Raw genomic sequence first — 425,673 nt, forward strand, 5'->3', positions numbered from 1 at the left:
CAAGTGACATTTTGTTTGTGTGGCTACAAAATGCAGACAGTAATGAAACGTGATACCTTGTTATCTTTAGCTGGACCTGAGATGTCCATCGCTGTATCGTTTGTATACTGTGCTGTGGGTATTGACCGCAGCTGCATGTACTGACTGTACACTAGTGTCTAATTACCGACGGTAGCAAGCTGTGTGTGTATTTTCTGGGATCGATGGTGGTGTCTAACACTTCTGTTACACCTCATTCGAAACTAGGTCAGATTACCGGCATTAGACGTTTCTTTTTGCGCGAGTCTTCACACCCTTTTAGTTCTTGCTGCAGTTTATCTGATGTGGCTCCCTGGACTGATGCCCTGAGCTCCTCAAACTGATGCCTGGAGTTTTACATCATGCTGGCACTGCATGCCACACTGGTGGGTCCTGACCTGTCTCACCATCTTTCTTTCTCTTTTGAAAAACCGTAAATTAAGCAGCTGAAGAATTATCTCATTGATGTCAGAAAATATTTAGAAAACTATTATATTTTAAAAATCTACATAAATCCACTCATGGGCGGCGATCATGGGGGGGGGTGGGGGCCGGGGGACATGTCCCCCCAATATTTTAGGTGGGGGGATATAGTATCTAATATGCCCCCCAATATTTGGTGGCATAGTTTTTTTGCATGAGATTATTTATCCAAATCATATTTGGCGGTGGCTAAAACTTCATCCAACACATGCTGTACGAGGTAAATGACTCTTCGTGGTCGTTTCTGTGACCTGTGACCGTATAGCATGTTGTCACTCATGATTATTATCATAATGTCTGTACATCTCTTGTGTATGGGTGTAAGTACGTACAATCATATATAAGATCCATATCGATATGGGTTCACTGGGTTTCCATTTGGCCTGTTTCCTACAACAATAAATTAACTCTGTCTGAATTTTCGAAAATTCCTTGACCAACATTCTTCATCATACTTCCCTCTACTCGTGCAATTTTGACCGGTCTGTTAGGGGTTGAAGGTTTTTTTTCTATATTGGTTGTCCATAGATGACATTTTGTGCAACATTATGGGTATGTTTTGAAGTGAATTTATTATTCAAATTCTGAACAAATAATGGGCTATAAACCTTGAAAAGTGGGGCTGACGGGTATTGTGGGCTGTTACGTAGTATTACCTACAAAAGCAATGATCTACAGGAGATGCCATGAGGTCGAACATGATGTGTGACTGGTGTCAATCTTGAAAAAGGTTATGGATGAAAACAAATTATTGGGAAAAACTTGGTTCTCAGGCAAAAGTGTACATCTGGTTGGTCATTTCCAAGCCTGAGAAGTGCCATTTCCGGTGATCTGGGGGGTTATCAAAACCAGATAATTTTCTTGTGCGCTGCGCCCCAACCAATGGTGGCGCTCCGCTTTGATAGTAATTTGCGCCCCCCCAGGTTACAAAATCCTGGATACGCGCCTGTATGTGTATATATATATATGTATAAATATATATATGTATAAATATATATATGTATAAATATATATATATATATATAAATATATATATATATATATATAAATATATATATTAATATATATACAAAATATCACGAAGCACGCCAAAAATTTTGGGGATGAAGTTGCTACGCGCCTGCACCCAAGCAAATGTCCCCCCCCCCCAATATTTGAAACAAATCGCCGCCCCTGAATCCACTTTTGTTAACAAGTTTCATAGGTCAGACGAATTCTAGCCTTCTTTGCAAGGAAGAATCTTGACAAATATTACATTGTTGTTTAATAATCAGCTACCTTGCACCTTTGTGGGGATGTTTCATATGAAACATTGGAGTGATTCTGGTTGGAAGTGAATCATTGTGATAGATATGCAACCAGCTGATTTAACTGTAAGAAAGAACACCAAAACCATTTGAAGACTGAAACTATTGTTGATAGTCAATGAACCTAATTTTCAGGAGGTAAAACAGCCATAAAATAAACAAGCAAACAAATATAATATTTTGGTCATTTTTCTATATCTTTAATACTTTTCCTCACATATCCAACAAACCTGAACACGCTTTGCTGTTATTCTTGTATCCATACCATTGGTCTGAAAAACCATGAAGATTTTGTAACAGGAAATGCTTACATTGGAAGACCTTGGAAGAAACAACAACTGCAACATTGAGACAAAACGTTACCTTCAGGGAAGCCATCTTCCTTACATGATGAAGGTAGCTGCAGTGGTTCTTTGAGAAATCCTTACAAAATCAAGTACAAATGCATGTACAAATTGTCCAGTGGTGATGCTTTGTGTAATGACAAGACTACCAAAAGTAGTTTTTAATAGTTTATATACATAATATTGAAAGAATAGACAAAACTTTGACATTCAGGCCAATATTTTGCATTCAAGGATGCCATTTGTGATCTACAAGACCAAGTTATGATTTCATATTTCCTTATGTGTACATTTAGTATGTGACCATATTGCTTGTAACAAACAGTTTCCCATTAATGCTTAGAACAGCTTTTGTTTCTCAACATAGCATGTGTTTTTCATATTCTCCATTGAAACTATTGTTGAAGACATTGCCAATATCACGCAAACAAACAACCGATTTTTCAGTTAGGGTAAACAAAGGTTAGAATCTAAGGTTTTCTTCATGCAGATGGAATGGGTTGTGAATGGTGCGATTGCCTATACATGTACATTTGGTAGAGGTCCAGAAATAAACCAAACTGTACAGTAGTGACACTGACCTTGTGGTCAAATTTGCTTTTATAAGTCTTCAGTTCTCCCAAACCGAGCAAATCCTTTATGTAGCCTGGGCATTGTTCATTACAAGCATCTTTGTCACAAAGCTTAATGATGATTTTTCATGTTTACGTTCCTTCAAATTCCTAAATATGAAATGCTAATTTGAAGTATTTAAAAATAAATTATTCATTTCTATGATAATTAGTCAAGACCACAGGGATTTTTCTACTGGCTAGAGTTTATTGCTAAGCAAACTTGCTTAATGTTATGTGCATCTTTAGGTCAAAACAGCATCCCCATGGCATTTTGTATAACAAAGATGATAAACTGATTATGAAAAAAAGTGAAAACATAAAGTAAACACAAAGCATTATGGTCTAACTGTTCAACTATGACATCACATGTTTGCTTCAAGTCCACTCACTTGTACAGATTGCAACATTTTGAAGTACGTATCAGTGTCTCAAACAAGCTATGTAGGAATTGGCTACAAATTGCACAATGATGCTTACAATGTGTTCCTCTTTCAACAACCAAATATAAAATTTGCCCTGAACTATCCTTCTAAGAAACAACTAAAATGTAGTCACTGTTATCCGATAGATCAGAAATTACTCCAAATGGAGATGTTGAAACTTGTAAACTGACCTGAATGATTCATTTAAAGCAAGAGCAAATAGTATAACTATCAATTATCATCTTTGTTAAAATCAAATTTAAATGGTGAAGATATATATGGCAATTTGTAGAACATTTCTGGGTTGACCACAAATTTCATAAGCATGCGGTGGCACCAGTTTTTATTCATCAGCTAATTTCTTGGATACATCAAAGATCCACTTGTTCTGCATGTACCTGTCACATAAGGTTTCTCTCCCTTTCAGGAATCTCTACGATAATGATAATTCTCAACTGGTGCCCTGTAAATTTGCTTTCATACGTTTTGACATCGTCGGTAGCAATCCTAGATGTTTTTCAGTGCACTTTATTAGACAGCCTTCGAGTTCTTGCTTCAGTTTGTCTGTCTGAGCTCCTCCGACTGATGCCCCCAGTCTATCTTTTATATCATCCTGGCACTGCATGCCACACCGTTGAAGCCGGTCCTACCAAACAAAAGAGAATTGTGACATCACATGAGTAAATTTGCAAAGAGAGAAAGGAGATTAAATAAATGCATTTCCTAGACTTTTGTCTGGTAAATTTTGCCTGTCGGCTTGCCCAAATCTTCGAATTAATGTCGGTTTAAATAATTTCATCCTGGATCCTGGAACCTCTGCATCACAAAGATCCATTATATCCAAATCAAAACTACACTATGAAATGTTTCCCAAAAAGAAATGAGGGTGGTATTGAAGAACTTAGCATACATAGACTGTGGATTTAGGACCTGATTAATTCACTCTGGCTTCGGCTTTGAGTATGTTTCTTCATGCTGCTGTGCTGGACGAGTCTAACCGTAATATTAATTACCAACTTTGCGATCCACAATACATGTATACAACTTTGCAATCTGCTGTCCCCCACACAATTTTGCAAGGTCGGCTAAGAGTTACTCTACAGTTCTAACTTTCGGGAAACCAAAAATGACTTTAAGCAAAAAAATTGTTCTGATGTAGTTTAAAATATGGAAAACAATTTCCAGAGCCAAAGTTATCATCAATGGTTTGCCCCTCAAAAGTAACATTCCAAATATTTCAAATTATCTCTTAAAGAAGAGCATCTTGACAACTGTAAGAAATGTTCCCAACAATGCATTCTTTCCTCTTTTTTGTTGAGACTATGACATAACTCAACAATCAATTTCTGCATGCAGTCATTCTTTAAAAGTTAACACTGCAAATAATGGTGATCGAAGAATACAAGTTAACATTCCAGGTTTGAGGAATGACATCATATAATAGCAACGTTGAGTCGCTTTAAGCTCTATATGTATCAACTCAGTCACACATCCAGGACGGAATATTAGAAGAGTGTGTCGGCTGTCTCGTGTAATTTCTGACTGTTACACCTGTGTCTGGAACTGCAGTCAAAAGAGCAAACCTGCCTCTCCAACAAACTACCAGATATGACTCTGTAATATATGAAGCGGCCATCTTTACTAGCTTCAGGATAGTATGACTACTTTACATGCATAAGGTCATTGTCAAGCAACAGAACCCCCTACAAAAGCACTGCCGGTGTTTGAGACAACATTTCTTGACCAAAACATAACCTTTAGGTAAAGTTATTTGAAGAAAATAACATTTCTGGCTTGAAAGAAATTGAACCTGTGACCTCAGGATTTATAATTTCTTGTGTTCTTCCAAGCAACCTCTACAGATCCACGATCCCTTTATAATATTAGTGTGCTTAACTTACTAGAAAATCATTGAGTTCCTGTTGTATGTAATTTTGTCCTTGCTGAATTGGTTGAGAGCATCTCTCTGCACACGACTGGACATCACTCATTTGATATTGAGGATTTTCACAACATCTGGCACTACAAAGGTACATTTCTCTCTGTGGAAAATTAACAAACAAGTTGTTCAAAACAATGAAAATATGGTTATGTGTACATATATTTTGGGGTATTTAGTTTAATGTTTATTTACAAACAACTATTTGTCCCTAGGATGACCTCAAAAGCTGGGTTTGGTCGTCCAGAATGTTGGTAGTCCCACATGACTGTTAGACGACCTTTAGTAAGTTGCCCTGAAGGTTCCTAATATCTTAATCAGATTTATGACATGTACAAAAACTCTAGTAAGGTAAGTTTCTAATGAAAAATTACATATACAGCATGAAAGCTCAGATGATACGTCAAGCCTTCCCGATATTCAGATATTGCTCTAGGGGGACCACTGACATGACATCAACTAGGATGAAATGGCGACAACCTGAGGAGATGAAATGACAAGATGACATGAGATGCTACTGTACCCACGAACCATACATGTGGGAAAACATGCAGATCAAGATGTTAATTACTTATAAATGCAAACCATAGATAATAATGCTGATATAATGACGCTGAAAAGCATCAAATTAATTGTAGAGAGGTAGTACTTGGTTTGCAGGGGTAAATGCATGTATGCAGTTGGATGTGGCAGCCGGTACAGTACAGACACAAATAGAGTTTTCCAACAAGTAGCTGTATGATTCCTGGGATACAGAATGCTAAATATGTGGGTTTCCTTCAAATCCTTTTATTAGGAATGAAAGTCATACATCTAGCAAGAGGTCATGTCGGATAGAAGACTGCACTGATTTGAAGAACTGTCCAGCCTATATTGCTAACATTTAGTATTCCTGAATTCATGGACTGTCCAGCCTATATTGCTAGCATTTAGTGATTCCTTAATCCACTTCCAAACAAAACGTAACTAGGCTAAGGAGTAATTTCTCAAGTATCAAGCTAGTGGGAAGTTTTATGAGGTCAATAAAGAGGGGCTGTGTTTGGATTTGGGTGATTTTGAAAGAGTTTTCACCATTTAAAATATAGTAGGAATATCTTACTCTTAAAAACACAAAATGTTACCTTGCATTTATATTTCTAACTCTTCAAAAGCCACCCTTGTGAGTTTTAAGTACAATCCACTCATAAAGTACACTGCACCATAGTAGTATACATGTACCAAAATGGTGCCTTGTCAACTCAAGGTGAGATGTTTCTATGAAAATTGCACATCAAAGTGCATAAACATTGATGTATTCTGCAGGCGTATAAGACCAAATACTGAAAAGATTTGCCAATTCAAAGTCTTACGCTCCTTCTGTGCAGAGCCTAGGCCCTATTGCACCTTGCCATGCTCATGTGGCTTCTGAATGGCATTGCCAACAAAGAAATGATAAAGAATCACCACCATTTAATGCTGGACACTGTACCTCATTTGGTATAGCCTAGACTAGGTCTGGTGTCACAACTAACAATGACTGCAATTGGTGATTAGACCTAGGCCTAAGCTGCATGGTAATACTAATGACTACACATTGACTACTAATCATGAATGGAGATATCATGAGTCAAAATATGTGCTAAAATCAGGGGACAAACTAAAACGAATGACAGCGAATGACCGAATGACAATTGACTTTGTACAGGGTTAATTATCATTTGCGAATGACAGCGAATGACAGCGAATGACAACGAATGACAACGAAGGACAGTGGTGAGCGGAGATAGAATGATTAACGGAGTGGAGTAAATGCGGTTTTTGGTTTTCTGCGCAAAAATGATTTGAGGAAAATCGCATGTTACGTGGTTGCAGGGTTTTGGTGTAATTTACGGATAGAAACCACAGGGAAAGTTCTTGTGTGAGAATGCGCTTGAGTGCTGTGCTTTTTACCTCTGTAGATTTATATTAAAGATAACTGGAGCCGTTTCAAGATTATAGTATTTTTAGTTTCTAACAATTAATAAAATCAAACTTACAATTTCGCTAAACTATAAGGTGCGTTTTTATCTTGTCCGTACATTACTAGATCTAGATACCCACGAAGTCTGAACTGTGATACACGGTTGAAGCAAATGTCTGTGCTGTCATTACTGTCATTCGTTTTAGTCAACTCAATTTTTTAGTGTGTAAAACATATTGTCATTCGTTATGTGTAACGCAATTGTCATTCGTTTTAGTAACACCCTAAAATCAGCTGCAGTTTAGCCTTATTTGTCAGCTTTCCTACCTACCCTGGCAATGGCATCCATTTATGTGCCATCTAGGCCTGTTAGTGTGAGAACTACATTAAAACCGGCATTAGTACTTGACTGCAGTACTTGAACAATGGCAATGATTTAGGTAGCTTCCCTTAAGTTTATTATCAATTGTGTTTTGTTAAGCCTTGTTTGGCTAGGCTTAGGTTATTCACGGGAAGCAAAACAATAGTGTAGTCTTGGCTATGTACGTATAGTAATCAGAGTTTGCATGTGAAGTTAGGCCTACTTCTAGTAGTACTAGTAGTAGTAGTACAAAGCCTTAGGGAAGTTAGGCCTACCTGCATTTTACGAAAAACACTTCTGTCAATATCATCAACCATTCGTGAAACAGATTCGTCGACTTTCGCCCGACTAGCTTGTAGAGCCGCTGAGATAGGTTCACCCATTTTGCAGTTGTGGAATTCGAGAAGTAAACAATTGTTATGTTGAATATTATATCCGATAATAACATGAACCTAATCGAAATGTGTACTAAATGCTACAACCCGATCATTTTTTCACACTTCGTACTCGCAAGCAGGGAGTTGTTAGTTTTGTACATCCACAAAGTACACACGAGCCCATGTGTCGATTACGCAATATGGTCCAATGCATTTTACAGAAGGGTATGCAGAGTTTCAGCTTCACCGTGTCACATTTTATGATTTACACTGAGTAATCAAAATTGCTTTTAATGGGTTAAATTCAAAATATTGTGCAGTTGGTGCATTATTAACATTTCTTGTGTTTTCACGTAGAAAATACTTTAATTTGCATTTGAACCTGTTGCATTCTAAATACTGTGTGTAAAAGTAAGTTGGCCTGACGTTTCTATCCTAGCAGGATCTTCTTCAGAGGCTAAATGACAAGTTACAGTAACAGAGGGGACAAAAACACGAAAAGAATACAGACAGGTTAATGAGCACGGTGAACTCAATGAGATAGATGAAAGGGGATTATAAGTAGACAAGGGATGGTGAGAAGAAAGCAACAGGGGAAGAGGAGAGGTAGGAGACAAGGGCGTAGGAACCGGGGGGCTGGGGGGGGGGGGGCGCCAGCCCCCCAGTGAAAAATATGGGGGGGCGGAAGTATCATTCCGCCCCCCGCTCCGCAAGTCAGAAAACCCCTTTTTCATTTCCAAATCAGAAAAAAATCTCATTTGGAGCACCAAATTGCATCTAAGGCCAGGTGAAAATGCAAAATTATTTACAAAATGGAGTGGGTGTTGAAGTGTGCTATATTGCACCAAATTGCATCTGAGGCCACCTGGAAATGCAAAAAAAATCCAAAGGGGAGGGGGACACCCCCTCCCCTTAGACCCCTCCCCCAGGTCGGCCATCAGTCTTCAGCCCCCCCCCCCCCCACTCAAAAGTACCTTCCTACGCCACTGGTAGGAGATAAACAGTGGATGGACAAAGAGAGGATTAAAGGCACAGGGTAGGGAATAAACTGGGGAGGGACAAAGGCAGAGGGGTGTGGAGAAAAAAGGAGGGGAAGACAGCTGTGAGAAGATGAGTGAAAGGTGGGGGGAGGGAGAAAGTGGAGAAGGAGCAGGGAACAGAGGAAAAGTTAGTCATGTCCTTCCTGAATGTTCAGCCCATGAGGTTGGATGGTACGAAGGCGTTGCATCCAGAGCCTCTCTCTGCTGATTCGTACTAGGTCAGGACGGCTACCTAAGGATTCAATCCCCTGTAGGGACATGTCGTTAATGGTATGGTTGGGAAGGTTAAATGGTCTCCAACTGGGGTCTCGGTCTTCATGGTGTTGACTGTGGATCTGTGACCATAGAATCGCTTCTTGAGGGTGGTTTTGGTTTCGCCAACATACTGGATGCTGCAAACTCTACAAGAGATTAGATAGATGACATTGGTGGTAGTGCAAGGGATGTGACCCTTAGTCTTGTGTGTGAGTTGCATGCTGTGGCTGGTGATGGAATTGAATTCAACAATGTGGTGGCTGCAGACGATGCGTCTCGAAGTACGATCACATTTGAAAGTACCATGCTGAATGGGTGTGGGGTTAGAAGTTAGTTAGAGGTGGAACAGCAGCACGCACAAGAAGGTCTCGTAGGTTGCATGGTCGTCTGTAGGCGATGATGGGTTTTTCAGGGACGGCTCGTTGGAGTCTATCTGAAGTGAGGAGAATGTTGTGGTTGTTAGGTTGATTTTCTGAAGAGGAGGAAGATTTGGGTGGAAAGTAACAACCAGGGGCAGCTTGTTGTCGCAATCTGGTCCCTTTTTGTCCTTCGCTGCCAAAGTAGATGATCTGGAAAGGGAGCGGACTCTCTGAATGGCTTCACGCACCCTTCTGGCACTATGGCCCCTGGCAGTAAGGTGTTTTTCCAAAGCATCTGTATGGCGAATGAAAGAGGAATTGTTAGAGCAAATGCGACGAAGACGAAGTGCTTGACTGTAGGCAATTCCAGACTTGCAGTGACGGGGATGGCAGCTTGAAGAATGGAGATACTGGTGTGTGTCTGTGGGCTAAGTTGGTGTATAAGTCTGTAGAGAGAGAACCGTGTTCCGCGAACAGTCACTTCGAGAAAGTTAACCTGTTGGTGAGAGTAATCAGAGGTGAATTTGATGGGGCTGTGGAAAGAATTGATGTGATTGATGAAGGTGAGCGCAGGCTATCCTCATCACTGGTTCAAACGAAGAAGATGTCATCAATGAAGCGCCACCAGATAAGGGGACAGCAGGGAGCCGTACTGAGCATGCGTTCTTCAAGGCTAGACATAAACAGGCATGCAAAGGAAGGAGCGCATCCTGGTTCCCATGGCAGTCCCGTGTCTTTGAAGGTAATGCTTGTCCATGAACGTGAAGTTGTGTTTGGTGAGAACCTGTTGCATGAGAGCTTGGATGTCAGAGATGGGTGGAGAAGGATGGACCTTCTTAGACAGGGCTGCACACGTGGCTGCGATACCTTCAGCATGATGGATGTTAGTGTACAGAGAAGTGACGTCGAAAGTACCGATGATGGCTGTACTAGGGATTTGGTTCTTGATATCTTCAAGTTTCCTGAGGAAATCTGGAGTGTCATGGATATAAGAATTAATCTGAGGAACAAGAGGTTTGATGAAGTGGTCCACAAACAAGGATATCTTCTCGGTGGGGGACACATTGCCTGAGATGATATGCCTACCAGGGTTACCAGGCTTGTGAACTTTGGGCAGGAGATAAAACCTGGCTGCCTTACAGTCTGTGGGGGAAAGGAAAGAAACAGCCTTCTTGGAGATCTGGTTCCGCTGGTACATATCAGTGATGGTCTGTTTTATCTGCTGAAAGAAAATAACTGTGGGATCAGAATCAAAAAGAGTGTAAATATCACTGTTGGAGAGATGATGCATGGCTTCCTTGATGTAATCCTGTCGATCCTGGATGACAACTGCAGAACCTTTTTCGGCTGGCTTAATGATAATGTCACTGCGAGACATCCGTGAGCAGAGTGCTGTACGCTCATCTCTAGGAAGGTTGTGGTGTGTTCTGCGGAGAGGAGAGTTTGACTGGTTAGTCTCATAGCTGACGACCTGTGTGTAGGCTTCTAAAGCAGGGACTCTGTTCTTAGGAGGCATCCAAGAACTTTTCTTGCAGAAGGGTTCCCGTTCAGTTGGAGGATCATCTAGGAAAAACTCACGAAGGCGAATTCTGCGAAAGAAATGAGTAAGATCTTGGGTCAGTTCCGCTTGGTCAAATGATGGAGGAGTAGGACAGAAGTTGAGTCCTTTGGAGAGAAGCCTAAGGTCTGCACTGGTAAGAGTAGAAGATAAGTTAACAACTGCAGTTGAGGATGGTGGTTCAGACTCAGGTGGAGTCTGGGCCTTCTAAAACGGTTGCAAGCGGTACGTTTGCGTCTTTTCTGAAGGTCAGTCATTTCCTTATTTCTTATTTCTGTGAGTTCAATGTTCTGCTGAGACAAACACAAGTTAATGTTGTCAGTGTACTGAGTCCATTCGTCATCGGTGCAGCATGACTGTTATTCAAGCTTCAGCCTCAGGATATCGTCGTTGAGGCTATCTAAGGACGATTGGCAGTGTTTGGTGAGGATGTTGATGAGACGGATGGAGGTGTTGTGTAAGACTCGGTTCCACTCTCTCTGGAGTCCTGCATGGAGGACCCTACTGCTGGTTGGTGTGTAACCTGCAGACCTGAGGGAATAATGCGGGAGAGAGAGTAGAACCTGTAGTTGGAAAGAATAGCGCTGGGATTTCTGCATCAATTTTCTGAGCTTCTGAAACATAAGAAAATGGGTAGACATGGTGAAAGCAGCGGGATGAGTAAATGATAAAAGTGAATAAAACACTGAAACACAAGAATACAAATACAAGTACAAATACAAAGTAGATAAGGAGGATCACCCGAAGGGATACAGTAACAGAGCAGCTGAAAATAAAAAAATAAAAAATTCTAAATACTATTAACTAAATAACTATTACCCATCATCTATAGGCAATTGCAGTGATTAAGTCATCTATTTCTTGTGTCGATTTCGTGTAGGTGATGTCTGCAAGCTTCGTGTTAGCAATAAATGACCCCGTCGCGTTGCAATTTTATTCCTTCAACCCCAAGCAGGCTCGAGTGAGTATTATTACGTGTAGATTGCACCTATAAGGGTCAACTTAAACGCTGATTTCGGATATAATTAGTAAACTTCTAAAACGAGTTGTGAATAGATACACTAGTATAACCATTCCAACGGTCAATAAATAGCTATTACCGATCGGCTATAGGCAATTGATGTGAATACGTCATCTATTTCTCGAGTCGAAGGTATACCGATAACAATTACCGACTGGCTGGGGGCCAATATGTCGAAGTTACGTCGGCTGGGCTACAATGTTAGATTATGTACAAACGGCCTGTTGGTTTAGAGGTGCTGTTCTCGTTTTTTGTACGCGAGGTCCCGGGTTCGATCCCCCGTCAACTCTTTTTCCTTTTCTTGTTTTCTTCACGTAGAAAATATTTCGATTTGCATTTGAACCTGTTTCATTCTAAATAATAAATTGTATAAATGGTTTTCACCGTCAATAAATAACTATTACCCATCGTCCATAGACAATTGCAGTGATTAGGTCGTCTATTTCTTGTGTCGATTACGTGTAGGTGATGTCTCGAAACTTCGTGTTAGCAATAAATGACCCCGCCGCGTCGCAAATTTATTCCTTCAATCCCAAGCAGGCTCGAGTGAGTATTATTACGTGTAGATTGCGCCTATATAAGTAATGACCTACGAACTAATTTCGTTCTCATTCCGAGTTCGCTAGAGCATATAGGGCCTATAGTTAGTTTTTAAGGCTGTGCATTCTCTCTCTCAAATTGGACTTTAATTTATCAGAAGTCCAGCTTCAGGCGGCTTAGCCGGCTACCTGGACACCGTTAGTTCTCAGAGATATACTTTCCACAGATGAATTCATTTGTGGAAAGTGTAGTTCTTCTGACATATCGATGTGCTCCAAATTCGCTATCAGACACCACGAACTATGTGAACACGCCGAAGTTTAAAGGTTTACTGTTAAGGGGTAGGTTGAGAAACGCTTTTTTCCCCATCAATTTGATATTGACCTCCTCTGATCACGTGACCTTCAGTCATTACATTAATTAATGCATTGATAAACTGTACAGTCTGACATTCCTCGTAAGTTTTAACCGTTCGGCCATTGTGTCATTTTCATACGCGCATAATGGTCAAATTGCTGATTGTTATAATTTGAACTCTGACCTTTGATGCTATGACGTCATGGTATGAGAGGCCCTACATCGCATGCATATGCCCACATCCACCAAGTTTGAAATCAACTTACCTTACGGTTTAGGAAGAGTGCGTGGCACACTTGTTTGTTCTCAAACAAACACATGCAGGTATTTAAACACGCACATGCTCACACACACACTTTACTTTAACCCTCACCTCAGTCCATCCTATGTTCAGTGGCGGCACCAGCCTAGGCAATCTGGAGGGCAAAACTAGGGGGCTCGGTATATTTGGGGAAACAAATATAACACTGATAAGGGAGCGGGTCTGAGGAGAGGGGTGAACCTTCCCCCACAGGAATTTTTCTACAAGTGAATATATATCTTGGATAAGTACCAGATCTGGTTGGGGGTGGGGGCAACTGGTAAGGTGAGGGGAAAATATGGGGAAACACCCTCTCATTCTCCCTCCGTAGCCCATGTTATTGCGTTCCCCGGTCTGCAAGGACGTTATGTGCGATGACCAGTAGATATGCGTATCGGTAGAATGTATACCTTTACAAATATTATGTAATGCTCTTTTCTCTCTTTATGTTATATTATTATGACAACGGTTTTCAGTTCACTTTTTTTGTCGTTTTTGCAGACAAATGTGCACAACCCTAATCGAAGTTATTCCCCCACAACAGCTCTATCAAATAGGCCTGTTTGTTTCGAATGTAAGTCGAATTTGTGTTTAACATCGTAACATGTAGCATGCAGAATAACTGGAGCTGGAGCTAGCACATGGTTCGCAGCACAGGTTACGAATCCTGGAGCTAACACACTAGCGATTCAATTCTGCATGTGATGAATCCGCGGCATGTGCTACAGTGCTAGCTTCAGGAATTGATTTTCAACGTTGCTGCTCTACTGAATGCGTTGAATAAATAAATCCAGAGAAACGATTTACAAAAGCCAGATTTGCATATTGGGTATATCAATATTTAAATTCAATACACTGGCACGTGACACACCTGCCCCCTCCCCCCCCCCCTCCGTGTCATTTAACAATATGCAATGGCAATGCCGATGTAATTTCTTTACTGCTCGAAATCCTGGAATGATGCATGCAAATCGAATAATGTAAATTACAAATTGGCACCAACATGTTAGTGCCATTAAATCCATTGTTTACTGCCAGGTAATAATTTCATTTTCAAAATCTCAGGCAGTACTATGAAATGACCCGTAACTGATACTGCTCCATGTTGCACCTAGTCTCATTGTAAAATCCAAAAAGTCACCCCGCCTCGACTTCAGTGGCGACGGAACCGGTGGACTTGAGGGGCTTATCCCCCATGAAAAGAGTGGGGGGGGGGGGGGTTCAGCCCCCAATATTTGCCAAGTGCTCCAAGAAGTGGGGACCGCGGGGAGAATTTCAAAGTGGGTGCTGAACATATTCTTGAACGGTCCAATGCACAATATACTAATAATTTTAGGGGAAAGAACTGTCTAGATGCGATTTATTGTTACCAGAGGTGTCATTTTTGCTGATCTAGGATTCCTTGTTGCTTAAATTTTGACGCGCCGCGCCAACTGATGGTGGTGCATCGCCTAAATAGTGACGTATAAGCTTCAGTTGTACATCACCATATAAGTTCTTCTATCCGTCCTCCCTAAATTAACACACGTTCATTAATTGTTTAGATGCAATTTAAAGCCTATATGAGTGTTAATTTTACCGATCTAAGGGTACCTTTTATCGAAAATTTCGACACTCCTTGCCAACCGATGATGGCGCTCTGCTTAGATAGTGACGTATAACAAAAGTTGTACATCACCATCTGACCATATGTTCTACCATCAATCCTCTTCAAATATTTAAACTATAATAAACTATCTAGATACAATTGCAGACATGAGATCCATATTTCAAGGATGGGTATATGCAGCTTAGAGCACTCGGGAAGTGCCGTTTCCGGCCATCTGGAGGGTTTGTAAAGCCAAAAAATTCCTTGTACGCTCCGCGCCAACCGATGGTGGCGCTCCGCTTAGATAGTCTTGCTGGCAGGTTTGCGCCCCCCCCCCCCCCCACTTTCACAAACCAAATCCCGCCCCTGTCTTCGGTTCTCCCAAACTGAAAAAATCCTTTAGGTAGGGGCATTGTTCATCACAAGCATCTTTGTAACAAAACGTAAATGATAAATTCCTAAATATGAAATGCTAATTTGAAGTATTTAAAAATAAATTATTCATTTCTATGATAATTAGTCAAGACCACAGGGATTTTTTTTTTTTTTGGCTAGAGTTTATTACTAAGCAAACTGGCTCAATGTTATGTGCATCTTTAGGTCAAAACAGCTTTCCCATGGCCTTTTTGTATCACAAAGATGATAAACTGATTATGAAAAGAAGTAAAAACATTAAGTAAACACAAATCATTTTGGTCTAACTATGACATGACATTTGCTTCAAGTCCACTCACTGTACAGATTGCAACATTTTGAAGTACGTATCAGTGTTTCAAACAAGCTACGTAGGAATTGGCTACAAATTTTACAATGATGCTTGCAATATGTTCCTCTTTCAGCAACCAAATATAAAATTTGCCCTGAACTGTCCTTCTAAATACAACTAAAATGTAGTCACGGTTATCCAATGGATCAGAAACTTACTCAAAATAGATTGGAGAAGTTGGAACTTGTAAACTAACCTGAATGATTCATTTAAAGCAAGAGCAAATAGTAAAACTATCAATTATCATCTTTGTTAAAATCAAATTTAAATGGTGAAGATATATATGGCAATTTGTAGAACATTTCTGGGTTGACCACAACTTTCATTTAGCATGCGGTGGTACCAGTTTTTATTCATCAGCTACTTTTTTGGGAAACATCAAAGATCCACTTGTTCTGCATGTACCTGTCACATAAGGTTTCTCTCCCTTTCAGGAATCTCTACGATAATGATAATTCTCAACTCATGCCCTGTAAATTTGCTTTGATACGTTTTGACATCGTCGGTAGCAATCCTAGATGTTTTTCGGTGCTCTTTCTTAGACAGCCTTCGAGTTCTTGCATCAGTTTGTCTGTCTGAGCTCCCCCGACTGATGCCCCCAGTCTATCTTTAACATCATTCAGGCACTGCATGTCACACCGTTTGACCCGGTCCTACCAAACAACAGAGAATGGTGACATCCTGAGTCAATTTGCAAAGAGAGAAAGGAGATTAAATAAATGCATTTCCTTTTGTCTGGTGATTTTACCTGTCGGCTTCCCCAGATCTTCTGATTAAAGTTGGTTTAAGTAATTTCATCTAGCCATGATCCTGGAACCTCTACATTACAAAGATCCATCCATATCCAAATCAAAACTATACAGTATGAAATGTTTCCCAAAAAGAATTGAGGGTGGTATTGAAGAACTTAGCATGCATAGACTGCGGATTTGTGACCTGATTAATTCACTTTGGCTTCGGCTTTGAGTATGTTTCTTCATGCTGCTGTGCTGGACGAATCTAACCGTAATATTAATTACCGACTTTGCGATCCACGTTACATTTATACAACTTTGCAATCCGCTGTCCCCCACACAATTTTGCAAGGTCGGTAAGAGTTACTCTACAGTTCTAACTTTCGGGGAACCAAAAACGACTTTAGGCAATAAATTTATTCTGGTGTAGTTTTAAATATGTAAAAAAAATCCCGAGCCAAAGTTATCATCAAATGGTTTGGCCTTGGAAGGAGCATTCCAGATATTTCAAATTATCTTCTAAAGAAGAGCATCTTGACAACTGCAAGGGATACGAGACATGTTCCCAACAATGCATTCTTTCCTCTTTTTTTGTGAGACTATTACATAATTCAACAATCAATTTCTGCATGCAGTCATTCTTTAAAAGTTAATACTGCAAATAATGGTGATCGAAGAATACAAGTTATCATTCCAGGTTTGAGGAATGACATCATATAATAGCAACGATGAGTCGCTTTAAGCTCTATCTGTATAAACTCAGTCACACATCCAGGACAGAATTTTAGAAGAGTGTGTCGGTTGTCTCCGGCTGTTACACCTGTGTCTGGAACAGCAGTCAGAAGAGCAAACGTGCTTCTCGAACAAAATAGCAGATATGACTCTGTATTACATGAAGCGGCCATCTTGACTACCTTCAGGATAGTATGACTGCCGTACATGCATAAGGTCATTGTCAAGCAACAGTAACCCCTAAAACAAGCAGCCCTGGTGTTGGAGACAACATTTCTTGACCAAACAATAACCTTAAGGTTAAGTTATTTGAAGAAAATAACATTTCTGGCTTGAAAGAAATTGAACCTATGACCTCAGGATTTATATTTTCTTGTGCTCTACCAACCAACCTCTACAGATGAGATCCCTTTATAACATTGGTGTGTTTAACTTACTAGGAAATCATTGAATTCCTGTTGCATGTAATTTTGTCCTTGCTGAATTGGTTGAGAGCATCTCTCTGCACACGACTGGACATCACTCATTTGATATTGAGGATTTTCACAACATCTGGCACTACAAAGGTACATCTCTCTCTGTGGAAAATAATAAAGTTGCTCAAAACAATGAAAATATGGTTATGTGTACATATCTTGCATATAGCTTACAAAAATATTGTACAGCTACAACCACAAACATTGTCTGTAACTATTGCAAGTATAATGTCTGGTCAACCCCATGACAAATTTTGAAGACTTTTTTTTCTGGTTGTCGGTTCCATCGCACAATCCTGCCATATTTTTTGGTTGTCTGAACAGTAAATTTGGTTGTCCGATAAAGTGTTGCAAAATAACACATTGACCAATATGTACTCTGTAGGAGAGATGTGTAGGTTGTTGGATACAACGCCAGCTTTGAGATTGATACCAATTTATCATTCATATCCTATTTTGGGGTATTTAGTTTGATGTCAGTTTATTTACAAACAACTAGTTGTCCCTAGGATGACCTCAAAAGCTGGGTTTGGTCGTCCAGAATGTTGGTAGTCTCACATGACTGTTAGACGACCTTTAGTAAGTTGCCCTGAAGGTTCCTAATATCTTAATCAGATTTATGACATGTACAAAAACTCTAGTAAGGTAAGTTTCTATTGAAAAATTACATATACAGCATGAAAGCTCAGATGATACGTCAAGCCTTCCAGATATTCAGATATTGCTTTAGGGGGACCACTGACATGACATCAACTAGGATGAAATGGCGACAACTTGAGGAGATGAAATGACAAGATGACATGAGATGCTACTGTACCCACGAACCATACATGTGGGAAAACATGCAGATCAAGATGTTAATCACTTATAAGTGCACACTATAGATAATAATGCCGTTAATATGACGCTGAAAAGCATCAAATTAATTGTAGAGAGGTAGTACTTGGTTTGCAGGGGTAAATGCATGTATGCAGTTGTATGTGGCAGCTGGTACAGTACAGACACAAATATAATTTTCCAACAAGTAGCTGTATGATTCCTGGGATACAGAATGCTAAATATGTGGGTTCTCTTTGAATCCTTTTATTAGGAATGAAAGTCATACATCTAGCAAGAGGTCATGTCGGATAGAAGACTGCACTGATTTGATGGACTGTCCGACCTATATTGCTAACATTTAGTATTCCTGAATTCATGAACTGTCCAGCCTATATTGCTAGCATTTAGTGATTCCTTAATCCACTTCCAAACAAAACGTAACTAGGCTAAGGAGTAATTTCTCAAGTATCAAGCTAGTGGGAAGTTTTATGAGGTCAATAAAGAGGGGCTGTGTTTGGATTTGGGTGGTTTTGAAAGAGTTTTCACCATTTAAAATATAATAGGAATATCTTACTCTTAAAAACACAAAATGTTACCTTGCATTTATATTTCTAACTCTTCAAAAGCCACCCTTGTGAGTTTTAAGTACAATCCACTCATAAAGTACACTGCACCATAGTAGTATACATGTACCAAAATGGTGCCTTGTCAACTCAAGGTGAGATGTTTCTATGAAAATTGCACATCAAAGTGCATATACATTTATTGTGCAGACCTATAAGACCAAATACTGAAAAGATTTGCCAATTCAAAGTCTTACACTCCTTCTATGCCTAGCCTAGGCCCTATTGCACCTCGCCATGCTCATATGGCTTCTGAGTGGCATTGGCAACAAAGAAATGATAAAGAATCACCACCATTTAATGCTGGACACTGTACCTCATTTGGTATAGCCTAGACTAAATCTGGTGTCACAACTAACAATGACTGCAATTGGTGATTAGACCTATGCCTAAGCTGTTAATACTAATGACTACACATCGACTGCCGTACTAATCATGAACGGAGATATCCGAGTCAAAATATGTGCTAAAATCAGCTGCAGTTTAGCCTTATTTGGCAGCTATATACTACTTACCCTGACAATGGCATGCATTTATGTGCCATCTAGGCCTGTTAGAACTACTCTTAAACCGGCATTAGTAATTAACTGCAGTACTTGACAATGGCCATGCTTGTCTTAATGGCAGTAGCTTCTTATTAAGTTTATTATCAATTGTGTTTTGTTAAGCCTTGTTTGGCTAGGCTTAAGTTATTCACGGGAAGCACCATCGTTTTGCTAACAACACTAGTGTAGTCTTGGATATGACCGTATTGTAATCAGGGTTTGCCTGTGAAGTGAGGCGGCCTATTGGTACCCTGGTAGAAATTCCAGTAGAACCCAGTTAAAAAATCAAATAGGTTCTACTAGGGCCTACTATGTTTAACTGGTTTTTAGTTGTGTTTAACTGGGTCTTACTGGGTTCCAACTGGACTATGCTGGGGTGTTACTAAAACGAATGACAATTGCGTTACACATAACGAATGACAATATGTCGTACAAACTAAAAAATTGCGTTGACTAAAACGAATGACAGTAATGACAGCACAGACATTTGCTTCAATCGGATATCACATTCAGACTTCGTGGGTATCTAGATCTAGTAAAGAACGGACAAGATACAAACGCACCTTATAGTAAGCGAAATTGTAAGTCTGATTTTAAAAAGTAAATTTAACGTCATTTTTCCGATATTAATTGTTAGAAACTAACAATACTATAAATCTTGAAACGGCTTCAGTTATCTTTCTATATAAATCTACAGAGGTAAAAAGCAAAGCACTCAAGCGCATTCTCACACAAAAACTTTCCCTGTGGTTTCTATCCGTAAATTACACCAAAACCCTGCAACCACGTAACATGCGATTTTCCTCAAATCATTTTTGCGCAGAATACCAATAACCGCATTTACTCCACTCCGTTAATCATATTCTATCTCTTCTCAACACTGTCCTTAGTTGTCATTCGTTGTCATTCTCTGTCATTGGCTGTCATTCGCAACTGACAATTAACCCTGTACAAAGTCATTCGGTCATTCGCTGTCATTCGTTTTAGTTTGTCCCCTATGCTGTGCATGAGCTAGGAGGTTCAACTGGGTTTACACAATGTTCAACTGGGTTTGTTCAGGCCCAACTGAATTTGAACTATGTTTGAACGGATCCAGTTGGGCTTCAACTAGGTTCCACTGGTTTTTGCACTAGCCCAACTGGGTTTGAACTATGTTGACTGGTGAACTTGCCCTGTTGGGGTTGAACTAGGTTTCACTGGTTTTGCACTGGCCCAACTGGGTTTGGACTATTGGCTGGTGAACTGACCCAGCTGGGGCTTAACTAGGTTTCACTGGTTTGCACAAGCCCAACGGGGTTTGAACTATGTTTACTGGTGAACCTGCCCTGTTGGGGTTGAACTAGGTTTCACACTGGCCAAACTGGGTTTGGACTATGTTGACTGCTTTTATTTTAGGCGTAATTATCGATTTTCATGTACATTCGTAAGCAGTAACCGTATCGTAATATATTGAAAATGCTAAATTAGCCAACTTATGAGGGGTATAAAATAAATCTTTGTCATATTTATCACAGTTATGATTAAACGATTAAACTTTTGTACCGCAATGATTAAAAATATGAAATATTGACTATTTAATAAATTTGAAAAAATTATGTTATACTTTGTTCGGCGATTTGAACAATTGGTATGCAAAATGCCTTCCTAGTGCAAAATGGTATGATCAGACTAAATTTGAACTTTGACATTTGTCTTGCGTTATCAATTGTGTTTTGTTAAGCCTTGTTTGGCTAGGCTTAGGTTATTCACGGGAAGCTAAACAATAGTGTAGTCTTGGCTATGTACGTGTAGTAATCAGGGTTTGCATGTGAAGTTAGGCCTACTACTAGTAGTACTAGTAATAGTAGTACAAAGCCTTAGGGAAGTTAGGCCTACCTGCATTTTACGAAAAACACTTCTGTCAATATCATCAACCATTCGTGAAAAAGATTCGTCGGCTTTCGCCCTACTAGCTTGTAGATCCGCTGAGAATTCAGCCATGTCCAAACGCGGCACCGAGAGCCGCATGCGGCACCTAAAAATATTCTGGCGGCACTTGAAAAAAAACGAAAGGTGCCGTTTGCGGCACTGAGATCTGGTTTGTCAAGAAAATGTTTACTTCATCACTCCTGCCAGCCTCATTGAACGTAGCAGCCACTAAGAGCAGACACCAACTGCAGTGTTCATCCCGAACACTTTGTTATACATACGTACGAGCCTGAGGTAAGTTCAAAAACGAGGTCAGATAAATATAGTGGAGTGGATTTATTCAAGTTTCCTCAACAACAATGTTCACATTCACGGGTCTCCGTCACTGAACTATTGCAAGTTTCGTGCATCTGGTGCTTCACACAATAGACTAAACTACGGTCTTCATTGTTTTCCGCGATGCCTAACCCGAGTAATACCGACGGTACGGCTGATTCAACGCCCAACACTTCGTCTGGTACTGCATTTAACTTGCCAATATTTCCAGTTTTCGATCTCCATTCTGGAAATACCGGGGCTAGATGGCCTAAATACATTAGACGTCTAGAGAATGTTTTCGTTGCTTTAAATGTTACGGAGGATAAACAAAAGCGAGCGCTACTCCTACATTATGCAGGGGAAGAAGTAATGGACGTTTTTGACACGCTAGGTGACACTGGAACAGACTATGATACGGCAAAGACAAAACTAAATGCATACATGGCGCCGAAACGCAATGTGGAATACGAACGATTTGTTTTCCGTGCAGCTAAGCAACTCGATACCGAAGCTGTGGATTCATATCATACACGTTTACAGCAACTAGCCAAAACATGTGAATTTACAGACTGTGACGGGGAAGTCAAGTCTCAGATTATTCAAGGCTGTCTCTCAAATAAACTCCGACGTATGGCACTACGAGAAACAAAAACTCTCGCTGATCTGCTAACTACAGCTCGATCTTTTGAGGTTGCAGAGCTACATGCGTCAGGAATGGAAACTAAGACTGAACTGAGTGCAAATGCAGTTCGAGCTATGCCTAGACGGAAGCAGGACACTTCGCCCAACAACCATTTCGCCCAACTGCCATTTCGCCCAACCTTACCATTTCGCCCAACCAGCCTGGTCATTTCGCCCAACCAGTCTGGTCATTTCGCCCAACCAGCCTGGTCATTTCGCCCAACCAGCCTGGTCATTTCGCCCAACCTTGATTAAATATGAAACGTTCGGGAATTGTTAACGTTACAGGATACGAACCGAATATTAAGGAAACTTGAGAATCGATCAGTGTGTTAGGGGTTAGGTTTGATAGTAAACGTTCGAATATTAAGTAATATTTAGGAAACTTGAAGTCCTTTACTTTGTATAACTTTAGTAAGGAAACGTTCGGGAAATTTTTAACGTTACAGGATACGAACCGAATATTAAGGAATCTTGAGGATGGATCAGTGTTTTAGGGGTTAGGTTTGATAGGTTTGATAGTAAACGGTCGGGAATTGTTAACGTTACGGGATACGAACCGAGTATTAAGGAAACTTGAAGTCGTGGTTAAATTGATTAGGCCTACATATATATGATTACATATGTGGTTACATTGATAAAGTGGTTACATTGATTAAAAATAATACTATATACCGGACGGGTTTTATATATTTTTTTCAATTTAATAAGGAAACGTTCGGGAATTGTTAGTCACAGTAGGATGGATCAGTGTTTTAGGGGTTAGGTTTGATAGGTTTTTATGAAGACCGATTCCCCTGTGTTTGTATAATAATATAACTTCCATTGTATGCGTAAACGTCTAAAGTAGTGTAACCCTCCCATTATACCCGAAATAACTGCTCAGACTCCGATCGATATCGAGCGGACCTCACTTTTTTATTTACCTATTACGAAGTAACCTAACCCCCAAAAAATCAAATTGAACTAGTGGAATAGAAAAAGTAATATTATTCTGACTGAATATTAGTAAAAATAGGGTTGGGCGAAATGACCAACACGGTTGGGCGAAATGGCATGCTGGTTGGGCGAAATGACTATGATGGTTGGGCGAAATGACCATGCTGGTTGGGCGAAATGACCAGGCTGGTTGGGCGAAATGACCAGGCTGGTTGGGCGAAATGGCAGTTGGGCGAAATGGTTGTTGGCCGAAGTGACTAGAAAGCGGCCTAGACAGCTTCATCAGCCACCGCATAACTCGGACAAAAGTCAGCACAATGAACGAAAGTGTTTCAATTGTGGTAGGAATTATCCACACGAGGACAAGTGTCCAGCCACAGGTAAGACCTGTAACACTTGCGGCAAACTGAATCACTTCAGTAATGTTTGCAGACAAGGGCGTAGGAACCGGGGGGCTGGGGGGGCGCCAGCCCCCCAGTGAAAAACATGGAGGGGCGGAAGTATCATTCCGGCCCCCCGCTTCGCAAGTCAAAAAACCCCTTTTTCATTTCCAAATGAGAAAAAAATCTCATTTGGAGCACCAAATTGCATCTAAGGCCAGGTGAAAATGCAAAATTATATACAAAATGGAGTGGGTGGGTTGAAGTGTGCTATATTGCACCAAATTGCATCTGAGGCCACCTGGAAATGCAAAAAAATCCAAAGGGGAGGGGGACACCCCCTCCCCTTAGACCCCTCCCCCAGGCCGGCCATCAGTCTTCAGCCCCCCCACTCAAAAGTACCTTCCTACGCCACTGTTTGCAGACAAGCCAAGCGTGATAAGAAATCAACTCACAATAAGCATAGACCTAGAAAGGCAAAAATCAAAGCCATCAATGAACGAAAACATGAATGTGACAGTTCATCGGCAGACGATGATGACCAGTATGTGTTTATCGTAGACAAGGAACACAACTCCGGCTACTCCACACAGGCTAAGGATAAGACAGATCCATGGGTCAATATACGTATTGAAGGCTCTGTTCTGCCTGTACTTATCGATACAGGGGCTAAAGTCAACATCCTCAGTAAGGAGGCCTTCGGGATGCTCGCATCCAAGCCGGATCTGAAGAATTCGAAGTCACGGTTGTTCGGTTACGGTAATAAGCAACCACTTTCTGTACACGGCTCATTTCTTGCAGAAGTAGAGTATAAATCACGGATCACTGCTGCGAAGTTCTTTGTCACTAATCATGAGGGAGACAATTTGCTGAGTTACGAAACAGCACACGAACTTGGACTCGTTCAAATCGTGAAACGAATCGACACACCGTCACCCACACAGCAGACTGATGACATCATCAACCAATACCGAGACAGATTCAACGGCATCGGCAAACTTACAGAGGTCCAGTGCAAACTTCACGTGGACAATACAGTTACACCTGTCATCCAGCGACATCGACGAATTCCCTTCCATGTCAGGCGAATGGTGGAAGGTGAACTACAGAAACTACTTGATTTAGATATCATAGAACGAGTGGGCAGAGAACCAACACCTTGGGTTTCCCCCATACAAGTTGTTAAAAAACCCAAACAAGAAAATAAAATCAGAATTTGCGTAGACATGCGTGCCGCAAATACGGCAATACAAAGGGAAAGATACGTAACTCCCACAATTGATGATATAATCACTGACTTAACAGGATCTCAAGTGTTTTCAAAACTTGATCTCAGTTCTGGGTACCACCAAATTGAATTGGCCCCAGAATCCCGATACCTTACAGTGTTCTCTACCCACTGCGGTCTACACAGATACAAACGATTGAACCTTGGGGTAAGTTCAGCAGCTGAGACTTTTCAGCACCTGATCCAGGGTTCTCTACATGGACTGAATGGGGTTTTAAATATAAGTGATGATATTCTTATATATGGTAAAACTCAGAAAGAGCATGGCATATGCCTTGCAGCTTGCTTACAGCGCTTGCGAGAGAGAAACCTCACTCTAAATGAATCAAAGTGCCAATTTAACAAGACTCGAATTGAGTTTTATGGCCATGTTTTCAGTGCAGATGGCGTTTCACCTGATCCCAAGAAGGTGGCGGCCATCAAAGAAACTCAACCACCTAGCAACGTGGATGAGCTAAGAAGTTTTCTTGGTATGGCTACTTACCTTGGTAGATTCATACCAAACCTCGCTTCTCTTTCGCAACCGCTGCGCATGTTAACTAAATCAAATGTTACGTGGAACTGGGATGAGGAACATACCCAGTCATTTCAGCAACTCAAATCTGCGCTTGTGGAAAGCTGTGCTATCGCATTTTTTGATCACGATAAACAGACTGAGCTCATAGTCGATGCAAGTCCTTTAGGACTGGGTGCCATCCTAATCCAAAAAGACAATGGCGAAAATGCCTCAGTCATTGCAGTTTCTAGCAGGTCCCTCACTGACGTGGAATCTAGGTATTCTCAAACTGAACGGGAAGCACTAGGTGTCACATGGGGAATCCTACACTTTCACCTATACCTTTTTGGTAAATCATTTACAGTGGTAACAGACCACAAACCGCTAATTCCGTTATTCAATAACCCACAAACAAGCGCTCCCACCAGAATTGAACGGTGGATTCTAAAACTCCAGGACTATGCATTCAAAACAGTGTATGCTCCAGGAAAATCAAACCCTGCTGACTACATGTCACGACACCTCTTGTGTCTACAAAGCAATCCTCGAGAGAGGAAAAGATGGCGGATGAACACATCAACTTGATTGTGAATAATTCACTGCCCAAGACAATTCTAGTAGGGGACATTATCAAAGCAACTGAAAATGACAAGGTACTTCAGGAATGTATGTCTGCTCTATCTTCAAGTAATTGGCATATTGCATTGAAAAATGTGGAAGGTACCAAATATGAAAGTCAAATTAAAGCATTACACAAGGTGCGCAATGAGTTGAGTGTATCACATGATAATGTGTTATTGCGCGGCAGTCGTATTATCATTCCTACCTGCCTGCAGCAAAGCATCCTGGACATAGCTCATGAAGGGCACCAAGGAGAAGTTAAGTCTAAGAAGCTCCTCCGTGAGAAAGTGTGGTTTCCAGGAATAGATAACATGATAGCAACGACGATTGCTAATTGCATACCATGTCAAGCCACAACGATTGATAACAGTCGTGAACCACTTCAAATGTCAGAACTGCCCCAATCCCCCTGGGTTGAAATAAGTATTAACTTTGCAGATTTGCCAACCGGAGATCACTTAATGGTTTGCATTGACGACTATAGCAGATACCCTGTTGTAGAGGTCATTATTGACGACTATAGCAGATACCCTGTTGTAGAGGTCATTAGCTCAACGTCTGCAAGTTCAGTCATCCCTGCAGTTGACAAACTCTTTGCTATGTTTGGTATCCCAAAGGTAGTCAGAACGGACAATGGTCCACCCTTTAATAGCAGGGAATTCAAAGACCTTGCCAACTACTTAGGTTTTAAGCATCGCAAAATCACGCCACGACGGCCCCGCGCAAATGGTTTAGTGGAACGCTTTATGAAAACCTTGAAAAAGGTTTACCGCACAGCACATGCAGAAGGAAAGTCGTGGAAGCAGGAACTACATAGGTTTTTACGAAATTATAGAGCGACACCACACACCTCAACGGGAGCACTCCCCGCAACCCTGCTTTTTGGTAGAGCTCTTCGTACGCACATCCCAGAAATAAGTGTACAAACCCCGCCTAATGACAGCGTCACTCGTGAAAACGACAGAAGAGCGAAAGAAAGAATGAGAAAAGATGCCGACGCGCGTGCTAGAACAAGTAAACACTCCTTTAAAATTGGAGACTCTGTGCTTGTCAGAGAAGACGGTTATGTGAGCAAGCGCCAGTGGCGTAGGAAGGTACTTTTGAGTGGGGGGGGGGCTGAAGACTGATGGCCGGCCTGGGGGAGGGGTCTAAGGGGAGGGGTGTCCCCCTCCCGTTTGGAATTTTTTTTGCATTTACAGGGGGCCTCAGATGCAATTTGGTGCAATATAGCACACTTCAACCCACCCACTCCATTTTGTATATAATTGTGCATTTTCACCTGGCTTTAGATGCAATTTGGTGCTCCAAATGAGATTTTTTTTTCTCATTTGTAAATGAAAAAGGGGTTTTCTGACTTGCGAAGCGGGGGGGGGGCGGAATGATACTTCCGCCCCTCCACATTTTTCACTGGGGGCTGGCGCCCCCAGCCCCCCGGTTCCTACGCCCTTGGCAAGCGCAATACCCCTTGTAAGATCAATCCTTTCATAGTAACTAGAGTCAAAGGGACCATGGTTACGGTATCGCGTGGAAGTCATAACATTACGCGTAACTGCTCCTCGTTCAAACTCCTTAAAAACCACCATGCCTGTAAAAATCAGCCACGTGACTCTGATACAGATGACGACATGTACCTCATACCTGCTGACCCTACACCGCGCGCTGCACAGCCGCAGAACAGACCTAGTATGTACCCACGTCGTAATCGCCAACCGCCGGTATACTTGAAAGATTATGTCTAATCACCAACATGACGTTTTCTTTGGTTTTCTTTGTTTATTCATCGTTCAAATTGTACTATGTACAATATCTAATAGGTCTTTAGTTATCTTTGTTTACTTATTATCCATATTGTTCTATGTACAATGTCTTATAAAAAGTTGTTATTTACTGTACACTCTAAGCATTTCCATTCAAAGAAAACAACAAATGCTCACACAATTAATTATCGCATAATGTGAAATTAATGTAAAATTTATTGTTAAAAAAAAAGTTTACGTATCTTACATAGCAGTTAAGCCTTATGTCATAATAGGTATCATCTGTTAAAGTTTGGAGGGATGTAGTGTTCATCCCGAACACTTTGTTATACATACGTTCGAGCCTGAGGTGAGGTCAAGAAACGAGGTCAGATAAATATACACGATCAGAGGACAACACAGTCTGGCGTCCTTTGCATTTTATACCAACAACAGCCGCTAAGAGAAAAAGGACAGTAAGACATGACACTGTGCGGTCGAGTGTGTTTGTTACAACCGTAATTCGTTGGTTATAACTGACACTGCGGTGCGAGTGTGATGAATTAGTGCATAAATAACAAAGGTATTGTTTTTTTGTTTTTTTTTAATCGATTAATTTGAGTTACCGACCTAGTTGAGAGATCAGGTTAGCACCACCTTAAAGTAGAAAGGTTCTTCTTTCACGTGGTATGTCTCTACTATCGGTAACAAAACCGATTTCTTGACCAAAAGTGGCCTTAAAGTTTTAACCCCGATACGAACCCCTCTCTAAACGCGCTGTATACACGTAATGTGTAATGATCCCAAAAATGATTTATTTTTTCAGAATCGATTAATTTGAGTTATCGAACTTAATGAGATGTCCGGTTAGCACCACGTTCAAGTATACAGGTTCCTCTTTCACGTGGTATGTACTATCGGACAACAATACAGGGTAGCTAAGTCGCTAATAGCAATTTAATACAAATCTACCAAAATGTGTTTCGGCATAAAATTGGACACATAGCCTACCCCCATCCACCGACACACCCCCTCATCCACACAAATTTACTATTATTTTAATTTAATTATTTTAATTATTTAAACATTTCTAAAGCACACATATATATGTAAAAACATAAGCTATGGCGCTGTACAAACTTAAAAGAGTAAAGGTATAAAACTTAACGAAAATTAAGAAACCATGTTAATCAAAAGAAAGAGGTAAAAATCTTAAAAACAGATAACCCTAAAAGACTAAACAAATCCAATAACGATGGAGAAAATGGAATCAGTATATACCATGCCACAAAATCAGAAAATAGGATAAAACAATAGTAAGAGATAAATACATAAAAGAATGAGATAATATGTAAAACTAGATTAATTATATACACGTGTGAAAATGAAAGTCTTAAGACTGGATTTAAATGAACTTACAGTACTTGAATTGCGAATAGAAAATGGGAGTGCATTCCACAATTTGGGGGCACAGACACAAAAAGATCGGTCACCAAGGGACTTGCAGCGAGTGCGGGGGGTAGTTAAAATCAAACTGTCATGAGATCGTATGGAGTAGCTCACTGATCGTGGTTTAAGAAGGTCCTTCAGATAAGATGGTGGAGATCCGTGAAGCGCCTTATAAGTGAGTGATAAAATTTTAAAATCGATACGATCCTTTATCGGAAGCCAGTGGAGAAGTTTAAAAGCAGAAGATATACTGTCATATTTGTTCAAATTTAGGATGATACCGGCAGCCATATTTTGTACACGCTGCAACTTATTAAGGGAAGAACTGGGAAGACCATAAAACAAAGAGTTACAATAATCAAAGTGTGATGTGACAAGTGCCTGAACTAAAGTGCGAGTAGAATCAGTTGAAAGATGCTTACGTAATTTTCTAATATTATACAAGTTAAAACTAGCGATTTTACATTTTTCATTTATATGTTTTTTCATTGATAAGGTGTTGTCCAAATAAACGCCAAGATACTTCACATCATTTACACAATTAATAATAGATGAGTCCACGTTAATACAATCAATTTCAAGTTTTGCAAGTTGAGTTCGTGAACCAAAGATAAGAAATTCAGTTTTGGTATCGTTCAGTTTTAAGCGACACATATTCATCCAAGCCTTAACGTCCAATAAACAACTCTCCATAGCATTTAGAGCACTAAGTTCAGAGTCGGAATTACCTGGTTTGAATTTTAGGTAAAGGGCGTGATCACTGGCGGATCCAGGACCTTTGCTTGGGAGGGGCCAAAGTGGCATTAGAGTGATACGGGGGAGGGGTCTAAGGGGAGGGGTGCCCCCCTCCCCTTTGGAAAATTTTCTATTGCTGAATGCCCTCAGATGCAATTTGGTGCGACAAAAGTGTACAATGGTGATGTTAATTTACTTCTAAAAAAATGTTTCCCAGGTGTAATTTTCTAAAATATTTATAAAACAAAGTTGGGATAATCTTTCTCAAGAAATTTGATTTCTCATAGGTTATAAATTTCTTACAACCAGCCTGTAACTGCAAAATGGTGCTAAACTGTAAATCCTCATGCTCATACATTCATGGGCGGCGATCCGTACTTCCGAGTGGGGAGGGGGGGGGGGATATGACCTTGTTGACTATCTAAGCGTAGCGCCACCATGAGTTGGCGCGAAGCGTACAAGAAAATTTGGGGATTTACAAACCCTCTAGATGGCCGGAAACGGCACTTCCCAAGGTTTCCAAGCGGCATATACCCAACTTTAAAATAGGGATATCATGTCCGAAATATCTCATAATCAGGATCCAAAATACGTTTTTTTTTAATTTCGGGTGTTATTTTGGGAAAATTGCCCCTGTCAATCTTGTTTCAGGCGCTACGTTAGAATGTTCGAGAGCTCTTTTATATTATTCGATGAAGAAAATGGCCTCATGCAGGCTATTATAGGCCTATACACATGCAATACACAATTACACATAGTTACATTCCTATAGGTACCCGATTGCTAGGGCATCCAGGTGAAACGTGTATTAAGCATTACCCTGGTAACATTAGATTCTCAGCTGTTCGAGGGAACATGTACGTGTGTAGGCCTACTATAGGGCCTATATGAATAATATGAGGGTGCATATATGTACTATATCAATACCGTGTTAAAGATAAAGACGGTTTATTTGAAAAGATCGCACTGCGTTTATGGTAGGCGAGAAATGAAGCTAAAAAAGAGCCGTACATTCACGATGATGCATAAATGTAGGCATGAAAATATTCTTATCCCTGGCATTTGGTGGGGGGATATGGTGTATTACATCCCCTCCACCCATTTTCATGGGGGATATACCCCCTTCCCCCCCCCCCAGGATCGCCGCCCATGCATACATTAACATAGCTCCCAACTCTTGAGAAGGCAAACGCTGGTCCATGCCACGAATCGCCGTCCTGGGGGAGGGGTATAAGGGGAGGGGGTGTCCCCCTCCCCCTTTTGATTTTTTTTGAATCCTGGTGATGCCTACATGTAAAATGGTGGCACTTAGAAAGGCTTTTGTCACCCAAAATTTTCTGAGAAATATGCATTTTTTGTATGTAACATCAATAAATTGAATAGTAGGTGATAATTCATTCTTTCCCGTGGCATGAAAATGTTCGCTGCTCGCCCCAATGAAAAGAAATATAGGCTAATTTGAGGTTCAAATGATGCTGTAAAGGAGGTTTTATACTCTATTATGCTAAATGCTAAAGAAATGATGGTTATAAGTCAAAAATTGATGCAATTTTTTTATGTAAACTTGACAATTACAATGCGGTTTTTTTCGGACGCTTGTGCGGGTCAGCGGGTTTGGGTGTTAGAATGCGGGTCTAATTCCCGCGAATTGCGGGTCAGTAGGGAGCTCTGCATTTAATTTTAAACCAGAAAACGAAAAGGTTTAGACTAGTCTACCACTGCTATTCCTCTCGATTTTTTTAATTTCCAACCATACGATTTAGCGGATGTTCCGAAACACTTTTTGGCTCACCTTTGGGGGGGCCATGGCCCCCCTTGGCCCCCCCCCCTTGGATCCGCCAGTGGGCGTGATCGTCTGCATACCCCATGACCTCGGGAAGGTGACTGGAGATTGTATGATATAAAGTACTTGCATAAGCCGTAAAGAGAACAGGGCCAGCACAAGATCCTTGTGGGACGCCCTGGTGGACGGTGGATTTCGTAGAAATGCATTCACCAACCTGAACACTTTGTGTGCGTGGTCTTAAATAACAATCAAACCATGATTTAGCCAGCCCCTTAGTACCAAAGTTTTGATCGAGAACACTCAGCAAAATGTCATGGTCCACAGTATCAAAAGCTGCAGAAAGATCCAGCATAACCATCATTGTAACATGGTTATTGTCCATATTGCACAAGATTTCATTACACACTTTGAGCAAAGCTGTTTCAGTGCTGAAGTCTTCCCTATAAGCCGATTGACACAAAGGCAGTAAATTATTTTGTTCCATATGATCGCAAAATTGAGATAAGGCAGCTTTTTCACAGATTTTGGACACAAAGCTGAGATTGCTAACCGGGCGGTAATTTCCATACGATAGGTCAAGACCTTGTTTTTTAAGTAGAGGTAAAACAATAGCATGCTTCCATTGATCACTGAAGCATCCCGAAGCGAGACTCAGGTTCACAATTTTAGCAATAACTGGAACAAAAGAATCCATATTATCCTTTATAAGTTTTGTTGGAAAAGGATCAAGGCGACAGTGAGTATTTTTAGATTGTGAAATTATTTTCCTGATATCGTCCTCTGAAACTTGAAAAAATTGATCAAAAGCTTTACCACAATAAGTAAGAGTTGGCTTGTATACCTCATGTTGAGCAAGTTCTTTCCTGATGTCTTCAATTTTCTGCGCGAAGAAATCGCAAAATTTGGATGCAAGAACGTCCGCATTCTCATCAGGACATTAACTTTAGCTCGTCCAGTAAGATTATTCACAAGCTTGAACAACTTTTTGCTATCACGTCCGCACTCATGTACCATGGCATTAATGTGAATAAACTTTGATTTCTGTAGTTTTTGGGAATAAAGGTTTCTTAGTGATCTGAATACTTGAAAATCGGATAAATAATTTGTCTTGCGTCATCTCCGTTCAGCACGCCGCCTCTGAAGCTTTAATTCCTTCAAGTCCTTTGTGTACCATGGTAGTCTCGGTGTTCTAAAATGCTGGTAAGCGACACATTATAACATTGCACAAGTTGATTAACGTCATCAATATCCATCGCGGAGTTAGCCATTATCCGTAAGTCATGAGCAAGACTGACATTGTTTATATCTGCAATTTTCCTGAATTTAACAGTTTTTCTGGTAATAACAGGTTATGGGCAGTCAATATCGCAGGTAACAAAGCAGTGATCAGAAATGAAATATTCACTAATTGGCTCAGTTATAATGACATCGTCATTACTCCTAGATAAAATCAAATCCAGTGTATTTCCAGAAGTATGGGTGTTTGTATTTACTTTTTGAGAAAGGCCAAACGTGTTCAACAAATCAATGAACTTCATCACTTCATTATTTTCCGCATCATTTAAGTGAATGTTGAAGTCCCCACAGATAACAATATTTTTATCCGCGCTACAGGAAACCTCCAAATAATCATTGAAATCGTTCAAGAATGTTGAGACAGTCACTGGATATGTACCCCCGAGTAAGGAGGACGATATATAATATGAATAGTTAGATAATTCACGGTCCATACAGAATATTCAGATGAAATATATTCACCAGAGTGTACATTTTTAACCGAAAAATTTGAATTGAATAAAATGCCAGTTCCTCCTCCACGTCGCCCCACCCTCTGTACATCAAGGAAACTAAATCCGTCTGTGTTCAACTGGGTTCGAAGTACACTATCATTTTCACTGAACCAAGTCTCTGTAACTGTACAAATGTCAATGTTTGTGTTAAAGATAAAATCGAGAAAGTCTGGAATTTTGTTCCTTAAATGAACGGCAATTCACTGTACTGAATCTAAGTTTCTTAGAAGAAACTGGAGATTTTGGCTCATTAATTCTTATCTGAATCAGATTATTGATTATGACACCGTTGTTAAAATCCCAGGTTTTGAACTTCTTTTTACCACCTCTACGACCACGTCTTTTAGCAGATAATCCAAGCCGCTTAACAGTAGAAAGCACTTCATCTGATAACAAAGGAGCATCTCTATTCTGCTCCAGAAATGAACTTCCAATAGCTTTCAGTGTTGTAGAGGAGTATGCAAGTCTATCTGCAGGCCTGCAAGATGCCACTGGAGCGTGACGGCACTATGAGTTTTTATATCACATGAAAGAGCATTTTTGGTTTTTTAAAGTATGCATAGCGTGAATTATCATCGCTTGAAAACAGGTAAGAAAAAGGAACCGTCTTGTTATTGTCCGCTAATTTAGTTTGTCCTTAGTGGCTGCTGGGGATCCACTTTCTCGCCACAGCGTACCCAGTGCTCGTCACAGTGTACAAACATCAGTGGCCAATGGCGCGTAACGTTGATGTATACACTATTGGCTGCTACCTTCAAACAGGTCGAAATTTCAGCCTCATTGAAGGTAGCAGCCACTAAGAGCAGACACTAACAGTAGCCACTATGAAAATAAGGACAGTAAGACATGGCACACAGTACTACAACTGCGGTCATGTGTGTTTGTTATAACTGACGCTGCGATCGAGTGTGTTGTTCAATTAGTGCATAAATAAGAACGGTTTTTTTTCAAAATCAATTTATTTTATCTATGGAGCCTACTAGGATGTCCAGTTAGCACCACATTAAAGTAGAAAGTTTCCTCTTTAACGTGGTATATCTCTACTATCGGTAACATAATGATCCAAAAAATGATTCCCCCCCTTCAAAATCGATTAATTTTAGTTATGGAGCCTACTAGGATGTCCGGTTAGCACCACATTAAAGTAGAAAGGTTCCTCTTTCACGTGGTATGCCTCTACGATCGGTAACAAAAATGATTTCTTGACCAAAAGTGACCTTAAAGTTTTAACCCCGATGCAGACCCTTCTCTAATCGCGCTGTATATATATACGTAATGTGTAATGATCAGAAAAATGGTTAATTTTTATTTTTTTCAAAATCGATTAACTTTAGTTATGGAGCCTACTGGCATGTCTGGTTAGCATTACATTAAAGTAGAAAGTCCTCTTTCACGTGGTATACCTCTTCCATCGGTAACAAAATGATTTCTTGACCGAAAATGGCCTTAAAGTTTTAACCCCGATACGGACATCTCTAAAAGCGCTGTATATACTTAACGTGTAATGATCCCAAATTTTGTTACCATTCAAAATCGATTAACTTTAGTTATGGAGCCTACTAGGATGTCCGGTTAGCACCACCACATTAAAGTAGAAAGGTTCCTCTTTCACGTGGTATACGTCTACCATCGGTAACAAAAATGATTTCTTGACCAAAAGTGGCCTTAAAGTTTTAACCCCGATACGGACATCTCTAAACGCGCTGTATATCTAATTGTATATACGTAATGTGTAACGATCAGAAAACTGTTTACATTTTTTAGTTTTAACAAAATCGATTAACTTTAGTTATCGAGCCTACTAGGATGATTGAGAAGGGGGGGGGGGGCGTTTAGTGGCTGAAAATTCAACTGGATGGGTTTGAAGCCAGAAAATTCCGACTGCTGCTTTGTACCCCCCCCCCCCCACCCTCGCGCTACTCGTCTACGATACGGTCAGTGTCAGACACCCAATCTTTCGCGACTGCACTTTTGTTCCGAACTTTTTTTCGATACATTTGTACCCACTGGCACTCATTTCACAATTTATTAGCCCCCCCCCCCACCCCAACCAAATATTTTTGTGAAATTTCGGGCAAAATGCTGATAATTGTTCAGGCACCTAATGAAAGAAAGATAATTTGCAATGTGTTTTTCAGTAGTTAAACTTGTCTTATTATAACCATTAATATTGTAACGACTTCCAAATAACTAACCAATGTGGAAGGGTAATAAGACTGAAATGATTGTATGTTATTTGCATGCGATTTAAAAATCGATGCATGTCTATATGATATGCATATTAACATGTGCAGGAACGCGCGAAAATTTTGGTTATATTTTTCCGGCAAGTCGTTACAACCCCCCTCCCCCCCAATCAAATTGGGCTCCTACGCCTATGACGGTAGTTCTATTAGGCATTTTTTTATTGGAGTATTCAAAATCATACGAAGTTTTGTACGGTGGAGTATAAGAATCGCGAGATACAATTTCTCAAAGTGACAAGGAAAACGTGGTAAATATGACCAATTTTTAGGTCATGCACAATCACAGGAATAAATGAATAGGCCTAGATAAACTAGAGTGCAACATTCGGAAATTCCGACTGTCGCACTCCAATTTTCCAACTATCGTCAGTTTTACTAAGTTTGGGGTTGAGACACCCCCACACCCCACACCCCCCTCTAGCGACGTCCCTGCGTGTACCCAGTGTTCTCACTGTGGAGTAAACTCCGGTATCACTCAACAACAAGGTAACATGGGATGCGCTGCCACGGATTATGCTCCCTATTTCATTTCCACAATATTAGGGAACGGGCACCGTCTTTGAAAGACCATCTACAACTAAACAACAACTATGTACAAGCTTTGGCTCTAGCTATGAAGTGCTGTCTCTTATGATAATGACGGAGCGCACTATTTTTCTACTGGAATCGCCCTAAGATGCGGCGTCTGTAATCCGAGGAACCAACGAACTTCTCTGCTAACTCCTCAGGCTTCAACTGGGCTAGACGTTCGCGGTGAATATGGCACACCATCACATGGTTCAGCCGATGTTGAGTAATGGTGCTCCGTAGCCATGTTTTCAAACGCCTCAAAGCACTAAATTATCTCTCGGCTTCCGTCAAACTGGCGGAGGAGACGAGGAGGACCACAAGAGAGCTTCGACTTCACCAAACATAGCCCGTACCGCTGGATTCATCAACTTGAATATTTGTCTATACCCTTCAACCGACGACGACTGGAACTGGCCTCGAAAGAAAGGCAGACTAAGCTTACGATTGTCGGAGAGCTCAGGGTACCAGCTCAAGAGATCTGGGTGGAATTCTCCATTCAGCAACCTTGAGTGATGTTCGATGATATGAATCCTGAGATGTGTAAGTCCTAACCAAATAGAGCCACATTATTACTCTTTTTCCAAATGTGTGGGGGACATTTGATATTGTTTCCACCACCCATCGAAATGTGGGGGGACGTGTCACCCCGTCCCCCCCCCCCTGGATTGACGCCCATGACATGAACAAAGTAATTTTAAACCACCAAATGTCAGAGTCTTGATATATAAGCTAATAACAGAGAGGCGTGGACTCGGCTGCCAACGTGTACTGTTAGTGAACGATTTCCGTTCATCAGATACAATATTTTGTTTTAGGAACAGGTCGCTTGTTAGATTTCAATATTTTGTTATAGGATCAGGTCGTTTGTTAGATTACAGACTTCTTTTATAAACCGAAACAGCTAAAACTATATTGCAAAGTAGAAATGTCTCTGATGACATTTTCCATTCTTTCAGGTAATTTTCTACAGCCGAACAGGGGAAGTTCATTAATTGAAAAACATCGACCAGCAAGATTGAGCTAAGGAAACTGTCTACATTAATTTTATGTAAAATTATACGATTCATTAACATTAGAACAGGAGAGAACAATGACAATCAAATAAGAAAACAAATCGGTGGTTTGTATTCACACAATGACTACGTTTATTGCAAGAATTCGGATTCTTTTCAATATTTTATAACAATTAAAACATGAAATATTATAATGTTGTCAGGTTTCCACTTTTGAGTGTAAACCCCACTCAAAACGGTTCACTTTCCTGGGTTTTTTCCCTTTCGATTTCGTGACATATCTTTTCTTCTTGGAGCCTCTCATAAGACTGGTATATTGCAAAGTACACTGTAGAGGTGGAATTAAAATAAGGAATATTGAAAGGATGACATACAACAATTATAATTCAGAGTGATGTTACCGATATATTTTAGAGATGGATAAGAAATCGGCTTTGTTACTGATAGAAACTTCAAGGCCACTTTTGGTAAAAAAAAAGAATTAAAACAGTTTTCTGATCATTAAACATTACGTATATACAGCGCGTTTAGAGATGTCCGTATCGGGGTTAAAACTTTAAGGCCACTTTTGGTCAGGAAATCATTTTTGTAACCGATGGTAGAGATATACCACGTGAAAGAAGAACCTTTCTACTTTAATGTGGTGCTAACCGGACATCCTAGTAGGCTTCATAACTAAAGTTAATCAATTTTGAAGAAAAAAAAATCATTTTTTGGATCATTACACCTTAGATATACAGCGCGTTTAGAGATGTCCTTATCGGGGTTAAAACTTTAAGGCCATTTTTGGTCAAGAAATCATTTTTGTTACCGATAGTAGAGGTATATCACGTGAAAGATGAACCTGTCTACTTTAATGTGGTGCTAACCGGACATGCCAGTAGGCTCCATAACTAAAATTAATTGATTTTGAAGAAGAAAAAAAAATTATCAATATTTAAAAACGTTTAGGCCACTTTGGGTAAAAAAAAATCGGCTTTGTTACCGATAGTAGGTATAACACGTGAAAGAAGAAATTGTTTTCTTTGATTTGATGCTAACCGGACCTCCTAACTAGGTCGATAACTCAAATTAATCGATTTTGAAATAATAATACGTTTGGATCATAACACATTACCGCGCGTTTCGAGCTAATTTTCCCATTTGCATCCCACTCCTGTTAGGATCGAACGGTTTGTAGCCATCGAATTTCAATAAATCAAAGTGTTACTGGCTGTTTTTTCATACCACGTGTAAGAGGAATAACTTAACATCGTCATTGTACCCCTCTTGACTGTTGCATATTCTCATAAATTAATTGTTTAGACATTTGAAGAAAAAAAAATGGTATAAAAATTGCCGCAATTTACGCCTTTCTCCACAAGATTTGGTAGGATCACAAGTTTCAGTTCAATATGGATGCAGATTTCGTCCACCATTAAATTCCAAAATTATATTACATGAAAGAGCAACAACTCATCTCTCATATGGTGCAATTATTGGAATTTTACAGTATTCATAGCGTTAATTATTATCGCTTTAAAACAGGTACGAAAAAGTAGCAGTCTTGTTATTGTCCGCTAATTTAGGCTGCCCTTAGTGGCTGCTGGGGATCCACTTTCCCGCCACAGCGTACCCAGCGCTCGTCACAGTGGCCAACGGCGTGTAACGTTTAGGGGATAAATACGAGGGGAACCGGTCTTAAATTTGTTTTGAGACCGATGATGACGTCATCGAGGAGGCTGAGCCGACCGAGGCGATAGCCGAGGTCCGCTGCCCTTCTCGATGACGTCATCAGGTAGTCTAATCAATTCAAACACTCAAAAATGGAGGGAAATGACAATTAAATAAGAACAAATGAACAAATTTCTAAAGATAACATTTTAAAACTTATTTTTGACCTACCAGGTCAAATTGCGCAATAAACAGATGCTGAGTTGTGTGTGTTCTGAAAAGTCCGTAAACGCTACAACAGTTAGGCTATAGCAACGTTGCCTGTTGCTAACATTCTTTTGAGTAGAACTCGTCTATCCCTAGTCGGTAGATGAACCGTTCAAATAAACGTTTACTGGGCCTGAGAATGAGCAGTTTTTGAAGAGGTTCCGAGCCCCATTGTATGATTGTTCGACAGGTTTGGACTTGTAGTAACCGCAGTGTTATTGCGAGTCTGAAAGATCGCTAGGCCTAGTCCCTGGTCAGTCATGTCGTTACTGCTAGAATTAGTAGTAGGCCTAGTGCTTACGATATTGCTAGGCTTAGCGACAAGGTTTCTTCTGTTATAGTGTCAACATTGTACGCTTTACGCTTCGGTTCTTCGTTGAAGCACCTCGATAAGGTTGCTGACATTGACTCTAGCTCAAAATTAAGCTCAAAATTAATCCCTAAGTCATTCATGTTACTCGAAGTGTTTAGCTGGATGATTTAAGAAGTACGTACAGTGTGTATTGAGACTCGGTGTGTGTGAAAACATATACAGTCTACTGCTGTAACTAATTGCAAGTAGGCTATATATACTGTACAGTATTCTTTTGCAATTTGAAACATTTCTTTGCCCATAAACATATTTGCATATGCTCATGGCAATGTACACCATGTCTTCATTTCTTTTAATTATGACTTCATGATTGCCACGGCAACAAACCAGTGTTTGTCTAACATTTCGATCCTGAAGCAATTCTCCTCTCTATACACTGGACCAGTCTCGAATGCGATTCGAGACTGGTCCAGTATACAGAAAGTTGGTTTTGGCATTTATGAATGATGTATACACTATTGGCTGCTGTTAGTGGCTGCTCTTAGTGGCTGCTACGTTCAAACAGGTCTCCTGCCAGTCCTGGGATTCAAAGTTGGCTGCTCGCTGCTTCGGCTGACTGGCGCTTTGATGTCCGACGTCCACGTACGACTAGCTAGAATACGATGTATGTGCATATGCACTGTCAGTGTAATAAGTGTATGCAGTCAGCTCGTCAGTAGCCTACAGTGCAGTGTACGAATGTACGTGTATGCATGTATAGGAAAACTGTGAATTGGTGGCGCGCTTGCATTACAGATGGTCTGACACGATGACCGAAACATTTAGCAAATCTGTTGTCAGTTATTACGGTCACCTTCCGTTAGTTGTTCACAACTTTTCTTCACACAGCAGACAGCTCGTATATCCCCCTGGTAGTCCTGTACAGTGCACCTATAGACACGTTTTCATGATATTTGTTTTACTTTTCTGTCTTGGGACTCTTGGCCCTGGTGTGGATCCAGGAGGGGCGCACACGGCGCACGCCCCCCCCCCCTCTTTTCTATGACCACTGATTGTTTGACCATACTCCGAAAAATGAGCAATTATATATGGAGAATAACCTTTCCAGATGCTGGGAAATCGCATCTGAGCGCATCTACAATTCGAATTTTCTTGGGGGAGGTTCCCCAAACCCCCAACCATGCTTTCTCGCCTTCCGTGCTCGCTCGCACCCGACCCACGTTAGTTGATGCAAGGTGAGACTCACAACTCACAAGGGAGTAAAAAAGTTACCACATCGTGGGCTCGGTTACGTCATAAGTAGAGTTGTGTGACGTCATCACTCACTAATGTCTGCACGCGGCACTCAAAAATAATTCAGTGGAAAATGCGGCACTAAGTTTGTGGGATCTTGGACAAGTATGGCTGAGATCATGGGTTCACCCATTTTGCAGTTGTGGAATTTGAGAAGTAAATAATTGTTATGTTGAATATTATATCCGATAATAACATGGACCTAATCGAAATGTGTACTAAATGCTACAACCCGATCATTTTTTCACACTTCGTAGTAAGCAGGGAGTTGTTAGTATTGTACATCAGTACACACGAGCCCATGTGTCGATTACGCAATATGGTCCAATGCATTTTACAGTGGGGTATGCAGAGTTTCAGCTTCACCTTGTCACATTTTATGATTTACACTGAGTAATCAAAATTGCTTTTAATGGGTTAAATTCAAATTATTGTGCATTTCGGTAATACTACTTAGCGTCATTAGGCCCATTTCACGACAACTCAAGACAACAAGTTTAAAATACCATCAAATACAATGGTTGTAGTCAGAGTGTACCTGGAAACACGTTTAAAACTGACTGAAACCATCGTGCATACATATTTTTCACGGGAAAAAAATGTTTTTTTCGTAAAAATAGTCAACTTTCTCAGTCCGTAGAATTGGACGAAGTGATGCTATTGCGCTTGCGCAATGATTTTGGACCGCACCATTATGATATGGATGGGTTTGTGTTAGGGTTTGGGAACTACCTTTATTTACTTTTCTTGTGTTTTCACGTAGAAAATATTTCAATTTGCATTTGAACCTGTTGCATTCTAATACTATTAACTAAATAACTATTACCCATCGTTTATAGGCAATTGCAGTGATTAAGTCATCTGTTTCTTGTGTCGACAACGTGTAGCTGATGTCTCGAAGCTTCGTGCTATCAATAAATGACCCCGTCGCGTCGCAATGTTATTCTTTCAACCCCAAGCAGGCTTGAGTGAGTATTATGTGTAGATTGCACCTATAAGAGTCAACTTAGACGCTGATTTCGGAGATAATTAGTAAATTTCTAAAACGAGCTCTGAATAGATACACTAGGATAACCATTCCAAAGGTCAATAAATAGCTATTACCGATCGGTTATAGGCAATTGCTGTGATTAAGTCATCTGTTTCTTGTGTCGATAACGTGTAGCTGATGTCTCGAAGCTTCGTGTTATCAATAAATGACCCACGGTCGCGTCGCAATGTTATTCCTTCAACCCCAAGCAGGCTTGAGTGAGTATTATTATGTGTAGATTGCACCTATAAGAGTCAACTTAGACGCTGATTTCGGAGATAATTAGTAAAGTTCTAAAACGAGCTCTGAATAGATACACTAGGATAACCATTCCAAAGGTCAATAAATAGCTATTACCGATCGGCTATAGGCAATTGCTGTGAATACGTCATCTATTTCTCGTGTCGAAGGTATACCGGTAGCTACTACCGACTGGCTGGGGACCAACGTGTCAAAGGTACCTAGGCTGGGCTATGCATGTTAGCTTATGTACAAGCGGCCTGTTGGTATAGAGGTGCTGTTCTCGTTTTGTGTGCGCGAGGTTCCGGGTTCGATTCCCGTCAACTCTTTTTCTTCCTTTTCTTATTTTGTCGCGTAGAAAATATTTCGATATGCATTTCGAACCTGTTGCATTCTAAATACTAAATTGTATAAATTGTTTTCACTGTCAATAAATAGCTATTACCGATCGGCTATAGGCAATTGCAGTGATTAAGTCATCTATTTCTTGTGTCGATTACGTGTAGGTGATGTCTCGAAGCTTCGTGGTAGCAATAAATGAACTCGTCGCGTAAGTCGCAACTTCACTAAAGCTAACAGTTTCAATATATTGTAACTTTACTTTTTGTATCCTGCATTGTAAATGGACGATTCGCAGGACCACGAGATTGAATTGTTCCTCTGGCACAGAAGTAATGGTGTAATAGGAGCATTAGCTCGTGCAAACTTTCGTTTTTCCATGGTTAATCAATTTGAGTCTTCCCAACTTTCAGGCTCTAGAACCAACCATGGAAATAGTTGAAATTTCCTCTTGTCCGTCCTTTCTGTATGAAATACATTCATTCCACGAAAAAGTAACTGAGAAATTTCGAGAAAATGGCCGACATTTAGAGATAGTATAATTGCAACATTTTTAGATTATATATTGATCGCATCTCGACACTTTGGCTAAGATCATATGTAATCCCCTTGTAGGGGTATCGTGACACACACCTGACGAAGATCACAGTCTCGAAGCAAGCCGCCTGGGGTTGACTAGCGGATCAGTCGGTTCGTTGTTTTGGGTTTTCGTGCTCAGGTTCTTTCCTGGGTGACTTTTCTTTAAAAGGTTTCGCTGGGTTGTATTCTGCTTATTACGACCTTTTCTTTCATTTTTCTTTCGAACATGAATGGAAATTTTCATTAAGGAAAGCTGATATAAAAAAGTGACATTTCGCTTTGTTCTCGAGAGATGTACTTTTTATATAACGTCCTTTAAGAGAGGAGTGGAAACAGTCAAAATTTTAAGAAAATAATTGAAAAATTAAAAGTCGGAAACATTTCTTTCTATGACAGATCCAAACTCCGATACCCCCCCCCACACCACCCCCCCCCAACACACACCGTGAAACACACATCTATGTCACTGTTTTTTTAACTGTTTAGAAGTCCTGTATACCTGCATTTGAATAGACTCTCACTGCACATGGCTGACTGTATGTGGGCGACTGCCTCATTCTTTTAACCATGGAAGCCCTACAAATAATAAACGCATGTTTTGTACAATTTCCAGGGCTAAAAATTCTTTTATAGAGCCCATGACAGTTCATTGTGAACTGGGAGTTGCCATACTGGGAACTGGGAGCAGAGGCATGCATGTTTGGGGAGGAATACAAACAGAGTATTGGTACAAAGTTAATAGTCAATGTGGATATTAATTAATCTAACTCAGTCCCCAAAAGAGTAGAGACGTTTTAATACCTGGGCCTATGTTAATGCAAGAAGTGGAGTAATACTGATGTATGGTTGAAAGTAATAATGAAAAGTATAATAAAGTATATATAAGAGGTATATAAAAAAGATATATATAATGTACCAATCTCATTTGACCAACATCAATCTCCGTAGCTTTAGTGTTCCATTGCTGTGATGTAATCTTAAACTTCCTTTTTCTTTTTTCTCTTATTATTATTTTTTCAGTTGCAATTAGGACCACTCCAATATTAATGGTAAACTTGTTGTCTGCACAATGTATGTTAACATGGTTACATATGTAAATAAGAAATTTAGTTGTTTGTATCGTCAATGCCACGCAGCACATAATATATATACATGCGTAACCGTTGCGCCTTCAAATCAATGAATAACTTTCAGTGTTTCATAAACAACGGAACAGTTGGTATAAACTGTACAATGTATTATTGTTCCTACTATATTTCAGAGTCTGTATTTAGCCATGATTAATTGTTTTGCATATATTTAGCGTGGATTAGTGGTTTCCCAATTGCAATATGTGTTGATTGAGTTTCGGTGATGATCGTGCGCGCGCGCCACAGTTTTATGCGTGCTGGTATATAGACACCAAGCTGGGACAATGCTCACATGACAGAGGAAACTTAAACTGTCATTGACTTCATTGTTTTCAAACGACTCTGCCACCACATCAAACATTTCCTGCAGTATGAAGGTTTTCCCGCTGCGGACCATGAACTTGGGGTCTAAGTATAAACGTAAACAAGGTGATGGTGCTAATCATCGATCTGTTTTATCATGATAGGACAACAACGAAGGAGTGCGCCGGCGGCAATTTACATGTTAGCAGATTGAGAAACAATGCCTCCCGCCTCCTACCCCAACCACCCCCCCTTTCCCTACCCCACCAACGCTTCTCCTGTACCTTCATACGGAAATGGACAAGTTGGCCGCGTCGGACTCAAAGTTCATTACAGGAAAATCATCACGCTTTTGACTGAAAATCCTAGACCGTATGCCACGCAGGAAGCTGTTCTTGAGACCGGATTGTTCTGTCCGTGGCGTCCGAAATTAAATTCAATAGAGCGACACCAATATATTTGACGTAAGTGTCTGTCCTGCACATGGCGAATTACACATTATGGACCACAATACTCTATCTTTAGTTATAATGTTTTTTATTTAAAACCATGAGATGGCGAATTGATACGCTATAAGTGTAGAAAATTGAGGGGGGGTTAAGGGCGGGGGGGGGGGCTGGTGGCGGAATGTATTCGCCTGTGAGCTTCATGTAGGGTCTACAGTAAACTATTCAGAAGATTAAATTGTTGGTCTAGAAGTTCTAGTGTGAAATAGATCAGTTTTAATAAACTGAGTTTGATGTACATCCTTCAGTGAAAACAGATTTTTTTAATGGTCTTTAAAATAAATACTTCGTTAATAGAACAAAATCAATTATCATTTGCTTAACATTAGTTCTTTCAAATGTAAGTATCCCTTGTACATCATATGTGGCTCTTTGTGTACTCATTTAGTCTTTTTTAAAATCTGTTTGCTCGTGTGGGGGAGAGTAAATCGGTATCTGGGGCGAGGGGTGGGGGGGGGGTAGGTATTAGAGGAGACAATTCTTTGCAACTGATATACCAACTGATGCGAGTTACCTTTGACAAACTTTTCCCTGACTTGAGAATCGCTGTACTTCACATGACCCGTATTGCAAAGAAATATGACAAGTAACTTTACCGAATAAATCTATGGAAATAGTTAAAGTCACGTGTACACATTAACATAGACATATTTAACGACTACAATTTATGCCATTGCCTGCGTGTATATCGTGTGTGAATTAATGCTGACCATACTAATTATACCAACATTCCAATACTGAGCTTTTGTTATATTTCAGGAATATATGTCTTCATAACATATCGCTTTAATTGGTTCGTTGATGTCAACCATTATATTTCACACTTCATTCTGAGTCATAGAATACAGACGAAACCATTATCATTGGATAAAGAGATTCCAAAGTGTTTCTGCCATAAAGAAATCTATAAAATAAATTATAAAAAAAAAAACGCGAAGAAGAAATGAAGAAGTTCTGAATGACTCTAGAGAGAGATGAAGAGAGCTTGTCTAGATATAGCTTTATAGAAGTGAAGGAATATAATTTGACAGTTAAACCAAAACAATATGTCGAACTAACTATCTGAACCTTTCGATTCAGCAATCTCACGTACTTAGCAGTTAGTCCCTAATTGCTGTTACACTTCTGTTGTCTACCATACGATAACTTAGTCTAACGAGTATACCCTTATCTCTAAGAATAACAATCTTTACTCGGTTTCGTTTAAAAGCTTTCGAAGAGTTTCTTTCATCTCGGAATGTAAACATTTAGATATAGATCTAGCTAACGCTTACGACCGCGTAATAAAGTAAAATTAACGAGCTCGTGTACGTTAATTGGATGGAGTAAGCCAAGACAAATGCATCATTAAGTGACTGCTAACGGTGTAACTGTGTTATTGTAGCAAAACGGCGAAAGGTGAAACAACACGGCCGCCATATGCATCTAAGCGACCTAGATAATGATAACGGGTTTCGCAAAACTGGTCCGGGAATACAGTGGATGGGATATCCAGTGCTTCAATTGTCTCCAGCTTACGGAAAGAAAAAAAAGTTTGGAGTATGGACAGGCTTTAATCCGGACCGAAGCGAAGACAAACAATTTAAGAGGCAGGAACGAGAAACTCGACATAGAATTTCTATCCTAGTATATAAAGATTACATGCATATGATAAAGAAGGGGTGCTTTCAAACTCCCCCCCCCCCCAACCCAAGCGCTGCGTTGTTGCAAGAACAGAATTAGCAACGCTCTAACGCGTCTAACGCTATTAAACACTCTATGCGTCACGCCTTCACTTTTGACCTTGTTGAGATATTGAATTTGTTCTAAGTATTGCTGAGTACCAACATTTTTACGGATTAGGGGTATGGCTTTAGGGTCGTTAAATCCACTCGCTTGTACGGAGGTCTGCATGAAGGCCCTCCTTCTGAAAACAATTACAAGTTTAAGAGGTCAAATGGTGCATCCTGGGGATTATTAAGACTATACATTATGTATATAAATATGTCTAAAAGGCAAGGTTGGGCTAATAAATACTTTTGAACTTTGAAAAATACGGCCCCGCGACTGAACGTTTTTCCCCCGACTGATCCTGGAGGCGTGAGACACATGGTCCCCCTCCCCCTTTGGGCACGCCACTTCTGAGTACCCACTCCTTGACCCCCCCCCCCAACTCGGTCCTGTTAGTTAATGCCAATCTGCATCGCATGTCCTCTAGTTCAGATACAGCACTGAGCCCGGTTTAGACAGGCAATATATCAAGTTCTTCACGCCGGGCATAAAGTTGGCAGGTCGGGCACAAATCGTATTGTCATAGGGTCTTGGATATAAAGTCCTATATCAGCTAGACAGACGGATTGTATAAAATGATTTCTGATCTTTAATATATTGTAATTCTCACTTCAACCCTCTCTGTTTGGAAAATCAAAATAAACTTGGAAGTGTAAACTGAGCGTTTGGGTCATGTGGCATAAAGTGCACTTGTGACAACATGAGAAGTGACAGGGTAGGTTTTTCTTTTCAAGTCTGTTTAGTCATTCATTTCCGGTATATAGGATTAAAAGATATGGCGTGTGAAATATTTATTTGCTGAATGATGGAAAGATGGCAAGAAAAATGAAGTTATTGTGCACGGTATACCTCAAACATGACAAGCTTGTTTTTCTTTTGCGCGCGGCGGGCAGTAGATAGATAATATATCGTTTGCTTAGTTCAATTGGAGTCCTATATATTTTTACCTCAATGAATATCAATAATGGTAAAGACTTTTTAAGAAACTCAGTCAAATTTAAGTGGAATGGGATACCAGGAAAATTATTTTCAACATTCACCAAAAGGGACGCTCCAGCGTTTTAGAGAGGGCGCTGTCATATCGGTCCTAGCAGAGCCGTATATTTAGAATATACGGCTCTGGGTCCTAATAGAGTTCCTTTTTAAATGAACTCTAGGTCAAAACAGAGCCGTATACAGAGCCGGCTCTGGGTTCCTAACAGAGCTACGGCTGTGGGTCCTATAATGTGGGTAGTCTGCACTGATAACAGATCTCTGTATAAACGCAGCACAATCGCGGGAAAGAGTTCCCACGCATGAGAACACGCCGGATGGAGCCTGAATACAGACGCGCTGGGTCATTGACTGAAAGCAATTAGTCTGTCTTCAACTTCGAAATATATGTTCCAAAAGATATCTTCCTTAGTAACTACAAAAGAAATCGTACCAAGTACTAGGGATGAACTCACGGCATTGTCAAGTTACGCGAACTCGATAGGACCAAAAATTACAGTGGCCCCGTGTTGATTTGGGCGTGACTGCATGGAGGGCCCCATTCGTAACGGTTAGATGAGTATATGATCAAGTATCAAACTTGGAGATTTGGCTCAATGAAAACCAATTAGTGCCCTGTATTAATTGATTACAACGTAATAATCAGTACTTGAATGTTTCTAATATGCTTTCGTATAATTTCCTTGAAGACATTGTTGAACATAATATAGGGAATCCCGATATGTTGGTTGTTTTCGTTTTCGACACTCCTCAAAACCTAGTCGGTGATGTATGGAACGCGAAAAGGGTAACAAACCTGCGTCTCTCTACGCTGCAGCTTTTGTTTCACTCGATACATATTATTATAATTATGATTCAACAATGATGCTGTACAAACTGTTCTGCCAGAACTGATGCTGTCCATGTCAATAGACATCATCCGCTGTTTTGTAACGGAAGAGAAAAAGATTGGGGTTTATGGTTCAACGTCACACCGTTAAAATTGCTGGAATGTATGATAGTATTCGCCTAAATATATATTTCAGGAGCAAAATCAAAACACCAACTCAGATTAATACATATATGGACCATATACAATGGACTATAGGCCAGATACAACCATTACCCCGCACGTTACTGAGCGTATTCAGGAAACAGCACTGAATATATACACTACATACCTTGCATGTACTTTTTCAATGTAGCAGAGATTCCCGCCAAGTGAACTGCACGCTGCACAACATATTTCAATCGCAAATAAATCTATTAACATATCTTTCATCGTAATAGCATAGGGACACTTCTGGTACTTAAAACCTAGCGCTTCTACGTCAATTCTAAGATAGAGCCCATTATTTAACTCTCATAACGATGGCTTTCGCGTCCCCATGTTTGACAGAATTGGTTGAAAATTATGTGCTGTTGATAAGTCCTCGTTAATTCCCACACCCTAAGGGTGAGGCAATATTTAAAGAATTCCTGCTCTGTATAAACTTCTACGTTAGTGATTTGATTGCTTTCATAAGTCGGCAGATGCTTTCACCGGGTCACACAACCTGCCTCTTCAGTTCGCACGTGAGGGTTAAACGGAAGACCTGACTGCCAGATACCGCAAAGCAGACGATAGCTGATAAGAATGATTAGAGCGCCCTCTAAACATAGATTAAAGAAACACAATAGTGAGCTGAGCTATGTTTAGATCCCTTCGCGGCCATCAGTCTTTTTCGTCGTGTGGAAGACGATTAAAACGAATTTAATGTGAAAATGCGACCATCTTAGTAATGATTTCTGGCTGTATTGTGTTTGTTCGAAATTGAAACTATTTCCAACAGGATATTAAAAATAGAGAACAAATAGAAAGACTGTGAGAAATGGGGGGGGCCGGAGGGGGGGTTGAACAACAAATCAGTAAGACCTAGAATGTGTTTGCCACTTCTGAATTGATAATTTAGACATTACTTTACATTCACGCTGTGGGAAAACCTTTTCCATTGTAATAGATGTGTATTACGCATCATGCCAAGAGCCAAGAACAATAAAGTGATTTCGACTCATAATGACCGACTTTTGAAAACCTCAGTAGTTTATGCTATGTTCAGTTCGTAAATGATGCGTTAAAAATTGCTCAATTGTCCAGCTTTCTTTCTGGAAAACACCCACCTGGCATTTCCAGAATACGTTCGAAGCATATATCATCAAGATAGTCTCGATATCATCACAGAAATCGTGATTGTTTTTCTTTAAATTCAGCTGGGTATGCACATATCTTTATTGCTTCATTGATTTGTTGAGTTCGTTGATGATTATATGCGTGTTATTGGCCTGTGACACCGTATGCCTTCTGAACGTATAGTCCCTTTAACTCATCATCGAATTTCTCTGTTTGGCTAAGGATGAACCCGGTAAGTTGGCAAATCGGGTAAAATACCCTCAAGTCGGAAATTTGACAATGGACTCTCTGTCGGGTACGATTATATGACCGTGTGTTTATTTAGGGTCATGTCGATTGATAGGCAGGCGTCATTGACACGTCGGTGATATGTATAGGCTAAACATTCACCATCGCAACATATAGCGTTATGTGTTAGGCTATATATAGCGCCTTGACGATTATTATCCAACTTGTTTGAGTCGTCTGTCACTTCGATCACTCTATCAAATCTAGTAAATTAACAGGTTGAGGATTTATTTCCACTTTGGTTAAAACGTTGCAAAGTATATTGATTTGCGACAGAGATCCTTAAGAGTATAAAAGTTGTATAAGACGGATTGTCAACAGTTACTTTCCAAGACCTTCTGACGTAAACAAACGATAACAAAAACTATAAAGTAACGGGGAATATGACCAAAGGGTTTATACCATTAACTTATTGACCCGAGACGACGCTATTCATTGACCATCATATACTTCAGCGTGATCGTTGATAACCTTGTTAGGTTTTGTCCAAAGAACTAATGTACTTTCGTATATTAGTTTTTCGCGTGAATCTGTCAGCCTCTCAGTTTCAATATCAATTTTTGCATCTGATGTAAGGTGTAGGAAGACCAAATGCTGCTTTCACCGATTTGCGGAGACGGGATTTGGGCCCGTTGGTTCTCTTCTGGTTTGAAGGGGGGGGGGGTTACGGGGGTGGGGCACTAAAGGATACCAGTAAACATTATTTTGCTGAAAAGCAGGCAGTTCTTACTTTTTCCGATGTTTTCTTTTGCACCTCTAATGCGGTAGTAATTTTCATATCTATACCGACATCTCGTCCGACCACCCTGCACCGACCCACTCAGTCCGAGAAATTCTAGATCCAACAATGTGGATTAGTATGGAGTTTGTTGTCAGATCGAACGCATAGGCTCACCTAAGTATAGGGAACAATTTAATCTGTAATAGCAACGATTAGTACGGTACTATGAAAAACGTACCGCATATTGATATACTGATATTGATATAAGAATACAAAGATGTATATATATAATGACCGTTTTATGCGTACAGCCTCATCCTTCGTGAATTGATTGTACAGAAAGAAAGATACCCTGGTACATGCGCGTAAACAACGCCCCCCCCCCCCCCCCTTGAGCATATATATTTTTTTTGTACGTTTTTATGATATCGCTAATAATTTCAAAGAGAAAATGCTTAGATGCAACTTGCAAGGACTGGGAAGTGCCATTTCCAGCGATCTGGGAGGCATTTTCGGCTAAAATTTTCTTGTACGCTACGCGCCAACTGATGGTGGCGCTACGCTTAGATATAGCTTCCAATGCTGAATCTACGGCTCTGATAATTTGCCTACACGTTCGCCCTCCCTTGGCTAATTCCTCGCTATACGCGCCTGCCCTGGTAACGGGTCCATGATTTTTAGGTCGGGAAGGGGATCAATTGGGAGGGGAGGGGAGGGGAGTAGTACCGCACATAGATATCATACCTACATAGCGCACATTTCATGACGAGCAGAATTGATGACTTAAACAGATATATACCAGCAAGAGGTTATATGAAGGGTAATTATGACCAGGCTATAGAAGCTGATGGAGTCCCAATTTGCGTTTGCCTCTGTTGGAAATTTTATCAAAGTTTAGTACTGACCAGAGGAGTAACTCGGCATTATAGTGATCTGCCTGCACTATAAATTGTAAGGTTTGAATTCATAGGTTGTATGGTATCTACAAAACAAAAGTAACAGTAATATCACTAAGGATAACCAATTATGCGATGTTGCATATAACACATTGGTGAAAGAGGAAAATAAAGGAATAAAGGAAAAGGTTACCACTTTAAGTATAAGTGGCTCTGTGATGTCTCTATAGGATTTCTGAACCTATTAGTCTAATATTTAAAGGAATCCCTTTGAAAATATATCAAATCTTCCAAATGGGGTGAAATTATTCTAAAGTTTTTACTAGTCACATCAAGTTGCTGACAAGCCAAGCCCAATCCGCATACAAGATCGAAGGTTAACGTTGTTATTGGTTTTAACGTAATTAGCATCTCATTGCCGCACCAATGGCCGAATAGCGTGCTTCCAAATAATTGTATACAAAACGTGCGATGCTCAAGTTGACTGAGCTCGAAGATAGGAAAAGGGAGACAATGAGCTTGGCGGAACCAATTTAGCGAGCGCATACCGTATCCCTGTAATTAATATGGAACGCCAAAACGACAGTATACAATGATGAAAAGATAGGCCTATACTATTCCCCGATAATAATGTAAATATACACGATAGCAATGTATTAAATTATCTTCGTGTACGTATAAATGATTGTCATCGCTTCTTGTTATTTTTGGCGTTCCATACCGCAAGGCAAATAGGCTGCTCGTACGAATGTTAAAAAATTATAATACATCTCATGCCTTAACCAATCAGGAAGCTTGATCGATACCTTCGGCCGTACTTTGCACCAATCAGACGCTCAAGCAAACAACCAGCATTTCTCCTTTCAAAATCGTCATGATCTAACCATACTATGTACTAATTTGATGAAGTAAAAGTTTGAGCTTAAATTAACCGTATTGTCAGAACAACCAGCAAAGGATGTATTCAGTTTTGATGTTCTTACGCACGAGTCCAACCTTTGAGTAGATAAAAAAAAGAAGTTGTATGAAAGTCCGTCATTTACTATCAACTAAACACAACGGTTCCCATCATGGAGTGCGCGTATATAGGCTAAATGCATGTGACCTATTAGGATTTTTTTTTATGTGTTCCTTTGCATACAAACATATCATTCACTTTTGTCAAAACATCTGGTTATACTCAAAACAACTTTAAACAAGTCCACATATAAAGGTGTTCCTATATCAGTTTACTTGAAATCGAGATGGATTTGATGTATCAGAGTATTCCCAATATGAAAAGATTAAAATTTTCAAAACTATTTATCAGGAATAATCTAAGTGTCAGCAATAAAAAGAAACTCATCTTAGCTTAGATTAATTACGTACTTATTGTCACTAACAGGCAGGATCCATCAAACCGTTAACATCGATCGTAGTCACCTGTGATATCCAGTTAAAGCCGCCCAAACATCTAATCAGTTTATTCCGTTAAACTGTCACCGATTTTAATTAAACATATAAAAATCCATCATTCACCGGTACGTCGCGGAGAAAACTCTTTCCTTCAGTATCGCAGTGATATTTTTCTTTCTTTTTTCTCATTGGCGTTTTTTAACTCGAAGCATTTCTCATAAACTCTATCAGCACATATGTTTACGATGTGCTACAAGCTTGCGTTTATTTTCATATCACAGATAATCTTTTTTTATGGTATCGTTTAAAATGTTGTAAACATTTTATTTGATATTCAAGATATTTCAGGTTGAATTGTAAAAGCCAGCTAGCTGACAGCCGTATGCCAGGTATTGTTTAAAGGGATGGTGTAGACAACTTGGTAACTATATGTATACAGATAAATAGAAATATAAACTCAATATGTAGGCCTATAAGCAAACGGTGCGAAGACCCGTATGTATGTATGTATGTATGTATGTATGTATGTATGTATGTATGTATGTATGTATGTATGTATGTATGTATGTATGTATGTATGTATGTATGTATGTATGTATGTATGTATGTATGTATGTATGTATGTATGTATGTATGTATGTATGTATGTATGTATGTATGTATGTATGTATGTATGTATGTATGTATGTATGTATGTATGTATGTATGTATGTATGTATGTATGTATGTATGTATGTATGTATGTATGTATGTATGTATGTATGTATGTATGTATGTATGTATGTATGTATGTATGTGTGTATGTGTGTATGTGTGTATGTGTGTATGTGTGTATGTATGTATGTATGTATGTATGTATGTATGTATGTATGTATGTATGTATGTATGTATGTATGTATGTATGTATGTATGTATGTATGTATGTATGTATGTATGTATGTATGTATGTATGTATGTGTGTGTGTGTGTGTGTGTGTGCGTGTGTGCGTGTGTGTATGTATGTATGTATGTATGTATGTATGTATGTATGTATGTATGTATGTATGTATGTATGTATGTATGTATGTATATACACACATTTTGTCATTATCGTTACAGTGGAGTGTATAGCTGCATGAGCGCTAATTGCACGTCCATTACACGCCCATACATCGGGAAGGGTGGGCGGAAGGAGGGGGCTGGAGGTTACGATAGAGTCTTCTTGTGACAACAAATTAGCTCTTATGACGCTAATTAAGAAAGTGAGAAAATAATTATTAAACGTGATTATTTTAAAGTATATATAGGTATACAGCGATCTGAGTATGTAATATTTGGTTTAGCCTGTAAATACAACATTATGGCAACTAAGAGAACTACAACACTATATGACAAGATGATAAAATACTTTCCCACATAAAAGCATATTATTCCACATAAAAACGTCTTTTGTTTTGTAAATAAATGATTTTGTTTTGATAATAGTTCGAGCATAGACTACAGCATAATGCCATAGAGCATGTATAGGCCTATACAGGCTATACATGACAGTACATTTACCTTCAGTGTGTATGTTAATTTATGCTCCATGCATGTATCGACTCATAAACATAAAATTTGACAGTATATATACACTCAACGGAATGTTCATCTATTTCCAAGGCAATAAATTTTATATCAGTGTTGACTCATTTCAAGCTACAAACTTCAGTCATTAAATTATCCGCAACTTATATATCCGCAACGTACATATCTTGATCAGGCCAGCAGCCAGGCCGTGGCACAGGGGCGTTCTCCCCTTCCACAGTGCAGACTACTGGACCCCCTACCCCCCCCCCCAGCTTGCATCTGAGTCTATAAAAAACTTCAAAAGTAACAGGACACGAGAATTGGTGCCCTCTTTAATTATCGGTGCCGCTCTTAATGTTGGTGCCCTCCTCAAAGTTTTGGTGCCCCTTTAATCGTTGGTGCCCCTCCTTAAGTTGTTGATGCTCCTCTTTAAATTGTTGGTGCCCTATTTAATTATCGGTGCCGCTCTTAATGTTGGTGCCCTCCTCAAAGTTTTGGTGCCCCTTTTAATCGTTGGTGTCCCTCCTTAAGTTGTTGATGCTCCTCTTTAAATTGTTGGTGCCCTCCTCTAATTAAATTATAGTGTTTTAATGACAAAATTGTTTTGTTACTTTCTTTACTTCTTTCTTCCTTTTTTATGGGGGGGGGGTTGGGTGGAGGGGGACGGGAGGGTTATCAATAAATAATGATACGTCTCCATAATTGACCTAGTAGGAACTCTTTTCAAAAACTAAATAAGTAATAAATTAATACAATATGAAAGTGATAAAATACTTCCAAAGGACTAAATAGGCAACGACCCCCCCAACCACCCCCCCCCATGAGGTCCGGACAGAGGTCAGAGTATGAACCAGTTAACACAATGACGAAAGTAAAGCGTTTAACCTTCGACATGATTGGAAGAACCGTTTGATCTCTTGCATTCAACAATGGTCAAAACTTGATAATGTTCTATAGAATGTTATCTGAAATGTTCTCATTTATAATGTAGCCAAGTGATCTTTATAGCTTATTGGCGTTCTGTCTTTGTCTTTATTTCTTCATCATCCTGTACGAAATGACGGAGAGTTAATTCATTTTAAGGAATAATAGTACAGTATCCTCCGCCATGAAATTTATATTGTCGAAAATATTACGTTTCTTCATACAAATTATATTGTTCTCTGTTCTTGTTTCTTTTGTTTGACTTTATTTAGGTTAATTAACTTTTGGATTTGGAATGACATAATTTCATCCTTGGATTGGAACCTGTTATAAAGCAGGGGAATTTCCTCTGCATGCAGATTTTATTTTATTTTTTTCATTTAATTTTTTTACGGCATACACATATATCTCAGTTTTGTTAATTAAACTGGTTAGGTCGTTTCAAAGGAACTGAAGCAATAATAAAAAAAATAGTAAATGGACGACTTTCATAACATCGTCTTCCTTTTAAAATTAATAAAGGCAAGTATATAAACTAGGAACACTATTACAATACTTAAACTTCTACATTTATTCACTCCCTGTTACCCCCTCCCCCCCCCCTCCCTTGTCCTACCTAATCCCCCAACTCTGTAAATATTCCCACCAGTCATTTTTGTATACTCTTCTACTGATTTATGGATATTCTCTCAGTTCTACGACTGACTACAACAATAAATTTGGTTCCATCCAAGTCAAGTGTGGTGTACCTTTAAATCGGCCACAACCATAAACTTACAATAATTCCCGAATTTGTTTTCGGATCTTTCCCGCTATTTCCCGCAATCCCGGACCCATCACGGTGGCATATGACTTGTGACGTCAATCAAAATAGCGGGAACAACCGAATTAAACTGTCTGTGTGGGTTTCTGATTACCGTTATGAATATTCGAGCCATTAAAATAGATTTCTTACATCCAGTTACCGCCAGCACTCGGAAAATTAGCTATAACTGTCAAACGCACTCTTATCGTACGGACGACAAGTTTTGACTGTGTAAGAAAAACATAGCGCCCTCGTAAAATTTGTCACGTCGTAACCCTTTGAAGTAGTACCGCTCGCAGGTAGCACCTGAATATAAACCACGACCTTTTATCGCGTATACCACTTGGAGCAATTACAATTCTCGCTCAGGTTTATGAGCTCATATTTTGAGTTATTTTTTCATAAGTCGGGAATATGGACGTTTGGAGATGATTTTTAGGGACGTAAGAGTTTTGTCGTGGAGTTGGAATTGTTTATTTTAAGCTGTCTCGTAAATGAGAGGCACACGGGACCCTTTATACTATTGGCTGATAGATATACAGGAAAGTATAGACAATTGTAAACCCGAGTCAGTTTATGACAGCGTGGATACATAACATTGTCATCCCAACGGGCAAGTATTACCGGTCCTGCCTGGATCATAAATTGCTCGCGTAACGAATTAGCCCGTGCATGACTTTTAGGGTTCAAGTCTTTCGTACACTTGAAAGTCACACACGCGCGCGGGTGGGTCACTTGTTCGCAAACTTTTTTGTTGCGTTGAACGCGCTTTGTATTTTGGGTGTGTTTTTACTGTGAGGAACAAATTAATATTAAAGATATTTTGCAAGACGGTTCTTTGGGGGGGGGGGGGGGCGTAGGCCTCTATTTAAGTTGGGAAAGTCCAAAATTCCTCATTCAGGTCTACTATACCTTTTGTAAATTCAAATGATATATCATTATATTAAATAGTCCAGATGAATGATGTTGTCGTCTGAATAAATTATGGAAGAAAATCGTGACTTCTGAATATACTACGACGCACGCTCTATTTGCGTCGCGAGAAATATTATACATAGGTGATTTGGCTTCAAACGTGTTCGTAATATTGTCCATCCACCCGGGAAGTGTCATGGTAACACTTCCATAATTATTCAGTTAACTGTTATAATAAGAATATCTTTCATTCGCACATGTCACGAGGGGTATAATATTCCGTGTACAAAGCATATTATAACTTGATTGCATGAATCGAAAGCTTATGCAAACTAATCAATCAATTCAATACCGTAAGAATAACTTATGAACCGACGAAATTATAAATTATACGACAATAATTATGTGTATATACTTGGCAGAATTAAGTAAAATTTAATAAAAAATGTAAACACTATACTAACAAAATCTATAATATAAGTTGAACTTGGATTTCAAATGCAAAGTTGTTGTTTTTTTGCCTCCTCTGTGAACGCTATATATACCAGAAAGTACAAAATCCATGAAAGGCGTCCTCATTCCCGTATTCACTCGCGTCTCATTCTTGCCTTTGTTGTTCGGTTAAAATCTGCAGTGACGTCACGGGTGCTTGGCAGACATTACTCCAGGTGCAAAGACATATGTCACCCGACCCTCGTGTCACCCACTACGATTTAATCGCCCACCAAAGTAGCTTGTTTATGCGTTATTCCTACTAAGGCCAAACACCTTGTCTCTGTTTTCCAAGGGCCCCGCCTTCGCCCCCAATCAATCTCTTTATGCTAATAAAGTATGTTTATTTCGCCTTGTTTTCCGGGTCTCACCTGCGGGGAACGTTAGAGAATAATATCGGAGGCATTAACTTACCGTTTGTTGTTACAACCATCTTGCGGGTCCGTTTTGTTTATGGGCATTTTGAAGTGTTATAGATACGTAAATTGGCAGGGAACATATGGTGTTATTCCTTCTGGAAAGAAAAATGGATTTTTATTTGCTTCAAAAGTCTCAAATGAAATTTTTTATTATGAACAGAACAGGGAGAAAAAAATGTTTGAAACGCGAATATTATTCAAGAAGCTTCTGGCGCATAAAAATAGGCCTTCCCGTTAAATATGACAATGGTATATATAGGTTTGTTCCCAGGCAGTGCAGGAATACAGCTACAGATGCGTTAGAAAGCTTTCTGCATGCATGTTCAAATTTCGTGGCCAGTGCTGATTAGTTACTAATTACATCATTATTGCCAAAACAAAGTCATGTTAACGTAAAAATATTAAATGACAAAACGCGTCACAAAGTGCTTCTTCTCATACCTTGAACCGGTACCGTGAAACTGTACATAAACAGAGGATGTACACTTAAGGGGGTCTGAAGCTCAGATTAGTTAAGTGCCGAAACTTAGGAAAGCGAATATGTTTTGTTTTTTCTCCCCGTGGGTTTATGCATCTGTTATGATATTAATTTAGCAAAGAAGGCTTGCAATGTGTGTACGACATCATCAGTATTCGGATACAAGTAGAAGTCCCCTTGTGTATGAGCATACGTACGACTTCAAAGACTTAAAGTGAGCGTATATTAGTACTATATTTTGTACTTGTATCTATACTCGATTCTTCAAAATACTTCAAGTATCAGTAAGCGGTACACAGTCATGCGGGCGATTACGGGAGTAACGATACTATAAACAAGTTTACAACCAACTAACGAACAATGCGTGTTATGCTCCTGTGCTTTTGTGTGGTCGGAGAGGTTGACGTTACTTTGCAGACGAAATCTATTATAATATATGTATGTTTATATATATATATATATATATATAAATATATATATATATATATAAATATATATAAATATATATATATATATATATATATATATATATATATATATATATATATATATATATATATATATCTTCCACAACAGCTGTTTTCCAATATGTTTTTGTCCTTCTTCTTGTTTTAGTGTCTTTCTTTTATTCAGGTCTTATTTTGAACTTGTCTCAGTTTTAGTAGCATGTTCTACATTTTCAGATGCAGGTGTTAACGCCAGATTGTTATACTTGCATCGCAGGATCAACTTTAATCTCCGTTTTTATGCAGCCATAATTTTTATATTTAAGAGCAATGTTATTCATCCTCGCGTCTTGAAGTATATGTAGCCTATATTAGAATATTGTTTTCCTTCTTTTCCAACACAGGTGACAAATAAAGACAAATATGATATATAGGCTAAAGGTATCACAAATCTCGTTGCCATAGGTGACGCAAGCTTATAGAACTTTTAAATCTGGACAGCCATTTTGTTTTGTTCCTTTGTGTGTGGGGGGGGGGGGCTAATTTAGATGTTATGTAGCGCTGCAGTGTTATTAGGATAATGTTTACCCCGATTCCGACAAGAGATGGGGGTGACCAATATATATATTTATGTATGTATACTTGATTTGTATACCTGATATTAAGTTGGTATAATGAAATAACGGGAATGTGTTCTGAGACGAATATTTCAACAAACTTGGTTTGATTCCCCTCAGTTACATTTCACACGTTTCAAGTCGTTACTATAGTAACTGCAGCTTGCCACTCCTTTTAATATCATCACATTGCGTGATAGAATTAATGAAATGAATTTTCTACGATGGCCATAGAGAAGAATTGGCTGGAGCGAAAGGCCTGAAAGAACCAAAATCTCTCCATACTTATAGATTGAGTAATGAGCAGGGTAAAGGCCGGTATGATGCATAGGCCTGGGGCCTTGGGTAGTGCCGGATTTATAGGGGGAAAGAGCCAATTGCCCCGGACCCCCAGCCAGACGGTGGGTTCCCTCTCTATACAAAAATATAATAATTTGCAAATAAATTTCTTTTATAAATATTAAAAAAATTACCTAACAATCTAAATCTACTTAAGGGTTTGTTGGCATGTATTTACATGTATTTACTTCAGATATATAACGCATTTAACCATCTTATATATGTCTAACGTTCCAATAACATGCAATAAAGTGACTTTGATGTGTAAATTTGATAATTTGCCGTGTATTTCAATATCTGTGTATGAGGGGCCTACCGAACCTGAAACGCCCGCCTCCAACCCCCCCCCCATTACCCCCACCACCAAGGTCTAAATCCGACACTGCCTTAGGGGACCGCATACCCGATTAGTGGAATATTTGGGGGCGATTGTTGTCGCGGGCCGGGTAAAGTGAAATCTTTCTCCAACCACATTTGGCCTACGTGCGGCCTACAGAATCCTCAGTCGGTAACTAAGGTACATACCGAAACGCTTTGTACACTTTGGCTGGAGGCTGTATGCACTCATTTTATACCCACTCGTATTGTAGTGTGACGAAGGGGAGGGGGAGGTAGCTAGCATTTCTACATGAGCCTTCATCTTTCATAATCCGATTTTAATTATACCCACCCCGTAGTGTAGTGTGACTGAGGGGAGGGGGGAGGGATAACATTCATAAATGAGCCTTCATCTTTCACAATTCTATTTTAATTATACCCACCCCGTAGTGTAGTGTGACGGAGGGGAGTGGGGGGAGAGCATTCCTACATGAGCCTTCATCAAAGTGGAACACAGTTTTTTTTCGGATACCAACCCACAACCTGATAATATATTATGTTATCACGATATCATAATGATCCATTACTAAACCACCATCATTTCTACAGCGTGTACAGTTGCGTGGCATTAAACTAATTGCAGTTACTTAGGGAAATGACTAACAGTCTAATTACACAAAAAAAGGTGTTAAAATCAGGCGAACTAAATACTATACCGCTGTATATATATATATATACTACCATACGAAGGTCATTGCTAAATGGCCTCGCTATATAACTTGTCGCTAATGCTGCCAATGTCTGTGTTTGTTTAGATGAGGCAAGGGTTGAACGCGTTAACAAAATAACCATCACCGGTACATGATTATTTATCATTCTACCATCTTACTGGGAAAAGTGTTTGAAATAATGCCCCCCTTTTGTTATTAATGAGCCCCTCTTTCGATGAGAGTTTACCAAAGAGAAACCCCACTTGTGATAACAAATGACTGCTTGACAAGACAAGCACTTCGTCTTAAAGGGAATGTCCACTTCTTTAAAGCAAAAAATATAGTATTTTCCCCAAAATCATATGATTTTATATATACTTGATTCGCTAATGTACCTGCAACGGAGAGCGGTGGAAGGGAGGGCTGGTGGGGGGGGGGGGGGGCAGAAGAAAATCAAAGGGATATCTCCAGTCTATCTGTCGGAACTTATTCACCCTTACACATTATTATTATTATTATTATTATTATTATTATTATTATTATTATTATTATTATTATTATTATTTTTTTTTTTTATTTATTTATTTTTTTTTATTTTTTTTATTATTATTATTAATATTATTATTATTATTATATCCACTCATCGCCACTTGAATACATAATATTGCAAAAGATCTTTGTGTATAGTACAGAAATTTAACATGTATATGCGGTACAACCTGAAACAGTCGACAACATTGTTCAAACGTCGGTTGCAAAATATAGCACCATTCTGCACATATAGGAACCTTCCCTTTTACCAACATTTTTCAAACGGGAGGGAAACCCCTCCCCTTATATCCCTGCCCTGGACGACTTAACATCTTAAATCCCCCGCCACCGCCCCCTGCCCAGTAAAAGGTGGTGGTTTCACCCCTTCGCAAATGTCACTTTCGTCGATACCATAAGGCTGACTTGGGGAAACCATTTTAAAATGGCTTAACATGGAAGAATATATATATATATATATGCTGTTTTATTTTTTTCGAGCAATGTCCCTTTAAATAGACTTTCTTTTTTAAACAGCAGCTCTCCATATTATGACAGAATGGTGAAGGTCATCGGGAGAACCTTTGGACCTCCCTAGTTGAGGGGGCAAACTGACGGACGTATTATCCCGATAGCAGGAGGATAATCTAAAGCTGTCTAACAAACACAAATGATATAAAAGTGTTGTGATTTAATGCAGCATTAACGTCAACCTATTGCCGCTGATATCGTTCCCATGGTAATAAAACATGTCATTGGATGTAAAGAGCGCCACTAAATTCTACAGATAATCAGCCGAGAGGGCCTCAAGGAAGAAAAAGAAGGAAAAAAAAAACCCTCTTTGAATATCGTCCAATTTATTTGTCCCTGTCAGGAGGTTGCTAATTAGGAACAAGTAACTAACTCTGTAGCGGAGATAACCTAAGTGTACCGAGACAATAAAGAGTAATATTAACCGTAACTGACGGGCCCTTCACAGACGGAAGGCCGGGGTGGGAAAGCTAACCAAACAACCAAATCTTATCATAGTTAGTAGTGCGGGGAAACCACGGCGGTGTAGAGTTTATCAGATAATGTACACTTAACTGTGGGAGAAGAACAACTTACTAAAATAATCTGATAAAGAAGAGAGCGTGAAAAGATCGATCGATTGATCAGATTAATGGTATCACTGACGCCATGGAAGGAATCAGATAGCTCTTTTATCGGCAAGGAGCACGGTTCCCGTCATCAGCTCTGTAATGACGCTCAGTAATTTATGAGAGTACGCCCTCATATATTTTTTATATCACTAATTTGGTGAAGGCAAACCATTCATTCATACCAGGAGTTGTTATTCCATAACAACTCCCTGTTCATACACAGCCTGTTGATGACGATGTTAACTCGTGTGGGAACCAAAAGGAAGAAAAGGGGCATGCACGAAACGTGCCCTAGACACATTACCGTACCCAGTGGAGTCGCCAGGGTGGCATGGGGTTGGGGGGGGGGACGTGTCCTCAAAAAAATCGTGCCCTCCCCAGGTGCCCCCCAGATGCGATTTGTATTTTGGAGTGTTAAAAGAAACACTGAAACAAAAACTTCATCTGCTTCAATTAAAAACATAATTATCGGACAGACTAAGCCCGAAAATTCTTCAACATAAAGTTACTTCAAGTTGCAAAATATAGCACCAGATTGCATCTAAGGCGCTTAATTAATCAAAAAAAAAATCTCAAAGCAGTGGGAGACGCCCCTCCCCTTAGACCCCCCAGGACGGCATTCACAAATAAATATTGTGCCCCCTAATTAATTGCTGTGCCCCCCATGTGCCCCCCAAGATTGAAATGTCTGACGACGCCAGTGACCATACCCATGTTTGTATGTGGAAGGGGATAGGGGCTGCTGGGGGAGGGAGGGTGATGTTCACTATCTCGGACACTCATCTTGAATGCACTTTTTGTACTGGTTGTATACTGATAAATCCCCCTTAGTATTAGCAGAATATTCGCAGGGTAGCATACTTCGTTTTCTCTTCTCCGGCCGTTAGGAAACATCATTCAGGAATATATATATATATATATAGTTTGTTCAAAGTATCTCTTTCGAGATCCGGCTTTAGGAATCACAAATGATTTCGAGTTGGTTAGCATCATGTTTGATCTCTAGAGTAAGGCAAAATATGTCACCAAAAACAGAACTAGTATTGTTGGATACAGGTGATAAACGCCTACAGTGGAATTACGACCTTCCTTACCGGTTTCGAACCTCTGGACATACAATCAGCGTCCATAGCCTAGTGGTTAGGGTGTCCGCGTACAGAGCGGGAGGCCCGGGTTCGAATCCCGATGGAGGCTGGAAGTTTTTTCACTGTTCTTGATTTTCCAACTCATTACGATTTTCATTTATATATATATATATATATATATATATATATATATATATATATATATATATATATATATATAAATATATATATATATATATATATACAGTTGTTAAGCATCATTTACACTCTAATGAATGGAACGTTAGTTTGAGGTTTTGAAAAAAGTTGTTCATTTTGAGTAAAGTATGTTAATTATTTTAAATATTTTGCAGAAAAGATTGATTGCAGTAGAATGTTTCCAATGGAGTCGAATGGTGGTAGATTACTATAAATTCTTTCATTTCATAAGTTATAAACATCATTTAATTCTCATTGTTCTGCTGTTCATGACGCTCATGAAAAGGTTTCGACAGCCGTTTTTATTTCTGTCGAGAATATCACACAAGTTATTATTAAAAACATCCATATTGACCGCAAGTTTTCTCCATCAGTGCTATTCCTAGTATCATGAAGACAACTCCTTGTGTGGCATGATATAATCTTCTGAAATTACACCGAAACTTGTATGTTTGTTTGATGCACCCTACAGAGGCCTTCAGGTGTTTGATACCTATTTTGCGAGAGTGGAAAAGCACATCAAACTTCCCGCCGCATGATGGGAAGGAACTCTCGGTGTCCTAATTCAAGCTCTTACTCTGTACATTCACGATTGATTTCCATTAACAATTGCAGATCAAGGATATGCTTGCATCTTTCTGACAAAGTTTGCAAAACAATTTAAACGACTTTCTTGGTCGGTTTTTAGCAGTTCATTGTTAAACTTTTGAGGTCGAGTATTTGATCCTTAGCGTCAATCTTGCCCCTCCCTGGGTGTCGTCAGCGTTGTTTAGATTTAGTTTGCATCCAAATCATTTCTCCTACCTACGAGAGATACTTCAAATGAGGGAATATCCCATTCCCTCCCCCTTCTCCCCTTTCATTTTTTTTTCGAACACTTCAAAAGTGCCCCTCGAAGGTACAGCCCCTATTGGCTTGTCACGTTATTTAGGATGTCATGTTATGATCAAATAAATGTCTGCAGCTAAGTTTTAGTGCCAAAACATTTTTAGGAGAAGGGAGGGAGGGTGACCACCTCCCCCCCCCCACCCCACGGCTTCCTTGTTGGATTCGCCCCTGACTGGAAAAGACAACAATATGTACTAATTCTGTTTTTATTCTCTCAGCTTCTTATTATGATTTTTCATTAACGTGATATCGTGTCTTGCTTCAATTTGCCTTTTCTGAACCCTATGAGATGTAAGAGAAGTATACCGGAAGCATTGATATCAAAACGTCTGTCAATAAAGGAAAACTAAGTCATTTTTTCATATGCGAGTTTTAGCTAAGCAGTATAGATTTTGGTCTTTTTCATACGTCCACCTATAGTTTACATTCATCTTTATATGACAATAGCTGATCTGTCGTTGACATAATTGTGTCTTCTGACCAAATTTTAATGACAGTTTTCTTACTCTCTGTATATATTTTGTTAACCACCACAAAATATACCGATATGAATAATAAACTTAACATTTTCAGCAACCATCTTATAAAATATTACCCCTCTAAGTAACTTTTCTCAGAAGAAGGGTAAACATTAAAATACCTGTACATCCTTAATGAAGGTGTGGCAAGAGTTATTGTGACGTGTCATCGAATCTGAAGCTTTGATTGGTCATAAAAACTAGCGATATTTCACAGCGTGAACAAGCCGCTGGACAAACTCAAATTTATTACTTACCTAAGAAAACAAAACTTTTAATGGTCTCGAATTAACCATAGGTGGGAAGAACAGGATGATCGAAGCCGCAGAAATGATCGGGTCAAGGGTCAAGTTGAAACAGTCAATCAAATCGAGCGCGTTCCTCACATATACGTCAGTCGTGAAAGGCATAAAGTCATTGGTCTGTTTATAGCTCCATAGTCTATAACACCCAGGTGTTGATAAAACCCACTCGGAGAACTAGCTCGTACGGTCAATGACCTAGGCTATATACATTTGAAACAGTTCACCATGTGGCTGATAATGACTATGGTTGTTGTAATGCACTTTTTCCTGTTTTCACGATCGCACCAGAGAAGTAGGTCTATATTACCCTAACTGGTCGCATATTCTTAATCACAACGTAAGAGATCTGGAGTAAAAGTAAGGTCATTTTGGCAAAGATTTCGGCTGTTTACTTTTCTGGTTCTTTGCGTTCTTGTAGAGCAGTTTTATAAACATATTTATAGCTAAGATTTTATGTTAAATTAATGAAATTATACTCATGACAAGAATAGGCTTTAAAACAAAAATATAATTTATATTTAATTTTCAGTATACATCCTAAGAAAATCAATATCGTTTACAGCAGGGCCGATAATAGAAACAAACTTTGAGAAATTATTTGGTATTATTCAAATGAAAACAATAAAAAAAAAACATCCCGTAGGCTAATTTCTCACTTTCAGTACCACAAGAGGCTGATAGTGGATTATTGTTACATGCAAGATGTAATACTCCGATAACTCTAGCGCCACACCCCTCCTCCTACACCTTACCACAAGTGATCCCGGTCCCGATGTTCTCCAATAGACGCTCACATCATCCCCCCTCCCCACAGGGCCCACCCCGACGAAACTAAAGATTAAACATCGCTCTAACTATGTTCTACCAACTTTATAGCCTACATATATGCCTCAGAAATTAATGCGACAATTCAACTTTTAATTGTTTTGTTCTTGTAGAGACCACTCCCCCCCCCCTACACCCTTCCCCATACATTGCAGTCGGCTTCAACGACCTGATGGCCCCACCCTCACTTTTTTTTAAAATCCTGGATCCCGGAGCCCCTATCAGCGGCAACGGTTGGTTCTATTTTCTTACTATACAAATTGACTAGGTAATTCATAAAAGGTATAAACCTATACAAAGAAAATATATCGCCTTTGTTGCTCGGCTTCAACTTGGCTTTGTGTTATTTTCTTTTCTTTCTGTCCAAGCCAACTTTTCACCTTGCTTAGCCGATTAGCTTACGTCACACAGACCAGTCTTACAAGAGCAGAAATTAAACCGAATGGCAATCAAAACGAATGGCAATAAATTAGCAATTAAATCAGCTCCACCTGCGGTATAAAGAAGAACAAATTAACAAGACCAAAAGAAATGTCAATAAAATTCGGTAAGCATTTACCACAATCGTCTTTCCTTTGTTTGAGTTTCGCTTCAATCCAAAGAGGATTTCAAGTGATTGGAACATAGCAACCGGAAATCATGAAAGCTATTCTCGCCTAAACTTCCGGTCACACGCGACCAGTTAACATTAATCCGGGAAGCACGCGTGGGTACTATTTGCATATCAAAGTGATTTTGTGAGTTAAATTTTTCTTTTTCCTTTTGATTCCTCAAATCGATTGTCTGTTTAAAGAACATCCCTGCTACTAATCTCATTTATCGAGAATAAAAGTACTATACAGAGACGTTTAACTTCCATCTCATTTTGAAGTTCTACTCACTTAGCTTCATTTTATTCTATGAACTACATATGCACAATGTCTTGTAAACATTACCGTAAGTATATAGAACTCCTTTCTGTTGGGCAATGAAGGTTCTTATTTTTAATTACACGGTGTTTGCAAAATCGCGAAAACTGTTTGATATTGAGAGCAACCTACCTTCCCAATGTGTCTTGAAGTTTACAGATGAATTATCGAATAAGTGAGAACAAGGTTGAGACTTCCATTGACTTGTAGATTAGCGAACTTAGGCTAAAAAGAGAAAACAAATGAATTTAAGGTTTGATAGAACTCTTTTCTCTTACTCTTCTGCACACATTTTGACTTTTTGATCACGGGTCACATCGGAATGATCTGTTTTAAACATGCAAGGTTATTTTTATTTCTCCACAGAATAATGATATCCTGTATATTTAATGATCACTATCAAGTAAATTGTTTTTAAAAACCAAATCTATTGGAAAGTGGACTTTTTATACTTAGATTAACATGTATTTTGTATTTCAATGAATATCCATCAATACTAGTTTGCATGTCTCTAACTTTACGTGAAGAAAACGTTCATGCCACTGGACACCATACTAGTTTTGAACAACACTCGATATTGTTGGTAAAAATAAGAAAAAGAACACAACAGTTAAGTTTTTAATATAGGTGCATGTTGAGTTAACCTATAACGCAATAAGAGTACCTGATTTCAACTGTAGTTTCATACATCTGAAATAACCTTGTTAATCGAAACAAGATATTTGATCCAATTGTCAACCTTGTTAATCGAAACAAGATATTTGATCCAATTGTCAATACACACCACATATAGTACAGTGTTTCAATCGCCATTTTGGGAGTTGTATCTTTCGTTTTTTTTTTGTTTTTTTTAAATTATGTACGATGGAAACACTTATTGTTTGGATGTAATTATAACATTATCGTCAGTTTAATATTTTGAGAATATGTCTTTATACTAGAAATAGTTTTGTTGGCGATTAATTAGGATTCTAAATAAATTATTTTTCAGATAACTGTCGCCAACCGTCCTTGCTCCTGGAGTGAGAACTTAGAAAAAGTGAGCTAATGGGTGAGAATAAAACAATAATATGATCATAGCAGACGTATAGTGATCCCTTGCGCGTATTGTAGCAGAACTACTACCTGTACTCACACGCGGACTTGTGGATTTCTACTGGTACTCGGAGCATTTTGAATAATAATAATGTAGAAACTATTGCGAGGTTACAATCTTGTACTTACAGTCTTGTATTCGTATACGTACTCATACTAAGGAAATTATACTTGTACTCGTGCTGTTGTCCTCTTTACTATATAAGTCTGGACCATAGGGGTTCTCATTAAAGTTTCTTTACAGGGGCATTGAAGAAAAACATTGGTTGGAACAAAGGGTCAGCCAACTATACCCATATATTGAGGAATTTTAAGGGCATATAGGCTGGTAGGGTCACTATAGGATGAGCAGGCCTGAGGCCATAAGGGTTCATATACCCAGATGAGGGCAAGATTGAGCGGAACGACGTTTTTACTTCACGGGCCAGATTGAAATATTTCGCGGGCTGAATTTAGGCCAAACGGGTCGAGTATTGAGAATTCCTGGTAGACTGTATATTTCCGGACATGTATATAAAAGACATCCTCATGCCACCAGATTCAGGCCGAGATAAGGTTGGAACTTTATTATACTGAAATCAATTTTAAAGGATTATCAATGATAAGCGACTTACGTTTATGATCTGTGCTAATTTGTTAACCGTTAAGTGTGAGGTAACATTGGACTCCATCATAGCAATCTCTCGGTTATGGAAGTTTAGGTTACGGGACTGGTTGTGTGGGTTTGGATGAGGCTATGTTCCCTTTTGACTGGGTGTATAGTAACCACCAAGGGACTGAGGTGGCTGAAGGGGCCTAAGGGATATCATGAGAGGTGTCAGACCAATCCCCGAATTTTTTCCCAAGTCCGTTTATTTCTAAAATTGTCTTTCTTCAGTTACTTTTAATTTCTTTCAAATCATTCGATGGCTCTTCATGTGGGGTCTATTTATTTTTGCTGAAAAAAAAGGTCAAACGAAACCAAAACTTGAAATTGTGAAAAAATAGACTGAGATGACAATTCAATGTCTGGTCATATCTGTACATTTCATTTTATTTCTCTCATATCAATTTTATTTACAAAATCTATAAAATATCTGTGAAAAATATTACATTTTGACACCTTCGTTTTGTGCTTATAAGATATAAATAATGGGACGTGTGTCGACACATCCTCGTCAAACCCTTTGGTAATATTACGTAACCAACTAACCCTTTGACCCTTGACTCCCTCCACGCAGATACTCCATGTATATATTATATATCTGCACAGGGAGCGAAATTTGTTTTAAGAAATATTATTCAGATCAACCCATTACACAAATAGGGAAATCTATCGTTATTTAATCACTTAACGTTTCTTTCAGTCCATGGAGTTATCATTTAAACAATAAATGGTATAATTTGAGTACGTCAAAAAACTTCATCTGAAATTGTCCAGTTAAAAGTTTTTAATTCACTGCAATTAACTTAGCACAATTGTACATGCAGCTGCCCCCTCCCCCTTACCCCTCCATGAATCCACTCAACTCAGTATCGCCTTTAAATGGACCAGATATTGACCAGATGCCAGATATCCTAATATGCATCACGAAGCGTATTTGGTAGTTTCGGAAAACCATAACTTCGCAATGTTGCCATGGTGACTAAGTTGTGCAAGGAAATCTTTCTACGAACGTTGGCTACCATATCAAGGGATGTTTCTTTTCTATTTTACTTTATTTATTTATTTATTCGTTTTACACTGTCTCCCAGTTAATTATACACAAATTTAGACCGTACCGTACGTAGTTAACAATTATGGCTCTTATCTACTACGGTACTTCATGAAACAACACGGTTTTAAAGAACCAAAGTGGGTCATTTTGACATTGGAAGGGTTACATACATATGGATATATCCCGGATTCTATGAATAAACCTCTGACAATTAAATATTTATAGCAAGGCAGAACACCACTGATTATCGCTAGTATAAGATATAAATATGCACGAGAATTTCAATACACTATACACAATATCAAGGCACTGTATGAAACAGAATAAGTTAGACGCCAAAAAACACATGACCAGAATCGATCAATAGTTTACAAGCTATACCAGCCTCTTTCTAATAGCTTAAATATTAAGTTTGAATAAAATGTTTAAATTTTAATCTCATACTTTTCTACCTTTTCAGATTTCGAAAGTTGGCACTCGCTAGGAAATCAACCTGGCATAACTTATTATTTTTACATCATGCTTGAAAAGGTAAGTTTAGGCTGACAATTGAAATTGATGAAAAAGATAACACAATTTTGAAACTTTGGCATACTTAGTTGTCGGTGTTGTCACAGTAGATATCGGCGTAATCTTGTAGCCGTTATATTATATTTGTATTCACTGCATATATAATTGTAATGTTTTTTAACCAAAATGGCTGAAACTGTCCCATAATAATATATAACATATTACTAACAAATATGAAGTGAAATATGTTTGTTGGTTTCCCAGCTTTTGTCATCAGGCAAGTACACACAATGTTCTTATCAACTATGAAGTTGATTATTGGTAACATCACCAAAGATGTACGCCTGCGCATAACAATTCCCCTCCCCCCCTCCTCCCTTGATTGAATTTATACTTCGCTATGGAAGACACTTAACTCGAAAGAGGTTGAAATATTTTGTGGAAGTTTGTGCCTAAGTTTTATACCTGACTATATTTAATAGACAATTAACATCCAAGAAAGGATTTTTTTTTATTGCTTTGGAACAATACGTAACATAGACACATAAAAAATGACATAAATAGAGCGAAAAGAGAGAAAAAACACCTTGCCTATTTTCTCGCATTCGTCGAAGACGGTTCAAGTGTCAGCTAGAGTTTTCAAGGCAGTATATACGTCCATCGATCGACGCTTATCTACAAAATGTTATTGCTTTAAAGACAAGTACTGTTTCTCTGGACGCGTCACTTAACTTTTTATTGCCGGGTTCATGTCACGAACAAGAGCCCAAGGGCACTGTGGTTCCTTGCTTGGGGTATATAACAATACACATAATATTATCGAGCAAGATTGGGCTGAAATAGTCCAAGTAATTGTGGTCCTACATGTTCCCATAAAGTAACCAACACTATAGCCAACACTTTTGTGATCACAAAATGTGACCGGATTTTTTATCAAAAGGCACTTTTGAGATCTAAATATGGCGTCGCAAATGTAAGAAATATAAGAGACCTACAAGCGTGTCAACAGATATGATAACAATGGTGACCTCAGATGACATGACCTTTAAGTTTCAAAATGTTCCACCACCCCATTCACAACTTGTCCCAAAATATCAACCATGTCACACCTTGGCATTGAGATTTAATTGCATTAAATGTCAAAAAATTAACTTTGAACTTGTATGTAACTTCACACACAAAGGTCACCCGGAGGTCAACCAATTGACATTTTTGATCGGTGAGACCTAAATAGAGCATGACTGTAAAAAATTCAAACATTTTTCCTTTGCCCATTTTCTCCCCCATAATACTACTTTTTTAACATTAGCTGACCTTTGGTGACCTTGGATCACATGACCGTTAAGTTTGAAAATATTCCCCTATACCATTTGCAACTTGTCCACAAAAATCAACCTTGTCACACCTTGGCACTGGGAGTTATTGCATTAAATGTGTGAAAATTAACTTTGACCTCAAATAACTTCGCACACGAAGGTCAAATGGGGGTCAACCCATTGACATTTATGATCAGAAGGTACATTTAAAAACTGAAAATAGCATCGAAACTGTAAAATCCACAAAACACGAAAAGGTCACCAGAGGTCAAATTGAGGTCAAGGGTCAACCAGATGCGGGTCGACAATTGGATTACATTGAAGCAACTCCCAACCCTAACGGACAATTTGTTCTCAAGTTGTCGCAAAAATACTAGTTTTTTATCATTAATTGACCTTTGGTGACCTTGTATCACATGACCGTTAAGTTTGAAACTATTCCCCTATACCATTTGCAACTACTCCAAAAATATCAACCTTGTCACACCTTGGAACTGGGAGTTATTGCATTATATGTCTGAAAATTAACTTTGACCTCATATAACTTCGCACACGAAGGTCACACGGGGGTCAACCCATTGACATTTATGATCAGAAGGTACCTTTGACATCTGAAAATAGCATCAAAACTGTAAAAATCCCTAAAACACTAAAAAGGTCACCAGAGGTCACCAGAGGTCAAATTGAGGTCAAGGGTCACCCAGATGCGGGTCGACAATTGGATTACATTGAAGCAACTCCCAACCCTAACGGACAATTTGTTCTCAAGTTATCGCAAAAAATACTAGTTTTTTATCATTAATTGACCTTTGGTGACCTCGGATCACATGACCGTTAAGTTTGAAAATATTCCCCTATACCATTTGCAACTTGTCTCAAAATATCAACTGTGTAACACCTTGGCACTGGGAGTTATTACACTAAATGTCTGAAAATTAACTTTGACCTCATATAACTTAACATACAAAGGTCACCTTGGGTCAACTTATTGACATTTTTGATTGATGAGACCTAAATTAGAGCATCAAACTATAAAAATTCAAACATTTTTTTCCTTGCCCATTTTCTATCCCCAAAATACTAGTTTTTTGACATTAATTGACCTTTGGTGACCTGGGATCACATGACCGTTAACTTTGAAAATATTCCCCTATACCATTTGCAACTTGTCCAAAAATATCAACCATGTCACACCTTGGAACTGGGAGTTGTTGCATTAAATGTCTGAAAATTAACTTTGACCTCGTATAACTTCGCACACGAAGGTCACACGGGTGTCAACCAATTGACATTTTTGATCGGAAGGTACCTTTGATATCCAAATCTAGCATCAAAACCAAACATTTTCTTTTTTGCTCGTTTCCTCCCAAAATAAGCACATTTTTTCTAATGTGACCTTTGACCTTTTGACCTTGGTTTCAGATGTAGTTTAATCTCCTGATTCCAAAAAACAAAACGACAAGTCTGTACAACCATCCTAACTCTGACCGAAAAACTTTGACCCCATATAACTTCGCACATAAAGGTCACACGGGGTCAACCTATTGACATTTATGATCAGAAGGTACCTTTGACATCTGAAAATAGCATCGAAACTGTAAAAATCCCAAAAACACGAAAAGGTCACCAGAGGTCAAATTGAGGTCAAGGGTCACCCAGATGCGGGTCGACAATTGGATTACATTGAGGCAACTCCCAACCCTAACAGACATTTCGTTCTCAAGTTATTGCAAAAATACTAGTTTTTTATCATTAATTGACCTTTGGTGACCTCGGATCACATGACCGTTAAGTTTGAAAATGCTCCCCTAACCAGTTCACAACTTGTCCCAAAATATCAATCTTGTCGCACATTGGCACTGGGAGTTATTGCAGTTTTAATATTTTCGGTTTTTGGACCATAACTGACCTTTGGTGACCTTTGTGGGCACCAAAAACAATAGGGCACACCTTCTCCATATGGCGGATCTATAGTCCAAGTTTGGCCTCAATCTAACATTCCCTTATTGAGATAGAGCGTACCCAAGCAAGTGTCACAGACACACACACACACACACATGCATACTAACATTGTATACGTATGTGGGGCAGAATTTCTCCCAATTTTTTTACATACACTTGTGAATCAAGAGGACTACGAATCACAAGTGTATGCAGAGAACTCACACAAGTGGTCTAATTAGTGTGAACAAGGATTTACATTTTATCAATGTAAAGAAACTGATTCAACATTGCAGAATAGCGCCCTCAAAGTAATACAGAAGCAACACCCTACAGTACATATCACTGACATGTTGGCAGGGTTGAAGATGTTCTTTCAACTGGGATTTAAGAAGATAGAAACAATGACATTTTAAAGGTGAGCATGTATAAAAATTAGGGGAAAGTCATAATAAAAAAAGATAAAGGATCAATTTGAATATTAAAAAGCCTAGGCTATAGGCCTAGCTAGTCTTCATATACCCTTTACTGTTGTAGATAGGCACATAACATGGTATGCTATAGGCTAGGCTAAAGACTAGGCTGCCACAGAATATATTAATGATTCAATCCTAGGCTAGGCCTAGCCTACATGTTATAAGTAGTAGGATATAGGTTAGATCTTGGAGGTTACAATTTAATAGCTTCATTTATTTTTGTTACTTGGTGCAGCTTGAATTTGGAATTTGAATAATTAAATATACCAGTTGTTGTGAAATTATATATTTTTAGTAAGGCCTGTGTTTGAAATTCCAGGCCACACATGTACTGTCTATAGCCTAGGCTAGGTCAATAACATTAAGTCATTCACCAATTTAACAAAGGCTAGTTGTTAGATAAGGTTCTGTACCATATCGTAATCATACCCGAATAGTACTACGCCTATGTAAAAGCTCAAGCCCTGAGCTGATGTTAAAGTAGTTAAACTGCACTATGATGCATGCTGCTCGGATTTGTTTTAGCCCACTGAAAGTTACGCTGTATTCCTAGAGACATGTCATCATACATAATAACTTAACCGTAGTTAGGGTTGCAAGATATGAAGATTTGTGTCAAGTTTTATAGCTCAAATGCAGGCCAGACGTATCAATTAATGGTATACTAGAGGGTGACAGCCGGATATTCATAAGGTAACGTTCTATATCCATAAGGTTCATTGTTCATAAGGTTCGCTATTCATAATGAGCAAAAAGGTTCATTGTTTATATGGTTCGTTATTCCTAATGAAAGAAAAATGTTTGTTGTTCATAATTGGTAAAAGGGTTGGATATTCAGAATGGTGAAAAGGGTTCGTAATCCATAATAGAGCAAAGGTTCATTATTCATAATAAGACAAAGGGTTCGATATTCATTTAGACAAATAGGTTCGTTATCCATAATGGGAAGAAAGGTTCGTTATTCATAATAGGCCTTGCCAATTACACTTGTATGAATATCGCACTTCTCTCCTATTATGAATAAGAAAACTTTTTCCCTTTATGGATTATGGAACGTTTGCTCCATTACTGTATGAATATCGAATTAACCCTTTGTCCCATTTAATGATTAGGAATAAAGAACCTTTTTGTCTAATATGGATTACGCACTCTTTGCTCTATTATGAATAAGGAACCCTTTGTCTTATTATGAATAAGGAATAAGTTAACCGAATAAGTTTCCATTACGAATACCGGATCTTATGAATTATGATCCCTTTTCATAATGAACAACAAACTTTTTATCGAAAAAATGCATGTTATGAATAACGAACCTTATGAACAATGACTCTTATGAATAGCGGACCTTATGAATATTGGGCAGACCCCTACTAGAGAGCACCTAGCCTATCTAGCTGTGCCTGCATATTTTAATTTACTCCCATTATTTAAGCTAAGCGCTGCCTATTGCCATTTTACTGACAAGTAAATAGGCTAATATTAATAATATTGTGATATGGCTTCTAGCTAGGCCTAGGTCCTATTTTTGGAGTTAATTGAACATCTACTAAATTCTAAGCAAGCCTACTGTATAGGATATGTTGCCTGAGGATTTCTGATATTGTTTAGAAATTCTATATATATTACATAGTATAAACATTCTAAGGAGGTTCCTTTAGCATGATATATCCACACTAAATACCACACTACTAAAGTATCAGCCTAACCAACACTACATAAAGTGTGGTAGGCTAGAAATATCATATAGTATAGGCAGTATACACAATATCATCATGAAATTGATTTTGCTGACTAAAATCATAGACAAACTTCCTTCTGACATGTGCAGTCTGAGCTAAAATTAAATCCAGTAGACTTAAAGGACTTAAGGGAGAAAACTGTGAGCTATGATTATGAACCAATCTGAGAACCAAAAGTCTTGCCTTAGCTCTGTAAATTGTGCACTGTACTACACAAGGAGTGGTGAAATAAGGGTTGCATATTAGTAAACACTAACCTATATATGGTGACTTCATGATACACAGTTGAGTCATGAACAGTGGGGTCAGGATTGAGTATTTTCATTTTTGTAATGGTCCATCATAGTAAGTTGTGTTAACAAACTTTGGTCAATAAATTAGATGGGGTAAATCAACACCCTCCCCAACCAAATCAGGAGCCCTTTGTGACCATTCTCACCCTGAAAGAAAAGTTTTTCCATTTTTGTAATTGTCCATGATAGTACATTGTTTTGGCACTTTGGTTCCTCTCCCATATAAGGGAAACTTGGGGGGGGGTCTCACGATACCTTTCCTCCTGGAAATTAGGTGGTCAGTATTTTCAGTTTGTAATGGTCCATCATAGTAATTTACTTTGAAAATAAAGTTTGGTCCATAATTAAGATGGGTATATACTAACCCCCCCCCCCTTCCCCACAACTTGATTCAGAATTTATTATTTGAATTTAAACAATAGAAGTGGCAGCAGCAGATATAACAAGTAAACAGATTTTAGTTAAATTTTAGTAGATTTTTGAAACTGATTTAGTTACATTTGGAAAGTTATATTATTCATGTATTTCTCACTTAAACTTTGCTTTTCAAGCCTATAACTGTGTCAGTTTATTTTGCAGATGTATAACTTACGGTGCAGACGTCAACCTACACCAAACCTAAACAAAAAATTGGCAGATAGAAATGGGTTATCTGTTCAATGGATAAATAAGGAAAAAGGTATGCGTCAAATAATATTTAATGAGTTATTCCTTGCTAAGTCTTGGGAAAAGTTGTTGCCATTAATTGTCAGCATTCAATGTTACCTAGAGTATCATCAAATTAGCATAAACAAAAATTTGAATTCATTAGCTTGCATACCAGGGCTAATCCAGGGTTCTATGAACAGGGGCTGCAGTGAGAGCAAGGAGTGTAGCAGTTGTGAGGTTAAATGGGGGTGGGCTGGGAAGCCTGATGCCCATATGTTTTTATTTGAATTATTTCCTACCATTTGCATTGGCAGCCCAACAAATACCTAAGGGCCTCCCTTAGAAAAATTTTTTTTTTTTATAATTAGACACTAGCTGTTATAGATGAAATTTTCTGGCATAGTCTGGCAGCCTAATATAGTTCACAGAGAAAGTATCTTTTTATTAGTATTTTTTGACGAAATTTAACGGTGCAATTAAGAGCTCACCAAACCCAATGCAAATATTAAGTGAAATTGTCTTTAAATTGCAAATGCAGACTTAACCATGATAAATAATACTAAATTTGTAATTGGCTGCATCAGAAACTATGGTGTTCCCAAAAAAAATACTGAGTTACTGTACATCTTTGTGTGTGATCTAAAACTATGCTGACTTTAAGACCATTTTCTTTTGTAAGGTAGAGGAGTCTTTGCAACAGAGGAAATATCCTCTGGAGAATTTCTCCTACAATACAGAGGGGATCTCACCACAAGGAAAAATGCTGAAATAAGATGTCAGAAAAAAGTTGCAGACATAACCTACCTTTATTTCTTCATGCATAATGGACAAAATCTCTGGTAAATTATCAATCAAACAATATTTTAACAGCTATTTATGACAATACAGGTTACAACAAAGACAGAAAACATTGAAAATACTATCATTATCTTCCTACTAAATTTTTGGGAGAATATTTAGACATATATTACAGAGATCGATACCTCACTTATATCCAAAGTGCAAAAATCTTTGATGGAATATATGCTTCTGAGTATTTGCAAACAGGAAATAACAAATCACTTTTATGATACTAATAATTATACTCATATAAACTCATACTGTATACTTGTAATTTGTCTCTCTCCATCTTAGCTTTGGGGTTTTTCAAAAATCTTGTGATGCCACTTCTTGCATAAATATTTTATGCCATGTTTAACAAACATTGCTGGATGTGGCACCATGAATGTTTAGAATAACTTTTTTGATGTTGTTTACTGAAGTTATACACTGCTTATAGAGCAAGATTGATTTTACAAGTTAATTCAATGTAAAACAGTCTTATTTTATATCTTTGCAGTGTTGATGCTACAAAGGAGGACAACTCCCTAGGAAGACTTGTCAATGATGACAAAAGGAATGCCAACTGCTTCATGAAGGTTGCAAAAGATGATGTAATACCACATCTTTGTCTATATGCTAAGAAGAAAATACTACCAGGGGAGGAGATAACATATGACTATGGTGGTTATTGCCCTTGGAGAAAGAAGGTAACATTAAAATTTAATTAAAATGCTGTGAAATAACAATACTTTTTTATGTGTCTTACAAGTTCAACTCGCATACACATTGATTGAGAAATTGCCAGCATTTATGAAGCATGCGTTAGTTGACCAGAGATGACACTTCTTATCGACCCTAACCAATTCAATAAAAGACAAGTAATGAGATATGGTCAAATACGGGAGTAATTTTCCATAAGGAAGGCAATTGGTGGTCCCGGGAACCCAGTGGTTAATTATTGAAAATACACATCTATAATATATCTCAATGTAATCTATATACCCTTAGCATATAAAATATATCAGAATGGGCATATTGAATCCCTCATATAACAGGTCAAAATATTCTACTGAACCCGTCCCATACCAAGCAGTTTTGAGGCTGCGAAACAAAGGATCAACCAGAGGTATAGAAATAGTATAGTCTGAAGCAGTATCTATACGCTGTGTCAGCTATGATGATTTTCACACACATGATTCAGTGCATGGTACATTCAATTGTTGGTCAGAATCGGGACATACATACAGTCAAATGTGGTGCAAACTGTAGATTTGCATTGTTTCACACAGATGATTTGAGGATGGATACTTTTGTGGGGCTATGGTAAATTTCACAAACATGATTCAATAAGCCCTAGTACACCTTTTTTTTAAATTGTATCTAAACAACGTCAGTTGTGGTAGCTGCATGTTAACTATATTACGCTATCGTGTATTGGTCAGTCAAGACATTTAGGGCAGAGGTGCCATTCAGAAGCTGTGTATCCCACTTTGTCATCATAAGGTTCCTAGATCAAGCTACTGTCAGACTATACAGTAGGTTAATCCTCTTCAGCCATTGATTAGCATATATGGCCTAATACGGGGGAAATGTTCCATCAGATAAGGAAGGCAATTGGTGGTCCCCTGAACCGAGTGGTGATTATATTGATAATACACTCCTGTATGGATGCCAATTGTGTGGAAATTCTTGATCATTTTAATAACACACCCCAATATAGACAGGTCCTAAATCTCTAAGCATTATATTTATTTCAATCAAGATCAATAATTTACTGATTGTACTTTTTGCAGACAACTAATGAAGAGCATGATGAAGTACCTCAGGAGGAAATGAATACTATGGTATGTACCATAATATTTTGGTAAATTAATTTAAGACAATAATTATAGGTATGGGTATTAAACTATACAAGCTAGAATACACAATAGATGTAATCTATATACCCTAAGAATATAAAATATAACAGAATATAAATCCCTCATATAACAGGTGAAAATATTCTACTGAACCCGTTCCATACCAAGCAGTTTTGAGGCTGCGAAACAAAGGATCGACCAGAAATATAGAAATAGCATAGTCTGAAGCAGTATCTATACCCTGTGGCAGCTATGATGATTTTCACACACATGATTCAGTGCATGGTACATTCAATTGTTGGTCAGAATCGGGACATACATACAGTCAAATGTGGTGCAAACTGTAGATTTGCATTGTTTCACACAGATGATTTGAGGATGGATACTTTTGTGGGGCTATGATAAATATCACAAACACAATTCAATAGTACACCTTTCTTTAAGATAGTATACAAATTATACATGGTTATGAGTGCAATAGTGCAAATATTTCATGAGTTAAAAGATGGAATGTTCCATTCAACGAGGCGCAGCTGAGTTGAATGGAACAAATTACATTTTTCAACGAATGTAATATATGTACTATTGCACAAATGGAAACCATTCATTATTTGTTTCATACAACACCTTCAAATTTGGATATAATTGGATGTAAAATGCACTCATGCAACAGATTTTTTTGAACAGACAGGTTTCTATGCTCTCTTACCATTGAAAAAAAGTGCTATCAAAAAAGTATAGCACAAGGTTCTATTTCATAGAGTGCAATAGAGCGGATTTTGCATGCAATCGATGAGCAATTGACCAATCAAATGGCCGGAATATAATTAGGTGTTGTATAATATCTAAACACCTTCAGTCGTGGTAGCTGCATGTTAAAATTATTACACTTTTATGACAGTATTGGTCAGTCAAGACATTTAGGGCAGAGGTGCCATTCAGAAGCTGTGTATCCCACTTTGTCATCACAAGGTTCCTAGATCAAGCTACTGTCAGACTATACAGTAGGTTAATCCTCTTCAGCCATTGATGAGCATATATGGCCTAATACGGGGGAAATGTTCCATCAGATAAGGAAGGCAATTGGTGGTCCCCTGAACCGAGTGGTGATTATATTGATAATACACTCCTGTATGGATGCCAATTGTGTGGAAATTCTTGATCATTTTAATAACACACCCCAATATAGACAGGTCCTAAATCTCTAAGCATTATATTTATTTCAATCAAGATCAATAATTTACTGATTGTACTTTTTGCAGACAACTAATGAAGAGCATGATGAAGTACCTCAGGAGGAAATGAATACTATGGTATGTACCATAATATTTTGGTAAATTAATTTAAGACAATAATTATAGGTATGGGTATTAAACTATACAAGCTAGAATACACAATAGATGTAATCTATATACCCTAAGAATATAAAATATAACAGAATATAAATCCCTCATATAACAGGTGAAAATATTCTACTGAACCCGTCCCATACCAAGCAGTTTTGAGGCTGCGAAACAAAGGATCGACCAGAAATATAGAAATAGCATAGTCTGAAGCAGTATCTATACGCTGTGTCAGCTATGATGATTTTCACACACATGATTCAGTGCATGGTGCATTCAATTGTTGGTCAGAATCGGGACATACATACAGTCAAATGTGGTGCAAACTGTAGATTTGCATTGTTTCACACAGATGATTTGAGGATGGATACTTTTGTGGGGCTATGATAAATTTCACAAACATGATTCAATAAGCCCTAGTACATCTTTTAATTAAATTGTATCTAAACAACGTCAGTTGTGGTAGCTGCATGTTAACTATATTACGCTATCGTGTATTGGTCAGTCAAGACATTTAGGGCAGAGGTGCCATTCAGAAGCTGTGTATCCCACTTTGTCATCACAAGGTTCCTAGATCAAGCTACTGTCAGACTATACAGTAGGTTAATCCTCTTCAGCCATTGATGAGCATATATGGCCTAATACGGGGGAAATGTTCCATCAGATAAGGAAGGCAATTGGTGGTCCCCGGAACCGAGTGGTAATAATATTGATAATACACTCCTGTATGGATGCCATTTGTGTGGACATTCTTGATCATTTTAATAACACACCCCAATATAGACAGGTCCTAAATCTCTAAGCATTATATTTATTTCAATCAAGATCAATAATTTACTGATTGTACTTTTTGCAGACAACTAATGAAGAGCATGATGAAGTACCTCAGGAGGAAATGAATACTATGGTATGTACCATAATATTTTGGTAAATTAATTTAAGACAATAATTATAGGTATGGGTATTAAACTATACAAGCTAGAATACACAATAGATGTAATCTATATACCCTAAGAATATAAAATATAACAGAATATGCATATTGAATCCCTCATATAACAGGTGAAAATATTCTACTGAACCCGTTCCATACCAAGCAGTTTTGAGGCTGCGAAACAAAGGATCGACCAGAAATATAGAAATAGCATAGTCTGAAGCAGTATCTATATGGGTCTGTTCACGTTAAAGCGCCCAAATTAGCATAAATGGCATTTGGAGCATTGTGACAAAATAATTAGAGATTCTAGAGATACAAATATTATCCCCATGGAGAGAGTCCACCTAGCTGTACCTACCATAGCATAGACAATTTCCTGAGATATGCATATAGGTATGCTATACTCCCAGAAGTGCCGAAATGTGGACGGAAAATGTTGCCGTTTTCAAACTGCACAATTTGTACTTTGATCTATTCTCAACTCCAAAAGAGGATTACTCCAAATTTTGTCATGATTGAACTTTGTGGCTATAGGTTCCCTCTCATAAATATTTCAGAAAATTTCATCGATGAATTTGCGAATTATTGCGAAACTGGACCAGTGTTTCGGACATCACTTTTTCCGTCCACATTTATACACCAATTTATGAGTGGCATAGTTTGGGGTTAAATAACAAATGTTGAAAGTGGTGTGCCTTTTCAATACTGTCATAGTTGTATCAAATAAAATATATATCAGATGCATGTCCATTCAGCCACATTTTACTACACAATGAAGTTAAACAACATGCAAAATGTTTCCGTCCACATTTTGGTGATGTCCGAAACGTCATGAAGCAACTAATATATGAAGTATGCTAAAACCCACAAGACTGTTTTGTTACTCTAATTAAAGCATAAGTACTCCCTCAACTACAGTATGTACATGACACATTTCCACTCATCCGTTTTGATTTTATAACCATTTCAAATTTTCCGTCCATGTGTGTGATGTCCGAAACACCAGTGATGTCCGAAACAAGTTTTAATTAATATTGCTTTATGTTGCTTGAAAAAAAGACACAATAGATGAACACTTCATATATTATGACAAGTTCTATTGTTACAAACATACATACTGCACTACTCAAAACTTCATCCATCTTTACCAAATATTATAGCAAAATAACCTTAAAAGTATGTTTCGGACATCACCATGTGTTTCGGACATCACTTTTGTGAATCCAACATATTGTAAAACAGCACTAGTTTCAACTGAATGATTCAATTGGTTGATTTCAGTGTGCTAGAATACACTAAGATCCTACAACAGAATGCTTCTTAACTTTTGGTGTCATTTGACCAACATGTATTCATCTTTTGATGACTTGTGACAAGTCTAAAATGATATTCTACATATTTGGGTATGAATGTTACTGGGAACAACAAGTTACTTGGATTTTTCTAGAACTGACATCATTAACACTACAATTTTCCATCATTTAGTACTGAAGAAGTAAAAAAAACATTTAGTGAAATTTTTTCTGACATAACATGTATCAGGAACACCATCACAGTATACAGTACATTAGAAAGTAATGCTGTACAGTAATTGTCTGCTATAGCTTAAATCAAGCTATTTGTCACAACCATAGAAAGCCTTTTTATAGGCTAGAAGAACTACATCAAAGGGCACGTGGGTACCATGCATGGACTGTCATGTGATGTGTTTGAGCTTCCATGGCGGTACCAATTTGATATTTCCCAATATCATATTGATAATTGTAAAGTTAATTACACACAATTGGAATAGGCCTAGATGAGTTTTGTAGCACAGTAGCTCATGTTTCTATCACATCGGTCTACAGCAGGGTTGTCCAACCTTTTGCAGAGGAGGGCCACATGGAATGATTATGATGAAGTAGGGGGCCGTATGAACCCTTCGCTCGATTTTTTCGACTTTTTGCGCGAAGCCTAAGGCAACAAAATGTGAGCACTGCGCGTGGAGCGCACTAACTTATTTTCCTTCCTGATAAAACAGTCCAGCCGGCCCCCCTCCCCTCCCCTCCCCTCCGCTGAGAGAGTGTCATACAAACTGACCTGTATGAAGTTTTTTTTTTGGACCCAGAAGGTTCGAATGATTGATTATATAGCTTCAAATTGTTATCAATAAATCTGCTCACTAAATTTCACACCGTAGAGCCTCTCTGGCGGGCCGGACGCAACCCTGCGGCGGGCCGGACTGTGGCCAGCGGGCCGTAGGTTGGACAACCCTGGTCTACAGCATAGTATGTCAACGTCACTTTGAAAAACTGAACACCGTTCAGTGTCGTCTGTCGCTCTAATTGATATGGACTCAGTGTGCATCTATAACACCCTATGTCAGAGCAGTTTAACTGTTGATGGGAACTTGATGGTTGTCAAGAAAAGCTACCAGTATTTTGGGAAGATGTTAGCTAAGTAGTAGGACTGTGGAACGTGTCTGGTGATCTAACCTATAAATGTTGGTCAACGACTATAACTATAATGTTAAGGTACAGACATTGCTAGGTAACTGTGTGTTGTCTGCTGCTCTAAGCCCAGATATACATTTACTGTATTAGTTAGTAAATCACAATGGGCAATGTGAAGATTAATGCAGTATATCAGATTATTAGTACCACCCTGGAACACATTACAGCACATGACCCTCTGACTGGTACACGGATTTACTGTGTGGTGAAACCTCCAGGTTTACTCGATGGTGTCAACAGTAGTAATATACACAGAGTGGTGCATCATGCATGCATGACCATGTTTTCATTCCGAGTTCCTTCACTGAGACTTCAGATCTTTAGTGATATGTACAGTATACAGATATTTATCATGATGAAACTTAAGGATAAAGCTGAACAATTTGCTGAGCTGCTGTATACCATAACATCTAAGCCCTATACTTAAATGTAAGTTTAGGCCATAAGCTTAAATAATAACAATCTTACAAAGTAAATCATTTAATTCATATGTGACAAGGAGTATTTGTACAAACCATGAATACTTGTTTTTCACATCATAATTGCCAAGGCATAATGATGAATCTCAATAAAGAAGGATATTTAAACTAGTACTTATAGTAGTTACTCGTATTGGCTACTACTGTTGCTTAGCTGGGCCAGTGGAAGCAATCTTCAACATCGGCAGATCCAGCTCAAAGGTGCATGGGGAGGGGGTGGGAGCGGGTGGGTACCATTTGAAGGGGTGCAAAATAGTTATTGCTGACATTACAAAATAGGACCAAGCATTCTAATGGAGTTTAGGTTATGATACCTCCCTTCTGAAAATTGTTTAAATAGTAGACTCAATGATACTAGCTACAACAGGTGGGTGCCAAATTAGCTATGTAGGGATGTCTCCTGTGTACATCTGTATATTTATTAAATGGTAAATATTTGCTGTTTGTTTCAATTATTGCAGACTTCATCTAGGTAATGATGGAAATGTGGAAACCGTAAAAGATAAAAAGAATTCTATAACCCTTTTGGGGAAAAATTTCTTTGCAGTCAATAATAATACCATTTTCTGCAAAATAATGTATAAGTTGATGTCTGGGAAGTGTTGGTGAACGCTTGCCAATGCAAATGGTATGCTGGACAGGTACAGTAACGAATGTGGTGAAGCAGAGATTAACTTTATGCCAATGGTGATCAATGAATGGTCACTATGTGGAGTGTTATGGAGTGTTTGCGCAGTGGTTAACGCAGTGGTTAACGGTGCCTTTCAATCATAAGGTCCCGAGTTTGTGTCACTCCAAGATTAATGTATGTCGTCCAGTTACAGAGTTGTTGACAATTGACAATTCATAATCATGGTCGCTAAAAATGAATCTAAGAGACTGACTTCGATCAGCTTGCGGCTTTGCGGCTTTGCGGCTTTGATCAGCCGCATTCATAATCATGGTCGCTAAAAATGAATCTAAGAGACTGACTTCGATCAGCTTTGCGGCTTTGCGCAGTGGTTAACGGTGCCTTTCAATCATAAGGTCCCGAGTTTGTGTCACTCCAAGATTAATGTATGTCGTCCAGTTACAGAGTTGTTGACAATTGACAATTCATAATCATGGTCGCTAAAAATGAATCTAAGAGACTGACTTCGATCAGCTTGCGGCTTTGATAAGCCAATGATGGCTTTTTCGCGAGTTCCTGCTTGCAGGAAGATCTAAACTAAATGTGTGTATTCTGGATATGTATGAATTGAGTATGTAGTAAACAGTGATAATTCATTAACATTAAATGGGGTTATCATTTACACCAAGCCTTCAGATTTTCACTTATCACCTATCTTTTCACCTATCGGCTCTGTCCAGATGTTCAATTTGAAATATGTGCCTCAGGGCATTTGTTTTCCCAAGAATTTACAGTGCCATTATTTTTCAGTACACCTTGTTGATTTCCCAATCTATGGTGTTTTAATAAACTGCATTCCCTCAAAAATTCATAATATCTAGTGTAAATCTGCTAAGTACTGTATTATCTGACTGTTGTGTCTATATTGAAGCAGACTTTTGTTGCTTGAACAGGTTTGAATAGCAAAAATATTACTTCATATTGTTGTTACCTGCTGAAATATGTATTATTGTTATGCAGCTTTGTGAACATTTTTCCAAGGTGATGTCCGAAACATTCAGTGATGTCCGAAACGCTCATAAAGTAACTTGTAATAAACACTGAGGATGTGAACTATAATAAGTTCAAAACTGTCATTATACCTTGTAGGTAGCTTGTCAACAACAAAGACCCCTTTGTTACAAATTTAACTTTTGATATGATATGCGTTGTGTAGAAAACATTACAGTGATGTCCTAATACAGTTGTGGTGATGTCCGAAACATAGTCCAAGACAGTCTTATGCAAATCTATAAAACAAGTGTTTGCATTTTTCATTATTTCAAATGAATTTGATGCTGTTTGTTATCATCACATATCGTGATGTACTGATATATATTGCTAAGTATTAACAAGCATGGCCTTCGTTTAATAATTGTCTTGTTGATCACTTGGATCACTTGTATCCCTTTTCTTTGTTTTGAACTTGGAACCTAGGAAGGGTCCATAGATCTCTTTTGGTACAGGTATCAACTTACTAAAATGCTTTTCTATTCATTATTGCCATGAAATGAACATCATTTGGTTTATTACTAAATATTAGGTTTAATATATTAGGTAAACCATTGGTGGGTGATGTCCGAAACAAGATCATTTTGGAGGGGTGATGTCTGAAACAAGAGTCAAGAAAAAAAAAATTCTGAGAGGACATGACCCAGAATTTTCAGCTTTTGGTTACTATATGTGCTTATGTTGTGGTTTAATTTTATGGTGTAATTGTTACTATTAATTTCAATTTTGTTCTTTAAAGAAAAACTTTTTTAACATTATTTCAGGAAAAATTGAATATTTTCTAACGATACTCGAATATTTTTTAAGAAACATCATCGATATCATTGAAAACTTGTCTTACAATAGCAAATTTTGTGTTAATAAAGAAAATAAAAACAGAATTCCCAAATGTAGCAGCAATGGAATGACACACCACCATTACAAAAAGAACAAATTTTGGAAAATTTATAGATTGTCACACTTACAACCATCTTGAATATAATTTCCAGAATAGTTTAAGCTCTGTTCAATTCTGATTCATAAAGTGCAGATATTAGTTATGTTATTTACTTAGAATAGAAGTTCTTTACTGTAATTTGAAAATTTGGTACCTCAGGCAACCAAATTGGGCGCTTTAACGTGAACAGACCCATATGCTGTGTCAGCTGTGATGATTTTCACACACATGATTCAGTGCATGGTACATTCAATTGTTGGTCAGAATCGGGACATACATACAGTCAAATGTGGTGCAAACTGTAGATCTGCATTGTTTCACACAGATGATTTGAGGATGGATACTTTTGTGGGGCTATGATAAATATCACAAACACAATTCAATAGTACACCTTTCTTTAAGATAGTATACAAATTATAGATGGTTATGAGTGCAATAGTGCAAATATTTCATGAGTTAAAAGATGGAAAGTTCCATTCAACGAGGCGCAGCTGAGTTGAATGGAACAAATTACATTTTTCAACGAATGTAATATTTGTACTATTGCACAAATGGAAACCATTCATTATTTGTTTCATACAACACCTTCAAATTTGGATATAATTGGATGTAAAATGCACTCATGCAACAGATTTTTTTGAACAGACAGGTTTCTATGCTCTCTTACCATTGAAAAAAGTGCTATCAAAAAAGTATAGCACATGGTTCTATTTCATAGAGTGCAATAGAGCGGATTTTGCATGCAATCGACGAGCAATGGACCAATCAAATGGCCGGAATATAATTAGGTGTTGTATAATATCTAAACACCTTCAGTCGTGGTAGCTGTATGTTAACATTATTACACTTTTATGACAGTATTGGTCAGTCAAGACATTTAGGGCAGAGGTGCCATTCAGAAGCTGTGTATCCCACTTTGTCATCACAAGGTTCCTAGATCAAGCTACTGTCAGACTATACAGTAGGTTAATCCTCTTCAGCTATTGATTAGCATATATGGCCTAATACGGGGGAAATGTTCCATCAGATAAGGAAGGCAATTGGTGGTCCCCTGAACCGAGTGGTGATTATATTGATAATACACTCCTGTATGGATGCCAATTGTGTGGAAATTCTTGATCATTTTAATAACACACCCCAATATAGACAGGTCCTAAATCTCTAAGCATTATATTTATTTCAATCAAGATCAATAATTTACTGATTGTACTTTTTGCAGACAACTAATGAAGAGCATGATGAAGTACCTCAGGAGGAAATGAATACTATGGTATGTACCATAATATTTTGGTAAATTAATTTAAGACAATAATTATAGGTATGGGTATTAAACTATACAAGCTAGAATACACAATAGATGTAATCTATATACCCTAAGAATATAAAATATAACAGAATATAAATCCCTCATATAACAGGTGAAAATATTCTACTGAACCCGTCCCATACCAAGCAGTTTTGAGGCTGCGAAACAAAGGATCGACCAGAAATATAGAAATAGCATAGTCTGAAGCAGTATCTATACGCTGTGTCAGCTATGATGATTTTCACACACATGATTCAGTGCATGGTACATTCAATTGTTGGTCAGAATCGGGACATACATACAGTCAAATGTGGTGCAAACTGTAGATCTGCATTGTTTCACACAGATGATTTGAGGATGGATACTTTTGTGGGGCTATGATAAATATCACAAACACAATTCAATAGTACACCTTTCTTTAAGATAGTATACAAATTATAGATGGTTATGAGTGCAATAGTGCAAATATTTCATGAGTTAAAAGATGGAAAGTTCCATTCAACGAGGCGCAGCTGAGTTGAATGGAACAAATTACATTTTTCAACGAATGTAATATTTGTACTATTGCACAAATGGAAACCATTCATTATTTGTTTCATACAACACCTTCAAATTTGGATATAATTGGATGTAAAATGCACTCATGCAACAGATTTTTTTGAACAGACAGGTTTCTATGCTCTCTTACCATTGAAAAAAGTGCTATCAAAAAAGTATAGCACATGGTTCTATTTCATAGAGTGCAATAGAGCGGATTTTGCATGCAATCGACGAGCAATGGACCAATCAAATGGCCGGAATATAATTAGGTGTTGTATAATATCTAAACACCTTCAGTCGTGGTAGCTGTATGTTAACATTATTACACTTTTATGACAGTATTGGTCAGTCAAGACATTTAGGGCAGAGGTGCCATTCAGAAGCTGTGTATCCCACTTTGTCATCACAAGGTTCCTAGATCAAGCTACTGTCAGACTATACAGTAGGTTAATCCTCTTCAGCCATTGATGAGCATATATGGCCTAATACGGGGGAAATGTTCCATCAGATAAGGAAGGCAATTGGTGGTCCCCGGAACCGAGTGGTAATAATATTGATAATACACTCCTGTATGGATGCCAATTGTGTGGACATTCTTGATCATTTTAATAACACACCCCAATATAGACAGGTCCTAAATCTCTAAGCATTATATTTATTTCAATCAAGATCAATAATTCACTGATTGTACTTTTTGCAGACAACTAATGAAGAGCATGATGAAGTACCTCAGGAGGAAATGAATACTATGGTATGTACCATAATATTTTGGTAAATTAATTTAAGACAATAATTATAGGTATGGGTATTAAACTATACAAGCTAGAATACACAATAGATGTAATCTATATACCCTAAGAATATAAAATATAACAGAATATAAATCCCTCATATAACAGGTGAAAATATTCTACTGAACCCGTCCCATACCAAGCAGTTTTGAGGCTGCGAAACAAAGGATCGACCAGAAATATAGAAATAGCATAGTCTGAAGCAGTATCTATACGCTGTGTCAGCTATGATGATTTTCACACACATGATTCAGTGCATGGTACATTCAATTGTTGGTCAGAATCGGGACATACATACAGTCAAATGTGGTGCAAACTGTAGATTTGCATTGTTTCACACAGATGATTTGAGGATGGATACTTTTGTGGGGCTATGGTAAATTTCACAAACATGATTCAATAGTACACCTTTCTTTAAGATAGTATACAAATTATAGATGGTTATGAGTGCAATAGTGCAAATATTTCATGAGTTAAAAGATGGAAAGTTCCATTCAACGAGGCGCAGCTGAGTTGAATGGAACAAATTACATTTTTCAACGAATGTAATATTTGTACTATTGCACAAATGGAAACCATTCATTATTTGTTTCATACAACACCTTCAAATTTGGATATAATTGGATGTAAAATGCACTCATGCAACAGATTTTTTTGAACAGACAGGTTTCTATGCTCTCTTACCATTGAAAAAAGTGCTATCAAAAAAGTATAGCACATGGTTCTATTTCATAGAGTGCAATAGAGCGGATTTTGCATGCAATCGACGAGCAATGGACCAATCAAATGGCCGGAATATAATTAGGTGTTGTATAATATCTAAACACCTTCAGTCGTGGTAGCTGTATGTTAACATTATTACACTTTTATGACAGTATTGGTCAGTCAAGACATTTAGGGCAGAGGTGCCATTCAGAAGCTGTGTATCCCACTTTGTCATCACAAGGTTCCTAGATCAAGCTACTGTCAGACTATACAGTAGGTTAATCCTCTTCAGCCATTGATGAGCATATATGGCCTAATACGGGGGAAATGTTCCATCAGATAAGGAAGGCAATTGGTGGTCCCCGGAACCGAGTGGTAATAATATTGATAATACACTCCTGTATGGATGCCAATTGTGTGGACATTCTTGATCATTTTAATAACACACCCCAATATAGACAGGTCCTAAATCTCTAAGCATTATATTTATTTCAATCAAGATCAATAATTCACTGATTGTACTTTTTGCAGACAACTAATGAAGAGCATGATGAAGTACCTCAGGAGGAAATGAATACTATGGTATGTACCATAATATTTTGGTAAATTAATTTAAGACAATAATTATAGGTATGGGTATTAAACTATACAAGCTAGAATACACAATAGATGTAATCTATATACCCTAAGAATATAAAATATAACAGAATATAAATCCCTCATATAACAGGTGAAAATATTCTACTGAACCCGTCCCATACCAAGCAGTTTTGAGGCTGCGAAACAAAGGATCGACCAGAAATATAGAAATAGCATAGTCTGAAGCAGTATCTATACGCTGTGTCAGCTATGATGATTTTCACACACATGATTCAGTGCATGGTACATTCAATTGTTGGTCAGAATCGGGACATACATACAGTCAAATGTGGTGCAAACTGTAGATTTGCATTGTTTCACACAGATGATTTGAGGATGGATACTTTTGTGGGGCTATGGTAAATTTCACAAACATGATTCAATAAGCCCTAGTACATCTTTTAATTAAATTGTATCTAAACAACGTTAGTTGTGGTAGCTGCATGATAACTATATTACGCTATCGTGTATTGGTCAGTCAAGACATTTAGGGCAGAGGTGCCATTCAGAAGCTGTGTATCCCACTTTGTCATCACAGGGTTCCTAGATCAAGCTACTGTCAGACTATACAGTAGGTTAATCCTCTTCAGCCATTGATGAGCATATATGGCCTAATACGGGGGAAATGTTCCATCAGATAAGGAAGGCAATTGGTGGTCCCCTGAACCGAGTGGTAATAATATTGATAATACACTCCTGTATGGATGCCAATTGTGTGGAAATTCTTGATCATTTTAATAACACACCCCAATATAGACAGGTCCTAAATCTCTAAGCATTATATTTATTTCAATCAAGATCAATAATTCACTGATTGTACTTTTTGCAGACAACTAATGAAGAGCATGTTGAAGTGCCTCAGGAGGAAATGAATACTATGGTATGTACCATAATATTTTGGTAAATTAATTTAAGACAATAATTATAGGTATGGGTATTAAACTATACAAGCTAGAATACACAATAGATGTAATCTATATACCCTAAGAATATAAAATATAACAGAATATGCATATTGAATCCCTCATATAACAGGTGAAAATATTCTACTGAACCCGTCCCATACCAAGCAGTTTTGATGATTTTCACACACATGATTTAGTGCATGGTACATTCAATTGTTGGTCAGAATCGGGACATACATACAGTCAAATGTGGTGCAAACTGTAGATTTGCATTGTTTCACACAGATGATTTGACCATGGATACTTTTGTGGGGCTATGGTAAATTTCACAAACATGATTCAATAAGCCCTAGTACAATTTTTTTTAAATTGTATCTAAACAACGTCAGTTGTGGTAGCTGCATGTTAACTATATTACGCTATCATGTATTGGTCAGTCAAGACATTTAGGGCAGAGGTGCCATTCAGAAGCTGTGTATCCCACTTTGTCATCACAAGGTTCCTAGATCAAACTACTGTCAGACTATACCGTAGGTTAAAATTCTCTCCAGCTATGCATTGAACATATGGCCTCATACGGGGGAAAGGCTCCATCAGATAAAGAATATTGCATTGGTGGTCCCAGGAACAGAGCGGTAATTATTGATATTGTACACACCATGTATGGATGCCAATTGTTACATTCTTGATCATTTTAAGAACACATCCCAATAAAGACAGGTCCTAAATCTCTAAGCATTATATTTCTTTCAATCAAGATCAATAATTCACTGATTGTACCTTTTGCAGACAACTAATGAAGAGCAGGATGAAGTACCTCAGGAGGAAATGAATACTATGGTATGTACTAAAATATTTTGGTAAATTAATTTAGACAATAATTATAGGCATTGGTATTATACTATATACAAGCTAGAATACACAATATATATACCATAAAAATATAAAATATATCAGAATGGGCATATTGAATCCCTCATATAGAACAGGTGAAAATATTCTACTGAACCTGTTCCATACCAAGCAGTTTTGAGGCTGTGAAACAAAGGATCGACCAGAAATATAGAAATAGCATAGTCTGAAGCAGTATCTATACGCTGTGTCAGCTATGATGATTTTCACACACATGATTCAGTGCATGGTACATTCAATTGTTGGTCAGAATCGGGACATACATACAGTCAAATGTGGTGCAAACTGTAGATTTGCATTGTTTCACACAGATGATTTGACCATGGATACTTTTGTGGGGCTGTGGTAAATTTCACAAACATGATTCAATAAGCCCTAGTACACCTTTTTTTTTAAATTGTATCTAAACAACGTTAGTTGTGGTAGCTGCATGTTAACTATATTACGCTATCGTGTATTGGTCAGTCAAGACATTTAGGGCAGAGGTGCCATTCAGAAGCTGTGTATCCCACTTTGTCATCACAAGGTTCCTAGATCAAGCTACTGTCAGACTATACAGTAGGTTAATCCTCTTCAGCCATTGATGAGCATATATGGCCTAATACGGGGGAAATGTTCCATCAGATAAGGCAATTGGTGGTCCCCGGAACCGAGTGGTAATTATATTGATAATACACTCCTGTATGGATGCCAATTGTGTGGAAATTCTTGATCATTTTAATAACACACCCCAATATAGACAGGTCCTAAATCTCTAAGCATTATATTTATTTCAATCAAGATCAATAATTCACTGATTGTACTTTTTGCAGACAACTAATGAAGAGCATGATGAAGTGCCTCAGGAGGAAATGAATACTATGGTATGTACCATAATATTTTGGTAAATTAATTTAAGACAATAATTATAGGTATGGGTATTAAACTATACAAGCTAGAATACACAATAGATGTAATCTATATACCCTAAGAATATAAAATATAACAGAATATGCATATTGAATCCCTCATATAACAGGTGAAAATATTCTACTGAACCCGTCCCATACCAAGCAGTTTTGATGATTTTCACACACATGATTTAGTGCATGGTGCATTCAATTGTTGGTCAGAATCGGGACATACATACAGTCAAATGTGGTGCAAACTGTAGATTTGCATTGTTTCACACAGATGATTTGACCATGGATACTTTTGTGGGGCTATGGTAAATTTCACAAACATGATTCAATAAGCCCTAGTACACCTTTTTTTTAAATTGTATCTAAACAACGTTAGTTGTGGTAGCTGCATGTTAACTATATTACGCTATCGTGTATTGGTCAGTCAAGACATTTAGGGCAGAGGTGCCATTCAGAAGCTGTGTATCCCACTTTGTCATCACAAGGTTCTTAGATCAAGCTACTGTCAGACTATAGAGTACATGAAGGTTAAAAACCCCTTCAGCCATTGATGAGCATATGGCCAAATACGGGAAAGCTTCCATCATGCTAAAATACACAATATATTACTATATAATCTATAACCTAAGAATATAAAATATATCAGAATGGACATAGTCAATACCTCATATAACAGGTGAAATATTGTACTGTCTACTGAACCCGTCCCATATCAAGCAATTTTTAGGCTGCAAAACAAAGAATCGGCCAGAAATATAGAAATAGCATGGTCTGAAGCAACAGCTATTATGATGATGGTCATGTCAATCATAGCATTGGAATTCCATATCGGCCTGATAAAAAAACTGGACAACTATATTCAGTTTTGCTTACAGGTTCTGCATGAACTAGCTGTAAAGATGTTTGTATTTTGCTCTCCCATATCCATTCAATGAAATGGTTGACTCGGTACAGGAAGAGTCTCTTATGTTAGACAAATTCACTGATCTATGTTTTGCTCAGAAGCTGATCTTAGGACTGAACCTGTCTTGATGTCCTGGCCTAGTTGCGTGACCTATTCCTAGGGATTGGGGAAATGTTTTTTTTCTGACACAATATACCTTTTTCTTGTTCTTAGAAAATTCATGTTTTTCTGTTTTAACATAACAAATTAAAAAAGTTGATTGTGAAAATAGTTTGATCTGTTATTTTGTTACATTTAAATGTCATTCTAAATATGTTTCATACTTACTTTGTTAATTTTATTCTTGTTTTAGGAAACTGCATGCAAATCAACATCAGTCTCATTCACAGGTGAGTTTTATTGTGTTCAATCCGAACAAATTGTTTTAAATACTTTTAGAGCCATTTTACTTTTATTGAACTCACTAATTTTTATCAGTTCTGTAAACTGCAAACTTCATTTTCACTCTTTCAGAATCCCCAAATGGTGCATTATATTTTGATGCTGATCTGAGAAAATACCATCATTCACTTGGTAAGTGAAACAGCATTTAAATAGCCTTTTAATTGTTACCTATTAATTAACAAGTTTTCTTTATGTATTCTGTTAGATATTTTATGCTATATATATTTCATTATATTTTGATGCCGATCTGAGAAAAATGAAGCCTTTGGACTATTAATTTTTAATGAGAACACTCTCTTCATTGTCTTTATGACTTATCGATTTTCATTTTTAAATTGCCACAGATAACAACCCCAATGAGCCTGTGTTTTTGGATGAAATGACAGGGAATATGTACTCATATGGTGAGTTAAATTGACATGTTACCTGAATGTTTATTTAACCGACTGAATGCAAAAGTAACATTTTTGAATTTCTGTAATTACAAAATATTAAGATATTTCAGATATTTTTAGATATTGCTCTATCATGCCTATTTGGTATTGGCTAAACTTATTTACTGTAATAGGAATAGATGTATAATATCCAAAACTTAAACAATTATTCTTCATTTCAACAGATATTTGTACTGTATCCTGCCAAGAGGTAAAGTATATACAATTCTAATTTCCAGGGAAGAAATATTACCAAAATAAATTTTGTAGTATATTCTTAGCTATTCTTGTCTATGAAAGGAGGTGGTCATTGAAGCATAACATAACCAAAAATAAAAATGTTACTTCCAATTTAACTTTCATGTACGGAACATGTAAATTCACATGGTAAAATCAATACATGTTTTTTACAATTCAAATCGTGATTTTGGAACATATTCCACAGGCTTGTTTTGGTAAAAACTTCATCACATGAGTTATAAGGATTTGGAGAAGTTAACTTGAATAAATCCTAACTAAATGTTTTGACTCTGCTCCCACCCCCTCCCCCCTCCACAAAAAAAAGAGGAAAAAAATAATACATTGCCATATATACAGCATCTCAACAAAAATGTGCTAAATTCATTTCCCCATAGGAATCCTACAATTTTTATCAGTAATATGATACTAACATCAGAGGAAAATATTTAAAATTGGAATCTGTCAATTCATGATCATAGAAAAATAGGTTTTGTATCGAAATACACAAGAGATCAAAATAAGCAGATTTGTAGTAAATGCCCAAAGCTGTACATTCTAAGATTTGGCAGATACAGTATGTGCACGTTGTTGGTACAAACCATCAAAATGTGCTATAATGTACTTATGTATATGTTTCTGAAATACACACTGATTAACTATCAATGTATGCATGATATAACATGCATGTCATACCAATTATCTTTGAGGTGTAAGAAACATACTTTTCCCAAATTCCATGTGGTTTCTTGTTCCACAGCAGAACCACACAACAAGTAAATTTGAAAGAGTATAACTGCTTCCAATCCTGGAGTTTCATTAACAAAGTATATATATATAAATTTATAAGTTCCTTCAATTTTGCTCTTCAAATAGTAAAATGCTATCAGTTAAACTAAATGCAGCATTGCCTATTCTTTGATTCTATTTGTCCAGTAACAAACTGTTCTTCCTATAACAAATGATATGCAAAAAGTGTTAATAGTTACCCTAGGCCTGTATGCATTGCATCTATTGAATCCTTTGAAATACCAAAGGAGTATGTGCTGTAAATTTGCAAAAATGGCATAGAAATATTGTAGTTGATCACAGTTTAATTTTAGTATTAAATCAATTTATTTGATTTACAGGAGTATCCTGAACTTCAACCAGTATTTGATAAAATGATGCAGCAAATAGAAGAACAGGTAAACAGTCTTGCATAAATTATAGGCCTATCTCAGTGAATGTTTCCCAGCTGTCTTGATGATGCATATCTACAAGTATTAATTATCAGGGGTACTGTTAATTAGCTAAAGACTAGACTTTTAAGTCGCCAAAATGAAAAGATCTAGTCGCCATGGCCACCAGAATATACTGTATGTGAAAGGTGTGATCAGATTATCTGTGTGAAACTAGAATCTGCAGTTTGCTCCACACATGATAGTGTCTATGGGTACCATTGGCTTACAATTGCAACTGATCAATGTACCAATGAATCACTTGGCACTCCAGTAATGTTGGAAGGTGAAAGCCAAAGACCAAGAATTGGCAGCTAACTAACAATGTCAGGCAATATGTATTGCAGCTGGAGAGTTATATATTGTATATCAACAATGAATTTATATGGTTTATTGATTCACATTATTCTACTTCTTGCAGACATCTGATGATGATAGTGACAAAGCTATCTACGAAGAAAATGATTCCAAGGTATGTACAGTACTACCCTTGCAGTTACAGTAATTATTTCAAACCACACTTTTTCAAAAAACAATTGAGTCTCCTATTCCAGTTACAATGCAGATAAATAAATGGAATGGAAATATCACTTGAACAATATGTATTGCAGCTGTCACCTGGAGAGTTATATATTGTATATCAACAATGAATTTATATATGGTTTATTGATTCACTTTATTCTACTTCTTGCAGACATCTGATGATGATAATGACAAAGCTATCTACGAAGAAAATGATTCCAAGGTATGTACAGTACTACCCTTGCAATTAATTATTTCAAACCACACTTTTTCAAAAAACAATTGAGTCTCCTATTCCAGTTACAATGCAGATAAATAAATGGAATGGAAATATCACTTGAACAATATGTATTGCAGCTGTCACCTGGAGAGTTATATATTGTATATCAACAATGAATTTATATATGGTTTATTGATTCACTTTATTTTACTTCTTGCAGACATCTGATGATGATAATGACAAAGCTATCTATGAAGAAAATGATTCCAAGGTATGTACAGTACTACCCTTGCAGTTAATTATTTCAAACCACACTTTTTCAAAAAAACAATTGAGTCTCCTATTCCAGTTACAATGCAGATAAATAAATGGAATGGAAATATCACTTGAACAATATGTATTGCAGCTGTCACCTAGAGAGATTCAAAAACTTACTGGTTTGGATATTTACGAGTGACGAGCTTACCTGTCTCCTCACAACCTTAGCACCTCATTCTACCGTGCCTATAAAGTCCTGGTAAAATAATAACACTGTGCGCCCTCTATGACCGAACCCCCCCTCGGTCACTCCTCACTACTCATGAGACCACTCCTTAAAAGTGGCCTCACGGTCACCGAAATAGGGGTGGCCAGAATCCTCTGGCCACCCCCAAGGACTCCCGTCGACTAAACTTCTCAAAGGTGAGCCCTTAACAAAAGGCACTGATGCCTTCCTAGCAGGGAGAGTGTAATCCTCCCCGCCGCAGCGGGTAAGGGGGGGGGGGACACTCTCCTGAGCCCTGCAGGCGAAACTACCCCTTTTTCCTAACAAGGAGCCTCATCCTGTAAAGGCCCAACACTTGCTAACCCTAAGACAACTTAGGTGAGTACGCCTATGAAAAACACAGGGTGCAAAGTTACCCTCACCGATAGACCTGGCCGGTGACTCTTAGTAGTTGTTGGCTCTGTCTATCTGGTGTTGTGCTTGGAGTCGTGAGCCTAGTCGAACGACTGCTCCCCCGTCCGGCTGTGTCCCACCCCCTCGGGGGAGGGAGGCGGGAATGGAGACAGGTAAGCTCGTCACTCGTAAATATCCAAACCAGTAAGTTTTGGAATATTTACTTCGCTCCTCGCTTACCTGTCTCCTCACAACCTTAGCACCGAGTGGCACTGCCCGATGGTGGGAGGCCCGAGGGGTGGGACCAAGTACCAACCGGCTACCACCGCGCTACCAAAAGCTGCCTCGGCGTGTAGAGTGTCAGGTAAGTAACAGGCGACGAACGTAGTTGGTGTTTTCCACGCTGCCACCTTGAGGATGTCCTGTATCGGGATACCGGCAGAGAGAGCTGTGGAAGCCGAGGCCCCACTGATGTTGTGATCTCTTGGCCGGGTATCCCCCCATCGTGAACGGGCGGATCATCTCTACTAGCCATCGGGATAGGGTATCCTTGGCGGCTGCTGTTTAAGGTGGTCGTGGCAGGATGAAAAGGGAGGTTGTTTGTCTCAACTTCTCTGTCCTGTTTAAGTACCACTTCAGTGCCCTGACTGGGCACCATCGCTTGTCCTCAGCCACTGATGAAAGGGTTTTGATTTCCGGAAAGAAAATGTCCCCGGGCAAGAAAGTCAAGGCCCGGTTCTTGGCAATAAGGGACGGGTCTGGAACTGTCCTCGCCCCATGGCCCTCGAATCTGATGTGGTTCTGTTTGGTTGTTAGGGCTTGGAGGTAACTCCTTCACGCTGACGCTACCGCAATGACGAAGAGTGTTTTCTTTGTAAGAGCAGCCAGGGAAACGTTCCCCGACGATTCGTACAGCGGCCCTGCCAGGGCATGCAGCACTGCTGAGAGCCCCGCAGAGGGGGCTAACTGTCTGACTCGTGGACGGCGATGAGCCATGCCTTTGGTGAGCTGGTCAATGTCTGGGTTAATGCCCAGCGTGGAGCCGTCTGGAAAACCAGACGTCCCCGTCTGGGGCCTGTGTGTGGGACCTGCGGCCTGGGACCCGGGGTCCGGAGGGAGCCACTAGGATGAGTTTACCCTTGGAGCTGCGAATCTTCCTCAGTATCTGGCTGATCATGCCAAAGGGGGGGGGGGAAGAATTTAAACCTCTGGTCCGTCTCAAGGCAGGGACCTGGCGCTATGTGGGAGGCTGCAGGTGGGACCGCCTGTTACAAAAGATGGGCAGCCCATTGTTGCCCTTTGTCGTAAGCAGGTCTATCAGAGGTATGCCGAACATGTGGAAAAACCTACCGCATGTTCCTTGCGAAGGGTTTACTCGTCGGGGTCGAGTTGTCCCCTGGGCAGAGCATCGGCCCTCACACTCTCCTTTCTGGCTATATGGGAGACCCATAGGGCCGTGCCAGATTCTGCAGCTGTGGTGACGGTCTCCCATGCCAGACGGCACAATCTCTCTGCCCTGGAGTCCTGAGAGCGAGGCGGAAGTACATGAAACCTGGTTATCTTTGCAAATAGAGTGTTGGGGCCGATCCTTTGCCCTGCTGACGCCACTGTGGTGCAGGAAAGTGGTTTCTCTGTATATGCTGCTAAAGAAGTCAAGGACAGTGGCCTGTATGATAACCTTGTTAGCGCCTGCAGTACAGCAGCACTCGCAGTACTGCTTGCATTACCACAGTACCGCTGATGACCCCTTTAGTTATCAACCAGTTGCAATCAGAAAACCTCTGAAGAAAAGTAATGCCTTGATGATGTAGACCTAAGCTGTACCCTGTAGGGAGGTTTAATGGAGGTTCTTTCCATGAAAAATAATATTAATAATAATATTGAGGGTTGAACTGCGCCGGCCTATCTATCGATAACGAAGCCAGAGGCGCTAGCAATATTACCCTGGTCAACAATAACCTGTTAAACAGAGAGAAATCCCTCCTGGATGGAAAGACGCAATGGAGATAAAGTGCCTTGCCCAAGGAAACAACAGAATGATCTGGCCAGGACTAAAACCTGCAAGCCTTAGATCACCAGTACACTGCCTACACCGCTTGACCACAGTGCTCTCCAAAAATTGAGTACTGAATGGATAGTTTGCTTCATCAGAGTCTTAATCAATGCTACAGCTGCTATGTGGCTTTTACAACTACAGTATATGTATGTATTTGTGTATGTAATTTAGATCATCCTGCAAGTAGGAACTTGTGAAGAAGCCTCATTGGCTTATCAAAGCCGCAAGCTGACCAAAGTCAGTCTCGTACATTCATATTTTAATGTCCATGACTATGAATTGTCAACAGCTCTGTAACTGGACAACATACATTAATCTTGGGGTGACTTGAACCGGGGACCTTTTGATTGGAAGGCACCGGGTTTAACCACTGAGCTAACTAAGCTACAGCCCTACTCACCAGGAACAAACTCCCAACAGGGGATGTGTAGGGTGGGTTTGTAGAAATTCCACCTCATAAATCCTGGCTGTTTAACGGAGTCCAGGGAGTGACTCAGCAAACACAAAGGCGTTACTAAATGTTTAGTCTTTTGCTATGATAGCGTTATTAGAGGTGTAAGAAATATGTTACCGAAACCCTTTAGGGGCTATTATTTCAAAACAATTTCCGTTAAGACATTAATATAACATTAATATAACGTAATATCTCATAGACATCTTATGTCAACGTTTTATCAACACCACATTTAACGTAATAAACACGTATTGAATGTTATGATAACGTACCCGTTACTTCTCAAATCTCTTCCTGTCGAGATGTGTCCATTTCGTAGTGCAGTAAAGGTATCCAGCTTCCTATTGAAACCACCTAGCGCCTAGGCTAGTCAAGACTAGGCCATCAGGTGCTACGAAATGCAACTCTGCTTAAGATGTCGGAACATCGAACATTGTTCATAAAGCGCATGCTGTATGTTCGGAGCGTGTTAGCGCTTGTAACTTGCTGGGGTTGTATCCTACCCCTTTTTCAACTTACTAACGCGTTTGTCTTGGTAATTCACCAAAGAAATAGGAAGAAAGGCTTATTCCATAGGATCGCTCACGTAGTCGATAGCTCGTTGCAGTAAAAGTTGAGCTTACACGTGTCAAGCCAGGTGGCTGCTTGGCCCCCCCCTCCTCTCTTAACAAATGTGCCACGTTGTACCTTTTTTTCTGGCAGTTTGCCAAGGATCTATGAGCGTTATGTTTCCTGGCACTTTGCCAAGTCTCGAGAAAGTTCTCTTCCTAGCAGTTTGCCAAGGTTTTAAAGTAAACGGAATACTGTAAGTCATGAGAACCGATTTAAAACCCCTCAGTCTTACGCATTTTAACATGTTCTGGAAGTGGGTTCACCAGTGTTTTAAACGACAGTGTTTTTAAACACAAGTAAGATTTTAACCTAGGCAAATGGCGATGAATTATGATTAGAGAGGAGTATAATTAGCGAGGAGAATATGACCCATGAGTGTCTGCAGGTACTCGATAAATAAACACACATTTGGGATGTGTAGTGGTAGCGGTGTTTTTCCGCAAATGATTCGAACCTGTCGTCGCCGCTCAAGCTGCTAGTTCCGGGAGGGGGACACTCCCCCTATTCTGGGAAGCGGGAGTAACCGTCCTCTGTAACCCCGAAATCTAGGGGTCGACCTCGTCGTCTAGGCCGGACAGGTTGCCCGACGCTCTGCAAACCAGGTCGTCCTTGCCGGGGAACAAATCAGGTTCCATTCTTTGGTCTGGGATTGATCGTGGTGTCGCGGCCGGGCTGGCCGTGGGTTGCGATCGCTCCTCGGCACCGATGTCTGTGTTCGGTGTCTGGGGATAAGTATTTCTCCCTTTGCCGTGGGAACCTGGCTCGGGGCTGGTTCTCTTTTCGGATTGGGCGCTTGCCCCTGCTACCCCGTTCTGGGGGCCCGGCATTGGTAATCTCGTCGGTTCCCGGCCTCAGGACCGGCCGCGGCTCCGGTTAGGGGGTCTGCGGGCCGGGCTTCTGCACCTGCTACCCCATTCTGGGGGCCTAGCAGTTGTTAATCTCGTTGTAAATGTTGTTGTAGTTGTAAATGTTATTGTAAATGTCGCAGTTGTAAATGTTGTTACTCTCGTAGGCTCCCGACTTCGGGACCAGTTTTGGATCCCGTTTGGAGATCTGCGGACCGGGCTTCTGCCCCTGCGCCCCCGTTCTCGTCGGGCCCGGGCCCTCCGGAGCCAATCTCTGAGGACCCAGCAGTCGATTGTATAGCTCTGGTTCCCGGCTCCGGGGGCGGTCTCGGATCTGGAGTGAAAACTCGGTTCTGCCTTCCCTTCGAGTCTCGCCGGACCCGGGGTCTCGCCGGACCCGGGGCCTCGCCGGACCCAGGCTCCCGGAGCCCGTCTCTGTGTGCGTACCACGCCGGGTACCACCACGCCGGTATTCCTCGACCCGGACATTCTGTCCTTTCCGGTGGGATTTTTTTTTTTTTTTTTTTTTCTCGCCGGACCCGGGCTCCCCGGAGCCTGCTATGGGACCGGCTCCGTTTCAGCGACCCCTCGGTCGTACTCTCTCTCTCGGACCCGAGCTCTCCGTGGCCTGTAGCCCGCGCTCCATGGGTCTCTCTTGCTGCGACCCGGACTGAGACGTTGCCTCTAGCCCGGCCGAGCCGTGCCTCTTCTCAAGAGGTCTTTTCTTGGCAGGAGCCTTGCTCCTGCCCTTCCCTCTGGCCGTAATCAACCGGACGTCGCCGGGACCGTTAGGGGTACTCTTTCTCTCTCTCTCCACCTCTCCTTCGGCCCTCTCCTGGCCACTTTCCTCCACCTCTCTCACCACTTCTCCCTCCTCCTCTCTCTCTCTCTCTTGTCTCTCCTATATCTTTTTCTGGGGCACCGATGGCCTAAGGAATCAAGTCCAGCCTGCCCTAAAGCTTGCTTCTTAGACTCGTAAGCCACTGGTCTATCTAGTGCCACTGGGCTGGCGAAAAATTTATGCAGACCAGGCATGGGTCCCGTCTGGTGTAGGTTCTACACTTAGGACACAAATCGTGTTCGACCCAGGTTCTGCCTGGCCGAAACATCGAAAGTTAAAAAAAAAAACTTCAGCTGGTTACGAGACAAACTAAAACGCCCGAATTAAGGAAAGACTAACTCTTAAGCTTACGGAAAAATGCAAACTAGCAAGAGAACGGGAGAGAACGGGAGGTACATAACGGTGAGTAGAGGTACGTAGCGTAACCTAGCAACGGCAAAATACGAAAAACGCTATGAAGTGGCCTAACAAAATCAACACAAGCTGAAAAAGAACATGAGAGAGCGAAATATAGAAGAAGAAATCGTGAATAGAAATACAATGTAGACATGCTATGAACATGAAAATACAACGACACGCCTATAGCGTGGGGAAGGGAAATTGGCGGGAAACCTAGGCAGTTCGCGGAACTGCTACCCCCGCAAAAAACCTAAGGGCGGAAACGCACTAGGAATAAAAACAGTCCCCAAAACCCTCCCTTTCAACAAAAAAGGATACTTATCGGGCTGGAAAGGACTGCAATACTCCTAAGAATCCGAGGAAAGAAACTTCCAAAGATCGCTAAAGAAAACCAAGACGAAATCCAAGGGAAATATATCCACAAGAAATTCACGTGAAGACACTTTTAATGGTAGAATGAGTAGTGAGGAGTGACCGAGGGGGGGGGAGGGGTTCGGTCATAGAGGGCGCACAGTGTTATTATTTTACCAGGACTTTATAGGCACGGTAGAATGAGGTGCTAAGGTTGTGAGGAGACAGGTAAGCGAGGAGCGAAGTAAATTTCTATATTGTATATCAACAATGAATTTATATGGTTTATTGATTCACTTTATTCTACTTCTTGCAGACATCTGATGATGATAATGACAAAGCTATCTATGAAGAAAATGATTCCAAGGTATGTACAGTACTACCCTTGCAGTTAATTATTTCAAATCACACTTTTTCAAAAAACAATTGAGTCTCCTAATATTCCAGTTACAATGCAGATAAATGAATGGAATGGAAATATCACTTGAACTTAATAAGAACCATGATGGCATTAAATTTCATGCATGAGAAGAGTTAAGGCAATCTGAGTGAATCTCATAGTATATACCAGAACATATATATAGAGAGGCAACATTTCATCAATATGAAGAATTTCTTTCTCACCAATAAATGGAGACCTATTAAAGTAGAATCATGAAGCAAACAAACATACCCTTAACTACCTTTAAGTATTAGGCATTAGTGTTGTATTACTGTAGTTCCACTAAAATTAGATCAAAATAATAGTCCTTATATTCTTCATAGAAACAACATAAGGAAGCGGTACATATATCCTCCAATCTAAATTATCTGTATGAAATGATGGAAGTCTGCAGTTGCACCACAACTGACAGTGAGTATGGGTACCACTGACCTACAACTGTATGTTAGTACAATGCATGCATGTGTGTCGCTCAAAAGTATGCATAAAAAATCGTGTGTGGAAGTAGTGTTACATATAGGATTTAAAAAAATAGTTGATGAGATTTTCATGTCATGGTCTGTCAATTAAACCCAACTTCTGTTTGTATAGGAACAAAGCACACTAGTGTCAGTGGCGTAACTCTCATGCTCTCGGGGGGGGGGGGGGGAGGCAAACCTCCAGGCACCCGGGCTAAGGGGCACCCAGGCCTGGATACCCTTTCAACACGATAATACTTTGTTTGCATGGCTATAATGGCTTAGGAAGAGAAGTAGAAACCTTTACCCACTTTACGCTTTTCACCCTATAAATATCAAAACCTTGAAAAAAATCCAGAATTTATAAGCATTATGATATGGTCAGGCCACAATCAGGGCCTATCAGTAGACTAGCAGCGAGTGACGAATCTTTGAAAGTACAGAAATTGGAAAAGATGAATACATTACTTTTAAGGCTAACTATTTTTACAACTTAACATGATTAGTTCATTAAAACATGAATTAAAATTGATCTAAAGTTCACAATCATTTGTAAGTTACAATCATTTGTAAGTTACAATCATTTTTAAGTGGCTATATGGCTTTCAAAACCAAAATTAATTTACTGTGCTGCACCATGCACACCATAGGTCAGAGGCGTCCCAATCCGTCGCTTTTGCACTGGGCACCCCAAACCAACGTTACGCCACTGTGTAGTGGTTAGTAACCAGCATTTATTCCATTTTAGCACAAAACATACACAAGATTAACCAAATATCATATTTACTCTAATTGCATAGATTTAGCATACAGTCTCCTACTATATGACAGTCTGTATACAATATTTATGTGAGTGCGCAACTTAATTTAGTGAGGTGCAAATTGACCAATCAGCATTTGCGACACCCACAATAGGATTTCACTCCACAAAAATCTACACATGAATTAACAAATTGACAAATTAATAGCATTTCTCCATAGCGTTAGATTGTAGTTCAATCAAATAAGTTTTTTGCGGGCTGCAATTAATTCACACAAAAAGTTTGTGTTTTCAGAATTAAATTTGATTAGAAAATCTTTGAAACAGTGGCCCCATCAGAGCAAACATGTCCCAACGATTGGTACCTTGACACCTGTTTTTACTACAAAGCAAAAACAACAACACACGGAGTGTTTACGTTCAGTCACAGTTGTTAAACAATAACAGGAATTCATGTTCTTGGTAACGACATATGACATGGCAGTTTGTCGCAATCAGGGATGTTCTTGGCCCCTAACTATAGTCACTTTACATGTACCTGATTTGCAAATCAATATTAACATAGTCCTAATACATGCACATGGTTTTGTGTTTGTCTTAGCCCAGTGGCACTTCTATTAGATTGAATATGGCATTTGCCACTTTTAAAAAAACATGCATAAAGTTACTGATGGACATTTTTTTCAAAGCTAACAAAATAACTAGATTATTGCACTACAGTTGGTATTCTAAGACTGTCATGCCAAAAAGTAAGATATTATATACCGATTCCCTAGAAACTCTATGGAAAGCAGTGGCGGATCCAGGATTTCTGAAACGAGGGGCCCTCTTAATTTTCGCAAGGGGGTGGGGGGACCCGCTGGTCCTGCCCTTGGAAAGTTATGCATAGCTTGCCATTTGAGATGCATTATACAGTACATGTAGTTCAAGGAAATTCTGTATTTGTATTAAATTTTCATGTCTTTTTACATTAGATTCCAAAAAGGCTAAGGAAACTTAGACAATTAAGAAGCTACTCTAAAGATGATGCTGTCGAAAGTGATTTTGTACCATTTGATGAAGAAAGCGACACCTCTTCAGAAGAAGATGCTAACACATCAGATGAAGGCTATGCTGCTGATGAGAATCAACCCAGTACTAGTAATAAGGTATGTGTATTATCAACAGAGTACACTGCCCCAGAGGAAAAATCAAAAAGAGCTTGGAACAGACAACACTACTGCATCTACTGTGAGAAAACTGTTCTACAAATAGCACGACATTTCAAAACTCATCATTTTGATGAATCATTGGTGATTAAGGCCTTAAATGAACCTAAAAAGTCAAAGGAACGAAATGCCATTTTTGAAGAATTAAGAAAAAAGGGGGACCATGCCCACAATATAAAAGTCTTCAAAGAAGGAAAAGGTCAACTTTTGGTGTATAAAAGACCACAAATGGGGCTACTGGATGCAGAGGATTTCATTCCTTGTCCAGATTGTCACGGATATTTTGCAAAAAGATCTCTCTGGAGACACCAGAAAAATTGCACCTCAGAATCTAAAAATGAAAGTAAACAAACCTTGGGCCTTCGGAGAGCTGCCAGAGTACTGCTTCCCACAAAGGCAGACTGCAGTTCAAAACTGCAGAACATACTTGCAGGTATGAAGGCTGACAATATTGTATTAACAATACGTGCAGATCCTTGGTTATGCAAATTGGGGGAACACTACATCAATGACAGCCCAAATGCACACTACATTGTATCAGATAGGATGAGATCTGTTGCACGTCTTCTTCTCGAGACCCAAAAGCTAAATTGTGCCATAAAATCAGCTAAAGATTTAGTAAATCCATGCCATTTTGATAATGTAATTTCAGGTGTGAAGGGCTGCTGTGGGTTTGACGATGCATCGCAAATGTTTGCCACACCATCATTGGCTAAAAAGCTAGGTCAAAGCTTAAATGTGCTGGCAGATATAAGTATTGCAGAAGCAATAAAAGCTGCAGATGCTTCACAAGAGAACATGGCCGAGCAATTCTTAAAGCTTAAGAAATTGCAGTGGAACAAGAAAATTGCCACTAAAATCTACAAACAGCAAAGCAAACAAAAGTGGCAAAAGCCCCCTAAAATACCACTAACAGCTGATACTGTGAAATTGTATCAACTATTATCATGTAACATAAAAGAGACAAAAGAAAGTTTGAAAACAGAGGTAACAACATCGCTATGGAGGGAGTTGGCCTCACTAACTCTTACACAACTGATAATGTTTAACAGACGTCGACCTGGGGAAACCCAGAATCTTAAACTGGAAGATTACAAACAACAAACAGGGCAAAAAAAAGACTTTCAAGATGAGATATATGATTCACTTCCAGTAGCACAAAAAATTGCCTCAAAAAGGCTAAGCCTAATAATGACAAGGGGTAAGCGAGACCGCGGTGTTCCAGTAATGCTAACCCCCAACATGAAAGATTCAATAGAAATACTGAACAACACTAGGGAACTTGCTGGTGTTGATCCCCAAAACCCTTACATCTTTGCATGCCCATCAGGGGAGTCTCTACAGCCTCTTCGTGGATATGATTGCCTGCATAAATATGCACAACAGTGTGGGGCTCAAAATCCTGAACGCCTTACAGCCACAAATATGAGGAAGCATCTTGCTACATTGTCACAAATTTTGAATCTTTCAGAATCAGAATTAGAACAACTGGCTAATCACTTGGGGCATAATATCAGTGTTCACAAAGAATACTACCGCCTTCCACAAGATGTGATATTTCTTGCGAAAGTCAGCAAACTGTTACTTACTGCTGAAAAGGGCCATATTCATAAGTATCAAGGAAAAGCTTTGGCAGATTTTGAAATAGATAATAAAGAACTCTTGTCAGATAGAGAAATGTCTGATGAGAATGAAAGTGAGATAGATGAAGTTGAAACTCAAGAAATACCTGATAGCCAGGCTCATACAACTGTCAATACAAAATACAAAAAGAGAGTAATATCCTCAAGAACAAAATGGAGTAAACATGAAGAAACGGCTGTCATGAATGACCCACAGCTTAAGAAAGCCATCAAAACCATGCATCCTCCTGCATACAAAGCATGTCATGATGCAAGAGAAAACAATGCCTGTTTGCAAAATAGGTCAATTACACAAATCAAATCCAAAGTTTGGAACATTATACAGAAAAAATCTAAAGCACAGTTACAAAAGGAGCATTAGGACCTTTACACTTAACCAGTTTCCAGGGTTGTATTCTTCTTTGTCCAAGTGTGATCTCAGACAAGTCATTTTGAGAGAAAAAAGTAAACTGACATTGTATTCCCTATTTGAATCTAAATTGTGATAAAGAATGGTCTGTTCTAGATAACATCTTAATCTCAAATTCAATGCCTGGATTCTGGATTATATACACACCATCTCTTCCATTTAAATAGCCTGTGTTGTACATTTGTTAGTGATATATAACCAAGAGGTATATTTTCATGTGAGCTACTGTACAGTAGTGTAGTAAATAATAGCTGAGCAAAATGTGCAACAAATAATGAGACATATATATAGCTTCAAGATTACCATGTTGTATTCTATATCACAGTATGGTACAAATGGGATAAATTAGCATGTTGAAAACACTACAAATTCGCAACAATATAATGCTTCTTACTGATTTGCCATTGTAATAGTTGATGATACTGGAAAATGTGAACAAACATTTACTCATTACTGCCAGCGAATTTATTCAGAAAAATCTTCACACTCCAATATTAAGGATATCACACACCCTTGCATATTGCCTAATTATAACATCATGATGCATGGTTGCACCAAGTGAGCTTTCATGCATTAATTGGGAGCTACAGTATTCAATACAGTTTGCACTTATTTGTAAGGAGTCTGATGTCAATACTGGAAATGCTTGGAGGAATCAAACATTTAATGCTGCATGATTGCATAACCAAGGATCTGCATTGTTATACTAGTACAATATTGGCAGCCGGCCTATACAAATACAATTTATATAAAAAAGTATAAAAAAAGGAATGAAAACCTGTCAGAAATACTTCCAGCCATTAATGACATGATAATAAGATTTTATTCTGAAATATAAGATACAACATTATTTTTAATTAGTGTCTGATAATCAAAAATTTAATTCTAGCAATACTGATCGATCCCGAACTGATCTTTTTCGGTTTCATGGGTTGGATCACATTTGGACAGGATGTCCACTTGCAGTTGGAGATATGTATGTGTGGAAAAGAGGGGTGGGAATGCGGAGTAGAGAGATGCCTCACTAACATACCATATGATGATGAAACAACATATTTTTGATCAATTTGCCTTTTTATTGTTTTTTTGGTTCAATTTATATGAACTTATATGCAGTATTGACATTTACTTTCATACATGTACATGTACTCTATTATGCCACATACAGTACACCAGAAAAGTACTGTAAGGAGGAGGTCGACCATGACCTCTGAATCTGTCCTAGCAGCTAACTTTACCAGTGAAATAGCATTGCAACAAGGAATTTGAACCGTTGACAGTTTTATTAATAATTATACAATCTACATTTTCACTCAAAATTGTACATATATTCATGGATTGAAACACTACAATTAACAATGAAATTCAATATTTGTAAATGTGTTTGTATGCATATACTGTAGATTTGTACATTTTCAATAAAAAGTCCTTTTACCATGCTGTCAATATTAATTCGAACAACCAAGATAGCATTCACATAACAATATTTGTATGTTTAAACTTCAACAGTTAAAGTTAAACAGTTGATTACATTTTTATAGTTAATCACACATTATTATTCTACTTGTTAAATGAATTCAAATTGTGTATTCTGTTCTTTTTATAGATGTTTCTCATTCTTTCTCTGTTTACACATTATTGAAAATACCAAATTTAAGTACTGAAATGAGTGCTGAATATCACAAATGTGAGTGCAATGTTTTTTAAGTCATGTAGATTTTGTAATGTTAGTTTTGTGCAAACTCTTGGAAAAAGTAATTTCTATGTCCCACAATATGATTAGGCAAGCAATATTAAATTTTGAATTACTTCAGTGCATCAATGTTGGATACATATTTTAAAGTCAATGCATGTGTATTTTATGCATTAGTAAATTAGTTAATTTCATGAAAAGGCAATATGCTACTCAATATATTTACTGTATAATTTCATTAACATTTTAATTGACTTTTCTACTGATTCTGGAAAAAATGAAGCCCAGACATCCATGGTAATAATTGAGAATGTACTACAGATGAAGTCTTGCCAAGGGGGTGGATCCAGAAGTTTATTTTGGGGTCCCCCATCCATAGTTTAATTTAGCAGTGCCAGGTTTAACAGGGATGCAATTAAATTAGAATCCTGCATTTAAATACTGAAACATTACTTTAATGTGATAAAATTCAATGCTTAATGATTTATATATGTTAATTGTGTGCCACACTTCGAAAAAGAATAATTCAATATTTTACAATATTACTGGAAATGTGGCAAAGTCAATATAAAATTTGAGTCTTGCATTTCATTATGTACAAAGTTTGAACTCATTCAGTCATGTAAATATCATTTCAGCATTGATGATATACTTTATGATAGTGCAAATTTAAGATTTGTTTGAATGTAGTAGTACTTAATTCATTTTGTTGGGTAGAAATGGCTTATTAACTTGAGGGTATATAGATCCAGTGAGGAGCATTTTTTATCAATTTTTTTATTGCTTCTTAGTGTCAATTTATATGAACTTTATGCAGTATTGCCATTTACTGGCATTTCATACCCCATTACACAGTACACCAGAAAAGTACTGTGAAGATCAGCTCAACCATGCTCTCTGGATCTGCCCTTGCAGCTAACTACCACTGAACTGTAACCATGATTGAACCATTGACTGTTGTATCACACATATTACATTTTATTGAAATTTAATAACTGTAACATCTGCTTTTTTTACTTAATTTGTACATATATATTCATGCATTTAAGCACTAAAATTAACAATTAAATGTTTTGAATTTATGTAGATTCAATGAAATTCTTCAATTTATATTACATTTGTACATATATATTCATGCATTTAAGCAATAAAATTAACAACTAAATGTTTTGAATTTATGTAGATTCAATGAAATTCATCAATTTATATTACATTTTCAATAAAAAATGTCCAGTGACAGTACATCTTGTTGTCAATATTAATTCTAACAATCAAAATTGTACCACTCACTTGAACAATATTTGTATTTTTATACTTTGTTTAACAGTTGAGTTATTTTAGTTAATTAATCCTTTCAGGTTGACATTGTATTATTCTGCTTGTTATTAAAATTTTAAATTGTAAATTAACAATGAAAAAATGTGTTCTTTTCATTTCTGTTCCAGTGTATAAAAATGGTGTTAAGGTCAACTATGAACTAGTGCTGGCCTCAATCAGCTGTTGGCTGAGATGATGGGATATAGCCACCATCCCAAATCTGGGTTGTTCACCTTGCATCTAAGATATTACCTAGTTGGAATTGAAACAAATCCAACTTTTGGCTATCAGCTAGGAAAATGCTAGTGGGATGATTTCATTTGGTATATTTTATTGAGCATTGTTTTATTCAAATCAATTGCAATGGTGTTATTAAGGGATATATTGTCTAGCACATTTGTGGTTGTATTGTCATCATTGCCACTTAGTCTACAATGTTAATAGGATTACTACGATACTTTGTATGAAATTTGTTTGAAATTATAGCATTAAACATTACAACATGATTAGAAGCTGTGCTGTAATTTAGAATCTATACTCGAAAATGGCACTAATTGACTTACTTTCAGCATGGCCAATGTTTTTTCACATCAACCACACCGATATAGAGTTAGGCAAGGGTGGATACAGGGGGGGGGGGGCAACTGGGGGCAATTGCCACTCCTTCACGATTTTGGGTTCAGACACTTGGACACTCGGGACCTAGAAATGGACAGTCTGGACTTAGAAATGGACAGTCTGGACCTGAAATTGGACGCTCGGGACCTAATAGTAGACAGTCGGGACCTAATGAATAATGGACAGTCTGGACTTGATAGCTTATTCCTCCTGTCTCAGAAACGGACCCCTAGGTAAAACTTTAAAGTGCCCTCATTACAGGAGTAAACGACTTGAAACAAGTTTAAGATCATCACTTGATAGTACGCATCGAGTTACATCACGACACCAATTTATGTCCCGAAAACTATGTCGAATATGCTAACCCTAAGCTAACCCTAGCTAACCCACATTTAACGTAAACACGTAATGAATGTTATGATAACGTACCCGTTACTCCTCAAATCTCTCCATGTCGAGACGTGTCAATTTCGTAGTGTAGTACAGTAGAAGTATCCAACTTCCTATTGAAACCACCTAGCGCATAGCCACGACTAGGCTATCAGGTGCTACAAAATGCAACTGTGCTTAAAATGTCGGAACATCGAACATTATTCATGAAGCGCATACTGTATGCTCGGAGCGCTTGTACCTTCGCTGGGGTTTTATCCTACCCCTTTTCCAACTTACTAACGCGTTTGTCTTGGTAATTCACCCAAAAAGTAGAGAGAGAGGCTTATTCCATGGGATCGCTCACGTAGTCGACAGCTCGTTGCAGCAAACGTTGAGCTTACACGTGTCAATCCAGGTGACTGCTCGCCCCCCCCCCCCCCTCTCATAACAAATATACAGCGCGGGTATATCTTCTTGGCAGTTTGCCAAGGTACTAAAAAGGGCTTCGTTTTCCTGGCACTTTGCCAAGTTTCGAGAACGTTCTCTTCCTGGCAGTTTGCCAAGGTACTACGAGACTGTACTAGAATCGCTTCAGTTTTGCGCATTTTGACATGCTCTAGAGGGGGTTCCACAAGCGTTTTAAACAACAAAACACAAGTAAGGTTTCAAACCTAGACATATGGCGATGAATTATAATGAGAGAGAAGTATAATTAGCGAGGAGAATATGACCCATGAATGCCCAGGAAATCTATGTCATGTCCTGGTTTCTGCTGGTACTCGTTAAACACACATTTGGGATGTGTAGTGATAAATGGTGTAGCGATTGCAGTGTCTTTCCGCAATTGATTCGAACCTGTCGTTGCAGCTCAAGCTGCTAGTTCCGGGGGGCAACACTCCCCTGATGAAAGAGACTTTTCCCCCTCTTGGAAGCGGGATTAACTTTGAGGCTGGGGATACGTATATCTCCGTTTGCCGTGGGAACCTCGCTCGGGCCGGCTTTCTTTTCGGATTGGGCGTTTGCCCTTACTACCCCGTTCTGGGGGCCCAGCAGTTGTTGATCTCATCGGTTCCCGGCTCCGGGACCGGCTCCTGGGATCCGGAGTGGAACCTCGGTTCCGCACTCCCTGTGAGGGCTCGCCGGACCCGTGGTCTCGTCGGACCCGGGCCCCCGGAGCCCATCTCGGTGTGCGTACCTAGCCGGGTACCACTCCCCTCGACCTGGACATTCTGTCCGTTCCGGTCGGAATTTCAAATGGGCTATTTATTGGCCTTGAGCCTTGCCCTTGCCTTCACCCTTGGTCATAGAATCCGGACGGTGCCGGGACCTTGGGGGCAATATCTCTTTCTCCTCTCTCTCTCTCCTCCGGCCTCTCTCGCCGGACTCGGGCTCCCGGAGCCTATCTTCCTCAAAATAACCCCCCTATCATCCCAGGGAGGGATCGCTGGACCTCCCATCTACCACAACGTTTTAAGTTTTACCTCTTAAAGTGCCCCCAGTCAACAGGAGGGGGTTTCAAGAAGACGTATTTTTTCACAGTTTTCAAAACAAAAACACCTATTTTCCCATAAATAGAATTCATAATGATAAATAACCTTTCCTGATAAGAAAATTACACGGTCTTGGTAGCTAACGCAAGCTGATAGTCTCTGCTACTTACCCTGAAATGGTGTTGTCGCTGAAATCCCATGTGTGGGCGTGAGGAGGGTCCAAGAGAGGTCCAAAAGCGAGATTCCTCCTTATACTCTCATGTTAAATTTTGTATTTTTTCTGTTTTTTCTCTCAAAATAACCCCCCTATCACCCTAGGGGGGATCGCACTCCCAATTATGTTACCATTTTGGACAGCAGACACCCTAGTGGTGGTACCCTGTCAAAATGGGCCCAAAAGGGCCTGGCTCCTGTGCGTGGTAAGGCCTGCAAGGTCCAAAGCGGGTTCCCTCCGTATACTCTAACGTTAAATTATTGACTTATTTCGTGGGTTTTCACAAAACAACCCCCCTATCACCCTTGGGAGGAATCGCACCCCCAATTATTGTACCATTTTGGACAGCAGACACCCTAGTGGGGGTACCCTGTCAAAATGGGCCCAAAAGGGCCTGGCTCCTGTGCGTGGTAAGGCCTGCAAGGTCCAAAAGCGGGTTTCCTCCACTCTAACGTTAAATTATTGACTTATTTCGGGGGTTTTCACAAAATAGCCCCCCTATCACCCTTGGGAGGAATCGCACCCCCAATAATTGTACCATTTTGGACAGCAGACACCCCAGTGGGGGTACCCTGTCAAAATGGGCCAAAAAGGGTCAAGACCCTGTGCGTGGTAAGGCCTGCAAGGTCCAAAAGCGGGTTTCATCCGTATACTCTAACGTTAAATTATTGTCTAATTTCGGTGTTTTTCACAAAATAACCCCCCTATCACCCTAGGGGGATCGCACTCCAAATTATGTTACCATTTTGGACAGCAGACACCCTAGTGGTGGTACCCTGTCAAAATGGGCCCAAAAAGACCAGGCTCATGTGCGTGGTAAGGCCTGCAAAGTCCAAAAGCGGGTTTCCTCCGTATACTCTTATGTTAAATTATTGACTACTTTCGGTGTTTTTCACAAAATAACCCCCCTATCACCCTAGGGGGGATCGCACTCCAAATTATGTTACCATTTTGGACAGCAGACACCCTAGTGGTGGTATCCTGTAAAATTGGGCCAAAAATGGTCAGGCCCTGTGCGTGGTAAGGCCTGTAAGGTCCATAAGTGGGTTTCCTCCCAATACTCTAATGTTAAATTTTGTATTTTTTCGTTTTTTTTTCTCAAAATAACCCCCCTATCACCCTAGGGGGGATCGCACTCCCAATTATGTTACCATTTTGGACAGCAGACACCCTAGTGGTGGTACCCTGTCAAAATGGGCCCAAAAGGGCCTGGCTCCTGTGCGTGGTAAGGCCTGCAAGGTCCAAAGCGGGTTCCCTCCGTATACTCTAACGTTAAATTATTGACTTATTTCGTGGGTTTTCACAAAACAACCCCCCTATCACCCTTGGGAGGAATCGCACCCCCAATTATTGTACCATTTTGGACAGCAGACACCCTAGTGGGGGTACCCTGTCAAAATGGGCCCAAAAGGGCCTGGCTCCTGTGCGTGGTAAGGCCTGCAAGATCCAAAGCGGGTTTCCTCCACTCTAACGTTAAATTATTGACTTATTTCGGGGGTTTTCACAAAATAGCCCCCCTATCACCCTTGGGAGGAATCGCACCCCCAATAATTGTACCATTTTGGACAGCAGACACCCCAGTGGGGGTACCCTGTCAAAATGGGCCCAAAAGGGTCAAGACCCTGTGCGTGGTAAGGCCTGCAAGGTCCAAAAGCGGGTTTCATCCGTATACTCTAACGTTAAATTATTGTCTAATTTCGGTGTTTTTCACAAAATAACCCCCCTATCACCCTAGGGGGATCGCACTCCAAATTATGTTACCATTTTGGACAGCAGACACCCTAGTGGTGGTACCCTGTCAAAATGGGCCCAAAAAGACCAGGCTCATGTGCGTGGTAAGGCCTGCAAAGTCCAAAAGCGGGTTTCCTCCGTATACTCTTATGTTAAATTATTGACTACTTTCGGTGTTTTTCACAAAATAACCCCCCTATCACCCTAGGGGGGATCGCACTCCAAATTATGTTACCATTTTGGACAGCAGACACCCTAGTGGTGGTATCCTGTAAAATTGGGCCAAAAATGGTCAGGCCCTGTGCGTGGTAAGGCCTGTAAGGTCCATAAGTGGGTTTCCTCCCAATACTCTAATGTTAAATTTTGTATTTTTTCGTTTTTTTTTCTCAAAATAACCCCCCTATCACCCTAGGGGGGATCGCACTCCCAATTATGTTACCATTTTGGACAGCAGACACCCTAGTGGGGGTACCCTGTCAAAATGGGCCCAAAAAGACCAGGCTCATGTGCGTGGTAAGGCCTGCAAGGTCCAAAAGCGGGTTTCCTCCGTATACTCTAATGTTAAATTATTGACTAATTTCGGTGTTTTTCACAAAATAACCCCCCTATCACCCTAGGGGGGATCGCACTCCCAATAATGTTACCATTTTGGACAGCAGACACCCTAGTGGTGGTACCCTGTCAAAATGGGCCCAAAAGGGCCTGGCTCCTGTGCGTGGTAAGGCCTGCAAGGTCCAAAGCGGGTTCCCTCCGTATACTCTAACGTTAAATTATTGACTTATTTCGGGGGTTTTCACAAAACAACCCCCCTATCACCCTTGGGAGGAATCGCACCCCCAATTATTGTACCATTTTGGACAGCAGACACCCTAGTGGGGGTACCCTGTCAAAATGGGCCCAAAAGGGCCTGGCTCCTGTGCGTGGTAAGGCCTGCAAGGTCCAAAAGCGGGTTTCCTCCACTCATAACGTTAAATTATTGACTTATTTCGGGGGTTTTCACAAAATAGCCCCCCTATCACCCTTGGGAGGAATCGCACCCCCAATAATTGTACCATTTTGGACAGCAGACACCCCAGTGGGGGTACCCTGTCAAAATGGGCCAAAAAGGGTCAAGACCCTGTGCGTGGTAAGGCCTGCAAGGTCCAAAAGCGGGTTTCATCCGTATACTATAACGTTAAATTATTGTCTAATTTCGGTGTTTTTCACAAAATAACCCCCCTATCACCCTAGGGGGATCGCACTCCAAATTATGTTACCATTTTGGACAGCAGACACCCTAGTGGTGGTACCCTGTCAAAATGGGCCCAAAAAGACCAGGCCCATGTGCGTGGTAAGGCCTGCAAGGTCCAAAAGCGGGTTTCCTCCGTATACTCTAATGTTAAATTATTGACTAATTTCGGTGTTTTTCACAAAATAACCCCCCTATCACCCTAGGGGGGATCGCACTCCAAATTATGTTACCATTTTGGACAGCAGACACCCTAGTGATGGTATCCTGTAAAATTGGGCCAAAAATGGTCAGGCCCTGTGCGTGGTAAGGCCTGTAAGGTCCATAAGTGGGTTTCCTCCCAATACTCTAATGTTAAATTTTGTATTTTTTCGTTTTTTTTTCTCAAAATAACCCCCCTATCACCCTAGGGGGGATCGCACTCCCAATAATGTTACCATTTTGGACAGCAGACACCCTAGTGGTGGTACCCTGTCAAAATGGGCCCAAAAGGGCCTGGCTCCTGTGCGTGGTAAGGCCTGCAAGGTCCAAAGCGGGTTCCCTCCGTATACTCTAACGTTAAATTATTGACTTATTTCGGGGGTTTTCACAAAACAACCCCCCTATCACCCTTGGGAGGAATCGCACCCCCAATTATTGTACCATTTTGGACAGCAGACACCCTAGTGGGGGTACCCTGTCAAAATGGGCCCAAAAGGGCCTGGCTCCTGTGCGTGGTAAGGCCTGCAAGGTCCAAAAGCGGGTTTCCTCCACTCATAACGTTAAATTATTGACTTATTTCGGGGGTTTTCACAAAATAACCCCCCTATCACCCTAGGGGGGATCGCACTCCAAATTATGTGACCATTTTGGACAGCAGACACCCTAGTGATGGTATCCTGTAAAATTGGGCCAAAAATGGTCAGGCCCTAAGCGTGGTAAGGCCTGTAAGGTCCATAAGTGGGTTTCCTCCCAATACTCTAATGTTAAATTTTGTATTTTTTCGTTTTTTTTTCTCAAAATAACCCCCCTATCACCCTAGGGGGGATCGCACTCCCAATAATGTTACCATTTTGGACAGCAGACACCCTAGTGGTGGTACCCTGTCAAAATGGGCCCAAAAGGGCCTGGCTCCTGTGCGTGGTAAGGCCTGCAAGGTCCAAAGCGGGTTCCCTCCGTATACTCTAACGTTAAATTATTGACTTATTTCGGGGGTTTTCACAAAACAACCCCCCTATCACCCTTGGGAGGAATCGCACCCCCAATTATTGTACCATTTTGGACAGCAGACACCCTAGTGGGGGTACCCTGTCAAAATGGGCCCAAAAGGGCCTGGCTCCTGTGCGTGGTAAGGCCTGCAAGGTCCAAAAGCGGGTTTCCTCCACTCATAACGTTAAATTATTGACTTATTTCGGGGGTTTTCACAAAATAGCCCCCCTATCACCCTTGGGAGGAATCGCACCCCCAATAATTGTACCATTTTGGACAGCAGACACCCCAGTGGGGGTACCCTGTCAAAATGGGCCAAAAAGGGTCAAGACCCTGTGCGTGGTAAGGCCTGCAAGGTCCAAAAGCGGGTTTCATCCGTATACTATAACGTTAAATTATTGTCTAATTTCGGTGTTTTTCACAAAATAACCCCCCTATCACCCTAGGGGGATCGCACTCCAAATTATGTTACCATTTTGGACAGCAGACACCCTAGTGGTGGTACCCTGTCAAAATGGGCCCAAAAAGACCAGGCCCATGTGCGTGGTAAGGCCTGCAAGGTCCAAAAGCGGGTTTCCTCCGTATACTCTAATGTTAAATTATTGACTAATTTCGGTGTTTTTCACAAAATAACCCCCCTATCACCCTAGGGGGGATCGCACTCCAAATTATGTTACCATTTTGGACAGCAGACACCCTAGTGATGGTATCCTGTAAAATTGGGCCAAAAATGGTCAGGCCCTGTGCGTGGTAAGGCCTGTAAGGTCCATAAGTGGGTTTCCTCCCAATACTCTAATGTTAAATTTTGTATTTTTTCGTTTTTTTTTCTCAAAATAACCCCCCTATCACCCTAGGGGGGATCGCACTCCCAATAATGTTACCATTTTGGACAGCAGACACCCTAGTGGTGGTACCCTGTCAAAATGGGCCCAAAAGGGCCTGGCTCCTGTGCGTGGTAAGGCCTGCAAGGTCCAAAGCGGGTTCCCTCCGTATACTCTAACGTTAAATTATTGACTTATTTCGGGGGTTTTCACAAAACAACCCCCCTATCACCCTTGGGAGGAATCGCACCCCCAATTATTGTACCATTTTGGACAGCAGACACCCTAGTGGGGGTACCCTGTCAAAATGGGCCCAAAAGGGCCTGGCTCCTGTGCGTGGTAAGGCCTGCAAGGTCCAAAAGCGGGTTTCCTCCACTCATAACGTTAAATTATTGACTTATTTCGGGGGTTTTCACAAAATAGCCCCCCTATCACCCTTGGGAGGAATCGCACCCCCAATAATTGTACCATTTTGGACAGCAGACACCCCAGTGGGGGTACCCTGTCAAAATGGGCCAAAAAGGGTCAAGACCCTGTGCGTGGTAAGGCCTGCAAGGTCCAAAAGCGGGTTTCATCCGTATACTATAACGTTAAATTATTGTCTAATTTCGGTGTTTTTCACAAAATAACCCCCCTATCACCCTAGGGGGATCGCACTCCAAATTATGTTACCATTTTGGACAGCAGACACCCTAGTGGTGGTACCCTGTCAAAATGGGCCCAAAAAGACCAGGCCCATGTGCGTGGTAAGGCCTGCAAGGTCCAAAAGCGGGTTTCCTCCGTATACTCTTATGTTAAATTATTGACTAATTTCTGTGTTTTTCACAAAATAACCCCCCTATCACCCTAGGGGGGATCGCACTCCAAATTATGTTACCATTTTGGACAGCAGACACCCTAGTGGTGGTATCCTGTAAAATTGGGCCAAAAATGGTCAGGCCCTGTGCGTGGTAAGGCCTGTAAGGTCCATAAGTGGGTTTCCTCCCAATACTCTAATGTTAAATTTTGTATTTTTTCGTTTTTTTTTCTCAAAATAACCCCCCTATCACCCTAGGGGGGATCGCACTCCCAATTATGTTACCATTTTGGACAGCAGACACCCTAGTGGTGGTACCCTGTCAAAATGGGCCCAAAAGGGCCTGGCTCCTGTGCGTGGTAAGGCCTGCAAGGTCCAAAGCGGGTTCCCTCCGTATACTCTAACGTTAAATTATTGACTTATTTCGGGGGTTTTCACAAAACAACCGCCCTATCACCCTTGGGAGGAATCGCATCCCCAATTATTGTACCATTTTGGACAGCAGACACCCTAGTGGGGGTACCCTGTCAAAATGGGCCCAAAAGGGCCTGGCTCCTGTGCGTGGTAAGGCCTGCAAGGTCCAAAAGCGGGTTTCCTCCACTCTACGTTAAATTATTGACTTATTTCGGGGGATTTCACAAAATAGCCCCCCCCTATCACCCTTGGGAGGAATCGCACCCCCAATAATTGTACCATTTTGGACAGCAGACACCCTAGTGGGGGTACCTTGTCAAAATGGGCCAAAAAGGGTCAAGACCCTGTGCGTGGTAAGGCCTGCAAGGTCCAAAAGCGGGTTTCCTCCGTATACTCTAACGTTAAATTATTGTCTAATTTCGGTGTTTTTCACAAAATAACCCCCCTAACACCCTAGGGGGATCGCACTCCAAATTATGTTACCATTTTGGACAGCAGACACCCTAGTGGTGGTATCCTGTAAAATTGGGCCAAAAAGGGCCTGGCCCCTGTGCGTGGTAAGGCCTGTAAGGTCCATAAGTGGGTTTGCTCCCGATACTCTAATTAATGTTAAATTTTGTATTTTTTCGTTTTTTTCTCAAAATAACCGCCCTATCACCCTTGGGAGGAATCGCACCCCCAATTATTGTACCATTTTGGACAGCAGACACCCTAGTGGGGGTACCCTGTCAAAATGGGCCCAAAAGGGCCTGGCTCCTGTGCGTGGTAAGGCCTGCAAGGTCCAAAAGCGGGTTTCCTCCGTATACTCTTATGTTAAATTATTGTCTAATTTCGGTGTTTTCACAAAATAACCGCCCTATCACCCTAGGGGGATCGCACTCCAAATTATGTTACCATTTTGGACAGCAGACACCCTAGTGGTGGTATCCTGTAAAATTGGGCCAAAAAGGGTCACGCCCCTGTGCGTGGTAAGGCCTGCAAGGTCCAAAAGCGGGTTTCCTCCGTATACTCTAACGTTAAATTATTGTCTAATTTCGGTGTTTTTCACAAAATAACCCCCCTATCACCCTAAGGGGATCGCACTCCCAATTATGTTACCATTTTGGACAGCAGACACCCTAGTGATGGTATCCTGTAAAATTGGGCCAAAAAGGGTCACGCCCCTGTGCGTGGTAAGGCCTGCAAGGTCCATAAGTGGGTGTCCTCCCTATACTCTAATGTTAAAAATATTGTATTTTTTCAATTGTTTCTCAAAATAACCCCCCTATCACCCTTGGGAGGGATTGCATCCCCAATTATGTTACCATTTTGGACAGCAGACACCCTAGTGGTGGTACCCTGTCAAAATGGGCCTAAAAGGGCCTGGCCCCTTGTGCGTGGTAAGGCCTGCAAGGTCCAAAAGCGGGTTTCCTCCCTAGCCTTTTATGTAAAATTTTGTATTTTTTTCGGTTTTTTCTCGAATTAACCCCCCCTTTCACCCAGGGAGGGATCGCACCCCCTATTATTGTACCATGTTGGTCAGCAGACACCCTGGTTTTGGTACCACAATGAAAATATTACAATAATCACAATAATAATGATAATAATGATAATAATAATGAATATGCCAAATTGACCAAAGAAGGTTTTGAGCAAACTACTCTCTTCCACTTGAAAATGCCACATTAACCAATGCACTAATATAAGAGAGGGAACACGGGAAAAGTTTCGCGCGCTCCGCGCACGTATAGCACAGTATTTAGAGTACGATGGAAATGAACTTGACAAATGTGATACGGGGAGTCAGCCTAGTCAGGTATGTTTTAATTCCTCGCTTGCCCGATGGTAATACTCCAGATTCTTTGCACCAAGGTGTGTCATACAGCTCCCCACCCACCAAGACTGACACGCCCTCCCAAATTGGTCAAATGGTAGGCAGTATCCACTCTCTCTGGCTGATCATTTGGGAAATATCGCGCAATTCAGTCCAATATAACGTATGCGTTCCCGCGGGCAAATATGGTATATCCCAAAAAATTCTGTACGCATAGGTACACCATGGGTATGTATACCCACCTCATGACCCAAAGATGAAAAACTGAATAAATATATAAATGACATGAGCCGTCAGGGAAGTTTGTTGTTATTTTGGGCTCAGACGTGCATTCAGAATCCCCTCAATTTTTGTTTTCAGCTCAACTCAACATATATCACTTCCGCCATATGCACAACGTGCATGAAAATTCTCTGGCTATGCGCCCCATGTGTCAATAGTGTCTATTAGAAACTATTCCCAATAAGTTATTAGAAGGGGGGGGGGGGGGGAACGATGGTTGAGTTGCGGTGATAAATAGGTCGAGGTTACGGGCTTGGACGTGAAATGCATCTCAAGGGGATAGGATGCCGATTGCCGTAACTAATATGGTAAAATATATATAAAATTTAATAATGTTAACCCACAAAGACTGCATATTTCAGGGAAAATTAAGAGTGGCAAAAGTTTATCTAAATGCCACCATTTTACATGTAGGCACTACTGGGATTCAAAAAAAATTCAAAAGGGGAGGGTGTCACACCATCCCCTTATACTCCTCCCTCAGGCCACAATTCAGTGGCGCCCACCTGGTCGACTGCCCCCTAGATCCGCCCTTGGAGTTAGGGGTTTGGAATTGTAATTTTTTACCCTGTTTTAGCAGCCTCTATGATATGGAAATATAATATAAGGTTAGGGTATAAATTATGGTTAGGATTGATATGCAAGAACAAATTAAAATAACTTCTGGGTACAGAATCTAGTACCAAAAACAGTTCAGAGTACTGAAAGTCCTACATACACGGGGAATCACACACACTGACAATTGTGGAGCATCCAAATTGAGCTCAGGTATTTGACAAAAACACAGTTGTGGGGCATGGTAAAATTAGAGGGCGTTTTGAAAAAGTTTGGTTATTCCATAACTCACACTAAAAAACATTATGTAAATTCACTTCTAGGTCAAACTATCAATTGCTTTAAATTAACTCCTTAATGATATTTGATAATTTTAATGTGGAATAGGCAAAAACAGTTGTGGGGCGCCCCACAACTGCAGGTTACACAAAAATCGGATCAACAATTGAATGTGTGTGTCAGTTCTGCTGCCCCACAATGGTGTGGCATGTAAGAACACACATACATACATACATACATACATACACACACACACACGCCAACCTGACTGCATAGGTTCCTTTTGCTAAAGCAAGGAACCAAAAAGTGATTGTAAACAAGGGAAGATTGGAAATTATTTCACGTCTTGACAGCAAGATACCAAACTTTTAAGAGAAAAGCTACTTAAGCTCTTTTGAGTGGCAGATTGGAGTGATAAGCCCACCCATATTGTATACAGAGGGAGAGAAAGCGTTCCCCTTTTTCTCTTCTTTCACAACACACTAGTAGATCTAGCTTTGACGAAACACATCCACCCACCCTTCAGACGGCTAGTTCGCGACCGTGGTCAAAAATCTCTTATTACACTCGAAATGTATTGATATAATATTACTTTAACATATACACACGCACCTGGAATATATGCTTTTCAGAACAGCTAGGCAATACCATTGACACATTCAAGTAGTAGGCATACTATATCATATACATATCGATAAAAAGATTTCATTTTCTTTCTCAAAATAGGACCAAAATGTGTTGTCATGGTAACAGGGATTGCTTGCGTGGTCACGTGGTAACGTATGGTGTCACAGCTACGCTTGTGAGCAGGTGGATTAATCCTCGATGGGGGGAATTTTGTAGTGTTCCCCTGTCCGATCGAAGAGTTCAGAAACGGGGCCACTGACGATTCTTTGTTGACTGGAACATCCCGGGTTATATGCATATTCATATCCTCTGATTCTCAATCAATTCCCATCGAAAGATATGGCCATCATACATGAATAATCATCAAGTATATCTTGATGAATCCTTCAATGGCTAAACAACATTGGATGAAGCGGGTGACTCGCGAGGGGAAAAAATGGCGGATAGAAGTTGATCTGTGGACACATCTGAGACTGTGCTAGGAGGGGATCAGGGTAGGCAGCAGGGAGGGGCTGGTAGGGATTATCCCGGAAGAGGACTTTGACGGCAACTTTCTTGGCTGGTGAAGGAGACATCATCTCGGCGGCCATTTGCTTCCTTTTCGTCTTGTATCTCCGATTCTGGAACCATATTTTGATTTGTTGTTCAGTGAGTTTGAGAGCAGCGGCGAGATCTCCCCTCTCTGGACCAGAGAGATACCGCTGATGCCTAAACCGCCTCTCCAGTTCGTAAACTTGTGCGTGGGAGAAAGCTGCCCGTGAGCGCTTTTTTCGCGGCGCGTTCGAACCGCTCGTGGATGAGGAAGAGGAGGAGAGTGACTCCGTTTTTGAGAGCGAGTCACTGTTTTGGTCAGAAGTACTCTGTACGCTGTGTGGTCGCGAGGGTGGTTTGGAATCAGTTGAGTCACACTGTCCTGTGAACAGAAAGAAATATAAGAGCAATAAGTCAACGTTTTTACTCATTAAGGAAATTTGTTTAGACAGGGAAGATAGCAATGCGGTCGGGAGTGGTATTACCAAATGGAGTGGTTCAGAGAAAAGATATTTCAAACTCCGCGGGTGGACAAAAAACCCACTCAGTTATACGACGGGGTATAGAGCAAAAGAACTAAAACACGAAAGAGTGAATGACCTAATGTTTTCCTGAAGAAGATATGTTTATTATGATCGCCGTAAAAGTCAGTATCGCGTATTTCGACCTTGCCTTGTTTTCACGGTCGTAAACAATGAGTTTATAGTTTATCTTTATGTGGTTTGTTGTAAAACATAACATCCTTAGCGAAACCATATCATGTTGAGTGTAAAAATTGTTTATTTTCACGATTAAAACGTTTCGAAAGATTTTTTTATACTTTAATCGAGGACACTTATATATGCAAAGTATTAGTGTTCAATGTTGTTTCTATTTAAGTTATGACTATACTATAACCTTCGTAAAGAAATACGTGGTGGGTGTCTCCCTTGATTACCAACAATGATAAAATTTATATTGATTCTAAGAAGAAGAAAAAAAAGTTTTCCAACTTGTTAATTTTTTTTTATCAACCCAAATGGAAATGAAAGGGGAATATCTTGGATCTTTATTGTAAAGATACATTAATGTTAATTCTTAAGAAATCAGGTGCATAAATTTCATAACGATAAGTTACGATGTGTTTAACGATGTGTTTTACTCAAGTTGGTAAGTTTTAAATGGCCTCGATGGGCAATCAGAAGGCTGCTAATTAATTAACTTAATGACTCAAGTGTGACAGTAACGTATCATGACTTTCTCCATGAAACCGGCAAAATGGAGTGGAAGGGGTGTAGGGGTGTGTGCTGGTGGAGAGGGAGGGGGGTTGGGGTTGGAGAGAGAGAATGTTATCGAAACTGGAAAATGACAACAGTGAGTGTTCAACTCCCGCCCCCCCCCCCCATGCGCCCAATCTCTATCTCATGCTCACTTTCCATATAATAAATTAATAATAACATCCGGTTATGTCATCACTTGTCGGTGAACAACTGCCGGTATGTGTTATCTTACATAGAGAGAAGTCTTTCTACACGCTGAAGGAGCATGAATGCTTGCACTGTATAATACTGTAGAGAGGACATGCTTACATCAACATTCAAGAATCACAAACATGCAGCAAGATTTCACATCTCCGGGTTATATATTATGTCCTTCCTCTAACCGTCATATATTCTCTCTCTCACTCGAGAAACGCCATGAAAATAACGATTTTAAGAATAACAGATCGCCTAAATATGTTGTACCCTATTCCTTGTGAATCAAAAGAATGATTTATGAAGACCCTCTCTCTCTGGAAGAGGTTACAGGGGTTTAGTGGCTGCACTTGGCCGTTTCGCTTTTAGCAAAAACACACCAAAGTGAGGAGGATGACAGTCCGACAACAAACATATTCAATTAAATTTATTTCCTTGTTTGAGCAGAGAAAAAAGTTTATCTACGATTAATTTGAAGCTTGGGTAATACTTTCAGCTCTTCTTAAAGAGGATTCTTTTGTTTCCGTTTAAGGTTGGTTGGAAAAGCTTTGTTTAACTAAGACTGTAAAGTGTGATAAATGCAAATGATTAATAGACTTGACCCAAGAAGATAATCAAAGAAGATTCATCGTCTTGTTGAGACGGCAAAAATAATAGCCATTTATCCCTGAGAAAACATGAGGAGTAGAGTTGGGGAGAGGCAGGAGAGATGATGAAAAGAATGGCATGGTGTAATTCCTTTGTCTTATTAGAATAAGAAGACTTCATGCGTACAAAACAAAAGTGACAGTTATTGTTCAATTAAAAAAATCTTAAATTAATTACTCAATTAGTTACATATACAAACAATTTAGTACCGAGAACAGCGCAGAGCATGCGCACAATGGCGCTCTCGATTCTTTGTTTCAGTAATCATCCGTGACAAATTTTAATCCAGTTGAAATATTCGAGTCACAAATTGGCGCAAAATTGATCTCGAAATAAAGTTTAGGTTTGTTTATAAGTTCTTACTTAATTATATTGCTGACTAAGGTATGCTCAATTCTTTATAATTTTGGAATGTGTAACTATAGAACTAAACTACTAAATATAGATTTGAAAAATACATTTCTGACATAACAGAACTATGATTTCATATCCAATTATTTTTCAGTTTTCTCGTGTCTCGTTCCTGCATGTCAAATATCAAAATAATTACTCACTATTTGAGTGCAACCGCGCGTAAAACGTTAATCTAAGAAATGTCTATACCTTAAATCTCTAGTATTTCGATGTCGGAGTCGCAAAAACTTTTGAAATTTTACTGTAAGCTTCAAACCCTTTAATTTTACACACTTTTCTTCAAATAAATCAGAATATCCTTAGTTTATTATCTGCATTTAAGAAAGTCAATAATGACAAGAAATACTTAATCGAGAAGGAGAGATCACTGAATCTTGTCAGCTAAGATAATTTTGTTTATTAAACATTTCGAAATGAAGGAACTTTAAGTCAGATTTCGAAATGAAGGAACTTTAAGTCAGATTTCGAAATGAAGGAACTTTAAGTCAGATTTTATAAAAGAAATTGTGCTAAAGAGTCTTTTAGAAAGACTTGTTTTTAGATTTCCGTAAACAAACTGTATGTTTACTGTGATTTAAACAGACGGACCAACACTTAATTCCAGGAGGTTGTTCTCTTACAATACGAAAACAATATCAATTTATATTAAAATTTGTCATTTTCATGCTTTTCATGGTTTGCTCGTTGTTGTTGTTGTTGTTTTTGCTTTTTTACAAAACGACTTCATTTTTTTCTCGTGTCTTTAAATATTTATACTGAACTAATTGTTAAAAGATTTAAAATATCATATAAACATCATTTGAAAAAGAGTGGATGAATTGAAATTTTGGTAATTGAAGTGAACTGACCCCCCATTTACAAATTTCTTTTAATTTTTGACAATGTGGAATCATATATTTTACTCCTGATCAATGTTATGATATAAACATTACCACCATGTTACAGTTTAGGCGGTTATGCCTACTTGTAGGTACGGTTGTTTCATTACTCAAATTTCATTGTATTCTGTTGCACATTATTATAATTGTAATGTTCTTTTTTACCGTTTGTATAACGCACCAAAATATTCTTGAACTTGTCTTATTTTTTTTTCATTTCTCTCTCTATAAGGTTATTATAGACAATGGGCACAATCGGAGACAATGGATTTCACAAATCTACAGGTTCATTCGTATAACTACATTCGTTCAATACACTAAATTTCTTGGAAGAAACCCATTGTTATAATATTGTTATAATATTATAGACTCATCTCACGGGAATGAGTCTATGCAATGGGTGACCGTACTATACTACTAACTACTCACGCGCGTGACTCATTTCTATGTCAAAAAGTGACCCTACATCGGTCAACAGACGCCCATCCTACACCTGTGGTTAAGGTACTGACATCTTTTCGCCACGGGTAGGTCAAGTTGAGGAATAGTAGTTATACATACACAGCAACCTGCTGTTGCAATAGTCTATAGCAAGCTATATCTATCTTCGTTATTATAGTGTGACAATAAATGTATTCACACGGACCAATGTAAACCCGAAGCAGAAAATACAAAAATTGTATGCGCTGTTTCAATACTCATAGATTGACATGTTCAAACCATATTCATTCCTTTAGGTCAGTAATTTGTAATCAGTCTAAAAATATTAATCTGATAACATATTTGTGGTAAATACGTAGCTTAATATTTGAAATTAAAATATAGTATGTATTTATCTACAAACTGGGGGAATGAACAATGTTTCAGTCAGGGCAAGCTAGATCAGTTTAACAATTGACAAATTTACCACAATAAATTGTGTTATAACTTCATTGTTATTAATATTGTTGTTATAACTTCATACTTGTTTTTTTTTCCGCGATGGCAAACATAAATCAGATTCAATTATACGGAGTAATTTGAACAATGAAGACATTGCCTAATATGACAATAGGAAATATTATAAATACACGCAAATAATAACCATGCAATAATTTCAAAGTGATAATTAATTAATTAATGGGTTAGCCTGTAGATGAACCTAGGAATACAGTAATCTTACAAAGCCTAACTGTCTATTTTTATAAGCACGTAATCAGTTTATAGTAGAGTTATCCTTCATTTGGTTTTTTACTATTTGCTTATCCAATTTTCAATAAAATTGTGCTTAGTTCTTTCCGGAATATAGGACAAAAAAATGAAACATCTATAATTCTATATAACTACTGACTAAACAATGTTTTATGCTCCGTCGTTCATTGACTATATATGTAGTGAAGTATAATCTAATTGATGTACAAAAATATATATCAAAACTTAACAATTATTCGCAAGTTACAGATACGGAGTATATTTTTTCAAATGAAATTCATATATTGTATTCTCATTAATCATTGATCAAATTAGTATTGTTTAGATTGTAAGCGAATTGTATTGTGACATTGTGTAAACGAATTGATCAGTTTTTAGTTTATAAGTATACCGTAATCAACGGTAAAGGTTTACATCATTCATGTACTTATTTGTCAGGGGAGTTGTTCCCTAACAACTTTACATTTATGGACTAAGTAAGCATTATGTATCTTCTACTTTGTATAGGTACCGACTTCAAACGATTTAAAATATATAGTGTTGAAACTAAACCTTAACACAGAGTTTGAGTTATTCCATCCATGAAGCTATACAATGAACCCCTGTCTTAATTTATAGTCGCATTGTTTTCTTATTTTGTTTTGTTTAATCACGCTAATTTGATTTGATTTGATTTTCTAGTTTTTCTATTGTTCCTTTTTGAATTATTAGTATTAGTAGCTTACAGTTCAAAGGAATACCATAAACTAAAGGCTCTACGTGTTCATGGTATATAAATGCGCAAGGTAAAATTCCTCTGTAAAGCTATATGAATAACATCATGTTTAATAAGTAATATAATTTGCTGGTATAACAGAAAACTGTTTTGCTGGTATAACAGAAAATTGTTTTTTATGTTAAATGTCATTTTACGTTACTCAAATATTTAATGCTAGGAGAGTATTTTAAACTTCAAGCCCTCGCGTTTGCATAGTAGTACAGCAAAGGCATTGAAAGGAAGAAGTCAATTTCTCAAATTAACTATAGACTACAAAAAAATATGTATATATAGGCGTCTACAAAAATTATCATGAAATTTACCTTAAACTGGCAGTGGTTCCAACATTTCTAGTATTTTTATTAGTATTATTTCAATTTATATAGTTTCAATGGATTTTCATCCTCAATAATGCAATTATCTGTAGAATATTTGCCTTTTATTCAAACGTTATTGTTTAATTAAAACACTGAATACCCAGTACATATCAATTATTGGTCTCATAACTCATTACTATTGTTGTTTAATAATTTAGACTGCATGAGACGTATAGGTACACAAATCCATGTATTCAAATGTTTCTTATTTTAAGTTAAGTTACTACAATATTCATTTCATTCTTGGCTCAATTTCTCTATAACATGATGGATTAACACTTATTCGTGTTTTTGCAGGTCAATCTATGGAAATATTAAAACATGCTTTTATATATTCAGGGCTATCACAGGCATAAATCAGAAGAAGAATTATGAATCTACAAAATAAGGCTAAATGAAATGATGACCCATTTATTGAATCCTGATAGAAGGTAATACCAGAAATTTCTCGAATATGCATGTCGGCTTTATACCGGTGATGAGTATCAAAAGAAGAAAATTAATTTCTCGAGATTTGCATAATTCTTTCCACTAATCCGTTACTATTTATCTTTATCGAAAGTCCTGTAATTAAAACTAATTTGATATATTTAGGCAAATATGAAATATGGAACATATAGGACAATATATATGATGACTTGGTTACTTCCCATTTTCGCGTCGGATTTTATTAAATGCTATGCAATCATTATGAATTTCTTGCGCGATATAACCAAGTTATTGTTATTTTCTATTAAGTTAAAGATATTTACGAGGAATTCTCTATGGTGATAACTGACTCAGAATTGATCACATCCATTATTAACATTTCGACGGTGTATACGTCGGTGTATATAGGGTCTACCGTTGAGGCCAAATTCATGGTATATACAACGCATTTGTCATAACCACATTTACGTCTTCGACGTAATAATTGAAATTTCAGTTTTTTTTATTTTACGTTCCGTTATATGTGAATCGTTACATTCTTCTTACCTTTTAGCACAGGCGATGATGGCGCAGATCCACGTGACACCATGTCAAGTGTTTCCTTGGCGTCTCTTTCTAATTTCTCCGTCATCTTCCAGCAACTCGTCAGAATATCGTGATTATCAACCCCGGATGCAGAGAGAGCAACTTCTTTTCTACCGACATCGTCCGTTGAACAAGTCAGCTGTTTTCTCCTCTTCACGGCACTTTGGATGTCACGAAGTTCTCGTTGTATCACGGTATATGATAATTCTGTAGTTATTTCACCCTTCGTTACTATTTCATCCGTGTCTCGACATTTACCGAGAATATCATCGATAGAGAACGGGGTGACCCTGGCGTGTCGTATTTGGTCGTCTTGCTTAGCGGAATCCATTTTACTAATCCTTCCTGAAGTCTCAGTTATACACATATAAAATAGATTTGTGAATGAATCCCTGCAAGATAAGGCAACACAATTGCCGTATAGAACTCAACTGCAAAAATAAAAAAGTTCGTGTCTCCTTGTCAGACGCTGAGAGCAAAGTAAACTCTTTCCCCCACTTGTTCGGTATAGTTAATCTCTTCTTGTTCAAGCGAATCGTGAAAACTGAAATACCAGTCCAATGTAGATCGTTATGAATGATCGGCTAGAAGAAAAATATAAAAACCCCAGATGTTTCGTTTGGCTTAAGGTTAATGAGAGAGTTGATAATGCTGCATGGTAGTCTAGTTAAAACAGCGCAAACACCCGTCAATTCTGGATCTTGTAAATGTTTTCTTTGGTTATCTTTCAAACCAATTTGATTGACTAGCGAAATAAACTAACTGAAGAACAACCGACCAATCCAAGCTTGAAGATGAAGAACTTTTAACTCAAACTCTTTCGACCGTACAATTTTTTCCCCTTTCTTTATTCACATATCCAACCGCAGAAAACTTAGGACTACTCCGCCCCTCTTTTCTCATTTAAGAAATTCTCCCTGTGGGATAATCACAATTCTCTGAAGTGACAAGATCATGGAAGATTGACAGGTTTAAGTCCAAACCGCTAGCACAGGCTTCTGAAAGGCTCTATAACCAAACGGTGGGAGGGAGTCTGGGAGAGGTGAAGAAGGCTCCCTATTGGTCGGTACTTGAGATGGGGCTTAACCAGACTCAAACAAAGCCCAGCGTGTTCCGTGGAGGTTCTTGATGACTCTACACGCAATAATTTGGACCATCAAGTGTGCTCCCCCTCAAGAGTTATTGGGAAGTCAAACAACTGATTCTTTTCTTTATTAAAAAACTTTCTATCCTTACCTGAAGGCGAAAACTAAGGATTACTAACGGGTTTATTCAATTGTATCTCACGGGAGCTAAGTACGTCAATTTTATCCTAATTGATAGGTATCAGATACGGAGGGGGGGGGGGTGCTTACCAGATTGGTGATTGATTTCTGTAGAGCCAGTCTTCTTTTTCTACTGCTATGTAAATTTCTTTATTCATGTGGATGCAGTGTCAATTCGAGATGCTAATTAAGGTTTGGGTGTCATAAAGTAAACAAGAACTGATATGAAAAAAAAGGAAAAATTTAGGTCAATAATTTTTGTGAGCTCTTAATGTCAATCATTTTCGACAATAACAATTATAAAAGTTTAAAATGATGAGATAAATGTGACAAAATCATGTTTGGGTTTGAATAGGTTCAGCGATAAAGGTTGATCAATTGTATTAGAAACAAATGCTAGCCTCATGTTGTTCCACCTAAAAATAAATGACTCCGATTTCTGCGAGACATATTGCTATTACAAAAAAAAGAGGTATTTTAATGTACACGAAATTATTGATTTCAACGCCCAGCGTGATATATGACGTCACTTGTGGAGATCAGAGATAACTGTCGACCAAGTAAGATCGCTATAGGTGTAATTCACGTATAATTTATATACAAGGAAGCTGTATCGCTGCACGCCGAATTGCACATGCTGCGGAAGTTATATTATATATAAGTTACATTATTTTGCTTGCTTAATCACTTCGTTGGTAAGCATACGACGCTTTCACATGGATGGGTGGGGTGCTTCTCCCTTGTGAAAACTGAGGAGTTTTCAGGTATTGGAAATACGTTATATGCATACCAATAGAGTCGCTATTACAACATCACAACGGTTCCCCAACACGACCTATATACAAAAACCTAATAAACGTAGCATATCTTAGCCAGGCCTGAGGAGAGGGGGTGGGGGTCAGCCTGAGGACCACACGTCACGGGGCCCGGTGTCAATTAAAGGCCCGGGAAATATCGGATAAAATATAATGTATTGTCATTTTCATATTATGAATATTTTGATGTTTAATAAGCTGATCAATATACAGTGACTCGAAGAACAGTTTACCATTTGGAATTGTTTACGTTATTAATTAAGTAAGAAATGTACACAGTATACTTTGGCAATTTTACTATTCTAGAAAGAAAATTATGGTGCTAACCGATTAAGTAAATATTACTTTAAATTTCAAAACAAACATTGTCACTTGTCATAGACCTATCACATTGCCGTAGCAGGTGCATCTATCGCCAACGCTAATTTGCATATAACTTAGTATCCCGACTGAAACTGTTTTTTATTTTATTTATTATTATTATTAAATTATTATAATTATTAATCAACCTTTTAAGAGAGAATCAGACCTAATTAATAGAGAGTGGTATATAGAACACTGTACCCGTAATTGAAAGGTCATCGATATTGACCTCAAATATGCTAGAACGTCATAAAATGGTCACCCATGCTCAACTTTTATAAAGCATTTTACTGTCACTGTAAACGTATACAGTTACCCACACTGATGTATTTAATTGTCTATTCTAACGGTACTCAATGTTTGGGAATAATATTGAGAATCATATCAAGTCACTAGAAAAGTTCTTTTTGAAAACTTGTAGCAATTTTTAGCGAGTTAAAATTGACCTTTCAGTGAATGCAATTGTTGGAAAGGAAATATTTGTTTTATTAAGCGCAACCAATTGCTGTAAATAGCATATTTTGTGCCTAGTGTAGTTTTCAGTCCTTTTACACATAAAACATGACGAATAAAATGTTCAAAATATAACTTCCTTTTTTCATCCAAAAGTGTAATGCGCCGCGTTAACATTATTGTATTTAATGCAAGATGAGATAAATTCATCGATTCTGAAAATTTTCTTAAATCAAAGACACTTTTGGGGGGCATTTCCGTAAAATCTACAACACCGTTAAATGGCTATTCATATGGCACACGACAATGTGACACTTATATGGAAAAGAAAAATATTATACTTTATTAGTTGAAAGTCTCATCTCAATTTCATGTTCCTAAACATAGATATGGTTGTTTAAATGTAAACCATATCATTATTCTTCATTAATGTATATAAATGATTCGTCCATTATATAAAGAAATAAAAAGAGATTTCGGCTAAATTGACACGATGACATGCACTAACTCAGTTCAGTGTTGTCAGAAGCATTCATAATATTACAGCAAAATGGAATAAATTTATATATCTACAAAGATGAAGAAAAGTTTCAGCAGTTTTGTTGAACGAGGAACTTCGGCCACAATCGGATCAGCTTTCCGCTGCGTTTGGTCGACATTTGAACCAAACCTATAAGTAAACTAATGTTACTCAAAGGGTGGGAAAAAAAGATATATTAAAATCTCCTCCTAGATTTCATACAATATGAAGGTTGGTCACTGACACTATGTAATTAAGTTCTTCCATTCGGTTCTCAACATTTTGTCGCCCAGACTCTTCCTGATATTTTATATTAATGCCAAAACAAACTTTTGTAACTGTTCTTCCTTATTTGAAATGAAAGTTACTTATAGCCAAGCTAAATGGTGGCTGGATTTTAAATTTAATGTCGAATTTCAACGAATGTTAAAACAATTCGAACAGATGGCTTTAATGTACAAATTACAACAAATAACAAACTGTAGTACAGAAGCATAAGTATGCGGCTATATCAAATTAACGATACTGCATGGCACTTATAAGCATATATATATATATATATATATATATATATATATATATATATATATATATATATATATATATATATGTATATGTATATATATATATATATATATATATATATATATATATATATATATATATTGAATCAAATCTCTCTGTTTGTTTACGACCGTTAGGCCTAGGACTACTTTCACTTTCTTGGCTAACCTGTCTAGGTCCCTTCTCTTGAATAGTATCTTTCTCTCGGTCTTACCGATGTAGCTTGCGAAAGTGTGTCATTTCCTTCCATTGCAATGAATAAAGAGGTGTTTTCATACTTTTCCTCAGTGGAATTGTAAAAAGTGGACGATACGAGTATATGACTGCGTTAAAATCTTGATCGGGCCGCATGTGTAGACTACTTTGTTTACATTTGTGTAATGAACATACTGACATGGGTGGTCACAGTGATTTTACGGTAAATTTTTCGCGCCATAAGGGCAATAGAAAATAAATTTCTTTCTTTCGATTGCGACAGCTTTTCTCCATTAAACCCACCTGGTCAGAGTGCATTTAGAATAAGAAACATTGAATCTACTTCGGAAGTTTGTTTTCCGAAATTCATCAGCAAACAGGTATTGAGACTTTAACATCATACACTTCAGATTAAAATGTATATATATAGACGAATCGAATAAGGAGATACGCAAAACTTACTGACTGGTTTTATCTGTGTACATCTGTTATGAAGTTTTTACTGTCCTTGCGGTAAACGAATGTTTAATTAAGCAGGACAGATTAGCGCGTCCGTAAAACAAAAATAGCTTTCATCGAATTAATTTAAGCCAATGCACTCTAATTAATTTAATCGTAGAAGAGATAACAAGCGAAGATAAAGAAATTGCGTCTTCATGTAAGGCCTACTATATTTAGTGAAACAATGCCGGTGAGCAGGCGAGCTGACGATACTATTGATGGTACATTGGTTGGGGGAGGGGTGGGGAGGGGGATGTGTCAAGTAGCACCTGGCTCGTCTATTGTGATAGGAATCGGATACAGTGTGTACAACATATCAAGTAGGAGTCATAGCTTACAGTTTTTATGTGTGTGTAAATATATATGTGTGTGTGTGTGTGTGTTTATGTATGCTTGTGATAAACATATATATAAAATATTACATTTTCTTCACCCTTTTTTTGGATGAGGGCATTGCGCAATAAAGGCTATGATGTCACTCATCGACAACGCCAACAGCTTGGTTTTGTCTTCTTTTTTTTTAAATTGAAATGATAAGGCTATATTTGAACATTGGACAATAATTCAGTGGTGTGACGGGATGTTAGTTTATTGTTGGTAATGTGTTAATAAGTGCCTTCATCACAACTAAACAGTATAATATCAATTATGAAGATACATCGGTGCAAAATAATGACAATTTGTTGCGATGTCCATGTGTGACGTCACAAGTTATTGCGCATGCAATATAATTATCTGAATAAAATGAATAAATTTCAAATTTTTACATCTCAGAAAACGAAACGAGCTACCACTATGAGATTTGGACCAATGTATTTCGTTTAACTTGCTCGATGATATATAATTTTGATTTTTTTTTTATAGTTTTGCCGTTATAGCCAATGCTGCATTTATTGTTAATTTGTGGATGTTGACTAACTTGGCATCTTTTGTTCATTCAAAGTGTAGCAGGTTTCTTCATAATGTTAAGGTGGAGGGGGGGGGGGGCGTAGTTATTTTAAGATGGCGCGAGTCCTTTACGGTTGCTGAGTCCATGCATGTATTAATAATATAGCCCTCTAGTATACAATTCGGAGCAATCACTTACTTTCTGAAATTAAAGTAAAATAAATTAAAATACACAATGGAACAAAATTCAAGAATTAAATCTCGAGATGTAAAATAAGACACGTCTAAAAATTATTCGGGTCTACTTAGTTGATTCGACTACAAACAGTTATTGTCGACGTTTACTTAAAAGTTAATCATCCGTTTATGACGCTGGTGACCTTACACCTCCAGTTTCTCCCCTCCCCCTCCACCCACACCCCTCCTGCCACCCACCCCTCTTATCAAGTAACGTCTATATAGGCTACATACTACGATGGTCGTAAACTATAATTACATTTCCATCAAAATAAATAAAATAATAATAAACCTTTAATTCCATACATGCAAACGTTTTGTTTTATTAATACAAGACATCCATCATTACCTACACACAGGATTCCGAAACCGTTTTGCCGATGTTGACGTCATCAACGATTTCTGAATGGCAGGTTTTGATTTGACAGTAGACACGTGATCATACCATCTGTTTGTCTAGCAGACGACAGCCATCCAGACTACACTTTATTCACATGCTGTGAGGCTTATATCAAGGGGGTCTCTCTACTGAGATGAAGATATACTCACGGGTTGATATTCGGCGCCGACCATCAAATAGAAAGGTTTCATTCTTTTAAAGAAAATCCTACATGCATAGGCGGCTATTTTTAAAAATCTGATCATTTTTGTTGTTTTTTTGATATACATGTCTGTTAATGAGGATTCAAAACAACGTCATTCAGCATTAAATTTCTCCACAAAGTCCATCTTTTTGGTGTCAAATTCTACCCAGTAGACGCCAGAGTGATGTTTGTCTTTACAGAATTTGTTATAACAGATATCATAAAATTTTACTATGTAAGATTGTTGGCGGATGAAGACCGGGGTCTTATTTGAGACGAAACGGCGGAAAACAACAGGAACGGGGAACAAAAGTTAACCCCAAAGAGAACAACAAGTAGACTATGATTAGTCATCAGGCTTTAATGGATCAGTTGCCATTGTGTGTTTGTCTGTCTGTATGTCTGTCTGTCTGTCAGTTTGTTGAACAGTAAGATCATATACTAAATATTGTACAATATTAAAGAGTCTAATGTTAACTAACCCAGGCCAGATATGAACAAATGGAACATTGTAGACCAATAGTGTATTGCTAACATCAATTGCTGATTGGACCACTCCATGGCATGTGCGTCGGCGCCAAGGGACTGGTGCCCATATCATCACCCCAAGTGTACTTCACGGTAAGTAACGTCCAGCCTTGTAAACTAACATTTTGTTATTTTAACGAGAAGTAATAAATATTACTGCTTTCTCAGCATCAGCTAGTTGGTGCCCTCTTATGAAAACTGCAGGGTTTCCAGGGCCCAGTACCCCGGTCCAATATTACTCCTGGGATATTTCACTGTACTATTTGCAGAGACTCTATAGGCGGCCCTTTCAAAATCTCAAGGAAGGCTTCAAAGCTCTCGTGCCATTTCATATTTTGGTGGCGACACTTTATCTAGAATATTTTGTTTCTCTGATATCATATTGAATGATGGCATATTGATTTTCTATTTCCTATATATTAACTGGTGCTGCACAGTCAACTGGAAAGAAATTAAAACTATATGTATATATAGGAACTATATGTATATATAAATCTTTTATTTCGGTGCATTTACTTATTTACCTTTTTTATTTTCTCGACGACTGGCTTATGGTTAGTTGTATGTTTATTTATACTGTGTATAGACATCGCAGTTATATATGACCATAGGGTAAAGGGTTTTCCGGGATTACCAATATATTTTGTACCTTTGCCTATCCATTTCCAATTCCGACAAATCAGCGAATGATTGGCTTGAAAAGTTTTGCGTAAATAGTTAAGTTTTTGACCTACGCGAAGTTCACCTACGGTGGTTCTACGTCAATCAAGTGTATGTCCTCTACCACATGGGTCCCGATGATTTGCTAACTTCTATACAAACGTCTTCAAATTCTACCACTTTCAGCTGAAAGATCGCTAAAGATTGTCAATAATATATTCATATAATCTGACGTCATTTGATTGGCTTGTTACGTACCAACTACGTCACCTTTACCATACCGTCTATGTCATTGAGCACAGAACAGTGCGATGGGATAATTATTTACAAATTAAAGACATGACATTTTGGAAATATCAAAAGACGATATTTTTTTTATGATTAAAATAAAAATGTTTCTATTAAAATGGTTACATTCCACCAACGGGCGGTGGAGACGTTTGTCTTTACTTAGTAGGGAGTCGCCGCATATCGCTGTTCATTTAGGATATGTTGATTGACATTATAACTATCTACACAACATAAGTAACATTCTCACGGAAAGCTTTAACCTTGATTTTTGATGTTGAAGCATAAAATAAGAGATCGGAAATATTGTAACATAAACTGACTGTTATAGCTAGAAAATGGGGCGGTTGGATAAAAGTAAAACACAAAGAAGAGTGTTCCAGTATATGTAAGATATCTGAGTAGTAGAGGTCACATTAAACTTATATCCAGGCCTTATAGGTCCGTAGTTCGGTACGTTATTATCCGATGGTCTTATGACATCCAAAAGATGATATTTGATGGTAATCCGTCTGATTAGTAAGAAAGACAAAGAAAGAGGTCACAACTAATTATATGCATGGTATATTAAAAGTCAATTTTCTTAGAGAAGGTCTTGAGAAATTGTACTTAAACACTGACAGCGTACCAAAAATTGAAACTCCATGTATATATCTTTTACAACTTATTAATGCATCATAAATAAGGACTGAAAAAAAAAATAGTATTCTGTTTGTTTTTCCTTATATGTTTCGCTTTTTCGTTGTTTTTATTTTTTATCGTATTTATTTATATATATCAAATGACACGCTATGGAGGTGTAAGCCATAGTCCTATACAACCTCCAGTTTTAACTTCAGACTTTTTTGAACTTCTTTGAACGTTTTATGAACGTTTGAACGTTTTTGAAAAGTATACTTCATAGGTGGTTCTCGCCCTCCAAACTATTCACAAATAATATATTGAGGAATAGTGTTAAATTGGACAAAATGTGTCTTAGACGAGTTAAGTGTAAAGATGGTGGGAAGAAGGGAGGGGGGGTGAGATGGTGGGAAGAAGGGGTGGCGGTGGGATGGAGGGGGTTAAGTTGCTACTATACGTATTTACGTGAACGACCATTATTTGATTTTCTTACTTTTCTTGCGGGCCGTGGGGGGGGGGGGGGTGTTGAGGGTACTTCAAATATTCCCCCTCAAAGCTAATACATCAGGCCTCATCAGCAGGGAAATCTCTCGTCATCTTCATAACAAGGTACAGGCGTTAAATATTACCACCTTATTATTTGTGCGAAGGTACATTATTCCTACTTTTTTCTCTCACTTTTCAGTTCTATTTACCAGCTGGTATTTATACATGTGTATAATAAAACTAAAGGAGGAAAATATCAAACTCTAACTTCCTCACAGATTTGACGTTTATATCTGAGTAAACAATGCGGTAAAACCTTAGAAAAATGTCAATTTAACATTCAGATATCAGATAAAACGGAAATAGCAGGTTTCTCAGTTTCAACGATCACCGTGGGTGGTGTAAAAATATCCTGTTATCGATATATGAAGGAATTATTAAAAAATATCTCACACATAATAACAACCAGCGAGTGGCCATGCATCTATGGGACTGCTGCATCACGGTGATTAACCCTTACGAGTTTAACGATCACACTTACCCAATATGAGCAAGAAGGACTTATGCACGCACGGTTAGGGCTGGCGAGAGGGGGTCGGGAAGGGGGGGGCAGGTTAACGTAGTCAATTTAAGGGGGAGGCTCGGGGAAGTATGAGATAGAGAATAATGTATTCTCATATTCTAAATACACTCTAAGAACAGTAGCGACTTTGAAAAGGGCCCGGTGATAACTGTTCCCGGGGCCCAACGTGGCGTTCGACGCCCGTGTGTATTGTGTGGACAGGGGCCTCGGAAAGTCGATGGCAAATGAGGAGGGGGGGTGGGGGTAACTTGATAATGATATCGGAAATCCAAGGTCGTCACAATAGAGTGAACAATGAAACATAACAAGCCTTTTTGTAATCAGTGTGCAACTATGACGCCATACCTGGTTTGCTTCAAGTTCACGTTTGGTACAAACTCTGATAATTTCAGCCAAAATCTTTCCGTATAGGAATCATTTGGATGCAGAATTACATCATCTGGGTGATTATTGATTTGAGTATGTTCCTCTTTCATCAGTCAAATATAGATTTACCACTGGACTATCCCTTTAATCTACTGTGTACTAAATTCGTCTTCCATCCACTTTGACCAATAAATATAAAACATTAGAGTTGCAGCAGTGATGGGAAGTTACGAGCTTATACCGTGACGGTCCGGCAGGCTATCAATCTTGAGAATTAGGGATTGCTAGTTTCTTATTGTGTGTATAAACAATGCCAATGTTCTGTTTCTCTGATCGGAACCATATCCTGACTCTGGGCATGTTTTTTTAATTTTATTTTTAAGGACGTTTGACGTAATTTCATGTCTATGACAGCAACCTAGTGGGTGACGTCATCAAGACGAACGAGAGAAGAAATATCGAATGAAAAGTATGATAACAGCTATAGTTATATTGTCCAAACAATTGTTGTTGTGTCAAAGGTTATATGAGATCAGAATGACGTCAGAGGAAAGGTTTCAACTTTCACCCAATAAGTTTCGTCATTGATTCATGTTTCTATATTCTGTAACAACATTGACGCTATAAGGAATGTTACTGCTTATGTTGACTGATACTGGTTTTGATTCCAGTAACAGTAAACATATAAGGCTAACTTTGTCAATGAAAATATAAATGTGAAATCTTTTCACCTGATAATAATGTGACCATATTTCGGCATTAACAATTGTATGAATTGATTATCATATAGGTACAGAAGAGCCGTATTCATGGGAGGGGTGCTTGCGCCGATTGCCCTCCCTATTTCCGAAGGTATACATGTTCCTGCATGGCAGAGACTGGTTGTTTGTGCTACGTGGGGAATACACACTAACTGCTCCATATGTCACAAAGCATATCCCGGTGGTGTGGTGTCACCATTTTGCATGTGAACAGCCTAACTTTTACAAAAATATACCTTTCCACAGGACGGTGTTCATCAAAAAGATTATCATCTTAGGTAAAACGCACGACCCAGTACAAATTCCTGCTTAAGTACCTACACAACTTTTAAGCCTAAAATATGTCTTGCATGACAAGCACTGTAACAGTACACACCTGTTCAATACCCACCCACCCCCCCCCCACCCCCATAGACTCAATCCCTCCCCAATCAGAAGAAAGATCAATGACAAAATAGGTTTATATACTAACCTACATGCATGGCTATTAGTTTTCTATATTTTTTCAGATAGCTGACGGTCTAAAAATAATAAGCTCTGTCCAAATGTTGACAGTTTATCGTGCAACCAACATGTATATATGGTGTAAATACTTTTGGCTGAAAAGCAATCTTACCTACTCCTTGTGTTAACTTGGGATGGGTTGGGTGAATGGGTGGTTTGTTTTTGGCCGTAACGTAGTCATATAATTTCGATATGTTTGGGTAGTGTTGTCTCCTTTTAGGTTTCATATCTATTATAGACCTTACGTTATTTCATGTTATCCACATACTTCAATATCAATTTAATACTCCAGAGGATACATACCATTTGAGTATATATGTACATATGTATATATATAAATATACACACATATATAAATATATATATATATATAAAGATATTACCTACAATATTTCCAGCCGTAGCTCTACACGCCTGTGCCTCATTATCGCACTGCATGTTGAAGCCTGTGACAGCCGATTATTTTCATTTCTTGTCAATCGGCGTGCCATCATTTTTGAAAGGTGCATGTTTTTATTGCTGGTGTACTCTACCCCCTTCGTTTGCTAAACAGTACACCCTAGAACTCTTGGAAGGGTTTCGCTGTCAGGAACCTTATCCTTCCCAGATATTCGTTTAGTAGTTTCACCTGACAAGTTAAATACCGCGTCATATCAAATCCGCATGAGCATAAATTGATGGACGAAGTTTTTTGGAAAATGTCAGGTTCTTGATGGGTGGTCCAAGATAAAATGAAGGGCGCATTGTTTTGACAAGGGATGTTGTACCGGACTTAACTATGCATCTCCCAGTCAAACTTGACACGGGTCTGTCAATCAACCCCTCATCCAATCACTGTTATCCTAAAAATCTTTCTAATTGCCTCTTGAGATTCCATAAGGAGGGTTTTGATTGGCCTGCAGGTAAAGAATCTCTTGAACCACTCACTTAGCACTGTTAGAACATAGCTGCCGGCCCGAGGGCTGCATCCCCGTTGTGAAAAGTAATTTGCAGGCGGGCTATAATATCAACAAAATCCCTATATTCGCTGCTGTCGTCTGCTCATCATCGCGAGCTCGATTCTTATCAAAACCAATCACCTCTGCATACTCTCCGCTCTCTTTCCAAACTCAGATAATTCTCTGTCCTCTCTCCTTCTCTCTCTTCTAAACAGTCAGTTGGTTATATCAATGAGATGACACAAAAGAAGGAATGATGTCTGATATAGCCCCAGGGAAAACAGCGAGAAGTTTTCTTTCGCAATATGAGTTTTAAAATATGACTCTACAAACACATTGACAAGAATGTGAAAAATCAACAGAGTAATGAGGCCAATATCGCGACTGGTTCCTTTCTGCGTGCTTGATAGTCGAGTTGATTGATAAGTTTTTCCTGAGATGTTGTCCATCGTATACATTCAAAACAGTCTAAATTGTTTTCATAAATTGGTGTTCCTGTTTATCTAATCGTTCTTTAATCTATCGGTCACGTGGATGATTGGCGTTTAGGAATGGCTTGTTGATGAGATTGCATCTGTAGTCTGCCATCGCTGCACGGAGAAGCTTGCCCGTGTAGTATAGACATACACTACCTATTATAACACGACTAATCAAACAAGGAAAGAAATGTTTATTTAGATTTACACAGATGCGCATAAACTTTTACTCTATCGAACTCAATGAAGATTAAAATGTCTGTAATAGATGAAACCTGATGTTAGTCATGCGAGAGCGGAGAATCCGAAGGGATGAATCAGGGGCAATCAGTGATAAAAGAAACAATCACAAGTGCGGATAGGAAATAAATCATACGCTGTTTTTATATACACTCGTCAAGAATAAAAATAATGAGGGGAGGGGGGGGGAAGAGATATAATAAAATTGGATAATTAGAGATGATCTGTGCTTAATGGCTGATTTCATTTGGACAAGGGTGAAAGCTGGGAGGATAAAAAAATACTGGGAATTATGGACAGATAGAAAATAGTTAAAGGAGGAGGGCCAGAAAAAGTAGTCTGTAAAAGTTAGTATGTAGTATAAGAATAAAAGGTTTTCAAGTGCAAATTGATTTAAAAGTGACACTGTACCCCTACCCCCAAACCACCCCTGCACCCCGAAAACTTACCATATGGTAACTCAGCTTACTGAAAATTTTGTTTTCATGAATAATTTGTGTCAAAGGAAACTTTCATAGAAAATTGTAGGCCTATCTGATATTATCGATCATGCATATGTAACATTCAGACAGGACAACTTGAAATGGTTATATAGGTCAAAGGTTATAGCATTAAATTTATACGCCACTTGGATACATTTCATTGCAACGGCGGGAAGCGGTTACCACGGTAATAAGTATCGTCCACAATCAAAGATATAGGTTTGCATAATGTGGGCTATGCTATACACGATGCTTTCTCATGTCTTAACATCCATGCATGGCACGCCGATCATGACAAATTAGTCAGTTTTGTTGTTAGCTGTTTTCCGCTCTTTCACTTCTTACTTTTTGCTTTCCTATCCTATTCTTGTTTTTCTTTCCTTTTTTTCTTCTTTTTGGTTAGCTGTATACATTCAATGTATGAGTAGTACTAGTAGTATAGGTCACATACCTTTCAAGAAAAGACACGACACTTATAATGTTCCATTTGATTTCATAAGAAACTGTTTATCTCTGACAAGGTATTTTAGTCTCTCTCTCTCTCTCTGTCTCTCCTAAAACCCTTTCAAGTCGATCATTGAGATGTCTCTCTTCTGTTTAATTGTCCAATCTGAAGAAGATTCTCTTGTGATCGCTTTTAACGACTTTTCAATCGTTACAAAGAGACTTTGCAAGGATTAGTAAACGGCCTCCGACCGCGCAATTAGTGGACCATTCTTGGCTGGTGTTATCTTCGACACTTCTTCTTTCAAAGAAAAACTCAAAGGCTTTCATTCACTCCTGACACTTAAGGCAAGAGAAAGTATATAAGCTTGTTCATGAAGAAAGATCGAAGACACTCCGGAAATATTTGCTTGGGATTCTCTTGTCACTTAAAAGAAACTTCTTCCTCTTATTATTTTCACCTGGGGCTAGAAAAGAAACAGCTAAACCCTACCCCTCCTCCCCCTTTACAATTGTCTATTGACTAACTATTGTTTAGTATTTACTTAAGTGGTTTTCAAGTACCTCATTACTGATCAATACATAGACGAAATGTATATGTTTGTAAACGATTGACGTATATGCAGAGCATGTCAGGGGCTGAAGTCTCACTTTTATAATTACTGGGTTATAGTCCCGGTTGACCCTGTTATTATTATTATTATTTTTTTTGTACACATCTCCGAGTCAGAAATTTGGGGGCTGTATGCATTACGTATCTATTTTCGCCTTAAAGTTTACTATGAAATATAGAAAACATTACTCATCCTTCTAAAGTTTCCCAGGTCCCCTAAATTATTGACCCCCTCTGTAGCCTTCTCTGACCCCACGTGGCCCTTCATCAGCCCTCACTATACCTGACTGAATTCAAATAAAGCCGGGTCTCGATGTAATTGGTCGTTATCAAGAGTCAACATGGTCTACAACAAGCTTCCATTGGACTAACAGATTTGTTAGGCTATGAACCAGTTTTGTGTACGTTTCTCGTCTTCATTTTTAGCCTCGCTTTTAACTGATCCTCTGCTACGCAGCTCCATAAAATTGTGACGTTTGTTTGGACAATACTCGACTAAATATAGTATGCATATTCATTATATGAAGGCATTTCGCGATGTTGATTTGGAATTCCTATATATACCTTGTTGGCGTAGAAACATGAGAGTTGCACATTTTGCGGCTCCTTCACATGGAGAAATGCATGAAATGTGAAACTCGTAACGGCAGGGTCAACCATGACTACACCCAGGCGTATGGTGCGATATGTATTAATAACCCAGAAATACTCCAGGCATTTATCGGGTCAATGTGAATAGAGAAATCAAATGTCTTGGAATATAATGTTTCCCAGTTATGATGCATGCTATATAGACACAAACTGGCCATGTCGAACTAAACTTTCAAGCTTTATTATCTTAGTTATACACAAATGATGTAATCAGCACCCCATTTTAATTATAAAAAATAGTACATAAATAATAATAATAACACATTCACAACATCTTATGTACTGCATTCAGTGGTTTCATATTTAATTTGCCCCGGAATGCCCAAATCTTTCACCTTTTTTTTTAATTTTAATTATTTTCTTGTCTATTGAATGAGATATCGTTTCAACTCCACAACCAATTTTTGTTTACCACATACACCGTACGCACAATTTTACCGCCTATCACGTTTCCTACACTACTAAGTTTTCATGGTAACTATTATTTTTTTTTAAAGCAGGTTAGATCAATTTCTAGCCAAGAGCTACAGGGTACTACAGATGGGACTCTTGAAGGGATATGGTAGGTACTTCATCCAACACAGCGGGTCCGTAAGGAGGGGTAGAATTAAGTTTCATTTCCAATTGAGTGAAAGCTTGCCTTAAGAGGTGACCCATTGAGGGTACCTCAAAAGCTACTAAAGCTTCACACCACTTGAGTCAAAAAAGGCCGGTCAATCAAGGTTCATATACAAAGTTGCCTCTTCTTCTCTCTGTCTGCTGATAGATTCCAAAGTGGAGAGTTTACTATCTCCCTTCAATGTTTGTTATCCTCTTTGAAATGACATGAAAACTGTCAATACGAACAAAGCATCTCAAGAGCTATTGTGGTGGATTACTGTAAAGGTAAGCCCCCAGGTAAACAGGTCTGCTCAGGTATCTTTTGGGGGGTTGTTTCTTTGTTTACTTTGAAGAACCCAACAGGACGAGTCGGGTGTGAATTCAGTATTCAAAACTAGATTGCCGTCAATTATTTACCTATTGTCATCGTTAGGGACTAATGAAGTTGTTAGTTGCTACTGACACTTTTGGTCAAACTTGGCTGGATGACGAGCCTACCTGTTCAAAAACGGATCGAGGGAGGATTTGGGTCTTTTAAAAAAAAACACTTGGACCAACAGGGGGTCTTCTTGTACTTAGTATATATACCCCCATTGGTTGATCACATATCCTCGGTCTTTTCTTCCAAACTTTTAATTGGGACATCCAGGAGAGATGAGGGGTGCGAAATTAGTAAGATTTCATGATTTTACAATCTCTCAAGTGGGGCAGAACTACGGAAACAACAAAAACGTGACGTAATCTTACAAGGCACTTGAATTTTTGTGAGAAACCCTATCGTTTTTAGCTGTTGATCACACACGGAGTTTCTCGTAATCTAAATGAGGAAGAAGTCATCACGTTATTGACACAAATATCACTGACAGGTTTGGTTGCTAACGTGTAGTGGAACAAGTGAACACAAATGGACGTATAAATGAGGCTGTTTTTGAGAGGGGGAGGGTAGGGGGCTGTGGTGTTGAAGAACTTTAGAAGTCCCTGCTCTCAGTCAATGTTTTTTTTTCTATAACCATTATTTTAAATTGTTTATTGTTTATATTTTACAAATAACTCTCGGAATGACAGTGGCTGATTCACCTAGTTTTAGCACGCGCATAAACCATTGGGTCATCTCACTATAGAAACAATCCAACTTAATTAAACAAAGGATGTTTTAATGGCTTTAAGAATCATGGTTGCAATGATTTACAAAACTTGTCAAAGAAAAAAAACAGGTGTTGAATGTCAGCCAAAGATGAGATTCCAATTTGTTACACATTTACAAGAAAATCTAGTTTCTTCAGTTGCTAGAATTAATAAAACAATGGATTACATTATAACCATGTATTCTATACAGAGAAGCCGAAGTTATAATCAATTTCATCTGAATTCAACGAGCTTTCCAAGCAGTTAGCGGCATGAATTAAAAATAAATATCTTGTTACCCTGGGTATTTGTTCTACATAATTATGTCATGCAATCCATTATTTCCTAATAATTGTCCGATAATGACATAACAACACTGAAAATTTGATTCATAAAGTCATTCTTTAAGGGGATAATCAATATTTCCTAGCTATACATGTACATAAAAGTGGTCACTACAAATGCTAAAGTTCTGCTACACTCGGATGGTATATACTGACAACTTGCACAAGGACATCCAATTGTCTTATTTTATACTCCTGATATATCTAGGGTATTATATTGATAAAATCCAATTTTAGTATGCTAAATGTGGGAACAATGGGTGGACATAATGTACGCTAATGAAGGATTGTAATGTTATTATTATAGTGTTGATATGTGCACACGATAAAACTTTAAAATAAACTGAAATACCTATGTTCAGGTCACATGCATTCCCTTTTGGGGTTACCAAGATGGTCATTAGTGGCGTGTAACTAGGCCGTTGCGAACTCGCGGTCCGGGTCACAAGGGGAGGGGAAGGGGAGGGGGGGCGGAGTCATGAACCGCAAAGAAAGACCACATATCGGCTGAAAACAATATCTTATTAATTTTCTTTTGTCTTGAATATTCTTGACAGTTCTCTTCAGATACCCACTGCAAAACGGAAATTCAAACGAAAGCCTGCCCTCAACAGATGAAGACCGATAAAGGTCCTATCTTGGCGGCTAGACATGCATGGCAAATATCAAGAAATTCTGGACTATCCTTTGGGCCCTTTGCTATAAGCGAATCGGGTCCAGGTTACTCTTTGTTACATAGCTGTATGGTGGTCATCAGTAATATATAGGCCTATATTGAATGTCCACAGTAATCCTCTGAAGCAATTGTTTTGATGACTTCATCTCCTCTGTACTACTGTGACCTTGTGGTAGAAATTTTAATATCTATAAAAATGCGCTATTATAGCGATTATATTTTAGAATAATTTCTTAATAAAACAGTTTTTTTTTAAGGTAGTGATCTAAACTAATACAATGCCGTAGTAACTGTTATCGGCGATTTGTAACTTGACAAAAATATTATTTTCCTGCCGAGGTTATCATTACATGGAACTTTAATCTACACTGTATCAAACACTGAATTTATTTGACAGTTTTGGAATTATATTTGATTATTACGAAGTCATCATAGCGTTGTAATTCCTTTCTAATCACAATGTTGCTTGCAGGGACGTAGCTAAGGCCTGATGATTGGGGGGGTGTAGTGTCTGAAATTCCAACTGGATGGGTTTTGGAGCAAGAAAATTCCGACTGCTGCCTTGTACCCATCCCCCCACCACCCCCCCCCCCGTACTACTCGTCAACATTAACATGTCGAACGCGCGCGTAGCGCGCGGAAAATTTTTTCGATACATTTGTACACAGGCCCTCACTTCACAAACTTATTAATCACTCTGGCTAAGCAAGTTAGCAACTGAGTAAAGTTATCTGCTTCTAGGCTACATAGACTACTAACTACAAAAGCTTAATGTAACAAAGGGGAAATTGTTTTGCAACAAATTATATTCGACGACATAGTGAATTACCAAAAAATACAGTGCTTTTTACTAGCACGCTTAATATTGTTTTCTTGGGGGGGAGGGGGGCTATTTATCACTCACATGAAAAACTTTCAATTGTGCGCTTCATTCCAACTGAGCATTCAGAATGAAGTGAACAATTAAACATTTTGCAGAAAAATGTTGAGTTGACGAGATATGATAAGTTGTCAATTAAACATTTTGCAGAAAAATGTCCAATTGACGAGATAGGCTATGATAAGTAATTGTCAATTAAACATTTTCAGAAATTTTTCAATTGCTCAGTTAAAGCAACTGAGCAATCCAACATTTTTCTGATTTTGATAAGATTTTATCTTGTTATCTAAACAATTTACTGAAAAATGTCAACTTATGGGGCAAAGTTTTTCTTATTGATGGCATTTTTAAGCTTCCGTAGATTAACATTGCGCGTTTTAATCGTATACCATACAATGTATATCCTGAACTTATTTGAAGCTAGCGCACAGGGTCAACCCAGCAAATAGCAAAATTTAATACATGAATTAACCGAATTGAAGCTGGCGAACTTTGTACAGTAGTTCTATTAGAATTTTTTTTTTTTTTTAGAGTATTCAAAATCATACGAAGTTTTGTATGGTGGAGTATAAGGATCGCGAGATACAATTTCTCAATGTGACAAGGAAAACGTGGTAAATATCACTGATCAAAGGTCAATTTTGACCAAAAATTTTAGGTCAATCAAAAATTACAAGAATATGTGAAAATGAGAGTGCGACAGTCGGAAAATTAGAATGCGACAGTTGGAAAATTTAGAGTGCGACAGTCGGAAATTCCGACTGTGGCACTGAAATTTTCCAACTATCGTCAGTTTTACCAAGATTGGGGGGGTGAGACACCCCCCCACACCCCCCCTCTAGCGACGTCCCTGGTTGCTTGTCAGAGTGACACAGACATCATCAGCAAATCTTTCATTGATTTTCAGACGTTACCGTATGGGTCGGTTCTTATGACTGGGAAGGAGCCTGGTCAATGTTATTGTCTGGGGGTACATGGGTTATCGAGGGTTAAAACGACGTGATTTGGATCCAGAAAGCGAAGCCAACCAATCGGTTGACGCAGCAATTTCAGAAATCTTGTTCTTTTGTACAGTGCATGTCAGAGAGATGATTGGGATGGATGCATCTCCTTATATCTTCATTTTGCTTTTATTTTATCAAATTCTTGCAGTGTGTGTGCGTGTTGGTAGGGTAGGGGTGCGGTTATTCCCGGTTCTATGCCTCTTGAATTTGAGGGTTATCGGATGATGCTGCCTCAAATTTTGGTCAGTAATTGGGGAGAGGGGGGGGAGGGATAAAACTAGAGCTAGCCATATAGCACGGACTATATTCACTTTGCAATGTACAACCCGTTCCTCTCTCTCCACCTCTGTGGAGTTGGCGTTGAGCGAAAGGCAATGTTGGTTATATCGTCCATCTTCTCCAGTGGAATCCTTGATGAAGGTATCTTTAAGAAGACACGATCTGGCCGATGTATCATGGTTTTGTTCATGAAACGTTTCTTTCTTTTACAATTTACAAATTTGTAGTTCAAGTTCTTGTTGTGTGCTTTCTTATAACAGGCCCTTTATCCAACCACTTGAAGCCTAGACCTAACTAATTGTGTGTATAGAGAGAAATTCCCACTGTTGTACACCAAACTAAGAGATTTCGCCCGAATGATTCGGTGGCTCTATGCTCTTCACGTTTCTTGGCACAACTTAAAGAGGACACAATTGGTGTATTCTCATTGTTGTTTGTGTCAACCATAGCAGATCCATGAAGGGGGGGGGGGTGGGTCGGGTCTTATAGGAAGAGACGAGCCATTTCTCCATTAGCATAATGAACCGAGGGCAGGGGTGGGTTACACCTTCAGAGACAGATGAAGTAAAAAAATCCAGGAAGAGAAATACTCTTAAAGGAATAATGAGAGGCCTACCTACCATCAGTAAATGAGAAGACCTATAACAAACATGAACGCAGCAAACAATTTCGCACCCAAATACAGCCTTCTTTTCAAATTTCAACTTACCATATATATCAGTGAATCACCATGGTGAACAAACACTATATTTTGTCTATGACATCACATCAGGAACTTTAAAACAGCCATCAGCAATTTGGATTTAAATTTCCGTTAATTTTACCAAACCTATAGAGTAATACTTGAAAATAACATTACATTTGATCAACCTACAATACCCATCCCTTTTACAGCCTCATCAGAAAGAAAAAAAACAAGTCAAAACCTTACTCAGCGAATGATTAAGGATTCCACTCGATTCTAAGTTTCATCGGCCAGACACTTCTTCCTGTAAGTATCAATCACATGTAAACAACAGAGGATGATGACAAAGAAATGTCTGCATGAACCAAATATATATATATCTTTGTCAGTGTCATCGCTAGAAAGAGCATTGTGAGCATCGTTCCAGAACTCTCTATCTTATAATGAAATTGACCTGCAAATACGGTAACACTAATTCGAGTCCGAGGTTTGTATAGTATAGGAGTACAACAGCATGAGATCGAGAACCAGCGATTAATTATTATAGCTGAAATGTCCTACATGTAAGGTTTATTGATGAAAGATTTCCAACAAGTTTAGAATAGAGGGCGGTAACATCTTATTGATAAAAGGCATCAGGGGGGCACAACCACCGTTTTGAACTAGGGGGAGGGGTTAAGATGTTAAGCCATTTAAGGGGAGGGAGTTAGGGGAGGAGATGTCCACTCCCTATTGAACATTTTTGGTTAGATGGAGGGTACTTAGATGCAAAATGGTGCTACTGTGTGCATCTTATGAAACAATGTTGAAAAATTCCAGGCCGTTTGGGTTGTATCACACATAACTGTTATGTATTTAGGTATGGATGCTAGGACTATTTCTTAATATTGTATGCCAGTGGGGAAGGGGAGGGGGGGGGAGGGCTGACCATCCAATTGATTTTACAGAGGTATATATGACTGTGCCCGTGAAGAGCATCGTAATAGGTTATGAAGACTTGTTTTTCAAAGAAATATTATCCAATTATTTGTATTATGGTGAGTTTTTCCATCATAATCTTGGATTATGTACAGCTGTATATGCTGTAATTTTACCTTAAGAGGGCCCAAAAAAAAAGTCTTGAAGTCACAGAAATGCTGGTGTTATTCAGCTTGTATTTATGGATACAAAGAGAATCATTAATATTTACAATTAGTAACATTCATTAAATCCCCACTCCTACAAGACCCCCCTCCCCCTCCTCCACCTCTCCTTTTGACCTTTCCAAGAACAATAAGGCTTTTGGCAGCAGTGTTTGTTTCGTAAATATTACCAACTCTATGGTGAACTAATGAAAAGTCAAAACACAATGTGACTGATCAAACTTACAACATTTTCCATAACTTTTTCTACAAAGTGAAAGTTGATGATTACTTGTTGATTTTGTTTGTCAACATTTTGGTAGTCAAGACTCATTTTTCATGTCTGTATTATGATTATCAGTTATAACATGCAAAGAGCAACTTTGACAAATTCAAACTTTGGACTTGTACTTTATTATTTTGAACAGAGTGTTGACTAGTTAAGCTTAAGAGTTACATTGATGTCAGATTCTTGAATTACATAACATCTTAAAACTGATCAAATTTCAACAAGATCACGATCAACAGGAACTTGAACAGAAACTTGAACAAAACCATTGATTAAATTAAGACAGCCCTTGTAGACATTTTGTACCCGAATGCATCAGTACTGACCAAGTCTATGAGAGTCTAAAAAGTGAATTGAAATGGCACTATTTTATGTTTTTGCTTATCACATACAAACAAACATACAAACAAACAAAATATACAAACAAACATACAAACTGACAAGTCATCAACTACGAGGGAACATAGTGCTTTGTTATGGGACAGGTTTTTAGTATTAACAGCTTACCAAAGTTAATGCAAATACTGCTTCAGCACTTGTCAAGAAATAATGGATAATTCTGAGAATCTTGCAATTTTTAAAAGAAAACTCAAAACATATTTATTTCCTGGCTAATCACTTTTATACTCAATTTTTAATTTTTGTATTCATTATATTTCATATTTTTGAATTTTTCTTTTAGATTTTATATAACATTTTGCATTTTCTTTTTTTCTCTTTGATTTTCATAGCAATTGTATATTTTTTTGTACATTCATCTAGTACATTTTTCTACGCCATTTGAGATCTTATTTTCTTATGATTGGTTTTTTTCTTTCTTTGTATTTTGTTGTTAAGCGCAACCGAAAACTTTGTTGGGGTTGCGCTATATGAAATTCAATAAATAATAATAATAATAATTAGTACCCCATGCCTAACCATTCCTCCCCACCCCTCCCCGACACCACTTTTGCAAAATTCCTGCCAAAAAAATCCCTCTTCTGCATAATCGTCATTAGAATGAGAACTCCTCAGTTCATTTGGACGTTTGATAGAATGCAGCCTTCATTTCTGCATTTTACCCAGTTGTCCCTGGAGCCATCTTTGTCTCTCTATTGACTCTACCTAATACCACCTTTTACGGAAAGAGTCTTCCTTAAATGAAACCCTCACATATCAATGTTTTCATTTGACATCAATCCACAAGTCTAGTCCAACCTGCAGGGGTAGTATAACATATTGGACAGAGAGTTTGTAGTTGCTGTTCTCTTCTACACAGTTTGTTTTTGATACCCTGATCAATTTTTGGGTTTCGTTTCTTGATCCGAAACATTTCTGATGAAGATGGCGTCCTCGGGATGTTCCACATCCTCTCCCATCTCAAACATATACGATGAAGCAATGGCCAGAGTGGATCCATCGTTACTGAAAATATATTTAAATTTTTTTTTTAAAATGCCAATAATCTACAAAGAAACGCAGATTTTATTGATGAGAATTTGCCACTAAAGACAGTAAGACACCAAATCACTGTGTCTATGTTTAATATTCATACGAAAGAGAAAAGATAATGAAAGGGTTTCCAGAAAATTATTTCAAGATATTAAGTTTTCTGAATACTTGTACGACTGGCGCCCACATTAAGTTAAATTGAGATGCTATTATGTTACAGTCACTTACATTCAGTCTTTAAGTCTCTTCCTTTTCAATCTAGTAGGGGATCCTGGGCGCCAATAATTGATTTTACGAGGTTGGGGTTTAAAATATGTTCCCCACATCCCATCTTCCCACCCCCGCGACCCTTCCCATCCTTCACGATGCTACACTTGACTAAAATAGATCTCAATAAAATGTTCTCCTTTCCCACAGCATCTTCCATCTCAAAGAACTTAAGACTATGCTCTAGAAGCAATTGGGGAACATGGACAGCAGATATTTTTAAAGGAAGAAGTCTAGGATAATTTTATACCTGAATGCCAGTGAGCTGATGCTGGTAGGATATCGGTGGAATTGGCAGAGCCTCTTCTTGTTGAAGCCGTCCCAGATGTTAACGTAACCATCTGAGCCTCCGGAAGCAAATGTATTGTGTCCATTATGGAAGGCGATACTCAACACTGGGTAGATGTTTTCTTCTCCGTTTACCTTAAGATGTGACAATATTATTTAAAAGATAAAAAAAAGGAGTGAGAGAAGGTAAAAATTGCAATTCTTTCTAGTGTAGCTAGAATTTTAAGTAAGTGACAGATCATTGCATATATCACTAGTTCAATGGTTATAACCAAAGTTGCACAAACCAAACCATATTGAACCACTTCACACTGTTAGTGAAGCCGATACCTGATTTCTCTACCAACTCCACGTTTGAAGCAAGATAATTGCCCAGACAAAGTCTTAACTTCCACTTGTGTTGCATTCAGAATCATCAAATTTAAGAAAAAACAGGTAACGTTGTGAAAAATAATGGAACCATTTCCTTGGGCCCTTAAGGATTTTATCTAAATTCATATTTCTCTAAAGAAATTTACATTACAGTTAGACGACTCATTAGAGACTGAAGATATCTAACCAATTGTATGCTGTTTACTTTTGTTTCACATCAATGGAGTAAAAATTGGCGCATATTTGTTGATTTTGCTGTCATGTCATACAGAGACTTGTATTGGAAATGTTGGATTCAATAAATAATCCCATATCTATCTGCAAGTCTAGGACATTTCATACCCTCGACCGCAAAAGGGTTAGTTCAAAGTTGAGATTGATGGGCGACATTTGTAGTGTCCCGTTGGGTAGAACTTTACTATGATAACAGTACTAGGGATAATGTAATAACAATGGTGTGATTGATATGTAGTGAAAACCATTGTACCCTCCCACAGGTAAATCAATAGACAGTGAATATCAGAGGAAACAGGGTCATGACCCTATCAAAGCTCTTTAACAATCAGAACAATCTTTGGATGACCTCACTGTGTTGAATTCATAAATCCAGTGTCTTTTGTATTACTTTAGTTGATGATGATTAATGATGACACTTGATGACGAATAGAGTCATCGGCTGCCAACATCGGTGCCATTTATGAGAGCTATCCCTATCCTCCCCCAACCCACCCCCTCCACCTCCCATCATAAAAATGCTTTGGGCGACATCTAGAGAGGATGTATCTAATAATGACAAGTGATGAATATATGTATTGGAAGAAACAATTTAAGGACAAAGACATGAGATGGCAAAAGAGGTTTGCTATTCAAAGCAGGTACAAAGACAAAGTGATAAGAGTTGAATTCTACAAGAAATCTTTGTTTTGTAGTTTGCACAAATGATGCTGTGGATGACCAAATGACTATTGCAGGGAATATTTTAGTATTAAAAGTCTTGTGTCATATTTTTGACTCTGCTGAAATCTCTCTCCTATAAAATACTATGGTTCCCGTGTAGAAAAAAATGTGACACAAATTTTCGCTTGTATAGCAATTTGTCCAATTATTACCAAATTATTTGCGAATTATTACCTGTATTGACCAGGCAGGTATTAAACAAAAATGGAAAAAAAGTTAGAAGTTGGAAAAATGCGACCGATCAAGTTTAAAACTCTATGCAAGAACCTTATGAAAAGGAAACAAGAAATTTTTTGGATACTACTGAAGTTTTGCGGCTGTTATGAGAGACTAATTCCGAGCAGGTGATTCCCTCATGACACATTAAGATGTAATACAAATGACCCTGTCAAATAGGTACCATTCTTTCTAAGAACCCAAGGAGAAGCAAACCCAACTGTCAACATTAGCTTTACATTATAAAGATACTTGTGATAGACAACTCTCAAGAAATAAAGCTAAGAATTGTTGTGTTCTGTTGGGACATAGCATGGTCTAAAAATCATGACAAGAGGCTGCCATTTTGTTAATACCAGATGTTTAAGTGACTATGAGGTGAAATCTAGTAGATTCATTTAATTTTTTCACAGAGAATGTAAGTAATACTACCACTGTAAACATTGCATACATTAGGCCTTGTTACAAATTTATTTATTTAGGGAGTGTTTTTCTGCTGTTTGAGGGGACAGGTGGAGGGAAGGTGGCTTTGGGTGTTGTTCACCAATGACCTCTACCATTCAGGTGCAATTTTGTTGTAATGGATTGTTCTTTAAATGTTGGATGCTAACACTATAATATCCACAACGGCTTAAAGCCAAATTTGAATCATCCCCCACATAAACCCTTTCATATGCTCACCTTTATTCTGTGACACTTGAATGCGTATTTCTTCTTCTGGACCTCGGGACTTGGATCTAGGTACTCCACTGCCACTCTGCCTTCTATACTGCTCAGGACGTAACCTTGTTTGTTCGGGAAGCACCGGATGCAACGTGTCTGGTACTTGAGACTGGACTCTCGCCTCTGTTGGACGTAACCCATGTTTCGGAGGTCCCACACCAGCACCTTTCTGTTGGCTGTCCCCACGACTAAACGGTCCCCGCATAAGGCCATGGTGTACACCTGAAATAGTATTTATAGTATAACCATATAACGATAATGAAGTTTGTACACACTGTGTACTTGACCACTTTGAGATATGCTTTTAATCTATATAACATGGTCACAGACTTTGCATATGTGGATGGTTTGATGTGTAATGAAGATAATTTAGACTTTTTCAGTTAGTAAAGAGAGCAATTGTCTGCTTCTTACTTTACATTTTAATGCACATTTTAAGCCTTTGACACTCTTAGTAGATGAATTACACTTGATGAATTTCTCCAGGTTTCCCAAAATGGCTTCAATTACCAAATTTTAACACACAAGGAACTTTTTTTGATGCATGAAGATGCTACCTCCAAAGCTTAGAGATACTGAAGGCAGTAAACAAATTGACTGACATTACTACTATAGGGTCAAACGAGGAACTATATAACCCCCAAAAATGTATACTCTGTGTCATGAACTAGCATGCACACCCTCCCCCACCCCCACCCCCCAGTGTTAGCTTAAGCACCTTAAGAGTGAAGAAATTAATGGTGAGAACAGTATTCAAACCAGTGACCTCAGGATTACAGACTACAGTCTTAGAAGAAGTGAAGGTACTAATCCGCTTTGCTTGACGTATAGCTCACAGATTTTACTCTCTGTGCCAGAGTATTCCAAGGCCGATGTTCTACTTTTGACAGAGGCTTGTAAAAGTGATAATTTTTTTACCTTATCTGGCTGTGAGAAGGACCCAGCACAGTGAGAGATACGTGCATCCCATAATTTGACTGTCTGATCCCAGCTGCCAGTGACTAACACATTAACATCTGAACAAAACTCCACACAGCGTATCGCATCGTCATGCTTGCCCACTGTTTCCTCTGTGAAAGCAAAAAAAGTAAATGAGAGTTTTGCTTAGAAGACTTTACTAAAAAGAAAACAAATTTGCATGATTTTGCTATTACATTAGCCCCCATTCGGGAATCTAGTGTCAAACATGGAATCGATTTTCACTCTATCTACACTATCAACTTGGGCCAGTACAAATGTTGCCAGTATATGGTTAAAGGCAACAGATCGAAACTGGTCTTCACATTACAGAAACATTCATAAAGTCCGCCAGCAATATTGAAGTGGGTTAGTTATTACTTTATATAGACACTGCTGTGATTCCAAAAGTTGGTATCACAGCATGGCAATTGAACTGAAGTAAATTTACATGATATTTGCAACAGGCGACTTGTGTGCTTGGGGAATGTTCTTTGGGTTCTGCAGTTTTGATAAACTGCTGAAACTGATAGTCTCCATGGAAATTTAGGAAAGGCTTATGTTAATATTTTAGTACTGAAATGAGACCTGCTGCTTCAACTTAGTAAACACTTATTTATTTTTCAACAACATCACAAAACTGATCAACAATGGTGGTTTGAAAAGCAGATTTCTCTTGCAACTTTTAGTTTTAATCAATCTGCATTCAGTGCATTATTCGCATCGAAGAAGAAAATCAAGTTTGTAACTTACCTGTACTCTTATTGATGTCGAACATTTTCAGTGTGTTGTCCAATCCACCACTAAATACATGTGTTTGATCCTGTCAGGTTAAAATGAAGATAACGTATTGAATTCCTTTTTCTTAGTTGCAACCCAGTCCCACCGACTTGGAAGTTAACCAGAGCTCCAATTGTTTTGATTATGGGACACAACAGGGCCAAAATGACTTGTTGCATGATTTGAATCACTAAGAAAATTCAAAATTCTGTTGTAGGCTATTACACATAATTCACCAGCTTGCCTTAGGCTTGGCCATATCGTTAAAGTTACACCTTGCAGTTAATGTGATAACATCTGTACTTAACCATTGATGGAAAAGTTCAGTAAGTCTTGAAAATATAAACTACTTCAGTCCACTGATATCACATCAGGAATGATTTAAATTAAACAGAAACTATGAAAAGGTATCCAACGGACACAATAAAACTATGAATTAAATCTGTGGGATAATTTTTGTATCGAAAGAAAATGGTACAATGGAATAAATTGAACAGCCATGTTGTTGACCTCCATTCTTAGAATGTGGACTACTCAGTAATTTCAGTAGAAAATGCACATAGTTCAACTTTTGCATGGTAGGTTCATAAGAAGGAGAAGGTGGGGGGGGGGTGGGGTGTCCAGGAAGCAGGATATAGGGGGCCCAGTGCTAAAACATTTCTAGTCACATAGTTTAGATGGATAGGAAAGTGCAAAGGTAGATTGGAGACAGGTAGAAGAAAGGAACAAAGTTAGTTCTAAATATCTGGCCATGACCAGAATGATGCAAAGCTACATCCCAATGCAAGATGCAGCTTTACCGAGGTTCTGGAGTCATTATGTTTATTTCTTCATAAAGGTTCCCCACTTACATGAATATATGTTAGGCTGTACATAATATAACCTCAGTATGACATAGTGTGGCCACTGTCATGAGATCAGCATGGAAGACACACTGTACTATTTCTCCAAATGTTACACAAGAGTCTACTACTTACATGGAAACAGCAATCCAGGACAGCTCTGTCATGTTTGTACTTGGCTCTCATGCTGTTAGACTGTACATCATATAACCTCACTGTCTCGTCCCACGAAGACACTAGTAAAAATTGGGAGCTGTTTGGTCCAAACTTTACAGAAGAAATGCAATCTTCTGGAGCATCGTTTAATTTGAATTCACTAGTTGCATCAGGCATCTTGTCAGCAAGTGTTTTAACTGAAAGAGAAGAAACGTTTTTGTTTAAACTAGTGACATATTATATCAAACTATGAATATGACTTTCTACATGATTTAGTATTTAAACAAGTATATATAAGATTTTTTAATCCTGTCCCAGTCTTGCTCTAAAATGACTAAAATCATCTCTAACTTAAGAAGAAACACATTGGTGCACCTCTCCCAGAGGTTTCTTTCATGAGATATATTGCAGAATGCACTCCACAATGCATTCATCTAAGAAAAGTAAACAAATTGAATGTTTCATATCTTAACAGCAGCACAAACTATGAAGCTTGGGCTGAATCACAGTGCTTTAATTGAAAAGTTCTGCTATCCCTGTTGTAACAATGTGTGATTGAATTAATGTGCGCATCAACTGTGCATGTGTGATGGGGTTAGCATTGTATACATGCATTTGTTGGTTGTGTATGTGCCTTGGGATGCGTGATTTGTTTGAACGGTGCGTGTTGTGCGTGCTTTCTTTAAATAGGGTTTGGAACGTATTGGGAGGTAGTTATTACTTAGACTTAGACTACAAGACGTGTTCTTTTATCATGGTAAGACTCAGTAAAATTGTGAAGAACAACAGCTAAGAAAATCAGTTATCCCAGCTTAAAAGTTTTTATGATGTTATAGTGCAAAAATAATAATATTGATAATGATAATATTAATAATATTAATCATAATCACCAGCTATTTTAAGACGCTTAAGCGGCCACAAATGTGGGAGAAACCAGCAAGGGCTTATGGATTATAACTTACATGTCGCATGGATTCCAATTCAACATTTTAGCTCAAATTTGGAACCTTTTCAATTTAGAAAGTAATTTCAGATCTGAAAACCGTAGATTGCTCTTGGATGTAAAACGCATGTTACTATTACCCGGACAGCTATTGAACCCAAAACCTCCCAATTGCCTAGCCTCATTGCTTCAAATGCCACCGCCTTTTTCCACTCGGCCACAGCACAGGTAATAAGAAATTGCAGTCCTTTCACAATTTCAAGGTAGAATATTAGCAGCCTTTTTCACATTGAAACCATTTCCATCATTAGCAAAGCCTAGGGCATGGTGAAAGCTTCAATAGTTGAAATGTAATATTGAGCCTTTGCAAAACCCATGTTACTACTAGTACAGTACTAGTATTGTTCAGAAAGAAAAACAAAATGAGGAAAATGTGGCTCAATGATGCTTGCCTTACACCTGGTACAATTCTATGAATATTGTTAACATACTAAAAGGTACAGTACGGTGTACGGTAATTTTGCATGTCCCCAAAATTTGGAAACTGTGTTCATACATATATGTACAGTAGCTGTACTGATAGACAGTATAGCTGCTGTGCTCATAAGTCAAATTGTAACCACTTTTTGAATCACAAGTTTAATATACAAAGCCTTAATGGAAACGGCTCAAATTGTCACATATGCAAGAAAACATCAAATTTGTATTTTTTGAAACTGTCGTGGCTTAATACCCATTTCGAAGAATTATACTGGTAACCTAAGTGAGAGAGAATTACCTTGTTTCATGGAGTTTGACTGCCGATCTTTAGTTTAAAGTATAAAATTCTTTATATTTCTCGCAGAATCAGGTAAACCATCAATGAATCACATAGCTGAAGAATCAAGCTAAATCTCTGAGCCAAATCACCATGATCGTCACCACTGCTATCATTGAAAAGAACATTAAATCTCTAGCTATCTCGAAATTACCGTATACCATTCATAGTACTATTTACTAACTGACTTGACAGTTGAAACAAAAACATGCACGGAATACGTAACACTAGGCCCAGACTATACATACAAAATCACGTTAGGATAGCAACAGCAGACCTACAAGTAAAGGACGGGAGGACTAGGCTACAGATGAAAACTGGAAGTTTTCATCATTTCATTTCCAATATAAAGAAGGACATAATTATCATTACGTTAATACTAAGTGAACAAATTCAATTTCAAAGGTTTACTAACCTCAATCAATAGAAATTTATAAGTGCGGCTTCTGGACGTGGTTATTCAAAACAACCTCCAATGCAAGAATTGGAGGCGCTCTACAAATTTATTAATTGATCAAAACAAACATGACATCATACTGTACAGCAGTGATGAATATCGACTGTACAACAACTCAACAAGGGTATCGCTAATGACCATAAATTGTGATGAAATATACTTCCTTGTCTAAGCTACGTCGCCGTTAAGCATTTTATCCGTCCGAGTTTCTTTACATTTTACATACAGAGCACATTTAAATAAATAAAAATGCATAACCTGGTAGATGTCGGTCCGCTACAGTTTGTTCACATCTTGGATATGGTAAGATTTTTGTATTGAGTCGATAGGACATGGTCAGTGAACTGACGATATATGCTATTTGCTAGCCTATACTAGGATGAAAACAACCCAGTGTTGCAAGGTTTTTAAATGTGATATTAGAATAAACCTGAGATCATTGCATGGGATCGTGACGTCATAAAAAGCCCCACAACTAGAAATGACCACAGGGCACACTAGTAGGACATATACACTCAAGTAACTCCCTTCGGAATTCAGGCTACGATATCGTAGCTTGGTAATGTCTCATCCATAGACAGTTGTAATTCTGACGTGTTATCATATATCTCATCGTAGCAAGCAACAACAAGGCAGTGGTTTACAGTTGTACTGCAATTACCTCTCATGTCAGCTGCATGTTATTTATATAAGAGTTCTAAGGTAAGAAAGGGTGAAAAGTGGCCCTGATTCAGAGGGCTTTCTGATGAACCAGGGGCCACTATTGGAGCATATCACCAGGTGTCATATTTTAATCTATAATGTTAAAGTTTAGTTTAGTCTAGTAGAAAGAAGGATCAGGAGGGACATTCAAGTCCCCATCAAGGACCCTATAGGAGAGAGAAAAAAAAAACTGAAGACACAAACACTCGGAACGATTACAATGCTTAATGTGCTTGTTCAAAGCATTCTTATACCCATTCACACTACTTGCAAATTGTACAAATTTCTCAGGCAAACAGTTCCACCCATTCACAACACTATTAGTCTTTTGATGTGCTGAAACATACAGTAAGAAAATGTTTGTTTGTAGTTTGTAGTATATGCCAACGTCTCACATACTACAGTATATAGCAGTATACACTTACCTTTTTCAACTCTGTCTTCTCATCTGTTGCAGTCTACAAACATTACCAGACTTGAAGTTGGACCAAAGAAAGTTGTTCTTCAGTACAATGAGAAACTCTCAGTTGGACCTCTAAATCTGATCATTGTCCCTCCTGGAAAATACTGCTGTATCAAGAACCCTGTCAAGTAAGTTAATCATTTTTGTAGGTGGTCTAAATATCTTTGCAGAATTTTACAATGGATTAAAAACCTGTTGCAAAGTTATGAAAAAAGATTCAAGTAATTAGATCTTACCAATTTGACATGTGATAGTGTAAAAGTTTCAGCCAGAATTCTAGCCAGGATTGTATAATGGGAGCACAAGTAATGCCTTCATACTGACTTCTTTGAAAACTATGTTATTTTAGTTATATTTCTAGCTCAACATGATAAACATAAAAATACCATAGGTAACCACAAAAGTTGTGGAACCCCAATATTACATCACAGGTAAACCTTTGACAATATTTAACCATTGAATCATTTGAAGCTCTATGGTAATGTAGAAGCATACAGGTGTTTTCAACATCTCTTCTTTTCAGAGCTCACAAATTCGGTACCATTGGAGAAGTAGCATACACATATTATAGTTTTCATTGTAACCTGATTTACAAGTATCCTGGAGTCTAATGTATCATGTACTGTAATTAAGTCACAACTTTCTTAATCATTAATAACTTTTTTGATGCATCTTGCATTCTCTCTTTCAACTTTGAATTAATGTGTTGATAAGTTTTTGCTCCAAGAGTCCTTAAAGTTCCAATAATTTTGAAGTAAATCGGATAATATCATAAATTCCTTTTGTTATGGATCCTGTTTATCTCATTTGATTTCTATGGAAAGCCTTTGTATCTTGTCTGTTCATCAGGAACTATGAGGTCGGTAAACAGTGTGAGCTCAAACATGGTGATGTGGATGTACGATTTAACCAGGTAACCGGCTGCCTTTAATTCATTCTCAATAACATTCTATACACAAACCATGTGTACAGGTACTTAGTTACCAATAGGCAGGTACTTGGCAATGGTGTGTTTGCAAATTTCATTGCCACCAAAACAGTTCCTAGCAACAAGATATTACTCAAAATACATTGGAAGTATTGTTTGGTGCAATCAAAACAGGGGATGTGATTTCATGCAGTTGGTTAAAAAGTACAGTTTCCTTGAAAGTACTGTTTGTTAAAGGTAAATATGTATCTCTCTTGGTGTCAATGTTTTAAAAATGCAAGATTATTTTAGGTACATGGAAGGGAGACATGTTTCTACTCAAATAATGTCTGCTAATTGAATTTGTGTAGCCCAGAGAAACATCTTCGTAAGCTTAAATGCACAAGTGACTATAAAAGTACAGTAAGAGATGACATTGATCGTTCACAGCTAAATCATTAAAGGAGGATTCAAGCAATGTTTAATATTTTGTGTGTAAGGTATGCAGGAAGACAGAGAGTGTAAACTTGTATGTAAAGTCATTTACTTCATTTTAATATTGCTGGAATTGTTGGAATTATTTTCTTCCAAAACTTAAAACAAAAACTTAGTGGGAATTCAGCAATAATGTATGAAAAAGGAGCCTAAATTTGTTATTTTTGTGTGTGTTTTTTTGTGCGTTTTTTATTGCAGGAGCCGTTTCCTCTTTACCCAGGAGAAATTTTAGAGGACGCTGAACGATATGGAATTGATCAATTTGGTAAGAAATAACACAATCGTTGAAATTGTACTAATGATATAGATATTATGAGTGAGCTAATTATTATTAAACTATACAACATTTCTTTATGTTTATCGGATAATCTGTGTTACTTTACCTCACATTAAAATGTCTCCCTTATCCTACATATAGTAAAATGGCTGTCTGTTTTGTTTAACTCTGACATACTTACCCATCACTGGTAGAGATTATCATATATCTGCTCTAAAGTGTTGTTGATACCATATCTGTTCAAAAGGTATTAAATCAAACAGAATGTCATGAAACAGTAAGAACATGCCAACACTCTATTTGTGTTGATAGGTTACTCCAATGCCATCAAGAAACTACCTGTAGTGAAAGCTAACCAGGCTGTGAGGCTGTGCTCAAGGGTTGACGGAATGGTTGATGGGGTCGCTAGGAAAGCTGGAGATCTTTGGCAACTGGAGGGTCCACTCACCTACAAGCCATTATCAGATGCAGTAAGTCTGTTGCTTTGGGGAATATCTTTCTTGAAGCTTTGTTAGGTAACCCAACTTCATATTTTATCAAAAGTCATGCAAATATTTCTCAATGGTGGAATTACTCGTTATTAATCTTTTCTTAAAGTTCTTCTTTTTTTTCAATCTATTTTCATGGTGTTTAGTATAGTTGCTGCAAAGGAAAGGGGCATATTCAGTTTATAGGTGGTACAATTGAAATATAGATTAGTGGTTAATAGATTAGTGGAGATTAGTGGAGAAATAGATTAGTGGTTTAATCGGGATTTCAGTTGGAGGAGATTGATCTCTTTTCTATAATATTTTAAAAAATAACAACAAAAGTCTTATTGTTCTGTCTATTTTTCAGGAGATTACAGGAGTTGTAGATGCTCAGGTGATTGGTATAAACCAAGCTATAAGAATGAGGGCCAAACAAGATCTCACTACCAAGTCAGGAGTGTAAGTCAATGAGAACAATAAGAAAGAAATGATGAATGTCATTTAATATTAATTACTTTTACTCTGACTAATCATCTCTTTGTCTTGCCCTTCTTACAGAAAGAAATCAGCCGGAGAAGAATGGCTTGAAAAGAAAGTTGGATCTTACTTGCCAGGGGTCTATGAAGAGGTAAGAATTATGTGGACTAGAGGACCAACAATGAAGAATTTTAAATGGTTTATAAAGCAACCTGATTGTGTCTTTAGCTAAATTGCCCAAGAAATTATGGTTACTTTTTAAAGCAATTATCAAACACTTCATGGAGACCTCTGTAGCAGGTACATGTATTTGTAAAGGCTACTTTCCAGCTACAAAGTCAGTACACAAAGTCAGTAATAAGTTTAGGCAAGAATAAATATTGGATATTGAAAGTGCAATATTTACCTGCATGAGAAAGGAATGAGTGGTTCGTCTGAAGTTGTAGGAAGGTTGTAAAATGACATCTGATTTACGGGGAGCTTGAGCCCAACTGGAGAGTCAAATATTCCTTTTACAGTAACTTCTCTAACTCTGTAACCATATAGAGGTTAATATTTGATTCCATTTTCATTGTTAAGCTTTGGTCATCACCATTGGATTCAGCCGTTGACAACTTTAATTAAGTTCTTGCTAGGATGGAAACGTCAGGCTCTCTAAAGTTGATAGATTTACCTTCACAGGCTTTTTTGCTGTTGATAACCAGTTTATTAACAGTTTTTGCTCTCATTACCTTCATTTGTTGTTTATAACAATTAATGTCCTATATATATAAACTCTTGTGACAGGTAGTAGATCTAGTTCCTGCATACACCCTCAAGCCTGAAGAAGGATTGCACATCAAGGCCACTCACAACTGCGTCGATGCTCTCAAGAAGAAGAGAAGTGCAGGAGAAATGTGGTTGGTGACTGGAGAACAGATCAACAGTTACATCCCAGAAATTGGAGAAGTGAGTAATGTTTTGTTTTGAAGGCATAACTTAAAGGCATTGAAGACTCGCCCCAAACAGCGTGCCGTGCTCTGAAAAAGTTAACTTTCCATTGCTTGCAAGTGAAGTGTTCTGCTTGTCGCTACAAAATGCAGACAGTAATGAAACGTGATACCTTGTTATCTTAAGCTGGACCTGAGATCCATAGCTGAGTCCATTGCTGTATTGTTTGTACACTGTGCTGTGGGTATTGACCGCAGCTGTATGTACTGAATGTACACTAGTGTCTAATTACCGACGGTAGCAAGTTGTGTGCGTATATTCTGAGATTGATGGTGGTGTCTAACACTTCTGTTACACCTCAGTCGAAACTAGGTCATATTACCGGCATTAGACGTTTCTTTTTGCGCGAGTCTTCATACCCTTTAAGCTGAGCGATCCAACTGTCATTTATGTGACTTTTTCCATTGCTGAGATCATGTGAAATACTGCACCTGTTTTCATTCCAAAGAATATCATCACACAGTTCTATTTGAATATTCATGAACGTAGTACACTAAAAACAATTTAGAACTGCTCTCTTCCCGATGTTGAAGGGAGCCAAGTATTATAATTTGTCCCCAAGGTCGACCTGGCATATGACAACCCCCCGCCTCCCACACCAGATTGTGTGTCCAGCTATCTTTGGAGGTGAGGCTGATTCACTTTAGAAGTAATTTGACATAACATTTTATGGTTATATCTTTAGAAATGGCATTTAGGTCATTGGGATATAGGAGACATACTTACAACAAATTACTAAGAAACCATTCAAAATTTGTTTATTTTACTCTCATTTCTAGGAGGTCATGAAAGCTGTTCAAAAGACTGTCCTTCGCAAAGGTCAGTTCTGTGTCGTGTCCAACCCTGTAGACAGAGATGGCGTTTGCCAACTCGGAAAGGAGAAATTATGGAAAGGGGTTGTCTCTTTCTTCCTACATCCAGGTAAAGTTATTTATTCCAGAGCTATCCAAAATGACTGACGTGTTTATCATACAGTATTTCATTCATTTCAACTTTTCTATCCTAGGGTATGAAATCTTATCCTTAACATGACCTTTGAAGGATTTTCTTTTTCACTCACAATAGCCCTACAAAACATAAAAAAAACTGATTTTTAATACCTTTTCTTTATCAATTCTATTTTTCTAGATATTCTTTTATGAAAATAATACTTATCAGAAAATCAAATCAATAAACTTTAGAATTGGATTTTTTTTTTGATACTTATATAATCCCAAAATTTCAGGAGAGACAATCAAGCATGGAATTCAAGAACAATTTATCCTCGGCCCTGATCAGTCCATCGTTCTTCGGGCCAACTGTGAATTCACCGATAAGTCTGCCGGAGGTAAGCATACAAATGTTTATGATAAATGTAAGTACTAATTGTATAGGCTGCAAACAAGTGTTTCTTTTAGTGTTAGGATATGACAAAACCACAAGTACTTGTAAACCTAGTGTATTAGGCCATCAGCTGAAGCTCAAAATGTGGCTGTAAAATCAGTTTCGTTCCAGCAACAACGGGTCTAGACTTTTAATGCATTTTTGGGTAGTTTAATGCATCACAAACATTATATCAAAAGTTCTCCAAAAAATTTCCTGCAGTATTTTTGTAAGAAACCCTTGAAATTGGGTATGTTATGTAGACATTACGTGCTACGATGCTATGTATTAGGAACACATGTGCTAACGTTAGATTTGGTACAGTGGTGCATACATACCACTCTTTTCTTATATGTTAAATTACGACTGATATATTTTTTTTGTAAAATAGTTGGGTCAGGGTTACAAGAATGGTGGAAGAGGATTCTGGTCTAAGGGTCAGTGAGGATTGTTTTCAGGCATTACAAGTTGTGCCCCCCCCCCCTCCATTTTCGCCAAAATGGTAAAAAATCACATTTTCAACTTTGAAATATGAAATACAATTTTTGCACATTATAGCTTAAGGGTTTTAATTATGAAAATGTACCACTTTTAATAAACTCAGATATAATGCTTTGTAATAAATCAAATATTTTTAGATTTTCCCCCTATGTTATGAATGCATTTCGTCTGTGCATGTATGCGTAAATATACACATATAATGAAAAGTTCCTCTCCATAATTGTTACACTCCCCATCCAAACTGTTTTACAAATGCGACCCCCTCCCCCTCTACTTTACATGTAGCTAAATCCCTAGTTACAATGAGATGTACCAATGCCCCAAGACCAGTGAGCTATTTCTTTTGTATAAATCAATATATAAGTTGGCACACTAAGACGTCATGGCATATCGTAGATGTGAAATAAAGTTATAGTCGGTATATATCCGTTACCTTAGTACTCTTTCTACAGTCTTCTGCAAAACTAGGTACTTTCTCCTTGTTACTGAAATGACATGTTTATAATTCGTATTCGTGCAAAAAGAGTTTCCAAGGGAGTTAACGTATAAAAGAAAAGATCGACAAGGTTTCGAATGGTATCTTGAATAATAATAGTTCTATATTCTACAAATAATATGAATAATAAAGGTGAATGGTACAAATAAGTGAATAACAAAGACAGTTAACTTAAGCCCCAGATAGAAAGAAATAATGTATCTATTAAGACTGGGTCGATACACTCAATGGTGTAGTAGAGCTGGGCCTTTGCGATGATTCAAGATACAGGTTCTTCATCAAAAGGCGCGGCGCGGAATTAATAAGTGATTAAAAGTTCATCCAAGGACAGTTGTACTAGTCTTAACAGTATCCACTTCAATTCACTGCATGGAAGTCAGATATGGTATGGAAAAGGGAAAGTCTATTCCGTAGTAGAGGTGAAGATAATTAGACGAAATAAAAGTCACTAAAGACTTGAATATCCTTCAGTCAAAACTTGAACAGATGCACAGAACATATTAACAATATGAATAAAACAGGTAATGAAATGTTACGGCAAACAATAAAGAACCGTGATATTGGAACAGGGTCAGGGGCGATGGTTCCCCAACAACAGTATATAAACCTTTGACTGGTTTCAGGACGCAGTATTTGCGTCATCGTCATCAGTAAATGTAGTTGTGAATATGCAAGAGGTAAAGCATGCCCATAACACCCTCCTCCCCCCTCCCCTCTCAAAAAAAAGTGTGATTTGAAGAAAATGTGGATATTTATCAAAGGTGTCTGGTAGGTAGGGTAATCTACGTAAAGCTACTAATAGCTAAAATGAATATATGAATAAGATCATGTTTTCTGGTTCCTTTAAACTCTGGGGAACAAAATAATGACAACATGACTTTGAAAAAGTTAACCCTCTTCACAAACTTCAAACTTGATTAAAATTTCAGACTAAGATATCAAGATTTAACACCATCACAGTTCATCCTCCAAATCATCTTCCCCTGCATCAACAATCTCAACATCTTCTTGGAAGTTGCTGCAATTTATATATTTACATAGGTCTGTACACGGTAGTTGTGCATTCATTCAGGAACATCTTCCTTTAAGACATTTGCCGACTCTACAGCTACTGCTGACACACTGAAGCAAAACATCTGGGTCAGGTGGCTTCGTCATCCAAGTGATTATAAGGTCATCATTTTCAAGTTTCCATCCATGTCCCTCTGGTGAGAGTGCATCAATCCTTTGCTGCAATGCCCTACTGTGAATAGCAGCCTGGTTGGTGCAGCGCTTTACATGCTGGATCAGAGCATCTTTTGTTGGTGGTAAACTCTGCTCTGAGGAGGAGATGAACAGAACACCTTGTACCATGAAATTCGATATTTTTGAGTCTCACATTTTATGATGGGGTACCAATATAATTACAATTCAGCTAGAAATATGTTGCAAATTACTTTAATAATTTCAATGGAAAGATTAACCTGATATTGCATCTCAAAGCGTTTAGAGAATTTTTTAATTTTCCTTGGGGGAGGACCCCCATATTCCAAAAGTCCTAGATCCACCCCTGAACACTCAATGAACCACACATTGGAGAGAGAGTACTTTACCTTTCAAGATCTGTATGTCTTCCTTGTCAAGAATTGTATCTAGTTTCTTCAACATAGAGAGTGGTACCTCACTTCAATGGCAACACGGTCTTTTCCTCTAATATTCATAAAATCTGGGCTCATCTTTTTTCCGCTCTGCTGCTTGTCGCAGCAATACCTTAATAAAATGAAATAAAAAAGCAAATTGTTTTGCATTTTCTGTTGATCAAAATGTAAGTTTGAACAAATAAGAACTAAGACAATTTTATTTATATACCATGTGATCTGCTCATCTTCTATGGACAAACAAAGACACATTCAAATTTTGCAAACCAGTGTCATGCAAAAAAGAATTAAAACTGGCTTTTTTTTGACAGTACAGTACATTATCTCTTAATGTTATGGTTTAAATTATACAATGGTAGATTATATCTGTTACTAATAATAAAGGAGACAGATACTTGTTCATTTTGGTAAAGCTAGACAGGCTGACCATAAGACCTTGCAAACCTAACCTTATTGCACCTTTGTTACACTTATTTTTCTAACTAATATAATATCCCTATCATTCAAATAAAGGGCCACAGTAAGAAAACTATGAAGCCTGTATTTAACACTTAGGCTAGTGCCCAGATGGAGAATTTGACACAAATTTCCGTTCCTACCACCATATAACAAAACAAATCAGATGACCATGCCACTAATTATATTATGTTCAGGTCCAACACTGTGCCCTTTGACTTGGATTATATCCCTTAAGAGCTACTGATCTTGCATTATGCAACTTCTCTTAACACTTCAACTATGCCACAGAAGTACAAGTAGAGTCGTGTAGTATGCTTAGGCTTACCTCCATCGAAAGTCTCTGCCTGCTGCAGCTTGTCCCGTTTGCAACGCCTAGTAATGTATTGTTTCTTTTCCCACATATAATAAATTGAACAGGCAATACACCAGAGCTTCTGCTTGGTTTCCTCGATCTTTTCCGTCAATTCTTCCTTTAAAATCATATGGGGTCTCGTCTGGAACTGTCCGTTTTCTTGCAGCAATGTGCTTGCTATCAATGAACCGCCTGTAACACTTATCGTGGAACCCCATCATACTATGCTGTTGAACACACGCTTCATCGTAGTAGGCCATGGAGTAATCAGTAGTACGGCGATATCACTGTCTCCCCCGCTGAGATTAAGCCAATCTTTAGCGCAGGAAGTAACTTTAGTCCATCGTTTATTCGTCAGTGCCTTGAATGCTTCAAATTTTACAGATTCAATGTGCACTGAGCACTGTAGATTTCCGTGTGTCGGAGACTGACTAGCGCCCGTGGGAGCCGCCATGTTTGTTGTTTTCTACAAAGATTGCACACAGAACTCATGGCTCATTGGACAATTCATATCACATGGTACAGATATCTCACTGGCGCACAACTTTTGAACGTAAAACGGCAAGTTTCTTAACATACGCAATAAAAAATATAGTTCGATCTTTCAAGCGGAATTGCAAAAAAACTGCAGGAAAGTACATGGAGAACTTTTGGATCATTAATCTTAATTAATTTATATATTCAATGCTGTAGAGAAATTTTAGACCCGCAGTTGCTGGAACGAAACAAGCGAATTTCGACCTTCACCTGATGGCCTATATCTTTTATTGATCGCGTCAGGAAGTTCAACAACTCAAAAGGAATACAATTTGAGACATCTGTTTCTTTCCCCCTCTGTTGTTTTATATTCTCTGTAATGTCATGTGGAGAAAATACTTATGTGTGTGAATGTTCTTCACACAAACACTTTAAAAAACATCCTACATGCCTCCAAAACACATCTTCTTGATGTACCCTTCAAATCCATTCGTGAATTGCATAGAATTAAATTTCATTTATTGTTTCAATTTTTCTCCTCCTTAGAGAAACCTAAAGAGCGTAAATGCGGTGATCGTTGGATGATTCGGGGACCGCGCTGCTACATACCTCCTATAGAGTTGGATGTCGTCGAACAAGGAGATGGACAACTTGTCCGGTAAGTCAAATAATTAACTACCTTCGAATGACTCCCTTATAATTTATCAACGAACAGAAACATACAATTTCTGAAAGACAAATCTGAACTTTTCTTCTTCCCTATATCAAGTGAACATGGAATGTTATCTTCATTCATATTGTATTATCTCTGATATTAGTTCCACTAGCCAACCATTGATTGGTTAAAGTTTGCACTTGAATTAATGCTTAATGGTTCAATTCATAGAGAGAAGGACCTTGTTCTCTGGAGTACTACTTGTTCATATCCTCTTCAAGCCCAAAAGTTCTAACCTCTATCGAAACAAACTTTATATTTCCCAACATCGTTTATCCTTTACTCAAATAATAAAGCAAAGAGACAATTTTTTTAAAGCTTATCTTCTCTCAGTTAAAAAATGAACTAAGTGAAATAGACATACATCATTATGATCCCTTTGGTCGTATAGTATGGAACTAATTATTAAATACTAATTAACATTGATCAGTGATTATTTTTGGAAGATGATAACAACAAAGCAAATCTAACTTCAGTGTTTGTTGATGATGTGACAAGGTCTTGATTTTACTTTTTTGTCTTTTATAGAAAAGCCATACCTCTTGGCGAAAATGAGGGAATCTATGTGAGAAATCTGCAATCTGGAGAGGTAATTTCTTGTCTATGTAATTTGTGACCAAACTTTTTTTCTTCTTCCTTTTATTAATTTTTATCATCCCATAAAAATCATTTTCAGACCATTTGTGTTACTCTATAAACTTCTTGAGATCATGGTCTTCTGTGTCACGATTCCTATGGTATTTGTATGTATGATTGTAGTCAATTATGAGAGGGCTCTTTATGTTTATTTTTCATTTGTTGCTGATTTATTGAAACTAGTCACGTAGCATTATTAGATTTACAAATCCAGATTCCACTTTTTACCATATTCACTCAAGTAACAAGAGCAACTTTTGGCTCAACTGCTATAGAATTTGTTGTTTCTTGCAAAAAGCTGTTTTTATTTGAGCTCTTTAATAACTCTTGATATATATATATGAACCACAACTATTGATTTTATTATGAAAAGTAGGCTAGGCCTTGTTTCATTTGCTTTAATGTTTTCTTTAGCCATGGTTATTATTTTTTAAATGAAACAGATTTTCGTGAGGTATTTCAGGGAACAAGTTAGTTTCCAATTTTTGTGTAACAGTTTTGAGTGCTCCTAATTTATGTGTCTTCTAAAATACTATGTGTCCCTGTGTAAGAAACTGCTATGCATCTTGGGACTTGTAAAGCAGTTTGATCATTTGCATATTTTTTTTGCCATGTGATGCTGGATAACTTGTTCCCTCTATTGAAGTTGTGCAAGAAACTAAAAATGACCTATTTGCATGTTGACCAATGACTGGTTGCAATCAAAACCAGTTGTGTAAAGATTGAATACATCTGGTAGTAGTGTTTTGTAGACGTGTAGTGTGTCTGCACTCTTAGTCTAGCCCAGTTGCCTTAGTAGTGTTTTGCAGACGTGTCATGTGTCTGCACTTTTAGTCTAGCTCAGTTGCCTCAGTACTCATACTCAGCCTCATGGGTTTGTACTTGTATTATACCTGTAAAGATTGAATACATCCGGTAGTAGTGTTTTGCAGACGTGTAGTGTGTCTGCACTCTTAGTCTAGCTCAGTTGCCTCTGTACTCATACTCAGCCTCATGGGTTTGTACTTGTATTATTTCTCAGATATTTGGGAAATCTAGTATATAAAGTAGTGCAATGTATGTACTCGTCCTAACACATGGAGCCCTGTACTGGTATTTGTACTTGACCCTGCACTCATCCTTGTGACTGTGTGTGTAATCCTACTTGCACCACAAAGAATTCCAAATTGGTAAGCCATGTCTATATATTTAATTTATGCGGATTACACGATCAATAAAGGTTTCCGGTTCTAAACTTCACAGGTGAAGGCCATCATGGGACCGCAGTCATACCTCTTAACAGAACACGAACAACTCTGGCAGAAAGAGTTACCAGAAGTCGTGGAGAAGATTTTACAGTAAGTTAACAGTGGAATGCAAAATACATGGAATTTTTACTTAAATTACTTAAAATAAAGTTCTTGTCGTAGTTTGGCTAAGATATCCACCAATCTCAAGGAAATGTAAGCATAACAAGTTCCATTTTCTCCTAAAGCGAACTAAGATAACTGGAAGTCTGAAATCAACTAATGAATGATATGTTAAGGTAATAGCCTTTTATAAGCAGATGTATCTTTCGGGTTTAACTTTCCACTTCCCAATGAAACGAGTGAAATGGTGAAGAGTTATTGCACAACCAGTAGCTTTTGAAAATGAAGTCTTACGCTTTCAGGAAATTTAAAGTAGAGGAAGCTGACATTTGAAAGAGGTGATTTCAAAACAGATTTAGCAGTATTCATCCTTGAATGGGATGGATTTAAAATCTAAATATTGAAAGACTATAATATGTAAATAAAACGAGACAATTATCAATTCAACTTTTTTTATTCAACAACATTCAAAGCATTTACAGCGATGTGTTCAGACAAGAGACTTAAAACATGATAAATGGTTGAGGGGATTACACAAGGGAGCTACTAAAAGACTGTGGAATGTGAATCTGTTTTACAGAGAAAAAGAACAAAAGGTTTTAATTGTCTCAAGGGTTATCATGGGTTAATTTAAATGGGGGTTATGTATTTTGATGTGAATATGTACAGAACAGAGTAGATTAAATTATGTATGTTTCAGATTGCTACATGGAAGTATTTTGTGTATGTACCTTATATTTTCATTTAAATTAATATACCTTAAACTTCTCTTCTGTTTGATAACTAAAATTGTTGACTCTTTTCTTTCACCAACAGAAATGGAGGTGGTTTTGGTGAAGGGGATATTAGAAAACTTGCCTATTTTGAGTCATCTATTGATTCCGAATTTAGTGGAGAAAAGGTGAAGAAATAAAGAGATTTTGCATCATAAAACGTTTAATTTAACATGATTGTTTGCATCAGATATGCTTCCATATTCTCGTCATTCTTGTATGAGGAAATCGACCTGCATATTTGATAAGATTCTTGATAAGATTGTAGCCTTTGGAATGTGATAATCAAATTTGAGGATTTTTTCATTTTATTTTAGCTGAAACTGTTATTTTATGAGTTTCGGTTTGTTTGGAATGTTTGGAATATGCCCTTAATGCAAATCTGATGATTTGAAAATAACTCAACATAGGTCTGAGTAATAGTCGGTGAACTCATGTTAAATATGCTCTGCTAGATCTTTAAAAGAAAAGTTTTTTTTGTTTTTTTGTTCTCTAATTTTAAGCCCAATATATCAGCAAAAGGAGACCAAATGATAACAGCCAAGTCGTCCACACACATTCACAAAATAAATTACTCCAAGGAATTTAAGCTAAGATGGTTATTTGGTTGTCCAACCGCATTTAAGTTGTCTAGAAGAATCAGACAACCATTAAAAAAAAGTTATCAAGTCAGAAGTATAACGTCCTTCTTACATCTCTGTGTAGCAAAACTTTCCTGTTTTGTTGGCGACATATATCTCATTCATGCAAAAATTTCTTCATTTTACAGCCCAGGAACAAAACCAGAGTCATTCGTTACAGATGTCCACACAACACTGCTGTACAGGTAATATTGAGAATTAATAACTTCCCATGACCTCATTAGTGATTCATGTTGCATATGTAAATTATATTAATGTTAGACGGCCTGACATTTCGATCTTAGCATGACCATCTTCAGATGGGAACTATTTGCTGTTTTTTGGGCTTTTCTTTGAGTTATATATAAGTGTTAATGGTGGATATTGGTTTGGGATCTTTTTATTATTTTTTGTGTGTATCCATAACCTTTCCAAAAGTGATCCGCAGATGTATCATGTATGTCCTTGTTGTTGTTGTTTTTTTGTTGTTGCTATGGTGGACTGTGTAATGATGTTGCTCGGCCCTTCCTCTTCTCGTGAATGAATTTCAATAGATTAACTGGTGCCAGAGCACCAAAAAATGAATTATTGAGGGAGATGTAACATTTTACATGAGTGATAATATCTCTCGATTAAAAAAAAACAAAGATTGTGTGCTTTGAAATATCACATAGATTGTGTGATATCATTAGCAAGTAAGTTGTATTATTTAGTAGTTACAATAATTAATACTCAATTCATATCTATTTCTACACACTCACACACACCATTGTTGCACACACACACACAACCACACACACACACATGCAAAATCTTTCATGGTGATTCTACTGCATGGTATTTATTTACTCTATTTATCATCATATCAGTCTCTTACCCACCCACCTTCCAACCCCCTCCCTCCCCTACCTACTGAAGGAAGAAATGGGCACTTTTTGTAAATGTATAATTTTTTCTTGCTATTTCCCAAACAGGTTTACAAATACCAGGAGAAAGTTGGACGAGTCGTATTTGGACCAGATATGGCCATCCTTGGCCCACATGAAGATTTTAATGTACTTAGCTTGAGTGGTATGTAAAGAAAATGGTTGTAAATGTTACATTACTTGTAACATATCCTAATGATTATCTTTTTACCCAAGTAAAAGTAGCCTTGCCGATTGCACACAATGTTAAGCAGTAATACCTACTGTATGTTCAGTATCTTTGAGTACTAGCTGAGGGCCGGGGGGGGGGGGGCCGGTTGGGACAGGAGAAGAATAAATATGCGTAGCTGGCAACATCAACAGACTGATACTGTTAAATTTGATTGTTAAGCAACCTTGGAATCTCAGCCACTTCGTTTATGATGTCCTTGTGGAAAATGTTGTCAGCGATAACCTCTGTTTATGCAAATTTGAAATAATATAAGTAAATTGAGACAACAGCAAAGTGTTTTTAAAACTGCAGAAGCAGATTTTTCCCTTTCTAGCTGGTAAAATTACTTTGCTTTATCAAATTTTGAGATAAACCAAATATTGAGATATTGTTTCTTCTACAGCTGGGAAGCCCAAGAAGGAGAATGCTCTTCAAACCATCTGTCTAATGCTTGGACCTGATTATATCACTGATATTATTGAGGTAATGAATATTTATACCATGTTTATTCATGAGGAATATTTATATCATGTTTATTCATGAAGAAAGTGCTATGTAGCTAATGTTTTATGAAGATAAGCAATAAGTGATCTTTGTATAAAAGTTGCTATTTTTGTGTTTTCTTTGCTACAATCTGGGGAAACCATACTTGACCATTAAAATGATTTAATTTATCTTGTATTTTATTTTTTATTTTATTACACTTTTTTCTCTTTTTTTCTGCAGGTCGAAACATCTGATCACGCTCGTTTGAGAATCCGATTAGCTTTCAATAACTTCTTTGAGGTCAGTGCTTGTGATGAATTCTGGTGAGAATTTGAGATGTGGTGAAATGTCTGACTCTGTGTGTAAATGTGGTATATCCTTCAATGAAAGTACATATAGACAGGACAGGTAGTTTCGGCATTATGGTAACTCTCCAAAGTATGGTGTCCTAAACCTAGGCATTCATTCATAACATATTCCCCCCCCCCACCTACCCCCAACCCTTTATCTATATAGTGACAGTAGTGTATTATCATGAACAAACTTGTCTTGTATTATTGATTCACTCTATGGGTAGATATGCATTTTATTACCATTTTAGCAGTTTGAATAAGGGGTGGAGATAGCACGGTGGTGGGGTGTGGATCAGATAAGCAGACTACAAGGTATTTGTATGCTCAATTGGTCCAGTCTGTGTGAACATGATTTTCCCTTGTAAAATTGTTAGGCAGAGCAAAATGTTTCCAATGAATTGATGATATTTTTTACCTCTTCCCATCCATTAGTTTGAGCAAGGAAATGAGGTGGAGGAAAAATTGATATTTTCTGTACCAGATTTCATCGGTTTCGCTTGTCGGCAAGTTGGTGAGTGAAGTTCTTGTGTTTCAGTTTACATTGTCAGAGAATACTTCAGAAGCTTTGTTTTCCTCTGGAATTGGCAGTCAATACCATTCATCTTTGGTATCTACGAATACGCAGAAGCTTTAATCTATGTGAATATTTTGTTTAAATAAAAATAAAATGAAGAATAACTAGCAAAAGGGTGGGCTCAAAAAATCCCTTCTGGTAACTTTCACATTCACAACTTTTATAATGTCTCACAGAATGTGTTTCTGGTAGCCTGAATAGCTCCCCATCTCGACACGTCCGTGTAGCCAGTCTGTTAAGATAGAAGTTGCCGGCCTTTGGCCTCATATTTATGTTTTCCTATTGATGAATTGATGTGTTCTAATCATCTTTGTCTTAAATCTTTCTCAAGATGAATTGCTTATTGATTAATAAACTGATTATTGATTTTGCTCCTTTTTAACAAACAGGGAGTAGAATCAGAGGAGCAGTGTCAAGGGTCAAATTTGACGAGTTTCATCGCCATTCTATGAAGCTTCTGCAAGTGGCTGTCTTTGGAACGGATGATAAAGGCCAAATGAAGTCAAAACTGAAATTTGAAGCCAACAAATTGGTGAGTTTTGTGTGGTCTGATTATTCACATTAAAACATAGTCGCAAGATTTATAGTAAGAATGAGAACATTTTCCAAGAAAAGAGTTGAACTGTTTTAATAGGTCAGGTCAGGTCAGGTCAGGTCATTCTTTTCCACTTGTTTACACCAAGGGATTTTGGTAGAGACTGGTTGTTGCAGTAGCTTTTTGTAATCTTAAAGCAGATATCTGTTTGTGCTTATTAATAGTCAGCAATTTTACCAAACTCTACCAATTATTATCTCATAAAAGGGCTAATTAACTAAGAAACTGTTTAGAGTTTTTCACCTTCTATATATAAATGTTTGACTAATTTGTGGAATACTTCAAATTCTAATAAAGCTGTTGCCAAGGCACTATTTTCATGTACTGTTGATCATGTGCAAGATCAAGATGACCACTTTCAACGATTTTGTTACATATTATTTTCATTATCTGACTTGAAAATTAAGTAGTCACACTAATGAACTGAATTGTTAAGGAGATTTTTTTCCTGTTACAAATTTACCATCATCGATGGAAGAAAGCCTCTTTAAACCGTAAAGCAACTAGATGTTTCTGTTGAATTTACAAATGTGAATGTTCAGAAAGTAGTGAATTACAGTCAACGTGACCATAAATTATAATCTTTCAATTATCTGCTCTTTCATCATCATTTGTTTGTAGTATCCATCAGTCCTTTGATATTTATATTTTATTTTTAGGTCATCACTAATATAGACATTCAGTCTGTTGAGCCGGTGGACCAGACCATGAAAGACAGCTTGCTCAAATCGGTTCAAATGGCAATAGAAATTGCAACCAGGTGAGTGAAATAATTAAATTATTAAAACAAAAGAACCTAAACTTGACAAACCGTGTCATTTCATGTATTTATGATAGTAGCTCCGAATGGACTCACAAGGGTATTAAATTATACACAGGCTCAATGGTGACATAATTTTGCCAGCCAAGAAAAACATGAAAGGCATAATGGAAGACTTTTAGGTGCACAAGGGGGAAACCCTAAATATTGTATCCCAAAATTTGAATGATGATTTCAATGTGAATAAAAGACAGAAGAGAAGAAAGTGGGTTGTTTTGCTTAGTAATTCTAAGGTGATTTTTGTTTCTCTTTGTCTGTGAGGTAGGATTTCTCACCCCCCCCCCACCCAGATCCTTCTACATCAAAGAGAAAAGCATATTGTGGACATTTCCCCCCCCCCCCCCTCCACTATTCTTAGAAGCTGCAAATCCACTGCTACTATGTAATCAAATCTCTTGATTTCTTTTTCTTTTGTCAGTTCTGTAGAGAGGACAGCTGGCCACGAGGCAGCTCGCAAGGAACAAGAGGCCAAAGGACATCTGGAGAGACAACGACTGGTGAATCAGAAGGAAGCAGAGAAAGCCAGGAGTATTTTATACGAACTCAGAGCCCAGACATCGGCTGTGGAATCAACAGGGCAGGCCAAAGCAGAGGCACAGGTGAGGCACCAGCTAGTACACTCTTTCAGGAAATAGTAAACATGTTAAAGTGATTACTTCAAAGTGATTACTTTCTGGTAGCAGGAGCAAATTGTACCAAAAATTTGGTCACAAAAAGTCAGCATGACTGATAGGTAGAAATTACTTGGGGAAAACTGTTATATTGGTAGATAAAACAACACATACTGCCCACCCCACCCCTCCCCCCCTTGCCCCACTTCATTCTCTCCTTGAGTTTGTAGATGCTTATCTGGTGAAGCGAGTGTCAACCAACTTTTACTCGGTTAGACTAAGATGTTGAGATGAAGTTTTCACCCTCCAGTGTGGTATATTATTACATTGATATATCCATACAACATCCTGTGGCTATATTTGCATGGGTCCTTAGAACCCCAGACTCCTCCACCCAAAGAAAGAAAACACTTGTGTTTCAACTGTCTCCTCAGGCTCTGCATATCCTTCTCAGACTACCACTAAATAAGTATAAGAAAAATGGTGAGCTGCCCTCTCCCCCTGTCGCTACCAAAGAAGAAGGAGATTTAGACACCCATAAACTTCAAGGTGGCTATGCATTGATATGTATATATATCACTAATGAGTGAGTTATTGTTTATGTTCAGGCTCAAGCTGAGAAGCTCTTGATAGAGGGCCAGAGCAGTATTGATGAAGCAACCCTGAAACAGGAGGCTGAGAACATCATTCACTCTACCGACCTGGAGATACAGACAATGCTGAGAGAGGCAGAACTGTCTTACCAGCAGCAACAGGACACGCTGGAGTTAGATACGAAGAAGAGGATGGCAGAAATAGAGGTGAAATGGACGTTAATGGGTCCTGAATGGGTGGTGAGGTGGGAGGAAAGGGTGTATAGGGACCAAGGTTTGTGTACTAAAGAAGGCTTGGAGGAGGGAGGAAAGGGTGAAAGCAGGAACAAGGTTTCTGTACTAAAGAATGCTTGGAAGTGGGAGGAAAGGGTGTATAGGGACCAAGGTTTGTGTACTAAAGAAGGCTTGGAGGAGGGAGGAAAGGGTGTAAGCAGGACCAAGGTTTGTATACTAAAGAAGGCTTGGAAGTGGGAGGGATGGGTGTAAGGAGGACCAATGCCTGTGTACTAAAGAGTGCCTGGAGGAGGGAGGAAAGGGTGTTAGTAGGACTAAGGCTTGTGTACTAAAGATTGCTTGGAGGAGGGAGGAAAGGGTGTAAGCAGGACCAAGGCTTGTGTACTAAAGATTGTCTGGAGGAGGGTGGGAAGGGTGTAAGTAGGACTAAGGCTTGTGTACTAAAGATTGCTTGGAGGAGGGAGGGAAGGGTGTAAGTAGGGCCAAGGCTTGTGTACTAAAGACTTAAGACTAAAGTACTGGCTGGTACATCTGTATCAAGTTGGGCATTGTTTGCTTTGTAAGTGATTTCTTGAAATAAAGTCTCTTTGTCAAGGTAGACATGTTTTTTTCATCTTGCAGGTTGAGAAATTTGCATCCATGGTGGACAGTATTGGAATTGAGACCATCACAAAGATAGCCATTGCTGGACCTGCATCCAAGGTAAAGATTACCTTAGAATGACCAGAGGTTTATTCACCATACATTCCTGGTTTTAAGTAATTGTATACCTGGAAGTGTTTTATGTTTGCTTTAGTTTCTCTTCTGATAGCTTGGTTAAAATGTACCTGATATCATATTTAGAAACTCAGTTTTCCCACACAGTTTCCAAAGTACATTTTGTGTTAAGTGTACTAAAATTGCAGTCTACTCGTTAAGGGAAATCGATAATATGTGAATAATTACAATCTAGGACACTGAAAATGGGAGGGCTGTCGATGCCCTATGATGGTCAAGTCTGCCTATAGAAAAACAGTCTTCCTCAAATTCAATTGAGCATTAATAACTTGTTACTTGATAGCACAAACTACCCAAAGTACTGCCATTAGGATTCATCCTTGAGCGCACCTAATTAATTGACCAGTCACCTGTATGATTGTAAACACAAGTGCTCTTTTGGTCAGCACTACTTTCCTGTATGAAGACAAATTTGGCTTGACCACTGAAATAGTACACTTTGTGTTTAAACATGAATTTGTGTAAAGGAGCGTTCAGTATGGCTAGCATTATGAACTCGGGTCGATATTAAATCTCCCTTTTTTGGCCCAAAACAGGGGACTCGGTTGGTATTTGCTATAGGCAGGGTAGACCATAATGCCTTCTCTCAGCCCCTTAATCCTTTTCCATCTCCTGTTCTGTTTTTTCCATTCTTCTTGGTTTAATTGAGAGAAGCAGTCAAGTATGGAAAAAGTGTTTACTTGATGCTTACAGGCCAGACTATCTAAAAGAGGATAAAGTCTTAATTCAAAGTAAAAAGAAAACGAGAGAATTACCTTTCTATTGTTATTACCTGTTAGTTTCTTTGGCCAGTCAGTGAACTACCATTGGTATATTCTGTGAGCTGCACTCACTGACTTTTGTGAGGGAAGCAAAAATGGTAACCATTTTGTACAAATGGACAATCTTATATTGAAACAACCTTACTGATTATGGTTTGTTGTTTAAGTCAATAATTGATCTGATTGTATTCGTGCTTGATTACGTCATTATATTTCCAACATTCATATCTTTTCTCTTCCAGGTTAATCTACTGAAAAGCCTGGGAATCAAATCTACCTTAATAACTGATGGCAACTCTCCCATAAATCTCTTCCAAACGAGTGAAGGTTTAGTCGCTGGAAATACCGGAAAGGGCAAAAAATGATGTGATATGGTCATTTTATTGGTTGATTGAATGTATCCTTGACAACAACCTGTTTGGTTTTCTTATCTGTTTACAATACTCGCAGAATTCAAGTCTCAAGTAATCAAGTCTTTGGAGCAATGTTTAGTGCAAGGATGTTAAAAAAGGGGAAATTCCCCAGTCAATTTATGTTAGGGGTGATTTTTTTTTTTGTGGGGGGATTTTCAAGAGTGTTAGTAGTTAGACATATCTACAGATGCCGGTACGGAAATTTAGCGCACATATAGTACATACACTGTAGAGTGCCGCACTAACGAAGCCAGTGTTTCTTTTTGGAAAGATTTGACCAATCACAATTACTCCTTACAAAAATTGACAAAGCTTTATAATATCCAGCTTTTTATTGGCAAGTTTTGTAACTACAGTAATGGTGCAAGTAGCGGGAAGTACCAGGAATTGTGGGAGATTCCCCCAAAGAGAAACTATTTTTGTGGGACCCTCAAGGTAAATTGCTGGAATCCTGCAATCGGATGTCCTAGTGTGAACACTGCTTCAGAGTCCTTATATAGTGTTACTCTGAGTACCTGCTGTTTTCTTATTGTAAACAGGAAAATTATGCAACAATCTGAACTACAAGAAAATTCATGTCATTGTATATGTAAAGCCCAGGTTGCTTAAAGTTGCAAGCAAGAATACTAACAAGTGGAGTGGGGAGAGGTGGGGGGAGGGAGGGGTGTTTTGAGTTGGTTGCTTGGTTGAAAGTTATTTTGAAAACCAATAACATGTCCTAACAGTAATAAACTTTGGCATTTTTTCTGATATTGATATTGGAACAATCACTAATTATGATTTTAAGATTACTCCACCACTTTATATGTCCATCAGGCAGGTTGGCCTTCCCTGGTTTATAGTTTATAAAACAGTAGTAACAGTAATTTGGTAATTTTTCTCTTTTTCATGTTTATTTCATATAAGGTTTTATATAAATAATGTGGTGAATAATAGCACGTGGCAGGTATACTTAGGGCCACTTAGATATATTGATAATGGTCTTCATGCAATAGTTATAATGTACCTGGTCTTTCAACGTCTGTCTTAGTGGCCTTATCATTTATTCTGGAATATTTAAGCCACTCTGGTAAGAGATTCTTGTAAATGTTCTCCTTCAAACCTCTTAGATTTTTTTCATTCTTCTTTTTGAGCCCCATCCGAAGGGATTGAATAAGTCAGAGTTATTTTCAGAGTTTACCCAATTATGTCAAGTTTTCAAGTACTGCCATACTTGTTTGGTATTAAAAGTTATTATAAATTAACTGCCATTTTAACAGTTCTTACTTTGTGTTTAATTTCGTGAATCAAGCCGGTAATCAGGTTTCTAACAATCCAGTATGCATTTAAAAAAATGAATAATTATTATAGTTTATGTATTTAAATTACATGCAATTTTGGTGAGAGAATGGAATTAAATTGGAGAGATAATTGGAGTTTATGATTGCAAAGATTAAATAAGGGCATATATTGTCATGTAACTACCCAAGAAAGAGTTGTTTTCCTCTTTTGTTTTTACATTTGCTTGATTAATACAGGGAAACGTTAGGACCAAAGTTAAATGAATGAATACTGACCAGTACAGTATCAGGTCATCAGTTGAGGGTGGAATTTTGAGGGGAGGGGGGGGGGGATTAAAGGACCTTCATCCTCCCCAAACTTAAGAGTTGGGTGTAGTTTGGATCTGCATCACTTTCAGTCACATATCACTTCCTGTGCGTCTCTGTTTTTTTGTTTTTTTTTGCGGTTTTCCCTGCACAAGATAATTACAGAAACCAGGCTTGCCTTAAAGTTTTGGTGGGTGGTAGGGCCTATTGGGATTGACAAACTTTCTGACTGCCTAGTGGTAAAATAGATATATCCTGAAGAAATGTCTGGTGTGTTAAGAGTGGGGGAGGGGGGGGGATGGGGTCGGCTTTAGGGAGTTGTAGACCAAACTTAAGCTGATTTTCCTCAACCATGCATTATAAAAAAATGGAAACCAGCATTAGGATTCTGAATGCCTGGCCAGCACAAACCTCAAAATGTAAAGGTTTGGGACTATGTAACCCATTTGATATTGCTAATAATATTCTGTGTGGGACGCTGAATTTAAAGACCCTTTTACGTGACTCGCCAGGTGGAGCCAAAATGTATTGGTCAAATCATCATTTCAAATTCAAAGCAGATTTCCACAGAAAACAGAACCAACCCACTTACATCTTCCAATGAACGAATCTTATAAAACCACATAAGGCTGGGAACCCTGTTTGTTCACCAATTTTCTACCCCACATACCAACTTCTCCCTGTTCCCCTCCCCCTTCCCCCACCTCGATATGAAGCCATGAGTCAGATTTTGGTGCTAAAATAACAATCTGCCATTGATGGACCCTTCCACAACATTATATCACTGACACTTATTACATTGTAAATGTTTTTGAAGACTACAAAAAAAAAAAACTATCATGGGACAAGTACAATAATAAGTTTGATTTGGACTACAGTATGTGACTATTATGTAATATATATGACTCCCACTAACCCACTCACCCCACCCCCTTTACCATCAGAATTAGAAACGTCCATGTCATCAAGCGACTGGGGCTTCAGAAACTTGCACAAGAAATGAATCAAGGAACAGGATGTGAAAATTACAGATTATTAATATTCATCATCTGAAAGAGAATGACTTTTAGATACGGATGCTGAAAAGGTTACCATAGAAACACTCATTGTTTTAGAGGAAAGTATATTAATGCATTGTACCCTCTCATTGACTGTTATTAGCTACTGGCTCTGACAATGTTGATTTATCTTAAGTTATTTTAACCTGATCACTAGCTTAGAAATACCATCTTCAATATTCATAAGAAGTGAAATAGCATTTAAGATTTCAGATAAATACTTAATCCAATGACATTTTCATCAAGCCTAAAAGGTTATACCATTAGTTAAAATGAAGATGAGTAAAAATTTCATAGGTAACTTGATGAAAATAAAAAAATCAGTCCAATCATAAATATTTACAAACTAGCACTCTGAGATGATCATATTTATATGATGAAAATCAATGTCTGCAAACTAGGTTAGACAAAAATAAAAAATAAATCTTCTTTTACAAGTCTTGGGGTTTTGACTTTATTTAGCAGTCATGACTTTGATTGTCAATTTGTGGCAATATTATCAAACCTACCAGTTATTACATGGAAAAAGATTGTGAAGATTTTGGTATAAAATAAAGCTTATTTAACATTTTTAACAATTTAAGCATTTCTTTGACCAGAGAAGTTACTACTGTACAAGTATTAAAGGATGATGTTATTAGTCAAGGTTGTCTTTCTATAGCAATTTTAATTGTTGAGCTATGACCCTTTAAAGAGATTAGGTTCATCAATAAAAGTGACTGGACAATATAGTCTAGTACATAGACTGTTAGATTAGTTCCTCAGATGCAATACAAAACCCAATGGAAAACATAAGAATTTGATGGTCTCAAATAACATGTTTATATGATGTGTTACACATTTTTCAAGGACAAATTATGTTGATAGTAATCCAAGGGTGTTCTTTTGTTGATATGAAGTTAAAAGATGTTTTGGTTGAGTTATTAGAATTGATAAAACAATGGATTCATATGGACATTGAAGGCCTGCACCGTAGAGCTCACATCATCATCAATCTAGCCTTAAAGGGTGTTTAGACTCGCGCACAAAGAAACGTCTCATGCCGGTAATCTGACCTAGTTTCGCACGAGGTGTAACAGAAGTGTTAGACACCACCATCGATCCCAGAAAATACACACACAGCTTGCTACCGTCGGTAATTAGACACTTGTGTACAGTCAACACATACAGCTACGGTCAATACCCACAACAGTGTACATAGCAGCGATGGACATCTCAGGTCTAGATAAAAGATAACAAGGTATCACGTTTCATTACTGTCTGCATTTTGTAGCGACAAGAAGAAAACTTCACTTGCAAGCAACGGAAAGTTAACTTTTTCAGAGGGCGGCACACCGTTTGGGGCGAGTCTTCAATGCCTTTAAAGGATCATTCCCAGGGATTTAGTATATTTCAAAGATGAATATCTTGATAACTGTTATAGTTATATAGAAACATCCATAGTGCTCAAATTTTTCTGTTTCCTTATACTAAAAAAGCATTTCTGCCTATTAGCCATCCTTTACCTGTATGAAGATGGCAACTCTGATAGAATGACAATTCTCAAATGGCTCTGTCTGCATTATTTAAATTAAGTGAAATTCAAATAAGATCAAGGAAATGAAAGGCATAAATTAATGGGAATATTTGTATCCATAACTATTGATGATTTACCAAACTCTCAAAAAAGTAAAAAGTCAACTTTGCTGACATTGTTTAGTGATAATTAAGTATTGTTTACATTTCTATTGTTTTAAGAAAACCAGATTATTAAATTAATGTTTACACTTTAAATTGTGTTTTTATCATTGTGATTTAATTTTGTTTCTTTTGCTCTAGGGTAAAAATTTTGTCATTTTTTTCTTTACAAATTTTTGTCATTGTTATTATATTTATTTACAAGGATATAATCTCTTCCATGACAGATAACAGGTGTGGGGATTGTGGGGGGGGGATTGAAACAAAGCACTTTTTTGTTTCTGTTTCTGAACATATGCACTGTGCTTTACATAATTCTTAGCAATAAGTGTAAAAATCCTTGAGTTTAATGAGAGGACTGAGCATGTACAAACGTACATCTCTTGATATATCCACTGCCTGTCAGTCTACGGGCAATGATGAAATTGTTAATGTTTGTGCTATTGAAACCAAGGAAAAACTAGCAAAATTTGAACAGTTTTAGCTTCAGATATGACCAGTATTAAAATGGTTGTATCACCCATGAACGAATCGTTTTCACATTTGATCTGGCCGTCCAATTGTAAAAAATACCTTTAAATGTAGTTAAACTCTTTGACCCTGTTTATAACGATGTGTCGTCCACGAATTTGCCTTTACATTATCACCACTCCTCGGGCTGTTTCAAATTAAAAGTTCCTCTTGTTTGTGTGTTTGTCTGTCTGTCTGTAATGTTAGTTACAATATCAAATACAATATTAGATTATGTTGAATATCTTGGAGCCTATCACAGCTTTTTAGGACCAGAGCAAAATTAACTCAATATGTATACATTTTAAATATGGGATCTGCCCAAGCTTACCTTCTTGTTAACCAGGTTTTCACAATTTGACCCCTGGTGACCCCAAATGATATTTGACCTCCACAAAACAAGAAGCTTCTTGTTCTCAATGTGGTACTTCTACACACCACATATGAAATTGTTCGAACCTTCCCTTCTTCAGATATTGTGTTTACAAGCCAGGCGTCACAAAGCCAAACACACATATGCCATCATGAATGCAAAGGTTACGAATTACCATCGAAACCAAAAATGTCTTCTTAAATAACACCTTTCAACGAGCCATTAAATTGGGCTTTCAGAAAACAGTTTGACTGTATGGCTTATAAAAATATCAAAATGTAATTTAAAGCAATTTTGTATTTAAGCAGCAATGCAATATCTTTGATACTGAAATGAAATACACCTGGTACACTTAAAGGTACACTCTCTCACACAATACATCTATTCCAAACCAGTGCAACTTGTTCAATATTCATCTGCACCAGTACACTAATAACGCATGACAAAGCTTCGCTTAAATGTCAATCATACAGCTTTGTGAGTCTTTCAGTTAACATCATTTACAATACATGGATGCTGGTTTTCTAAAATACCCCTACCCCCCCCCCCCCCAAAGGTATAAACTAATGATGTTGATTATCTCATGTAAGTATCGGTTACCCATGTCAGCACTGACCAATGAAATACTCAGATATTTGACGTATCAATTATGCTACAGACTGTGTTAATGTGATGGTGACACCTGTAACCCGGTAAAATGCTTGACAGATGCCTTACTCACTAAAGTAAACACTTTCCTGGGTCTAGACAACGTTAGCTATACCTGGTATATATCATATGATTACAAAATAATCTATCTTGTCAAATGAACAAACAACCAGCTGAACAAGTTAGCCAATTCAAAGTGATCTGGAGTCTCGGGATATTGAGCATATGTTATCACACTACAGCTAAAAAACAAACTAACGTTACGTTTTGTGCTGATGTGTCTGCATTTGTGATCACACTACAGCTAAAAAACAAACTAACGTTATGTTTTCTGCTGTGTTTGTCATGGACGATATTATATTGCAAATTCACACCAGCTGCTTATAAACACTAAAATTGAAAGAATTCTTGGTTGGTAAGAACAGCCAATGAGAGTAGAGTACCATCAACGTCCTACAATATTATATAGAAAATATTCATAATATTAGTAATTATAAAAAGTGTTCACAAAACCTCACACACTGTTTCAGACAGCTCTGTAAGAAGATATTAGATTTGGATTTTTAATGACACAAGCAAAGAGAAAAATTTAAGAATACCATTCTATAAGTTGAGCATAACCATCATAAATTATTATCATATTTTGTCCATTTCTTGGTCCACAATGACAGGTCCAATGAGAATTAATAAATGAATGAAAGAGTAACATTTGATGTTAACTTGAAAACTATTATATCTTACTTTAATAGACATACTAATCAAGAAAAACAATCTGTACTGCATGGAGCTAATCATATACTTATTAACGAGGTAACAACCACCTTTTCATTTACATATATTCAAAACCTTCAGACTTTTCTTTTAGGAATTAATATTGTGGTACCCTTTCTTCATATTCCCACCCATCTGAAAAAATTTGAAATTATAAAGATAGAAAAGGTATTATACATATGACAAAAGTACTCTAATATTTTCTCATTATCTGCGATCCCAAAACCTCATACGTGAAATTAGCATCTTGAATAATGAAACAGAAGCCAACAAATGGACAATATCGCCTTCACCAATGTAACATGATACCTCTTATTCACACTACCATGTTTAGTTTAAAAAATAATGTTAATAAGATGGATCAATGTAGAGTAGAGGTTATCTCAAAGCAGAGGTTATCTCAAAGTAGAGGTTATCTCAAAGAAGAGGTTATCTCAGAGCAGAGGTTATCTCAAAGTAGAGGTTATCTCAGAGTAGAGGTTATCTCAAAGTAGAGGTTATCTCAGAGTAGAGGTTATCTCAAAGTAGAGGTTATCTCAAAGTAGATGTTATCTCAAAGTAGAGGTTTTCTCAGAGTAGAGGTTATCTCAAAGTAGAGGTTATCTCAAAGTAGGGGTTATCTCAAAGTAGAGGTTATCTCAAAGTAGAGGTTATCTCAAAGTAGGTGTTACCTCAAAGAAGAGGTTATCTCAAAGTAGAGGTTATCTCAAAGTAGAGGTTATCTCAAAGAAGCATGCTTTAACCATTCATTGCAAAGAAACCATTTCTGCCAATCACAAAAGCAAATGCACTACATTGGCTGTTACAATTGCAATCCAAATGCCTTCTGCTTTTTTATTTTTAATGTAGCCTGCCAAGAAACAAGCTGCATCTTGTTTGTCCAGCCTTTCAAATGTAGTGAAGCATATATATTTTTGGGAGGGGGGGGGGGGGGGGGGGAAAGGGAGACCTACTCCTGATCAAATAACATCCTGAATTTTCATGATGAGTTTCATCATGACATTGTTCATCAATGTGAATTTCCAACGAAAAATACAAAAGACAATCTTCCTTATTTGAAAGTAAAAAGTGATTTGATATATTGGAAAAGGTTATTCAAACATTTGATGAAGTGGCAACTGATGACTTTCTTAAAACGTAGAAAATACAACAAACATTATAAAACTTACTGGTTTATATATTTACGAGTGACCCACTTACTTTGTGGGTAGAAAAATGAAGGAAGGCCATTTGGGCCAGTGAGGGTGTACAGTGTTAAAAGATTACCAGGGCATTCTAGACACGGTAGAATGCGGTGCATAGGTTGTGGGGAGACAGGTAAGTGGGGAACGAAGTAAATCTACTCCATTACGACTATTTTCAAATTTTATACTGTTTGGAAAGTTAAATCTATAGAAAAATGAAACACTTTTGCCCATGTAAGCCTTGTGGATATCATTAGCATTATCTTCACATGCAATACTTATTAGTTGAAGGTGTGTCAAGAGCTAAAAGCTGGCGAACACTTAAGACTCCTTCACCACCTCCCCCCCCCCCCCCGTCCCCAACAACCTCTCCACTCCCCTTACCTCTCAAGTCTTCTATATGGAACTTGAAAACAGTAAACAAAATTTGTATAGAAAGTGGTTTGTAGAAAAGAATAGCTCTTCCCAGCAATTGTGCATGCCTGTAGCTAAATACTCATGTGCAGTACTTAGTAGCAAATCTGACTAATAACATCGTCAGCTTCACCACCCCTTCCTCTCTCTCCTTTGGAATCATCTGCATTATAAAAGTTACGTTTCCAAAAAATGCCCATGCTTTGGAAATGGATGTTAAAAACAAAACAGCAATGTAACTAAAATGTCACAGTATATAGGAGAAAGAGTATCTGTAGGTGTCAAACTCAAGAACAAAAACTTCAAAAATGAAGACCAGCAATGGAAGACTTTTGCAGAATTTATTTATAAATCAAAATTAATCTCATAGTTTAGTCTTCACCACGAGACCAATGAGCGTTGCCCTATGCTGCAGTCTCCATGGGTGAGACCACTAAATTTAGTCTCACACTTTGGTCTGCACCGTGAGTCCATGAAAATATGCCTATAGATTGGTCTGCACCGTGGGAACATTGAATTTAATCTCATAGTTTGGTTTTCAGTTGTCAGACCGCTAAGTTTAAAATGGTCTCATAGCGTGGTCTTGACAGAGAGACCATTGAACCAGTCACCAATATAGTTTGGTCTTCATTGTGAGACTGTTTGGTCTCATAGTTTTGGTCTTCACTGAGATGCGGTTGAGTCTGTCTCCGTATCTACCTCTCTGCCGCTGCTGTGGCTGCCATTTTGCTCCTTGTGAGGTGATGAGATGATATCTGTGTTGCTGCTTTCGTGGGAATAACCCATGAGTTGAAGGAAGGCACCTACGGATCCAAAATAGCCCTAAACCGCCACAAAAAAAGAGAGAGATGAAAATAAGACAACAACAGAAGAAAACAAATAAGCCAATGGTCTACAATAGCATTAAGTTTATGATAGAAACAACACTGTAATGATTTTGAATACTGTCGATTTCAAGTGATCAACAAGGCCTTTTAGACTGACTTTATATGTAGACATATTTTAACATGAAAAGCGATAGGGTTCACTAAGTGGGACATACCTTCCAAGAAGTAACATTACACACAGCTGTGCTTTTTGAGTTATCAAGTGTTGCTTTATCACTATACATAGGTGAAACTACACAGTAGGTATGCAAGTCACCCAAGCTTTACTTTTGTAGATGACATATTACAAGTTTTAAACATCAATCTCTTTTGACTTTGAAACAGGATAGATCTTTTTTGCACCCTCCAAAGTTTACAAATTATACAAAGTGTTTCATACCTGCTGATATCAAGTGACCTATGACCTTCACCAGAAAGGGAGACCTTTATAATCAGCATAACTATCATTGATTTGTGGTTGGCTTACTACAAGCCACGCTGTGCAGTTTCCTACGATATATTTCAAGGAGGGTTGGAGAGTATGTACAAGGAGGAATGGACAGGGAAATGAAGTGGCCATGATACAATTACTCAGCTACCGATTATGTGGACTTCCCGCAACATTATCTCATTGAAGAAGCCATCGATATCTATAATAACCAAAAAATTATAAAAAGATGATGAAGAATTATTAAAGATAATATCCAGACTAACCTCATGCTCTAGGAAGAGAGCTTTTAATGCGCCTCCCGACCAATAATCCATTGCGTAGGCCAAGAGCTTCATTGCTATTGGGTTAACTCTCAGGAAATTGCCCACAAATACTACACGAGTTAATTTCTGCAAGAAGAAAGAGAAAAGATTGGGAGTGAAACTCTGTACTACAGCAATCAAGATGTGATGTTCTTCTTGTACTTGAGGACACTGACCTGAATAAAAGTGAATTTTTATTGTTTTTATGGCTATACGCAAGAATTGTCCATAGAAGATATCAGTGTTCTGTTATAGATTAGACATTTTGCTGCAATGTCACCTTAGACACTACGTCACTTTTGTACACACAATTCTTGAGGCATTTGTTACCTCCAGGGCAGTAAACCAGTAGCATTGTTGCGATATGAGATTTTTCCATATCGATATACCGTTAATTCTGTTCTGCTATATATATTGTCAAGAGTCATTCCAATTTCAACTCAGCAAACTCCAGTCACAAAGAGCAGTACTCTTTGCATGATTGATATAATTTAGTCCAATTATCAGTACCAGTAAGACACATTTTTCACCCCAGTTGATTTTTTCTGACAATCCATTTTCAACTAATCAACTTATAAAAAAATGGAAGCAACAACATTTCAGTTCAAGAACATATACCATATTTCTTTGATTTTAGTTTTTTCAAATGTCTTTTCTTTTGCATTCGTGATCAATTTTTATAAGATGTTGCACTAAAATTTAGGATCAGGTGATCTGGTGGCGGTTTCAATATAAAAAAGTAGAATTTTTATACTTTTTATTTTAAATACGTACACTCAATAAAATGGTTAAAACAAAAATATGGTTATGATTTTACAAGGGTTGCACCACTTCCATCAATCTGACAATGTCTTCTGAGCATTCATCTACTTTAAATCGTTCTTGTTTTGAACCATCAATCGTTAACTCTCTGAGTTGAAGCACTCACCAAATTCATGGCAGTCATCATAGCCAGAGAGCCGATATTGTTTGTGATCGTAACAAGAGTTGCTCGGGCTAGATCAGCTTTTGAAGCTTCCTCTCTCTTCTCTTTTCGATGCATAAATCCAAAGCTGTGGGAGAGTAGAAATATCACTCCACATGTTAACTCAATTAACCAAAAAGTACATTAACAGTAGAAGTTAACAGTACATTAACAGTTAACAGTAGAAGTTAACAGTAGAAGTTAACAGTAGAAGTTAACAGTAGAAGTTAACAGTACATTAACAGTAGAAGTTAACAGTAGAAGTTAACAGTTAACAGTACATTAACAGTAGAAGTTAACAGTAGAAGTTAACAGTTAACAGTACATTAACAGTAGAAGTTAACAGTAGATTAACAGTTAACAGTACATTAACAGTAGGAGTTAACAGTAGGTTAACAGTTAACAGTACATTAACAGTAGAAGTTAACAGTAGAAGTTAACAGTTAACAGTACATTAACAGTAGAAGTTAACAGTAGATTAACAGTTAAGAGTACATTAACAGTAGAAGTTAACAGTAGATTAACAGTTAGGTACATTAACAGTAGAAGTTAACAGTAGATTAACAGTTAACAGTACATTAACAGTAGAAGTTAACAGCAGAAGTTAACAGTTAACAGTAGAAGTTAACAGTAGATTAACAGTTAAGAGTACATTAACAGTAGAAGTTAACAGTACTGTAGATTAACAGTTAAGAGTACATTAACAGTAGAAGTTAACAGTAGATTAACAGTTAAGAGTACATTAACAGTAGAAGTTAACAGTAGATTAACAGTTAAGAGTACATTAACAGTAGAAGCTAACAGTAGATTAACAGTTAACAGTACATTAACAGTAGAAGTTAACAGTAGATTAACAGTTAACAGTACATTAACAGTAGAAGTTAACAGTAGATTAACAGTTAAGAGTACATTAACAGTAGAATTTAACAGTAGATTAACAGTTAACAGTACATTAACAGTAGAAGTTAACAGTACATTAACAGTTAACAGTACATTAACAGTAGAAGTTAACAGTAGATTAACAGTTAACAGTAGAAGTTAACAGTAGATTAACAGTTAACAGTTCATTAACAGTAGAAGTTAACAGTACATTAACAGTAGAAGTTAACAGTAGATTAACAGTTAAGAGTACATTAACAGTAGAAGTTAACAGAAGATTAACAGTTAACAGTACATTAACAGTAGAAGTTAACAGTAGATTAACAGTTAACAGTACATTAACAGTAGAAGTTAACAGTAGATTAACAGTTAACAGTACATTAACAGTAGAAGTTAACAGTAGATTAACAGTTAACAGTACATTAACAGTAGAAGTTAACAGTAGATTAACAGTTAACAGTATATTAACAGTAGAAGTTAACAGTAGATTAACAGTTAACAGTATATTATAACCGAAATTACGTTTCGTTAGAAAAGAGTAGAAAAAACAAATCAGCTCATTAAACACTGCAAACGATATTGAAAGACCTGACTTTCAAACTAAAAGGAATTATTTCATACTATATAGTAACCTACCTGTTGGCTACTGTGCCTCCTGGCAATTCAAACCTGTTGTAGGCTACTCCATATATATCTCACATTAACTAGTCTATCTGCCAACCTTACAGTTATTTAGGTTGTGATGAGTACCAGAGAGAAACATCAAACAAGGACAGAATGAAACATGCACATCACAGAGAAGGCTTAATGTACAGTAACCTACCTGCTGGCTACTGTGCCTCCTGGCAATTCAAACCTGTTGTAGGCTACTCCATATATATCTCACATTAACTAGTCTATCTGCCAACCTTACAGTTATTTAGGTTGTGATGAGCACCACAGAGAAACATCAAACAAGGACAGAATGAAACATGCACATCACAGAGAAGTTTTAATGTACAGTAACCTACCTGCTGGCTACTGTGCCTCCTGGCAATCCAAACCTGTTGTAGGCTCCTCCATATATATCTCACATTAACTAGTCTATCTGCCAACCTTACAGTTATTTAGGTTGTGATGAGCACCACAGAGAAACATCAAACAAGGACAGAATGAAACATGCACATCACAGACAAGGCTTAATGTACAGTAACCTACCTGCTGGCTACTGTGCTTCCTGGCAATCCAAACCTGTTGTAGGCTCCTCCATATATATCTCGCACTAACTTGTCCACCTTTTGGTTGTCCCCCTGAGTAGCCATGTCAATGGCTTCTTCAAACGTTTCACAGCCGGTGAGAAGACAGCATAGACCTAGAAATGTACCTCCCCCCAGACTGTTGAGGAGAAGGAAACAAAAGGGATTAAACTTTTCAAATAAATATTCATATTTAAATGAATATATGACAGTGTGCATTTAGGGTCACCAATAAATGTACTACGTACCACAAACCTTTCACAAAATATGTTAAAATGTTGCCAAGAAGGAGGTCAAGGGTTTGACCTGTACGGAAAATGCAAACTTTAATGCTGTCCTCAAGTCTTGGCATAAGGCTAACCTTCCAAAAAAATTATCAACAACTTATTTTTAAATTTTATCTAAATGCATATAAATTATATATCGTCAAAAGAAATAAGAAACAGCTTAGTTAGTTCACAAGCTGGGCAAGCTTAATTTGCCAGACAATTCTGTACACTACAGTATCAACCAATAACAGGCAAAAACCTCACTGTATGCAGTCAAGAAACAAAAGTTGCAAGAATATGAAGAGTATGATATTCTGTTATTTACAATGTATGATAAAAATCTAACAAAAGTCTAACAAATGAAACATCACCCTTGCCCGAATAATGTTCCTGTCTCTTAATAATGGCTGTACTATTTTTAACTGTCCGAAGAGAAATTTGAATATCTCAGAGGCATTTCTCTTTTTCCTACCCTCTGTTTTGTCTTTTTTGACAAAGAGATAGCCTTACCTTGTTCCAGAAACTCTTTGAAAATCAGTTTGGGAATGTACTGCTAGGATGCTGACCCCTGAGCCTATGTTTACGACCAGATAAGGGTAAGGGTCACGAAAGTCATACGGCGTTTTGACACTGCTCTCTGGGTTACGCGGGTCAGAGTGGTTCCAGTAGTAACACTCGTTGGGGATCAACCGGTCGATGAAATGAATTCCATGAATCAGACAGTTGAGTTCATCGTGTTTCTGTAGTTTCATGTTTACGATCTATAAATTCAAAGTCATAACACATAAACTATTGAGCAGATATTTACGAGTGACGGCTTTTGGTGGAAGCCCTCCTCATGAAACCAGGAGTGACCGGTCTGAGAGGACGTACAGTGCTGAGAAAAGGTTACCAGCTGACTCAGATATGGTAGAGGGAGGATGCGGATGTCTGGGGGAGACAGGTAAGCGAGTAGTGACGTATAAAATTCATTCACTGGACAGGAATGACTTGGATATTGCATTGTACATGGTGACAGATGATGATATAAATGTATTAATATGTCACAGTGCTACACCAAAATGCCCAATTCCGTTCCAACCCTCAGATAGGATTTGTTTTGTACCAAAGAAGGACAGATAAGTGACTAGAAAATTTTGAACGTATTTGGAAAAGTGCCAAGAAAAAATAATTTTTAACCTACAGTAGCACAGGATACAGATCCAAAGTCTGTTGAAGTCTTGTATATATATGAAATCCTCATTTTTGGTTGACGTATTGTCGAAATGATGTAGGGCCTGTTCACACTAGAACTGAGTCGAGCACAGATCTCTGAGTTTAAACATGGAGTTGAATTCAAAATTCTGGTGTCAACGCAATTCAGATACTGTATTTTAAACTTAAATTTTTCTGGAAATAAAGTTTCAGAATGAATAGACAAATACATAACATCCAAAACTTACATTAAAGAAGTCTTTTTCAAATTTGAATGCGCCACCACCAGTGGCATGGATGACTTCTGCCAAACTGGACAACTTCTTCTCTTTCACCAGATGCAGGAATGTCTCCATCTCGTAAGTGGGGAATCTAATGAAATGGAGTGACCCCGTGTGACCCAGTACGGTCACGTTGGGTATCTCCAGGTACACGTCCCGGACACCTGTGTCACCGTAGGCAGTGTTTGACTTGAGGTAGTGTTGAATCGTTTCTAGGGCATCTGGTTCCACATCGGGGTCATTGTCCCCTGGGAGGACGTCGTTTGGCTCGAAGTACACCAACTTGGCAAGAGTACCGCCTATGTCCACACCAAACCATGGCATAGCTGTAAGAGGTAGAAGACAGTGATATGTAGTAACGAAAGGGTGTTAAAACATAGCTCTGATCATGTAAAACCTGTCAATCTACTGCAGAAAGAATCCTCGATGATATTGCAATCTCATTACTTTGTTGTAAATACTGTTTAATATTTAATAATTAATCAGGTAATAACGTATCCAGTATGGCATCCCAAAATGCAATGCAAAATGCTTGAAATGCTTAAGAAGTGCACTTGATGCATAGCAGTTTTGTACACAGAAACCATATATAGTAATTCATAAGATATATAAATTCAGAACCCATCCAAACTGCTACACAAAATCTGAATACTTCATTATTTCCCGATGGGGAAGGGAGGTGGTGGGAAATGGGTGGGGAGGGTGGGGAAGGGGAGGTGGTGGGGCACGAGTGTGAAAGTGGTGGGGAAGAGGTTATCCACCACTCTTTTTTTTTAGAATGTGAAGCAACATTTAAAGAGAGAGTTGTCATATATTTCTACTTGAATCGTCAAACAATAAATTAAACCTTAACAATTAAAATGATCTTCATAATTTCAACTTTCACGAGGAACGCTCACAGTTTGTGATGAGATGGTAGTGAGAGAGGAAGGGGAGATGCATGGTAGCAAAAGTGGATCCATCATCCACTGTTATCAATTGTCTTAAAACAAAACCAGCTGCAAAATGAGACATCCTTTGGGTAATCTCACCCAAAGTTGACAAGGACAGTATGCAATATTTACAGCATGAACGAGACTTATTGGGTAATAATATCAATTTCCCTTTATCTCACTGGGAGAAGTTCAGCCCAAATGTGCACCTGTTTCAAACTTCAATAGGATTTAATAGAATTTTATGCAAAACTATTCAAGTGGTGCAGACACCAGGCAGAGGTCATCTATTGTTTCCATTGTTTGCCCAGAATTTTTCTTCTTTTGTCTACGTTTAAAATCATAATCAACTCTACCAATCTGTAGCATATATGGTTACTGAGCAAACTCCTACCCATCTAGCAGTGAAAATCGCTCTACTATTTAACAGTAATAACAGCTCAGTTATAGGTTCAAACAGTAGTGTCACCACAGGTGAAGGTGGGAATCTTAGGAAAGTTTACCTATTTATTCTCAACAATGTAGAAACTTGCTTAATTTGTCTGTAGTTTGCAGGGGCAGTGAAAAAATCTCAAAAGTGCCCTTTTAATAAATAGGATGTGCCCACTTTTGAAAAATCACGCTCTGATTTTCCATTTATTGCAATTAAAATTGACATTATTATTGAACATTATTGAAACAATGCCCTTTTGTTGACAATTTCAATAAAATTATACGTGAAAAAAGTGCACAGTTGTTGAAAACTTGACGAAAGAACATTCAATCAAAAAGTTCCCTTTTTATAAAAATAAATTTTTTTTTAAAATTTACAAATACTGGAATTTGTAGTACCGAATGAACAGATGATCCATTTGTCGGAAGGTTTTAAGCTTTAATGTAACCTTTTGCCTCCTCAATCAAAGTCACATGTCCCTCCCCCCCCCCCAGCTCCTCCAAGTTTGTGCCCCATCACCCCAGATTGAACCTACTTCTGCAACCCCTGATATTAAATCTTATCAATAAATAACTTTACTATTAAACTGACTGTGAGACCACAGTTTAGCCCTTCCCCTCCTAGCTACTTTACAAGTTCATCAAATTTAATTCATGCTTGGAGATCAATCACTCATAAAATTTTTGCTAACTAAACGTGTAGTTTTCTTCCTGGGTGGTAGATTCGGAAGGAGGTGTATGTGGTCAGTGCCAGGGGAGCGAGGGCGCAGTGCTAAAACGTTCCAATGTGTAGTTAGGTAAATAGGGGGAAAGTGCAGATGTGGAGTGGGGAGACAGGTAAGAGAGGAGCGAAGTAAATAACAAAACTCTCTTCGAGCCGTGACTCTTTCATCCTCCCCCTGCCCCCACCCTCCCAATTTATGTCACATTTTGAAGGTTCAGCTTTCCACTGTACGGCACCTGTAACTTAGAGACTACTTGTATACCTTTTTTTTCTTTTCTGGAAGGTTCTACTCACCCATTACACACCAAATCAAACTCAGAGCACTGGGTTCAACACTGTGCTCGTTGTCAAGTATGATAAGTGTTTCAGAAGGTTTGAATGGTAGCATTACCAACCAAATACAAAGAAATACTTTTCGGGAGTGCGTTGTGTTCAAGAGGTTTAAGGCAGTGGACTTGTGATCTAAGGATTACAGATTCAATTCCTGGCCAAATCATTGCGTTGTGTCCTTGGGCAAGACACTTAATCTCCATTGCCTCTCTTCACCCAGGTGTATAAATGGGGACCTGTGAGATAAAACTGTCAGCCAGGCGCTGTTTAGCTGCTGCCATGTGGAGGGGTTGTCTCTATGTTTGACAGGTTATCGTTGACCAGGGTAATATTGTGATGCGCCTTGAGCACCATTATCGGTGGATATGTCTGCTCTTTAAAAATCCTCAAAGTTATTTTTTTAATAATTATTATTATTCTAGACAACATATATATAATAATTGGGGTAAATGCCATTCATAAGTGGTGCATGCCCTGGCATTCATCTCCTTATGTAAAACAGAATAAACTTGGTGACCCTTGGAATCACAATCATAAAACAGATAGTATCAGCAATAAATTTTAGGGTTATAGAGCTTCTTATATAATATAAATAGGGTCACTTATGGCTTGCACAGGCAATTTGGTTCCAGTATATACCAACATGAGAGTTTCTTCAAACATGAGACAAATATGATGTCCTTCACAATTTATCAAAGATACTGTAGTGTAAAGACTAGTTTGTACCAACACCTGCTTGATAAATGATATGGGCCTGTAACAGGAGGGTAAAGTTTCATTTTAAATCAAATGTAGCCATTTCTACCTAAGGAAGCAGGAAAAGACACAGAATAAACCAGGGGACTATAGTGGAATACAGAAATGACTTCAGCCTAAGGGGGCGAGGGGGCAGGGGGGTGGACCCCTGACCTGGCACCACCCTCCCCTGGGCTTGTAAGAATGCATACATGACATAAATAATGACCCAAGAGGCCAATGTTACCAGCTGTAGTGGTTAGCATTTGAGCACATTAAGTACTCCACTATAGAGTGGATCGTCTATATAACAGTGAATACACCATTGATATAAACTATCTGGTACCACTACCTTCCTCTACTTCCCCAACCTACAGTATAACATCCACGTTCAAACTGCAGAGGAAGTTTCAGATTAATGCGATTCATCAAGCTCCTCTGCTCCTGTCAAGGTCAAAGTTGAGTTACCACGATCAAACTTTTACCATAAATACAAAAACAACAGGCATTCAATCTGGTAAGCAAAGGACTATATATTCAGGTTACAGTACCATAAAAAGAAACTTTATTTGCTAACGTTTCCAGGTGTGCCAGCTGACTGTTAAGATTTAATTAAGTGGACCCACCCCTAATTTAAACTCACTGATTATATCTGTGGTTTTATTCGCAGAAGTTCAACTCTGTAAATTGTGTACTTTCAAGACAGTACTGTAAGCCTATAACAGTAGTCAAGTGTCAGCACATCAAACACATACAGGTGGGTAAGGCTTGTGCGTCTTCCATACATGTAGTTGAGTTCGCAATTTCTGGCTGTACTGAACAGAGATCCTGACTAAAAACAGACCCGGATCGAAACCACTGGTTAAAGTAACCGGTTCTCATAATATTGAATGTTACATGATGTTTTGGTCATAAAATGAAACGTAGGGTTTACCAGAGATTAAAAGAATACAGCATGAATAGCAATAGCATACTGAAGAACCCTGGTACAGAGAGTGCAGTAGATGGTGTGGTAATCTGACAAGGTAAAACAATACATGATCACAAGTTCATGTAATTGATTGTTTAATTGTTACACTATGAGCTGTTTAATTGTTACACTATGAGCTGTTTAATTGTTACACTATGAGCTGTTTAATTGTTACACTATGAGCTGTTTAATTGTTACACTATGAGCTGTTTAATTGTTACACTATGAGCTGTTTAATTGTTACACTATGAGCTGTTTAATTGTTACACTATGAGCTGTTTAATTGTTACACTATGAGCTGTTTAATTGTTACACTATGAGCTGTTTAATTGTTACACTATGAGCTGTTTAATTGTTACACTATGAGCTGTTTAATTGTTACACTATGAGCTGTTTAATTGTTACACTATGAGCTGTTTAATTGTTACACTATGAGCTGTTTAATTGTTACACTATGAGCTGTTTAATTGTTACACTATGAGCTGTTTAATTGTTACACTATGAGCTGTTTAATTGTTACACTATGAGCTGTTTAATTGTTACACTATGAGCTGTTTAATTGTTACACTATGAGCTGTTTAATTGTTACACTATGAGCTGTTTAATTGTTACACTATGAGCTGTTTAATTGTTACACTATGAGCTGTTTAATTGTTACACTATGAGCTGTTTAATTGTTACACTATGAGCTGTTTAATTGTTACACTATGAGCTGTTTAATTGTTACACTATGAGCTGTTTAATTGTTACACTATGAGCTGTTTAATTGTTACACTATGAGCTGTTTAATTGTTACACTATGAGCTGTTTAATTGTTACACTATGAGCTGTTTAATTGTTACACTATGAGCTGTTTAATTGTTACACTATGAGCTGTTTAATTGTTACACTATGAGCTGTTTAATTGTTACACTATGAGCTGTTTAATTGTTACACTATGAGCTGTTTAATTGTTACACTATGAGCTGTTTAATTGTTACACTATGAGCTGTTTAATTGTTACACTATGAGCTGTTAGAGCAGCAGTGATTAATCACCCAGGTGCTGCAGTTGTTAACCCTTGTAACTCTTGTGTTTTTAAAACCAAAAGATCCACATGTACTTCACACCAGCATAGAGTTTAGCCTTCATCTCAATGATAAAAATCTCTAGTTAATATTTACAGCGTTATCACATCATCAGATAAGGTGATTTGAACTGTTTACTTGCCACTGAAAACAAATCGTAACAATACACTTAAAATGCTTGGTAATGATATGCTTTAAAACTTAACACCCAATTCACCCTTCTGATCTGGATCAATGCAATTCATACAGCATGTACATATATATATATATATATATATATATATATATATATATGTCACCAAACCAGAACTAGTATTGTTAGAAACAGGTGACAAAACGCCTACTGTGGTTTCTAACCTCTAGACATACAATCAGCGTCCATAGCCTAGTGATTAGGGTGTCCAAGTGGTTAGGGAGGCCCGGGTTCAAATCCCGGTAGAGGCTGGAAGTTGTTTCACTGTTCTGGATTTTACAATGTTCACATTACAATTCAATATATATATATTTTCTATTTCTACAATTCTGTGATTTTCAGTGTGTGGTCATATTGCATTAATTGTTGGGGAGGTAATGTCAATGGTACCGACAGAAAACGGATAGATTCTATTATAAGCCAAGTCAGTCGCATCCTAGGCGAACGTCAGCAGTCAGTGAACACCTCATATCATCTTCACCTTCAAAGTAAACTTGTTGGGGTTCTCAACAACTAGCCACCCTCTACACATTAATTTGGAAAGTGCAATAATACCCCGCAGTGGGCGGATGAGACTACCCCGTGCCATTACGAATCGTTACAAATCCTCCTTTATCCCTCGTTGTATTAAACTTCATAATGAATCTTTTACTCGTTAGGTCACTAATCTTGCTCATTGTGCAATCCAATGTTTCACAAGTATCTCTGGTGCTGTTTTACTGTTTTTTGTATTTTACCGTTTTTACGTATCTTGCCAGCTTTGTTTTAAGTCTTATGTCTTAGTATTTGAGAGTCTGATATATTTTGTGTGTATTTTATGTACTGTACGTATGTTTTATATTGTGAGCAATCAATTGCCCAGCTTGGGATGCAATAAAGAGAATCTGAATCTGAATAGATATAAATATATGTATATATATATATGTATAATACATGGTACAGTAAATATTGATGTATTGTTCATAGTCATTATACAGATTATGATAAAAAAATGTTTATCTGGGGTCACAATACAAGTTCTGTAGACTTTACACACTACTGTGCTATCCAGTAGATCCAGTAGAGTTTGCCGTAAAACCCTGATTTAGAGCTCGGTTAGTATTAATGTAGTAAATTATATTACAAAAAGCATGTTGAGCCTTTTTTAATTTCAGGCCATTTCCTCCTGAAGGACCCAGTGCTAGGGATTCACCAAGGACATTCTTATATTGTATTTGTACAGTATGTCTCAACATTTCTTAACTTTTCAAAGATAAGTTATAGTACTACTGCCACATTAGTTGCAGGGGCAAGGGTCAACTTTGACATGGAGTTCTGTTTATAATGTCACCGTTAGTTTCTGCCCTGCTTAAAAATTTATTTAGTACACAGTAGGGAAAAATAATGACTGATATTATCATTGATTTAAAGAATGACTTTAACAGAAAACACACACACAAATCATCAAAGAAACAATTTTCCATCAAAATAGCATCACAATTAATTTTGATTCCGTTGCAGTAGTGGGGAAATACCCATGGCACAACTGTCAAAATGACGGATTACAGACTATATTTTTGTTGGGTTGAGTATTACAAACTCTGATAATTTCAATAATCACGCACACATAACCGAGGATGAGTCAGGGGCCAAATGGCCATTACAACTTGCCAAATGACCTCTCAGAGAAGAAAGGTACAGTATGCTAGGATCTGTTTTTAATTCTCAGTAGTCACCAGCCAATTAACAACTCTCAGATATTACTTTGTGTTCCAAACAAGAAAACTATAAAACACCAAAAAAACAGAAAACATAAATAGTATGTGTAACCTGGTTACTGAGTGATAGTTTTATACACTACATCATTTAGTATCAATGATAGGTTAGCCCCTGAACAAGGTACCACTTTTCACAGAAAATGGACCCTGTTCACCTGGTCTTCGAAAATGCAACTATAAAATTAATAGGCATCCCCTTTCAAGGGATTTTACAAGTGAAACAATAATGTATCAAATTACCTCTGTATGAGAAGGATATTAGTATGAATGGCATAATAATTCACAAATATATTAATTTTGTGTGAGAAGACAAAATTTAGATTAAATGGTTATTAAATCTTTAATAAAGGATAGTGCAAAGTTATAACCACTTTATAGATCTCTCAGTTTACTGCTGTGTGAATACCACATAGCTTGGTTAGTTTACCCCAAAGTTACAACCCAATAGAAGACCAAATAAAAGACTTTCAAAATTAATATTAGCTCCTTTTGCCTTTAGTTTATCATCAAGTCACCAATCCTAAATATAAACTGGATTTTGTGTATAATTTACAGTAATAATAACATTGTACCACAAACCTGGTTGGCCTTTCTCCACCTGAAATTTTCTCGACCTGGAAGGCATCCTGTCGGCTGAATATACAGTAGTCCGAGTAAGATCCTACAAATTCTCCTTCACATAAAAACCTGTTGAAAATTTCAGTTTGTGACTCCTAGTTAAAGAAAAACTGTGTTGTACTTTCAACTACCTACATCATATTACAATCTCAGAAGTATGTGAGGTGAAAGAATTGTCAAACGTCTTGGATGTCAAAATTTACATTAAAAAGAAGGCAATGACTTAAAGGCTCAGAGACCAAAGATTGCACTCAAAGTTCAAGTTATATAATTTCAGTTCTCAAATGAAAAACAGGGGTGAGAATGATGATAATCTTCACACCAATGGAAACAGTAGCTACAGACAGCTAAAACAAAAGACAATGGCATTTCTTTTCGCTACCTTGTGAAACTATCCCGAACAAGAAAAGTCAGACTGCAATACTGTAGGTGCTGGGCTGACACAACTGATTGGCATGAAAGAGCACGAAAAAGACGACAAGAGTTGCACACCGTTTGAACCAGTCAAGCAAAGAGCAAATATAAACTGTAGACCTCCAGTCTTCTATACTATACCAATCACTTTTGACAATGAAAAACCCATTTTCGAAATTGCTTACATCCTTTCAGCTGTGAAATAAAACAAAAACTGTTGCCATGGCTACAAAGACATCTGTACTATGGTAATTACACCCTTTTTTGTTTACTTTCACTAGATACAAAAGTTTGAGTTATCTCAGGGAATGGTTCAAATTGGAAAACAAAAAGGTGAGTCAAACATTAATTATGAACATGCAAGGAACCATCCATTCTAATCAATAATAAACTTCAACTGCTAAGTAGTTAATGATCCAACACAGAGATGTATTTTCCTCCACAAAATAATGACAGCATTTTTCAATATCCAAAACAACTGGAAAACAAGAGAGTACCCACTTGGCAGCTATGAAATAAATCTTGAAAACCTGGAGCCAAAACTACAACAAAACCAGTCGAGTATACAGAGGAAAAGGATACACCACCATGAAATACTACAACTTCAAGAATTAAAAGCTCTCTTGCCTTTAAATTTACCTTTCCTTAAATTTAGAATTCATAGACACCAGGTCTGAAAATGTCCTTGTGTAAATCAAAGTTCAACCAATTTACTAAGAGACTCTTTCTTGGTCTTGTTAAAAATAGTGTCTTTGATTATGATAAGATTTATATTATGCAGTACAGGTATATTCCACCTCAGTAGGTAAACATTGCCATGGATATATTTAGTACTGTTTACCAGAGATAAAAGACATGTTTAGATCAGAAAAAGTAAATCAGCCAATATGGTTTCAAATTTATCAGCTAGTACTGAACAAGCAATGTGCATATATAACAACAGACTTTGCAATAATATACCATAATGTAAACAAACTCCTTGCATTTTTCGGTATCAAGCAGGACTATTAATTCAATGATAAGATGTATATAAGCAAGGCAAACTATGATTGTATCTGGCAAAACTATAAAAAAACAAAATTCTTCAGCTTTCACAGCTACATGCTACCGCAAATTCAATATTTAAAGTTTAAAAACACCTGCACCAGCTTCAAGTGTAGTATGTACATGCTCTCGAAAAATTTTCTCAAGTTTTTTTTTCTTCAAAATACAAATATTCTTTACGTTGGAATTGGTGTATCAAAGTTGTAAAGTTCTGAGAGGTTCAAATGAACAAAGATATTTCATTGGAAGAAATATGGAATATATCCCTTGAACTTTCTATCATTTGTTAAGCAGACAGTTATGGGAGGCCAGGAAAACTATATAGGAAAGTGATTGGCCATAGATAAACTATTGGGTAATTTAAGCCTACTGTTACTGGATGAAATATTTACTCTCACTGATAAAAGTGTTCATGGTTAAGAGATAAATTCTAGTAACAAAAATAGACGTTGTCCTTATGATCCACTCTTAATATCATGCAGTACTTAACGTTGTCTTACTTACCACATGGACACTAAGGTTTCTTCCTTACTAAAAACTAAATTACACTCGAAAGTCATAAAAACATTACAAATTTCCACAAATAATTCCAGACTTGATGTACTGTACAGTATAAATGTCACCCCAAAAATTCAGCAAATTGCTGTTAAATCCAAGCTAACCTAGATGTAGTTACAGTAATGTAAAATTCCTGCTGATTTCAAGGTCCCGCCGAATCTGGATTTATGATAGTATAAAGTCTGTTATCATTACCGGTACCACTGTAATGTACTGTGTATTGACTTCTAACTTACAAACTTGTCTCTAGTCAGTAAAGATATAGTGGATTTATAGATAAATCTACAGTATATAAGTAAGTTACACTAAAGCTACAGTAACTGGAATTTTAAGGTACCCTTACATTTTTATTTTGAAGTCCACTTAAAACCTGTTACAGCTTCCTTCCTGGTTATCGACAAACGTGCTGGCAAGAAGCGACCATCTGCTCAGAGTAAGAGAGCTCAGAGACCAGATCATTTCAAGACATGAATAATTAACTCAGACATTTAGTTTTAGAATGGCATAATCACTTTCCATTGATCCAATGTCTTCTATAAGTTCCATAAGAGGCGTCAGCTAAAATTAGAGAGCTCTAAGTTATAACTAAGGTGCTAAACAATCCATTTTACTGCTACCGTACATGTGTACGTATGTTCACCTATTACATTTTCTAATGATGCCCATGGATACAGTAAGTGACATTTTACAAAAATAAAATTAATAATAATTTCTTGTTCCCCTTCGCCTTTCCAACTCATCCAACAATCCCTCAGTTTATTTGCTATAAATGCAGGTTAGATTAACAAGAAAATAGAAATTTCTTATAATTGGCCATAATTTCCATTTCCTATGGTGCAGTTGATCTTCAATTACAGAGTAAGTCGGCCTACATACTCCTGTTGAAATTATTAGGTAAAAGTGAAAAGGGAGGGGAGGGGAGGAGATGGGAGGATATGGGAGGAGAAGAGAGGGGAGAAGAAGGAGGGAAGGTGAGGGAAGATGAGAGGAGGTTGTAGAGAAGGAGAGGGAATGTGGTAGGAGAGTGGAACAGGTAGAAAGAAGCCAAAATTGTCACTGAAAACATCATAGTAGTACCACCACTGCAAGATACAACCGTGGCAAATGAAATGCAAAAGATCAAGGCTGTAAGCACAAACTTATTATAAAACTGAGAGAGCACTTTACCAGTGGAACTTGAACTTCCAAAACAAAAAATATGTAACAAAATAACTTTTACAGTATGACTGAAGAAGATATCAACCACTTTTTCCATGACATCCACAGTACACAAAACTTTTCACAAATTATGAAAAAATATTTCTTATTACCTGTAGATTGTGAACTACTGCATTCATCGCTTGATTTAACACACTGAACTTAAAGTTCTATTGAAAGATATATGATCACAGATATCTTTATTTCCCTGCCCACCAAAGTACAATACTGGGGGAACAACGGTTATCCATCCGAGTCAGGAAAAGTACATTAGAAAACTATGAACGATATTGATAACCACAAATGGCAGCTTGATTTTTCCCTTCAAAAACGACTCTACTGCACTGAATCTCCTTACACTGGCCTGACTAAATATTAAGAAGCGACCAACATTTACTGATGTCTGAAGCGAACTTCTTGTAGATCTCATCCGATGGAAGTAGCTCTCATCAGAGTCAGATTCTCTCGAGGCAGCGTCAACGACGACTTGTAAGAAACAGATGGCTACACTAGAATCGCCAGTCACAAGAAACTGTAAGTGGTTCAGATTCAAACTATAGCCAACTAGGATAAAAAACCACAAAAAAGAATGGCACATGGAGGAATATCAGAAGGTACACATGACAGTACTGTAGATGCACACTGTATGCACATGTATACTAATACAGCCTGTCATCCAATTGACTCAGACTGTAAAAATTGATAAAACAATCAATTTAGAGAGCTCTGCTATAGATATGATGCACTGTACTGTATATATAACACTGCTAGCTAATCAAATACATAGCAATAGTGTTAGCAATGTTCTCTACAATATATATATATACAGTGACTGTGTACTTTGTATATTTACAGAGTCTATAGCATGCTAGCAGCAGTTATAGCAAGCATGAGCAGTGTAGTAGCATGGGGGAAAACAAGTTTAAGCAACAAATCAGTGAGGCTTGAGCAAATTTAGTTTTGGGATCATTAAGTAAATAAGCTGTGGGTAATGCTCAGCAGAAGAGCCAAAAAAAAATAAAAAAACAAGATTTAAAGTCCAAATTTTATCTTCAGTGACCAGTTTGCCAAAATCAGATAGAATTGATTAAGATAAGGGAGAAAATAGGACTGCAAATATACAGTAGTGGAAGGGAAAACAAGTTTCAACAGCCACAGGTTCAAAACTCACACTATACCGTAAATTAACTGTACATGTTCCCCTGTCTCTCGCCTCGTCAAACGGATGATCGATAATGAGAACTAACTAAAATGATTTGTTTCATTTTTCGATCATCAGTTGTTACTTCAAAACTAAGTGTGTTAGAAGTTGCTAAAAGCTTTCCAAGGCATGATACTTCCGTGAAGTTTTTCACTCTCAAACTGCTTCCCGAGCAATAAGACAGGTTTAGAAATAAACGATTAAACAATTGACTTTTAATCTAGTAATTCTATCTTTCCACGAACCACTTCTTTCAAGGATTATAAAATATAAAGGTAGTCTTAAAGTAATGCTGGTACAGAATATGCAATGACCCTGTCACCATGGATCATAATAAATGGCAAATCCAGTACTCTGTTGCTCATCACGCCATTTGGGTTCTGTTTGCTGTTATCTACTGTACAACTTGTCATCTTTTTTTAATTAGCTTAGAACTGTAATCTCTACTGTGTCTCGGGAATATATATTTTGTTTTTTGTAGATGAAATGGGGTTTCATCCTTGAACACACCACTGTATACACATGGCTCAATGGATTCTGCCCATCTTTATTCCTTCTCCCAACTCTGACCCTTCACAATCCTCAGCAAAGGGTCAACATCCCAATATAGAATTGGATAACTTGATTGACAGAGCATTATAAGACTTTTACTGGCTCCTCCATAAAACGTTCCTAAAGGCATTCAAGACTTTGTAAGGTTATGTTACATTTTATAGCTTAGCAACCAACAAGACAATGCAGTGTAACTATAATGCACGCTATGTGCGATGCACTGTAGTTGACATTGACACTGTGAACTGTGAAATAAAACCAGTACTGAAGTGATGTGTCGAATTTTTATACCAAATTCAACAGTCTCAATTTTCTTTACATTTACAAAAGTTCTGGTATAAAGCTCTTTTCCACACAATACAGTACTGTACATCCATGGTCTATTTAAATACTCACTGAAATGGTGTTAGCAAATCCATTCATCAAGACAGTATCGTACCACATCAGACCACCTTATGAATATTCATTAGGCATTATACACAGTCTTGCATCAGTCACCTCTGACTCTTTATGCCCCATACAAAATAGGATAAATGTTGGCCAACAATGTGATTGCTGCAGAACTGCACCCATCCTCAAAAATGTAGCATTGTATCTAGATACAAAAGCCAAAGCCTATCAATGCCTTCACTTACTGTAATACATTGTTCACAACAAAATATGCTGCCCTAAAAGAGATCATTGTTTGGTAATGGTCCCAAACTTTTGAAATTCGCTCCAAAAGAGCTCAAAACATTGCTCAAATTTGCTCAAAAGATTTGTTTCCAATGCACCTTCTGGAGATTCTGATTCTCGAGATTATTTTCATCCAAAGAGGAGTGTTCAGTGATATAGAATCATGTGTCTCAGTGACAAAAAACATGCAAGATTTATACTGTATTTTGAAGTTTTGACCATGAATGACCAATATTTGACTTTCTAGCATATATTTGAAGGGGGAAGGGCCAAATACTAATGGGCCCACATAAACAATAACATATCATTTACATTCCAGAAAAAGGTATTAAAATTGGGGGGGGGGGGGGGGGTATTGTGCTGTATAGCTGACAGTCTTACCACTACAGTGGCGACAGTTGAAAACATGCACTGCCCAAACTGAACAAAAGGTACAATAAGACCCTTCCCAGATCTTTACACGAAATGAAGGTTAATGAGGAAATTATTCTTTGATAATGTATGTATGTATGTATGTATGTATATGTGATCTTCCCGGAAGCAGGAACTCGCGAAAGAAGCCATGGAGGCTTGTAGACTCGCAAGCTGACCGAAGCCAATCTCTCGGCACACATCCATTTAATCATATCGGCACACATCCACGGCACATATCGGCACATATCGGCACATATCGGCACATATCGGCACACACGGCACACATTTAATCATATCGGCACACATCGGCACACAATCAATCGGCACACATCCATAATTTTAATTCCATCTTCAATACTTTATTGCCCAGACATATTTCAAACTTCTATCAATCACATATAAAAATAAAAAAATTAAAAATTGAAAAATTTCAATCTTACTGTTCATTTGGATATATTTAAAGTGAAATGATTTAGCATAATTTTTTTTTAATCAAAATCAAGTCAAATACTGTACATTAGTATATTGGTACAAACATAAATTTAGATATTAGAGTTTCAGACTTTTAGCCACTTGCTAAAAAATGAAAGTATTTAAAAATACTTTCTGGCTAAAAGTTCACATATCGGCAATTTCCTAAAATACAACAAACATCAGACTTTACTGTATGTCAGACCTAAGGGAGAAGCCCAATGATATTTCCTGATAACAAGCAGTATTACAGGTCTATGTTAGCTACAGAGAAGCAGGTGTGCCAATTTCATTAATGAAACTTGTTACCTGACTTATCATGTGTTTATGTTTCTTAATGTCCACTGGCAGAAAGATGCTAACCCCCGACCCACCCTCCCCAAAAAAAAAAAATCCTTTTTCTGGGGGGAGGGGGAATAAAAACAATTCCAGCTACGTATAGACCTCTCTTGTGATACTGATATTAAAATCTAAACTGAAACTCTTGTCAGGATGAGACAATCAAACCAAATATTCTCTTACCTTGAACATATTTTCTTTCATTAAAACCAGTATATATTACTTTTGGATTAAATTTTTTAGCATATTACTCCTCAAATTAAATCACCTTTTCCTTCATATTTACCTTTTAGGTAAAAGTGAAATGTAATATTTTATGTAGCAACTTGAATGCATGCGCTAAAAATCATAAGTTAATATAATAAGGATGAAACCAACTGGTCATCAATAATAGCAAATTTCATCTTGCAGTATCACATAAGACCAGTATAAGTTCCTGGCATTGCTAGAGAGAATCATGCCTAACAGTTCGTAAGGAAGAATTAAATTTTCCTTGGAATATTGGAGAACGGCCCCTGAGTGGGCTTTACATAGACAGGAAGTATATGTATAGGTATTGAAAATGAAAGAGTGACCTGATTCTATTGGACTTACATGGTTTCTTGCTGGATGGACCATTTGGAAAACCTGCCGGGAGTGATCCACTGCTAGAGGCTGATGGACTTCCACTCATTTTTTGGAATGATCAATATCACATGGAATGAAGGACCTAGTGGCAGTGAAAAATGTCTCTTATGGGTAATGGGTAAAGGAACCTAAAAAGGAGAAACATGAATGTGACAAAAATAGTTAAAATGTTCTAGGCAACATTCAGTTCCAAATCAAAATACTGATATACTTTGATTTTTTTTTTTTTCGACAAATTACTGTTCACTAATATTTTTGATTTTTCATTCCCATGTTCTGTAGAGCATTACTTTAAGAAATAAGCTCATATTTCTTATTGAAAATTGTAAGTTCAATGTCCAACAGAGAAAACAAACAAGGATAAAATTTACAAGGTGCTTGAAATTCATGATCTATTTGCAAGATATTGTAGTTTTAATAAGATTTCATGGTGATATAACTGAGGTAGACGTACTTCACTGAATACATTTTATGAAATTTTATATTTGAGCACATTTGCTAAAAATGACTGTGACTTTGAAGATGGCCACAAAGTCTCAACAGAAACATACATATTGGTGACCAGGTGTCCAATACTGTACATTTAGCGGGAAAATTTAAAGTTTAAAATACGTTGACCATATTTTATACAGGAAATCTGGTGACATGATATTGATGTAGACCCTCCTAGTTGACATCAGGAGAATTGTTTTCATTAAATTCTGAGAGCATTTGAAAATTTTAGAGGTTAGCTCTAGATGTCTTAAGGATAAAGGGCAAATTAAGAAAAATATTTTTATCCAAGTGAAATTCCAAAGACAAAAAACTTAAATGCAAAAGGTGATTCAAAGTCTGTCGAATTAGTCAATGATCTAAGATGCGGTTACATGTGACTGTTTGACAATTACTACGCCTGATAGTGATCCTTGTAATAGACATAGATGCTATTTGGTACTGTTTGGTGGTAATAATATTACTATTACTAGTATTAGTTACCACACATTGATATGACTAGGCCTAGGCTAACACTACAGTTAGGTGAGGCCTAGGCTAAAAAGTTAGTCAACCGTTGAACAACCGTAAAGAACCGGCCTTGTTTTTCATACCAACTAACCATAACTGCACATAAGTAACATGTATAAATTTACTTAATGACTTACTGAGAAACAAGATTCTTATCCGTGTTTTTGAACTTGGAAACAATTCAAAGCCTATTTACTTTGCCAACTATCACTGACTATAACTAAGTATAACTAAGCATATATAAACAACGTACTGGACAACTGCAGTCACTCTGCACTGTGTACAGTAATGCTGGTGAATGATGTCCACCATTAGCTAGGCCCTATGCAGATTGTAATGTTGTTACAGTGTGTAGGTTATTCGACTTTTCTAAATCGTATATTGCAACAAACATAACTTAAAATCATGGCCAAAATCAAGGAATGTTGGTATCATTTTCAAATTTGTATTTAACTTTTTGCAAGGACGTTGGGGAATATTCCATGCGGCTGTTTATCTGTGTACCGTACAGTGTGTATGATGAGAACATTTTTACCGGCATGCTCAGCAGGACAATGCTTGAATTACGCAATATCAATAAAACAACGGTTGTATCTGTTTAGCTAAACTGGACCATGTATAAATTGTTCATATATAACTATTATATAACATTGAAATACCGCACTTTCAGTAACGTTCTTCATCAACCGGTGACTGTTCGATCCATAAAAGGACTTATTTTGTTAGCGACTAAACAAGGACTGAGAATGATGTCTTTTTCATTGAGAATTCCGATGGCAGCGGCAGTAAGTTGTCACCTGTGGGTTACACTCAGTACTAGTATTTATACTAGTAATTTACCTCTGGTTTCTGTAACTTACGACAGGCCTAACTTTAGATCGAGACTAGGTACATTGTTTTGGCATAATATAACTGAAGTTATGAGCATGACTTAGGTAACGTTTGGCATATGCACCAGATAACATAAGACTTGACTTAACCTTAACATGATTCAAACAAAACATTTATATTTTGGCATAATAGCACATTTGCCCGGTGGTTGTGAGTGTGGTAGGGTACCATGAATGTGACTCTCATGTTCAGTTTTTCACTCACAGTAATTTTTCACATAATTGAAGATGAGTAGTCCAATTTCTCATATGACCTATGATTATGAATGTGGAATTCGGAGGGCCTCTCGGTGTTTAGTGGTTTTATGTTGGAAGGTTGATTCGTAAAATGCTCAAGTTTAGAGCATCGCATTCTGAATCTGAAGCGAGTACTGTATTTTTCCAAGATATATGTAAATTGCAATGCCAAAAAACTTGAAGTTAACTGTCAGTCTCTGTATTTATCCCTAGGTTCAAGAAGATATTTTCCATCTTAATTATAGACTTGAAGTTATGCATTGACCTCCGTGCCTTTATCTCACTTTGAGTCATTAATGAACAGTACTTTGCAGTTGTAGTCAAGCACATCTATCTTCCATTTCAGAGGAGTCTCCCAACAAAATGCTGGAACTGTAGCTCACTTCGCTCTTTTCATAATCCATCTCAAAGAAGTGTTCCGCCCAACCGTTTTCTCCAGTGGAGGAGGACCTTCCAACCAAAGGTTTGAGATAATCTTTTTCAGAGATGAAAGTGCTGCATGCACTTTTTTCGATGATTAAGTCGTGTTACCATTTGATCTACAGAAGGAGAATTCTCAAGACGACAGCATTTGTGCTCAAATTGCTTAAAAATGTTACTGGTTATGCTTGTTTTTATTTTGTTCAGTTTCAAAGATGAGGCAAGAAATTAAAATTGTTCATTTTGTACAATGATGTATCTTAAATAACTTATAGTGCTAACTGTACAAATGTAAACATAAACGAATACACAGTCCATTACATTGGTTTACTTCAAGTGACAGGGAGTCTCACCAGCCCTTTCTAAGTCCCAATCCTTCTGCTAAATAGAGTAAGCAGAGGAATTAAAGAACCTGAAAAAGTCAGGTAAAATTAAAGATGTATTAAAACCCTGCTATTCTAACAGCATAATAGATTTAAAAGTCCATCTGCAGAAAATGCATACAGTAGTTTGTGTTAAACATCACACGTGTACTTGATAAATGGCTCCCATTTCATGACCTCAAGAGTGCATGGTTAGAGTAGTTTGTTTTACTTTGTTGGTCAGTTTGTGTCAAACCTGTACATTATTTATCAATGAAGAGATGGAGCCAAGATACATTCGCTGGGTTTTCTCAACAACTTTTGTTCATTTTAACTTTCATATAATGTTGTTATGATCACAGTTGATCACATGGAATTCATGAAGCATCAAGACTATTGCCATGTACGTATTGTCATTGCAAGGCAGTTGAGTTATTGATGTTTTAGTAAATATGAAAGTAAAATTATTCAGCAGTTTGTCTCTGAAAAGATACTACTCGAATTGGAACATCAGGCCCTCTTACTTTTAATACGAAAAGGTAACTTGTAAAGTTTGATTGGAATGTATCTTTCATATTGATTTCCTTTTCGCTGTATAGGTCAATGAAATACAATGCAAGAGAGTACAACACACCATAACAGCGCAAGCATCTCAGGGCCGTACCAGATCAGAGAAGATTGTTGGTGGGTGGCTTCTAACCTGTTGTGGCATGACGGCGGAAGCAGTGGTCCTTGGGGGTGTCACGAGGTAAGGTGTCTCCCTAGCTTTGGCTTTGTTCTAGATCATCCCAGTGTGATGGTGTTGCCCAAAATCTCTCATAGCAGATTAAAGTTTTCACCAACAGAGCATTGTTTACAGCAAATTTAATCTGTTAATTTTGTTACTTGCACACAGTGGTTTGTACTAATGTATATTACACGTGCTTGTGTTCATGTCACTTGTCTTGAAACAGAACTTTGGCATATACAGTAAAGATTTGTGTTCATGAAACATCTGATGAAAGAATGGATAATAGTTGGTAAAATTGTAACCTCTTTGAGGTGTCACTTTAATTATGTTCTGTCAATGACACCTAGTGGCTTAAGGCAAAACTGAAAGCTGTTTCTCCTTCAAATGCACGGTTCTATCTCTGTAAAGATTATTAGTTGACTTTGTCCCGTAAATTTCAGTATTCAAAGTAATGAAATAAAAGTGATAAGAAATATCACAGAATTGATATTTGTGTTTTGAAACATTGTTTTAATTGTTACTTTTAAAGGTTAACAGAATCTGGTCTTTCAATGACTGACTGGCACCTTGTTAAAGGTATGAAGCCTCCAAGTTCTCAGGAGGAATGGATAGCTGAGTTTGAAAGATACAAAGAGTTCCCTGAATTCAAATAGTAAGTATACAGTCGTCTGCCAAATATAAAGGGATCATACTTTTATGATAGATGGAAAATTATAACAATACCGGGTAGGTCCCAGGAATAAAAGGTAACTGCAAACAGTTTCCTAAGTTCAAATAGGAGTTTGCGGGTAAAACAGAAAGGTATTGTACTTTAATGATAGTTCATGGAAAATTATAACAAATCTGGGTAGGTCCCAAGAAGAATAGATTACTGGATTTTTTTGCCAGTCAAGTTTTAATTTCAAGTTTATTTCAATCAATCAAATGGTAACAATCAGATATCACAGAGAGATAAGGTTTAAAAACCTAAGTGTGAGAACATCAACAGCGACAGAAAAAAATAAAAACACGTATGAAATAGATATTGAATCACAAGAGTAGAACATTCAGTGGAAAGAAAATTGATCGATTGAGGAGACTCATAAGAAAATTTAAGAAGAAAAATTGTGAAATACAAGCAGGCAACGAAAAGTGATGGAGAAAGAACAGACATACTAGACATGACAACAGACATAAACATATTATATATTATGCTGAATGATTATACTATTTTAAACGTTATAACAATACTGGATAGGAAGTATGGATCCATGTATGTGAAAGATTCAAATGGTTTCCTGTATTCAAAAGGTGAGGACAATATTGTCAGTGCCACAGCCAATGAGTAAAGAAATGTCTGTCTTTCCTCAGCGTCCACAAGGATATTACACTGGAAGATTTCAAGTTTATATTCGGCATGGAGTACGCTCATCGGATGTGGGGTAGAGCAATCGGCTTAGCTTTCATCCTTCCCGGGGCCTATTTCTGGAGGAAGGGATGGATTAGTAAAGCAATGAAACCGAGGGTGCTAATATTTGGATCATTGTTGGTGTTTCAGGTATGGTTTGACAAGTTAAGGCAATCTGAGATTTGTTCTTATGTGGTGTATAAAATATATTATTTATTACAATCAAATTAAAGCTAGAATTATGAATCCTTTATGGTGCCAAAGTGCAGTGTTTTGAGATGGGAGTGGGAATGAATAGTTTATTTTTTATAACTTGCTTGAAATCAGGGACTAATTTATCTGGTATCAAATCACAATTAGCTGTGCAAAATGGGCAAACTGCTATATATACATGTGCAAAGATGTTACATACAGTATTATAACCTGACTATTTCATGTGAGGCAAACTTCATAGCCTTCAAGACTACTACATAAAATGTTAACACTAAATTTATTCCCTGTTAATATTTCATTTCTCTTAATTTATGACGAAAGCACATCGAAAAGTTACTGTAAAGCTTTGCTCTTGATTACTGTTAATTCTTGTACAGCAAACTAACAAATTTCTATCAAAAGTAAATTTGTGTCAAGAAATAACCAAATTGACATTAAATGTCATTTGAGATTACCATCATAAATTTTGCTTTATATTTTGCATGCTAGTATGATTAGGAACATAGGGCAGGGGTTGGTGGGGGGGTTGGGAAGCAGCAGGAGAGGTCATTCTTATTATAGTTAGAAAAGTTTTTCACAGTATGTGAACATGTTCTCTTAACTTTATCTTGTAACCTGTAAATACCTCACCATGTAGAAACCTGTATACTAAACTACATTGAAGCATATAGCCGCTTGCTGTTATGTGAGTTTTTTTTTTTTATCTGGTCATGATTCCATTTAATTTTGCTTCGTTATGTGAGTAATTCAGAATATTCTTGCTCTCTTATTCAGGGTCTTCTGGGATGGTTTATGGTAAAGAGTGGTTTAGAAGAACCCAACCCAACAGACATTCCCAGAGTTAGTCAGTATCGGCTGGCCTCTCACCTCGGCTCCGCTTTTGTCCTTTACTCCCTCATGCTCTGGTCTGGACTCTCCCACATTTTAAAGCCGCAACAGGTATATCACATTTAGCAGTATGCCAAAGAGTTTTATATAAAAATATGAAGCTAAACTTTGGAGCACTTGATAATATGACAATATTGTTTGCTTAAGGTTAGTTTTACTGTTTGTATTGAAAAGTGAACAATAGAAAACTGACTGGAAAATTAGAAGAAAAAATATAAATATTGATCAAAAGAGTTTGGCTAGAGAAGTAATTTGAATCAGTGACCTGGGATTTCAGGTCCTGTGATTTACCCAATAAGCTATCCAGCACCTTATTGGCTGTGATTCCATTTTATTCCACGGTTACCAGACAACGCCACACTTCTTTATTTCTATTTTAGAAAAAGTAGAATTTTTAAAAGTGTTAAATATCTTATGAAAGAAAAGCACACACACAAAAATTGAGTGTTTTGTTTTAGTAATTTATCTACATAATAGCCAGCATGGCATCACAAACACCACTGTTGTTATTTATATTATTTTATACTACACTTTTCATAAATATAAATGCACCAATGATATATCTTCTGTTGAATTAATTATACTAAATAGTTCTTTCCAATAATCACGTTCTTCTTCTTTTGATAGATTGTCAACAGCAAGAATCTTTCACTGTTAAGAAAGTGTGCACATGGTAGCATGGCTCTTATATTTACCACTGCCCTGTCAGGTAAGCTGCTGTAAGATTTAATAAGATATTAGGACTGCTCACAAACATACAAAATTGAGATGAAATTGTCACAGAATTTGCCAGATGCTTCATTATATTTTGCATTTATGTTTCATCCAGTTATTAAAGTATAACTAGAAAATTCAAAACCTTTAAATATTAAAGCTCTTTACTGGCCTAGAATTTTCAAAACTTTACTCATTTGCTACAAAATGCCAGTAAATCTAGTGGCTATACCAAGTTCTGACTGAATTATAGTACATATTAGTTACGTACTTACGGTAGATGGAGGCATTTAAGAGCAACCCAATGATATGTGCTGATACGAGCAGTCGTATGGGAGGCTTACATTAGGAACAGAAATCATGCCGATTCTTTGACTGGCGGTTGTTAGTTGACTTACCATGTGTTTAAGTTCTTTATGTCTACTGGCAGGAAATTAGCAGTGCCTTTGTTACCCTATTTGCAAATGGTAAAAAGGCCACAGCACTGTAGCCTGAAAATAGCCAAAATTTCCTTTAAGTTGGTTGAAAAAGAGATAGTCAGGAATGGCAAACTAAGGTCAAATTTGGGTCTAATTAACACTGATATTTGGGCATAAAATACATAGTTTGTGCAACAGCAATCACTATAATTATGACTGGCTTTTGCTAAGCTGAAATGTGTATAGCTGGTACAATAAACCATGATTATGTTTATTGGGGAGAAGAAATATGACGATACATGGACATGAAAATTCACATGGCAACAATCTCACTATTTTTATTGAGGTCAGGGATCTTGTTTAAGAATAATATGTATTTCCACTGAACTGAAAGCACAAAATGAATTCAGCAAACTACTGTACCTTGGATAGTGCAGAATTTTAATGTTACATATATATTTATTTGTGACTTCAAACACAATTTGTATACAGAAATTATCATTCAAAGGAGACATAATGAACTAATATTTGCCTTTTTTATTAACCACGCATTATCCAATATTGGTTTTGATTATACCTTTATTACACAAACCTAGCTTTTAGTTTCCTATCATCATCAAAATCCCTTGTTTTTGCTGAAATAATTTGTTATGACTACAAAATACCATCAAGTATTAAAGGGACATAAAGTGCGGGAAAATGTGGCAGAAAACTATTTTTGGGGGAAACAGTCAATGTTGACCACTGGAATGTCCCTTTAAATTGTCAGTAGAATGACAAGTTATATTCTCATCTATAAATTCTCCAATCTACCTTCTCTCTTCTCTCAGGTGCATTTGTGGCTGGTCTTGATGCCGGTCTCGTCTACAATTCATTTCCAAAAATGGCTGACAGATGGATTCCATCTGACATCATGAATTTTTCACCAAAATGGAAGAATATATTTGAAAACCCGACCACAGTGCAATTTAATCACAGAATATTGGTAAGTGTCATTGGTTCATCCTGACTTCCTGTTCACAACTTTATTGATTTTCCATCGTTTGTCTTGATTTATTCTATTTTGCTTGAGCTTTATTCCATCTGACATCTTGAAGTTGTTTTCAATAATGGAAGCACATATCTTCAAATTCATACTGTACAGTAGTATTATTAAAGACGAACAAATGACAAGATTAACTGATCTTCTACATTATTGATTTAAAATTCATATATAATTTTCTTAATATAACTGTTCCTACAATGAAACAGATGACATTTTAGGCACCTGGTGTATCCTTTACTTTATGGCCCACTTTTCAAATTCAACCACAGAATGCAGCCAACATAACTTGCTCTTTCTGGCTTTCTTCAACTTGCATTTAATAGTGATGGATGTGTTAAAACCACTCACCTTTACCAGATATATTTCCACTTAAGTATTTCATCACCTAGACTACCATCACCTAGACTACCATCACCTAGACTACCATCACCTAGACTACCATAGTGAAGCTTTTACAGACCAGACTGTAGCAAATTCAACCAGAGAATGCAGCCTTACATAACTAGCTCTTTCTGGCTTTCTTCAACTTGCATTGATGATGGATGTGTTAAGATCACTCACTTTTACAAGATATATTTCCACTTAAGTATTTATCACCTAGACTACCATCACCTAGGCTACCATCACCTAGACTACCATCACCTAGACTACCATCACCTAGGCTACCATAGCCTTAGAGCTGATATTTTTTATTTGTCTGTCTTTGAAACTATTAACTATTACATATTCATCTTATTTCAGGGAGTGAGTACAGCGAGTGCAGTCACAGCATTGTGGATTCTAGCGAGGAGGGTGCCCTTACCTGCTAGAGCCAGTCTTGCCATGAACTGCATGCTGGGAATGGTAGCAGTACAGGTAATTAGGAGATGTTTCTTATTGCTTCTATTTTGGAATGCTTTGTTATTGAAACTTAGCTTGACATTAAAGCGTTATCCCGCACAAGTGTACCCTTTTTGTGTCTTGTTGGATATAAACAAAGGCAGCTGGATCACCCCATTAAGTTTTTCACCAATTACTTACAATCATTGTTAGACACTGCCAGTGGCACCACCTTGAAATGGAAATATAATTTAACTTACATCAATATGCTCAAGTTTTTCACAAAAACATGTTTTACATCAAATGCTAAATTCTGCATAAATTCCCGAAAAGGCATTTTCAAAGTTTTCCCCTTTTTTGTTTAAATTCAATAGAAACTAATGACAACATTTGACCTAGCAGTACAGTCTTTGTGTCATTATTATACAATGTCTTCGAAATTTATGATCTCGTTATTCACTGTCACAGAGTGACAGTAACCGTCGACCCTCTCTGTGAGTGTCCTAGTTGTTGCGAACCAGGCGCGTAGCCAGGAATTTGCCAAGGGAGGGGGGAAAATGTAGGCAAACTATCAGAGCCGCAGATACAGCATTGCAACTATCTAAGCGTAGCCCCACCATGGTTGGCGTGAAGTGTACAAGAAAATTTTGGCTGAAAATGCCTCCCAGATTGCTGGAAACAGCACTTCCCAGGCCTTGTAAGTTGCATATATATCATAAAAACTTTAATAAATTTTTTTAAAATATGCTCAAGGGGGAGCGGCTGCCCCCTTCGCCCCCCCCCCTTGGCTACGCGCCTGTTGCAAACAATCGAAGGTGTTCCCATGACCAAAGAAATATTCACCAGCTCAGGACTGATATGCTGGATGTCCCAATTTGTTATAGAGAATTCATTGTGTTATGAAGACCAAGTTCATTATCAGAATTAGCCATTTGTACTGTTGTAGCAAGTTTATTTAACTGATATCTGGGTATTAATAGTTTATCATTTGCTGCTGAGTACCTCGCAAATTATCTGAGTTTCGGACTTTGTGGCTTTATAAAATTTAAGGTAAACAAATCAGATAAACTTCACTCTGCATATACAAGACTCATTAGCCTAGGATTCAAGCCATGCAGAAACTTATCTCAAAAGCTTAAGATTGCTGTTAGAATTCACACCATCCTGCATTTGAGATGAATCCAAGAAGCCTTCAAGAATCTTATCATGATCTTTTTTCCCCGCTAAACTAGAAGTAAACCATTTAACATATTTTATTTCCAATACTTACTTTATGAATTTTCTTAAACAGATCACACTTGGCATATCAACATTGCTTCTCTATGTACCAACCAGCTTGGCAGCAGCCCACCAGTCTGGCTCCCTCACTTTATTATCTATAGCTCTCTGGTTTGCACATGAGCTCAGGAAAATCCCAAAGTAAAATAAGTCAAAACATGAAAAGAGATAGAGGGGCTTGCATGGGCGGGGGAGGGGGAAGGGGTGGCTGTTTGAGGAATCAGAAGGGGAGGACTTAATGTATAATTCTAGAAGCTCTTAAACAGTTCACATTTTTTTCCTGTGATGAAAATGCTGTAACTTCATTAAACATGTTCCTTATTTATTATTCTTTTTTTTGGGGGGGGGGAGGTGCTATAATGAAAGTGTCCTGTAATCATGTTTTGTAGCATTGGTTTTGGAGATTGTTCATTCCATGATTCTTACTATGCAGGTCGGTGTTTGTAGCACAAGGGTCAAGTTATAAGAGGGCAATGGTAACAGGTTCCACTTACTTGTACGTACAGGAGGGGCAGGACAGGGGGGGGGGCTACAATGAAAGTGTCCTGTAATCATGTTATGTAGCATTGGTTTTGGAGATGGTTCATTCCATGATTCTTACTGTGCAGGTCTGTGTTTGTAGCTCAACATCAAGTTATGAGAGGGCAATGGTAACAGGTTCCACTTACTTATACGTACAGGAGGGGCAGGACGGGGTGCATGGCATACACACCCATTATAAACCATAGACTGTTTTCTTGTTCAAAACATGTCAATTTCGAAAGTAAAATACTCAAGGTATGCAAATCATTGTAATTAATCTGGAATACAAAGATCATGTAGTTAATGTATACACAACATGCCAAAAGGAAAATTCTAGATTTTTTTTAAGGTGGTGTTCTACATTCCTTCACACTGTTTTTTGCTTAGACTACAGAAATCCTATTTTCTATTCAGCCCCCTTTTCACCCCTCTGCCTGCTCCCTCATCCCTCTCTTCTACCCTGTTACTCAAGTATTCCATGGGTGACAGGTTATTTAAAAATTGTCAAAAGTCCTCCGATCTCTTTTCACCAGATGTTAGAAGAGGGCTGAAGCAGACAATTAAGACTAGAGTAGGTGAAGCCAATAGTCTCCAGAGGTGATACAAGAGTTAAAAAGTTTGATCATAGCTGACCAATTTTGGTCTATCTGGCGTATTTGCTATATTAGCAAAATCCTCATAGTAAATTTTTACTTTTGCTGTGTTTTCTATACTTGATAGGGACACCCAAGTGTACAATTTTCTTTCTTTCATCAGCATGGGAAGTAGAAGTATACTGATTCTAATTTAACCTGTCTGATGTATAACAGGTTATAGAAGATACTTCAATTGCAATGAAGGCATGTCCTCTATTTCTTGTGTCTGCATTGAGCAAGTCGGCCATTTCTCATGTCTGTTAATAACTCAAAACGTAGATGAAAACAATGATAGACAACAAAACAGACTCTGCTATTGTTCTTTCTTTTATTTCATGTTTTTTATCATTTAAGATATTATTTCATTGCTCGATCATTTCTTAAAGAAAGAGAAGTACAAAAACAGAGACATATGAAGTATGATAATCCCATCATGAGGGTGATCGATGTACAACACAATGAGTTGAAAAAATATTAATCAAATTTAAGAATGATTGAAAGTCTTTATGGAAGACGTCCCCTGATCCAAATTAGCATATCCTCTGTCTAGTGCCTAAAATATTATAACTTTAAAAGCTGCTTTTCTTTGAATTAATATATTACATGCATAATCATAATCAATAATGAACCATCTATAAAAGGAAGCCCAATGCCCCCCCCCCCCCTTAAAAAAAAAACCATTCTTTTGTTGTTACTGGACCACTTCTGTAGCAAGAACAATTGGTAGGAAATATGGTACTAGACCACTGTAGACTCAATGCAGAAGATAGTTGTATGAGAAACACTAAATATATAATGACTATATGTAGCTGTCACTTTCACAAACTAAGTTTAAAGAGAATATGACTTTACAGCAAAATTATGAAAACCTGTCAAATAGTTACAAAATCTTATAAAATTTTAATGTTAACTATGGACAGTAAACTTCTAAAAGTTTTCATAGCAATATGTCCACAGGAAAAATAGTAGCTCAGACCTTTGATTGAACTTTGATCACATCAAGTAGAAGTTACTGTATGTAAAGGTTAAGTGAAAAGATTTCCACAAAAATAAAAATTACCACGTTCTTCAACAAAACTTTGGTCCCATCAAGCTAAAGATTCATTTAGCTTCACTGCAAACTGTACATCCCTTCAATTAAACATTTGCACACAACATAGTCATTTCAACCCCTGACAGATGAAAACTTAAAATTATCAGTTTCTGAAAATGAATACCAACATGCCAAGTACAATAAATGAGTTAAGTAATATTGATCAGTAAATCCGAGTAGCATACTGTGTAATGAGTTCAATTCTTGTTAGAAAACGTATTTTCTCAGAGATCAGACTTTATTTTCTTTTTCAAAATCTCTTCTAATCCAAACCGACAATCACTAAATTACTGTACTATGAAGTGTGCACATCAGCACACTGCCCTCTCCCTCCTTTTCTTCCCGTACTACATGGGTAATGATTGCATGAAATCCTTCACTGCATCGCCGATCTCAATTGGAGCATCCTCTTGCAGAAAGTGAAGACCTTTAACCTTGACAACTCTCTGGTATGGCCAGTCTTTTGTCTGCTTTCGCAATCCCGCACTGAAGAAACCAGGTTGTCCATCGATAAACATTTTTGGAAAGTCCTTCGACTCGGACAACCATTTGGTATAGGCATCGACTATTTCCACCACATTCTGCGGTCCCGTATCACGGAAGGGTATTTGGCGTGGCCATGTTAACGTGGGACGACGCGATTCCCCGACTTCTCTGAAAGGTTCAAGGTACGCATCCATTTCCACTGGATCTAACTCTCTCAGGATTGCGTTTGGTAGAAGACGCTCCACAAAGAAGTTCTTCTTGAGGACCATTTCTTCTCCTGCTTCAGATCTCAAAGATCCAAAGATATCTCTAGAGATATCAGGAAAACTCTTTAAGCTCTTAGCAACTCCAATAACGCCCTCAAAATAGACAACACCTTCCACTTTCTGTTGGTTCTGATGAAGCCAGTGGAGACCTAAACCTGAGCCCCAATCATGACAGATTATTGTAATCTGAAGAAAAAAAATCAAGAAAGAAAGAAAGGTCTTTGGAAGTCTTTTCCTAAACTTGAAGGTCAGGAACCCTGATTTTGGAGGGGGGGGGGGGGGAGGAGTCAACTGATATAAACTGAGCACTGTTGAAATGGCTGCACCATGTTTGAGTGAAAATCTTGGCTGTGAAAACTATTGGGGGGAGGGGACAGGAATAGTCCCCTGGCCACCAACATGTAAAATACTTACAATTGCATTTTGTATAAACATACATGACAGAAGTTGTGCTATCATTGTTTGAGCTACATTTCCTGGGATTATGTGGTCATTCTAGTGGTAAAGGCTTACACATTGAAATTTTCAGAAATATTGACAAATGTCAAAGTAACACCTTAACTATCTCTGTTAAATCTTAACGGTTAACATAACTTCATGTGGCAAAATTAGAACATGAATGCAAAATAAGCCTACCTTGTTATCATCAATTGATAAACACATGAGCTTCGAGGTAACAATTGTTAGAAAGAAACTTATCAACATCTGTGATTGTAGAAGCCTACCTGAAGTCTTCGCCTGTAAAAATTGTTTATTGCTTCTGCACAATTATAAAGTAAATTTGCTGCATAATTATTTAATGTTAATCCCAAGGGCCTTGATACAGATTGGGGGTGGGTGGCAGAAGGGGGCAGGAGACCAATGTTTAACCAGTCTAGAAAGTGCCACATATGATGGACACACAAGTCTTGTAATCATGGGACTCTAGCCTAGTACAAGCAGTTCTGTAAGGAGATATGATACCAAAAACAAGTGCATACCTTATTTTTCAGGTTTAAAGATTCAAACCACTTTGAGAGGTATTTGTACTGGTCATCATAGGTGTACATCAAGTCAGGGATTTTACTCGACCTTCCCATGCCAATCAAATCAGGTGCCAAACAGCGGGCAAACCCTTCTACTCGTGGAATGATATGTCTCCACAGATAGGACGATGTCGGATTCCCATGAAGAAATACTGCTGTTCTCGATGACTTTTCTTGTGTTGGGTCGGAGTCATAGTAGCTCATTTCGCCATCTAAGATCTTGACCCGTTTGTGTGTTGACCACCATTGGTCTGCCGTAATCACGGGCGTAGAGGAGCTCATGTGGTTAGCTGATACGAGGACGACATTATTTCGCAAATGAGAGGTCAAAACGTTCAACCGAGAAACATGTTGAAGTCGTTCCATGATTCTAATCATTGTGACAAGATGGTTTCCAATGAATGGAGTAGCAATAGGTAGCAAGAAATGGTTAATCACACCAGTCTGTAAATATGGACTCGGGACTTTGACCTAGTAGTATTGCTAGTTACATGGTTCCGCACACTCCGTAACGTACCTGCGTACCCTCGAAATCCCAGTAGTAATTTCTTAATGGCTGCTAGCTTCAAGCCGGTTGACATTTTCCCAACAAAAATGAAATGTTGGTGTAACCATAAATATAACAGGGCAAAATTCTAACTAAGAAAAAAATAAGGGCACACTTTGAGATCACAAGCATATACAGCTCTGCACAATCCCTGACCTTAGTAGGTCAACCTTTAGCTGATGTAAGTTACTGAAATAAGTAACATAAACAAAATTTAAAAATATATAATAAATTACAGCGACAATTACAGTTGAGTTCGTGTGCATTCCGTTTTCATTCTGTTTACGAAAAAGTAGCAACATGCAACCTTGACTGGCAGTTTTCAGCCCGCAAATATAATTACCTTATCACCTCCTTTTGCTTCGCCTCCTTTTCACCTCAAAACACGACGGTCCGGAAAAATGGGATGCGATCCAAAAGTGGGTCGTACAAAAAGTCGCTAGGTCGACGCGAGACTTTTTCAGACGTCGGAAAATTACAGCTATAGTTTACGGAGCTCGCCGACTCGGAGACTTTTTTTTTAAATTATTTTTGTAATATCAAATACATAGTCCAAGCTAGCTCACATTCATATACTGAGCATCAATTCTGATTTGTGTGTATCTGGTATATGAAGAGTCGGATCATGGAAGATCATGTGTATACAAGTTTGCGTACCGCTGACATATTATATATAGGCCTATAACAACTACAATTTCAGTGGCTCGCAAATAACATTTACAGCAGATCCAGAATATATATCGTCTATTATATATAATTTACAAAGAGAAGGATTACGAAGTATTCTAAAGGCATCGGCCAGACCTTACCGTGCACGAGGCAACCGAGCATAACTCTTGACTGCCCGTACCATGTGCCTTTCTCTTTCATAAAAAAATAAATTTGTGAAAACCCTGCAAAATGAAATCGTTTTTTTGCAAAACGATGATCCAATATTCGCAAACTTTTGTAAAAAAAAAATGTAAAGAAAAACTGCCGCACGACTGATGGTGGCCATGGGGGACATACCCCTTTCCCGAATTTCCGCACGCCATTGACAAGTTGTGTTATTTATTCATCGGACTGAGTTATAGCTATTTGATCGAATGGAATTGTAACGGAAAGATTATGTTTCGTAATGAAACCTATAAAGCATGCAGCCACATTTCCTCTTCTTTTTATATACTATATATGTGTTTACAAGGACACCGAATTTGAGGAATCTATTTTCTCCATGATGTTTTAGTATAAATTTTGTTCTGTTTATTCATTAAAAGGGGATGAGAAGGAGGCCCCCAATGACAGATATTTGGTTTCTACGCCCGCCCCCCCCCACCACGGACAGCTGCATCCCTCTCCTTTATGGAGAACTGCAGCTGCAAGTAATGTAGGCTATAGACGCTTATAAATTTCTGTTTATGCAAAGGAGAGCTTTATCGCAATGAAGGTTAAGCCGACTCGTAAATTAACGTAACTATAAACTTGCCTGCTTGTCAATCAGTGAAAAATCTCTCCTGTTGCTCGGATCTTAAGTACAATTTCGCTACAATCTCTGTACTCTATAACTCATATATACGAACAAATCAACTGCATCCTGAACTCGGGATTAATTTATCTTAAAGCGATTTGATGTAGCCTACGTTTTAAACTATTTAGTTGAATTCTTTGAAGTTGTATAAGATCGAAAGAACAAACAAACAATAGGGAAGTCAATAGAAGTAGAGCCTTATGTGGTTTCTGTATCAGCTATACCAGGGACGGGATTTGTTGTCTGAAGTTGGAGTGGCAAACCCGGGGAAGAGGTTTCAGGGGAGAGGGATATATGTTTAGATTTGATTAAGCCCTAGCTTATTCCTTGTACTAGTTGTGTATTTGAAAATCGCCCGCCTCCCCCTCTGTAATCCCACCACTGGACTATGCTGTAATTCTGTGTGGCCCTCCGTATTCGATGCTTATAGCCTGTGCGAATAAAGTACGCCACTAGTGTCGTTAAAGGTAGTCAGTATAGGCCCCAAATTATAGCACGCTATATATTTGCTAGAAGTTTTCAAACAGTACTTTCCTGGAGGTCTTTACACTCCAAATTGTTCTCATACATTTTTAAGGAACACACAAGATGACCTAGTGAGGAAAGTTTCCTCGAAGGTTGTATTAAAAAAAAGTTTGAGAATTTTGACCAAAGGTGACCATATTCGAATATCTAGCATATTTGGGGCCAATACAGCATACCTATAAAAGCCGACGCCTCTGTAAGGTTGTCTGCGTTAAAACAGGGTGAAACCTCAAACTTCAAATGGTGCAATCCGAGGCATATTTAGACTATAAATATTGTCTATAATTAGGTCTATAAACGAAATGTTGTGCTTATACATACTTCTGAATTTTTGTGTTCAGGTGAAGGGGGGGGGGGTAGATACCCTACACCGTCCACCCCCTGTTGACGTAGATCCGCGACGTCTGCTATATATAGTAACGCAATTTATCAAACTTCGAAAACCGACTTCCACCTATAAATTGGACGGTCAAATGAGAAAGCAGTTACCATATAATAACATGCCTTGTACATGATAAAGCATCTCATGAGAAAGTTCATGTTTGAGCGTCATGTCTGTAACATTTTGTTTATACACGAGGTCATTTTAGGGCATTCCCTTAGCAACCAGTAGTAACCTGTCAAGGAGACAACTTACAATACCGATATAGTCTATAATAACACTACTCGTTCTGTACCTCTGTATAACTGTCATGTAACCTTTTATATCTGCATCTACAAATCACCTTAATAAACTTATATTATAGACTATTCTGTTATCTCTCGACACCTGGCAACATTTCGAGGCATTGGAGACTATATAGGAAAGTGTAACTGTATGTGGCACGTACATAACAATATTTTGTTTTATAGAGGGAGGGTGGGTGGGTTGGGGTGGGAGGGTGGGTGGAGGACACACATAAGGCCTTTATCATCTTTAAAGGAAAGATCCCTTGAATAATCAATTTTGACGATATCGTTCGATGAATTAATTCCATCCTTTATTTTGCCAAATCTTATTACTAAAGTATAGATTTCGGATCATCTCACTCCAAAATCTCAAAGTAAGTAATCTCTAATTTGCGAAAACTGGGGCATATGAAATTCCTGTGGCGAGAGGCGCGGGGGGGGGGGGGGGGGCAGCCGGCTATTCATCGGGTACCTGTCATGCCCAAGGCGGATGATGGGTATCTGTAGATCCATCTCCGTGGTTTGATCATGGTAGTTTACCCCCGCATTCTACCTCAACAGGAAAACAGACGACCACAGTACCCCAAACTCCATCACCCCCCCCCCCCAACCCTCACCGAAAACAGTAACAACAGCTTGGTATACGGTAGTTATACGCAATTGCACTCCACCAATAGAGTATAGGCTATATAGCAAAACTTTGAAGCACGACTTTCATCGATACTACCATGGGCGGGATTACGGGGGGGCAAGAGGGGGCACCCCCCCACTTTTTCCCAGACCTTAGTTCACTTTTTTGTCGTTTTTGCAGACAAATGTGCACAACCCTAATCGAAATGATTCCCCCACAACAGCTCTATCAAATAAGCCTATTTGTTTCGATTGTAAGTCGAATTTGTGTTTAACATCGTAACATGTAGCATGCAGAATAACTGGAGCTGGAGCTAGCCACATGGTTCATAGCACAGGTTACGAATCCTGGAGCTAACACACTAGCGATTCAATTCTGCATGTGATGAATCCGCGGCATGTGCTACAGTGCTAGCTCCAGAAATGTCTCTCTGATTTTCAACGTTGCTGCTCTACTGAATGCGTTGAATAACTAAATCCAGAGAAACGATTTACGAAAGCCAGATTTGCATATTGGGTATATCAATAATTAAATTCAACACACTGACACATGACACCCCCCCCCCCCCCGTGTCATTCAACAATATGCAATGGCAATGCCGATGTAATTTCTTTACTGCTCGAAATCCTGGAAGGATGCATGCAAATCGAATAATGTAAATTACAAATTGGCACTAACACAGTAACACATTAAATCCATTGTTACAGTATACAGCACTCGGCAGTTTCGGTATGGCCGATAAAATAATGTGTGGCTTTGAGTTCCTTTTTCGGATCTATTCTCGATGATGAATGGAAACACTTACGTTTGGTCTTGAACTGAATATGGATTGTGTTCAGAAGCTGTCACGGCTGAGATGAACATGTTTAATCGAATCTACGCTGCAACTTATCCTACCATGGAAAGCTGTTTCCAAAAGCGCTTAGATTTCTTCCAGACACAAAACCTTAGTCAGAGTATGAGCAATGTTGCATTTCGATTTCGCCTCTTTATGACAACTTGATGAATTCGGCTATACATGCGAAAGGAGCTTCTCCTGCCTTCGCAGATTAAAAACCTACTTGCGAAACACCACAGGTCAAGAACGACTAAATAGCTTAGCTGTGTTGAACATTGAAAGAACCATCGACGAAGACATCCATAAAGTCGTTAGTCGATTCGCCACACATGAAAGTGTCAGCGGACGTCGTCTAGCCCTCCATTAACAGTAACATTCAAGTATTTATTATGCATTTCTATGTTGCCTGATAATCTGGCAATAGTTCAAACATAATGCTGGTACTGCCAGGTAATAATTTTATTTTCAAAATCTCAGCCAGTACTATGAAATGACCCGTAAATATTGCTCCATGTTGCACCTAGTCGCATTGTAAAATCAAAAAAGTCACCCGCCTCGACTTCAGTGGCGACGGAACCGGTGGATTTGAGGGGCTTATTCCCCATGAAAAAAAATGGGGGGTAAATGTATGTTCAGCCCCCAATATTTGCCAAGTGCTCCAAGAAGTGGGGACCGCGGGGAGAATTTCGAAGTGGGTGCTGAACATATTCTTGATCGGTCCAATGCACAATATAGTAATAATTTTAGGGGGAAAGAACTGTCTAGATGCGATTTATTGTTACCAGAGGTGTCATTTTTGCTGATCTAGGATTTCCTTTTTGCTTAAATTTCGACGCGCCGCGCCAACTTATGATGGTGCACCGCCTAAATAGTGACGTATAAGCTTCAGTTGTACATCACCATATAAGTTCTTCTATCCGTCCTCCCTAAATTTACACACGTTCATTACTTGTTTAGATGCAATTTAAAGACTATATGGGTGTTAATTTTACCGATCTAAGGGTACCTTTCATCGAAAATTTCGACGCTCCTTACCAACCGGAGATGGCCCTCCGCTTAGATAGTGACGTATAACAAAAGTTGTACATCACCATCTGACCATATGTTCTACTATCAATCCTCTTCAAATTTTTAAACGATAATTAACTATCTATACAATTGCAGACATGAGATCCATATTTCAAGGATGGGTACATGCAGAGCACTCGGGAAGTGCCGTTTCCGGCCATCTCGAGGGTTTGTAAAGCCAAAAAAAATTTCTTGTACGCTCCGTGCCAACCGATGGTGGCGCTCCGCTTAGATAGTCTTGCTGCCAGGTTTGTCCCACCCCCCCCCCACTTTCACAACGCAAATCCCGCCCCTGGATACTGCTATGGGTCGGTTACATGATAAAGCCTTGCAGCAATTTTACCTAGCTCCTTTAACGTACGGGTACTGTAAAGTTCACGTCGAGGGTGAACTCAACCATTAAGATGTGATATTAAGCCATCTGGATTTTATTGTAAACAGATAAAGTAGCTTGTGATAAAGTTCATGTTTGCGTGCCATTTATGTCATATTGTATTTATGTATATTTTCATTTTAGGTATAGGTTATCGCTAAGACGATCGCTTGCTATTTTACGTGATCCGCCACCATCAATCGGCTGTATATCATTATGGCAGTGGCCTGTCAAATAGACAACTAATATATATATATATCGCCACCTAAGACGACTACCAGTTCTGGGGTTGCTGCTATAAGATCTACATTCGGATAAAACATGAGTTCTTCTTTGCCGATAATTACTGCAGACCAATGGTGGTCAACACACAAACGGGTCAAGATCTTAGATGGCGAAATGAGCTACTATGACTCCGATCCAACACAAGAAAAGTCATCGAGAACAGCAGTATTTCTTCATGGGAATCCGACATCGTCCTATCTGTGGAGACATATCATTCCACGAGTAGAAGGGTTTGCCCGCTGTTTGGCACCTGATTTGATTGGCATGGGAAGGTCGAGTAAAATCCCTGACTTGATGTACACCTATGATGACCAGTACAAATACCTCTCAAAGTGGTTTGAATCTTTAAACCTGAAAAACAAGGTAAGTCAATTTATTTTTCTCACGCATGATATCACTTTATCAATATTGAATGTATTAAATATAAATTCTAACAGGTGTACAGAAAATGCTTTCTCTTGAACTATAAGATGCACGGAGTAAACATTTACACACACACTAACACACTTGAAATGGACGGTGTTATCAACTAATTTTCGTACATGTTAGTCCATCATTTTATTGACCTATCTTATATAAAAACTTGACCGAAAAAAGTTATCTAAACTGCATGTGAACCACAAGAGCTTCTCGAAGGATGAAATCTAATCAAAATTTTCCTTCATGAAATGTTAATTTTCTATAAATAGCCAATGTTATAGAATAGGGGCAACAGGTAAAATACTTTGTGGTGTAACTCCTTGTCATTTAGTGATGTAATTTTATATTCTGCAAATATAGTCCAGCCATTTGACTGTCAAGTGTCCGCTTGGGGAAGGGGAGGGAGGGGGAGGGGTTGGAATGTACACCATCCCTCTTTTTTAACCCAACACCATAACTAAAAGTAGCTATTAACACAACCTTGCCAGTTAGTCCTAATTTATAACCTAAACATGTTTTGTTTTTTCGAGGATGGTATTTATGGGCACAACATTGCGTTAAGACGTAAGTTACAGTCTAAATATGTCTCAGAACAGCAGAATATACCATCTAACGCATAAATGCCTTACTTGGAAACCCGATACTCCTAATATGGGAATCGGCATTACATATTATAAAATATTCCCAATTCTAACTATAAAATGTCGATTATAACCCGTATATTTCCCTTGTGCATTTATAGAGTAATTAACCATTGAGTCTGATATGAAAACTTGGTTAACAATTTCAACTCAAAAGTGCATCATGAACAGGTGTTTCTCGCTTTCAATTGTCAAAAATATGGTTTGTTTTTCAAGATTCTAATGTCCGTATCGTGATCCTCTTCATGAATATTCATATCTGTTATTTCTTTAATTTTATGCAGATTACCATCATTTGCCAAGATTGGGGATCTGGTCTGGGTTTAAACTGGCTCTATCAGAATCAGGATAAAGTTGAAGCATTGGTCTATTTTGAAGCCATTATTGGGGTTCATAAAAGCCTAGATGATTTCCCAGTTCTAGCTAGGAGCGCCTTTCAGGGTCTTCGCTCCGATGCTGGGGAAGAAATGGTGTTAAAGAATAACATGTTTGTTGAACAACTACTCCCGATGGGCGTGGCGCGTAAATTGGACCCGATTGAAATGGAGGCGTACCGAGAACCATACAAGAAGGAAGGTGAGTCTCGACGCCCTACCCTCACTTGGCCACGTGAGATACCATTTAGAGACACCGGTCCAAAGAATGTTGTGGATATCGTGGATACGTACGCTAAATGGTTGTCTCAATCAAAGGATTTGCCAAAGTTATTCGTAGACAGTGAACCAGGTTTCTTCAGTGCCGAATTGCGGAAAATCAACAAGGATTGGCCGAATCAGAAATCTATGACAGTTAAAGGGATACATTTCCTTCAAGAGGATGCACCAGTAGAAATCGGTGATGCTGTTAAAGAGCTCATGGCCTCTATCTCCAATTAAGAAGAAATCAACGTGTTTCCGCCATTTTGATATTACTGAACTTTAATCAGCATTCATTAAATGTATGACCTGTTCGAAATTAAACCAAGAGTACTGCTATGACGTCATCTCCGCGCGATACCTTCAAACAGGGCCCGAGTTGTAACAGGATAGCAAGCTTAATCGGGACACACATCTATTTAAACGAATGTTTAATTTCGAAGGCAACGGTTGTCGACACACACAGCGTACACAAAAGTATTACAATGCGAGAATTTGACAATCTCAGTTTCGTAATATCATATTCAGAGTTCTTAACTTTTTAATATATTGATTCTTGACGATGATATCATACTTTTGCTAGATGTAATTACTCCACTTCTTCATTAATAGATAACATTAAGAGATCTGTGATATTTATCGTACCTTTAAATTCCCGAACAACTTTACTCTGAAGTTGCAAAAAAACGCCAATTCGCTAAAAAACCAACATAAGACATATTTTAGCATATGTAAAATGCGTAAGCTTTTAATGTCTTTGTTAATGTGCTCTGAATCGCAATTGGAAGTTATAAATGTCTCAAAAAGTGGTTGAAATACCTATTTTTATGTTTATTTCTGTTGGCAACGTATACTTATGATTCGGCAACTTAGCTGAAAAAACTCAAAAGACACAAACAGACACCGTGACGACTAAACATTACTGTGCAAATTATGGACATAGCACAGTGAACCTAAAGTGCCAGTTTCATTTTAGTTATTTTAAGCTCAAATTCTATGAATTCAAGTTCGTGTCGGGAGGGAAACAATTATGAGTAGATGCTAAAATCATACTTTTTTGTAAAGTAGAACAGAGCTTGTGATAAACGTCATGTATGCGTAACATCCGTCACTTTATGTGCACTTACATCGTGGGAGTTTGGACATGATCTACCACTATGATCGGATTTATATAGACCAATAACTTTATAGACAATTTCAAGTCAAAGAGATAAATATAGGTCTGGCGGGGGGGGGGGGGGGCTTCTGGCTTGTTTAGATTTACAGGTTGCCGGCGGTTAATAAAGACGAATGGTGTTCTGCACACAAACGAGTCATTGATCTATATGGCGGAATGAACTGCTATGACTTCGATCCAGTCTTACACGATAAAAATCACTCCAGAACAGTCCGGTTATATTTCCATGAAATCCCGAAATAGATCTACATCTTTCTGAAGAGACTATCATTTTCAGAAAATCGCATCATTAGTTCACAGCAAGGCGATTTGTACCGTTCTCTGAGAAGGGATAGACTTTCTTATTTTCGTCTCTTACCCATACGTAATTGAAACCGTTTTTTGGACGTTAACAATGAAACGCCCAAACAAAGGCGGTGGGCCCTAGTACGTATCAGTGTCGGGTTTGATGATTCTGATTCTGACAATGGCTATGGTTATGACTAGGACTACCGGTATATCATGACTATGACCACGACCACGGCCACGACCACGACTATGAGTATGACTATGATTATGACTGAAAATATACCAAAACAATCACTCTCTTAGGTCATTTTAGGTATTCTGTTTTTTTTTTCACGACAATGGTTAACCTTTCGAGAGGATATACTATAATTGTGGTATATCTGGCCACCATATTGCAATTCCTTTACAAATCAAAACTTTACTACTTCATCGGAGAAATTAGCCATGTGCAATTTGTTATTTCACGCTTCGAAAAGCAACTGGAGGGATTAACCGAAAGCTGCGGCTGGCTGTTTCAATGTTTAATTAGGGGTTTTGATTCTCTGGAAAGAGTAAAATCTCTAATTATGTGTGTACAAATACAGTGGCGGAGCTAGGGGTATTGGTCAGAGGGGGCGAGAATTGTCTATAGGGGCGCTTTTGACACTATCTAAGCGGAGCGCCACCACAGGTTGGCGCGGAGCGTACAGAATTTTTTTGAGTAAAGATACTCCCTAGATCGCCGAAAATGACCCTTTCCGGGCCTTGCTAGTTTGCAGATAAACGAAGAATAAATAGCCGTTAGAGCATTTTGTCAGAAAATTACAGCAAGAAAATGTGACAAATGTCAATATTTTTATGAGGAGCGCAATAAAAAAGTCAATAATCGCGAATAAGTAAAAAGTCGTAAAAAGCTGAAAAGGGCGCCAGCAATACATTTGAGTCCGTCGGGGGGCATTCGCCCCCCCCCCCCTGACTATATGGACGCTCCGCCACTGTACAAATATTGAAAATCTGAACATGGAGTTATAGCTGCTGTTGAATCAATAAAAATCAATAAATATATAATTATAAATAAAATTCACATAAACTTTATATAAAATAAAACTTTTTGTTTACTATTGAGAACAAATAGCTTTAGTCCCAAATTTTGGAAGTTTTTAAAATTATTTTTATTCTTTATTATATAAAATAGACACAAAACGTTGTTTGCATTATATTCTGTACTAGAATCTCTCCTTTATGCCAGATTGGGTGAAACATGAAGAAAGTTTGAGGCTTGATTTACACACTTGCCAATGTAATTGAATTGCTCTGCTGTTCCACCCCCCCCCCCCCCGGGCTCTGCCCGGCCCTTCTCTTCCGCCCCCACCTTTTGATAGCTTATTATACCTACCCCATTGCCGCTGGCGCTTAGTGTTCTTTTGACTTCAAAGAGGGCAAGGTTCGAGAAATCTGGGTCTCATATCCCAACCCCCCCCCCCCCACTTCAAAATGTACTCCGCCTTCAGTGTGACTTACTTTTTCTTGTATAAGGATTAATTATTGAATTTTAAAGGCAAAATGTACTGCTCAATTGTCATGATGATATCATTCACTCTGCATTCCGAACCATCACCAAATTTCCAAAAAAATAATGTCTTGGCCAACAAAAGTCCATGAGGATGTTGCTATGACCTAAGATACAGAGAATGTGTAACAATTTTGTCCAGCTATAAACTTCAGCCACTATATAGAATATCCAGAAGTTTTGGCTTATCCGACTCGAGTCGAACTTACGCAAATCTGTTCGTCAGCTAAGATATTTGCACCTGCAAAGCGCAGTGCTGCTGAAATTGTATGCTTCCTTCAAACCGGTTGAAGGTGCCTTGCTTTGTACCAAAGTACTAATACAACAACAGACAGGATATGCGTAAAGGTTACACAGGCTAGTACTAGTATACAGTATCAATTGTTTCATATACCATACCAATTACGATGACACAAAACAAGACTACACTGATATTTTTTGCTCAGATAGTATCAAATCCCCTCATATAATTTGAAGTCTGATGCCCAACGTTATTCGGCCTTCCATTGAGTCGAAGAGTAAGAAAGGGTGATCATCTCGTTCGGGAACTTACTTAAACCCAACGTTAATTAGGCCTATACTTATGCCTACCTCAGTCTGGGTAGGCCTAGTGCTAATTAGTATGACCCTAAGTCACCCTAGTCTAACTTACTAATAATACTAGATCTAGCTTAGGCTTGAATTAAGCCGAGCACTTAACGCAGTTCTTTGGCCCAGGCGGAACTTGTAACATTAGGCATTTCAAAGCTAGATAGTATATTTGAATGTATGCGTAAAGATGTGAAAACTTTTCCTTGCTTCAACTTCTAAGTTCTAGTTCTTCTGTAGAACTGTTATAATTGAAAACCTTTAGAAGTGTAACTGTAAATCTATCTCATCCTGGTTGAAGGATAAAACGAAGTCATATAGCAGATGAAAATGTAGTCATCACCTTTGACTCTTAAAAGGGCTTTTGTTCACATTGCTATATACAGTGTCATTAGAGATCGACAAAATTAGAGCTTGTAAAATTAATGATTGTATACAAACTGTAGAAGATTCTGACTAATGGCCATGCACCTAAATCTTAAAATAAAAACTTGTTATTAAAATAATTTCAATATCACATGTAAACCCATAAATTGCAGAACCACTTGTGATCGAATTGGAATCAACTTTTTGATTAAAAATTACAACAAAGAAAAAAGAGAATGACTTGTAATACAATTTTTGTCCTTCAAATCCTACAGGTTAAAATGAAACTGGCAAGACTGAATTCATCGGTGCTCCGGAGCCTCCTCGAACATTGCCGAATGGCTTCCTTTGCTTTGAGGTCTATAACTTACAATTCCTTCACAAATAAATCTGCTATGGTAGATGTTGCAGTAGAGCCTCTGTTATGGATGGTGGAAAAAATAACCAAATACCTCGGACCAGTGAGTGAATTTACATATTGCATCACCTCGTAGCAGCATGTACTAAGATATAATGTTGCAATGACTTAAGATAAAAATGTTGTTCTTATATTTTCTTTTGAAAGCATTTCCATTTTAGTAAGCAATGCTTTCAAATGGCTTCAAATTATTATGATTATTATTATTAATTACCCCGTTATTTATAAAGCGCATAATCCTAAAGTTCTATGCCCTTTACTTAACCCTGGTCATTGGTAACTTGTCACACCTACACACCAAAGTGTGCACAATTCAAACAATCTCTCCTGGGGCACCACAGTGCACTACAGCCATGTGTCCCCTGGGGGACTTCCCATACTGTAGGGTGCAGCCACAAACCGGCGCACGCAACTATATTTACAAGTCACCTGGTAAGTCCCCATTTATACACCTGGGTGAAGAGAGGCAATGGAGATAAAGTGCCTTGCCCAAGGACACAACACAATGATCTGGCCAGGCTCGAACCAGTAATCCTTAGATCACAAGTCCACCACAAATACAACTATAATTGATCTTGGGATCTGTACAATAAACTGTCTACTTTAAATTTGTAGAAAAGTGAATAAGAATTCTTTCTATTAAAGTCTTGGATATTTCTAATATTGAAAACTTTTTGGGCAAAGGAGAAAGACCTTTTTATTGACTAGGCAAAGATATCCTATATTGTATCATGGTTTATCTGAAATTGTTCTTTGAAGTGTTAAATTTCTCAGTTTGCTGTTCTAACATTAGTTCTCACCCATCAACACAGGTCTTCTTGTTAATCTCAGCCTCTTTTTTTTCCTTTCCAAAGAAAGATTCTTAATAAGTTTATAGCTAATTTTTGTTAAAACTCAATTTTTTGATGGGTTTCATATCCTTGTAGAGAACAGTAAATGTCTAAGGCTTCCCTAGGAATTAATGTTTAAATGATTTTACTACTGTACCTGAGATAAACACCATTTGGTGTTTTGTTTCATTTTCAGATTATGGTCGTTATGGTGATTATTCTCTGTTCGTTGATCCTGGTCATTCTGTACGTATTCGGTGCTCCTTTCGTTCTCAGTGAGCAAGGATGGTTTCCTTTCATATTTCATATCGTCTTTGGTCATTGGCTGTTTCTCAACACACTGTTCAATTACTACAAAGGGGTTACAACGCCACCTGGATACCCACCAGCTGTGAGTAGCCAAATCATTCATCGTTCATGATTCAAAATTTACTGATACAGGGAATATATGAGTGTGCTTATTTTGCATTGCAAATTTGAGTCATTTTTTCAAGTTTTTTTCAATTTAACATTCAAAATAGTAAATCTTTGCATTTGAACAGTAACTTTAGCCATTCTGAAAGGCATTTTTAAATCATTCATGAGAAATGATTAATACCCAGCTATAGGATTCCCTATGGTACAAATATATGATATAAAATGCCTTACCCATGGATATTTTGCACAATATTATTTTTCTCTTTCATCAAAATAATGAAGGATATAACTTTCTAGGATATGGTCAGTTGGCTGTAGAGTATAGAAACTTTCAACTTGTTCAATTCTATGATAAGAGTTTCTCTCTTGACCCTTTGAAGATAGCAAAACTGGACATTTGTCAGGCCTCCAATTGTCAACTTTACTTTTTATGCAGTATTACAATAGTGTATAAGAAGAAATTCTGTGCTGAATAAAGTTGTACGTTTTAAGCTACCATACTGTAGCTTCTGTTAGTTATATGCACTGATTGCGATCATTGAGGACTGCCATGTTGTTTTATGCATCAATATCACCTTTTTATGAAAATGGTACAGTACTTTGGTTCCTTTGTATCTATTCTTTACACGCATTATATTACATTTTTCATTTATAATCTTTGCCCTTTGACATTAATTTTTTTTTTTGTGCTAAAAATTTATTTTATTTTATTTGAAAGACTTCATTGCCAAGATACCAGTCTTCATAAGTAATAACTGTTTATACATTACTATATATAGTTGCACTTTTGTTGCAGGTCTTTATTACATGGAAGCATGCCTAGGGTTGATTTGGAATAAATGTTTGAGGTTGCTTTTTTGGGTAAAAGCAACCTGGAACTAAGATAATTATCTGAATTACAAAATTAGGTCGTCCAGTGTGCTTGATGGTTATATGCCAAAGGGTTTGGATTCTTTGGAATTTGTTGTTTGTACACTGTGCAATTGTTGTCCTCTGGTTTACTCTAATAAGTTGTTGTGTAACATGCTATTAAAGGTCATTACACCCTCTCCCTCCTCTTCCACACCATCATTCCAAACGTGGTACATGCTTAAACTGCAAACAAATTTCAAAAAGTAATTGTTCTGGACATTTTTACCCAAACTATTCCTACACATTTGAGGTATGAGATTGAGGTAAGTTAAATATATCAGTGAATAGAATTATTGGATATATATTATTTAGAGGCAAGACTTTTTATCTTAAGGATGACCCGTTGAGTGATCAGACTACCTGTAAATATTATCCCTGTGCGTTACCATGGTAATATGTATTAATTAACATATGCAGTATCATACTTGTTTGTGGATGATCACTTACAGACACTCAATGGTAGATGGTCTGTTTGCTTCAAGGTATTTTGGTTACAAGTACTTTTTTCCATTTGTCAACCTCTTGGGTGATCAGACTACCTGTAAATATTATCCCAGTGCGTTACCATGGTAATATTTCTTAATTAACGTATGCAGTATAATATTTGTTTGTGCATGATCACTTACAGACACCAGGTGGTAGATGTTCTGTTTGCTTCAAGGTATTTTTGTTTTACTCTTACCAAGAAAACATTTCATCATCATTAATCAGTTTTGTTTCCCATCATCATTATCACAACTAATTATATGACTCTCTTTCAGATATTATTACCACAATATTTCCTTTTGCTAAGCTATTAACGGAATGAAATTGCACGATCTTACTAATATATTGGTAGGTACCACTAAGTTAGTTGAAACATCTATTTGTGGTCATTGGTATTGATCACCCGAATAGGTTTCAGGATTCAAGCTGGAGAAGCACAAACATTCAGGGGAGAAGTGGGATATATCGGAAGGGAAAATCACACAAAGAAGTTTATTTGCTTTCTTTTATTAATTTTTGTTACTTTTGTATAATTAGTTTTTCAACAAAGAGGTACTTTTTAAATAACAAAAGGACACATCTTAATTATAAAAAGGAGAAAAAGGTTACATTGTAATTATCCAAAGGAGCACTCTTGACCTTTTTTTCAAAAGACTGGGAGGGTACATGCCCCTATTCACACCTAGAGTGCCCCCCCCCCCCATGTTAGATATATACCTATATATATATATATAGGTTGGTTACGTTTGCTGTATGGTTACAGTACATCGTTCATTCATGATTTAAAATGCTTTGTTAACTTGGATGGCCCTTCATGGGGTAACACCTTAATATTTTTGTGATCTCATCTCCCCTTACAAGCCAACTCGTTCTCTCCGCTCTCAGCATGCTAATCTCCTTATTGAGCCTCGCTTCAAGTTCAATGGATACGGTGGTCGTGCATTTTCTAGAATTGTCCCTCGTTTATGGAATTCCATGCCACATGTACTCAGACATTGCCACTCACTGAACTGTTTTAAGAAACAGCTCTAATGAAACCTTTCTCCTTCAAGTCGCTTTTGAAGTGTTCCACGATATCAGCGCTTTATAAATACTGATTGATGATGATTTCGATAAGGTCATGTCGTGTGGTTCTTCACTACAGTGTACAACATTGTACAGATAGTTTATCATCTTGCATATTAACCGTCATTAACTTTGAATTTCTTGGTTTGGTGAAGTTTAATATCACCTGTCGCCTGTTATGATTTGTTTTTTCTTTTGCTGTGAGCCTATTCCTAACAGGTGCAAATTGCTTAAAAGTCATTCACTTAAAATAATTTTGACTTCTAAGTCTTCTTTCTCTGCAATAGGAAAGAATTTTTCATTTTCAGCATACCATGTTTTTGTTTTATCGTTCAGGTTAAGTTAACACAGTTTGGGTGGAGATTAGCTTTAATATTATATAAAGTCAAGGTTTAGAAACATTTATAAATTAACTTGGACTTGACACCCCCCACCCCCCCCCCCCTTAAAAAGAAATAGCCAGTAGGGATTTGCACCTACTAACAGTTGAATAGCTAAATTTAGGCTGAGTGCAAGGTTTGTAGTATAAACCCTGGATCTGCTAAGAATCCTCTTCTAGGTGCTTCTATAAATGCAACCGTTCTAATTTCTGCATTGGAATAGCAGTTGCAGAATTAGCCTGTAGTAACATTGTTGTAGGCAAACAGCTCTATACTTCAGTGGAAGTAGTTCCCCTGCCACTGGTGTATATAATGTATGAAGCCATTTTAAGTTTTTCATTAACAGTTCACATCTTTACATGGCGTTACTTTAAAGATACAGTTTGTTTTTGCTGGGAGATGTAGTTAGTCTGTTAGAGTTAGATCATGTTCAAAAAATTCATTTAGGTGGCTGCATGACTAGTATTAAGCTTTTAGTTAGCTTAGAAGATGTTAGGAAGCAATTTGGTCTCTTCAAATTCATTGCCTGTAAGCTAAGATGAGGACCAGTTTGTATCAAACTGCCTGTCTTTTGTTAGCACTGAAAGAATACGTCTGGAGGCCCCAATAAGATGAAAGGTCCTTAACCTTGGGGGTAGTGATGGGGGTGTTTCAAAATGTGTTTGTATGGCCTACTCTTGGATGAGATGTGCTTGAACAAATATAAACAACGTCAGTGTAAATTTATGGACTTCTAAAGCTCCTACTTGAACGGCTGAGAGGCCATGGTCTGCCCATACACCAGTCACAACATTAGCTTTCCCTCTTGTGTTAGAAAATATCCCCAACGACCATATAACAAGTAAATAGTGTTACAGTGAAAGATCATTTTGTGAAGACAGTATTGTGATCCCCTTGGTGTATGTCTAGCCTAAAATTGAATCTCTATCAGATAATTCAACCAATGCATTGGAATTTACAGTTGCTAGGGCCATCTTTCTCTTTCAAAGCCATGAACCAAGTATAAATCAATGGGCTTAACAATCATATAAACAGTTACCAAGTATTGGGCTATGTTTTAGAATGATGCATTTAATTTTGGACTTTCCATGGTTAAAAATAATCACACCAAATCAACCTTGTTTTGTCTTCCTTACAGGTACTTTCCGATACTAGTGTTGCGACGATATGCAAGAAATGCATCGCTCCTAAGCCACCAAGAACTCACCACTGTAGCTTGTGCAATAAATGTGTCCTGAAAATGGATCACCATTGTCGTATCCTTTTAGTTTATATACCATCTGTTGAATAGACAGTGGCTCTTTGTGAGGTTTTCATTATTGTGAATGTGTTGGCCTACAGTGAACACTCCAAAGCCTACCACCCCCAAAGCCTACCACCCCCAAAGCCTACCACTCCCAAAGCCTACAACCCCCAAAGCCTACCACCCCCAAAGCCTACCACCCCCAAAGCCTACCACCCCCAAAACCTACCACCCCCAAAGCCTACCACCCCCAAAGCCTACCACCCCAAACCTACCACCCCCAAAGCCTACGACCCCCAAAGCCTACCACCCCCAAAGCCTACCACCCCCAAAGCCTACCACCCCCAAAGCCTACCACTCCCAAAGCCTACAACCCCCAAAGCCTACCACCCCCAAAGCCTACCACCCCCAAAGCCTACCACCCCCAAAACCTACCACCCCCAAAGCCTACCACCCCCAAAGCCTACCACCCCAAACCTACCACCCCCAAAGCCTACGACCCCCAAAGCCTACCACCCCCAAAGCCTACCACCCCCAAAGCCTACCACCCTCAAAGCCTACCACCCCCAAACCCTACCACTCTCAAAGCCTACCACCCCCAAAGCCTACCACCCCCAAAGCCTACCACACCCAAAGCCTACCACTCCCAAACCTACCACCTCAGTGTTTTCATCTAGATGATGTTGTTCATCCAATCCCAATTCTCTGGATTATTTCTTCTCTGCTAAGATAAGGTATTGTTATTGGTCAATTGATCTGATTACTTTAGCCTGTCATGTTATACAATGAAAGTTAGGCCAGCCATACTATAGAAACATCTGTAGAAACAGTAGTAATAGTATGTTAGAGATAACTCTATACTTTGTGCTAATGTATTTGTAATTGCAGGGTTTTCTTTTGTCTGGATATTCCATGGCTGACTTTTTCTAACTTACAAGAGTATTCAGGTGGATTCACATACAGTATTTAATAGAAATTTGCGGATATTTAGGTAGTTTCCGACAAAGTTGTAATAATTAGCGGGCAAAAACTTTCTTGACAATGATTGACTATTTTACTCTGACTTATGGAATATATGGTGCATGTGTGCTAGAGTGAGCCATTTATATTTAAAATCTGGTAATATTTCCACAAAGTTACCAGGCACTATTCAAAATCATATTTTCCTACTAAACAGAAGGGGAACCACGACTGAGACCACACCCGTAGGCTCTATGTATTGCTTTGTGGAGATATAACCTATCTAACACCCGTAGGCTCTATGTATTGCTTTGTGGAGATATTACCTATCTAACACCCGTAGGCTCAATGTATTGCTTTGTGGAGATACAACCTAACACCCGTAGGCTCTATGTATTGCTTTGTGGAGATATTACCTATCTAACACCCGTAGGCTCAATGTATTGCTTTGTGGAGATATTACCTATCTTACACCTGTAGGCTGTATCTATTGCTTTGTTGAGATATTACCTATCTAACACCCGTAGGCTCTTTGTATTGCTTTGTGGAGATATTACCTATCTAACACCTGTAGTCTCTTTGTATTGCTTTGTGGAGATATTACCTATCTAACACCTGTAGGCTCTATGTATTGCTTTGTGGAGATATTACCTATCTAACACCCGTAGGCTCTATGTATTGCTTTGTGGAGATATTACCTATCTAACACCCGTAGGCTTTATGTATTGCTTTGTGGAGATATTACCTATCGAACACAACCAGCTCTGTTAATAAAGGTTTTGTTGCTTTCACCTGATAAACAACAATCACAGAATATTTGGGGCACAATCGCATCCACACATGTGTGTGATTTCCAGACTCTTGTGATGCTAGCACTGTTACCGTTTGCACTTTCTAAAGTATATTTGTTATATGAACTAAGTTGAGTATCTTAGACACCCATCTGAAGGATATTCTAGGTATTTCTATGTTTTTTCTACATCAAACTATTCTGGGTTCTAATCTCATTTGAATTATCTCCTTAATCCTACTTCTTACAGCCTGGCTGAACAACTGTGTCGGTCATTTCAACCACCGTTACTTCATATCTTTCTGTATATATATGACTCTTGGTACAGCGTACATTAGCATTTTTATCTGGCCTCTTTTTGCCCGAGAATTTTTTGATGCCAAGGTAGGTTGTTCAATTTAGAAACATGTATCTACTGTCTTTCAATGTTCTGGTTAAAATGAATTATTTAGTTACTAATTCTATAAACTTTCTTACTTCAGAAACAACAAGTGCACACAGTGTATTGTATCATTGAAAAGAACCTGTAACAAATGTAATTATACTAATAATAATAATTTTTTTTTTAAATTTCCAATTTCCCCAAAGGGTAACATATTTCGCATACCCCTTTCAAAGAACATTATCTTTCTATAGATGTCTGCATACATTTGATATCATTTCCAATAACTAGTGAAATTTGTCACTTAAGCTCACATTGTGTTTCTCTTGTATGTCTTAACATAAGATTCAGCTTATAATACAAATTGACAGTTGAATTTTGCTATGTATCATAAACTGAGAGTGACTGTGTAACAATACAGTCATGTACTCACACCCGTACCACACTTCACATATCAACACGCAAAATATCTTGCATAGCAGTTTCAGAATGTTATAGCTTGAAATAGATGCAGGCATATAATTGATATCACTTTCATGCCATCGACTTGGGAAATCTTCCTCAAGTAAACTCATATGAGGTTAGTCTTGTTCAAATGTTGTTGTGCAATATTTCGATTACAATACAAAGTGTAATACATTAGTGTTATAAGAATACTTGTATCAACAACCATCTCTGATCTGCATCGATAGTCGAATGGTGCAATAATTGGATAACACATGCATAGGCGTAGGCGGCTGGGGGGGGGGGGGCTGCAGCCCCCCCCAACCAAAAAATTTTGGGAAAATTCGGGCAATATGCTGAGAATTTTTCGGGCACTTACTCAAAGAAAAATAATTTGCAATGTGTTTTTCAATGGTTAAACTGATATTATTATGAACATTTTTATTGTACAACTTCCCCAATAATTATAACCAATAGGGATGGGTAATAACACGGACAATGATTGTATGTTATTGGCATGTGATGTAGTAACCGATTAATGCCTATATGATATGCACATTAACATGTTGGACCCGCACGGAGTGCGCGAAAATTTTGGGTATATTTTTCGGGCAAGCCGTTACAGCCACCCCAAATCAAATTGGGCTCCTACGCCTATGAACACATGTGATCTTAGCTCACCATAAGCAGTAAAAACTCACCACGGAAGAAGGTATCCTTACTACTTAGAAGAATTTTTCATATTGTTATTAATTATTACAACCACTCAGACAAATTAATTGCAAACCTTCCCTCCCAACTGTTTTCTAAACATTTATTGATCTCTCGTTTTGTTCCTTTGGTTTTGCAGAAAACATTCAAAAGCCTTCTTCAAGGGTCGCTGCTGTTTTATTTCTTGAAATATAACGTCAAAGAACCTGAGTTGGTGAGTTCTCGTTAATATCAAGATTCTATAAAGCAGCTATCTGCTGCTGGCTTAATGAACATTTTACCAATCCTACCAAGTTTGCTCCAAGATTACCATTAATGAATTGATTGGTACCTAGCATGTATGTTAAACGGTTATTTTCGATTCCAAACCATTCATTGTAGATACTGTTGCATGCCATGCAGCAGTTTTAATCACATACAAATGCAAAAGCACTAATCTTAATTTGTTTTAGCGTGTTCTTCCTTTGTGGAAATGAAACATGGCTAGTCCAGCTAGTGACCTGAGCTTACGTGGTCATGGCATTTTAGTATCAAATGAGGTCAAATTGACCAAAATCAATGCTAAAAGCTGTCTTACAGCTATGAGGAGTGGGTCCCTGTCTTCACACAGCCTACTGAGACATTCTATGATGCAAATAGGAGCAATCATCTAGGGTTCAAAAAATACCCAGAAAGGTTGTTCAGGCTGCAATCCCTTTTTCTGTATAAAGACGTGATTTTGTATAGGTTTGATTTTAATATGGCTATCAGTATCAAGATATGAGAGTTGATAAGTTTGACAAAGTAAAACGTCTGACTATCCATATTTATGGAGACACTCTGATACATATAATGTAACACAGCATTCTGTCAACTCTATACTACAAGAATCTTTCTAACACAATGATTGCAACATATTGTGATTTCATTATGAAAGAGTAAAACAATGGTCACTGGATCAAAATAAATAATGTGTACAATAATATGGTTTTATTAATTAAAAATAAAACATTTTAGAAAGGTGACTCTGTTTTTTTCAAAATTTTGTAACTTTCATTACAGATTTTCTTGTCAGTGTTCAGGATATAAAGCAGAATTTATCAGTTTCCATTGAATTAAACTAGATTAATTCCTTGCTCAAGCATCTTTACATTCAGTATAAATACAAATAAAATGAATCATTTGAATCAATTTGGCCTGATTCTCTCACATAATAGCAAATTTGTATTTTCAGGAAGAGAATGTCCCAAGCGGTCACACCCACACCGGTTCATGGACAGACTACGACAGCGTCCAACACAAAGCCGTCACGTTCCTGTTCTTCCTAACGTTCAGTGTTGTATTGGCTCTAGGAATGTTGACCATGTGGCATGCACGACTGATTAGTAAAGGAGAGACGAGTATAGAGAAGAATATAAATAACAAAGAGAGAAGACGACTAAAACAGTTAAATGTGGTGAGTCAATGCTAGACTTTTCAGAATATGGAATTTAAAATTCTAATATTTTGTTATTATGGATTTTCTTTGTTTCACATATATTTGTAAGCACTTTATTAATACACTACCTGATCAAGTTCTCAAGATAGAGCAAGTGATCAACAAAAACGAATCACAAGTAATCAACAAAAACGAATCACTAAAATAAATTTTAAATTTTATAAGGTAATTAATTAGTGAAGTAAATGTTGCAATAAAATTTTCAGAAATGGAATTTTTGATATTTGATGAATGGTTTCTTGACCATCACCAGATAAAAGCTTGGATTTTGTCTGAGTTCAAGCGTCTGTTATCATATTTTAATCAAAGACAGGTATGGACAGCCTGTTAGCAAAGAAATGCGACTTAAAAAGTGTAAGGAATCTTCAACAGTTGGGTATTAACATTTAATGCAGTATAATAAGGATTTTGTAGAGGACGAGGCAAGCTATCTCTAATTAGGGCAGACAGTTAAATAATGACTTTAGGTGCAAAATTGATATTGATATGTTGTAAGTATTGAGAAATCACTCTTTCAACAGATGAGGTTCATCCATTAAAGTGACTGGATGATGCAGTCTAGTACACAGATCATTAGGGACAGTTCCTCAGATGCAACACAAACTGCAATGGCAAAACGAGATACTTTGATGGCCTCAAATGACATGTTTACAAATGGCGTCAACGTCATAATCAACTTAGCCTCAAAGTTCTCATCATTCCAGAGATTTATCAAACTTTAAAGATGAATATTTTGAAAATGGGAATAGCTAGTTTGAAACATTGATGGCACTCAAATTTATTTATCTTCTTTTGTGGACTATGACATATCAATACTAAATTGCTATATTCCTTTCACCTGAGATGACTAATAATCTTGCCAGCAAAACCTAGGTTGCAACTGTTTGACCTACACCAATGTCATTCAGTTTCATGACAAAGAATTGCATATTATGATCAGTTTCATTGGTGGAAATTGATTTGCAATGTCAAGAGTTCTTTCCTTTATTCTTATTTTACAGGAATATAAAAACCCTTATGATTTTGGTTTTAGGCAGAATTGGAGGGACTTACTTGGATTGTCAGAAAAACGGTAAGTCACATCTATAGTAATAATGATAATGATCGTTATCGTCGTAGTTGTTGTCATCAATCATAGTAATACTAATGATCATTTTAAATAGTCCAGCACCTTGCCAGTATAAAGCATCAGATATTTATCATTGCTTGAGTAATGACTTGTCTAAAGAAATCAAAAGTTGTGTCAGTTTTAGAGAGATATAAGAAATTTCCAAAAAGTGCTTTTGATACATTCGTTTTTAAGTTGTTGTGCAGTCTTAATTTGAAAACATAAAGGTTCAGTTTATTTCAATGTAGTTATTTACTCTATAAAATATATGTAAATACCTAGTCATTAGTAGGCTCGTATAATGTGACAAAATCAAATCGACAGTTTTTAAAAATTTCATTGAATGGAAGCGATCAAGAAGTGAAAAAGTAGAAAAGTGAAAACTCTGCACTTAGTTTGTAAGGTATGCCTCGGCAGTCGATATTTTAGAACATTTTGAAGGTTTTCATCTTGTTTTTTCATGGTGTAAATGTGATTTAAGACTTTGGATGAGTATTTATCTTTAGATATGAATACTCTAAAGACAGCATTATCAGACATTTATGTGTTATTGAAGGGATTCCAGGAATGTTTGCAGAATTCACTCTTCGCCCTTGTTTCTGCAATGGGTGGGACACTCTGTCCATTCTGGTTTAATATTGATACATTATGAAGAAAAGAAACAAATTCATCAACTTTTCCTTGGTAAAGTACTAGATCTTCAAAGATGAATACTTTATGAGCTGATTTAATTGTAAACCCAACAAGTTTAAAATTCAAAATAAACAAAAACTATTAGCAAACTGCATATCCACTAGAGAGCCTGTGTAAGAGAATGCGTAAAAGTAAGTGGGCCTGACGATTCAATCCTAGCAGGATGATCTTCTTCAGAGGCTGAGTGACAACTTGTCATTCAGTCTATGAAGAAGATCCTGCTAGGATCGAAACGTCAGGCCCACTTAATTTTACACAAGGTTTAATTTCTTGAGATTTCTGTATTTGAATAATTCCATGTTTCAAATGCTACGTCCTAGACTCATGACCCAACTGAATGAACTTATGTACAAATGGTTTGGCTATTTTAACCTCCAATAAATTTCAAAAAGTAAGAATATCATATCGGAAGAGTCAGAAATGCAGTTTGCCGAAGGAGAGTTTGTTCCTGTTGTTAAGGAAATTCACGTCAAAATTGAATGGGTTTTTGATTTCGTCAATATTTGTAGGACCTTCTGGAGACATATACTTTTTCCTTCATCTCATCCGCCGAACGGAGACGGCATTCACTGGAAAAGAATCCCAACCCCAGGATTTGTCACCAAAAATGGAAATTCTTTCCACTCCTGTTGACGAACAGGTTGTGGGGTTCCATCATCTCATGTGCCAAATGAAGACTGAACTCACTGGAAAAAGAATCCCAATGCCAGGATTCGTCACAAAGAATGGGAATGCTTTCCACTCCTGTTGACGTACAGGTTGTGTGTGTGAGTTTGAATCAAACCATATGCAGCCCAAGCATAAGGCAACATTCAGGAGTTGAGTCATAGTGAAGCAGTAACATGGCAGTTTGTAATATGCAGTATTCATTAGATCTAGCATACTTAACAGAAGTAAGGTCTGTGCATTTCATCTCAAATGGTGTCATTTGTCTGAATACCGAGGAAATGAAATACAGATTAAAATAGCAAGTTAAGGGAAGCGAATATCCCGATGTAGTTTGATATCGGGTTGTATAGGATGAGCAGAGATGTGATACCTTGTTATGTGCTATGACAGTATCTGAAGGATCCTGACTGCCCACCCTGGTGATGAGATGCAGATGCCTAACAACTAACAATTTGATAGCTCAGTTCTGTACAGTCCCATCACATCTCTGCTGATCCTATACAACCTAATTATCAAAGTAGATTATGTACAGGAATCCTCTCAAAGGTCACACCGAGCTTTTGGCTACGAGAGGTGGACTGTTTTTATTTTGATGCTTGGAGTTGGATCCAACACCTAGTGAACCATTTAGTATTCGGTTTGCTCCACGAGTATGAAATTCCGTCGAGATGGCACAGATAAACTATGCAGCAAGATTGAACCAAAGTATTTGATGACCCTGAATTTATTAATCAATTTTATTAAATTAAATAATCAATGATGACAAGAATGGATCGAGAGACTAGAATGGGGTGGTTGTTCTTTATCAGAGAAGAATTTTTTTTATAATTGAACTGAATCCATCTGCAAGCAGTACTTTGAACCATTTTAAATGTTATTTCTATATTTCTCAATCATGATGCACACAGTTTAATCACTTCATTCTGTGCAATTTTTTTGTACCCAGAGTCATTTCAAAATATTTTGCTAATTCCCTCTGTTGGAAGAATACTTGAAACTTCTTCAGGATTATGATATATGAGGATGGGTGGGGGGGGGGTGGGGAAGTTAGGGGATTAATGCCAATCAGGATGCTTAAGTTTTTCGTGATTTACAGTGAAATAAGTGTCAAAGTAAGAATGTAGAATTGCAAATTATGTTGCTTGGATGTTTTCTTAATGTGAAAGAAACAGCAGGACAGCAGCGACCAATAAAAAGTTGGCCTTAAACGGCAAATAAATTTACTTTGAGTTCCTTGTCGCACAAAGTGAAAACATTCCATTTATTATAAAGCAGTTACTTTATTAATAATTTTGTTGTACAGTTCTTAACGATGTTCCTCCATTTTCTGCCACACACATTCAAACCAATGTCGAAATGTTCTCTCTAAATTCTATGCAGTTATTCAACAGTAAAAAGGTGCATTATGTCTGTTTTGACATGGAAACAGTGAATTGATGATGACAACATCTACAGCCCCAATTCTTATATTAAGAGAAGGCCCGGCTTTATAGGTCTCTTACAAATTTTAATTGTGGTTATTGTTTTTCAGCTAAGTGTAATGCATTTTTGTTTCCAGGGTAACAGACTTACTCTGGTAACTAACAAGTATGTTCATTTTCGAAAACATTTCTTGGCGACAAATAGTATGCCGAGCAAGCAACAGGCAGATTTAAATAGCTTTAGCGTATTGGGATATTGTACCAGCAAATAATCCAGGGGGCAAATAGTTGTTGGAAAAGTAGGTAAAAAAAAAATACTCGGAGCTCTGGCTATGAAGAGTATTTGTGTAGTTTTATTGTTCCATTCTTGTGAAGTCTAATATTAGTGTTTGATATAAAATTCATTTTCAGATGTCTTGTTGCTCAATATGAATAAGCCTGTGACAGATTCACAGTAATGTATGTATCTTGCAGGAAATAGCAGTTTCTAGGACACCTGTTAGGTTTACAAACTTTGTTTAGCATTAAATAAAGAAATTGATAAGGATCTATGCTCAAAGACCTTACCAATTTTGTCATCTTGCAAAGCCCTTTGAAACACGAACCAGGTAAATTGTTACACATTTTCATCTCGGTTTATTCATTCCAAATTTTGATACAAAGTATAAAAAAAACTGCAGTTTTTTCGGTTGGGTGGGGGGGGGGCAGTCTAAAACCCCTTGGATCAAATTGATGACTAATATGAGTATCAAAGTTGTGATCTGTAAGAGACTACAATGCATCACTAATTGATAATGCTACCTACTGACTTGTGCTCAGTATAATGTTCTTCTTGATAAATCCTTGAAACCGGGTAAATTTGGAATGTTTGCTCAGCTGTCAATGTTTTTTGTATTTATGAGATTTATCAAAATGCATCTTTTGTAGAAATATTCTTTTCCTGTAACGATAAATTTATTGTAATATTATTAAGAAATACAAAGACATTTTCAGCTGAAGTGCCGTGATGGCATCAGTCATTCTGCTGTGGCCAGATACATTAAGCAAATATCACAAACTTTGTATACAATTCAGATCTTCTTGATTCAAAATGCTATTAGGATGAGGTTTTTTGTCGTATTAAAGGTGCCAACATTTTCAACAATCATGCTAACCAATCAACTGCAGCCACCAGAAATTCTTTTTAATTATTAGTTTGTTAGAAAATAATATACATTACATATGGATTTTAAATCTGGTGTTAAATTGTGAAACAGACGGCAATCTGAAGATAAGTTAAATGAATAAACTAAAAGTGATAGTTTTTGGATCTGTCATGTTTCCCTGCCATGTTTTTTTATTTGTGATTTGATTATAGAAATGTTTTTAGCCAGAAAGTTAGTTTTGGTGTATCACTGTCTAGCAAAGACACAAATTATGTTAGAAGATTATGTTGTGAAGTTTTCTGCACCATACTTGGGAGTGAATGTGCTGGTCTCATCATTTCTGTCTCTGTGTGTGAACAGACAGCTCTCAGTGTCTAAATTGCAGCTCCCTGGTATAAAGAAGTCAATTTATTGTGCATCTATTATTGGCTTTGGTGCTATATCATACACTGATGGTTGCGGTCTTCAATGTCCCATAATGCAACAGTCCGCAGATTATTTTCAGTAGGTCACAAGACTTTTCAAGAATGTCAGAAAGTTATCTAGTTTTCAGAACTTGTGATAGATTAGGTTACTTGATTTAACAACCAGTCCACAATCTAAGCTAGTTTTCATGCATTGTGAGCATTAATTCTCAAAGTGGCTGGTCCGTGGCTCGTTCCGGATGGAATATCCTGGGTCATGGGACTAAAAGTTTGCCGCCTGCTATTGTAAGGTATCTGTATTAATTTGTGCTTTAATCCATTCTTTCATTCAACTTTTTTTTGTGATTTGCCAAATTACTTTCAGTTGCAAAAAAGTTAACATAAAGTGGAATGTGAAAAGGTTGATTCATTTATTTATTTTAATGTGGGCACAATGACTGAACAGACTTGATTACTTTGTAGTGGTAACAAAGGGGGGAGGGGAAGGCGTCAATATGGTTTGATCGCTGAAAAAGGTGCAATGTACATTGATAAATAATCTAAGAAATTGAAGGGCAGTGTAATTTAAAAAAAAAAAATGATGTATTGTTTAGCTGAATCAGATTATTGATTTTAATATGCTGTTAAAGCAGTAAAATAGATTTTGATCAGTAGATTTTATTACTTTCTTGCCAATTATTAAGGTCTTTATGTAACTTGGTTTGTTTTAACGACTATGTTTATAAAGACAGGGTCTTGCTCTTCCTGGAATTGTCTCCAGAAATCATGTACCCTCCTAGGACTGTCCTGGAAATAAGGGTATAAAGATCTTTGTATAATTTCAGTGTGTAAATGCACATTTTTAATCATCTTTCTTCATGAACTGCAGTTTCCCCAGTTTAAAGGTACTGTGTTCATTTGGGGGAAGTATCAAAAAGATCAATCGATTTATGGAATTGATTACTGCCACCACCAAAGCATTAAGATCCCTGCTGAGACATTTCTCTTATCCAAAATCCTAAATGAATTTGACGGTTGGAATTTCCAGAAATGGACATTTGAAATGCTTTCAGATATACTTTTTATGATGGTAATTTTTGGTAATTTAGTGCCAATAGTAAAGACTGTCAAAATCCTGCTCATTTGATATTTAACGTCCATGTGAGATGTAAAAATGTATTGAAGTGTCTAGAAGCACTAAACAGCTCTCACTAAAATGACATTTGATTTCTTTATGGAAGGTAACCCACAAAGTACAAAACAACAACTGACCAAAGAGGATACTTTTCACGTTTTTCTTTTCAAATTGTAAATTTCAACAGCACAAGCTCTTGATTTGGTGCGTAGCGTTAATTGTAAACAATGTAGAGAGGAACGTACTGCTTTCTGATTCTTTAGGAATTTGACTTATATTAGAGATCAAGATTATCGCCATCAATACTGTGGTGTCACAATAAGGAATGGACCGGGGGCGTTTGCGGGGGAGAGGGACCGGAGGAGGGTATTCTTGTACTCATGTATAATGGTGTTTCAAATCATGTGCTTGATTTTCTTTTGTATGCTATCCGGAATCAGCTGTATAATTTGTTTGCATAACCTTTTATGCTCAAATGACAAAATACTTGAGTATAATTTGTATTTGTATTAAATCTGTATAATTGAGTACAAGGAAAAATCTTGTTTTTATTTCCCCGTGTCTGAAAAACTACTGCCATTCCAGTTTTTTGCAGCTTAATGTTTAAACAGAAATACGAAGTAACTGACATTTAAACCCATTTGTATTCATTGTTCATTATTTAAATTGGTATGTTATATGAAGGTTTGGTTTTTAATCCCCTGCTGAAATCCCTGTTTCTCCTCGTGTTAAAAAAAAGTCTGAGATAGCCACTTGACATAAGTACAGTTCTCACTAATCCTGACAGCAAAGTCAGCAAGAAAGCAAAATGTCTGTATCATTAATGATTACAAAACAGTCAATTAAGGACAGACGATGAGAATCATATGTTACAAACATTTATTCTATCAAGTTTGAATTTCTGAAAGTGAAAAATATTACAAAGGGAAAGGTTTGCAAAATATGATTAAAAGACTGTACATTTTCATTGACGAAAATGGGTAAATTACAGAATAGAAAAGGTAGTGAGAAATACTGTTTCATCAAATTATCTATTAGTAACATGAGTTATGGGTGACAAAGGCCTAATTAGAGAGGGAGGGGCTTTCAGCCCCTGGGCCTGATGTCAATCTGGTGAAATATGGGGAAATAAAAGTATGTATGTATTTCTCATTTTCAAGATAATGATGAATACAGGAACTACATGAGAAAAAAAAAAGTAATTTCTCACAGCGTCAAACCAGTATTGACAATTTGACGATACAACGTAATGGCATTTATACTGTGCCTCCAGTCACCACTGTGGCGCCCAAATATTCAAGAAAAGTCAAAATTACAGTGATAAGTATTCAAACTTTAAAGAAGCGTTATGGCCACTCTCTAATGCATTTTAGCTTGCTTAGAATCTTTTCCTCCTACTAATTTAAGTCTTCTTTGATGTTTTAGGAACAACTTAACAGATTTAATACAATCTCTTTTGAGCAATCTCTGTCTTGCTAAAATTTAGAAAGGGAAATAGTTCTGTGGATGCTCTCATATAAATCCTTAAGGAAAAGCATTACTTTTGTTAAGTCACCAAGACACTAAATGTATCACTGAATATTAAATACATCTTGATAGTAATCAGATAAATCATAACCGGCTATTCTGCACACCTATCAAAAACATGCAAGATATTCAAATTTGATTATAAATATGCATATTTGTTCTCAGTTCAAAAGCAGCCATTGTAATAATCAGTTAGTACACAAACCTATTATAAATAGAAGTTCTCAAACAACTGATACACAAACAACACAAGCCCACTGCTTCAAGGTACTTATATTAAGACAAGTCTTTCTATTCTTTTAAATAAATGAATGAATTTTTTTTCTGAGTTCTCATATGTAAATTAATTAACTCTTGTTAAAGAACAACAAAAAAACTGGAGACAGTCATTATGAGAGTACTTCAAAAGAAGTATTTTGTAAATTAGAAAGAATTTCATCACGGGATAGTGATATACTGTACATTCTGATTCAAACTATGGAAGATGTGATCCTTGTAACTACCTAGCCGACCGCAAACCTCAAATTTGTGGGAGGAATTTCGGGAAGTTTATTAGTCTGCATGGATAATTTTGTCTGTGTAAAAAAGGGTATTTTCTGATGAACCAGAGCTTACTTGCAAATTTACTTAAACATCGATTTACAAAAAAACACTCTTATTATACAAAACAAAAAAAGCTTGAAAGTAAATTAACTATGCTTTGGTAACAAGTAATGGTCTACTGTATGAAAGATAATGTTATTTGAATATTTACATGAATGTAGTGAATAGTATTTGAAGTAACTTCAACAGGTAGTCCCACATCTCTCACTAAATGTTGAACATTCTTCTCCAGTTTTAAAAGGGCCATAGAGAAACATTTGTTGTGCAAATTGCAAGACAGATTAAAAAACCTCAGCAAACCTAGATTGACAAATTTACATGCTAGGCCAATAGGGCGACTCAACCCCCAGATCTTGCAGGCCTGCACAATGGATTTTTCGCAGGATTGTGGGTCATTTTCCCCCCTCCATTTTGGAGGGTGGGGAGGCAGGCAGACCAAGATTGAAAACTCACAGATTTGACCCGTGATGTGCATTGAATACAAATCAAGTTGAGGAGAACTGCACATTTGTAGGAGAGAGTTCATAGTTTAGCACTTTGATTTGCTTTATTTAAGACTACTGCTACATAAATACAAAACCATGTTCAATTCTAATCTGCCACAAAATGTTGCAGCTTTGAGCAAAATATAAAGATACCTGATTTAATCAAGACAACCGCCATCTTGCAACCCCCTCCTAGTTCCCTATCAATTTCAATCTCCAATTGCAATCGATTGCTATCAAACATTTTAAGTTTAAAAATCTAGTGGTAGAAGACCAAGGTGATTAAATCAACATTTTAATGAATTATTCAGTGAATTCTATTACTAACATTTTTTTTTTCTACTTTGCTAATTTCTTTATTTAATCAATTATTAAAAGGAATCATTTTAGAATTTCAGACAGAAAATGTTCCAAACTTGAGGAATGGTATACTGACAATTAACAAGTCAAGTGGGCATTGTTAGTTTTACATAAATATCATTAACTAAAGAATGTAGCTATGGTTATGAAAGAGAAGAGCTGCATTATTTTCATTACCCATACAGAAAATGGAACAGCCTGATGGAATTCAAATGTATCATTTTTGGTTTTCCTTAATGTTAACGAGTTTATGCTTCATGAGTGAATAACCAGATCTAAGTTGAAAATTTAGTAGTAATTCTTAATTTTTTATGATATCCACCCACATCTTAGTTGCTAGGAATTACAAGATGACCATGACAGCTTAGAATAAAGAAGGCAGCCTTTCACTGTGTTAGTAGAACCAATGGATGCTTCTTCATGTTCACTGTATGAAGTTCAGTTTAAGCTTTTAATATAAAATACTACCTTGTTGAGGTAATCACATTCCAAATTTGAGTCTGTTAAATAACAAAGCTTTTTTTGTGTTGCGTTTGCCAACATTCTGGTTGTCAGACACATTAACCTTGAAAGGACATATCAAAGTACAGAACATTATAAGACTATTAATTATGTTACTTTGGTCAACCAAACTTGCACCAAGAGTGACAAAATTAGCCTGCACTCCAATTAACATCCCTTAACATCCAACACCCCTTGAACGTTCTGAACTGTTTCATACTGTAATGAAACAGTTTACAACATTAAAGAAATACTTCATTGGCTGAAGTTGCTTGTTAATAAAAAAGTGTCCAATATTTTCTGCATCAATTTGTCAAAACAACATCCTCATAGCATTTTGTATGACAAAGATGTGAATTTTTCAAATTTGGTAATATTTTGTGAAATGAATCCTATTCAACAGTAAAAAGGTGCATTATGTCTGTTTTGACATGGAAACAGTGAATTGACAATGACAACATTTACAGCCCCAATTCTTATATTAAGAGAAGGCCTGGCTTTATAGGTCTCTTACAAATTTAATTGTGGTTATTGTTTTTCAGCTAAGTGTAATGCATTTTTGTTTCCAGGGTAACAGACTTACTCTGGTAACTAACAAGTATGTTCATTTTCGAAAACATTTCTTGGCGACAAGTAGTATGCCGAGCAAGCAACAGGCAGATTTAAATAGCTTTAGCGTATTGGGATATTGTACCAGCAAATATTCCAGGGGGCAAATAATTGTTGGAAAAGTAGGTAAAAAAAAATACTCGGAGCTCTGGCTATGAAGAGTATTTGTGTAGATTTATTGTTCCATTCTTGTGAAGTCTAATATTAGTGTTTGATATAAAATTCATTTCCAGATGTCTTGTTGCTCAAAATGAATAAGCCTGTGACAGATTCACAGTAATGTATGTATCTTGCAAGAAATAGCATAGTTCTAGGACACCTTTTAGGTTTACAAACTTTGTTTAGCATTAAATAAAGAAAGGATTTATGCTCAAAGACCTTACCAATTTTGTCATCTTGCAAAGCCGTTTGAAACACGAACCAGGTAAATTGTTACACATTTTCATCTCGGTTTATTCATTCCAAATTTTGATACAAAGTAAAAAAAAAACTGCAGATTTTTCGGTGGGGTGGGGGGGGGGCAGTCTAAAACCCCTTGGATCAAATTGATGACTAATATGAGTATCAAAGTTGTGGTCTGTAAGAGACTACAATGCATCACTAATTGATAATGGTACCTACTGACTTATGCTCAGTATAATGTTCTTCTTGATAAATCCTTGAAACTGAGTAAATTTGGGATGTTTGCTCAGCTGTCAATGTTTTTTGTATTTAAGAAATTCATCAAAATGCATCTTTTTGTAGAAATATTCTTTTCCTGTAAGGATAAATTTATTGTCATATTATTAAGAAATACAAAGTCATTTTCAGCTGAAGTGCCGTGATGGCATCAGTCATTCCGCTATGGCCAGATGCATTAAGCAAATATCACCAAATTTGTAAACAATTCAGATCTTCTTGATTCAAACTGCTATTAGGATGAGGTTTTTTGTCGTAAGGTGCCAACATTTTCAACAATCATGCTAACCGATCAACTTCAGCCACCAGAAATTCTTTTTAATTATTAGTTTGTTAGAAAATAATATACATTACATATGGATTTAATAATATACATTACATATGGATTTTAAATCTGGTGTTAAATTGTGAAACAGATAGCAATCTGAAGATAAGTTAAATGAATAAACTAAAATTGACTTGTGTTTGGAACAGTCATGTTTCCCTGCCATGTTTTTTGATTTGTGAATTGATTAAAGACATGATTTAAGCCAGAAAGTTAGTTTTGGTGTGTCACTGTCTAGCTAAGACACAAATTATGTTAGAAGGTTATGTTCTGAAGTTTTCTGCACCATACTCGGGAGTGAATGTACTGGTCTCATCATTTCTGTCTCTGTGTGTGAACAGAGAGCTGTCAGTGTCTAAATTGCAGCTCCCTGGTATAAATAAGTCTTAAAGTCAATTTATTGTTCATCTATTGGCTTTGGTGCTATATCATACACTGATGGTTGTTGTCTTCATTAATCCCGTAAGGCAACAGTCCACAGACTACTTTCAGTAGGTCACGAGACTTTTCAAGAATGTCAGGAATTCATCTAGTTTTCAGAACTTATAGATTAGGTTACTTGAGTTAACATCCAGTCCACAATCTAAGCTAGATCACTTCTCAGACTTTTGGCTAAGATTATGTGTAATATCTGTTCCCTTTCAAGGGGAATGGTGATGCACACCCGACGATGATCACACACTCACAGTCCCGATGCAAGGGGACTGGGGTTGAGAGCGGATCAGTCGTTTGCTAGTTTGATTTTTCGTGCCCTTGGGGTCTTTCCTGGGTGACTATTCTTAAAAAGTATCTAAGCTAGTTTTCCTGCATTCTGAGCATTCATTCTCAAAGTGTTGGGTCGTGGCTCGTTCCAGACTCAGTATCCTGGGTCATGGGACTAAAAGTTTGCTGCCTGCTATTGTAAGGTATATGTATTAATTTGTGCTTTAATCCATTCTTTCATCTAACTTTTTTTGTAATTTGCCATATTACTTTCAGTTGCAAAAAAGTTAACACAAAGTGGAATGTGAAAAGGTTGATTTATTTATTTATTGTAATGAGGGCACAATGACTGTACAGACTTGATTACTTTGTAGATTGGTATTATAAGTAGCATATTTTGTTGAGGGGGTTGTGACAGGAGAGCGGTAACAAAGGGCGAAGGGTAAGGGGGGGGGGCATCAATATGGTTTGATCGCTGAAAAAGGTGCAATGTACATTGATTAATATTCTAAGAAATTAAAGGGCAGTGTAATTTTAAAAAAAAATCATGTATTGTTTAGCTGAATCAGATTATTGATGTTAATATGCTGTTAAAGCAGTAAATCAGTTTTTGATCAGTAGATTTTATTACTTTCTTGCCAATTATTAAGGTCTTCATGTAACTTGGTTTGTTTTAGGAAGTTGCTTATAAAGACAGGGTCTTGCTCGTCCTGGAATAGTCACCGGAATGCATGTACCCTCCCAGGACTGTCCTGGAACTTGTCAAAACATAATGAATAATTTATATTTTACCTTCGAATAATTTCAATTATATTTAAACTATTATTTGGAAAGATCACTTGATGGTAATCAGTTATTATTTACTACTACAATGTTCATAAGTTCATCCACACTTGCAGATAACAGAATAAAGATCTTTGTATAACTTCACTGTGTAATTCACATTTTAATCATCTTTGTGAATTGGCTGAAGTTTCCCCAGTTAAAACGTAGTGTGTTCATTTGCAGGGAAATGTCAAAATGATCAATGGATTTATGGAATCCATTACTGCCACCACCAATGCAGTTATATTATCCAAAATCCTAAATAAATTGGACAGTTGGAATTTCCAGAAAAGTACATTTGAAAAGCTTTCAGATTTACTTATTATTATGGTAAAATTTAGTGCCAATAGTGAAGACTTTGTCAAAATCCTGCTCATTTAATATAAAAGTCCATGTGCAATGTGAATGGTAATGTACTGTCTAGAAGCACTATACAGTTCTCACTAAAATGAAATTTGATTTCTTTATGGAAGGTAACCCACAAAGTACAAAACAACAACTGACCAGAGGATTTTCACGTTTTTCTTTTCAAATTGTAAATTCCAACAGCACAAGCTCTTGATTTGGTGCGTAGCATTAATTGTAAACAATGTAGAGAGGAACATACTCCTGTATATTTCTTTAGGATTTTGACTTGTACAAGAGATCAAGATTATTGCCATTAATACTGTGGTGTCACAATAAGGAATGGACCAGGGGGGGGGGGGGAGGGAGCGGAGGAGGGTATTCTTGTACTCATGTATAATGGTGTTTCAAATCATGTGCTTGATTTTCTTTTGTATGCTATCCGGAATCAGCTGTATAATTTGTTTGCATAACCTTTTATGCTCAAATGACAAAATACTTTGTATAATTTGTATTTGTATTAAATCTGTATAATTGAGTACAAGGAAAAATCTTGTTTTTATTTCCCCGTGTCTGAAAAACTACTGCCATTCCAGTTTTTTGCAGCTTAATGTTTAAACAGAAATACGAAGTAACTGACATTTAAACCCATTTGTATTCATTGTTCATTATTTAAATTGGTATGTTATATGAAGGTTTGGTATTTACTCCCCTGCTGAAATCCCTGTTTCTCCTTGTGTTAAAAAAAAGTCTGAGATAGCCACTTGACATAAGTACAGTTCTCACTAATCCTGACAGCAAAGTCAGCAAGAAAGCAAAATGTCTGTATCATTAATGATTACAAAACAGTCAATTAAGGACAGACGATGAGAATCATATGTTACAAACATTTATTCTATCAAGTTTGAATTTCTGAAAGTGAAAAATATTACAAAGGGAAAGGTTTGCAAAATATAATTAAAAGACTGTACATTTTCATTGACAAAAATGGGTAAATTACAGAATAGAAAAGGTAGTGAGAAATACTGTTTCATCAAATTATCTATTAGTAACATGAGTTATGGGTGACAAAGGCCTAATTAGAGAGGGAGGGGCTTTCAGCCCCTGGGCCTAATGTCAATCTGGTGAAATATGGGGAAAATAAAAGAATGTATGTATTTCTCATTTTCAAGATAATGATGAATACAGGAACTACATGAGAAAAAGAAATTAATTTCTCACAGCTTCAAACCAGTATTGACAATTTGACGATACAACGTAATGGCATTTATACTGTGCCTCCAGTCACCACTGTGGCGCCCAAATATTCAAGAAAAGTCAAAATTAGTGATAAGTATTCAAACTTTAAAGAAGCATTTTACGGCCACCCTCCAATGCATTTTAGGTGCTTTCCTCCTACTAATTTAAGTTTACTTTGATGGTTTAGGAATAACTTAGCAGATTTAATACAATTGCTCTTCTTGCCAAAATTTGGTGGAAAGGGTAATAGTTCTGTGGATGCTCTTTATGCATAAATCCTCAAGGAAAAGCATTACTTTTGTTAAATCACCAAGACACTAAATGTATCACTGAATATTAAATATATCTTGATATTTAATCAGATAAATCATAACCGGCTATTCTGCACACCTATCAAAAACATGCAAGATATGCGTATTCAAATTTGATTGTAAATATGCATATTTGTTCCCATTTTAAAAGCAGCCATTGTAATAATCAGTTACACAAACCTATTATAAATAGAAGTTCTCAAACAGCTGATACACAAACAACACAAGCCCACTGCTTCAAGGTACTTATATTAAGACGAGTCTTTCTATTCTTTTAAATAAATGAATGAATTTTTTCTGAGTTCGCATATGTAAATTAATTAACTCATGTTAAAGAACAGAAAAAAAAAAAAAATAACTGGAGACAGTCATTATGAGAGTACTTCAAAAGAGGTATTTTGTAAATTAGAAAGAATTCCATTACGGGATAGTGATATACTGTACATTCTGATTCAAACTAAGGAAGATAATGTGATCCTTGTAACTACCTAGCCGAACGAGAACCTCAAATTTGTGGGAGGAATTTCGGGAAGTTTATTAGTCTGCGTGGATAAGTTTGTCTGTGTAAAAAAGGGTATTTTCTGATGAACCAGAGCTTACTTGCAAATTTACTTAAACATCGATGTACAAAAAAACACTCTTATTATACAAAACAAAACAAGCTTGAAAGTAAATTAACTATGCTTTGGTAACAAGTAATGGTCTACTGTATGAAAGATAATGTTATTTGAATATTTACATGAATGTAGTGAATAGTATTTGAAGTAACTTCAACGGGTAGTCCCACATCTCTCACAAAATGTCTAACATTCTTCTCCAGTTTTAAAAGGGCCATAGAGAAACATTTGTTGGTGCTAATTGCAAGACAGATTAAAAAATCAGCAAACCTAGATTGACAAATTTACATGCTAGGCCAATAGGGCGACTCAACCCCCAGATCTTGCAGGCCTGCACAATGGATTTTTTTCCGCAGGATTGTGGGTCATTTTCCCCCTCCATTTTGGAGGGTGGGGAGGCAGGCAGGCCAAGATTAAAAACTCACAGATTTGGGCCGTGATGTGCATTGAATACAAATCAAGTTGAGGAGAACTGCACATTTGTGGGAGAGAGTTAATAGTTTAGCACTTTGATTTGCTTTATTTAAAAGACTACTGCTACATAAATACAAAACAATGTAAAAGTCTAATCTGTCACAAACTGTCGCAGCTTTGAGCAGAATATAAAGATACCCGATTTAATCAAGACAACCGCCATCTTGCAACCCCCTCCCTAGTTCCCTATCAATTTCAATCTCCAATTGCAATTGATTGCTATCAAACATTTTAAGTTTAAAGATCTAGTTGTAGAAGACCAAGGTGATTAAATATACATTTTAATGAATTATTCACTGAATTCTATTACCAACATTTTTCTTTTCTACTTTGCTAATTTCTTTATTTAATCGATTATTAAAAGGAATCATTTTAGAATTTCAGACAGAAAATGTTCAAAACTTGAGGAATGGTATACTGACAATTAACAAGTCAAGTGGGCATTGTTAGTTTTACATAAATATCATTAACTAAAGAATGTAGCTATGATTATGAGAGAGAAGAGCTGCATTATTTTCATTACCCATACAGAAATTGGAACAGCCTGATGGAATTCAAATGTAACTTTTTTGGGTCTCCTTAATGTTAATGATTTTATGCTTCATAAGTGAATAACCAGATCTAAGTTGAAAATTTAGTAGTAATTCTTAATTTTTTATGATATCCACCCACATCTTAATTGCTAGGAATTACAAGATGACCATGACAGCTTATGCTAAAGAAGGCAGCCTTTCACTGTGTTAGTAGAACCAATTGATGCTTCTGCATGTTCAATGTTTGAAGTTCAGTTTAAGCTTTTAATATAAAATACTACCTTGTTGAGGTAATCACATTCCAAATTTGAGTCTGTTAAATAACGAAGCTTTTTTGTGTTGCGTTTGCCAACATTCTGGTTGTCAGACACATTAACCTTTAAAGGACATATCAAAGTACAGAACATTATAAGACTATTAATTATGTTACTTTGGTCAACCAAACTTGCACCAAGAGTGACAAAATTAGCCTGCACTCCAATTAACATCCCTTAACATCCAACACCCCTTGAACGTTCTGAACTGTTTCATACTTTTGCTTTTTAATAAAAAAGTGTCCAATATTTTCTGCATCAATTTGTCAAAACAACATCCTCATAGCATTTTGTATGACAAAGATGTGAATTTTTCAAATTTGGTAATATTTTGTGAAATGAATCTGGCAACAGCAGAGTGAGTGATGTCATCCAGCACTTCAGTTGTAAATGTATTTGTTCATCTTTATAATAATTTAACTCATTCACAGAGGAATATCATATATAACATTTCTACAAAAAAGTTTGATGAAATTATCAATAAAGAGGAAAATTGAAAGAGAAGATTACAGAAGCGTAAGTAAAATTTTGAAGAGCATTTGTGATCCATTCCCTGAAAAGGATCAAGCCATTCAATCAACCATAGGTTGAGTTGACACAAGATATTGAGATATCTCAACTAGCAGTGAGGAATATTTTTTTCCTTTTCCATGAAAGTGTCACAATATCTGCCACTGGAATATCTGTTGCCACAAAACGTGGCAGTCCCTGCCACAAAATTTTGCAGTCAAATGGTTAACCACATAGACCTGCTAAGTAGTTTAATTAGGTCCGCCCAAACACAAAATACAGCTTTGTTTAACTTGACTTCCTGAAAGCATTGGAAACTAGGTCACTCCCTCTCAATTTCTTGTGCTATGGTACTTACATGACGCTCGCTTTGCTGTTTTAATATATATATAAATTCATATAAAAGTCAACAAAGCTGTAATATTTACATCGTCACTGATGCTGATAAGGTTTTAACCTTTCTAATTCCAGCATTCCTCTAAATCTTTCATATCTTCGTCCTTGCTCACGTTGACGTTGCTTGTTACATCCGAGGACGACATCTCGGAAAATTTATTAACCAGGCTTTTCCTGTTGTTCTTTGCTTTATTGTTCAATTCAGAAGTGGAAATCCCTACTCTTTGAAGGGCTTCTAATAATTCTGTCGGGTTGAATGGGGGAGGGGACATTTGTGGGTCCAGGGTAACTTCATCCTCGGCAGGGGTACCGGTGGGGGTCTTTGGATTATTCAGAGGTATGCGTACGGCGAGAGAAGACTTTCCCGGAGTGAACTTAGCTGCAATGCTGGCGTACGATGGAGGGGCATTGTTATTAAGCGGTTGGATTGCACAGGGTACCTTGCTGTTGTCCTCTTGTCCAACTGTGAGCGGTGAAGCAGATCTACTGCCCTCGTGACTGGCAGTCAAACCGGAACTGACCGATGAGGTTACTGAGGTGTCCAGAGAGGACACCTCCTGGTCCATTGGGTGGTCATTCTCAGAGGAGATATCAGACCCGGTATCACTACTCAGCAGTCTAGGAAAAAGAACAAAGACATTCTCTTACTAATAATTCCATAATAATCATAACAATAATTAATAATGGTGATTTATAACATGTGCATATCCACCCTGTAAGGTGCTCAAGGGGCGAGAGAGAAAGAAAGGAAAGAAAGCAACTGAACAATTGTATAAAACATGTTCAAGATTCTTTTCACTACTCTCTCAGTAAGTTTCTCTACAAAGCATCAAAGCAAAGTCCAACAGCTGTGGTTAGGATAACTAGTTTGTGTCAAAAAACTACCAGCCTAACAACAGCTGTGGTTAGGAAAACAAGTTTGTGTCATAAAACTACCAGCCTAACAACCACTGAATTTGAAAAGGATACTTATGCAGAACATCGAGAAGGGGAAGGAAAATGAAGATCCTGACAAATACTGGTAAAAAAAAACGATCGCCAATGATAACGTAGATGCAAACATGGGAAGAAACATGCGTAGATTAAAACACTCCTTTGAATGGTAGATTCAGAAGAAAGTGAGGGCGCAGTGCTAAACATTCCAATCATGTTTGTTTAGGTAGATAGAAAATTACACTAGTTGATTGGAAGACAGTTAAGAGAGGAGCTAGGTAAATTATATGTTATTTCCTACATTGGTGGTACGTACACAGGTCTAGCACACATACCAATTATATGTTATTTCCTACCGTGGTGGAGCACACATACCAATTATATGTTATTTCCTACCATGGAGGTACGTACAAAGGTGGAACATACATACCTTTTTGTTTGTCCTTTACCGTTGGGATCCCACTGGTGTAGATTTCTCCTCCAGATTCGGACTTGACTGTCCCACGACCTACGACTGCAGACCTGGAATTTGTTTGGTGACGATGGATGCTGCCCTCGCTTTCTCATTTTCCTGAAAACATGAATGCGAGTAATCCCATGATAAGAAAGCATTTCATTTCATAGAATTCTTTAAATGGCCATTTTATTCATATGAGATGACTAAAACATCTTGTCCAACCATCAAACTACCCTTTAGGGGTTGCACTACTACAGATAACCAGCTCTTAGGTTTCTGTAAAAATGCAACTCGATTTGACAATTGTTTACTTGAGACTGGAAAGAATATTATAAAAGGAACATTTTATCAATTGAATTAGGCAAAAAGTAATAGCTGTTTTAAACATGGCAAATTGGTTACACTCTGCGAAGCAAAGAGAGGGATACAATCATTAATGAAAAACATTAATGGCTTGATATTAATTAATCTAATCATTCTAATGAAAGATATGAATTTTGAAGGTTGTCTGGTGGTACAAGAAGGAAACAAATTCATGTCATTAGTTTATAGTAAGTTGTTAGACAACCAAATTTTGGTATTTAGACAACCTTTAAAGGAAATTCCAGGTTGTCTGCAAGACAACAGACCAAAGACAATGAAGCATGTGGTCTTCCTCTTTGAAGCATTAAGATACTTTACCTAACATTAAGTACATGATGAATCATGAACCCATGTCTTATCATTTAATCAGATCAACAGTACTATACCAACGTCACAAATTAAAGTGTTTCTTATGATAAAAGCTTTGTAGAATTAGAACTTCAAGGTATACTTGAAACATCCAGTATCCAACTGAACAAATCAACAAACATGGATTAATGACCAATAACAAGTCATAAGAATTATTGACCGAAATATTTCTCCTGTGTCTTACTTTGGGACAGCTTCACGGTACTTTTCATAGCATTGAGTGTTCTTCCCGTATTCGATCTGCTTCTGTCTTCTAACTAAGACAACTTCATCTGTTTCTGTTTGAAGTCTGAAAAATATGAAGGGAGGAGAAAAACTTAAATTCCAAGTTAAGATACTCTCAACAGTCTGTTAGTCATATTGGGTTTCTTGCTTGTTGACTCGTAAGTTAAAATTATTGATATTTGAATACCAATTTCGGTAGAAAGTTTGCAAGAACACAAAAATAGTTTCACTGGCAAATTTTGGAAGAGATATTTCATTTTATATAAGTGATTGGATCATGCAAACTTAATGGTGGCATGAATTTGTAGAGAAAAATCTGGAATGATATTTATCTCACCACTGGCTTTAAGTAACCCCCACCCTCCTTCTTCAACCTCACTCATTTCTCTTTAATGCAATATAAAGTGTAATCTCTTCAACTTTCACCAAAGTATTGTTAACATTACTTAATTGTCTGTCAAACAGACTGATTCAAGCATAAATGCAGTTAATGGTCACTCACAGACGATCATCTTTAGAGATCCCTGACTTGGCATATCTTGCTAACTTTTCTTTATGTCTTTGCATGTCCTCCTTGATAATAGTCAGTCTTCGATCATCTTCATCCATCAGAGTACACCAGTCTATACTCTCACCAGAAGATGAAACACTGGATAGTTGTCTCCTTGGTGAACTTGTCAAGTTTGGCCTAATACTGTAGGAGGTTAAATTTGGATAGATTTAGAGTAGCAAGTTCCCTAGAGCACATTTAGGTTAACTGCATCATATGACAATCATATCTTACATAGGCCTAGGCCTTGAAGATATTTGGATTGGAATGCCGAGTTGTTAACAGTGTAAATGTAATTGAAGAATAGCTTGTTGTGGAAACTAAATGGCTTTTTGTAAAAAATTTGACTCATTTTAGATTATACCACACTAATTAAAATACAAATATAAAATAGATGAACAGGATCATAATTCGCAAAACGGGAAGCACTTAGGCATAATTGTTGTACTGTACTAAGTCAGTAATGGCAAAAATCAGGTGCTAGGCTATGCTTATTTCTAGAACTTAGAAGGTACCAACACAGTATTACTCTATTACTTAGGGAGTTAGGATTCCTACCAAGTACCAATTCGATTAAGGAAGGGGGGGGGGGGGTTGGAAAGAATTAAATCAAGCATGCAGTCGCATCGATTAAAGTAAATGATCAAGGCCTTACCTTTCAATTTCCATTTCTATTAGCTTCTCTTTGGTGGCATGGGACTTAACGTTAGGCGAGCTGTGTAGGTCAGTGCATACCATAGTGCTCTTTCCGCCTTTCTTGAGCATTTCAGTCGACACGGTCTTCGGGACGGAATCATTCAAGTTATTTGCGTGAATTCCAATCATGTTGACTCTCAATGGATTAATAGTAGTAAAGACTGCTGAGGCAGGTTTGGATTGTTCCTATTTTCTATAGAAATCTTCAAGCGAGAAATGATTATTTCTTCAGATTATTTTCGCTATGTTGTCTCCTCTTGTCAGGTAGAACTATATTACTTGCTTCGCCTGGTTATAGTGGCTCGGGGTACGTCGGATTGATTGTCCGTGCGATCTGTAGGTCTATTTGCCTACACTATAATGTACGGTCTTCTGTGTTTCTTCTTCGCAGTCGTATTTCGCGGGAAATGTACAGCTGATGCATTATGCAACCGACAGGTATTAAATATTCATATAAAATCAAAGCTGCAATAGTTGGGCCGTTTTTTAAAGTATTCAGTATTAAAAGTAAAATAATTAAATTTCAAACAAGTTAATATTGAGTAAAAGCAGTCTTCTAAATGTAAATAGTTGCTTACAATGATTTTTTTCTTATATGTATATTCATATGACCTTAAGAAGGCGGGATTTGTAAATTGACCTTTCGTGTTATCTTTCAAACGACCGGCGGCAAAACAAAGCGTCGCTGTCCATTTGTTTCTGTTGATATACACTAGGACAAAGTGCATTACTACCAGCTGATCCTAACACGTTCTACATGCACATGGTAGAGTACGTGCTATAAGTATTACAAATGTCACTTTGATGTACGTTAATTAAAGTCGAATAAGGCAAGTTAGTGATCCTGCCTTTCAAACCAGATAAAGTAACACCGGAATTCATGGAACTGCGTGATTTCTACATCTGAGTGATCGCTGGATTTCACCGATGATCGGAATATTGATGTGTTAGCAAGCTTTGTTCAATAAATAAGCTAACTGTCGATCATAACTCAAGATGATGTCGTCATAACTTCGTAAGGCCTAACTAAGCCTAACTAGCCTATAGGCCTAAGCCATGTAGTCCTAATACTAGTAATAGTGATAGTTGATACTTTACGTAAGCTAGACCTAGGCTCAGCTCGCACTAACGTTAGGCATTATGGCATAAGTATTAATAATACTTAATAGTGTTAGCTTGAGACTTTACTAGATTATAAATTGCTCATTTGAGACTCACTACATGTGCTCATCATGAATGAACACTGGTTTATTATACCAAGCCCGGCTCTTCTCAATTCTAGTGTTTATAAACAAAGCCATTAGCTCATTATTTACCAAAACTAAGTAAAAGGCTGATTCCTAAGGAGAAGAAGTAGGCTTACCTCATCGTAGTGTTAACGTTACGATGGAAGGGAACCTATCAAAACTGAAAATAATGACAAAGACCTAGGCCAGCATGATACTACTAGGCATTGGTTGTGCATCTTTAGAATTAGCATGGACTGCATTGATAAAGCTTTTTAAAGTTTAATGCCAACCCCTAGGCATAAGTTTACCTGATGAAGTTTGACTGTCTGATCATTTTTTGAACTAACTTTAGAATCCGTACCATATGAATGGGAAAGCTTACTTTGAATCGGCAGCTAACAACTGTATAATCCGGCTGAACGTGTGTGCTCACATCGGCTTGGTTTCTGTCTCCCAAATCAATAGGATAACAGTCAGTGAATAGGTACGTCGCGTGAATGATTCGCTGTAATGAATTAAAGGGGTAGGGTGGGGGGGGCCTGTCGGGTAGTTGAATGGTACGGATTCTAAATTAGTACCCATTTTTTTCTATTACTATTTACTGCGAAATGGACAGTTTCCAATAGTTGATTTCATGTTTGATTTATCCCACAACAAAGCAGATTAATACAGCCAGTTCATGTAGGCCTCAAGCAAATGCTGTGAAAAGTGCACTTTCTTATCTGTTTATCATTTGCATAACCAACCCGTTGAATGCAACAGTTGATTATTATTTTTCTGTGTATGAAGGGGGGGGGGTGTGGGAGGGGCCTCACTGAATATTTCAGCAGTGTCTGTGCAACTGGTAGTCATAATCGATGGTGTGGGCACACATATCCTTATGTCATCTGTAGTCCTGTGTATTTTCTTAATCAACAGGCAGTCCTTAGTCTTTTGTAAATTCTAAAAGTGCCCATGCAAATCACAAAGCCTATTATAAACTTAAGCTGAACATATCAATACAGATACCAACATTAGCTTCAACCCCATGCATTGAAGTAGGAATTGAGACACTCAACAATGGCTTCATTATTGAGATAATCTTATTTGGTGTTAATCATTTTCTTTCAGGCATCATTGCCCCTAGTGAGACCCTAATGCTGTACAGGTTTTAAGCTGAAATTACCAAGAAGCTAATGTCAATTTTGTCAGTGTAGCTAGATAAACACCGTGGGAAGGGAGAAATCTGGTTTGGCCCAGAGGTCTGAAGGAGGAACAAGAATGGCAGGAAGGAGAAAGTTAGCCCTTAGACTGGAGTCTTGTGACAGTCCTTACTCACCACAAGTAACCGGACATGGGACATCACCAATGACAGCCTTGTCTAACATCATGGGCGGACTATCATGGTAAGAGTCTCAATTGTCATGGATACTGAGCTACTCCGTAGTAGAGTTACCTTTCATGTGGATTTCCCAGACACTTCACCCTTGTTTTTTCTATCTTACATTTCAGAGCAACCCTGGTGGATTACAAGCGTTATTTAAAATAAATTCTGGTGTGTTTAGGTGCTTCCAGCTAAGTTGCACAGTGACTTGGCCATCTATTCTAGTTACTCCAATTTGAGCACAGCAAGGCAATTGCTTGATATATATAATTAACAGTCCCTGAACTATTCTGATCTAACAGCTTTTTAACTTCAAATCCTGTAGCACTTTCCGTACGTAGGCATCCTTCAAATCCTTTATCTTTTTCGACACAGAAGAGATGGAACCCCTCTGTTAAGACCTCCCCCCCCCCCTTCCCAAGAAAGAAAGAAATCACACGGCACTGACAGCAGTGACATTCAACCCCATGTTTGGAATCAATGCTCATTACTTTTTTAGCATTTAAGTTTTCACCTACTCAATTCACATGAAGCATTACCATAAGTCCTTGGCATTTATCTTGTCATGCCTACCATACCTGCTACTATTTCTGTCGACAGTGTTGGCTCCACACCACGGAGAAAGCTATCGCTTTCAGAAGTAGGGGACACACCAACAGATCCCTTGTCTAGAAATTCATCTCAAAGTTCTGGCATTAGTGTGTCCTCTCCAAACCCTGAAGATAGTCGAGGGGGTGACTTCTTTCCAGCAAGGTAAGTATCAGCTAGAAACATGTTTTAAAGTACTACAGACACCTAGCCATTTTTGCCCCATATTTAGTACATGTGTTGTGTGTGATAATCTCATTCAAAGTCTGTCGAATATATGTAAATTGCCTTCGGCCACAAACCTGTGTTCAGTGTCCATGAAACAAAGGTTGTGAAAACAAAGGCATAACATAACAGACAATTAGGCATTCACTCCCTGTACATCACCAATGGGCATAATTAGCTAATGTTTATTCATCAATAAAACTAGAATTGCAAAAAGACTTGTAAAATGGTCGATCTCTGATGGATTTTGATGGAAGTTACAGCTTTTTTCATGATTTCTTATGCCTATTAGAGTGTGATTACCACCTTGTTGTTCGTAAATGTCCGTAGACTTTAATATATTAAGTAAACAGTTGTTTGATGGATTTCTTACTTTGTCAGCTTGGTACTTAATATAGACACTTGTTGAAAATCTGGTCAAATGGTTCTAGCTCAAGCTTCTGGCAGATACTTCCATGTCTAAACTGGTCTGTATTGTCATGGTTTTATAACAGTTTGAGTTTGTTAAGAGTATTCTACTAATAATCTACTGTCTAACTGGTTATTGTTGTGCTTGTGTAATAGTTAGAGAACCTGACATTTTAATCACACCGGGATCTTATTAATCAAAGGCAAATTGTTATATTTTAATGTTGTTGTTGTTTTTTTTTCGATTATGGAAAAGCTTGACAAAGCGTTTTACATGTGTTTTTATGCATGGATTACAGTATGAAGATACCAGTCATGATTTTATAAATTGAAGATTTATGATCAGTATTAATCGCCATGTAAAACAGTCAATCAATAAAGAAAATATTCTATATTCCAATGATAGATAATTTCCAAGAAACATGAAACTAAAGTGAGTCCTGAGGTTATATTAAAGGCTTATTTAAGAAAAGATAGATGAATCAAATAAGGCTTAAATTTTGATTTGAATTAGGCACTAAACAATATAAAAATGTTGTACTAATTCTAGCTTGTTTCCTGTCTATAGCTACAAAAAAAAAGAAGTTTTCTGGCAAAAATAGACAATTGTGACACAGCATTAAAAACACTGATTTTGTGATGAAATGTGAAGTCTTAAAAAAATAAAATTGGTTTTTGTCAATAAACATTTGTAAAGAAACCCTGAATCATGAGCAACTTTGTGAGACTTTTTTTTTAATGTGAAGCTGGAAAATTGTCACTAATTATTGTGTTTCTTTCTTCTTTTGTTTTATGCAGGTTGAGTAATTCAGAAGCAGAAAATGTTAGAAGGTATGTATACAGATATTAATACTGTTTTTTAGTGTTTACACGGGTCCAAAAATCGGGAACCGGGTACCCGAGAGCCGTTACCCGTCGGGTATCCGGGTACCCAGAAAAAATTGTTTACACTCGTGTATCACGATTTTCAAGAAATTACATATTGGATGCTATAATAAATGAATTATATATTCTACTGACAATGTTTTCATGTTCAAATACGTACGTGTAAGATAAGGTATAAAACCTTCCTCAATAATTCTATTTGCTTTGTTTCTTTCATTAAGTTGTTAATAACTTCATATAATTAACATCACTACTAACATCGCACTGCCGCCGCTGCTAATGCTTGCTCTCCACCTTTATCAGACCACACAAATATCCAATTTAGCTCTTAAACAGTTGTTACTACTACTATCTATTATGCAGGCCCAGGGTTCGCATTAGCCGCGATTCGCGCAATTTGATCGCATTTGGAATAAACGATTAGTAAAAAGCCACTTGCGATGATTATTTTTTAGTTAATCCGTCTATAATCCATAAACATCTCGTAAATTCCTTGTCAGCCTTATCTTTTATGAAATAAACGAACGAATATATAATTATTTCTTCCACATGGTAGCCTAACACCACACAAAGTCAATGAGAAATATAGCTAGGCCTAACCATGTGTTTATTCGCTGAAATTGTGACGCAGTTATAAGATATCCATGGAATACCTTTCGTTATTGCTGTTATCTTCGACCACATGGTAGCCTAACAACACACTAAGTCAATGGGAAATCTGCCTAAACGTCGGTTTGCAAAAAAGAACAAAAAAAAAAAAACACTTTGCGTAGGATTCGGGTAATAAATTAGGAACCGGGTAGTATCGCGTCGGGTTGGTACCCGGTACCCGGATAACCTGTGCAAACACTACTGCTTTTGTTGTTGTTATTTTCCACAAGAAATTGTTATCCATTATTGATTACAAACCAACAAACTCTCAAGCCCTGTAAAATATATTTCTAGACTCTTGCTGTCAACTGTCATGGTGTGGATTGATGATGGTAAACCTCTACTATGAACCCTCCTAAAGTCATGGTGTCAATAATGGTTCTAATTCCCTGAGGGTGCCTAGCTGTGCTCCCCGCTTTACTGTTTTTTGTTTCTTTTTCCTGCTTGTTGTTTTGCTTGTTGTCTGAGGTAGAAACCTTATCTTGATTATCATCAATACGATATGTGGAATATCCATCAAACTATTATACAAATTTAATTCATTTTCTTTTAAAATCACCATGGCAACAGACATTTTCTAATCTTTGATATTTTTCCTTTGACAGAAATAAGCAAGCACTCAGACGATTAAACTCCACCCCATCTAGTTTTGACTCACCATTATTCTCACAATCACCGAAGTCGACCAAAACGGTTACATCTCCATGGAAACCAAAGAAGCTCCTCCCCCTAGAGAGTCCGTGCGAAGAGGAGGAGTTGGTCTTTTTTGATTTAAAAGCTAACTCAGAAAATGAAAGCAATCACTCTGAGGTGAGAAGCAACATCTTTCAGTCTGCTACAGTGGCCATTACTTTTTTGGGGGGGGGGAGGGGGTGGGTGGGTGAGGGAATGGAAATAAACACAACATTTGGGAACTGTTAATAATAATATGTCTCATATTAACAGCATAGGAAGATACAGTCATTTCTACTTTTGTAGATTAGACTCTCCAAATGTTTAACTTACTTTACCAAATTTCTCTCAGTTAGAAATTCACCTCAGATCTTAATCGCTGTTCTGCTCAATGAGGGAAGGCCTTTAAGCCATAGTGTAATCATTTTTTGTTTATTCACAACCATAACTTCTAGTATAATTTCATCTATTTGGATAACCAACTTTGTCATGAAGACAACCCAGAAAACATGTCCAAGTTGTTCGAGGGAGTAGCAACAGCAAACTAAAACATCAACCCTTCCTTACCACTGCTTGAAATATGCTCACCTGTCTAGACAATAGTTCAAGTTAATGTTTGAAATTTTTGCTGAAAATATTTGCTAATTTGATTAAGGTGTTCTTAAATCAGCAATTCCAAACTGATGTCATTATTAGTATGAAGTGAAAGAAAACAAAATTAATTGACAAATTTGTTATCATTTATAAACGTAGTAAGAATATTTTTAACTGGAGAAGATGGGTTGTCTCTGTAGTAGGTACACAAACACCATTCTTGTCCTTGGAAAGGGGGGCTAAGATAGATATCTTCCAGAGAAGGGGTCTACCTCCCCTTTTAAAATTTTGGTAAATTGGGGGGTGGGGATGCTTAGATGCAAAAGTATGCAGTAATGTATAAATTATTTGAACAATTACTAAACTTGTCAGCTACTAATGTTTACTCTCTGAGAAACTTGTGCCTGTTCTCTGTCGTCTGGGTGATTAAAGATTATTTTGGCTTCTTTACCTTACAGGTTCCTCAGGAGGAGAGCAATGGTCCTTCTACTTCATTTACTACAATCAAACCTTTACCTCAAGATGACTTTAGAATACCAAGACCTATCTCAGCTCCTGCCAATCTGGTAAAGTTGTTCTGCAGTTTTCAAAAAATTTGGAACTTTTATTGACTTAAAATGGATCACAGATGGGCAAAGAGGACCCCTCTGACCACATGTAGACTGCAAGCTAATTTTCTGTATCCCATAATATCTTCTGAAATCTCATAATAATGTGGCTTGGGGAATCTTAAATGAACTTGTCTAACCATAATGAGGATACTCAACATGAGAGTTGGACAATCCACTTCTAGAACAGTTTTTTCCCCCCAAATATAACAGAATATTTCCACTTTAGTTAAATTGATTAAAATCATCCTCTGTAGATGAGGAGAGCTACAGGTTGGGTGCAGAATTTTTCTGTGGCCTGCAAGAATTATATCAGGACCACCTACAGAAAACGAAACAAAACTTGTGTTCATTGGAGTAACTGAATTGGAAATGAAAATTTAAAAATAGGACCTTATCAGAGATGCCAACCAGTACGATTTTATCGTATTTAGTACGATAAAAAAAGTGAAATACGATAATACGATTCGCCTCTTGAAAATACGACTTTTCATCTTTCAAAAAAAAAAAAAAAAAAAAATCCGTTTTAAAAAAAAAAAAATTTTTTTTTTAATAGTTGATCAATAATCTTGCTACATGCTGCAATTCATATTTGATTATTTGAAATATCTGACGTTTTTTTCTTTTAATTGGTTTATAATGTCAGTTAACAGGAATGTGGCTCATATTTCCATGAGTAAAATGCAAGTCTATACAGTAATTTTTTTCTCACTTCTACTTCTGGCTTGAACCAAATTCTCTTTGGCCCAAAATATGCAAGCAATTAAGCTGTATCATTATTCTCATTTTGCATTTAAACACCCTTTTTGCATCATAAGAATTATTACAGATGCTTTACAATTTTCTCATTAGATGTTATTGAAAAAGTAAACATTTTACTTGCCCATTCTTACCAGTAAAACATTTTTTCTGACATTTTACTGGCCCGAGGCCAACGGGCCAGTGGTAGTGTTGAGTTTTGTGAAAATCTGATTTTTCTCTCAAAAATCTGATTTTTTAGGATATTCAGTCTGTTTTTTTGTGTCAAGAGGTTGGCATCTCTGCCTTATCAGTGATCATTCTGACAAGTTTAATTGAACAATATTAAGAAATAGAAATGAGTAATTTAGTGTTTATGAAAAATTGATAGTAGGGAAGCTATAAAATATGCTTGGATGAACTCTTATCCCATTCATGTTCAATCAGTTGTCACTGCATGTTCTGTTTATACAGTTCTTCAAGATCGCCCTAGTGCTATGAACGTGCCTCTGTTTGCATCGACAATCAAGTTCAGTAATCACATGATCTTTGAGGCAGGACTGTCTGTAATCTATTGGTATCTGTTCAATCTCATCAAACATTGAACATTTGTGAGGGATATGAATTGTCCATTAATCCTTTCTCGCTCGAAATATTTGTGCTCAATTTTGTGCATACATCTGTAGGAATTAGACATATTGTGAGGCAAGACTTATCGATAATCTGCAATCTTGTCTGTTGTTCGTCAACCAGTCAGTCTTATCAAACATCGAACATTTGTGAGGAATATGAAATTTCCTGTAATATATTCCTTGCGTGTAATATTTGTGTGCAATACTTTTGTATCAGACGTCAAGTGGGATCAGGGATTGTACATTCTTCACAGTAAGAATAGCCTGACAATATTATTTTAACCCAGAATGGTGGTTCTTTCTTTGACAGTTAAACCAGGGTAAAGCTGCCAGCATGACTGCTGAAGAAGACGACTCTGTCCAATTACAACACAGTCGTCTGACCAGCAGTAATGATGATGAAGATGACAATGATGATGGGTTCTTTGATATATTCAATTCCGATTCTCAGGGAGTGAGTACTCTATTCTCTATAAAACAAAGTATCCGTTAAAACAGCTTCCTGTGCATCGGTCAGCTTGCGGCTTTGGTAAGCCAATGATGGCTTCTTCGCGAGTTCCTGCTTGCAGGAGGATCTAAAATACATGCATACATACATAGTATCTGTTAAAACAGCTTCCTGTGCCTCCTCAGGGAGTGAGTACTCTACTCTCCTAGAATAATAGAATAGCTTACAACAGCTTCCATTACAACAGCTTCTTGTGCATTCCATTTTGATGAGATTTTGCTATTGCTAACATTCTATGATATTCAGTTCACTAGCCAGACTTGTACTCATATTTGTGTACTTTTGTTTGAAACAAAGCTCCATGGATTCGTACTCACATTGTACCCGCTGCATCGATTTGTACTCACACTCGTACTACTCTTGGATATTTGGAATTCTTGTATTTGTGGAAGACTAAGTACTTGCAGTCATGTTTTAGTCTTTTAACTTTTACTAATACCAAGGGCAATTCCACCAGTATTCATATTTAGTAGGGGTAACTAAGAAGTCAGTCAATAGCTTGAGTAATCAAATTTCACACTTGAAATAATGACACACAGTAAGACATGCATGTAATTGATATTAATGTGTCAAAATCTGTACAGAATGCCTTTTTGGGACTGTCTATTTTTGTTTGAAACAAAACACTATAAAGGAAAACGAAAGTAAAAGGATGACCTTTGCATATATCATAATTATATATATCATATATTTCATGTATCATATTTCATGTATCAAATTTTCATGCAAATACCTATCTTTTCCCATTGGTTTTTACATCATAGAAATCTCCTGAGAAACCACAGGGCTTCAATGGGTTACTAAACAACCCTATAATTGTTGGCGGTCAACAACACTCGCCACCACAAATAGACAATGTACTGACCAGCCCACCCGCCATGCCACTCCAGAACGTAGACTGTAACTCCATGGACATAACACCCGAACCGAAATGTAGAAGAGGTATCTTCAAGATCCCCAGCCAACCAGTTCTGAAAAGGGCAAGCTCATTTTTGAAGAGGCCAGAAAGACCCAAAGATTCCCCCAGCCCCATTATGAAGAAGAAGGCCAGGAGTATATCTGTGGCGAGTCCCAATCCTCAGGCAGATGTGAGACGCATTGCCAAGGTAAGAACATTCAAGAGTCATCTAATGGTTTCGAAATATTTCTATATTGTCGAAAATATTGAAACAGTAGAAACATGCTGGCTGGCATGGAGGCTTATAGAATGTCTGTACTCTTCTGTTGCGTTTGAAGCTCCTTGTCATGTTTGTAACTTCCCCCACACCATTACCTTCCTCCCCTCCTGTCATACCCTTCCCCTCACTCCCTCTCACCACTCCTTAAGCAGTACTACTTATATTGGTGAGAAATAACTGCACCAGGGATGTATAAAAACCTTAGAAATAAAAACAGACACCAAAGCTGCTTCATGCCACTCATGCACTCTTACTATTGTACTGTTGTGTGGAATGTAATGCAAAGACTTTGAAGCCTGCTTGATGCTTACTGTTAGAGAAACTCCATGGTGTCAGTTAAATAGCTTTTGTATTGAAATTTCCAACTTTGTTTATGATATTGATGGATTTAGTTTACCACAACTTGCATATTTTGTGTTCCAATCCTATTTGCTTTGTAATGCCACTTGTATGTTGTTGTTTTTTGTCAATGTTTTAAACAGGTTTAACTACAGCTTCTTTTTGTTCTTTTTAAAAAAAATCAACATTTGGAGAAAAGTTGGTCATCTTTTGGTGTAAAACCACTTTTCTATCCTTTTCTGAAAATTGCTGCACTATCATACTTCTGAAGGATTGCTAAGTTTCCTCATCCGTTCCTCTTTCAACCAGCTTCAACAGAAGAAGTGTTTGGTGAGATCATTCTCTACAGCTGATGCAGACCAATGCAAGATGCGAATCGAGCATAAGCTTTCACGAGATGCTGAGGGTCTAAATTTAACTGGCGATGGAGTTCAGGTATAAAAGAAAATGTTTAATGATACTTTCTCCAGAAGGGTAAAAATATAATATCTTTTTGTAGGTTAATACCCTCTAAATTATTCTAAGAAATTTAGCTGAATAATGTCTCAGGTACATAAAATTATTGGATGGTGTTTGTAAATTCTTCTTGAGCTTGGGTGACCTTTATTTGAATTTTTAGCATATTTGGTGAATGGGGAGGAGGAGGGGCAGAGACCTTGGGACGGTCACAGTTTTGTCAAGTTTAGTGCACTGTTGGAATACTGAACAATTTTAGACAGACAAAATAAGAATATGGAACATATCTGTGAAGCAGATTGAATTTGAGAAAACCAAATTGTATTCTCTGAGCGGGCACAAAATGAGAAAGATAGATTTTAGAAAGGTAAGTTGGATTTGAAAATGGTGAAACTTGTGTTTTGTCCTTGAGAAGAGTCTGAATGTGATATGAAAGAATCCCAGTGAATAATTTACAGGCTGTCCAGCCCATCCTACTTGCCTACCCTTTTTTGGTCTCAATCCTATTTTGCCTACTTTTTCATTCCAATATTTTTTTCTACTTTGACATAAAAATACCGAGCATCCAGAATTTAGCATTTGTTTTTTGTTTTTGTGTAACAGTGTTGTAGTTATATAAAGTTCCTTTCTCAGAGTATACTGAAAAGACCTGCTGTGTGTCTTTACAGTTTGTATAGCAATTACCCATAATGCATAGCTTGTTTTTTTTTTTTTCATTTTCGTCATACCTGATAAATTCATGACTGATTCCACCTGACAATGGTCATTGTCTTTTTTTCTTGTAGTCCCACTTGTTACCTCTAATTAATGGCTGCCACAAAGAGTTGAAGACGATTACCCCTGAGACGTTGGCCAGGGTGATCGGCAAGGAGTATTCCGACGATGTGGAAGAGTTTTTCATCGTTGATGCTAGATATCCCTATGAGTACATTGGAGGACATATTAAGGTAAGAAAACTACAATTGCTATATGAAAAGAAGAAAAATCATTTTTATCCGTGGCATGCCCTTTTCAAGTTTTATTTTAAAGCCCTGCGGTGGAATATTTCCAAAAATTTCTAATAACGCTCTTTCTTCTTTCATGGTCAAAATCTTCAACCGTTTGTTCGATGTCCCTTGTTTTGTACCTGTAGAAAAAAAGATCTAAATGGAACCGAGAGGTTTTGAAAGTTTTTTCTTCAATCCATTATTGCTACTTTCTTGGTTTTATCGAAAGATATTTGGGGTGTGATCCTCACCTGATTACAGGGTTTACATTGCTATCAGTCCAGGTTTTGCTATGATAGAATTTTTATAAAGGACCGCTTAAGCATGTGAGGCACAACGATTAAAGTGGCCGGACAGTCGGACACACAGATACAGTAGTTAGATCAGTTGCAGAGATATAAAACTTAATAATAAAAAATAAAAACAGACTTATCAAGATGAATATTCTGCTTAAATTAATCTGTTAAGAGCAATACCTGATTGCATTTACTGAAATTTCTGCAAACTTTGGATCAAGTGCAGAACATCGCTTCATAAACCCACCCACCCACCCAACTGTCATCCACATTTGATTGTTATGTTTCTCCTTCTTCCACAGGGTGCAATAAATTTGTACACTAAAGATGCTATCAACAAATTCTTTCTGAATCATCCTATGCAAAAATTGGACAAGCGGCGACTGGTCATCTTCCACTGTGAGTTCTCCTCACAGAGGGCGCCCTCACTTCTCAAACATTTACGAGAGAATGATCGCAACGCAAACCTGGAGAATTATCCAGCCTTGTTCTACCCAGAATTATATCTTCTCCACGGAGGCTACAAAAACTTTTTCGAAAGCTGCAAGGTTAGTATTTTTTTTTTTTCTATTTTCAGTAGTTTTATGTTTTTTTTAGGGAAAAATTCTGGTTTTCATGTTGCTTCTGGTGTCATACTATTAAGAAACTATAGGATAGACAATGTCACCACAAAAAGAATAATATCTGCAACTTCAATACCTTAGAGGTTTGGACAGAGATCAGATTGTAAATAAATTTAGGTTTATTTAGGGTTTATGGTATTGCCCACTGTAAGGACATCAGGATTGGCCCCAAAAGTTAGTAAGATAAACTTGCTTATGAATGTTAGATTGCCAAAGAATAAAACAAAAATGATCAAATCTCTTGGATGGATTATGTTTTAAATGTTTTCATCACAAGTTTTCTAATTGAAAGCAATCACCAGAAATGTGACCACACTTTTAATTATAAAACAACTTTTTTGAAAAGAAGATATATATAATATATGACAGGACAGAATTCAAATCAGTGACCTCAGTAATACAACTTCTGTACTCTTTACCAGCTGGGAGTACCAATCAAAAGCCACAGAACTTTGTATACAGTATTAAGAACCAAAGCATGTTTTACTATCTTTCAATCCAACCCAGAGAAAGCAATAGGGAATGGATTTAAAGAGTATTTCTTGAAATCCCTTAAAGCAGGATTTCCCTAACTTTATCCCCACACGAACTCCCTGTGGATATCAGAGTTGTCCACGAACCCCAAACTATTCGAGACACGATCTGAGTCATTATTATACTATAATAGGCATAACAACCTGTGTCTGTTTCATAATTCAGTTATTGATCACATGCACGGTACGGCACTACTATGGCGACATATGCGTATGGTACGCGAAAAGAGTTTGTCGATAGGTATATTTTTTTGTACATTACAAAATTATATGATATATCAGATTTTCGTTCAACAAAAAGCACTCTAGTTTTGACTTTCAGAAACGTATCACGAACCCCCTGGGATGGACTCACGCACACCTGGGGGGGGGCTCATGCACCCCAGCTAGGGGAACCCCTGCCTTAAAGTTACTGATTCGGAATTTAAAGAAAGATTTGAAAGAAACGATTGACCAATCCTGGACTTAAACCATTGATCTAAAAAATCCAAGTTGTGGTCCAACTCTTTCCTTTTTTTTTCTTGCGAGGGGGGGGGGAAAGGGGTGGGAATATGATGAGAAGAAACCCCATGGATGTTTCTTTCACAAAACTTTACCAAGTGCTGTTGTCTTAGAGGAAGTGAAACATGTGCATCCCTCCCTCTGATATTAGATATTGAATCAAATATCTGCTTCGGTCAAATTCTTACCTCTCAAACCCAATCTTCCTCGTCCTGCATTTCTCCTTTTTAGCCTTAGCCAAGTTTACTTCTCAGCTAACTTAACTAAGCCAACCTCAGCCATGAGTCTGAACTGTTGTACGATTTTCATAATAAACAGGTTGTCACGTGATGTAGGTTTAAAAATGAGGTCAAAGTGTGGCCATGACTTTGGATATAAAATATTTATTTTGTACAAAAATATTCTCTTCTTACGTTTGAGATGATGTAAACCTTTTGTATCACAGGATAAAATCATAATGCCCAGGTTGTAACCCTCTCTATATCCTTTCATTTAACAGAAACTTCTAGCCATTTGAAAACCAGTGCTCTTGCTTAAATGTAGGAATATTTGCTTCCTTAAAGCAGCAAAGATCTGAGATACTGAGATTTGGGTAAATTTTTTAATGTTTTATGCTCAGAAATTCTACGATTTACTTTGCAGGTATTATGTCAACCTCAGAGCTACAAGCCGATGCTTCATGAGGATCACAGTTCGGATTTAAAACACTTTAAAGCGAAATCGAAATCGTGGAGTGGTAGGGGCAGCAGACTAAAATTCAAAGATCGTTGTGCTGTGAGTAATCGGTAGATTTTGACGTTTTGTTCAGTTTTCCTTTGGAATCAACATTCAGAGTAGTTTTTAATATTCTTTTCTTCTTGTTTCGTCAGCAGTTGCATATATTTTTGTAACTTTTCTGGATTTTTAAAAAGAAAATATTATGGTAATGGATACATTTGTAGTGTGAGCTAATGCCTTGTGCGATTTTTTGAGGTATTTTTTAATTATGTTATTCGGACTACTAACTGGAGGCAGCAATAGCCTCTAGCCTTGTCTGAAGAGTTAAAAATGGTTACTACATGGTCGGTAAGGTTCTCAAGGTGTTCATTTAACAGGAAGTGAAAGACATGTTTAATATATTGGAGTCATAGGTTAGTTGATATATACTTTTAGTTGGACATGTAATGTAAATATGTAACAGTGGTTTCCCTGCTTGATTTGATTGTGAATTTGATGTTGAAAGCATGGATAATTTGCCTGAATTAATTGCAATGATAACAATTTTAATTTGAAATATTAATTATGTTTCTGCCATATGTGTTTTGTTTTGTGATTATTAAAGATTGGTGCTGGTATGAATCGGAAACTTGCAAGAGAAATGAGTAATCAATTAATTAATAAATTCTGTATTTTTGGAAGACAAAAAAACAAAAATTAATCAATATATCTCTGTTTTGACAGTAGAGTATGATACAAATAAGATGCTGTCAAATTCAGCAATCAAAGATTTAAATCTTCTAGATTAGTAAATGATTGTTTTGGAAGTTTTGGTAAATCTAGTATAAAACTACACCTTTTTGAGCTTTCTGGTAAATTATTGTGAGTAATAAACACCATCAAACCATAGATGGAGAACAGCTGTTTATGGACATTGAAGTATCCAAGTCTATTCTGAGTATTATACCATCTCTGTGCTATAAATTATCACTCCCTCTGTATGGATAAGGCAAATTTGCCTCTAGGTAGGGAATTTGAAAACTCTTGACACTGGAAACTTTAATATTTTCCTAATCAAATTTTGGACTTACCGGTGTATATCAATTCAGATCTTACGGTCTGTGTCAATCACATCAGGTTTCTGTAGAGTCAGGTTTTTGACTTTTTGACGTTACGTTTTTTTTGTTTTCGTATTCCTTGAAAATTAATTTGGGATCTCATTGAATTAATTCATGTATTCGTTCACGTCGATCCTCGGAGGGTATCTTCGTAAATCAAGTCGATAAATTAATGAATGGATGAAAATGCAAGATAATTTCCTCACTGTTATAATGGTAATTGCTGTTCCAAGAACACTGTAAGTAGTAGAGGGTGGAATGTTTCTTTACGACCATGGTCATGGAATATCTAATTATTTCAGTGACATCTTCTCTCAACAACATTGGATAACTGAGTAATGCGTTTAGTGCATCGACTGCCGGTATCTGATTCTGATTTCATGCTTGAAAATTTCCGTTTGTTAGCTTGGTTATTTTTGTCTTGAGGGAGGGGAAGAGAGGGGCCAGGGGGATGTTGCTTCTTTTGTCGTATACATACGTTTGTTATTATTTATGTGTAAATTATGTTAATATTAAGTTTTCCATGACTGAATTATGTCGAACTATTGTAACACATTTAAGGTTTTATCTGAAATTGTAAAAATATTAATTTTTGGAGAGGTTTTTGTCTAACAGGCACCACCACCATCTGGTAACTGTAGATTTGCGATGAACCAGCCAATTGGCGGAATCTGTAAAAAAGATTAATTTTTGTGTTGTTCAATCAGGTTAGTTTGCATTTAGAATATTTGACTTATCAGCTGCCTCCTCTCAGAAAATCTTTCGCTCTCAAAGAAAACAAAATTATAAATATATATATGGAAACAAAATTTATGATAAAGGTGCCCTTTCCTTTACACAATTATTGTTCAATTTCAAAAAGTGTTTGGTTTATATAAAACAAAGCCTGGGCATTCATCGTACTTGTGTTTTGTTTTTAAATTTGTTAATTGGATGTATATGAGTAACCCTGGATGGCATCGGTTTCATTTTCAAAAATATGCTGCGATGAATAAGAATAAACAATTAAAATATTTGATTGATGCTTAAAGAAGGCTTTTTGAAGTGACTTGGTCAATTTTCCGTAAATATTTGATGCTAAGTATCCCGTAATGATGTAGCTCATTAACTTGATTTCAAATAGCGAAAAAAAAAAAGTTGGAAAAGTTTGAACTTGTACAAAGTACATTTTACGCACGATTAAAATCAGTATTAAACAAAATTGTCTGGTTGACAAAATGGTGAGAATTGAATGGAATTACCTGCTCATTACCCTTTTTCTCTGGTGAAAATATCTAGGAGTGTCTAAACATTTGATCACCTGCTGCCGGTAGGTTTGGTAAAGTTTGTTGACCAATCTCAAAAAGCTAATTCAAAGAAAAGATTTTCCCCAAACATTGCATATTGACAGGGATATTTAAGGATCAGTTTAGGCAAATATTTTTTGTCTTGACTTGTTACAGTCTTAGCAAAAATGAATAATTGGAGTGCTAGCATTGTTTCTATAGCCATTTCAGTTTTCAAGATCATCAGTTTTTAGAATATGTAAAGTCTCTGGAATACTCCTTTAAGGCTAAATTGATGATGAGTATGATGATGTCATCTACTTTGTGAAGGTCTTAATGTTAATCCACTGTTCTTACTAATTCTAATTACTCAACCAAAACCATGTCCTTCATAAACATCATATAAACAACAGATTCCAATTTGATGACAATCCATACTGTTTGTCAGTTGCCAAACTGTAATGCATAGTAAATATGTTATTTGAGGCCATGAAATATTCCTATCAATCAATACTGTTTGTCAGTTGCCAAACTGTAATGCATAGTAAATATGTTATTTGAGGCCATGTAATATTCCTATCGATCAATACTGTTTGTCAGTTGCCTAACTGTAATGCATAGTAAATATGTTATTTCAGGCCATGTAATATTCCTATCGATCAATACTGTTTGTCAGTTGCCTAACTGTAATGCATAGTAAATATGTTATTTCAGGCCATGAAATATTCCTATCGATCAATACTGTTTGTCAGTTGCCAAACTGTAATGCATAGTAAATATGTTATTTCAGGCCATGAAATATTCCTATCAATCAATACTGTTTGTCAGTTGCCATACTGTAATGCATAGTAAATATGTTATTTGAGGCCATGAAATATTCCTATCGATCAATACTGTTTGTCAGTTGCCAAACTGTAATGCATAGTAAATATGTTATTTGAGGCCATGAAATATTCCTATCGATCAATACTGTTTGTCAGTTGCCATACTGTAATGCATAGTAAATATGTTATTTGAGGCCATGAAATATTCCTATCAATCAATACTGTTTGTCAGTTGCCAAACTGTAATGCATAGTAAATATGTTATTTGAGGCCATGAAATATTCCTATCAATCAATACTGTTTGTCAGTTGCCATACTGTAATGCATAGTAAATATGTTATTTGCGGCCATGTAATATTCCTATCAATCAATACTGTTTGTCGGTTGCCAAACTGTAATGCATAGTAAATATGTTATTTGAGGCCATGAAATATTCCTATCAATCAATACTGTTTGTCAGTTGCCATACTGTTATGCATAGTAAATATGTTATTTGCGGCCATGTAATATTCCTATCAATCAATACTGTTTGTCGGTTGCCAAACTGTAATGCATAGTAAATATGTTATTTGAGGCCATGAAATATTCCTATCAATCAATACTGTTTGTCAGTTGCCATACTGTTATGCATAGTAAATACGTTATTTGCGGCCATGAAATATTCCGGTCGAGTTCTATTTGTCATCTGAAGGACTGACCTAATGGTCTGCGTGGTAGACTAAGTAATTCAGCCATTTTAATTGATGAGTCTCAGGTGTTTACAAATGCACACACAGACATACACGTACAAACACATGACTGAGTTTTATGTTAGCAATGTTCATAAAACACAACCACATTAAAATGCTCAACATTAACCTGCTATTGATAGTTTATTATTTGTATTACCGCTAGGTTTATTAGACAAAAGCTAACGCCACAACGGTGAACAAGCTTGATATTCATTGATGCTGAAAAACTAGCAGGTAGGTTAAAAGTTGTTAGGAATGACCCAAAATTGTAGCATGCTTAGATTGCAAAATTGTTTCAGAAGTGAATTAAAAAAAAAATCATAAAGAATGTTTTATCTTAATTATATGTTTCACATAGGAATAAATAGATAGACTGTATTAAAAATGGCTGTACAGTTTCCACTGTTGTGGATCCCTGCTTGTATGGGTACAACTTTCCTGACCTTTATATTTCAGTGGTGCTACTATTATTAAACAAAGAGTACCACAAACTTTAATTTGTTTCAAAATGTTTAAAAAAGACAAAGTATGTTGTATATTAGCAACAATTTTTTTTTGGAATTGTCCAAAAATAGAGGAAATTCAAACACATAAATTTGGTATTGCAACAAAACAGTATTTATATCACATTATATTCAGTGTTACATTTGTGCAGATTGCTTCAGTAGTTTACATGTAGCAAGGAATATATATCATGTTAGAATCGAGGGGTTTCTCTGGTAACTTTCTTAGATGGGCAGACCAAGAGAAACATTGATTAGGGCAGACAGAAATGAAAATATAACTTTACCTACTTTGAGCTATGAGCAGGGTAGATAGGTACAGCTTCAAGCCTAAGGCCTCATATCTCGATTAGTGTAAGATTGTTGGTGGAATTTTGTTTTCTTTTTGGGCCCGGGCCTTCTATTGCAAGACTACGCCGGTGAGAGATACCTCAGGTGACCCATTTCTCATCAAATTGAATGCATTCTTGCTTTAGAGTGTTATTATAATATTGGATTAACTTTTAACCTTTTGTTTCATTTCTTTATGTGTGTATGATATTCATAATAAATATATAGTCTCTTCTTAATATGTTGTGGTCTCTGTTCTTTCTGGACATTTTTCCTTTTGAGTTCTATAGTTTGCATCTACTCCAGTATACATAGTGAGTGTTGTTCCAAATAAGACTTGGATATGCACTATAATAGATTTGTGTGTGTATGTGTGTGTGTTCACTTGGTATGTATTCTGACCCAGGACTTGAACACAGGAATTCCAAGTCCTCAGATGTCATTTGAAAAGAATAACCACGTTCCCCAAAGAATTCTATTGTTAACGGGAATTGCTAGGGTACCTGGATATGAACAATGGAAAAAACAATGGGATCCTCCATCTTTATATCTCTTACGATGAAGGCAGACTCTAATCGAATTTTGTTGTTGTAATATCTGTCGTATAGTGAGGGTGAGCCCCTTCTCCCTCCGGAGGTGTAAGTGTGGTTTGCGCCCATGCTGTATGTCCTATAAAACTAGATATCTACTTCACCATCTCGGTGAAAACAAGCGTTTGCTAATCTAATTCTCCTCACCAACTAGGCAGCTTAAGTTTACAATGGTAGCAGGCTGGTTTTATGGATGCACCTTATATTAGTCATCAGGATGTAGTCGGTGTTGATACATCTCATGATTTTAGAAGAGCTTTGTAATTTTCTGCACAGACAGTCTGAATTTTCTGCAGGTTTGGCATTTCTTTCCTCCCAAGGTGGAACAAATGAAGAACTTTTAAATGCCCTGTTGTAGGACTTCATCACCCTACCGGCCTCCATTCCGCCTGTGGAACCCTTCCATGTTTTCAATATTTCTTCATCGCCGTTCCAAGAAAGATACTTAACATCGAAGGGTTTACCCATGGCCTTAAAGAGCTTCGGTAGTACTTTATCAGGATGACGGCAAAAATCCCCGCTGTCGATGATGACCGGATTCGGTCAAATTTTGCTAGGACGTATTTCCAAAGGAAGTACTGTAGCAATGTTCGCGTTGGAAATATCCTTGACTGGACAAAGGAGTGTCTCGAAATCGACGGGCTCCATCCCGAAATATTTACAAATATTTTCTCTACTGACCTTTATCGATTTAAATGATCCGAAGCGGCTGTCTTATCAAAATGATGTGCTGTGTAGGTACCCAAAGAATGCCTCAAAATTAGAGCAGTTGAACGCTTGTGTTTACATCCAACGTGACATACGTTGCAACAGCAAAGAAATTTATGGTCCGCGACTCACTGGTGTCACTGACAGGGCCGTCACTTAGGTCAGATGGACAGGGTATGCGAGTATGGTTAAAATGTTCACGCGACAAGTCTATAATTGTCCAGACAGAACACGAATCCCCGAGAATTGGTAGAATTTTCCCCGACAAATCGCAAGACTTTACCGACAGACCGCATCGCATTTCATTCCTTATATTTTCAACAAACAGTACCAGGTAGGTATAGCCAGATTAAAGCGCTTAATACATCAGCTGCTAATCACTCTTGTTGTGTCTTAGGTCATGTCCTCATTCATGTAGCTCCCGCTTACACACGGCTGTTATTTACTCTTATTGCGTCCGTCAGTGTACGGTCGCATTTCAAAAGGAAACCATACATACATCCACAGTAAACCCATATATATATATATATATATATATATATATATATATAACGGTTACAATATGGCTGAATCATTCAACTTTATTATTAATGATAAGATCATTAACTTACGTTCCTCAATAGGGCAAAGAACTTATTAATCATTTAAAGAACGAAGGTCAAATCAAATTACGGTAGCCTCGATTTGTTTGACGACAATCGTATACAATTGCACGCATTGTGACGTTTGTATGTTTTCCCGTGTGTGTGAGGGGTCACTGTAAGTGCAACTTAATTGAATCTAACATAACTTGTAATGCGCATGCCCATACTGAAGATTAGCCTATTGTTTTGGCGGAGCTGTGATAGATCATTTGAAGATGACCGCAGAGGTCAAAATGTGAAGGAAAAAAATGTAAACGCCAGTAATTTAAAGAAACAAAATTGAATCGATACGGTTCTTAGAGAATCATGCCATATGCTGAGTACTGAACACCCGTTCTCATTTTGTTTGGAGGTCAAAGGTCGTTCGATAGGGCGTTCTCGTGTGTGCTTTCTCTGTGTTGAATCTTGTAGGTAGGCCTTGCTTGGATATAATTGTTTTCAAATTTATTCAAATATACCTATACTGACATCTTATAAACACGTGACGTCAGATGGATTATACCACTTGGCACATTTCGCGAACACGGCCACAACTTTTAAACGTTCAACCAGAATAGGAAAGCATTTATATAATTACGAGCAAACATAATTATTTCCATTGTAAAGTTCAAATTATCGAAACCTCAATCCATTGACGTTCTAGTTCTTCTTACGACTCTCTCGACCATTTCATGTTATTCCGTTGCAGAATTTTTTTAAGGCGCGTCATTTGCAATAAGCTAGAAAACTGTTTTAGTAGTATATAGTTGAGTCGACTTCTGCATCCGCTATGTTTCGTCACTGCAGGACAATGGTTTCTCCAAAGCTAAAATAGAATTCGTTTTCCGTTCCGGTAATTCTTTAATAACAACTGAAGTGTTTTTGCAAAGCTATGACAACTAAATATGAGTGAACTACCGAATTTATGATTAGCCTATGTGACTTTTGCATTTATTCACATCTGTAGTTTACTTCCTCTTATAATACAATTCATTACGACTGAGTATTTCATATAGACCGTTTAATGATGACGTAATACAAACTGGCATAACTGCAAGGTTCTTCAGTGGTCTCCTGCACGGAAAGATTTCGTTCCACTCGAAGAAAACATTACGTTTTTACGTTTTAACACAGAAATGAATTATTTTTGTAACCCATGGCAATAGGATGAGACCATCTATCCGGCTATACGTGCTTCCCAGCATCTCTCAACTCCCTCTCCCCCACCCTCTCAACCCACCCGCTCACCTAATATAAACCCCTTTGCAACGGTAAAGCCTCGGAAAGATGGGAATGTGTCAAATAAACCAAAATAACAAATGCACTTTTTGGGGGAAATTAACTTTTTAATCCCTAAGCCTTTCATTTTTCCTTATTTAAACGGTGTGTTAATCCGCTTGTCATGAAGGTGTACATCGTTCCCCTCTTGAAAGAAACCCACTTACAACAAACTTCTCATTGTAGCAAAGAAATGAAAAGTTCTGGCTCTAAAATGATATGTTTATGGAACGCCGACAGGGACATTAATTTGGCAACAGGTCATTACATGGCATGGACTGATTTAGCCACGTAATACGTAATGAATCATTAATAGCAAACAAGTAATCATTTTAGATATTATGTCAAGCCACACAAAATTGAAATATGTCGTTATGCGGTACACTGGCTTTGCCCTGTTTGGGACAACGACAAAAGTTCTTATTCGGAACCCTCTCATTGCTGTCAAATTAAGACATAATTTTTGCACAGCTTCTCCTTGTTAAGAAACGACTTACCCTCTACGACTCATTACTCAGTATTTGAGAATGTCATACAGTACCATCACAAAAATGTTTTTGTAAACTATATTATTGTAGACATCAAAATTTGAAATTAATTATTATTATAGACAAGAAAATTAGCTTCAAGGTGCGCATCCTTCGTATATTTTAGATTTCATTTGTTCTCTGACGTAATCTGCTTGATCATCCGTTAATCCCAGACTTGAAGCCTCTTTATTAAAATCTTCAACCTCTCCCGGTCCAGCTAAATAACACAGAAGCCGAGACGTCCTGGAAGAATCCATCATGTCCGTGTCTGAAAGTAAGAGCTCTGAAACTAACTTCTTATGCTGGCGTAGAAAGTACTTTTGATGATAACTGCGGAAGAAGCAAAGCAAATTTGAGAGCCATTAAAATAAAATATATTCAAACGACATATCTATTTAACTTTTCACGAAAATAGGAAAACATTTAAAAGGTGGAGGGGGTGTGGGGGAAACGCCCAAGCAGTTGCTTCCATAAAGGTTTTCGATGTTGAAGGGCAGAGGAGTGGAAAGGTGAGTAACCGTTATCTTTGCCTACATCATTGCTTCTTAATGCCCAACCTACACCCCATCCCCACCGGACCCCTTAAATGGTATAGTAGACTGTGTTTGCTTCAAATATAAACATCAATATATCTATAATTTCATTGTAGATTGTTCGGTGACAGGGAATGGGGGAGGGAGTGTTAGTTGTGTGCTCCCAAGTCACGTGTTTTTGTCATGCTCATTAACGTTGTAAATACACACGAGTTCGTTACACCATTCCCTCGTAGAAATGTTGTCTCTTATGTCGCTTCTAAAGCCATTAAAATCACCGCACTTTCAATACAACGATGGCAGATCCAACAGGTTATGGGCCCAGGCGTGATCCAGGAAGTCGATGGCAGAGACTTTGCTTCAACGGGGACGAAAATGAATACGAATTGTGGGAAACGAAATTTCTCGGACATCTACGTATGATGAAACTGAAAGATACCATACTAGGTCTAAACGTACCGCCCGAAGGTGAGGCTGGCAGTGGACAGCCTAACGTTAATGATGTCGTAGGTAAGAACGAAGAATGCTATGCTGAACTGATACAGTTTTTAGATGATAAAAGCCTGTCGTTGGTAATGAGAGATGCTGCCGATGATGGAAGGAAAGCCCTAAAGATACTGAGAGAACATTACTCGAACCAGGGAAAGCCCCGTATCATTACGCTGTACACTGAGCTAACCTCTCTCAAGAAAGGACCAAACGAGAGCATTACTGATTACATAATTAGGGCAGAAAAAGCCATTACAGCCCTACGTAATGCAAAAGAGACCCTAAGTGATGGGTTATTGATAGCAATGATTTTAAAAGGATTGCCAGACTCTTTCAAACCCTTTGCTATTCACATCACACAGAGCAATGATGAGATTACTTTTACCAAATTCAAAAGCAAATTGAGAAGTTTTGAGGAGACTGAGAAATTCCGAGTCGAGTCGCATGACAAATCTGACAACGTCATGAAGGCAGGAAGTACAGGTACAGTACCCACTGGAAGTAGAAAAATTAAAGGGAGACTTACATGTTATCAGTGTGGAAATGAGGGACATATTGCTAGATTGTGCCCGTATAAGCTTCAAACAAGTAACAAGTCTCAAACCAAATTGCCAAGATGGTGTAATTACCATAACAGTTCCACACACAGTGATGAAACTTGCAGAAGACATAATCGCAAGGACAAGGCAAAGCAAACAGCGGAACAGACCGAAACTAGAGAAGAAGATCACACATTCTCATTCAAGGCTGGCAACAATACAAGCAACATACGTCAAAGAGGAGGGCCAGGAACCTTAATGGTAGACTGTGGAGCTACATCACATATAATCACAGATCTATCAAAATTTGTTTCTTTTGACAATACATTCCATCCAGAAAACCACTACATGGAGCTAGCTGATGGGACAAGAGAAAATAATGTAGCGCTAAAACGTGGAAACGCCCAAGTTACCTTGCTAAGTACAGAAGGCAAGAATGTAGAATCTATGCTGGAAGCGGCACTGTATATCCCTTCCTACCCACAGGACATGTTTTCTGTTAAAGCTGCCACCAACAATGGAGCCACAGTGACCTTCAAGCGAGGATGCAACATACTTACCCACAAAGATGGTACTACGTTCAACATTAGAGAACAAGGAAGATTGTACTACCTGAACGTTGTGGACGAAGAAATAGTAGGTGACAGAGTTAACGCTGTATATGATGTTCATACATGGCATGAAATTTTAGGACACTGTAATTTTGAAGATATTCTTAAATTACAAGATGTAGTCAAAGGTATGAAAATTAAAGGTGAAGTTGATAAGTCAACATTTGATTGTGACACATGCACTCAAGGAAAATTTGTAAACAGTAGGAGTAGAAAACTAGATGCTAAGGCCACCACACCCCTAGAGTTGGTTCACACAGACCTAGCAGGACCTATTAACCCTGTAGCTAAGGATGGGTTCAAATATGCAGCAACATTCACCGATGATTATTCAGGAGCCATATTTGTTTATTTCATTAGAAACAAGGGTGACACTGCATTAGTATTGGAAAAGTTTTTGGCAGATTGTGCACCTTATGGCAAAGTAAAGTGTATCAGGTCTGACAATGGTTCAGAATTCACAGGGAATGCTTTTGAGTCAGTACTAAGGAAAATGGGCATAAGACATGAAACCTCTTCACCGTACTCTCCCCACCAAAATGGTACCGCTGAAAGGCAGTGGAGAACTCTTTTTGAAATGGGGAGGTGTCTATTGATAGACAAGGGTTTGCCCAAGTTCTTGTGGACATACGCAGTCCAAACAGCTGCCCATATTAGAAACAGATGTTTCAACAACCGCATTAAGCAAACCCCTCATCACATGTTAACAGGGAACCAACCTGATCTATCCAAAATGGGGATATTTGGATCAGAGTGTTATGCGTATAAGCACGACCCAAAGAAACTAGATTCTAGGTGTGAGAAAGGAATTTTTGTTGGGTATGACAAGAACAGTCCTGCATACCTAGTGTATCATGCAAACAGTGGAAAGGTGTCTAAAAACAGGCTGGTCAAGTTCTGTAAGAAAAGAGGTATTGAGAAACAAACCCAAACTGATGTATTGGATGATGAAGTTGAGTTGTTTCCTCAACAATACACATGTGGGGAGTCTAGTGGTGATGCTCATGTTCCTGAAAACAATAATGGAAGTAAGACAAATGTGTCTCAAAGAGAAATAACAAGAGAAAGTTTAAAGGAAAGTGGTTCAGAGGAAAACCACAGTGAAAGAAGTAAGGGTGATGTAAGTCAAGGACGTTACTACCCCAAGAGGGAGAGAAAATCTCCCAAATACTTAGATGAGTATGTATCACATGTTGAAGATGGAGATTCTATTATGACTGGTATTGATTACTGTTATAAAGTATGTGGAATTCCCCAAACGTACAAGGAAGCGGTAAATTCACCTTATATATCAACATGGAAAAATGCCATGGAAGAAGAGCTAAATTCATTAAGGGAGAATGATACATTTGAGATAACAACTTTACCTGAAGGTAAACATCCAGTAGGGGGAAAATGGGTGTATGCAATTAAAGAGGATTTTGAAGGTACAAGAAGATTTAAGGCAAGATATGTCGCCAAGGGTTACAATCAAGTGAAGGGGATAGATTACAAAGAAACATTTGCCCCGACAGCTAATATCACATCAATTAGGATTTTAATGCAACTGGTGGTGCAAAATGATCTGATTGTTCATCAGATGGATGTCAAAACTGCTTACCTGCATGCTCCTATTGCTGAAGAAATCTATTTAGAGCAACCAGAAGGCTTTGAAGTTTTATCAGACACAGGAGAAAAGTTGGTTTATAAGTTAAAGAAATCACTGTATGGGTTGAAACAGTCAGGTAGAAATTGGAATAAAGTATTACATGAGTACCTTGTTGAAAATGATTTTGTTCAAAATTCATCAGATCATTGTGTCTACAAGAAGCAGATTAAAAATGACATGATCATAGTCATTATTTGGGTTGATGATCTGATTATGGCAGCTAGTGACACACACTTGCTAAATCAGTTCAAGGAAGTTATGCAGAAGAAATTTAGAATGAAAGATTTGGGTAAGATATCATATTTTCTTGGAATCCATTTTGAGCAAAAAGAGGGAGAAATCAAGATGAGCCAGGACAAATATATCAGCAAAATGCTAGAAAGATTTGGAATGGTAAACTGTAAGCCCAGATCCACTCCATGTGAACAGAAATTGGAATATAACAGTAGTGAAGCTGTTGATCCAAAGAATTACCGTGAAATAGTTGGTAGTTTGATTTATGCCATGACATGCACTAGACCAGACCTAAGTTGGGTGGTAAGTAGATTGTCACAGCATTTGTCAGAACCTAAAGCAGAGAACATGAATACTGCCAAACATGTTCTTAGGTATCTAAAAGGTACAATTGATCACAAATTATGCTTCAAGAAATCAAGTCAACCCTTAAGGTTACTTGCTTACAGTGATTCAGATTGGGCATCTTCAGTGGAGGACAGAAGAAGTACAACTGGTTATTGTTTTAGTTTGACTGGGGATGGTCCACTCGTTTCATGGAAATCTAAGAAGCAACCCACAGTTGCATTATCCACTTGTGAGGCTGAATACATGGCATTGGCAGCTACAACACAAGAAAGTTTGTACTTAACTCAGTTGTTGAATGGTATGGACAAGAAAATATATCACTGTACTAATATTCTTGAAGATAACCAGGGTGCTATTTCATTAAGTAAAGATCCTGTTCACCGACAAAGATCAAAACACATTGATGTCAAGTACCATTTTATTCGTACAATGGTCAATGAGGGTAAGGTTAACATTACATATTGCCCAACAGAGGATATGGTTGCAGATAATTTTACAAAACCAGCAACAAAATCAAAGATCAACAAGTTCAAGCGATTCCTGTTTGGTAACTGATGTATTTAACATTTGAACACAAGAAGTTACAATATGCATATTGCTTTAAAGTAATTTTCATACAAGATGTTTATTATTATGGGAGCAAGTGGGGGTGTTAGTTGTGTGCTCCCAAGTCACGTGTTTTTGTCATGCTCATTAACGTTGTAAATACACACGAGTTCGTTACACCATTCCCTCGTAGAAATGTTGTCTCTTATGTCGCTTCTAAAGCCATTAAAATCACCGCACTTTCAATACAACGATGGCAGATCCAACAGGGAGCCTGCTTATATTTGCCTTAGGCCATTGTTTCTCAACCCACACGAACAGTTGGCTTAGACCAGAAAGAGCAGAACAAGTATTTGCCGGTTCGAACCCCTATGGGTCCTACGGGGTAAGACCATGCTCGTGGTACCCTTATTAGTTCTCCCTTATTGTTTCATATTCATAGTCCTTTCTTGGGGTTGTGGGGGGGGGGGGAATGAGGGGGTGACAGAACGTAATGTAAAAGCAATAAATCAAAACTCACTCTTCCGCTTTATAGAATATTTTTGCCGGTAATATTTTGGTTTCTACTTTCTCTCCGTTTTCTTCTCTTTCTTTCTTTCCTTTCTCTGCCAAGTCTTTCTGTTCGTCGTCATGGTAGAAGATGGCGGACATATATTGTGTTTTATATGCAGCTGTGTAGTCGTGATATTTCCAAAAGACTTCCAAAAGACTTGAAAATTTAGTTTTATACGGATCGTATTCAACTTCGACCGTCTCGGTGTGATCACCTCTGAAGAAACAATCAAAGAATGACAAAACAGTCATACATAGGCTGCAGAAATTCAAATGCATACTAAGCATATGTTAATATTACCCAATGTCCAGTTGACGTCACAGATACCGACACATGGGTGTGACGTCGTATCTAACGTAGACGGTATACATTTATCAGGTGGAAGATCACGTGACATATATTTCCAATGCAATCCTCTGACATACATTTCTTGTCAGGTGGCGGATCCAGGGAAAGGGCTTGACTGTTTTGGGGCACATAAAATTATCTGCAGACATCAGTTTTCTCAAAACAGGCATAGTAATATGCGGCAGAGTGTGCAGGTTCCCCCCCCCCCCACACACACACTTGGAAAAGTGTGTGGGGGGGATACGTTGTACACTTCACTTCTTTCTACCTGGCATGGAGCCCACGCGGTCATGATCTATTTTGCGGTTGGATCCTTTGTATTAACAAAAGGAGTGTCAGCCAATCAAATGTTGCGTTTCATATACCTCATAATAAGTCTAATTTTCGCTTCTGTTTTTCGAAACCGGGATAAGAAATTGAAAAGCAAAAAAATTGGATGAAACACTGATAGTCATATAATTTAGAAAACGTAGACATTTAAAGATAAAATAGTCAAATTTTCTGTGCCACTTATATGTCCACCATAGCAACTACAAAACTCAAACTTCTTTCTGGGCAAACTCCAGACCCGCCGGTTTTCTGCTTCCTCACGTTTTCTTAACTTTCTACGACACAGAAAAGGCTGGAATTGTGTACTTTTAACTGATGTTTTCTTATGCACCACTATTTCGGTATCTATTCCGATACGTCGGAGGAGGTGAGAGGAGGGGGGAGGGGAAGAGAAGGGGGGAGGAGTAGGAGAGGAGAGAGGGAGGGAGAGAGATATAAATTTGATTTGAAGTATCCTATTGCATGTATACCATCGACCTTCAACCAGTGGCGTCACCAGACTTTTCAGTCTGGGGGGGCACAGGGGGGGCACCAGCATTTGATGGGGGGCACTTAGGTGGATACGGATCAATGTCCTAGGGGGGGTCTAAGGGGAGGGGGTGCCCCTCCAGGCGCGGCGGAACGGGAAAATTATTGGGGGGGTGCTAATGTGTAGAGACTATCTAAGCGGAGCGCCACCATCGGTTGGCGCGGAGCGTACAAGAAAATTTTGAGTTTTTCAAACCCCCAGATGGCCGGAAACGGCACTTCCCGAGTGTTTTATGCTGCGAATACCTAGCCCTAAAATATGGGTCTCAAACCTGCAATTTCTCAGATTGCACGTAAAAGTCTGTAAAAACATTGTAATTTGTATATTTGATGGTGTTTTAAGAGAGTAGCTATTACTCGTAGTGTACTCTCAAAGACGTTTTTGAGTGTAGTAAGGGGCCCCCCGGTTCCGCCGCTACTGCTACCCCCCCCCCCTCCCCTTCGGAAAATTTTCGCATACGGAGGATGGGCTAGATGCAAAATGCTGCCACATTTGATGCTAAATTCGATCTAAAGATATCTCCAGAAATTGCTATTTTTGAGGTAATGATTTTAACAAGGCGCAGAATTTTGCAGAGGATATGAACCACATGCTGTCGATATTATGCCTAACCCTATCAATAGAACCTGCATTTGTTGAATTAATGTGTGCATGACCCCGACTCCTTTCTTGTCCTTCTCGTTTTCGCCCATTATCTATTAAGAAGTAACAGGTTCCAGCATCGTTATTGGCTCCTATCAGGGATCTCACCATGCAATCCAAAGTTTGATTACACATAGAGTATGGCTCAGTATGCAGGTGTGAACATTCGCCATTTGTTCCTACAAGCATCTGACCTCAAATGACCTCTGCACCCCCTACACAACAGGGTTAATATATGGGTCCACAAATATAGGCAAGTATGGTGCCTGCGGACCCTCACATTCTCACATTTCGTCAGCTCCTAACCTGTCAACCTCAGACCAAGGCAACATATTGCAGTATCCTCCCTTCTCACAGTCATGTAGCTCGCGAAGCGGACTTGTATATCCGCTGGTTTGGCGTGAGCATTGACACATTCAATGTAAATATCGACACCTGTTGTGATGGCGCGGGTTACGACTTCGATACCCGACGTTCAAGGATTAACTTGTTCATTTTTTCGCAGCTCATTTGAAGAAAATACGAATTACTGTGCTTCTTTGTCCTTATGAAAAACCAACTCAGATGATGGGAGTTGAATATAAAAAAATATATATATATTTTTTTACCAACCCAAATCTCAGATGGGGGGGGGGGCACTCGGGGGGCACTAGGTTTTCCAGGGGGGCACGTGCCCCCCTGGCCCCCCCCCCTTGGCGACGCCACTGCCTTCAACTTGTATACTAGCGATATTTATTCTACATCACTGGATAATGTTGTACTGGTTAAACTTACTTTGCATACATTACACGGGCAATAAGAATACCTGGTCCCCACTATAGAATAACTGCTTGACAAGCATTGTTTCTTTTGATTATTACCACTTTTATCATTAAAGGGAACACAAACCTAACCATCATCTTTAGCTGAACTGAGAGAGTCCTTTGTGAAGAACAACTGTTTCTCTGAATCTCGTGCTCCGTTTGGGAGATATCGTGGTTTAATAGTCGTGTCTGACAGTTGTTATTTTGTAAATATGTGATATGATATTGTCACTAGCATCTCAAACCATTTAATTTCTCTTTGCTTTCATTTACATAATTTCAAGGTAAAGTATTAACAGTGTTGATGGTGAAACCAATGACATCAATAGGTCATGTTAACAACTTCAGTATTTAAGATTAAGAATTTTCAAAACTCAACTCCATTACAGAAAATAAACAAGAACACGATAAAAAGGAAGCAGTGTGGCTCGATGATGTCATATTTATACTTGATCAAGTCTTCAACCCTGTGAGTCAAGAAATATAAAATCTGTGGTATATGTCCCACATGGAATATATTTTTCTGAGGCACTTGTTCATGACAGTAATCTCTATCTCTCAGATCAATTATGCCATGGTTGGGTGTGTGTCTCCCTTAGCGATTTTGACAACTTTGTGGAGGAGGTGATGAGATGGGGATAGGATGGGTGCAGAGCAGGGTCTTAGCTAGCAATGCGTCTCGCCGTCTTTGAGACGGCTAGATCGAAATGAAAGACGGCCGAATTTGAGTGGGACGGCTTTTGAGACGCCATTAAATGGCTCTGTAACTATTAGATATTTGTATGTACTGCTCAGTCAACGGGCGCCGCACGTTTAAAACGATGACACAACACTGTGAAATAATCACTGAAAAAAACCTGACAGTCGATCCTTTCGTTAACACAGCTTGGGAATACAGTCCAGTCAACAACACAATATGAAAACCTACACTCAATAGCCAACCACCTAGCTAGCTAAAAAAAATCGTTTCGTCGCGTGATCATTTTCGCACACCCGTGTATTTGTATTTATTCTTTCCAAGCTAGGTGTTGTTTATCACGGTACTGTGGAAAGAGTGAGCTAATATTGACAGCTCCTGCGATGTTTTCCTTATATACCTGAAAAGGCAGGAGGGAAAAGTTTTGCGTCGTACTAACGACCATGCAGTCTGTCTAGTTTCAAAATGCCGCGAAATTTCCGATTAATTTATATTAATGTGATATTGCGCGGGTTCGAAAAATCATTTGTCAAGGCAATACAATAGGTTGTATGCAACACAAGCCATCTTGCTTCGCAGTTGGTATGAATATCAACCCCTTTTTTCATTACGGTCGCATTGGCGATGACCATTCTCGGCTGGGGATGATAATTTCTGGAAAAATTAACGATAGTCGCCAGACCTATAATACTGTGGCGATCGGTTTTGCAACTGAAAATTTCACCAATACTTTACAAAAATAATGAAGGTACCCGCCCGACGCGTTACTACCCAGTTCCTAATTTATTACCCGAATCCTACGCAGAGTGTGATTTTTTTTTGCAAACCGATGGTTAGGCAGATTTCCCATTGACCAAGTTAGTGTGGTCGAAGATAACAGCAATAACGAAAGTATTCCATTGATATCTTATAACTGCGTCACAATTTCAGCTAATCAACAGACGGCTAGGCTAGATTACCCCCATTGACTTAGTGTGATGTTAGGCAACCATGTGGTCGAAGTTGTCGAACGTAACAGCAATAATGAAAGTATTCCATGGATATCTTATAACTGCGTCACAAATTCAGCGAAGAAACAGATGGTTAGGCTTAGCTAGATTTCCATTGACTTAGTGTGGTGTTAGGCTACCATGTGGAAGAAATGATTGATTCAATCGTTTATTTCATAGAAGGAGAGGTTGACAAGGAATTTTACGAGATGTTTATGGGTTATAGACGGGATAACAAAACAATAATCAGCGCCAGGCGCGGCGGAACGGGAAAATTATTGGGGGGGCTAATGTGTGGAGACTATCAGAGCCTCTGTTTATAAGGCTCTGGAGACTATCTAAGCGGAGCGCCACCATCGGTTGGCGCGGAGCGTACAAGAAAATTTTGGGTTTTTCAAACGTCCAGATGGCCGGAAACGGCACTTCCCGAGTGTTTTATGCTGCGAATACCTAGCCCTAAAATATGGGTCTCAAGCCTGCAATTTTTTTCAGATTGCACGTAAAAATCTGTAAAAACATTGTAATTTGTATATTCGATGGTGTTTTAAGAGGGTGGCTATTACTCGTAGTGTACTCGCAAAGACGTTTTTGAGTGTAGTATAAATTACTACTTGCAATTAAATGCAATAATTAAATAAATGTCTTAAGAAATAACAGAAAGCATTTCTTAATGTCAACAAATGGGGTAATTCCAAAACCATGTGCAGTTGCCAACAAATTTCTATGAACCAAGCACTGTGACGAATGCATGTACCCCCAGCATTTACTAAAATTATTACACCTATATAGTATACGTGTGCATCGGACAGATCAACAAGTATGCATTGAAAAATGAGCAGATGCACGTTTCGGAGCCTTGGTAAATATTGGGGGGGCTTATCATGCATTTGCCCCCTCAACTTTTTCATTGGGGGGGGGGGCTGAGCCCCCCCAAGCCCCCCCGGTTCCGCCGCCACTGATCAGCGCAAGTGGCTTTTTTCTAATCGTTTATTCCAAATGCGATCAAATTGCGCGAATCGCGCAATCTAGTGGCTAATGCGAACCCTGGGCCTGCATATAAGATAGTAGTACTAGTAGTAACTGTTTAAGAGCTAAATTGGATATTTATAGGTCTGATCCAATAGACGTGGAGAGCAAGCATAATCAGCGGCGGCAGTGTGGGCTAGTAGTAATGTTAATTATATGAAGTACAGTACTAACAAGTTATTGAAAGAAACAAAAGCAAATAGAAATTATTGAGGAAGGTTTTACCTTATCTTACACCTACGTATTTGAACATGAAAACATAAAGTAGGCTAAGATATTTTTCACCGTACCCATTTTGTTAGAAAATGATAAAAATTAGCCTATTATTTTAAAATCAAAATGTACTACGAGCCACTGACATCAGTACTAGCTACTAGCTTCAAAGTTCAACGTTAGTAGCCAGTACCGTGACAGTAGTGCTACTCGATGTTGAGCCTATAGGCCTTTTTTTTTGTACTAATATTTAGCATATCGAAGTGGCAATCACATTTTCATTCTGGGCCACCAGAATTTGGAAAAAAATATAGATATAGTCGCCACAGAATTTCCTCCTGGTGACCGCATTCAATGGGGAATGAAAAAGGGTTGAGTATGATTTTTACCATGGTAATATATGAAGACATGAGCTTTTTTCGTGGATTTCCTTGATTTCTTTTCTACCTCCGAAATTTACATCTCTCAATTTCCGTTAATTTCTAACAACAGCGTTACTGTATCATTTGATCCGTCATTCGCATGTTTTTCATTACCGAATCGATGCATATCCAACCTGCAGGGGCAAAAACTATTATCCTAACACACTGTAGCATACGCAAACTGGAGCTCATAACGTTTCCAACATTATTGCAACGATATTTTCATAAATTTCCCATGATTTTCAAAATTTTTAGTATCATTAGAGAAGTGACAATTGAGGAGAAGTGTAGTGCTGTAGCTGCTGAATATTATTCCAGATTAAAACAGACCATTGTGTACATTTTATGAACAGTAACATTTTAAGTATGGGTCGCCATGATTGAAAGAATCAAGTAGGGTGAAAACGACAGGCTAGGCATGTGGCTTCAGTGTGCATATTTTGGCGTGAAACTTTGCTTTTGAGTGTTTTAATCAATTTAAAAATCTTTATAAAATAGGCACCAAAATGTTGTCTTTAAACCTCGAATTTCTCAGAGCTTCTGGGGGCTTGGACCCCTGTACCCCAACCTGGGCGTTGCCCATGGACCATACCACAGGCCCTAAGGCATGCCCATGGACCCCACCTATAACTGTGTCGCGCTGCAAGCTGACTGACGCCAACGGCGTTAGTATAGTATCACCTACAAAGTTCAGTGATTTTTTTTTACCCCAGGCTCATCCCTGTATGGATGACATGAACAGAATAAAGGCATATACTTATTAGATACACAGTAGGCTATATATAATTGTAATATATCAATTACTATAAGCTGTTTTCATGGTGCACTTTTGCACCTATAGTGTTTTATAGCACTTTTTATGTTTGAATTCCCCCCAAAAATCATGATGGCTTAGGTGTTTTCACAGCTTTCTAAGCATACTTTTAACCCCAATTGTGTCAAATAAACCATTGATAGGGGCTGGGCTTCCAGGGGCCCTAAGGCGGGCCCCTGGACCCCACCCGTTATAGGCTTCGCGCTTCGCGCTCGCGCAGGCGCCTTCGGCGCCAGATGGATAGTCTCCTGAGTCCTGAGCACTCAGTAACAGATGAGACACCCTATTTGAAATTTCTGGCTAAGACCCTGGTGCAGAGTGCTAAATGCAACCATTCTCATGTATGTTAACATTGAATTGTCATGGCTTGGATATTTTCAACTATAGATACATCAGATCCAATATCGCCTCGTCGGTTCTTAACTGAGATATATGAAATTGTTTTACTTATTCAATTGAAAACTTGAACTTACAAATCTTTATATGTAGGTCCTTCTTTTTCACCGCCCATGTAGCCCGCCCTCACTCTCACGACACCAGGCTGACAACCAAACGTTGCCTCTACACCCCAGAAGCAAGCCATCGCGAAATGAGCTTTCACGGTGACACCCAAATGCTCTCTATAGCCTACAGATTGTCCCTGAAAACAGAGATGAGAAAACAAGAATGAAGAAGAGAGAAATACTCGTAAATACAATACCAAGCATACCAGTGATTTGGGGGCTATTGAAATCACAGACCAATACTACTAGCTCCATGTGAATGTTCCATAACAACTCCCTGGTCTTACAATAAAGGTTATTAGTATTGCCTCCAAAAAAACGGCAAAAAGGTCAGATGATGTTCCTTCATCTTCAAACTTCAGCAAACATGCTATTGCCAGCAGCAAGTGGTTTAGGGCCTCACTCATGTAAACACCTATCAATATTTCTTAATAAAATTACGGGAGCCTGGAGTCAGAGGTTCAGAACAATAATATTTCAGAACACTTGGTTATATGTTGTGATCAGGAATGCAGCTCCGTGTATAGGGCGCTCGATAAGTCACTGCGGTATCACTTGGGATGGAAGCATAAAACCATGGGAGCTCAAACTGATAGACCCAGGTCTTCCGGCCCTTGAAAGTTTACCTAAGTTGGGACCAGTATAAAACGTCCGAGTTCGATACAAGCTAAACAGCCTGCATGCATGGTTGCAGTTTTCGGTACTATAGGTACGCATATAGCTTTAAACATCAACTTGCCCGGGGTGTATACTAACCTGAGAACGAACTGAAACTAAACGAAGAAGTTGTTTGAAACTAGGAGCTGTCAATCGGTAACAGCTGACTACTTGACGTAACTTCCGAGATCACGTTGGATTTCCTAGGTTAATGAAGTTAAGGTTACTAAAGAGATGTATAGTGTATGCCCGTTGCCTTTGATTAATTTTCAAAAGGTTTCTGTGAGCACGTAGGCATATTGCGTCTTTTTCAGGCTACAACCACATGTTCTACCATATTATCTGCATTGTCTAACATTAGAAATGAACATACTCACCGCCGAGCTATCGGTTTCAACGGTCTCGCACCCAGGCTCGTCTTTGGTGCACACCCCATCTTCAGCTACGTCTCCTCCTAAGACCACTATTGCAGCTATAAGAAATAAAAAGGCCACCACAAGACGGACCGCCATTTTTGCAGGCTTCTATACCTTCGTACAACTCGACGTGGACAAACTTGCATATGTTCACAGTACAGACGGTCGTAGCACGGTATCATATACGCTACCACCACGCACGCATGTACAGTGTTATTAGTACTGTATAGTTTGCTTGCAGTCAGCTGTTAAACTTCCATACTCGGTTTATGTCAATAAAATCGTGATAACATCTCTGTTGTGAACTTATCAAGTAATAAGTTTACACAAACCAATATAACCAGCTAAACTACAGGTATAATCAGTTTATATTGATCACACGCGTTGGAAGTATTTTCATGTACCGCATATATTATATAACTGAGGGTTTACTATAGCATAGGCTACCGCATCGCTCACAGTTTCTTTCAACTATACCTCACACAATGTTCAATCTTACGTGTATGTAACTTCCGCGCTTCGATACGTACAGGAATGTATCATACTGCATGGGTGACCTTGTTTATCCAACCATGAAACAAAGTACACTGATTCAATTCCCTAACATATTCGTGAACCTATGACACTTAAAGTTTGATAATCCTGCTGGTATTTCCGTGGCAAAAACATACTACAGCTACGAGCTGTTTAAAGGGAGATCTGTGCTACGTATCATTTAGCACAATAAGGAACAATTTAAGCACAAATAGGCGGAAATGATAAAAGCCTACATGTGAAGATGAAAGAGCTAACACTTTTAAAATTGCAGACGGTCTTTAAGACAGTTCGTCATCCAATTACGTCATTAGTGATACAACAACTACAATAATCTTACCAGTGATCGATCTTGACCGCATTTTTTTCTCTCTCCACCTCTCTCTCTCTCTCTGTATACGGCTCTGTGTGTTTTGGTTTAATAGCGCCCCCAGTTGTGAAAGTTTTCTGAATGATCTATTTATGGTTAGGGTCCACGGAAATTTAGTTCTGTGTTCGGGCAACGGAAGTGATTTTGCCACAGTGTGCTCGCGATGCAGACGAACCATGATTTCAGGGTCGTCATGGGGCTATTACGGAATATGGGTTTGCAAACACGAAGAAAATATTCGTAAGTTAAGAAAGGAAAAAAACCTTGTTGTATGCTAGATAGGGCGATTTATAAGTCGTTGGTATTCTAGAGGGAAACAAATATGGAACAATCTGTGTTATTGAGGCCATACTGTATCTGCATATTTTTCTTTTACTTCCTTTCTCAGCATACTTCTTTACCACAGGCGTCGGTATAAAAGGCACGTGCCCTCATCCAGTTTTGGTGAACCGAGAAAAAAATCAGTTGTTGCCGATTCAAAAGAACCGTTTTTGTTCAAAAGTCTCATTTTGTTGAAAAGTTGTTGTTGCTGTTAAGTTGTTGCTGTTATTAAAAAGGGAGGGTTTTTTGTTATTAAATACTAAAAAAACATTCAGATATTAGAATTCGTGGTACGGAATGCACAGATGATCCAATGCTTCGGAAATTTTAAGGTACAAAACGGAAGATACGTATTCAATTTTCACCACGAGTTGCGGCCGTGGTTTTGATGACTATTCGACTATTTTCTGTATTGCAGAAATTACTTGACGAGAAATGGAGTCCTACGATCGTTTTCGTTAAGCTGAATATTGATATTCATGCAATGTTAATGTGTGCCTGTTCCTCAGAATTAGGATGATACTTATGGTAAAATATGTTTATGTTACATTTGTACCACATTATAGAAGTTTCAAACGTTAAATTTCCTATTTTTAAGAAGTCGATAGGTTATTTTTATAAGAATGTCCTTCTCTTGTACGTTGATATCCATCATCAGAAATAGCGCTTTGTACACAATGGAAGGTTAACCTTGATTAACTGCAATCCATGCATGTACACCAAAGCTGAATCTTTATTATTTGGTTGGCGCATTGAAATACTATACCACGCGTTGGGAAGTCAACTCCGAGTCCGATCCGGTATATGCGCACTACATACAACATTCACTGATACAATATTCGTTCGCAAGGTCATGTATTGAACAGAACAATTGCAAATTTCATGAACTCGGGCCACAATCTAAACTGAAGTGTTTCGCCGTTCTACAGAAAAGTCTGAACTTTTCAATACTCCATTCAAGAAGTAAGATCAAAACTATGTTATTTTCAGACAGTGTCCACATCATATTCCAAGCTAGTAGGCCTAACTTACGACTATGTTTATACTGCAGCAATATCGTGTTAACAGCCTAACCATTAGGCTGCGTAGTAACATAGTACTTAAGTAGCCTAGCAAGTAGCATCTAGGCTACAGTACATCTATGTGACCGGAATTATTAAGCATCGCGAAAACAAAATCACACGACTCCGTTATATTTGGACATAGCAAGGTAAGGCCTTGCCAATTTTTGTGGTTTGTTTAATAAATGGTACATAACGTAACTTAGGTCTAACTTCAGGCTATTTTCTTACTTCAATCACGAATTATTTTTATCTTGGCCTAACTTAGCAACCTTGCTACTTAGGCCTAGGGCTAACTGGTAGTAAGGGTTAGCCCTACCCAACATTAGATAGGTTCCTCCCCAGGAAAGGGGGAAAACCCCATGATGTGACCATTTAACATTACCAGTATCAATTTTACTCTTGAGAAAACTTGAGAATGCATAAAGCCAAATACCTGCATTTTTTTTTAAACATCTTGCAGGATTTATGTTTTTATATTTCCTCAGCTTTCTTACCATTTTAACTCTTGACTATGTTATTCATTTCTTCTGCAGCAATGAAGCAACATAGGCCCCACCTTTCACTTGTCATGCTTTCATCATTGGCATTTTTCCTACTAATTATTTTCCCTGACGTCAGCAACACTTCATCATGCTCTTGGGAGGGACAAGTCTCATCAGATTCATCCCTGTTCTCCAATTCACTCTCTCTAAGTAATACCGATGCTGTTGTGCATATTAATAATGCAGTGAAAAGACTTCAAGTCCATAACTTGATGCCAACAAATACAGTAAGTAATTTTCTAAAAATGATTTGCCCTATTTGATTTTCCCGTTCCATTTATTACAATCATGTTGTCATAACATTACAGTCACTGAGAAGTAACAGAAACAAGACTTTATCAAATTATACACCACAAAGTAATCCAGTACATACAGAGAAAGCTGTGTTTGAATCTTGTTCCTGTATAGCCTTTTGAAGAATCTGAATGTTACCCTAAAAATATTACAAAGTAGTATGGTACCTATGTCAAATACTGCTATACATGTTTGCACTTGCAGAGGGCCATTTTCTCATTCTGCATAGCATTTTGCGATTCGATAATTATTCCCTGTTCACTATAACTATCTATATGCAGTACGTCAAGTAATTTATTTTAGTATGTTTTACTTCGATTCTGCTTGTTATATCCTATCTTTGCTTCTTTATAATTTTAGCAAAACATATCTGCATATAGATACTTCATTGTTGCCCACGTAAGATGTGTTGATGATAGAAGTGATGTTGGGAGGGTGTTATTCTCCAGAGGAGGGGGAGCAGTCATCACGATCATTGTCCCCTCTGAAACTGTGACAGGTGAGCACATCACCCAGAAAGTGCTTTCCCTAGAGGGAGCTCCAGTAGAGATGGACCAGTCATGCTCTTCGGCTATTTGTGATCCAGGATGGGTGGCACCTCTTCCTACCAGCCAAGACCACCACTTGATAAAGGTCCAGATATCAACGAGAGGGGGCTATCATGGTATCCAATCTTCTCAGTGAGTACTCTTACACTTTGAATTAAAAATTGCCTGCATCATTAACTAAACAGACTCCAGTTTGCACTGGTAGTGTAATGCTATATGTGTAGATAAAAATTATTGGAGGATAACATTTAAAAAAACAGACAATTTTTTATTCCTGTGTGGTTTGGTGGAGGAAGTATTGTTTATTGATGAAGTAATTTGAATGTTTTTGTCTTTTCAAAGGACAAAGAAATTATTGGGAATAATGGCAATTGAATAGGTTTACCTTTGGAATGTAAGCCCTGTATCTGACCGACTGAGCCATGACGATAGGAAAAGGGTTCTCATGAGGTAGCCTACAATGCCAAACTTACTAACTGGCTGCATTGTTTTCTTGTTTTCGGATTTTTGTTATTTTAATTTTTGTTTGTAGGTTTATCATTCATGTGGATGGATATTGGAGAGAGTTTGAATCAGGTGATTCTCCTCTCACTACTATAAGTGAATCGATGAACAGCAGACACATCCAGGACCACCTCAGATCGTTAAAACCAACTATTGTTTACTACCTGTCACCCTTGACCTCACCAATGTTCCTTCTCAGTGATGAGAGGGGTCTTATATTTTCCAGCAATGATTTTAAAGATAACATCTTCTTGCAGGTAGGAAAACATTCCTACTTTTGTAAAAACTATCACCATACCAGTAAAAAACATTTTGCTATGTGTGATGTGGACTTCCATGTCCCATTGGTTCAAAAAGTTAGTATTTGTCTCCTTAGAACAGACATATTGAAGGCAGATTGAAAATACATTATAGATTTAATGTAAAATCATTACTGACAGCTCTCCTTTTTCAAATTATTTCAAATGTGTAGTTATTTCAGTTGATATGATCTGTGAGACTGAATTGTTGTGAGACTGCATCCCTGTGAGACTGAATCAGTGAATCTGATCGCGTCTTGGCCATTTGATCATGAGTAGTTTCTATTCCGTTTCTAAGCTACTTGTGATCCACACTTGTAGTAATATGGTCATGATCACCCAATTACAGTCTTGATTCAAGGGAACTGGAGGTTGAGAGTGGATCCTCTATATTTTGGGTCACTGTTCTTAACAAAGATCATGTGTAGGATCTATTCCCTTTCCCTGTGGGACTTGAGATACACATTTGATATATAGCATTGTCATAATACAAGGTAACAGTCTTGATTCATGGGAACTAGGGTTGAGAGTTCCGTTGTTTTGAGTGACTTTTCTTTAAAAAGAAATCTGTTGATTGAATTTATTATTTATGCATGATTTATTGTTGGATTATGTCTCCTTAATTAGGTCACCTGTATCACAACTTAAACTAAGCACGCAAAAAATTACCAAAATTTGAGAACTGTTTGAACCAAGCTTGGACCAAGTTGGACTAAACCATTTATAATTAGGATACTGGTCTCTTAATTAGACCGAGCCATACCTCATAATGCATGAATAATACTACATAATTTGGTCTGAAAATCAACCCACTGCAAAATGCAGTTTTAAGTATGGGTAAACAATTAGAAGCATCAAACCTTTTTGTTTCTGTAGGTAACAGCAACCACAGTCACGAGAGTTTGCGAGGAGGACGCTAGATTTGTTGTGTCGCTGCCCGACCGCATCTTGTATGGTGATTCATACGCTGCCTTTGAGATCTTTGGAAACTTTGCCGTTGTCAGCCAACAAAGTATGGATTTTATACCGATCAATGAGGTATCTTGTATAAAGGCAATTATCATCCCACCTCATTCTTACCTGGTGGAGTGGTTTATCTATCTGATTGGAAGTGATGGATTGGCTACCGATAAAATATACCAAGCTATCATTCACACCGGTGAGGATAAAAAACAACAGCATTTTATCTGTGTATCATGAGAGTGTTGTAGGTCTAGTAGCTTATGTACCACATGACTAGCAGTGTCATGGTGTAGGGCATTAGCAAAATCATGTGGTAGGTATATGGGTACAGCTCCAAATTGTCTAGATGGACAAAGTATGACTGCATTACTACACTAACACAGTGACAATCCTTCAGTCAAGTTTGTGATCAGCTCTGCAATGTCAGCATTCATGTAAATTGGTCACTGCAAGATTCTTAAGGACATTAACCTTGTGTGATTCATATTTAGACCTAGCTCTAGTTGCTGTACAGCTGTGTTTCATATAAATAGTTGGCTCATGGGCCAAATCCGACCTGCGAAAACTTTCAATCCCACTCGCAAAAATAAAAGAAGAAAAAAAGTCGATCCACAATTTGCACTTGAGCATCTTACTAGCCTACTCAGCAGAATATTCAGTCTAGGAATAGTGAAATTCTGATTCTGTCTGGTTCAGGCTTTGCTCCAATCAATGTTTTTATGTAACCCTTATAGAAATTTACTTTAGAACCCGGCTTCTACAGGGCTCCATGGTTCATATAACATTTACTGCGGTAGCTACTGTAAAAAGTCATGATCATGTTGCTCTCATAGAAGACCCATCGCTCAAGCAAGGATTTAAATTTTATTTCTTGACTTGGAATTATGTAATGATACCCAGGTTTTTGATAGTAACAAATTAAGGTACTCATTGCTTAGTGTAACTTTAATTTAGAAAAGATCATTTCATTAGACTGTCTCTAAAATCTTCTGTTTCTCTTCACAGATGAACCACTGGAGTTCTTAGCTGTTACTGATGGAGCTGATTCTGGTGCTTGTGAATTCATTAAAGGTGCAAACACAGGTGTGTGGCAAACCAAATGTCTTGTGTCTTTCAGGTTTCTTATTTCCATGGAACATTTACTTTTAACAACAAATTCAATGTGAGAATTTTGTATTCTGGAACCAAAAGGACATTTTTTCCACTGTCTCTGTTGAATATGCTATTGGATTAGGTCCTGATTGATTGGTAATGGATCAGCTTTTGAATTACCAATCTTAATTACAGGAAGATCAAATTGAAATTTTTGTTGTTGAATTAGCCAGCAGAGTTAGGCTGTTAACGTTTGACTGGCCACATCAGACATTTGTGTAACTTACTTTGACTTTTAAAATGACTGTCACAGACCTGATGAAATGTTCATCATACACCATCTATCAAAGCCACTTTTTACATATTTTATCTCTGAAAGATGTGAGCTGCTCTGTGATTGGTGGAGCAGTCAGTGCGACCACACCAAACGAAGCTTTCTTCCTGATGGAGATGGGTGCCGCAGAATGTAACATTGACTCTGGTGGTTGTTACTTTATTCTACAATTGAAAGGCACGTCAGACATTGTCCCATGGAAATTAAAGGAAAAAGGAATTGGTGGGGGGGGGGGTGGGGGGTTGGGGGGAGGGGAGAGAGAGAATGAGAAAAAAAGTTAGTGGGATTCATAATGCAAACCTTGAAATTGACTGTTGAAATCATTTCCACAATCTGTGACTTTGAGAAGAATTTTCTTAAAACACAAATAGTATGTAAATCATACTAAATTAAGATGAGCTTGTTCACTAGACTGTAAAGGTTAATTACAATCAGACATCCTGGGTTGTTCTCTCTCATTACAATAGAGTGTTTCAGTGAGTCGTAACTTCATTTTCTTTCCCTCACTACACCGGACACTGAAACTGTATCAAAGCAGGCCAGATAAACAATGGAGGATCCCTTTTCCATCAATGGGATTTTAAGCTTGAATTAGTTATTGAGGTTAAGCTGGTCGTCCAACTTTGTTATATTCTGAATCTGCAGACAATGTTTTGTTTGGAAGGTATTAAATGGAATAGAATAGCCAATGGAATCCTTCACCAGTTTTGTTTTAAAATGTCACTATTTATCTATCATTCCTTTTTGTGTTGTCTTTTGTGATTCATTTCTATGAAAGGCTGTAGCATTCAGACAAATTTAACTATTTCGTGCAATATGAATTCATTGCTGGCTGCTCGCTTACTTCAAACCTTTTTCTTTGTAGGTTCCTTCATGAGCCATACTTGGAGATTGGTGACAAATTTTCCTTGGGGTAACTGTACCCTTATGAGTGAGTAACCAGTGGGGTCAACTGGCAGGCTCATTTTCTCATTTGTAATGTGCAGTTGAAGTCGGAAAAGATTGGTGGGGGGGGGGGGAGGAGTTGGTATAAAGGTATTACTAAATCTTGAGTTATTTCAGCAATGCAAGACCTCTTCTACTTTAAGTAGCCGTGGCAGATATTGAAGCAATTCACTACCAACTTTAAAAACTGCAGTATCTATCTATGAAATTTGTTCTAAAATGTTAAGATTCTGAAAGGGATTCAACAGATTACATGATTGAAACCTCAATCCAACTTAGCTAGCAATCTGGACATATTTTGTAATATTGTCACTTTCAGTTGTCATTTTAGTTGGAGTCACAAAATGTCTTTCAGCAACGGTCTAGTTTGGACAATATTTCTAATGCTAATACCACTCTATACTGTCCTCCAAATCATGCTTTAAAGCACTTGTACTGACAGTATGAACAGTTCCAAACCTTTATCTAAACAGGACAGAAAGAGGATATTTATTCAGCTGTTGCTTTCCATTCAAGTACTTTAAAGTGTTTCGTGAAAGAATCTGTAAATAAAATATTGGCAGAAAGTCCATAAGCTACACATAAACTGGTTGTCTGTTCCTACAACCTCATTGTATAATTTCAGTTGTAGCAGAGTTTTAGATTTCTTGATTGCTCAGAGTACTACTATGTATTTTTAATTGTACTTTTTTTTGTTTTTTGATATGTATCAAATGACTTCTCTACTTCAACACAAATTATTTATGATAAATCCTAAGGTTCTTTCTTGATCGTAACACCCACTTTTTCTAGATTCAGACCTGTGTGGAATAGAAATGCCATTAAATTTGACCGGGGTTACCACAACTGCCAGACCTTCTAAACACATTTTCCTCTGGGGGAGCACTCTTATACATAGGTAGGTTTTCATTCTTTTTTCCCGCTCATATCTGTCTTGAAAGTTTCTTTGATAATATGCTTCAAGAAACATATTTCAGCTGTCTTTTCAAGTTGTATTTATTTAGTTCCTTCAAACTTCATAAATGAAGAATTCTCAGTTTTCACAGAGAGAAATACAAGAATATTTATATATTGTGCATGTTTATTGTTGTTTTGTTTTTACAACGATATCTTCTGACTGCCATTATGTTTGATTTTTGCATTTGTTACAACACCCCTCTCCCATTCCTCTGGAGGACAGAAGAATGTTATTTGTCATGTTTATGTAATTGTATACTAATGTTATTTTATTGTACTCTGCATCAATTGCAGCCCAGATGAAGGAGTTACCTGGCATCAAGTCACTGATTATAATTCTGCTGAGATCATTCTCTTAACAACAAGTGCTGATGGTCAGATGGTGATACTGAATAAGAACCAAGAGGTATGTTTAACTCCAAGACAAAATCCATGAACATCTTCAAGCTTCAAGAGTTATTGGCCATAGGTTATATCCCCCTCACCCCCCCTTTTCTCCTATCTGTGGGCATGCTCCTCTTGACTTTGCTAAACATGAGTACTTAACCAGGTATTGAATAGAAAAAAAAGTTGTTTAAAGAAGTAATTTTAAATACCTTGGGAAAATTTGCCCTATGACTACAAAACTTGCACAGCAGACCTAAACCAACCAGTCTTAGAATGGAAGATGGTACAATATTTTCTTCAACTGGTACAAAGGATAATTAAAACTTGATTAGTAGTTTTTTAGGAGAAAATAAATAATTTCTAGCTTTCGTAGCCGATAGGAATCCACTTGACTGAGTGAATCTAATGGAATACAATTGTGCAATGTTTAGTATGATTCTTTTCTGAAAACAAATTGATATCATAATTTTTGATACAAATATACCCATACTATATTTCTGACAGATTTTGTACGGTTCCTATGGGTCATCTATCTCTCTGACGAAACTACGACCATCATCTGGGTGGCAGCTCAATGAAGTCCTCACTATGTCATCAGAAGTCAACCAAATGGTCAAAACTATTTCAGTTTATTTTGATAGTTACTTTGCTTTACGAGAGGTATGGATGGTTCCTTTTTGCTTTCTAATAGCAGTTTTGTAATGTGTTGGGTGATCATTTTAGCGTTGAGATTCGTGTTTGCATATAAGAAAGATGTTTGGAATACATTACCTTTGTAAAGAAACAAAGAAGGTGTTTGGAATACCTTTCCTTTCTAAAGAATAAAAAAGGTGTTTGGAATAACTTTCCTTTGTAAAGAAATTTATAAAGGTGTTTGGCATAACTTTCCTTTGTAAAGAAACAAAGAAGGTGCTTGGATTAACGTTCCTTTGTAAATAAGGGAAAAAAAGGTGTGTAGAAAACCTCTCCTTTGTAAACATTTAAAGAATGGTGTTTGGAATTCCTTTCTTTTGTAAACTTTAGAAACAAAGAAAGGTGTTTGGAATTCCTTTCCTTTGTCAAGAATCAAGAACATTAGTTTTCATCTTCAATCCAGGTTATTGTCAGTGAGGACGAATCAAACGGTCAGCTATCCCTCTCATCCCGAATCATACCAGCTGTTAGGATTACACAGTTAGAGAAAGAATCTGCTCCTCTGAGAGCAGGAACTATGACAACAGACAAGGAAGAGCCTCCATCTTGTCCATTCAGTAGGCTCTTGGTCTCCACCGAACTCAGCTCAGTTGAGAGGCAGGAGCACTACAAACTCCGTCCTCCCAGTCTGACGAGGAGCAAACTCCACGATGAGAATTCACTGCTCATCTATCAAGGACTTCTCCATCTGATCCTGGACTTGAGGCAGAAAGACAGGAGGATGGTAAGTCTTGAAATAAATCAATGATTAAAAGGTTGTCAACATTACCTCAACATTTTCATGAATGCTGAAACATTGCTAAGAGTGTGCAAGACACCATTCCTATGACCTTTGACATGATAAATAATGTTATGTGAAATTAGACAATTTCTTTTTAAATGGCCATAAGAGGATGTGACTCTTTTGACAATTCACAACTATTTGACTGTCTACCATAATGGGAAGGAGAGATGCCTGGTGGAGGGGGTGGGGCGGGAGAGCTCAATACTGATTACCTTTAAGCAATAGTTTGGGTTTCTTGTTTAGAAAATTATTAATATTATATATGCAAAACAATTTAAAACATATATACTTATTATTTAAAATGATGTTACAATATTTCCTACAGAATTCCATACCTACCTGATGCAATGTTGAATGCTAACACTAAGATAAAATTTTCTTCTCACTCAGAGGCGGGGGGGATGCAAATAGGCGAAAATTGAGCCACCACATTTATTACAAGTTTTGTCCGAGTTCTTATAATTCAGCTATTTTCTAGGCATATAGGTACATCTGCTGTTAAAATAGACTATATTAAGGGTATGGCAAATAATGGATTTATCAAAGCTCCTTAAATCCCACATTTCAAACGAGGCAAGTCAAATAGTAAACCTTTAGAAAAACTTTTATAAAAATGTATTCCAGATTGAAAAATGGTGTCCTCTCGTTACAAACAGCTGAATGTAATTTTTGTATTGGTGGTATAGAGGTACCTAGAGTCATCCAATTGAATGTATGTACCCTTTGCTTTGTCACATGCACCAGTGCCTTTGGTACACACAATTTGTTAACATTTATCTGTAAATTTCATATGTTATTTGCTAATTTTCTTTTTCTTCTTTGGCAGGCCTATGCTGGTGACCTACATAACCCTTTGGAACAATTCTTGAATCTAAGAAAGCCTCTGGAGGCCTACCATGACTACATGTATAGAAACCGTCTGTTACCAATTGGTATTCATATTACCTTACAGCCATTTAGAAATGGTGGAATACAGGTAATTGTCTTGCATAGAAACCGTCTGTTACCAATTGGTATTCATATTACCTTACACCCATTGAGATATGGTGGAATACAGGTAATTGCCTTGCACAGAAACCGTCTGAAACCACACAGTATTCATAATACCTTACAGCCATATAGAAATTGTGGAATACAGGTAATTGTCTTGTTTAGAAACCGTCTGTTACCAATTGGTATTCATATTACCTTACACCCATTGAGATATGGTGGAATACAGGTAATTGTCTTGCACAGAAACCGTCTGAAACCACACAGTATTCATATTACCTTACAGCCATTTAGAACTGGTGGAATACAGGTAATTGTCTTGTTTAAAAACCGTCTGCTACCACACGGTATTCATATTACCTTACAGCCATATAGAAATGGTGGAATACAGGTAATTGTCCTGCATAGAAACCATCTGTTACCAATTGGTATTCATGTTACCTTAAAGCCATTTAGAAATGGTGGAATACAGGTAATTGTCTTGCATAGAAACCGTCTGTTACCACATGGTATTCATAATACCTTACAGCCATTAAGAAATGGTGGAATACAGGTAATTGCAAGACAATCAAATACATTTCTGAAATCGGTGTTTAATGAATTGTTACCAATTTTATTTTAGCTAATGGGACACACCTTTGCAACATACACTAAATTTATTTGACCATTGGGGAGGGGGGGGGTGGTGGGTAGTGTTCTTTATCTTTGACGTGTTTAAAGGATTCAATTCGTTTCTGATAAAGATCCTGCTAGGATGAAAACCGTGAGGCCATGGAACTCTTTTTAACCTACCTAAAGATATGTTTTATTTCCAGAAGAAAAGAAGTTTGATAACTGTTTGTTTCTCGCTCTGAAATCTTTGCAGGTGAGGGAAGGCAGAGTATTTTCACTTCCTGCTGAAGTGTTCTTGGATAAAGGGGACTCTTACCAGTTCAAGATAGAGCTGAGAGGTTGGTCACATGAAGAGCGAGAGGCCGGTAAGTGAAGGACGCAATGACATGTCCATCGTTGTTGTAGTGTCCACTTGTCGAACAACACTTTGGATTTTTTGAATTTGTTAATATTCTTGTCTTTATCTTGTTAGTTGTGCCATGATTTAATAAATCTTCAGTTTTTGAGGATTATTAGAAAACTGAGAAAAGAGAAAAAATCCTTCATCAATTATTGATTATTAGGTAGTCAAGTATACCTCTATCATATACAGTAACGATTGTAGTAAAACAAGGCATTGCGGCCGGGGATTTGATTCTGGTAAATTTTGGATACCGTTCTATAATTTACAATTTTCATCCTCAGGTTTATACCATCACCAGAATCTGGATCTCATCCAAATGATGGTCGAAGTATCAGATTTGAACTTGCTACAAGTCAATTTATTTCGTCGAGTAGATTATCTTAGAGACACAGTTGAATACACTGTAAGTATGCTTCCATACGTAGTATTTAAGCCATTTGTTATATCGTATGTTAGTGTTCTTGCGTTAATTACCACACTTAAAGTCTCCTAACATGGTACCACACTCAAGAGCGAGAAATATAAACTTCCATAAATAATTTAAAACTCAAAATAAGAGCATTTAACCTCCTAAGATGATCATTTTTGGTCTACTGTTAGGTATTATGTCACATTGGCTCTCTATATGTTTTGTTTGGTGATTTCTACCAGAGATGGTGTATTCTTTCATTCTTAAAGGGGATGGCTACCCTGGGAGTATGTCATGCAGTAATATATGTGTTAAGTAATAATTTAAGTAGTGCTTGCCCTCTCATAATTTACAGAATTTAACCTTTCATCTCAAAATAGGTTACTTTGGAGGACTTAGCTAGCATTGGTCATAAAGCACCTCCAGGGATGCTGCTACAGGTGTCATCTTTTACACTTGAAGCCTGGAATTCTGCCCTCAGTTGTTTTGAAGAAACTAATGACAAGACAGAGACTAAGGTAACCAAAAAGAAGGTGGTGTTCAGGGGGGGCGGGTGGAACCTGGGGACACAGATTGCTGAACCCTGCAATTTCATGTCGGGCATAGGACCATCTGTGTGTGCCTGAAGTTACTATTAGGTGCAAAAAATAATATGAAGTGTAGTACATATTTTTGAGAGCTGTGCTTCAGAAACATAAATTTGATACTTGTAAATTCAGGGAAAACTCTAGTTTTTTGTTTTAAAAAAAGTTTACTGTCCCCTATCATGAGTAACTGCTTTTTAGTTTCAATGGCACATGACTTAAATGTTTATTATCTTGTGCACAGATTCTGGCAATTTTGTGGAATTTCTGTCACAAGTACGCTCTAATTCTTTTCCCCCTCATTCCACCAGGGTCTCTTAGGCATGACTGTACTCCACGGCTGTCCCCCTGGTATGGTTCTACAGTATGACATTAATGCCACTATACTCTACAATGGTATCAGCAGTGTATATGAATGTCCTCAGGTGGATCCAAATCTCCCCTGTGTGTATTTCAAACATGGTAAGGATTGTCTTTGTTACTTCATTAATACCAGGCTATTCATTGGTTCTGTTTGCAGCTAGCCATTGTCTTACTGCTTCAGTGCGATCCATACCTCGGTATTAAGCTTCCTTTTTGTGTTTTATTGAGAGGGTCTTTGGGACTCCACGGTGATTTAATTAAATTTTTTAACGTCAATAAAGACGGAGAAGTATAAACTCTAAACTCTAAATCCTAAATTTTTGTTTTTTCCATAAGACGATCAGTATGCATGAAAGCAAACAGTTTTCAGCAACTCTTGAGAAATTTTGTATCCCCCACCTCCACCTCCCCCACCCCTGACAAAAGAAAACAAACCAATCATATTATGAAGTTGTAGCTGTACAATCTAAAGTATTAAAGTTGGCATATATAGACATTAGTTATCAGTTTCCTATGGTCTTCTGGTTTGCTCAATGATTCTTAAGTCTTCCATCTACATCGCTAAATTTTAATTTAAGTGTTCCATTTACCTACGACAGCAGATCAATCACTCCTTAAAGGATGAGCGGGGGTAGGGAAAGGGAAGTGAGTTTGTTGTTGTTGTTTTCAAACATGTTCTTGTTTTTCTCCAGAATTTCGCCCCCTCTTTAAAGTACTCGACGTGACCACTAGGAAGTCAAAGCCATTTACAGGACGGTATACCTTAAAAGTCATCGGTGGCCAAGGGACCCAGGAAGATGAGATGAGTTACTTCACTCAAGAAGAGATATCCAAGTATAACTGGCTGGATAGGTAAATAAGTAAATAATTTTCGATAATATTAAATATTTTCAACAAAATTTGGTCACAATTAGGATTAAGTACAGCTTGTGGGTTTGACACCTTAAAGTTGACAGAAATTGTCACAGAAAGACATCTGTGGTCTTTAGAGCTACTCTAGCACAGTTATGAAGAATGGCCATTTCATATAGCAGCCTTAACTCCCCACTTAATGTACAGCATTTTACTTATTAGCTTCCTATCAATTTTAAGTACCTATCCATGAGGTGATTACACATGAAGATCAGTTTTCATAGAGCAGGCTCATCTCATAATTCAGACAGACATGTTCACAATTGTCCCCTTTCCTGATCATTGGAAACAACTAATTAATATACCCCCAAATGTACAAGAGTGAACCCACCCACCCCACCATCTTTTTTCAAATACTGAGGTTAATCTTCTGATTTTCTATATATACTACAGATAAAAAACATGCATAGGTCAAATTTATTACGTAATGATTATTAAAGTCAGGGAAAGCATTTGGACTACTTTTTGACTGCAGATATTTTACCTTTTGGATATTTAATCATTCACCCCTACGAAAATAAGCTGACTGTAGATTAAAAAGTTGGCACAGTCTGCACATTGCAGCAGTTCCCTGAAATGCTTTTATGTCTGATCGTATCTCTATATAGGCAGTGAACTGCTACAGATGACGTTTTCAAAGTTAGTAAATGGAAGTCTTACAGATGTTACTATAAATGATTACAAATTGAGGATATTTATTGTTTTATAATTCCAGCAATACTCTCGTTTGGGTGCCTCTCACAGCATCCAAAGAGGCCACAGCTCACGTCTTCAACAGGAAGAATAATGGACTTGTCTGGAGATGCAAACAGTTTTCTCCCTGTTCTGATCAGCCGTTAAATTTTCCGTGGATGCCTGAATATACATTCCTTGTTGAAGTATCGAACAAGTAATTATTTCGTTTTTCTTGCTGTTGTAATTAACACAATAGCAGCCATGAAGTTTGAGAATGGCTGTAGGCAAAACATACCTATTGGGGATATCGATATGTGGAAGTTTAAAAAAAAATTGTAAATTTGAGCAATTTATTTCTGTATTGTTTACATTCTAACAATACAAAATATTTTCTATGGATTAATTTTTTTCTGTTTTTTTTTTCATTTTAGAGATGTTGCAAGTTCTTCCTCGTATTGCGAGTACACAGTGCAGTTTATGGTGAAAGTTCACGGTTTACCAATTAGCTCTCAGAGATCAGTGAGAATTGTTGCTGTAAGTGTGACATAAAGATTTATCTGAGTTCATAAGCATCAAAATCATATTTTGCCATATGTCTAACTTATCGATATGATATTATTGAGTTTTCGTCATTTATGAAGCATTCATCCTTTTTGTTTTCAGTGTGTCGTTTTGATGGCCATGTGGCAAACGAATAGAGCGGTTTAAAGTGTACACTGAATTATTCAGGTGTAAAACCTATTTTTCATGTTGCTATGTTTTGACAGAAATCATTTATGGTAGGTAGAGTGAGGAATCTGGGTTTTTTTAGGCTAAGGCCACAGACAACTCCTCATGAATATTCATTGAAAACCATGAAGATATTAGTGAATTACTGAAAACATTTCATTCCATTTTAGCAAATGTGAAAAAGAAAATTGTCTGATGTTAATGCTGCAATCCAGACAGTGCGAAGAGAATAAGCCAACGTGTGATCAGAAATATGAATGAACTAAGAAGACGATTGAAAAAGTATTAGCAACACGCAACTATTACCCTGACAGGGCAATACTTCACTGGTTATAGTAACAGCTGGTCCTACACAATGAGGTGCAATGTATGGCACGTGAAATATTGTTTCCAACTTTTTTATGATTTTGTGTGTTCACAGTGGTGTATGCTTCTTTCATGTGGTATCATTGGTTTATTCTTACTCTGTGACTGGAACGAGAGACGTATCTGGCAGCGCACTAAACTCTGGGCGCAGCAGGGGTTCAAGGTACACCCTGATATGGGCTCCAGAGAGTGGGGCATTCAGACATCAGCATCTGGTTCAGGTAAGTCTTCAACTTACTGGAAGAATTTACTGTCGATTTTACTACCATATAGTGAACATACTTGTACCCAGAAGGCTAGCTGATTATCACAAAGAATCATCTTTTTTGAGTAAATGGAAAACAGAATGTGCAGTCAAGATGTGTGTGTGTGCGTTTATGTATGTAGGTAAATGGGATGTGATGTGTCAGCTTGAAAACTTGACAATTTAAGAGGAAAAAGTTTGTTTGAAGTTCATACCTTTACTGTGCATCTGTTTTAGTGATTACAAGAATGCTGTTTTGTTTCCAGTGGAAGTTCAAATTGAGTTGAGGTCAACAGTGTCCAAACGCTACAAATTTGATCCTCAAGGTTATGTCAAGGATTCTCACAGTTTCTATTGTAAACAATCACATATCACTATGAGTGGGATTTTATCACCAATCATTCTTTTCCATGTAATGCTGATTGATGCAAATGAAATAAAGATAGTTCCATCCAATTAGGTGACTGGTTTGTATGATTAATTGAACTGTTGATTCATCTTCATTAGATGGTCAGGCTAATAACTAACTTTGCTGCACACCATATGAAAATCCACCCTTTAGTAAGACTGCCATTCATTTTGCCCCATTGCTCACTTCTTGGCCTTTCAAGGTTTTTAGTCTGTAACATTAGCCTATGTGTCATCTAATCAATTCGCCAAGCATTGCAAAGGAAACAAGCCCCGAAAAGTCACTTGCACAGCTCAGATTTCCAGCGAACTACTGCAAGAGCCTATTAAAATGCCCAAGTGCAGGTAGACTGTTTTGTCAGCGGTATTAAACAGTGCATTTTCAAATGCGATATCTCATTCCATCCATATGATAACAAGAATAAATTACCATTGATCATGTATGCATGGTTCTTTATTTAGTTTGAAATTAGCAAAACTTTGTTTTGGCCCAAATGATAAGAATTGGTGAAAAACTGAATCCAACACCAGGGATGACATTGTTTATTTCAGAATTAAAGAATCATTTCCTCTCTGTAGAGCCAATAATATTTTAAAAGCATGGTTCTCTCAATTTTGTTTAAGAATGAAGAATATGTCATTTGAAAGCATGCAGCTGTCGTAACCATATTGCCATAGCATACTTTGCCAGATATTCATCGACATGTGATGAATATATTGAATGCCAATATGTCCATGAATACATGATGCACATATTTAAAGAACATAGATAAAGAAAGCACACTGATGTAAAGATCTGAAACTACTTACTTTCACTGAATCAAATTGTACAGAAATGTATTTGGAAATGGGTGGATGGGGAGGGGAGGGGGGATTACTTATTTATGAGAAAATATCTCTGAACACAGCTTTTTGTACTAAATTTTGGTCTTATTTTGATTAACTGTTATATTTTCTTGAGTTATAATCAGCAGGTTTGGTAAGAATTGCTAACCTAACAGCAAACATTGCCTCTAAGTGTACTAACTGTTAATATATAGATGCAGACCGAATTAAATATATTATTATTGATGATATGGATATGATTTTATTACAGCCCTAGAATTTCACAAATTTAGCCACTTGGTTAAAAACTTGCCAGTTACATCAAAAGTGACCAGGCATCGATAAGCACCATCATTACACAAACTGTAGCATCACAAGCATGTCACATTTATTACTCTGTCATTTGGTTAAGGTATGTATTTTAGAATAAATATGTCACCGATGTAGTGTACCGATACTGATATAGCGTCATCAGTGCATATACACATTCTAGCAGATTAAATAATGTATATTAACTGCTGTGCAAAATAGCTAGCTAAGTGAAAGAGTAGTTGGAAGTTGATCAACATGGCTGATTAGAATATAAAACCGTGTTGTTGTATTTTATTTAACCATCCGGTTAAATCCGAAGTCGATCCACGGCCACAGATCCGACAACCATGTCTTTTTTTGTCTTTACCTAATTGCCTTTGTTTGGTTAGTTATACATCTATGTTGGACAAAATGACATTATCTGCTTTGATTTACTTCCAGAAAGTTCATTTAGTTCAAATCCTTTCGGAGATAGCATCGCTGCAAGAAGGACACTGAATCTTGAACAGCCAAACAGTAAGTTTCCTTCCATTATCAAGTTAAAAGAATTGCAACTTGCAATGCAATCTTTTGTTTTATTCTATCAACTCATGGAGAATTCTGTGCATTTTCTCATTCTTTCACAGAATTGATGTTGTTTATCTTCATCAGAGGATATAAGCACATAAATCGTCAGTTCGTGCTAGCCGTGATCTAGTGATTTAGGCAAATCATAATTTTGTGTTTGTTCAAAGAGAAATGTTGCTTGTTTGCTTTGTTTTCCTTAAAAAGAGTACAGTGAATATTTTCAGACTAAATGTTTTCTTTTTTGATGATTATGTTGTTATCAGGAGCTGAGATCACATGGAACCTGGATGGGGCATGGACTGAGTCTAAATCGACGAATACTCTAGACCAGATCAGCAAAGAAGTGGAATCCGAAGTATTGTAACTTTTCCTGAAGAGCACTTTTGTTGTCTTTCAATGAGGAACGACCAACACGGCTTAGTCTGGAGGTTAAAAAGTAGTTTCTGCCTGTGTTTATAACCTATCAGAATAAATCATTGATGGATTCCTATAATGAATTTGAAAACAACCTAAATATTTTTAATGCTCTGATATTCTTCATGACAAAATATTTTACTGTGCAGTGGTTTATTGGATGGTACAGGACAGTCTCTTGTTTATAAGAGAAAAGAAAAAAAAATAGTGATCGAAGATGTGACATCCACTTTCAGGGACAGACTTGAGAAGGTGGAACCCTGTCCTTACCAGGATAAGTGGTAGCACCACTTGGCCACACATGCATACCCACACAATTTATTACTTGGCCGGTAAACTTTAGGTGTATTTGTTTTGTTACTGAAATGCATTGTTTCTTCCTTTCTCAAACTAATTTGTGGTTGCACTGCTGGTGGATTATATCAGCCCAAAAATATGATCAATAATTTAATTTCTGGTTATTGTAAACTTTTGCCAAGATAACTTTAAGTTTACTGTGTTTTTAAAAAAAAAAATTCTTATGAAAACTGCTTATTATTAAAACAAACCTTCAGATTACCAGATTCAGGAAGTAATCATAGCTTTTGGAGGAAATGTGAACACGAATTCCAGTGTTAAAATTTAAGAGACAGTGTAAATTGTTACCATGAATGTATGTAGTGAAAGCTTGCCATAACTAGAAGATCCACTTGTGTTATTCTATGTGAGTATTTATGTTTAATTTTGCAGGGTATCCCACTGGTTTCTGTGACCATATGAGCCTAGTATACACATAGGCTCATAGTCGTATTGATAAATGTGGGCACAAACCATAGACGTGTTGTGTTGGTGCTGGAATAGGATTTCTCAAGAACAAGTATGTTAGATTGAGTGCTTCTAGTAACTGTGTACAGCTGTACATGTTTAAAATAAACTTAATGACAGTTTATTTGGTTTTTATGAACAGTTACTGTGGTAATATCACTAAGAGAAAAAGAATACAGGATTGTGTAACTGATAATCCCCAATATGTGTTTGGAACTTGAAAGAGGTAATTTCTTTTTTTATTGGTCAAGGGCATATGACTTTGTAAGGTGAGCAATCTGTGACATCACTCTATCAAAGGAAGTTTGAATTGTTAATGTTGTTTACTGCATACAAGCTCAAATAATAAATGACTTATTGCATCGAAATATTCCAAAAGGTGTTAGGTTCTCTGCAGTAAATAGCAAATTAAAAAAATGTAAATAATCCAGTGCTCCTTTTAAAGGAGTAATTGGAAAAGTATAATGTTAGCAACTACTCTGAAATTAAATGCATTTTTATGATATTAGGTGATTTACAAAAATTGTTTCTATGACCCATCTGACAGTATTGTTTTAATTCATAATTCTGTGAATGATTCTACTATGTGTTTGCAATGTATTGTTTTAATTCATAATTCTGCGAATGATTCTACTATGTGTTTGCAATGTATTATTTGAATTCATAATTCTGCGTATGATTCTACTATGTGTTTGCAATGTATTGTTTTAATTCATAATTCTGGGAATGATTCTATTATGTGTTTGCAATGTATTGTTTGAATTCATAATTCTGCGTATGATTGATTCTACTATGTGTTTGCAATGTATTGTTTGAAGAGGATCTGGCTTAAACTAATTAGCTATTAATGTGATTCGATTGCATGATTGATTGATTGATTAATGATTGATATAAGCTGAATTATTGCTTGAATTAAAGTGACAAATTGAATCAAATGCTTTAAAATTTGTGTCCTTCCTTTATTCACTTTTTTTATCTAGAAAGTTACATTAATGTCCATCAAAAGTTCTGCAAAAGATATAAATTGGCCAAGCTGCTTTATTCCTTCAAGAAATGTATTTTAGCCAAAGCTTTTCCTTGAAAAGTTTATTTTGGCAATGCAACTTTTTTATTTGGAGAAATAACTTGGCAAAACAGTTTTGCCATAATGTATTTCTTACAAAAAAAAATTGAAACAAATATCTTGGAAAAATTCTGGATGGCGATATTGAGTTTTCATAGTTATTTCTCTCCAATATATATGAGTCATCTGTAAGTTTGATGATGTTGCCTTGATGGCTTAGAGGAATATGTGATTTCTATCTGAGGAGACAAAGTGCACCGAGCATCACTGCCTCAAAACTTCCTTACAAATTTGGATCATCTGAGCATTCTGTACCACAAATTTCAGTATTAAAAGGAAACAAAAACAAAACTTGTTAATTTACATCCCCCCCCCCCCCATAGCACTTTTAACTAATTACAATTTTCTTAATTCCTGGACAAATGAGCACTACATTTAGGTAACAAAACGGTATGCCAACTAATTAATTATCATGTATTGTATGAGTCGCCCAAAAGGACACTTTTGTGTTATGAAAAGTAGCAACTTTAGGGTTTTTCACAAACTATGGAGCAGGAGGACATGGGTCTTTTCCCATGAGTGGACCCACTCCCCAGCAACATTGCCATTGCATGATGAAGGAGCAATTGATCCCAAACACATAACTCAGTGGTATAATTAAATAAAATTTCGAAAATACATTATCGATGTCACTGCTCGTATCAAATTGGTACCATGGAGTTGTTAGGGCACTAAAAACTCCCAGGTGACACTAAGTATGTTTGGCGAAGCAAATCTAATGACGTCAGTATTAACGATATTTGGATTAGCCAATAGTACAAGTTTCCGGGCAGACAGTTTTCCTGGTAAAGGCAATTTCCCCGGAAGAAGCAAAGTGCATGGACTGTCTGGCACGGGAATATAATTTCCAGCCTACGAACGTGCATGTGCAAGGAATCGTCTCGGTTTGAGATAACTTACTTCTTTGAAAGGTGAAGTGACATTATTTTACCAACCCCAAAGTTTCAATGCTTTTTTGTCTTAGGATAATTTACCCAGTCACAGCTGAGGCCGAAAGGGTGGGTGAAATAGGTGATCGAACTTTATCTGGGTCCTGCGTTATTACGTTGGGCGTAGGCTAACCTGGGCCTAGGCTAGGCTCTCCGTCAGTGTGTGCGGAGACGCACCACGAACAAGTTCCGAGTTCTGCTGAGCACTACCATGACTAGACCAATCTTTGGTTTAGTACTGTGTAGGTGTAGCCGAACGAATTAATGTGTAACTGGTAGAAATGTCCACATGCTTTCTCTCAACTATATAAACTTAAAACAGTAGACACCACACCCAACCATCAACCAGATTCAACAGACAGAACAGTGGTCAGGCTCAAGCACAGGAATGAAAATTTATGAGTAATTTATTTGCTCTCAGTCACTTATAACTAAAACACTATTACATGACTTGGAATTCTTTACAAGTAGTAACAAAAGAAGGCTTCTAGCAACTTCTGCCATTGAGAGTACACCCTTTGAATAAGAGTTTAATTACAGTGTAGTACAATGGAAACAAACAAAGGTAACATTGAATGGATTCGAAGCATGGCCATTAAACAATGAAAATGCATATACAGAACAGTCTGTGCAGAAAGCTGCTCATTACAAACATTACTCATAACCTTACTTTTTGTCAAATTTGGTAAATTTAAGTAGCTTAGGCTAAGAAAATCTATTAAGTTCTATAAGAGAAAGCATCAATAACTTGTCGACAAATGAAGTCTCACATAGATAAAACAAATAACATCAATTTGGTACTAAGCGAACCAATAATCCAATATGGTGAGATAAGAAATATTGAAAAAAAAGGAAAGATTTTTTCTTACTTAAACCAGCACAGGCTTATTTTATTCCCATTCTAGCCAAACATGCCTGGTTTCTTTTCAGAGCAGTGGCGGAGCTAGGGGTATTGGTCAGAGGGGGCGAGAATGGTCTGTAGGGGCGCTTTCGACACTATCCAAGCGGAGCGCTACCACGGGTTGGCGCGGAGCGTACAGGCATTTTTTGAGTAAAGATACTCCCTAGATCGCCGGAAATGACCCTTTCCGGGCCTTGCTAATTTGCAGATAATGTGACAAATGTCAATAGGTAGATGAGAGCACAATAAAAAAGGCAATAATCGCGAATAAGTAAAAAGTGGTAAAAAGCTGAAAAGGGCGCCAGCAGTCGATTTGAGTCCGTCAGGGGGGGGATCCGCCCCCCTGACTGTATGGACGCTCCGCCACTGTTTCAGAGCGGTGTATATGGTAATTTGGCAGTCTGTTTTGCCTTGTTAATTTGCTTTGGCAATTACAATGTAGTGACACTCTGCCAAAGTATCTCCTACCTCCTCATATAGCTACATGTATCAGGTCAATGAAATGTGGGGTGAGGTAAGATCACTCAAAAACTTGGCCAGGTATTAACTGTTAGTATCAATACAATAGGAGTGAAGATAGGAAAGGAATTACTATTAGTACATTTATGAATTTTGGGCAGTCCATAAATTCTAGCAAGATGAGAGCCTGTAGGGTAAATGTTCATATAGTTGTCTTAGAGCTGTGAAAAAAACCTGAAAGATCTCTGCAACTTTCCTTCTTTGCAGTAAGTTGGATCAGAATTTATTATCTTGAACCTTGTTTCATCGTTGATTATTGAACTGATTGCTGCATTGCAAGCTTGCCGAACCACAATAACAAATCCATTACCTTTGTCAGGTTTCAAAATGACAATTCTGGTATTATTTTTTAGTTTTTGCACTTGTACTTATCTTGATCGGTAGTAGAGGGTTTGTCATTCAAAACATAGTTGGTTGCAAGGTTTATATATTCAGTGGAATTTTTCTGGTGTGTTGATCGGTAAATATATACCTCATAAAGAAAATCCATGTATACTCCAAAAGAAAATATTATTAGACATATTGTTTTAGAAAATATATTTCCGAAAACAATACTCCTTATTTGTCAGTTATGAGTCATATCTTATTTCTCTGCTTTTGTCTAATAATTTATATATATAGTCCAAACTAAATTCATTGGCAACAGTGCCAAACATCCGCTTCAAACATTAAAGTTCAACAAAAACCTATTAACTATTTGATTTGGAATTAAAGTTTGCCAGCAAAATATGAGTCTGCTCTCATATCCTAACTTACCCTGTTTGCAAAAGTGTTGCTAATTTTTGAGCAAGCAATAACAGCATCAATCATACATGTGCAGAACTTTGCATTCACCAAACAATTTTGTCTCATATTTCAGCGAATAAGAGCAGCGAATTATGGGAGATGTGGAAGAATTGGTTGCTAGTGAGGTAGATGTCATCTCCATTACATGCAGTGATGATGATGATTATCTTATCAGCGAAGAGCTAGAAGATACCAAAAGGGACAAATTCAGATTAGAAAGGTAACCGTGTCTTCAACTTTTGGCCAAGTTGCAAAGTTATGATTGTGACATTATAAACTAGAATTTTTATCATTTTTGCTATTGAAAAGTGTACAACTTGTAGTACGACTAGAATGCTCGATATATTCTCAACAACAAACATCATCAGAGACTATTTTATGGAAAGTGTTACCCATCTTGGTCTGAGTTATCATGCAAATTAAAGTTCCTAATAACAGCTTTAATTATTCAAGATATTTCTTCTCATTCTTTTCAGGCAAGTCAAGAAGGAGAAAGTTGATAACTACCCCCAGTATGGTGGTGTCATCACCACCATTCTACCACTGAGTGTTACTCCCGCTGTTCCTATCCCAGAAGCCAGGGCATCAGTTTGCCCTGACAATGTTAATGCAGCATTGCCAAATGACAGAGATAGTACAACTAGTGTTATGCAACATGAAGCATCTGAAGCAACTGACAAAGTCACAGATAAAGTAAAACCCAGTTCAGAAGCAAAGAAAATAATCAACAGAAAGTTCTTTTCAGAGGGGCAGTCAAATAGTGGTAGATGTACCGCCACCAAAACTGTTGATAGAAAGCACAGCAACGTTAGGATGGAGAAGAGGTTTGTATAGATATCTTGGAGAACTGTAATGTGAGAAGAGCCAACTGTTTATGTTGTACAGGATTAAAATGACAGGTCTATTTGTCTATTCTTCAGATTCATATTTGTTATCGTTGGTAAATTAATCATTTCAGTGAAGTGAGTCAATTGAAATTATTATTGAGTTTATGTACTTGTGAACCTAGTCACTAGTGCATTGTTGACTTGAATGATTGGCCAGGATAAATAGATTTAAAGGAGCCTGTTTTTAAGTGTATGACACGTTCAAAACTGACATATTTTCTTTGCAAGCCACCAATTCCTAGATATGCTAAAATGACCATCATGTTTTAAACTATTCCCACAGATGCTCCAACCTACTTCAGTGGCAAAGGTTGGAGGCTGTTGTGAATAAAAAAACTGTTAGATGCTGTATATTTGTTAACTACTGTAAGTTCAGAGAAACCAAATAGCAAAGCAATAAAGAGAATGATCAGGCACACTACAGAATGTTGATTCTAGTCGTCACTATTTTTGCTTCTAAGATCATACGGTGCAGTGTGCTGGAATTTTTGGAAATAATATTACCAGTTGAATGAAACTGTATATCTTGTATTCTAGGTTTTCAGGTAATAATATCATATCACAGCATTTGTTAGACTGTCAATTCTGTTTTACATCTGCGAAGTCATGTCCATATTTGACTATTGTTCCTCCCACAGACCACTACCGAGGTGCAGGAAGCAGCCGATGGTAAGACCAACTTATTCAACTTGTTTGGATTTTCTTCAGTGCCATCATTGTATTGTCTGTTTCTACAGTGGCATCTCATTTCTACTTTCTTTCAACTGTAGCAAAGTCCTTTTATTGAAGAAAATGTCTGTTAGAGAGGTAAAGGGAAGAAACATTTTTCAAATGACGTATGGGTGAAAATAGATGACAATGTTAATTTGAATAGGAATGATATGGATATTTTGAGAATATTTGGAGTTTACTGAGGTCCCTGCTGGAAATGGTCATTGAAAAAAGATTCTCACAGCAGCAGTAGAAGTGTTAAAGCTTGATATGTAGGGGGCCAGTTTATCTTTTCAGCAACTTCAGAGGCAATATTGATTACCATTTACTCCTAAGGTTGACAAAATGGCTTGGAAATATCAATATTTGAAAACAAGGAATGTACAACTTCATACCACCTTATTAACAACTTTGAAGAATAAATATTCCACAGTGACACTTCTGCAGAACAAAACACTTCCCCATTGCTACTCCAATTGTACCCAGTGTCGCCCGCCTCTTCTAAACTCAGTGCCTCTAAGTTTACTACCCTTTTTACTTTCTGGCAAATTCACTATACTCAAGCCGGCATAGAGCAACTTCTCTGGATTAGCGCAACATTGCAATGTCAGAATTTTTCTGAATCAATAAAGGCCTCTCAGATCTACCAAAGTGGCACATTTCAAACGTTTCTTTGTCAGTTTACAATGCAGTTTTCTAGAAGGGCTCTACAGTTTTCTTTCATCTTTCAGAGAAACGTTTCATGTCTTGACCGCGGTGAGCCATCCAGAGGAAATCAAGATCTTTGGGAGCGAATGCAGGAAATGCAATACCATAACAACCAACTGACCAACCTTGTGGAGAACCTGTATGTGAAGCTTAACGAGAAATCGAACCTGGAGAAAGTGATCTGCACTAAGGCACGGAGATACAGACAGGAGCTATCTCACCAGCGTCCAGAGGTCATCATCAATCCAGTCGATGATCCAATAAACCAGAGAGATATTTACAATGAAGAAAAAGAGGAGAATATTCTTAAACCGCAGCGACGGCTACATCGATACGAATCGAATGGTCAAAGCTTCCCTGATCAGCCACGTGACATTTATCAGGGAAGGATGGTGGGCTTGGATGAGGGCATTATACCTTCAGTTACCCCAGACCAACCCGAATTTACTAAACTGAGAGAGAGAGGTGTCCATGCAAGGGCCAGATTCATTCAAGGAAGCGAAAGAGGTGACCGGAATTGGTCTGACCGATCTGACAGGGAAGTACCGTACCGTGAGTTCTATGAGGAGGATGAGGATGCCACAGAGCAGATATTTCCTCGCCGCTCAATGCTAGGGAGGCGGGCTGAGGCGAGCGATGATTTAGATAAGAATCGCCCAGCAGTGCCACGTTGTTACCGTTCACCCACCATAAACACCTCACCTGTCATTCAATCACAGCCTCTCAGAGAATGGGAGGATTATAGACAAGATGACCTTGAGGATGGTAGACGTGCTGGTTATAATTACCCATCGTATTCTAGAGAGAATAGTTATGAGATACCTGATGTTCACAGAGGCTTTGTGGATAGAGGTATGGATGGTAGTGAATGGCAGAATTCGCAGAGAAGGGTGGTGTACGGAGGAGAAATGGCCGTCCATGACTTGATCAGTGATCACCCTTATCATGCCTTGGCGGGTATTAATAGGATGGTGCATCACCAGGGACCAGTGAGACAACAGGAGAGACACCACTGGGGTTCAGAGAGACGACCGGTGGTCGACAACCCCCACCGTCTCATCAACGAAAGACAGTTGGCTCAAAGGGTAGGGAGACGGATTTTATCCCGACAGCAGGCACTCCTGTTGCAAGGACCAACGCAACTTCAAGAAACCAGGAGTGCTATGATGGAAAATAGAATTCGCTCTCTCAGAAACCAAGGAGGAAAACGCAATCAAGATGGATACTGGCGAAGGAAGCATTTAATTGCACAAAATGAGTATACCCGTAGATATGACTTGGAGGATCACCCTGAACTAGTACAGTGTCAAGGAACCATGAGGAATTTCTAATGGGGAGAAAATGGGGGGGGGGAGGGAGGGGGTAATGTGCACTTTTTTTCCCTTCAAGTTGGGAATAATCATTTATGAAAGAATCAATTGAAAGAATTCGTTTATAGCTTCATGTCGGAGGTTGTTTTCCCAAAAAGAAACATCACAGAATATACTTTAAGGCTTTATTGGAAATAACTCTATGAAAAGGAGTGCATTTTAATGAGAAGGAAATTGATCATGTAAACTTAAAAACATACTTTATTGTAAGTTAGGTTTAAGTTTGGAATCATTTTGTTTGAAGGAAATTTGTTTAAGTTCATTTCAGATCTTAAAAAGAAAGATGTAGATTAAAAAGTGAAAAAGGTGTACAATACAGAAGGTGCTTTTTGTCTTTGGAAAAGGGTAGGTTGTACAAGCTTTAATAGAGTACCGATGACAGCAAAAGTGTTATAAATTGTTAAAAAGTGTTATTTAGTTCCTCACTGGAGAGTGTTTTGTTTCCTGCATTGATGCCAAAGACGTCAACAGTGGCATGAAATCTTCTATCGATAAAAGAGTTCAGTTTCTAAGAGACAAAGGTGACAACTAAGTTTGTACATATTGAATGTACGTTGATTCTGGAGAAATCCTTATTTAACTGAATAAATAAAAAATTATTTATCAAATTTGTAGTTGTAGAATAAACAACATCACTAATTAAGTTTACAAATTCTTGAATGAATCTTTCAAAAATTGCAAAAGAGTGTGGTTTATAAAAAGTTAAAAAAATAAAGATGATATAATATAAATTTAAAACTTGTAATTTTTTGGCTTTGGTTAAGGTTTGGAACAAGTTTGGTATATATATTGTGTTCATTTGTTTATCACTTTTCTGTGTCCTATGTGAAGAATATCAATGTTTGGAGATCAGATAAGAACGAAAAGAGTATATGGTTTAGACGGGAAAAGAAAAGTGTTATCAATTATTGAAACTTGTATTATTTAATTTCTGTTTTATGTTTGTGAGTTGGTTTTATTTCACACAAATTTATCATTAAGCAAAGAAAAAATCATGACAAAAGCAAAGTCAGCTTTTATATGATTTTGAAGAAACAGAAAACTATACATATAAGAGCAAAGAAAAGTTAAAGGCTGACATCCTTAGTGGAAATACATTATATGGTGATCAGAGATAAAAGTGTTCGGGAAGTAGAGGAAACGACTATATGTTACTTTAGAGATGTTTTATAAAAGTAAAGAGAGACAGCTCCTTTAAAAAAAGATATATCATATTATTTCATACATAAAGTTGTTTTTTGTACTAATTTATTATAATTAGATTCATGGAACAGTTGAATGAAGGAAATATCAAGATGACATTGAGTCAGAATAAAAGATAAATAAGAAAAGGAAATTTTGGTTGAAAAGGAAATTTATGTTAAAACCCCCCTCCCCCCTCCCCTCGAAAAAAAATAGAAAAAAAGAAAGTTAAGAAAGAAAACCACAACAAGTAAAAGAAAACAAAGGATATTTTTATGTTATCACTCAAGAAGAAGTTCAAGATATGTTTTGATTTATTTGTTTCTAAATGTTATTCTTATTTGCATCTATAAGTATTTCTTTTCTCATTGAAACAAAAAGTACAAAAATGATAAGAGTACTTGCATATGATTTTCTATTTCTTTCTTCTGATGATGATGTTGGTGAGGAAGGGTAAATAAAGTTATAATTTATACAACAAAGTGCCATGTGTTTCCTAACGAAATTAGTTAATTTGATAGTAGAATTAATTAGTAGTTGATGAAATTGGTACTGTGTTCTAAAATATTCTATATCAATAAAGGTTAGCATCTAAATTGAAATTAAGATAATTATTTGTTGTATATTGATGAGAGGGTATTACTATGATTTGTTTTTGGTGTGGATAAGTGACATCAATTGAAGTGGTAATTTTGTTTGTAAAAATTGATGAGTGAGGATTGCTAGTATGTTTATTAAGATTTTATTGGTATAACATCGAAGCTACAGTATTGTTGTTTGTTACTGATACACTTTCTTTTCTGTTTTGTTTCTATTTTGTCCTTCGGCAGGAATTAATTATTTTCAAATCAGATTTTTGAGTTGATTTTGTTAAACTTTTTGATAGTAAATCCTGTGATGATGTAGGCCACCAAAAACCTGACTATTTTCAAGTTTCTTTCCAAACAGTGAAGGCAAAGTTGATTTTTTTTTTAAATTGTCTAACTTGCTATTTACATGATACTAATAATGTTAAAAAGTTTCTAGCTGATGAAAAGTTGAATTGAAATTGGCTCTAATTAACATTAATTTGGTGGGAATAAAATTGGGATGGAGCCTTAGCTTGATCAATTGAAGTCTATGAATGGAGTAAAAACATGTTAAGTTTTGGTAAATTGCTGACCAATAACTAATAAATACTGCTATAAATCAGGGAATTATCATTTAAGTTGAGTAATATATATTGCTGAAGTGGTGAGTGTTACACAAATTGAAGAAATGTTTTTAAATTGAGGCTTAGATGACTTATTATCAGAAAAGCCTTTCCCTGGTTATTGTTGATCTTTAGGAATTGCAGGGGCCGAACCAGAAAGTTGTGATAAAGGGAATTTGGCTGACTCCCATGTGGTCCCCCCCCCCAGAAATCTAAATACAAAGTTGTGTTGATAACTATGTTTGAATTTTTGGTATACACCTCCTCCCCCCCCCCCCTCCCAACGTATCCCCCGCCACCTTGCATGGATCCACGCATGATTTTTTGAGAGATATACAACCAATAATTACACTGTTAATAGGTTTGTGGGTGGCATAGACCTAAGTTTTTATTGGTATATGTTGGCTATTGTTTTATTAGTAACAAAAGAAGAAAAAAAACCTGTACAATGAAAATGTAGATGTACTATGTAAGAGTGAGCAGAAGTTCCTTGGAACATAAAAAAGTGTGCTTCTTGTATTGTTAAAGAAACAATATATATTTGGTTTGTTAAGTTGAATTAATTTGAAAGTTTCGTTGAACAATTACCTCTAACACGGTCTGTCAGTACAATATGTATGCTATGTTTTGAATAAAGACAATGCAAAATAATTTTTTCTTTCTCATGTGATTTTCTCTCTGGTTAAATATATTTTTATCATCAAGTGACAAACAGGATAAACGTAGGTCAGTAGTGATCTGATGCATTCAAAGGTACACCACATAAAAGTAGGCCTAACACCAATAGATATATAGATGTCTTAGCAGAAACGTAGGAGTTATCACTAACTTTATTAGTATTATATTAAAATTAATGCATAAACGTAGTAAGATTATAAGTTATTGTTTTTTATATTTATGTCTCAAAATGATCCTGAACGTCATTGTTCCCAGACTGCAGACACAATTTCATTCAGTTGTCTGTGTAACTTTTTGGAGTCCATCTTTACTAGTTTGGCGATTTTAACGCCAGAAATGAAAAATTTGGCTTTTTTTTTAATTCAAATGTCCTTGGAGAGATGAAAATGGAAGGTCTGCGGCCGAACAGCAGTTTTGGTTGGGTTTTGCAGCGTTTTCTTTTAGATAGTCTACCAGTTAAAAAATCAAAATAGTAGCTTCAAATTGTTTTTACCTTCCCTCCCCCTCCAATGACATTCAGGATTTCAAGCACTTCATATGTTATTTAGTCCGATGCAAGGTTGCAAATAGGCCTACTACGCGTCGATAAAAACATGGGCAAAATTTTATCACGTTTTATGTAAAACGTGATAAAATTTGCCCATGTTTTTATCGACGTACTCCACAAATGGTTCAGCAAAGAGACCCCAATTGCAACGAATTGCGAACCCAAATTCCTATCCATATACAGGGTCATTTGTTATAAAATAAAAAAAAAATTGTACTTGGCGTTTTCACCCGGTGTGTCCACCAACTTGGCTGGTTGCGTCACAGAAAACCCGCATCCTGATATGGGCCTATCGAGAGGCTGACACGAACGGCGCTATGTTATGTTTCTGGTATCGCTTCTCTGAAATTAAGTTTGTTGAATGAATTTACCTCTGCTCACTCCACCCCCTAAATAATAGTTTCGATCTAACGTGGGAGATGAGTTCCCGATCAGATGATCGTAAATTAGAAGGACTGGAGGGGGGGGGGGGGGGGCTCGATCAGTACCTCTCATTTCACTCTATATAAGTTCACAATGGCAACAATATCAAGAGTGATGTCATCCATTTTGTTGTATTTTGTATTTTAGATCCTTCTGCAAGAACTCGCGAAGAAGCCTCATTGGCTTATTCAAAGCCGCAAGCTGACCGAAATCAGTCTCTTACATTCATATTTAACGTCCATGATTATGAATTGTCAATTGTCAACAACTCTCTAACTGGACGACATATACATTAATCTGGGACTCGAACGGGGGCCCTTATGATTGAAAGGCATCGGTGTTAACCACTGAGCTAACACTCCTTGTTCCAGAGGCGGGGATCTGTTTAAAATATTGGGGGGGGGGGGGGACATTTGCTTGGGTGTAGTCGTGTAGCAACTTTCATCCCAAAAGTTGTTTGCGCCAGGGGCGGGATTTGAGTTGTGAAAGTGGGGGGGGGGCAAACCCGCGAGCAAGACTATCTAAGCGGAGCGCCACCATGGGTTAGCGCGGAGCGCAGAAGATTCTTTTGCCTTTACAATCCCTCCAGATGGCCGGAAACGGCACTTCCCGAGTGCTCTAAGCTGCATGTACCCATCCTTGAAATATGGATCTCATGTCTGCAATTGTATCTATATAGTTAACTATCGTTTAAAAATTTGAAGAAGATTGATAGTAGAACATATGGTCAGATGGTGATGTACAACTTTTGTAAGCGGAGCGCCATCATCGGTTGGCAAGGAGCGTCGAAATTTTCGATGTAAGGTACCCTTAGATCGGTAAAATTAACACCCATATAGGCTTTAAATTACATCTAAACAATTAATGAACTTGTGTAAATTTAGGGAGGACGGATAGAAGAACTTATATGGTGATGTACAACTGAAGCTTATACGTCACTATTTAGGCGGTGCACCACCATCAGTTGGCGCGGCGCGTCGAAATTTAAGCAAAAAGGAAATCCTAGCAAATGACACCTCTAGTAGCAATAAATCGCATCTAGACAGTTCTTTCCCCCTAAAATTATTAGTATATTGGGCATTGGACCGATCAAGAATATGTTCAGCATCCACTTCGAAATTCTCCCCGCGGTCCCCACTTCTTGGAGCACTTGGCAAATATTGGGGGCTGAACATACCTCCCCCCCCCCCCTCCACTTTTTCATGGGGGATAAGCCCGGCAAGTCAACCGGTTCCGTCGCCACTGAAGTCGAGGCGGGGTGACTTTTTGGATTTTACAATGCGACTAGGTGCAACAAATTCAATACACTAAGTATTTAAGTTAATTATTGATATACCCAATATGCAAATCTGGCTTTCGTAAATCGTTTCTCTGGATTTAGTTATTCAACGCATTCAGTAGAGCTGCAACGTTGAAAATCAATTCCTGAAGCTAGCACTGCAGCACATGCCGCGGATTCATCACATGCAGAATTGAATCGCTAGTACGTGTGTTAGCTCCAGGATTCGTAACCTGTGCTGTGAACCATGTGCCAGCTCGAGCTACCAGCTCCAGTTATAATTCTGCATGCTACATGTTACGATGTTAAACACAAATTCGACTTAGATTCGAAACAAATAGGCCTATATATTTGATAGAGCTGTTGTGGGGGATAATTTCGATTAGGGTTGTGCACATTTGTCTGCAAAAACGACAAAAAAGTGAAGTAAGGTCTGGAAAAAAGTGGGGGGGGGGGGCAAATGCCCCCTCTTGCCCACCCCGTAATCCCGCCCATGGTTCGCGCTATAGTATATATATTCGTTATAGTATATATATCTTTATATCTATATTGTTACTGGTTGCTACAGCCCTATTTTCCTTTTTTGTATCGGCAAACCAAACATCACTACGGATGCGGTCAGTCTAGCTAATTCATTTCGAAAAAAAAGTATAAACTATACTTTCGTTGAAAGTCTGTGACGTTTTTTGGTGATATTTAGTAACAAATTGTGACACGGTCTTAGACAGGTGCGTTGCAAGGAATTTGACATGGGAGGGGCGAAGCTTTTAGGCAAACTATCTAAGCGTAGCGCCACCATAAGTTGGCGCGAAGCGTAAAAGAAAATTTTTGCCGAAAATGCCTCCCAGATCGCTGGAAATGGCACTTCCCAAGCCTTGTAAGTTGCATCTAAGCATTTTCTATTAAAAATTACTAGCAATATCATAAGCAAATAATACAAAAAATATGATCAACAAAAACTATGCCACCAAATATTGGGGGGGGGGGGATACAGTGGCGGATCCAGGATTTCGCCGAAGGGGGGGCCCAGATGGGAAATGCCTAATCGTCGTCCTGGGGGAGGGGTCTAAGGGGAGTGGGTGCCCCCCTCCCCTTTGGGAAAATTTCACAAAATATGGAGGTCCTCGGTGCAATCTGGTGCTACTTTTCGTGAAAGTTTGGAGTAAAATTTATTTCCAATAAATCATGTATTCATGGTTTGCCGGGCATATATTAATTTGGCAATTTCGAGCAATGAGCTGGGATTTACGTCTTTGGGGAGTAGGTGGTGATGCAAATTACTTTTTACCAGGCTACTCCAGGCCATTTCATCTTGGATGCCCCCTTCCAGATGGAGACTATTGATGCAGTCAGAGTGCCCCTCTCACCTTCACTTTATCAGAATGATGGTGTACTCTTTTTGCAAATTTATTTTACAAAAAATTACACGCACAGTGGCGTAGCTAGGATTTTTTGAGTGGGGGGCATGGGGGGCTGTTCTTTCTTGTGGGGGGGGCGGAGTTTACTATCTAAGCGGAGCGCCACCTTGGTTGGCGCGGAGCGTACAGAGAAAATTTGAGATTTCAGCACCCCCCAGATCGCAGGAGATGGCACCTGTGAGGCAAAATAGCAACCAAAATGATGTGCAACTTTGGTGACAGAAATGCAAAAAAAGTTTTTTCTCTTTCATGCTGACTGGCCTTGCCAACTCAGCCAGACTTTAAACTTGAGGGAAGTTGGCATCATTTGTCGTTTCAAGCTGTCAAGGCCTTTCTCCCAACTCAAACCCCTGTGGGCTACCGGTAGATTTGCAGGATATGCCCACATGTGGACTTAAATAGCATTAGAGGAAGGGGGTGGAAGACTAACACGCATCGATGTTTCGGTAATGGTCCACATTGATGGCTCGGTGCTTGTTAGGCCATTTATTGGGTTTCTTGAGGCAGCTGTCATCAGAATCTGGCTTTTTGTGCCAATCGATGACCGATAACATGTATTGGTATGTAAATTTCTTCTTCATATATCTAGCAACACTCTAAAAACAAATGAGTGGATTTCATTCCATTGGAGTGATCACTCGGCGCACTTCAAATTAAGAGTAAAATTTAACTCTATTGGAGTTAACCCTCACTCCTAATATGAGTGAATATAACTCTATTAGGAGTTAAGATTTACTCCAATGGAGTGGAAATTCACTCTTATACCGGAATGTGCTCAGTGATCACTCCCATGGAGTGAAATTCACCTATGTTTTTATCAGTACAGTACAGTGCATATCATCATAGACGTACGTACGTACGTACGTACGTACGTTCGTACTACGTACGTTCGTATATCAGACGCACTCGATACCCACGATACGATACGGTCCTGGAGAAACTATTTCCACTCATCATTTTTTAAGGCGATACAGTAGTGAGTATTGAACAGGCACAGCCGCATGTTTGCAGGAAATTCAGAATTCCCAATATTTTATATCTCTACCAGTAGTGAAAATCATGTTTCGACAGTTTCGTGGACATAAAAAGTTGTTTTGTGGAATATTCAATGACATATCAGGGGCGGATGCAGGATTTGTGACAGGGGGGGGGGGGTCTGACTGGTCCAGCCGCGCCTGAACGTAAGAATATCTAAGCGGAGCGCCATCATTGGTTGGCGCGGAGCGTACAAGAAAATTTTTGGCTTTACAAACCCCCCAGATGGCCGGAAACGGCACTTCCCGAGTATTCTAAGCAGCATGTACCTAGCCTGAAAATATGGATCTCATAACTGCAATTTCAGGCCCCCCGAAGCTACGCCACTGATCACGCATGGGGCACTTTCCCTCGAGCGCGGTAAAAAAAAAAAAAAAAAAAATCAGGATTTTCAAAAAGGGGGGGGCCCGGGCCCCCCGGGCCCCCCCTGGATCCGCCCCTGGGATATTAGATACTATATCCCCCACCTAAAATATTGGGGGACATGTCCCCCCGCCCCGCCCCCCCCCCCCCATGATCGCCGCCCATGCCTTGTTCATTATGTCTATAGTATCAGCAGTTCCACTGACATTTTTAATAACTTGCTTTGTTACTTTCTTGATCAATTCAGTGAAATAAACATTAGCATGGCATGTTTTTTTACGAATTTGTCAAACAAAAAAATTGTGGTACGGTATGTGATCAATCATGGAGCTATTTGTTAGGGCCAAATTACTCTCTGCATGGATCACTGGGCTGCAAAAGACTATTATATGACTCATATGCCGTTATTTAATTGTCACAAAACAACACTATAGTGTTGACTGGTATTCTATGAAGTTACCCTTTTTCACGTTAATGCCAACTAATGAAAAACGACAACATTTCACATATTTCTGACGTCATGTATCATTATGATAGCGCGATTGGCTTGACTGCGAAACACAGTACTGAGAGCTAGAAACGGTTTAGCCTTACTACACGGTGAACCCATCATAACGTCAGTGCGCCAGACTTTCATTTTTTCGGGTTGTGCAACTTTAGCCCCTGTCTTACACATTATTTACCTAACCTTTACCTCACTAGATGTACTTTTTTTGGTTCTGATGAATTCAATATAACATTCATAATGAAGCGTGTAACTGTGTTTCAAAATGGCAAGCCCAACGACGGGAGGGTAAGTACTTTGCTTCTTGTGAATAGCTAGTTGATCTGTAAGCAATTATGTACACCAAGTCGAGCGAGTCAGCCTTTATTATCATAATAAATCATAGTGTATACATAGTGTGTATATGAACGCTTGGTCGATAACTAGTTCTGCGAAAAGGTACGTCTGCCTATGCATGTGACACTGACAGTGTTACTGATGAATTATCCTATGGAAATATGTGGACTGTTCATAGCTCATGCAATGATGGGGAGAAACCAAACTTCGGATAGAAACTTGCGCGAAAATTACATGCTATTTTCTTTCTTTTGTCTCATAGTAGGGAATGTTTTACTTTTAGTGAGCACATCTCAAGAATTCCCGCAAGAAGTAGGCCTAACCTAGCCTAGTCATCTATGATCTAACCACCTTGTAGCCGGCTCCAATTTCCACAGATAACTTTTGCATAGAGTGTGATAGCCTATCTATGCTATAAAAAGCTATAGATCTAATCGTTGAGTTTGTATCTACAGAGCAACATTGAGGTAGATGAGGTAGACTTTCGGATCAATTGAGAACAACAAAATTATTCTGTTGTAAAAACTTCATTTACGTAAATAGATGCAATATGGTATTTGAACGCTCTTTCAAAGCTAACCCAATTAATGTTGTATAATATTAACAATATGCTCTTTTTAAGGCCTAGTATTTTAAAGGGATTACTAACAACTAGCTGTATGTTCTAAAATTGAACCTTTTAGTGTGTACTATTTTACACATCACTTTGAGTTTAAGCCGAACTTGCCCTTGGTGTTTGATCATTTCATTCCAAATCTTGTTGTCCGAAACAGAAAAATATTGGCTTTACAATTCAGTGCTCAGGTAGTTTTATCATAAATTATGCTAAATTTGCTACAATGCTTCATAGATTACAACATAATTTAAGCCACATGTGTGGGTAAGGTACAGCCTGTGGGCAGCATGTGACCAACAGACAAAGCTTCTACATCCTGTGATAAGGTTTTCAACTCTATATGTGGTTCTCAGAACTTTATAGCAAGGTACACACCAAATATGTATACTTCAGGAATTTGTATGGTCTTGGACCTACTTGTGACGCATACATAACAGAAGGACAACACAAGATCTGTAACACTTTCGTATAATTTATTTGATCATACAATGTAAGAGTTTGTGCAGTAGTATTGTAGCCTTGTAGGTACACAGGGCTCAAATTTAATGATCGTCCGAAATGACCAAAAATCACTTCGGACATCCTAAACCCTGCTTAGGTTGTCTGACGGACGACTAGCTTATTTGCTGTAAGTGTTCAACAATTCGAACAAATCTGCACACCAAAAATTATAGTACTGTAGCTGGTTGGTATCACCTTCCATTCATATTGGAAACAATGTAAGAAGGAAAAAAATCATATTTTGGTACGCTCTGTAATGAGGGGAAAATCCTACACTTTAGCTGTATGTGCATACAGCACATATGCACTAATGGTTACGTACAGTACAGTATACTTCGTACACTACAGAGTACAGACCCTGGTAGCCGCAACCAAGCTTGCTTTCTACCTCACTACCACACCTACATATGACAAGCTAGCTGGAGTACAACGTGTATGCAGTACTATACTGTGCATGTGGGCATAGTGCTTGCTCATTTATGTTGCTGCAATGTATACATGTGCTGTATTCCCTGTACTTACCCTCTGTCTCTGAGAAATGATTACAGAAATCATTTGTCACTACCAGAGAATTCCCGCAACCCAACCTGATTAATCATGAACAGTGTCATACACATCATAAAATGTTTATAGCTCTTCAGTACTGTTCTATCCAAGATTTGTCGATCTCCATAAGACTAGTCAATAAGAGTAGGCTTATGCCTCAGGCCGATAGACTAGGCCTATGTAGCCAAAGCGTACGGTACTCACCTATAGGCTAAATCGATACATTTTACTATTACTTACGCACAGCTCTCATGCAAGGCGCCATTTTGAAAATCCAAGTGCTTTCATTTGGACAACCAAAAAATCCTCCAGACAACCGAATATGAAGGCAAGGTTGTCCTTTCGGAGAACCTTAAAAGTTTCTTATAATGTGGGTTGGGTGCATGTAATGGATTCTTTGCAGAGAGTAGTCGACAAGGGCGTGAAGAAGGACAGAGAGAGTATATGAGTTTTCAATGTGAAATATAATTATAAACAACAACAAAATTAATAACAGTTAGAATCATCTTTCTATATATTCTCTTAAGGTTTCATCTATTACTCTACTGTATATGGTTTCATTCAGCCTCGTCTTCACTTGGTCTCAATGGATTTCTTCCTTTCTAGGATGTCTCAATATGGGCGTCGGCTTTCAGCCTTAGTATTTACGTTCTCTTTCTTTCTTTGTTTCTCGTTCAGCTTGTATTTTCCTTCCCCCTTGCCTCTTTTGCCATCTATAAAGGTACCAAAACAATCAATTTAATGCGTATAGTAATGTGTCACTGTTATCTCAATGACGGTGGATATACTGATTTTCTTTCTTTTGAACTAAAATTTTATCTAAGTTTTGCATAATTAAACAAGAGCAAGTTACGGTTTGCTTGTGTTCAGTTCAAGCCCAAGACAGAAAAATGAGATAGCACATGGCTAGTTGCTACTAATACTGCTCATGCTCTGTTAACAATACATCAATTACGTAATGTTTAAGGATGCACAAAACCATGGCAAAATAATTAGCATCCAAGTAGTCAACACACAAATCAATCAATAAAATACTTTAGGGGGTTTCCTAGACCGTGTTGTGACATTGCAACATTTCTGTGTGACGTAGAAGATCCATTGAGTGCCCACCCACGCTTGAAGCAATTCTCTGGTACATTTGAAATAATTATTACCATGTCCATAATGTCAATAGTCTTGAGAGAAGCTTGTGGTTTCATTGTGTCTATTGGTGCAATTTGAACAATGGAGTATTAAGTTCTGATTTCACAGGTATAGGCAATAGGTATACCATAGCATGTAGTGGATTGGGTGCAAAATTTCTGTGTGACCTGGAAGAGAAGATCCATTTAGTGCCCACCCAAGCTTTAAGCATTTCACTGGTGCTTTTGAATAATTAATACCCATGTTATCCATCGCCTTGAGAGTAGCTTGTGTTTTCTACATATTGTCACAGTTTAAACAAGGTAGTCTTTCATTTTGGAAATACCAGCTAGTGTCGAACTCACTTTAATACATTCCCTTTTAGTGTTGCTCTACTTCATTGGTGCATACTCATTCGTTAGAACCATTGCTGTCACTAAAGCAATATTACAGCTTATATGTTATAATTTTCATGATTTTCTTAGTGTACATTGACATGTGATTCTCTGACAGTGATTGCACTGCTGTGTGGTGCATGTAATATGAAACATGCAAGAATTTAGATACATGCTATCATGAGCTGAGATAAGAGTTCTTCACATTTTGTAATCTATGCACATGTATACAGTATTTTATTTTGTTAATAACAAATTCACCAAGGAAATGTTTGTAATGTGAGTTCTACATACAAAAGCAGGAATCTATGCACATGTATACAGTATTTTATTTTGTTAATAAAAAAGTCACCAAGGAATTGTTTGTAATGTGAGTTCTACATACAAAAGCAGGAATCTATGCACATGTATACAGTATTTTATTTTGTTAATAAAAAAGTCACCAAGGAATTGTTTGTAATGTGAGTTCTACATACAAAAGCAGGAATCTATGCACATGTATACAGTATTTTATTTTGTTAATAAAAAAGTCACCAAGGAATTGTTTGTAATGTGAGTTCTACATACAAAAGCAGGAATCTATGCACATGTATACAGTATTTTATTTTGTTAATAAAAAAGTCACCAAGGAATTGTTTGTAATGTGAGTTCTACATACAAAAGCAGGAATCTATGCACATGTATACAGTATTTTATTTTGTTAATAAAAAAGTCACCAAGGAATTGTTTGTAATGTGAGTTCTACATACAAAAGCAGGAATCTATGCACATGTATACAGTATTTTATTTTGTTAATAACAAAGTCACCAAGGAATTGTTTGTAATGTGAGTTCTACATACAAAAGCAGGAATCTATGCACATGTATACAGTATTTTATTTTGTTAATAACAAAGCTACCAAGGAATTGTTTGTAATGTGAGTTCTACATACAAAAGCAGGAAGGAAGCAATTTTTATATCAGCCTTTACTGTACAGTAGGTAACAAAATTCCATGACTAAGAATGTTTGACCTGTAAAATGTCTTTCATTGTGCGTACAATAGTTTCTGTAGTGTGTTTAATCAGGGTGTTGTTATGGGCAACTCCATGGTTTAATATCCAGCATTGCTGGAAGAACTGCTGATTGAGTAAATACCACTGCAAGAACAGGAAAAGAAAATTTCCCGTCATAATAGTAAAACTATCCCAGACTGAATCTAGCTGAAAGGTACCAGGATCCTAACTTTTCAGTTGTGTTTTTTTTATCTGCTAGGCTGACTCAGTCCTGGGCTAACTAATACTATGTAGTTTTCACTCTTTCCCAAACTTATATATATAAACTTCAATCAGATAATTTTCTCTGTTTTTTGATAGGTAATACATTTATCAGACAAAAGGGACACATTCCTGATAGAGGCTGGCAGTATCCTTGGTATCAACGCAACCGTCATCTACAACAAACATGGAGGAAGAATAGACAACTTTGGCCTCATCAGGTAAATATTGCAAGTAGAATTCTCACCAAATCTGACAAATTTGGACTTGGTATTGAAGGTGAACATTGCAGCGGTGCCTGAGGGACATGTGGTGTAGTAATAATGACGACGACTGATCATTTGATTACACCTTTAATGAGGTTTTAAACAACAAAACACAACCAGCAAAACGAACCCAAATATATAACATACATGTATAAGGCAGAATAATACATAGAAGGCCGTAAAGTTCAAAAACACATACAGCTAAGATTAACAATATAATACAATAACACCACATGTGGCACGACAAACCTTTGATCATATTTTAGCTTTAAAGTTTTATAAGCTGATAGAACTTCAAATATTGTCACGATCTTCACCCTTTGGTGAAAAAGGCAGCACGATTTCACTCTCCCTTTCTTTCAACCAGGCCATTTGGAAAGTGAAAGAGAGTTCATGATGAGTTTTTCATTTATGAATAGTTAAAGACTTAACCCATTTCATGTATAGTGTATAGTCCTTAAGATACATACATTGTGCCATTATTATATGCTAGATCTATTTAAAGTAGTATTAGCCATTAACTTTCTAAAAATAAACTTTTGATTCTTACCTAGTCAAATATCGGTGACAATCGATAGTTCCAAGATCTCCTTTTTGTTTCTTTTGTTTTTTCAAATTATATCATCTGAGCCTCAAGTTCTCTGATACAAAATTTGTGCAAATTTTTATTATTTATTTCATTTTTTGGTTTCTTCACAACATTATACACTTTATTAATGGATTAAGTTAAATATATAGCCTGCATAGTTGTGAAAGCAAGTGTTTCTAAGAAGCCTCATGACTTTTACAAAGTAGAACACTCCCATGAATGAAAGGAAGAGAAAAAGAAAATTAAGGAAGCAAGAAAAAGAACAAGATTAGCAACATGTGTGTACTGCTGTATACACACTTAAATAACCGAATGAAATGAACACAAATACTTTAAGATAGTAAATAACCAACGCTAAACTGTGAGACTTTTGCAATAATTTCTTGGTTTTTGAACACTGCATCAAGTTGATGGTGATCCGTATAAGCCATTGCGCATCTCAGATAGGGATGTTGAGTGGCAGTCCCTGGGAACAGGAATAGATAGGAAAATTATGCAGTTGCTTCATTATTTGTTTGATATCAGCCGGTGTTGGCTTGCCTTTGCAGTATAGGCTTTGTTACCCTTGGGATTCACTATAGAACAACAATGAAGAAAAATAAATAGGGCTGGATGGCTCAGTTTCATTGCACAATTTAACTTTATTATATTAACTCTCCAATTTTCCAAAACATGATCCTCCCAGATTAACTAAAATTGTATGAATTTCTTTGGCAGAGATGATGATGTCCTGTATCTCTCAGAGGGAGAGCCTTTTATTGGTAAGTAATAACATAGTTGGGGTGGGAGGGGGGGGGGGAGGGAGGGAAATTATCGATCGAATGTTGTTATTTATGCAATGGTAAAAGGTGGTAGATATACTTCTGAAATTCATTTAGGCAATTGTATGTAAACTTATCAAAAGGAGACTTGAAACTTGTACTGTTATGCAATGTCAATTCAATACTTATATATTGTAAGGACTCTTTCAAAGAGTTTAAATGGTAAACAGTGTATTTCTGTGTTTCAGGGAGGTAGGGGGTAGTTAAAGTTCCATTGGGTGTGGGTGGGGATGGTGGGGTGGTCTGGGGAAGATGATACCTCCTGTGAAAGTTTCTTTATTATGATTTTCCTTTCTTTTTTTCAGATCCGCAGCTGGTGATTGCAGTAAGCAAAGAGCATGCCACAAGTAACAGTGTTGTATCCCATACGCCACAAATACAATGGGTGACACTTAATGTTGGAGGAACTCCCTTTACTACTACAAGGTAAATGGACCACTCTGGCGTGTACTGTATCATCCTATGGTAGTATAGATTGTCAGAACTTCTATTGTCTTCCATTCAAATGTTCCCTCGTAGGGTGCATGGTTATCCATTGGCAGAACACCAATTGTTGGACGTACTTGATGTGTTATGAATTTTTTTTTTTGGGGGGGGGAGGGGGGTATTTGTTAGTATGAAAACCTGAATTTCTCTGAAACAGTTTCATATTGTGACTGACCAACAGAAAGGTCCCCATTTCTATCCAGCAAGTCTTAGCAGTTCTACAGCACTACCAAACACTCATTCCATTTTACATCAGCAAATCTACTCCTGACATTGTTACTTGCCTTCTTGTCTAGGCACTGGCAATCTCAAGTTTACTTTCATTTCGATATCAACTCTGTTTTAATCTGACTTGCAATTAATCAAATTATTGCATTGTTATAAAACTTTCCCAAAGGTTAAGGGGACACATCCTCCTTAGACCCCTCCCCAGGTTTCCTTCTCACTTTTCCGACCCCTGACCCCTAAGAGGTTTAACTTGACCAAAAGAAGATTAATTAGAATTAATGATTTTGATTTTTGATTTTATTTGATAAAGTCCCTAGATGTGATATGGTGCAATATTTATAGGTTATTTCCCAGTACTAGCTGTGTATTTGAAAATGTAATGACTAAGTGAGAGAGATGTATGTGTCAACGATAGCAGCAATTCAATGAATGGGATAAAAAAGCCGACTCAAGGTCTGGGCAATATTGGGGGGGGGTGGGGATGGGGCAAATGCCCCACTTGCTTCCTGTAATCCTGCCCCTGTTAGGGGGTTGCTTAGTTTGATCAATTGTAATAATTTTTGAGTATTAAATACACAATAAATTTTTACAAAATTGTATTGCAATTGCATAGATCTGTTTCTAAAATGCCATAAGTTGATTAATTGCAACACTAGATCAAAACGCAGTTGACATCAAGATGAAAGTAAACTTGAGATTGACAAAAAAAAAAAAAAAAACTAACATTGTCAGGAGTAGATTTGCTGAATAAGGAACCTTTCTGGATGACTTGAAGTACAAGATTTTCAGTTTCGGTCTTTGTGTATTAATTAAGTGATGTGTAAATGATTAACAAAACATAATTACTGTGTAGTGTAGAAAGTCACACAAGTCTGAAAGAAGACAGAAGTGTCTGTTAATGACCAAGATGAACATTTAAATTGAACCTCACCAGACGGTTCTAACATGCCGTGATAACATGCTTGGAATAGGCAGGGAAATATATCTATGGGTCAAATAAAGACAGCCATCTATGACAAAATTGATATGATAAAATTTCCATAAATGTCTCTGTACAGGGTTACAAGAGGGTCTAACTCGCAAGATTGACTGTATTCTTAGACATTGAGAAGGGCCTGACTATCAAGGCATCAATGTTCTGAGAATTTTATGATCAGTGACCATTTTTTATGTTTCTCGCATATTTGGAGGACTTTTGATGGTCTGCCGGTCAAAACTACGCCACATGAAGCTTCCATGATCCAAAGATTAGATTCAGTAATAAATAAAAGTTCATAAATAATTAAAATTATTGATAAGCCAAATGAACGTAATGAGATCATAAAAGGGCGGCAAAACCAGTAATTACACTTTAAACAAGTGCTCTTGAATATTAATTCAATTTTACATTCACCCCAATGATATGGACTTTGTTGTGTTAAAAGTGAAGAAGAATATTATCCATCTGCCATTACAAACATGGTTGAATTAAAAGTTCTTGAAATACAAATTGAGATCACTTTACTGTTGCTACCATGCACCTCCCCTTCCCCTCACCCCACCCCCAGTTCCAATTTGATGGAGCCAACAGCAGGTGTTAAAATGGCACCAACATGGTTAAGCACTAACGAAACAATTTTGTTGGTGCTTAACCATGTTGGTGTCATTTTGAGTCCAACTTGAGAGTGTTACCATACTAATGGGACAATTTTACTGTGCTCTGTTAAACTTGATTTCAAGTCTTGTACCTGATGTCTATATTTCAAAGGCTCTGTTTCATTCTTATTATGCAAATTTTTTTACATTTGTGTAATACAAGTTTTTTTTTTCTCTCAGTGAAATGTTGAATTTGATTCTTTTTTTTTGGCTCTTCACAGGAGTACATTGACTCAAAGAGAACCAGAATCCATGCTAGCCAGAATGTTTGGAACTGAAGGTAAACTTACATTTTCCCTTGTAAATATAATGCTAGCACTAAAAATCCCAATCTTTAAAGGTTACCATGGCAATGCAAGGTCGAAATGGAAGCGTTAGCATAACAAAGAACAAATGTTGCTTCTTTTCAAAATAGAGTTGTTACTAATTAATCCTTGTGCAGTTTGGGTGTAAGTCTGTGTCATGTGTTACATGGAGCAGACAGTTTACTCTGCAAATGAGTTTTCTGAAGATAAACAACCTTTACTTGACCTATAAACTTATCTTCCTCATCGTCAGGCATCGTTAGGATCTTACAATGTTGTTTATAATTTTATTCCATATCTCATGTCATCATTGCTGCATTCGGGTAATCTTGTATCCATACAAGATATAATTTTGCATGCAGCCATGTGCTCGAAGAAGCAGAAATCGCAGTAGAGTTTGTCTTGGTATATTTAGAGGCAAGGGAATCACTTGATTAGCTCAGCCTTTACACAGCAGACATCCGGTTGCTAGGTGAAAGTCATCCAAGCCTAACGCTGAACATGAAAATTAGTAAGCGTAACACTGGACAGTCTGCACAGAGCTAATAGTAAAAGTTTTCACTTAATGGTAGAGCAGCACTTAAACATGGAAATACAGTAGTTTGTTTTCTGTGGTACTATGTCTCATAGAAATGGTTTTGCAGTGGCTGACCATGATGTGGAATCATTGCGAAGTGTAATCATAAAGCAGTTGCTTATTGTACGTATGTTATTGTACGTATGTTATTGGACTGTAAGTGTGTATGTCGTCTATCTACTCATGAATCTTAATATTTATATCTGACTTTGAATATCTCTTCAAATCCCTTCCTGGCCTCATTTTGTGTTTTTATTGAATGAATTGATTGGTAGCATGATACCTGCTTTACACAGTGTGCATTGTACTGTGGATTATGAGTGATGGTGGTGGCCCTATTAGAGATATATGACTTTACAAAGGATCACCACCAACTACCCTTAAAAATCATGGTAAACCTAAAATAAAATAATGACGTTGAGATATTTTCATCTTTTCCGTGTAGAAGCAAACCACTCTTCTAATCACTCTGTCTGTGTCTGCCGCATTTTGGATTGTATAAAATGAGAAATTGTGGCATGATCCTTGATTTACACAGTGTGCATGATCCCTGGATTACACAGTGTGCATGATCCTTGGTTTACACAGTGTGCATGATCCCTGCTTTACAGTGTGCATGATCTCTGGTTTACACAGTGTGCATGATCCTTGATTTACACAGTGTGCATGATCCCTGGTTTACACAGTGTGCATGATCCCTGGTTTACACAGTGTGCATGATCCCTGGTTTACATAGTGTGCATGATCCCTGGTTTACACAGTGTGCATGATCCCTGGTTTACACAGTGTGCATGATCCCTGGTTTACACAGTGTGCATGATCCCTGGTTTACACAGTGTGCATGATCCCTGGTTTAAACAGTGTGCGTGATCCCTGGTTTACAGTGTGCATGATCCCTGCTTTACACAGTGTGCATGATCCCTGCTTTACAGTGTGCATGATCCCTGGTTTACATAGTGTGCATGATCCCAGGTTTACACAGTGTGCATGATCCCTGCTTTACAGTGTGCATGATCTCTGGTTTACACAGTGTGCATGATCCTTGATTTACACAGTGTGCATGATCCCTGGTTTACAAAGTGTGCATGATCCCTGGTTTACACAGTGTGCATGATCCCTGGTTTACACAGTGTGCATGATCCCTGGTTTACATAGTGTGCATGATCCCTGGTTTACACAGTGTGCATGATACCTGGTTTACACAGTGTGCATGATCCCTGGTTTACACAGTGTGCATGATCCCTGGTTTACACAGTGTGCATGATCCCTGGTTTATACAGTGTGCATGATGCCTGGTTTACACAGTGTGCATGATCCCTGGTTTACACAGTGTGCATGATCCTTGATTTACACAGTGTGCATGATCCCTGGTTTACACAGTGTGCATGATTCCTGGTTTACACAGTGTGCATGATCCCTGGTTTACATAGTGTGCATGATCCTTGGTTTACACAGTGTGCATGATCCCTGGTTTACACAGTGTGCATTCATTGCATTGTACTGTGGATTATGACAGGATTATGATGGTGGTCCTAGAAGAGAAATGGCTTTATAAGGATCACCACCAACTATCCTCAAAAATCATGGAAAACTTGGAATTAACTTTGATGTTGAGATAGTTTATTCTTTTCTGTGGAAAAGCAAGCCATTCATCTAATCACTCTGTCATATTCTTTCTTACAGACCCTTCTTGGAATAGTGCAATGGATCGCAGTGGTGCATACCTGATTGACAGAAGTCCAAAATATTTTGAACCTATCATGAATTATTTAAGACACGGTCAGCTGATTGTTGATACTAATATCGGTGCTGCCGGTGAGTCAGAAATTTGTCCCTCGGAGAAGTAAGAATATTAGTTTGTCCAGTTATTTTATGCAAAAATATAGGCCTACTATCAGTGTTTTATTGCCTTTTGTTCAGTTAAAGTTTCAGTTTGCATTGAATTTGTCAGGATCATGCGGTATAATACCTGACTGTTAATGGAAAGAAAAAATATCTCAAAACATTGGATATGAGTGGTTTAACTAGAACAAAGAGGATATCAGTAATGGGACAGTACGACGAGGAGTATATGGTATCAGTTGACTTGGAAGTATATGATATCATTGAAATAGATTGGATATGAGTGGTTTAACTAGAATGAAGAGGATATCAGTAATGGGACAGTACGACGAGGAGTATATGGTATCAGTTGACTTGGAAGTATATGATATCATTGAAATAGATTGGATATGAGTGGTTTAACTAGAATGAAGAGGATATCAGTAATGGGACAGTACGACTAGGAGTATATGGTATCAGTTGACTTGGAAGTATGGCCTCATGGGAAAGAGGTACCAATATCTGAGCACAGGCACATGTAGGGGTAACATGAAATAAACAGCAATGGATGTCTGCCAGAGAACAGCCTATATGAATGTGTTATGTTAGTGATAGAGCACACAGCGACTTAGTGTTGAGATTACACACAACAATATTGGGATATTTTGTCCAGTAGCTGAAGACATGTTTGTTGGGCTAGATATTGGTCCTTTGTTTCCTTGCATTCCAGGCCCTGGGCTGCCGATTTAGTATGCAGTTAAGTAGATGATACTTTGGAGAAAAAAGATGGCAGCATTTCAAAAATGATCATATGATATCAGCTTAGAAATCAAGACATGTGACCAACGTGTGAGACTAAACTATCAATAAATTTTGATGAAGTTATTAATACAATTTTGATACATTCTGGTTGACAGGTGTTCTAGAAGAGGCTAAATTCTTTGGCATGACATCACTAATTGAACCCTTGAAACAGATGGTTAAAGAGAGAAAAACACCGGGCGATTATACACCAATCACAAGAAGAGAGTTTATCACCATGCTTCAAGGCTGTGCCCTGAACAGCGAACTGAGATGTCAGGTACCAACGATTGCTGTAGTTTATGTTATATTTCTAAGCAGGGGTGGCAGAAGAAGAGTTTTCAAAGTAAAGAGAGTTGGTGGGGGGAGGAATGGGGGTGAGGACACATTCCAGGGGCAATTAGATATGTTACTTTCATTTGTAAGGGAGGTGGGGGGGGGGTGAGGACACATTCCAGGGGCAATTAGATATGTTACTTTCATTTGTAAGGGAGGTGGGGGGGTGAGGACACAATCTAGGGGTAATTAGATATGTGACCTTTATTTGAAGGGAAGGGGGGGTGGTTGGGGACACCAGAAAGTTACCTCGAAACGTTCTGACCAAGTGAGTTCTATGTACATTACACAAAATACATACTGGGAAGGTGTTGTAACAAAATAGCTCATTTCTTGGTTACATTTTGTCTTCAATTTTGAACATTGGGCCACCTTTTAAATAAAGGAACTTATTTCAAAGACAAAGCTATGCATATCTGTTTGTCAACTTTTGAGACTTGTTTTATGCAGAAATATTCCAATAGATCAGCAGGAAAATATACATAGCAACCAGCAAAATGCAGCATACTATTTTCCAAAGTTTGAAGTTTTGTTATAAAATTTTAGTTACACTCATGTCCTTGGTATGTAATTTAATGGAAAGCACAAAGTAAATGTAGTTGGTATTGTATTATTAACTAATTTGTCAAAAAGGCTAAATTGCTACAAGATTTTAACCATGTATGCATATTTGCACATGATACTTAGATATTTGCAATACTTTATGTTAGAAAATGGAAAAATATATTTACATTAAACAAGGATGAGCCTAAGAGCTGAATCATCCATTTCGTGAAGTCAATTTACATATTGATTTGAAGAAATAAGTTTGAATATTTTTCTTCTCTTTTAAGGGAATGAACTTTGAAGGAGCAGACTTAGCGAAATTAGATCTGAGATTCATTAATTTCAAGATGGCGAATCTGAGCCACGCTAATCTATCTGGTGCCAACATGGCCTTCTGTTCCCTAGAGAGGACCAATTTATCTTTTGCCAAACTTGACGTAAGTAGCTGGAAATGAAAGATGTATGGAATTTTAATTAATTAGATCCATCAACATGAATATGCAGATTTGAGTAATATTACCTTATTATAACACAATAATGTAAGCTACATTCTAGGAATCCTTCAAATCGACATGTAGTTTAAAGTAATAATAACTTATTGAAACATGTAAATTATGCAGCATTCTAATATATTTCAACTCAATATGTAACTTTAAGTAATATTACCTTTTCAAAACATATTACTGTGCCAAGCATTCTAGTATACATAAACAGCAGATAGCATTTTTGTATATTTAAATTCAATATGTAGCTTAAAGTAATGTTACCTTATCAAACTATAATACTATGTGAAGTATTTCTAGTATACTTTAATAAACACAATGTGTAGCGTAAAGTAATAATATCTTATCAAAACTCGTAATGAGTTCGGCATTGCTAGTTATACTTCAACTCAATATGTTACTTCAAGTCATTTTAAGTTTTTTATCAAATGTCATACTGTGTGAAGCATTCTAGTGTACTTTAATAAACTCAATATTTAACTTTAAGTAATATTACCTTACTACCAAAAAAAAAATAGTTCTGTGAAAAGCATTCTAGTTAATGTAAACTCTGTGTGTAGCTAAATTATAAATACCATGGTATTACACATGTACTGTAGGTAGCATTATTGTATACTTAAACTCAGGATATAGCTTAAAGTAATGTCATTTTATCAGACAATACTGTTTGAAGCATTCTAGCATACTTTAATTTACTCAATATGTTACTTAAAGTAATATTACCTTACAAAAACATAGTTCTGTGCAATGCATTCTAATCTATGTAAACTCTATGTGTAGCGTTTGTAAATACTGCCATATTATACATGTACTGTAGGTAGCATTGTTGTATACTTAAACTCAGTATTTCACTTTATGTAATGTTACCTTATTATCAAAACATAATACTTTAAGTAGCATTCCAATTTACTTTAACTCAATACGTAGCTTTAAGTAATGTTACCTCATAATCAAAACATAATACTCTAAGTAGCATTCTAGTTTACTTTAACTCAATACGTAGCATTAAGTAATATTACCGTATCATTGTAAACCGTATAGTAATATTACCGTATCATTGTAAACCGTACAGTAATGTTAGTGTTCCAGTTCACACTCTCTCACCATCTCGCCATTTGAAAGGTGTTTACCTGCTGTCTTTAAAGATTTATGCTAATTTGACTTTCACAGCTCAAAGGGGGCAGGTTTGTGTAAGGTCTGTGATTATTTTTGTTTGCAAGTTAATATAAAGTAGGTTTCTTTCTTCTACTTTGCAGCAAGCAAATTTACAAGGTGTAAAAATGGTTCTTGCTAACTTAGAGGGAGCTTCATTAAAAAGTTGTAATTTTGAAGACCCTGCCGGTTCAAAGGCCAATATGGAAGGTGAGCTTTACTTATTCTTCACCTTGTTCTATTTATAGACCATCGACATTTGTCTGCAAAGTTTGGCGTACTAATTTTTTTTAAAGAAAACTGTCTTTCTTCCTAAAGGGTCATATAACCCCACGAAAACTTATTACCATCTTCTGTGAATAAAAATGTTGACTTGAGTAAACAAGTGCAGAGTAGGTGGCAGCAGACAGAATTATATCAAGGATATTTTAGTTCAAGTATTGATTTGAATCCGAGTTACTGGGTGCATCTCAGTTATGAACTAAATGATTTTGAAAGAACAAAAATTGAAAGAAAGAAAAGGAAGGAAGAAAATATTAAGAAGATTTTTTTGCAAATCTTTGTTTGATAGTTAAAAGAAACAAAAAAGGAAGACAGTTATAATTACTGTATGAAGGCTCATAGCGAAACATATGAAGCTAATGCAATGTCCCATCATCATATCAATATATTGAATTTAAATAAAGCTTCATTATGCCTTCTGTTATTAACATGCATAAACCGATATGTATCGCGACGGCCTTACATAATCTCTTTCAGCTTTCATTAGATCCCTACAGATCATAGAAATTGGCCCCCTTTTTTGTGTGTGTAATGAATGCCTACATTAAAGTGCATGCATAATTCAGGCTTTTAATTACAGGTTTATTTAGAAAGTGGCAGTCTTTCAGAATATGTTAAACACTTTGTGAGGTTTACACAGACCTGCAACACTGATTAATCTGAGTGAGCCACACCTAGCATGTCACAAGTTTTTTGCTATAAAAATGTCATTGCATAATAATCTACTGGCTAAAAATTAAATTCCCACTAGCATTTTCAATGAGTAAATACAAAAACAAAATTAATTTTGCACAGGCATAAAAAATGCAACTGCCCTTTTTCTCCCTACTAGCTAACGACCAAACCCCTGTCATTAAGCCTCTCCATTGCCTGAATTTGGAGGTCTTTTCCTTGATGAAAGGTAATGGAAAGGTCCATCATCCCCTTGTTGGAATTAAATGTTAGCACAGTGAAAGTTCTTTAAATTTTCTAAAATACTTTACTGTTGGTTGCAAATTCTCAATTTTTTCCCCCATATAATGATGGAAAGTTGCATATGACAGATGAGTTATAAAAAAAAATGATCACTGAGACTGACAAAAAAAAAGAAAATCCATAATAAAAGTTTCATTATTAATGAAGAATTTTGACTTTATTTCAGCCAATTGTTTTTTGCTTTTTCTTTGGGTAGGATACTATTTATGACATTTGGATCACATCTTTCTCGGTATTTAGCAAATGGAACAAATTTCTCAAACTGTCGTAAAATTGAAAAGGAAACATTACCATTTGGGTTTCCTTTAAGCCTATTGAAGTCACTCTTGATTGATGTTTTCCGTATTAAAGTTTATGGGTGGATTTATATTCTATTTTGAATTGACATAATGGATGTTCCTCGACAGTTATGCATAATTAATATAATGTTATTAGCAGTTGCAAAAAGAGTAAGACAGAGTCATTCATAGCATTCGTTTTGCTCGGATGAGTTTTTTGAGAAACTTTAACGGAAGCGAACGAACATAAGATAACAATAATTTTGTTGGATACTTCTCTTCATAAAAAGGAAAGATGTACGTCCGTGTGACGAGTGAGCGTAGGGGTCTGTCTCCTGTATACAGGGTGAAGGGGGGGGGGGTAATGTGCCATTCCCTGATCCTCAAAGAAAAATGAATGTGTTGTCTATTCTTTAATAATAAAGTTATTATCCCCTGCAAGGCCTCTTGCGAGGTCAATCAGGGGTTCAACTCCTTTAGTAGTAGTAGTAATGTGCTTTGTAGAATCGGTCAGTCGATTGCCGAGGGCAAGATATCTTGTTAGTTCAATGAAGATTGCAGAGAACTGGTTTCATATATAATAGGACTTTAGTTCACAGTTATTGCTTGTTGCAGATCAGATTCAAGTGGCTATGAATGAAAGGGATTCAGCCGACAAAGCCTATTGTCTTTTGGGCTTAATTGAGGGAAGCACTGATAACCTTTAAATTAGGAATTAATTATGATTTCATTTTTATCTCCAACAAATTGGCACCATTAGCACAGTCAATTTTTTATTGAGTCAACTCAGTACATAATTTTGTTTGTTATTACTGATATATTGTTGATTTTTTCAAAATGTGAACATGTATCACTAAGTCTTTTCTGAATTTGTTCTTAGTGTGGCAGTGAACTCTCAAAGATTAATTTGTTGATAAAAGAATTTATTTCTTGGTCTTGGAAGTCAGGAGCATATCTTGGTAATATTAGCTCAGAAATGGAAACAAATCCAACTGAGAATAATTTGTATGTCAGTTCTTAACTAGACTAAGCGTATATTTGTATTTATTTACCTGAGCTGAAGTTTTGGACTGGAGTCCAGACTCATCTCTGGTCTCTGTATTTATTTACCTGAGCTGAAGGTTTGGACTGGAGTCCAGACTCATCTCTGGTCTGTCCTGTTCTCAGAGTTTGACATCTACATGGCAGTAGCTTGACAGTCATTACGCCAGTGTTGAATACTTGAAATTGGCTTATGCATATATAATCACCAAAGCCCAAGTAATGGACTTTTTTCCAGTCTCAAGTTTGGTGTATCCTAGACTCTGATTTTGGATGAATGTGGTAGCTGGACTGGAACTTAAAAGCCAAGTTCAGTCAAGTTCCTGTTGTCAGTGCTTCACTGAAATATGCTCATGTAACTATCATTACCATACCTGTAATAATGGACTCCTGTCTAGTAAAGAAGCTGGCTTATCCTAGTCTCAGACATCACCGATATCTAGACTTATGTCAATATCATTTGCAGAGTTTAAGAACTGGAATTGGCCTCTGCAAAATACAGACATAAAACAAATCTAATGTGATAAACAATAAATAATGCTTTGATTTATAAATCCCCTTTATTTGGCACCATATCCTTTCCTCTCTTCCTGATTTAACTCATTCTTCTCTGTGCTCTCCATAGATACCCCCGGGTTATTTTGAATTTCTTCTCAAAAGTGATGTATATTTCCGTCCGTCGTTTCGTGCAGTAACCTTGTGTTTATTTTTTTTTTTTTTGTAATAAAGAGATCATTTCTTTTTCTTCTGTTGACGTCTGTCATGGATGAGGACTTACTGAGAGGATGATTAGAGAAAAAGTTTAAGGCCAAGTGGCTCATCCCAGAGAAAAGAGAACAATTAAAGAGGAGGGTCAAGAGAATAAATCAAGCAAAGCTCTGATGAGTATATGGTGTATCCAACATCTTCATAGCTCGGCTGCATATAATACTTAAGGCCAGCATTCAGGTTACAACCACATTATATTCTATTGACCTATTGCCTTAATTCATCCTGGACAGTAAGATCTGATTGCCTCATAAGAAGACCCTGCTAGGATTAAAATGTCATACCCTCTAGCTTTTATCACATTTACCTTAAGAAGCAATTTGTTTAAATATTGTTTTCCTGTTAGCTCACTCCTCCAGTCAGTTGCATTAGATCAAAGAACTGACATCCAAGAGTTAAATGTTTCATCAATATGAAAACTTAAATTGAAACCTGTCAACTTTTGTCTCTCAGAATAACTCAGAGCTCCAAGTTTGTTTTTATTGTTATGTCTGGTCTGTACCATATAGAAAAGGTCACATAGTTTCCTACCAAAATGGTTCTTTTTTAAAAAAAAAAAGGGTGTTTTCTCTGATTGCTGTTTGGTTGTTAGTCATGAGCAGTTCCAGTTATGCATACACAGTATTGCCCTCCATGCTAACATTGGAAATAAATCACATTTTGGTACGTTCTCTACTGAGGGGAAATCCTACACTTTAGCTTTATGTGCATTCTGTACATATGCACCAATAGTTACATATAGTTCGTACACTACAGAGTACAGACCAATCTGCTTTCTTCCTCATAGCCGCACGCACGTATGACAAGCTAGTTGGAGTACAACGTATATGCAGTACTATACTGTGCATGTGGGCATACCGTCATGCTCATTTATGTTCCTGCAATATAAGTACTGTATACCCTGGTCTTACCCTCTGTCTCTGGAAATGATCGGAAACGAGTACAGATATCATTTTTCACTACCAGAGAATTCCTGCAACCAAACATGGTTAATCATGAACAGTGTCATACACCACATTAAATGTCTATAACTCTACACTACAGTTCTTTCCAAGATTTTTCGATCTCCGTAAGACTAGTCACTAAGAGTAAGACTTAAACCTCACTCCGATAGACCAGGCCTGCGTGCCTAACGTTATGGTACTCACCTACAAGGCTAAATCCATACATTTTAGTACTACTTACTGCTCTCCCGCAAGGGGCACAATGTTAAAAGTCCAAGTGGTTTCATTTGGACAAGCAAAAATCCTTCGGACAATCAATATGAAGGCAAGGTTGTCCGAAGTACAACCTTAAACTTTTCAAAAAATGAGCCCTGATTTACATAACCTGTACATAAACATACACACACATGTACATAAACTGATACATAAACCTATACATATCCATTACATGTACATAAACCTATACATATACACAAACCGATATATTTATATACATAATCTATACATAAACCTGTACATATACATAGACGTGTACATAAACTGATACATAGACATATACGTAACCTATACATAACTTATACATATACACGCACATGTACATAAACACATGCATAGTTATATACATACACATGTACATGAACAATACATAAACCTATACATGTACATAAACATATACAAAAATACATAAACATACATATTCATGTACATAAACCTATACATTTACACAAACCTATACATATAATCTATACATAAACCTGTACATAAACATACATACATGTGTACATAAACTGATACATAAACCTATACATATACATAACCTATACATAAACATTTACATAACCTATACATAAACATGAATATATGCATACACATGTACATAAACATTTACATTAACCTATACATAAACCTATACATATACATAAACCTATCCATATACATAAACCTATATGTATACATATACATAAACCTATACATGTACATAAACCTATACATGTACATGTACATAAACCTATACATGTACATGTACATAAACCTATACATGTACATGAACCTATTCATGTACATGTACATAAACCTATTCATACACATAAACCTTTACATATACATTAATCTATACATGTACATAAATCTACACAAAAACATAAACCTATACATGTACATGAACCTATTCATGTACATGTACATAAACCTATTCATACACATAAACCTTTACATATTCATTATTATATACATGTACATAAATCTATACATAAACCTATACATACACATGTCCATGAACCTATTCATGTACATGTACATAATCCTATTCATACACATAAACCTATACATATACGTATAGGTATACATATAATACAGAGATTGTGAAACAAAGTACAGTCATCCAACATCCCAGCTGCATTGTTTGTTCTGTTGTTGAGATCCGACATATTTTTAAGTTTATTCACTCTACGTGGACGAAGTAATACTTTAATAATCTGTGATATTTTAAGTTTATTGACTCTACGTGGATGAGGTAATACTGTAATATAATAATCTGTGATATTTTAAGTTTATTGACTCTACGTGGACGAGGTAATACTTTAATAATCTGTGATGTCATACGTGGACTACCTACACCCAACAACTGCTTTGTTTTTTGTTAAACTTGAAACGATTATTATAACCTTGGCAAATACTTCAACTGTGTGAGAAGGATGTTATTTTTTATGTCTGTAATGTCATTGTGAAGTGACTTTCTCAAAATTAAATAGTGATGTCATTTCTGGAGGAGACCTATATTGTATCAGTGAAAAACAGCTATAACCAAATTGATTTTGAGATATTACAGAAAAATGTTGTCATTCCATGTTGTATTTCTATACTTTTTATAATATTTGAGAAATGACCCTGTAAACATTTGAAGCTAATCAAGTACAAGTGGATGGACTAGACTAACACACTGACCATTTGGTCATAAGGCTTTATATGGCCTCCAGTAACAGTTTAAAATTACATTACAAGAATGTCATGGACAAATGGTCTCCAGCAATGAAAGAACAGGGCTTGATTGAGTCATTAGAATGTATAAAACAAAGGATTAATATTAAAATTTTGGACTTCAATGAGGAGCTGAGGTCATCATCAATTTAGCCTGTAAAGGAGCATTCCAGAGATGCAGCGTATGTTCAAGATGAATATCTGGAAACCCAGAATAGCAATAGCAAAATTTGTAGCACTCAGTTTGTTTTTTAAGGTGGGGGAGGGAAGGTAGGGGCATCAAATAAGCCTTAAAAGCTTAACTTTTACCACATATACTGAGTGTAGTTCAAATATGCCTAGATTGTTAAACTAAATCTCACTAATTCTTAAGTTTTAATTATTAAATTAAAGCAGATTTGAGCTTTGATTAGACTAAGATGTCCTTGTAGAAGTTTTACCCTGGTGAAGGTCATTGAGCAAATTTAGTGATGACTTTTTGTGTTAATTATCAAAATTTTATCACCCAGGTTCTTTTAATACTATCATTACAATTAATCGCCATATAAAAATGAAATTGAAAAAATTTGAAAAAAAAATGCTGACTTTTACTTTTTCAAAGCCGACTAGGCCAGCTTACATTGTAATTGAATATTACTTGTATATGATAGCAATGAAAAGTGGTTATCAAAATCAGCATTAAAACTAGCGTAAAAGGGACACAAACCTAACCATATTCATACCCCCCCACTAGCTAAGAAAAAATCTCATTCCGTTTTGGAGAATTCACCGATTCAATGTTCCTCCTTCACACACAAGGCTGAAGGCTTGATCAAGTCTAAAGTGACATCATGTGCTTCAAGATAACAGTTGGACTTGTGTTGCCTTAATGATTCCATTCACACTTTAAATACCAAATTTGTCTCCCAAACAATCCTTTATGTATATATATTTTTTGATACATATTTTTTTAACACAATGTCAGCCACATAAATTTTAAGTCTAAATGCACTCAAACTTGCCATTGATGCATTTATTAAAGTGAGACTGTTGCCAAGAAAGAAAAAACAATAGTGCAAATTCATGTCCAAATTTGGCATCGTTGGTCTCGAAAAATATTGATTCAGAATTCCTGAGGACGAGGGTTTGTCCACTAAACAAAAATGTCTACCATAATGGGGAAGGGTCCAGTGCAGTCGCCTGTATCATTGTCGATTCCACCCGGCCACACTTAACAGCTCTAGTAATCTGCAAGTTGTCAGCTGGTCACCAAGCTTTAACCTTACGTCTGTAAGTGGAACAATAACAAGGCTACAGTAGTTCAGACACCCTTGGAAAATGGTAGGAAATGCAATAGCTAGACGGGTTTTAATCTCACTCTGCGATAGATGTTGACATTTTGTTTACGCCGTTGCTATACTAGCCCCGTCAATGCAGTAGGTATGTTTTGTCATATTTGCATATAAATAGCCACTTTGGTGGTAGAAAATGTGGTACATGTTTAGCGTGTGAATGATTCTCCTCTGGAAACATTCCAAACATTGTAGTGGTCTCCCTCAAATATACAAACTGTGGCCTGTGGAGACGGTTTTTTTTTTTTATTTGGTGTGGGAGACATTGAACGAAAGATAATATGTCCACTGCTTGGAATTAATTATCCACCTGTCGTAACACTGCGGTCATGTTTGCTTTGGAGTATTGTTGCTAGTTTGCTAAAAGAGTTATGAGAGTTCATCATATTCATAGCAAATAACTATTAAAATGCGAAACATGGTTTGATAAGGCGTCACAGATTCACTTTGGTCATATCAAACCTTGGTGGTCTGCATACCCTCATAGAAAACTTAAATATAAAACTCCAAAACAGCTATCGTTTCCTCATTTCAAATTCCATTTGCCGGATAAAACTTGTTTTGTTTTGGTCCATACTTGCTCGCTTGCAGCCGCGAGAACCCTCCCTCCCCCTCTCCCCTCCTCCCTCCCTCCCCTCCTCCCTCCCTCCCACTTTCCACTCCTACCGTTAACATCGAAAACCAAGGAGAGCCTGTAAGGTTAAAAGTTAACCTCTATTTGAGCAGTTTTATCTCAGTGGTTTCCATTCACAAATAACCAGTACTCTTCATCTCAGAGTATGAGCTGTCTCGTAAAACTTGAGATTCAAGTACTATAGGATACAACATGACCATTTATGTTTGCTACTTTTAAATTTCTGCACTGGTGGTTGACGTTACGGTGACAATTTGCGTGCTAGAAATCAAACAAAAATAAAAAACCAAGAAACGTGCAATATATTACCTTACCCCAGAACTCTCCACACATCCCCCCCCCCCCCCGCCCTATTCTTAGTTTAGACATATTCACAATTTTTTCAGAGCATATAATAAAAACCAACAAGAACTTTAGATGTTGGTAGATCATGATTTTCAATTCCATTTCCTATTTTTCTTCTTTCTCTACATTTTTTCGCCCTGGTTTTTGTTTTATTAGTTTCTTTTTTCATCTTATAGCTTTGGTTGGTCCTATTTCATATGCTTGTGATTTGCAGTAGTTTTTCATTGGCATGCATATTTATGGCTGTTTGGTTGAGTTGTATTTTATAGACCACATGTCGATCTTGTCATGCAGTCTCACTCGTGCGAGACCATCACATGTCAGCCAGGAACTAATACTGGTATATCCAGATAACAATTTATGATGTAAGGAGGTATCAGTAATATTTGTACCAGCCAAAGAAGAGGTAACTTGCTACCTGCATGATTGTTTGATGTCAGGAAGTTGTTAATACTTGTCTCTGATCAACAGATGAAAACCTGTCAAGTATGAACCTGTCATGAGTATAGCAGATTCCATATCTTTCTATATTAACTCTGTTGTAATGAAAGCCAAGGAGCAGCAGTACCTCACTTTCATTCTGTTCTGATGTATATTCCTAGTTCAATTAAGATTTTTTTCACATTTTCCTTTGGTCTTCAAACGTACTAACCTTTGGACCAATGACAACATATTTGTATGTCTGTTGGTGTGTTAACTGTGTGTGTGTTATGCGTGTGTTTGACACCTTTACTTACAAACAGTTCTCAGTTGACAACAAGGGGATCTCAAAGACACATTGGACACATGGATGACCACATGGTGGAGGTCAGAGGTCACACTTTGAATAATGTTTAAATGTTAGATCTCTTGATGGAAAAATTTGGCCAAGTTTATACTTAATATAAGAATGTTCCACTTTGAATACAGATGCCCTTAGCTTTTTTTGAGTGGAGGTCAAAGGTTATTTCTAGTTAGCAGAAAAAAGGTCTTGTAGTTTTAACATGGCATATATATTTGATATATTTTTGCTCCATAATTTCATACAGAAGCAAAGTAATGTTTTCTGTTGGGGTCATAGGTTATTTGTTCTCAGTGGAGGTACAGTAAAGTGATATAAACAATAAATATTACTGATATCTGGTATACATATTATGCAATATATTTACATGGTAGAAGTCTGTATGTCACAGTAAAATTCTCCATGACAATGGTACATGTTACAAAACGGCTAGATGTGAAAAGAAATTGTGAAATTAATGAAATGAAGTAGAGGCATATGTATCATTTTAGATTTTGCGAACAAACGTTCCAATTAATCTATGGGTAAAACTACCACTGTTTCATCTTTTTTTAAATAATTAGTTTCACTTTTCTTGTGTTTGTTTTACGTGTTTGTCGGATGATCTAATTTCCAACGACCTTAAAGATCAACAGTTTTAGCCTCCAAATATGCTTGAAAGTTATATCATAGTCACCCATTATCACCTTCAACAAAGTATTTCACTGCCCCCCGTAAGAACATTCATCCTTTGTTTAGACACCTCATTGTCTCATTGCACCCCCCCCCCCCCCGTATGCCTGGGAATAATTCAAATAATCCTTAACCTCCAGCAGATTACTCTTGGAAACTTTTGACCATGTTTAGCGCACTAACTTTGGGAGTAATCATGATGACCTTTAAGGAAGTAGAAGAGCCAGCACTAACCAAGTATTTCATGAATAAAAGAGCAGAGGAGGTTTTTTTACTAGAATAGGATTCCAATCAATGACTTCTAGGTTACAAGCCCTGATCTCTACTAAACTGAGCTATCCAGACATACATTTAACGGCGTTTCCCTACGTGGCATTCAATCGCATTTCAAGTCCGTTTATAATTTGCTCGCCAACTTTCTGTCCTTCGAGTATTAAATGTTTGGAAATAAATAAAGGAGGAGGATTTATGCTACAGTACACCAGTACATTGTATGTACCACTGGTCACACCTCTGGTCACACCACTCTACAGGACACGACTGGACGCCTCATACTTGGACACTGCTGACCGGACGCCTCATACTTGCACAGCCTGCTGACTGACCGGTCGGCTCCAAACTGAAGACTGCTGTCAACTTCAGCTTTCTTTCAATTTGACTTTAACAATATAAAATCCTTGCAGAAGAAGTACAGACCTCATCCCCCTTGTGTATTTAATTGGATTTTTGTTTCTTAAATGGAATGGACTTAGGGTTTTTTTTTCAAACTATAATAGCCTGTTCATTCTTTTGTTCATTAATTGGATGGTATTCACAACTTTTGTGCCTTCCTAAGCTGGATCTGATTGGATTATTAAGATTTAAACAGTTCAAATCCTAAATGCTTTCTTGAAAGTATCTTGTGGGTGGTGGTGGGTTTTTGTTCACTTTTAATGGAAGAAATCTCTTTTGAATTTGCAAAAGCAGTCCTTTTGTGCTGTACAGGTATCTGTGTACATAATAATACTATAATACAACAACAACAAAAACCTTAAGCCCTAGAGAGTGGTTTTGCTCAAGCTGTTTCAGTTGTTTTATTAGATAAACTTTGTTGAACCTAATAACTGTTTGAAAAAACAACTAGTATGTTGCCTGATGTCTGCAGACATTGGAGGGGGGGGCGGTGGGGGGATATTGTCATTGATAAATACATGCAAAATTGAAGAAAAGATCTGAGGTAAGTAAGTTGTGCAAAATGTATGTAAAGATGTACAAACTTTGGTAGCTGAAATGCAAAGATGAAAAAAAAAGGTTCCTTAGGTATTGTTTGTTATATTTTGTAAGGTTAACTTGAAATAAAAACTGTTGCAAGCTATACAAGTCTCCAGGTTACGAAAAAAAAGGAGCAAATCATGTTGAAAGAAGCCTAATTTGTGGTATTGCTGAGAAAAGTAATAAAATGACCTGATTTTCACTGGTTGTCACCCCCCCCCTCTCTCTACCCTCTCCTCCATCTGCTTGGAAATGAAAGAGGACTGTCATCAATTGATCAATAACTTGTATTCCGTGGAAAAGGTGACAATTTATACCGGTATTATATCAGTTATTTCTCTGAAGAACGGAAATGACATTCACACTTTGGGTCTTTCAAATATGATGTTGATCAGATTATGGATAACATCTGAAAGATCTGGGATGATTTTTACATGACCACTACACTCAACAAGTGTCAATTCCAAACTTCAAAGTCTCTGGAGTGCTGCTAGTTAAGAGCTTGTTTCCATGACAAATTCACGTCTCCATAATCTGTGGCCTCTAGCAATCACATTATTTGTTCATTCTTTCTTATGTAACACCTGAGATGAGGCAATTTCACCTCGCCTTTGGTCTTATTTTCCCACTGCCTTTTAAAGGAGTCAAGTTAATATGTGGTTTCTGTACCGTGAATAAAAGTAAACCAAAATTTCCTGGAAATAGTTTAGTAGAAGAGTATCTAGTCCTAGAAAATATTTGCTTTTCTGTCTTTTGAATTGGCATTTGGGGCTTACAACAAAAACAAGGAGTTATTTTAAAGCCTACTTGGAAGGCCTGTCTTTCTTTTAGTAAAGTTTGATGGCAGTGGGATTTTGAAATTGATTGTTTCGATGATTAAATTGATAACTTTACCTTCTTTTCTCTTGTTAGGCGCTAACTTGAAGTGTTAATCTGGAATGCAGCCATATTTTTAACTTAACTTTCTTTTCTTTTGTCTTTTGTTAGGGGTTAACATGATGGGTGTTAATCTGGAAAACAGTCAAATGGCTGGAGTAAACCTCAGAGTAGCAAAACTGAAAAATGCCAACTTACAAAATTCAAACCTGCGAAGAGCTGTGTTAGCTGGCACAGATTTAGAGGTGAGTCTTAGGGAGAGGGAAAGAGAAAAAAGGAAAAGGTAGGTGAATTTGGGGTGGGGTAGGTGGGTGTTGTGGGTGGGTGGAGTGGGTCGGTGGGTGGGATATAGGTTTTAACAGATGTAAGGGAGAAACAAGCATTCTGAACAGATGGAAGAGATCAAGGAGAAGAAGACAATGCTATGTCGAAGAGTCAATGAAAATGTGATACTGTAATTCCGTCCAAAGTTTACATTATTTGGAAACTTCTTAGTTTGAGGGCTGGGAGGGGGTGGGAAGGGTTCCGTTTACCCTGGTTCGGTATTTGAAATAATTTAGCATGCCGTAAGAATTGAAAATTAAAATAATCTCCAATTGCATTGGCATTTGATACGGATTGAAAGTTTGGTACAAGAAGCCAAGCGTTGCAGCATCAGCTACAGAACTATCATGCAGAGCAGGTGCCAAGGACTCTTCTTGGTTGATTCGTGGACAACCAGGTCATACTCTTTGGTTGTCCGAACAGCAAACATGGTCGTACGGAGAAATGTACCTAAATAGCCAAGAGGGATCAATATGTACACACTGTGGGATAGAACCAGATTTTCCTTCGTAGCTGATTTTTTGGTGGTTATAACCATGACCTGACGAGAGAGACTGAGGTAATCAAGCCACCTCACGGAAGAGACGGAAGTCAAGGACGGTAATGTGAGGCATTAGTGTAATTAAGAAAGGGACAGAAGTCAAGGACGGTAATGTGAGGCATCTGTGTAATTAAGAAAGGGACGGAAGTCAAGGACGGTAATGTAAGGCATCTGTGTAATTAAGAAAGGGGCAGAAGTCAAGGACGGTACTGTGAGGCATTTGTGTAATTAAGAAAGGGACGGCAGTCAAGGACGGTAAATGTGAGGCATCTGTGTAATTAAGAAAGGGACAGAAGTCAAGGACGGTAATGTGAGGCATTTGTGTAATTAAGAAAGGGACGGAAGTCAGGGACGGTAAATGTGAGGCATTTGTGTAATTAAGAAAGGGACAGAAGTCAAGGACGGTAATGTGAGGCATTTGTGTAATTAAGAAAGGGACGGAAGTCAAAGACGGTAATGTAAGGCATCTGTGTAATTAAGAAAGGGGCAGAAGTCAAGGACGGTACTGTGAGGCATTTGTGTAATTAAGAAAGGGACGGAAGTCAAGGACGGTAAATGTGAGGCATCTGTGTAATTAAGAAAGGGACAGAAGTCAAGGACGGTAATGTGAGGCATTTGTGTAATTAAGAAAGGGACGGAAGTCAGGGACGGTAAATGTGAGGCATTTGTGTAATTAAGAAAGGGACAGAAGTCAAGGACGGTAAATGTGAGGCATCTGTGTAATTAAGAAAGGGACGGAAGTCAAGGACAGTAATGTGAGGCATTTGTGTAATTAAGAAAGGGACAGAAGTCAAGGACGGTAAATGTGAGGCATTTGTGTACTTAAGAAAGGGACGGAAGTCAAGGGCCGTAATGTGAGGCATTTGTGTAATTAACGGAAGGAGGGGGATATTTCAAAATACTAGGTTAACATGTCTTCTGCTCCACTTGCTGGCCTCACGGCGCCTATCTGACGAGTATCCTTCATAAGTATTTTATGTAAGTACATAAAACAAGTCAATTACGTACATAAAACAAGTCGATTTTTCATTTGTTAGTATTCCCTCCACTAAGTCATCAAAACTGTCTAATTGTGCTAAAAAAAGGGAAAATTTAACCTGGAGGGTTCTTTTAGTCTATATCTGTTGTTTACATTTACGAGAAATACACCTACTCTCGATCGTAAACGGTCCGCTCATTTTCCAGGGAATGTTTTGCCGTGACATTTCTTAAAATGTTTTAACAGACAGATTATTAACTGCCACTATTGTCCAGACCGTAACATAGACGTACACTCTGCAGCTATTAAGTAGAGGTCCTCTAATGTATTCTTCCACTCGAAATGTTCTGCATCTAACAACATGATGAATCGTGGGTGGCAAATTCCTGGTTAAGATTACCGCTTTTAACCTCTTCAGACATGAGTTAGTATACAGGTGATGGGAGGAATGGCCGTCTCCAAATGCTTGAGGGAGTTCAAATCTTCTTTTACATGTTTATGAGATATTGAACTTGGAAACTGAACTTGAATGGATTAGAAGTCCATTTAGTTCTTTAGTTTTGGAACAGAAGCACTAGGGAGATGATTATTATGATATTTTTCCAATCAAACTCAATTGTGTAAATATTTTTATGCATCTATAAATGATATTTAAAGTAATTGGTCATATAACAGACCATATGAAACAACCATATTTAGTGCATGTTATTATTTAGTTCTAGTTTAGTTTGAGAAATCACCCTTTATAATTTCCTCTTCATTTACAGCCGCTGAAACTTAGGACACAGTCCAAACCAAAGAAATGTTACCCTTTGGTCTCAACTAATATGTTTAAAATTATGCTTCCAAATTTGTGTTTGAAACAAAAAGAAAAGATTTGCTCTTTGCTTTGCTGCTCAGTGATTCAAGTGACAGCATTTTGCAGTTGGCATATATGAGAGTTTTCACACACACAAGACTGAAGACTTGACCAAGTCCTAAACTTACAATTCATTTACTTGATATAAATATATATTTACATATCCATTGGTTTTGAATTCATTTGCATAATTTTATTTACCTCCAGAACTGTAATTTAACAGGCTGCGATCTGCAAGAGGCTAACCTCAGAGGCGCCAACACCAAGAACGCTAAGTTTGAAGATATGATTACCCCGCTTCACATGTCTCAAAGCGTCCGTTGAGAGAGGAGGCAGTTCTACGCTCATAGATGGATGGAGAGGAGAATCTGGAGGCTGCTTATAGGTGAGAAATGAACAAAGAGCTGTGTATGGATATCGTTGTGAGTGTGGACATTCACATTCAAACCAATATTGTATTCATAAAAAAAATACTTCTTGAACATCTCAATTTCTTGTGTGGGTTGTGTTAAAGCAAACGTGGCTCTATATTGTGTGTGCAAAAAATGTTGATGTCTATTATAGTATCAGAAAATGTGTGGAAAGTTGTTATATTAAGGAATAAATATAATATAAATAAAGATATTATGTATGGCTGGACTGATAAAGCTATTGACAGGTTTCATACCCTTTGTCTGAAATCTGTTAATTTTTATCATGGTGTCTATTAAAATCGACAAAGTACACCTTTTTTTTTTTTTTTTGAAATATCAAATCTCATCAATCATTTTGGTAAGAAAACTTTTCCATGCGTAATTTCAGTTTCCTAACATCAAGGCCATCAATGTGTGCTGAAGCATTAGCAGCAATATTACGGTGATATATTTATATCTTGGCTGTTGTAAAAGCACGATGAATATTCAAATCATGTCAAATTTTACTATTTGTTATTCATGATTAGTCAGGCTGGCTATTACTCGTCAGGCTGCATTTATTAGCAATCGCCTCATTTCGTACGCTACGTACGATGCGGTCGTTTGTGAGTATCCAAACATTATATTGATCTGTCGAACATTAGGATTGGAACAAGGCAATCATGTCAAATTTTACTATTTGTTATTCATGATTAGTCAGGCTGGCTATTACTCGTCAGGCTGCATTTATTAGCAATCGCCTCATTTCGTACGTTACGTACGATGCGGTTTGTTTGTGAGTATCCAAACATTATATTGATCGGTCGAACATTAATATTGGAACAATGCAATCTTATAATGACTCATGCAGGGCAAAAAGGTGTGTTCAGCATTCTTTGGTTTAACGTCCAAGGAAGTTACCGGTGGTAGAGTAGTAATAATTCTTGTTTCCTCACACCTGCAACAGTCCTTGCACTTTGCGCCTACGACAATTTTAACAACTTTGCGAGCAGTTGCACTTTCTGCAGGCTGTTACAAAACGTGAGTCAAAATGCTCGAGACAAAAAACATCTTGTCATCAGCACTTGAATTAACACTTTGTTCAGAGATACCTCGTCTACAAGAATCATGTTATTTTCAGCTAATTGTTTTGGAAAGTGGTCAAGCTAAAATCACTTTTGGGAAGCAAGAGAAAGGCTTTATATGTAGTAGTTTAAGCACATACAATTGCAAACACTACATTTCAGTGAAATCTGGTCGGAAAAGAAATATGGTTTATATGAAATTCAACCAGCTGTTTAAACATATTCTGACATGTCTTAGAGACAGAAGTTGTAAGTTTCTGATTGTCCCTGTAGGTCCTTCCAATATCACTTCAGTGCAACCCCAATGTACATTGTTGTTACAGTATGTCAAGGGTCACATTACACATTCAATTTTATACAAGAGTGCAAGTGTTCAAATTTGTAAGGGTTAAATATGATCAGAGGATTTTTCTTTTCTTGGAATTGCTCCCCAAATGACAGATTGTTGAACATCAAATATTTGCTGCACATTATCATTTTGTAAGAGACAAGAAAACAGGCTTTTCATTTTGCTACCTTATTAAAAGAATCAGAGGCTTTGGTATGTGTGGGATAATGTTTTTGAGTTATGCAAGAAAATCAGATAACTTCAACTTTTTGCATAATATCATGATTAAATTCAGTCCTACTGTAAACTCTCCAAATCGAGAAACCTGAGTCAAAGCAAGCCCTGACCCATTCAGTATCTCATGTTAAGATTAATTAGCTGGTACCACGCTGTATGGATCCTTGCCAATTATGGCCGTTATAATTACTTGCATCACAAGTGAGATTTTTCTTTGAGGCAATAAATTATTCAAATCTCTCGTTGCTGTAATACTGTTAAGATTAATCAACTTTTGAGTTTCTGCTTGTGACATATTTCCCACAATGTTGAAGGATTTGGCAGAGTTTTTTGGCTGGCACGGATATACAGTAGCCAAGTATACATGACACCAAGTCAAACATAATTACTTGTGCTGTTGGAGTAATAAACTTTGAATGAGCATTGCCCTGCAGGTATCGTGTGTAGTAGTCGTCTAAAGATGATCAGAATTAATATTCAGCAGTTACGATTCGGTTAAAGGAGCCTTTCTAAGGCAGGTTTCAGTTTTCAGATTAACAAAATGTTTGTATCACAGAAATTGTGCAAAAGTGACTTAGCAATGGGACTTTCCAGCAGTTTCAAAAGAGGGCGATGTGGTATCATTCCTAATGTGTGTGATCTGTCCTGTTTGTACTATCTCTGAATGCAAATAACACAATCGCATGAGAACGCGCAGAAGAAGCTGCGAACAACCCTTATAAACTTGTATACTGACACACTGGTTGAATGACTAGTTAATGGTTCCACTTTGGCAGTTTCACCAAAGGAAAAACATGCTTTCAAAACATAAGTTAAGGTGCTTTCCAAACAGTTAGCTGAACTTCAAACTTATAAAAAATATGTTGTGGAAGGTCTCTTCTTTAAAACTTACAACCCAAATTGGATGTAGTGTTTGTGATCAACTTATGGTACCGTTTATGATCCGAAGTCTTAGACTGCAGCTTGTCAAGTTTCACAGAACTAAATTGGACCCATATAAAATCCAGTGGAAAAGGTTTATATGTCATTCATTACAAACACCTAGATACAAGGAAGCAAACTCCTTTCTGACAATACAATCTCTAGTACTATGACATCACAAACTGGTGACAAATTTGGAGAAATATAAGCTTTCATGAAATGACTCTTGAAAACTTTGTGGATAAAAACAATATTCTCTCTTTTATCCTTTGCATTTTCTTGGAGGTCAGAGAGAGTTGTTGATCGTACACATCTCTTTCATATAGAATTTAAATATAGGTGTGTAGCATTTATTGCTTCTTTAAGTATAGAATTTAAATATGGGTGGGTAGGGTTTATTGCTCCTATAAGTATCGAACTTAAATGTGGGTGGGTAGGATTTGCTGCTCCTTTAAGTATAGAATTTAAATATGGGTGGGTAGGGTTTATTGCTCCTTTAAGCATGTAATTTAAATAAGGATGGGTAGGGTTTATTGCTCCTTTAAGCATGGAATTTTAATATGGGTGGTAGGGCTTATTGCTCCTTTAAGCATAAAATTTAAATATGGGTGGGTAGGGTTTTTGCTCCTTTAAGCATGGAATTTAAATAAGGGTGGGTAGGGTGTATTACTCCTTTAAGCAGTATAAAATTAGCTGTTCAACTATTAATGTCATTGATTTGTGTCACTGCTGCAGTGACATTACATCATATCGTAAATTAAGAAAAAAGGATGAATAATTTAACAGTAGTTCAGCAGCTATTCAGAACACACAAGAGCTAGTCATCAGGCTAACAAAGTTTGCTGCACTGTGGAACTAATATTTTCAAGCAGTTGTGGATGTGTCCCTCATCAAGCATATATCAATTTGTTCACCAATGTTGTAGATGGCTTAGGTTTTATTAGTGTCTTCTATACAGACCTGCATCAAGTCCACACTCGTCATAGTCTAGCACAGTGTACCTGTTCTCGTTATCAGCCTGGCACCACTGAAAAAATTCTGCACCCATGGAGGGGGATGGGGGCGGGCGCAACAGGAAACATGGAACAGAATGTATACCCAAAAAATCAATTGCACATCACCATGTTGCGATAGAAGAATTTGTTTTTGAAAATGAGATCATTTATTATTTCACCAGTTAGTGTTGTTGTTATTCTTGTGATTATTATGCACAACAAAGTCTGTCTTTGAATAAAACATCTGTATCGTTATTGTTTATTGTCCTATTTAAGTTGCCTTTCGTCTCCAATGCATCGATGCAGACCACTGAGAGATAGAATCTAAACACTGGGAGGTAGAATAGAGACTCCACAATAGCTGTACTGTAGAACATTGGTATTCAAAGTGACAGATGAGTCCCTTCCTATTGGGGTTGAGGGGAGGGGGTGGGCAAAATATTTTTGAGGGTCATCAAAAGTTTAAAAGAACAACATTGCTGAAAAAAATTGTGGGAAAAAATATTTCAAATTAATAACTAAGTTGGAAAGTCTAACATCATTTTGTAACTAAGCACCCCTTAATCATGTAACAGAAAAAAGGGGGTAGGGGATACCTCCATCCCATGAATGCATGAAGGGGGGATAGGGGATACCTTCTCCCCTTAAACCCACTGCATGAAGCTTGTTTATAGGATCAAGGTGAAAGCTGCGGTCATGAAAGTAAAAGAATTTGAACGCCGGGCTGTAGAATTAAAACCATCTCACAGGTGACCTCTTCAGACAAATCAGTTTGATCACCATGAGAGTCAAGTTTATTTAATTTTTGTTGTCTTCAAGACAAGGTAGGGTAAATAATTTATCCTTCTCCCAGCTCCTATACCCCTGATTATAATCTACAGAAGGTTGGTGGGAGGGGTATGGCAGTTGGTCAAAAATGAAAACATCATTCTACCCCATAATTACACAAATAGCTTGGAAAGAGTTGAACAACTTTTTGACCAAGGTTAGCGAGTAAAGCAGATTTGTGTTTATTTCTTTTTTCTTGTGAAAGAAACATGATTATTTATATTTAAATTTTGGGTAACCAGGTTAAGTGAGGCCAAGTTGCTCCACTAGAGGGACCACATAGTGAACTGGGATATGTCAGTGTGTTAACAGTTTGCCCTGACTCGTCCTTGGTCGTATGCAGCAGTCTTCCTGCCGACAGGCTGAGATGATGAGGCTAATATGAAAGTTATTGAAACTAACTATTGTTTGGGTGTTTATGTAAATGTATGCAAATATATCATATATTTTTCTAAGACATAGTATCATTTAAAATTATGTGCTTATCATTTCTTGTCTTTTCATCATAATAACCTGGTAAAAGAATATCTTTTCTTCATTTTTCATCATCTTACACACAGGTTAACAGTTGTTATGTTCAGATAACCAAGTAATAGATCCGATATTAGTTTAGATATCAATGTTTGGTCGGGTTCTCTTTAAAACATATTACATGGTCAGAATTTATGCACAAATTTGGTATAACAGAAGAAAACAAAGAAATGAAAGTTTCCTTTGAAAACGAGGTTATTGGTTTTTGTTTACAATTAATGGTTGTTGTTGTTATTTAAAAGCAATGTCTTTAATTGAATAAGATTCCGTTGTTATCCAGTTATTTTTGAATTCCTTTTTTATGTCGATTTTGATCAAATTTTCTTCTTGCTATTTAACAACTAAAATTCCCTTATCAATGTCATTTATTTAGTTTTGCTTTGTCAAGTTTACATTTCAAATGATAACAAATTGATGATAATTTTGAAAACCATCAAATTTGCTTTCCAAAATTCTTCTAGTTTGTGTTTGCAATGTCTAATAAATGGGAAAGGGGAAGGAAGCATTTCGTAACCGGCTTACCGGCCCAGTTGGTGATGAATCTGGTACAGATCCTCAATATCTGTGAAAAAGTCTTTGAGGCTCAGAATCTCTAGGAAACAAGGTACTATTCTTGAAGCCGTTCAGAAATGATTGGTACATTTGAGCAAATCTTGGGTTCCTCCTTAAAAAAATTTGGGGCGATATCATTACATTACGGTAGTGAACTAGTAACCAATCTCTAAGACTCATATATGATTGATATTTCGTGTGTGTTTAAATGTTTTACATGCAGCATCCTCGATAAACAAACAATTAACTACCCAGGAGGCAGGATTCAGAAGAAGGAGGGGGAGGAGTAGGGCCAACTGACAATAAAGAGGATAAAAAACTTAACAATTGTAACACCTAGTAATCAATAAATTCATTGAAACCAGACAAATTTTTGTTTTTTTCTTTTTAAAAAAGTGGTGTCAGTTGAAGATGCTTTGGTATGACATGATAGACTAAGTGGTCTGCTAGAAAGTTACCTGAATGGTCTGCTAGAAAGTATGTATGTATGTTTTGTACATGTATTTTAGATCCACCTGCATGCAGGAACTCGCGAAGAAGCCTCTTGGCTTATCAAAGCCCAGGCTGACCGAAGTCAGTCTCTTAGATTCATATTTAACATCCATGATTATGAATGTCAAATGTCAACAACTCTGTAACTGGACGACATACATTAATCTTGGAGTGACTCCAACTCGGGACCTTATGATTGAAAGGTACCGGCGTTAACCACTGAGCTAACACTCCTTAAATCAGGGTTGCCAGAATTCCGGCAATAGCCGGAATTCCGGCTTTTTCCCGATTTTGATATTTGGTTCCGGCTCCACACGATCTTTTCGTCCCAGTTTCTAGCTGTTATCCTAACACACTGTAGCATACGCAATATGGAGCCTATACCGCAAATTTTTCTCTGGATTTCAAGTCCCAACATAAGCTTAGATAGTCTTTGGGACATCCAAGCAAGGGCGGCGGAACCGGGGCGGGGGGCACGTGCCCCCCACTTTTCCTCAGGTTAAAAATGTGCCCTTTTTCTACATAAAAATTGAGGTGTCTCAAGTTAGCAAGAGGCCAGGGAACCAGAATGAACATTCGGGAAGGGCCGTTTCCGGCCATCTGAGGGCATTGTAAAACCAAAAATTTTCTTGTACGCTCCGCGCCAACCGATGGTGGCGCTCCGCCCAGATAGCCGTGCCGTTACAACTTTGCAAATCCTGGCTACGCCCCTGACTTTTAATGAATTTCTGTGGGTCAAACTCAAAGCTATTTCGAATGGAAAAAAATTGTTAAGATATTAACAAGAAATAAACTCTAATTCGGAAGATTCCTACATTAGCAACTAGCATGATTTCACCTCATTCTGTCTTCAAAGAAAACTTGTTCCTTGTTTCCTAATTTGCACATTGGATATTGCAGTGCTAGTATGCATTTTTTCCTTGAGGGTGGGGGGGGGGGCGTTGATGGAGTGATGTGTATACGCAAATAAGATAATACAATAAGAGTTATAAAGGGTACTAAATATCAGGCTGCATCAGTCCAATCGAATTTCTGCAAAGTGCCCTTTGATGTCGGTGCCCCCCCCCCCCCCAGATTAAAAGTGCTTCCGCCGCCCTTGCATCCAAGTCCCCACAACTTTCAGGCCCTAGGGGCAAACCCTGCTGGCATCCCTGCTTAAATAGTCTGCTAGAAAGTTACCTGAATGGGCTGCTAGACAGTTATTTGAAATGTGGCAGAGGTGGATGACTGTGACATCTTTTTTTTAAAAGCAGCTCCTTTTTTGGGGTTTTCATAAATCTTGTGATGATCCTTGAAATAATTACTTGGAAGCAAAGTTTAGTTTTGTTTGTAAATTTATGTTTATATGAAAAGGACAGAAAAAATATTGAGTCAATGCAAAAAAGCAAAAACAAAATTCTCCTTATTTGCTAATTTTTCTGTCATCTGGGGGAATAAAGCCACAAGATTGGATCAATGGGATGATCAGATTGATGAATTGGATGTTATTTTGAGTAATAGTCAGTAGATTTGCTAAAATTATTTGCTAATAACTCAATCATTATCCAAATAAAATGAAATTGACCTGGTTATGTGCTTTCAAAATGTTTGAAAATAAGGAAACGAGGGTTAGGATGGGAGTTAATAGGGTCATTATTGAGTGGTAGTAAATGTCAACATGAGATTCCCTATGATTCTTCCTTCTCCACCCAAACCCCCGCCCTCCTCATACCTTATAAGTATTTCTTTTAAATTATATGAGACAAAACTTACAAATTGACAAAAAAAGATGTGTTTGTTAGGAGACATATATATTTTCTTCAAATAATTTCACTAATGTTCCTGCTTGAAGCAAGCATATGTATGCCTCTCAGCAATAAATAGTTAGGTATATATATACAAACATACAAAAAACATATTTATATACTATTTATATAAAAAAGCAGACAATAAGTTAAAAGTAGAAACAATATTTCGATATTTTTTTTTCTTCTTTTTTTCTTCTTTTTCTTTCTTCTAATAGTGGCCATATTTCTATTCATTTAATTAAAAGTATCCCATTTAGAGGTTTTGCGCGCATCGTCAAGTGAGTATTCCTTTTATGTTTTAAAAAACCAGCGCAGCCGTTAGTAGCACGCAAAACCTGACTTTGGACTGTCATTGCTAAGCAATCAGCTTGTGACATAAAACATGGTAATGTTAACTATTTTTTCTTCCCTTTCGCATGTTTATGTGGATTTTAAATAACTCGACTACGACGAGAGCAAATGCTGAAGTTCATCTAAAAATTGAGCAAAACTATGGAATTTTCCAAACTATTCAGACCGCTTGGTATATAACAACCCCATGTGAATTGGTTATCGAAGAGTGTTCCTTTATATGCAGTATCACGCATGCGTAGATAATCTGACAAATCATTCTTTAACAATGAGCTTGGAGAAGATTGAACCAATTGAATCTTTTCTTTGTGGCGGTATCTGGGGGCTCTTTATACTCCAACTCGAAATAACACAGTGACGTATATTGTTGGTGTCTTCATAAACCTTAACAAAACCAAACAACGTTGAAATTTTGCTGGCCATATTTTCAGTTTTGAAAACGTCAACCTACATACCCAATTACAAGTCATTCCAAATTGTAACACAGGAAAATATAAAATCTAAAAACAGCGGAATGTAGACCACACACAGTGGTGTAAACTTGGTGAGAACAAGGTAACCAGCACCAAACTTTGCAAGCTATACGCAAGTAGCATATACATATATGAATTTTAAGAAAATTGTTGGCATGCAAATAGGTATAAATGTTATGTAAATTTTCATACATATGAATACTACACAGAATTCATACCTTCACATACCTAGTCGTGAATTGCCCTATGTAGAAAAAACAAAAATAATTTAAGAAATATCGCCACACAGAAGCACACGTTTAACAGTTCGAGGAAATGCCACAGTTGAATTAAAACGCTTGGAATATTTTTTTTACAAGTGTTTTTGTCGTAATATTTTGTATAAATTAAATAAATTAAATTAATAATACTTAAATGTGAAAAGAAGTAGAGAGAGAGACGTAAAAATGTTTGCCAAACGCGGATCTCGAGTGTCCTAACTTTCTACTTACTCTAAGGAACGTCGTATTCGTAAATATAATAATAGCAGTGAACAAGAATACCATTAAACGATAACAGAAGAACTACGCTATCACGTGATGGTCATGGGATATCGCTCGACCTACAGCAGAGAGATGTTGACTTGAAAGACATAGGTATCAAGATATTGTGACGTAGAATTAAACCAAACGGCTGATTTCGAATACAACGGTGTGTTTATCCTGTGTTATATTTATGTTTATGTCGTGGAATGAAGAGACTTTAATACTACGGGTATGTCGTAGTCAAGGCTACGTGATGGAACCAAAACACTGATAGGTGTTTTTCTTCTTTTTCTTTGTTTTTTTGCTGTTGTTATTTTATGATTTTCCTATAAAGAATCTTTTTATTCCAACAATATAAGGAACCTTGAAACGCAATAAAAAACAGATTAATTATATTATATAAGGTGTAATATTTAAAGTAATATCGAAATATCTAACTTTAGTGCATATAATTGTCAATGAGTTGTGAGTTTCCAACCTTTTTCTGCACAGATGAACCAGAACGAATAATTTAACAAGAAAACCGATTCGTCGTGCGTTTTCGGTCATGTTGTATTTGATCACGTGATCTCGAGTTATCATACTTTTGGTTGGTATTTTGGGGGTCAAAACAACAACAAAATATACGGCAGAAGAAAAACCAAGATGAAACAAGTGACAAATATCCCTGAGCCAATCACCTGGTTGACCTTTGACACTACCGCAACCAAAGTAATGAGTGCACGCGTGACGGGGATCTCAGCAAGGCAAGAGGACCATAATTATGTGTGCACCACATATTATACTCCATTTGCCTGGACGGAGTCAGTACCCGCCACGTGCGGGGCAACAACAAAAAGTACCATCGAAGTCGTTATTGGTATTCATAACGATATCCCATAATAGTAAGAATAATAATATTATGATAATAATGAAGAAGAAAATATATGAGTTAAAACTTAAATAAATTAAGTAGAAAGACGTGTTCAAGATTCACGAATTGATACCGTTCAGCACACAAATGGCGTTTTGAGCTATAAAATGTTCGGTAGGTTCTAGTACGTAGGCCTATATAAGGCATCTGGTCACTCTTTGAAGGCCCAAAAAATAGGAGGAACTTAAATACTTCAATGAAACTGAAATAAATAAATGTGGCAAGTTTAAAATCCAAACTGTGGTCAGGCTCACTCGCATTGCTAGGTAGATTATAAGTTTAACCTTCCCCAATTATTTTTTTCTTTAATTTAATTGAATACGATTTGAATACGTCATAATCTAGTACCCCATTGGTAGAGCTTCGTCCATTTTCGTTTGGCAAAGATGATTGCATCAGTCCCGTTTTGGTGACGTCACGTAACCAGGGTTACGAGTGTACATTCTTCATGATGGTGGCATCAGCTAGTAACCTAGGCAGGTACCTGTTGATATCTTCCAATACACACAGGACACGAATGTTTCTGAAACTTTCATCAGGATGAGCTGCAAAGTGAAAGCTACCCTCCATCCGAAGAAGGACGATGCCAGTGTTTTGATATCCTTCAATGTCGATCTATAAAGATAAGGAAATAAAAGTCAATCAAAATGTTTGACAATCTATGCACAAACATATAAAAGACTAACATGTAGGGACGAAACCAGTAATTCTAAAAGAATGACGTGAGGAGGGGGGGGGGGGGCTGGATGGCGGATGGGAGACAACTATCGGAAAATATCAAAATTATTACCGGAAGAGCTGTTCATAAAAACATCGCTAAAAGTAATGTACACGCAAGAATATTGCCAACATCATTCCAAAGTATACAGTAGGCTACCTTTGAAAAACAATTCAGTTTTTTGAATATTTTCAGTTGCATATCAGAAGAGTAGCCAACCCCCCCCCCCCCCCCATACTTCCAACCCATTCGATATCGTCTTTGGATCCGCCCTTGTACATACAGCAACCTTACAGTACATGTAACATATTACAGGTCAGATTTCACTATAGGGGTGGGGGGGGGGGGGGGTAGATGCTTACATCATTATCTTCGAGACCCCGACATGGCATTTTTAAGGGAAATAAGGAATATTCTTTGATTGTACCGCGCAAGTCGTGAAATCTTACCTGTTGCGTTAAAGCCGCGTAAACTCTTTCGAACCAATTCTTGATTACTGAAAATCTTTCATCCTCGTCACGTGTAAGTACAAAGTTATCTGATTTCTCGTAAAGCAACTCGTCGTCGATGGCGGCCTTCATCACTTTAATATATTCTTCGACAAATCTTTGATGCGTCCTCAGTAGATCAGCTTCTGCTAGATCATAGGTCTCAGGCAGCTCGTGGTGAAGGGGTAGTCCCTCTACTTTGAACGAACCGGAACATGTAGCGTCAATGTTTGAAAACCTGGAAACTTTCTGTAAATAAACAGACAAACATAAAAGAAAATAATATCCAACTCACATTGATAAACTGTCCCAAGAGTTCAATTGAGTATATTAAATTGTAAACGATACCAACAGGTTCTCTATGAAAGTAGTGACAAATTGTGATATAAATAATTCCAAACTCGCAAGAATACTTTTGCCTCAACCTGTTTGTAAGTTTCTGTTTGAAATGTTGCGATTAAATATGGTTATTCCAGCAACGGTATATCTAGCACATTTTGTGGTCAACTTATGGTCCATTTAAAACATACATGCGCAACTTCAACTGTTCATTGTTGGTAGTCTATTTGTTATCCCCATGGAAACAGCTGGGGATTAGCTATAGTTTAAGTTGTATATTGATGTATTTTGTGAGATGTATTTTAATTATATATATATATATATATAAATATATATATATATATATATATATATATATATATATATAAATATATATATGTATATATATATATATATATATATATATATATGTATGTGTGTGTGTGTGTGTATAACATCCACTCACAGTTTCATTTGAAAACTGTCAAAAATATATTCTCCTCTTATTTTGCCGGATGACCAAAATAATGCACTTGCCCTTGTCCAAATCTTTGTCAAAGTAAAAAAAACAAAGAGCATGAAAAAAACAAAAATCAACGCTTTTATTTGGGTCATTCAAGCGCATGAGGTGACGCTACTATGACGTCATAACTTGCACCAAAGGAGTGAATCACAGGTGCAACTAGCCTTTGCAGAATAATGAATAGTCTTGAATATAAGCATAAATTCGACAACCTCACTCTGTTTGCCCTACGGTTGAAATATTTTAGTTTAATAACTTGGAGTAAACGTATAGCGGTAGAAATTATTAGCATAAAATAATAAGACACAACTCTTGTATTTTTCCGACGAACACAGACGAACGTCAGTGGCTGCAAAACATAACGTGATGCTTTCCAATTCATCCTGAGAATATTACTAGTTTTATGTACAATCGTAATCTTGAGTGTTCGAACCTACAGCTATATGGATACAGGTTGAACTTTAAACGGAAACCAGAGGTGGGAGAAGAAGTAACCTGTTAATTACGCCTCCCAGCATTATGGGGCCGCAATTAGGCAGATAGCACAGGCGGAGATTTTCAGTTCCCAAAACGATTGTGATAAGACATTCATCTAAACTATATGCACATTTTAGTACAGCATATATGCTTTAAAGTTTCGTTTGGTACGAAAGTTGGAAAAATGGCTGTGTCAATTATTTAACAGACAGCCTCTTTAATAAATTTATTAATTTTATTATAACTGAATCCGCTTTCTTTGTTTATTACCCCCCCCCCCCACCCACCACCACCACAAGACTGACTCCTCTAAAACAAAGGGAAAAGATACATGTTTTCGACATCATTTTTAATTGTGTTCTATTATTATTGTTTGAGTGTGTGTTAAGGTTTTTTCTCTATCTGGTGACCCTTTTGTGTCTATGTGTATAGGCGCTAGCATTGCAAAGGTAACACATAGTAGGGTAAAGGTAACACATAGTAGGGTCCACACGCACGAAAATAGAGAAGAGGGCTGCGGATGTGGACCATCGGATACGGTTATATTGCGGTACATCGAAAGAAAATCACTTGACTAACTTTGACAGCTGAAAGTAATTTATTTCAAATTCCGAGAAAATAAAAACATCTTCTTACAAAAACACGTTGTCAGTTGTAACCACAGAAGGGTATCCTTATTTCGTACACAGTAAACCGTTGTATAATGATAGGGGCAAATGTTGACTCATAGTTACGGTCACAGGTAACAACTGTTGTCCCACATGCACAAAGAAGGTCAAGCAGGGGCGGGGGTGTCCTGCCAAGCATTACAGTACAAATTTCTCAGAATAATTAGAGATATTAGACTCAACCATATGGGAATCTCGGTGCGAACCAAAATTTAAGGTAAACAGAAAAACCGCGGGTAATAAAAAATATAAAAAAATCTAAAGATCCCATGGTCTATAAGGAAGTTACCCTATATGGATCAGATACACTTATGTACATTGGTAACTTAATACCATAGGCAACGAGCAGTTTCGGAGCAAAGCAACACAATTGGAGTTTCTTTTTGTTTTAAGCGGTAAATATCATACCCTTCATAAACATGTGTTTACATATTAACAACACTCTCCCAGATTTGGAGTAGTTGACGGACATGTGTATTTCTCCCCCATACATTTTAGGCCCCCCCCCCACCCCATGCACAATCAGCTCAGAATTCCTGACTACGGGTTTGCATCTACCCCAGAAACTTCCATATTTATTGCATTTAACTATAACTGCAGGTGACAAGGCTTGTAGGACACTTTGTTTTATCACAACAGAATAGCAAAAAGAAGTACAAAGATGGTACTTACATACTCAGCGAAGATATGTCTGTGAAGCCCGTGAAGAGTTGTAACGAAGTTGTGAAGCATAGCGTGCCCATCGAGTATGAAGTCTTCATCCTGGATACCGTACGTCCCAGATGGAGAAGGCTGGGGTAGGTTCGTGGTGGGGAATGACAAGGTAATTTGAACCTGGCTTGGGAAAATAAGGCACAATGAAGCTGTGGAAGGAGACACAAAACGAAGTGAGTTATGGTAAGCGTACATGAACGAATGGTAGCAATCGCCCGCATAGCCAACATTATTTATCCCACTATCATACTGTCTGTCCCTTCCCTCCATTCCCCCTTACTCATTACCCCCCCCCCCCACCCCCTCCACTTTCAAACACAGCAGGGTATGGCTATAAGGAGAGATATCAGATTCGCAAGTGGTTCAGCGTTTACGAGCAAATTGCTTTTATAATTAGAGCATTCATCTGTCATTCCCCCCCCCCCCCCAAAAAAAATAATAAGAATAGGCTGCCAGAACATGGACCGTAAATGCTTCCTTAACCTGCTAAGAAGTAATCATTCCTAGGCATGAGCGGTCATGTGTTATTACGTTCGTCAGTTCCTAAAATACTACGGCATGTTTAACTTGGACGAGAGTCAAGATTTGGCCACGTGATGTAAACAAATAGTCCGCCTTGAGTACAAGCGCCAGTGTGTGATTTTCTATATTCATGGAGTGGGGATATACAATAACGTTACTGTGTAAGGTAATCCATTTTTCTAATTTTAAACTGAGACCTATTTTGATATCCTTGCGGGTTATCTGCCAGGATAAGTCAAAGCTATCGCATTGACTTTCATCACGTTTGTTATTTGCCGCATGTTATCTTAATTGAATGACTAAGCAATACACTAAATCACTATTCTGAATGCAGAGTTCCGTATCCTATTAACGTCAGTATGTGAATGTAATCGCAAGGGCCTGGGGAGGGGTGCCTGACAATCCGTACCTAGACAATATTCATTATATCGATTATTTAACCATCAAAGAGCGCTATACTAAATACCTTTACAATGAGGTAATCCGGTTTAGAGAAAAAACAGTCACTCCGTATTGTGACAAGAATCTGTATGGGCTAGTATTATAACCTCGGTATCTTTGATAGCCTGAAACTTTTCTTATCTTGCTAATTTAACGAACAAATGACGTTATGACGCAAAGAGGCTAAGCTGGTAGAAAACCCACGTGACATTCTTATCTGTTCGATACCATCAATAGCCTTAAGAAGATATAACCAAAAAAACAACAACAAAAAAACCGTCCACAGAAACACCTAATATGTGCGACCCCGCACTACGTATGCTATCGTATGCTTAAATTTTCAATGGATAACATCGCCTAAAGATACGATGCCCGTTAAGAAGTAGAGCTTAAAAAGCTAACTTAGTTAAGAGATCAAATTAATATGTCGAATATATAATGGACCACCGAAGTTATACAGATGAACACAATATATATTTTGGAAGCACGCCCCTATATTCCTAACCCAGGTTGTTACCTGCACTATTATCTTTATATGACGCGTGCTTGGCGCGTGGATTTTTTTTTTTACTAATGAATGGCCTTGTTCCGCTGAAGCAGAAAATATCTTCTCTGTAATCGAGAAGGAATGTATACAGACACTTGCCTGGTTACACGCTATTCCGTAACAACCAGTCACATGCGAATTCCGAAGCTGCTGTGGAAGTACTTTGTTTGAATTTATCGCTACCAGTTTTAACTGCATTGCTTTGGACACTAAAGGTTTGTTCCTATTAACCTCGTTACTAAGCTACACGGATGCATATTGTGCAAACCTGTTGCGAAATACCGTAAATGACAGTGATTTAGAGATTATGAAGTTCAAGAAACTTTGACTAGAAGTGTGTTAGGTCGTGTCCGTACAGGTCCCATTAGAAGCACAGAAGTAACATGAAGCTTACCAACCTTTAAAAACGATTCAATTTTGAATTTCATAGTTGTGTCTAAGGGTTATTATTGATTGGATATTACTTCTATTATTTATGATCATGAGAACATCATTGTTTCGATTCCGCTCTTAACGTGAGATATTTCCTTGAAAAAAATAAATATTCGACAGAGGAGAAAGAATTTGTTAAGCGTTATACTTAAATTGGTCTGACATAAGCAAAAGACACTTGAAAGCTGTGAAGGTACATGTCTTCTTGGAAACTTGGGACTTTCCAAGTCCAATTTCTATTCCCTTATTTTTTCCCCGTTATTAGAATACTTGATCATATAGTCTATTCTTCAATGCCGTTATGAACCAGTTGAACTTTTCAACTATTTTTAACCTATAACTGAACTCACGTGTAAAGTATTAGATTTTTACCATTGATTGTCCCACACACAACTCCATTATACCTGTTCGTATCTCTTCACTATATTAACTGAAATAACATCACGTATGTTTTCTTGACATGTTCCATGTCAACACAATGTGACATAAGATAGAAAAAACTTGAGCAAAAAACTTGTTGCAAGTTTGAAAGCAACAAAGTCATACACAACATTACGTGAAAAAAGAATTTTGAAAAGAATATATTAAAAAGTAAAAAAAAAAAAAAAGTAACAAATCAAGTACTTACCAACAATGTTAAAAATAGTAATACTGGAAGTTTCCATGGTGGGTATGATATATTGCATAATAAGATGAATATTAGTTAAGTCACACACAGACACACGCTCAGCGACAATAATTTCTTTCTTTTTTTAAACTCAAGTAGATCGCGAATATTAAAATCCCCCAAAATACAAGTTGACGGGTTGCCTATCCGGTAAAGAGTTTATCCTTTGCACTTTGGAAGATCAGTGTTTGTATCTTCATGGTGGAATTGGTTTATATAACATAAAGGCAATCTTAACTACCGTTTTCGGCAACTATTGTAGTGACAACACAACACAGTACTTATGAATGGGAAGCCACGCCCCCGAGCAAGGCATTTTAACCAATAGAAAACGTTCAGCTTCCCCATTCACACGAAACTTAGAATTCAGTATTACTAGTAGTCAAGTATTATTGCATTCATGTTGAGAGCGTTCGAACTCTTGCGCGAACAGTTTCTAAAAAGGTTAAGGCTTTGAAAAAGGTAAGACCGGTTTTGTTTTGTTGATATCCATTCAGGGTAAGTGACAGGGATACATTTCTGATTTATAAGTTCTGTATTCTAAAAAAAAATCCAGTCTCTCATTTGAAGATATACTGTCGTTTTAATAAACGTTAAAACGTTATGGGGTTAAATGTCTCATGTAATGTATTTCCAATAATGTATTTAAAATACATTTTTACACAAAGCCAAGTAACCGAGGATATACCTATATACCCTCCCCCCTCACCCTCCTCTCCCCCTCACCCCCTCCCAACACATACATCCGCCATCAACTTAGGTACTCTGTAAGTTCTACTAAACATCAAATTACTTTCAATTGATATTTTTCCTAATTTTAATACATACACCGGCGGCTATGGTGAAATGAATTGAATTGTTTAGGAGAAAAATTATAAAATTGATTAAATAAGGAAATAAGGCCCATACTATAGTATGTTATAATATTTAAACCCATCTTTCTCCCTCCATGGTACAACTTAACAAATGACGAGAACTTGCAGGTGACTAAAGAAGGAGGACTCAACGCCGATATGCACAACCACTAACCCCCCCCCCCCCACCCTCACACCAGGTCTGATACATTCTAACCATTACTACGGGATTACTTATTGATCTCGGGCGCTGGGGCTGTAACCCCCACCCATCCTGTACACACCCATCTTGTCAGACCTGCACAGGATTCGAACAACGAATTGCAAATATTAATTCTGTTCAAGTTTTAACCTGGGAGTTAAGTTCCTTTTCTATAATCTTGTTGCTGTTTGTTTGTTTGTTAATAGTCTTTGCCAAGTTTAAATATAAAGAATTTAAAAGTCAGTTCTTTAACTGAATATGTTCATTGATAAGATACGGTAGCGCAAGTATAGCAACGTTTATCGGTTGGGGCGATTTTTATGATTCAAACAAATATTATAATTAACAAATTAGCTCATTTACGTGTTTCAATGGAAACTTCGTTTAAAGGTCTACTATTTTTTATTAAACACAATTATTTTGGTTAAAAAAGGGGGAAAAGATAATAATGAGACAATCAAAAAATTAATTGAAACACCCATCATGTTTTCCGGGCGACGACGCCCTTCAAAATATCATTTTGACATAAAACGATTAATTTCTTTATTAGGCCATGTGTTCTTATCTGCTTACGTAGTTATAACACAAAGCCCACGCAAATATTTAGCTAGACCAAAACTGTGACGCATTTTGCCCGGTCGGTTACCCCATTCTTTACCCCTTTTGTTGTGTTCCTTGCCTTTCTTTTATTTATGTAGTAGTTTTCTGATATGGTTTTGCCCCCGCAGGTTAGTGACTGGTCATCACTTCTAGAGACTAGACGCTGAGACGTACTCTCGTACTCATGTCTACCGCCCCCAACTATTTTGGTTTCATCAATTTCTCTGAATTTGATTCGAATGGTAAACTATGGTCACCCACACGTCACGTGCTTTCAGATCATTTTGACAGTTTTATGTGTAAATCAAGGCCACATTAGAATCACACAACGTAATGCATTTTTTGGGGGTAAATTGAGTTCAAACATAAATGTACCTCTCTAAATAAAAAAAAAACCCTCAAATTTAAGAACCCCACTCACACTTCCGCTGTATAAATCTCACCGTCATATGACCCTCATTATTTTGCCTTTCTTAGGATTGATTACACTTTTATGCTGCTTGAGGGAGGGTGTAGCGGGAGGGGAGATTTGTTGCTAATGTGTGACAAAAATGCTATTAACCATCCAGGTTGCATTTCTATATCAATCTTAACCCCCACCCCCACCCCCACCCCCGTCCTCCTCTCTTTAAAAAAAAAATCAATGTAATTGGCTGAACTACTTATTCTAGCGCCTGAATATACCATTCAGCTCTTCAGAAGTACCGAGTTTCTCAACAGAAAGACTTTACTTTACATTTCATTTCATTTATTCATTTGTTTTCTCACAACATTCAGGTGATAATAATACATATAAAGTAACAAAAATACAGAGAGTTGTGAAAGGAAGTGCTCTAAAAAACCTTTATGGCTTAACGAGTAGAGCACTCCCTATACAATGAAAATATACATAAATATGTCTCTAAACAAGAAACAAGCAAAAACGAAGAGAACAAGAAAAAAAACTTGGTCCTGTCCGTGACCCCATTCAAAACCTCCCGACCCCTGTCACGACTTTCCCACCTTTCCCCACCCATAATTCCCAGCTAAACACTCACCCATTCACCCAAAACCTCCCATCACTACCCAGCTCATCCAACAACTGTTGAAACTTATTCCTGAAAGAGTTACTTGACATTATACATATAGCCCCGAATGACACATGGCTACAATGCATTTCAACTTTGTTACAAACAATTTCAATTGTATATGGGATGACTTCAATGGATGATGGTGATGCAAGAACATACTCTGGGTCGAGGCATTATCATTTATAAACTGACTGATAACAATTAACGTATAAGCCTAAATAGGTTTGGACATTATTGATCCGGTATTTAAATTAGCATTCCAAACATGCATTTATCATATTTTCGTAGTGAGATTCTAGTAACCCAGAATAGGTACAGAAACATTACTAAGCATTAATTCTTTTATCACCATGTCCGTATCAATACTGCAACTTCTGTGTTAAGATTAAACCTGATCTTTGATTGAATGAAAGAAAAACTTTCTGGTGAAATTTGAAGCCAATTCCTGCACGATTGTTCTCTCGCTATATATTGCTACATACAATTGTCATATAGTTCACATGTACCATATATATGGAAAACAGGTGTGATACTGATAACATAGTGGAAGTGGCAGAGAAATGCTTTCTTCCTCTCTGTATTTTCATGTCATTGTTTTGACCTAGGATTGGAAAAGTTTTCAACTTTACCAAATGACTGAGATGTAATGATATGTTGAGCCTGCATCACCGCTTTGAAGTAGGAAATTTGGTTATAAGTCCTAAAGAAAAAGCAGGAAAAAAAAACAGAAAATGAATTTTAGTGTGCATGATCTCTATGACATCACACCTGTTTGCTTCAAGTTCTTTTTGGGCACCGACGAACTTATCTGCGTTGTTTATCTCGAAAACTGTACGAAGGATTTTGGAAAACAAATTTCACCAGCCTGGATGCTCAGAATACGATATCTCCTTCAGCATACAAAAATAAATTTTCAACTGGACTCGATTTTCGATAGATCCCTTCAGCACGTTTTATGATATATACAAGACCTGTGATACTTTCTACTTGGGGCAATGCTAAGGAAGTATTACCTGATAACGCCATTTGTAGATCGATGTCAGTTGTCCACGACGCACCCTTCCTGTTCCAATTTGTAAACCCCACCCTTATACCCTTACCCTTACCACCACCACCTCAATCCCATCCCTCCCATATTCCACAATTTAATCTAATGGAACCGTTTATGCTGTCCAATTTTCAACATTTCCCAAAGCCGATTTTTGGAACCAAGTGTCCACTTTACAGCTTTACTTTCCTTTTCTCCCTGTATGAACTGTGTAGGATGTGAGGACTATAATTTAAAATGAATTTTTGTAGCTTAATTTTGAATGGCAATCCGTTTTACGCCTATATCCTATACACCTTTATGATGTCAACTGTAACATCTTTACATCAAACTTTTACATAAGACTACGTTTAAGAGATGATTTCGTGCTGGCCCACTAATAAACCACTACACGAATGAAAACGCTCGTTAGTAACCAGAGTATGAATTCACTTTCCCTTGGGGGTCTTCGGCTCAAACTTCCCGCCACCAGGATAAGGGCTTCAGAGGCGGGAAAACTTCTAGGCTTTATTGCGGCTTTGGTCTCCGACTGCGCAATACCCTCTAGCCCAGTAGGGGGTGCTCTTAAGCCCCCGATAAGGCGATCCGCAAGTTCAAAGGGATAGCTACTTCTTTACATGTAATGGAGAACATGTTATAGATTCTAACCTATGCACTGAAGTCAAAGATAGCTATTGTGCTCGAAATCACCATAAGTTTGCTCAATCAATTACGAGAATAAACATGTCGGTGAGAAACATGTATACCTTAGGCGGTGTTAAGAAAAGTCGAAGATATTGGCGAAAGAGAGAGAGAGAGAAAGTGGTCTGAGAATTTCTTTTTTCTTTGCCAATTTCCCATTCCAATTACAAAAATTTGTCATATTAAAAAAAGATTTCATTCAATTCACGATGGGGTATCGACATGAAATCGTGACAATTCGTGAAAATTTGAACAAGATGTTTTAGCTTTATAGATACAAACGATAATAGAACAGTTTCTTCTTTCTTGTTGAGAATGGGTAATATTCAAACAGTAAAAGCAGAGAAAAAAGAATCGAAGAATTGGATGTAGCTGTTGAGGTAGAATATTAACCCTTTTCACAGTAACATATTATTAAAAGCAGTCGGCGGGGGAGGGGGGGGGGGGCGACGAATTAAAAGGTAATAAAAGAAAGAAATAGTACTTGAAGTAAAGATTTAACGTTTTTACGATATGACTACATGCTATCATGTTTAAAAGTGTCTAATTTTAATTTTAAAAGGAAAAGAAAGAGGAGGGGTTGGGGTTGGGGGGGGGGTTGGTAACAGAAAGCAGACGAGAGATAGGATGCTTTATTGCCCATCACAGGCCTTTAACAGAGGTCGTTTACTAATAAAGATCGCATCATAAATATTTCATGAGATCTAATTTATATATAATATGCTTACATTTCTTCGTGTGGTGCTTTTTTCTAAAGCTGTTAATCAAACAGTAATCTAAGTATCCAATGAAATGGGAATAATGTAGATACATCAACATTAGTACCGCATGAAGTGTTGAGAGACAAGCATGACCACGTCACTTTTATTTGTAAAGTTCAGAATACTTACGGGGATCCGATCTGTTATTAACTTTCCCTTCTAATGGGTAATATAACATTTTTAACATGAGAATGACACATTAAGCAAAACATAACACTTTTATTGGATACTCACTGCATGCATGGTCAAGACAAATAAATAGTTATTATTGAAGCGTAACTGAACGGTTCACTGGCTTATTTTTAACAAAACTGATCGTAAATTACCGAAGTCTATAAAATTAAAGAAATTTAAGTTGCATATAAACTAAAGTATCATTCCAAGATATATATTTCACCTGAGCTATCAGATGGAGAAATGGGAAAATGAAACGAAGAGAAAAAGTTTAAAATGTTGAATGAGGCTTATGCCATTTTCTCCCTCGTTTTTTAAGAGGTGAGGGTAGGGTGGGGGGGGGGGGTGGGAGTTGGGTTACCTTACTTGGATTGTACACCGAACGTGGATTACAAGGTTGCCTATAGGTATTTCATGAGTGGAAATATACAAGACTAGCGGAGTGGTCAAGTGGTTACGGCGATGGACTTTGGGATCTATGTTTCGAGCCTTTGCTGGAGCATTTCGTCGCGCCCTTCTGCATCTGCGGGTCAAGTCCTAACTGGATCATTACGTTGCTACCTGGTGTATCTACGGTTCGAGTCATGGCTGGAGCATTTCGTTGCGTCCTACTTCATCTATGGTTCGAGTCCTAGTGCTGGACCATTCCTTTGCGTTCTGCTGCATGAACGGGTCAGTCCTGGATCATTACGTTGTTAGTACCATTTACATCTACGGTTCGAGCACTTGCTGGGGCATTCCGTGGCGTCCTTCTGCATCTATGATTCGAGTCCTGGCTGGATCATTACGTTGCTACCTTCTGCATCTGCGGTTCGAGTCTTGGCTGGAACATTTTGTTGCGTCATTGGGCATTAAGGGTTCGAGTAAAGCTGCATTGAACTATATGCCGACTTGTACCAGTCTCTTGGTTGACTCTTTCATAATCAAACCAAAATTATATCAATCTATTTATAGATTGCTACTAATTTATCTGATAAGCCTTCTGTCGCTTCCTACTTATTATAAACACGTGCATTCTTTACATTCCTTGTTAGGGCGAATGTAATTTTCGGGAATTCCCGTTAGTTTTTTTTTCGCTTCTTTTTTCTTTTCAGGTTTGGACTTATTAACGGCATTTGTACCACGGACAAAGTTCACGATATATACGCACACACACACGCACAAACACACACGAACACACAAAAAGAACCGTTTACAGCGTAACACTTCCTTCTTTTTAACTTGTGGTACAGACACCTCACTGTAACAGGATGTCCGTATCCATTACACATTCACCATGCTAGTACAAGGCTATATTCATATCAAACCACCGTTCAAGACCGGAACTATCTTTTTGAATGATATTTTCAACTTTTTGGTGTTTATAATCCTCGAAAAGATTGAGTTTAGTGAATCCCAATGGTTAGGAAGCAAATAGAAGCTAATATTCAAGGTGGGGCTTCAGGTTGCAAGTACCCAACGGTACCGAAGGCACCTCGGGGAGAGCGTAGAGCTCCCCAGCGTAGAGCGTGGGGTCCAATGACCGCCTTACTGCCCTTGGTTGGGTCCAGGGGCAACGCCCCGGCGAGGGACCGGGGGGGGGGGCTGAAGCCTCAGGGAAGCTCTGGGGTAATCTGGGGTTATCTGGGGGGGGGATGGACATTAGAATGAAGCATTTATCCATCTTCAAATGGCACTGGATGATCACTTAACAGACCACCGTCAGCATTCACCATTGTTTTTTTAATAATAGCTCGGACTAACTCGGACTAACTCGGACTAGCGGTCGGTCGATTTGATGATGCAGTGGGATTGCGGATGGGGAGGATAAATGATGGTAGGGGTTGCACGGGGCTTTGGAACAATAATTCCACTCAAGCTGTCCAACAGGAAGTAATAATAAGACCAATATCTACAATGAGTACATTTTTTACATACATGTTAGTATAGTGTTTTACTTTATTTCACATTGCAAAAGTTATCCATCATATTAAAATTCCATCCTGATTTCTCTCGTCTTCCTGCCTTCCTGTTCTTTATTTATTTTGATCCACCCCCCTCCCCACCCCTCCCATAGCTACGCCCATGTACCATACTACTATGCTATATACCATACCATGCTATGTCATTAGCAAATTCAACCAGAAAGTATTATCGAAAACTTATAGAAGTTATAACTCCGTACTAATAAGATCGCCTCGACTCGATCATTAAGATATAAACGGTCATTAAGTTGAAGAGACATAGAGATAGGTCGAGAATGAGAGAGAAGGTGAGAGGGAAAAATACACTACCCTATAGTTACCCATTTTTAAATTGGTAATAGTCAAGAAAGAAGAATTATCCTTTTATCTTAATGAGGGGACGGCGTGCCATAGGGTATAGAACCCTATCTCATATGGAAATGAGGCTTTGACCAGCGCAGTTTAGTTGCTATGTATTTTGATAAATGGCGATCGTGTTTAACTTCCCTTTTTTGTATCGTGTTTGTAATGTGTTTACAGACCAAGAGAATAAATTATAAGTCCATTCTCCAGGTATATTGCTTACTTTTTATTCCTCTTCTGTTAGGCATGTTGGCCCCTGTTTGGATATTTGGGCTTAATTGCGTTAAATACTCTCTTTTTTTCTGAATTCTCCGAAACCTTTTGATCTTAAACGCGTAAGAAATATTGTACCCGTATTAGCGATTTTTTTTAATTGCCTACGGCTTCACGTATAATGATGTCTACTTTGCTGGAGTTATATTATATGACTGACCATAACCCGCAATGAGTATCAAACGGAGAATTATCCAAAGATATCGACAAATTTCGTAGCAACTGGTAAAATGGTTTCATTTATAAGAATAATGAAATACCAACAATGAAAACATCTGGCAGTGCTGTCGTCTGCGCGAGCCATCACACACGTCAAATGGACAAAAACAGATATTGTTAACTATTATGTCATAACATATATGTTTTTATTACATGCCTCGAGGAATAATCGGCTAATCTCTGAAAGCTAATTCAACTTACATCCATATACCATAGATTCGCCTTGATACTCAAAACAATCTCTCATTTGCATATGAGAATCAGATAGGATTTTGTTTGGGCGTTAATTTTTAAGGATTTCAAGTTATTGCAACATTTAGGCGAGAAAACATGAACCTTATAACGATCTCACAGCAGTCGTGTGGAAACATATTGCACAATTACAATCGCGCATTGTCACGATCGCACCGAGTTGCTAATATTGTGATGGTTGGAGGCTTTAATAGCAGTGCAGATTTATATCATAGTTCGGATTCACTTTTGGGGTAAAGCCAATTCAAGGCAAGCTATGCGCTATTGCTCTATGGATGGTAAATTCATATAATATCCAGCAGTGCATCATCCATTACACTGTACTGGGGTACTTCAACCATGGTACAGCGGCATGATTAATAGGGGGTGGAATGGGGAGGGGGTGGGGTAGCCGAGGGAGATGGAATTTTCGTCGATATAAATCGTTACTGTTATAAATCACACACACGCTATAGATAACGATAAACTAAAATCCCCTCAAGAACGGTCTTCTACAGTGCCAGTCTTGATACGCCAATGCTATGGAATGCCAAATAATTCTGAAAGCGGGATTACTTTAATTTAGATGAATGTCCTCCGTCTCTGATGTGGTTATTTAAAGTATATAGCATCGGTTACTTACAAATGACTCTTTATGAAAAGCGAGTGTCCTGGCTCCAATTGGTACTGATTCTGACATCAGCTTGACAGGTTCGGTACCTGTCATAAGGTACGGTTAATGATTCGCCGTCCAGATTAGTATACGTCACAGAGAGACCGACCGATCATCAAAAGTCGCATTCTAACATCTCATGGGCCTGCATGAAAAGCGGTCTTATGACAAATAGACCAAACGAGAAAAACAAACCCCCAAAATGATACAAAAGGGAGAAAGCTTTGTAAAGTGATTAAAAGAAATCCAGAGATCCATTTATTGACTAAAACTGCGTTTTTGTAGTGCTTACCAAGCGTAACGAAAGTATACTTTCAGGTTTTTACGCCATGCCGCGTAATCCACCTTGGCTATTAGCTGTTAAGTATACTGAGAGAGAAAGAGTAATTACTCTTTCGGCTTGACACAAAGGACTTTGACGGGGGAGTGACGGCCATCAGGTTGTATGAATTAAAGAGTAGACTATAATACTACCGCAAGAAAATACAGCGGGATAGATTCACCTTGGGTGACCCAGCGTAACAAGTTGACTTTACTGAGCGCTGTAACACTTTACATGTAGGCTGAGGTGAAGGGGGTGGATCTATTTGGGGGGGGGGATGGGGTTTGGTGGAGAGGAATATGCAAATTCCCAAGTTAAGACGATAAGTACATAAAAGACGGCGTTTTGAGCAAGTATTCATTCGTGTACGGAGTACCGTGGATCTTAACGAGCACTTACGAAACATGTTTTTGGAAGTGCAAACAATATTTTGGGGCTTGATCGGGATCCGAACCAGTCATCTCAGGATGACAATGCTCAACGAAACGAGCACATGTGTTTCTTTATTATAGTACCTTACTAACATACATGTGGGGGGGGCTATGGCAACTCCTATTCGTTCGTGTTACTCAGTAATTAACATATGAGTCGATTACAGTGAAAATGTATGGATTTCTCTCTCTTTCTCTTTAAGCCATGAACGATATGTTTAAGATAAATTAAGCCTATGCCAAGTGGAATATACTTTCACAGTGTAGCACATATGCGTTTCGAGAATTAAGATTGAAATATACATAACGGCTGCGGAATCTTTTCAACATGGGCCTACCGACAAAACAGATGACATCCGATATAGTTTTCATTCCACATGCTTTATAAACTGATCTTCAGGCCACGTTCATTACATTGATCGATATTTTAAATGAGAAAATGTATGCTGTTTTACTACCAGTGGAATTCATTATACTTACATTAATGGGACAGTATAGGGTTGTGTAATTGCGGTCCGGTAACTAGCAACTCCTTGTGACGTCACTGTTCCTTTGGGTCTGTAGTTATCATAAGAAAGATTACACCGATATATAAAAGAAGATATGTGCTTCAACCTATTTATACAATTTAAAAATATATTCCTCCCTAAGTATAATTCATATGGACCCATTTACAACTGCAGGACCGATGCACAAACAAGTCGAGACATGCATGTCCTCTGAAGTGTTATAACGTCATTGCACAATAGGCTATTGGAGTATAGACCGGATTTGAACTCAACTGATAGCGACAGGCTCTCCATATGAGAGTATATATTGGTGACTCACTCAACTAATATGTTCACACATCCCTTTGTGTTCTGCTCAATTTAAGATGATTATACGGTTGGAACCCACAAGGAATATCACAGACTTGGTATAGACCCTCCTTTAACGCCTTAATCAATGCGTTGGCGTCAGCTCAATAAGAGGACTTATAGTCTGTAAGGGCAAACAGCAAACACTCAAAAGTGTATAGCTATCTTGTCTATCTCCGTACGAGCTTCCGATTCTATTGTTCTTTGACATTCCTGATAAAATATTTTATATTGAAGATGAAAGAAAGACGGCATGCCTATACACACAGGTGTTTGTAACGTACGACAATTGACTTTTAAACAGTCCCCCTGGCACGCGACTTTAACAAACCCTATAAACTGTTGAACAAACATCGTGAACAAGACGGCACCAGGTCTTCCAGCAACTCGGGGAGCGGTAACACCTATTGGGTTATTAGTCTAACACCTCTTGCTGTTTATAGGACGTCGTCATGCATGGTGGCGTAACTAACAGCGACGTCAGATCTAACATGACAGCCACCAAAGAGACATCAAAATTAAATTCATACGAAGGTTACGTCTGACCCATCACAGGTAAGAGACAAGGGCGCAACTACGTATACATCTGGGGAGGGGTCCCCTATAGGACAGACACAATCTTACAAGATAATCCTAGTATACAGTACATACATTATGTGCGATAAAACCTAAGCAGTGGGGAGGTGGGGTGGGGGGTTAGATCAAAATTGGTTCAAAAGTTGCAAAATACAGCATCTTGGCAGGATTCATTTTACCAAGGGGGAGGGGCTTCCTCTCCTCGATGACATAGGCCTACTATCTCTTCCCCCACCCCAGTGAAATGGGCTTGCGCTCCTGGTAAGGAAAGCTACCATATACGATACATCTACTTGTCTTTAGTTTAAGCTGTTTTTGTGGGATTAATTTTGTTCTGTGATGTGTTTCTCCGTGTAAAATATTACTGACTTCGTTTTCATAGCAAATCACCAATAACAGTCATTGTGACTTCAGTCACGTACCCTAAACGTGAGGAATTGCGAAAACTTGATTTATCGCATTTATTATGCGCACTCTAAGTCATCTTCAATCACATTCTCGTGAAAAGCAAGTGAATACAACTTGGGAACTACCTTATTACGATTCTATGGACATCACGGTGGGGGTGGAGGGGGGAGGTGGTTGATATCTTTCTGATTGACGACTTACAAAAGGGGGGCGGAATGATACTTCCGCCCCTCCATATTTTTCACTGGGGGGCTGGCGCCCCCCCAGCCCCCCGGTTCCTACGCCCTTGATTGACTTTATATATAGATGAATCAACTCATGAACTTTAGAAAGCTATGCTTGGCAGTTTTTGCAACGACTATGTAATTATTCATGCAAATATAGCATACCGTATTATAGATACTGGATAGAAAAATGGGAGACCAAAATGTCGGTCAAGTTTTGACCGCAAAAATGTTTTTGTGTCAGGTTGTCGGTATATTGAACAGGTTTATTGCACAATATAAACAGTGTGGAAAAAAAAGACGCAAAACTATGAAAAATATTGACTAAAAAGATCAAATAAAATCAAAACCCCCAAAATCGGAGGAGTTTCGATAGAAAGGAGATTAAAGGTGAGTAACCGACCGAAGACCACCCGGTGAGCTTCCGACGTGCTTTCTTTCTATAGAGCCAAATTGATGAGCCATTGACGTCACTTCCGGACTTAATGCATGGGGGCCGTAAACCTAAACGTACTGTATATGCTCGAACGAACGTATGATGTCGGTATGCAGTAGCACCGGTTAGCAGAGAATACCGGTACCGGATGTTACTGCAATATTACATTTACGATTTTCGTAAACAAATTGCGGAAAAAACAAAGATAAATTACGAAAGTTCGCATTCAGTGGTTGCGTGCATGAAGGCTTGTGTGTGTGTGTGTGTCATATTTAAGAATGACAATTCTGTTGTTTGAGGGGAGGTTCTCGTAGTTTTGAATATCCTGTTAATGACAAAATGTTGACCTTTATAAAGTTATAAAGTGCAAACGAATTGAACGTTGCAAATTAAAGTTCGTATCATTTTTGGTGCCACACCTGTAACAAACCTGTAACAAACCAAACTATACATGCCACCCTGCATAACCCTGGCCCCCACACCTGTTACAAACCAAACTCTATATGCCACCCTGCAAAACCCTGGCCCCCACTTCTGAAACAGACCAAATTATATATGCCACCCTGCATAATCCTGGCGGGCCCACACCTGTAACAGACCAAACTATATATGCCACCCTGCATAACCCTGGCCCCACACCTCTGAGAAACCAAACTACATATGCCACCCTGTGTAACCCTGGCCCCCACACCTCTAACAAACCAAATTATGTATGCCATCCTGCATAACTCTGACCCTACACCTGTGACAAACCAAATTATATATGCCACCCTGCATAATCCTGGCGGGCCCACACCTGTAAGAAACCAAACTATATATGCCACCCTGCATAACCCTGTCCCAACACCTCTAAGAAACCAAACTATATATTCCACCATGCATAACCCTGGCCCCCACACCTCTAGCAAACCAAATTATATATGCCATCCTGCATAACTCTGACCCTACCCCTGTGACAAACCAAATTATATATGCCACCCTGCATAATCCTGGCGGGCCCACACCTGTAAGAGACCAAGTTATATATGCCACCCTGCATAACCCTGGCCCCAACACCTCTAAGAAACCAAACTATATATGCCATCTTGCATAACCCTGGCCCCAACACCTCTAAGAAACCAAACTTTATATGCCACCCTGCATAACCCTAGCCCCCACACCTGTTACAAACCAAACTATATATGCCACCCTGCATAACCCTTGCCCCCACACCTGTAACAAACCAAATTATATATGCCACCCTGCATAACCCTGGCCCCCACACCTGTAACAGACTAAACTATATATGCCACCATGCATAACCATTGCCCCCACACCTGTAAGAAACCAAATTATATATGCCACCCTTCATAACTCTGGCCCCCACACCTGTAACAGACCAAACTATGTATGCCACCCTGCATAATCTTGGCCAAAGTCCCATTTAGTTTCTTGTATTATTCCGTTAGTCAAGAGTGTGTCTTTTATTCCGGTTACAATTGACCAATCTTTGATCACCAGAGACTAATATTTTGATAAATGCGACAAACTTTCGATCAATGAGGGAAAAAATAGGTAATCAATAACAGTTATTGCGTAATCGTCTCTGACGTTACACAAATGTAAACGGATACGAAAAGGAAGTGTTGACGTCACAGCTTGTGAAGAACACTTGAGTTGCCATGATTGAAAAAATAGAAAGAATGTCTTTTAATTAAAACTCAAAGGCGTAGGACGTAATAGGTTACAATCAGTGAAATCAAGGGATGATTAATGTACGTCTCGCTCACAACCTGGATCAGAGAGATATCATCTAAATACAAACGATTGTAAAAAGAAGGGGTTGTGCCTGTATAGCATCCCTAAGTTTACTACCATTAGGAGAACTGCTGATATATATATATATATATATATATATATATATATATATATATATATATATATATATATATATATATATATATATATATATATATATATATATATATATATATATATATATATATATATATATATATATATATATATTGGTATTGCTATTTAATTAGTATGTGATATTGCTATTACTTACTAAGCGATTTATGTATTACAGCTCTTCTATTCCTATTTGAATGCGTGGGCAAGTTATTTATTTAAGTCTCTGAGTAAATATTCGGGGGTTGATTTATACAATAGAAGAACGGTTTCGTTATATGGTAGTTTGTAAATAGTAGACACACACCAGGTCTTCGAACTTCAAAATTGTATACCATTCCACGATTTTTGACGAGAAATACTAACCATTTGCTGACATACTTACTATCACACCCATTTTACTTTAAGTGGATGAGTTGGCTTAACCTTGATGTCAGTATAATAGTGTCTTTATATACACAAATATTTATGGTATTTGGGACACCTCCCTTGACAATGCATCAACATTTTTCAAGTTTACTTGTTATGGGTTTGCCATTGACATATTACGTTGATGTGAATAACGACGTTTACCATAAACAACAATAGCCAACGAAATCAGTCAATCCTCGCTTTAAAACAGAATGAATAGATGGGGCGAAGAGGGACTCCCTACTTAATGATTTTGGCAAGGCGTGAATACAAAAATTATGTTCTTTTGTTATTATTTCGGTGAAATAAGATAACACGCGTGTAGTAGTGTACTGATTAATCACGTGAACCCTTTATACACCGAACACCAAATATAATTTATTTCAATAACTGTAGTCAAAGAAAAGAAATGGTTATAAATAGGACTAACAGGTAAAGTTGACAACTATTCGTTACCATGAAAAGGATAAATGAAAACAAAAGATTTGTTGCTAACAGTCCCACTCGGGTTGCATGTTGTTATGATAGGCAGTAAAAAATGACGTTAGGTAACGTTAGTTTTTTTTGGGGGGGGGGGGGCTGCATTTGTAAATTTCTCTTGCGTGACAAAATATTCGTGATGTGTGTCTGAAAGTGCTCTTTTAAAGTTAAAGTTGCCATTGTGACTTCACCTCATTAGTTCAGCCCTCTTCTAACATTAGCCCCTAGTTAATACAAACACAATCTTCTAACTCGTTGAAAGGTGTCTTCTTCTTCATCGTGTCTAATTCTTACTTTATTTCATTCACTATATATAATTCATACCGGTATTCAACTAACAAGATAAACAAATGCAGTTTGTTACTTTTCTCCCTTCTTCATCTTCTTTTTTGTGTGTTGAGGGTAGGGGCAAGGGATTGGGGGTGGGGGTTGTTCTTCAATTTATTAAGCCAAATGAATATTACTTCATATATAGAGTTAATTTATCAAACTCAGACACACCAGGATAAGGTTAATGAGCAATTATTTAATTAATGAATTTGATACGTTGCCTGGACGATCTCAAATATATAGACTTACTTAACGAGAGCAGACGACATCTGCCGGTGATTATTTACAATAGAAGCGAATCTCGGCTCACATTTTATTATTTGATTGAAATTTAAATGTTGTGTATTAATGACCTAACTTTACTAGCCCTATGTGATTTAAGTATCCAATATCCATCGTGTCGAGAAAAAAATATATATATATCAAAACCAATCAAATTGAGCTACTTTTAGCAGTTAATGGGAGGAAAGCATTGGCATAGTGGGCAAACGAAACGTTATACTACAAGGTGTCAATGATGAATCAGTCGACAAGTCGGTATGCTATATGGACATACCATATACGCTATGATAAGTATTGAACTTTCAAATGTCGATATGGAAGTTTGTTGAAAGAACGGAGGCGTGTCTGTATATACGTGTCTGTATGTATAGTATGCAAACAGCCTTACGTCAACGGTAATATGGTAGCTTGTTAACGTTTAAGTTATTGTTATTATCATTTTTACCCGGCCGCGTTTGAAGTGCAGTGCTCTGTGATACATATGACGACCTTTACGTGTAAAAAAATAAAAGGCCTATTCATCAACTTTTGAAATAATATGCAGGCTATAGTCTAACAGAAAAGGGCGTACAACTTCCACGCAATCTTGGCGAGACGGGGTGGGGTGGGTTGAGCTACAGTCCCAGGGGCAATATTATGCCCGGGGGTATATTGATTAGAGAATAACGTATTGTCATTTCCATAACATACCGTAATAAGTAAAATGAAAACTTCCAGAATGCGGTTGCTATGACATCATTGTCCCTGGGGCCGACCTTTAATCGCAACGTGGTAGTAATTTTGACGTGTGAATGTTTGCTTTTGAGGAGAAACTCTCTCGAAATTCGAACTGATTTATTTACGTTTGTTCATTGATGTCATACCGATATTTGAGTCGAGGCTTCTCGAGACACATTTACAACGAAGACTGGTTTTAAATGTATATAGTGGAAACATAAACAGTAAGAATTAAGAAAGTGATAATTTTGTCTCATTATTTGTCCAACTTGCTCAAATACATTGGATAATTATGACCGGCGTGTACTCCGGGAAGAGGAGGTCGGTAAGTAAAAGAGAAACATTATTAAACTGCGGCCAACCATCCCCGTCCTCCCTACTTCTACGTAGCCGAAGTTGGTAACATCCTACAAAGTTTGTGGCAGAAATGCATTGCGTAAAAGAATAGTGTATAATGACTGTAAAGTATAAGCCTATTAACGCCCGTGCGCCAAACTTCGCCCGATCAAATGGAACTTCCGCATCAGGTACGGAATGGGTGTTCGCGTGTCAATGGTTTGTACACTAATCACATTGACAGGAACGCGGTTTCATTGACAATAAACATTTATTTACTGAAAATATAAAAAATCACTTCTTTATGGTGAAGGCTTGTCCGGTTATTTTCGGATACAGTTTAACCACGTATCGCAAACATCAGTTCAAAAACAGACACTGCCGTGTCTCCTATGTATAACTTCCGGTCCGCGTTTAGTCCACAGGCGTGTCTGTAGGCTCCACACGGTCCAATTCTCGTTACACCCTCTTCATCGTAACCGTCGGCTTTCCCATTTCTGTGACGTCACTCGATTTCCCGGGGATTCCGCCTACGGAATAAACATGTGGGTCAAGAGCACGGAAGGAGGTCGAGGAGAGTAAACAGTAACCATGGCAACACTCTAACTGGTAGCGAGCGATAGCCCTTTTCTGGTGAATTCCCTTGCGGTGGTTTTTCACTAGAAACGGGAGTAAAAATAGCGTGAGTAACATATAAATAAATCTGAAAAGACTGAAGAGTATTTTAAATTGATTAAAAATGAAGAATAAAAAAGACACTGGGTTTAGGATACATTATACCCGTTGGCGATGGAACCTGTGCTTGAGTAACTCATGTGTTGTTGTTGTAAGTTTGTTTTTGTAGTCTCAATATTGATGACATTGTGTTAGTTCTATAAATAACACATGCACCCTGGTAAAAAATGCACATGTTGTTTGCATGCATTTATACTACGGTACCAGTACAACAACATGAGGGTAAGTTTCCCTCGGGTTTGAGTACCAGTATACAACTGTATGAGTACTAATCCACAAGCACGAGTACAAGTTTATGTACCTATGGTAGAATGCGAGTACGAAAACGGACTCACACCAAGGCCGCATGTCAGTATAGCTCGCTGTATTTTGTGGCAACTTTTCGCTCCTTCTTTAATTAACCGCGAATAGTTAATTGCTTACAAAAATTCGGATCCTACAAACAGGCCTGACGAAAGAGACATGTGTTGGTGTGGGGGGGGGGCGGGGGGGGGCGTGTCAGAGCCAGAGCCCCGGGATTTTTTACCAATTAGAGGGTCCGGGAAATATGGGTTGTATAATGATTTATCGTCATTTTTCATAATATACTTAAGTAATGTTGAAGACTTCGAAAAGGGGTCCGTCGCCTTATTTTTCCCCGAGGCCTGACCAAGCTCTCGACCCCACCTGACTGATCACAAACCTGATAGAGCATTCCGCATGTATACCTCGTTTTATTCGTACCGTAATTTTCGAAAGTCAAAATGAAACAAATTTTGTAAAGTGGCCTGCATGGGAACATGATCTTTAATTTATCGGTCAATTATTATAACAACGACAGACTTTAATAAATTCATATCAACTGTTATAGTTTATATATAATTGGTAAGTCCCTTTGCTATACAAGAATATAACCATAGTCCATTTGACGTCGAGCAGATAGTTCAGCGTTCCGGACAGACGTCACCTGGTCATTGGGTGTTAATTTCCTTCTTTCCAGAAACAAATGTAATTAGCTGGTAATTACTAATTAGCCTCATCAGTTAATGACTATAACATGCTTGGTTCTTATCTGTATAATGGGTTTCATACGCATTTATATAAAAGCCGACATCTGAAATGTAAATCACAAATTTAAGTTATGAGCTAATTGCGGGAAATTCTTTTTTTTTGGGGGGGGGGGGGGGGGACGTCTGGTCATGATTAGTGAGATAACAACAGGAGGACGGTTGAAGGAAAACGGGAGGAGGGGTGATGGGAGATATGGTTAGAAAGTGGGAAGTGAGTAATGAAGTGAGGGAATGGATGATACACTGCTAAGGATGAGGAAGAGGAGATGACTATACTGATAATACCTCGTTCTGGAGTTCTGGAGAGGTGAGAGGATTAGAAATCTAATAGAAGATAATGGTGGAGTTGATCAGGAGATTACGGGAGTAGTGCAGGATAATGGAGTAGTGAAAGAGAATGGGGTGTAGTGGGCGGAGAATGGAGGAGTCGTGCAGGAGAGTGAAGGGGTAGTGCATGAGAATGCCAGGAGCAGTCCAAGAGAATGAGGGAGCAGTCTAGGAGAATAGAGGAGCAGTCCAGGAGAATAGTGTGAGAATGGAGGCGTCGTGCAGAAGAGTGAAGGAGTAGTGCAGGAGAATGCCAGGAGCAGTCTAGGAGAATGGAGGAGCAGTCTAGGAGAATGGAGGAGCAGTCAAGGAGAATAGTGTGAGAATGAATTAGTAAGGTAGTGCAAATGAGAGCAGTGATAATATGGTAGAATAGTGCGAAACTGGGGGAGCAATGTGAGAGTCAGTGATAGCAGTTGAGGGTGGGGGAGGGGTGGGACGGAGAATAGTGACAGGAAGGATGAAGGATTGCTGAGTCTTTGGATAATAAAAGAGACAGCGAGAGAATGGGGAACAACATTCGGGAACAATGGGTACTTTGATACAATAATCGTTCCAAAGGATAATTGTCGGTATTCCTGGAAAATGAATATTGTGAAACTTCCGTATGTGTACGTTCTCTGGTAACTATGTGAGTCTACGTAGAACGCTTAACAATATAGGAGGTGTGATTGCTGTTACTCTTACTTAATTCCTGCCGAGGTTTTCGTTCATATCACTATGGCAACATTATTTTGTATTAGTTTGCTCGTTTTAGGATATGGAACTAGTAGGCTGACAAAGTATAACATGATGATGATCGAAATACCCCCACCCCCACCCCCACGCACACCCAGTACACACCCAGTCATCATCCCTCCTCTTAGAATGCGGGTAGGGGGTTCGTAACAGTGGCGTGCACAAAGATTGGGGAGAGATAAGGGGCTCTTGGCCCTACCTACATCGTCAGTCGACAGGGAGAAAAGCGTTCAATCGGAAGACTTTGTTTGTATCGAGAAGAGTGAGAGGAGCACTGAGGAGCACTGAGGAGCGAACGCACGTACGCGGAGGAGCGTACGCACGCACGTACGCTGGGGAACGTACGTACGCTGAGGAGCGTACGCACACAGCGAGTACGCACTGAGGAGCGGGTCCAGGGGTCTTGAGGGTGTACAACCCCCCTTTTAATCCTCACAAAAATTCATGAGTATTGATGAGGACAGCCTTAATAGTCAAGATATGCTGCGAAATGCACCGTTTGACGTCTAAACTTTGCTCAAATTTTATGTTGTGGAAGACCCCACACCCCCTACGTGACTCTGGTACAACGACCCCGGGCGTAACACCCTCCTTTCAAATATGCTTCGTTCGCCTTCCTTGCCATTTTTGAAGTAATGTGTACGTCACTGGGCAGTTTATAGGTTTATAGATATAGTTATAGTTATATAGTTATCTTGAAAAGAGAACTCTCACATTTGCATGTATAACTGTACGATATTTTTAATTATAGGCTATACGCGCAGTTTTGTTAAATGAGCTAATTTCACTGGAATCATCGTGAATTTGCGGAGAAGCTTGTGTAATTTCGCAAGTTTGTTGCATAAGTTTTTTTTGCGGAGGGAATAGTTTGTTCCGGGTCAACCTGTTTGTATGATTGACCAATTGATAGAAACAGGAAGTGCGTAGTCTATACCGGAAGTAATACGAAGTTAAGAGGATGTTTACATCAATTGTTCAGTGATCACTCATTCACCTTTGTACAGAATTAATTGACACAACTGGACCTGAAATGGAAGTTATTTCTTTTTGTCGGAAAGAACAATAAAAGCTTGACAATACAAATATTCACATGTCAAAAGATGCGCATATGGTGCTAATTAAGAGTTGGTATCATTACATCTGCAGTGTTGTGAGAAAATAACAACATAACCAACAGTGATGTGTCATCGGAAGCCTTGAAACAATGACGTCATGATTTGTGAAAACAAATCGGAAAAGTACAACGAAAGTCATTGGTTAATATTGTAATTGAAACCAAAATCATCGATATTGTCGCTAGAAGTGTATACATTGATGGAAATTGACGGTCTCCAAACTACTCCGCGATACCTGCTCCTGATAGGGGAAGTGTTTATTTTCATAAAATTGGTTTCTTTGCGATTGGGCATGATGACCGAGCATTCTATAACCAGTTGGAGATAACAGTGACTAATTCAACGTTATGAAGGTATAATTAATAACAAAATTGTCACCTGCTCAAGGGGCTTGAGAGACGGCGAAGCTCTGGGCCTCGGGGCCTTAGGGGTAAGGGGTCCTGAAGCTAAACGTTGCCGTTTTTCTTGATGTTTATGTACATAAGTTGATTTTTGCCGAAAAGAGCTTGAGAAGATCATGTGCGGATTTCTTCTAATGTTGAAGTAACATTACTTGGCTAACCTAACATTACTTATACTATATATCCTCACTCCAAAGTGACCAATGGTTAGAAAACAAGAGCACTGGGCCCAGCGAAAGGTTGCTCGTTTTAGAGGCCCATCGGATCCTTGGCTTCCGGGCATTTTATCAAGATTTTGGCTGCATTTTCTTGCCGACATCTTTTACCCTGCTGGCTTCCTTGCAGTATATTCTATATACTTGAACGATTGCCCGATAGGCTACACATGGTCATAGCATATAGACTTCTAGCAGGCCATGCATGTATATAGGACAATTTTACACTGTACGTGGATCTGTCTTAAATGTAAAAGTCGTTGTTTCTCAATTCTGCACGTAATATAATCTGAAATGATTGAAATGAATTGAAGAGAATTGATTTCCCTTTTTATGTGGAATGTCGATCCAGATGGAGTGCTTGAACGAACAACCAAAACCAACTGTATTATATATATGCTGATACAGTTTCAGCTCCAGACCCCTGACCTTATATATATATATATATACCCTTACCGTTACGCTTTCACCGTGACCACGTGATCAAGAGAAAGATGTGGCTAGTGACGTCAATATGGATTTTATTCAAAGATTTAAAAAGCGAATGGTTCGATAATTGATCAAAATCAAAGAACAAAAACAAACAAGAAAACAACAAAAAATCGCTAAGTTCATGCTGATTCAATTGTATGCATTTCGCCCGTCTCTGATCCTAAATACTCCACCGCTACTGCCCGAAAGAGCGCTTCCGCGGTTTATATGCGAATGGCTAAATAAACATGTTAGAGTCTATCGAATACAACCAAATCCTTAGAACCCTGGTTGGACACTTGTTTAAACGAAGATTGTATTAACCTATAACCGGTAATCTTTATTTGCAGGATTTGTTCGCTTCACTTGATCTTTTAGCCCAAAAATTGTTTGCTCTAAATGGTCTCACAAAGCTCTTGTGTTTACATGTTGATTTACTTCTTCCAGAAAAGATTTCATGAGTCACACAAGAAGATAAATGATAAATGTTTCCGGTTTTTGAGAGACCAGAGACAGAGTTAGAGAGAGAGATAGAGAGAGGGAAGAGTATATAAGATGACGTGAAAATTAAAGATGGGGAACTGATGTAGCTTATGTCGTGACGTTCAGTGAGTTGTCAGGAAGGTGATGTGGTCCTGAGGTCGATGAAGGTCCAATGAAGGGGATCTGGGGTCCTGCAATCGGTGCATTCTAACGCACAGTTCTAGAATTAGGCCTAAACACAACGCTGTGGTAATGAGTACTTTTGATATGAGGTCGAAAAGGGGAAAAGGGGGTGACGTAAAACCACCCGTCCCTGGATCTGCGCCTGACTGAATTTTCCGTTATTGTTGAATTTGGTACAGTTTGGTAGTATACCATATACATACCCGTACACTTATAGTATTTTCATGTACTTTAACAGTATGGGATGATCTATCAAGTTTGTGGAAGTTTTATGCTAATTGCCCTTAAGCCTCCAACACTGTGTTTCGAACTCGTAAAGACGGAATAGACCAATCAACACTTGCCGTATATACCTCACGGAGTGTGCTTTTAATTTACTTCCGGTGACGTAGAAAAGCGTCGAACCTATACGAAGGCCAAATTTTGTAAACGTTAATCGGTGAAATGCAAGATATAAACTTGACTTATTCTTGATTTCCTTTTATAACAGAAACGGTTATATTCAAGTTTGGATAAATTTACATAAATAAGACATTCGCGAAAGATGTGAATGACAGTACAAGTGTGTGTATCAACTTTTTTCCTCATTCGTTATTCGTTCCGGTCGTTTGATTCTTTATTTACAGTTATAATGATCAAACAATACATTTAAGATTTATTCTGTGTAATTTACACCCCAACTATGTAAATCCTGGTACTCTTGCGTCTCCTTCAGAACTGTTTTCATGTATAGGCTCCGATACACCAAATATCACTATCCACTTGACTTTTTCAATGTCAAGTACACGTGATGTATACAACACATGTGAATCTCACCGTCAGAGTAAATTTAAGGAGAAACTGGCGTTTCAACGCACCATGTATGCTATATATAGCCTATAATACGCATCGAAAAGTACATTATTTAACACCGATGACGCAACATCTTTATATAGCAATGGCAACTTCAAATTCAGTCCAGATATCACGAATTGATTATCACATTGTTCATGTTTTGACGCTTTATGAAGAAAACAAAATCAGAAAGAGTGTTGTTTTCCTATTTTATTTATTTCTTAAAGGAAAAGAAAAATAAATTAAAACTTAAAGTGAGGTAACATGACAGACACCAATATTATTAGTTACCATAGATCAGAAGATTATTTCAAAAACATGTCATTTCATATGGAAATTGTGTATAAAACCGTTTATGTTAAACGTACTAACTGCGCATGCGTGTCTCGAGGACAAGAGAAGAAAACCACGTTGCAAAAAGTATTGGTCTAGCCAATTTGATGAACTGTTAATGTTTCTCTTATAAGTTTGGGCGATTAAAAAACATCGTTCTAATCAGTTACTCGTTTGGAAGTTATAGTGACCATTTCTAATTAGATCAATAAGTAATAAAATGAGTAAAACAAAAATAGAGAAATGACTGGGACCTTTGAGAAGTTCTAACCAACTTTGGAAACTGAATTGCGATCCTGGGTTACATGGTGTAGAACTAGTTGATGTGACATTTGAATGGCACCGAGCAATGAAATGACTATATATAGATCTGCCTCAACTAATGACTGGCTACTTCAGCGGGAAAAAAATATGATATCTAATTCAGAGGTTCGAATCCAGTTCTAGCCAAACTTTGCTTTGCTCTTTCAACATCCAGATCATAAAATAGGTACTCAAGTGCATACTTATGTGTTCTGGGTGTTGTTGCATATAATATAACCAATGTACTATACGTACTCAAGTGTACACTTACATGATGACAGGTGTTATATATATATATAATACAACCAATATATTGCGGGTACTCCAGTGTACACTTTCGTTGTGAGGTGTCTTATCTGATTCAAGAAATGTACTTGTATGGCCAGAGATTTTACGTTGCAGACTACTAGCAAGATGTTTTGTAAACAAAAACTGTTGATACGAAGTAGTGCTGTTGCCTATAACAGTGCTTGTGATATCAATATAGTTAGGTGTTCGGGTAATCCATGCGCAAAGATCGACCTAATCTCAGCACAAATTCCATAAGGAAGCTAACTATGGTGCTACTTACACATATATTCATTTCATGTTTATACAAATTAATAATATGTTATTACAAATTATGAGTTTTATTATTATAAACAATCATGTTTTTTTGGTGAACATTTGTGCATATATACTTGAACTTGCGATGAGTTGGAATCCAAAGCAGTGAAAACTTGCAGCCTCCTCCATAATTCAAATATTCATTTGCGCATCAGGCTGTACGCCTACGATCATCAGTAGTATATATTAATTATATTAATATATATATATATATATATATATATATATATAGATACTACTATATATATATATATATATTATATATATATATATATATATATATATATATATATATATATATATATATATATATATATATATATATATATATATATATATATATATATATAGATACTACTGTTGATCGTAGGCGTATAGCCTGATGCGCAAATCTCGGTTACCTGCAATCAACTGTAAGGAAGCTAGTTGAATGACCTTTTATATATAAATAAATACGGTATAAATTACAGAATTGAAGCCATTAAAAAAGATTCAAACCATAAGCCATTTGTAATGAAAAGTAAAGTTGTGACGTCATAGATATCCTACATGTATTTACCGTGCAACGTTTTCAATGGGAAAAAAATAAGAAATATTTCAATAGGTAAGTCAGTTGACAGTATTATATTTTTCTAACATTTTTTTGTTTTTTTTATCATTAGCTCTTGCAACAAATTGTGATTACAATTTATCTGCAGACGTATTTACCAAAACGTAATATACTAAAGAATTAATCTAGTGCATAATATGACATAGAGCCGTTTCAATTTTTGACTTTATGCAAGAATTATGCATCGCTATATGTAAACAAAACAATCAATCAATAAATAAAAATAGAATTCATTTCGATATGTTATGGTTTCTGCATGTATATATGAGGTGGTATATAAACTTACTGTATATATTTGCGGGCAGAATCCTTTCTTTCGACATCGTGTATATTAAGTGACGTCAGCATATATCAGGACTGTAAATTGAATCTAGTTAAGCATAAAATATATAAATAGCTTCCATTTTTATGAAACTTAAAGGCCAAGGTATATTTGTGTTAAAAAATTGAAACGTTTTGAAAACGCGGAATCAATAGTTGATGTGCAGAAGAAGAAGAAGAAAAAAATACAAGTGATATGAGTTTGCTAAATATCTGTGCTGATGACACCTCAGTCTGCTCTACTGAGGTGCTGTGTACGTGACTATAAGTTATGTGTGAATCACCTCTATCGCCTCTCCTCCCACCGTCGGCCACCCTACCGGCCGATCCAACCATCCCAGTAATGGTCTGCCCTTTACCTGCACCTTGGAGTGGATTTTAGAGGAGAGGATAACAACAGCAAACTTAGATAAAGACAACTACTACCTTACCTATCAGATGCCTTAATGAATTGGTTATCTTGAGATTCTACAATAAAAAGGGGAGTGATAAGTATTCTGATGTGTGAGGTTTCAAGGCAATCTTTACCAGACTGACATGCATGTATGCATGGGCAGGTTTAATTAGAGGTACCCTTCACTAGCGGGCGGCAGGATGATAAAAAAAAATGGTTTCATATTTATCAAATGGTATATAAGAACGAGTCGATACACTACCCTGAACAATTATTCCTTGTCTGCAGTTATGGGCGCTTGTGAAAGTAGTCAATCAAAGGGAACATATTTTGAGGGTGGGAATAAAATTCTTACGAGATTAACAATGGCATACCATGACGTTCTACAGTCGCCTATAGCTTGCTGCGCCTGCAAAAACATGGAAGTCGAAACATCATCACTAAATCCCTGTATTCCTCCACGTAATATATATATATATATATATATATATATATATATATATATATATATATATATATATATATATATATATATATATATATATATATATAATAACTGCTAAAGTTTAGCAGTTATTTGAATAAAATAAGAATAAAAGTTTCCAGCTTATAGCCCTGTTTCGACTGCATATATAGTGCATTGTGTAAATATAACATTTTATCGCAAAGGTGGAAGAATGCCAAGTTGTCCTATCTTCGATAGTTATTGAATGATGATATAAGGAAATACCCTCTCGACGGTTATATTGAACTTCTAAATGAATGTAGGTTGCTGCAAAGATAACGGAAGAACGAAATGAATCGCTTTTAATCAGTATAGGCCTAGTGCCGAAGATTTTAACTTAAATGTTATTATTAGAATATCAGTGATGGTGGTTATTAAATGAAAACAAAGTATATATAAGAAACAAGGACTACTCATGGAGACAAAAGTCACTTTAATTGGTGGACAGAGTATGTTAAATTTATATTATTTTTTGTCTGTGTAGCATCCTATTGGGGGGGGGGGAGTCCAAATTTACTTTTTTTAAGTGGTGCAAATTAATCAATCGGCGCCGTTTTGTAATAAATATGCTACAAACTTCTCTCTTTCGAGAAGTGGTGTCAAAAATAATACTTCAAAGGGCAATTAATTTTTGTCAGCAAGAATTTAATAATGTTAGTACGTGCATCTCATGCGCCAGAAGCTGTATTAACTTTCAGAGTATACATATATTAAGCTATAAACGAACGTATCAAAGAATTATAACAGAATAAAAACAAATACCATAGAGTACGATGTATATTAAATGAGTACAAATACAATGCATATGGAGTACAAAGATATACTATTCACTGAGTACAAACATTCAATACGGAGTAGAAACTTATACTAAATCAGTATAAACGTATATTATATGGAGTACAGCATGTACTGGGGTTATGAAAACATTTTATTGAGTGCACACATATACGATGGAGTACATTGTATGCAATACAAACATATATACTGTGGAGTACTCGCATATACTATGCATACTAGGAGTATTCAAGTATCAGATGAAAATATAAAATAGTTTTGGTTTATATGGTTAATTGGAAATACCTATCCGACAAAGTAAGTTTGGATTGAAAATACAACGTTGTTTATTAAATATGAACATAATCCTATTAGAAAAGACAAATATATGTTGATAACATATTTACATATTATTGTAATTATTTTAATAATATTATCATATTATTATGTTAATATAGATAATTAATTATATTTCGGAGAACTAGAAACAGCGCAGACGAAATATGAACTGAAATCCTGTAGTAATGTTAATTGCATTGTATTTTCAACCCCGTGGTAGTCGCATAAACCCCCCGCATATCCTAACTGATTGCCCGTGGGGTGGGATCGGATATTGTTCGGATGAACTTGGAGTAACTCGGATAAACGATATTGTATGCATTACTGTATGCATATGTAGTTTATGCAGTGCATACATGTGCATCTTTACCTCATATGCATCTATATGTGTGCTGTTTATGCATAGAGAGAATTTCACATTTTTATCCAAAATTTGGAGTAGCATTTTACAAGATAACACAGTTATACTTTCCATTCGTCTAGTGTTACATGCAGCAGGGTATACTAATAATGCGCTCATATTCTGTATGAATGTCATAACAAATATTAATTAATGTAAAAATAATGTTCTGACTTCATTATCTACCCTCCCCTCCCCTCTCCGTACCCCCCTCAATGTCCAATAATTGGGGGGCTTAGTCTCCTTATAAATAAACATGTTACTTAGTTTCCTTGGTCATGGTCGAACTGATAATATATGCCTATTTCTCTTCTTTTTCTTTCTTTTGTTTTTTGCTTTTATAATATTTATCAAAATATCAAACGCCTGAGGGTAAATATATTTACTATTCGACTACGAGTACGTAGATAGGCAATTATTCATCTGGTGTTGCGTTAATTGAGTTGATGTGTTTCATAGTTAATAGTTAGTGAGGACATCAAGGTTAACAACAGCTACGACCTCTCAGAAGTTAATAGTACAAAAACAGGATATTGATCGATCAAGGGGCAACATTTTCTTACTTCGATATTTACGGGTATTGTTTCTGCAAAAAAAGAGAATAAACATCGTCCATCTCTCGTGACTTCGTTTTAAAGACAGTAGTGTTTAATAGCCTGACAGCAGGAATTATGAAACAGCTAAAAATATGGTTGTATCATAATCTTATGAAACGGGGCGGTTGTACCGCGTACATTCACTATGGTAAAATGTTGTTCAACTCTGTTGTATGTATAGTGTGTGTTTTTAATAGGCCCATAGGGCCAATTGTTCGCTCAGTTAATTCAAAATTTTACAATGTAAGCAATAATCTTTATAACACAGCAAATTATGTATGCGAACCAAATAAAAGATTTGCTCTCTACAGTAAGGCGACTAGTCACTTTTATTGTTTAATTTAATGTAAACTAATATTATCGGCGTGTTACATATTAGTTGAATGGCACGACCTGGAAAATAATAACGGAAGCTTTGAAGAGATATACAGCATTGACGATTGGGAAACTGTAAACACAAAACTATTTGGTGACAGAACCGTCATCGTGACAAAAAGCTACCGTAGTTATATCCCCGGTTTGGCGGGGAGATACTTTATATATGCAAAATAGTGAGGTACAAATCATTTTGTCAGAACATATACATAACATGGAAATTACATCTGGACGGGCCAAAAGAAAGTTTGTTTTCTTGAAGGTTATAGTTTTGCAAAGTTTTCCCGCCTAGTGGATCATTAGTTCTTGTTATAACGTCAAGTATTGTGTTAATATACCGTTTTGTCGATACAAATTATTCCCATAAAACGATAAAAATAAAACAATACTGTTTACTTTAAATTATTTGTAAATATATATGTATATCTTTATTAGCTGTAAATGGTCCCTGTATTTTAATATCTTGTAGAAACATATTTTCATCTTTATATAGTACAAAAAACACTTTCTCAGCTGAATTACCATCATCACTGTTGCCAGATGTATTCACAAAATTCACAAAATTGAAGAAAAAACATATTGCTATGAAGATATGATGTTCGCCATAAACTGCAGACATATTTCAACCTACTTGTTGTACAGTCAACTACACTGGATCCCCCGGAATATCCCTTTAAGCAATAAACACTGTTCATTTGTAATATATGTCTTCAATTTTTAGGTTAAGGTCAAACTAATGACGTTCTTGGCTCCAAAATCCTGCTGACTCAGTTCTTTAACAATATGCCATTGTTTTACAAATTTAAAGCGTGTTAGTTTCTTTAACTCGATACAAACAGACATGGCACCCGTGAAAACATCCAAAAATCGTGTTTCCTTGGTAAATTTGTAAAACGTCTTGCAAACATGTTATTTGAGGCTATAAAACTCTTATGTTTTTCCAATGAATTTTTTTTATATTTTATTGTATTTTGTATCTAATAGTCTGTGTGCTAGTCTAGTTAGTCCAGCCAAATAACCGATGACTTTGGTTATGTTTAAAGGGTGTAAGTAGTTCAGAACTACAACCAAGATTGATATACATACCAATATACAGACCGATGTACAGACTGATATCTAGACTGATATACAGACTGATATACAGACTCTATCCGGACTGATATCTAGACTGATATACAGACTGATATACAGACTGATATACAGACTGATATACAGACTGATATACAGACTGATATACAGACTGATATACAGACTGATATACAGACCGATATACAGACTGATATAGAGACTGATATACAGACTGATATACAGACTGATATACAGACTGATATACAGACTGATATACAGACTGATATACAGACTGATATACAGACTGATATACAGACTGATATACAGACTGATATACAGACTGATATCTAGACTGATATACAGACTGATTACCAGACTGATTACCAGACTGATTACCAGACTGATATCCAGACTGATATACAGACTGATATACAGACTGATATACAGACCGATATACAGACTGATATACAGACTGATATACAGACTGGTATACAGACTGATATACAGACTGATATACAGACTGATATACAGACTGATATACAGACCGATATACAGACTGATATACAGACTGATATCTAGACTGATATACAGACTGATATACAGACTGATATACAGACTGATATACAGACTGATATACAGACCGATATACAGATTGATATACAGACTGATATACAGACTGGTATCCAGACTGATTACCAGACTGATATACAGACTGATATACAGACTGATATACAGACTGATATACAGACCGATATCCAGACTGATATACAGACTGATATACAGACTGATATACAGACCGATATACAGACTGATATACAGACTGGTATACAGACTGATATACAGACTGATATACAGACCGATATACAGACTGATATACAGACCGATATACAGACTGATATACAGACTGATATACAGACTGATATACAGACCGATATACAGACTGATATACAGACTGATATACAGACTGATTACCAGACTGATATACAACCCTATATACATACAGTTATCAATGAAAGAAATTATGATTTTATGAAATGGAAATTGTTTTAATACCGATTCAAAGCATACCGTTGCTTTAAGGTTGAACGTCTCTTAACCTTTGTTGCTATCTCTTGCTGAAAACATGTTTATGCCATATATTTTGTCTCAAAAATGGTATGAATAACTGTTAATTTCCTGTATAAGTTTGTCCAATTACATTTATATTTGTTATTTTGCG

The 425,673-nt window shown here is 37.6% G+C and overlaps 18 protein-coding genes and 4 long non-coding RNA genes across 40 annotated transcripts; 10 read left to right on the forward strand and 12 right to left on the reverse strand.

The window, feature by feature from the left end:
• Nucleotides 1–1,985: 1,985 nt before the first annotated feature.
• Nucleotides 1,986–7,949, reverse strand: LOC139968098 (protein FAM136A-like). The gene is made up of 3 exons (XM_071972455.1): nt 7,703–7,949; nt 5,090–5,230; nt 1,986–3,834 (listed from the first exon to the last, which is right to left on the reverse strand). Exons 1-3 carry the CDS (start codon nt 7,808–7,810, stop codon nt 3,640–3,642), a joined length of 444 nt encoding a protein of 147 aa, XP_071828556.1. The 5' UTR covers nt 7,811–7,949; the 3' UTR covers nt 1,986–3,639.
• Nucleotides 7,950–15,510: 7,561 nt separating this feature from the next.
• On the reverse strand, nt 15,511–23,011 carry LOC139968097 (protein FAM136A-like). The gene is made up of 3 exons (XM_071972454.1): nt 21,394–23,011; nt 17,493–17,633; nt 15,511–16,242 (listed from the first exon to the last, which is right to left on the reverse strand). The coding sequence occupies exons 1-3, from the start codon at nt 21,523–21,525 to the stop codon at nt 16,048–16,050; spliced, it is 468 nt and encodes a 155-aa protein (XP_071828555.1). The 5' UTR covers nt 21,526–23,011; the 3' UTR covers nt 15,511–16,047.
• A 12,941-nt stretch (nt 23,012–35,952) lies between these two features.
• On the forward strand, nt 35,953–37,816 carry LOC139968204 (uncharacterized). Its single transcript, XR_011793245.1, has 2 exons — nt 35,953–37,001; nt 37,418–37,816. It is a non-coding gene; the product is annotated as an uncharacterized lncRNA (long non-coding RNA).
• A 33,987-nt stretch (nt 37,817–71,803) lies between these two features.
• On the forward strand, nt 71,804–110,237 carry LOC139968099 (uncharacterized). 7 transcript variants are annotated; one of them, XM_071972456.1, is made up of 19 exons: nt 71,810–74,724; nt 77,394–77,493; nt 78,142–78,301; nt 78,802–78,991; nt 80,078–80,128; nt 89,211–89,261; nt 92,802–92,852; nt 93,667–93,717; nt 94,602–94,652; nt 95,948–95,984; nt 96,109–96,168; nt 96,384–96,443; nt 96,659–96,684; nt 97,841–97,897; nt 98,352–98,402; nt 98,625–98,675; nt 98,893–98,943; nt 105,424–105,474; nt 107,742–110,237. In XM_071972456.1, exons 2-19 carry the CDS (start codon nt 77,394–77,396, stop codon nt 109,977–109,979), a joined length of 3,387 nt encoding a protein of 1,128 aa, XP_071828557.1. In that variant the 5' UTR covers nt 71,810–74,724; the 3' UTR covers nt 109,980–110,237. The 7 variants fall into 7 exon arrangements, with proteins under 7 accessions (XP_071828558.1, XP_071828561.1, XP_071828559.1 ...); XM_071972459.1 differs by having other exon boundaries at nt 78,146–78,301; XM_071972461.1 differs by lacking the exon at nt 78,142–78,301 and having other exon boundaries at nt 71,811–74,724.
• A 14,899-nt stretch (nt 110,238–125,136) lies between these two features.
• LOC139968100 (uncharacterized) lies at nt 125,137–133,726 on the reverse strand. Its single transcript, XM_071972464.1, has 2 exons — nt 132,691–133,726; nt 125,137–126,378 (listed from the first exon to the last, which is right to left on the reverse strand). Exons 1-2 carry the CDS (start codon nt 133,094–133,096, stop codon nt 125,852–125,854), a joined length of 933 nt encoding a protein of 310 aa, XP_071828565.1. The 5' UTR covers nt 133,097–133,726; the 3' UTR covers nt 125,137–125,851.
• Nucleotides 133,727–154,549: 20,823 nt separating this feature from the next.
• Nucleotides 154,550–164,052, reverse strand: LOC139968123 (mitotic checkpoint protein BUB3-like). The gene is made up of 7 exons (XM_071972508.1): nt 163,923–164,052; nt 161,727–161,944; nt 160,723–160,792; nt 159,931–160,082; nt 158,971–159,234; nt 156,707–156,879; nt 154,550–156,162 (listed from the first exon to the last, which is right to left on the reverse strand). The coding sequence occupies exons 2-7, from the start codon at nt 161,922–161,924 to the stop codon at nt 156,036–156,038; spliced, it is 984 nt and encodes a 327-aa protein (XP_071828609.1). The 5' UTR covers nt 161,925–161,944; nt 163,923–164,052; the 3' UTR covers nt 154,550–156,035.
• Nucleotides 164,053–164,061: 9 nt separating this feature from the next.
• LOC139968114 (major vault protein-like) lies at nt 164,062–188,415 on the forward strand. Its single transcript, XM_071972493.1, has 25 exons — nt 164,062–164,267; nt 165,124–165,257; nt 165,979–166,042; nt 166,730–166,796; nt 167,121–167,278; nt 167,646–167,737; nt 167,837–167,906; nt 168,542–168,703; nt 169,525–169,666; nt 169,971–170,072; nt 174,576–174,687; nt 175,273–175,333; nt 176,623–176,717; nt 177,546–177,630; nt 178,272–178,328; nt 179,097–179,193; nt 179,663–179,742; nt 179,986–180,045; nt 180,531–180,609; nt 181,062–181,204; nt 181,927–182,027; nt 182,506–182,686; nt 183,307–183,498; nt 184,147–184,227; nt 185,306–188,415. Exons 1-25 carry the CDS (start codon nt 164,214–164,216, stop codon nt 185,426–185,428), a joined length of 2,592 nt encoding a protein of 863 aa, XP_071828594.1. The 5' UTR covers nt 164,062–164,213; the 3' UTR covers nt 185,429–188,415.
• Nucleotides 170,790–174,548, reverse strand: LOC139968131 (uncharacterized). Its single transcript, XR_011793225.1, has 3 exons — nt 173,526–174,548; nt 172,697–172,853; nt 170,790–172,423 (listed from the first exon to the last, which is right to left on the reverse strand). It is a non-coding gene; the product is annotated as an uncharacterized lncRNA (long non-coding RNA).
• A 4,609-nt stretch (nt 188,416–193,024) lies between the features above and the next one.
• Nucleotides 193,025–234,856, reverse strand: LOC139968118 (pantothenate kinase 3-like). 6 transcript variants are annotated; one of them, XM_071972500.1, is made up of 8 exons: nt 234,504–234,856; nt 215,356–215,516; nt 200,106–200,464; nt 199,174–199,424; nt 198,357–198,533; nt 196,245–196,368; nt 195,278–195,403; nt 193,025–194,519 (listed from the first exon to the last, which is right to left on the reverse strand). In XM_071972500.1, the coding sequence occupies exons 2-8, from the start codon at nt 215,432–215,434 to the stop codon at nt 194,361–194,363; spliced, it is 1,275 nt and encodes a 424-aa protein (XP_071828601.1). In that variant the 5' UTR covers nt 215,435–215,516; nt 234,504–234,856; the 3' UTR covers nt 193,025–194,360. The 6 variants fall into 6 exon arrangements, with proteins under 6 accessions (XP_071828601.1, XP_071828600.1, XP_071828602.1 ...); XM_071972499.1 differs by lacking the exon at nt 234,504–234,856 and adding an exon at nt 216,528–216,685; XM_071972501.1 differs by lacking the exon at nt 234,504–234,856 and adding an exon at nt 216,528–216,661 and having other exon boundaries at nt 215,356–215,470.
• Nucleotides 216,857–227,257, forward strand: LOC139968117 (heme A synthase COX15-like). Of its 2 annotated transcripts, none has more exons than XM_071972498.1 (10): nt 216,857–217,189; nt 217,864–217,980; nt 218,899–219,047; nt 219,559–219,681; nt 220,380–220,566; nt 221,404–221,568; nt 222,145–222,226; nt 223,481–223,635; nt 224,437–224,550; nt 225,806–227,257. In XM_071972498.1, the coding sequence occupies exons 3-10, from the start codon at nt 219,010–219,012 to the stop codon at nt 225,935–225,937; spliced, it is 996 nt and encodes a 331-aa protein (XP_071828599.1). In that variant the 5' UTR covers nt 216,857–217,189; nt 217,864–217,980; nt 218,899–219,009; the 3' UTR covers nt 225,938–227,257. The 2 variants fall into 2 exon arrangements, with proteins under 2 accessions (XP_071828599.1, XP_071828598.1); XM_071972497.1 differs by having other exon boundaries at nt 216,858–217,175.
• Nucleotides 227,264–230,376, reverse strand: LOC139968121 (coelenterazine h 2-monooxygenase-like). Its single transcript, XM_071972506.1, has 2 exons — nt 229,775–230,376; nt 227,264–228,980 (listed from the first exon to the last, which is right to left on the reverse strand). Exons 1-2 carry the CDS (start codon nt 230,195–230,197, stop codon nt 228,390–228,392), a joined length of 1,014 nt encoding a protein of 337 aa, XP_071828607.1. The 5' UTR covers nt 230,198–230,376; the 3' UTR covers nt 227,264–228,389.
• Nucleotides 234,857–236,163: 1,307 nt separating the features above from the next.
• On the forward strand, nt 236,164–238,767 carry LOC139968125 (coelenterazine h 2-monooxygenase-like). Its single transcript, XM_071972510.1, has 2 exons — nt 236,164–236,625; nt 237,608–238,767. Exons 1-2 carry the CDS (start codon nt 236,299–236,301, stop codon nt 238,196–238,198), a joined length of 918 nt encoding a protein of 305 aa, XP_071828611.1. The 5' UTR covers nt 236,164–236,298; the 3' UTR covers nt 238,199–238,767.
• Nucleotides 238,768–241,306: 2,539 nt separating this feature from the next.
• Nucleotides 241,307–258,557, forward strand: LOC139968101 (palmitoyltransferase ZDHHC16-like). Of its 3 annotated transcripts, none has more exons than XM_071972466.1 (10): nt 241,307–241,500; nt 242,202–242,387; nt 243,371–243,565; nt 245,132–245,164; nt 247,573–247,690; nt 249,678–249,811; nt 251,104–251,178; nt 252,178–252,399; nt 253,443–253,513; nt 254,752–258,557. In XM_071972466.1, the coding sequence occupies exons 2-10, from the start codon at nt 242,208–242,210 to the stop codon at nt 254,873–254,875; spliced, it is 1,152 nt and encodes a 383-aa protein (XP_071828567.1). In that variant the 5' UTR covers nt 241,307–241,500; nt 242,202–242,207; the 3' UTR covers nt 254,876–258,557. The 3 variants fall into 3 exon arrangements, with proteins under 3 accessions (XP_071828567.1, XP_071828566.1, XP_071828568.1); XM_071972465.1 differs by having other exon boundaries at nt 241,308–241,490; XM_071972467.1 differs by lacking the exon at nt 245,132–245,164 and having other exon boundaries at nt 241,310–241,490.
• A 1,324-nt stretch (nt 258,558–259,881) lies between these two features.
• On the reverse strand, nt 259,882–267,900 carry LOC139968102 (uncharacterized). Its single transcript, XR_011793219.1, has 2 exons — nt 267,606–267,900; nt 259,882–260,650 (listed from the first exon to the last, which is right to left on the reverse strand). It is a non-coding gene; the product is annotated as an uncharacterized lncRNA (long non-coding RNA).
• Nucleotides 267,901–269,696: 1,796 nt separating this feature from the next.
• Nucleotides 269,697–274,330, reverse strand: LOC139968104 (uncharacterized). The gene is made up of 5 exons (XM_071972470.1): nt 273,923–274,330; nt 273,220–273,411; nt 272,677–272,781; nt 271,734–271,874; nt 269,697–270,988 (listed from the first exon to the last, which is right to left on the reverse strand). The coding sequence occupies exons 1-5, from the start codon at nt 274,090–274,092 to the stop codon at nt 270,436–270,438; spliced, it is 1,161 nt and encodes a 386-aa protein (XP_071828571.1). The 5' UTR covers nt 274,093–274,330; the 3' UTR covers nt 269,697–270,435.
• A 339-nt stretch (nt 274,331–274,669) lies between these two features.
• On the forward strand, nt 274,670–293,682 carry LOC139968103 (M-phase inducer phosphatase 1-like). Of its 2 annotated transcripts, XR_011793220.1 has the most exons (13): nt 274,670–274,978; nt 276,303–276,577; nt 277,156–277,308; nt 278,575–278,607; nt 279,918–280,122; nt 281,037–281,144; nt 282,867–283,010; nt 283,829–284,170; nt 284,891–285,016; nt 285,823–285,984; nt 286,622–286,867; nt 288,619–292,131; nt 292,513–293,682. XR_011793220.1 is itself a non-coding variant. In XM_071972468.1 (12 exons), the coding sequence occupies exons 2-12, from the start codon at nt 276,453–276,455 to the stop codon at nt 288,763–288,765; spliced, it is 1,791 nt and encodes a 596-aa protein (XP_071828569.1). In that variant the 5' UTR covers nt 274,670–274,978; nt 276,303–276,452; the 3' UTR covers nt 288,766–293,682. The 2 variants fall into 2 exon arrangements, 1 of the variants encoding a protein (XP_071828569.1); XM_071972468.1 differs by having other exon boundaries at nt 288,619–293,682.
• A 2,604-nt stretch (nt 293,683–296,286) lies between these two features.
• Nucleotides 296,287–311,643, reverse strand: LOC139968105 (peptide methionine sulfoxide reductase-like). Its single transcript, XM_071972471.1, has 4 exons — nt 311,024–311,643; nt 309,960–310,126; nt 302,641–302,889; nt 296,287–297,502 (listed from the first exon to the last, which is right to left on the reverse strand). The coding sequence occupies exons 1-4, from the start codon at nt 311,156–311,158 to the stop codon at nt 297,268–297,270; spliced, it is 786 nt and encodes a 261-aa protein (XP_071828572.1). The 5' UTR covers nt 311,159–311,643; the 3' UTR covers nt 296,287–297,267.
• Nucleotides 311,644–313,093: 1,450 nt separating this feature from the next.
• Nucleotides 313,094–332,042, forward strand: LOC139968106 (cation channel sperm-associated auxiliary subunit gamma-like). The gene is made up of 23 exons (XM_071972472.1): nt 313,094–313,250; nt 313,885–314,120; nt 314,548–314,867; nt 315,268–315,496; nt 316,415–316,697; nt 317,507–317,584; nt 317,973–318,104; nt 318,793–318,858; nt 319,665–319,770; nt 320,124–320,235; nt 320,721–320,876; nt 321,313–321,633; nt 322,520–322,669; nt 323,549–323,660; nt 323,980–324,101; nt 324,488–324,625; nt 325,003–325,153; nt 325,747–325,906; nt 326,682–326,855; nt 327,073–327,175; nt 327,792–327,957; nt 329,967–330,041; nt 330,356–332,042. Exons 2-23 carry the CDS (start codon nt 313,887–313,889, stop codon nt 330,454–330,456), a joined length of 3,489 nt encoding a protein of 1,162 aa, XP_071828573.1. The 5' UTR covers nt 313,094–313,250; nt 313,885–313,886; the 3' UTR covers nt 330,457–332,042.
• A 1,046-nt stretch (nt 332,043–333,088) lies between these two features.
• Nucleotides 333,089–342,274, forward strand: LOC139968107 (uncharacterized). 4 transcript variants are annotated; one of them, XM_071972474.1, is made up of 6 exons: nt 333,089–333,431; nt 335,642–335,788; nt 336,045–336,392; nt 336,739–336,765; nt 337,094–337,124; nt 337,898–342,274. In XM_071972474.1, the coding sequence occupies exons 2-6, from the start codon at nt 335,661–335,663 to the stop codon at nt 339,203–339,205; spliced, it is 1,842 nt and encodes a 613-aa protein (XP_071828575.1). In that variant the 5' UTR covers nt 333,089–333,431; nt 335,642–335,660; the 3' UTR covers nt 339,206–342,274. The 4 variants fall into 4 exon arrangements, with proteins under 4 accessions (XP_071828575.1, XP_071828574.1, XP_071828577.1 ...); XM_071972473.1 differs by having other exon boundaries at nt 333,090–333,344; nt 337,898–342,273; XM_071972475.1 differs by lacking the exon at nt 333,089–333,431 and adding an exon at nt 333,469–333,764.
• Nucleotides 342,275–347,908: 5,634 nt separating this feature from the next.
• Nucleotides 347,909–378,811, forward strand: LOC139968119 (BTB/POZ domain-containing protein KCTD9-like). Its single transcript, XM_071972505.1, has 11 exons — nt 347,909–348,154; nt 352,736–352,857; nt 354,209–354,252; nt 354,618–354,738; nt 356,883–356,941; nt 359,227–359,358; nt 360,282–360,445; nt 361,335–361,484; nt 362,807–362,912; nt 374,969–375,102; nt 377,768–378,811. The coding sequence occupies exons 1-11, from the start codon at nt 348,107–348,109 to the stop codon at nt 377,882–377,884; spliced, it is 1,197 nt and encodes a 398-aa protein (XP_071828606.1). The 5' UTR covers nt 347,909–348,106; the 3' UTR covers nt 377,885–378,811.
• Nucleotides 378,812–386,013: 7,202 nt separating this feature from the next.
• Nucleotides 386,014–394,698, reverse strand: LOC139968126 (uncharacterized). The gene is made up of 4 exons (XM_071972511.1): nt 394,446–394,698; nt 391,834–392,024; nt 389,137–389,424; nt 386,014–388,584 (listed from the first exon to the last, which is right to left on the reverse strand). Exons 1-4 carry the CDS (start codon nt 394,501–394,503, stop codon nt 388,399–388,401), a joined length of 723 nt encoding a protein of 240 aa, XP_071828612.1. The 5' UTR covers nt 394,504–394,698; the 3' UTR covers nt 386,014–388,398.
• Nucleotides 394,699–397,598: 2,900 nt separating this feature from the next.
• On the reverse strand, nt 397,599–405,399 carry LOC139968133 (uncharacterized). Its single transcript, XR_011793227.1, has 3 exons — nt 404,810–405,399; nt 403,547–403,737; nt 397,599–397,910 (listed from the first exon to the last, which is right to left on the reverse strand). It is a non-coding gene; the product is annotated as an uncharacterized lncRNA (long non-coding RNA).
• Between the last annotated feature and the right edge of the window lie 20,274 nt (nt 405,400–425,673).

The sequence above is a fragment of the Apostichopus japonicus genome, chromosome 5 (assembly GCF_037975245.1).
Source record: "Apostichopus japonicus isolate 1M-3 chromosome 5, ASM3797524v1, whole genome shotgun sequence".
In the NCBI taxonomy this organism is placed as follows: domain Eukaryota; kingdom Metazoa; phylum Echinodermata; class Holothuroidea; order Aspidochirotida; family Stichopodidae; genus Apostichopus; species Apostichopus japonicus.

Bases quoted from the DNA above. Each gene is read 5' to 3' on its own strand.
- LOC139968104 (XM_071972470.1), bottom strand. From the start codon at position 274,092: ATGATTGGAATTCACGCAAATAACTTGAATGATTCCGTCCCGAAGACC. The intron at 271,875-272,676 runs GTAAGACACAGG...TCATGTTTTCAG, and splicing joins TACCGTGAAGCTGTCCCAAA to GAAAATGAGAAAGCGAGGGC. The intron at 270,989-271,733 runs GTATGTATGTTC...TCTTTTTCCTAG, and splicing joins GGTAAAGGACAAACAAAAAG to ACTGCTGAGTAGTGATACCG.
- LOC139968099 (XM_071972456.1), top strand. From the start codon at position 77,394: ATGTATAACTTACGGTGCAGACGTCAACCTACACCAAACCTAAACAAA. The intron at 96,444-96,658 runs GTGAGTTAAATT...TCATTTCAACAG, and splicing joins AGGGAATATGTACTCATATG to ATATTTGTACTGTATCCTGC. The intron at 97,898-98,351 runs GTAAACAGTCTT...TACTTCTTGCAG, and splicing joins TGCAGCAAATAGAAGAACAG to ACATCTGATGATGATAGTGA.
- LOC139968114 (XM_071972493.1), top strand. From the start codon at position 164,214: ATGCATAACCTGGTAGATGTCGGTCCGCTACAGTTTGTTCACATCTTG. The intron at 176,718-177,545 runs GTAAGTTAACAG...TTTCACCAACAG, and splicing joins GTCGTGGAGAAGATTTTACA to AAATGGAGGTGGTTTTGGTG. The intron at 179,743-179,985 runs GTAATGAATATT...TTTTTTCTGCAG, and splicing joins ATATCACTGATATTATTGAG to GTCGAAACATCTGATCACGC.
- LOC139968126 (XM_071972511.1), bottom strand. From the start codon at position 394,503: ATGCAATATATCATACCCACCATGGAAACTTCCAGTATTACTATTTTT. The intron at 392,025-394,445 runs GTAAGTACTTGA...CTCCTTCCACAG, and splicing joins TACTATTTTTAACATTGTTG to CTTCATTGTGCCTTATTTTC. The intron at 388,585-389,136 runs GTAAGATTTCAC...TTATCTTTATAG, and splicing joins ACGCGGCTTTAACGCAACAG to ATCGACATTGAAGGATATCA.
- LOC139968097 (XM_071972454.1), bottom strand. From the start codon at position 21,525: ATGCGGCTCTCGGTGCCGCGTTTGGACATGGCTGAATTCTCAGCGGAT. The intron at 17,634-21,393 runs GTAGGCCTAACT...TATTTTCCACAG, and splicing joins GTGTTTTTCGTAAAATGCAG to AGAGAGATGTACCTTTGTAG. The intron at 16,243-17,492 runs GTAAGTTAAACA...GTTGTTTGGTAG, and splicing joins AGGAATTCAATGATTTCCTA to GACCGGGTCAAACGGTGTGA.
- LOC139968119 (XM_071972505.1), top strand. From the start codon at position 348,107: ATGAAGCGTGTAACTGTGTTTCAAAATGGCAAGCCCAACGACGGGAGG. The intron at 360,446-361,334 runs GTACCAACGATT...TTCTCTTTTAAG, and splicing joins ACAGCGAACTGAGATGTCAG to GGAATGAACTTTGAAGGAGC. The intron at 361,485-362,806 runs GTAAGTAGCTGG...TCTACTTTGCAG, and splicing joins TATCTTTTGCCAAACTTGAC to CAAGCAAATTTACAAGGTGT.
- LOC139968123 (XM_071972508.1), bottom strand. From the start codon at position 161,924: ATGCCTGATGCAACTAGTGAATTCAAATTAAACGATGCTCCAGAAGAT. The intron at 160,793-161,726 runs GTAAGTAGTAGA...TTAACCTGACAG, and splicing joins TCCTGGATTGCTGTTTCCAT to GATCAAACACATGTATTTAG. The intron at 156,163-156,706 runs GTATAAAATTAT...ATATATTTTCAG, and splicing joins ATCAGCTCACTGGCATTCAG to TAACGATGGATCCACTCTGG.
- LOC139968118 (XM_071972500.1), bottom strand. From the start codon at position 215,434: ATGAGTGGAAGTCCATCAGCCTCTAGCAGTGGATCACTCCCGGCAGGT. The intron at 196,369-198,356 runs GTAGGTTACTGT...ACTCTCCCACAG, and splicing joins GGAAGCACAGTAGCCAGCAG to CTTTGGATTTATGCATCGAA. The intron at 194,520-195,277 runs GTTAGTCTGGAT...GTGGCGGTTTAG, and splicing joins CTCTCTTCCTAGAGCATGAG to GGCTATTTTGGATCCGTAGG.
- LOC139968106 (XM_071972472.1), top strand. From the start codon at position 313,887: ATGAAGCAACATAGGCCCCACCTTTCACTTGTCATGCTTTCATCATTG. The intron at 320,877-321,312 runs GTATGGATGGTT...TCTTCAATCCAG, and splicing joins GTTACTTTGCTTTACGAGAG to GTTATTGTCAGTGAGGACGA. The intron at 321,634-322,519 runs GTAAGTCTTGAA...CTTCTTTGGCAG, and splicing joins GGCAGAAAGACAGGAGGATG to GCCTATGCTGGTGACCTACA.
- LOC139968117 (XM_071972497.1), top strand. From the start codon at position 217,005: ATGTATAAATTGTTCATATATAACTATTATATAACATTGAAATACCGC. The intron at 219,048-219,558 runs GTAAGGTGTCTC...TTACTTTTAAAG, and splicing joins GTCCTTGGGGGTGTCACGAG to GTTAACAGAATCTGGTCTTT. The intron at 224,551-225,805 runs GTAATTAGGAGA...TTTCTTAAACAG, and splicing joins TGGGAATGGTAGCAGTACAG to ATCACACTTGGCATATCAAC.
- LOC139968103 (XM_071972468.1), top strand. From the start codon at position 276,453: ATGGCAGGAAGGAGAAAGTTAGCCCTTAGACTGGAGTCTTGTGACAGT. The intron at 280,123-281,036 runs GTGAGAAGCAAC...TTTACCTTACAG, and splicing joins ATGAAAGCAATCACTCTGAG to GTTCCTCAGGAGGAGAGCAA. The intron at 286,868-288,618 runs GTTAGTATTTTT...TTTACTTTGCAG, and splicing joins ACTTTTTCGAAAGCTGCAAG to GTATTATGTCAACCTCAGAG.
- LOC139968121 (XM_071972506.1), bottom strand. From the start codon at position 230,197: ATGATTAGAATCATGGAACGACTTCAACATGTTTCTCGGTTGAACGTT. The intron at 228,981-229,774 runs GTATGCACTTGT...TTTTTTCTTCAG, and splicing joins CTTTAAACCTGAAAAATAAG to ATTACAATAATCTGTCATGA.
- LOC139968125 (XM_071972510.1), top strand. From the start codon at position 236,299: ATGAGTTCTTCTTTGCCGATAATTACTGCAGACCAATGGTGGTCAACA. The intron at 236,626-237,607 runs GTAAGTCAATTT...AATTTTATGCAG, and splicing joins CTTTAAACCTGAAAAACAAG to ATTACCATCATTTGCCAAGA.
- LOC139968107 (XM_071972474.1), top strand. From the start codon at position 335,661: ATGGGAGATGTGGAAGAATTGGTTGCTAGTGAGGTAGATGTCATCTCC. The intron at 335,789-336,044 runs GTAACCGTGTCT...CATTCTTTTCAG, and splicing joins GACAAATTCAGATTAGAAAG to GCAAGTCAAGAAGGAGAAAG. The intron at 336,393-336,738 runs GTTTGTATAGAT...CTATTCCCACAG, and splicing joins AACGTTAGGATGGAGAAGAG to ATGCTCCAACCTACTTCAGT.
- LOC139968101 (XM_071972466.1), top strand. From the start codon at position 242,208: ATGAAACTGGCAAGACTGAATTCATCGGTGCTCCGGAGCCTCCTCGAA. The intron at 243,566-245,131 runs GTGAGTAGCCAA...GATCACTTACAG, and splicing joins CACCTGGATACCCACCAGCT to ACACCAGGTGGTAGATGTTC. The intron at 252,400-253,442 runs GTGAGTCAATGC...CTTATTTTACAG, and splicing joins GACTAAAACAGTTAAATGTG to GAATATAAAAACCCTTATGA.
- LOC139968098 (XM_071972455.1), bottom strand. From the start codon at position 7,810: ATGGGTGAACCTATCTCAGCGGCTCTACAAGCTAGTCGGGCGAAAGTC. The intron at 5,231-7,702 runs GTAGGCCTAACT...AATTTTCCACAG, and splicing joins GTGTTTTTCGTAAAATGCAG to AGAGAAATGTACCTTTGTAG. The intron at 3,835-5,089 runs GTAAGTTAAGCA...TTTGTTTGGTAG, and splicing joins AGGAACTCAATGATTTTCTA to GACCGGCTTCAACGGTGTGG.
- LOC139968105 (XM_071972471.1), bottom strand. From the start codon at position 311,158: ATGGCGGTCCGTCTTGTGGTGGCCTTTTTATTTCTTATAGCTGCAATA. The intron at 310,127-311,023 runs GTGAGTATGTTC...CTCTGTTTTCAG, and splicing joins TTGAAACCGATAGCTCGGCG to GGACAATCTGTAGGCTATAG. The intron at 302,890-309,959 runs GTAAGTTCAAGT...TTGTTTCTTCAG, and splicing joins GGACCTACATATAAAGATTT to AGGTGATCACACCGAGACGG.
- LOC139968100 (XM_071972464.1), bottom strand. From the start codon at position 133,096: ATGTGTATAACTGAGACTTCAGGAAGGATTAGTAAAATGGATTCCGCT. The intron at 126,379-132,690 runs GTAAGAAGAATG...TTCTGTTCACAG, and splicing joins ATCATCGCCTGTGCTAAAAG to GACAGTGTGACTCAACTGAT.